The 575,467-nt window shown below is 44.9% G+C and overlaps 19 protein-coding genes across 30 annotated transcripts; 11 read left to right on the forward strand and 8 right to left on the reverse strand.

The window, feature by feature from the left end:
* Positions 1 to 696: 696 nt before the first annotated feature.
* Pafah1b1 (platelet activating factor acetylhydrolase 1b regulatory subunit 1) lies at positions 697 to 48,961 on the forward strand. 3 transcript variants are annotated; one of them, XM_041665834.1, is made up of 11 exons: positions 697 to 1,037; positions 23,366 to 23,582; positions 32,023 to 32,107; positions 32,349 to 32,423; positions 33,357 to 33,563; positions 36,030 to 36,198; positions 38,030 to 38,132; positions 39,079 to 39,307; positions 40,808 to 40,909; positions 43,407 to 43,563; positions 45,222 to 48,961. In XM_041665834.1, exons 2-11 carry the CDS (start codon positions 23,551 to 23,553, stop codon positions 45,293 to 45,295), a joined length of 1,233 nt encoding a protein of 410 aa, XP_041521768.1. In that variant the 5' UTR covers positions 697 to 1,037; positions 23,366 to 23,550; the 3' UTR covers positions 45,296 to 48,961. The 3 variants fall into 3 exon arrangements, with proteins under 3 accessions (XP_041521768.1, XP_041521770.1, XP_041521771.1); XM_041665836.1 differs by lacking the exon at positions 697 to 1,037 and adding an exon at positions 1,694 to 1,834; XM_041665837.1 differs by lacking the exons at positions 697 to 1,037; positions 23,366 to 23,582; positions 32,023 to 32,107 and having other exon boundaries at positions 32,349 to 32,421; positions 33,354 to 33,563.
* A 3,548-nt stretch (positions 48,962 to 52,509) lies between these two features.
* On the reverse strand, positions 52,510 to 75,333 carry Cluh (clustered mitochondria homolog). 4 transcript variants are annotated; one of them, XM_041664288.1, is made up of 26 exons: positions 75,044 to 75,333; positions 67,841 to 68,043; positions 66,961 to 67,132; positions 64,604 to 64,747; positions 64,315 to 64,439; positions 64,083 to 64,237; positions 63,856 to 63,981; positions 63,439 to 63,586; positions 63,169 to 63,261; positions 61,604 to 62,298; positions 59,555 to 59,775; positions 59,308 to 59,412; positions 59,039 to 59,139; positions 58,295 to 58,447; positions 58,146 to 58,208; positions 57,788 to 58,032; positions 57,460 to 57,544; positions 57,159 to 57,312; positions 56,941 to 57,080; positions 56,188 to 56,268; positions 55,984 to 56,109; positions 55,756 to 55,877; positions 55,442 to 55,535; positions 55,223 to 55,357; positions 55,066 to 55,139; positions 52,510 to 53,918 (listed from the first exon to the last, which is right to left on the reverse strand). In XM_041664288.1, exons 1-26 carry the CDS (start codon positions 75,141 to 75,143, stop codon positions 53,747 to 53,749), a joined length of 4,032 nt encoding a protein of 1,343 aa, XP_041520222.1. In that variant the 5' UTR covers positions 75,144 to 75,333; the 3' UTR covers positions 52,510 to 53,746. The 4 variants fall into 4 exon arrangements, with proteins under 4 accessions (XP_041520222.1, XP_041520223.1, XP_041520224.1 ...); XM_041664289.1 differs by having other exon boundaries at positions 59,308 to 59,409; positions 75,044 to 75,332; XM_041664290.1 differs by lacking the exon at positions 75,044 to 75,333 and adding an exon at positions 70,837 to 71,184.
* A 9,690-nt stretch (positions 75,334 to 85,023) lies between these two features.
* Ccdc92b (coiled-coil domain containing 92B) lies at positions 85,024 to 114,691 on the reverse strand. Its single transcript, XM_041665708.1, has 5 exons — positions 114,546 to 114,691; positions 114,145 to 114,387; positions 96,155 to 96,307; positions 91,452 to 91,499; positions 85,024 to 88,471 (listed from the first exon to the last, which is right to left on the reverse strand). Exons 3-5 carry the CDS (start codon positions 96,282 to 96,284, stop codon positions 87,858 to 87,860), a joined length of 792 nt encoding a protein of 263 aa, XP_041521642.1. The 5' UTR covers positions 96,285 to 96,307; positions 114,145 to 114,387; positions 114,546 to 114,691; the 3' UTR covers positions 85,024 to 87,857.
* Positions 114,692 to 122,714: 8,023 nt separating this feature from the next.
* On the forward strand, positions 122,715 to 350,538 carry Rap1gap2 (RAP1 GTPase activating protein 2). 7 transcript variants are annotated; one of them, XM_041665619.1, is made up of 26 exons: positions 122,715 to 122,798; positions 135,257 to 135,373; positions 169,028 to 169,063; positions 250,978 to 251,062; positions 292,242 to 292,277; positions 295,820 to 295,864; positions 296,718 to 296,750; positions 297,100 to 297,312; positions 298,448 to 298,551; positions 308,052 to 308,130; positions 308,861 to 308,914; positions 311,516 to 311,599; positions 318,029 to 318,129; positions 319,799 to 319,928; positions 321,827 to 321,982; positions 327,392 to 327,463; positions 327,924 to 328,010; positions 329,478 to 329,612; positions 337,168 to 337,305; positions 338,789 to 338,907; positions 341,189 to 341,302; positions 341,515 to 341,632; positions 341,927 to 342,053; positions 345,095 to 345,171; positions 345,563 to 345,601; positions 346,387 to 350,538. In XM_041665619.1, exons 1-25 carry the CDS (start codon positions 122,749 to 122,751, stop codon positions 345,569 to 345,571), a joined length of 2,319 nt encoding a protein of 772 aa, XP_041521553.1. In that variant the 5' UTR covers positions 122,715 to 122,748; the 3' UTR covers positions 345,572 to 345,601; positions 346,387 to 350,538. The 7 variants fall into 7 exon arrangements, with proteins under 7 accessions (XP_041521553.1, XP_041521555.1, XP_041521556.1 ...); XM_041665621.1 differs by lacking the exons at positions 122,715 to 122,798; positions 135,257 to 135,373 and adding an exon at positions 144,861 to 145,080; XM_041665622.1 differs by lacking the exons at positions 122,715 to 122,798; positions 135,257 to 135,373 and adding an exon at positions 144,861 to 145,075.
* Positions 350,539 to 376,834: 26,296 nt separating this feature from the next.
* LOC121457178 (olfactory receptor 1D2-like) lies at positions 376,835 to 377,773 on the reverse strand. Its single transcript, XM_041665924.1, has one exon. The coding sequence runs from the start codon at positions 377,771 to 377,773 to the stop codon at positions 376,835 to 376,837; it is 939 nt and encodes a 312-aa protein (XP_041521858.1).
* A 13,962-nt stretch (positions 377,774 to 391,735) lies between these two features.
* On the forward strand, positions 391,736 to 392,842 carry LOC121457005 (olfactory receptor 3A1-like). The gene has a single exon (XM_041665615.1). The coding sequence runs from the start codon at positions 391,736 to 391,738 to the stop codon at positions 392,681 to 392,683; it is 948 nt and encodes a 315-aa protein (XP_041521549.1). The 3' UTR covers positions 392,684 to 392,842.
* Positions 392,843 to 402,355: 9,513 nt separating this feature from the next.
* On the forward strand, positions 402,356 to 403,303 carry LOC121457049 (olfactory receptor 3A1). The gene has a single exon (XM_041665686.1). It carries the CDS (start codon positions 402,356 to 402,358, stop codon positions 403,301 to 403,303), a length of 948 nt encoding a protein of 315 aa, XP_041521620.1.
* Positions 403,304 to 412,301: 8,998 nt separating this feature from the next.
* Positions 412,302 to 413,255, reverse strand: LOC121456883 (olfactory receptor 1P1-like). Its single transcript, XM_041665401.1, has one exon. The coding sequence runs from the start codon at positions 413,253 to 413,255 to the stop codon at positions 412,302 to 412,304; it is 954 nt and encodes a 317-aa protein (XP_041521335.1).
* A 17,174-nt stretch (positions 413,256 to 430,429) lies between these two features.
* On the forward strand, positions 430,430 to 431,368 carry LOC121457176 (olfactory receptor 1A1-like). Its single transcript, XM_041665922.1, has one exon. The coding sequence runs from the start codon at positions 430,430 to 430,432 to the stop codon at positions 431,366 to 431,368; it is 939 nt and encodes a 312-aa protein (XP_041521856.1).
* Positions 431,369 to 437,350: 5,982 nt separating this feature from the next.
* On the reverse strand, positions 437,351 to 438,289 carry LOC121457112 (olfactory receptor 1A1). Its single transcript, XM_041665785.1, has one exon. It carries the CDS (start codon positions 438,287 to 438,289, stop codon positions 437,351 to 437,353), a length of 939 nt encoding a protein of 312 aa, XP_041521719.1.
* A 19,933-nt stretch (positions 438,290 to 458,222) lies between these two features.
* On the forward strand, positions 458,223 to 459,173 carry LOC121456895 (olfactory receptor 1P1-like). The gene has a single exon (XM_041665420.1). It carries the CDS (start codon positions 458,229 to 458,231, stop codon positions 459,171 to 459,173), a length of 945 nt encoding a protein of 314 aa, XP_041521354.1. The 5' UTR covers positions 458,223 to 458,228.
* Positions 459,174 to 465,067: 5,894 nt separating this feature from the next.
* On the forward strand, positions 465,068 to 466,012 carry LOC121457084 (olfactory receptor 1P1-like). The gene has a single exon (XM_041665741.1). The coding sequence runs from the start codon at positions 465,068 to 465,070 to the stop codon at positions 466,010 to 466,012; it is 945 nt and encodes a 314-aa protein (XP_041521675.1).
* A 6,011-nt stretch (positions 466,013 to 472,023) lies between these two features.
* Positions 472,024 to 472,968, forward strand: LOC121456989 (olfactory receptor 1P1-like). The gene has a single exon (XM_041665593.1). It carries the CDS (start codon positions 472,024 to 472,026, stop codon positions 472,966 to 472,968), a length of 945 nt encoding a protein of 314 aa, XP_041521527.1.
* A 15,566-nt stretch (positions 472,969 to 488,534) lies between these two features.
* LOC121457104 (olfactory receptor 3A1-like) lies at positions 488,535 to 489,482 on the reverse strand. The gene has a single exon (XM_041665778.1). It carries the CDS (start codon positions 489,480 to 489,482, stop codon positions 488,535 to 488,537), a length of 948 nt encoding a protein of 315 aa, XP_041521712.1.
* Positions 489,483 to 500,471: 10,989 nt separating this feature from the next.
* LOC121457091 (olfactory receptor 1D2) lies at positions 500,472 to 501,410 on the forward strand. Its single transcript, XM_041665760.1, has one exon. It carries the CDS (start codon positions 500,472 to 500,474, stop codon positions 501,408 to 501,410), a length of 939 nt encoding a protein of 312 aa, XP_041521694.1.
* A 12,504-nt stretch (positions 501,411 to 513,914) lies between these two features.
* Positions 513,915 to 514,850, forward strand: LOC121457024 (putative olfactory receptor 3A4). The gene has a single exon (XM_041665649.1). It carries the CDS (start codon positions 513,915 to 513,917, stop codon positions 514,848 to 514,850), a length of 936 nt encoding a protein of 311 aa, XP_041521583.1.
* A 28,482-nt stretch (positions 514,851 to 543,332) lies between these two features.
* Positions 543,333 to 544,277, forward strand: LOC121456198 (olfactory receptor 1L4-like). Its single transcript, XM_041664081.1, has one exon. It carries the CDS (start codon positions 543,333 to 543,335, stop codon positions 544,275 to 544,277), a length of 945 nt encoding a protein of 314 aa, XP_041520015.1.
* Positions 544,278 to 549,080: 4,803 nt separating this feature from the next.
* LOC121456332 (olfactory receptor 1E5-like) lies at positions 549,081 to 550,031 on the reverse strand. Its single transcript, XM_041664418.1, has one exon. It carries the CDS (start codon positions 550,029 to 550,031, stop codon positions 549,081 to 549,083), a length of 951 nt encoding a protein of 316 aa, XP_041520352.1.
* Positions 550,032 to 559,572: 9,541 nt separating this feature from the next.
* On the reverse strand, positions 559,573 to 560,508 carry LOC121456398 (olfactory receptor 1468-like). The gene has a single exon (XM_041664497.1). It carries the CDS (start codon positions 560,506 to 560,508, stop codon positions 559,573 to 559,575), a length of 936 nt encoding a protein of 311 aa, XP_041520431.1.
* Between the last annotated feature and the right edge of the window lie 14,959 nt (positions 560,509 to 575,467).

Genomic DNA, 575,467 nt, shown 5'->3' on the forward strand with positions numbered 1-575,467 from the left:
GTTATCAATATTTCAATTCATAATTTAATAAAACACAGACATGCCTTGTAGGGATAAGGTTCCAGGTCTTTCTGTGGACGTCAGTTTCCAGAATCTCTGATGTGTTCATATGACTAAGGAAAAGAACAGCTGAATCACATCTACGGGCGATTCCTTCAAAAAAAAAAAAATCTGTAACAGAAAAGAAGACAAGACAGTACATCTGTCTTTTAACCTCAATAGCTCTTCGTCCCAAGTCCACCAACCTACTCCCGTCCTTTCTGGGGGAATGGGGAATAATCCAACAGAGTCTATATGCAGAAAGGGAGCAGCCTGGCTTCGCACGCGTCAGCAAGGGCCGAGATGCTTGTGCACCAGGGACCCGCGGAACGCCAGAACAGAGCGGTGAGGGCCGAAGCAGAGCCAGAGTTCATGACGGGCCCCAACAGTCAGACAAGAGTCTAGGGCAAAAGAGGCTCTTCCCAAGGGTACAGCGGGCAGACGCGCGAGAAAACCCGCGCCCAAGGCGCACCTCGGCCTCCGGCCCGGGTACCAGCGACCAGCCCACCCTGCGGAAGGGAGCGCGGCCCAGGCTCGGCCCAGCCCGCGCATGCGCCCCAAGCACCTCCGCGCCCCTCCCTCTTCCTGGCGGGTCTGGGGCGGCGGCAGCGCGGTGACGTCAGGGCGTTGGGGCAGCTCCTGTGACAGACGGAGCTGGAGCGGCGGGGCGGCGGCGGAGTCCGGCGGCCGAGATAGCGAGCGAGGGAGCGAAAGAGCAGCGACCCGAGGGTCCAGGGAGCGAGGAGGAGCCGGAGAGGAGTGCTCGGGCGCGAGCGAGAAGACGCGCGAGCGCCGGGCTAGGGCTCGAGCCCCGGAACGGCTGAGGAGCCCGCCCGCGGCCCTCCCCTCCCCCTCCCCGGGACCGGGCCCAGCGCGCCATCCTCCCCCTCCCTCCCTCCCTCCCTCCTTCCTCCCTTCCCTCTCCCTCCCCCTCCCCCGCCGGTGGATGGGAGTGAAGGACGGAAGAGGCCCTGCGGAGGCGGCGGTGCAGCGCTCCGGTAAGGCGGCGACGCTCTGCGCCCTCCCCTCTGTCTCCTCCACCGCGCTCGGGCGGCTGCGGGCCGGGCCGGCGGCCTGACGATGTGGCTGCGCCGGTCCCCTCCCTCCCATTCTCCCCTCCCCCTGCCGCCGCTGCCTCCTCCTTCTTCTTCTCCTCTCCTCGCTCTCAAAATGGCGGCCGCGACGGCCGTTGAGTGAGAGGCACCGAGGAGGGGGGCCTGGCCGCGGAGGGCGCTGCCCTGGCTCTGGTCCTCGGGCCCGGGCTGCGGGCTACCCGGGCCGCCGCGGCTTCACCCGAGACCTCTCGGGCTGCATCGCCCTCCTGCCGCCGTGACTTAGCAAGAAAAGTATTCTTGGGTGGGAAGGGCGTGGGGAGCAGGTCGCTCTCTGATCTTGGGGAAAGGGCCCAGCCCTCCCGGGCCGCGGAAGCGAGCCCCGCAGTCCCCACCCCTCCCCCGTCTGGCGGCTCGCCGTCGGGGCTCCGGTAACCACTTCCAGGCGTCCGGTTCCCCACCTGTCCTTAGCTTGGGGGTCGACCTAAGGAGGATGGCCCGCCTAGCCCCTGGGCCCCCCGGTGCAGTGGTGGTTCAGCCTCTACACTCAGTAAAGATCTGCAGCCTTCACCCTCCAAATCGAGCAGGATTTTCCTTTTTGCCACTGGCTTCTTGCACGGGAGTTGCCTTTTGAGGTTGCTAACACTGAGCAGCTCCGAGGCCTTCTGCCATTCCCTTCATCCCGTGTCTCCACTCCATTAGGAAACGCTGTGATTATTTATTTACCCTCTCTAGCCTCTCAGGTGAGAAAATGTTTCTTGAGATGGTGGGCTTCTTTTTACTCCCTCCACAAACAGCGAGGAGGAGAGATATTCACTGCCTTGAGATGAGAGAAAGCAAGGTGCCTGGCTTTATTTGTTATTCTGCCTTTTCTTTCTTTCTTTTTTTTTCCCAGTGACTTAGCAAGAAACTCCTTGGGAGGAGGGCAGGAAATTTTCCGTTGAGGTTGGATTTGAATCTAATTCCTATCAGTCTTTCGGTTAAGAAATTGGGCTTGAAGAAGACTACCGAATTTGTGGTCTCATTCTCAATGGCCGATGTCATGCCAAGGGTCCTCCCATCCCCCTTTCCTTAAGAAGCAGTTGGGAGAAAATAAAGATACTACTGTTTTTTCCGACCTTTAGTTTTAAGCACACACTCCTTAAGATTCACAACCTTTAAAAGAGACAAAACAGCAGAAAGGTCATTTTAGCAATTCTCTTTTATTGGGAAGGTGGGTTGTTTTGTGTGAATTTCTTTTCTGGGGATGGGATCGTGGAGAGACCTTGTTTGGGCCTTCTTACCAGGTAATATTGTCTTCCCACTTCGTTTTTTCATGGCACTGTTTTCTTAGTACCCCCCTCTGCCCCCCCCCAATAGAGCTTGATTGCTGCAGGATTCAATCCCTTTAATCAAGAATATTTTTAGTTGGATACAGCAGTAATAATATGTTGAATATACATTAAAAGCTTTAACTTTAAAAATTGGTTTGGTTTTAAGGTTCTAACTAGCTTTATTTCTAATGGATATCTTTCCAGAAATAGTTTTCTGCAAAATAATTGGCAGTTACAAATTGCGGTCTTATTAAAACATAATATGTATTTAGGGTAATTTATTTTTTCATAGTCTATTTAAAAGATCATTGTTTGGTTTCAGAGGGAAGAATTCCCTACAATAAATTTTAAAGCTGGTATATATAATTTTAAAAGTCAGAGAAGGGAACCAGCTTTTCACAGAATATTCCTTCCTATGTTGGTTTTGATGGAGCACACCCTGTTTTGATACATCCTCTCACCTCTTTAAAAATGGGTTAATATTTGTGGATGCTGTGAACAGCCATTGAGCCAGGAGGACTGGGTGGAGTAAGGGAGCGACAGCAGAAGCTGTGAAATGCTTGCTTGCCCTTTCATCGTATTTTCTTCATCCTTATGATTTGTAAGGTTATTTGATACTCATTGTAGCTATAACAAAGACATTTCTCTGTTGTAGATCTTAAAAAAACTCAGGTTTTTTGACCTTTTTTTCCCCCCCAAAAAGGTCATTGAATAATTGGAATAAAAGCAGCATCCCTGCTCTAAAACAAGTACTTATTGTGTGTGTGTATAAAAAACATCTACATACATGTCCTGGTTAATGTTTTTAATTTTTCTAACCAAATGAGTGTTAAATTAACTAATGCCTAGACTGTTTGGCAATAAAAGAATGGTATACTGCAAAAAAAATCTAGTTAAGAATACTTGTTTTAGTTTTTTTAATTTCTTAATAAGCATCAAAGATGAGAAAATAATTGTTGTTTTGTATCAAGAGCTCTTTATATAGATCTTTCTCTTGTGTTGCCTCTTGCATAGGACTTTATGTGATAAAAGAGCATAGCTCACTTGAGTGTCTTGTGTTTAAATTTGACAAATATAATTTTGATGAACCTTATGTTTGTAACTTTGGATATATTTTTACAATTTTGTTATTTTTAGTTAAAAAGTAGAAAGGCTATTATTGCAGTGGATGAGTTCATGGGATGTTTCACTAGATTGTGTCTGACATATCCCTAGCCCCACTATTTCCAGTTAATGGTGAATCCACACCCAACTCCTGCCCAGGAGCTTACAGATAATTTGTTGGAAGAGTACAATGTATGTATGCTTATGTTTCTGGTATGTGTCAGAATGTTGCTTAGTTTGAAGAAATGAGTTTTAAAAATTAATCACAATCCTATACTTAAAAATCTTAAATGAAGTTGGGATGAATTTCTTTTTCTTTCATTCATTCATTCATTCATTCATTCGTATTTGTGTGCACCAACTTACTGGGATCACGTCTTTTCTACCACTGTGTAGGTCCTGTGGATGGAATGCAAGTTAGATTAGGTGGCAAACATCTTTATCCACTGAGTCATCTCATTGTCTTTTAAGATGGGGTCTTGTCAAAGTCGAGGCCCAGGCAGGCCTTGAATTTGCTGTGAAGCTAGTCCTGTCCTTGAATTCTCATATAGTTATCTTCCACCTCTGCCAATGGTAGGGTTACAGAACACTGTTTATGTAGCCTTAACTGGCTTAATACTCTGTCCCTGTTTATCCTTATTGGTCTTCTAACTGCGTCTTTCTGCCTTAGAAGCATTCTGGATGCTGTAAAGCAGGTGTATGTGTCACCATACTGTTTTTAGTAGCATTTGGTTGTTTTTGTTTTGTTTTGTTTTTGGTTTTTCTAGATAGGTTTCTCTATAGCCTTGAATCCTGTCCTGGAACTCGCTGTAGACCAGGCTGGCCTCAAACTCACCCTGCTTCTGCCTCCCAAGTGCTGGGATTAAAGGTGTGTGCCACTACTGCCTGGTTTTAGTATCTATTTTTAAGTTCTTTTATATATAACTTTCTGGATAAAATATCTCTAGCATGAAAAGGATTTGTTTCTGGTAATAGAAAGTCAGTATCTCATAATTATTGGTTTTCTAGTTCAGAACATCCTTGTATTTAGGAAAAGGAAAGTAGCCAGGCAGTGGAGGCCTGCACCTTTAATTCCAGCACTTGGGAGGCAGAGGCAGGGTGATCTGTAGGAGTTCGAGGCCAGCCTAGATTATAAAGCAAGTTCCAGTACAGCAGAGCTACACAGAGAAACCCTCTTTCAGAAAACCAGGGGGGAAAAAGAAGGAAAGGAAAGTAGGGTTGGTGAGTTGGTTTATGGTTTATCACTTGCTGCTAAAGCTTGACAGTATGAACATGGTAGACAGAACCCAGTATCCACATGGTAGACAGAACCATCTCCCACAATTTCTCCTCTGATTGGTGCATGTACATAGTAAAAAAGGAAAATAAATGTTGTTGTCTTGGATTATATACAAAACTATCTGAGTATCTAGGTGTTGATGTTTGTAAATAACTTTATGCCTGTATTTTAAGTTTCTAGGAGAAAAGAGACCTTTCTGTTTACATCTGGTTCATATTGTCCACAATTATTATCTGAGTGAGCTATAGATATTGTAGACCATGTCATTATTAAGGTAGAACTTTTTTCAGATTTTTTTATTTTTGGTTATGTGTGTGTAGGTAGTTGTATGTGCAAGTGAGTACAAGTGCTTGAGATTTTGAATCCCCTGAAGCTGGGGTTTAAGGTGGTTTTGATCTGTCCATGGGTGCTGGGACTACTTAAACTCTGGTCCTCTGTGAGAGTAGTAAGTACTCCGAACCACTGATCAATCTCTCCAGCCTGTGTGTGTGTTTACATTTTTTATATTTTGTGTGAGTTGTCTGTGGAGGTCTGAAAAGAGCTTTCAGGAGTTGGTTCTCTCCTTCCACTGTGAGTCCCAAAGATCCAAACTCAGGTTGACAGGCTTGGTGGCAAGCACCTTCACCTTCTGAGCCATATTGCCAGTCCCTTGTGATAGAGCTACCTTTGGTCAAGGCCAGCCTGGTCTTTATAATGACTGTTAGGCCAGTCAGGGATACATAGTTAGACCTCCTGCCTCAACCCCCCTCCCCCAAAAGAACAAAAAACAAAGAAATAAAAACAGGCCCAAAGCAAAATATTATACAAAGTGAAAATTCAATTCTAAAATTGTGTTACAGCCACCCCTGCTTTTTTTTTTTTTCCTTAAGAAATTGAGGTTAGCTGGCTTCAAATGAAGCTGGTTGTATGGCTATATCTGTTTTGTGGTCCTAAAATGTGACTGGGGGTAGGGGTGTGGGGATTGGAACTCAGTCAAGGCTTTCCTATTGGATTTTCTCCACCACTAAGCTACTCCTGAAAAGAATTTTTACTTGCTTCTGACAGAAGTCTGTTCCTGGCATTTGGGAAGCAGAAGCAGGTAGATCTCTGAGTTTGAGGCTAGCCTGGTTTACAACGTGAGTTTCAGGACAGTCAGGGCTATTACACAACACAGAGAAACCTTGTCTCAAAAAATAAGCAAAAAATAATAATAAAATTAAATTAAAACATAAATGAAGTTTCTGTCATGAAAATATTTTATGACCGGTAACCTTTTTTTTGTTTGTTTTGGTTTTTCGAGACAGGTTTTTCTCTGTAGCTTTGGAGCCTGTCCTGGAGCTCTTGTAGATCAGGCTGGCCTTCAACTCACAGTGATCCGCCTGTCTCTGCCTACCTAGTGCTGGGATTAAATGTACCTAGCCACATTACCTGTTTTTATATATTTTGGAAAGAAAGAATCATTTTGAAGTAGAAATTCTTTGCCACTGTTTGTATTGTGCAATACACCCATAACTTTTTTACTTGAAAAGTTTCTCTGTTTAAAATAAAACTAAAGATTTTTTTTCCAATGAGAAACTGAAGAGAAAAGCAAATTTGCTTACATTCGGAAAATGCTTAGCTGTAGAATGATGAGTCCTAGGTGTTAAAAGCCGTTTTTGGAAATGTATCTTTCTTTTCTTTGTTTGGAGGTGGGATCTCCAAAAGCCCAGGCCTTGAACTCAAAATAACTGAGCCTGGCCTTTAACTTATCATCTTGTAACCTCTCAAGAGAAATGGGTATTTCTTGAAGAAAGATGCTATATCATAAAGTCTTTTTGGATTTTTCTAACAGTATTACTGGTTTGGTATGACAGTTGGCATAGTCATTTTTCTGTTGTTTTGTTTTTTGAGACAGGGTTTCTCTGTGTAGCTTTGGAGCCTGTCATGGAACTCACTCTGTAGACCAGGCTGGCCTCAAATTCACAGAGATCTTCCTGTCCTTGCTGGAATTAAAGCCACTGCCTGGCTGCATAGTCAATTAAATAGAACTGTAGTTAACTTTTATTAATTTTCGTCATTGGCACAGGAGTTACAAATTTTAGTTGATGTTTGTGCTTTATGGCTCAGTCACCATACTACTTACTATTTTGGTTGCTTTTTTTTTTCCTTAAAAATTGATGGCTTTTGGTTAAAGCAGGATTAATTTGTCAAGGATCTTCTAAATAGTCTCTCAACTATTCTCATTTAGCTGTGTCATACGTTTGTCTAGTTTGTCACTATTGAATTTGGTGCCTGTTTCAACTTATTTTCTCATCTCTTTTGGGTACCTGGGTATTTTCATGTATGAGAGAACTAAAATTTCGTGAGTTTTTTTTCTCCTGAAGTCACTTAGGCGGTGCTAGCTTACATGGTCAAATATTTCCTTTTCATAGTGATTGACTTCTTTTCAAAAAATTTATAAAATAATTTGATTTTTGAATGTTTATACCATGAAGCAAAAATATTAAGGGCGCATAATCAAACATACACAGCAGATGTCACCCATTTAAGAGGTGAACATTTTTACATTCTGAAATTCTCATGAACTCGTTTTAAAAATTACATTCATTTAGTTGTGGGTGTGGAAGCACATTCCACATTATGAGTTAGAAATCAGAGGACAACTTTTGCTATTTGGGTCCCAAAGGTTAAATTCGGGCCTCCAAACTTACCAGTAAGCAGCTTTATATCCTGAGCCATCCCCTCAGAATCAGAGTCAGTCAGTCAGTCTGTCTGTCTGTTTGTCTGTCTGTCTGTCTCTGTCTCTCTCTCTCTCTCTCTCTCTCTCTCATTTAAATACAGTCACGTTTTAGGGATATAATTTGAAGATTTCTCATTTTGACTTGTATTGAGCAAGTGCAGCCTAATGTTTTGCCTCTTTACTTATATTTAAAATAAACCTTGAGGGACTGGAGAGATGGTTCAGTGGTTAAGAAGAGCACTAGCTGCTCTTCCAGGGGTCCAGGATTCAACTCCCAGCACCCACATGGCAGCGCACAACTGTCTGTGTCTCCATTTCCAGAGGATCTGACACCTTCACACAGACATACATACAAACAAAACACCAATAAACTAAGTAATTTTTGAAAAGAAAAAAAAGCGTTAAAGAAAACAAAGTTCGGGCTGGAGAGATGGCTCAGCGGTTAAGAGCATTGCCTGCTCTTCCAAAGGTCCTGAGTTCAATTCCCAGCAACTACATGGTGGCTCACAACCATCTGTAATGAGGCCTGCAGGAAGAATACTGTATACATAATAAACAAATAAGTAAATATTTTAAAAAAAAAAAACAAAGTTCTAGAGACTGGGAAGTCAAGAAGTATTAAGGTGTCAGGGTTGGTGAGAGAACTCTTTACACTTTTGTTTTGCAAAGGCAGCATATAATGAGGTAGATCTAGTGCGTAAACTTGGGTCTCTCTTTTCTTTAACCCATCCCCAACCTTTTTATCTTAATTTTGAAAATGGTAACTGTAGCATTTATTACCTATATTGTTTAATTTGGTATTTGTTAATTTTGTTCCTGCTTTGGATATTTTGCATGCATTAGGCTTGCAATGCCTAATGCTTTAAAAATATTATTTTAGCGAGGTGGTGTTTGCATGTGCCTTAAATTCAGCACTGGGGAGGCAGAGGCAGGCGGATCTCATTTGAGTTAAGAGGCCAGCTTGGTTTACAGAGCAAATTCTAGAATAGCCAGGGCTACCCAGAGAAACTCTAAACCAAAACAGAACAAAAACCCAGGGCTTTATGGAGTCTCTGAGGATATGCTTTTATCATTGAGCTGCACTCCCCAGGCCAAATAATTTTGACTTCTGAAAACATTATAAAAAGTTTTATGTTTGAAGCCAACAAACTGGCTCAATTATTAAAAACACTGTGAAAGCCTGATAACCTGAGTTGGATCCCCAGAACCCACATGCGAGGATAGAATTATTCCACATAGTCCTTTTCTGACCTTTGCCACTGCACCAAGGTATATGGGCCCATGTGCATACATCATTCTTGCAGGCAGGCACACAATAATAAAAAATGTTTTATGATTTGTACATTGTGGATAGTTGAAATTTATGACAGAGATGGCTATGGCTTTTTTGTTTTGTTTCGATTCGATGCTGGATATTGAATCTGGAGCCTTAGGCATAGCATGCTAGGCAAAGTGTTTTATTACTGAGCAGTATCTCTAGCCTAGTTTTTTTTTTTTTTTAATTCTCTTTATTTTTTGGAAGAAAAGCCTTACTATATGTTCCTAGCTGGTCTTGAACTCATCAAGAGTGGCCTGCCTCAGTCTCATAGTGCTAGAATTAAAGATGTGTGTCACCATGCCTGAGCCTGATAATGTTTTCTATACATAAGGTCAATGTTTCTCAGCCCGGCTCTTTTTCTCTTCTCTTCTCTTCTGTTTTTTTTTTTTTTTTGTTTTTTGTTTTGTTTTGTTTTTAGGATATAGGGATTTTTTTTGTTTTGTTTTGTTTTTAGGATATAGGGACTCAATGTGTAGTTCTGGCTGGCCCGGAACTCACTATGTAGGAAGCAATGGGCCTTGAATTCAAAGATATTGCCTTTGCCTTCCAAGTGCTGGTACTCAAGGTGCATGCTACCATGTCTGGTCCACATCCATCATGCATACACACAAAATAAACAAAAAGCAAGTAAGTAGGTAAATAAATGCAAAAAGGGGGCTGGGGATATGTGCAGCTCATCATTGGCTCACTTGCCTAACATGTGTAAGTTCCTAGGTTCAAATCCCCTAATAACAGTCTCATTTTTACCCTCTGCTTTTTGAGATAGGGTCTCTGTAAGAAGGAGTGTTTCTAATTGCTGAACCATCCTCTCCAGCCCAAGATTTTTTTTAAATAAGAGAATTACATTACTATACAGTTTAACCATACACAATCATCAATATAATTCTTTTTTTTTCAATTTCTCTCATTTATTTATTACGTATACAGTGTTTTGACTGCATGTGTACCTGCAGGCCAGAAGCGGGCGCCAGATCTCATTGTACATGGTTGTGAGCCACCATGTGGTTGCTGGGAATTGAACTCAGGGCCTCTGGAAGATCAGCTAGTGCTCTTAACCTCTGAGCCATCTTTCTAGTCCCACTAATATAATTACTATAGGCTTGTTTCCTTTTTTTTTAAATATCCAGATCTTGCTGTTTTATTGTGGGCAGGTATTAAGGCAGGTTTTCACTAGATATCTCTGCTTGGCCTGGAGCTCAGGGAGATCAATCTTGTAATGTGGTCTAGTCTTAGCCTGCAACTCCTGCACTAAAGCTAGAATTAAAGTATATACCATTATAGATGGCCCCAAATAAGATTTAGTACTTCAGTTTTTTAAAAAAAGTATTTTGATTAATTAGAACCTGAACATTTGTTTTTATACCATATGTGTGTAGGAGCCCTCAGAAGTCAAAAGAGGTAGACTTCCTTAGAACTGGAGTTACAGGTAATTGTGAATTACCATGTGAGCACCGGGGCCCAGTCTGGGGTCCTGTTCAAGAGTAACAAGTTGTTTTGATTTGGAGTCCTATACTGGAACTCTTGTACTTCAAGGTGGCCTTGAACTCACAGAGATTCTCTTGTCTCTGCCTTCCAAATGCTGGAATCAGACAGTGTAGTCACAATACTCCGCCCTTCTAGATTCTTCCTCCACCATCTCTCCCAACCCAAGGGTTTAGTTTCTTTTTGTAGCTTTGGCATTCTTTAGATTCTTAATAAATGATTAAATAGGAAATTTAGTGTTTACATATGTTTGGTTTTTTTTTTTTTTGAATTTTTCGAGACAGGGTTTCTCTGTGGTTTTGGAGCCTGTCCTGGAACTAGCTCTGTAGACCAGGTTGGTCTCGAACTCACAGAGATCTGCCTGCCTCTGCCTCCTGAGTGCTGGGATTAAAGGGGTGCGCCACCACCGCCCAGCTACATAATGTTTTTATATCTGCGTCTTGTTAGAAACTTTGTGTATGATATGTTTGTTAGGCTAATTGCAGCACCCCTTGGATTATATTTGAAAGATGAATTTTTGAGATTCTCCTTTCATTTTGAAATGTCTCTTTAAGAAATAGCAATTGGGCTGGGTGGTGGTGGTGCACGCCTTTAATTCCAGTACTTGGGAGGCAGAGGCAGGCGATCTCTGTGAGTTTGAGTAAAAGAGTACAAACACCACCATGAGGTCTGGAAGTAACAAGAATATACATCAGCTTCCTAAGGCTAAACTACAGGAGACGTGGCTGGCAAAAATAAAAAGGATAGGGCTTGAGAGAGGATAATAGTGGAGTGTGGAAATGACAATGACATACACTTAAATGAAATCATCAAATATATTTTCTTAAAAGGTAGAAAGCTGGGCAGTGGTGGCACACACCTTTAATCCCAGTGCTCAGGAGGCAGAGGCAGGTGGATTTCTGGAAGTTTGATGCCAGCCTGGTCTACAGAGCGAGTTCCAAGACAACCACAGCTAAACAAAGAGGCCCTGTCTCAAAAACAAAACAACAAATAAAAAAGGAAGAAAGCAATTGAGGAAGATACATCAGCCTCTGGCCTACATGTTCACACATGCATTAGCACCAATTTTTGCACACTAAAACTTGTACACAAACACACAGGATCATAAAAAGAAAAATGACTTTTCAAAAAGTAAAGAATACCTTTTAATACTAAACTAACATCTATTCAGCACCAAATTTTGCCATGAAGACTTTTTACATTCCCATATCCATAGCTAATGAAAGACAATAAAAAGTAGAGCTTGGGCCGAGTGGTGATGGATCCCAGCACTTGGGAGGTAGAGGCAGGAGGATCTCTGTGAGTTTGAGGCCAGCCTGGTCTATAAGAGCTAGTTCCAGGTAGGCTCCTAAGTTACAGAGAAACTCTGTCTCAAAAAACCAGTAAACAAGCATATAAGGTAGAGCTTGGTGTGGTGGTACACCTCTGTAATCCCAGCACTTGGGAGTCAGAGGCAGGCAGATGTTTCAAGACTAGCATGAGTTACATAGTAAATTCCAGAATTTCCAGGACTATGTTGAGACCCTGTCTTTAAAAACAAAAAGGGGTGGGGGGGATAAGTTTAGCAAAAAGGTGACTTGAGAACAGGTTATGATGTTACAACATATTCCCAGCCCTCAGTGAAGGTGGATTTGAGTTTGAATCTAATTTTTCAGGCCTGTCCTGCCTTAAGAAAATAAAATTAATTAATTAAAAAAAAAAAAGGCTGGGGGGCTGGAGAGATGGCTCAGCGGTTAAGAGCATTGCCTGCTCTTCCAAAGGTCCTGAGTTCAATTCCCAGCAACCACATGGTGGCTCACAACCATCTGTAATGGGGTCTGGTGCCCTCTTCTGGCCTTCAGGCACACACACAGAAAGAATATTGCATACATGATAAATAAATAAATATTAAAAAAAAAAGGCTGGAGAGATACTTGTTAGGATCACTGGCTATTTATCCAGAGGACCAGCAACCCACTACTTCTTAAACTCCAGTTCCAGAAATCCAACATCCTCTCTTGGCCCCCTCTAGTACCAGGCACAAACATGATACACAGATAAAAATGCAAGCAAAACATTCACATACCCAAAATAAAATTTTAAAAGAAAATGAAAATTGGATGCTGTTTAGGAAAATTTAGCAGATTTACCATCTTATACAATTCCTCTTATTCTGTATATTGTTTCTCAATTCCACTTCCTCACTCAAGCTACAGACTATCTGTATTTTTTCTCTTCTGAACTAAGATTTGCAATTCTACTTCCTGATCCTTTCTCCAGTCAACAGTCTTCATTGTCACTATTTCAAGCAGTAATTCTTTCCTGAAAAAATGTGACCTCCACACTGCAATCAATCATCTTTGTTGCCACCCATATAAACTGTAATACTCAGCTAATCAGAATGCTAACCGTTGCTTGAACTTGTTTAATGACTTCCAGTTTGCCTACTAGCTATACAGAACATTTAAGTTATATCAATTTGGCTTGTGTAATTTTCCAGCCTATCCACAATCTCCTCTCCCAAACTTTACCAGCATACATTACATGTAAGGAGTTTACTATATGTTGCTGTTCCACTATCTAATGATCTTATCCAGTGTCTGCTCTAAGCTCCAATTGCTTATTCTTTCGTTGCTGTTGTTTTGTTTGTTTTTTCGAGACAGGGTTTTTCTGTATAGCTTTGTCTGTCCTGGAACTAGGCTGGCCTCAAACTCAAGAGATCCTCCTGTTTCTGCTTTCTGAGTCCTGGGATTAAAGGCATGGACCACTACCGCCAGCTTCAATTACTTATTCTTCTACCCCTACCTCCACCTCCATGACAGTTTCTCTGTGTAACAAACAGCCCTAGTGGTCCTGGAACTAGCTTTTACTTCTTCGGAACTTTTTTGTTTGTTTGTTTTTCAAAACTGAATTTCTAAAGTTTCTCTTTAGCTTTGGAGCCTGTCCTAGAACTCACTCTGTAGATCAGGCTGTCCTCGATCTCACAGAGATCGCCTGCCTCTGCCTCTTGAATGCTGCTGGGACTAAAGGCATGCACTACTACCTCCTGGCCCTCAGAATCATTTAAGCCTGAATAGCAGATTGTCCTTTTCCAGGCAGCCTTTCCAATGTTATCTGAAAGAAACTTTTTCTTTGAATTCATGATGCCTTTTTTTTAAAATAGCTTGTATAAAATGTTTCACCTCATGTATCAGATGAGTCAGTGCATTTAAATAGCCCCGGGATGACACCTAGCACATAGTAAGTACTTAGTAACTATTCATTGTTATTAGAGTAGCAATAACTAAAACATTTTTAAATTAAGTGAAGAATAATTTACCTGTTTTTTTCTACTATCTTGTGATGTTCAAACTGATTTTTTTTCTCTGTGCTTGGACAGTCTCTTGTGTTGCTTTTGCAGGTAAAAATGAAATTCCTGTCATTGCCCCACTTTACTCTTTCTAAGCCATATGAGGGAAATCCGGGGTTAGATCCCCTGTATGTAATTCTTTTCATTAAACCTTGTCGTGAGTGTTCAAGTCATTTGGGTCATACTAACTTTAAAGAGATGAGCAAAATAGCCATTAGGAAGTTTGATAATTTACTCAGGCTCAGTTTATGAATGACCAAGATGATTTATTTTGCTTCCAGTGGTGAGAAATTAGGGACTCACATGAGGCACATATTCTACCACTGAGCTTTTGGCCCCCAAATGATATTTAAACCATGACTGCTTGACTCCAAAATTCTATGCAGCAAGATATCAGAACTGGTCAGAAATGGTGGTGCCTTCTGGGCAGTGGTGGCACCCTGTCTTGAAACACCCCCCCCCCCCTCGTAGGACTAACTCAGTCTGACTCTAACAGGACCTATGCACAGCCAAAAATATTCTTCAAATTTTTACTGCTTTGGAATGCAATTAATAATAATAATATTATTATTATTATTATTGAGGTAGGGTGTCTACATAGCCCTGGCTGTCCTGGAATTCATTATGCAGACCAGTAGACCAGGCTGGCATCTAATTTAGAGATCTGCCTGCCTCTGCCTTCTGAGTGCCGGGGTTAAAAGTGTGTGCTACCTCACCCAACTAAGTTTTATGTTTTTAAATTGTGTGTTTGAATTTGTACATATGAATGCAGTTGCCACAGAAGCCAATCCTCTGGAGCTGAAGACAGTTGTCTGTGAGCCACAATGTGCAAATGTGCATGTTAGGAGCCAGTTTTGGGTCTCTGCAGCATCTCTATAGCACCATTTTGTTTTTTATTATATGTTAAATAATAAAAAGTACTTACAGTAATATAACAAAATGCTTTACTCTCGAAGCTTTAAAAAAATAACTGTGGGGTGGGGAAGCATGCCTTTGTTCCAGCACTCGTGAGGTGGAGGCAGGTGGATCCCTTTGAGTTCAGGGACAATTAGGCTGTTACACAGAGAAATCCTGTCTCAGAATGAATGGATGGATGGATGGATGGATGGAAAGAAAAAAAGAAAAGAAATGGTATTGAGGTTACGGTTTATATCCCTTTTGTGCCTTTTGTGCATGCCATGTTTCTTTCCAGGGTTATTCCTCTCACTTGTATATATTCCTTTTTTGTTTGTTTGAGACAGAATCTCACTATGTAGACCAGGCTGGCCTCTGCCTCCTGAGTGCTAGGATTAAAGACATGTGCTACCCCACCTGGCTGTATATGCCTTTAGAAAACAAAAACAAAACAGAGTGTGTGCATTCGTGCATTTGGAGTTGTTTCTTCCTTCCGCCCTGTGGGTCTTGGAATTAGAGCTCAGATTGTCAAGATTGGTGATGAGTGCCTTTTACCTGCTTGCTGAGCCATCTCACTGACTCTGTTTTTTTTTTTTTTTTTTTTTTTTTCTTCGAGACAGGGTTTCTCTGTGGTTTTTTTGGGGCCTGTCCTGGAACTAGCTCTTGTAGACCAGGCTGGTCTCGAACTCACAGAGATCCGCCTGCCTCTGCCTCCCGAGTGCTGGGATTAAAGGCGTGCGCCACCACCGCCCGGCCTGACTCTGTTTTTATACATGTATACATGTCCCTATCAATAAACAATGTGAGTGATACTGCGTAGATTTTTAGGCTTTCTGTGAATCTTGTACCATATATTTTCCAACTTAGTATTTTCATCTAGTAAAGTGTTTTCTAGGTAGATTTCAGAAATAAGACTTAAACTGTTTCTAACATGCACTATTAGAGTACTGCTGTGAATATGTATAAAATATTTGCAGATGAGATAGTTTGTTTAGCATGCAGTTCATCTTAAATTAATTAGTAATTTTTTTCTTAACAATTTCCATGATTTGTATTTAATAAAGAATAACATTTTGGGCATCAATTTTAGATCACATATTCCTGAACTCCCTCCACCCCCTACCCCATTTTCTTGACCATAGAAACAACCTGAGTTTATCCAGTTACTTAACCAACCAGAGGTTGCATTCTGGTTACTTTCAGGTCAGAGTAAGTTTGTAAATATGTCTCTCTTGGCCTTGTATAGCTAAGCAATATTTAAACTATATTTAAAATTACATACTTTGCATTATCTTTTTTCAGATCATCATGGAAAATTAGACAAAGCTTCAGCAACTTTACATTTTTACCATATAAGCAAAGCTGGGCTTAGAGGTGCATGCCTTTAATCTCAGGCTAAGAAAGGATAGGATATCTAGGTTCAGGGCCTACACAATAAGACTGTTTCAATAATAATAATAAAATGAAGGAAAGTTTACAACTTTTCATTTTACCACTTGTATTATCTATAAACAATAATTTGTGATTCATAACTTTTTTTGTCCAGATAATTTAGGACCACCCTACAATGTGGTTGAATTAGATTAAAAAGACACAGAACTGTTTGTAAATCATGGAGTTCTGTGCAAATGCCAGGTATTTATTGTTCTAAACATTCAGGTTCTAGAAAGGTGTTCTGCTTTTGTTAATAGTTTTTGGAGGCGGGTTTTTTTTTTTTTTGTCTTTTTTCTTTTTGTTTTTTTTTTTTTTAATGTAGCCTTTGCTGTCCTGAAACTAGCTCTATAGACCAGGCTGGCCTCAAACTCAAGAGATTCAACTGCCTCTGCCTCCCAAGTGCTGTGATCAAAGGTGTGTGCCACCACTGTCCAGTCTGGCCTGGAATTTGATGCTAGCTAGAGGCTGTCCTCGAACTTGCAGAGTGCAGAGGTCCACTTACTTCTGCCTCCCTAGTGCTGAGATTGATTAAATATGTGTGCCATCCTGCTAATGCAGAGCATATGCTTCCAGAGTATTCAGTATAGTTATTAGCAGAGAGACTCAGAAAAACTGTATACTGCTGAAAAGAGATTGCTTTGACAGAATTATCTCAGCCTCCGAGTGCTGAGGATTGTAGGTATGCTCTGGTGTTACGGGTTTTACTAATGCCCTTATCAAATACTGTTTTGCCTTTTCCCAAAGCATGATTCACCTTTATTTAGAAGTAAATTTTGTTTTCTTTACGAGAACTACATGTTTTTATTTTGTCACTGTTAGCCTCTGGAATTTAGAGTACAGATCACTCAGCTTTTTGTAGCTGTTTGCGGTCTTTAGCCATTCTAGTAATACAGTATTCCCTAACTACTCAAAAATTTGGACTTGAATATTTTTTCATGTTATTTTTTCTTTTCCAAAACCTGCTTGAAAGAATTGTCAACCAGTTCTATCTTCTTTTAAAATCTTTTAGTTTATAATGCTGCTTGGTCATTTAGAACAGTTCTGATCGTGTTTTTATTCCCTCCTTCCCATTCCTACCCTCCCAGCTTTTAACTGGATTTGTCTTCCTTTAGTTGATTGCATCTTATTAATCTTCATTACAGTATAGAGTCTAGCAAGATAGGTAATGAATAAATACGTTTAGCTTACACCTTCACTTATTTTGTTTCTTAAGGGCAGAGAGTGTCCTTAACATTATTACCTAGTTCTTTTTTTTTATTTTTTATTCTTTTTATGCATGTGTATGTGTGCATACATACCATATAGCTCATGTATGTTGGTCAGAGAACAATTTTCAGGAGTTGGTTTTCCTCTTCCACTTTGTGGGATGCATGGAGTACAGATCATTAGGCTTGATGGTAAGCACCTTACTTGAAAGCCATCTTGCCAGCCTGATTTCTAAGTTGTTTGTACAAGTGGAGACAAACATTAGTTTAGGGGGTAATAAATTAGAAACCAGTTGAGGAACTTTGCTTTTATAAAAATTGCTGAGGAGTTGCCCTTTAATAGAAATGGGATCTGCAAATAGTGAACTGTTAGGGGAAAAAAGGCCATCTTCCTCTAAGTGCACTTTGGCTATGAGACTCAAATCATTCCCATTGCTTCCGTCCTAGTCCAAGGCCTGTCATCACTGACTTCCAGACCCTTTTCTTGCTTTAATATGGTTTATTATTTCCTAAACAGTCATCATGATGCATCAGTTTGAAAACATTCTTCTCTAGCTAGAGAACTGCACTGATTTATGTGTATATGTGTTTGTGTAAATGTATGCCAGTTGTGTGCCGGTGCTCATCTGTGGAGGGCAAAAGAGGCCTTCAGATTTCCTGAGCTAGAATCACAGGCATGAGTGATGGGAACCAAGCTGGAATCCCCTGAAAGAACAAGATGAATTCTTATTTTTTTAAATATTTTTATTTATTATGTATACAATATTCTGTCTGTGTGTATGCCTGCAGGCCAGATGAGGGCACCAGACCTCATTACAGATGTTTGTGAGCCACCATGTGGTTGCTGGGAATTGAACTCAAGACCTTTGGACGAGCAGGCAATGCTCTTAACCTCTGAGCCATCTCTCCAACCCCTTCCGTGAATGGCTTTTCCATCCATTCATTCATTTGTTATTTTTCAAAACAAGGTTTCTCTGAGTAGCCCTGGAACTTGATCTGTAGACGAGGCTGACCTGAAAGAGATCCACCTGCTTCTGCCTCCGGAATGCTAGGATTAAAGGTGTTCCCTACCACTGCTTGGCACATGAATGTTTTATTAAATATTACTAAAGTTTTTTTCTCTTCTGCTTTTTCTCCCTCCCTCCCTCCCTCCCTCCCTCCCTCCTTCCCTCCTCCTCTCTCTCTTTATTTTGGTTTTTCGAGACAGGGTTTCTCTGTAGTTTTTTTTTTTTTTTTTTTTGGTTTTTCAAGACAGGGTTTGTCTGTGGTTTTGGAGCCTGTCCTGGAACTAGCTCTTGTAGACCAGGCTGGTCTCGAACTCACAGAGATCCGCCTGCCTCTGCCTCCTGAGTGCTGGAATTAAAGGTGTGTGCCACCACCGCCCGGCCTCTCTGTAGTTTTGGAGCTTGCCCTGGAACTAGCTCTTATAGACCAGTCTGGCCTCGAATTCACAGAGATCTGCCTGCCTCTGCCTCCTGAGTGCTGGGATTAAAGACGTGTGCCACCACAGCCCAGCTCTCTTCTATTTTAAAGCAGAGGATTTTGTTAGTTTTGACTTTTTTTTTTTGAGACAGGGTTTCTCTGTTAAGCTTTGGAGCCTGAACTGGAACCCACTCTGTAGACCAGGCTGTCCTCAAACTCACAGAGATCCGCCTGCTTTGCTCACGAGTGCTGGGATTAAAGGTGTGTGCCACCACTACCCTGCTGACTTTTTTTTTTTTTTTTTTTTGGCAAGGTTTCATATATCCCAGGCTGGCCTCAATTTTTTTTTTTTTAATGAATAGTGATTTGATTTTGCGGGGAAGGTGTTTTCAAGATAGGGTTTCTCTGTGTAACAGCCAGACTGTCCTGGAACTAGCTCTTGTAGACTAGGCTGGCTTCAAACTCACAGAGATCATATGCCTCTGCCTCCCGAGTGCTGCGAGTAAAGGTGTGCGCTCCACCGCCCGTCTATGAATAGTGATTTAATATCACTGCTGTGTGTGACTAAGATGAGAACTTATACTTTTTGTTTTCCTCCCAAGACAGGGATTTTTCTCTCTGTAGTCCTGACTTTGTGTAGCCAGCCCTCTCTTTGTAGACCAGACTGGTCCTGAAGTCACAGAGATCTACCTTCTTGCCTCTTGAGTGCTGGGATTAAAGGTGTGCCTTACCAACCTAGGCTGATCCTTACGTTTTTAAAATATTAAATAATTGAAAGCTTTTAATAAATTGTCAGCATTTTAACTTAGAAGCCCACAATTCTCTGATGCCTGCTCTTAACAAGCAATAACAAAGATAGCTTAGGTTGGTGCAATGCTAGATAAAAATTACCAAATAATAATAGGCTTAAGGCATCACTCATTAAAAAGTATATTCTTTCAGCAGGCTTGACAATTTCTTTTTAATCTCTCTCTTTCTCTCTCTGTATGTGTGTGTGTGTGTTTGTTTTAGCTCAAGTGTAGGTCAGAGGACAGTCTTGAAGGCCAATCTTTATCATGTGGGTCCGAAGGATTGAACCTAGACTGTCAGGTTTGGAGGCAAGCATTCCCACTCAGCAAACAATTTCATTGGCTCCCTTGTTTCTGAATTATTTGTTTGGTTTTGTTGAGACTGAGTCTTCTCTATGTAGCCCACCTGTCCTGGAAAACTCTGTAGACAAGGCCACAAACTCAGAGATCTGCCTACTTTTACCTGCTAGGATTAAAGGCACATACCACCATATCTGACTGGTTAGGGTTATTACATGCCTTCTTTCCTGATATGTTCTTGAGCCCTATTTTCCTAATACTGTTTGGTAAATTTTACCTGATTTGTAGCATATTGAAAAATGAAGTGGGCATGATGGCTCAAGTCTTTAGTTCCACTATATTTGGAAGGCTGAGGGGTAGGCAGATCTTTTGTGAGTTTGAGGCCAGCTTAATCTACAATGAGTTTCAGGACAGTCAGAACTACTTAGTTTGAGGGGAGTGGGGTTAGGAGGGGAAAAAGAGAAAAAGAAAATCTGTTTTGGTTAAATGTTTATTTAAAAATATTTTTTAAAATAATTCATTTACTTTTTTATGTGCGCTAGTTAGTGTTTTGCCCACATGTATGTCTGTGTATAAGGGTATTGGATCCCCTGGAGCTGGAGTTACATAGACAGTTGTGAGCTTCCATGTGGGTTCTGGAAATTGAAACTGGGTCCTCTGGAAGAACAGCCAGTGTTCTTAACATTTAAGCCATCTCTCTAGCCTCGGTTTTTAAACTTTTTATGTGAAGATCACAAAGCCATTTCTGAATTGTACCTTGTTTTATATTCAAACCTTTGTTAGGTCCATTTTAGAACAGAAATCTATAATTTATATCTAAATATGTTCTTCAGATTTTTTTGGTATTTTCTTGTTTGGAAAAGGGGACTCATGTATCTTAGATAGGCCTTGAACTTAACTGTTAGGTACATACAGATGACCTTAATGTCCTCTTCTACCCATCTAATGTTGGAATTACAGGTTTGTACCACTTTATGCCATGTTGGGATAGAACTTTCCTGGGGTTTCATGCCTTCAGGAAAGCACTCTACCAACTGTACTACATCTGTCCCAAGTCTGTGTGAAGGTAATTGGAATATACCCATACATGTATTGGTAGTAAATTGTAATGTGTTCTTTGTTTTGGAGTTATATTCTAAAGCTTGATCATTTGTAAGGTAAAGTATTTTTTATTGCACCCAAATCTCATTCCCTTTCTTTCCTTTCCCTCTACACTTCCTGATATATTTATTAGAACTTAATGTGTGGGTAAGAACTTAATATGTGTGTTTGCGCGCACTAAGTAAGTCATCTGTCACTGAGCTACATCCCCAGCCCCAACTTCTACTTTCTAAAGACTTTATATGGGAAATATATGACTATAAACAAAACTAAGAGAATAATGTAATGAATTTTGTAATTGAGCTGTCTGATCAGTATTCAGATTTCTCCAAGTGTTTCCTCATATCTTTATAGTTTCTTTGGGTCTAGATCTAAACATGGTTCATAAATTAAAGCCAGCGAATGTCACTTACTTGGTTTCTTTGTTTTTTTCAAGACAGAATTTCTCTGTAACAGTCCTGGCTATCCTGAAACTAGCTTTGTAGATCAGGCTGGCCTTGAACTCAACAGAGATAGTCCTGTATCTGCCTCCCAACTGCTGGGATTAAAGGTGTGCTCTAACATGGCCCAGTTAATTTAATTTATATTTGAGATGGCTTTGAATGTATAGTTGAGCCAGGATTTGACTTGAGCTCGTGGTAATATTTTTTGTCTTAACTGCATGAATCCTGTTGGATTCACCATCCACAGGTTCCTTTTCTGTCTCTTTTCTTTCATTGTCTAAGGCTTTTCACATCTTAGATTTTGCTGCTTTTGTTCTTATGTGTCCTCTGCCCTCATCTTACTGCAAATTGATAATTGGAATCAGAGGCTTAATCAGATTGATTATTGCAATATTCTTTCACTTACACTAATATAAAACACTTACATAGGTATAATTGTACATCCTGTCTTTTTTTTAAATCAGCATTTAAATATCTGATCTGGCAGAGAAAACAAATGCTTATATTTATCTGTAAAAGTTTTGTTTTATGGTATCATCTCTACTCCATCTCTTTGCCCATTTAAACATTGTTTTCTAGCCAGGCATGGTAATTCATTCTTGTAATCCAGTACCTGGTAGACAGAGGTAGGAGGAGTCCCTTGAATTCCAGGCTAGCCTGGGCAGTAACATAATACCTACTGTTTCAAAAAAAAAAAATAATTGATATCGTTTCTGGTATGTTTCTCATCAAGGTTATTAATGAACTGCATTCTGAATGCACAGTTTATCCTTTCATATTTGATAACTTTGGGTGCTATAAATTACCTCTCCTCAAAAGTACTTCTTTGATTTCTGTGATATACCTTTACTGACTTAATTGCTTTTTCTCAGCCTTAGTTGCAGTCAATCTGCCTTCCACAAAACCCCATACACTCGATACTCACTTATATACTCAGTCAGTTAAATAGATGCACTCTGTACTCACAATTGTCTCATATACAGACACTCCATTCTTATTGTCACCCAACCTACACATGCTATACTTACCCTCTTCTTTCCCCTTCTGGCTATTGAATCCGTAACCTTGTGCAAGCTAGGTTTAACTCCAGATCTAATCTTATTTTTTAATTAAATTGATTGATTGAGGACTTATGCATACTCAGATTTGGAGATAAGAAAACTTGCAGAGGGCTGGAGAGATGGCTCAGCAGTTAAGAGCGCTACCTGTTCTCCCAAAGGTCCTGAGTTCAATTCCCAACAACCATATGGTGGCTCACAACCATCTATAATGAGATCTGGTGCCCTCTTCTGGCCTGCAGACATATGTGCAGGCAAAACACTATACATAATAAATAAATTAATCTTTTTTTTAAAAGAAAACTTGCAGAAATTGATTCTCTCCACCTAGTGGCTCCCAGGGGTTTAGGTTGTTAGGCATGCCAGCAAAGTAACCACTGAGCTGTTTATCTCATTGTTGTATATTTTGTTTAGGCCCATTCACTGTTCTGTAATTTTTTTGAAAAACATATCTGTGTTTCCTCTTGACCCTAGGCTGTAAAGACCTGAGCTGGTTTTACGCTCCATCCTCTGTATGAGGATTGCTGAGTTTGAGGCCAATCAGGGCTACATGGTGAATTCCTGACTTGTAAAATAATAGTAATAATAATAATAGTAATAATTTACTTTTAAGCAGAGTTGGAGTTTTCTAGAGTAGTTATATATTAATGATTGAAGTTAAATAGGTAAATATGTTAAACTCGAAAACAATGCTGTGTTGCTGGTATGGTGGTGCATGTCACAAAGCTAGCACTAGAAACTGAAACAGGATGATTACAAAAAGTCTTAGCCAATAAGGGCTACTTAATTAGACCCTATCTCAAAATTGGCAACAAAGGTACAATTTTACATCATTTTAGCTGGGTTTGGGGGTACATACCTGGATCAGAAATTATAACACACTTGTAGAGTCAAAAGGATGCCTGCCTGGTCTACATCATAGTTTATTGTTGTTTAAGATAGGAATTTATTTTTGCATTGACTGATTTTTTTTCTTCTTTAAACTATAGGTTGACTATCATCTAACATGCATATTAATATAATTATATGATGTTCTATAATAATTTAGAAATAATACAAATTTTAAATGAGGGAAATAATTTTATTTTTTCCTTTTTCTCTTTTTAGGTGGAATGAACGTTACTTGTTGACTATTTCCTGGTTGCTGATTCGATTCACTTGATAAAGAATCATTTTCCTCTCTGTGGCTGCCACTTAGTGGCGTATTTAATTGAAATCCAGGGATCACAAAACTTTCGATTTTTCTGGAGGGACATACCACTATATCAAATAAGTTTGATATTGCAGCCAAAATGGTGCTGTCCCAGAGACAACGAGATGAACTGTAAGTTTTTCAGTTTTCTGCTCTTTAGAAACCTCTTAGAAGCCGGGCGGTGGTGGCGCACACCTTTAATCCCAGCACTTGGGAGGCAGAGGCAGGCAGATCTCTGTGAGTTCGAGACCAGCCTGGTCTACAAGAGCTAGTTCCAGGACAGGCTCCAAAGCCACAGAGAAACCCTGTCTCGAAAAACCAAAAAAAAAAAAGAAACCTCTTAAAAGAATAAACTATCATGATTAATGGTACATGGTGTAGAGGTAAGGTCATCCTCTGCTCCTTTGGAATTCAGGGCCAGCCTTGGGCTAGCTGACACCTTGTCACAAAGGGGAGGGATGGAGGAAAGGAGACAGGGTTGGAAAGAAAATATTAAAATGTAGTCTTGGAGTCTTAAGTGTCTTTACCAATGTGTGCTATATTAGTGTTGATAGTTTGTCTTGGCTTCAAAATTGGACCTTCTCATAGCATGGAATTAATTCTTTGTCATGTTTGAGTTTAAAGCAAGATGAATATTAGTTGGTAAGTTTCATTTTTTTTTTTTTTTAAAGTATCGTAGACATACTCAATAGGAAAATAGTGCTACTGCAGGTAGATCTTATAATTCACAAAAAAAAAGGTTGGGGACTGAAGAGGTGGCTCAGTGGTTAAAAGCACTGGCTGTTTTTTTTTTTTTTTTTAAAGATTTATTTATATACTATGTATACAGTGTTCTGTCTGCATGTATGCCTGCGGGCCAGAAGAGGGCACCAGATCTCATCACAGATGGTTGTGGGCCACCATGTGGTTGCTGAGAATAGAACTCAGGACCTCTGGAAGAGCAGTCAGTGCTCTTAAACCTCTGAGCCATCTCTCCAGCCCCAGCACTGTCTGTAACTCCAACTTCAGGGGATCTGAAACTTTCACCCAGACATACCTTTAGGCAAAACACCAGTGCACATAAAGTAAGACTAAGTCATTAAAAGAAGTTAATTATGCCAGGCATGTTGGTGTAGGTCTGTAATCCAGTATCTAAGAGGCAGAGACATGTGGGTCTTTGAATTTGAGACCTAACATGGTCTACAGAGTGAGTTCCAGGGCAGCCAGTACTACACAGTGAGACAGTCTTAAAAAACAAAAGAAAATTTATTAGTTTCTCTCACTGAATGACCTTGCTGATTTGACAAGACTGGCTGGCTGGAATCCCCAGCACTGGGCTTATAAACAGGTCCCACCAAATCCGGCTCTTTAAGTGTAGGGGATCTGAACTCAGGTCCTCATAGTTGAATGGCAAACAATTTACCTACTGAGATATCTCCCTAGCTTCGCTAATTTTTGTTTTACCTAGGATTCATGTTATAGAAATGAACTCCAAGTTATTGTTCATTGTCTCGTGGTTAATTTAGTATTTAATTTTATGAGGTATCTACTGCATTTAAGCAGATGCATTAATGAGGGCATAAAATTCCATATTTTGTGATAATCTACAGCATTTCAATTTTTGTAGTTGAATACCAAGGAGATATTTAGTTTTGTGTTCTAGATTTATTTTAGGATTCCTATGACTTTTTTTGTTTTTTTTCTGAGAGGGAGGCTGATACTGTAGCTTACTCTGGCTTGGGACTTTCTGGGTTGAACCAGGCTGGCCTCAAAGGTACTATGATCCTCTTGCTGTAACCTCCTGAGAGCTGAGTTTATAGTCATGGTACTGTGCCCTGACTTCTTTGGATTTTTAGAATCTTTTCTTTGGAAGACTTAATTTCCAGTGCATGAACAAAAATAACACTTCTCTTTTTTCCTTTTTAAATTTATTTATTTATTTCAAGGTAGGGTTTCTCTTTGTAACAGCTCTAGCTGTCTTGGAATTCACTCTGTATACCAGGCTGGCCTGAGACCTATAGAGATTTGACTGCCTATGCCTCCTGAGTGTTAGAATTAAAGGGTGCACCACCACCATGTGTCCCCTTGCCTCTTCTTGATAAGCTCTTGATTATTGGAAGAGGGAGTATCATTTTCTTCAATGATAGAGCCACTGGGAGATTGTAGGCAGACTTTTCTTTCCCACCCTCCAGTTCCCAAATAACTGACACAGAGACTTAATATTAATTGTAAATTCTTGGTTGATAGCTCAGACTTCTTACTAACTAACTCTTACGTTTTAAATTAACCCATTTTTTTTAAGGATTCATTATGTATGCAATGTTCTGCCTGTATGTGTCCCTGCAGGCCAGAAGTTGGCACCAGATTTTATTACAGGTGGTTGTGAGCCACCATGTGGTTGCTGGGAATTGAACTCAGGACCTCTGGAAGAATGATCAGTGCTTTTAACCACTGAGCCATCTCTCCAACCCCCTTAACCCATATTTCTTATCTACCCTCTGCTATGTGGCTGGACCGAGTTTCTTTTAACACAGCATGTTTCTTTTGCATCTGCTTGTGACTCCTGAGACTGCCCTTCTTCCCAGCATTTTCTCTGCCCTGAAAATCCTGCATTGTTCTTGGCCAATCAGCTTTTCGTTAACAGTGAGAACACATCTTCACAGTGTACAGAAGGATTATTCCACAGCATATCTCCCTTTTTTCTCTAAATAAAAAAGGAAGCTTTAACTTTAACATAGTAAGTTTATATACAACAAAAATATCTAGTCCATTTGTATTTGGTAAATTTAGAGAAAATATTCTATTATTTATCTAATCATTGTGAGTTCAAAAGTTTTATACCTAATTAAGTTTTATCATAGCTAAGGAAAACTTTAATTGTTCAGTCTTTAACACTCCCTTGAAGACAGGGGGAACTGACTGCCTGGACAGTCACTCAAAGTTCCTGTAATGTTGGGGCATCCAACTTTGGCTTGCAGACCTAGTATATCTGACAGACATTTCTGAAAAGCAAGGAATTTTGAAGGACTGTCCTACCTTGGGTTGGCAAAGTTTGGCAGATGCCTTTTTTACATCCTGTTAGTCCAGTTTGGACAGTACACTGTCAGCAATTGAGGCAAGGGCAGTTTCTTTGCCGAGATTACTAACTTTTGCCATAAATAAAGCAAGCTCTGTACAGAGGTTCTTTAATGCCCATCATCTTCTTTTGAAATACATTATGGGTGGTGTCAGGAGCAGATATATCTTACTGTTATTGAAAAGCTTTAGGTTATTAAACATATTAAATGCCATATTCTGTTTGTCATTGAAGTGTTCGAAGACTGTCTACCTGTCTATATCTGTTTAACCTTGACAACATACCTAATGTTCCTATAAATTTGACTAACTACTAGCTACTAACTGTTTTGCTTTTGTTTGGATTTTTTGTTCTTGTTTTTGTTTTTTTTGAGACAGGGTTTCTCTGTAGCTTTGGAGCCTATCCTGGAACTAGCTATTGTATGTCTTCAGGCATGCTTGGCCACTCCCAACTTTTTACATCCTTGCTGAACTCAGGTCCTTATACTTGCGTTATAAGCACTTTACCAATCCTCCAGCCTCTTTGTTTTTTGGGGTTGTTTGTTTGTTTAAGGTAGTTCAGAAACATTCTTGTATCCACTTCCAGGCGGCTTGGAACTTGAAAGCCTCTTTCTTGCCTCACCCTCCTAAGCACTGAGATTTATGGATGTGTGCCTCCTTTAAGTGATAGGGGTTGAACCCAGAGCGTTTGTGCATATTAAACACATATTCTACCACCGATCTATATTCCCTTATGTTCTAACATTTTCATTATTTGTATGATTGTTTTGAGGACAGTTTTAAATATTAGTGATTATAGGTAATTCCTGTCTTCAATGGCTGTTTTTAGTACTAGATTTTTCTGAAACTAGTAAACAAAAACCACTTTACTGAAAGTTCTGATTGTGTCAAACATACTGATTTTTATGATTTAAATTTAAACCTTTGTTTTGTTGGAGTAGAGTCTCTTGGGAGGCCAGGTTCCTATAACTCAAAAGAGTGCTGGGATCATACTAAAGTCATACCAGGTTTTAGTAATTGTTGATAAAAGAATTAAGTAACTATATATTAGTTAACTTGTTGCTGTGACAAAATTCCTGTTAAAAACAGTATAAGGAAGGATTTAACTCACAATCTGAGGCATAATGCATCTGGGAAGGTGGGATAGTGAGTAGTCACATTGTATCTGCAGCCACAGAGCAGAGAGGTGCGAATGGCAGCTGCTGCTTAGTCAAAGACACTAGCACATGAGGTGTGGCCACCTACATTTATAGTAGTTCTTTGCTGTTTGTTTAAACCTTTCCAAAAACAAAAATACACCCAAAAGGTGTGCTTCTGTGGTGATTCTAAATTCTTTTCAGTTGATGGTGAAAATTGACCATCATATTAGGTGATGATAATTGAGATATAAGAATGGATCATGTTTTTTGATTGACTATTTAAAAGAATTTCAAGATGACATATACTTAGTGAATGTTACTGCAGTTAGGAGGTGGAAGCTGGATTCAGTGTCAGAATCTTTAAAGTCCCTGATATAGGCAGAAGTTTCTGTCTCTCCCACCAGTTCCCAAATAGCTGATACATGCTTAATATTATAAATGCTTGGCCAATAGCTGAGGCTTATTACTAACTAGCTCTTACGACTTAAATTAACCCATTTCTATTAATATATGTATTGCCACATGGCTTATGGCTTTACTTGACTCCAGCATGTGTTGCTCTCTCTGTTTCCTGGTGACTCCTCTGGTTCTGTCCTTCTTCATCCCAGCATCCTTAGTTTGGTTGTCTCACCTATACTTCCTGCCTAACTACTGTTGGGGTCCAGTGCTAGCCCGGACCATAAATTATTTCTCTCTGGACCATACCCCAACGTAAACTATCTTTCTCTGGACCGGCATGGACGCGCGGGAATAAAGACACAACTCACATGGCTTTATCGGGAGGGTGATTCTCCATGGTCCCTCATGATATCCTGAGTTCACATGCTGAACAATTCCTCTTGCTTTATTCTTCAAAAAGCCTTATATATCAAAACATAAACTGAGGGGTAAATACATTAGCATTCTGTCTCTTAGGTAACCAGGTGAATGGCTTTTAGTCACGTCCACATCTACCTATCTGCTCTCTATGCTAGCTAGCATGAAGGCTTGAATCGGCATCTCTATCAGGTATCCTCCAAATTACAAAAAAAAAGGAGCAAAACATCTTGACCTTTTGTTAGGTTAGCGACAGCCTGTCTGGAAAGTTACTTGACTGCTCCGGATACTAGCCATGGCCCAAGAACTTGGCTGTCACACCATGTAGAAATATGGGCCTACAAACTACGAGGCAATAAGCTTTTTATTAGACCAATCACAGTGACATATTCACATAGTGGAAAGGAATATTGCACTGCTCCCAGGTCTCTGGTAAATGTAACTGTTTGTTCCATAGTGAAAGTGAAGGTTCATTTGCCCTTCATAGTAACCTCTCTGTGACTTGTATTCACCTTAACATTCAATAGTAGTTGAATTATGAACTGCTTTTTTGAATTAAATATTGTATGACATGAAGGAATGACCTTATAACCCTTTTATCATAATTCTTAGGGCCTATTACGTTGGACTAGAATATAATAAACAGGCCAGAAACTTGTCACACCTGTGCTTCCCCTTCTCTAAGACTCAGCGGAAAGCTGTAACATATTTAAGAAAATATTTAATTAGAGTGATGGCTCAGTGACTCAGTGCCAGTTGCACCACAGTGTTGACAGTTCAGATCCCCCTGAACTGATAGAGAATCAACTCCCAAAAGTTCTTTTGATTTTCACCCACCTGATCTGACCCCCACCATGTCCTCACCCCACATAGACAGATGATAGTAAAAAATAAAATGAAATAAGTTTTTTCATCTTCTCTGTTAATACATGTATGGAAATTGTCTTTGAGTCAAATAGTTCAGTCTCAGCATAATAACCCTAGCTCTTGTTGAGACAGTATCATGTTTTGGGCTACACTAAGCTTCATAGTGAGATCCTACTTCAAAGGAAAAAAAAACTACCAGCTTATTTCATTGATTGCATTTTAATTTGTCTTCATGTTGTCTCTCAAGGTTATGGAATTTCATCAAGTGGTTCCAGGTCAGCTAGGACAATGTGGTTTAACCTTGTCTTAAAAAAAAAAAAAAGAGGCATAGGTTTTAGGTAGATTATCTCTAGAAGAACATATAAAATACAGCAGTGGTTGCCTGTGATGAAATATTGGAGGTCAATGGCAGATATGAATCTCTTGGGGAGGGCTGGGGATATAGTGTGCGTGAATCCTTGGATTTGATTTCCAGTGCCTTGAATTTGGCCAGGTGACCGAGTCAAAAATTCAGGGTCGTCCCACTTAGGTAGTTCCTGGCCAGCCTGGTATACACAAAACCCAGTTTTTTGTTTGTTTGTTTTTGATTTTTTTTTGGTTGGTTTTTTTGTTTTGTTTTTTAAAAGATTTATTTATTATGTATAGTGTTTTGTCTGCTTGTATGCCTGCAGGCCAGAAGAGGGTACCAGATCTTATTAGAGATGGTTGTGAGGCATCATGTGGTTGCTGGGAATTTGAACTCAGGACTTCTGGAAAGAGCAGGCAGTGTTCTTCTTAACCGCTGAGCCATCTCTCCAGCCCCCACAAAACCCTGTTTTATAAAAATAGGGAGGCCCAGGCATAGTTGCACAAGTCTTTAATTCAGCCCGCAGAGACAGGCATACATACCTCTGTAAATTCAAGCCAAGACAAAGACCCATTTTCTTTTTTGGTTTTTTGAGACAGGGTTTCTCTGTGTAGCTTTGGTGCCTGTCCTGGAACTAGCTCTTGTAGACAAGTCTGGCCTTGAACTCACAGAGATCTGCTTGCCTCTCCTTCCTGAGTGCACCATCACCACCTGGCTTTAAGACCCAATTTCAAAAGAAAAGAATACATAAAATGGGGTACAAGATGTAATGATACTATTACTATATGTGTATATTTAATTTTTGCTTAAGCCCATGGTAGTGACTTGGGAAGGGGGGTACTTTTGTAGACCAGGCTGACTTCAGACTCACAGAGATCTACCTGCTTCTGCCTCCTGAGTGCTGGGATTAAAGGCTTGCACCACCCAGCTGGTATTAACTTTTTAATTATATGTGTTAGTTTAAAGTCTTAAAGAAGAATTCTAAATTAACCTTTTCTCTGATTTTTGTAACTAAAGGCTCAGAATAATTGAGAAATGCTGAAGTAGGAGAGCAGGGATGCTTGCCTATATTCTGTCAGGACAGAATGAAAGAGAAGCATAAAAAGACATCATTTTAAGCCATTTCAGCTTTTCTGCCTTTGAATTATAATTCTATATTAGTCTCACTCTAAGACAGTAGACTGTAGCTTGTGAAGTTTTAGTCCATTGCAATGGTTTAGAATTATTTCTAATACTACAACACTTTCGGGGGGGTGGTGTTGTGCCTGAGATGTATGTTTATAATGTATGCATGAGTGTCTACTGGAAACAGAAAGACTTTGCATGTCCTCCTCTTACTCTGTTTGTTTGAACAGCAAGGTCTTGTTCTGAACCTGGAGCTGTAATACTTTGGTTAGTTAGGAAGCCAGCAAGCCCTAGAGAGCCTCCTGCCTCCACCCACCTTAGTGCTAGGTCCATAGACTTGCCCAGAACATTCAGTCTCATACATGAGTTCTGGGGACATAAACTACAATCTCATGCTTGCACAGTAAAGCACTTGTAACCACTGAGCCATCTCTCCATATCCTTAACTATACTTTTATCAAAACATTCTAAACCAGGCATGGTGGCACATGCCTTTAATTCTAGTACTTGATAGGCAGAGACAAGTGTATCTCTGAGTATGAGGACAGCCTGGTCTACAAAGCAAGGTCAGGATAGCCAGAGATACACAGAGAAACTGAGTTCTAATCTCCAGTGCTTGAGCTTTGTATATCAAATATTAGGAGAAGGTGAATGTGAACAGTAGCAAAACTGAGGGTTACTTTTGCCAACTGATAGCTAGGTATAGAAATATATCTTTAGCTGTGGAATGTCCACAATTTATAAGCTAAGCAGTAAGTTAGAAACTTATTAAATGTCAAGGTCTGGGAATGTAGCTCAGAGGTACTTACCTGGTATGCACAGTGTCCTGAGTTCAGTCCCTAGCATCTGGGGGGTGGGGGGGCAAAAACAGAAATGTCCAAAAATAATACAGATTAATTGTGACCGTGGCTAATGATTCAGAACCTTTGGAGATGATCCATTTTCCCCCCAGAAAGATGTGTATAATTTAGAAGGAAGTATTATTTTTAATGAGCCAGGTGGTCGTGGCACAAGCCTTTAATCCCAGCACTTGAGAGAGGCAGAGGCAGGTGGATCTTTGTGAGTTTGAGGCTGGCCTGGTCTACATAATGAAGACAGCCAAGGCTATCAGGGAAACCCTGTCTCAAGAAACAAACAACAATAAAACCCCCAAGATTTTATAAGTGTATTTCCTCAAATAGAAGCGAAGTGTTTTTAGGACTCATTTGAATTTATTTTCTTTCAGAAATCGAGCTATAGCAGATTATCTTCGTTCAAATGGCTATGAAGAGGCATATTCTGTTTTTAAAAAGGAAGCTGAATTAGATATGGTATGCTTGACCTTTTGAACAGTCTTCTAATTATTCATAGTATAGTTAATGGGTGTGTTTTACTTAAGTTTGCAGTAGTTAGGTCAATTCAGCTATTCAACTCTTGCCACTTTTTTCTTAAGATCTACTTAGCATTGAACTTAATTTTCTTACTTTTTTGTATGATAAGATATTTAATGTTTAGACTTAGCTGTCATGGTTAAGCCATTTGTTTTTTTAAAGATCTTGTTTTTTCTCCTAGAATGAAGAATTAGATAAAAAGTATGCTGGTCTTTTGGAAAAGAAATGGACATCTGTTATTAGATTACAAAAAAAGGTAACTACATCTTCTTTAGTTGTTGTGGTCAGTGTGCTGTTACAGATTTTCTGAAAACATTACCATGAATTATTAATCTTTTGATACTCATATCTGAGTATCATACATTCCCTTTGCTTCGTGAAAACTTTCGTTTTAAGGTCATACAGCCTATAGTAATGCTGTTGGTTGAATCCGCATTGTCCTGACTGAGAAATTGAATGAGAAATCATTTGTGCCCTGGAAAAAGAGTACTAAATGTGGTCATGTGGTCTCACATGTACCATTTTTACCTGTTTTGTTTTGTTTTGTTGCCTGAAAGATAAGTAACATACTATTCCATTTCTAAAATATATATTCTTCACATTAAAAGTTAGACTAATACAAGCCCAGCTATATTAAAGTCATTGACAAGTTATCAGTGCCTGGTTCAGTAAATGTTAGCTTTTGTTGTGAGTATTACTATCTTTTTTTAAAAAATATTTATTTATTATGTATGCAATATTCTGTGTGTATGCCTGCAGGCCAGAAGAGGGCACCAGACCCCATTACAGATCATTGTGAGCCACCATGTGGTTGCTGGGAATTGAACTCAGGACCTTATGAATAGCAGGCAATGCTCTTAACCTCTGAGCCATCTCTTCAGCCCCCGAGTATTACTATCTTTAAACATAAATAATAAACTGGTATAGGGGAAAAAACACTAAAAATGATAGGTGTAAAGGGAGCAAGGCAAATACGTTGATCTACTCTGTTAATAAATATAAATAAAAACTGTCTTTGAATGAAATAGTTCAGGCTGGGCATAGTAACCCCAGCGCTTAGGAGCTGAGAAAGGAAAATTATAAGTTCTGGGTTACCTTAAGCTTCCTAGTGAGAAACTACCTAAAAGCAAATAAAACTCAAATATGTTATAGATTGCATCTTTATTTAACTTCATGTTCCCTCACCAAGGTTATGGAATTAGAATCAAAACTAAATGAAGCAAAAGAAGAATTTACGTCGGGTGGTCCTCTTGGTCAGAAACGAGACCCAAAAGAATGGATTCCCCGTCCACCCGAGAAATATGCGTTGAGTGGTCATAGGAGTCCAGTCACTCGAGTTATTTTCCATCCTGTGTTCAGTGTTATGGTCTCTGCTTCAGAAGATGCTACAATTAAGGCAAGTTCTTTTTGTTTGTTCCTTTATGGGTTTTTGTTTTGTTTTGAGAAACAGTTTTGGCTATCACACTGGCCTTGAACTCACAGATAGCCTCCAGCCTCTTGGTCGCAGCCTTGGGTCACCACACCCAGGTAAGGGAAATTCTGTGGGTTTCTGTTTATTTTTGTTTTTTGAGACAGGATTTCTCTGTGTTGTTTTGGTGCCTGTCTTGGAACTAGCTCTTACCAACCAGGCTGGCCTTGAACTCACAGAGGTCTACTGGTCTCTGCCTCCCAATGCCGGGATTAAAGGCAAGCCTTTTCTTAAAGGCCGACTTGAGGTAAATTAGGTGAAAGAAATGCTTTCAGGAACTCACCAAGGCCAGCTGGACTGGGTCTGAAAAAGCATGGGATAAAACCGGACTCACTGAACACAGCAGACAATGAGGACTGCTGAGAAGTCAAGAACAATGGCACTGGGTTTTTATCCTACTGCATGTACTGGCTTTGTGGGAGCCTAGGCTGTTTGGATGTTCACCTTACTAGACCTGGAAGGAGGTGGGAGGTCCTTGGACTCCCCACAGGGTAGGGAACCCGGTCTGCTCTGCAGGCTGATGAGAGAGGGGGAGTTGATTGGGGGAGGGGGAGGGATATGGGAGGCGGTGGCAGGGAAGAGACAGAAATCATAAATAAATAAACAAACAAAAAAGAAAAGAAAAAATAGATTTCACACAGGGAGCTCTCACTTTATCTCTGTGGTACTGGGGAAATGACTCAGTGGTTAAAAGCACTGCCTGCTCTTCCAGAGGTCCTGAGTTCAATTCCCAGCAACCACATGATGGCTCACAACCATCTGTAATGAGATTTGTTGTCTTCTGGACTGTAGGCATACATGGATACAGAATATTGTGTACATAGTAGAGAAATAAATCTTCAAAAAAAGAAACAGATGTGATAATAAAATCACTAAGTCCTCCTTTTATTTGCTTTTCATAAGTTTTATTACCTGGGGTAACTACAGTCTAAAATATCAGTATAGTAGGATATTTTGTGAGAGAGAGCACATTTACATATTACACTGTATTATTATGATTATTTTTCAACTGGTTATTGATATTAAAATGTTACTTAAAGGATTAAAGGCAGTGGTGGTGCATGCCTTTAATCCCAGCACTTGGGAGGCAGAGGCAGGTGGATCTCAGTTAGTTTGATGCCAGCCTGATCTACAGGAGTTCCAGGACAGGCTCCAAAGCTACACAGAGAAACCCTGTCTCGAAAAACAAACCAAAAAAAAAAAGCAAAACAAAAACTTTGTAATATAAATTCATAAATACATCTGTATAGTAAAAATACATAGTGTGTGTGTGTATATATATATATATATATATATATATATATATATATATATTGATGCTACCTGTTGTTTTTAGGTTCACCTGTAGTCTTCGAAATGTGTCACTCATGAATAAGGGGAGACTGCTGTAATAGTCATAGTCTCTGTGCTTTAAAAAAGCAAAGTCAGAAAGAAAAACCACATCATTGGTAGTAGTTTTTTTTTTTTTTTTGAATATTTATATTTATAGCAAGTTTTAGGATTGACTCCAAAGCTACTGAGAAACCCTGTCTGGAAGAACCAAAAGAAAAGAAAAAAATGAGTTCCAGAACAGCCAGGACTTAAAAAACAGACAGATTTTTTAAAAAAAATCTTTAAAATTTAAAAACTGAATCTGGCCGGTGGTAGTGCACACACCTTTAATTCCAGTTCTTGGGAGGCAGAGGTGAGTGGAAATTTGTGAGTTTGAGGCCAGCCTGGTTTACAGGGCTACACAGAAAAACTCTATTGAAAAACAAAACAAAATTGATTTCAATCAAACTACAATTTGACCACCAGAACAAAGATTTAGTATGTTATTGAGTGATACCTCTTTGTAATATTGATTCTTGGTAACTCAATTTCTGTTTTAGAAAAAAAAAATGTCCTCTCAGAATGAGACTTTTCCACATGAAATGTTTTTGTTAATCATTAACATTTGATTGAGCAGTAGTTTGTGTAGTTTATAAATTTTTCCTTAGTTCCTTAAATATCTACATTCTACTGCTCTAGTTGAATTGAGAACTTAAATCAGTTCACTGTTCTACGTACAAATGCCTATCATTGTCCCAACACATCTTTCCTGTAATTGAATTCCCTTACTTATTTCTACTGCTTACTCTCAGACTAGTGTGCTTTGACTCTCTGTACCTTCTCATTAGCATAATTAGGTGGTGGATTCCTAGCATATGTGACACTGAAGGTCTACTTGGATAATTGGCGCTCAATTTCTCTATTGAGAAAGACCAGTTTGTACTTGAAGATTTGATATTTCCAACAGATTATTATTTGTTATTTGTTAATTAGCCAGTAAGGTGCCAGACTAAGCTGCTGGGTGTAAATATAAAATGAGGACGTGATGGGTTGGTGTTGACCATTTTTCTCTTCACTTGACAGGTGTGGGACTATGAGACTGGAGATTTTGAACGAACTCTCAAGGGGCACACAGACTCTGTACAGGACATTTCCTTTGACCACAGTGGCAAGCTTCTGGCTTCCTGTTCTGCAGACATGACAATTAAACTATGGGATTTTCAGGGCTTTGAATGCATTAAAACCATGCATGGTAAGGAGTAGAGGACGGTGCTTTAATTTTTGGCAGGGCACTTGAAAAAAGAAATAATTTGCTACGTGTGTATAGGTACCCTGCACTTAACTCCTAGTTGTTTGCGCTGATGGGCAAGTTTAATGAATAAACTTTGATAATAGAGATTTTCTTTTTAGGAGGGTTTAAGTTTTATGTGAAATTCTAATTTGTATTTATAAGTATATTTGGATAAAAACTACAAGTCAGATTAGTCCAACAGAAAAGGACAGTTAGGACAGTTAATTTACTGAGGTTGTTGGTTCTTTTGTTTTTTGAGAGAACAGCCAATTTGGAAGCTGGAAGCCAAAACTGTGGTACCTTTAAGTGTTCATACATTATTTCATCTCAAAATATCTATGTCATAGAATAATAAAGATGAAGTGAGTCATACTTAAATTGTCTGAATATATAGGAGATACTAACCTTTATCATTTTGGAGTTTTAGGGACAGAGTCTCACATTGTAGCCTTGGCTGGCCTGAACTCAGATATCTGTCTGTATCTACCTACCTCAAGTACTGGCTCTGTGTTATACTCCCCACCCCCAGGCAGGGTTTCTCTGTGTAACCCAGGCTATTCCAGGCTGCCTTGAATTCAGAGATCTACCTGCGTCTGCCTCCCTTGTCCTGGGATTAAAGACGCCTGCCTTGACTCTGTTTTCTTTAAAGAACATGGTTGTTTAGATATATGTAAGAACATATTATTAGTGACTTAAGAACAAGCCAGGTGTATTGGTGCCTATACATAGTTCCAGTAGACCGGAGGTCAAGGTGGGAGGACCACTAGCTTCAGGCTGGCCTTCATTACAAAACCCCAACTGAGCTGCACGGTACACTAGTCTCAAGAAAGCCAAACAAAAGAAAAAGATAAGCTGGTGTTACTTAGTACACAGGCTTATTACATGGAGTGTATGATTGAAGTTTGTGGTTTTTTTTCACTCAGTTAAATGTATTTCATAAATTCTACTGAAGGAGCCTTGGCAGATTCTTTTGTAAATACGTTATCTAAAATTTTGTAAGTTGGCAGTATCTTACTGCTATCAAAAGAGTTTGCTTGCAGAAAGCCCTTAGTTTGATCCTGATTGCTAGTAAAACTGTATAATTTCATTACTCAAGAAGTAGAACCAGAAGGATCAAAAGTTCAAGGTTTTCTTGGCTACATAGCAAATTTGAGGTCAACATGGCATACATGAGATCCTGTTTCTAAAAAAAGAGTTTTGCTAGGCATGGTGGCACCTTTGATCCCAGATTTAAAGACTGAGGAGAATTGGGCTGAATTAAAGAAAAGAAAAAAACAGGAAAGTTTCTTGAAAAATATATGCCTTGAGCTTTTTCCAGAAAGTGTAACTAATTTGGAATGTGAACAGTGTTTTATGAACTATTTCCCCTATTGAACATCAGTGTCAAATAAAGATAAATTTCTTTCTTTTTCTTTTTTTAAAGATTTATTTATTTATTGTGTATACAGTGTTCTATCTATCTGTATGCTTGCAGGCCAGAAGAGGGCACCAGATCTCATTACAGGTGGCTGTGAGCCACCATGTGGTTGCTGGGAATTGAACTCAGGACCTCTGAAAGAGCAGTCAGTGCTCTTAACCTCTGAGCCATCTCTCCAGCCCCCTAAAGATAAATTTCAACCACTATTTAAATAGAAGGCCAAATCTTGCTTTTCCTATTCTCTTTTTTTCCCCTTATAATCCTGTCTAATTTACATAAAGCTCAGTGTAAAAGTGCTTTCTGTAGTTTTTTTAAAATGACTTAGTAAAATCCCATGGTTAACTGTTAAATATTTTGCTGTATTATGTGTTTTAGGCCATGACCACAATGTCTCTTCAGTAGCCATCATGCCTAATGGAGATCATATAGTGTCTGCCTCAAGGGATAAAAGTATAAAAATGTGGGAAGTGCAAACTGGGTAAGTAGATTTAGTTGGAAAGCACTAGCCAAAAAGATTCTAAAAATAAAACAGAATTATTTTGAAAGTGCTTAGTAATTTCATCTTTACCCAGGAATGATCACTGTGGCATACATATATAGTTGAGGGTTGGAAATGTAGCATAGTTGTAGAGCACTTGCTTAACATGCACAAGGCCCTAGCTTTCATCCCCAGCACCAAATTAACAATTTATTCAGACTTATACATCTGCATCTCAAAAAATAACTTCCTGTCTACAAGAAACACGTGTGCACTATAAAAATGATTCTTCTTCTTTTTTTTAAAATATTTTATTTATTTATTATGTATACAATATTCTGTCTGTCTGTATGCCTGCAGGCCAGAAGAGGGCACCAGACCTCTTTACCGATGGTTGTGAGCCACCATGTGGTTGCTGGGAATTGAACTCAGGACCTTTGGAAGAGCAGGCAATGCTCTTAACCACTGAGCCATCTCTCCAGCCCCTGTAAAAATGATTCTTAACAGCCAGTCTATGAAGTGTCAGTTTCCTATTTTTTTCGTTTTTTGGTTGTTTTGTTTTTAATGTTTTTTTTTTCCAAAGTGATCTCTGGGTCTAAATTAGAATTTAAATAAGATTTATGCTGATATACCTTTGTATATATCTTAGACTTGAAGTTTTTAGTTTTGAAAATTTTTGTTCCTTCTATATTGTTTACCTAAATTCTGTATTTTGTCAATTTGTGGTATTTCATGTCAGCCTATTTTAGCTAGTGTTTGTTGTTTGACTTCTGGCTGGTGCCCATTATTTATTAACCAATATTTTACATTTATTTTGTTGACAAGCTATAATTTCTCTATCTAATGCTATTTTCTTTATCCTGGTTTGTAACTAATTTTGTATCACTTCTGAAAAGTTTCCTAATTACTATTTATTCACAATGTATATTATTACTTACATTAATAGCTACTGTGTGAAGACATTTACAGGACACAGAGAATGGGTACGTATGGTGCGGCCAAATCAAGATGGCACTCTGATAGCCAGCTGTTCCAATGACCAGACTGTGCGTGTATGGGTTGTAGCAACAAAGGAATGCAAGGCAGAGCTCCGAGAACATGAACATGTGGTAGAATGCATTTCCTGGGCTCCAGAAAGTTCATATTCTTCCATCTCTGAAGCAACAGGATCTGAGGTACTGTCTGATTTACATGTCTTTGTATGATTTTCTTACTGTGCCATAAGACAGAGCCTTAGGTAACTTCTGATTCTCAGTCTGAGATTTGTTAATGTGCCTAAGACTGTAGCCTAGAATTCTGAATTTTGAGTATTTGCTCTTTCCAGTTGTCTTTATATATATATATATTTTTTTCCCCCTCCCAGTCTATATTTTTAAAGCAGTTATTATTGAGCCAGCAAGTTTGCTCAGTAGGTAAAGGCGCTGGCCACCAAGCTTGGTGACCTGAGTTTTATCCCTGGAACTCACATTGTAGGAGGTGATTCCCTCAAGTTGTCCTCTGACCTCTACCTGCATGCCATGGCATGAATTGTGTATATACACAAATAGACATAAAAATCTCACCATTGATTTAATTATAGACATTGGAGATCATCTACTAAAGATTGATTATTTAAAGCCAGTTATGGTGGCCCTATAACCTCAGCAGTTTGGGCCAAAGGCAAAGATCCTGTCACAAAAACAGAACAAAGGAAAAAAGAAATATACACTCACAGACCCAGAAAAAAAAATGGGAGAAAAATTGAAAAGCAACCAAACATAAACTATATATTTTTTTGTTTGTTTTTCAAGACGGGGTTTCTCTGTGTAACTGTCCTGGAACAAGCTAAGCAGACCCTAGGATGGCCTTGAACTCACTTGTATCTGCCTGCCTCTGCCTTCTGAGTACTGGGATTAAAGGCGTGTGCCATCAGCCTGTGTCTTAATAAAGCTGTCCTAAATGATTTGCAGGGGGGTGGGGTTTCTCTGTGTAGCTTTGGAGCCTGTCCTGGAACTAGCTCTGTAGACAGACCAGGCTGACCTCGAACTCACAGAGATCTGCCTGCTTCTGCCTCCCAAGTGCTGGGATTAAAGGCATGCCTCACCACCGCCCGCTGAATTTTTTTTTTTTTTTCCCAGGCAGGGTTTTACTATTTAGTCTTGGCTATCCTAGAACTCACTTTGTAGGCCAGACTGGCCTTGGATTCACAAACATTTGAGTATTGGGATCAAGGGGATGCACCACCACATCTGGCTCTAAATTAACTTTCTATTTGTAATTTCTTCATTTGGACAATTACAAATTCTAAATAAAATTCTTTATACTGCCCTCTGGTGGATACATGCAATATATAATAAATTTGATGTTAACTATCTGTGTGTCTGTGTGTGTGTGTGTGTCTGATTAAAAATCCTTTTTGAGCATAGACTTGATACCAAGCCTGAAACTTAGGGCCTTCTTCATGCTAGGTGAGTACTCTGTCACTTAGCTAAATATACCTAATCATGATTGCAGAAGTCATAAACAGTACATTTAATCATGGTTAGTTTTTCTTTGTAGGCTAGGTGTAGTGTCAGAACAGTTGTGTATTTAAATAGATGCAAACAGCCTTTATGTAATATTTGGAATAAATATAATAGAAGTTGTTCAAGTCCTTATTGTTTGCATGGGAAAAATAATTTTTATATTTTCTGTAGACTAAAAAAAGTGGCAAGCCTGGACCCTTCTTGCTATCTGGTTCCAGAGACAAAACTATTAAGATGTGGGACGTCAGTACTGGCATGTGCCTTATGACTCTTGTAAGTTTGCATAATCTTAATACTTCTTTGACATCTTCATTGTGCTGCTTTTAACTTTGTGGATTAGATACTCTGTGCTTTCCTACAAAATCTCCATTCTGGGACTTTAACTCCTGTATAGATTTATAAACCTCCTTAAAGTTTTGTAATTGTACTGGTAGAGTGATGTTCTACAAGATGCAGTATTAAATAAATCTATGAAACCAGTCAGTACTGGAAGGGGGAGGGTCTTAGCACACTATAATATCTACTCTGTAGGAGAAAGATGTTCTTACAGACTTGTTTACTTTTTCAAGATATTTGCATCTTTACTCCATTTGTTCTAATTCTTTAGTTGTCATTTCTTTGTTGACATTTGTTAATTGGTTTATTTTCCTGGTGTGAAATTAATCTAACTTAATGAGTTAAAGGTACTCAAATCATTGTAACAACATTGGAGATTCCGTATATGAAGGGGTAGGTATTGGACATTCTGGTTTGGCTAAGGAACTCCAAGTGGAACTGTGGATATTGCTAACCTAGTAGCAAATCTTATAATATATAATTCATAGTTCTAGAAAGTATTAACCAGCCGGGCGATGGTGGCGCACGCCTTTAATTCCAGCACTCGAAAGGCAGAGGCAGGCTGATCTCTGTGAGTTCGAGACCAGCCTGGTCTACAGAGCTAGTTCCAGGGCAGGCTCCAAAGCTACAGAGAAACCTTGTCTCAAAAAACAAAAAAAGAAAGAAAGAAAGAAAGAAAGAAAGAAAGAAAGAAAAAGTATTAACCAGGGGCCTGGAGAGATGGATCCAGAGGTTAAGAGCACTGACTGTTCTTCCAGAGGTCCTGAGTTCAATTCCCAGCAACCACATGGTGGTTCACAACCATCTGTAATGTGATCTGGTGCCCTCTTCTTGCCTGCAGGCATACATGGAGCCCAAATGTTGTATACATAATAAACAAACCTTAAAAAAAAAAGTACTAACCAGATCTTTCTGTAGAATATGACTGACACACATAATATAAAGAATTAAAGAATTGATGAGAAGGAAAGATGGGAAAGGAGCAGGGCAGGACCAACCAAAGCTAAGTAAGTATAAATACTGGAAAAGGAAATCTACTAATACAAGCAAATGGTGACCACCTTTGAACCCAGCACTTTGAGGCAGAAAGATCTCTAAGTTTGAGGCCAGCTTGGTTTATAGATTGAGTTCCAGAACAACTAGGGTTACATAGAGAAACCCTGTCTTGAAAGACAAAGATAAAAGAAATTTACAGCACTCAAGAGGCAGAGGCAAGAGATCTCTGTAAATTTGAGGTGAGCCTGTTCTATGTAGAATTGCAGTTTACCTGGGGCTACGACATAGTCCAGACCCATCTCAAAAAAAAGTAACTGTATTATGTTCTAGGTTCATTTGTACCATGTTAGAAAATTGATCTAGTCAGTGGGATTAAAGTGTTGGGATTAGCATGTGCCAGTTCCTGAATAGGCTAAAAACATTGGAACCTCCTGAAGCAGGAGTTATACCCAATTGTGAGCTGCCTGTCATAGGTGTTGTGAACCAAACTCCGGTCCTCTAAAAGTAGCAGCGCATGTGTTTAGTCATCTCTTCAGCTCCTCTACATGCTCTTTTTTGGGGGGGGGGGGTGCTGGGGGGGATTCAAGACAGAACTTACCTCTCTGCCTCCGAGTGCAGGGTTAAAGAAAGATGTGAGCCACCACTGCCTGACTTCTTGACATGTTCTTAATTGTTCAGTTATCTCTTTGGCTCCTCAGTTTTTAATTAATTAATTATGTTTGTTGTGTGATGTTTTACTTTTTTTGGCCTTTTGGGGTCTACCATCCAGCTCCCAAATAAACACACACAGAAGCTTATTCTTAGTTATGAATGCCTGGCTTATTCTTAGTTATGAATGTTTCTATCCAGCTTTTCTTATGTTATCCTAACTACCTCTGGACTTTTATCTTTTTCTGTTTCTGTATACCTTCTTTCTCTGTGGCTTGCTGCGTAGCTGGGTGGTTGGCCCCTGATGTACTCCTCATTCTCCTTCTATTTATACTCTCTACCTGCTAGCCCTGCCTGTCCTTGATCCTGCCTCACTATTGGCCATTCATCTCTTTATTAGCACCATCAGGTGTTTTAGACAGGCACAGTAACACAGCTTCACAGTTAACCAAATGCAGTGTAAACAAGTCACACACCTAAAAATATTATTCCTAACATATTTTAGTTTATCGAAAATAGAATCTAGGTTTTGTTTTTCGAGACAGGGTTTCTCTATGTAACAGTTCTGGCTATCCTGGAATTCACTTTGTAGACCAGTCTGACCTCATACTTGATAGTGTCTAGTTTTAATCTTAGCATTGGGGAGGCAGAGACAGGCAGCTCTCTGAGTCCAGTATAGCCAGGGCTACACATAGAAACCCTATCTCAAAAAACCCCAAAAAATAAAAAAAATTAAAAGTATTATGTCCCAAATGATACTTAAATAAGTCAAATACCTTTTGTCTTTAAGGTGGGTCATGATAATTGGGTACGTGGAGTTCTGTTCCATTCTGGGGGGAAGTTTATTTTGAGTTGTGCTGATGACAAGACTCTCCGTGTATGGGATTACAAGAACAAGCGATGCATGAAGACCCTCAATGCGCATGAACACTTTGTTACCTCCTTGGGTATGTACACATTTTGAGGTTTCTGAGCATTTGAATTTTGGAGTGACAGATGTAAGTTTATATAACCTTGTGAACTTTTCCAGGTAAGGAATGATCAAGTTCTTCGAGGGTAAAATAGAAAGGGAATATTTTAACCTTGTGGGTCCCAACCAGTGGCTTTAACGTTTCCTTTCTAGAATTAAGCTTATAGTAAAAGTATTGTTTTCTCTGTTGTACATTGGTTTTAGAAACTAGACTTGTGAAAATGGTATTTGGTGATCATATTCTTGATTGGTAACTTTTTATTTCCTATTAGTTTGTGAATTCATCAGAAGAAGTGCTGTGGATGTTACTCAGTGGTATAACACTTAGCATATCTTGACTGAGACACTATTTCAGTCACCAGTACTGCAGAAGAAGAAGAGCAAAAGAAAACTTTTGGTGGGGGGGGGGGATTTTCGAGACAGGGTTTCTTGGTAGCTTTTGGTTTCTGTCCTGGAACTAGCTCTTCTAGACCAGGCTAGCCTCGAACTCACAGAGATCCGCCTGCCTCTGCCTCCTGAGTGCTGGGATTAAAGGCATGTGCCACCACCGCCTGACCAAAAGAAATCTTAATAGTAACCTGGGGTACATAGCAAGACCCTGTTTCAAGAAAAAACAAATAGGACTGGCAAGATAGAGATAGGTAGATCAGGTAGAGAAGCTTTGGGGCAGGCACAAAAACCTGTTTGATCCCCATATCCCAGACAATGACAGGATAGAACTGAGAATTGTCCTCTGACCTCTGTACTTGAGCCTACACACACACACACACTGAATAAATACTTAAAATTAGGCATTGTGACACATGTGGGCAGCAGAGATAGGATGATCATGTTCCAAATAGGGATATATGGCAAGACCCTGTTTTTGAAGAAAAAAAAACCTATAGGACTTTCCTGTGACGAGTAAATACCGTCATGTACTAGAAACCTAGGGAATTGCATATAAGTGTCATGTCCTTGGTATCATTTGGAATTCATGAGAATGAATTCATTATGTTATAGTATACTAGAGTATGATGGACCTTATGGTGACCACAATAAGGCCCTTGGTAAATTAGGTAGGAGAATCAGTTGTTAACATAAAGCATTAGTACTAAGCCTGGAGCATAGTATTCAGTAAGTGGGTATGCTAAGTGTGTCCCTGTTCATATTTCTAAGCACCATTTGAGGTGGTACTTGTGATACTGAGTTGAGTTTCAACTCTTCTGGGTTGGTTTTTTTGTTTGTTTGTTTTTTAGAATATTTTTATTTATTATGTATACAGTATTCTATCTGCATGCCAGAAGAGAGAACTATTATTGATGATCGAATTATTGATGGTTTTAACCTACCTTATGGTTGCTGGAAATTGAGCAGCCAGTATTCTTAATCTCTGAGCCACCTCTCCAGCCCCAAGTTTCAACTTTCCTAACCCAACTGATAAGCTCAGTAATTTCTAGGAGTATGGTGTGTGTATAAAGGAAGTCATGTGGAGGCATATGCTCATAGAATTTCAGTGCATGGAAGCTGAACTGGAAGAAATCAAGTTCAAGGCCTGCCTGGGCTATATAAAATACTCTTGTCTCAAAAATGAGCAAAAAAACTCTTATCTGGCTTAGTATGGTTTGAAAGCACGCCTTTTCTTTTCTCTTTCAGATTTCCACAAGACGGCACCCTATGTGGTTACTGGCAGTGTAGATCAAACAGTAAAGGTGTGGGAGTGCCGTTGATTGAGTCTCATTTGGTTCTTCCTCCCTTTTTTTCCTCTGGATGCACTCTGATGATACCATGGTTACCCCATTTGAGCTCTGTTTAAATAAATATTGTCCTTTCATGTAAATTATTCTGGATGTAGATTGAGCTTATTAAATGTTACACACAAAGTATTCATGCATGGTGAATCCAAATTGTATACTGTAAATTACATATGTTGTCTAGAAGTACCATAGGGTTTAAAAACCTGGGCTGGCATTGGTCACACCAGGCCTACAAGGGCAGAAGTTGAATAAATTGAACTAGGGCACTAAACTGAATAGTTGACAGTGTCGTTTTATGTTGGATTATTAATTATTGTTTTTCTTCCTGCTATCTGTTGGTGCCTGACTTGATGGCCTCATTTTGGGAAAAGTTGTGGTTATTAGGGCTTTTTCTGAAATGTGTATCTATGTAACATCACTTAAGTGTGCTTAATAAATCTTTAAGGGTGTTAGATAAATAAGACTACAATTCAGAATCTTTTGCTCCATCTGTGTAATTAATGGGGATTACACATTGAAGTTTTTGTCATGACCCCTTTGCCAAATCAATAGGATATGTTTGTTTTGGCAGCCTATCAAGCAAAGGCTAGTGGTATATTTATGTAAGAAAATGATCGTAACTCTCAAGAAAAATCTCAGCAGCTAATAATAGTGAATCCTTTTTTCATTTGGGTCTTACTGCTTTGTAAACAGGTCAGGAGAACACTGTCCTACTCTAAGCTTCTCTCCACACTAGACATACTTCGAGTTGTATTCTCCATACTGTTGGACTGTATAGTCATGTGACTCCCCAGTAGAATTTGATCTTCCCATTGAGTGTCATGGTAAAGATAAATCACTGTGTTTATGATGTTTTTAGGGATGTGCAATGTGCATTTCAGAATGACAAATGCTGACAAAGTTGCGTGCCCATTTAAAGGAGCAAGAAAAACAGCAGTTTCCAACATGAACCTGAACTGCTTCACTTAAAGTTATATAAAGTGACAGGGTTTAATGAAGCGTGCATAAAAATAAACTGGGTTTTTTCATCTTTGTTTATATGTAAATGTTTAAGTATATGGACCTATCTGTAAGTGGATATGTCTATATATGTATATCACACATACAACCTCCATGTTGTTGGGTCTTGAATTTTTGAAGAAGTGCTAAATCATATGAGTAGAGTAAACCTTGCTGTGGATTACCAACCACAGCCATGCTTTTGATGCTTCTGGCTCTGAGGGGCTTTTCCAAGCTAAAAGAAAGCCACCTCCTTTATTCTCCACTCTAATTCACCGTTTTATACATCCCTGATATGTTGTATATTTTGATCCAAAGTTACTACAGTAGAGTTAAGAGCATTTTGCCCATGACTTTTGGAACACTATTCCATTATCAGTTGTTAATAAAGAATTCCATTGCCTAGTTAACCAACTTTTTCTTCTAAGAAAATCAGTTTCAAAAGTTAACAGAAACAGTGAAATAACAGTGACAGTTTAACAATGATAATTTTTATTCATTTTTGTAATATATGATTTTTTTAAATGTCCCTTTAAGTATTTAAAGGAAATTTGATTCCTGAAAGGACAAAAGATGAGAGTTAATGTACTGTAGATATACGCAGAGGTTAGATCACTAGGAGCAGCTTAATGTCTAGCATGTGTCCTTGTTCATCCACTTGTTTGCTCTTAATACTCCTCAGACATGTCTCTAGAAAGGAAAAGTGTTTTGAGAATTAAATGGCTATTTTTGAGGACAAAAACTCAATCTTGATTCCGCAAACACTGTAGGTTCGTTTTAAGGGCAACATTGCCTCACACCCCTGCTTACATTGAAGTCTTTTTTTCCCTTAGCTGTTCCGACTGGATTTTTCTCCAAAAGCTATGGAAAATATCTTTGTTCTCATTTGCTGCTATTTCTTGTCCTATTTCAAGAATATAAATACATAGAAATGGTGCATCTTAACATTTGTTTGTGTTTAAATGTCTTGTCTTTTAATTCAGTTTTAGCATGTAGCAACATGAATTGTTTAAGGGTAAGCCACAACATCTAGACATCATTTATAGAAACAGTAAAGAATGGTACCAATGTAGCGGAGCAAAGCTGCTGTTCTGGGTTTCTTCCCCTGCAGCGGTGACTCACTGACAAGGGAGGAGGGAGTGCTCTGTAACAAAGCTGTCCTTACTTGGGAGATCACCACAGCCTGCTGCTTAGCTGAGTTATTAGACATCCTCCACTTAAGCAGCAGCGAACAATGAATCTCAGGGATGGTCCACAGCTGGATCCAAACATAAGGAGCCCTGTTTGAGTAATGAAGGGGGTGGGGGGAGGGGGCAACATCCACATCAGGCGTCAGATTTGCAAAGGTTTCTTGCACTGTTGTTTGACACTGCCCTGTTGATGCCCTTACTTTTATGTTACTGTTTTCTCTGCTGTCTACCCCTGTGCCTTGCCTGGGATAAGGACAATGATAAAATTACTGGTTTGGGTTATAAGTAGAGGACTTTATGAATTAGTTAGCGGTTCACTGCTGCTTTGTTACTTTTTCAGTCAGGTTGGCCACTTACTAAGAAACAAAAAGCCGGTAGAATTGTGTCCTAGGATGATTGTTGACTGTGTGTGTAAACAGACATTCCAGTGCCACCTATAGCACAGCGTGCCCAAAAGTCCCAACCGCATGGAGAGTGCAAGCTGCAGAAGTTTGTGTAGACATGGCCTGGAGAATAGTTGCTTTTGACTTGGCATCTTGCACTTTAGGAAACCAAGATCGTCCTGTCTGCATGTGGTGTGACCAATGCTGTGCCTAGAGCATTACCCACAATTGCTAGTGTGAGCAATCCGTCCTGGGTCATGGCGCACTGTAGTCCTTTGGAAGCTTTGACTATAGGCTCACCAAGCCCAGTATCCTGTTTGCCTCTTTCTGTTTCCATGTGAATTTCCAGATAATACCACTCACTAAAAAGCTTATTTTTTTTTAATTTAAAGAAAAACTATTTAAAAATAAGGACATTTTGTTTGTTGGCAGTGGTGGCTTGATAATTCTTAAGCAACTGAAATTGAAATAGAAGGAAAAGGCACTTAAAATGGTTACTCCTGCTGTCCAGCTGTATATAAATAAAGTCAATGTGTTGGTTAATCTAGATGGTGCAAAGAATGTCCTGGTAGACAAGCAACATGGGCAAAATTGGAAGAAAGGTTTTGGGTTTTTCCAGTGGGCTGGGTGGGGTGGGCTGGGGACGCTGGACTCACAAGTCACGACTGGAACTGGCCTTTTTATCCTTCCACTGTATCATGTAAGTAGCTGCTTTCTCGCCTGCCTATCCTTCAGGCTCCCCAAAGCTCACTCTGAAGATGTTAGAAATAAACACAAGCTCTATAAGGTAGAAGTTGATCCTGACACTGACATGAAGGCAAGCGCTGATTTCATATGAACGTTGCGGAGGTGGTAATCGGAGGAAACAGTTCCCCAGATTGTAAGAGTTCACTGAAGATATCGACACAATTTTAAAAATCAGTAAAGGAATGTATATAATATTGCTCTTGTGTTTTACAGTAAGATTTGTTGCTCTCAGACTGTGTAAAACAAAATTTATTCATGTTTTCTGCATATTAAAAATCTTATTGTACCAATTGGTAAACTATTAAATGCCTATAAAACTAGATGTGCTGGGGTTTTTTCAATGGGTATTGGGGATGGGACTGTTGCTTGTGCACAGATCTTAAGATCTTAGGAAGTGAGGCGCTTTTTTTTGGGCACAGAACAAGATATAGTTGGCCATGCTTCGGAGCCTTTGGGAGCTTGGCTAGTACTATTTTGTTGTCTACTGTCTATCTGGAGGAAGCAGCACACAGTAGGGGTCTTGTAGCAATAAGCTTGAACAAAGCTAGGACTGCATTGTGTAGCTAAGCCCCACCCTTCCCTTCTAGCTGCCTGTTCCCTGTTAGACTCAATCCCAGAGTTGAGGTCTCTGCCCATTTTGTTTCTACGTGATCCTTTTATCTAGCATCTCTTTCCTTGGAGTTGTAACTATCCTTAATGTTTTAAGTTTATGAAATTACCAAAATACATCTTCATGCTCATAACTGCTCTAGATGCCCTGACTCTTCCTGATAGTGCATATCCTTGGTTATCTTCAGCCTTTTAAGTACAACAGCACCACCTCCTGTTGGAAAGAGCCTTCCCAGCAAGAGAAGCTGAGCAAGAATGTATTTGCCAGCTTTTCTGCTTGACTGGTAAGAGCCTAACATTGGATTTGACCGCTTTCCTTCTGATTAGAGTTCTAAATTTAATATCATATGCTATTGTGGTGACTTTGAAAGCACACATTGGCCTCTTGCCAATTTTCCCTGCTCTCAAGGCAGGGAAAATAGCTTTGTGTCCACAATGCCACATCCATCCTTCTTGGTTAGTCTGGTGTAAACTGAAATGTGGGGGCATGAATTAACTGCTCACAGCAGTTCTGTTCCTGAGCCAGCGTATCATCCCCAGGGAATTCATTAGACATGCAAATTCTAGCACACACACACCCCCCCCCCGACCTACTGAGAGCCAGTACTGACCAGCCTTTTGAACGTGTCCTCCAGATTAGCCTGAGACTTAAGTATGAAAACAACTTCTGAATCAAAGCTTAGAACAAATGTCTCTCCATCCAGGGTCCCACAGCTAGGTTTTGAGTTCACACACACACACACCCTGCCCAAATTTCCCTGCTCTTGTGCTATGCAGAGATTGTATCAGGATGCCACATCCTAGTTTCTGCCTGTTGTCATTTCTGTGTGGTCACTTAGGCCTCTCAATGAACATTAGCCACAGAATGAAAATAGCTGTTTGAATTTGAGGGGTGGGGGCTGAGATAGGATTTCTTTGTATAGCTTTGTCTGTCTTAGAATTAGCTCTGTAGATCAGGCTGCATTCAGAGATTCACTGGCCTGTCTCGGAACACTGGAATTAAAAGGGACACCACCACCATTAAAAATTTTAATACTTGTCACCCTTAAATTTTTTTTAAGTATTTATTATGTATACAATATTCTGTGTCTATGCCTGCAGGCCAGAAGAGGGCACCAGACCCCATTACAGATGGTTGTGAGCCACCACGTGGTTGCTGGGAATTGAACTCAGGACCTTTGGTAGAGCAGGCAATGCTCTTAACCGCTGAGCCATCTCTCCAGCCCATCACCCTTAAATTTCTACATTAATTTATTTGTGTGCACTTGTACTACAGAATGTGAAGGTCAGATCATTTGGAATGGATTCTTCCACCAAGCTGATTTTTGGCACTTTCTACTGAACCATCTCACTGGCAAGATGATGCCTTTTTATTTTTTATTTATTTTTTCGAGACATAAAGGCAGGGTCTATGTAAGCCTGAAACTCAAGGCATCCACCTCTACTTTTTGTGCTGGGACTAAGCATGCACCACCACACCTGGCTGCTTTAACTTTTTGAGAAGATAGGAGGTAGTTTTGAAATGGTCTTTGCCTACCTCTGGCTATCTTGGAATTCCAGTGATAGCTCTGCCTCAACATGCACCACCACAACCCCAGCTTCATGATGGTGTCAGTGGAGTACTTCACTCCACTGTTTTGAGGTAGATCCAGGTGCAGAGCTGCTCTGGCTCACTTTAAAATACTTTATTCTCGCTGGTAGTGGTGGCTCACACCTTTAATCCTAGTACTCGGGAGGCAGAGGCAGGCAGACCTCGGTGAGTTGGAGGCCAGCCTGGTTGGTCTACAAGAGCCAGTGCCAGGACAGGCTCCCAAACTACAGAGAAACCCTCTCTTCAAAATCAAAGTTTATTCTCAGCTATAGGACACACAGGAATTCCTGAGGTTATCTTGGAGGCTTCAACAATAGCTCCTTATTACTTGAGTTGTCAAAAGATCTTACTGGCCAGTGAAATGGCTAAGCAGGTTAAAGTGCTTGCTGTCCAAGCCTGACCTGAATTCTGTCCCAAGTCATCCTCTGAGTTCACATATGCATTGTCTGTACTCAAATTATCTACACATAATTTAAGATTTTATTTTTTTCGAGACAGGATTTCTCTGTGTGACAGTCCTGGAACTAGCTCTTGTAGACCACGCTGGCCTTGAACTCACAGATCTACTTATCTCTGCCAAGTGCTGGGAATGATGCCATGCACTGCTACCGCCTGGCCTTTTTTTTTTTTTTTTTTTTTTTTTTTAAAGCCAGGAAGTGATGGAGCAACTTTAATTCCAGACCCGTCAGGAGGCAAAGACAGGCCAGACTCTACATAGAGTGTGTTCCAGGACACAGAGAAACTGTCTCAGAAAAAAACAAAAATCTCTGATCAATCCCTCCCTCCTCCCAATACTTTACAAAAAGTGCTTAACACTAATATGCTTGAGGGAACAACCAAGAAAAATGGGCCTCCATGGTTGACTAGTATGAACTCCTCTACAGCAGTCTCAACTTTGTGTGATGTTCCTTTCCAGAAGTGATGTGCCCAATGTGTTCAGAACAAAGGGAACTAGGCACTTGGGAGGTAAAGGTAAAGATCGCAAGGGTCATACTCAGCTTTAAAGTGATTTCAAGGCCAGCCTGAGCTGTAAAAGACCTGTCTCAAGTGATCAAATACAACCATTATAAAAGGCACTAGGGAACATGCACACTAGACTCATATGACCACATCATTAGTGGGTACTTACGGATGTTACTTAGTATGGAGATCAGGGACATCTTTCTGACTGGCTTAAGAAAGAAGGACCACAAATTAAGACTGAGATTTTTCAGAAAGTCTAAGAGATCAAAGACATCAAAATTAGACTCAAGGATTTTGTAATTTCTGATCATCATTAAGCAGGAAAATGTTCAAGCCATTGTGTCCTCAGGTCTGTCTAGTTGGCCACCTCTTCCCTCTACTTCACTGGCTTTAATTGCAAAAGCAGCACTCCTGTTCTCCAAACACTGAGTGTTGCTCAGTCTACTGGCTGCAAGGGAAAGGAATGAGGCACAATTAGATGTCCAGAGGACCACCAAGTCCTAGGAACCCAAAGCCTGTACCAATACATCTCCTTTTTTCTTGTGTAGGGACCAGCTGAATTGGAGTACCACTTTCCACTCAGTGACTTGATAAACATAACCTTGAATTTGACCCAATATATACATAATTATCTCAATAGCATTTCTGACAGCCTCACTGAGACATAGGAGCCTGGCTCACAGAGCACACAGGGTGAGCCTGGGGCAGCCGGTTTCAAAAACTCACTTTATTCCAATGTGAAATGAAGACGTGATGGTTTAAAAACAAGAAAAGGATCTTGATAGCTGTGGGATGCCTTGCTGGCTCATGCCCATTCCCTTTTAAACAAGGTCCCTGGACAGATACTATCCATCAGCAGCTCCAGCAAAACCCGAAGCAGGGGCTCTGCCTAGAACAGCTCCCTCAGGCTCAAAGGGTGGTCATCTCCTTCAGGGACAGCAGACAAATGGAAGCAACACAGGCGAACAGGGAGAGAGCAGCCAGGTAGGAGGAGCCTCGTCACCCCTGAGCCTTTGTAGAAGTGCTTATATGGCAAAGACCAAGTAAGGAGCCTGGCTCCACAAAGGGGACAATCACTCCTGTGCATGTCACTTTCCCTGGGATCCATAATTCAGCTCTGGCCCCTTACCCAACTACCCTCCACTGTGCGTTAGGCAGCTCAGGTTAAAATGGGGAGAAAGATACATTCACACTATTGGCCCCCAAGGTTATGCCCACCTGGGGTACAGGGAGCAGGGAGGCAAGTCAAAGCCTGTGGCAATGCCTCCTCCTGCTTGGCCAAGGCCAGGCACATGGAAGTGTGGGGGTCTACCACTTCAGGCCCCTTCCCCTCACCCTGAGGCTACAGGTAGGCCAGGCCCAATCACAGTAAAGCCACTGCAGGTCTTACCTTGCACCCTACTAGGGATCTGGCTCCCTGTTCCCAGGACACAGGAAAGCCCCCATCTTTTTTGGCTTAAACCTGGACTTTTTGAAGCCAGGCTGGGCCCAGGGGTGGTGGCAACAAAAGCAGCAGCCATAATGTCAAACATACAAATGACCTGAGAAATTGCATCTGCACGTCATCCACTCAGAACCGACTGGGCTATGTACATCAGGAAGGCCGGAGCAAGACATCCACAGGCATGAACACACACACACACCCCTGCTTGAGGGCAGGAGGCTGGGGGGCACTTGCCCCCATGCTGGAGCTGATGCCTACACACTCATTCTCGTGTCTTCAATCAGGTCTCTGCATCGAATATTCACTGAACCAGTGCAAAACATCTTTTAGGAGCAGGTAGGCCAGGCCAGGGCCCCAGGCAGATACTGGGGGTGGGGTAGGGGTAAAAAGTGGAGGACTAGCTTCCGCTCCTAATTTGCAGGGCATGCTCCCTGCTCCTGGAATCTGTCTGAATCACTGGGAAATAGGGCTGCTGATTGTCCGTGTTTCTCTCCTTTTTTATCCCTGTAAGCTCAAAGAAGGATCCTCCTTGGCAGTCTGAGGGGAGACCATGTCCTCCAGGGTTCTCACTGGCTCAGGATCAGTGGCCACAGTATCCCTGTTTCTGCTGGCCTCTTGGAGCTGGTGCCGCCGTGCTACCTCTGCCTTCAGGTTTTCCAAGTCTTTTTGGCTGAGTATTAGGAGGCAAAGGTAGAGTTAGAGTAGCCTGGGCCCTCTGCCACCCTGCAGCTTCCACCAGTGACACTTGGGACTTTATTGAGCTCTTTGCTTCAGCTAGTGGGGGAGATATGTGTGGATGTCCCTCCCAGAGGTGGAGTGCTCTCTGTTCTTTACAAAGCATCTGGTAAGGGTGTGACATCCCTACCCATAAGTTCACTCTGCCCTTAACGTCTGGCTTCTACAGCAGATCACATGCAGAAAACAGCCAGGGTGCTCCTATTGTTGGCTATCCCACCAACTTCATCTCCCACAGCCAGGAGCGAGGGACTCTCAAAGCAGTTTTCAAGAGCCTCAGGGAGTCTTCAAAAGACTAGCTGACAGGGCACGGCCCTTCACTGAAAAAGCAGGTGGCTAGTAGTCTAGCTACCCTTTATGTACTAGAGGTGAAAGATCACCAAGATAATGGAAAAGAAAGTGCCAGGTACAGTGACAGCCTGGGATCTCTCAGTACTTGGGAAACAGCAACAGGTCATTCTCGGCTACATAGCAAGTTTGAGGTAAACCTGGGCTACCTAAAACCCAGTCTAAAACAACACAAAACAAATTTGAGCACGATATGTTAAAAACTAAAACCCAGGTAGCAGTACACAATTCAACTATGACCCTAACATTTGAAGATTGTGTGTGTGCCTGAGGCCAGCTCACTCTAATACTAGCACTTAGAAGCAGGGGGCGGGGGGGGGGGGGGGGGCAGGGGGAGACTGTCACAGTATGAGGTTGGCTTGGGCAACATAGTCTGGGCTAGCACTAAAGACTAGCCTAAGCTAGCCTTCTCACAACAGGAAAATAAAACAAAATCGAATGCTACAGCTATGTATTTCCTGGATTACAAAGTGTCTGGGAGGAATCACAAAAACTGCTGATCATACATGTGCTTTTAAAGTCTGAGCTTAATGTAATTTAAACAGAACCCAAGCCAGGCAATGGTGGAGCACGCCTTTAATCCCAGCTCTCAGGAGACAGAGGCAATTCAAAGCCAGCCTGGTCTAGAAAGCGAGTTCCAAAACAGCCAGGGCTACCCAGAGAAACCCTGTCTTGGGAGGGGAGGGGGGTACCTAAGGCTGATTGCAGATGGTCGGGAATGGTGAGGAGCTCACCTGAGAGGAATGAAGAGAATGCCGTTGATGACATTGAGCTGCTCCAGGACACTGGCCATGCTGGGAGCTATGAACTGAGGGTGACAGGGAAGGCAGGTTAGAGCATCATGGTAGGAGGCCAGGGAACTGGACCCACCCACTCAGGCCAGGTCCATACCTTGAGGGGTGGGATATTAGCACTGGAGCCATTGCGGTAGATCTCGTTCATGGTGCGTTGCAAGGCTACAGCCTGTTGGGTCAGGCACTTGAGGTACTCAGAGCTCTCCCTGGTCTTCTCGTGGTCCTCACCTAGCTACAGAGGAAGAGGGCCAAAGCAAAGGGGGATCAGGACTGCACAGTCACAGGTGCAACCTTAACAGCCCCTGCTGAAGCCCACCTGCGTCTTGTAGATGGTATAACCTTCCTTCTCATGCTGGAGGGCTGACCGGAACTCAGCTTTGCTCTCATAGACCCGGGCAACAAGGTGGTGGCTGAAAGGAGCAGAATATATGGGGCAAAGGAGGGACAAGAAGTGGAGACCCCCTGGGGACTAGATCCCCCTGCTGGAGCTCCAGAGGAACCACTCAAGGTCAGGGCACGGGGCATAGGTAGAGAGCTTCGGAGAACCTTTCTCAAAGGCAGAAGAAATAGCTAGGTCCCTTCCCCATGCCACCAAGAGTTTGCTGCGGGTCTCAGCTAGCACTGCCTCACCTGAGAGCCACCTTAAGGGCCTTGGGCCCATGGTACTTGGTAGTGACAGCCAGTGCATTCTCTAGGAAGCGCAGGGATAGGTCATACTCCATTACACCATGCAGCACTAGCCCAATGTTGTTCTGGGGGATAAGGAAGGAGCCGAGTCAGTCCCCCCACCACCCCTGAATAAAGTCTAGTGTCCACCTATGGACACCTGTTCACTCAATTCCCCTCTCCAACACTCACGTCCAACAACGCCATCTCGGGGTGGTCCTCCCCGAACACAAGCAGCATGAGGTAGCGGGCCCGGTACAGAAGGCTTAGGGCTGTGGACAGCTGGCTGCTGGCAAAGCAGTACAGGGCCAGGTGCATCTGTGGGTGGGGCCATGGGTTAGCGTGGCCCCAGGCACTCCCACACAAACACACACCAATCCCAAGGTGGCTACTCACGTATTCCTGGATGGTGTTGGGGTGCTCAATGCCCATCACCCGCTCACTCATCAGCACTGCCTTCTGTTGGTTGCTGAGTGCCTGAAGAGAGGACATCAATCTCAGGTGCGCACTGCCCCATACAGCACTGTCTACCCTACAGCATGTACACAGGTGGCAGGAGGTCCACCCCGCTGCTCTGACTATGGAGATCTTCAAAGCCTTGCACCATTTCAAATTTATTTTTCTGTGTCTTCTTCCCTAACAAAATCTATGCAAATACAAACAGACACAAACTGCACTGAAATACATTAACTTCTGAATTTCTTAGGACAGCCTTTGATTGAAAGGAGGCCTAGTGACCCCCAAAACAGGCTCTCAAAGCCTAGGGGCCAACGAAACAGCTGGAATACAACCACAGAACATTGAAGAAAACAAAAGAAATGATCTATTGCTCTTCTCACGGTCACTCAAAGGCCGGGTACTGTGCCACAGCTCTTACTCACAAGCTCTCGGGATCTACCCTTGTCATTGTCCCCGAGTGGCCTGAGCCATGTCTACCTTAGCAGAGGCAACTACTCATTGCCAAGACAATGAGTATAGGGTGAACTGACTCACAGAACAAGAACTTTGGGGCTCCGTAGATGCCACTTACTCCCTACCTGAAAGCCCAAGAAAGAGCATTCTCCTCTCCCTGTGATGATGGAGGCCCTAGGCCGTTCATGGAGCCCCCAACCAATACTATGTCAGTCAAGAGATGCCCAGCTTACACACCTCAGCATAGTCACCCATGATGTAGTGGAGGCGGGCCAGGAGACGCAAGCAGGCGCAGATCTCCACATGCATGGCTCCATACACGTTATTGAACAGGTTCAGGGCCTCGTTGATGAGCTCACAGCCTTCCTTCAGGAAGCCTATGAGGCAGCCCAGGTGGCAAGGTCAGGGCTGGGCAAGAGACACTCCCATTTCCCCCAGCCCACAGTGCCACGCACCCTGCTGTACTTTGGCCTGCCCACTCTGGAAGAAGTGGAAGGCATCTGAGGCTTTGGGGTTGACATGCTTGACCACAGGAAAGATGTTGAGGACATCTTCCTCTGTGAAGGCAGGCTTGTGGCGGCTGTCAAAGCTGTACTCCTTCAGCAGAATCTGGGGAAAGGACCCAACACCCAAAGCCTCAGCCTTGGACACAGAAAGATAGCACCTCCCGGTCTACCAGCACGTGTCCAGAGACTACTATCCCAAGAAAGCTCCCTTCCCCGTGCCCGGTGGCCCAGGCTGAAAATGAGGGCCCACCTGAATCCCGGTTTTCAGTGAGATCTCTCGCAGCAGCGTTATCTTCTGCAGTCCATAGGTCTCCACAGCCTGGTCCACAGAATCACTGGGGGTAGGAGCGGGGGCTGAGCAGCCCTGCACCCACCTTCTCTGTACAGCCGCTGAACCACAGAACCCCTAAGCTCTGCTCTCCACTGCTCAGCACTAACCCTCACAGCCCTGCTTCCCCATGCTGGTGCCAACTATGCCTGTTCACCTGCTGTCCTCACTCTACAGGCCCTAGATGCTGCCTGAATCCCAACCCCCAATCCCCTATGCCTGTGGTAACCCTTGTCCCCTGCGCCCGCACCACTCAAGGGTGAAGTCAAAGTAGTTCTTGGCTTCCTGGCAGATGTTCTTCCAGAGCTCTTGGGGGGTCATCACAGCCCAGGCAGTGTTGTCTGCAGCTCCTGGAGGCCGGTTTTTTCTCTTCTTGTTCCTTTTCTTGGAGAGCAGCTCATCAGCAGGGAGGTGGGCCACGGGGTTGGGGTAGGAGCTCAGGAAACAGTTCAGGAAGTGGCTGATGGCAGCTGAAAGGCCTGAGAGCTCCACTCCCTAAGCCAAGTTTTGACTAAAGTCAGGATGGCCCTAAGCCCTGACCCAGGGCTCTTCTCTAGGCCCCATGCCACCCAGGGAGGTCCCACCAACTTGGGGAAGAGTGGCAGCACCTGTAGATATGTCTTGAAGATATGCTTGGCAGAGCGTGTGATGAGTTCTCCAATACCGATTTTCTGAGGGGGTCAAAGAAGGAATTCTTGGGCGGGTTCCAGGCCTCCAGATGCATCAATAACCACCTCCCAGTCTAAGGCCCACTCACATAAATGTGGTCCAGCTGGTCACGGGCTGGGCTCCGCAGCACCAGGTCCAGCACCTTGCCCAGGTAGCGCATGTTGATGCCACGCTGGCGCATCACCTCAGCCAGTGTGGCCCCGTCCATGGGCAATACAGCATGCTCTGTGCAATCTTTTACCTGTGGAGCTGCATAAGGTCAAGACCAGCCCCAACCTTCTGCCCCTCCCAATCTGGGCTTTCCCTATTACCCTCAAGGAAGGAAGAACTAAGCCCTGGCTTCCATGCAGGAAGAAAAAAGGAGACAAAGTGTGAAAAGGGTATAGGAACCTGTCCCTGCCTTCGACAAGAGCAAAGGGAACAGAAATAGGAAGCAGCCTAGTCCTTAAGGGCCCACAGGTGGCACAGGGACATCTAGTTATGTGGGGGAGGAGCCACAGCTTTACTCCGGTTATCCTGAGAGGCTTACACTATGAGACAAGAAAGTGAACCTGTCATTCAGGGGCCTAGACAGAAGAAAGCTAGTGGGACCAATTGGACAGGAAATCCTAGGCCTCTGGTATCTGAGGCTCCGAAGACCAGAATCCCAGCATCAGCAGGACAGAGCCTATGGTCAATTGCTCCTGTGACTTCTTGGGCCCTGCCCTGCCAGCCCAGGAAGGGCTAAAGCAAAAGTTGTGTGAAGGTTCTGTGTGGTAGAGACCAAGGAGCATGAGGCACCAAGGTCTCAACAGCCCTTCTGGCAGTCCCCATCCTCCAACCCATCCCTCACCAAACCAGGGATCTGGCAGGAGAGCAAGAAGGCAGCTGCATCTTTCAATAGCTGCTTCTGGTCCCGAACTTCATCCTGGCAGGACTCAGGAAAGCGAACCCCTAGGGAGGGAGAACAGGAAGGTCAAGTAGGTAAACACCAGGACCAAGACAGAAGCCACCTGGAGGCAGCTTTCTGCTGCTGAGGCCCCACGCCTTCCCCATGATGTTCTGCCCTTGCCTACAGGGTTCATTCACTGTTACTCCCCACACACATACACAAACACTTGCCTGGGGAGAAGATGTCAGGGTTGAAGCGAATGTCGAAGGCTGTGCTGCTGATGGAGCCAACAGCTTTGCAGGCATTGCGGATCACCTCTCGGCTTCGGGGGTCTACTGTGGAGATGTGTGAGGACAGGAGGTAGAGCTGTGCTACCACGAGTCTCCTGTCCCACAGTCCTCTCAGAGATCAGGAGCCACCCGTGGCTAAGCTGCAAGGACCAGCTTGGGCTGTCCCAAACAAGGATAGCAACCTCACCTGTGCCGTCAGAGGCGATAGTCTCTGCCAGCTCTTTCACCTTGGCGAGGCCACTCACACTGCTGCCCTCCTCCTCGCTTCCTGCCTCAGGTCCTATCGAGTCTTCAGACTCAGCCTCTGCTGAGGGAGGACCACCATTCTCCAGGGAGGTGGAGGACTCAACCTTGCTGGCCTTCTGCTGCATCAACTGTAAGGCAGCCAGCTTCATGAAGAGAAGGTACCTAGAGAAAAGCAGAGCAGACACGATGAAGCAGGGAGCTGTATAGACAGTTCAGCAGTTAAGAGCAGTTGTTGCTCTTACAGAGGACCCAGGTTCAATTCCCAGTACTGACATGTTGGCTCACAACCATCCGTAACTCCAGTTCCAGAGAATCCAATGCCCTCGTGACCACTCTTGTGACCTCTACAGGAAATAGGCACACATGTGGTACACATACATACATGTAGGCAAAACATTCATACATACTACTATAGCAAATAACTCTACAATTTAAAAAAAGGCAGGCCCAGGCTCCAGACCTTTGGGGGCAAGAAAATGTTGGCACTAAGAACCCTGTAAGCAGTGTGCACGTGAGTACGTGCATGCCTACGCCAGGGTAGCAACCCTGCCAGACTGCTGGCAGGTTAGAGCAGAACCAAAATATGATGAGCATCTGTAAGTCAGCACCAGGGAGGCTAAGCCAGGACTGTGAGTTCCAGGCCAGCTTCTGCTACACAGCAAGACCCTGCCTCAAACAAACAAAGCCCTCAAACTCTCCTCAGTGAGGATAGCTGGGGCATATGGAAGAGGGGAAAGGCTCCAGAACAGGCTCACAAGAATGAGCGCACGGGAATGCCAGTGACACCTGGAAAGAGCTCATCGTGGTGCTGACAGCAGACGGTGCGTTCACTGCCAGCTGCACCAACACCACTTCTAAGCTCCACTTCCCAGCCCTGCACCTGAGATTCTCCCTCTGAGTCCCTTTTTGTTTTGTTTTATTTTTAAATATTTATTTTATTTATTATGTATACAATGTTCTGTCTGTGTGTATGTCTGCAGGCCAGAAGAGGGCACCAGACCTCATTCCAGATGGTTGTGAGCCACCATGTGGTTGCTGGGAATTGAACTCAGGACCTTTGGAAGAGCAGGCAATGCTCTTAACCACTGAGCCATCTCTCCAGCCCCCGAAAACCTGTCTTAAAAAGCAAAATAAGGGCTGGAGAGATGGCTCAGTGGTTAAGAGCATTGCCTGCTCTTCCAAAGGTCCTGAGTTCAATTCCCAGCAACCACATGGTGGCTCACAACCAACTGTAATGAGGTCTGGTGCCCTCTTCTGGCCTGTAGGCATATACAGACACAATATTGTATACATAATAAATAAATAAAGACAGGGTTTCTCTGTTTAACAATCCTGGCACTTGCTTTGTAGGCCAGGTTGGCTTCGAAGTCAGAGATCTGCCTGCCTCTGCCTCCAAAGTGCTGGGGAGTTAAAGGGATGCACCAACAAACCTAGCTTTGTGTTCGTCTTTATATGGGTGTTCATATGTGTACATGAAAGCCATAGGAGGACATCGGGTCCTGCCGTATTACTCTCCTCCCTATTCCGTTGAGACAAGACAGGACCTCTCAATGAACTTGTACTTACCTAGCTGACAATCTCCTGTAACTATCCTGTGTGCACCCTCTCTCCACAGTGCTAGGGTTTCAAACACGTGTTACCATACAACCTTGTATATTGATGGTTTGGGGGGATTTGAATGTAGGTCCCCACGTTTGCACAGCAAGCACCCACTGAGCATCTTCCCAGCCCTGCACTGGCATTTAAAACTCCAGATTTTTGAATGTTCCTTAAGAGTCCAGGACCACTTTGCTGACCACTTTAGCCACTTGCTAGTTTCCAACTGGCCCTGCATTTCTGCAGCTGAAGATCCGAGGCAGGCAAAGGCTGGGGTGTATAACCCAGTTCTAGGGAGCAGACCAGAGTCTCTCTCTTCCTCAGAACAGCCCACGAGCCTAGCTGTGCCAGTCACGCTGCCAGTGGAACCCAGGGTGGTGCAGCCACTTCTCACCTGTGCTCCACAAAGGCATCCACCAGCTCCTGGCGCAGACAGCACAGCTTGTGTCTATGGGCTCGGGGGAAGCCAGCACGAGTGCACTCCTCAGGCAGCTCCTCACCAGGCACAGGAAGGAAGTTAAGGTCCGGTGGGAAAGTCCGCAGCAGGTCAAGGATGTAGTGGCGCCCATCATTGCCAATGATGCCCTTACACTCCACTGAAGAGCAGAGCTCCACCTCCTCATCTCGGTCGTTAAGCACTCGGTGACGCAGAATCTTGAGGGGCCTGCTGGTGCGCTCCAGCAGCTCCAGATAGCGTGGATGTGACACCACTGTTTTGCCAAAGTCAATGGAGCCATAGATGACACTCTGCTCCTGGTCCCTCTCCAGGATGCCAGGGATGATGGACTGAGCTGTGACACGGTAGCCCCGGTAATCTACTACCACTGTACCCAGCGTGTACAGCCCCTCCACATCCACAGCATTATAAGTACGCACACCATTCAGGTCATTGGTGGGAGCTACATAGGCTGCCACATCCCCACCAAAGTCTTTGTAGTGGTCCCGGACATCAAAGCCCAGGCTAAAGAAGATGTTGTTCCAGATGAACATCTGCATCTTGGTCTCCTCGCTGGGGTTGATGGCCATCACATTACCATCAATAACTGCCATAGCACCCCTTGTGGCTGCTGCCGTGAAATCGCTGTGTACCTGTGGAGGCCAAGGTTGGGAAGGTGAGACAGACCCCAGGTACAAGAACACTAAGGTACATCCTATCTTGGCCCAGGTTACCTGGATGGTGAAGGCAGCCAGGCTCTGGGAGTCAAGGCACCCTAGCCTCAGTTTCTTCATATTTAGAAAAGGGCAACAGTATCATTTCTTAAAACCCTTTTGAAGCCGGGTGATGGTGGCGCACGCCTTTAATCCCAGCACTCGGGAGGCAGAGGCAGGCGGATCTCTGGGAGTTCGAGGCCAGCCTGGTCTAGAAGAGCTAGTTCCAAGACAGGAACCAAAAAGCTATGGAGAAACCCTGTCTTGAAAATTTAAAAAAAACAAAAAACCCTTTTGAAACCTCAACACTTCTACTGGAAAAACACAATTCAGGAACAACAGTGAGTACACAGGTACGGCCAGTGAGATGGCTCAGCAGGGAACAGTGCCTACCGCCAATCTGACTACCATTTCAATCCCTGGACCTGCAGTGGAAGGAGAGAACTGACTTCACACTTACATACACACACACCCTCCTACTAATAAAAATTCTAAGTGTTATACTAATGTGTTGCTGCCCACAGAAGGGCCCCAGCAGTACAGCGTGTGGTTCAATGAAAGCACCATGTTTCAGGGACGGACATGAAGATAGCTGGAACTTACCATACCCAAGGAAAGATAAGTCCTTCCCTTTCTATGGTCCCAAGAGTCTCAATGAAGCCAGAGAAAAGATCTGAGGAAGTCTCCTGAGGCTGAGACACCCTACAATGTTGCCAACAAAGCTGGGCCAGCCCAGCTTCCAGTTTCCCTTTACCTACAAGCCCAGGTAGTCTGGTGGCTGCGTTTCAATCAAAGGGGAAATGCAGTCACCTTGAATATGGCTCTTTCTCGAAGCAGCCGCTCAGGCAGGTTCTTGCGGGGCAGCTCCCTTGTTGTCTGCAACTCTTCATTCCAGTCCCGGGTCTGTGGAGGGGCCAGGGAGGCAGATGCAGGCTCAGTATGTGTCTTGCTTGATCTGACTATCCCCTTCTTCCACCTCCCAGCAGACAGGCCCACAGAGATTGGAGGGAGCCTCCTGGAGGTGCACAGAAGGAGCCTGGCACCAGGAGGGCTGGCTGGGAGGGCGGGGCCGGGTAGCACCTGTCCAGGAATGTGCTCCTCGTAGCCCAGCCTCGAGGTATAGGCGTCCTCAGCACGCACACAGTCCATGGCATGCTCCGCCTGGGGAGCTGTCCAGCTGTATACCTGGAACGGAGTGGCAATCCTCTCGAACGGGTGGCGTTGGACCCTGCAGAAGTGGGGGAATGGGGGAATGGAGTATTCCTCCAAGCTTAGTGCCCAGTTGTGAGCTCCTCTTCTCTGAGGCCCCCGCTGTTCTGGCATTTCTTGCCCAGAAATGCCACCCTGAAGTCAGATGCAAATGGGCACCTCTCCCAGAGCTGCTGCCCCCGTAAAGCAGGGCCTCTTGGGCACTGGGGTTCTGTCAGGCAGGAGTGTTAGTGTATGTCCAGCCTGTGCCTAAAGGCAGGGCAGGGCGTGGTGGTACACAGGTGCTACCTTTTCTTCTGCAGCACAGCAAAGTTCTTTTTAAAGGTTGGGCTGATCTGGTTGAGCAGTTCTACTAGGGAATGGCTGAGGAAGCGGGGGCTGGCAGGCTTGGGGTTGAAGTGGTAGGCTGTGGACCTGCAAGGAAAAGGGTCACTGAGCAGTTACCCCAAGTATTTGTCCTTAAACCCAGAATAGGGGGACATGCCATGGCACATGGGGGATCAGCAGACACTTACTGATTCAGGTAGAAGCCCCTTGTGGATGCAGTGATACTGACTTGCCGGTCCTCAGCAGTAATCACAAACAGGTACATGAGGTCCCCATGCATCTTGCGGTTCCCAGGAGGTGGGTTCCAGCCGCTCATGGTGAGCACTTTCAGACACTGCAGGGGCTATAGAAATGACCACGCATGAGGAGACAAGTTTCGGGATCCGCCAGAGTCTTCCTTCCTTCATGTTTCTGTCTTACCTTCCAGTCACGGTTCTGGGGCTGCAGGGGACACAGTGGCCGCTCCCGGCTCCCTGGCAGGATATACTCAGGCGGTGTGCAGTCAATGGGGTCCATCTCCAGGCCCTTCTTCCGCTTCCCACTGTCTGAGGGACCCAAGGTTGGTGGTTAGCCAAGAATTAACTATTTCTGTGACTCAGTGTGGCCCTGGCTCACTTTGACTCCCTGCGCCTTTTCCCAAACTCCCATGTAGAGATGACTTGCAGACCTTTGTCCCTCTGTTCAAGTCCTAGTCCCAATTTCCCCGCACCTCCTAAGTCACCATCAGTGAAGACACTCAGAAAGGACAAGGAGTTGCAGTCAACTCCATTGAAGGCATCAGATGGGTCCAAGCTCTTGAGGAGATCTCGAACATGGCGCACGTGGATGCGCGCCTCACGAACGGTGTAGGGCTCTGCCAGAACAAAGAGGCAGGGCATTACCAGAGCTCTCCCAGAACTGCCCGCCTTGCAAAGAGGATGTACGCAGAGTACCATCGTCGCAAGGGGAGAGAAAGAGGTGGTTGGTTGAAATTCTGAGACAAGGTCTCTCTATATATAGTTTATGCTATCCCGCAGCTATGTAACCCAGACTACCCTTGAACTCAGTGCTAATGCTGCCTCAGCCTCCCAAGTACTGAGATCACAGGCAGAAAGTCACCATGCCCAGCTTTCTTTTCTTACTGTGCCAGAGTGGAATTAAGAATAGTCTAGCTCAATCTGTAGCCCTGGGGTAGCTTAAAATTTGTTTTTGCAAGATGGGGGCAGAGTGACACAGCTTAAGACAGAGCCTCACATAGCTCTGGCTAGCCTAGACCTAACAAGTGATACTCGTCCGTCTCTAAGTGCCAGTATCAGACAAAGACTACCAGGCCTGCTCAAGTTGGGTTTTTTGTTTTTCAAAAGATGTGTTTTTAGAGCCAGACGGTGGTGGCACACGCCTTTAATCCTAGCACTCAAGAGTCAGAGACAGGAGGATCTTTATGAGTTTGAGACCAGCCTGGTCTACAGAGGGAGTTCCAGAACAGTCAGAACTGTCACACCAAGAAACCCTACCTTGAAAAACCAGAAAGAAAGAAAGAAAGAAAGAAAGAAAGAAAGAAAGAAAGAAAGAAAGAAAGGGAGGGAGGGAGGGAGGGAGGGGAGGGGGGAAGGGGAGGGGAGGGGAGGGGAGGGGAAGGAAGGGGAGGGGAGGGGAAGGAAGGAAGGAAGGAAGGAGTATTTTGATTCAAGTGTAGTTGCATATGTATCATGTGTTACTATGCCACATGTGTGGGAGTGCCTGTGGCGGCCAGAAGAGGGCATCGAAACCCCTAGAACTAGATGTAAGTGCTGAGAACTAAACCCAGGTCTTCTGGAAGAACAGGAACAATACTGAACCATACTTAACTGCTGAAACATACCCTCCAGCCATGAATTTTTAATTAGGCTCCCCATTTTTTAATTTTATTGTCAGATAGCTATGGTGGCACCTAACTATATTTCCAACCATTGTGTGGGCAGGAGGATCAGGAGTTCAGCTATATATCAGGCTGAAAGCCAGACTGGGCTACACGACCCTGTCTGTCTCTCTCTCTCTCTCTCTCACACACACACACACACACACAAATCCCAAAATTCCGCTAATGAACACATAAGCTGAGTTTCTGGTTTCCAAACACACATGCATCTGACTGTTAGCAGGATCCTTGCTTGCAAAAAATAACCTACCACCTACCTCTTGAAGTCCACACAGGCCCTGGAGAATCCATTAGAGCTTTTTGTTCAGATACCTCCAGTCCTGTGGAACTGTTGAACCTCCATAGCCCAAGACCCCCAGAGTCAATACTGCCCTATAGTGTGTGTTTTGTGACATTGTAATGGGTTTTCTGCAAGGACAAAAAGGGTCCTATGATCAAGTGCAGTCAGCTGAGGTATAGTCTTTCCTAACATTATTTACTTATTTATTTTCCCTTTTGGTTTTTTGAGACAGGGTCTTGTTCTGTAGCCCATGTGCACTTCCAGTTCACAGCAATCCTCCTGCTTCAGCTGCCCAAGTCCTGGGATTAAGGCATGAGCACTGAGCCCTGCTTTCCACATCTGCTCTTCATAAGCTAGCAGTCCTGGGGATTCCCTGAGCTGCTACAGGAATTATTTTTTATTCTACAACCAAACCAGCCTCACCACACCAAAGCAAGGAAGAGGCTGACTCCTGAGAGCTAGAAAATCTCAGCTTCAGGAGGCAGAGGCAGATATCTGTGAGTTCAAGGCCATTCTGGTCTACTCAGGGGAGTTCCAGGACAGCCAAAGCAACCAGAGAGAGACCTCACCTCAAAACAAAAACAAACAAAACAAAGAAGAGATATGATGAAACTCTGTAGGTCCCTAAAGAGGCAACACTCATCTTTTCACAATCTGATAAGCTCATTTCAATCCTAGGACTGGCTGGATTTTTAAAAATGGAGACTCTTGGTCTTAAACTGTCCACCAGGCAGTAGTAGAAAAGAAGGGGTGACATCTGAGCAGCACACTTAGATGCCAGTCCCACCTCCATGTGCTCAAATGGAGCACAGAGACAGAGACACAGGTTAGGCTATCTGGCCTAAAGCTGGGCCCTCCTCTGACAGCTACCAGCTTAATCTTGACCAACCTTCCACAACTCGGAGCACTGAGCCCTCCTGCAGCCCCTCCACACTGCGCAGCTCTGAGAAGTGGTCCAGCATGTTGCCATCCAGGTGTAGTGAGAAGCAGGTACGATGACAAGTGTCCTCACGGTCCATGAGCACCTGGTGGATCTCCTGCACCATCTCCTGGGGGGACACCTGCCAAAGAGAAGGCCACTCTGGTACTGTATGGCAGGGTGCATAAGCATCCCTCCTTGCTACGAGGCCAAAGTACCTCGGACTCTAGAATATATACCCCAAATACCCACTTTAACTTCTGGGGTTTTAAATTTTGAATTCTAGCCGGGCGGTGGTGGCGCACGCCTTTAATCCCAGCACTTGGGAGGCAGAGGCAGGCGGATCTTTGTGAGTTCGAGACCAGCCTGGTCTACAAGAGCTAGTTCCAGGACAGGCTCCAAAACCACAGAGAAATCCTGTCTTGAAAAACCAAAAAAATAAATAAATAAATAAATTTTGAATTCTAAGCCCTATCCAAGAACACCATGTTCATCTGCATCTGTGTTTGTATACATGCTTATACACATATGATCTTACTAGACAGAACTTGGCCCCAGTGTCCCTAAACTACTTATAGATACCAAGAGCAATCTCTTAACTGGAGAACAGAAAAACAGGGGAAGCAACACTAAGGCAAATGGCTCTGGCCTTGCCAGTTGGGGCTGGTGGTTGCCTTCTAGCAATGAACCTAGCCTCAACTATTGCGCTAGCCCAGACCCCGGGCAAAAGCCAGGACCAGCTTCCTGACCATAGGCCCAACACATGCAAAGACAAGGCTTTGCTTTCGGACATGCTCCTCTCCAGCAGCATACTAGAACTTGGTCCCCAGCATATCTTCCACCATCTTACCTGCAAGGAAAAGGGCTCGATGCCAGGGGCCAGGATCTTCACAGAAAAGCCTGTGTCCTGAATGACAATGACTTCCTGTCCAGTGGTCTCATCTCCAGGCTCACCTTCATCCATCCCATTTTCCCTGGGTGACTCAGCTGTCCCTTCTTCCTTCTTCAAGGTCTCTGAGCAGTCACCATTCAACAGCATAACTGAGGGGGGCTCTGAGGAAGGTGAAGCCGAGTTAGATGGGCCTACCTGGGCAGGTGGGGCTTTCTGCCTCACACACCCAGTTGCGTGTGCATCCCCATAGACCTACTAGAAACCCCCACTGGATACGTGCAGATACCACCATCTGCTTTACACATTCTGTGCCCTCCTTTTCCATCCACTGTTCCTCAGTCCCACCACTCAGGATTCCTCTCCAGGGCCACAATGCCACACATTACCCTCCTCTTGCAGTAAGGCCACTACTCCTCTATCTAAGGAAACACCCTTATCTTCCTCCTCCAACTCCATTCTCTCTAGCCATCCTGAGCTATGGGTTGTCTTCAGCCCCTCCTAACCTCATTTCTCATACTGATTCAAATACTCTCCATCTGTAAGCTCACATGGCTAGTCTATAGTATCTCAACAGAGACAACTGCCATCGACATGTGACCTTCCCTTAGATGCCACCAAAGGATCATTTTGTTAGAATGAAATTCAGTCCGTTTCCCCACTACCTAATCACCTACCCTAAACCTACAACCAACCCCTAGGTATTGACTCTGCGTCATGGCCTTGGTAGTTTTCCAACATCAATCAAGAGTACAGTTTGGAACCCTGATAAACCACTGATGACTTAAGTATGAGCCAGTCTAGCTGGGCGGTGGTGGCGCACGCCTTTAATCCCAGCACTCGCGAGGCAGAGGCAGGCAGATCTCTGTGAGTTCGAGACCAGCCTGGTCTACAAGAGCTAGTTCCAGGACAGGCTCTAAAACCACAGAGAAACCCTGTCTCGAAAAACCAAAAAAAAAAAAAAAGTATGAACCAGTCTAAGACAGCTGCCTAAAACTAAATTCAGCTCTGCCAGCTCCCTTCCCTCTCACCTCTGCACTGTTCTCCACACACACAAACACACATACCACCCAATCATAACTGTTGAGCTACTCTGAAGCTTCTGCGCGATCATTCTAGCACTCGTGACTGGTTCACTGATCCTTTTTTTTTTTTTTTTTGTGGGGTTTTTCAAGACAGGGTTTCTCTGTAGTTTTGGAGCCTCTCCGGGAACTCATTCCATAGACCAGGCTGGCCTCACACTTAGAGATCTGCCTGCCTCTGCCTCTTAAGTGTTGGGATTCTTTAATTCCACCGTCAGGCTCTAAAAACGTATCTTTAAAAAAAACAGTCAGAGTTCTTAACCACTGAGCCATCTCTCCAGTCCCTTCCAACTCATTCTTATGTCCCGGGTGAATAAACTCTCTTCCCCAGAACCTGCCCAAATGACCCTAACTGGTAGAAGCAGCAGCCCCAAGGCTGCTAGAATACATGCAATGCCTTCAGGAGTAGCCATTTATGTTACACTGTGGATAGCTGTTCACACCAGCAGCCCTCTGTTCCACCTTCTGTCTTACCCTGGCTCAATGAAAAGATATCAAATTAATTAGTGCTAGCCTACATTAGAGCACACTACTTGTGAATAGCACCCAACTTAACATGCTGTGGGGAGAAGCAAATGACAAAATGTCTCATTCTTCCCCACCAGGCACTAAGTAAAACAAAGGCCTCTCCACCCTTAGAAAGCCAACGACCTCCTCAGAAATCCTCCAGATAAACATAGGCCTGCCTGGATGTCTACTTGGCAAACAGAGACCTTGGTCCCAATACTGGTCTGTCACAGAGTGGCCCCCTTGGCTTGCAGCTCTGAGCAGGACTGTTCCAGACAGAACAGCTATGCTCTAGATGTCAGCACAGCCCATTCAGACCCCAGGAATGGCAACAGGGTACATGATCCCAAAGCTGTACAGTATCTGTCTATAAATCAAGGGCCTCGGGGGCTGGAGAGATGGCTCAGTGGTTAAGAGCACTGCCTGCTCTTCCAAAGGTCATGAGTTCAATTCCCGGCAACCACATGGTGGCTCACAACCATCTGTAACGAGGTCTGCTGTACTCTTCTGGTCTGCAAACACACACAGATTGAATATTGTATACATAATAAATAAATTTAAAAAAAAATCAAGGGCCTCAAGGAGGAAGGCAGACTCAAAACAGAGAGGCACACCAGAGGCCATGGAGAGAAGTCTCACCCCTTTCCTTTACCTTCAGGATTTTGGATACAGTACCTACTTCTTTAACCAAAACAGGGTGAATGAAACCTAGAAAGTTTTAAAGTGAACCCGAGGTTTCACGCTGGGTCTCCAATAATGCTGTCAGTACCACAACAAAGCACCTCCAACACAGGGCTGCCATCTGAGAACCAAAGGATACACAGAATGGCTCTTTCAGTGGTCCAGCAACCCCTGGCAGGGAGGCTTCAGCCCTTAGAAATGAATAACCCACCCAAAGTGGCTCTAAGGACAGAGCAGACAAGGATAGGACAGTGGTGGCTAGGTTGCTAAGACCAACAAGGAGGGGTGTGGATAGGAGAAGCCTCTCCTTGCTGGGTCCCTGTAGATGCCCTTCCAGGTTGGCAATCCCCTAGAATGGAGACAGAAGCTGCAAAGGCCCTCACTCAATAGAGACCCAGATTTTAGCTCTGAAGATACACAAGTAGGCAGTTAGGCCTGGACCTCAACAGACAACCTGTGCTCCTCCAATTGTTTGGAATGGAGAGGACAAGAGAAGACGGCAGAAAAGGTAAGGTGACCCCAGCCCTATTTCCTAAGCCAGGGAGAGTCAGATTTAAGAGAATGCACCCCAGGACAGCTAGTCTTGGCCCTCTTCTTTCCTCCAAGGGGGCCTGAAGTCCTCTCCACCACAGGACTAATGCCAAGTGATCTCTCTGGTCATTAGGTTCACAAAGTCCCACAGCCCACCTGGTACAGTCAGCAGCTGCGTTCTTCTTGGCTCTGTAGTCTCAGGACTCCCATGGCAGCAAGGTAGCCAGCTACCCTGACCAGGCCCAGGCCTGGGGCTGACTCTGTCCCCTGTTACAGCCTCTGCTTCTACCCTTGTGGTGATGCAGCTGGTCGGCTCAGGGCTGGAGCTCCAACTGGCTTCAGGTTTCAGTGGGGCCAGGCCTGCTGGGGCAGCCCCAGGAAGGGCACATTCCCTGGGCCTCTCATTCTGCTCAAGGTCGGCCAGAAGGACGGCTGTGGGCCAGGAGGCCCCAGAGGCTCCAGGACCCTGAGAAGAACTGCTCTCAGCATTCAGGCCCACCTCTCTGCACACCTCAGAAAAGGGATTATTGCCAGTGAAGCCATTAGGAGAGCAAAGGAACCCGGCATTTGGGATACCTGGGCCCCTTAGGATAGAAGGCGTAGAGGACTGGCTGGCAGAAGCAGGGCTCAGCAAGGGGGTCCTCTCCTCAGCTCCACCCACAGTGGTAGTGGGCAGAACCGCTTCAGCCAGCTGCTGACAACAGCTGGCACAAATCCGGGCCCAGGCCATGAGATAGCCAGCCACCCCTTGTCCACCAGCTGCCGACACAGCACACCCTGCCTTCTTTCTCCTAGGTCAAGGGACTGGCTGAGGCTTCTGGCTCCTGCTGCCCCCTGCAGGTGACCTGGCAGCTGGCCCCTTCCTGAGAGTCACTGATTCTAGTGAAAGGGGGATGGGCCCTCAATCTCCCAGAGGACAACTGCACCCATGCCTCAGGACTCCACGCTGCACCAAGAAGCTGGCAGACTACCTCTTCCCTTCCCAGCAGTCTGTGCGCTGCCAGGAGAAAACCAAATGTCTCCCCCAGGGAAAACAGAGCTGCCAGCAGGAGGCTGAAGGCCATTGCACTGTGCAGAAGCAGCATGCCCAGCCTCGCCAGGGAGCCTTCACAGGGCCTCTGACTTGTTGCCAGGGCCCAGTTAGAACTGCTCTGGCATCCATACTAACCAGAATGGGCGTGGGAAGGGCAGTTAGGCTCCCACAGCAGGTCCCTACAATCCCTGGAATGGCTAAGCAAACCTTTGGCTTCTCTTTAACCCTAGCAGGTTCTAAGCCTCACACTATGACCTGGGGCAAGAGGGCTAGGTCCACTCCATTACTTCTAACCCCTCCGCAAACACATCCTAACCCTGGGAGGGGAACAGGCAGACTGGTAATGATGTCAAAAGATGTTAAGAGTGTCACCATTCTAGTTCCCACTGGGGCCAGTGTTCCCTCCAGGCCCTCTCCCCAAAAGTATGTTCAGATCACCATTCCAACTCACTCAAGGAAACTGAAGCGCCACAAGACTAATAAGTGAGCTGTCCAAGGTCACAGAAGCAAAAGGCAACGCAGCTAAGTCTAGGAAAAGGTAGGTGTGTCAGAAGCACAAACCCAGGTCTCTGGGCACCACTTTTAGAGTACAATCTATTATCATGCTCCCCAAGGGATCAGGCTGAAGCAGTGCCTTGCTCCTGGAAGCTGTCGTAAAATGGCCCCAGGTATCTACTCCCAGGGGCACCTCTGAGGACCTAGGATTCTGGGAAAGTAAAAAAAGGCAGTCCTCTGCAGAATGGGATCAGCGGCCAGAAGGGCACTTAGCACACATGCTAACTTATTCCAGACGGACAGATCAGGATGGCAAGAGTGTGTGCCCTCCCTGGGCCTGAAGTACAAAGACCCCACTGGCCAGAGATGGTCACAGACAGGACTTAAAAAGAATCTTAGCAAGCAGCCTGTGTGTACCTCCCCAGTCTAACAGAGTCTGCAGAGACCATGCCAGGGCCAGGCCACACCCTAGCTAAGGAATCAGCAGGTGAGGCTAGAGCAGGAAGTAGAACCCCAAAAGATACATCATCCCATTCTAGGGACCCAGGCCTTTAAGACAAGAGGATAGAGGCAGAAGGCCCTGTTTGCCTCCTTCCTGTTTCCCCAGACCTTCAAGTTCAAGTGTGGTTCACTGTTTTCCCAGACACCACCCAAAAGAAGCCCTTTAAGATCCTGCTGGAGGGCCAGGCAGTGGTGTTGCACATCTTTAATACCAGCACTTGAGAAGCAGAGACAGGCGGATCTCTGTGAGTTTGAGGCCAGCCTGGTCTACAGAGCAAGTTCCAGGACAGGTTACAAAGCTACAGAGAAAACCTGTCTCAAAAAACCAAACAAACAAACAAAAAAAATCCTTCTGGAGAGCTTATAACCCCTTAGTTCTCCCCTAGTCTGCCATTCCCCTTCAGTTTCCACGCCCAATACAGGGAGCCCTCCCCTGTGCAGAACGAACTTGACACACCACTATGAACTTGAAAAACCTGCCTGTTCTCTTAACCCCTAAAAGCTACTTTATTCCTAAGAAGGTAACTGACCCTTGCCTGTCTTGCTTGATCCCCTCCTCAAAGATACTGGAGAGCTTCCAGAAATAGGGGCTGAGGATCGAAGCCTGCAGTCTGATACCCACATAAAAGTCTGACCAGGGGAGCACAACGGGAGGGAGCTCTATTAATGTTCCTTCCCTTTGAACAGATCCAAGATGGCGTAAAGTGTGTCTCAGCCATCTAAACCAGCTTTTCTGGGGACACAGAAGCCAAGAACCTACACACTAGGAAGCCCTGTACCCCAAGCTGAAGAGCTATGACCTGACCCCAATCCATCTCCCCTCATCCTGAGTACATTAACTAAGAAAGGAACTTCATTATGGGTACTAAAAATCCTCCACCACTCCAGTTCCTAAGTTCCCTGAATCACACACATGATAAACCAGCACGCCTGTCTCAGTTCCCTCTAGGTCAGACTGGGGTAGGTTTGGCCTGCTGGTCATAAACTGGAAATCCAAATGCTCCCTCGACAATGAAATCACTATGACCTTGGCCAAGCTGCTTCATTCATATCTCTTCAGATCTCTTTGATGGTGGGGAAACCAGCCAGCCCTGACCTCCTCCTGTCCAGCTTGCCCATGGATTCAGAACCACATCAGTTGGTATGCTGATATTTTCAGCATTTCTTGTTCTGCCCAAGCCCTGGCCTTGTCTAGGCAAGGTAAACCCACTGTGATGGGAAAGAGTTTAGCAAGTGTTAGACCCATCCTTACTCCCAAGTCAGCCCTCGTCTGCTCACTGAAGCCAGGAACAATGAGGATGATGAGCTGAGACAGGATCCCATGGTGGAGAGCTGTGGAGAAGAGAGAAAGTGGGTCCGCACTCCCACTGACAATCCTGGTTGGAAAGGACCAGTCTGGCCATGAGAAGACGTGAGGAGGCCTAGGAAGGGGCTTCCAGCTTCAAAACTGGGGTCTGAGACTGCGTGAAAATAACAGAAAGGACGCAGGCAAAGTGCAAGAGAAGTCAGCCCCACCCCTGCACAAGCCTCGGCCACTCCCAAAGCCAGTACCAACACAGCCCCCACGGGGGAGAGCTGGGAACTCCACTCCACACTAATGACCTTTGCCTTAAAAAACAGCAGCTCTGGTCTGACCCACTTTTCGCAATAAGGCAGGTTAATGATCAAGTTCAGGCACAAACACCTCCCCTGCCAAAGAGCTACGCTTTGCCCCCACACACAGGTAGGCCCCCAGTACCCATATCAAGTGGCGGCCAATAACTGAAAGAATGGAGCCATAGCCGGACGACCTGAGAGTAAGCCCTTGTCTGTAAGAGTGTACAAAAGACACCCCCACAAAACACATAAACCCCAACTTGCGCTCTTCCCACAGACCCAAGTTTGGGCAGCTCCAAACTGAACCTCACTCATTGGGCTGCAGCTCTGTCGCACAGGAACGTCTAGGACAAGAAGGACCAGAAAGAGACTGGGCCGCAAGTGTCAGCGTCCCCAGGCCCAAGGGCTCCCCAAGTAGGGGCGCGGAGGGGGGTGGGGCCGCCGATTCCAATCCGCCTGCGGCGGCGGCGCACCCTGAAACCAAACCGCGTGTGCGCGCACGTGCCCCCACGATCTTGCGCTCGTGTGTCTGCCGTGACTGCCCTTCCACGGACCCCACGTGCAAAGTCCGGGCCGTAGCAGGGGGTGCCAGTGAAGGTGACCTTCAGCGCGGGGGCGGCCCAGTGCACCGCCCACACAGACGCGGAGGGGAGGCAGCTGTCCACGCCGAGTCCCGAGCCCTTCGGCCCGACTCGGCCGGGGCCCCAGCCCAGCTGCCCCTGGCCCCGGCCCACTCACCGGCCGCGCTCGGTCGCCCCTTGCCGCCTGCCTGCGAGCCGTGCTCCCGGGCGCTGTCGGCCGGGGCGGCCGCCGGCAACTCGTCCGTCTTGATGACCATGGCGGGAGCGGGCGTCCGGCTCGCCTGTCTGCGCCGCACTCCGCGCCACTAACCCAAGTGCCCTGCGCGCCGCGGCCGCTGCGGGAAGGACGGAGTCACCGGCCCACGTGGTGCGCGCTGTAGCCTTTGACCCCACCGCCGCTCCCCTGCCCCGCCCTCGCGCCCGGCCGGCCCACGGCGGCCGACGAGGGACAAAACACGTGGCGCTCCGATGTTAGTCCACCGACGCAGCGACTTTTCCAAGGCCTTAAAGGCAACGAGTCCGGGCCCAAAGGAGAGAGGCCTCGGCCCCCTGGTGAGGCGGGGCTTCCGGGTGCCGTCTCCTTGGTTCGCCGCCTGCTGGGCGGGCGTCGTGACCTTGGGTGGAGACTCGCCCACGACAGCCTTCACTCACTGTTCCCCCTCCCCCAAGGACCCGCTGTTTCCTCTTGCGAGTCTGCCAAAAGTCCGCGCTGCGTGTGTCAGCTTTGTTATCGCGCCCTCCTCACCTAATAGGCTCTTTCCTACTGAAGGGAAGGAACGAGAGTGTTTGAATTATTCAGGAAGATATACAGGGTGATCACCAGCGGCAGAGTGAGGGTTGCAAATGAGCATAAGTGTCAGGAACAGACAATCAAAAGTTGTACTGACCACCACGGACTCATTCCCTATCCGTATAACACACACACACACACACACACACACACACAGAATGTAAATGGTTTCTCACTTCCAGCTTCCCCCTCCACCCGACCCCCAACGCACAGTAGATGGGCTATCACTTCCAGGCCAATATCTTGGTTTACAGTGAAGGACGCTGAAGGCCAAGGTCACAAAAGAGAACAACTTTAGGCCGGGATCAATCTAAATCTACAGATCCGTCTTTACTATAGTTCCGAATTTTCTGTCCGATTGTTTGGGTGGGAAATAAGAAGTGAGGTCAGAGTCGCTGAAGGGGTGCCTTGTGTGTACCTGGCTGAGGACTGAATTCAGGACCTCTAGCATCGTGAGGGTGTCTCTGCCACTGAGAGACACCCCTAGTCCCAGAGGTGAAACTTGAGCCAGGTCTTGCCACACAGTTAAAGTTGTCCAGGCAGAGAGGGAGGTGGGGTAAACCTTGCATGCACAGGTGATGAAAGGCTTTTTGTGAAGCGCTTAGGCACAGTCTTTACACTTGCTAGGATCTAATAGAACCTGGGAATCTGAAATGAGAAGGGTCTACATACACCCTTGTATAAACTGCAAAGGAAAGTAGATTTAGGGATCCAATGTGATGGCACAGGCTGTAATCCTACCTCTTGATCTGTTGAGGCAGGAGGATCCAGAGTTTGAGACCATCTTGGGCTACATAGTAACACACTGTCAAAATAAGTCGGAAGTCCACTTTGCTCTAGAGTGCAGGTGCTGAAAACCGGTAGCCAGGTCAGGAAGGACAGCTCCAATCAAGAGGAAGAGAGGAGGGAAATGTCAGATGTAAGTGCCTGCCGGAAAGCTCCTTTTGGCTGTTATGTGAGGGCAAAGGGGAGTTAAACAGGAGTAGGAAGAAGTGATTTCAGGCTGTTGCACAAGAAAGTTGGAAAAGCGAGCAAGGCGGTATTGCTAACATGCACACAGAAGGCAGGCAGGGAACCAGGCATAGCAGCTCACCTCTATAATCCCAGCACCCAGAAAGCAATGAGAGAAGTATAAAAAGTTTGAGTTTAGCCTACGCGACATTAAGACCCTGTCTCAAGAAAACATACAAGCATGCAAAAACAAAAGAAAGCCAAGCAAGAGCAAGGTTGTATATAAACGTGGCACACTAAATTGGACTGGAAGTCAGTCCCTAGGAACCTTTACCTGTCTCTTTTGGTGAACTTGAATAAATCATTTCATTCTTATTCTACTGGATCTCAGGTGTTCTGCTGTGTGTTTGTGTGCTCTTTTTCAAGTGGAGATCAGGCGTCTGCCTCGTTTCTCCAACTTAGCTTTTTAAAAAACTTCTATTACATTTTTATTTAGTATGTGTGGCCCTCACCTACCTTATTTTTTAGAGATATGGTCTCTCTTACTGAGCTTGGAGCTCAGCAGTTGGCTAAACTAGTCAGCTGGCTAACAAGTCCTGGGGATTCTCCAGTTTCTTTCTCCCCAGTGCTGGCATTCTAGGGGATCACCCCCTCTGCTGCTTTTTACTTTACTGACTGAGCCACCTCCCTGCCCTGTTTCTTTTTATTTTAAAGTTTTATTTTTATTTTTAATTATATATGTATGTATATATGCCCTGTATGTATGTGTATGTGTGTGTGTGTGTTTCCTCATGCTCATGGAGGTACATGAGAGGATTGGGTCTCCTGAAGCTGGAGTTACAGTTGGTTATGAGCCACACAGAGAGGTTATGGTCCTCTGAAAGAGCAGCAAGCACTCCACAGCAAACCATCTTTTTAGCTTATTCCCTAGTCCAGTCTTTTATTTGTTTGTTTTTCTAGGGTTGTGGGTCAAAATAGGACTTATGCATTCTAGGTAAACACCCTACCTCTGAGTTACACTCCCAACCCAAAGGTGCTTTTTTTTTTTTTATCAGATAAAAACACCCATCTGGGCTGGAGAGATGGCTCAGAGGTTAAGAGCAGTGTCTGATCTTCCAAAGGTCCTGAGTTCAATTCCCAGCAACCACATGGTGGCTCACAACCATCTATAATGAGATCTGGTGCCCTCTTCTGGCATACAAGCTACATGGAAGGAATGTTATATACATAATAAATAAATAAATCTTTTTTTTTTAAAGATTTATTTATTAAGCCCGGTGATGGTGGCGCACACCTTTAATCCCAGCACTCGGGAGGCAGAGGCAGGTGGATCTCTGTGAGTTCGAGACCTGCCTGGTCTACAGAGCTAGTTCCAGGACAGGCTCCAAAGCCACAGAGAAACCCTGTCTCTAAAAACAAAAAACAAAAACAAAAACAAAAACAAAAGATTTATTTATTATGTATACAACTCTCTGCCTCCACACGCCAGAGGAGGGCACCAGATCTCCTTACAGATGGTTTGGAGCCACCATGTAGTTGCTGGGAATTGAACTCTGGACCTCTGGAAGAGCAGACAGTGCCCTTAACCACTGAGCCATCTCTCCAGCCCCCATAAATAAATCTTTTTTTTTTTTTTTGGTTTTTCGAGACAGGGTTTCTCTGTGGTTTTGGAGCCTGTCCTGGAACTAGCTCTTGTAGACCAGGCTGGTCTCGAACTCACAGAGATCCGCCTGCCTCTGCCTCCCGAGTGCTGGGATTAATGGCGTGCGCCACCACCGCCCAGCATAAATAAATCTTTTAAAAAAATAAAAATAAATAAAAACACCCATCTATCTGACCTTATCTAACTGTTGGGAAACTGACACTGATTGGTTATCAATCAACACACTTTTTTTAAAGGTTTACTTATTTAATGTGCACTGGTATTTTATCTATATATACTCTGTGTGAGGGCTTCAGCTCTCCTGGAACTGAAACTACAGACAGTTTTGAGCTGCCATGTGGGTGCTGGGGAATTGAACCCCAAAGAGCAGCCAGTGCTCTTAACCCCTGAGCCATCTCTCCAGCCCCCATCAACACACTTTGAAAAGTGCATAATACTAATACTGGGGGCTGGACTGGGAGCTGCAGAGATGGCTCAGGGGTTAAGAGCAGGTTGCTCTTCCAGAGGTCCCAGGTTCAATTCCCAGCACACACATGGCAGCTCACAACTGTCCATAACTCCTGTTTCAGGGGATCAGACATGTTCACACAGACATACATGCAGGCAAAATACCAGTGTACAAAAAATACAAATAAGTGAAATTTTAAAAATCTAAAAAAAAAGTACTAACATTCATGATTTACTCATTCTTCCAAACACAGACTGCAAGAGTTTAGGAATGCAAATTGTTGACCCAGAAAGCTCCAAACAATGTCATGTGCAATGCTGCAGAAAGTGCCTCTGGGAGGAGGTTCTTCTTTGTGTTGTTTGAGAAGAGGTCTTATTCTGTAGCTTAGGCTGGCTTGGAATTCACTGCATAACCAAAGTTGACCTTAAATTTGCAGCAAACCTCCTGCAGCCTTCAGAGTGCTAGAATTACCAAGAATGCACCCCCACACTTGGCTTTACTTAGAAATTTAAATAGATAATACATCCACATAGTTCAAACTACAAAAAGTAAAAAGAACAAGAGAACTAGGGATGCGGCTCAGCTGGTGAGTGCTTGCCTAGCACACATCAACCCCTGGCTTCTGTGCTGAGCACCGAAGAAGAGTTAGCACAGTAGTACAAGCCTGTAATCCCAGCACTCATATTTGGGAGGCAGAGCCAGGAGGGTCAGAAATTCAGCTACATAGTGAGTTAGGGATCAGCTGGGGCTTCAAGAAACCTTGCCTCAAAAGAAAAAAAAAGCAGCACACACAAGTCAGGCATGGGGGGTGAACACCTGAAATCCCAGAAATCTTAGCAAGAGGCAAGAGGGAATACATGTATGTTGTATGTATGAACGCATATATACATATGCAAAGAATCAAGGAAAAAATATGATCTTGTTGGCATCCATCCAAACAGCCCAAGTTACTAATTTTTTATGCCTTTCTAGAGATATAGCATAGAAAGTGTATATATACAATGTATATATATTTTTTTCTTGTTTTCCTATAGTCTATTCCCTTTTTTAATTTTAAGGGTTTTTTTTTAGTTTTATTACTCATTTACTTATTTATTTTATGTGTGTGGGTGTTTTGTGTAGGCTGGACTTATAGATGGTTGTAAACCATCATATGGGTACTGGGACAAGACACACAGTCCTCTGCAAGGCAGCTAATGCAGTTAGACACCACGGCACACACCTTTGCTCCCATGAGACAGAATCGGGTGGATCTCTGAGAGTTCCAGGCCAGCCAAGGCTACATACTGTGACCCTGTCTCAAAACAAAAGCAGCCAGTATTCTGCTGCTGAGCAATCTCTGCTGCACCTCAGCATTCCTAATTAGATGAACCTAAAGCCCTCAAATTGTTACATTTATTTATTCATCGTTGGGGGGGGGCACTAGTGGATGTCAGAGAACAAATTGTGGGAGTGTATTCTCTCTTTCTACTACATGGATCTGGGGGATCAAACTCAGGGCATCAGGCTTGGTGGCAAACACTTTACCCACTGAGCCAGTTTACCAGCCGCACCCTGATTTTTTTTCTTTCTAGCAACATTCTGAAGATTGCTCCATATCAGTATGCAAAGAGATTTCTTGATCTACTTTATGCTGAGTAATAGCCCAATGTGTAGTTTTACCATAATCCTTTTTTTTTAATATTTATTTATTTATTTATTTATTATGTATACAATATTCTTTCAGCGTGTATGCCTGAAGGCCAGAAGAGGGCACCAGACCTCATTACAGATGGTTGTGAGCCACCATGGTTGCTGGGAATTGAACTCAGGACCTTTGGAAGAGCAGGCAATGCTCTTAACCGCTGAGCCATCTCTCCAGCCCCCTTACCATAATCCTTTAACTAACCTCAGATGAGCAGTTGGCTTATCCTAGGACGTTGAAGAACTACACCCCCCCCCATACAACTGTGGATAGAAGCACACGTTCATAACATCAAGAGTCACATCTCACTATATAGACAGTTTGAGGCCAGCCCGAACTTTACGAGACCCTGTCTCAAACTAATAACAATAAGAGTAATAACTTTGCCACCAAAGGCATAAACTGAAACTGGCTTGGCCAGAGTGGCATGTCTAATTGTCTAATTCTTGAGTGAGGAAAACAGGTTTTTCTTAACCATTTTTTTTTTTTTGATTTTCGAGACAGGATTTCTCCGTAGCTTTTGGTTCCTGTCCTGGAACTAGCTCTTCTAGACCAGGCTGGCCTCGAACTCACAGAGATCCGCCTGCCTCTGCCTCCCCAGTGCTGGGATTAAAGGCGTGAGCCACCACCGCCTGGCTTTTCTTAACCATTTTTTAAAATTTATTTATTTTATGCATATTTTACCTGCATGTATGTATTGTCGTTGTACCAGCACATGCAGGAGCCAGAGTAGGTCAGAATTGCTATCTGACCCCCTGAAACTGAAGTTACAGATGGTTGTGAGCCACCTTGTTAATGCTGGGAATCAAACCTGGGTCCCCTGCAAAAGCAACAAAAGATCTTGAGCTGTCTCTCCACTCTCAAACCAGAAGATTTCTGCTCTTGGAGACAGGATCTTGTGGTAGCCTCTGGGTGTCCCCAGTATACTCCCTGAGTTTGATGCAAATTAGGTGCTTAACATATGTGCTGGCCAAGTAGATGATCCAGGTATAGGGGGTGCTGAACAGTCCTTTTGAGGGCTCCACAAGACTCAGAGGGGGAAACTTTGCTGTTCTCTCAGAGTGCCACCTTTGATCTCTGCCACTGTTTATAATACCTGGCCTTCCTTACAGATATTTCCTCTGTGTACTGAGCGTTGTTGACCTTTGTCCAGAGCTTCTGATCATTTTCATAATGATGATTGAGGCCCACCAGCCTGAGCCCACACAGGCTGCCAACAGAAAGACTCTTCTTACCCCAAGTGTCCAGGTGTGGACATACCTTCAGATCCCAGCACTTGGGAAGTAGAGGCAAGAGGGTCAGGAGTTCAGGATCTACCTTGGATACATAGTAAATTCAAAGCCAGCTTTGACCCCTTGAGACCCTGGCTCAGAGAAGGAGGAGGAGAAGCCCTCTGCCTAACCTTCTCCTGGCTAGTGTCTTGGGCCTACTGGTCAGCAGCCTGCGATCCACCTCTTGTCTTTGGTGGCTCCCTTCCCCTGTTCCTCTCAATCACAATGCACAACTCCTTCTTTGGGTTGTCTTAGGGATGCCTGGCTCCTCAGTTTCCCTGTCTTTGGGGCCCCATGTGAACATGCTGTAGAAATTCAGAGGGAGGTCTATTGAAGATAAAGCCTGACCCCCATAATTAGTCTTTTCAAAGCCTCCCGCCTTCCTAAGTATTGCTAAGATGGATACACCTACTCAGCTGCTCCTGCCCACATCTCCCCTTCTATCCCAGTGGCATTCCCCGGGTGGCTGGAGTGGTGAGATTGGACCCCAAAGTCCCTGGCTGCAGAATGAGCCTCTTAACTTCTGGGTCTGAACTTTGGGATCAAAAAGATGAGGAGCTGCCAGAAAAGAAGCAGCAGGTAGAAGCCCTAAGCCTCAGTTTCCCTACCTGCAAAACGAGAGGGTTACATTTTATTTGATGATATCTGAAGTTATCCGATGCTGACTTTTCACATCTCCACCTCAAACTGTGGCTCTGAACAGGGCATGACCAAGTAGCCCCCAGCACCTGGCGGCGGCAGATGTCAACCCCAAAACCTCCTCTCCCCTTCCTTTCCCTTTTTCATCTTTTTTGTTCAACTCTAGACCCAAGAGTCTTGTGTAGATGTTTATCCAGGGTTGAGCCTTCTCTTCCTTCCAAGAGATGGGGCACCAGGAACAAACAGAGGCCTGGTCTATATGTTCTGAACATGCTGCAGATGCTTTTCCTGGGCCATCCCAGTCCTAGAGGCTGATGCAGAGAACTGAGCTCAAAAGAACAAGGAGAAGCTGAGTGTGATGGCGTCCACCCCTTTGTCCCCGGTGGTCAGGAGACTGAAGTGGGCGAATCACCAGAGCCTAAGAGTTTGGAAGCAGCCCAGGCAGCCTTTTAATTCCCAAATCCAGTTCCAGGGGATTCAGGACCCTCTTCTGACCTCTGTGGGCACCAGGCATGCAGGTGTTGCACATATGTACATACAGACAAAACACTCATATTTGAAAAATAATTAAAACTCAAAAACCCAATTAACTAATTAAAGCACCTGGGTAGTGGTGGTGCACATTTATAATCCCAGCATTTGTGAAGCAGAGGCAGAGGATTTGAGAGTTCCAGGCAGAGTTCCAGGAGAGCTTGGGCTTCACCATGAGACCCAGATTCAAGACAAAAACAAAACAAAGCAAAACAAACAAACCCGACACCAAATAAATACTAATTAAAAATTAATAGTAATAAATTTGTTAAGTTAAAATGGTGTGGTACCATAGTTCAATAGTAGAGAACCTATGCCAGTTCCTAGACTCAATTCCGAATACCACAAAAGATAAAGAAGCCGGGCATTGGTGATGCACACCTTTATTTCCAGCACTTGAGCGGCAGAGACAGACAGATCCTGTTTGAGGCCTGTCTGGTTTACAAAGTAAGTTCCAGGACAACCAGGACTGTTTTTTGTTTTTTTTTTGTTTTTTTTTTTTTTTTTTTTGGTTTTTCGAGACAGGGTTTCTCTGTGGTTTTGGAGCCTGTCCTGGAACTAGCTCTTGTAGACCAGGCTGGTCTCGAACTCACAGAGATCCGCCTGCCTCTGCCTCCCGAGTGCTGGGATTAAAGGCGTACCAGGACTGTTTTTACAGAGAAAGTCTGTCTCAGAAAAAAAAAAAAAAGAAAGAAAGAGAGAGAGAGAGAGAGAGAGGGAGAAAGAGAGAGGAGGAGGGGGAAAACCCACAAATCAACAAATCAATCTTGTTGATTTAAAAGCAAAGTGAGCTGGGTGTGGTGGCCACACCTTTAATCCCAGCACTGGGGACTGGCAGATCTTGGTAAATTCAAGGCCAGTCTGGTCTACTTAGTGAGTTCCAGGGTTCGTAATGAGATCTTGTCTCAAAAAAGGTAAATGTGGTTAATCCCAGCAGTCCAGGCAGAGGCAGGGGGTTCCAGACCAGCCGGAACTACATAGTGAGATTCTGTTTTATAACAAGGAAAAAGCAAATGTGGACAGGGAGGGGACTTACCATATAGATTTTATAGATCACTTCATTATCAGGTTTCTCTTCATTCCACCTTTTTAAAAAAATATTATTTTATCATGTGTGTGTATGCTGTGTTTTTGCAGAGGCCAGAAAAAGGTGTCAGATCCCCAGGACCTAGTGTGTAGCAGAGGGGTGTCAAACTCACTTTGTAGTAGAAGATGAGCTTGAACTTGTTACCATCTTAGTGCCTCCTGGGTACTAAGACTACAGGCATGGACCACCTTTCCCAGCTTACACAGTGCTTCGGCTCCAACTCCAGGCTTTGTGTATGCTAGGCAAGCAATGTACAGGCTGAGCCATATCCCGAACCATTTCCTCATTTGTCTGGACACCTTTCCCCTTGTGGTGGCAAATGACCCGCCATGCCTCCAAGTTCACAGATTACCATAGCTGCCCAGGAGTTTGTCCTTGTCAACAGTACTACATGCTTCCCTGCTGCAGCCTTAGTACCTAAGACGGAATGTTGAATGTATGTTCAACAAGTCTAGTTGACTAATTGGCTTTGGAGTGACTCCTGGGCCCATCTTCAACCCAGTGAATATGACTCACCTTACTTGGGCCACATGATGGGATCAGCGGCCCCTCCCCCCAAGATGGGCTGGAGTGGCTTCAGTTATCAGGAGGGGAGGGTTGTATGTAGAAACAATGCTCAGGATGCAGAGCTTGTTCTACTGTTCACAACACAGAGGTACAGTGAAAGCATGGTACCAGATATGCTGAACTCTTGAAGCCATGGTCATAGGATGACTCCCATTAGTAGAGGATGAGGATGGGCTTGTCTCTAGGACTCTGGGCTTCTTGCACTTCTATCAGATGGAGGACAGCATGGGTGGCCAAACAGATCAAAACCTTGGAATTCTTTCTAGACCAGAACAGGGAACAATTCTAGGCATGAGATCCTTCCAACCTGTTCCTCTCTAGGACTGGCAGACCTTAGCAAGGGGCCAGGTCACCTCAGCAAGCCCTGAAGAGCGTATTTGTGTGTGTGTGGCAGCTGGTTCACTTTACTCACTGATTTCTAAGCTACTCTTTCCCTCACAACTGGAACTCCCCATTCTACATTTGCTGGAACAGAGGTGGGTAAGCAACAGAACTTTCAGCAATGTTTTCCAAACATTTTATTAAGAATAAGGCATATGATAGTCACCCCTAAAGCACAGGGCTCTATTTCTGTAGGTGAGTGAATACACTCTGAAAAGCATTGGATTAAAAAGCGCAGCCAACAGAGAATTTGGAGCAGGATCCGTCTGCCCTGCATGTCTCCCATCAAGGCTGGCACATCACTGTGAAAGGATGCTTAGGAGACCCTTGGCCCCCTAAGTGAGAAGATGGTCCATACCATCTTTCCATCCACATCCAGAAAACTCTATCCTGCTGCTTGTAGAGGGATGAGCATCCCATTTTGGCCCAGAACTAGTCCCCCAAAGAACAGGTTGCCCTGGCAAGGACCCAGGGACAAGGGGTACAGAGCCTTGTACTGCATTGCTCACTCATTCCCGGATGGCGTCTTGAGCGTAGGACTCCAGCATAGTTCTTCCTTCTGGGTCTGTTTATACTTACGTTGTGCAGGAGCCCTCTTCCCTATGAGTGTCTGCATGAACCATCTCGGTCTCCCATTGTGGATATGTACAGCAAACAAATGAAACGGGTCATTCCTGGTATTTTCCCTTGACCAGGTAGATTGCTATGGCCAAGTCCAGGAAGGGAATGGGTGCAAGTTAAGGGCAAAGCCTGTCCCAAACTGGGAAGGCAGAGGGTGCCCTTGCCTGTAGATCACTGAAGGGGCCTTTCATCATTTCCAGAAGAGGGAGGGCTAAGGATATCCGGTAAACACTGGAATCGCGCATCTGCCTAGGCCTCCATCTCACACCCTCACTGCAGGAAGAGTTGCATTACTTCCTTCCCCCACCCCAAGACCTCAAATGGGAGTCAGATTTTTCATCTGGGAAATCTTCAAGCACCTGGCTTTTGGAAGAGGAACAGGATTTGGAAGGTGTTGGCAGGGTCACTTGAGGAAAGACAGGCAGGAAACTGTTGGATCCCTGGGGACAGGGTGTGATGGAGCCAATTGAATATCCTGGGTGCCCAGAAGGGAAAGCGAAGAGGGCTATTGCTATAGTTTAAAGGGGAGCTAATCGGGGTGCTATGGCTTTTAGTGGATGGGTGGATGGATGGACAAGAAAGGGATCTCTCTAGAAAAATCAATAAAGTCACACTGTTCACCCCAAAAGTATGGTCGTAGGAAATGTAGGTCTGTGTAGGCCCCTCCCACTGTCCTTTGGACACCTCCAAGGGAGCATTGTGAGAACCTCATACAGGCAGGTTCCAAGTGGGGAGGGTGGCAGGATAGGGCAGTGAGTCACACAAAATTGAAAGGATTAACAAGTGGTACAGGTACAGGTATTGCCACTGGAGTGAAGGGTAGCGGTCAGGACCTAGTGGGAACTCCAGGATTCTACTTCTGTGATCCAGCTCCCAGGAGCTAGACAGCTCAGTCTTCGTTATCACTCAGTGGCCTCAGCTGTCTTTCAAGGAAGGGAGAGCTGGGAGGGGTCTGTGTACAGAATCAGGTTGGAATGTGCTCACTGCCTTCTGCTTCCTGTAAAATTCCTGCTTCCTCTTCAAGAAGAGGGCATAAGCCAAGAGTTCATTTTCTTCTTGGTGGCCATCACTAGTTTGTCAACTACAGAGACTGACTCTGCTCACCTTAAGACCTTGGGTGACACATACAATGTGGTGCCTTAGCCAGGGCCAGGACATGCTAGGGCCCAGTGACTGAGTGGGAGAGGCATCCTTGCTCAGCAGCCCCAGGGAAGACCTCACAGGCACTTAGGACTCAATGCAGGTCAGACAAGAGTGGTGGAGTGGGGGCTCTGGTACAGAGCCTATGGTGAGCTGGATTGAAGCTTCCTCCTGCCTTTGGTAGTGATGGGAACTGGGAAGAAGGGGAAGGTGCCAGCATTCTGGTCTCCTTGCAACTCCCCACTAAGAGGGAGAGCACAGGACCACCCCACCTTTTCAGGGGTGGGCACCGCCGAGGACTAGCCAGTCTCCACTTTCCTCCCCAGCAAAATCAAATTTATATGGATAGCTGCCACTTCCAAGAAGCCAGGCCCTTCTTCCTGTTTCTGGATGCAGCCAGGTGCTTGGGAAAACGGACAAGATTATAGGATTAGCACCTATAACAGGACTGGGAAATCTCTGAGGGGGCCTCAGGAACAGAAGGGCAAAAGACCCTCTGCCTTCACCAAAGTTTGAGCCCCAGCTTGTTATCTCCTGCCCCCCTGCATGGCAGACCTGGGAAGAACCATTCAGTTCCTCTTCCACGACCCGCTTCAAGGGTTTATGCTTACTGTTTTCTGGAAGTCAACTGCCACCAGGAACCCCGCAGCTCTGAGAGGACGTGACTTCTAAAATAGATCCTAAAGTGTTCCGTGCTCACCTTCAAGGACTTATCAGTGGGGTGGGGTGGGGAGTAGCTACTTCCGAGTACACGAGCTAGCTCCTAAACTTGCCTCTCCCGAGCAAAAGGCTGGGCAGGGCTGGGGGTGAAAAAGCAGGAAAGGGGAGCTTGCAGGCCTAGCGGTGCCAAGTGCCACCGTGTTCCTTCCTGTAGGCACAGACTTCTCCCGCCCTGCAAGGGATTGTCAATTTTCCAGGGACCGACAAGACCCCGCCCCTCCCCCTCCCAGGGCCTGGGTGGGACCCAGATTAGGGTTAATACCACCAATCCGCCACAAAAAAAGGTGCGATCCTTTGGCGCTCCCTCTACAAAGGAGCTCCCTCTCCGGAGGGGGCAGCTCATCTCGGGGAAACACACAAGCGGGGGGCAGCTCTAGTGGGTGGCGGAGCTGGGGCGGTTCTGCCGGTTTGACTCCGCCCCATCCCTGATCCCGCCCAGCCGGGCCTGCTCTGGCAGTCGCCACTGCGCGCCCAGCGCCTACTCAGGATCCCCTAGGGCGCTGGGCGTGGCATCTGGGCTCTCAACGGGCCCCCGGTGCGGGCCGCCTTGGTTCGGGGACTCCCGGTGTGACACGGGGTGCGGGGCGTCTTGGTCCCGCAGCTCCTGGCGTGGGAGAGGGCGCGGGCCGCGGGGGCTGGGTCGTGGCGGCCTCCGCGGGTATAGAAAGAGAGCGGGGTCCGGCATGGGATCGGTGTCGTCCCAGGTCGCCCAGTCCCGGCCCGGCCCCTTGGCGGCCGCCTCGGGAGGGCGGCGGGCCCGTTGTGCGCGTCGGCGGGGCCGGGTTTCGGCGGCAGCGGCGCCGGGGCGCGGGGCCTGCAGTCTCTGGCGCGCGGCGTGCAGCTGGCAGGAGAGGTAGGCGGCCGCTTCGGTGTGCTTCTGCAGCTCGGTGCCCAGCACGGTGGCGCGGTGGCTGCGGCGCCGCAGCTCCTCCAGAAAGCGGCGCTCCTCCGAGCGCAGGCTGCAGCGCAGCGCAGACACCAGCGCCTCCCGCTGCGCCACCTCCCGCCGCAGCTCGGCGTTGGCCGCAGCTCGCGCCTCCAGCTGTGACTCTAGCGCGCGGCACTTGTTCTCCAGCTCCCGGGACGCCTCTTCTGTAGAGGAGGGACAATAAGGGGAAGGGGGCGATGATGCCCCCCGAGGGAGTGAAACGTAATTTAGAGGGCTCAGCGCGCCCCTCCCCCCTCCGCTCTTCCGCCTCAAACTTCAGCCACAGGGACTTTAGCCCTGACCTACCCTCCGCGTCAAATTCTTCGGCTTAAGCGCAAAACCCTGATTGTTCATTTGTAAGCAATCGTTAATTTGTAAGCAATCTGTTGGGCTTTGAGTCTCCGCGCCCTGTGCTCTCAAGAAGCAGGCAGCGCAGTATAGTGAATAACCACAAACGTCAGGTTACCAGTGTGACATGTGTCACAAAGACAAATTCTAATTAGAATAATTAGAATCCTCTTATTCTAAGGGGGATGTGATGCCATCAGGGAAGGAGAGGCTTGAGAGCTAGGGTGAACAGCTCCTCCCCGCAAAGAAGGGTACTCCTGGAGGGGACCCAGCTTGGGTGTGCAAAAGCCCTGTGACAGGAAGACATGTTAAGAGCTGGGGCTGAGAAGTACAGGAGGTGGTGGTGGGTGTCCTTTTCTTTACCGAACACATATCCTATTTTGTGAGTTCTTTTTGCTGACTGGTCTAGTTTTTGCCATTGCCTTCACCAAAGGAGTTAGCCATAGACACACATCAGAACAATGCAAAGAGTTTTAACTCAAGCTGTTTCCCAGGCCCTATCAAAGACTGTTTAACTTGGAACCCCTGGAATTGGCCCTAGAAATGACACCTCTGAAATCTCCCCAGGTGATCATACAGAGTCAGGGCTGAGGGCCCCTCTTCTTGGACCTTACTAACCATCTACGCCTGGGACTTGGCACACAGAGGCAAAAGGGGATATGTTCCCATTTATTTATTTATGCATTTATTTATTTGAGACAGGCTTTCTCCGTAGCTTTTTTGTTTGTTTGTTTTTTGAGACAGGGTTTCTCCGTAGCTTTGGAGCCTATCCTGGAACTTGCTCTGTAGACCGGGCTGGCCTCGAACTCACAGAGTTCTGCCTCCTGGGTTCTGGGATTAAAAGCGTGCCCCACCACCGCCCAGCAGGGATATGTTCCTTACAGCTCAGTGGCTTGAGCTCCGATGACCCCAAAAGCCCCCCCCCCTTTTTAAAAAATATTTATTTATTATGTATACAATATTCTGTCTGCATGTATGCTTGCTGGCCAGAAGAGGGCACCAGACCTTATTACAGATGGTTGTGAGCCACTATCTGGTTGCTGGGAATTGAACTCAAGATCTTTGGAAGAGCAGGCAATGCTCTTAACCGCTGAGTCATCTCTCCAGCCCCCAAAAGCCCTTTCAATGGAAAGTTAGTAGTGGTTATAGAACTCCTTGTCTAATATCAGGGACGAGTAAGTGTCCCGTCTCTCCAAGCACAGAGGCACCAAGAAGTGTCCATGATTGCCAAAGGAAGATGTGGACAATCAGCTCAAGTCTAAGTCCCCGTGTGTCCTAGCTGATCTTCAGCTGCATGCAGCGATCTACAGGACTTTAATGGTTTAGCTTAAAAGTTTCCAGCCTTCTTTGCTCTCGTGAGTTTTTGATGTGTAAGAACTGTGACACACCAGTACGGCCGGGAGCCAACTTTCTCCTTTCCTTTCTTCATCCCCACTCCCGCCCCAACAATGGTCTCATGGTGTAGCACTGGCTGGCCTGTGCCACCATGTCCAGGTTTCTCTGCGTAGCCCTAACTGTCCTGGGACTCACTTTGTAGGCCAGGCTGGCCTTGAACTCACAGAGATCCGCCTGCCTCTGCCTCCTGAGTGCTGGGACTAAAGGCATGCGCCACCACCGCCTGGCCCTATTCTCAGTTCTTTATTTATTATGTATACAGTATTCTGTATTGTGTGTATGCCAGCAGGCTAGAAGAAGGCACCAGACCTTATTACAGATGAGCTACCATGTGGTTGCTGGGAATTGAACTCAGGACCTTTGGAAGAGCAGGCAATGCTCTTAACCGCTGAGCCATCTCTCCTGCCTCCTTTTCTCAGTTCTTAAGAATTCTTTGGGCACTGGTTTAGTGGTTCATGGTTGTAATATCAGCACTTGGGAGGTTAAGACTGGAGGATGGCCACAAACTTGAGGCTAACCTGGTCTACATAGTGAGTTCTAAGTCATTTGGGACTACAGAATGAGGCAGTATTCCAACACAAAACAGTCTCCATGGCACCGCTGTGTACTCTAGACTGGCCTTGGGTCTGAAATCCCATGGTGAAGAAACCTGCTGAAGACTGAGACACCCTGCCTCTCCAGTGGTACCACCAGAATCCCCTGGACCTGCCAGACACAGGGGGGTAACTGGACCAGCTGGCCCCAGGCCACCCAGCTGCTTCATCTTTCCTTGTTTGGGGACAGACTCTCTTACGCAGCCCCAAAAGTATTGAAACTTGTTATGTAGACCAGGCTAGCCTAGAAATTACAGATCTATCTGCCTGCCTCTGCTTCCCAAGTGCTGGGATTAAAGATGTGTGCCACAATGCTCTGCCCAAATGAGGCTTTAAAAAAAACAAACTTTAATTTTGGATTTTTATGGTGGCATTCATTCCATGTGTGTGTACATGTGTTTGTGTGTGTATATACCACTGTTGCGGAGGGCAGAGGTCTGTTGGGCATCTTCCTTTTTTGCTCTTGAAGGTAGAGGCAGAGGTTGAGGAGTTCAAGGCCAACCTCGATTACATAGAGAATTAGAGGCCAGCTACGTGAGGACTTAATCTCAAAAAATCAAAATCTGGTCCAGCAAGATGGCTCAGCAGGTAAAGGTGCTTGCTGTCAAACCTGATGACCTGAGTTTGATTCCTGGAACCCACACGGTAGAAGTAGAGAACTGACTGACTCCCCCAAAGTTTTCAGACTTCCACATGTGTGTGTCCCATTCCCATAATATATAAAACATTTAAAAGACAATTGGTGAAACTCAATCTTCCGGGCTTCATGCACCTCCCTCCCAGCAGAGCTCAGAGCTATTTCTCTTACCTTGCTGGTGAGACTGGACTTCTCGGATCTCCAGGTCATGGGTCAGTTCTGGGGAAGAGAGAATAGAGGGGTTTGTGTGTGCACAGTAGGTGTGTGTGTCAGGAAGTCACAACTGAGTTAGTGGAAGGGCAGACCCGCAGACACAATCTCTACTCCCGCTACAGCTGCTTCGCATCCCAGCAAAGGCAAGAGTCATGTTGAAGGCAGACAGCCTGGGCCCGGGGATTCCAAGCCCAGAGATCTTTCTAGCAAAAGCTTTGTGCCTAGGCTTGGGTACAGAGACTACCTTTGTGGGCAGAAGAGCCTGGCTTGTTTAGGGGATAAGGGGGTGTTTGCCTTTTCCTAAGGGGTGATATGGTTGTGGAGGACTCTTGTGACCTATGCAAGCTTAGTTGCTTGATGAATGCTGCAGTGCCCAGAGATACTTGAGGAGCAGCGGAAATGGACAGAAGCTATTTGCTAAGCTGAACACATGTGACACTAATTTCATAGCCAGTATTGTACCTGTATTACTGCCGGGAGATCCCGACTGTTTCCTAAACACCATGTGACCACTATGCAAGAAGGGCTTAAGGAGGACAGCGCCACCTAGTGGTGGAAGATGTACCAGGTATTGGTTTGGTGTTGGAAGGGGAGGGACTTCCAAGCTAGCGAATGCAACCACCAAGGTCACTGGCATAGGACAAAGTTCTTCCGGGTGCTGGTGGCCCAGCTATCTCCATACCTCTGCTTATTTTTCTTCAACTCAATTTTGGTGCTCCCAATGCCCCCTCCATCTCTCAGGGCATCTGTTATTTCAGCCCCACCTCCTGTCCCCTATCTCCTAGAGTTCGGACCAGGCAGGAGTGTACAACTCAATGACACAGAAAATGCTTAGCACTCCTGGTTCTGGGTGCTAATTCTCACAGCACTGGAGGCAGTGTGCTGGGCTGGGCAAAGGACAGAAGGAAGCCGGGAGCACCTGCATATACCTTCAGGGATGAAGTGTAGAGTCCAAAGAAAGGAAGTGGCACCTCTCTGGGACGGCTGCCCATCATCTCCCAGACAGGCAGGCCTGTGGCCTTAGTCTGCTCCCCTGGGACCAGGGGCTTTGCTAGAAGTACCCTCTCTGGGGAAATCACTTGTTGCTGGGACACGGAAAGCTCTGGGTACCTTAGCTATGACCGGAGCCTGAACCTCTTCCCTGGAGGCCTCTGAGGCCTCCATCCCTAGAACTCTTTGGAACCAACTCCTCCCTTCCTCCAAGGTCTATGAAATGGCCTAAGGGACCTTGGCTCTGCCACTAACTTCTCAACGGCTGACTTCTTTCAACCATTAACCACAGGACTGAGATATGAGGAGACAGAATCCCAGCTGGGCTCCACACCCCCATCTTCCTCTTTGTATGTGTATGTGTGTTTTAGATAGGATCTCACTATGTATTCCTGGCTGTTCTGGAACTTGCTCTGTAGACCAGTCTGGCCCTGAACTCACAGAGATCCCTCTGCCTTCTATGTTCTAAAGTTAAAAGTGTGTGCCACTATGCCAGGCTTCCTTCATCTTTCTCGACCCATCTTCTGATGAGAATCCTTGCAGGTTATATAAACATTATATGAAATCAGCACATAGTAGGGTCCTGGACCAGTAAGGATACTTCTCTGAACCTTAGTTTTCTCATTTGGAAAATGGGCACAAAACAGCACCTCTCTTACAAGGGTCTGGTGCCAGGATGCAATGGAAAAAAACAGAGGATTTAGCTTAGGGCTAGGTCAGCACTTAAGGCTCAGGGGCGCTTCTCATTAGCCAGGCTATCCCATCAGCCCAGAATTTACTTCTACTTCTAAGACCCATGTTCTCCATTTTCATCTGGCTTTCCAGGCAGCCTGCCCTCGAATCCCCTTCAGGCTCCTCCCTCTTTTTCTCTGTTTTCTCTGCACTTCCCACTGGAAGGAGGTCTGAACTGGTCATTTCAGTCCCCAGAGTGGCGGTTCCAGACAAGACCAGAGTTATTTTTATCTCCTTAGTCAATAACCAGGAGGCTCCAAGCCCAGGCTCACCTGAGAGCCAGAGAGGGCTAGAGGGCCCTCGAATCCTGCCCATCATGTTGTCATGGGAACTATCCTGTGTCCAGAATGGAAAGACCCAGGTCTTCAGAATTAGGGAAAAACAAGAAGAAATGAGAGGATCTGCGGTAAGATTTTTGAGTCTCCTGTTTTCCTCTGATACTGTCCTTGTGATAAAAAAAAAAAGTAGCCTCCGGGGGCCATCCAGTCACTGGGGAGATAGATGGCCAGGAGCCTAGCTTGGAATGGAGCAAATGGATCTATGTCTAGACTGCTCACGTTCTGTTAACACGGAGAGCTGAGCGGTTCACTCAAGCCTCCTAGCTTTGGGCAAACAGAGAGGTAGAGAATGTTCAGAAAACCGCACAGCTGCTGGTTTTAATTCTGGCTGTAACACTAGCATATGTTGTATGACTTTCTCTCTCTGGATCTTGGTTTATCGCTTTCACAGTAAAGAAATTGGAGCCTGGTGATGGTGCACGCTTTTAATCCCAACATTAGGGAGACAGAAGCACGTGGATTTCTGTGAGTTTGAGGTCAGCCTGGTCTACATATTGAGTTCCAAGACAGCCAGGGCTACACAGTAAGGAGGAGGAGGAGGAAATACATAAATAGATTAGCAGGAAATTGGGTTCTCCCAACTGACACATCCCTCGAGCACAACAGCCTGCATTGGAGCTAAGTGTGGTGGCTTATATTTATAATCCCAGCACTTTTGGGGCAGAAAGATTAGAAGTTCAAGACCATCCTAGGCTACTTAAGGAGTTCAAGGCCAGCCTGGGCTATGAGACTTTGTATCAACAAACACACATCAAGCCTACATTTGGAGATACGTGAGCACTTGGGTCACAGTCCTGTCTCTGAATGGCCTGGGCACTTGAGGCTGTAGACCCAAGCACAGAAGCCAGCTCTGACATTTCCATCCACTCTTTTCCTTCCTCTTCTCTGCTCGCGAATGTGATCAACTGATGGGGGAGTGTCATATCAATCTGTTGATTTCATTGGTTAAGCAATAAAGAAACTGCTTGGCCCTCATAGGTTAAAACATAGGTGGGAGGAGTAAACAGAACAGAATGCTGGGAGAAAGAAGCTGAGTGAGGGAGTCGCCATGATTCTCCCACTCCAGGCAGACACAGGTTAAGATCATTCCTGGTAAGCCAGTTCTTGGGCTACATAGATTATTAGAAATGGGCTAGTCCAGGTATGAGAGTTAGCCGAGAAAAGGCTAGATGTAATGGGCCAAGCGGTGTTTAAAAGAATACAGTTTCCGTGTAATTATTTCGGGGCATAAGCTAAGCTAGCCATGTGGGTGGTCGGGTGCCGGGACGCAGCCCAGCTGCTCCTACTACAACAATCAACTGTCAGGCCCTTTTCCTTCCAGCCGTTTCCCACTAGCTCTTTGCCTCTCCCAGAGCCTCCCATCAGCATCACCACACATATCTAGCCTCTCTCGGCCACAGTTCACCGTCTCTGCTGTGAGACCAGAAGTGCTGAAGGAGAAGCATCCAGCTGCTCCAAACCGTTCACTGGTTCTTTTTTTTTTTTTTTTTTTTTTTTTTTTCCGTTCACTGGTTCTTGTTCTCTACTGCCCAAGGGGACAAGACAAATTCGCAGCTCTCCCTGCATTTGTCAGGGTCTCCAGGATCTGCCTCCAGCTGGATTTCTTGGTTTCTTTCTTTCTTTCTTTCCTTCCTTCCTTCTTTCTTTCTTTCTCTTTCTTCTTCTTCTTGCTTCTCAGTTTCTCCTTCCTTCCTTCCTTCCTTCCTTCCCTCTCCCCCTCCCCTTCCCTCCCATCTTTTTCTGTTTTCTTTTTGAAACAGGGTTTCTCTGTGTAGCTCACTGCCCTGGAACTCACTCTGTAGACCAGGCTGATCTTGAACTCAGAGATCCAACTGCCTCTGCCTCCCAACCAGAGTCTGGCTTCTTATGGTCTCTTCTAAGCACAGTTTTATCCGACTTCCTGGCCTTTGCCATGCTGGCCCATTTACCTGAATGGTTTTTTCACTTCCTTCCCATCACCTGCTGGTATGTCTGCATTGCAAACAACTATCCGGGGAGATGGTATGCTCCCTCTTAGGATGGAGGTGCTTACCCTTCACCATCTTGCTCAGACGGACTGTCATCCTGAACTCTTCTTGGCCCTACTTCCCAATGTGTGTTTATTTTCACGTGTGTGATGCTGGGTATAGAACTCAGGGCCTTGTGCACATGGTGGGTAAGTACCCCAACGCTGAGCCACACTCCAAGCCTTCTGCTCTGTCTCTCCAGTCTGAGACAGTCAGTTTCCTACCTGAGCTCCTGAAGGATGACAGGAATCCCCTGGAACTGGTTCCTGGATGCCTGACCCACTACCTCAGCAGGGTCCTCAGCCTTAAAATGTTTAGGTGTGGGGAAGTGAGGAAAGGGTCTCATGTAGCCCAGGCTGGCCTAGAACTTACTAAACATCTGAGTCCTAACTTTACTTTCCCCATTCCACAATACAGTCATGTCACCTCCGGCTCATCTCTAGAACCCGCTCCACTCAAGTCATCCAGAAAGAGGCAGGACAGAACGTATTAGGCTCATAGGAACTCAAGGAGGGGCCTCCCACCAGAGAAACCGACGATGGTGACAGTGACCCCCCTCCTCACTCCAGCCCCCTGGGGTAAGTGCTAGCCTCACCTGAGCAGCGCTTTTGCAGCCTCAGGATCTCCAGGTGCAGGTCTCGAAGCAGGGCCATCTGCTCCTTTTTCAGGAAGCTGATGTGGCGTTGCACGCTCTGGATCTGATGCTCCAGGGACACGGTATCCATGGCAGCCCAGGCCTGGGCCTCACCTGGATGAAAGGCAAGATAAAACCATGTCTTCAGAGGCCATTTGCCTGCCCCACCTTCAGGTTCTGTCCTTCACGCTAGGTCCTCTTGACTCCAGGGAGAAGATTCCCACTCCAGCTTCCTCTACTAGCTTTCTTGAACACTGAGTGAGAATGTCCTCAGAGAGGTTGCTCTTCCCATTCAACAGGCTAAGAAGCAGAGCCCAGGGATGCCCTGGCTTCGTTTTCCTGCCTTTTCTCCTTCTCAGACAGGCAAATAAGTTGAGAAGTTGGCTAAGACAGGAAGATAACTTTGGGTCTAGCCTTCACTAATGTCTCACATGTGGCCACCTCTCTCTGAGGTCTTAGCTTTCCATAGGTCAATAAGGAATCTGACAGCTATGCTCAGAGCAGCATTATGACTAATAGCCAGAACCTGCAAACAACCTAGATGCCCCTCAACTGAAGAATTGATGGAGAAAATGTGGTACATTTACACAATGGAGTATTACTCAGCTATAAAAAACAATGACATCATGAAATTTGCAGGCAAATGGATGGAACTAGAAAATAATCATCCTGAGTGAGGTAACCCAGACCCAGAAAGTCAAACATGGTGTGTACTCACTCATAAGTGGATATCACTTTATGTAACATAAAGGAAAACCAGGCTACAATCCATAGCCCCAGAGAGGTTAGGTAACAAGGAGCGCCCAAGAGAGACACATGGATTTCCCTTGGAAGGGGAAATAAGAGATCTCCTGGGTGGACTGGGGATGGGTGGGCATGGGAAATTAAGGGAGTGGATTGGGCAGGTTGAGGGAAGGATGGGGGGGCGGTATTGAAAGAGACGTCTTGATAGAGGGAGCCATTTCAGGGTTAGGAAGAAACCTGGTGCCAGGGAAACTCCCAGAAATCTGCAAGAATGACCCCACCCAAGACTCCTAGCAATAGTGGAGAGGGGCCCTGAGCTGGCCATTTCCTGTAATCAGATTGGTGACTACCCTAACTGTCATCAGGGAGCCTTCGTCCAGCAACTGATGGAAACAAAGGAAGAGAGCCACAGCTAAGCACTGGACTGAGCTCCAGGAATCCTGTTGAAGAGAGGAAAGATTGTGTGGGAGCCAGAGGGGTTAAGGTCACCACAAGGGAACCCACAGAAACAACCTGGGGTCATAGCAGCTCACAGATTCTGGACCAACAGTCAGGGAGCCTGCATGGGACCAACCTAGGCCCTCTACCTATGTGTGGCAGCTGTGTAGCATGGTCTATTTGTGGAACTCCTAGCAGTGGGATCAGGACCTGTCCCTGAAGCTTGAGCTCAACTTTGGGAATCTATTCCCCACATTGGTTTGCCTCACCCAGCTGCAATACAAAAGGAGGAGCTTAGTCCTACCTCAACCTGATATGCCATGCTTTGTGGACACCCATGGGAGGCTTGCCCATTCCTGAACAGAAACAGAGGAGGAGTGGATGTGGGGGCAGTGGGGAGGTGGGGGTAGGGAGGGAACAGGAGGAGAGGATGGAGGGGAAACTGGTTGGGATGTAAAATAAATGAATTTAATTAATAAAAAGGTGATAAACCCTGAAATCTGGTCCAATTATGACTCCCACTTGTACCTCAGCCCTAGAGCTTCTTTGAATCACCGAGGAAAGAGAGTCCTGAGAGGTAGCACAGGCTAGCCTCGAACTCTCCACATTCCCATCTCTGACTTTGGAGCGCTTCAGTTACAGGTGTGTGTGGTTGTGCCTGGCTCACAGGAGGAAGGGAGAGCTGAAGAGCTGCTTACTAACGTGTCTCTCTGGGCTGAAAACAGGAGGCAGAGTCACTCTGTATAGATGAATGGGAGCTAAGATCAGAAGACCCACACTGTGGATCCCATGGTGACAGAGAAGCACGCACCTGAATCCTACTCATGATGGCCAGATTCCTGGAAAAGCCAAAGTGGACGCAAGCGCTCTGGGGTCCAGGACCTAGAACCCATGTCTTCTCTGCCAGCCACTCCCTAAGCTACTTAATTATTTTGGGTAATAGAGCTTACATTATGCTGCCCAGGCTAGCTGTGAACTCTTACGCCCAATGGTCCTCCTGCCTTCTGAGTAGCTGAGATTACAGGCATGGGGCATTATATTGACCCTCCCCCAAAGTTTTGCTTAGAAAATGCCCAGGTTACCAACACTGGAAGAAGTAAGACCAGGGCACCAGCATCCCTGAACTACTTTAGCGTAACTGCGACACCTGCTAGCCAGCATTGTCATTACACCTTAAACTCTCAGTAGCCACTTAAACCAGCCAACCAAACACTCGCTTCATCTGATGGTCAATCAACATTATTACACCTACAGCAATTTTCTGAGAATTTCAACATACATAAGTTATCTGATAATTTTTTTTTGCAATTTGTAAACCATTCATAAGGTAATAGTAGATAATATCACCATCCAGGAATTTAAAAACCTTTTCACCTCTACTCTAGAGGGAATGCTAGAAGAGGAATATGATCTACCTGGGGTATACACATTCTTAGCCATTGCTGCTATTGGTTTGATACTTCATATTATATCTTTAAAGAAATGGTTTGATAACAGAGTCAAGAATGAGAAACTTTTAGAAATGATACAGACTTTACAGATTAGTAATGAGAAGTTGGCTGAAAAGATTCATACCATTGAAATCGATAACCATAATTTGACGGGCAAAATTCACTCCATGTCAGTGGGTTATGAAATCTTACAGAGGGTACTGAGCAGTTATCTGAAAGGATTCATACTGTGGCAATTGACAATCAAAATCTGATAAAAAGTTATGGCAAGCCAGCAGACAGAACATCCCTCCTGGAAGACAATCTGTAGGCCATCCAAACAATCTCTAAGGATGAGAATATGTCATTAATGGAAAAACTTAAAGACTTGGAATCATATGTACATGATGAAAACCACAGATTAATTGATTTGAGGAAATCATTAGAAATACAGGTCAAGAAATTCAGACTCTACAAAAGACAGTGATACACAGATTTGAAAGCACTGAAGAACTTGTCAGAACTGATAAACACAGAGATGAGGTACAATCAAAAGACAATAGCAAAGACTTAACATCACCAGTACCTCTCAGAGTCAGAGATGACTTACCAAGAGTTTTAGATACTTATTCTGTTACTAGTTCTGAAAAGCCAGCAAATAGTAAATATCAAATAGGATATACAGAATGGGCACCTATATGTATGAAGATCTAAAAGATATTAAGGAAGCAGTTGTTTCTTATGGCATGCATTCACCTTTTGTGAAGCAAATGTTTAAAAAACTGTGGTCAGTTTGTAATAGAATTAACTCTAACAACTGGATAGATTTGGTTAAGGGTGCTTAATTGCCTGGTCCACAATTACAATGGAGTACCTGGTTCAGAAAAGAGGATAAGATTATTGAAAAATGGAGTAAAGCTAGAGGTAGGGAAATCTCCCTAGATTAAATTCTTAGAGAAGGAGAATAGGCTACTATAGAAAGGCAAGCTGTAGGAGATGACCACACCCTAGATTTATGCCACACAGAAACTTTGAATGCTTGGGACAGAATTAGAGAAGTAGGAAAGAAAATTGAGTCATTTACTAAAGTTATACAGGGCCCAAAGGAAGTCTTTGCAGGTTTCTTACAAAGATTGACTTCAGCAGTAAAAAGAATGATACCAAATTCAGAAGCTAAACAAATAATAATCGAATCCCTGGCTTTTGAAAGTGTCAATTCTCTATGTGAAAGGGTAATTAGTCTGTCAAAGGCAAGGTCAGCACCTATGGAGGACTGGATTTGAGACACAACTAATATTGAGTCTCATGAGCATGATGATGCCTGGATAGGAGAGGTGATCCAGAGATCTGAGGAATAATGGAAATGAAAAATGTTATAATGTGGAAAACAAGGTCACCTTAAAAGGGATTATAGACAGGGCATTCCTAGAAACAATGTTTTTTTCTAAGAATAATCCATCCAGAATGCTACTCCCTTCAGAATTATGTGGATGGTGTGGCAAAGGCAGGCATTGGACTAATGAATGTAGGTCAATGAGAAATATTCTGGTAATCCTTTGCTGTTGGGAAACTCCATGAGGGGCCTCTCATAGGCCCCTATGCCAAATTTGGTTCAGTCATTTCCTGCCATCATAGAGGAAACTCTTTCCCAGAGCAATTAAAGAACCTAATGCCTATTGTAGAAGAGAGAACAAAAAATTCTGAAGAAACCATAAAGTGAGTATTTTGGTAAACTTTCTTTCTTTCTTTCTTTTTTTTTTTTTTTTGGTTTTTCGAGACAGGGTTTCTCTGTGGTTTTGGAACCTGTCCTGGAACTAGCTCCAGTAGACCAGGCTGGTCTCGAACTCACAGAGATCCACCTGCCACTGCCTCCCGAGTGCTGGGATTAAAGGCATGTGCCACCACCGCCCGGCAGCTGCTGATATTTCAAAGGCACCAACAGCCCAACCTTTAAAATGGTTGACAGATGCAGGGTGGTGGTGGCGCATGCCTTTAATCCCAGCACTCGGGAGGCAGAGGCAGGCGGATCTCTTTGAGTTTGAGGCCAGCCTGGTCTACAAGAGCTAGTTCTAGGACAGGCTCCAAAGCTACAGAGAAACCCTGTCTTGAAAAAACAAACAAACAAACAAACAAACAAAAACCCCAACAACAACAACAAAAAATGGCTGACAGATAAACCTATATGGGTTAAGCAATGACCTTTAACAAAAGAGAAACTTCAGACTTTAGAACAGCTGATACAGGAGCAACAAGATGCTCAACATATTGAAGAGTCAACCTGCCCTTGGTAATCTTCTGTATTTGACTTCACAGTGCCTACTTATAATAATCCTCAGCCTGCTAAAAGATATCAATGGAAGGTTCTCCCATAGTGAATGTTAAATAGCCCCACTCTGTGCCAATATTTTGTAAGTCAGTCATTGGAAATGATACGTGAGCAATTTCCTTAATCTATAGTTTACCATTACAGGATGACATTTTGCTATCTGATTCAAATGTACATACTTTAGAAAAATGTTTGAAGAAGAAAAATTTGCCTTGTTGGGGATTACAAACTGCACCTGAAAAAATACAAAGAGGAGATTCTATTAATTATTTAGGCTATAAAATAGGTTTCCAAAAAATTAGACCTCAAAGGTTGCAAATTAGGAGAGATCGGTTTCAGGCTCTTAATGACTTCCAAAGATTGCTAGGAGACATTTCCCATCTCTGGCACACTATTGGGATAGGTCCTGATGACCTGATTAATTTAAACAAAACTTTAGGTGGTGACAAGGACTTAAATAGTCCCAGGGAATTATTTTCTGGAGATGAGAAAAAAAAACTTTGAAGAGAAATTGCAGAAGGATCATATGGATCCAAATTTTAACTGCATTAGAGTCATATTACCCTCCAAACAATTCCCTACAAGAATTTTAATGCAGAGGAAAGACATTATCTTAGAATGGATTTTTTTAGCCAAATAAACTGAATAAAAAATTAAAAACTTACATGGAAAAGGTCTCTAAGTTAATTCTAAAAGGAAAACTGAGATTTTGTGAATTATCAGAAATAGACCCAGCAGAAATTATAGTACCTTTTTGTTGTTGTTGTTGTTGTTTTGTTTGAGACAGGTTTCCTCTGTATAACAGTCCTAGCTGTCCTGGAACTAACTCTTGTAGATCAGGCTGGTTTCCAACTCAACAGAGATCCACCTGCCTCTGCCTCCCAAGTGCTGGGATAAAAGACGTGCACCACCACCGCCCAGCTCAGCATAGCACCATTTAATAATGATGAAATTGACAAATTATGGGAAGAAAGTGAACCCTGGGAAAAAGCTTGTAGTAATTTTTTTGGGAGAGATTAACAACAACTATCCCCAAATCCAGATGATTTTACTTTTAAAGACAACTAATTGGACTGTTCCTTGCATTGTACTGGACATACCACTAACTGGTGACCCTACATTCTATACTGATGCAAATACATCTCGAAAGGCAGAAATTTTAAGTAAAGTGGAACAAGCCCTTATGGTTCTGTCCAGAAGTCAGAATTACATGCTATTCTCATGATACTAAGGGTTTTTTTTTTTGTTTTGTTTTGTTTTTCAAGACAGAGTTTCTCTGTAACTTTGGAGTCTGTCCTGAACTAACTCTTGTAGACCAGGTTGGCCTCGAACTCACAGAGATCCGCCAGCCTCTGCCTCCCGAGTGCTGGAATTAAAGGCATGTGCCACCACTGCCTGGCTGATACTAACGGATTTTAAAGAACCTCTCAAAATAGTTACTGATTCGTGATATGCGGAGTTGTTTTGCATACTGAAACCAGATGATACAGAATTGACTTGATTACTTATTCAGGTACAATATACAATCAGGAATAGACATCATCCCATATACACAACACATGTCTGATTCCAAATGGGCTTGCTAGGTCCTCTAGCACAAGATAATGCTATTGATTTGAAAAGTGCTGAAGGCCTCAGAATTTTATAAAAAACATCATGTCAATAGCAAAGGTTTCAAAAAGGATCTTTCCATCACATGGCAACAAGCCAAGGAAATGATAAGCTTTCCTACTTGAATTATAAGATTCCTACTTGTTCTTTATACAACCAAACACCATGACCTGCAGGAAGTAACCCAAAGGGTACTCAAAGGAATGAAATCTGGCAGACAGATATGTTCCATTTTGTAGAATTTGGAAAATTAAAATATGCATACCACACCATTGATACTTATTTAGGTTTTCAATGGAGAACTGCTTTGCATTCAGAAAAGGCTGATTCAGTAATTACACATTTACTAGAAGTTATGGCCATCATGGGTCTACCTGCACAAAATAAAAGCAGACAATGCTCCAGCATGTGTCTCTAAGAAAATGAAACAGTTTTTTGCCTATTATAAGTATATTACAGGTACACCACACAATCCTCCAGGTCAGGCAGTTATAAGATCAAATTGAACTATAAAGGATATATGTTATATAAACAGAAAAGTATGATAAATACTTCCAGAAAATGATTGCATAATGCTTTATTAACTTTGAATTTTCTTAATGCTAATGAGAAAAGAAAAACAGCTGCAGAGAAACATTAGACAACAGAAAAAACTTCTGAATTAAATCAGCTGGTGTACTTCAAGGATGTGTTGACCTCACAACAGAAACCAGGAGATGAGCTATGTTGGGGAAGGGGTTTTGTTTCTGTTTCCACAGGAGAAGAAAAGCTACAGATACCATCAAAATTAATCAAGATTCTGTTTGAAAAGGAGAAACCTCTTGATATAGAGAAATGACAGCTCATTCATAGAGGTGACAATCATACAAGTTGTAAAGAATCCTCACAAGGGTTGGGACAAGGTTCTGTTCTCGTCTTTGCAGGAAAATAGAAAACACTTGTCTTCGAGAAGTCAAGAGACCTTGGACATTTAGACACCTAAAGAAGAAAAGATAGCTATCCAGAAAGACTCATCAAGCAAAGAAAAATCTTTGCAGGGTAAATTCTCACTACCTAAACATATATATCTTCTTACTTCTCAATATGATGGTAGTTATGACTCACTTAAAAATCAAAGCTGGCTTGGGAGTTGGACTGTGCCTCTCTCCTCTAAATGCAAGCATATTGTTAAAAGAAAAACTTGAAGTTTCTATCTCATATCTGCCACCTGGTGTGTGACAGAAAGAAAATAAAAATCTAGGGATTAAGGTTATCAAAACTCTGCTTTCAAAAATTCTCCCCATATCTATTTTTGTCTTTAGGGTACCTTTCTTTGAATATGTCTATAGAAATTCAAACCTTCTGTTTTTCTTTTTTTTCGAGACAGGGTTACTCTGTGGTTTTGGAGCCTGTCCTGAAACTAGCTCTTGTAGACCAGGCTGGTCTCGAGCTCACAGAGATCCGCCTGCCTCTGCTTCCCAAGTGCTGGGATTAAAGGCGTGCGCCACCACCACCAAGTTTAAACTTTCTGTTTTGATATGAATAATTTTTAAGTTTTCTACAGTGAACAATAAATTTTCCTACAGTAATCTCTGAAGTCTCCAGGAAGAAGATGGGCCCCACAACAATTCCACCAGGTTCACAGGATGCCATTCAGCTGATTGCAAAGAAGCGGATCGGCTTTGGACTACAAACTGCTCAGAACAATTTCGAGGTGGCTAGCTGATCAGCCAAACAGACCAGGCAATGTTGGCACACACCTTTAATCCCAGGAGCCACACTAGTTTGCCACAGGCACTGGGCAGCAGTGGTGCATACCTTTTTAATTCCAGCACTAGAGAGGAATAAAAAATGGGAGGAGATAGGCTTCAGTCTCAGTCTCATTCTGAGGATTCCTGGAGGCGGGATCATCATTTTTGGACTTAGGTAGAGATAAGAGCCAGTGGCTGCTTTGTTTTTCTGGTCTTCAGGTTGAACCCCTATATCTGCCTCTGGGTTTTTATTAATTGTGCTACAGCCTGTTCTACAGAGCGAGTTCCATGACAGCCTCCAAAAGTTACACAGAGAAATCCTGTCTTGAAAGAAAAAAAAGAAAGAAAGGACTGGAAAGATGGCTCAGGGTTAAAAGCACTGGTTGCTATTCCAGGGCAGCTGGAGTTGGTTCCCATCACCCATGAGGTAGCTCACAACCGTTTGTAACTCCAGTCTCAGGGGATCTGATGCCCTCCTCTGGCTTCCAAGAGTACACAGTCATACAAGCATGCAAAACACTCATTCATATAAAAAAATTTTTTTTGAGACAAGATTTCTCTGTGTAACAGTCCTGGCTGTCCTAGAACTCACAAAGATCTGCCTCCCTCTGCCTTCCAAGTGTTGGGATTAAAGGCGTGTTCTACTACCACCCAGCTCCATAAAATAATTTTTTTTTTCAGTAGAGCCGGATGGGTTGCGGTACACACCTTTAATGTCAGTACTTGGGAATCAGAGAAAGTAAATTTCTGTGAGTTCGAGGTCATCCTGGTCTTCAAAGTGAGTTCCAAGAAAATCAGAGCTGTTGTTACACAGAGAAACTCTGTCTTGGAAACAAAACAAAACCCAACCAACCAACCAAACCAAAAAGATAAAAGATAAGTACACCTTTAAGTTTAAGTTTAAGATGAAGTTCTATGAGTTCAAGGTCAGCCTGGTCTACAGGGTGAGTTCCAGGAGAGCTGCAAAGTTTTTCTTTTTCTATTCTGTTCATTTCCCTGTGAATAGGCTAAGTCTTACCTTGGTTTACCATCCATCCACCCATCCATCCATCCATCCATCCATCCATCCACTCATGTCTATTGCTGAAGCACAGGACACAGCGATAAATGTAATAAAGTCCTTGCAATCATGAAGAAGAGAATCAACCAACTGGACAAACAAGTGAGATTGAGCGTGTTACTACAATCTGTGTAAAGAATGCTGGGATCCAGGCGCTGGGATTGGCCCTGGCCCTGCACACGCTCGGCAGACACTCTATCACAGAGCTGCAGCTCTAGCCCACAAGACCTTATTTACACTCGGGACCAAAGAAAGTTTATTTAGGTAATTTTTAGGCTGAGTTTTTGTGACAGGCAAGATCCTACATGCCCCCAAGTTTCCCAGCCTCTTTGTGTTACACGTTATCTTGTATTATCCTGGCCATCCTCTTGAGTGGGGCGGGACTATGCAGGTGATGGAGTTTTACTCATTGATTAACTTATAAAGGTGAGGGGTGCCAGGTGGCACTTACCTGTGGTCCCAGTGACTGGGGTGACTGAAGTAGATCACATGAGTCTGAATTCTAGGTGAGCCTGGACACAGAGGAAGAGCCCATCTCACAAACAGAGAAGCAGAGAGGGAAACGTGTAGGAAAATGTGGCTAACAGGGAAATAAATATGATCAAAGTTCACCATATGCAAGGAAAAAGATGTAATGAATTCACCATTTTGTATAATTAATATGTGCCTAAAGATGGAGGAGAAACCTCAACAGGACAAAACAACAAAAAATAAGATAAAAAGGTTTGCAGATGTGATTACAGTTCCCATTCAACTGGCTCTGAATATATTAAAATTATGAATATGAATAGGACTGACCTATTAGATGAGCTGTTCAAATGAACTCAGAATGGAAAACCCGGTTAAAGCCCACCAGACTCTTGGTAATTAAACACGAGTCAATAATGTTATTTATTCTTTAAAAAAATAATTTTTTGTATTCATTCATTTTGTGTGTTCATGCATATGCACATGCCACGGTATATGAGTGACAGTCGGGACAGCTGTGGGAGTTGGTTCTCCCCTACCTCTGGGTTCTGGGATGAAAATCATGCTGGCCACAAGTTATGCTTGGCCACAAATACCCTGGCCTATTGAGTCATCTTGCCAGTCTAACCTCCTTCATTTCTTTGAATTAATTTATGAGGATTATCGTTATTATTGCTTTTTGAGGGTCTTGCTATGTATCCCTGACAGGACTGGAGCTCTATGTAGCTCTGACTGGCCACAAACTCATGACAACCCTCCTGTCTCAGCTTCCTGAGTGATGGGATTACAGGAGTGAGGTCCCATACCCTGACATAAAGATATATATTTTTTAGCAGTGCTGGAACACAAAATCTAGGTGTCACGCATGCTGGGCAAGTACTCTACCAACTAGGCGACATCCTCAGGCCCTATGACTTACAGTGTATGTCTGTGTGTTCATGTGTGCATTCGTGTACAGGTACATGCGTGCATCTGCTCACATGTGTTTGAGGGCCAAAGATCAACCTCTGGAATTGTTCCTTAGGCAACCTACACTTTTTTGAAGACCGGGTTTCTCAGTAGCCTGGGGCTCACTGATTGGGTGAGGCTGTCTGAGCCCCAGGGACCTGTGCATCTACATTCCAGCACCGGGATTACATGTATGCGCTGGACACACTGGCTCTAGAGATTTGACTCAGGTCCTCAGGCTGAGCTATTTCCTCAGCTCTGAAATGAAGATGTTCAAAAAATAATTAATTAGTCGGGCATGGTAACACAGGCCCAGCATTTGGGAGGCAGAGGCAGGCAGATCTCTGAGTTCAAGGTTAACCTGGTCTACAGAGTAAGTTTCAGGACAGTTAGGGCTACACAGAGAAACTCTATCTCAAAAAAATAACAACAAAACAAATTAATTCATTTATTTTTTGCTTCTTTTTTTTTTTTTTGAGACAGGGTCTCTCTGTGTAACAGCTCTGGCTGTCCTGCAACTTGCTTCATAGACTGTAAACAGAGACTCAGGCAGATCTCTGAGTTTGAGGCCAGCCTAGTCTTCACAGCGAGCTCCAGGATAGGCTCCAAAGATACACAGAGAAAACCTGTCTTAGAAAAAAGTTAAGTTTTTTTTCTTAGAATTTCATACATGAGTACTGTATTTACAGTATTCCCACCTCCCACTACAAACAAAAATACACTTAGTGAGACCATTAGGGTTGCTCTTTTTAAAAAAATAATTTATTTATTTTTACTTTATGTGCATTAGTGTTTTGCCTGCATGTGTGTCTGAGTGAAAGTATCAGATCTTGGAGTTACAGACAGCTATGAGGTGACATGTAGGTACTGGGTCTTCAACTGTGGTCCTCTGGAAGAACAGTCAGTGCTCTTAACCACTGAGCCATCTCTCCAGACCCAGTGTTGCTCTTATGTATTTAGGACTGATCACTTGGGATTGGATAACTTATCCGGGGCTCATCACTAGAGAAGATCTTGGCAGCCATTGATTGTCTGCAACTCTTCGTCTAGGGGTAGGTTCTTGATTTAAAAAAAAAAATCACTCTGGCCGAGAGTGGTAGCATGTGCCTATAATCACTGCATTTAGGAGTATGAAGTAGGAGCATCTCCAGATGACTGGCAGCCTGGACTAAACAGCACAACTATCCCAAATCCATCACTTGGCATTATCTCCCCAGTCCAAATCACCAGCTTCCCTCTGGGGCCGCTGCGGTGCTCTAAGACCTGGCTTCTGGCTTCTGCCCTGTCTCATTATTTTTCACCTAGGAGCCAACCCCCCTTTAGCAAATATAAGTCTGTCATATCTCCCTATCCTTACCTCAGAACTCTCCAGTGCTTGCCATTACACACCAACCCCAAATTCTTTCTTTTTAAAAAAGATTTATTTTTACTTATGTGTATATGCATGTGTCTCTGTGCATGTGTGTGTGCAGATGCCTGTGGAGTCCAGAAGAGGTTGTTGGATGCCCTGCAGCCAGAGTTATAGGTGGTTGTGAACTCAGATATGGGTACTGGGAACTAAACGTGGTATACGCTTTTAACGGCTGAGCCATCTCTCTGGCATCCTTGTTTTGTTTTTTTTCTAAGACAGGACTTCTCTGTGTAACTCTGGTTGTCCTGGAAATCGAACTGTAGACCAGGTTGGCCTCGAACTCAGAGATCTGCCTGCCTCTGGAGTGCTGGGATTAAAGGTGTGTGCTACCACCACCCAGATATGTTTTTAAAATTGCATTAGTTTATTTATCATACACGCCACATCATGCATGTGGAGGTCAGAGGACAACTTGCAGGAGGCTGATCCTGTCCTTCCACCATGAGGGTCCCAGGGATTGATCTCAGGTTCTCAGTGCCTGCACTTGCCGAGCCCTCTCCCTGGCCTGTTCTCCTTTTCTTGTTTTTTGAGCCAGGGTCTTGCTTTGTAGCCCAGGACAGCCTCAAATTTGTGATCCTTCTGTTTCTACCCATGCAGTGCTGGGATTATAGGTGTGCACCACCACACTGGGCAAAACCCCAGGTCCTAGCCAAACACTGCACGACCTGTCTCTGGTTTTCTTTGCTCTCATCTCCTGTGCTCCCACTGTGGCCTCTTTGCTGCTCTAAGCATGCTAGTGCCTGGGGTTGTATGTGTGAACTGTCTGTTCTGCCACTGGTAACTTTTACCAGACTCCTCAAGGCCCATCCCTCCCTTGAATCATCCGTTCAATGCTGCTTCCTTGGGGCCTTTCCATGATCGCCCCAAATAAAAAGACTTTAGCCAGTCACTCTTTGCTCCCTTCCTCTGCACTGTTCTTTCATGGACTTCCTGGCCCATGGGTGTACCGAGCATTTGTTTACTGTCTGTTTCCCTTGCCAGATTGTTAGCAACAGAAGAGCAAGGACTCCTTTTGTTTTCCTCCAGTTCCCCAGTGCCTAGCACAGTCTGCAGCAAATAAAGAGTCCCTCGGTAAATATCTGCAGAACGCACAAGTGAGTGGATCTGGGGGAGTGCGGAGTCTGATGGAAGGGTGGATCTGCTAAGTCAAGACAGACACGATTAGGTCTGACATCCCAGGGGTCCTCACAGAAGGAATAGCTGTCAGATGCACTACCTAACACTCTGGGGCCTAATGCAGGGGAACCAGATGAGTTGTAGGCCTGTGAAACTGGATGCACGGGGAGGAAGGGCCTTGTGTGGACCCCAAGGAGCGCCCAAGCACACACGTGTCGGTACCATTCTGGGCCTCACACACTACTCTACTGTGGAACATCTGAGGCCCCAGGTGTGTTTCTCGAGTTCTCACATCTGTGTGGGTGCTGTGTGCATATCTGAAGGATGAAGGCGTGTGGGCCTACCCTAGGAGGAAGAGAGAGATGTCTGTTCCCACTCCCTGCCATACAAAGGACTGTGAAGGGTGAAAGTCCTTCCCACACAGCCCCGGAGCCTGGACGCTGGCCACAGGAGAAATGGAGCCAACCAGCGGTTTCTGTTCTTTCCCGGATGGGCTCAACCGTTCGCTTCCAGCTAGGCAGGCTGCTCTTTCTTCTTAGGGCAGAAATTTGGGTCACAAATGCTTTTTGGCAAGTTTTCATTCTTAGACATTACTGTGCCGGATTGTTTGGGGAGGGGAGGAGGGGAAGTGGGACAGGGGAGCTAGGAGCAGCCAGAACTCTGTGTCGCTGAGGAATCACACGCACATCAGAAGGGCTGAGGCAGGCAAATGGCAGGTTGTCATGACACACATGCAGTCCTAGAACCACTGGGCACCAGAAGCTGCGTCCTAGATGCAGGCAACAGCAGCTGAAGGGCTGATGCTGCCAGCCCTGCCTTCTTGCCTGCAGAGTCTCACATCTGCCTCTGCCTGGATTCTGCGCCTCTACACTTGGTATTTCTAGTTCTTTCCCATGTTAATTTTGTATCTTGATGGGAAAAAAAGTTCATTAACAACAAATCACCAAGGGGCTGGAGAGATGGCTCAGTGGGCAAAGGGGTTTATGACTTAGGTTTGATGAAATGAGCACAAGACCTGGGGTCAGCATAGCAGGATGAGAGAATTCACTCCCACAAGTTGTTCACTGATGTCCACAAGCATGTCATCGCACGCACACACATGTACCCTGCGGACAAATTAAGTAAAGCAAAAACATAGTTTTTAAAAAAATCACCCAAGGGCTGGAGAGATGGCTCAGTGGTTAAGAGCATTGCCTGCTCTTCCAAAGGTCCTGAGTTCAATTCCCAGCAACCACATGGTGGCTCATAACCATCTGTAATAACGTCTGGTGTCCTCTTCTGGCCTGTAGGCATACACAGACAGAATATTGTATACATAAAAAATAAATATATAAAAAAAGAAAGAGTTCATTTAAAAAAAAAATCACCCAAGCAGGGCAGTGGTGGTTTAGGCCTTTAATCCCAGCACTTGAGAGGCAGAGGCAAGCGGATCTCTGTGAGTTCAAGGCCAGCCTGGTCTACAGAGTGAGTTTCAGGACAGGCTCCAAAGCTACACAGAGAAACCCTGTCTCAAGAAACAAACAAACAAACACAATCACCCAGAACTAAAAAAGGACCTGTGGCACGAGGTTCAATCCCAAACACTGCTGACACACGTCTCCTGGGTCTGAAAGGTACAAATCTCTCTCTTTTGAAAAGGCTGGTAGAAAAGGCCTCAGATTCTCACAGCCTCAACCATCAGCCAAGCAGCTGGCACAGGAATTTTCTGTCCTGACACAATTCTGACTTTAGATTTTTGTTTTAAATTTTATTTATTTACTTGTGCATGTGGCAAGCTCACGCGTGTGGAGAGCTGAGGAACACGCGAGGGAGTCACTTCATGCAGTCTGCTGTGTGAATCCCAGGAGTGGAGCTCAGGACATAGGGCCCTCATCTGCTCAGCCATCTTCCTGTCCCTACCACTTCTGTCCCTGAGGCCTGGCCTCCTGACCCTGGTGAGTAACTTAGTCCCTGCTGGTCTCCACTTCCCGTCCCATCTGCCCATGACTGACACAGGCATAGGGAACAGTACTCGCTTCTCCTCAGTTCTTAACAGTTATTTGGGTTGAGCGTATCCTAGGAAGCACAGAATCATGGTACTCTGAACCCGAGACATCTCAGCCAATGGCTTCCACGTTTTGCTCTACAGAACTCTAGAATGCAGCATGGGGGGATGTGCAGATACCAGAGGGTAGGGCTGGTGGCTTTGCTCTTGTTTGATTTCTTTTCTTGAGACAGCATCTTTCTGTGTAGACCAGGCTGGCCCCCAACTCACAGAGATCCACTTGTCTCTGCCTCCCAAGTACTGACATTAAAAGCATGTATGTGCCACCACACCTAGTGGGTTGGTAGTTTTGTTTTTAATAAAATTTTATTGAGAAAAAACATGTTATTGTCCACATGTGCACCCATGTCTGGTGTGTATATGTGTAGGCACAGGGGCCCTGATGCCACGGTGAATATGTAGAGGTCAAAGAACAACTTTTGGGGGTTGCTCTCTCCTTCCATTTTGGGATCTGGAACTAAACTGAGACAGTTATCTGAGTTTATATGCTGAGCCATTTCTCTAGAGCCCTTTACTGGCCTTTTTTAGGGTAAACTTTTGCACAAGGAAAGGTGTCTGCTAACCAAAAGTTTGAAACTGGGGCTGGAGAGATGGTTCAGAGGTTAAGAGCACTGGCTGCTTTTCCAGAGGTCCTGAATTCAATTCCCAGCAACCACATGGTGGCTCACAACCATCTGTAATGAAATCTAGTTCCCTCTTCTGGCCTGCAGTGCAGGTGTACATGCAGGCAAAACACTGTGTACATAATAAATAAAATTTTAAAAATGTTTGAAATATTTTTATTAATAACTTTACTTTTACTATTATTGCTGTTGTTAAGATGTTCTCACTCTGTAGTCCAGGATGGACTGGCACACACTATGTAGCCCAAGCTGCCCTCCAACTGATGGCAATTTTCCTGCCTCAGCATCCTTAATGCTGGGATTGCAGGCATATGCCACCATACTCGGGTGAATTCGCAACTTTCCTAAGGTGTTTAAATTTCTCCTGTCCCCCACCTTTCAACATGCTCTATGTTCCCCAGTTCTTTTCTTCCCCACCCTTCCTTCAGGCCAGACTAGCAGCTTGGAGCCTCCTGTTTGGATCACATGGAATTTTCAGTGTGCCCTGCTTCGTGTCTTGACTGATTGTCTTGTCCCAGTTTCAATTTTGTTCTTAGCGCTTCTTTTCTCTTTGGGGCTGCAAACATCTGCGGGGTCAACAGATAACTCTGTACCACTCTTAATGTTCTTTAAGAATGCATGGCTCCTTATTTCTAGGGGAAGGCTAAGCTTTATTTTGTCGTTGTTCGGATAGCTGAAGCAGAAATATGAGCTGGGAGAGGTGGAGTAATGAATGAGTAAATAAATGAACCCATATGTTTATGCTCTTTATTTTTCTTAGTCATTATTCCTCTTCGCCCTCTGACTCAGAGGCCCAGGGCAAGAGGAAGGCAGACCCCTGACGGCACAGGCAACGACACTACCTTACAAGTCTCAGCACTGTTGCCAACATTTCACACATTAACTTATCTTAAGCCTACACTCGCGGTCCTATTCGTGCACCCACTCCAGAGATGAAGAAACTGGACTTCAGAGAGGTGAAGCTCTTTGTCTGACATAACAGCTGTAGTGTGTAGGCGCTCACTCTGGAACATAGAGCCTCTCACAAGGCAACCACACTTTACATCTGCAGGCTAAGCTCCTTCACTTGGATATTTCCTCTTACTCTCCAGATAAACTCTCCCTGTAACCATGACCATCCCCTTGCTTTCTACACTCCACCCAGTTTCTGTCTCCCGAAATCTGATCTCTCCTTGTGTTCTGTAGTCTTCTTCCCGGCTGTTTGGGCTCTGGGAATCCCTTGTAAGAAAGCAACCACACAGCCAGTTGTAGAGCAGAGAGAATGAATTGAGTCTTACTGGGAATCACCAGGGCAAGTAAGTACACGTATTAAAAAATAATTACTCTGCCACCCCCACTAAGTCCTTGGCTCTCCTGAGGACGAGTCTGGAGCCAAGATTTGGCCTTTGACAAATGTCTGGGACTCTGTCTGCAAGGTGGAGGCTGGTGGTGGAGCCACATTCTCCAGGGACCTGTGATACTCCTCACTCCAGAGTCCCTCCTCCCAAACACCCCTCAACTCTGCCCCCCCCCCCTCGTTCCACTTAAGTGCCCACAACCCCAACCTCAGCATTGCTGAGGATTCAGGTACGTGGGAGTGGGGTGCCCGGGAAAAAAACTGGACCCCGACCTTTACTTGATGTTCTGCAGTTTGTGCCTCGAATGAATTTGACTCCCAGAGTCGGCTGGGGCGCGCGGGTGGGGGGTGAGGGGTATGCATACCACGGAGCATAGGGAAGAGAGGGACCAGCCAGGACACGAAGACAGGTACAACGGCACGAGTGGTGGGAGGTGGTAAGTGGTGGTGCGGACTACTTTGGACTCCCCGCCAGCGCCGGAAAGGGCCCAGGTCTAGCGGCGGAGGACAACTTCTGCCAGCAGCCCGCGTCCTGCCCGCTCCCGCGCGCTGCGGTGCCCGGCCCCGCGCAGCCCTCCCGGTCGAACCTGTGCTCTGGCGCTCCCTTCATCACCCCGGTCACCCGGCCAGCGCCCACCCTCGACGACCACCGCCCGGCCTCCTCACCTGCGGACCCGAGGGAGCCGGCGGGCCGGGCCCGGGCCTCGCTGGGTCTCGGGAAGAGCTCTTCCCCCGCGCTAGCTGCGCTCAGGGATCTGCAGCGCGCGGCCAGGTTGCGGCGCCATCAGCTGCTGCGAGGCTGTCGGGCGCGGGGCCGGGGCTCCGGGGGGCTCCGGGCGTAGAGGCGGGGGGCCCTGGGCAGGCTCCGGGCGTAAACACCCAGCAACGTGACCGGAACTGGCGAAGGAGCTGGAGGGGGCGGGGGGCGGGAGAGATAAGGGGGAAGGGAGGGACCTGGGGCGCGCGGGGAGGGGCCGTGGGCGGGGCGGGGGAGGGGAGGCTGGCGGCTGGGGCGGGGGAGGGGGAGCCCCGGGACTACAGGAGCCCCGGGAGCGCGGCCTCCGTACCCTGCGGGCAGCCGAATCCTCAGAACTGGCCCTGGCTGTGAGCTGAGAAGGGAACTGGGGTACCGCAGGCGACTAGGCGAGCGGGGACGCGGCGACCGATCAGCACCGCGGACAGCGCCCATGCCCGCAGGCCGGGATCCGCTCCGCCCCTCTAGGAGGGGCAGCGCCCTCAGCCTCCTAGGAAGGGGGATACCCGGGAGCTGCTGGTGAGAGAATCTGGAAATATGCTCCTGGTATAGGCGGCAGCAAGGCTGAGCTAGACCTCTCACTAGTTCTGTGACCTTGAGTGAGTCATCTCACCTCGTAGATGATACCTAGAACCAACAGAAGATCCTTTATAAACACTAAAGTCCCTTAAATGTGTCAGGAGCTGGTGTTCAGCCGCTGTTTTGCTGTGAATAGGTTCGCCTTATAGTTCTGGCTACATCAGCATCTTTCTCTTTCCCAGGCCGATGGTGGTGTATAGAGTGCACCTTTGGATTGTCTCGAGAATTAAATGGGTTAATACCTGTATAGGGGTGAGAGCTTTTTAGACACCTGTACGCATGATGGTTGATGGCAAGGGATCTGATGCTCTCAGTAAGTGGCAGGTGGCTCCAAGCTCCCAATGGCAACTCATTTCCATCCCTACCTTGTCACGTTGAAGGTGGTGGTTTCAGGGACTCAGACCAAAAGACTGGTTTGGATTTCCACACTCCTTTGCAAGCCAAATATTTGTTTTCCTTTTGAGTCAAATTTTCAGAAGACCCCCCCCTCTTTTTGACGAAGTCTCAGTATGTAGCTCTAGTTGGGTTGGAACTCTCTTGCTTAGTAGACCAGGTTGGCCTTGAACTCACAGAGATCCTCCTGCACCCACTTCCTGAATATAAAGGTGTGCATCACCATGCCCAGATTTCTTCCCCTGTCTTCTTCCTTTTCCTTCTTCTTCCTCTTCCTCTTCTTTCTTTTCTTTCCTTCCTTCCCTCCCTCCTTCCCTTCCTTCCTTCCTTCCTCCCTCCCTCCTTTCTCCTGCTCCTCCTCCCCCTTCTCCTTTTGTTTTTTTGTTTTTCAAGACAGGATTTCTCTGTGCAAACTTGGCCGTTCTGGAACTCACTCTGTAGACCAGGCAGGCCTTGAACTCAGAGATCCACCTGCCTCTACCTTCTGAGAATTGGTGTTAAAGGCGTGCGCCACCCCTGCCAGGCTTCTTATTGTCTTTACAGGATAGCATTACTGAACTGTGAGGGTCTCCTGCAGGGATATGAGTTCTGATAAACCACTTAATGCCCTGGGTTGTATGAGGTGTCAGAATGACTAACAATGTTTTCTGTCTCCAAAAGACATGGTGTGAAAGAGTCTGAAACCCTAATGCTAGCTCTGCTACCTGCTAGCTTAATAATTCCAGAAATTTCTAGAAAACTTCAGGCCTCTCTGATCTCCTCCTTCTCCTCTTCCTTTCACTTCTTTTCTTCTTTTTTATTTTGTCTTTGAGATAGGGTCTGACCCAGAAGTTCAAACTGATCCTGAACTTGTGGTAATTGTGCCTCAGCTCTGGACTGCTGGAATTACAGGCACGAGCCACCATACACTCCTGAACTGTACTTCTCCAATAATTTTGGAAAAACAACATCTATCAACAAGAGCCTTATAAAAGTATCTTGAGGGATGGCTGGAGAGATGGCTCAGTGGTTAGGAGCATTGGCTGCTCTTCCAGAGGACCCTGGTTTGATTCCTAGCACTCACCTGGCAGTTTATGATGATCTATAACTCCAATCCCAGGGGATCTGATGCCTTCCTCTGGCCTCCCCTGGCACTAGGCATGCACATGGTGCATAGACACACCTGTAGGAAAACATTCATATGATTATATATATACTGGTTTTTCAAGACAGGGCTTCTCTGTAGCTTTGGGACTTATTCTGGAACTCACTCTGTAGACCAGGCTGGCCTCGAACTCACAGAGATCTGCCTTTCTCTGCTTCTCGAGTGCTGGGATTAAAGATGTCCACTACCACTGCCTGGCTAAAAATAAAAATTTAAGGTGATGGAGAAATGGCTCAATGGTTAAGAGCACTGGCTGAGCCGGGCGGTGGTGGCGCACGCCTTTAATCCCAGCACTCGGGAGGCAGAGGCAGGTGGATCTCTGTGAGTTCCAGGCCAGCCTGGTCTACAAGAGCTAGTTCCAGGACAGGAACCAAAAGCTACGGAGAAACCCTGTCTCGAAAAATCAAAAAAAAAAAAAAATAAGAGCACTGGCTGATCTTCCAGGGGACCCAGGTTCAGTTCCTGTTACCTATATGGGCAGCTCATAACCACCTGTAACTTCTGGATATCATGGGAACCAGGTGTGTAAGTGACACACACATTTCAGCGAAACACCCATACACATAAAATGAAATAAACAGAAACTTAAAAATGTTATGAGGTTCAAATTAAATGTGTGTGCATGTGTGTGTGTATGTGTGTGTGTGTAGTACAGGTGAATAGGATTGCTATGACCAATTCCCAGATGTTCTTCTCCTTCTCCTGGATAAAAATGTGTCCTGGGACTCTGGCTTTTCCGCAGCTAAAGTAAACAGCTATAGAAACCCATCTGATATTGATCCTATTCCATGGAGGACGCAATTTTGGGACAAGAAGTGCGGCTTACATCCTCCTGCACCCAATCAAGCTCCCTGCTGGATATGAAGTCCTCTACAGCTGCTCTCTGGAAATTGCCATACATTTGCCTGCAAAATATTTATATGAAAAGTCATAAATAATGTGTAAAAGCACCCAATGAGCAATGCCTCAAAGGAACTGAAAGCGGAGCAGGAAGCCACTGTGGAAGAGCTAGGGCCTGGGCTCTAGGGCTGGGTTTCTCAAAGCCATTTCCTGGAGCAGCTGTAGAGACCATCGGTTGTTACACACAGTAGTGTGAGCAGACCCATGTGCACAGTGATGTACCTAAGGCTGGAGGAGCCCTGGAAACATTCTGAAAGGGGACACTGAGATGGCAATAATAGTAACAATAAACTTTATGGAGCACTTTATGCATGCCACAGATTTTTGTTAAATACTGTTTAATTTTTCCCCTATTTTTGAAGTTAAGTAAGGTAAAAGAAACACAAAAGTATATATCTCACCTTAGAGCAGCCATTATGTTTAGCGAGGCCCTATCTACACAATCTCATCTTAACTTCCGAGGACTCCTGCCGCAAAGGCAATTCCCATTTGCAGGTCGAGAAAGGGAGTCTGAAGGAAGATTACACATAACAACGCAGCTGGGAAGCAGCATGACCAGGATCACAGCCCTCGTCCACCTAGTGTCATGGAAAGTGAGCTTGCAACCACCTCATTATCAGGGCTCCCTGACAGATGGACCCAGCTGTGATGGAAAACACCCTTAGCCGGAATGGTCAAGGTGTGCGAGGACTTGGATGCATCCCAGCTCTAACTTTCCTGACTCTGATCAGTCTTGATAATAGGAGATGATAGTTGTGGCAGTGAAGACGACGATGTTTGCCAGATCACAGTTGAGCCTCAGACTTCTCCCTTCTGCTTCAAGCCTGTCCACATTCTCCTCCATTCAGAGCAGAGCGGCCAGGAGTTCGCACCTCACCTTTTCCCCTTTTCATACTGGTATGCCATTTTACTTTGTTTTTATTCAGTGCCCCTCCCCCCTAGAACTCTTGATTGATAGGTATCCCTTAAAGAATCCTATGGGATCTGGCTGCTTGTGCCTGAAATCTCTCAATTTTAGGTCAGTTTTCTTGAACCCAGGTCCTCTGGAAGAGCACTCAGTGCTGTTAACCGCTGGAGAGATGTGTCCATCCCAGAATGTTTTCTTTTCTTCTTCTTCTTTTTTTTTTTTAAGATTTTATTTATTTATGATGTATACAACATTCTGCCTCCATGTATGCCTGCAGGCCAGAAGAGGGCACCAGATCTCATTACAGATGTTTGTGAGCCACCAAGTGGTTGCTGGGAATTGAACTCAGGTCCGCTGGAAGAACAGTCAATGCTCTTAACCACTGAGCCATCTCTCCAGCCCCAGAATGTTTTCTTTAATTTCTTCTCCACCTTGTATTTTTTAGAGACTTATTTATTTTTATTTATGTATTTTATGTATATGAGTGCTCTACCTGCTTGCACAGCTGCAGGCCAGAAGAGGGCATCAGATCTCATTATAGATGGTTGTGAGCCACCAAGTGGTTGCTGGGAATTGAACTCAATACCTCTTGAAGGGCAAACAGTTTTGTTTTTTAAAGGCAGGGTTTCTCTGTGTAGCCCTGGCTGAAACACAGTCTGTAGACCAGGCTGGCCTCAAACTCACAGAGATCCACCTGCCTCTGCCTGGCGAGTGCTGGGATTAGAGGTGTGTGCAGCCAATATTCTTAACCTCTGAACCATCTCTCCAGGCCTCCACTTTGTATTTTGAGACAAGATCTTCTTATTGAGCCTAGAGCTCATTTTTTTTCTCTGGGATTAACTGGCTGGCCACTGAGCCTCCGGGATCTGTCCCTGCTTTGCAGCAGCGGGGTTACAGACACATACACCACACTAGGTTTTACAGGGGAGACGGGAATTTAACCTTAGGCTTTCATGCTTGGGCAGCAAACATTTGACCCACAGAACCATCTTTCCCAACCCTCATTGCTGGAGACCTGCTTCAGTCCACGCCACCTGATTTTGTTTTTAATCTTTAGCAAAGAATATAGAGTCTGTAATCTCTCGATCCAGGTAATGCATATGATTATATCCATGTTGCAATAGTTGTGTTGTGTGCAAGCTTCCGTGTGTGCATACATTATGTGGAGCCAAGTGGAGGAAGCTGGGCGTTCTGTTCTACCATTGTCTGCCTCATTCTCTAGAGGTAAGGCACTCACTGAATCTGCAGTTGAGTTGAAAGCCGCTAAGTCCCAGTGGCCTTCCCCCTGCAGTCCCATTGCCATCCCAACCATGCCCACTTTGTAAGTGGGTTCTGAAGATTTGATTCAGGTCCCCATACTCCCAGGCCCTAATTTTTTTTTTTTTGAGACAGGGTTTCTCTGTGTAACCCTGGTTATCCTAGAATTCACGCTGGAGACAGACTGGCCTCAGACTCAGGTATCTACATGCCTTTGCCTCTAGAGACAAGGATTAAAGGCATCTGCCAACATCGCCTAATTAAAAACAAACAGGTCCTAATTACAAAAACAAAACAAAACAAAAAAGCAGAAAAACTCATAAAAGTAGGACGTGCTTTCCAGGTGCTGGTGGAGGCCTTTAATCCCAGCAGTTCGGAGGCAGAGGAAGGCAGATCTCCGAGTTTGAGGACAGCCTGACCTACAGAGTAAGCTCCAGGACAGTTAGGGCTATACAGAGAAAACCTGCCTTAAAAAACAAAACCAAAAAAAAAAAAATGCTCATATCTCATATTTAAAAACTAATAATCCCCTCTTCCTCCATCTTTAATTTCACTTCCCAAAGTTTTTCTAGTCATTTTTCCCACCTCTTTTCTCTCTGAGACAGGGTAGAGTTTCTCACATCCCAGGCTGGCCTTGAACTCACAGAGATCCACCTGCCTCTGCCCCCTGAGTGCTGGGATTAAGGGCTTGTGCCACTACCACCTGGCTAAGGGTTGGGTTTCTCACATCCCAGGCTGGCCTCCAACTCACTATGCAGCTGAGGATACCCTTGAATTTCTGACTCCCCTGCCCCCACTTCCCAGTGCTAGGATTACGTGCTTGAGCCACCGTACCTCCTTTTATACTGCACTGGAGAATGAAGCCAGTGATGTTAGGCAAGAACTGTACCAAACTGAGTTATACCCCTACCCCTTTTGTTTGATGTAGGGCCTGTCACTGTAGTCAAGGCTAACCTGGACTAATAGGTCCAAATAGCCCAGGCTGGCCCCAAACTCAAGGCTGAGTATGCTGAGATTACAGGGCTACCACATCCACACTCAACACATATGCAGTCACGAGTCTGCCCTGGAGGTGATTTTAGATCTTCTGTTTGGTTTCCGTGGTTGGTATGTTAATTTCATGGAATAAGATTGAAGAAATGTTGCTTAGAAGGAATGATCAAGCCATGCTAGACACTCTAACTCCAAAGCCTTGTATTTCTCTTTCCTTCTCTCTCTTGTTCCTTGTTCGCTTACATGTGGGTGAGTGAATCTTCCTGTCTTCATGCCACTGCTTAGCTGAGATGCTGTGGAAAGCCTGGGTGGGGATCTTTAGGATTTATGGAATCTTAGTATTAAAACAAAACAAAACAAACAAAAAACAAAAAGCTTTTTTTTTTTTTTTTTTTTTTTGGCTTTTTCGAGACAGGGTTTCTCTGTGGCTTTGGAGCCTGTCCTGGCACTAGCTCTGTAGACCAGGCTGGTCTCAAACTCACAGAGATCCGCCTGCCTCTGCCTCCCGAGTGCTGGGATTAAAGGCGTGCGCCACCATCGCCCGGCTTAACAAAAAGCTTTTACTATATCATCCAGGCTGGCTTTGAACTTCTGGACTTAAGCTAATCTTCTGCTTTAGTTGTCTGAGTACTCAGAATTGCAGGCCCATGCCATCAAGTCAACTTTTGTAACTTTGTTTTGTATTGAATAGTGGAGATGGCATGTATAGACAGAATGGCAAAGGTCTGTAGCAGGTCGGTTCCTGGAAATTTTCGTGTGTGAAACAGGGTCTCACTATGTAGACCAGGCTGGCCTTGAACTCACAATGATTCTCTTGTCTCTGTTTCCTGAGTGTTAAAATTAAAAGGCATGAGCCACCATCATGCCCAGCTTTCCCTTCTCTTCGTCCCTTCCTCCCTCCTTTTTGCTTCTCTCTCTCTCTCTCTCTCTCTCTCTCTCTCTCTCTCTCATCTGTATCCCAGGCTTGCTTCAACTGAGACCTTGCTGTGTAGGTAAGGATGACCTTGGATTTCTGAGCCTCCTGCCTCTGCCTCGTGGGTGCTGGGATGATAGGTGGGCACCACCTCTGGAGAGCTGACTTTGCATGTACCGGGCAAACACTGCTGAGCTCCTCTAAGCCTCCATAGCGCTCCTGCACATAGACCTGCGGTTTCATAAGGAAGGCCAGCTCCAGGCTCTCACAAGGGAGCCAAACTCCTTACTTCAGTCTGCCCGGCTTCTCTCCTGTAAAGCAGAAAGGTTTTCCAGTGTGATGGTTGGTGCCTTCTTGCAGTCCCAGCACTTGGATGTTGAGATAGGAGAATTGCCAAGAGTTTGAAGCCAGCCTGGACTATATAACAAGATAATATTTTAGTAAAACAAAAAGAGGAAAACCCAAATTTGAATTGTCCTAATGGGAGGACTCCCTGAATGTGCAGTCTCATAAGCTTTTCCTCCTCCTCTTTTTTCTCCTCCTCTTTGATGGGGAGGGTGTTTTCCTTCCTTCCTTTCTTGACAGGTTTTTTGTTTATCAAGTTGGCTTTTTTCTGGCTTTGTAGGTGAGGATGACCTTGAACTTCTGACCTTTCTGCCTCTATCCCCTGAGCCCTAGAATTACAGGATACCCCCATGCCTGACTTTACAGACATTTCAGAGTTCCGTTTCACCAGGTTGCCTCAAGCCTCCGATCCAGTCAGCCAGGCTAGTCTCTGCCTTTCTACAGCAAAGACAGAATCTGGTGTGGATGGGAGGTTGGTTGCTCCGGTGGGGCTGGGCCTAGGGTGGGCAAGTGTCTAGGCTGATGCCATGGTACTGTTTTAACTACTGCCGTATTATAATAATTTAATCTTTTTCAGGGCACATCTGTTTTTTTTTTATTTTTTTATTTATTTATTTTGTTTTGTTTTGTTTTGTTTTTTTCTTCTAAAGCTGAGGACCGAACCCAGGGCGCTCTACCACTGAGCTAAATCCCCAACCCATCCGTTTTTATTTTAGGCTTTTAAGAGAGTTTAATTTTTTATGCTTTATGTTTATGGTAAGTAGAGCAAACTGTTTAAGGGGACAAAGCACAGCGGGATTAAAGATCTCTGAGAACCTGACTTCTGGCTCGGTGCTCCAAAGAAACCCAGATATTCAGTATGGTGAGGCCATGGGTCGAAAAAAGGTGAAGGAGACTGGGCGGTCCGGAGCGCTGCTGCAGAGAAGTGCGGTGACCCCGCCGGTGCGCGGAGGGTGGGGCGCACCGCCTGCTGGAGGGTAAGCGCCTCCGGGTCCCGTGCCGTCTCCGCGGCCGCCAGCGCGCTGGGCACTGGCCCTGATGCAGTTGGAGCCGCCTCCGCGGCGCAGGGAGCTGCGGGACAAGGCATGGCGGGCCGCAGGGCGCCGGGGGAGAAGCGCTGGCAGTTGGTGCGCTGGTGAGTGGGCAGCGGCAGCCACCCGGCTTCGCGAGGGCCGGGAGCGGGGGTGCCAGCCCAAAGTTTCTTCCCGAGCGGAGAGACACAGGATTGGGTTAACATAGGTGCCGGGCTGCCAGATCAAAGCCCCCGCGTAGCATCATCCTATCTACTCTCCAGAGAACAGCCCGGGGACCGATGTCTTCCGGCATCACAGTGTCTGGATGCTTAGAGATGACAGCAGGGACCTGGCCCAGGCTTTCAGGGTCTTAGAGTGCAGGTCTGCCTCCTCAACCCGCTGTGGCCGCAGGGAGAATTCTAGATCTTCAGGAAAGCCAAGCCCTGCCGGTGTCAGGTGCTTTGGAAGGGTAGCAGGCACACCGGTGGAATTTCCTCGTCCTTCACCTCACCTTAGTTTCCTAGCCGTGGGGATACTTGCCTACCTCCAACCCTGCTCCCCTAAGTAGAGTCTAGAACCTGAGTCCCAAGAGGGCACCAGCCACTGCCCCACCCTTCTATTCAAAGAGATGCCTCACTGGACCGGGACTCAGTGAAGTAGGCCTGGAAGATTTGGGAGAGGGAGGGGGATTCATGAGTAGATTGGGCATTTACCCCTTACCTCATCGTCAGTCGGGTGTCAGGTTACCAGACTGCAAGCTGGGAGGGTTTTCTAAGGTGCTGCAGCCCAGTTACGGGAGGGGAGCCTCCCGGTGGCCCTGGGAACCATGTTCTCTGTACCCTCAAGTCTGAATGGCTCAGGGCTGCCAAGGCCTCTACTTGGTGGGACTGGTTTTGATTAAGTATTGATATCCACCAACGAGAGAGCAACACCTAGAGCAAGTCCCACGGCTCTGAAGTAATCAGAACTCAGGCATTGCATTGGCACAGTTATTCACAGTAACTAGTACTCAGAAGACAGTAGCACACCCGTTTTACAGATGAGAAAAGTCAGGCAGGGAAAATGATTAGTTAAGTCTACACAGCAAATGGGTTGAAGTGAGGATTCGAATGTGGTGCTTGCTCGAATGTTTTCTCGTTTTGGTCTAGTTTTTGGACTGTCTCAGCACCTCAGTCTGGCCAGGCATTCAAGTTCACACTGTCAAGAGAAGGACCTAGAAGACTCAAAAGAGTCTGTAACTCCAGCTCCAGGGATCTGACTGCCTCCTCTGACCTCCTTGAGTATCTGCATACACACACACACACACACACACACACACACACACACACACACAGAGAGAGAGAGAGAGAGAGAGAGAGAGAGAGAGAGAGAACATAAGACACATGGTAAACAGTATGTTTGAGGTTGCTACTGACATAGAGTTCTGTTTTGTAATACATGTTTAAAATTATTATTATTACATTTATTTATTTATTTATTTTGTGTGTGTGTGAGCATGTGCATAGTATGGAGATCAGAGGATGACTTTCAGTAATCAGTTCTCTTTATCATGTAGGTCTTAGTGATTGAACTGAGCTCTTCAGGCTTGAGGGCAAGTGTCTTTTATCTGCTAAGCCATCTCACCTGCCCAAATTTGTTAATGGTATTATTATTATTATTATTTGGTTTTTCGAGACAAGGTTTCTCTGTAGTTTTGGAGCCTGTCCTGGAACTAGCTCTTGTAGACCAGGCTGGTCTTGAACTCACAGAGATCCACCTGCTTCTGCCTCTCGAGTGCTGGGATTAAAGGCTTACACCACCACTGTCTGGTCTTATTAGTTTTGAGATAGGGTTTCTTCATATAGCTCTGGGAGTCCTGGAATTTGCTCTGTAGACCAGGTTGGCCTTGAACTACAGAGATCTTCCTGCCAACATTATTGTTATTATCATCCCTTTTTTGTTTGTTTAGTGTGTGTGTGTGTGTATGTGTGTGTGTGTGCAAGCACACACACACATTTGAGAGTGACTGCAAGGACAGCCTTGGATGTTGTTTCTCAGGTACTGCACATCTTTTTAAAATTATTTATTTGTTTTTATTTTGTGTATGAGTGTCTTGCCTGCATGTATGTCTGTGTACCATGTGCATACCTGATGCCCACAGAGACTAGAAGAGGGTGTTGGATCCCCTGGAACGGAGTCACAGACAGTTGTGAGGAACCATGTAGATACTGGGAATTGAACCCTGCTCTTTTGGAAGAGCAACCAGCGCTCTTAACCACTGTACAATTTCTCCAGCCCCTTACCTGGCTTTTTGAAACAGGGAAGCTTACTGAGTAAGCTAAACTGGCAAACCAGCAAAGCTTAGGGATCCCTCTGTCTCCACCTCCCCAGAACTGGGATTACAAACACTCTTGGCTTTTTTTCCCCCTGATTTTTTAAGACAGGGTTTCTCTGTAGCTTTGGAGTCTCTCCTGGAACTAGCTCTTGTAGCCCAGGCTGGACTCGAACTCACAGAGATTGCTTGCCTCTGCCTCCGGCATGCTTGGATTAAAGGCGTGCGCCACCATTGCCCGGCCATTGTTGGCTTTTTAATGTAGGTTCTGGGGATCAAAGTGAGGTTTGGCAAGCCCTGAGTCAACTTCCCGGCTGAAGACGGGGTCTGTTGAAGCCCAGGCTGGCCTATGACTCACTAGGCAGCTGAGGCTGTTCTTGAACTCCTCATTCTCTTGACTCTTCTTGTCTAGGCTTTTCTTGAACCCCTAGGGCTCAAAAGATCCTTCTGCTTCAGGCTCCTCCTTAGCTGAGACTACAGGTGAGTACTGCTATGCTTTGCTTTCTTTTCTCTTTGTTGGTATACTTTGCAACATAAAGAACTCTCTCTCTCTCTCTCTCTCTCTCTCTCTCTCTCTCTCTCACACACACACACACACACACATACATACACACACACCCCAACATTGTCTTCTTCCATTTATTTTTTGACAACATCACTCATAAAAACTGGAACTCACCTATTGGCTAGACTGGGTATTCAGCAAATTCCAGCGATCCTCTTGTTTCTGCCTCCCCAGCTCAACTTTTTACATAGGTGCTGAGGATCCAAACTCAGATCCTCACATTAGTGTAAGCATTTTACCATCTTAACCAATCTCCCCAGCCACAAAGTCTTTTTTTTTTTTTTAATTTTTCGAGACAGGGTTTCTCCGTAGCTTTTGGTTCCTGTCCTGAAACTAGCTCTTGTAGACCAGGCTGGCCTTGAACTCACAGAGATCCGCCTGCCTCTGCCTCCGGAGTGCTGGGATTAAAGGCGTATGCCACCACTGCCCTGCTCAAAGTCTTTAATGTATGATGATACCCAAGTTATTAATTTTCTTCAGCTTTTAATGTCATTAATAAGAAAACACCATAAAGGTATATATTTCTTATTTGTGATTTTTTTTTAAAGACAGGGTTTTTCTGTATAGCCTTGGCTGTCCTGGAACTCACTGTGTAGACCAGGTTGGCCTTGAGCTCATAGAGATGCACCTGCCTCTGCCACCTAAGTGCTGGGATTAAAGACATGCACCACCGCCTGTGTGTTTTGTTTTGAGATGGTCTCACTATGTAACCCAAGCTGTCCTGCAACTCCCTGCGTAGACCAGGCTGGCCTTGACTTGAATTCAGAGAGATCCACCTGTCTCTACCTCCAGAATGCTGGGATTAAAGGGATTAGCCATCATGGCTTTTTTGAGACAAGTTCCTTAAGTTTTTTTATGTGTATGAATGTTTTGCGCATATATATGTGTGTGTGTGTATATATATACACACACACACATATATACGCATATATATGTGTGTGTGTGTATATATATACACACACACACATATATATTTCACCATGTTTGTGCCTAGTCAGAAGTGGAGTCAAATGTCCTGGAACCAGAGATACAGAAGATTGTCAGTCACTATACGGGTACTGGGAATCAAATCTGGGCTCTGCAACAACAAGTTCTCTAAACCGCGGAGCCATCTCTCTGTCCCAGAGACATAGCTTCTTGAATTTTTTCCTGCCTCTATCTCCTCCCCTCTTCTGAGATTATAGGTACATGCTACCATGTTTGGCATGAAGCCTTGGTCATGTTTTCTTCTTAAGGGTTTTATAGTACTAGCTCTTACATTTAAGACTTTGGTCTTTTTCAATTAAAATTAGTTTGTGTATGATATATGAGGTGTCTAACTTCATCTTTTGTATGTGGGTATCCAGAATATGATGTATAAGTACGTACACACACCTGTATCTTGCATCAAAAACCATTTGGTCTGGTATAGTTTAATGTGTTTAATCCCAGCACTTGGGATGTAGAGGCAGGCAGAGCTCCATGAGTTTGAGGCCTGCCTGGTCTACAGAGCTATCTGGGGCTACATAGTGAGATCCTGTCTAAAACAAATAAACAAGTAAACCTCAAAGCCGTCTAGAAGGATGGTATTTTTCAAGCAGGGACGTGGTGGAAGGAGAAGTTAGCAGGCTGGAAAGTACAGGATGCATCTGGACAACATTGTTGCCGGGATTAGCTACAGGATTAGATTTATGAAGAAGGAGAGAGTAGAGCTGGGTTTGAGAGAGAGGAGCCAGGTGGCAGCAGGGCTTGAATGCCCAGCTAGAATTTCTATTTAATTTGAACAATGGGAGCCTGTACTGGCTACTTTCGTGTGTCAGCTTGACACAAGCTAGAGTCAGAGAAGGAGCCTTTGAAGAAACATCTCCATGAGATCCAGCTGTAAGGCATTTTCTCAATTAGTGATCAGTAGGGTAGGGCCCAGTCCATAGTGGGTGGTGCTATTTCTGGGCTGGTGGTCCTGGGTCCTATAAGAAAGCAGGCTGAGCAAGCCAAGAGAAGCAAGCCAGTAAGCAGCTCCCCTCCATGACCTTTGCATCAACTCTTGCCTCCAGGACCCTGCCCTATTTGAGTTCCTGTCCTGATTTCTTCAGTGATTAACAGTGATGTGGAAATGTAAGCCAAACAAATCCGTTTCTCCCTAACTTGCTTTTTGGTCTTGCTGTTTGGTTGCAGCAATGGAAATCCTGAGACAGAGTCATTGAAGGTTCCTGAGCATTGGGTTTTTGTGTATACTGCTGGGGATGGCACATGCACACAGAAGACAAGAATGTTCTGTAGAGCCCTCAGCAATGTGGCTGTTGGTGACAAGGAACTTCTAACTTTCAGTAGCAACTCTGCTACTTAGCAGTGTTGACCTTAAGGACAGTGCTCACAAGGCAGTCAGAGGATAGCCTCCAGGAGTCAGACCTCACATCCCGCTTGTGGGCGCAGGGTCTCTCTTGTTTCTGTTGCTGCATTGTACTGAGTTAGTTCTCCAGGCTAGCTAGCCCATGAGCTTCTCTGATTGTCTTGTTCTTGCCTTCCTTGTGACCATAGGAGTACTAGATTTTTATGTGGGTCCCAGTGATTGAACTCTGGTTGTTGGGCGAGGCTACAGCATTTGCCTGCTGACCCATCTCCCAGAACCAAGTGATAATTGCCTCATTTCCAAGTGAAAACAAAACCCTGAACCCAAAATGGCCGAGACAAAACAACTAGCCAACCAAAACTCAGACCAAAAATATTTCAGTTCATTTTCCTGAGCTGCCCCGGGAGTGACTGCCTTCCAGACTTCATCTCCTGGCACCGCCTCCTGGCTCCTTAGAGGAGCTTCTAGGAGATCATGATGCATGCTGTTCGGCCTTTGTAAGGTGCAGCTCACACTGCTGGAATCCCCTCTCTCTGCTGCTTTTTTTGGATGTTTCTTTGCTGTGTCTTTCATGGCAGTTGGGAACTGGGTTCTGGAAAGAGTGAGTGTTACCCTGGGAGTCACAGTCCTGACTGTCGCAAGGATTCTGTGGTCTGGACCCAGTTACTTCCTACATGGGGAAGTCTCTGTTCCATAGCTGTTTTATGGGGGTATGATGTCTTCCTGACCTCTTCTAGGGCTCACCTGCATGCCCATCCAAATGTCACTGGCTGTACCAGTTGTTCAGACTTCTGTAATGAAACACCATAGGCTGGAAGTTCATGCACAAGAACCAAGTATTTCTCACGGTCCTGGAGACTGAGATGTCCAAGATCCAGCTGATTCAGTACCTGGTGAAGGTACAGTTTCTGATAGATGGAGCCCCCTTACTGTGTCTTCTTGTGCTAATGGGGGCTAGGTAGCCCTCCAGGGTCTCCTTCAGAAGACCCCTAACTCCATTGATGAGGGCTCAGCCCTCTGGACTGACTACTTCTCGCAGTGTTCTACCTCCTGACACCAAGTCCCTGAGGTTAGGATTCAACAGGAATTCAGGGACCACAGCAGTTTGAATGTCCAGACCACAGCACAGCAGCCGGTCTCAGCCTCTGTTCTTCCAGGGATCAAGACACCAGTCCTTGCAGAAGGCTTTTTAATTGATTAATTATTTCAATTCAATTTAATGAATTTTGTGGGAAGGAGGCATGTGTGCCATTCGGTGGGAGTCTCTTCTGTCTTTTTACCACGTAAAAATGATCCTGCGTCATCAGGTTTGGCAGCCAAGTGTCTTTACTCATGAACCCCTTTTCCTGGACCATTATTTAAGTTTTTTTTTTAAACTTGTTTATTTCTTATTTATACATGTATGTATCTTAGTGTGTATGTGCCCACAGAGGCAGAATAAGATGCTAGGTTACTAGAACTGGAGTTATAGGTGGCTGTGAGCCATCTGATGTGGGTGCTGGGACCTGACCTAGGGATCTCTACATAAGCAATAAGCACTCTTAACTGTGATAAGCCTTTCTCCAGCACCCCATGGCTCAAGTTTTAATGACTGACAGTGGATTAAAAAGTTAGCCATTAGACTAGGAATATAGCGCTGTTGTAGAGTGCCTACTTTGTACAAAGTCTGATTTCAATTCCTAGTGTCTCTCTCTTTCACAGACACATCAACCTCTGGGCAGTAGCTAATTTCCTTGCAAAAACCATTTAGTGGGATTTCAGATGCACAGCAGGGTGGCCAGGAAGATATTTGCGGATGGTTGCTTCATGTTTTCTTACGTTCTGTGAGATCCAGTTTGGCAAACTCATTTCTTAAGTTAGTAAATTGAATTCATTAATGAAGACCATTTGTGGCAGAGCATTCCCAAGCAGTGATGCCGGCTACCTTTGCTACCGTGATTTTTATGGCAGGCAGGGTGACTTGAATAGCAAAGGCTGTGGGGTGGGGGTTGCAGGATCCCAAGGCTGGATCACACTCACTCCAGGATGCTCCAGTGGAAAGACACATTGTAACTAACTCACCCATGGGTGGGCTGAACAGCACCGTGCTGTGAGCCAGGTTAGGTCACACGTCCAGGAATCTTAGTCGTGACTTAGACTCTGGCAGGGAGACTGGGAGCAGATTCAGAGGCAGTGTGGTCGCGGGGAAACATGTTCAGTGAGGAGTACTCCCAGCTGAAGAGAGGCAGGGTGTACTTGAGAAGGACAAAGGAATCAGGGACACGGGCTCCATGTGTATGAGTGTATCATACAGCAACGGGAAAGGCTGGAACAGAAGCAGGAGGGGCTGGGGTGGAGGATCAGGCCTGTGGCCCCAGCACTTTTAAGGAAGAGGCCAGAGAATAAAAAACTCAATGCCTGCCTGGGTCACATAGTCATTCGGAGGTCAGCCTGGGTAATAGGAGGCTCTGTCTTGAAAAACTAAAGCAAAGCTGGGTGGTGGTGGTGCATGCCTTTAATCCCAGCCCTTGGAGTCAGAGGCTGGAGAAATTCTGTGAGTTCAAGGCCAACCTGGCCCACAGAACTCATTCTCAGACAGTAAAGGCTACACAAAGAAACCCTCCCTGTCTTGGAAAACAAACAAAAATCTAAAACAAACCATAGCAAACACTCACCTCCAACACACCCCACAACCTTGGAAGCAGACGTGATTATTGCACTCATCTTATACGTGAAAAATCTGGAGCTCACAAGGGAAGTTCTTCACTCACGAATGCTGGAACTCAGCTTGAGGTCCCTCAAGGCTGCTTTGCTGATCATCTGGACGGCAGCCCCTTCCAGCCATGTGTTTAGAGGATGGGTGCAAGGAAGGGGAAGTGATGTGTGAGGAGAGGAGTGGAGTGAGGATGCCTGCTGAGTGCTCCCACTCAGCCTGGGGCCTCTATATGTCCCTTGGGATCGAGGGTGTCCTGATATGTGGCCTGGAAGCTGGGGAGTGATCTATGCCTGTGCTGGTCCCACACCCTCGTCTATAAAATGCAGTTGTTAGGCCAAATGGAGGCCTCCTGGGCTGTTTCTGGTCCTTAAACACTTAGGACGTGACAGCATGATCAGAAGGAGTCTTATATTAAAAATAGATTACTTTTTGAAAATACAATAAATATAATATTATCACATGGGTCACACTCCAATGGCATCAAAGTCTTCATAGTGCTCCTCACACAGGACTCTTACACAATGCTCCTCATACAATGCTCTCTCATACCCTAGTCTCCATGTAGTGCTCCCCAAATAGTCCTCCCTATATAGTGCTTCCCATATAGTGCTTCCCATACAGTGCTCCCATACAGCCATTCTGTTCTCATTGTTCGTTTATAATGTTTAGTATGATTGGTTTCCCCATGGACGTGACAGACCCATGTCTGGGTCAATCTGAGGAATCTAAGGATGGCGGAAGGCAGGAAAATGGTGTCAGAATAGGATGGGTAAATCAGTGTGGCCTTCCTGGAGGAGGCAGCATTTTAGGTAAGGTTAGTAGAAGGGGAATCATCTTGGGGCAGGAGGAAGTTCACAGTAAAGTTCAAGCCCCTAGCAGGAGTCATGAATTTCCTTCTCAAAGCTATTCTCATCTGGAGTGAGTGGTACCATCGCCAGCTTCCTGCATAAACCAGCCCATCTTGTCCATGAGTCCCACCCATGCCCACTCCAGCAACAGGCCCTGCCATCCTACCTCTTTAGCTCAAGGGCAAGTCCTCCATCTCCAGTACTGTCTTATCCAAGACACACCCCTAGCTCTCTTCAAGAGTGTCTAACCTGGGTGGCTGCATCCCCACCCAGCAGCTAGGATCACCTTCCTGAGAGCCCATTGGGTGATATAAAGGGCCAGGCCAGGGCCAGCAGCTCTAGTTTGTAAGAACACAGGAACAATGGCGGTCCTTTGCTCCTAGTACCCCTGTCTCCTTTCAGAGCCTCGAAGACACCTCATTCTGTCTTCTAGATTTGTCTGAGGAGATGCCTCTGTTGGAGTTCTAGCACCACCGTTCTTCACTCTTAGCAAGTCCTTGCCATGGACTGGGTGTCTGTGTCCCTCAGACTCATAGGTTAGAATCCCAACTGCCCAGTGTGATGGTAATGGCAGGTGAATGAGGCCTGTGGAAAGGGATTAAGGTAGAACTCTTATGAATGGGATTTGGGTCCTATAAGAGGAGAAAAGAGCTGGGGTTGTGGCTCATAGGTAGAGTGCTTGGTTAGCATGAATGAAACCTGGGTTCGATCCCTAACACCTCATAAAACCAGCTGTAGTGGCACACACCTGTAATTCTAGTACTTGGGAAGTGGAGGCAGGAGATCAGAAATTTAAGGTCTTTCTTGAATACTTAAGGAGTTTGAGGCCAGCCTGGGATAAATGAGACCCTGTCCTCCCCCCACTGTCAGAGACAGGTTTCTCTATGTAGCCCTAGCTGTCATAGAACTCTGTAGACCAGGCTAGCATTGAACTCAGAGATCCACCTGTCTCTGCCTTCTGAGAGCTGAGATTAAAGGTCTCGTTTAAAAAATTGTGTGTGTGTGTGTGTGTGTGTGTGTGTATGTAGCACACAAACTCATGTGTTACGGCACACACGTTGTAGATCCAAGGACAACCCTGTGGAGCTGTTCCTCTTTTTCTGACTTTACATAGGTTCCAGGGATTGAACTCAAGTCTCTGGGTTTGTGCAGTAAGCTCCTTTGTCTGGTGGGCCATCTTGGTGGCCTGGGACCCTGTTTTAGAAAGAGTAGCATTGGGGATGAGGCTTTCTCCTGACTTGTGATGGCACGATGGGAAAGTGACCATCTGACAACCAGAAAGAGGCCTCACCAGACACAGTGTCGTGATCTTACACTGTGAGAAGTCACTGCACATCATGGAGGCTCTTGTGTCCACAGTCTTGTTACAGCACCCTGAGCCGAATAAGGCAGTCCTCCTTAAATCTTGGAGCCCCCAAGATGTCCCCTAGAAAATTTCTTCCCTCAGCAGATGGCCTGCATAGCATTTTGCCAAGTTGTAGGCACAAACACACACACACACACACACACACACACACACACACACACACACACACACACGATAGGTAGAAACTCTCTCTTATGAGAAATTACACTGATATTCAGTCACTTTTCCATGCCCTCACTCACCCTATTCCACACCCATCCCAGCAAATAACTGTTTTTTGTTTCGTTTTGCTTTGTTTTTCGAGACAGGGTTTCTCTGTGTAACAATCCTGGCTGTCCTGGAACTTGCTTTGTAGACCAGGCTGGCCTCGAACTCACAGAGATCCATCTGCCTCTGCCTCTCAAGTGCTGGGATTAAAGGCGTGCCTGGCAGAAATAACTTTTACTGCATCTTGTGTCTTCAGAGTTTGTATATTTAAAGTAACATTTCTCTTTTAACTTCAATTACGCACACTGCTCTGCACATGACTGTCCCCCCCTCAAGTAATGAGTGTTGGAGATGGCACAATAGCATACATGAACACATTGGAAGTTCCTTTTATAACTTGCTGCATGTGTTGTTACTCTACAGACACACCATAATTTACTTAGCTAGTCCCTACTGGCAGGAGGTGGGCAGGATTCAGCCCTCAGTCTTTTGCTGCTCTTAAATTTTTTTCTTATTTATTTTCTTGTTTGTTTGTTGTGTGTATTTTGCCTGCAAGTGTGTTTGTGTATTGTGTGCATGTAGTGCTTGCAGAGGCCAGAAGAGGCCGTCTTATCTTTTGTGACTGCAGTTACGGATTGCTCTTAGCTGCTGTATGGGTGATGGGAATGCAATAGCAAAAGGTGCTCTTAACTACTGAGCCGTCTCTCCAGCGCCAGTCTTTTGTTATATTAACATCCCACAACTATCCTGGTCTGCGTTTATCTGTAGATGAGGTCTCCGGAGGAGCATCACTGAGTTAACGGGAATGAATGTAGAATTAATGCAGGTGACTGGTGACAACTGATCTCTTATAGCAATATAGGAGAATGCTATCATAATGATTGACTGATCATTTGCTTTATTATTATTATTATTATTTGCCTTTTTGAGACAAGATCACTCTATATATAGCCTTGGCTGACCTGGAACTCAATGTGTAGATGGGATTGACCTTGAATTCATGGTGATCCTCCTGCCTCTGCCTCCTAAATGCTGGGATTACAGGTGTGCAGTACTACGCTTGGATCATGAATACTCTCTCTCACAGGACTGAAAACCCTGGGAGGGTAAGAAACTATGCTTGCTTTTCCATCCTCTAAAATGGTGGTTCTCAACCCCGCGGGTCGCCACCCCTCTGGGAGGGGTTGTTGAATGCCCCATTCACGGATCACTCAAGACCACTGGAAAACACAGACATTTACATTGTGACTCATAACAGCCACAAAATTACAATTACAAAGTAGCAATGAATGTAATTTTACGGTTGTAGGTCAGCCCAACACGAGAAAAAACAGGAGAAACCACTAAAGGGTAGCAGCCTTAGGGAGGTTGAGAACCTTTGCTGGAAAGCGTTCAGCACATGCTGAATTAATGAATGCATGCATTCCACAAGGACAGGTTGGCCAGAGTGGAAGGACTGCCTGCCCTTTGTGTTCACCCTGCCCAGCCCAGCTTCTCCAATCCTTCCAGGCACCAGTTGGGAGTACTGTGAGGGTGCAGGGGATCTGAGTCTGACACCAAATCCTGAGTCACACTCCAGGCAGTCCTTCTGATGTGAGAGCAAAAGGGCCAGCATTAGCCTGGGGAGGTGGCTCAGTGGGTAAGGTGCTTGCTGCACAAGTACCCGAGTTCGGATCCCCAGCGCATCTTTAACCCCAGAGCTGGAGGGTGTGGAAACAGGTGGATCCCTAGGAGGAGTGGTGGTGGTGGTGGGGCTCTCTTTGGCCAGCCAGTCTAGACAATCAGTAGGCTCCAGGCTCATTAAGAGATCCTGCTTCAAAAAATAACACGGAGAATGATAGATGATGTTTAACACTGGTGAATTCATACACATGCACAGTGCATGTGCTCAGACACACACATGCATGCACGCACTCATGCACGTACACACAAACACCCATTGTCTTAGCCCTGTTGGGATTACAGGATAGACCTTTATCTGATGCTTGGTATCTCCTTACATAGTCCAAGTGACAGGGAACTCATCACTTCCAAGTGACTCTTCTCCATTCCGAGCAGCCCAACTTGTAGAAAGGTTTTCTATTAATTGATCAGAGACTTGCTCCTCATAGCTGCGTTCCTCACCACAGCCATTTTAGTGTGACCTGTGGAGATGGGGCTTTTCTGGCGGATGAGCAGGAGAACGTGGGTGTAGGTGTCACTCGTCTGAAGGGGCAAGCGCTGCAGAGCCTCTTCCTAACTCACCTGTCCTCTCCACAGGTATGTGCAGGAAGGGCGGTTCCGAATAGAAGAGAGAACGCTGACGGCTTTCCAGTGGCTCTACAGCCCCCAGCAGCACAGAATCCTCAGCCGAGCTGACCTCGCGTCTCCTTCCAGGTATAGGGAACTTCTGTCTGTTGCTTCTTCCCTCCCCGCCCCCTCACTTGTTTTCTGAGACAGGGGCTCACTGTGTAGTCCTGGCTGGCCTGAAACCTGCTAGTTTAAGATGGCCTTGAACTCACAGGGATCTTCTTGCCTCTGTCTCCCGAGTGGATTAAAGGCGTGCACCATTCCACCAGCCCTCCTCTCCTTCTTTATCTGGGTCCAGGTTTCCTGCCTCTACAGCTGGCCCATCCTGGTTTATAAATCCACAGTGGGAAATTGGGACTTCCATGATGATGGGGACTCCTGGGGTCCTGGGAGGAGTTCATCAGTTGTAGTGATGTGCAGAGTGGGTGGGATGAACTCACTGCTCCTGCTTTCTCCTCTGTAAAATGGGTCTGCATATAGTTTCCCTCCCTGCAGGACATCATGGGTCTTGAGAATGTGATGTCTGAGGAGATTTCTCAGGCTTGCAGAGGAGTTGATTCTTTAAAAGAGAGGGTGGGGTTGGCAGGATGACTCAGTGGGTAAAGGCACTTGTCATACAAGGCTGATGACCTTTGATCTTTGAACTCCTGGGTGGGAGGAGCTAATTGACTCCTTCGGGTTGTCCTGTGATCTCCACATGCACATGCCTGCATACATCTACAGCTCAGAGAGACCGTCTCAAAATAAAAAGTAAAGGGCTGGAGAGATAACTCAGCGGTTCAGAGTGAGTACTATTCTTCCAGAGGACCGAATGTGGTTCCTAGCTCCCACACTGGTGTCTCACACTGCCTGTAACTCCAGCTTCAGAAGGGTGCGATGCCTCTAATCTCAGGTACACACACACACACACACACACACACACACACACATACACACACACTCACAAATTCAAATCAGCTCTTATCCTGAAATCCAAGGGCATGATTGTGATTGTTTACAAAGAAAGAGTCTGGTGGGCTGCCCCAAGCACTCCTTCTGATGAGCTGTGGTCATGAAGGACAGACTGGTTTAGTTTCAGGCCATCTGCAAAGCCCTCCTGCATGCCAACTGCCATCTGACATAGAGTGGCTTATTTTCTTTCCTTCCGAGCTCTCACCCATGTGTGACGAGTCTTATCGGTCTGTTTGTCTTTGTCTTCATCCCCTACTGCACTGTAAAGTCTCTGGGTTGGAGGGCAGGGACTTTTCCACCTCCTCATCCTCCTCTGTATCCTGGTGCTATGGGTGGTCCAAGGCAAGAGCGCATTCAATAGCCAGTGAGCATCACACGTGAACGTAATATATTGGCTCTGAGCTCACTGGGAAGCTGGCAGGAGGCTAACGTTGAGACTAAGAAGGGATCTCCAAACTGTTAAGTGGGGAGCTGAAAGGTGGGATTCCTGCCAGGTGTTCTGAGGCGAATGGAACGGCTCTGCACTCTGAACCAGAGAAAAGGATGTACTTCAGGGTCACAGGAACAAGACAGGCTCCCTGGAGGAGGAAGACAACCATATGACAGGAAAGAACACTTTGAAATAACTTGAGGCTTCACCCTCGGACAGACTACAGCTTGGAGGACTTGTAGAGGAGTCTTCTATAGTTCAGCAGCCACAATTATTTCTGTGATAGAATATTATTTATTATTATTATCTTATTATTATTTTCTTTGAGACAGGATCTCATGCAGCCCAGGCTGGCCTCAAATTCAATACATAGCTGACAGTTGCCTTGGATCTCTAGCCCTCCTGTCTCTGCTGTCCCCGGGCTCAGATTACCGTGGAACTTAATGAATACTTGTACTCAGAAGATTCCCAGTTCATGTGGCGCTAGGGATCCTACCAGGGTCTTGCACATGCCTGGCTAATACTCTGCCAGCTGAACTACATCTCCAGCTCTTTTCTTTTCTTTTTTTGGGGGGTGGCATGGTGCTTTCGAGACGGGGTTTCTCTGTGTAAAAGTCCAGACTATCTTTGGACTCACTTTGTAGACCAGGCTGGCCTGGAACTCACAGACATCACCTGCCTCTGTCTCCCCGAGTGCTGGGATTAAAGACGTATGCCACCACCACCTGGCAGTTATTTCCTTTAGTTTTGAGACAGGATCTCATTTTGCAGCCTAGACCTAGGCCAGCCTAGGACTCCCAATCCTCCTGCCTCAGCCTCCCAAGAACAGGCAATACAGGTATGTACCACCACACTCAGATACTTTTGTTTATTATCCTGATACTTATTATGTCTGTCATTTAAATGCTCCATGGGAATGAATTGAGTGTGCAGAGCAGTGTGATGATCTGGGTACTTCTGCCTTCACTGTTGGGGGAGCTGAGACCTTGTGGTCCGTCACAGCTACGAGAGAGGTGGGGCTAGTGACCTCTGTGCTCACGGACTCTCTTGAGCAAGTCACACACCCGAAGGCTGGGGGCAGGGAGGGTGATTTCTGTCTCCACAAAGAGGGAAAATGGTGCCACCCAGAAACCTCACATCAACTGGCTGAACATCAGTCCTGATTCAAGTTTCAGAGTCTGTTATTAAAGAGATTGGTTTGGGGAAACTTAGGGAAGAACTGAGTGATTATCATTATTGAATGAATTCCCCGAGAGCCCACCCTGCCAGGGAAAGATTGTTTATCTGATTAGTTTTCTAGACTAGAAATTGCATCGGGGGTGGTGAAGTGTGGGACAGAGGATTGTGCGTTTCTGCAGAAAGTCGTCTCATTTCCCATAAGAGCCGTGCAGGTGACACAGAGGAACGTGGGCAGGGGGACTGCAGCTAAGGAGGCTGATGAGTGGGCTGCTGTTGCTGGAGCTCTGCTTAGCATGTTCATGGATGCCTCTGGGACAGGTGTGAATTGCATGTTGATGACATGCTGACAGCTGGAACCTAGGCATCATCTCAGTCATGATGGTACCCAAGATGTCCTGGATGCTGGACTGTAGGTCCAAACCAACGCAGTGAGCCCCTCTTCTCTGAAGTTTAACTTTTTATAGTTTTAGTTACCCCTCTGAAGTAGTGAATGGGAAGTTCCAGAAACAAACCTTCATAAGGTTAAGACATGTGTTGTTCTGAGAACCCTGTTCTGAATAGTTAATGGAATCTTGTTCCTTGTTGGTTTGTTCCACCTGGGGTATGGATCATCACTCTGTCTAGTGTACCCACCCTATATCCGCTTCCTACCTGTTGGTCACTTAGCAGCCGCCTTGGCTGTCAGACCCATGACCCTGGAATCTCAGTGCTAGTGTTCAGCTAATTCTTCTTTTACTTAATGGCTCCTAAAGAGCCAGACTAGTGATGCTGATGATTGTAATGCATCAAAGAGTTGTAAAATGCCTTATTTATGGAAAAAAGATGGAAGTTCTCAACTTTATATTGGTTTACACGTACAGGTACAACTTACAACGGGGCTGTTTCTAGCAGACTCACTAAATTGAACATATTAAATGTGTTTGGTACACCTGACCTACTGAACATTGTAGCTTAGCCTGTTTTTACAATAAACTGTTGATTATGTCCCATGATTATTGAATCCAACATTTCCAAGGCTGGCAACACTGTAGGATGTAAAATCAGCTGTTTACCCTTGTGAAGTGTGGCTGAAAGCCTTAGTTCATGGCTGCTGTCCAGGAGCCCAGGAGTGTATGGATGACAGGTCTCCAGCCACGAAAAAAACCAACAGTCTTTCCCACAGCCCTAAAGTCAACAACCTGTAATTGGAACCACTGTAAGTCTGGGAGATCGGTTATTATTAGTATTTGGTTTTTTTAATATTTTTATGGTTTATTTAACTTTATTTTATGTGCATTGGTGTGAAGTGTCAGATCCCCTGGAACTGATCTTCAGACAGTTGTGAGCTGCCATGTGGGTGCTGGGAATTGAACCCGGGTCCTCTGGAAGAGCAGTCTGTGCTCTTAACCACTGAGCCATCTCTCCAGCCCCTAGTATTTGTTTATTTTTTTTATTTTTTTTTTAAATTTTTTAATTTATTTATTTATTAAAGATTTCTGTCTCTTCCCCGCCACCGCCTCCCATTTCCCTCCCCCTCCCCCAATTAAGTCCACCCCCCCCTCAGCCCGAAAAGCAATCAGGGTTCCCTGCCCTGTGGGAAGTCCAAGGAACCCCCACCTCCATCCAGGTCTAGTAAATTGAGCATCCAAACTGCCTAGGCTCCCACAAAGCCAGTGCGTGCAGTAGGATCAGAAACCCATTGCCATTGTTCTTGAGTTCTCAGTAGTTCTCATTGTCTGCTATGTTCAGAGAGTCCGGTTTTATCCCAGGCTTTTCCAGACCCAGGCCAGCTGGTCTTGGTGAGTTCCCAGTAGAACATCCCCATTGTCTCAGTGTGTGGGTGCACCCCTCGCGGTCCTGAGTTCCTTGCTCATGCTCTGTCTCCTTCTGCTCCTGATTTGGACCTTGAGATTTCAGTCCTGTGCTCCAATGTGAGTCTCTGTCTCTGTCTCCTTTCATCGCCTGATGAAGGTTAATATTCAGGAGGATGCCTATATGTTTTTCTTTGAGTTCTCCTTATTTAGCTTCTCTAGGATCACTAATTATAGGCTCAATGTCCTTGGTTTATGGCTAGAAACCAAATATGAGTGAGTACATCCCATGTTCCTCTTTTTGGGTCTGGCTTACCTCACTCAGGATAGTGTTTTCTATTTCCATCCATTTGTATGCAAAATTCAAGAAGTCCTTGTTTCTTACTGCTGAGTAGTACTCTAATATGTATATATTCCATACTTTCTTCATCCATTCTTCCATTGAAGGGCATCTAGGTTGTTTCCAGGTTCTGGCTATCACAAACAATGCTGCTATGAACATTGTAGAGCATATACTTTTGTTGTATGATAAGGCCTCTCTTGGGTATATTCCCAAGAGTGGTATTGCTGGATCCAGGGGTAAGTTGACCCCGAATTTCCTGAGAAACCGCCATACTGCTTTCCAAAGTGGTTGCACAAGTTTGCATTCCCACCAGCAATGGATGAGTGTACCCCTTTCTCCACAACCTCTCCAACAAAGGCTATCATTGGTGTTTTTTATTTTAGCCATTCTGACAGGTGTAAGATGGTATCTTAAAGTTGTCTTGATTTGCATTTCCCTGATCGCTAAGGAAGTTGAGCATGACCTTAAGTGTCTTTTGGCCATTTGAAGTTCTTCTGTTGAGAATTCTCTGTTCAGCTCAATGCCCCATTTTATAATTGGGTTGGTTAGCCTTTTACGGTCTAGTTTCTTGAGATCTTTATATATTTTGGAGATCAGACCTTTGTCAGTTGCGGGGTTGGTGAAGATCTTCTCCCAGTTAGTGGGTTGTCTTTGTGTCTTAGCGACAGTGTCCTTTGCTTTACAGAAGCTTCTCAGTCTCAGGAGGTCCCATATATTCAATGAGGTCCTTAATGTCTGTGCTGCTGGGGTTATACGTAAGAAGTGGTCTCCTGTGCCCATGTGTTGTAGAGTACTTCCCACTTTCTCTTCTATCAGGTTCAGTGTGTTCGGACTGATATTGAGGTCTTTAATCCATTTGGACTTGAGTTTTGTGCATGGTGATAGATATGGATCTATTTTCATTCTTCTACAGGTTGACATCCAGTTGTGCCAGCACAATTTGTTGAAGATGCTCTCTTTTTTCCATTGTATACTTTTAGCTCCTTTATCGAAGATCAGGTGTTCATAGGTTTGTGGGTTAATGTCTTCTATTCGATTCCATTGGTCGACTTCTCTGTTTTTATGCCAATACCAAGCTGTTTTCAATACTGTAGCTCTGTAATAGAGTTTGAAGTCAGGGATGGTAATGCCTCCAGACACTCCTTTGTTGTATAAGATTGTTTTGGCTATCCTGGGTTTTTTTGTTTTTCCATATAAAGTTGATTATTGTCTTCTCCAGATCTGTGAAGAATTTTGATGGGAGCTTGATGGGGATTGCATTGAATCTATAGATTGCTTTTGGTAGAATTGCCATTTTTACTATGTTGATCCTCCCAATCCAGGAGCAAGGAAGATCTTTCCATTTTCTCGTGTTCTCTTCAATTTCTTTCTTCAAAGACTTAAAGTTCTTGTCAAATAGATCTTTCACATCCTTGGTCAGAGTTACTCCAAGATATTTTATGCTATTTGTGGCTATCGTGAAAGGTGATGTTTCTCTAATTTCCCTCTCTGTTTCCTTATCCTTAGTGTATAGGGAGGCCACTGATTTTTTGGAGTTGATCTTGTATCCTAAAGGTGTTTATCAGCTGTAGGAGTTCTTTGGTAGAGTTTTTGGGGTCGCTTATGTATACTATCATATCATCTGCAAATAACGAGAGCTTAACTTCTTCTTTTCCGATACGAATCCCCTTGATCCCTTTATGTTGTCTTATTGCTATTGCTAGAACTTCAAGCACTATATTGAAGAGGTATGGAGAGAGTGGACATCCTTGTCGTGTTCCTGATTTTAGTGGGATGGCTTTGAGTTTTTCTCCATTTAATTTAATGTTAGCTGACGGCTTGCTGTAAATAGCTTTTATTATATTTAGGTATGACCCTTGTATCCCTAATTTCTCCAAGACTTTTATCATAAAGGGGTGTTGAATTTTGTCAAATGCTTTTTCAGCATCTAATGAAATGATCATATGATTTTTTTCTTTCAGTTGATTTATATGCTGGATTACATTGATAGATTTGCGTATGTTGAACCAGCCTTGCATCTCTGGGATGAAGCCTACTTGATCATAATGGATAATTTTTCTAATGTGTTCTTGGATTCGGTTTGCCAGTATTTTATTGAGAATTTTTGCATCGATATTCATGAGTGAGATAGGCCTGTAATTTTCTTTCTTGGTTCGGTCTTTGTGTGGTTTTGGTATCAGGGTAACTGTAGCTTCATAAAAGGAATTTGGCAATGACTCTTCTGTTTCTATATTGTGAAAGTATTTGTTTATTTTTATTTTGTGTGTACCATGTACTTGCATATATGTGCACCATGCATTCACTCAGTGCCAGTGGAGGCCGGAAGAGGGCTTTAGATCCCCTGGAAATGGAGTTACAGACAACAGTGAACCCACACAGGTGCTGGGAACCAAACCTAGGTCCTCCGCAAAAGCAACCAGTGCTTTAAGCTGGTGAATTCCACTCCCCTTTTCCCTCTTTATTCAAGGCTGGGTGTCTCTAGGTAGTCTTGGCTGGCCTGGAATTCATTATGTAGATCAGGTTCTTCCTCTCAGACTCAAAGTTTACATTACATTGAGTGCTGGGATTAAAGACTTTCAAGATCTCTCTCTCTCTCTCTTAAGATTTATTTATTTATTATGTATAGTGTTCTGCCTGCATGTATTCCTGCAGGCCAGAAAAGGACACTGAATCTCATTTACTGATGGTTGTGAACCACCATGTGGTTGCTGGGGACTGAACTCAGGTCCTCTGGAAGAGCAGTCAGTGCTCTTAACCACTGAGCCATCTCTCCAGCTCCCAAGATATCTTTATTGGAAAAAGCACAGTACACGTAGAGTTCAGGGCTGTATTTGGTTTCAGGCTTCACTGGGGCTGAGGGCTTGGGACGTTCTTAGGGCATCAGGGGTCTGACAGAGGATTGGATGGTAGAGAAAGGGTAAAATCGAAGCTTTTGTCTTCACCTAGGCAGACTGAGTGGCTTCTGCTTCAGACACTGACCAAAGTGAGCTCTCAAGTTTTTTTTTCTTTCTTTTTTTTTTTTTTTTTTTTTGGTTTTTCGAGACAGGGTTTCTCTGTGGTTTTGGAGCCTGTCCTGGAACTAGCTCTGTAGACCAGGCTGGTCTCGAACTCACAGAGATCCGCCTGCCTCTGCCTCCCGAGTGCTGGGATTAAAGGCGTGCGCCACCACCGCCCGGCTCTTAAAGAAAAAAGAAATTCCCCCTGCCCCAGATAGGGTTTCTTTGCGTAGCCGTAGCTGTCCTGGAACTTGCTCTGTAGTCCAGGTTAGGCTGTCCTCAAACCCAGAGATCCACCTGCCTCTGCTTCTCAAGTGCTGGGATTAAAGGCATATGCCACCACTGCCCAGCTTAATTTTATTATTATTTAGAATTACATTTATGTGTTCTCTCTCTCTCTCTCTCTCTCTCTCTCTCTCTCTCTCTCTTTCTCTCATGCCATGCCATGCATGTGAAGGTCAGGGGACAATTTTCAGTACAGATTCTTTCCTTACACCATGTGTGCCCTGACTATCAGTCAAACTCTGGTGAGGGTTGGTGCTGCTACTAAACCATTTTTGCTGTCTAACACTGGAATCAGGGTTGTAGTGCTCAGGGCAGGATCTAAAGTGTGGAAAGTGTCCTTTGCTCTAAGGCTGTCTGTCGATCCCACTGGCAGGGACATCTCCTTTCCTCTGCTGGATCCCATGCCAGGGCCTGTTCTCCAATGCCGAGCCATTTCAGGACCCAGACTGCGACCAGTCCATTCCTGCCTTCCTCTTTCCCTTCCACCTATGACCGTTATGATTATGCCCTTGGTCAGGTCCTGGAGTTAGAGAGGCCCAGGTAAGGGTCCTGCCTGCATGGGACACACACTCCAGTGTGAGAGGCCAACCATCAGCACGCAAACATGGAAATGAGAGTTTGTCAAACCGATCAGATTGCTAAGAAGTCTAAAATAGGGAATGGAAATGATGAGTGACCTGTGTGGGGATGTGGAAAGAGGTGGGACGCTGTCTTGGACTGCACAAAGGGACAACCATATGGAGAAGGTGCCGCTGAGGGCGTTGGGGGCGGGGTGGTGGTGGTAGGGCTAGGGACACACGGAAACAGCGAGTGCGAGGTATGTTCTAGAAACAGAACATTGTGGCCAGAACAGAATGAGCTGTGACCGATGGATAGGAGTGAGGAAGATTTCTGTGCAAATAAAGGGCGTTTTAGGGCTTAAGCTGCCTGAGTGCTGCCTCTGGGGAATGAGCTTCCCATTAGTGGATGTGTGGTAGAGGCTGCTTGCTGTGGGGTTACAGAGAAAGCCTGGAACATCGTTCCCTCAACGCCTTCAAGTTTAGGAGCATTTTTGGTTTGTTGGAAGACGGGATGGTGTCAGCAGAGTGAACCAAAGCTGTAGGTTACCAGGTCCCAGACAGGGGCCAGCTTCGGGATTTTCGGCAGTCCTCGAGGGTCCCCTGCTTCCAAGTTCCAGTAGCACTCTTTTTCGGAGAGCCTTTTCAGGTCTTTCCGCGTCTAGGTCTCCCAGTGTTGCGCATTCGGGCTGTCCTGCAGGAACCTTTCGGGCAGGTGGGGTTTCTCCCTTTTTCTGTCCCCCGGGTCCCCAGGGCCTGCTCCACCCCATGCCTTTGTTCAGGAGGAGCTTCCTGGGGCAGTCCCCCGGCGGGCGGGACGCGAACATCCCCCTGGGCTCTCGACACTCAGGACCCGCCGTACCCTAACCCTGGTGCCTTTGACGGCCCGCCTCCCTCCCGGTTTCACGCAGCTGCGCGGTGGGCGCCGCCGGGGACCCAGATCCGAGGGGCGGGAGCGCGGGCTCTAGCGGGCACGGGCAGCGGCTGCGTACGCGCGCTCTGGAAGCGGAGGCGCGCCCGCCAGGTGTGAGAGCGGCTGCGGGAGGGCGGCGGAGTACAGCTTTGTGCCCGCCCGGTGTGCGCGTGTGCGCGCAGTGGTGACGGTGCACGCGACTGGGCGGGCTTGGAGGGAACCCTGCGCCGAGGAGGAGGGGGCTCGGTCCGGATGGAGAGCAGTGGACGCTGCGCCGGCCAGCGCGCGCGTTGGGTGAGCAGGCAGAGGACTGACTGTTGACATTCTGTCCACGTCAGGAGTGTGGTAAGGTCAGTGGCTCGGGGCTGGCTTGTAATGTAATTCCACAGCCGGCGTACATCTGGACGATAGTCCTGGGTGTGACTGAGCGTGGAACTGGAGTGGATGCTGTGAGAGTGGATGCGTGTGTTGGCAAAACACGGATGGCTCCGGTGAGCTCCGTGCGCCTATCGCACCGAGCAGTTGGGCTCACTGGATTCTGTTTGGGAGGTAGGGTGACGGTTCTTAGAAATCTAGGTGTGCGGGTGCGGCACTGCACTCACACCGCTAAGAGGGGCGTGTGTGTGTGTGTGTGTGTGTGTGTGTGTGTGTGTGTGTGTGAGAGAGAGAGAGAGAGAGAGAGAGAGAGAGAGAGAGAGAGATTGGTCAGCACCCTGTTGGAGTCTGTTGAGAGACGACTGACCGAGATGGAGGTCAGACGTGGGTGTTTACAGGTGGCAGTAGCAGGAAAGAAGCGAGGAACCCCAAGAGGACCCTGAAGCTAGGCTGCTGGTTGGGTGTTGAAGGGACTTGTTGTTGTCACTGGCAAGGGCAGAAGCCCCAGACTGTCTGTTCTCAAGCCAGCTTGTGCTTGTTCCAGGGAGAGGAGGTAGGATTGGAATTGCTGGTCCAGAGACTTTTATGAACCTGTGGGTAAATGCCAGCCTGCAGCCTGATGTTCATTTCTAGAGGCCTTGGGTAGGTGTGGCAGTGCCAACCATCCGTGGGGGTCCTGTTTACAGGACAGAAATTCTGTAGATTGCACTTTGGTTTTGCCCACACTTGTTATGTCTGGACTTGGAAGCTGGTAAGGGACACCCTTCTTTCCTCTATAGCTGTCTTTCACCCTTACCAAATCTGAAGGGCATTTACATGCTGTTGGGGTTTGGCTTTGAATTCAGGGAGCAGTTTCTGTTAAACAGGCCCCCATCAGGGTCGCCTCTAAAGGGATTACTAGAATAGTCCTGGGCTGGTATTGGGGCATGCCTTTTGACTCTAGGGCTGTCCTTTGAGCCCTGTCTCAGTTTCCCTTGGAGAAGAAGGCTCTCCTCCCCTCTGTTCCTCCTGCTGTGGGCGAGGAATAAACAAAAAGCTCTCACAGCTGCCTGGAGGCTGGGAGTGACTCAGGGCCTGTGAGGTCTGGGGCAGTGATTTCCCTTAGGACTTGGGCAGGACTTGGGAGAGGCTGTGACATCACCTCGAAGCAAGGGCTCTAGGTTGCCCAGTTCTAGGAGTGGATGTCTGTTGGATGTGTCTGCTCAGGTTTCTGGAAGCTACTTCAGGTCCTCCCTCACTAGATGTTGAGGAGTTGGGGAAGGTTGGGGCCTGGGATGGGATGGCAGGTTGAAGCCAAGACCCATTGTGGTTGCTGTTTTTTGGGTAGGGGCAGATGTTACCCTTGGGAAGGGCCAGGGCACAACTACGAGACACTATGTCAGCTCAGGATGTCCTAGTTCAACAGGACATGGTCTCTGTGACCTCCTGTGAGGGTCACCTCCATAGCCTTCCACTCTTTCCCACGATCCCCTTTGAGATGTGGTGGCTTATGCCTGTAATCCCAGCCCTCAGAAGGCTGAGACAGGGGCATTGCCATGAGTTCCAAGCAAGCTTGGGCTACAAAGTGAGACCCTATCTCAGAAGCCACAAACCAAAACTCAATATCAAACCCAAAATTCTCCAAAGCAGGCAACAAACAAGCAAAGAAGTCTGATCAAGCGTGGCTGAGTTGCAGAGGTTCAGAATGATTGGAAACTTTAAAGGAAAAGGGGCCTGGAAGGGTGGTAATGGCCACAGGCTTAACTACTCTCTTTGGTGACATTGTTGGGGACAATTGCTTGACACTGAGACCTGGGTGTGAATTGCTGTTCCATCTCCCACGCTAGGAGACAGGCTTACCCCCAGTGGTCTACTTGAGTGACTTCAGCCCAATAGGAAGGGGGTCTGCAGAAGAGAAAGGGGAGTAATGCAGAGAGGCCTTTCTGACCATCTGCTACTTCTCTCCCCCGGGTCTCCCGAGGAGCCTGAGGGCTGTATTTCAGCACTGCTCTGTTGGGGAGAGAAGCCATTTGCAGTTCCCCTTCCCCCAAGGGTGGCTCCAGGGCCATTAACTCCCTTATGCTTCCAGATGACACACAAGTGAAGTCAAGTGGCTTTCTGTGGGGACCCACAGCCCTTCTGCAGAGAGAGCTTGGGCATCGCTCAGCTCTGATTTGTGGTGCTTCTGATCTGGGGCAGGGGCGTGACTGGTCACTATGGAGGTGGCTGGAGAAGGAGGTGGGGTAATCTCGTTTTTTTCTAAAGCCTCAATTTCCTTATCTAGGGATTTTGTTTTGTTTTGTTTTTTGTTTTTCAAGACAGGGCTTCTCTGTGTAACAGTCCTGGACTCACTGTGTAGATCAGGCAAGCTTTCCGAGTACTGGGATTAAAGACACGTGCCACTAGTGAGATTATAGATGAACACCACTGTGCTTGACTTTGCTGAAATTGAAAAAAATTTTTTTGAGGCACTCTCATGTAAGCCAGTTTGGCCTTGGAGTCTCCTAACCCTTCTAGTGTACCCCCACCCCCAATGCTGGGATTACAGGCACGCACCATGCTCTCCGGCTCTTGATTGGATTCTGGGGTATTTGGCTAAGGGCACTACTGGTGGAAAAGTTTTGAGCAGTTGGGAAGGCAGCAGGGCCTGGTGGTGTAGATTCTCACTCCCTCCTGTGGAGGTGGAGACTGCATAGACAACCCCAAGACACTTCCTGGTTATAGAATCTGAGGCTCAAGGGTCAAACTTCTGTGCTGGTTGATGCCTCTAGAGCTGTGGCCCAGTTCCCCAGGCCTGGATAGATCTGGTTCACAGCCTGAGAACTGGAGCCAAAGATACCCAGGAGGGTGCAGGCACCCCAAAGTGGGCAGGGGAGGATGGGAGAACAGCAGCTTGGAAGCAGGTGCCTGAAGGAGGAGTGAGGGGAGGGGGGATGCTGGCGTTTGGAGCTGGCAGATGGTCGTGGGCACTGGTCTGGGCTGTAGTCAGGAAAGGACAGGGCAGGGGGTAGGGAACGCCAGAGAAACTGAAGAGCAAGATAGAAGACACAGCAGACTGGCAGGAGGGAGCCAAAATTCTGGGGGACAAGGCTGGGAGTGAGTTGGTACCTGGTACCTGAAGTTAGAGGTGTCTGGGACATAGCACAGGCTGAACCCTGAGGGAGAGAGATGATGGTGGTAGTGGAGGGAAGAAGTGGGCGAAGGTTTCTTGGGGAGTCCTAGAGCTTGAGCCAAGCAGGCTTCACATGCCAGGGTCTGACCCCCTCCAGCCTCCTCTCTTTCTTTCCCCAGGCACTTGCTGCTCCTTTTGGGCTATCACGCCCTCTCTGACAGGGGGGTGCCATCTGCAAACACTTAGGTCCTGTCATGATCCGTTAAAGAAGTTGTGGCTATGCCTTAGCCAGGGCCTGTTGCCATGGTACCAGGTGGTCCTCGTTGCCCTACCCTCTCCCATCTCCAAGCAACGTGGCACTCCCTTCAGGAGAGGTCATGCTGTAGGGAGGTATCCAGCTGCCTCCTTCTCATGCACAGACAGCTCAGGCTGGCATTACAAAGGTCACTGCCTCCATCTCTCTGTCTACAGGCAAGGTCACACCCCACAGAAGCTGGGAAGGTTCAGCAGTCATTTAGCAACAAGTCAGACCTCGACAATTGAGGGTGGCCTTTGTTCTAATAAGTTTAGTTAAAAAGCTGTAATGCCACCATATCCATCTACTCCTCACCTTCTCGGTGCTTTGATCTCTCGCCAGTGGGAAGTTCTGTTTCATGCCTGCTCTTACCTGTCGTTTTGTCCTTTGTATGTATGTTTAATATAACTCCTTTAGACACCCAGATGTGCGTAAGGGTTTTCCTGCCCATCTGCTCATGTTGCAAAGCTTCGAAGGCGTGTGGAATACCAAAGCCAGCCTATGACAGAGACTGAGCTGACAACCCTGGTTTTGCCCAGGCTCTGGTTCTAGATTTGTACCTTTCTCCTGTGACCAGGTCACTTCTCCTCCTGTCTCTGATTTAGATACAGGATAGCCTCCTTCCTGGCTTATGCAGGGCTGGCTGAAATCTACCAGGTCTGGATCAGCAGATGGCATCAGGCATGGGGAGCCTGCAGGACCAGGGTCAGTGGCTGGAAGCGAACCAGAGTCAGGAGAGAGTGGCAGGCAGACAGGAGGACTGAGTGTGTGTGTGTGTGTGTGTGTGTGTGTGTGTACACGCTTGTGCTGGGTGCCATTGTGTGCCCTGGAGGTCTTGCTGTTGGATCATTGCGTAGCCATCTCTGTAACTCCTGGTATGTCTCTGTAAGCACTGTGCTTGTTTTGGGTCCCCTTTGTTTGGCTATAGGCACCAGCAGCGTTCTGGGTGCTCTCCAGGGTCCTGGAGAGTGTGATGGCAGGTGATACATTACCCTAACAGGGTTTCTGCCCTTCCAGAAGCTCTGAAAGCTTCTCCCCTGCACTCTCACCAGGCTTTCTTACCTTGCCTCCCCAGCCCCCTGCCTTGATGGTGTCCACTACCATTAGTGTGGCACCTGGAGAGAGATGAGAGTCCAGCCTCCAGCTCCACCTCCTGAGTTCTGTAGGGGTTGAGGGTGGGGGTGCATGTTGGACATACACATTGGTTGAGGGATGACCCAGAATGGCTGTAGGGGTAGATGGAAGGGCCTGTGTCAGCTTCCTTTGGGGCGGCATGTATTCCTCTTTCCTCTGCTCTACTTCTTGCTCTCTGTGCTGCAGGAGGCAGACTCTCTGACCCCTGTGTGCACTCTTCCGCATTAGTTTTTGTTAGTATAGTTTTGACAGGAACCAAAGTGGTCTCTCAGGCCATAGACTCCCCCCTACTGGTGTCTTGGTCTCCGCAGAATTCAAACTGTGGTTATTGGTATTTATATAGCTCTTCCTGTGCCAGGCTCCAGGCCATATGCTCCACATGTTAACGTGTTTATTCCCAGGAACAACCCTTACCTGTGGGGACGACAGTCCTAAGAAGCAGCATCTCATTGCTGTTCCCCAGGATCACAGCTAGGAAGTGATGGAGCCGGAACCGAAGCCTGGGTTTGTTCTTGACAATGCTTGCTATCCCTTTTGCTCTTTGTGTCTGTCTCATCCTTACCATCTCCCCTCCAGAGAGGCCACCCGGGGTTACCCCACTGAAACAGGCCTCCCTGGCCATGTAGTTTCCTTTGAATAACACCGATCTACTCTCCATACCTGCCTGCTCCCTTCCCATCGCTAGCTAGCATGTCAGTCTACTCACCCAAACCTCAGAACTAGCAGAGAACACAGAACATGGCAGGGACTGGAAAATAAACAAACCAGATCCAAACCGAACAAACCAACAACAAACCCTAGAAACATTTGATGGATGAGGGGCTAATGACTGAAGTGACGTCTGCTTCTGACCTCTGACCTCTATCTCTAGCCCCTTCCTCTGCATTGCCTCTTAGATAGCAGGGCCTGCTGCAGAAAGAGCTCTAGAGCCAGCCTGCTCAGTTCAAATTCAGGCTCTGCTGCTCCTCTAGTGATACAACACAGCATATTAAGCCACCAGAAGTGTATAGCTTACAACAATGCTGACATTTATTTTGCCTATGAATCTGCAATTTGGACAGGGCTCATCGGGGAACGCTCATATCTTTGCTATCTAGTGTCATCTGGGTGATTTAAGGCTTAGAGGTGAATTACCTGCTGGCTCCATTGCTTATGTCTGGCACTTGCTGCTGGATGTTGGCTTGGTGTCGCACATGGCTCCTCTCCTATGGCTATTTATGCCCTCTCCTGTGCACTGGTGTATGTGTCTGCACAGCATAGTGGCTGGGCGAAGGGGCAAGCATCCCAAGGAAACCCAAAGAAGCTATCTCACTTTTCTTATCCAACCTCGGAAGTGATACAGCATGATTTCTGAGACACAGAGTCGCACATTCTGCCATAATACTTGACCTTGAGGACGTGACTTAGTCTCTCTGTGCATTCCTGTCAGTCCTAGAGCTCTCTCTGTAGATCAGGCTGTCCTTGACCTCAGAGGCCCATCTGCCTCTGCCTCCCAAGTTCTGGGATTAAAGGCATGCGCCACCACTGCCCAGCCTGTGTAGAGCCTTCCTAAAGGTGGGACTTGTAGTGGGAAGAGGAGAAACTTGAATGGAAAAGGCATTTTTTCTTTTTCTTTTTTTTTGTGTGTGTGCACATGCATGTTCATGTGTGTACAGGGCACAGGGCATGCGAGTGTACATGCAGGTATACACACATGTGTGGAGAGCAGTCGTCAACCATACCTCGTGCTTTGTTCCTTGAGTATCATCCACCTTAAGTTTTCCTTGAGACAGGGTCTGAACTCATCAAGTAGGCTAGACTGGCTTGTGTGATCCCCAGGGATCTGCCTCTACCTCCTCAGCCCCGAGATTATAAACACACACCACCATGCCTGTGTTTTTGTCCTGGGGATTGAACTCAGATTCTCATGCTTTCAGGGACAGCATCTTACCTCCTGAGCTTTCTCTCCAGCCCTTCTCCTCTTCTGTCCTCTTTTTTTCCTCCTCTCCTCCTTGTTCTTTTTTTCCCCTTCTTCCTCCCCATCCTCTACCCTTTCTCTCTTTTTTCTCTCCTCCCCGTTTCCTCCTCCCCTTCCTCCTTTTCTTCTTTGGGACAAGGTCTTGTGTAAGCCTGAGTGTCAGGATTACAGGCACTTGCTACTACACGAAGTCTTTGTGGTTCTGGGATATGAACCTGACCTTTGTGTGTGCTAGGCAAGGACTCTACAAACTGAAAAGGCTTTTTATTTCCTGTCTCAGTTTGTTTTTTCATCCCAGTGAGCCTTGTTTCCTTCTATGTGTTGCTGATGGTGACCCCATGAAGGTGGAGCTCTAGATGTACTCTGGGCTGGGTCTGGGTTGAGTCCCAGACAGCACCTTCGTCTTTATGCAAGGAAATCAATCACATGAATGAATCATGAATGTGTTGATTTTGAGGTGCAGTTCTCACCCCATCTTAGTGTCTGGAGAAGTTCTCTGCCTCTTCTCCTTCTAGCCACCTGCCTTAACTGGAGTTCATGTTCAACTGCCAGGAAACGGGTCCTTGTGCCTACACAGGGTTTGGTTGCTTTGTGTAGCCTTGGCTGTCTGGAACTTGCTCTGTAGACTATCCGGCCTCAGACCCACAGAAATCCACCTTCCTCTGCCTCCTGAGTGCTGGGATTGGAGGTGTGTGACACCACCAGTCCAGCTGGGGAGATTCTTGAAATTTGCTTAAGTCCAGCCTGTTGGCATTTCATATTCAACACTACCCTCATTAATGTAAGAGCCTTGTATGTGAGAATAGCAAAGGGGTTTAAAGATAAGACTCTGGTTCAGACTCTGACACTGGTGCCCAGCAGCCCTGTGACCATGGGCTTATTGTCTTAACTTTGAGGATCCTGTTCATTATCAGGAAAGTGAGTGCAGCTGTGATAATGATTAAATGGGAAAGAGCAATTTTGGCTTCCCTGGCTTACAGGAATCTCCCAAGACATGATTTACATCGGCAGATGTGGTGGCACACACCTGTGACTCCACCGCTCGGGAGACTGAGGCAGGAGGATCTCAAGGGTGGGCCAGCCTGGGCTACATGATGGCACTCTGTCTGAAACAGGAAAAAAGCTGGGCCTGGTTAGCTATTTGGTGGGGCCGAGAATTGCAGAATCACTACCAGACAGGGCAACTTAGCAAGAAGCTGTCTTAAAAGAAAATGTTAAGAAAGGAAGGAAGAAGGAAAGAAGGAAAGAAAGAAGTGGATTTATTCTTGTTCTTTATGGCTGACCAGACCTGGGCTGGGGGAGTTGAAATGTTTTCTCCACAGCTCCAGTTAGTGTTGGGACATGGGCCGGGACCACTTGTTCTCACACCTGGTGGCGTTGCTTTTGCTTTGCAACACTGAGGATTCTCTCCATCCTGCCCCCACCCCCATCCTCTTTCCAGAGGCAATATGGCCCTGTCTCAGAAAATGAAATGAAACTTTCTGGGCTCTCCTTGCACTACCAAAAATTGTACGTAGAGGGTGCAAGTCCATACCTTCTGGCTCATCATGGTGAGCAGTGTACCCAGATGCTGTGCTGTGTGGAAGAGGTTTGGGGTCTCTCATCTGGCTCCAATGAGCAGGTGGAGGGCAGCGACAGAGAGATGTGATCTTCTTTAGTGAGAAGCCCCTTCAGGGCAGGCCCTAGTGTCCAAGGTTACTGATAGCCAACAGGGCCATCATCGATAATGGGAATGTCCTAGTGTATGTCACCCCAGAGTGTCTTACTGGATCAGAGTCTTCAGTGGATGATTCTTTGAGCCCCCTCCTGAATGGTGGATCAGAATGCCTTCTCTTTTTTGAAACATCGTGTTGCTGTATAGTCTAGCTTTGTCTGAAACCTACTATGTACTCCAAGCTGGCCTTAAACTCACAGTCCTCCTGCCTCAGCTTCTGTCTGGAGTAGCTGGTTTCATGGGCATGTGTCCCCATGCCTGGAAATGGGAAAGAATTTAAGCATTCACATTAGCTGACGAGTCTGCAGGCCTGTGGCAGGCATGGCCTTGAAGGCTTAGTGTGGCGCATCTCATTTTGATCCCCAATATTCCTATAAAGAAGGTACTATTATCGCCACTTTGTAGATGGAGTGTCTGAGCTGCAAACCTGTTAATGGCCGGATAAGGACCTTGCCTAAGGTCACATGACTGACAAGCCACAGGGCTGGGGTTTGAACCCAGGGCCCTCACATCTCATTCATCAGCACACTTAGTACGTTTGACACAAGCATATTCTCTGTCATTGAATGACAACTTCATCCTTTCAATACATCCAAAACCCCATTTCATAACAACGGTTTTGTCTCCTCAGGTTTCCTTTATATTAAATAGTGCTTACTATTTTTTTCTAATTATAAAAGTAAGGCCTCCTAGTGTAAGGAAGCTCAGGGTGTATAGAGTGTGTGTGTCACACCTCTGGAGCTGCAAAGATATCCCAACTTATCAGGAAGCCAGGCTATACTTACAGCCGCAATAGGACAGCTCTGGAGGGGTAGAGCCGCACAATAGGATAGCTCAGCTCTCAAGGGAAAGGTGTCCTGACTTTTTGGGGAGCCAGGCTACCCAAAGCTGGGGTGCAGTGGGGGATGGTCTCCTCACACTATATAGGGATCCTGCTCTTCTCCTGGAGAGCTGCGACAGCTGAGCTCTGCTCTGTTTCCCTAAGGGAATGTCCTAGCAGAGCTATCAGGTTCTTCTTCTCTGGTCCAAGATGTTACTTCTTTTTTTTAATATTGTTTTTATTGAGCTATACATTTTTCACTCCCCTCCCTTCCCTCTCCCCTTCTACCCTCTCCTGTGACCCCCACATTCCCAATTTACTCAGGAGATCTTGTCATTTTCTCCTTCCTATGTAGATCCATGTATATCTCTCTTAAGGTCCTCTTTGTTGTCTAGGCTCTCTGGGGTTGTGGACCGTAGGCTGGTTTTTCTTTGCTTTATGTCTAAAAGCCACTATGAGCGAGTACATGTTAGGTTTGTCTTTCTGGGTCTGGGCTCCCTCACTGAAAGGATGTTACTGCTTCCACTAGCACTCTGCTAAAGGGGAAGCCCCAGCAGGAATGTAGCAATTTCCTCTGGCAGAAGATCATCACCCAAGACTCTTTTGAGAAAGAGATTTGTTTGGGAAGGAGGAGTCTAGGAGAGTGGTTGCCTCTGCCAGGTTGGTAAAAAGGCAGTCTCCAACTGAACAGGCAGAGTTTATATAGGACTTCTTGGGGCAGAGTTTTCCCAGGGAAAAGAGGGATTGGTTAGTTTTCCCTGCTCAGGGATTGGTTAGTTTAGTTGGTCAGGGGCAGAGATGGTTCTGATTTCAGGGCCAAACTGTGTTTTTTTCACTGGTCCTTTTTTGCCTTTTGACTTTAATCTTTGGGCCAGGGCATATTTCTTTCACCAGCTCTGATTTTAGGGACAATGGGTATTTCTTTAGCACTTATTTTGGAGTCAGGGCATGTTTCTTTGATTCTGGGTTCAGGGCTAACGGTGTTTCTTTCCCTGATTCAGGTCTCAGTTCCAGGGTGTGTTTCTTTCACTGACTCTGAGTTCAGAGTCAGGGTGCTCAGGGATTGGTTGGTTTCCTGCTCAGGGACTGGTTGGTTTTCCTGCTTCAGTTGGCTCTTTTACCTTACACAGGGGGCAGAGGGAGGAAGAACTCTTGCCCAGCTATCCTCCCTCCAAACCCTCTGACCCCAAGAGTATGATTGGATTGTGCTCACTTTATTTCACAGTAAGACTGACCTAGACTTTGCCCATCGTTGTGAGTGCAGTATCCTGGTGGTTTTTTATGTTGGCTGGCCTGCCCCTTGGTGCCAGGAGCTGCTGTGTTCTTTACCTTCCCCTACCAGGCTGGACACTTCCATTGTTTCCAGTGTGTCATGGGCATGACTGTTACGTGGTGGAGACCTGGAAAGGATAACTGGGCATTCAGCTCTGAGCATGCTTCCTTGGGAGGGAGCGGAATAGGAAATGAAACTCCTAGGTCAAAGGGCATGCATACTTTGAAAAAAACCTTTCTGTTGAAGTATAATATACTTCATAGCAGTGTACACAGTTTAAGTCCACACATTGATGAATTCCCACCAACTCAATATACCCTTATAAAGTCAACATCCAGATCCTAAACCAGGCCATGACTGGTGTTTTAGGAGGTCCAGTGGCATGTATTTTCTTTCCCTTCCCTTCCTTTCCCCTCCCTTCCCTTCCCTTCCTTTCTCTTCCTTCCCCCCATCTTTCTCTGAGACAAATTCTTATGATGATGCTCTGGCTGGCCTGGAACTCACTATGTATACCACACTGGCTTTGAACACACAGGGATCCTCTTTCTCAGCCTCTGAGTGTTGGGATTAAAGACATGTTACATGATAGAGATCTGAAAAAGTAACACCCAATAACTTGAGATTTCAGTATGTTGCCCAGGTTGGTCCTTGAAGTTCTGAGTTCAAGCAATCCTCCTGCCTCATCCTCTCTAGCAGCTGGCATAGTAGGTCTTCACCACCACATGTACATTTTCTGAAGGATTTTTATTCATCATGTCAAATTCTTTTTAGAAAAACTTATGTTCTGGGTTCCTTTATATTTTATTATCTAGGAAGATCAGAGTGAATGGCAGAACCATCTGGAATCAGACATGAGAGACCCTGGTCCTCCCTTCTCTTTGTGAAGACAGACTCCCCCTTGGGGAGGGGTAGACAGAGCACCAGGGTCAATGGTCAGTTTTAACTCTGAACCTTGAGTTCAAGAAGGTTTGAAAGAAAAAATCAGCAGCCCTTCTTTACACAGATGATAAATGGGCTGAGAAAAAAAAATCAGAGAAACATCATCCTTCACAATAGCCATAAAATTAATAGCCATAAAAAAATAGCCATAAAAAAGTACCATAAAATATCTCAGAGTAACTCTAACCAAACAAGTGAAAGACCTGTATGACAAGAACTTTAAATTTTTGAAGAAAGAACTTGAAGAAGACACTAGAAAATGGAAAGATCTCCCATGCTCTTAGGTAGATAGAATTAGCATAGTAAAAATGGCAATCTTACCAAAAGCAATCTACAGATTCATTGCAATGCCCATCAAAACCCCAGCAAAATTCTCCACAGACCTCAAAAGAACAATACTCAACTTTATATGAAAAAAATAAAAAACCCAGGATAGGCAAAACAACCCTGTACAATAAGGGAGCTTCTGGAGGCATCACAATCCCTGACTTCAAAGTCTACTACAGAGCTACAGTGCTGAAAACAGCCTGGTATTGGCATAAAAACAGCCAGGAGGACCAATGGAACCAAATCAAAGACCCAAATATTAATTCACACACCTATGAACACCTGATTTTTGACAAAGAAGCAAAAAATATAAAATGAAAAAAAGAAAATATATTCAGCAAATGGTTCTGGCATAACTGAATATCAACATATAGGAGAATTAAAATAGATCCGTATCTATCTCCATGCACAAAACTCAAGTCCAAATGAATCGAAGATCTCAACATAAAGCCAACCACACTGAACCTCATAGAAGAGAAAGTGGGAAGTACACTTGAACACATTGGAACAGGAGACCACTTTGTAAATATAACCCCAGTAGCAATTTTGCATATTTATTTAAACTAAGTGGGATTCTATTATACCGAGATGTTTTTTCAAACTTTATTTGCTTAGTTGTCCCCCCTCCCCCAGACAGGATTTCTCTATGTAACAGTCCTGGCTGTCCTGGAACTCACTTTGTAGGCCAGGCTGGCATCAAACTCAGAGATCTACCTGCCTCTGCCTCTAGAGTGCTGGGATTAAAGGCGTGCGCCACCACTGTCCAGCTACTTAGTTATTTTGTGACAGGGTCTCAAATAGCCCAGGCTGGTCCCAATCTCACTAAATAGTTGAGATGTCCGTGAAGGTCTGATTCCACTGCCTTTTCCTCCTAAGTGCTGGGATTATAGGTGTGCACTTTATCTTACTTTATTATTGCTTTGAGACAGGGTCTCACTCTATTGTTTGGTTGGCCTTGTAAACACAGCTATCCTTCTGTCTTAGCCTTCCAAGTGATGACATTACAGGCCTAGCTTTACAGTCTCACCATACAGCTCAGGCTATGATCCTACTGCTTCTGATTTATACAACTAGATGCCAGGGCCTGGTACACGCTGTGAAAATGCTCCGTTGACAAACTACGTCCCCTGCTTCTAAAGTGATGACTTTGTTTGTTTCAAAAGCTATTATTAACTGGTTGGTAAAAGTGTTGCCTTATTGTTATTGTTTTAAAATGTCTGTGATAGAATCTGTAACTTCTCTAGCAACAGGCCTGCACTATGGCAACTCTCTTGGCAGACCAGATGGGGGGCGGGGAATTGTGTAATCGAAGTATGTATGAATCTCGCTCTTGGAGCCCAGTTTTCACAAGTGGCCTCTTGCACCAACATCTTGCTTTTCTGAACTTGTGCAATGGGACATTTGGCTCTAGCACTGAGAGACGCATGCAGGGAAGCGACTTGTATTCCCCTAGAGAGCCACGTCTTTCTCTGCCTTTGTCCTTGTCCTTATCTGGTCTGGGAGGGGAGTTGAGGGCAGTTTGTAGACCAAAGCCCCAGAAGAGTAGATAACTGATAACTCGCTTAAAGTTGAAGAGGGAGATGTGAACTGAGCTGCCCGGCTTAGCTTGCTGTCATCTCATGATGTCTGGGTGGGGGCAGATCTGGGCTGGTCCATTCAGTGCTACTTCTCTCTGGGCGTCTGTTTCCTGAACTCTCTGTGATTGCCCATCTCTGTGCCCTGGCAAGGAGCTTGTCTCATTGTTCAGTCCCCACTGGCATCTACGAGGTCTGAGCTGCCCAAGCAGAGGAGACTACATTGCTCTTTCTATCTGGGGTCACAGAGGAGGGGCTACTGCTGACAGGTAGCTCTAGTCCCAGCCAGCTCTCCAGTTTCATCTACCCAAATGTCTATGGGATGGGTGAGTTAGAAGGAACCCTCTCCCAAAGCTGGGTTCTTGTCCCCTAGTACGGTCCTTCAGAAATACCCACAGGCTCTACCAGGGAAGCTGAACCTTGTGACCTGTGACCCAAAGTAGGTTCGTGTGTGTGTGTGTGTGTGTGTGTGTGTGTGTGTAGGAGCAGGCCAGGGAAGAATGGGCTGGTGCTAGGAGGGTTTTGTATTTGCTTTTTCCCATATCATTCTGATCCATCATGAGCCATGCATTGCTTTCAAGGCCGTAGTCTTCCATTCTGTACAACGCATGCTGCATAAATTTTGTATTCCAGTCTCTTTCTCACTGGCCGGTATTTGACTGAACCAAGTTAGGTGGTTAGGTCAGTGCTGGCTTGTAGTGATCTCCTAGAAATGGGTGCTATCCCTGTTCTGGTTCTGGCTCATTTTTTACTTTATCGAGTCATCGGAGGTGTGGGAGGGTGCTGGGCTGTGGTGGGTGGGTGGGTGGGGGTAGAGGAGCTGGGCAGGCTCACATAGTGTTTCCCTTTTCGCTTGGCTCACAATCCTTCCCAGAGATCTGGGTGGCCTTCTGCCCACCCCACAGAAGAGGAACCAAGAGGGCAGAGTAAGTGGGGGCAGGAAGCGGAAAGGGACTGGGGACAGGGGTGGAGTCTTGATAGGTGGTAATTATAATGGTTCCTATGGGAGGACAGGACCCTGTGCCACTCATTTCCATTCATTCATAACATGGTAAGGTTGGCAACATCCTTCCTGTACGACAGAGAAGATAGCTGAGACCAGAGAGATTAAATCAGTTAAGTGAGGTCACCCATCCTCAGAGCTTGGGAGCCTGAGGACTGAGCAGGGGCCAGTGCAAATGGCTCTGGAATGGCTCCTACCCACCTCCAGGACTCAGGTACTGAAATGAGAAGTCACACAGGCACTTCCCTCTGTCTGCCTGGGCTCTTACCCTGGGGCTGAAGGGACTCTGGGTTCCTCTGGCCTCTCCAATTCCCCTGGATCCAGATGTCCTTAAGGAATCCAGGATGCTCCATGTCCCCTCGCTACCAATGCTCCAGGCTGCTGTTGCTTCTTGGAGGATGTCTGAGTCCTATCAGTGCTCTTTGTGACTGCTAGGAGTCAGAAACTCAGGAGACAGCCATTAGCCTAGCCTGAAGCCTGAAACCCACCCTGTTGCTGCGTGGATACTCTGCAGCTATTTGGGCCTGGGCCCGTGTGCTTCTTGGCTCTGGAACACTTAGTATAGGAGGCATCAGACCTTCACGTCTCCGTGGACCAGGAGGCCTAGTAGAACATCTGTCAATTGTGCCTTCCCCAGCAGAGGTGTGATGGGCAGTGCTCACACATGGTCTGTGTGGGTGGTGGGGTGTGTCCAGGTCTGGTGCAACTGCAGCACCACCTCTTTCTTTGATGCATACACGAAAGCATGCTAATGTGTGCTCCTGGGACAACCTCACTCTCGGCTCTTGCTGACTGATGAAACGCGAGACGTTTGAAGGAGGCATTCTGCTCTTAATGGACTCATGTGATACCCACCCTAGCCTTCCCTGGAAACTGTGTGGCTCACCCTGGAGCTTTTGTACCCAGTGAGGTTGCTTGGTGAACTGAAGGAAGTCTCAGACTTGTCTATGGAAGTAGGCAGAGTGGTAGATGGGCTGTTTGTTGTCTTGTTTATCAAGCTTTTCTTGGGACTTTCCCAGTGGTGATACAGGGGAAGAAAGAGGAGAGAAGAAAGATCCGGTTTATGCTGGGCCATTGGCTTCTGACACAGCTCGACAGGAGCTCAGATGATGCTCTAAAACTTGATGCCTGGGCTGAGGAGATGGCTTTCAAGCATGAGGACCCGAGTTTGGTCTCTAGCACAGGCAATGTGCACTTTTAAAAAAGCCAGGCGTGATGATGTGCAATTGCAATCCCAGCGCTATGGAGACAGAGACAGAGCATACTTGGGGCTCTCTGACCAGCAAGCTTAACATAATTGGTGAGCTCCAGGCCAATGAGAGACCCTCTTTCTTTTTTTTTAACTTTTTTTTTTTATTGAGAAAAGAAAAAAAAAAAAACAAATTTCCTCCTCCTCCCAGCCTCCCATTTCCTTCCCCCTCCTCCCACCCTTCTCCCCCTCCCCCCACTCCTCTCCCCTCCCTCTCCAGCCCAAAGAGCAGTCAGATTTCCCTGCCCTGTGGTAAGTCCTAGGTCCTCCCCCCTCCGTGCATTTCTAGGAAGGTGAACATCCAAACTGGCTAGGCTCCCACAAAGCCAGCACATTACGTAGGTTCAAAACCCCGTGCCATTGTCCTTGGGTTCTCATCAGCCCTCATTGTTCGCCATGCTCAGAGAGTCCAGTTTTATCCCATGCTTTTTCCGTCACAGTTCAGCTGGCCTTGGTGAGCTCCCAATAGATCAGCTCCACTGTCTCAGTGGGTGGGTGCTCCCCTCGTGGTCCCGACTTCTTTGCTCATGTTCTCCCTCCTTCTGCTCCTCATCGGGACCTTGGGAGCTCAGTCCAGTGCTCCAGTGTGGGGAGAGACCCTCTTTCAAAGGAGATGGACGACAGCATTCCTGAGAATATCTAAGACCACCCTCGGGCTTCCACATGCTCATGTGTGCATGTGCAATCCATTCACTGTGTGCTTACATGTGCACACACGTGTGTGCACGCACACACACACACTGAGGAATGAGAAAAAAAAAACAATCTCTCTCTGTCCATTTTCTCTCCATCTTTTTGCTGGTTGACTTCCTATACTCTTTATGGTCCCAGCCTTCTGTCCTGTGGTTTAGGACATGGTGCAGACAGTTGAAGGCATCTGTGGATTGGGTCTTAGGGTCTGCTTAGGTCTTCTGAACCTGTTCCTTGTGCCAGTAGAGTAGATGCTGGACTGTCCAGGCTCAGACAGGAATCGCCCCTGACCATGATGCTAATTGAGTGCACATATATTTTCTCTAAGGGAGGTTAAAGGGAAACAGGGCAGGTGGAGCGTTCAGGGTGTCTCTGGGATCTATTGGGAATCTCCTGGGCATGGGGTGGATGCAGGAGCAGCTCGCTGGAGTGAGCATCCTGTAGGAAGCTGTAAGTTCAGCGAGGTCCTAACTAACCTAGGCAGAGTCTTCCTTTTTGGGGTACAAGTGAGCATGAGGTCCAGCCGGAACCAAGGACATCTAGGTTTCTGCTGGGAGCCATAGTGATCTTTGGAGAGGCTGTCAACTCTGCCTGTAGCACTCTGGACAAGGGGATAGAGGTCACTGGAGGCAGCTAGAGAAGCTTTGTGCCCTTCTTCCTTGTTTGTCCCTCAGGGCCACACAACCTGTTGTCTCTATGATCTGTGTCTGTTATCAGAGACGATCGCTGTGTCGGCACTGGTGCGTGTGATTGCGAGGATATCCTGTACTTCCTGCTGGAAAGATGAACTTGCTTGCACATAGGGCTGTCCTCCTCCCATCCCTGCCTACAGGAATCAGGGAAGTGCTCCCAGTTTGATCTAGACCCTCAAATGGGCCCAAGAAGTGCAGTTCAGAGTCCATACGTATGTATGTATGGTGTGTGTATGTATGTGTATACGTGTGATGACATAGTCCAGGCACATGAGCATTCTGAGTGTATGGATGTGTATGTTCATGTGTGCTCATGAACACCTGTCTGCATTCATGCATGTTCATATGTCCAGATGGGCATCTAGAGGTAAATAAAAGGTGTTCACTTTTCTATGTAAAAGTCTGTGTTAATTTTTGTTCACAGTGCACACGTGAGTGTGCAAAACATATGTCTAATGATTTGTATGTGGGCCTATTCATGCCTGAGTAGACATGTGTACTTGTATGTGCCCATATGTGTGGATGTATACTTATGTCCTGTGTGTACTGATACGTGCAGTTATCTAGGTGTGGTGGTTTTTTTGACTGTGTGCTGAGCATTGAGGAGCAGCAAGTTCTCTGTCTCAGGCATCTTAAAGTTGGAAAGGGTTCTAGTTTTTTTGTGGCTTCTCTCCCAGGCAAGGCTATGGGAATCCTTGGTCCTCTTTTGGTTTCCAGGAAGCTGCTGTGTGGGGCCAGCTGCCACAGGGGGCTGTGGTGCAATCTGCTGGCTGAGCCCCTTCCGGAGCTGTGGGTTCCTCTGGGTGTGGGGAAGCTGCCCTTTGTGACCTCCCTGCCTACTGTGGTGCCTCCTGGAGTGCAGGACACACCTCTAGGCCCTGCAGCCTCAGCCACCGGAAGCTCTACTTGGGGGACAGGCGAGGAGGGAGGTGCCCTGCCTGGCGCCCCACCCTACACTGTGGCTGCCACCCTGCCGCTTCTCAGCCTTTTTTCTAACAACCCCGGGGGACTTCTCTGGGACCCGGGGCCACACTGCTGCGACCATGATTCGCAGGAAGCGCAGCGTCTCCTTTGGGGGCTTTGGATGGTGGGTGACGGAAGGGGCCACGACTGAGATGAGAGTGGACTTAGAGAATGGGTCTTGTTGGGTGACTGGGCTGCGGGGTTCAGCTTTTGTCTGAGACCTGGGTCTGTGGGGAGCACTTTCAGTTGCCAGGTAGACATGGAGGATCCTGAGGGGCCGTTGGAGGCCCAGATCTGCCTGGTTGTGAGAAGCAAGGTCTGCAAGAGATCCAGAAGGTCAGGGTGGCTGCCTCTGTGGGCGTGAGTGTGAGACCGCAGTGGAACGTGTGTGTGTGTGTTCTAGTGTGCGCTCCTGTATGTTCATGCATATCTGTGGGTATTCGTGTGTATGCGCGTGCATGTGTGACGTGACTGTAATCTATGGGTGTGCGGTGTGTGCCTGGCTGGACAGATGTGCCTTTGAGTGTGACCACGTGTGTTTTTTACTGGTTCAGAGCAAGCACCTACCTTGCTTCTCTGGTGTTCTGTATCCATGTGTGCCTCTCTGTTCTGTTGTGACTCTATGGCAGGAGACCCCTGGGCTGCCACCTCTCTAGGGGTGAGTCGTGAGGGGAGGGACAGACCCGTCTTCAACTTTGCCATTCTCTCTGACCCACCTTGGCTCCATTCACCCCCGCATCCAGCCTTTCGCTTATCCTCTGAGCTGCTTTTTGACACTAAGCTTCTGGCTGTCTCCCCAGAGGCTGAAAGCAGGGCCTGAAGTCAAAGACTTGTCTCACCTCACTAGCTGCATGCTGCTCAACCGGCAGGGCAGCCTAGTGGTTTTCCTTGTCAGTTTCTGTTCAGCTGCTGGGCCCAGGGGATTGTGGCCCTGAGGGAGGGAGGATGTCTGGGGCCTTGGCTGGAATGACAGCTGGCACTGGGAGTGGTAGAGGCAGGATGGTTGGGGGGACACAGCAGGGGTGCGAGGAGAGGGGCTTTTTCTTTTCTCACTTCCCTTTTTGAGAGCACTTGGCCATCCATTCTCTCTCAGGATTCTGGGCACTCTGTGTTTGGCAGACGCTACAGTGAAGGGTGGCAGTGTGGTACCTGCCCATAGGCCATGCCCAGCGCTGGGGGAAGGACTGATGGTGGATCTAGGTCTGATTCACACAGTCTGCTTCCCGCTTTGGGAGGGATGTGTGAAGTTGGTCTGGGATCCCTGCAGCCCGGGGCTTAGGTGGGATCTCGATCTCCCAGACGCACCTGTGAAGTAGGGCACACGCACACTCAGAGGGCTTGCCAGCAGAAAGCTCGTTTTGCAAGGCTTCGTTATTAGAGTGTGTGTATGTGTGTACGCACCTGCGTGTGCTTATGTGCGCAGGTACATGTTTATGAGTGAACATATATATGTAGAGATTTAAAGACACTTTCAGGTGCCATTCCTTAAGCATCGTTCACCATTCATGTATTAATTTGTTTGTCTATTCAGTTTTAAAATTCCCGGTCTACGAGTCCTCCCCTAGAAGCATGCACCATCACCACAGAACCTCTGTTAGCCATTGCCCACTCTTCTGCTCCCTTCTGTGCCAGCACCAGTGCTGGTCCCGCAGTCTCTCTGATCTTCTTCATCCTGCTTCCACACTGCCATCCCCATTTTCCTGAGCTCCTCTCCTCCACAGGGAGGCTGTGTCTTGCAAGTCTGTGTCTGGGCTCACTTTCTTTAATCCAAGGAATCACGAATCCTGAGAAGCCAGTTGTCTCACCACCACCCGAGTGGGTTCTGAACCAAATACAAAGAAGACATCTGGTGCCGACTTGTACGTTTTGGCTAGCTTCCCCCGGATTTCTGACTTAAGTACTTTTCCCTTCCTAGGGTGAAGTAGATAGTGGGTCACGAGCTTTCTGGTCTGGGGTAGGTACTTTGTCATTCTTGGTGCTGGTGAGCTTCAAGCAGCTAAGCAGGAGAAGAGCCCACTCATTTGTCTGTTTTTGAGACAGGGTCTTCTCTGGTAAGGTATTAGCCTAGGCTGGCTGGCCTAAGAGCCCTGGAGCTTCTCCCTCTGCAGCCCTGTGCACACTACCCTTGGCTTTAAAGAAATGTGCCTTCTGGAGCTTTATTTTTTATTTTAAGATTTATTTACTTTTATGTGTATGGGTGTTTTGCCTGCATGTATATCTGCTTGAGGATGCCAGATCCCCTGAAGCTGGAGTTATAGATAGCTGTGAGCTACCATGTGGGTGCTGGGAATTGAACCTGGGTCCTTTGGAAGAGCAGTCAGTGCTCTTAATTGCTGAGCCTTCTCTCCTGCCCCCTGGGGCTTTAATTAAGGTCTTGAGCTCACAAAGCAGGCACTTCATTGACTGAATTCTCTTCACAGCCCTTAGTGTTTTTATTTATTTTTTTGTCCAGCCCCAACAAGCAGGTCTGTGGTACAGAGCCTCCAAGAAAACCTGACTGGTGGTTAAACCTGGTCAGGTGAGGCAGAGGACACAGTGTGTCAAGGAAAGCCATGGAGAGAGTGACCTAGTACGTCCTAGGGACTCTATGTGCTTTACAATGTCCCCTAAACTGGGTTCCAGGATGACAAACCATTCTCTATCTTCCTCACCATGGGAGTAAAGACCCTGGCACATCAAACATGCCCCACATATGCTGGTGGGATAACCGGGGTCTTTCTGATACAATGATGGGTTGAGACCCATTGAGTCTGTAGGGATGTCATAGGGTTAGGAAAGACTGGGGGCACAGCTGTCAGCTAGGAGGGGATGCACAGATGGCTGGGGTACAGAACCTGGAGCCCAGGTCCTCCCAGACAGTGAAGATGATCTCAGATGGAGTTTCAAAAGCTCCACTGTTGTCAGGGTAGAGAGACAGTGGCATCGAGGCAGGCATGGTGAAGTGAGTGGGATGCTTCCAGGGAGAGAGGAGCTGGGGACTTGGTTTCCCGAAAGGGACAGCTCCAGCCCCACAACCCTACCCAAACCACAAGCTCGCAGGGTCTCACTCCAGCATGGGAACCCCGGTGGGCAGGCTGCTTGGTGGGAGAGATGTGGGCTCAGGGACCAGGAAGGTCTGCTGTGGTGAGGGATCCTGTCTGAGCAGGCAGAAATTGGGAGGGCACACATGAGGGCAGGATTTAGAGTGGCTTCCACCTCAGCGACTGGGGATCTCTGAGAGCTTGCGCCTTCCCTGGGCCTCTCTGGGTCTCACTTTCCTCGTGTGTCAATGGGGACCTCATGCCGTAGCACAGGACTGGTAGAAGAATTAAGAGAGTTCTTGAGAAGGTGTAGAACATGTGGGCTTTTGGTCATGGGTTACCAGGGTAGCCCTGGCTATGAGCATTGACAGCAGAATGAGCCATTCTGATTACTGGATAGGTATGGGTTCACTGGGAGGGGCGGAGGGTCTGTCTTCAGGGTAGAAACCTAAGGAAAGGGCCTGGATAAGGCCTGAGGGAGAGGCTGAGAGACACGGGCCACACACCCTGGGTGCAGCTGGCTCTGCTGGTAGGGACTGAGATGAGGGGTGCTGGAAGAGGAGCAGAGAGATGGAATCCTGTTCTTTATTGGGGGGCTCCAACGCAGCTCAGAGCTTAATGCCAGTCAGGGATGTCTGGGCAGCTGTGCCCTTGCCTTGTGGGCCCCTCTCCTTTCTGCCCTCTTTTCCCTAAGGGTTTGCCTATGGGAAGGAGTTGAGCTTGCCAACGGGGGCCTGAGTGAACTTTCAGGGTGCCAAGCACCTTAGAGGTGGTGATGAGTTTCATGCCACTGATGACAATAACACCGATGGTGGTGGAGACACTGATAGTGATGGCGATACCCAGGGAACGATGGTAGTGACAGTGATGCTTAGGTGACATTGGTAGTGATGACTGTGTCGTTGAAGGCGATGGTGGCTTCTGAGGTGACACAGATGAAGACTGGTCATGATGGCGACATGGGGGGTGATGATGGTATACTTAGTGGGAGTGGTGGCATTGGTTGTGATGGGGGCGCAGGTGTTGATGAATTGGTAGTGATGGTGGTGGCATTGGTTGTGATGGGGGCGCAGGTGTTGATGAATTGGTAGTGATGGTGGTGGCATTGGTTGTGATGGGGGCGCAGGTGTTGATGAATTGGTAGTGATGGTGGTGGCATTGGTTGTGATGGGGGCGCAGGTGTTGATGAATTGGTAGTGATGGTGGTGGCATTGGTTGTGATGGGGGCGCAGGTGTTGATGAATTGGTAGTGATGGTGGTGGCATTGGTTGTGATGGGGGCGCAGGTGTTGATGAATTGGTAGTGATGGTGGTGGCATTGGTTGTGATGGGGGCGCAGGTGTTGATGAATTGGTAGTGATGGTGGTGGCATTGGTTGTGATGGGGGCGCAGGTGTTGATGAATTGGTAGTGATGGTGGTGGCATTGGTTGTGATGGGGGTGCGGGTGTTGATGAATTGGTAGTGATGGTGGTGGCATTGGTTGTGATGGGGATGCAGGTGTTGATGACATTGGTAGTGATGGCGGTGGCACAGGTGTGATATGAAGTGGGTGATGATGGCACTGTCAGGTTGTAGTTCCTCTTGCTATGATGGTTTAGAGGCTGATGCCTGTTAGTGATGGTGGTAACAATGACTGTGAAAGTGGCACAGGTGATGATGACTCTTAGTGACGGTGGCAGCAATAGTCACAATGGTGACACGGGTGAAATGACCTCTAACCAATAAAAGACAGGAAGAACCTTGCCCACTGCTTCTCTGGTGGGCAAAGGAACCTCCTTTTCCAGCCATAAGGGCTGGCATATGTGGGGTAAAAATAGAACCTCACACATGGCCTCCGTTGCCAGAGAAGGTGGTGCAGGCAGGGGTGGGGAGCGCTGCTGTGTGCAGCAAATGTGCTCTTCCCTGCTCCCAGTTTGAGCCAACCTGCAGCTCTCCTTGGAATCTGCTGTTGGCTTCTGTCCCAGGGGTGGGACCTCTGATGGAAGAGCATCTCGCGGAGCAGGAGAGTTCCTGTGGCTGAGGTGCTTTTTCTCCTGTGTCATCTACACAGAACGTCGAGGGCTCTAGATCAGCGTTTCTCAGCCTGTGGGTTGCAGCCCCTTTGGCAAGCCTCTACCTCCAAAAATATTTACATTACAATTCATGACAGTAGCAAAATTATAGTTATGAAGTATCAACAAAAATAATTTTATAGTTGGGGGTCAGCACAGCATAAGGAACCATATTCAAGGGTTGCAGCATTAGGAAGGTTGAGAACCACTGCTCTAGAGCCAGACCCGGCCAGAGCGCTCACCCCATGAAGCCGAGTTTCAATCTCTAAAATCCCGAGAGTCCTAGTACCTTTCTGTTTCAGTTTCATTTCTGCTGCAGTGACAGAAACCTTACCAAAGCGACTTTAGGGGAGAAAGATAACTGAGAGAAGTCAAGGTAGGAACTTGAAGACAGGCCTGCTTGTTATTGCATGCAGCATCACCTCTGAGCAAGGAGCTCATCTCACAGTCAAAGAAGCATAGCAGGAGCCATGGAGGATGCTTCTGTCTGTCTGTCTGTCTGGCTGGCTTAGGCATACATACATAGACACACACACACGTAGAAAGTTGTTTTGATTATTTTTTGTTTTATTATTTTTAATTACATGTATGTGTCTGTGTGGGGGTATATGCATACGAATGCAGGTGCCCTCAGAGGCTAGGCATGTTCGACGTTCCTGGAGCTGGAGGTCGGGGTGGTTGTGATCCCCCCTAATATACAGGTGCTGGGAATTGAACTTGGGTCCTCTGTAAGAACAATACATGTGTTTAACTGCTGAGCCAGCTTTCCAGTTCTCAACTAACTTTCTTGTACAGTTCAGGACTATGTACCTAGAGAATGGTGCTGCCCACAGTGGGCTCGGGCCTCCTACATCAATTGCCGTTATGACAATCTCCCACAGATACGCTCGCAGGCCGCTCTGATCTAGGTGTTTCCTTTTTCTAGACAGTTTTCAGTTGCGTCAGGTTGACAGAAGCCGCCCAGGGGGAAGCTTCTCATGGGGGTATGTGTGGCTCAACCCTTATGGAACTCCGATTTCCTTTCTTGAACTGGAGGAAAGATTGCCTTGTGGCAGCTTTCCTCATAGGGCAGATGCAGAAGGGAGCCTGCGTTTCCACACTGACTCAAGTTTTTGCTTTTCTCTTGGCAGGATTGACAAGACCATGCTGGCAGGTCTGAAGGTCAAGTGAGTAGCTTTCCAATTTTTTCTTTTTGTTTGTTTGTGTATTTTTTGTTTTTCGAGACAGGGTTTCTCTGTAGCTTTGAAGCCTGTCCTAGAACTGGCTCTGTAGGCCTGGCTGGCCTCAGACTCAGAGATCTGCCTGCTTCTGCTTCCGAGGTGCTGGGATTAAAGGCGTGTGTCACCACTGTCTTGCCCCTTTCCAGTTCTTTAGGGGTCAGAGATGGCTGGTGTCCCTGTTCTGAAGTAATGGGCCCCTGAGCCCTGGGACCTGATGTGTCCATATTGTGTGTGACAGGCAGATGCTATGTATTGTCAGATTCCAGGCCAGGCTGAAGGGGCTTCTGTACTGGAGGAGGCTGGGTGGGCGTCTTGAGCCCTGGATATCCAGAGAAAGGCAGAGGCCAGAGGCGTGAGTAACAGCGACAGGAGCAAGCATGGTAGGAATGCATTAGTGGGGATGACTTTCGGGCTGAACACTTATTGAAAGAAAGATGTATTTTCTAATATTTAAATTTTTATGTGAAGTCTCAATTTAAAGAGAGCATCTTTCTAACATTTTCTATCTATTTGTAAACATTGTCCTAGGACATCTTTCTTAAATTATTACTGTTTCATTCTGTGTGTATGGATGCTTTGCCTGCAAGCTTGTCTGTGCATCATGGGTGTGCCTGTTGCCTGCAGAGGCATAGGATTCCCAGACATTGGAGTTGCAGGCAGTTGTGAGCCATCTGTGGGTGCTAGGAATCAAACCCTGGTCCTCTGGAAGAACAACAAGTGTTCTAAACCACTGAGCCATCTCTCTAGCCCCTAGAACCTCTCTTAAAACACTATCAGTCTGTGTGTGGGATCAGCTGGCCATTGTGTCATCTGTTACTGACCGGTCACACTGCTGAGCCCAGCCTGGAGGCTCTCGGAGGCTTCCACACCACAAGTCTTAGGCCTGGGAACTGTAGGCTTAGGCCTGACATATGGTTGCTGGTCTCTGTAGGAAGGGTGAACAGAGGCCCCTTTGTCTTGAAACTGTTGTCTTCCCTTCCCTCACCACCTTCATTCTGTTCCCCTTTCTGTTCTGTAAACTATTTGGTCATTATCATTATGCCTTCTCTCGAGAGACTTACCCAACTTTAAGAACCTTCCATGTACATGCCTCTCTTGGGCCTGTTCCAACTGAATGAATTGAAAAGATAGAAAATTCTAGAAGGAACAAAAGCATTGATAACTACTGAAGATGTTTTTCTGCTGCATGTGAATTAGTTTGTACATGAAAATTTGTACAAGGGTTCAGTGGGCATGCACAAAGCCCTGGGTTCACTTAGCAGAACACAGACAGACAGACACACACACACACACACACACGCACAAACACACACACATAGACAAACACACAAGGCACACATAGACACACACACAAGCACACACAGGCACACATAGACAGACAGACACACACAGAAACAGACAAACACACGCACATACATTCTTTAACAAGTGGCTTCTCTGGTTGTCTCTGCTCCAAATCAGCTAAAGTGAGTCGTCTGGTTGCCAGTGTTGGCTTTTCTGGGTATAGGTGCCAGGATCAAAACAGTCAGACTTGAGGATTGGCATGTGAGGGGATAAGAATAGAAGGCCTTCCTTCCACTCAGTTGTAAGATGAGGGCTTGGGGAGGAGGGGATGGTGAGCAGGACTTGGAAAGACATTTTAGTCTTTCCACAGAGTTGAGGCCAGAAATGCCCACGGAGCACCCTTGGCTTCCAAAGCTGCTCTCAAGCTGGGGAAGGATGATTGGGCCACTGTCCAGTGTGGTGTGTACATCAGCACAGCCCACTTTAGGGCAGGCTGTCTAGGCAGTACACCGAACTCTTCAGTTTCATTTCCTTTTGCTTTGTTTTATTTTGTTTGTGCTAGGACTTGAACCCAGGAGTTTGTGCAGGCTAGGCAAGTGCTCTCCCACTGAGCTCTATCCCGCCATTTTTAAAATTTATTTTGTGCATGGGGTGGGGCACATGCCACGGTGCTTGTGTGATGGTCAGAGGACAGCTTGCTGTACTCAGTTCTCTCACTGTGTGGGTTCCAGGGATCAAACTCGGGTCATCAGGCTTGGCGGCAAGTGCCTTTACCCATGAGCCATCTTGACGGCCCTGGTTTTACTTTTAAAAATACTCTGTGTGTGTGTGTGTGTGTGTACACATGTGCAGAGTACAGAAGAAGGCATAGGATCCCCTGGTACTGGAGTTACAAGTGGTTGTGAGCTGTCCATTGTGGGTGTTGGGAATTGATCCCAGGTCCTCTAGAAGTGCTCTTGTCCATTGTGACATCTCTCCAGTCTTGTTCTTTTTACTTTTTAAAATGCAGCACAGTGTTTCATTAAGTTGCCCAGATTGGTCTTGTATTGCGTTAACTTTTTCTGGAGTGTTGTGAACGAGAGGTCTGTTCACTCCAGGTAGGGCGCCAATGACAGACCAAAGAAAAGACTTCATGCAAGTGTAGCTTGGTGAACTAATGAATTGAGTTGGGGTGACTCACAGGAGCTTGGCTGAGGGGCTGCCTGCAAGAGTGTGGACAACTTACTGGTCACTATGCCACCTAAGAAAGGCCCTTTCTCCTTAACAACTGTTAGCTGCTTGTTTTTCCTTTGGGGGAAAGGCTTGTAAGAGCCTCACGTACCAGTAAATCCTTCCTTGCCTCCTGTATCCTCTCTCCTTTAGAAGGGAGTACTTTTTAGCCTAGTCTTGTGTCTCACGTGGATAATCGGAGAGGCTATGATAGCAATGGCCATGTTATGCCGGGAGGACGGAGAGAACAACACCTTGAGTCTGTAATCCTGCTCAGTCTCTCCAGCAGCCAGGATTACAGGCTTGTATATACTTTAAGCTTTTGGCAACACGTCTGGCCTTTCCAGAGCTTCCCAGGGGTGTATCTGCATATTGAATGGGGTATGAGGTGTTAGACAGGGTTGCTGAGGGACATGGGGGTAGAAAAGTGTTTTTTTGGGGGGGGGGTTGCTTTAAGCCATCTAGGGCAGCTACAGCAGTGGTTTATAGAGGCCCTGTTTGTTTTAAGCAGAATATTTATAACCTGTAAAGGAGGGGGTGTATAGAGTGGTGTGAAAGCTGGGGGGATGGGGCAGTGCTGAGAGTTGGCTCCAGTAGGGTCTATGAATATGTGAGGGACAGAGTGCGGGCGTGGGGGACATGGCATTGAGATGGTGGTGTCCTGCAAGGTGGAGGACTGAATTTCTGACTCCAGGAAACAAACTTTCCACTGACTGTGTGGCACAGGCCTGTAATTCCACCACTCAGGAGGGAGAAACTGGAAGAACTGGAGTTGACCAGGAAGTTCCTGCGTTCAAGGTCATCACTGGCTATTGCCTGGGATACATGAGACCCTGCCTCAAAAAAGAAAAAGAACAACAGAACAAAAACGTTGGTGTGTAGTCTGGTTAGGCTAAAGATGGGAAATGATCCCACCCAGTATGTTTTAAGGAACCCAAGAGAAGCTCAGGATGGTTTGAACCAGATGCTGGAGGTCCGTGAAAGTTCAAGTAGAATCTTGAAAGAGAGGAACGAAGTTGAGGCTAGAGGGATGGCTCAACAGTTAAGAGCACCAACTGTTCTTCCAGAGGACCTGGAAGAACAGCCACATAGCAGCCACAACTGTCTGTAACTTCTTTTCCAGGGATCTGACCCCCTCACACAGACGTACATGCGGGTAAAACACCAATGTACATAAAATACAAATAAATAGATTTATGTAAATAAATAGATTGTACTTTCTGTAACCAGATGTTTACTTCCTGCCCCACTCACCTGTTCCCAAATACCCAGCTGCTGCTTCCCAAATTACCACACAGAGGCCTGTATTACTTATAGCTCAGGCTTTTTACTAGCAAATTCTTACACTTTAATTAACCCATAATTCTTATCTATGTTTAGCCGCATAGCTAGTACATTTTCTTAGTACAGAATTCTCATTTTGCTTCTCTGCATTTGCTGGCAACTCTTTGACTCCGCCCCACCTCTTCCCAGAATTCTCCTAGCTTTGTCACCCCACCTATATATCCTGCCTGGCTACTGACCAATTAACATGTTATTAGACCAGCTTGAGTGACAAATCTTTTCAGTGTACAGGAGGATTATCCCACAGTAATTTCCCACATTCAGATTTACCATAAAGCTATTGGTGACATGGAATTGACATAAATCTAGTACTATAGATCAATAGGATAAAATTCAGAGTTCAGAAATAAACCATTACAGGTGATTTAAAAAAAAAACTGCAAGACAATTTTACGGAAAATTAAAAAAATTTATTTTACTTTATTTTTATTTATTTATTTTTTGAGACCAGGTTTCTCTGTGTAGTTCTGGCTGTCCTGGAACTTGCTCTGTAGACCAGGCTGACCTGGAACTCAGAGATTTGCCTGCCTCTGTCTTGCAAGTGCTGGAATTAAAGGCGTGTACCACTATGGCCTGGGAGTTTGTTTTATTTTATATGCAGTGCTTTGCCTGCATATGTTTATGTGTAATATGCATATGCTTGGTTCTTGCAGAGACCAGAAAAAGGCACTGGATTTCCCAGAACTGGAGTTACAGATAGTTGTAAGCCACCATGTGGGAGCTGGGAACTGAAGCTGGGTCCTCTGCAAGAACAACAGTGCTCTTAACCACAAAGCCACTTTTTCAGCCCCTAATAATGAAAAATTTAAAAAGGAAATTACAATGAGATATTATTGCATGCTCCCTGCAATGGCAATTATCTTTGCCATTATCATTGATTATAATAATGATTGGAACATTCATGGCAGACATATAAAATAGAACAGCTGCTTTGGGAAACAGTCTAACAGTTCCTCAGGAGGTGAAGGCATAGCGTCCTGTCCAGCAATCAGTACTCTCAGACTCACATTGAAGGACAATGAAAACATGGCTGTGTAAAACCCTGCACACTAATGTTCTTTTTTTCTCTTTTTTTTATGGATTTTTATTGAGCTCTACATTTTTCTCTGCTCCCCTCCCTGCCTCTCCTCTCCCCCCTTCAACCCTCCCCCAAAGTCCCCATGCTCCCAATTTACTCAGGAGATCTTGTCTTTTTCTACTTCCCATGTAGGTTAGATCTATGTAAGTCTCTCTTAGTGTCCCCATTATTGTCTAGGTTCTCTGGGATTGTGGTTTGTAGGCTGGCTTTCTTTGCTTTATGTTTGAAAACAACCTATGAGTGAGTACATGTGATAATTGTCTTTCTGTGTCTGGGTTACCTCACTCAAAATAATGTTTTCTAGCTCCATCCATTTTCCTGCAAAATTCAAGATGTCGTTGTTTTTTTCGGCTGTGTAGTACTCCATTCATTGTGTAAATGTACCACATTTTCCTTATCCATTCTTTGGTAGAGGGGCATTTAGGTTGTTTCCAGGTTCTGGCTATGACAAGCAATGCTGCTATGAACATAGTTGAGCACGTGTCCTTGTGGCATGATTGAGCATCCTTTGGATATATGCCCCAAAGTGGTATTACTGGGTCTTGAGGAAGGTTTGTTTCCTAATTTTCTGAGAAATTGCCACACTGACATCCAAAGGGGTTGTACCAGCTTGCATTCCCACTAGCAATGCAGAAGTGTTCCCTTTTCCCCACAACCTCTCTAGCATAAGTTGTCATCAGTGTTTTTGATCTTGGCCATATTTACAGGTGTAAGCTCAGAGTTGTTTTGATTTGCATTTCTCTGATGACTAAGGATGTTGAACATTTCCTTAAATGTCTTTCTGCCATTTTAGATTCCTCTGTTGAGAGTTCTCTGTTTAGGTCTGTACTCCATTTTTTTTATTGGATTATGTGTTCTTTTGATGACAAATTTCTTGAGTTTTTTTGTATATTTTGGAGATCAGACCTCTGTCTGATGTGGGGTTAGTGAAGATCTTTTCCCATTCTGTAGGCTGCTGTTTAGTCTTGTTGACCATGTCCTTTGCTTTACAGAAGCTTTTCAGTTTCAGGAGGTCCCATTTATTAATTGTTTCTCTCAGTGTCTGTGCTGCTGGGGTTCTATTTAGGAAGTGGTATCCTGTGCCAGTGTGTTCAAGTATACTTCCCACTTTCTCTTCTATAAGGTTCAGTGTGGCTGGCTTTATGTTGAGGTCTTTGATCCATTTGGTCTTGAGTTTTCACACTAATGTTCTTGGCAGCATTGATAATGATAACTCCAAGTGTAAAACACCCAAATGTCTCCCAGCAGGTGATTAGGCAAAAGGTGGTATATCTATAAATGGAATATTATGGAATAAGAGCAAGTTACATAAAAGGAGTCAGACCCTGAAAACCACCTCTTACACCCTTCTACTTACATGATATGTCTTGAACAGGCAAGCCCCTAGAAACTGATTTAGTTAATGGTTTCTGAGGACTTGGGGATCTGCTGGGAGAGGAGTGAAATTTGAAAGATAATAGGCTTCTGGACTGTGAATGGATAGTATGATGATGGTAGTGGTGGCGGTGACACAGTTTGTGACTGTCCTGAGAAACATTGATTTGCCTCAATAAAGCTAACTTTTGTTTTCGTTTTGAGACAGGGTCTCATGCAGTTCAGTCTGACCTCAAGCTCCCTTCGTAGTCAGAACGGACCTTGAACCCCTGATCCTCTTGCCTTTACCTCCCATGTTCTGGGATTATAGGCCTTTGCTACATGCTCCGCTTTATCAATAATGCATCTTCAAAAGAGAATCTAATTAGCCCAGCCCTTGTCAGTGTATGGCCAAGGTCCAAACAGTTTGGATGAGAGATGGCTACTTCTCTAGGTGTGCGCTAGTTTGTTCTTAGAGAAGAAAGGCAAGAAGACACCATAAGAGGTCACATCTAGTTCCTATTTGCCTTGGGACTAAACTCATCTGGTCTTATCGTTCTTTTCTTATAGTTGGCAACATAGGTCCTATTGGACTGAAGATGTGCTTTAGACTGTGGTTCTGCTGACTGGCTGGTCAGTTGAGCAGCCCAATTCACACTGCAGGGGTTCCTCCAGGGTCTAAGACTTTCTGCTTCTGTCTCTGCTATTGAAGCATCTTTCCTCCTGCAGTCAGTTCTCTGGCAGGCAGCAGGCACTCCTGGCCTGTGGCCTGTGGTCTTGATTTCCTCTGCTCATTCCCCAGGGACCTGGTGTCATTGACACAAGGATGGTCCTGGAGGTGTCCCTGAGGCTTGTAATTCTGTCCCATCAGCACTGAACACTGAGATTTTATCACCTGCTGTCCAGAGGCTCTGCAGCCACCATGTGGAGAAGGGACCATTGCTTTTGGCATTTGAGAGACAGGAAGATAGACACATGGAGAGCTTGTGAATCTTGTTCAAGGTCATCAGAAAGGCATGAAGGTAGAGTTTGAATCCAGGTTTGTGTTTTGTTCCATGAGAGCAGAGTTGAGTGTTCTTAACCCCTATCTTCTGATCAGAGGTCTACCTCACAACACTGACCTCCCAGTGACCACCTCTCTGCTGGATGCCCAGACTGGGAGGGGGCTATGATGCCTGCATGAGGAGGGCCCCCAGAGGCAAGGACTTAACCATAGTTGGAGATGCAAGGAACATGGGGCCACACAGGAACACAGAGATGGGTTGGTAGCAATACCATGCAGGAGAAACAGGCTTGAATTGTGTGTTGGCAGGCCCAGGTTCTAAACCCAGGCTAACAAATGGGCAAGTTACTATCTTGTCTAGGTATGTAAAATGGGAGAGCTGGATCAGAGAATGGCCTGCTCCTCTCTACCTGAACATTCTAATCCTTTCTAGCGTTAACATACTAGCCTTATTCTTGTCTTATGCCCTTTCTTTTTTGTCAGTGCTGGGGATCAAACCCAGGACCTTGTATATGCAGAACAAGTTATCAACCACTAAGCCACATTCCAGTCTTGGCTTATGTCTTCTTGTGTTTTTTGGAGGGAGTGAGGGGACCAAAATGATGGTAGATGCTTCCCTCTGAGCAAGTAAATATGCTTGTTTTAAAGGCTGTACCTTTCATGTCTGGATCCCCAAGACTGGACATTGGGCAGGCACAAAACGAGGTTCTTAGAATAGGTTCAGTGAATGATGAAATTGTGGATCATATGCTTACACAAGGAAATAGGATCCAAGATGGAAATAAAAGACAAAGGCAGGTGGAGGGATCCTGGTGGAGGGGCAGAGGCAGGTGGAGGGATGCAGGTGGGAGGGTAGGCAGAGACAGGTGGAGGGATGCAGGTAGAGGGGAGGCAGAGGCAGGTGGAGGGGAAGTAGATGCAGGTGAAGGGATGCAGGTCGGAGGGTAGGCAGAGACAGGTGAAGGGATGCATGTGAAGGGGAAGCAGAAGCAGGTGGAGGGATGCAGGTGGGAGGGTAGGCAGAGACAGGTGGAGGGATGCAGGTGGGAGGGGAGGCAGAGACAGGAGGAGGGATGCAGGTTGGAGGGGAGGCAGAGGCAGGTGGAGGGATGCAGGTGGAGGAGGAGACAGAAGTAGGAGGATGGATACAGGTAAGGTGGTTAGCATGTAGGAGTCCCCCATCTTTGGCCTGCCCTGGGAGCTGGCTTAGGACAGTCAGCCCAGTCTCCCCAGAGAAAGTCCCAAGAAGGGGCCCCTCAATCCTGTGTGTGTGTCTATCTGTCTGATGCATGGCTTGAGTCACCTGAGATGACTGTTGTGCCTAGGGACAGTCACAGGGAGCAAATGCACATGAGCATGGCTCAGGGAAGATCATCTCCCCTGCTGGGAAATGTCATGCCCAAGTGCCCAAATCTGAGTCTCTTACCTGGTAGGATAAAGAGCCTGACTGGGGGCTGGAGAGATGGCCCGACAGCTAGTGGCATAGGCTGTTCTTTCACGAGACCCTAATTTAGTTCCCAGCCCCCACAGGTGACTCACGGTCATCCTAACTGCAGTTCCAGAGCATCCAATGCTCTCTTGGCCTCCTCAAGTCCCAGACACACAGAATGTACATATACACATGAAGGCAACACATATTTTTACATAGAATAAAGATAAATTAATCTTTAAAAAAAGAGAGCCCACCTGTATAATTGATGGTCCATTCTTGGCCTTTAGAAGCGACATCTCTGACTGGCAGAGATCACTGAGGGGGCCAAGTGCAAATTTATCCTTGGATTTCTTCCTCAAGGGAGAGAAGGAGAGGCCTGTCTTGGGTTGAGTGTGCTGTGCCTTGGCCATAGGCAGCCATTGCTATTCTGAGTTGATGATTTAAGCAGCTAAGGGTTCAATCAGAAACAAGGTGGTCACACAAGTGGGAACAGCCATGTGTCAATACAGCTTCACCTGGCCACCAGGACCCCTGAGAGCAGCCACTATAGACACTGTGTAGGACAGGGCACACCACCTCTAGGAAGTGCCATGTCTTGCTTTGTCACAGCCCCTCACCAGCCCCCCTACCCCCCGCTTTTCTTTGGAGACAGAGTCTCACCATGTAGCCCTCTATGGATCAGACTGGCTTGAGATCACAGATCTGCCTGTCTCTGCCTCCTGAGTGCTGGGATTAAAGATGTGTACCATTGTACTCAGCTTTTTTTTTTTTCTCCCACAAAGTCTTCCTCTGCCAGGCTACAAGAGCAATGTACAATTTAGGTGATTATCTCTGCAGACATCTGCTTTCTTGGTGCCAGCCAGTCATGATCTCATCAGAGGGAAGAGCTAGTGGAGTCAGGGCTCAATTGTCTGGGTACCAGTGTGTATTTCAGCCTTCCCAGAGATCCCATTTCTTTGTAGTCGACAGCTGATGCCTACTTAATAGCTCTCTTCATTGTTCAAGGGCCATGATGAGCAGTTCATAAATGAGCTTTATTTATTGTGGATCGCAAGAGTCTTTAGGTCAAAACAAAGATGATCTAGAACTTTCTACAGTCGACTCTTACTAGCTCCAGTCCTACACACCTAGAACATCTGCTGAGCTTTTTGGACTTGTTGTCAGAGACATGGGGAGCGCGATGCTTTGTGGGGAGAAGATTGAATCAGTTCAACCAACGTCTATTGGGCACCTACATGCCAAATCCACTGCCACACTAGGGATGGTGAGAGGACGGGAACAGGGATGGGAACGCAGTCTGCTCTTGGTAGCTTTCAGCCCCACAGGGAAGGTGCACACAGTTGCCATGGGATGTAGCAAGGGTTGCCACTTGCCTTCCGCTTCTGGAGACCTGTGGCTAGCCTAGGGTGTCTCTAAGGGTGTGTGAGGTCAGTGGTCCAGCGGGGGGAAGAGTGGCTTGGTGCTGCATCACTGTGTCGTGAAGGCACCAAGGTGTGAGCGGCCTGGGTGGGAGGACTGGGAGCTGATGTTCTTGCCAGACAGGAGACAGGCCCGAAGGGACGGGTTGGGCTGCCTGTAGGAGTGCGGCTGGGCTGTGGGAGGGCTGGGCAGAAGGAGAGGGGTTTCAGAAGGTGTGAGAGTGGCTAGGTTCAGATACTTCATGGGCCACAGGCCAAGTGGGGTGGTAGGACTAGAGAGCGTGAGCGCTGGGTGGATGTGGGCTCTCTTTGTGGAGATGGGGAACTCAGGAATTGGCTCAGTTTCAGGGAGGCAATAGGGCTGTGACTGTAAAACCTCTTCTCTTTCTACTCTTTATCCTGTGTTGTTTGGGATCCTGGGACTTATATGTGCCAGCTAGTAGGAGGGAATAGAGAAGCAGAGTGTGGAGGGCTGGGGAGCTGGTGTGTCAGCGAGGCAAAGGGCGGTGCCCTCTTTCTGTCCCTAGGCACAATGGGGTTATCTTTGCTCTGCCCCGCAACCTAGCTCAGCTCTTGGTGTACCTTCAGTGGGTGAGCTCCAGGTGAGCTCCTTGTGCCTGGAAGCTGGTGTCCTGAGCTTGCAGTGAACCATAGGGGAGCGTGTCTGTTTCTATGCCCAGTGTCAGATCCTGGGATGCTGATTTCTTCAGAATGAGCCCAAGCCTGGATAATGCTGGTGTGTGTGTGTGTGTGTGTGTGTGTGTGTGTGTGTATGTTTGTTTACCCATGTGAGTGGACACAAGCTTAGAGGGCCTATGTGGGTGCCTGTGTGGTGCCTTTTTTGGCTTTAGCGAGTTCCTATGGTAACCATGAACATGTCTGTTTTGGGATCTGAGTCTGGGGCGGTGTGAGTGGCTACCAGGAGAAGCAAGGCAGGCGGGTGCTTAGTTAGTGTTTGGGCTGCATCCTGACTTCATTGCCAGGCACTGGGGATGTACCTGGAGGTTCCATCTGCTAGGTGGCAAGTTGTGCAAACTCCAGGGACCTGTGCACTTTAGTCTCATCCTGACCAGTTCCCATCAATGCCCAGGAAGCTCTGGTGAGTCCATGTCCTGATGTGTGGGCTTTTGGGTTTGACCAGGGTGGGTGCGTCTCATAAGGTTCTGGGGACCGGAGCTCTGAGGTAGGTGTGGGACGGCAAAGAAAGGCTCACCTTATCCTTGGATCCCGTGAGGGCGCTTTGGCGTAGCTAGTGGAGCCATGGAGCGGAATGGGCATAGCTAACTGTGTTAGTGAGGGAGGTGGGATGCCTGTGGCCTGCAGTCTGGGCTTGACTCTTCCTGTGCCCTCCTTTACCCTGCTTACTCCTGGAGGCCTTGTGCTATGCTGCTTGGAGTTCTTGACAGGTCTCCCAGGCCCTCAGCTCTGCCAGGCCTGATGGGAAGAGCAGGAAGGAGGTGGTGGACATTTGTGGTTTGTCTGGACTATCTGGGCCTCCCTGGGAGGCCAACTCCACAGTATCATTCCCGGAGTCCTGGGAAGAGAAGGAAGCCATGAGGAGAGACCCTGAATCTGCAGGGTCCTGGAGACTGAGGGCTTGGAGCAAACAAGACAGACCAGCCACGAATTCGCCCTGTCTCTGAAGCTTGTCCTTTTGCTTAAGCTTGGTTGTCTCCAATGTCGAGGAGCTCACTAACTTTCACGGGTGCCTTGTTTATTGGAATATAGTTCTGCTTGCTCACTGCTGTTCATCATTTTCATTTTGAATCTCTGAAACTGCTATTGCATAACCCAGTCATATCCCTCCTCCTCCTCAACAAAGCTAATCCCCTGTTGTTCTTCTGGGGGCTTCCCAGTGCTTGGAAGTCTCCCCTTGTGCTTAATTCTTACCCTCTCCTGGCTGAGCATCCTGGAACCTTCACTGCACAGGGTTTCTCAGGGCCTGGCCTGGGTTTTGTTTGTTTGTTTGAAGTTTTTCTTCCTTCCTTCCTTTCTTCCTTCCTTTCGTTTTTTTGAGACAGGGTTTCTCTGCGTGGCTTTGGAGCCTGTCTCGTAACTAGCTCTGTAGATCAGGCTGGTCTCCAACTCACAGAGATCCGCCTGCATCTGCCTCCCATGTGCTGGGATTAATGACATGCACCACCACCGCCCGGCTTTGTTTGAAGTTTTCTAGATGGCCTGCATGAGCCTCCACAGATATGAGGCAGGAGCTTACTAAGTTGCCAAGGCTGGCCTTGAACTTGCGATCCCTTTGCCTCTGGAGAGGATGAGGTTACAGGCCTTGCTCACCTTACTGTTACAGGAGCTGCTTAAAAGCCTCTTTGGAAATCTGGAGTTTGGGCAGTCTTGACAACTAACATAAGAGCTAAGAAAGCAGCTGGACAGGGCTGGGGTTGCCTGTGGGTGACCTTGGCCTTGATGTGCTGTTCCCTACTCCCTTCTCTCGCGTCTCTGTGGCTGTCCTCAGGTCCCCTTTGCCCTTCACAGCTCTTGCCCCCTTACTGGCTGCCTCATCATTTCCGGCTCTGTTCCCAGACTGGCTCCCTCCCAATTAACCTTTTCTCTCTTTCATATCTAATGCTTCCTCTCTCTCTGGGCTGAGAAACCTCTGACTCATGTAGGGCTGGTCCTCCTGCCTCCTAGTTCAGGCCCATTATCTCTTGCCCAGACAGTGATGGAAGTTCGGAGTTAATCCCCTGTGTCTGCCAGTGTGACTAAGTTTTCATCTCACTCTGACTGTCCTGCTCTGGGGAGTCAGACGCAAATATGCGTGCAGACTGTGTTAGTGCTGACCCCACATGGGCTTGTCCCCAGGAGCTGTTGTGGGTTGGCCCCCATCTCTGATGGTGGGGCTGGTAGGCATGCCTGTGTGGGGTTTGCGGGAACTTCTCTTATTGGAATGCTCACCAACCGTCTTAGGTCCACAACCAATAGTAAGACCCTTGCTTTCTTTTCACAAGGCTGTGGTCTCTAGATGTCTGTGCATCTCGTTACTGTAAAGAATTCTGAGCACCAGCCGGATATGGTGATACAAGCCTGTAATCCCAGCACTCAGAGGCTGAAGCTGGAGGATCTCAAGTTTAAGGCTAGCCTGGGTTATGAAGCAAGGCCCATTCTCTGACAGGTGGGGGTGGGGACACGTGACAGGGGGCGGGATGGATAGCAAAACATTAACAATACAATCAATGTCAGTGAAATCAGAGGACCCAGGAAGAACTTGGCCCCTGCACCTTTTCAGGACTCTTGAGTGACTTCTGTGGCAGTGAAGTTTGAGAACCGCCGTCTCCAGGAAAAGACAAGATGGTGGCCAGGGGATCCGGTGGGGCTAGAGATTCCTGTGGACTCCAGTAGGCCTGTCACTCTAGTCCGGGGCTTGACTTTACGTTGGTCTGGGGGGTCTGTCCTGGCCTGTGTAGGATGTCTGTCCAGGAGAATCTCTGACATCTACCCACCTACTGCCAATAACCCACTCCCAGCTGTGACAATGAAAACTCCCTCCAGATTTTACTGAACTTTTGAGGCCAGGGCATGGCCACCCATAAGCTTCTCAAATGTGTGCAGAAGAGGAGGTACCAACCAGTGGGTTGCTTTGTGGCCATCGGAGATAGTCAGTCTCTGTTTCAATTCTGTCTCTACCTGCTGGATAACTTGAGGCAAGTTAGTTATCTTACGTCTGCTTTTATTTTCTTGTAAATATGCCTCTACCCTTTCTTTCCTGGATTAGCTGAGACTCCACTCCTAGGGCACCCAGTGCTCCCTTCCTCGGCATCCTGGAGTCGGGAGGATCTCTCTGGCCAGGGAGCAGTGAGTGCCGCCTCTGCTGTGGCTGATACAGCTTCTGCCTGTGTCCTTCTCTTATCCCTTGAGGTCAGAGCCAGTAGCTCTCTGTAGTGCTCCTAGCCCTGGCCAGGTGGTGTTCCCTCCCTGACTCCAGCTGATGTGTGGATAGACAGGCTACCACTGTGTGAGCCTCCGCCCCACGCCCAGCTCATTCTGAGAGGGTGGAGGGGGCGGAAATCCGTGCCTGGCAGGCCACAAAGCCACATAACTGACTTGTGGGGCCCTGCCCCGGGGAGGAGTGTGCTGACAGCAGCTGACTTGGCCTGGGTGCATGGCTGCTTTTAGATGCCTGTTATAGACAGGCGCTTGGGCTGCCGGTGGTCATTCGCAAGCCCGTTTCTGGGTTTAGGAACAAGATTCAGGAGAGACAGCCCCATTCCTATGCTGCCATGACCAGAGTAGGTTGAATCAGGGGCTTCTTTCTCTGGTGGCAGGGCAGACCGGTCCAGGGGATGGGTTAAAATGCAGGTTCCTGGGTGCCACCTGGGAGATTCTGCCTTATCACCCTTGGGTGGGGTTCAGAAAGCCTTAGTGTTTGTTACCACGGTCGGACAGGAGGTGCAGGCGGCCCACAGGGCTGTTGCCCTTGGGGCTGGAGAGATGGCTCAGTGGTTAAGAGCACTTGATGCTCTTGCAAAGGACCTGGGTTCAATTCTCAGCGCCCACATGGCAGCTCACTCTTATCTGTGACTCCAGTTTCAGGGGATTTGGTGCCCTTTTCTGGCATCTGTGGGCTCCATGTATGTATGTGATACACAGACATACACATACATACATGCAGGGAAACACTGATACACATAAAATAAAAATAAACAAATCGAATTGTTTTTGTCATTTTGTTTTTTCAAGACAGGGTTTCTCTGTGTGACAGTTCTGGCTGTCGTGGAATTTGCTCTGTAGACCAAGCTGGCCTCAAACTCAGAGATTCTGCCTGCCTTTGCCCCCCAAATTCTGGGATTAAAGGGTAGAGTTTAGCTAAAATAAACCAATCTTTTTTTTACAAAACTAAAGGCTGTTCCCACAATGCAGATTCAGTGGTAAGGCTCACATGCTCTGGGTGTACTTAGGTAAACCACACAACTTTCCTGTGTCCCAGTTTCTTTACCGAGGGATATTAATAGTGCCGCACATTGGTGCCGTTGGGAGGTTTAAGTGAGATAGCTCAGCGGAAGTGTGGAACATGGTGTTGAGTACACAGTGCTCAACAAACGCCACCTGTCATAGTGTTACTGGTGGCATACAAGAGTCTTGGGCTATGTGATCACATATGTAACCACATGACGTAGCCACAGGCCTGTAAACATCCCGGGGGTACCCACAAGGGCAAGCTGGAATGATATGCACATCTACTCAAGCCTGCCTGCTGAGGACAGAGGTGCACACATTAGTGACCCAGCGGCTAGACAGACAGAGGGCGCTGGGAGAGATGTGTGCACACAAAGCCCTGAGGATTGGGGCCTTTCTATTACTCACATGCTGGTATCATTCCCAGAGTTAGCAGCACCTGGGCTGAGCTCTAGGAGCCCAAGGTGCCCTTGTTTCCATAGCAACCACTGTGCAGCGCAAACAGGAGAAGGAGGGAAGAGATGGGAAAGCCTGAGCCAGCTTCCAGGGCCTCCCTGCCTGCTGAGCTTGCTTCCTTCTCTCCTTTAAACTCAGGTCATTCCTGCCCCCGTATCCCCACCCCTTAGATAATTGTATGCCAGACCTCTGGACACTTGAGACCCAGAACTGATCATTGCTAACAGTTTTGTTTTGATGTGGCTCTGGAAATCAAACTTGGCCTCATGCATGCTAGGCAAATGCTCTAACATGGAGATACACGCTCAGCTGACAGCTAATATTTTATCTAATTTTCATCAACCCTTTTATTTTAACAAAATACATATTATAGAAGAGTTTCCTCCCCTCCCTCCCTCCCTCCCTTCCTCTCTCCCTTTCTCCCTCCTTTTCTTCCTTTTGACAGAATGTCACCTAGCCCAGCCTGGCCTCAAAAGTACTATGTAGCCAAGAAAGACCTTAATCTTCTAATCCCCCCCCCCCCCCCCGTCTCTACCTCCTGCATGCTGTATTACAGGTTTCTGCCACTATGCACAGTTTATCAGAGCAGGCGTTCATTCTAGGAAGGCAGTGTGTCGATGAGCTACACCTCTCGCTCAAAGGAATACCTCTTTAGCCAGCTTTAAGTGCTGCCGTGCATCACTGGCCAGGCCGTCACCCCAGACTACGCCATCACCTCTGGAACAGCTATGCAGTAATCCTTCATTCCCTAGCATTCCCTGATGGCTGCCAGTCCTCCGCCTGCCACTATGAGTTTCATACAAGTAAAACCATGTGATATTTTCACTTTCCAGTATGGATCATTTCACTTCATATAGAGTCTTCAAGATTCATCCATGTTGCAGAACATGCCAGAATTTATTTTGTGTGTGTTTGTGTGGTATAGATGTACGTGTTCCTGTGTGTATGGAGGCCTGAGGTCAATGTTTAGTGTCTGTCTCAATTGCTCTCCACCCAACGACTCCTCATCTTGTTTTTTTTCCTTTGCCTCCCCTCCTATACTTTTTTTTAAGACAGTCTTTCATTGAACTGCTAGATTGGCAGTCAGTGAACCCCAGGGGCCCTCCGTCCATTCCTCCTCAGTACTGGGATTACATGTGTGCACTCCAGTGCCTGCTTTTTTTCTTTCTTTTTTTGTTTTATATCGGGGCTGGGGATTGAACTCAAGTCCTCATCCTTGTTTGGCAACCACTTTACAGACTGGGCCATCTCTCCAGCTCCACACAATTATCTAGGAGTAGTCTGTGGTTTTGTGCCTGTAGCTGACCTTGCTGTGTTCTTGGGTTTCATATCCACAGATTCGACAAACCTTGGATTGAAAATACACATATTTTTGGACAGAGTCTCACCATGTAGCCCTGGATGATCTGGAACTCACTATGTAGGCAAGACTGGCCTTGCATTAATAGAGATCCACCTGCTTCTGTCTCCTGAGTGCTGGGATTAAAGACATGCACCATCACGCCAAGCGATACATATATCTCTATCCACACTTGTCCTGCACAGGTGCAGGCCCCTCTGCTTGGTATTATTCCCTGGAAACACAGCATAACATTTATTTGTACAGCACTGCAGTGTGTCAGGGGCCATAAGTAATCCAGAGAAGACAGGCTTTGTACAGGAGGATGTGTGTGGGGTCTATGTGCGTACTAGCCCATTTTGTATAAGAAACTTCAGCAACCTGGATCTCGGTATCTGTGGGAGTGGATCCTGCCCTTTGAGGACAACTGTACTAAAATTCACACATGTGCCGGGTTTAGTGATGCACACCTTTAATCCCAGCACTCCGGAGGCAGAGACAGGTGGATCTCTGTGAGTTTGAGGCCAGCCTGGTCTACTAGCGAGTTCCAGGATAGTCACTGATACATAACAGAGAGATCCTCTCTCAAAACAAAAAAACAAAACAAAACAAAAAAAACCCTCAGACATGTACATTGTTTTGAATTTTTGACATGATGCCATGCCTGTCCTGCTATCTGGGTTCAGAGTTAGACCCTGCCTCTTATCATCCCTAAGCCCTTGGACAGGTTATTTAATTATTCTGTGCCTCAGTTTCCTCACTTGGAAAGCACAAAGCCTATTGGAAGTGTTATTTTGGGTATGAAGTAAGTTTGTACGTATCCACGCTTAGAATAGAGCAGAGACATAGCAAACATCAAATGTGTACGTGTGTGTGTGGTTGCTGCTATTATAGTCCTGAGCGTGTGCCTCCCTCAGGGCTTCTGGGATCTCTCGGAACTCCTTGTAGTTTTCTTCTCCCTCTTCCTCCTTCTTATAGGTTTTCTCAGTATAGCCCTGGCTGTCCTGGAACTCACTCTGTAGACTAGGTTAGTGGTGTGGTCCTTCTGTCTATGTGTTGCTTTTATTGGTTAATGAATAAATCTGCCTCAGCCAGTGGTTTAGCAGAATAGAGGTAGGTGGGAAAACTAAACTGAATGCTGGGAGGAAGAAGGTGGAGTCAGGGAGGCTAGCCTTAAACTCACAGAGACCCACCTCTCTGAGCGCTGGTATTAAAGGCTTGTGCCACCACCACATGGCTAGAGTCTTCTTTAAATTTCCAGTTAGTGCCTGTTTGTACATTTTGTGTGCTCACTGTCGTATCCTGCATGGCTGATCGCTTGGTTCTTTTCATGTTTTGATACCTCAAACTTTGCTACAGTAGCTCTCTCCAGCTGACCTTCTGTGTGGTCTCCATGGCAGGGACCAGAAGTGAAACCACGGGTCTGCAAGTCTGTGTGGTATTGCCAGGGATCCCCGAGAGGGGTTTTAACCACCCACATTCCCTCTACTGCCCATGTCCTCACAGTTGTGGGAGCTCCAATCTGATTGGCAAGAACACATTTTACTTACTTATTCCACAGCCCAGCCGCTAATTCCACAGCCCATCAGACCACAACATCTGCCTCCTCCGAGTCCTCTGTAGGCCTGGGCATGTTCTTGTATTCTCTCTCTCTTACTTAAAAGCTGGATCACAAGTCTTTTCTCATACTGGTACAGCCCTCCCCCCCATTTTTAAAAATAACATTTTCCTGATTATAAAAATAGTATATGTTCACTGTAGGAGATTTAAAAAATATGTAAAAATGTTGAAATGAAAAAAAATAAAAATAACCCATAACCCACCACTCGAAATATCATTATTCTTTTTCCTTATGGTGCTGGGGATCAAATCCAGGGGTCAAGTCTGCAAAGCCACTGATGAACCACTGGGCTATGCCCCCCTCCACGCATTACTGTTTTGATATTTCCTAATAGTCTTATGTTTTTAGGCTTTTAAAAAATATTATGTAATGTCATTTCAACATTAAGTAATCTTTTAAAAAGCGATTTAGGGCTGGAGAAATAGTTCAGTTAACAGAGTGCTTGCCTAGCATGCGTGAAGGTCTAGATTTGATCCTTAGCACCACATAAAACCAGGGGAATTCAGAAGGTAGGCGTACGAAGACCAGAGATTCAAGGACATCCTCTGCTACACAGTAGATTTGAGGCCAACCTGGGCTACATGAGATTTGGGTCTTTTTTTTTTTTCTTTTTGTTTTTTCAAGGCAAAGTGTCTCTGTGTTGCCTTGACTATCCTGGAACTTACTCTGTAGACCAGTCTGGCCTGGGACTCACAGAGATCCACCTGCCTCTGCCTCCTGGGCACTGGGATTAAGGTTGTGTGCCACCACAACCTGGTGGAGACTTGGTCTTAAAACCAAAGTAAAACACAAACAAAACGAAACCCAAAATCAGACAATGCACAAGTCCACGATGATTTAAAATACTGCTTACCCTGTGATCATGGGGTCCCATAATTAATTTAGCCATTGCTTTATTTTTAGATTTTAATGTTTCAAATTTTGATTATAACAATTATGTGTAGATTTTGAATTTATTTTTTTTGTAATGTGTTTTTGACTATTTCCTATGGCCAGTTACTAGTGAGGGTAAATATTCTTATTCCTTCCTTCCCTCCCTCCCTCTCTTTCTTTCTTTTGAAACAGTGTTTGAATACTTGCCTTGAATATGCAAGGCCCTAGTCCCACAACAAACAAGCAAACAAACAGATGCACCTTGCTTCCTGGAAGAGGGTGCCCAGGGGCGGACCCACTTAGACACACAAACCCTTCAGAACACCTCCACCAGCACAGACAGCTCTGTTGGACAACACTGGCTGAGACTGAAGGCCAGCCTCCCAGGTCAGCGGACTTTGTATCCAGTCTGACCTGTCCCCTCCTGGCTCCTCCAAGGGCCGGTATCTGAGCTGTACAAATCCAGTGCCACTAGGTGGCGCCAAGGAGGCAGGCCCAAACGGGGCGCTCTCACAGAGCCCCCCGGGGCCTGGGACAGGCTCAGATATCTGTCACCTTAGGAGGGTCCCAATCTTTGACCAGCATACAACTTTAGTGTGACATGTCAGAGTCCTGGCATATCCTGAATACACACGCTTGGATATACATTCAGACCTGACCACGGAAGGTCACATATGCAAAAACACTCCTAATGCCACCTCCCAGTACAACTTGGACAAAACCAGCTGTGACTTCTCAGTCAGGCCGTTTCTTCCTTCTGTCCCCACTAATCCTACGTTGTGGCTTCTCTCATTCTTCCCGTTTTTTCTCTCCCCCCCTTCCATATTATTTAAATTTTGAGACAGTGCTTCACTTTGAAGCTTAGGCTGGCCTTAAACTTGTGGTGACCCCTCTCTCCCAGGTCTTGAGTACTGGTGCGGTATCACACCCAACTATGAGGCATATTTTTTCTCTTTATTTCTTTTTTCTTTTCTTTCTTTCTTTCTTTTTTTTTTTTTTGATTCTAGAAATTGAACCCAGCACCTCCCACACGCTAGGCAAGCGTCTGACCACTGAGCTTCATCTCCAGTTCCCCTCACCTAAAATGGAAGAAGCCACATCTCTGGGAGAATGAACTTGCCCTGGTCTCATGACTGCCCCAAGCTGGAGCTGGGGTTCCGTGGGTTTTCTGCCTCTGTATTCTGTTACCGACCCCCCCCTTTGCTTGGAAGGCCCGTGTGGTCGCTCTTGGATACACTGTTGTGGGAAGGACAGACTTGAACTGCGCATATGCAGGCGTGCATACCAAGGCTGCTGGTCCTAGGAGACTGGATGCAGACGCTGGATGAGGGACACGTGGGAAATGGACTGAAATAAAGCGATGGTTGCAGCTTGCATGGGATGTGAAAAATCTCCAGGTCATGTGTATAGTGCCATATATGGGAGCAGTTATCCTGGGTCCAGAACATTTGAGTGTTCTGAGGACAGAAGGCAGGGTGGTGTACCTGGTTCATGTACCTGGCCTCTGACCCTTGGTTGGAGCCCAGAGTTCCAAGAGTTCCTAAGGGACACACCCCCACTTGCCCTTGGGACCCCACTAATTTCCAGTCTAGAGAGTAGGAGGGTTGTGTCCACAGAGGGTGTGTCCTGTGTCATCTGTGGATGTAGGGCTAACTCACTGGAAGGGACAGCATCCGCCCGGCCGTGCCAAAGAAGCCTCAAGGCTTTACTCTCATGGTGGGAACTCAGGAATTTGTTAGAATTCTAATCCACTTGAAAACCATCTTGCTGGACTGGAGAGACAGTTTAGCAGTTTAGAGTAAGAGCTGCTCTCCTAGAGGACCTGGGTTCAGTTCCCAGCACCCTCCTTAGGTATCTCACAACCATCTAGAACTCCGGCTCCAGGGGCTCAACACCCTCTTCTGGACTCCTTAGGGACCAGGCATGTGCTACGTGATGATCAAACACTCATATGCTTTGAAAAATATCTCTCTCTCTCTCTCTCTCTCTCTCTCTCTCTCTCTCTCTCTCTGTGTGTGTGTGTGTGTGTGTGTGTGAGAGAGAGAGAGAGAGAGAGAGAGAGAGAGAGAGAGGAACCGGTCTTTGTCTTTTTCTTGGTTATTCTCTATCTGTTCTCAGTCCCCATGAGTGTTGAGTATGCATCACCATCTGCAGGAAAGGGTCCTGGGGATACAGATGGTGTGGGCTTTAGCCCTCAGGAACCTGGGCCTGCACACCCTTCTCTGTGTTCCTGGCGCAGGATGTGCAGCTCACACAAACCCAGTCTAAGTGGAAGGAGATGGCAGCGGCCATACTTCTGAGTGGCCGCGTGATTAGTGAGGCAGCTGGAGAGGGCAGAGACAACCTTGCTCAAGATAACCTTGAGCAAACAGAACGGAGACACAGTGAAAATGAAGAGGAAATAGCACACCAGTCAGCAGCAAGGAGGAAGATAACCCTGGGGAAGTGGGCTGAGGCACTGATGGTTCTGAAGGAAACACCCAGAATCTTCCAGGGGTGTCTCTGTCTACTGTCTAGTTCCTTTTAAAACTTACCACACCACCTTCCCTTCCAAACCCAGGCTTCTGAGCTGGACACATGCCTACGAGCCTAGTACCCAGGAGACTGGGCAGGAGGGTTGCCATAAATCTAAGGCCAGCCTGGGCTGCCATGAGTTTAAGGCCAGCCTGGGCTACAGTATGAGTAGTAGGCCAGCTAGGGCTACATAATAAGACCCCGACTCAAAAAAAGATCAGAAAGAGAAAAAGAAAAGAGGCAAGCAATATTCTTGTTAGCTTACAGCCTGCCTCCCCATGCTGCTCTCTAAGTAGACCTGTATTCTCCTGAAAACCAACCAAACAAAACAAAAACCTTAGGCTTGTCAGTAGCATCTCTTCCACGGGTCCTGGCTGGATCATTTTCTGCTCAAGGTTTCGGGAGGAGGAAGGGAGCGGAAAAAACTTGGCTGTGTTATCTGGGTCAGAGTTGGAGCTGAGAAAGCCAGCACACCAGGGTTCTGTGTCTGTGACGGAGCTGTCAAAATCAAGGTCAGAGACGAGGAATGTGGGCTGCCCATTATCTCATGAATATTCATTGGGCGCCTACTTTAAGCGGGCCCAGCTTTAGGAGCTGGGATTCCTTTGTTGAATCCTGGCTCTGTTACTCATAGCTGAGGTCACCTGGGGGTAGAGCCCTGACCTCTCCACCCTGAAGGCGAAGAAGTCTTTGTCTCGCAGGGCTGTTTAGGGTGAAGTGAGATAACCCACACAAGGTGCTACAAAGGCCCTTTGCTGAGGACCAGCCCTAATACAGGAGATAAACACAGTCAGAGGCAAACAGTCTGGTCTCAGTCACATCAAAGCATGAAGGATACAGGAGAAGTGGGAACTTCCTCCTGGAGAGACAGCATGGGGCAGCCCAAAGGGAATCCTCTGGGAGTTTGAAACTGAGAGAACATCCAGGACAGGGGTCAGGTAGTGTGAGAAGCTGTTTCCAAGGCAGCATGTGGAAGGGTATCTGCAAGACTATTCAAGGGAGTCTGGATGTGGTGCTGAGGAGGTGATAGGCACCCTGGAGGGGTGAATGGGCAGCCTCCGGTTTCCCTGGTAATTGGCACAGTAGCTTTGAGCACTCTGGGGATGGATTAGGGAGGGAAAGGCACCCTGGCTGTGTCGCTGAGGAGGGTGGGGCCGAACCTTACGATGACCTGGGCTAGAGGCAACACTAGTGCTCTGTAAAGGGGGAGTTGTCTGAGGGGTCCCCCTAGAGTGTGGAAGGAGCATTGTGGGAACTGGGGGATTTGCAAAGCAGGTTTGCTGTGTGTGTGTGGAGGCAAGCCAGCGTGCACGGGAATACAACACCCTTGACATAGAAGGTGATGGGTGTGAGAGCTGCAGTTCATCCCCGCGGCGTCTGAAGTTGGCTCCCTGAGCTCAGGACGGCTCCGCAGGATGAATGCTACGTCTTACACCCAGCAACACTTGGTGGTCCGAGTTTATTGAGCATAGTTTCCCAAACAGACAAATCACACTCTGACAGGCTTTGTGGTATTTTCTAGTGGTGAGAGACAGAGCCCATGTGGTTCCAGATGATGCCCAGTGGGAAGGAAACAGCAGTGGCTTTGTGAGGATAGGGGCAGGGGCTTCTAATTTATTTATTTGTTTGTGTGTGTGTGTGTGTGTGTGTGTGTGCGTGCACGTGCATGCTTGTGTGTGTGTGTGTGTGTGTGTGTGTGTGTGTGTGTGTATAGGCAGGGCCTCATGTTGCCTTGCCAAATCTCAGGCTTGCTATGTATTCAAGGATGATCTTGAACTCCTATTCTCCTTCCAAATGCTGGGGTTATGAGTGCATGTCGCCATGGCAGCCCTGGGGTTAAGTTAGAGGAGTGGTCAGCAACAACCTCTTCACAGAAGTGATATTTGAGAGGTTGAGACTCAAAGGACAGTGCGTGAGAATATCTGCGGGGAAGGGGCCTCCCAGGCCCTGGGAACCCCGGCTACAAAGGCCTGGGCATGGGAACAAGGTGAGGTAGAAGACCACTCTGGTGGTGGTGGTCAGGCTGGACAGTTCCCCTTCCTGCCAGAAGGTGGCAGCTTTGTCCTAGGACTGCCTGCTCACTCGGTGGCCAGCAGGGGATGTCTAGAACTAGTCAGATTTGTGACCAGGGACCTGAGCTGTCTGTCATATTACTCGTCTTTGAGAAGTGATCAGTATGAGTGTTCTGGCTATGGCAGATGAGCTTGTTTGCAATACTCCTTGCAACCCCAGTATCTGTCTTTGCTTCTCTGCTTCTTCACCCTGCTCCCCACCCTCTCTCTGCTCTCTCTCCATTGCTCCTGGTGCAGCTGGCTTCCATCTCAAAGATAATTACTTGCTTTCCCGTGCCGCTCAGATGACGGGGACTGTTCTCACCCCAGTGCCTGGTCCTCCCCCCCAGTGCGTGGTCCTCCCCCCAGTGCCTGGTCCTCCTCCCAGTGGCTTCAGTTCCCTGTGAAAGCCTCAGGCTGACTGGAGCTATGGCCCCTCCCCATCTGAGAACACCCACTTCCCTTCCTCCCGCTGCCACACACAGCTCTCCCCCTGCACTCCAGCAAGTTCTTGTCTTTGACTGGGGCGGCCAGAGCTGGTGCTGGAAGGGGAGACCCGCACAGCAAGCAGGCACATGGGTACTAACGTGAGGGGCCATTTCTGTCCACAGAGATAAAGGTTCTCTGTCCTATGCTCTTTGATTTTTTTCTCTCTTTCTTTGGGAACACTGAACCCAGGACCTCACCCATGCTAAGTGCATGCTCTATCACCCATGAACTTCCAGTGGAGACTAAACTGGCGAGATCCTGCTGCCAGCCAGGCTGCAGGCTGAGGAGGCCTGGGCTTTGGTCTGTGAATTGCACTATGGTGGTTAAAGAGGCTAATTTACTGTGGTTTGGTTAAGACCAGTGGACTAGTGGCATGTGGCCTGGGATTCTCATTTTACAGTGCTGGGCAACGGCAGCCAGCCACAGTCCCATGACCTGAAGGATTGACCCTGGGCATTTATAATGTTTGCTGAGCAGGGTTAGGCAGGCTCACAGCAGTTCAGCCTTCACAGTGTTGGCTGGGCTGTAATCCCATCCTCAGCTGAGAAGCCTCTGCATTTTATTTTATTGTGATAAGAACACTTAACAGGAGGTTCACCCTCTTCATGATATCCAAGTACACTCACTACCTATTATTCTTGATTATGAGTTTCTTTTCTTTAGTGTGTGAGAGGGGTATGGGTTTATGTGTGTGTGTGTGCGTGCACGCACACAAGTGTGTGTTAGGTGGAGGCCAGAGGTCAACCTTGGATGTTGATACTGAAGAGCTGTCTATCTCAACTTTAAAAAAAAGATTTACTTTTGAATTTTATGTGTGTTTTGCCTGCATGTATGCCTGTGCACCACATTCATGCAGTGCCTGTATAGGCCAGAAGAGGGCATCAGATCCCCTGGAACTGGAGTTACAGACTGCTTGGGAGCATGTGTTGCTGGGAGCCAAACCTGGGAATTCAGCAGCCAGTGCTCTTAACAGCTGGGAGTCCCACCTTGAGTTTTTCCTTTTTTGTTTTTTCGAGTCAGGGTTTCTCTGTGTAGTCATGGCTGTCCTGGAACTCACTCTGTAGACCATGCTGGCTTCTAACTCACCTGCCTCTGCCTCCTGAATGCTGGGATTAAAAGCACACACCACCACACCGGGCCCCACCTTGATGTTTTTAAAGACAGGGCCTTTCATTGGAACCTGGAACTTGCCGGTTATGCTAGGTGGCTAGCTTGCGAGCTCTTGGGATTCACCTGTTTCTGCCTCTCCCTTCTGGATTCCTAATGTGCACCACTGCGTCCGACTTTCTGTGTGGGTGCTGGGGATTGAACTCAGGTCCTAGTGTAAATTAATTTGTTATTATTAGTGTGTATGTGTGCATGCAAGTGTGCTGTATGTGAGCACATTCAGGCATGCTCACCTGTGCTGGGGTGTTTGGGAGTCTGTCATTGGTCTTCTTTGTTGAGACAGGGTCTGTCGTTGGTCTTCTTTGTTGAGACAGGGTCTGTCGTTGGTCTTCTTTGCTGAGATAGGGTCTGTCCTTGGTCGTGTTTGTTGAGACAGAGTCTCTCATTGGCCTGGAGCTTGCTGATCAAGCTACACTGGTTGGTCAGAGACCTCCCAGGATCTGCCTGTCCCCAACCCCCAGTGCTGGGTTTTCAGAACAAGTTGCTGTGCCTGGTTTTCATGCAAGCACCTTGTGCACCAAGCCATCTCCCCAGTCGACATACAAACCAGCCGGCACATGGCCTTCGCTCTGAACTGAACTGGAACTCGGAGTGCTGTGCACCCTTCCTCATGGATAGTGGCTGGAAACCCTGCAGGTCGGTGGGTTTCACCTGGGCGTCACTCACCCTGTTCATCTGAATGATGGCAGCTTGCCCCACCTTGTCTGGTCCTGAGATCAGGCTTGACTGTATGTGAGGGACTGGTGGGGAGCAGCCTCACACAGCCTGTCTCCAACCATGGTAAATGAACTGACCCTCTAACATTGAGCATTTTGGCCACTTTGTGTTTCTCACCCCCAGAAACACCCCTGCAATAGCCATTGCGGGGCTTTTGACATGAACTTATTTCCACAAGGACATGTGCCGGGTGTGAAAGAACTGGCCTAAAGAATTTGGATTTATGTCTTTAAGATTACTGCTAAATATACCCACAATGCCATTGAGAACACGGTCATCATGCTGACTGGGCTGTTTATTTATTTATAACTTACTTTGAACAGTGGGATGTATTTATATGGTTCAAACCCAAAGTGATATAAAGATAGATGTGGTGGGAGGCCTCACTTTAGTCTGGTCAGCCCGCCTCTCCCTTCTTAAGCTCATTTATGAGGCCGTCCCCAGCACATAGTGGTATGGAATATGAATATACATTCTTCTTAGCTCCTTTTCCTACATACAATGAAGTGGTTACACACAGTACAGTTTTACATCTTGGTCAGGAGGGTGGCTTGAGGATTTTCTCACATCAGTTCACTCACAGTTGCATTTGCCCCTCCCCCACACCCAGTTGCCCCTCCCCCACACCCCCAGCTAGCTTTTGAGACCGCCGTGTAGTATTTCCCTTTTAAGTGAATTTACTTTTAGAGGCTGATTATTTCTTGCATTGCTGGGGTTTGAACTCGGGGTCTCATGCATGCTAAGTAAGTGCCTTACCATGGAGTCATCCCTCCCCCGAGACTTGAGAATGCTTTTAAGAAATTCAACTTGACATTATGGAAGTTGTAGAAAAATGTGTCCGTGTAGGCAGTCATGCAAGATGCAAACGGTGCTACGTCAGATATGGCCTCGCAGGCAGGAAAAGCGAGACAAAGAAGTGGTCTTTGGGAGCTGAGGATGGCTTGAAGCCATGAGCTCAGATGAGAATGTGCAGCCTATCTAGATCCTCCCCCAAAACCCCTCCGTTTCCCTAAAGAAGAATCAAGACTCTAGAAGCAAGGTGTCCTATGGCCTTCATGGCCAGGTGTGTCATCCCTTCCCCAGAGGAGTCACTGGTCTGTATTTGTTGTATATTTACCCGGTTGTCTTTGAACTCTTGGAGTTTCTCCTGGTTGTGGTTGTCCAGATGTGCACAGTCTTTTGGAAGTCAGGTGAACTCCGGCTTCTGAAATGCTTACACCCCCATGGGGGTCTTTACAGCTGTCTCGGTAGATGAATCTCACAGCATCCACGGAGTTCCCGAGAGGTAGCTGGAGAGCCAGTTGTGGGGGCAATGCATGGACTCCCTGGCCTAGTTCAGAGGGGTTATAACGCCCTGTTCAGGGCCTAGTTTAGAGGGGCTAGCCTGAGGGGTTATAACACCCTGTTCAGGGTCTCGTTCAGAGGGGCTAGCTAAAGGGGTTAGCCCTGTTCAGGGCCTCCTTCAGAGGGGCTAGCTGGAGGGGTTAGCCCTGTTCAGGGCCTAGTTCAGAGGGGCTAGGCCTCTGGCTAGCCCTAGCTTTGCATCCTGTCATAGTCCTAAATACCCACGTCCGTCTCAAGGGCCCTCTTGAAAGCCACAGCTTGAAGCCTAAGTATATTCCCTTTGCGGACGGAAGCCAGTTGACCAGTTATCACTAGGTTGGTCCAGGGGTGTCGCCTGTCTATCTCCAAACCCAGGGTCAAGTTCCAATAACTGGATCCATAACAGGCCTAGAATAAAAGGGGGTAACGTTGGGCTCAGTTTTTGTCTTTGCGCCTTAAGGGACAGCTCTGGGCCAGAGTGGTGCTGCCCCCTCCTGTCCCAGTGTTCTCTGCATACCTATCTGCTAGGCTGTAGACCTCACGCCTGCTCCTGTGTGCATGCCTGATCCTTTGCAGGAACATTCATGCATGTGAAGATTTAAGGGTAAGTACAAACAAGGAAAATGCACTTTATTTTATGTTTTGGTTTTATAAGACAAGGTATTGCCGTGTAGCACAGTCTGACCTGGAACACACGATCCTGCTGCCTCAGCCTCCTGAGTGCTGAAGTTATAGGTATAAACTTTTTTGCTAGATTAAAATGTTATGTGCATGTGTGTTTTTTTCATGTGTGTGTTTTTGTGTGTATGCAGGTACCATGTGTGTATGCACGTGGAGGCCAGAGGGTGCCCTCTTCAACAGGTCTCTCTTCTCCTTCTCCTCCTCCTCCTCCTTCTTCTTCTCCCTCTTTTTGAGTCATGTTTTCTCTACATAGCCCTGGCTGTCGTAGAACTAGCTATGTAGACCAGACTGGGTGTGAACTCAGAGGCCTCTGGAGTACTGAGATTAAAGGCCTGAGCCACCATACCTGGCTTCCATCTTATTTTTTGAAACAGGGTCTCTCACTGAATCTGGAATTTGTGCCTTTGGCTAGACTTTCTGGTAGCAAGCTTCAAACTAGTTCCAGTCATTTCTGCCTCCCCCACATGGGGATTACATGCTGCATGCCCAGCGTGGGCTCCAAATTCAGGCTCTTGGCTAGGTGTGTTGGTGTACAGCATTAATCCCAGCACTTGGGAAGCAGAGGCAGGAGAATCTCTAAATTCAAGGCCAGCCTGGTCTACATAAAGAATTCCAGGCAAGCCAGAGCTATGTGGTGAGACCTTGTGTCAAAACCAAAAATAAACCAACAAAACCACCCAACCAAGCAAAAAACATAAAAACCAAACAAAAGCAGACCCTCAAGCTTGTACAGCAAGTACTTTATTGCAACTGGGCCATCTCCCGATCCCGATTTTTTTTTTTTAAGACAGAGTTTCTATGTGTAGCTCCAGCTATTCTGGAACTCACTCTATAGAACAGCCTGACCTTGAACTCACAGAGCTCCGCCTGCCTCTGCCCCTGATGACTGGGGCTTGTTTGTGTTTGGGGGCAGATTTTGCTGCACAGCCCAGGCCCACCTTGAACTCAGATCCTCCAGCTTTAGCCTTCTCAGTGCTAGGATTCCAGGTGTGCACCACTAAGGCCACCTGAGATCCTACTGTTGTTTATTCGTGGAGACAGAGTAGTGCCCTTGCTGCCTTCCCTCAGGTTGGCCTGAGAATGCTCTGTGTTCTGTCTCTGGCTTTTGGCTTGTGGGTGCTTTGGTGCATCTGCCTGTGCTTGGGGTTGGGGAAGCTGTTCTGGGGCCCTTCCTGGGCATATTTATCCAGGGTCCCCTTGGGGACATGCTCACCTCACTGAGCAAGGGTATGGTCTTCCCCACATATTTTGTTCTCTGATGTGCTGCCCCTTGGGCAGAGGCCCGGCAAACCTAACTCACATTGGCTTAGGGAAAACATTCCAAAGGAAAACGACATTCAAGACAATGCTCTACCCTTGAAACAGATAAGTGGAAGAGATCCAGCTCCAGGAATGATTTGAACCAGTTTGGGGCCATAAAATCATCAGCATGCCCCCCTCCCCATTTATTTGAGCAATGGTCTCATGTATCCCAGGCTGACCTCAGACTTAATATGCAGCTAATGATAACCTGGAACTTTTGATCCTCCTGCCTCTACCTCTTTAGTGCTGGCATTACAGTTGTGAGCTCCCATACCTAGTATGTGAGATGTTTGGGATCAAAGCCAGGGCTTCAAGCATGCTTGATGTCCTGCCCAGGAGAATGACCTTGTTGGTTTTAGTTTGCTCAGCTGTAGGTGAGGGTGCCTACAAGGTGATTCTCCTGCTTCAGAATAGGGAGAACCTGCTCTTGGGGCTGCACTAGGTCAGTTGGGTTGGAGACCTGTGCTGGCCTGAGGACCCCAGAGGGTGTGTCCGTGATCTCTACATGACTGACTGGGAGGGGCAGCACACTGTCCGGCAGGAACCGTCTGAGCCCTTTATCTGTTTTCTGAGCTCTGGATGAGAGAGAGAAAAGGGAGCCAGCTGAGCGGAGGCAACCACGAGCAAATCGGAGAGGTGACAGCAGGGTGAGGCACTGTCTGACGCCGAGGGCCAGGAAGATATTTATTCCAATATGACCTTGCGGAAGCAGGGCCCACCTCTCTTCAACACCTTCCCAAATAACACTGGCAAACTTCCCTCCTCCTCCTCCTTTTTTTTAAAAAATATTTATTTATTTATTATGTATACAATATTCTGTCTGTGTGTATGCCTGCTGGCCAGAAGAGGGCACCAGACCCCGTTATAGATGGTTGTGAGCCACCATGTGGTTGCTGGGAATTGAACTCAGGACCTTTGGTAGAGCAGGCAATGCTCTTAACCACTGAGCCATTTCTCCAGCCCCTCCTCCTTCCTTTTTGATCTAGTTTTTACAATTAAATTTTGAGACAGGTTCTCAATAAATTGCCCAAGTTGGTCTTGAACTCACTTTGTAGCCCAAACAGGTTTTGAATTTATGATCCCACTGCCTCAGCCTTGTGAATGTCTGGGGTCTTGGCCTGTGCCATAAAACCTGTCTTAATCTCCTTCTAGCTCCTCCCAGGTTCATGTGTGATCATACGTGCATGAACATGAATGTACGGAGGCCAGAGGTATCTTTCTTTCTCAAGCACTGTCCGTCTATTGTCTTTAATTTTAGAGAGGCTCTCACTATGTAGCTCTGGCTGGCCCGGGCTTGCTCTGGAGACCAGACTGGCTTTGAAATCACAGGCTTGCTTCTGCACCACCATGTCCTACGATATTTCTGAGACAAGGATCTCACTGGGATCTGAAGATTGCTGGTTAGATTAAGCTGTCTGACAAGCTAGTTATAGGGATTTTGTCTCTGCCTCCCCAGCACTGGACTTCCATGTGCTCACCACCCTGTAGTTGCTGGGGATCAAACTTGGGGCCTTATGCTGTGGCTTGCATGTTGCACACTTTACTGACTGAGTCATATCTCTGGTTCCTTTATCTCTCTTTCCAATAGAGAGCTGTCTGAGACACAGGCGGGCCTTGGGCCATGCTGTTTAGTTAGTCAGAATATAATAATATGGTTTAATTTTCATTATAGTTGCTATTTTAGTGCACTTAATTTTTTCTGTAAATCTTAAACCCAGAAGATTGACACAACCACAGGGACCAGTGTGATGACTTCCTGGGGCCCCAGCTGTCTCCTCTCCTGTCTCCATGTTTTGATCACACAGCATGTGGACAGCTTCTAGAACAGGGTGTGGAGGTGGATCAGTGTTCTGCGCAGCAGCCTCTTAGGTCTGTATTAGTCCCCCCCCCCCCCCCCCCCCGTGTATGTGTGATGCCTGGAGAGATGGCTCAATGGTTTCGAACTCTTGTTGCTCTTGCAGAAGACCCAGGCTTGGTTCCCATCCTTTACTTGGTGGCTCACAGTCTTCTATAACTCTGGTTCCCGGAGGAACTGAAGCCCTCTTTTGACTTCTGCAAGACACCGGGCATGCGCGCACGCGCGTGCGCGCACACACACACACACACACACACACACACACATATACACACATATACAGGCAGGTAATATACATACATAAAGGCAAAATACTCATACACATACAAAAAAATCTTAAAAAAAAAAAAAGCAAACTGGTGAGAAAAGAGTTCATTACATTTCAAGTCCGTCATGTCTGGAAACCGGAACAGGAGCTCCAGGCAGGAACTGAAGTAGAGCTATGGAGGGTGCTGCCGACTTTCTTGCTCCACACAGTTTGCTCAGCCTGCTTTCTTTTTTTTTTTTTTTTTTTGGTTTTTCGAGACAGGGTTTCTCTGTGGTTTTGGAGCCTGTCCTGGAACTAGCTCTTGTAGACCAGGCTGGTCTCGAACTCACAGAGATCCGCCTGCCTCTGCCTCTTCTACAAGCCAGGACCACTGCCTGGCGGTGACAGCAGCCACAGTGGGCTGAACCCTCCCACATCACCATTAATCCAGAAAATGCCCCACAGGCTTGCCTACAGGCCAGTCTGACAGAGACATTTTCTCAGTTGAGGTTCCCTCTTTCCAGGTGACTGTAGTTTGTGTCAAGTTGACACACAAACCACACACACACGCATGCACACACACACACACACACACACACACACACACACACACACACACGCTAACCAAGATCCAAGCTTTCATTTCCCTATAGTGGAAGGTCGGGAAGTCAGTGAATGTGTGGGGCCCTCCCACATGTGTTACCGGGTTTACCCCACAACCCTGAGTTATACATCAGGGACTTCTCATTTCTTCTGCTGAGGGGAAGAGACCCATGTAGACCAGCTGGTTAGCACCTGCTTGCCAAAGGGGCAGGGATTTGGTCTGCTATTTGTGACTGTGAAACAAATTAGTCCAGATTCCCCTCCCCCCTCCCCCTCCACATTTCCCTCTTTCCTCTAGTGTTGGGGATAGAACTCAGGGCTGCCAGCTTTTTTTTTTTTTTTTGGTTTTTCGAGACAGGGTTTCTCTGTAGCTTTGGTTCCTGTCCTGGAACTAGCTCTTGTAGACCAGGCTGGCCTCGAACTCCCAGAGATCCGCCTGCCTCTGCCTCCCTAGTGCTGGGATTAAAGGCATGCGCCACCACCGCCCGGTGACAAACACTCTTAACACTGAGACATATACTTAACTTTTTATTTTGCCAAAAAAATATTTTTAAAATAAGGTTCTACTCTGTAGCGTCCAGAGAAAATATGCTATTTCTGAGCTAGCATCGTGGCTTGCACAAGAAATCTCAACACTTTGGGAAAACAGGAGCAAGAAGAGCCCATATTCCAGGCCAGTTAGGGCTGCATAGCAAAACCCTGTCTCAAAAAAAAAAAAAGCACGAAATGGAGTGGTGGTAGGTGCCTGTGACCCCAGCTCTTTGGAACGTGGAAGTAGGAGGATGGGAGTTCAAGGCTAGATTCAGCTACATACTGAGTTGAGGCCAGCCTGGGCTGTGTGAAACCCTCTCTCAAAAAAATGAGAAAGGAAGCAAAAACAAAGAGACAACCTCCTGCCCCAAAACACCCCCCCCCCCCCCCCCCCCCCCGCCCAGCCCTCCGGCACTCAACTGGCTGGATGTTTCCTCTGCTCCACCTCTGGTGCTGGTTGGCTGTACCCTTCCACTGCGTGTCCTGCTTTGGGTATTCTGTGTGAAGCTCAGGCTGTTTCAGGTCCTGATTCTTTATGAAAAGCAAAGGTTTTGCTTCCTCAGCATTGAGGAACTCCATTCTCATAACACATGTGGGGTCACATGAAGGTTGCTGCTGGCCTTGGCTGGGCACCATCTTTAGAATCTTCCGCTGACAAGATGTAGGATGGATAGTGTGCACAGAATTTGGTCACCAGCCCAGCTCCCCTCAACCTTGAAACAGATTTAATGTGTTCAAAAGGATATTTCAGCAAACTTGGGACCTTTTATTACTTTTGTGACCTGACTCATCCTTTGTGACCCCATGTGATTGGACAGAAATTGTTTTGTTGCTTGTTTATTTGGGACACGGTCTCACTATGTAGACCAGGCTGGTCTTGAACTCACAAAGATCTGTTGGCCTCCGCTTTCTAAGTGCTGGCTAGTGCTTATATACCTGGCTCTGGAGGAAAGATTTAAATGTCCTTCCTGCCTCTCTCTGTCTCTGTCTCTCTGTAGGGCTTCTACCAAGCAAATGGGCAACAGGCATATTAGGAAGCAGAACTTAGCAAGTCTTACTGAGGACTAAGCATTGTGGTAGGTCACACAAGCAGTAAGAGACACAAAAAGGGACAAAATGACCCATGCAGAACTCAGCAGAGCGATGGGGGACAGCAACTGGCAGCTTGTGTATGTGTATGGCAGGCACAGTGATCTTGCTGGGCAGATAAGGTAACAGACGCCTGTAGTCTCCGCCAGGTGTCGGGACCTCCCACCCCTTTTCTTTTTGCATGGGAAGACCCCCCAAGCAGAAAGGGGTGTCAGAAAGAAAGTCTCTGCCTGTATCTCTCAGCAGAGGTTTGATGTTTTCCCAAAGACATCCTTGAAATAGCACCCCCGCCCCCGCATCTGTTTGTGGAGATATTTTGCTTTTTTTGTGTAGCCTTTGAACCCGTTTGGTGATAGTGAGTGTGGGATGGGTGGTACAGAGAATGGATGGAAGCAAAAACTGTGTGCGCGTGTGCATGCACACACGCACACACACCTGAGCTCAAAGTCAAAGGACAGCAACCAGCAAGTGCAGATTCCAAGAGTTCTTTGCAGCGTGGGGAGGGGCAGTGAAGAAAGAACTAAAACCAGTTTACCCCTATGCTAACAAAGAGAGATCTTTGGTTACAGCAGGAACGATGCAGGTTAGACAGCTGGAGGGACATTGGAAGACCTGGGAAAGTGAGTTTGGAGGAAAATTACTCATGGCAGAGGCGCAGCTGCTTGGAGTGGGGTCTCCATTCAGCGAGAGTGGACAAAGCTCTGGGAGGCTGTGTCAGCACCAAAGACGAGCTTCATGTTTGTCCTTTAGGCTGAGAGGACTTAATGTCAGGGTGCGAAGGATCTATCAACACATCAGTGAGTTTGAGTCCGGAGTCTTTGGAGGAGGAAGCTTGTGATTTAGCAGAAGGGCTTTGATCCCACCCATGAATAGGGGACAACTTCCTCCTGGAAAGGAGTATCCAGTCCTGAGTTTCTTAGGGACCATTTGGAGAAGGAGAGTAGTTCAGACCACTGGGAAACAAGCTAGAATCTACCAGGGACTGGGTGGATGTAGTACCAGCCTGCAGATTTGCTGGCTGACCTGTGTCTGATGTGAGGTTTTTTTTTTTTTTTTTTTCTATACAGGGTTTCTCTGTGTAACAGCCCTCCTGGCACTCACTATGTAGACCAGGTTGGCCTCAAACTCAGAGATCCTCTGCCTCCTGAGTGCTGGGGTTAAAGGTGTGCACCCCCCCATTATTTTTAAAGGTCTGTCTGTCTGTCTGTCTGTCTATCTATCTATCTATTTTTTGAGGTTTATTTATTTTTGTTTTATGTGAATGTCTTGTCTGCACCATGTACATGCATTACCCTTAGAGACCAGAAGAGGGAGTCAGATCCCTCAACTGGAGTTACAGATAGTTGTGCTACCATGTGGATGTTAAGACCTGAACTCAGGCCTGCTGAAAGAGAAGCCATTTCTCCAGCCCCCCTTCCCCTCCCCCCACTTCTTTAAAGACAGGTAGCTGGCCTAGTCTGGTGTCAAGTCACTCACAAATTCAGTCATACTGTTATTTAATTGAAAGAAAAAAAAACCCAGCATGTTCCTGTGTGTGAGAGAGCGAACATGCAATGTAAATGCAGGTAGAAGCCAGAGGTCAGTGTCTGCTGTCTTCTTCAATTACTTTCTAAACTGTCTTTTGAAACAGGGTCTCTCAAGAGACTCGGAACTCACTGACTGAGCTAGGCTTCCAGCCGGTGAGCTTCTGGGTCGCCTGCCTCTGTTCCTTGAGTTCGGGCTCACACTGCTGTATCCTGCTATATGGGTGCTGGTGATCCGAATTCAGGACCTCATTCTTTTGTGCAGGCACTTGACTCACCGATGCACTTCCTCCCCATCGTTCTGGCCTTTTTTTCCCCATGTATCCCGGGATCTATGCTGCACCTATGCTTGCTGTGATTCACTTCCACTCCGTTTGAAGTAACACTTATGCTCACTAACATGAGCAAATTGCAATTCTTTGTTTTGGTCAAACTGCCGCTTTGTCCTCTCCTGATACAGAATAGTTTGGTCTGAAACCACAACCAATCAAAGTACGGTGTGATGGAGTCCAGTCTCAGGGGCTACATCATAACACAGCTCCAGCACCTCAGGCTCAGAGTGCAGGGCTTGAGGAGATTGCAACAGTCAGAGGAGCAGGGAGTTTTCATCTTCCAGAAAACTCAGAAGCCACACCCGTCAAGTCTCCCCAGCATGGCTGCCTGAAGAGGACTTGAACAAAGATGATGTCAGTAAGCATGCTGACAGGGAAAGGGGCATGTTCACAGGCCTCAGCCTCACACAAAGAGCTACAGGTAACCAAGGAATCCTGAGGGCTAGAGAAATAGCACAACTATTGTTTGTCTAAAACCTAATGGTCAGCCCTGACAATGTACAAACATAAGTAACACGAACTGAGCAGGTTGTATTTATACATTTAGACACATACATACACACACACACAAACACACACGCACACACACCCCAGTAACAATTAAAGTAAAAGAAGCTGTGTATCTGGAAGAGAACAAAAGGAGGGTGGTGCATGGGAGGATTTGGAGAAAGGAAAAGGAGGGGAGAAATGAAGAAATTATATTAAAATCTCAAAAAGTTATTATAAAACAACTGCAATCCTCAAACAAGAAAATCTAATAACAACAGCCAGTCAACAACCACAAACACCTTCCACAGGCAGAGGTGGTCACTGTTCTAACATTATTTTGCACTTTAGATTGTTTTAAAATTTCTTATAAATGGAATTTTATAAATGGAGTGTGTGTGTCTTTGTACCTAGCATGATGGTTTTGAAACCATGTAATTACACCTTTTGGGGTTTTGCTCCTTTGTGTTGCTGAGTGACATTTTATTGGGAGGATCGAAGTTTGTTGACTGACACATTTGCCATTTCCATATTTGACTATATGGAATACAATTTGCTTTATATATTTTTCTTTCTTTTTTGGAGGGAAGAGTTTTTGTTTTTCTGTTTTTTGTTTTTGACTGCTTTTTTTTTTTTGAGACAGGGTTTTCTCTATATAATAGCTCTGGCTCTCCTGGAACTAGCTCTGTAGGCCAGGCTGGCCTCAAACTTACAGAGATCCTCCCGCCTCTGCCTCCCGAGTGCTGGGATTAAAGGCATGCGCCACCACCGCTGGACTGCTTGATACATTTTCACGCAGTCTTTATGAAACCCATCCAGTGGTCATAGAATCCTTGCCGTGGACTTAGGATGACAGTGTCGCAATCTTCATTTATGGGGTGGAAGAGTCACAGTGATTCTCGTTCAGATGGGTCGTGTGTGGGGTCTGTTGATTCTCATGCTGAAGTGTCTTCATATCAAAGTTCTTTGGGGCCACTAAGTGCAGGCACAAATGGTCACTCACCTCGATGGCTCCCAGCCCGCAACTGCACTTACTTTGCTAGAGCAGCTGATATTGATAAGGACAATTTCGCGTCACCATAAAAAGGTTACATGCCTTTGAAAAGGACAGTACAACAAGACATTTAAAAGAAATGTCCAGCCAAGGTCGTTACAGTAATAGCAAGCAAACAAACAAACACAAGGTCACATAAGTATAATTCCTCATCTCCCAGACAGTGGCTGGGCGTGTGGAGTAGTATATAAATAATACATGTCTTAGAATCCGCTCTGTTCTTTCTGGAGCCAGGCAGAGAAGGTTTTTGGAGAGTCTGCTGGTTCTTGCTTCGAAGGGTGTTGTTGCTAAGCAATGTTACTAATATTATGGAGAGACAGCCTCCCAGAGACTTGCCACTCAGCCCTGGAGACTTGTCTGGTTGCAAGTGACTTAGCAGGTAGCAGCAGCTGAGAGTTTTGTGAGCAGCAAGATGGGGGCCTGGGGACCCTGGAAAGAAGGGTAGTGCTGTAGGCCACGTCATCACACAAGCTCCTGGTTTTCTGGAATGATCTCTGGAGAGTCTCTATGCTAAAAGGCACTGCCTCATGTTCATCAGAAACTGGGTTCCCCAAAGAAACTCGTTCAGAGGCCGGGTGATGGTGCATGCTTTTAATCCCAGCACTTGGGAGGCAGAGGCAGGCGAATCTCTGTGAGTTTGAGGCCAGCCTGGTCTACAGAGAGAGTTCCAGGACAGCCAGGCTACACAGAGAAACCCTGTCATGAAAAAAGAGAACAACAACAAAAAGAATCTCATTCAAATGTTTCCAGTTGGGGAAAAAAATCAGTCATGCAGCTTAGCAAAAACCCCAAAATCCGCAGAGGAGGGAGGGAGAGAGGGAGAGCGTATGAATTGGAAATATCTTCAGACATTCAAGCGGTATTTTAAGCATTCTTGTCTTCCTTCTAAACACTCTTTCGCTAACTCCCCAAATAGATTAACTGAAAAGTTCTGATTGAAATCACACCTTGAGTGCTTTCCCTAGATTCTGGGCACATAAGGGATGTGGAGGGCTGAGTGCCCAGCTGGAATGGGATCTGTGGGTTTCCTCTGTGTGGTTTCCTTCCCTTGGAGTTCAGAAATACCACAAGCTCTCCTAGACTCGGTTCCAAAATCTGCGCCGGCTTGGGGCGGGACCTCCGCTTGTTGGGATGGTTTGCCCACTGGATGGCTGCTTCAGGACTGTGCGACTCGGGGAGCCTGAGCCTGGGCAGCGGTTCCTAAGGCTTGATTGGATTCTGGCCGGTGGATGGCTTGCTTCCTGTAGCTGTCACTCTGGGTATGGGCCCTTTTAGGGGCCGCTTGCCAGCTCTGGGAGGAGCCGTTAGCTGCCGAGAGGAGAGTTGGTGTGTTGGCAAAGACTCTTCCTCTCTCTCATTTCAAAATGGAAACTGCTCTCCCACCTCGAATGACCTTCTCAGTCTTTCCCTCTTCCCACCCTCCGTCTGCCTTCCTGTCTCCCTCTCGTGCTTTCTTTTCCTCCTCTGATAGTGTAGCCAACCGCGCTGCCGTCCAGGAGGGGGCGCTAGTGTACCTGCTAAGAAGGAAGTCAGCCCTGTTTATAGTGCACAGGTGTGAGGTCCCGGTCAAAGTGCGAGGTGCCAGAGGGAGGCCTAGGAGTGATTTCTCACATGTCCCCCGAGTAGAAGAGTGTGTTGTTGCTGTCCTATGCTGTCTGACGTATTTTTTTTTTAAAACTGTTGCTTTTCCTTTAAGGTTGGGTGATGCAGAGAATAGCTGGAGACTATTCCAGCAGAAAGGGAGGGGTATGGTATCTAGAGACATCTGGCCCTACCCTGGATCCAAAAGCTCCTGGTGCTTCAGGGCAGTGACAGCTCAAGGTGGGAGGGAGTGTCTTTCTGAGACCAGGGGTGCTCATTGCACCCTGGCTTTCACGGGCTTCCGCAGTCGGTTTCCAGCCACAGGAACCCTTTTCTTCAGGACTAGGCATGCGTGTCTGTGTGTCTGAACTCGCTGGCCCTTTGAGCGGCAGCGCAGCTGTCTGTCTTCCGTTCATGATTAACTTGCTTGCTGCACTTCCCCTCCCAGGCCCCACAAGCCTTTGGGTTTTCCCTGCACTGAGGCAGAGACCCAGGCTGCCAGCTGCCTGGCACTTTGTTTTTGAGAACTGTGGGCTCTAGGGATGGTGAGTGAGAATGCTACTGGGGGGTAAGCATGGGATGGGTGGGGCCCCGAAAGAGACCCCTCCTGTGACCACGTCTATCTTCAGTGTCTTCATTCCCTCTGGCCTAAACATGAGCAGTTTTCTTGGTCTACCCCAAAATGACCCGAGAACACCTTCAGTCACTAATGTGAAAAATGTCCCCCTTTCGCTTAGCTTTGGAGCCTGTCCTGGAACTAGCTCCGTAGACCAGGCTGGCCTCGAACTCACAGAGATCCGCCTGCCTCTGCCTCCGGAGTGCTGGGATTAAAGGTGTGCACCACCACCACCTGGCTTCACTTCTCTTTCAAACTCTGATTTCTTCAAGGACCTCATCGTTGGTTTGGTGCAAATGTCTGACTGACTCCTCACACTTACCTGTTTTTCTGAACGTGCACGATCAGTATGGAGGTCAAATCGAATAAGTCCGTTTGTTTTTCTTATCATATTTATAGCAATGTTTTAGCATCAGTAAAGAAGCAACTTGATGTGATGGAAACACATGTATAAGTAAATAATTGTGAAGGTGACACAAGAATGGCCGGGTCTTGGGCTCGCTGTCTGGGCCACACTGTCTGGGCTTGTCGGAAGGATGTGGTGGCTCTTTGCAGTTAGCAATGACCTGTTTGGATAACAATGGCCCAAAGGTCATCTTCCTTTTCTGTCGCCCACCCATCTCTTGCATGGAGCTGGATTCATCTTGCTTACTAGATGCCGATGGTGCAGCAGACCCAGGAGAGATGGACACGCGGTCCCTGGCATTGCTTTCCTCGCCTTTTTGTGTTTCCTGGGTCTGTTACATGGGTCTGTTGGGCTGTGGGTGATGAAGCAGGCATTTATGGAGGAATCCTATTGCTGACAGGCATGGTGACAGGGTGGAAACAGGGCTCCACCGTTCATGGGAAGCATCAGTTCAGTGCTCCAGTGATCAGGGGCTAAAAGTTGCTGGTGTTTTGAAGACATTTTTTTTTTTCCCAATCGGGACTTTGAAGGAGATGAGAAGACCTCAAATCCCCAAAAAGGAATGAAAAATAAAACCTACTTGAAGAGAGATTTTGCACCTTTGTCTCATGCCTTTGTACCTGCTGTGCACTTGACCTGAACTAACTCCCAGGCAGTGGGGGATGGGTGGGAACGGCTTCTACTGCTCACCAGCACCAGATGGACGTTCTAGTGAGATTATGCTTTTCTCTGTGCATGGATAAAACATACCCTACGCTGGGCCGCCCTCCCTGCCACGTCCTGAAGCTGCCTGTCAACTAACCTGGAGGTCTAAATGATCGCAGGGGATCCAGAGGCCCTGAACCCTGTCTGTGCTGGGGCTATTTCTGTTTCCCCATTTGAGAACACTCACTCTTTCCTTCCCCCAGGCAGATGCTAAAGTCACCCCCAGTGAAATCCTTGCAGCTGCCTAGATCTACCCCATGGGTGGGGCCTGGGGGGTCACTCCAGTCCGGTTATTAATAGACGTCCGTGACTGTGTCTCTGATCCCCCACCATTCAGGAGGGCCCAAGGCCATTGCTAATGGATGCTTCATAAATAGACCAGGTGCATTTTGGAGCCACCTTGGGGCTCCTTCTCTCTGCCCCAGCTCTAGTACTAAGTGGAGAGTGGAGAGTCCAGACAAAGCCCGGGGCCCTGGAGTTCATTTGCAGCCCCCCTCTGTTCTCAGATACAGTCCTCTTCCCTGTCTGTATTTTCTGTTTGCTCAAACACCAGACTGTGTAAAAATCAAGGGAAATTGCTAAGGGACCTCTTGGCCCCAACAGGGCTGTTTCCAAAGATGGGCTAATTGGCTTGTTTTAATTCCCTTCACCGACCCCCACCCCAATGCCCCATTCCATTTCCCCAAGGAGTCAAGGCAGTTAGTTATGCTTCAAGGGCTAAGGGGCGGGTGGTGGGGAGGGCTGGGAGGCCCCCCCGCAGCAAATGGAAGTAATCAAGGAGGGGGATTCTTGAGTGAAGCTCATTGCTGTTAGGGCTCAGGCCACCGCCCCTTCCTTAACTAGGAGCTGCGACGTTTTGCGATCAAGTCAGGATGGAGCTTTCTCACAGTGTACTGGAGATCTGAGGGTCGGACGAGGTGGGTGCGGGCGCAGGACTTGAGGCTCGCCGACTAACCTAAAAGGAGGCAAGCCCGGGTGAAGTTGATCACCAACCCTATGTTGTTAAATTCGGAGGCCGGTCCTACCAGCATCGCTCACAGCCATCCTTTCGCGGACTCGGAGTGGTGCTACGGGAGGTAGCGTCTTTCCTGATCGCTCTCCTCAAACTCCTCCCTCCCCATTCTTGACTGGTCTCGGGAGTATCCCAGTGACTATCCAGAGTGGGACCCTGGGGCTGGGGGCCCAGGCGGTGGCAGTACGCAAAGGCGGTTTATCTGGGACAGTGACGGGGTGGTGGCGGACGCGCAGTTTTTTCTCCGTGTGTTTTTTTTCTCCCCTGTTATAAAGCCAGTGACAGCATTGGAGAAGTATCCTGAAGCGCCGGCCTGAGAGTGCGTCAGCCAGGGGAGGGAGCCTGAGGTGGCTGGCGGAGCTCGGGAGACAATTACCGGGACCCAAACACTGGGCACGGGGACCAGTGCTCTCAGGGCAGTGTGCGAACTGCGAATTCGGGCGTCGAGCCCCGCAGCTCCCGGCACTATCGAGTCGCCGTGATCCGATTCCCTGCTCTCCTTTTGGACGTGTCGCCTGCGCTCCCCGGGGTCCGGTTCCCTGCTCTCCAGAGTCCCGCCGCCTGAGTTCCCTAGGGTTGCTTCGCGAGGGTTGGGTCTCCTGTTTTACCGTCTCTGGCTTCTGGGGAGTCAGCAGCCCCGGCGCGGGAGGCGGAGCCGGGGCGGGGCCGGGGCGGGCGGTGCGTCGGAGCGGGAGCCCCGGAGCCGCTGGCCAACCGCGCCCGGAGCCTCAGAAATGCCCGCGCTGGGGGAGCGGACACCGGCCGCCCCGCGGGCCCTAGGGAGACGCTGAAGGTCGTCGGGAAGTGAGCGCCCAGTCACCTGACCCTCGGGCGCACCTAGGTGGGGCGGGGCCCATGCGAGGCGAGCGGCAAAGGCCGGGGCGCGGACAGCGCGGAGCGCGCGGAGCCGGGGCGGCGGCGGGGACGCGCGGCGGGCGAGGGCGCGGCCGGGCACCGCCAGCGGCCTCGCCATGTCCCAGCCGGCCGGGAGGATGCATTGCCGAAAGGCGGGGATCCGAGCCGCCGTGGTGCTCATCGGACTCCTGCACAAATCTCGAAAGCAGAATAAAGAGAAAAGGTAAAGCTAGCATCATCCTGCTCCCCTGTCCTCTGCGCTTGCGATGAATTCCAGTTTTCTTTCGGGTAGACTTTTCTTTTTGACTCCTTTTGGATGAGAAGAAAAAGGCTGGCTGGCTCAGACGGGACGCTAGCGGAGTCAGAGGGCTCCTAGACCTTGGCTTTGCAGATCGAGGTACCCATCCCAAAGCCTGCAGTGGGGAGAGTGTAGAGCTACTGGCTCAGCCCAAGCTTCTCTGCAACTTGGCTGAACCCTCAGCTGCCTGCCTGGCTCCGCGTGTTCTGCGCTTGGGTGCCAGCAAGGACCAAGTTTGGAGGTGGCTCAGCCCCTGCTTACCCACCGTGTCTGTTTTTGGGTATTCCCTTCTTTGACTCTTTCTTGTCACTCCTCGCTCTTCTGTTTGCTCCCGGGCGTTGAAGATTGTTTTCTCAAGCTATTTCAGGGACACCCAGACATCTGTGTTGGGGAGGGGGGAACGTGTGGAGCTGTTGTGTGTGTGTGTGTGTGTGTGTGTGTGTAGAAGAGTCTCCAGCCTCCAGATGCAGACTTGACACCACTAAACTCCAGAGACCTGCTCTTGTAGGTTATTGCTATAATCTAACTTTTATGCTAGGGTTCTAGCAACCTAGGATACTGGAACCTACTGCCTGACTTCCAGGGTTCCTGCTTGAGGAGTTTTGGGGTGGGTAGTGCCGCACCTCCTCATACACCCCCACGGGTATTATCGTCACAGACACATAGGTGGTGACTGACTGTCTCTGGGGTGTTGAGCAGCAAAGAGGAGGGCTTTAAGAATATGGTCTAGGTCGTGTCTGGTTCTTCTTGTTCCCATTTCTCCAAAATGTGGATTAATGAGATGTTTCCCACAGCATAGGATGAGATGCCAGGGAAATGATTAAGGTGGTTGAGTATGAAGTAACATTGAGTCATTTGCTAAGAAAGTTCTTCCCAGTTCCCTACCAGTCCACATGGTTCCTTCAAAGGGAAAGCTTCAGCATGGTGGTAGTCTGGCCTCAAGATTATTTCCCCCCTTGTTGTTGGTTTTCTTGAGACAGGATTTCCCTGTGTAGCCTTGGATGTCCTGGAACTCACTCTGTGGATCAGGCTGGCCTTGACTTCACAGAGCTCCATCTTTCTCTGCCTCCTGATGTGCCACCACCAACCCACTGGCCCCTTGCTTACGTTCCCTTTGTAATCCATGAGAGTGCTCTGGTTCAGGCTCTTGAAGTGGGAGAGAGGGTCTGCCTAGAGGGGAGATCATTTTGTTTTCAGGAGTCCCTTCTAGTTCCCATTAGTGGAACTTATATATTTCCATTTGTCACAATAACATAAGGCATCACTTAACTGTAGGCAATCCTGAGGATGTATTTGTTCAGTTGAAGCAGTTGTAATAAAAATATGTGTCAAGGCAAGGCTGGAGAGCTGACTCAGTGGTTAAAAGTATCTCCTGCTCTTCCAGAGAACCCTAGTTCAGTTGCTAGCACCCATGTGTGAGGAGGGAGAGGTGTGGAGGGTGTCTCACAGCTGCCTGTAAGCCTAGCTCCAGTGGCTCTGAAGCCTCTTTCTGGCCTCCCAGGGTGCCTTCACTCACTTGTGCAACCCTCCAGCATAGACACCTACATAAAAATAAAACAGAATCTTAAAAAAATAAGTGATACCGAATACGGCAAGTGAACTCTGGGTGTCTGATGTTGAGAACACAGGTGTTCAGTAGAAAGGCTGCCGGGAGACCCAGGAACCCAGTGCTCTGGGTCTGGAACCTTTTAGCTTTTAGACCTTGATTTCTTTCCGTTTCCCACCTAATCTGTAGAAGAGACATGAATGAGCCATAACCTCCTGGCACTAGAAGGATGGATGGATGGCTGGTCTCAGGTTCTGCTTTGGGGAAAGAAAAAGAAAATGTGCTCCATAGAAAGGCAGGTTTAGCTGGGCTTGGCAGACAATGCCTAGGATACCACCTTGGAGGCTGAGGCTGGAGGATCACAAGTTCAAGGCCAACCTGAGCTTCAGCGTGAATTCAGGACCAGGATGGACTGGGAATATGACCCAGTTAGTGGTCAAGCACTTTCCTAGCATGAGGGTCCATCCCAAGTACCAGGATGGGAGGGAAGGCAGTACCTGACCAAAGACGGACCATGTGATGAGCCTTGTCTCACCTATTGGCTATGAGGTGACGATACAGATTTCAGACCTTGTGCTTCACATTCTGCCTGCACACAGAGGGCTTGCTTAGGCTCAAGTGCTGTACTATGGGTGGGGATGTAGCTAAAAAGGTTATGTCTTCACCCACAGTATGGATGAAGGGGATGTGGTTTGAATGGCTCCCATCTCTCACAGGCCCTGTGCCCTTGCCGACTAAGGAAAGATGTCTCGTGGTTACAACCCTACCAGTAGTGGTCAAGGCTCACTGTGCACAGGCAAAGGAGGCAGAGAGATGGACATGGGTTGGGGGTACCCCATGAGGTAGCAGACAGGGCCCAGGGAGAGGTCTGCTGGGTTCAGGATGCCTGATGATGATCTGCCCTTTGTGGATGCTCTTGTCTGCCAGCCATGTAGACAGTAGTTGTCCCCGCCCATCCTAGGCTTCATCTGATGCTTCTGTTGCTATAGCCTGATGCCTTTGGCCCTGCGCTTACCCTCCTCAGAGAGAGGATCAGTTTAATCTTGGTGTAAAGCAGCTTTTGTGTCTTCTCTTGCTTTATTCTGGAGTTTCTGTATCTTTAAGTGTCTGGAATCTGTGGCGCACACTATTGACCCCGGCTCTGCGGGTGCCCGCTGGCCACAGGGAACCTGGGGGCAGGTGGCAGCTGCTAGCTCTTGCTAAGCCTTCCCTAAACTCCGTGCTGGGTGTTAAATTTGCGGAGTTCTTCCTTCCATCCCTTCTCATCATGGGTTCAGCTCAGACTCAGGCCCCTCCCCATCCTTCCAGAGGCTCGATCCATCCATCGATCTTCCCAGCACCTCTAATTGACAGGCATATGCAGAGAACACTCTGGGCTCTTTGCCTTCGGGGCTGAAATGGTGATGTGTGACTGGCAGGGATGCTCTAGTGGTCCTTATCATCCTCTTTCTATGCTGCTTGAAAATATAACACACAAAGGGGCTGATTGCTGTGCCTGGTAAGATGGCCTTGAGGCCGGTGTCCCAAAGGCAAGGGACCAGGTGCTTCCCAGGGTCTCTTGGTAGGCCCTAAAGAGTTGTGCTCACAGTTCCAGTCCCAACTTACCCATTTTAGAAATGAGCATGGGGTTTTTCAGTCTTAAAGAACTATTATAGTAATTTATTGTGTGTGTATGTATGTGTGCGTGCCCTGGAGTATGTATAGAATTCAGAGGTCAGTCCTCTCCTTCTACCTTGTGGGTCTTGTGGCTGGAATGCAGGTCATTAGTCTTGGTGGCCTCTGAACTGTCTCACCAGCCCAGTTTCTCAGTCTTAGCAGATCTCTTCCAGAGTTTGGAACAGACTGGAGGTTCTGTCCCCTTTTGACTACCTGCAAGTTTCTGTCATAGGGAGTCTTTCCAAATCAGTACTGTGCTTGAATCTGACCTCTTCTCTGATACTGTAGCTTGAAATCCCAGCATAAGGAGTTCCTTTAACATGGGTTCATCGAGAAGAGCTTGGTAGATGAGGCAAGGCCCAGAGTATTTCTCCATAGCATTAGGTGAGGGTGGTGGGAAGCTGGGCCTTGTCACACAGGCCTGTAATTCCAGCTGCTCAGGAAGTTGAGGCAGAAGAATCAAATGTTCAAAACCTGCCTGGGCTACAGGAGTTCAAGACCAGCCTGGACAATTTAGTGAGACCCTGTCTCAAAGCCAAGTAAGAAGGGGACAGAGGATGCAGCTCAGTGGTAGGACACTTGCTCAGCATGTGTGCCGGCGTGTGGGGGACTAGGTTCAGCCCCCAATATTATGAAAAAAGTCGGTGGTGGGGAAGATGTAGTTTTGGGGGGACAGCGACACGTTGGTAGGAAGGAAGATGTATTAGCTAATGGCAGTTGTTCATAATTCAGATGTAGTGAAGTTGGTGTGGCCTCGGGTGTGACATTCTGAACTAGAAGGTAGTTAGCAGTAAATGAAACAAACAAACAAACAAAACAACAAACAGAGGGAGTTATTTTGGGAACATTCCCATCCTGGAGATCCCAAGGAGGAAAACATGGCTTCTCTTGTCATTTAGCAAATGCTTGCTGGCAGGCAGTGGTGTGGGGCAGAGAATCTTCTGAGGGTGATTTCTCTTTGTGGGGTGCAACTTACAGGGGCATTTCTGTATGGGTTGTTAGAAAAAGCCTGCTTTTCCTTAGTTTTTAATTAAAAAAATAACATAAAATCTTTTGGGCTTGTTAAAGTACCACGCCTATGACCTTGTGTGTGCTAGGCAAATGCTCTTATCACTGAATCACATTGCAGCCTTGAGGTCTTTCAGGAGTTCACAAAGGTAGAGAGAAGTGTATGGTGTTTTAGCCAGTTCTATGGTCATCAACCGATGGCCAGTCTTGGTTCATTCATTAGCCACCCCGCTTCCTCACAAAGATTATGTTTGAGCAAATCCAAGATGTTAGATCACTTCCTTCTTCCATTTGCATTTTTTGAGACGGGTTTCAGTTTGTGCTTTAAAGATAAGTATCCTTAAAAAGTTATCAAACCTTTCCAAAGTCAGCAGTAAGCTCTTTATAAAAGATTTATTTTTATTTATATGTATGCGTGCATGCCTCTGTGTGGTCTGTGCACATATGTGCAATTACCCATGGAGGCAAGAAGAGGGCTTCAGCTCCCTGGAGCTATAGTGGTGAGCAGCCTGCTGTGGTGAGGCTGGGACCTGAATCCACAGCCTCTGCTGGAGCAGGAGTACTCTGAATCACCAAGCCATCGTTTCAGCTCCACAGTAATTCTGTAATCTATCTAGTCATTATTCCAATTTCCCCAATTGTCATAAAAGGGTTTCTGAGTCAATATTCAGGCAATCAAGTGTGATGGGTGTACTTCTCAATCTGTACAATTTCCTCTTCCAATTATTTCTCTTTTCATTACAGCTTGTTTATTGAAGAAATGAGCCCCCTCTGCCTCCTTTGTCTTTTTTTCTTATGCTAAGCAAGTGCTCTACCATGGAACCATACCTTAGCTTGTGAAGTTTCCCATAGTCAGGCCTCTGTGGTCAGAGACTCCTGGTGTTGTTTCCCAAGCTCTTCCATCTGCCATGTCACCTGTAAGTTATCATGTAGATCTAGACTAAAGGCTCTGTCAGGGGTGAGTTTGGCTCCTTTGTTTACTGCCATGATTGCATGATATACTGCTGAAGGTATTTGGTGTCTGTTTTGGTGAGCTAGCAGCCATGATTGCTTTGTTCCTGGACTTTGCACTTGCTGTCCAGGAGGAGACTTGATTTGGAGACAGCCTTGTGAGCTAGCTGGCTGATACAAAGTCTGAGCCTGTGCGGTGTCCAGGAGCCCAGGCCTGTCGGTTCTGGAGTTCCAGAGCTGGAAGGGGTACAGGATAGGAACACATCTACTTCCCAGCGATGTCCTGGGAGATAGCTGGGCCCTCTGTTTCTGATGGGACAGTCTCTTGCTTCTTCACATCTGATGTTTGGATGCTACCTGCTTGGTTGGCTGTCCTTGCTTTAAAAAACAAAGATCTCAGCTGATCTGTGGAGGCACACACCTTTAATCCTGCACTCGGGAGGCAGAGGTGGGCGGATCTCTGTGAGTTGGGGCCAGCCTGGTCTACAAGAGCTAGTTCCAGGACAGGCTCCAAAGCTACAGAGAAACTTGGTCTCAGAAAAACAAACAAACAAACAAACAAACCAAACCAAACCAAACCAAACAAAAAACCAAATATTTCCTTTTAACCAGTGTCCAGTGATTAATCTCTCTGAGCATTTGAGAGTCAAACCCTTGGAGTTTAATGGACAGAATCTAAGGCATAAATGAATTGATTTGATTTCTCTTGAACTACTGTTTGTTTTTGAGATAGAGTTGCACTCTGTAGCCCAGGGTCATCTGAACTCTCAATCCTCCTGCCTTAGGCTTTTGAGTATTGGGTTTTGGGTATGCACCACCTCTATAGGCTCGGGATATTAGTTTACTGCTCTATTTGGTGTTCTTGCTTTTAGCTCTTATCTGGGAGTTTGAAAGAGTCACATAAAATCAAGCCTTTTACCCATAGAGAAAGGCTCTGCTTTTTCTCTGGTTCTTCATTCGGTCTCAGAGGAAAGCCAACAATGGTCTTACCTCCTCCTGCCTCCTACCATGCTCCTTGATCCACTTTCTGCTGCTGAGTCCTCCCTTCTGTCCCTGGAACTTGTCAGTATGTTCTTGCCCCAGGCCCCTTGCACCTGCTGTTTGTGACTTAATTGGCTGTTGCTTCCTTCCCTGGACTCTTAACCCCTGCCCCACCCCCTCCAAAGCTCCCGAGGCCAGGCAGTCTAAGCCACTCACTTCAGTTGCCCTTGCTTTCCTGTGATTGTTTCATTGTGCTTATGTGAGCTGACACCCAGTTTATGCAATAACTATGATATCTACTGCTCTCTCCAGGCTGGGAATGGAGACCATTGGCCTCACTTGTGACTCTGCTGAATCTCCATTGCCCAGAGTAGGAGGTGTGCGGTGGGATACTTCTTGAATGGGTAGAGTGAGGCTTGAGAGGCTGTGGCTTCCCCAAGTAAAACGTGCTTTGTTGCCCGTGTCCCCAACTGCCCATCAATGTTGCATTGCTTCTCTGAGGCAGGTTTCAAGGTGTTCTTTTCTCATTTCAGGTCATTCTGTGTGAATTCAGGGAGAAAGGCAAAGGATGGGTCACTCTTGCCCATCTTCTCATCATTCCTTCGACCACTTCCCTGCCCGTGCATGATACTGAGACCCATGGGCACGAAGAGATGGGCTCAGCCCCAACTGTCCCTAGGCTAGGCAGGGCGCCAGGGCTGTCCTGGGCCCTGGATTCCTAGATCTCTTCTCCTGGAGCTGCTGCCTGAGAGGCAAAAGCAGACTCCCTTCATTATGGCAGAGGGGCCGGTGGGCGTCTGAATTAGTGAACAATTGCCATTTGCTAATACATCTTTCTCTCTAAATACAGTTTTATGTCTCTGGAGTCCGCATGGAGCACAGATGGCTGCCTACCATGGTGTTGCCAAATAGAGGGCTTGCCAGGCCTGCCTGGTTCAACCAACGAGAATCCCTTCTGTGCACACGAGAACTGCCCAAGGGCCCAGGAAGGTTCTAAGTCATTTTAAGTCGAGGCCTCCATCCGTCCACAACCCCACCCCCTACCAACCAAGGTTCTTGCCCGCCCAAGCCATAAAAAGCAACTGAGGTAGGCAAGATGTTTTCAGGTGGACAAGTGCTATTTATTTTAATAGCTATTTTGAAAAATGAATTCTGGCAAGCTACGCTGGCTTCCCATGCATGGCAGTTACATAACATTTTAAAAAAGCAAATTTAAGTCAAAAATTGCAAGTCAATTTAAAGAAAATTGTTAGAGAAGTCATTGTCAGGTGGTACTAGGATTTGGGGAAAATCGGGAAGGGGATGTGAAAGTGTCTGAGATTTGGGGACAATTTCTTACAGACTAACTGAGCTACAAAACACCAGTGTCCCATGACTGTGGAGGCCAGCATGGGGCATGTAACGAACCAATGTATCGTTCTTTTATTATTTATTTTCCCATGTATCTTGTGTGTGTGTGTGTGTGTGTGTGTGTGCTCTTGCACATGCTGGGATGTGCATGTGGAGGTCAGAGGTCAGCTCTGTGGACGCTGGTTCTCTCCTTCCATTGTGTAGCTTCTGAGCGAGTGTACAAGGTAGGTCAGTACACGCAGTGGCACACTCCTTGACCTGATAAACTTTGACTTGAGTAGACACCACCCAGATCAAAAGTACAGATTTTTTTTTTTAAACCTCATCTGTCTCAGTGGCTTAGGCTTGCTAGGAACTTGCTGTCCAGCCCCAGGCTAGCCTGAAGTCATGGTTCTTCAGCCCTGTCCCTCCATTAACTGGACTTACACTTTTGTGCCGCTGTGCTCAGCCCAACATTGGGGTTTGTGAGTGGGAGCCCTGGGTCTTCTCTCTGGAGGACAGTGTTAGAGAACCCAGCCTGATTTCTGGGGCTGAGTGAACTTGCTTTGACCTTCTCTTCTCCAGACATACTCAGTGAGAACCTGGAGCCAGTGCCGTGATTATTCACTGCCCTTGGAGCAAGGGTGCCTTGAAAAATTGTCACTTGCTTTTAAGCTTATCGGCCGTGAACACACTCTTTCATGAAGGCTGGTGCTTCAGCCAAGTCCTGCCTGGAGCCCTCCAGGATCTGGGGACGTCTCTGGAGACACACTGGCCCCATGTATGCCCCGAGATAGCTGGCCCAGCCAAGCCTTGGAGTTAGCCTGCTTCCTCTGTAGGAAGAAGGGTCAGGCCTTTTGGCGAGAGTCACCCTTCCCTTGTCTCTCTCTCTGCCCTTGCCTTGTTCTGTTTCTTTACTGTAAAGATTGTTACTATCCATACCGAATGCTGTAAGGTAGACTGAGGATGTGATGATGGGTCCTGGGTCACAGGTGAGTACTCTTGGTAGCAAAGCAGTTTCGACAGCTCCGTGAGGTCATTCTTCTTATCCCCGTCCATCAACAGATTTGAGTCACAGGGTATAGTTGGAGTGACAGTAGGGGTCCCCTGTGTTTCACTGTGACGGCGGTGCCATCCCTGCCACCTAGGAGCTTGCACCTGAGGTGGAAATCAGAAAGTTGCTCCTGCAGAGTCCCCTGCCGCACACACTGTGGTGGCTGCTGTGGATATAGGGAGGATGGTATAGAATCGAAGTCCTGCACTGCCATCCTCTAGAGCCCGTGTCGAGTTCATTTGTCTTGTAGACCAGGCTGGACTCGAACTCACAGAGATCCACCTGCCTCTGCTTCCTGAGTGCTGGGATTAAAGGAGTGTGCCATCACTGCTCGGCTTTCTGGTGTTGTTTTTTTTTTTTAGATTTATTTATTTTTATTTTATGTGTATGAGTGTTTTGCCTGCATGTATGCCATGGACATGATGCCTGGTGCCCATAGAGGTTAGAAGAGGGCATTGGATTCCCCAGAGTTGGGGTTACAGACAATTGTTAGCAGCCATGTGGGTGCTGGAAATCTGTATCCATTGCAAAATAAATGCAATGCAGATATCAAAGAATATTTACCACTTTAATGATAAACTTACAGAACCAAAGTTCCAGCGTAGTACAGGAGGTAGGGCGGGGAAAAAAAGGGCCGAGCCGCTGAGCCGCGCACCCATTTATCGGTAGGCATATGCCCGAGGCAAACCCCGCCCCCTAAAGGGGCTGTCTTAACCCTACAGAAATCAAACTCAGGTCTTCTAGAAGAGCTGCCTATGCTCTTAATTACTGAGCGTTCTCCCTCCCCCCCCCTCCCTCCCTCCCTCCCTCCCTCCCTCCCTTCTTTCTTTCTTTCTTGAGACAAGTTTTCACTGTGTAGCTCTGGCTGACCTGGAACCAGGTAGACCGGGCAGGCCTTGAAGTCACAGAAATTTTCCTGTCTTTATTTTTTCCTCTTTTAAGTTTTTATTTTAAGATCGTAGATTTCATATTATAACTGTTATATCAGCCTTCCCTGGAGAAACCAGTAGCTCTGGCAGTGTTGCTGGGGCCTTCCCTAAGACGCTGGCCACCTGTTCACTGACCCTCTCCACGTGTCCACAGCTGTGCACAGTGCTATCTGTCTCAGCAATGACACACAGGACGTGGCATGTGCGAGGCATGAGGCCTAGGGTGGAGCTGACAGGGTAACCCTTTAAGCCTGAGGGTTACACCCCAGCTTTGCGTGTCCCTTGGCTCTGTTGGCTTGGGATAGGCGCATTGTGATTAGACCAAGGAAACTTATAGCCGAGCTGTAGGAGCTGGGTTGCTGGATGGGGTTGCCCTTGGGTTTCCTCTTCCCTCACCCCAGGAATGACCCTCACAGAAAGTGACAGAAATTGTGGCAGACTGAATACATTGTATTACGTAAGCTTAAGGAACTATAGAGGGGGTGGGGGTTTGGAGCCTGGATGGAGCCCCACTCTGGGCGTGCACTAGTCCGGGATACAGATGGAGTCAACTCTGGCCCTGCACTGGGATGGTGCCTGGACCTAACTCAGTTTTGTTCCCTGTATGTCAATGATTTTTATCATGTCTGTTCTTTGTAGTGTTTCCTGTCACCCAGCTTGTGTAGCAGCACTGGGACAGTCTGAGGCCCAGTTCTGTTTCCTTTTGCCTCCTGTTCAGTGTGTGGTGGCCCTGGTTGAAGTACTTAGCTTGCTGCACTTGCTTTTCAGTGCCCAGGAAGGGTATTGTAGGGCAGGGGACCAGGCTCATGACAAAACTACAAACATCAAACCCATGGGACCTGAGCATATTACACACATGCACACACATCACACAGACACACACATGTAGAAGGAAGGGACAGAACAGATGTCTAGAGCAGCAGGACTTCTGAAGGATGGGTCTAAGCCGAGGGGTGAGGGAGCATCAAGTTGGAAAGGGTGTGTTATGTTAGACCTCGGAAATGCTAACGGACATCCTGGCTGCCATGCAGCTGTCCTCACTAATTAGACAGGAATTGCAGGGCTGGCTGAAACCACAGTTACCCACATGTTCTGTATTTTAATAGGACATATATTTTAATAAGATATTTAACCCAAGATGCAAAGGCAGAAACTGCAAATCAAGAGGTAACTGAAACAGGCTGTCTGGAAAGAGGACCTGCAGGTGTTCCGGGAAAGGCTTTTGACTGACAGCTGAGAAGGTCTCCCAAGGACGTGGCCACGTGGAGACTGGACACAGGCTGTGGGGCAAGCGATGGGAACAGAGGCAGCTGGGTCCACATGGCCCGTCCCCTGTACGGTACCTCACTTCTGGAAAGTGCCTCTAGCCCTCATTGTGTCGCAGGCTGTTTCCTCTCTTAAATACAAATGCAACTTGCAGCCCTTCATGGAAGTGGGGTGTGTTCTAAATACCCCAACTCTGTGTTCTTCCTTTTTGGTGTCTGTGGAATGCAGGTGTGTGCTAGGTACCACGTGACAGGGCTCAGGGGGACAAGACCACCCTCCTGACCCAAGAAGGAGAGACCTGGGATGCGAGGGGGAACCTAGGGCAAAGAAGTGTGGGATCTGAGGGGTATTTGGGAGGTCAGAAGTCAGGGGGAGCCCTCCCCCCGAGAAAGACATCATGCAGTTGTTGGCATTGGAGGTGGCCCATGAGGAGTGGACAGGATTTCCAGGAGGTGGGAAAGGGTGCAGGATGTTCCTAACCTAGAGAGCGCCAGCAAGGGGATGGAGGTGGATAGGGCACAGGGCGCACCTAACCTAGAGAGCACCAGCAAGGGGATGGAGGTGGGAAGGGCGCAGGATGCACCGCAGAGCCTGGGTTGACTGTAGTGTGGATTTCACCTGGGGAGTAGTGGAAATGAGGTTGTCAGGGTGGCCTGAGGGCACGCCGCTGGTGTGTAGCTGGTGTTGAATGTCAGGGAAAGAAGGCCAGGTTAGGCAGTGAAAGGCTTGCCGGCTTCGCCTCCTCTGGCTCACAGAGTAGCATCCCAGAGCAGGGTCAGGCAGTGTGGCTCCTGAAGCTATTCTGTGCTGCTTGTCTCCTAGCAGTTCAGTTAAGCAGAGCACAGACAGTCTGTGCCCTTGAGGGGCGGCAGGGGTTCAACCCAAACAACTTTATGCTGATTGGTTTTTATTTGGACTTTTGGAACAAGGTCCCACTCTACAGCTTAGGCTGGCCTCATACTTGTGGCAGTCCTCCTGCTTTAGACTCCCTATTGCTGGGATTATGGGTATGAGCCACCATACCCAATTCTGATTGGTAGTTTATCTGAATTAATCAGCAGGCTCGGGGTTGGAGAGATGACTCAGTGCTTAAGAGTACTTGCTACTCTTGTGGCGTGGAGTACCTGGGTTTGGTTTCCAAAACCCACATGGCAATCATGGCAATTCCAGGGGATCCAACACCTCTTCAGGTCTCCTTGGGCACCTACATAAATACATGTAGGCAAAGCTCTCATATACATTAGAAAAATCCATGTATGGTAGTGTTGATTCCAGCAGTTGGGAGGAAGAGACAGGAGGATCCCTCTAACTTCGAGACCAGCCTAGTCTACATAGTGAGTTTCAGGACAGCCAGGGTCACATAGAGAGACCATGTCCTTAAAAAAAGCAAAACAAGGGGCTGGAGAGATGGCTCGGTGGTTAAGAGCATTGCCTGCTCTTCCAAAGGTCCTGAGTTCAATTCCCAGCAACCACATGGTGGCTCACAACCATCTGTAATGAGGTCTGGTGCCCTCTTCTGGCCTGCAGACATACATATAGACAGAATATTGTATACATAATAAATAAATATTTTTAAAAAAGCAAAACAAAAAATAAAATCTAAAAAAAAGGTATCTGGGTGATGATGGCACACACCTGTAATCCCAGCACTTGGGAGGCAAAGGCAGAGGCAGGTGGATCTCTGTGAGTTTGAGGACAGCTTGGTTTACAAAGCAAGTTCCAGGACAGCCAGAGCTATTACACAGAGAAACCCTGCCAAAAAAAAAAAAAAAAAGGAGAGAGAGAGAGAGAGAAAAGAAACAAAGAAAACCCCAACAAGAACAAGCAAACATCCCCTCCCAAAGTAACTATCTTTTGGTTTTAGGTTCTAATTAATGTAAAGAGAAGCGCCTTTAATCCCAGCACTCGGGAGGCAGAGGTAGGCAGATCTCTGTGAGTTCGAGACCAGCCTGGTCTACAAGAGCTAGTTCCAGGACAGGCTCCAAAACCACAAAGAAACCCTGTCTCGAAAAACCAAAAAAAAAAAGAGTCTTGGTGTTGTGGTCCCCCTGCCCTGACCCTGGCTTAACTGGCAAGCTAAAGGGGATGGGGGTTCAGGCATGGCAGGATCCAGACTCAAATTCGGTTTTTGGGTTTGGTTTTTCCCTAGGCTATACTTCCTGGGTTGGCTTTGTTGCAGGCTGGAGATTTATAGTTTGTATTTATATAGAAAGAGCAGCCCGTTTTCCAGCATCAGTGGATGTCCCAGGGACAGTTCAGATGGGGCTTAGTGGGGCACATCCCTACCCTTGATCTTTGACTAGACTAATAGAATACCCCTGGCTCCAGGAGTCAGGGTTTTGTTTTTGTGACTGGTCCTGGTTCTGGGAGGGGAGCTGCTTGGCTGAGAACAAAGGAAGGACAGCCTGAAGAAGTTGGTGTGCCGTTGGCAGTGGGCAGGTAGGAACCCCACAGTGGCTCTGTCTCCTGGTCAGTTGGGCAAACCCCCACAATGGCTCTGTCTCCAGCCAGGTGGGTGAACCCCACAATGGTTCTGTCTCCTGGCCAGGTGGGCAAACCCCCACAATGGCTCTGTCTCCTGGCCAGGTGGGGCTAGCTGGTCTTAATCTTGATTTGGCCTTGCGTGTCTGGCTGGGAGCTCAACTGCGGGTCTCTGCCTGATGTAGGGCATGATGGCTGTGCTGGGCGAGGCTTCTTTCCCTGATAGGCACAGCAGCTTGGGGTCCCTAGTCTTCTGCGGTAAGCGCTTCTGAACTTCTTTTCTTGAGCCTGTCCTGAACACAGAGGTGTCAGACATGTGACTGTCTTGCACCCTGGCTGAGGGAACAGGTGAGCCCTGCACTGGACCCTCAGCTCCAGGACTGGGCAGTGCTTCTCATCCTCTTTTGCTAATGCATCATGGGAACCAGAGTGGGCTTTTGATCCCAGGGCCCTGGCTGAGAATGGAGCTGTCTCTGTGTGATCCACTCCCCTGTTTGAGGACCAGGCCCAGAAGCAGTTTCAGAGTTTGAGAGGTAGAGACCCTTGGATAACAAAAACACAAAACTGCATTAGGATAGAGTGGCAGCCTGAAGCCTCATGGAAACTTAGGAAGGCCAGATACAAATGCAGAATGTCTACAGCATTCAGTCGGTGGCCCTAGTTTTCCTTGCTGGGAGATGGAGAGAGGACTATTGGATACTTTCTACTTCTTTTTGAGTGGGATTACTGCTGCAAACAAAACTTTTATTCAGCTAGTCTACTCTGAGGATGTAAAGAATTGAAAGCAGGGGCTCATTAGAACAGGCTGGCATGGAAGCAACACCAGTGTCCCCTAGCAATGGACGGATGAGCAGTATGTGGTAGATCCATACAGTGGAATACTATTCAGCTATAAACGGAATGGAATTGTCTTGCAGCATGGAGGAAATCAGGACATTATGGTAAATGAAAGGAGCCAAACACAGAGAGACAGGTCCCTGTGGTTCTGTTTTTGCCTTACTTTGTTCTGCTTGCTGTAACAAGCTATTAGAAACTTGATGTTTAAGCCACAGACATTTATGTCTTACCACCTAGGGGCTGAGAATGGAATAGTCAAGGCCCTGCCAGTTGTGGTACCTGGTGAAGGCTGCTTCTTGCCCCAAGGTGCCTCTGCCTCCTCCTCCTTTTCATAAAACATTCTATGCGTATGAGTGTTTTGCCTGCTTCTGTGTCTGCACCGCATACATGCCTAGTGCTCATAGAAGCCAGAAGAGGGTGTCAGATTCCCTGGAACTGGAGTCACAGATGCTCCGAGCCACCATGTGTGTGCTGGCGTCAAATCCAGACCCTTTGTAAGATTAGGCAGTGCTGCTAACCAGCTAACCACTGAGCCATCTCTCCTGTCCTGATGGCCATCTTTTTTTACTATGTCCTCATAGAGGAAGATACAGGGAGATTCTGTGGGAATAGACCCCACTCATGACAGTTCTGCCCTAGCAACCCACTGAGACCATCGCTTTGTCGGGGAAGTAGGAACTTATATGAATTTGGGGGTACATAGCTCTTTAGTCTCCAGCATACTCATGCTTGGACTACGCAAACTCAGAGCCAGGAGGTAGGATATAGATGATCAGGGCCTAGTGTGGGACACATTATTGGTTAGTGGATATAGAGTTTCTAGTAGGGGCTATGGAAAGTTCTAGAAATGGATAGCAGCAATGGTTTCATCACAGTGTAATTTCATACTTTAAAGTATTTGAAATAGTGAAAACAAAGATTCTCAAACAGACGCCATTCAGAACCTAGATGTGAGAAGCAAATGAGAGGGTCTCTGTTTCTAGTTGAGATGGGTGTCCTTAGCCTGGCCTCTAAGAACTGAGGTGTGTTTGGAGCCCCTGCGCCTTGAGGACCCCAAGGAAGCCACAGTCTTCTCGAATGCTCCATCTAGTGAAGTTAAAGCTCCCTAACGGCCCCGTCTTACATCCTCTTTATGGTAAGGTGAGCCTCGTCCAGGGAGAAGTCCAGGAAGCCTTGGGCCATTTTGTGTGAGCCACATTTTCATCCGGGCATTGCCTGCTGCGGCAGCTCATGGACTGTGTGGGACTCTACTGTCTCCAGAGGCTCGCCATGGCTGAGAGGGGTGTGGAGGGCAGAGTCTGGGCCACCTGAGTGAAGGTTTGGGTTTGGTGACAGAGGAGTGTCTCCTGTGACCTACTGGCTCACCCTGTGTTGGGCAGCACAAGTGCTGATGGGATGAGCAGCCTGCAGTGTGGGTTTCGGTGCCGACTTGACCACTGCAAGGCTCAGAGCCTTTCTCTAAGTTCATTCAGGGCTGCTTCCTGCCAGCCTGAGGCTGGCATTATTAGCTCTTAATTGTAATGTATTTTAAAATCCATGTTGCTTGCAGATAGGTTAGAAAACATGTAACTCATGCAGAGACTCAGCGGCGACCACTGTTCATCAATATTATGTTTTTTTTTCCTGCTTGTCCTCCCAGCCTCTGGCCACATCTGCATCTTTACCCATTTCTCCAATTATAACCAAATTGGGATTTCCCTTCCTATGCAGTGCACTAATCAGGCCTCTCGAGAGCCAGAAAGCCTCATTAGCCAAACAGAGCAGGTTGTTGGCAGGCACTCCCATGTGTTGAAGGACTCGGCTTCAGGCACAGCTGGCTCCAGGGCCATCTGCATCCGTCCCTCTCTGTCTTTTGACTTGGTGTCTGTCTGTGGATTGGTTTTATCCTCCTGGGTCATCTGTTCCTGTGATACTGGACCTGCAGTTGTAGTTCACCATGGGCAAAACATTTTGGCTTCTTGACCTCTAGAGAGGAATGAAAGCTACTTTTCAACTGCTCCAGCTAGGCAAATTCTAAAGAGGAAGTCGTGATTGGACAGCTTGGGGATCTGAGTTCAATTCTCAGAATTGGCATAAAAAAACCAGACATGGTGGTACATGCTGGTCATCTCAGCGCTGGGAGCAGAGACAGGGGTTTATTGGCCAGACAGTCTAGCCTAATTGACGGGCTGCAGCCCCTTGAGATACCCTGTCGCAAAGGGCAGCTCCTGAGGATGCTAGCTGAGGTTGTCCTCTGACCTCTACATGCATGCGAATTGCAAACATATGCGCGCGCTCACACAACACGCACACCGGAAGGTGAAAACATGTGTATGCCCTTTGACACAGTGAACCGCCTTGAGAGTGTCTCAGAACGTGGGGTGGCATACTCGCTCATCGCCTGGGGTTGTCTGGGTATTATTTGAGGTACTAGAATACTGGAAACAGCTGATGCCTGTCTGGAGGGAACTGATCACACTGGTTATTTCACATGCCCGCCACAGACGACTCCTGCACTTGAAGAATGCAGAAGCGGTTTGGACTGTGACCAAATGGTTCCCAAAAAACTTTACCCAATGAAAGCGGGGTGCAGAACAGGATGTAGCAGATGCATGCTTTTCTGTGGAAATAGAGTGGGGGGAGATAAACAAGACTTTGTGTTTGTGATGACTGGTACAGGTAGGAGCCCTCTGCATCCTCAGGGTCTGACCTCATGGCGTCTACCAAACTTGATGGGAACTATTCGAAAAGAAATTGTTCTTGTATTGAATAGTCACAGACCGCTTTTCTTTTCACCTTTCTCTAAACGACACAGTGTGACACTGTTTTCATAGCACTGCCGTTTGGCCATCAAGAGTCATTAAGAGACGGTTTAGAGTTTGGGGAAGAATCATGTAGGTTTCACAGAAGGAAGTGTTGGTTGGGGTGATTTTGGGGAAACCCAAAATTCCCTCCAGAATCACCCCCCCACAGCCACAGAAGGGTTACTCTCTGTAGTATTTGCATAAAGAAACTTCAAATGGATGTGTAAAAATCATTTCAGGGGACAACAGGAACTGGATAGATTGGAACAAAGATAAGGCAAAGTAGGGGCTTGGCGAGATGGTTCAGTGACTCGCGCCTTCCAGAGGGCCTGGGTTTGATTCCCAGCGCCCACATGGTGGCTCACAACTGCCTCTGATTCCAGTTCCAGCACCCTCTTTGGGCTTTTATGGGTATTAGGCATTCATGTGGTACACAGACATATATACATGTAAAATAGTAATAAAAAAGATATGACAGTGGGTTTTCTAAAATTTTTGGATTTTGAACGACATATCAGCTTCCTCTCAGGATGGTGGGTAGGCAGTTCTGGAATTAGACGTTAGTGATGCCTGGCTGTGCAGTATCATGATCAATTAAAAAAGATATGCTCATTTAACATTTAAGAATTTATTTTTACTTTTGAGAGTATAATTACATAATTTCTCTCTTCCTTTTCCTCCCTCTACCTTCCCATATACCCCTCCCTGCTGTCTTTCAAATTCATGGCCTCATTTTTCATTAATTGTTATTACATGAGTATGTGAATATGTATAGACATATAACCCTAAATATAACCTGACCAGCCTATGTAATATTACTTATGTGTATATGTTTTCAAGGCTGAGCTGCTGGCGTTAGACAACCAGTCGGTGTGCTCTTTCTTGGGGAAGGCTTGGTCCCACTCTCAGTGTTCCGTACTTGCCTGTAGTTCTTTGTCCAGGGTTGAGGCCTTGTGAGCTGTTCCCCTTCCATGTCAGCCTGTCTGTCCTTCCATGTCAGCCTGTCTGTCCTTCCAGGTTAGCCTGTCTGTCCTTCCATGTCAGCCTGTCTGTCCTTCCATGTCAGCCTGTCTGTCCTTCCAGGTTAGTCTGTCTGTCCTTCCAGGTCAGCCTGTCTGTCCTTCCATGTCAGCCTGTCCGTCTTTCCATGTCAGCCTGTCTGTCCTTCCATGTCAGCCTGTCTGTCCTTCCAGGTTAGCCTGTCGTCTGTCCTTCCATGTTAGTCTGTCTGTCCTTCCATGTCAGCCTGTCTGTTCAGGTCCCCTTTAGGCAGTCATGTTGATGAGACTTGATGGTTGTAGCTTCTGAGTTTCCTAGGAGATAAAATCTCGCCGTAAACCCCCTATTTGTTACTCTGCCTTTTACAATCTTTCCAGGCTCTTTTCGTCAGTGTTCCCTGAGCCTTAGGTGTGGGAGTTTTATAAATGTATCCGTTGGGACTGGGCCACAGCATTCTTTTTATTTGTTTGTATTTTGGGACAGGGTTTCCAAATCCCAGTCCTGGTTGGCCTGGAACTCACTCTGTAGACCAGGCTGGCCTTGAACTCAGAGATCCTCCTGCTTCTGCCTCCCAAGTGCTGGGATTAGAGGCATGCGCCACCACCGCCTGCCTGCCAGAGCATTCTTTATGGCACTGAGTATATTTTAAAATGGCCGAGATGGGTTCTGCTATGACTATCTTATATTTATTTTTATTACACGTGTGTGTGTGTGTGTGTGTGTGTGTGTGTGTGTGTGTGTACACACAAGGTTATAAAGCCATCCCTGCTGACCAGGCACAGCCAATCGTATACTACTCTGGCTCACTCCTTCCCTTCCCTGCCTTCTGCAATGCACCTGGTTTGGCCTGGTCTCCAAGTCCTTATAGTGAAGGCTTCTGCTGCGCCCTGGTCCTCCTTGATTTGATACTGAAAGCTAGTGTATGATGAGGACCCAGAGGGAATGAGACAGACTGCCCCATGCCTGGTACTCATGGTTTAACCCAGAAGACAGGCACTTAACTGGTCATTACAAGGGCTGGGGGTGGGGACAGCAGCAGAAGAGAGCACCTGGGCCTAGAATAGACACCCCTGTTTGACATCTCGAGGAAGGGCCATTGCACCAGAGATCCAGAGGTGAACAGGACATAGGTAGACAAGATCTGGAGAATGGTGGCTCTGGGAAAGAGAGAAGCATGGGCTGCCGACTGATGTGTCAGTGCGAATGGCCAGCTGGAGAAATCGGTGGTCATTCAGCCTAGGTGAGGAGAGCAGGCAGAAGGTGTGTGGGGGAGGGGTGTTGGAGTGAAGCAGGATGGGGCATTGAGCGGGTCAGGGTTAAGTTTAACTCTAAGAATGGAGGGAGCCATTGGCAGGAGAAAACCAATCGACCTCATTTTTACTTTTGTCCCTTTGATCTTTTGAGATAGGGTTTTGCTAAGGAGCTTAGGTTAGCCTTGAATTCAACATGTGACCCAGGTAGGCCTTGAACTCCAAACCCTCCTCCCTCAGCTTCTCGAGTGCTGAGATGCCAGGCAAGCATTCACTCTCTATCCTGGTAGAGTTAATGCCACATACAGTGTGCCATTTTAAATGTCTGTTGATAAACCTTACTGTGGCATTGTTTGTTCTAGAATCCAGATGCTTTAAACTATCTCCTCCATCCTCCAGAGCTCATCATCCAAACAACAATTCTCCTCCTACCAGGCACTCCCCATCCTCCCTCCTGCCCCTGGCAGTACCTCTCTGCTTCCTGACTCAATGCCTTGCCTGGTCTGGGCATCTCATAGTAAATGCAGTCATATGATTTGTGGTCTTGTGTGGTCGGCTTCTTTCACTTAGCATAACATTTTTGCGGTTCACCATGCCATGGCCTATAATGCTGCTATCTGTCCTGTTAAAGCTGGATAATATCCCGTTGTGTGTCTATACCGCATTTTGTTTATTCACCTACCCATGCGCACACCTTTGGGTTGTTTCCACATTTTACCACTGTTTATAGTGTTGCTATGAGCGTTCATGTGCACATTTTTTTGTTTGAACACCTGTTTTCAATTCTTTTGGCATGGAGCTGCTGGGTCACATGGTAACTCTGTGTTTAACTTTGGAGGAGCTGGCAAACTGGTTTCCAAAGAGGATGTACCATTTCATATTCTTTCAGCCTTGTGTGCGCTCCTGTGTATCCACTCGTCCTTGCCAACACTTGTTATTTTCTGTTTGCATTTTTTTTTTTTTGTTTTACGTTGTGGCCATCCTATAGGCTTTTCCTTTAGGGAAGATCACTGTGTCTTTCCTTCCTGGAGAATGGATTGGGTTGGGGCCCACGGGATGGAGATAGTTAGGATGTGACTCCTGTTGCCTGGGTGACAGATGATGACGTGACAGAGGTAATAGGTAGAGAAATGGGAGCAGTCTAGGGGGTGGTGAGGCCCAAGTGCCATCAAAGGCTCAAGCATGGCCTCTTTATGTCGTGTCCCCAGGGGGTCATCCAGTGCTGGAACATGGTGGGTGCTTTATTCCGTGGAACAAGTGCTAGATGTGGACGTTGATGCTCTTTGTGCCTAGACTGTGGGCACCTCCCACACTTTTCAATGGTGCCCTTGGTCTTGGAGAGGAGGACCAAGGAGAGAGGTCTTCGGTGGGAGACTGCAGGGTGACCTTGGGGCTGGATATTCAAAAGATATAAGGACTACCCTTTCTTTTTTTATAAGGAAAAGTAAAAAAAAATATTATTTGAAAAGATGTTTTGTCTGTGTGCATGTCCGTGTACCATGTGTGTGTGCCTGGTGCCTGAGGAGGCCAGATGAGGATGTTGGATTCCTGGGACTGTAGTTACAGATGGTTGTGAGCTGCCATGTCATTGATGGGAATGGAACTCAGGTCTTCTGGAAGAGCAACCAGTGCTCTTAACCACTGAACCATCTCTCCAGCCCATTATTCTTCTTCCTCTTTTTATAGGTGTGAACCGGGCTCTTGTGTGTGTTAGGAAGATGCCCTGCCACTGTCTAACCTCCTTTCTGTCCTCATTTCCATGTCCCTCAAGTCCTGAAGGGACATGTGAGCAGGGCCAGGGACTGGAGACAGGGCCTCTTGGGTGGTCCGATGACCTTAGGGGCATCTTCCTGGATCGTCCGTCTTTTCCTCCTCTTTTCACCACGCCCACAATTCTCTCCTTTCAGTCCTCTGTTCGCATTTTCTGCTTCTTCTCTCGCCTGTGTTTGTAAATCTCCAAGACAAACACATTTTTATGAATCTTATTTGTCTCTCCTATCTGTAGCTCAGAGCAAGATAAAGATGTTTGCTTCAGTGCTAGATTTAGAGCTTTGGGTAGTAGTCGGCCCTGTTCCTGCTGTCTGCAGGTAACGTGGCATACACTCCAGGAGGCTACATGTGGCTGGGGTCCTTGCCACCCTGGTCTCTGCTTCTGGTAGGTGGTGATAGCCATTTACACTTGCTCCTTGATCACCGTCTGGACCAGAGAGAGACCCAGGAAGAGCACAAGAGGTTGGAGACTTCAGCCAGCCTCTGGGACACAGAAAGAACTGGAAAGGATGTTGTGGGTCACCCCTTGGCCTTGGTGGACAGTGGGATCCTGTCAGATGCAGCCTCTGCTCAATTCCTCTCCCCCGGGAGAAGAGGTGAGACCTTTGCTGGGCCAATCAATCAGGAATTGATTTGTCAACAGTGTTGAGGTGTGTGTGTGTCTGTAGGTCTGAGGAACATGGGATGCCATTCCTGGAAGCTTCTAGTGTGAAGTGCAAATAAGAACTGCTTCTTTTTGGCCACGAGTGGGCAGAGGGCACTAATTATAATGTAGTGTAAGTGTGCACTAATGGTACTGAGTGTAGTGTATGTAAGTGTGCACTAGGACCCTGAGTGTAGTGTGTGTACGTGTGTACTAGGACCCTGAGTGTAGAGTGTGTAACTGTGCACTAGGACCCTGAGTGTAGTGTGTGTACGTGTGCACTAGGACCCTGAGTGTAGTGTGTGTACGTGTGCACTAGGACACTGAGTGTAGTGTGTGTACGTGTGCACTAGGACCCTGAGTGTAGTGTGTGTACGTGTGCACTAGGACCCTGAGTGTAGAGTGTGTAACTGCGCACTAGGACCCTGAGTGTAGAGTGTGTAACTGTGCACTAGGACCCTGAGTGTAGTGTGTGTACGTGTGCACTAGGACCCTGAGTGTAGTGTGTGTACGTGTGCACTAGGACACTGAATATAATGTCTTGCCGTGGGCTGGGAGAACAGGGAGAGGGGCAGAGAGAACACAGAGCTCAGGGTTGCATGCTGCGTCGTCCTTTTGTCCATTCCATCCTTTCTTCCTTCAGCTCCTTCCTTCCATCCAGCATATGCAGGTGGTTCAGGCCAAGCCTTCTAGTTAGAGTTCTGGATTTAAGGTGCAGTTCCTCCACTGACTAGGTGCACTCCTTTATCTAGCATTCAGCCTCTGCTGTGCCTAGGTCAGCTCCTCCCTAGATGAGAGGAAACTTAATGCTTCATTCTGATCAGCCTCCCAGAGCTGTTTGGCAGAGGAGATGACCATAGTAAACATAAACACAGTCACTGCAAATTGTTATGGCTTCAACCCTCCATATTCACAGGGACCGCATTCCCAAATTCACTCAACCATAGGTTCAAAGATTCAAAGTATTTGAAAACACACACACACACACACACACACACGCACACACACGCAATGAACGCATGCACGCACATAATCACAGACTTACTGAGTATGTGCAGAATTTTTTCCCATGTTCTTAAACAAAATAACAACTCCATACTTTGCCTTTGTTTAGCATTATAGGTAGAAATGCCTTTTTTTTTTTTTTTGGTTTTTCGAGACAGGGTTTCTCTGTGGCTTTGGAGCCTGTCCTGGAACTAGCTCTTGCAGACCAGGCTGGTCTCAAACTCACAGAGATCCGCCTGCCTCTGCCTCCCAAGTGCTGGGATTAAAGGCATGCGCCACCACCGCCCGGTAGAAATGTCTTAAAGTGGACGGGAGGGGTCTGGAGAGATGGCTCAGGGCACTCATTTGACAGATCATAACTCTAACACTAATTTCAGGGGATCTGATGCCCTCTTCTGCCATCCACACATATCAGGCATATATGTGGTTCTTAAACACGCAGGGAAAATACCCATACACATAAAATAGTAAAAATTTTAAAAATTGATGACAGGATGTACCTGAGTTACATGAAAATGAGCAAGAAGGTTTTTTTTTTTTTTTTTTTTTTTTTTTTTTTTTTTTTTTGAGGGTTTGTAGTGTAGGAATGAACCTTGGAAGCCACAAGAAGTTGTTGAGGCAGTCCCTGCTATGTAAATAAACCCAATTCTGGAAGGCTCTGCCCAGAAGGCTTCTTCATGCCTTCCCCTGGGGCACTCATTCTGGAGCTCTTCTTTCCACAAAGAGTCTCCAGATGTTCCAAGGAGCCAGGTGATTTGTGGGTGCATGCCAGAGGCCAGCAGAGCTGAGGCCATGTGCCCCTCTGGATCCTGAAACTGTGACCAGCTCCTCTAGCGGGAAGAGGCTCTGTGACCCCCTCCTGTGCCTGCACTGAGTTCCTTGCTTAGGGGATAAAGTTATGCCTGTTTGCTTAGATAACTTTTTGGCTTGCCTAGAAGTGGTCTCTTCCTGTCATCATTTGGTCTTACAAACTGGGGCACAGAGTGGATCTGAGAGGGGGAGACAGGCCCTGGGCAGGGATCCTTCATTTTCACTGGCTGCTGCTGCCTGCGGAGGCTGCTTTCAGTGCCCCTGGGGGAGAACCCTGCCTCTAGGGCAGACCCTTCAGCCTTATTGACATTGATGTATCATCTTGTCACTTAAGTGACCAGGGCAGCTAGAAATGATTCAGCAGGAAGGCCCCATGTGGCAGTCTTTTCTCAGCCCTGATTCCCTACGGCAGGTGCTAGAGCTGCTCTCTGGGGCCTGACACTGTCCTTTGACGTGTCACTCCAGAAAAACAGAAAGCAGATGTGGCAGGGCCCCTACCCCCACTTGGGCCACTTTCTTAGATGCCCCTTGATTCTCTGAAAAGAATTTTCTCTTATGAGTATTTATTTATGTTTACAACAGAGTGTGAAGGTAGATGGGGGTTGGCAAGATGGTTTAGCAGGTAAAGATGGCTGCTACCAAACCTGAGGACCTGTGTCTGTGTTCAGGGACCCACATGATGAGTTGGAAGAACTGACTCTCGTAAGGTGTCCTTTCGCTCCTGTGTGCACCATGGCACATGTATGCCTCCTCTGCAATAAATAAATGAAAAGAAAATTAAAAGAAAATGTAAAGATCAGAGAAATAGGATGATAGCCACCAGGGTCTTACCCTGTGAGGCAAATAATGCCCTACTTCAGTGTTTTCAATCTTCCTAACCTTTAAATACAGTTCCTCATGTTGTGGTGACTCTCAGCCATAAAATTATTTTTGTTGCTACTTCATAACTATTAATTTTGGTACCATTATGAATTGTAATGTAAATATATGAAATATGACCCTGGGTTGTTTGACTCCATGTTGAGAACCATTTTTCTACTACAAGCTACATTCTCTGCCCTTGTGATTTTGAGACAAGTCTCACTATGAAGCTCAGTCTGGTCTCAAACTCACAATCTTCCAGATGTTGGCTCTTAGCTGAAGTGCAGGAGTTATAAAATGACTTGATAGGCGTTTAACAGATGAAAAAGTACCATTCGTAGGCTGTTGAGTTGGCTCAGCTGTTAAGAGCACTTGTTGCTCTTGTAGAGGACCCAGGTTTCATTTCCAGCACCCACTGGCAGCTCACCACTATCTGTATCTTCAACTTTTGTAGGCACCAGGCACCCACCTAGTGCTCACACATCGCTGCAGGCAAGACACTCATGAACATAATAATAAAGCAATTAAAAAATATTCTCTTAAAACAAGATGTTGGACATGGTAGTGCATGTCTCTTTAATTTATCCCAGCTTACTGGAGGCCAAGGCAGATAGATCTCTGTGTGTTCCAGGCCAGCTTAGTCTGTATTTATAGTAAGACTCTGTCTTGAAAAAAAGGAATTAAAAAAAGAAAGATTAAGAAGGCGATTCTCACCCCAGGTGCTTTGGACATCAGGTGTGTCTAGGAAGGTGTCCCCAAGGCGTTGAGCTACCCTTTCCCAACAGAGGGGTTAATGAATGACCCCAGAGCTCCAGCAGACCAGGGTAGAGGGGAGTCCACCAAAACCCATCTTCTACTGCCCTTTCAAGTCCCAGATCAGTTAGGCTCTGCGAGCTTTGGTTTCTTCTGTAAAATGGGAGACTCATTTTCTGTCTGTGCCATAGACTGTTTGAAAAGATCAAATGAACTAGTATACTCAAAGCATTTAACACAGTGGCAGGTAAATGCTAGTTGATGGGGATTAGGGAAGGTACTCTTATTATCTCTGCAGTTAGCTATGGAGAGGAGGAAGCTAAGGAGGGATGTGAGGTTAATAGCAGTCCACATTGCCAGGGAAGGGGGTGAACTCTGCTTCATACTGTTGAGCCTGGCTGAGGTAGTGGTGGCGGGCAGACCATTTACAGAGGAGGCTAGATTCAACTTAGTTCCCTAGCTGTCAGCTCTGGGAACTTGTTTACTCATTCCCAGTTCATTCAGTACCAGACATCATGCTGGGGACAGACAGTGGGTGGGATCCCCATGGCGGACCAGCTGAAGGGCAGGGACCTCTGGTGTGGCTTTTTGCTTGTCATCCTGAGTCTTGCTTATGCAGTGGTGGTCTCATCTGCCAAACCCTTTCCTTAGCCCTCTAGCCACGGAGTATGGCAAGATCTTCCAGCAAGGCCTGTGAGCTTTCATTGTTCTTCCCTAAAAAGGAGAGGGCAGCTGGAAGAGGCAGAGCTTTGCTGTCCCTGGTTTGACTGGTAGGTGGTGGCTCTGAGTGTGTTATTATGCTGAGGTGACCGTCCTGGTCACTATGGGTTGAGTTTTCAGTGCTTGGTTGCCTGGCTGTAGGTGGAGCCCCTCGCCCTTGACGTTTATCTTCCAGTATTGTACCAGGGTCACAAGCAAAGAAAGGCAGATGTGAGCATGGGCCTCGTGCTCTGGTGTCCGTCCCTCTAATCACTTGTCAATTGACTAGACCTGCCATGCTCACCATGACATGCTGAGCCATCACCATGTGACTGTTTCTGGTTCAGCCAGGGGTGGAAACCCCTAATCTAATGTCACTTGTTCAGAAGAGTTAAGATTTGGGAAATGGTTTTAGAGTGGAGTGAAGGGATGGCGTGGCCGAGACAGAGACTTCTCAACATCCATTGTACCCTCCCAGTACACCAGTCTTTTGTCTATGCATGCCATCCAATAGTCTGTGTTTACTTATTATGGCAGTGTAAATATGGTTAACAAGCCATGGTACAAACTACAATTAAATTTCCTTTTGTGGGTAACTTTTGATTTTTCCTAGAATTAAGGATTAATTCATGTTTCCAGGTCTCCAAAGTAACAAGGTTTTCCATGTGTCTTCCTGTATTTATTTTATTATTATGATTTATTCTATTATAACAGTTTTTTCCCCTTAAAAGCTTGAACCTATTTATTTTATTCTATGTATTTTTTTCCTAGCAAGGGACCTTATTTCTAGAACCTTCTGTCCTTTTTGAATGGTTGCTTTTTAATGATAGCCTCCCAAGAAGGGACATAAGAAGTTTTGGGAGCTATTGTTCCAAAATAGACATCTTAGAATATCATTATTCTACTCCCATAGTTGGTTGATAGTTAGCCAGTTAAATTTTATATAAAATAGAAAATTTTATATCCAAATAATTTCAAAAAGTTTGATATCCTTACATTCTAGAGTTGACATTGCAAAGTTTGATGACATATGTTTATATTCTTCTGCGTAGATATTTATTCCCTGGAGTCACTGAATTTTTTTATCCATGTGTCCCGAGTCTTTGGGTAGATCTTGTGTCATTCATTGCCCTGGGCACTTGGACCAAGAGGCTCAGGACCCATTGGGAAACGTTCTTGCTTTGTTTCTCTGATAATTTTATCCTGTTATGGTAGAATAATCATTTTGCCGTGCTCATATCCTGTGGATTAGAGATTTGGCTAGGGCACATTGAAGATGCATGCTGGTGCCAGTCTCTACTTTCTTTGCTTTTTTCATTTTTTCTTTTTTGTTTTTTTGAGACAGCATTTCTCTGTGGAGCCCTGGCCATCTTAGAACTCACTCTGTAGACTAGGTTGACCTCAAACTCAGAGACCTGCCTGCCTCTGCCTCCCAAGTGCTGGGATTCAAGGCATGCACCACCACCGCCCAACTGCCAGACTCTTTTCACTGTATCTGGGACCTCATCTTTCTGGCTCAGGTATTGGAGGTGGCTGGGACACTCCACTGAGGACATATGTTAGAGGCTTTGACTCTGGCTCAGTTCCCAGGTTCTCATCCTCTTGGCATCTGCTGAGCCCGAAATGACCAAGATAGTTTCTTCTTGTGCTAGGGACTAGGGTGTTTGGAACATCTGGGAACTGGCCGTGAGTCTCTCTCCATACGATATGTCTGTGTGGAGTGACACAGCAGAGAAGTCTCACCGGTCAGCCCTCATGGGCTGCCTTGCTTTTCCTAGAGTAAATGTTCCTAGAGATCAAGGTGGAAGCTTCGAGAATTCTCGTGACTCAGCCATGGAAGTTAAGTAATGGTATTTCAGTTTTTCTGTCTTGGCCAGAATTGAATAACTAGGACAATTTAAACAAAGGGCATCCAAGGGCATCATTACCAAGGGACATGCCTCACCAGGAGATCAACTCGGGCCTTTTAAAAATTTTTTATTACCTCTGTCTCTGGAACTCATTAGTCAAATATTAGGTCCTCTGGTATTTTCATTTTCCCTCCCTTATTCCCCCCCCCCCCTGCATGTGCTAGGGCTAGGGAAATGCTCTACTACACACTACAACCTCAGGTACCCCAATTTTTTATTAATTCCTAAGACCCCTTTTCTTGTACCCTGACCATTCTATTTTTATTCCATGTGTCACGGTTACAAAATCTTGTCTCACCTCTCTGAGGCTATTAATTCCTGGTAGTTTTTGAAGGTCCCCTGCTTCCTCCCATTGCTTGTTTTCTTAGGGTTCCTCTTGTTTATTTTGACACCGTGTTAGAGATTTGCTCAGGTCATCCTTGGCTTTCTCTCTGTGTCCCAGAGTGAGATACTAGGAAGCGAAGCTTAGTAGGGGAAGTTGGCTTGCTGCGTCTGGGCTTCATGCAATGTGATGGGGTGATAGCGGTTGTTAGCAGGCTGACCTAGCCCTTAAAGGAACCCAGATGCTACCTTTTCTTAATGATATTTCACTTTCCCATGGTGGGAGAGATTGGGGAACCAATCAGGCTAGTGGGGAAGTGACTGGGGGTGGGGCTCCAAAGACTTAGCCTTTCTTGTATCTCTCAGTCTCTCTCCCCCTCAATTTTTGGTTCTACATCTCAGGTACAGGGCCTGAGACCTTCCTGGGTTCCTCTGGGGTGAAGCATGCTCTTTTCAGTTGCATCTTTCTTAATGACACGGGTAGCCCCCATCTTGCATTCATTGGCCGTCTGCTGAGCGCCCTCTCTTTCATAGGCCGGGCTTCCTCGTCCATTACATTTGTTTTAGCAATTCAGGCCTTCTCACTGATGTTTTCCGGGGGTTTGGAAGAAGTGAGATAAATGCGTGTGGTCAGTCTGACATGTCCATCACAGAAGTCTGAGCTGAAGCTATCTCTGCTTCTACTTCCTAACGGAAGTGAGGGAACATACTTATCACTATTTACAAACGATATTTCATTATGATAAATGTCATACACTCAAACTGCATGAATCATAAAGCGAACACTCACACCCTTGCCATCCAGGTTAAGAAGTGCTCGTCAGCTAGGGAAAATGCTGATATCCTGCGCCCTTGTGACTTTGTGCGTTTATGTTTGAGTCTGAGGCTGTCTGTGACCTTGTGAGCTGGCTGCCTTTGCTTGGACCATGACGTCGTTCTCAGCTGAGGCCAGGTAGTGGCAAACAGAGGCGCGGACCACGTGAGGGAAGCTGCTCCGTTGGCAGTTTGCAAATGGTGTGGCGAGGGCTGCAGGGCACAGGTGCAGCTGGGTAGGGATGTCTTAAGTGCTGGGCAAATGGAGCTCTGGTCTAGCAGGTGACTTGCCTGCTGTGCCCTCCTTGGTACTTGGCCTCCTCACCTGTTCCCTTTGCTTTTATAGCCCCACCAGCCCTCCTGGGGCCTCCTCTCCTCTTGTGGTCCCCTCCTCTACCTCTGTGCTTCTGGAATCTGCTTCAGGTTAGGCTCCAGTGCTTTCCTCGTCCCACTGTGCCTGAAGCAATTGCCTTATCATCTGCCTTTTGCAAACTCACTTCTTTCTTGTTCGCGCATCATAGTCAAAGCAGTCATCATGCATATTTCTGAAGACGGGATCTTTTGCTGTGTAACCATCGCCTCCTCTCCCTTCAGCTTCCAGACCCTCTTAGCTTTGCCCTTTAACGTCTTAGGAATCAGATGCTTGCGTTCCCTTGGCCATGAGCAGTCTGCTCCTCCCATTTCCTTCCTCTCTCTGCCTCCAGCCTACTCCTCTGCTGCCCTGAAACTCACTTCTTGGAGACAGGCAGAACACCCAGACCCTGTTTTGGAGACCAGCCAGGTAGAGTTAAGATTGCTTAGTGCCCATGCTCACCTACTCTGCTGTCTTTAGACGCCCTTCCCTGCTCTTGTCACATTCTTCAAAGTTTTCCTTTAACTGGCTCTGTTTCGCTTTAATGGACTCGCTCTTGAAGGCAACTTTGAGCCATTACCATAAAAGGACAATCATCATGGTCTGCTCTGAATAGGTTCCTGTAAAAGCCGGAGTGTTGCAATGCAGACTGTCCCACACCATCTCAGCAGCCAGCAGAGTTGCATGCACCCCATGCAGGGAAGCAGGGCGACATGGAGGTCCCCCTTTTGCTCGTGGTCAGGGTCATGGACTCTGGAGCCAGACAACCCTAGTTCAAGGCTTGCTCTGCTACTTTCCAGTAACATGACCATGGGCAAGTTGCTTAACATATCTGAGCCTCAGTTTCCCCATCAGCACAATGGAACCAATAATACTTCGGCCAAAGGATGTTGGTGAGTAGTTAATGAGAAGTCCTTGTGGATTGCTGGTGTCAGCCTTTGGAGGATAGCTGTCTGTCTTCCTCTCTTTTACCTTAGCTTATCTCTCAAGTAGGCTCCATGTTCCCTGGACCTCACAGTACTTTGTTATGTTTCCTCTATGTGGGTGTAGAGTGCCACTAGAATGGTTTGTGCTTTTTGTTTCTGCCTGGATCTTCTTGGATGCTTGGAAATAATCCAGACATCCCGACTCTGCAGAGTCAGCCTGCCTTGATTGCTAAAACTCAAGCTTAGAGGGCAGGAGAGGGCACACACTGGTGCCCCCGCCCCCCCCCCAACTCCTGCTGTGGCAGGCAGGCCAGGCTGAGATGCGTTCCTCGTGGTGAAGGGAAAGAACAGTGGAACCAATGTCAGAGAACTGGGGTGCAAAGCCCACCTCTCTCATTTCCGTGCTGTGACTTGAGGCTCTCACTGGACCCCGGGAGCTCCTGCCTGCTCATGTGTGAGCTATAGTGCTTTAGCCAGCCCTAAAAGTTGCTTGCTCAGCAAAGGCTCACCTTCTCAGGATGGCTTGCCTGTGTGGGTACCCCACAGGCGGTGATTGGCTGCTCACAGCTGGCTCTCCGTGGCTCATTGGTCCTGTGGTGTCTTGTGCCTTCTGACTGCTCTTTCTCTTACCCTTGTCCCTGTTTAGGGCTTCAAGGTTCTTTAGGGAAGGGCAGGGCCGTCTGTAATCAACACATCCAAAGAGATGCTACAGCCATTTCTCTAACCTTGAGCAGGCTTCCCCAGGTTCCTAGATGCAGGCGTTTCTTGCTACTTGAGTGTGGTTTGTAGTAGGGTCTATGCCTGGCATACCTAACTATCTCCTGTGCAACCCTGGGCATTCCCCCCCCGCCCAGCCCGAGCCTCTGTTGTTTGTCCACACCTTATGGGAACCTGAGGACTCCATTAGCCCCTTCTTTTCTCCCTTTACATAGGGCACTGCTAGTTAGCAGGTGTGTTGTAAATGTCTGTCAATAAATGTGGAGAGCTTCCTGATATATTTTCTGGGGTTGTGGCTGCTCATTTCTGGCATGTTCAGCTTATGCTGACTTCTCTTAGAAGAAGAGTAAGGAGGCATCTCTGTTATTCTCTAACTATATAATTAAGCTATCAGACGACATCTCCCCAGTTTCTCCCATGTGCTGCATCCTTGAACCATGGGATTGAACTGGGCTGGGGTGGGTTGCCATTAGGGAGAGATTCAGGTCACCAAAGGTCCAGCGTTGTGCTATGGATCTCTGGATGACCTTAGACTATATGTGAGGATGAGATGGAGCACCCGGGTCAACATCTCTGCTGTTCTGTGCTGTAGGGTTCATCAAGGGACTTCTTTCACTGTACCCTCTCATTCCGGATCTTGTGCCACTGCCTTCTCTGCACTGTCAGTTCTTCAGGGTCCTGCCCTTCTTGGACATTCACCCCAGCATAGCCAGGTGGATCCAAATGCCCCTTGTGCACACTTATGGTATCTGTGGCCCTTTCTCTGTCTTCTCCAGGCTAGGACTGGGGCTCTCACACTCAGCCCCCTAGTCTCAGGAATGCCCACATCCAAGTTACTGAGATTTTATATCTGTTCCTGCCTTGGTCCACCTCTGTGCTCTGACTGGCTTCCTGCTCCTTCTCCAGCAGACTTACTTCTGCCAGTTGGAACAACAGCGATCATCTAATGTGTTTCTGTTGTGTACACCCAGATACTGTTCTGAGGACTTTCCAAGCCTTTTTCAGAACGTCAGGGTAGGGAGACTAGCACCATTTCTGATGAGGAAGCTGACAGGCAGAGAGGGGAAATAAACTGACCACGTAGCTAGTCAGGGCTGATGCTGGGCGTCAAGTTAAGGCCTGTCAGAAACTCACACTAGTGCTCTTGAACTGCTTGCCTCCCTCCCTCAGGGCTGGAGTCTGGCTTTCTAACCTATAAAGTTAGCATGAACTTTAGAAGAGTTTGCTTCCCACCCATAATGACATCGCAGCATCCCCGGGTGCTGGAATGAGGACCGTGTGAGCATGCTGCTGAGTCCTGGGTGGCCCGGCAGGTAAGAGCTGCTGTTGCTGTTTCTTCTTCTTCTTCTTCTTCTTTAAATTACTGAGCAATATGGGTAGGATTAAAGGCGTGGCTTTGCCAGCTAGATCCAGTCCATTCCTTAGCTTTCCAGCCTCATGGCTGATATACAGGCTGTAGCCATGTTTACTGCAACAACTGCATGGCATTTCAAGGTCCCTGCCAGCAAGTGAGCTACAACAGACAACACTCAAGTCCTCTCTCGGTAGCCGGCCCTCCTGCCTCAAACAGTCAGAGTTTGCCCTGGCAGGATGGCCCAGAAAGCCAGCATTTTTAAACGGCGCAGCTTTTTTCCTGCTACGGCTGAAAACCGAAAAGCATGCTTTCAGCTTTTCGTCAACACCCTTTAAGTATTTCGTGGCAGGACCTCTTAATGAGCTGCAGGCTTTGCAGCTAAAGCTGAGTCAGGAAGCCTCTCTTAGATGAGGTGCTTGCTTGCCTCTGGCAAGCAGAGCAGACCCTAGGACACAGCGAGTCTAGTTGCCATCAAACAAATCGTAGCACTTTACTCCATTTATGCTCTATTCAAAAGCTCTGTCTCCCGCAGGAGCCAGACAGAGATCGCAATGGCGGCACAGCCCCAGGAAGTCGCGCTTTAAAATGACACAGCGTTTTTTTTTTTCTGCTACTGTTGCCAAATCAGGAAATCTCTCTACAGCACGCCACCAACAAACAGCAAAAATCTGTGTTAAACTCTCGCTCCCTTATTTTTAAGCCTTCTCAGGTTTTTTAAGTGGGTTTAGTTGTCCACACGTCTGGGCGCCAACTGTAGTAATAAGGGTGGCAGGGTTGCGTTCTCAGCACCCCCGGCCGCCTGCCCAGCTAGCTTATGCCCAAAATAATTACACAGACACTGTATTCTTTTAATTACTGCTTGGCCCATTCTCTTCTACGCTAATTCTCACATATTAATTTAGCCCATTTCTAATCATCTCTGTGTAGCACCCCAAGGTGCGCTTACCAGGGAGATTCTAGCCTATGTCCATCCTGGGTCGGAGCTTCATGCTGGGAGCAGGGCATGGCGTCTCTGCTGAGGCGTCTGCTCCAGAGAGCAGAGCTGTGGAGTCTCTGAGCTCACTTCCTCTTCCTCCCAGCATTTTGTTCTGTTTACTCCTCCCACCTATCCTCTAACCAATAAAATGGGCCAGGGCAGTGCCTTTATTAGCCAATGACCTTCCTCCATCATTCTTCTTCTTCTTCTTCTTCTTCTTCTTCTTCTTCTTCTTCTTCTTCTTCTCCTTCTCCTTCTCCTTCTCCTTCTCCTCCTCCTCCTCCTCCTCCTCCTCCTCCTCCTCCTTCTTCCTCCTCCTCCTGCTCCTCCTCCTCCTCTTCCTCCTCTTCTTTTTGAGAGAGTGTTTCTCTGTGTAGCCCTGACTGTCCTGAAACTTGACCAGTCTGGCCTAAACTCAGAGATCTGCCCGCCTCTGCCTCTCGAGTGATGGGGTTAAAGTCATGTACCACCATGTCTGACTTCTGGCAGACTTCTTGAGCATGAACTCTCAGCCTCCACTGCCTGGTCCCTGTGGTCTGTGCTCTGGCCAGCCTGTCCTGTGACCACATGACTCTCTGCTCCCATGAAGTCTAGTCCTGTAGATGGAACAGGAGTCCAGAGTCAGCGCACCCATTCTGTCTGCTCTGCAGAAGAGAGAGCAAAGACGCCAAGAGGCGGAAGGTACCGTTCACCAGGACCAGAGCTCAGCCTGACTTCCCAGCCACCTCTCCCTCCTCTGTGTCTCAGGATAAATTCTCTTGGAGCATTTGATTTTGCTCAGGTTTTTAGCCCATGGTTTCTGATTTAGTTGGCTCTGTAGGGTGGGACATGTGAAAGTTAGAACTCTAACTTTTCTCCTAACGCATGACTGAGCTGCTGGTGCTTAAGAACGCTGGCTGTGGGGCAGAACAGGGCCTTCAACAGGTGACAGTAGCAAGGAAGCCCCACTCAGCGCTGTGTGTGGTCACCATGGTCACCACCTTTGCCGCAAAGCAAGGACCCACTCATCACTTGGGGCCTAGTAGACTCAAGGACAGCTGGAGAAGAAATTCAGCGGCAGAACCTCCAGCCCCCTTCTGCTTGTTCATTTTTCTAAAATTGAGATATAATTCATAGGCCACGAAATTCATCCTTTGAAAGTATGTGGTGTTCTCTGGGTCTCCCTACACTCACAGGGCTGTGCAGTCACTATGGCAGTCGAGTTGTAGAGCATTTTAACCACTCATGAGCTGCCTTCCCTTTGCCCACCTCCTTCAACATCTTGGCAACTGCTAATCTGCATTCTGGCTTCGAATGTGCCAGTTCTGGACCTCTCATGGAAAGGGAGTTATCTAGAGCAAGGGTTTGCAACCTTCCTAATGCTGCAACCCTTTAATACATACAGTTCCTCATGTTGTGCTCACCCCCAAGCATAAAATTGTTTTTATTGCTACTTCATAACTGTAGCTTTGCTACTGTTATAAATCATAGTGTAAATATATGTTTTTTTTTTCGTTTTTTCGAGATAGGGTTTCTCTGTAGCTTTGGTGCCTGTCCCAGAACTAGCTCTTGTAGACCAGGCTGGCCTCGAACTCCCAGAGATCCACCTGCCTCTGCCTCCCGAGTGCTGGGATTAAAGGCGTGCGCCACCACCGCTCGGCTATATGTATTTTCTGATGTTCAGTTCGACCCTAACGGGGTCACAACCCATAGGTTGTGCTATTTGTGTCCCTATTTGACTGGCTGTTTTCACTTACCATTGTGCTTTCAGAGTTCGTCCGTACCATAGTGTGTATCTGTGTGCCATTGCTGTTCATGGTGAAGCAATATCCCATTTTAAGACGGCGTGCATCTGGCCCATCACTCACTAGCTGGGACATTTGGGTCATTTCTCCCTTTTCCTCCCATGTCTCACGTTTTACATCCCTTTTTGTTTCCTTCTCTCGAGAAGCTAGTCAAAGCATTCAGCTGTCTGTATTCCTCTAGTTTGGCTGATGTGGAAAGCAAGTGTAAGTGCCTGAGGGGTGGCTGGGGAGCTGGGGAGCTGGGGAGCTGGGGAGCTGGGGAGCTGGGGAGCTGGGGTGCTGGGAGACGAAGGTTTGCGAGAACTCTGCCGTGGGTGGGGGAGGCCTTGCACCTGCCCCAGGGCCATCTGTTGCTAGGTGGGTATTTTCTTGCTGTTGATTATTAACCAGTGGGTGGTTATGATCCTGGGAGCAGATCTCCAGGGGCAAGGACTGTTGCTTTATTTGGGGTGATAGAAATGTTTTTTAAGACGTTTACACAGCCTGGATCCTTGCTTCTCTTTCTCCACTTGGAGGCTAGCTCACCATTTGGTTTTGTTTATGGATTGATACCTTAGTTTTTTTTTATTAAGTGCGCCCCAGTGCACATACCTCTGTGTGTGCGTGTGCACTGGTGTGCCCATATGCCACAGTGTGCAGGTGGAAGCCAGAGGACCTCCTGTGGGAGTCAGTTCTTTCTTTCTACCATGTGGGGCTTGGAGACTGAACTCAGGCTTTTGTGGCTTTGCCCATTGAGCCATTATGCTGGTCCCACATCACCATTTTATGAATCATATTGTCACTACCCTAGACTAAATTTGTACAGAACTTCATATTTTTATTCCACAGCATTGCTTTTACTTCCTCAGAACAGTGCCACTCCTGTGTTTGCAGTTGAAGGCACCAAGGCAGAGAGGTGAGGTCATGTGACAGAGTAGCAGGAAGAACCGAACTTGAACCCAGGAATCCCTTGATTCTGGCTGTAGGACACTGCATAGCGGTGTGCAAAAGGCCAAGTGTTGTTGCAAAAGGCCCAGGCCTTTTGAGGGTAGAGACATGAATCCTGGATGCTGAGCTGCCGACATAGGGACCTCCCAAGGGCTCTGCCCAGCTTTGCTGCTCTTCTCTGCTTAGACTGCATTTTGTTAAAGCCAGGTGGGGCCTCTCCTGGCTGCCCTGCACCCTCCCCTCTGCCCTGAGATCTCCTAGGCTTCTAGGAGTCAGTCTCAGAGTCGAGAACGATAGCCCATTTGGCTCTGCGGCAGCAGATATGCTTAGTGGGCAGCGCCTCCAGAACCCCCGTGACCTGCGCGTTTAGTGCCTGCATGCCTCTGTGTTTCAGCCGAGAGTAGGCTCTTCCTCCTCCTCTCTGCCTTCTCTCCATCCTTCTCCCCCCCTCTCCTCTCCACTGCCTGTCCCTGTCACCAGCACCTTCCCTTATGTGTTTCCTGGGTACATACTGGGCCATATGTCCTTACAGCCTATGTTTGTGTTTGGGTCAGTGGGAGGGACAGTTTTCAATCTCAGAGTCAGACACTGTGGATCACAAGAGTCTTGTTGCTTCTGCTAATGATTTACCTTTTGCTCTTAACCAGTGAGAGTGGTCAAGGTTATCCCTGGATAGAATCACATCAGTTTCACCTACTCCTGTGTGATGTGTTTGCAGAGCGAGAGAGAAAGAGCAGGAACCGCGCTGCGTGTGTGGCTCTCACCTTATCTTATCTTTGTGCCAGCTGGTGCCTAGGTCTGGCCTGCGGGTGACAATAGCTCACATGGAAATGTCATTGTCATGAGGGCTCGGGCAGGGCAAGGTCGGACTCAGCTGATCAGATTAGGGGGTGGGGTTGTGGTAGAAGCTGGGGTTTCACCTTCTTCATTCTGGTCTTTCAGTCACAAGGACAAGGATAGAGGTGAGAACTTGTCCCGTGTTATTACTTTCCCAGGGCTGTTGTGGCCAAGTGCTAGAATTGGCTAGAGGCAGCAGACATTCCTTTTCTCAGCTCTGGAAGTTGGGACAAGATGTCAGTAGAAACGCTTGATGACCGTGGGGAAGAGTCCTCCCTGTCCCTTCTAGTTCCTGGCAGCTGGTGCAATCCTCTGCATTCCTCCACCTGCAGGCACGTCACTCTACTGTCTAAGTCCATCATGCCATGATGGTGACATGGTGACATGGGTCTCTTCTTACATGGGCACTGGGCATAATAAAGGCCCATCTCATGGCTTCATCTTTTTTATTTTTTTAAAGATTTATTTATTTATTATGTATGCTTGCATGCCAGAAGAGGGCACCAGATCTCATTATAGATGGCTGTGAGCCACCACGTGGTTGCTGGGAATTGAACTCAGGACCTGTGGAAGAGCAGTCAGTGCTCTTGACCTCTGAGCCATCTCTCCAGCCCCTCAAGACTTCATCTTGACTCGATTACATCTGCAGAGACTCTTTCAGAGGTGCTGCAGATTGAATGTCAATATACCATTTCTTGAGGGGACACAGTTTAACTGACAATAGACATTCAGCTCTTAAATTGGAGGAAGGGAAGGAGTCAAGAGTGTGCCAAGAGGGATGGTAAGTGTGCCTCTGTTATAGGTGCACTTGAAGTCGTCTTCCTACCAAGGCCTGGCTGGAAGTTGAGCCCAGAGCAGCCTGTGTTCTCTCATGGAGGATTTGCCTCTTCTCCATTACCTACCAGCCTCCCAACTCCCAAGGGAGTTGCCGTAATCTCTGCCTGGGATACCTGAGTATGGTATTTCCCACCCTTGATCAACCTTCCCTTTTCCCCTTTCTGGCTCCCAAGGGACAGGCCCATTAAGAGAAGAAGTGACAGCTTGAACGAGGGATGAGTGGCAGAGGGCAGAGGCCGTGCTGGGCCAGCTTCATCAGGAGGCAGGTGAGGGCAGCAGAGCTGCCACGGCTGAGTCGATACATGGGAAGTGAGGCTGGTGACTTGTGTTGAGAGGCAGACAAAGCTCCTGCGTTTGTTTGCGTGCGCGTGCGCACACACACACACACGCACACACACAAACACACACACGCACATTGCTGAATCTTGTCCTTTCTGGTTCTTGGGCCAATAACAGTCTGGACCAGGAGGGAGGAGACCTCTCCCACCAAGGTGCCCGAAGAAGTAAGGACGCAGGCAGATGGAGGAGAGAAAGGGAGCTGGCCAGGGTTGAGGTTAGTCGATCATGTGGATCTAGAGCCAAGCCAGATGTTCACCGTCTCCCTGTCTGGCCGCTTAGAGGACAGAGCGGGTGGCTGCCTACAAGCAAAGCAAGGGGCTCTGTGGTAGACAGTACGGTGCTGTCCCTAGCTAGGTTTCTCAAGGGCTCCAGGGCAGGGATTTCTCTCCAGAAAGTTGGGGAGTATGGCTCTAGGGAATATGGGTTTCCTTCAAGGAGCAGCCTGGCTCGGGGCTGTCACTACTACTGGCAGGACATGATCTGGGAAGAGGTACAGAGTGTTCTCTCCAATGGGGAATAGAGGGTCTTGGTCCTTTAACACAGACATGACTGCCTGTTGGGTGCTTCATGGTGTAGCCTCTGTGAGTCAGTTAGGGTCTTTGTAGGCTCTCAGGGTTGTTGTCTTGCCTTTCCATTCTTCCCCTCTAGGGCACATGGGAGTCCATGGCCCATTAGGGAAATCCCTCATCTCTGCCCAGATGGCCCTGTTGCATAATTCGCTCGGGAGGTTTCTCCCAACCTAAGCAGTCTGCCTGGTGATGGGACAACAAACAAGCTCTCTCTGGTCACCAGCAAGGGCCAGATGGGAAGTGGGGAGTGTGTGAGAGCAGCGTTTCCATGGTGACTCAACTCTGTTTAGCTGCCTCAAACCTGGTTCTATCCCATATGGACTGAAATAAGTTTTACCTGCAGCTTCTATAGTAGGCAACCTTGTCCTCGCAAGGGTTGGGTCTGTGGCCAGGATGTGTGTGTGTGTGGGTGTGCAGGCATTTTTTGGGGTGTGTGTGTGCATGTCCAAATGGACAGACGCCCATGTGAAAATGAATTCTACATGATGACCCCTCTCCCCGTCTCTCTCATCCCCTAGTCCTGTGTCTTTTAAAACTGGTGGTTCTGAGACTTTGGGTCCATCAGAACCATGTGAGAAGCTAGGTAAAGCAGATTCTTGGGGTCCATCCTTGGAGCTTCTGGCATGCCCCTGAGGACTTACATGTCCTGGTGGACTAGGCCTGCCCTTGCCGCAGCACTGCTTTCGTTGTTAGTACTTCCCAGGGAAGAAATGCAGTCAGCTTTAGTTTTCTGCATCATCCTCCATGTCTTCAGGCTCAGCCGCTCTTAGATCACAGAGGGAAGGTTCAAGACAGCCTTCGCTCACAGCTTCTGTGTCCTTTGGTCTCTTTGCAGGAAGCAGGAGCTGGCCAACAGCTCGGATGTGACCCTCCCAGATCGGCCACTGTCCCCTCCTCTCACTGCACCCCCAACCATGAAGGTAAGAGGCTCAAAGTCAGGAAGCGGGAGGGAGAGGATGCCTGGGAACATGGTGTGGCCTTGCTGTTGTTTTAGCGTCATGTCCGCCTGCTTCGGTTCCAGTGAGGGCCATGGAGTGTCCCGTGCTTCAGGAGACAGTCTTGTTACGTTGGGTGGAGTGGAAGGAAGGTGTGACTGGTGTGGAGTGTGTGTCAAGGTGCAGTGAAGAAGCAGACCCAGTCTGCAGCGGGGTTGCCAGGATGCTGGGATTGGTGAGAATCGTGGGGAATGGTGGGATTGGGAACAAGGAAACCACATTGGAGGAAAAAGAGGGGCAGAATGCAACTAGGTATTAAAGGGGCTGCCATCCAAGACAGGCGGGACCTGCCTTTGGTAGGCCCCTCTAAGATGGCTTTGTTGCCCTAGTCTCTGTGGGAAGGTTGTCTGTTGCTTTAGTCTCTATGGACGACTTGTGCTGAGGCTTCAGTTGGAAGCCTCTTTTGGAGAGAACCCCATCTTTGGTCCCAAGCCTAGGACCTCCCCTTCCCAGAAAGGGGACTTTATCCCCCTTCCACACCCTTCTGCTTTTCGTGTCCACCTCCAACTACCATGGGATGACCACCCTAGGCTGAACTTCAAGGAAGACTGTTGGCTCATCTGCACCCCACCCCCAACTTGCAGCTTCACATTTTGTGGGGTAAAGACTAGATGTGAGGACATTTCCTGCCTCCTGCGTCATCTGAAGGCCTTCGAGGCCTGCTGGTATGCTGGTCCCTGACGCTCTGCTCTGAGATGCCAAGATCCCAAGAAGTGGCATCTCTTCCTCGCTGCTTTGTGTGGCTCCCCTCTTCCCTGACACCCCAAAGGCAGCAGATAAACTGCACCCCATGGCATATGTCTACCCCATGCTGAGCAGCATGGTGTTTGTGAGACTATTGACAGTGGTAGCACAGCCCTGGTTGGGCCCAGCGTTGAGAGGTGGGTGGGATGTGGGAGGGACAGGGTACAGGATGGATGGTACAACTCTTTTCTTGGTGGGAATACCTGGGTATCCAAAGCCAGGCCACCTTTGCCAGCCTAGTCTGGGATAGTATGTGACCCAGCTGCTGGGGTGGTTTGCTGGCAGAGTAACACCGAGGACCATGTGGTCGGTCTGAGTTCCAGCCCTTCAGTCTGCAGAGCTGGTCGTGGGAAGATCGTCTCTGCTCATGGCGAGCAAGTGTTTATAGGGAGAATGAGGAGGCCTAGGAGGAGTCAGAGAGTTCTCTTGGCAGACTCTGCTTGCATGACTGTTTAATTCATTCAACACCCGGTGTTTATTGGAGCATTGCGTTAGTCATGACTCTTGGTTGTGAGAGAAGCACTATTCACTTCAGCCTAGGAACTTTCCCAGGCATGGCCTCCTCTGGGGGAGCTGCCCCTCTCGCTCTCTTCTGCGATGTTTCGTTCTTTGGTAAGCTTTGCTTCAGTGACGGTGGGACGGTGGCAGCAGCTCCTATGGACTAAGTAGCTCTCATGGAAAAAGAATAGCTTTTTGCTAGAAGTTCTGACGGACACCCAGGGAGGAAGCTCACTGGCTAGAGAAATGGAATGCTGTGATTGGACAGGCTTGAACCTCGTGACCTACACCAGGGAGACTGAGAGAAGGAAAACTGAAGCACCGCTCCAGAGGGGAAATGGACACAGAGTAGACAGGACCGTAGCAGAGACTGCTGAGACCACAGGCCCCGAGCCGGGTGGGTCTGCAGTGACCCAGGGATGAATAAAATATTGTGGTCTCTTTTTTCTTGGAGTTCATGGTCCACCCAGGGAGCCAGAAGTTGAAAAGGGAAAGGCAAGAGTGAGGGATGGACAGTTAGGGTAAGTGAATGTCCTCAGGGGAAGCCCCATATCCCTCAGAGAGGACAGAGGGCAGGACTTGAGGAGGTCTTGGAGAGGGGCAGGTGGGCTTCTTTAAGGAAATGCTGTTTCAGATCAGACAGGCTCTGAGAGTTGAGGAGGCTCTACACTAAGGTAGAGTCAGAGCGGCATTCAGGACCCTTGCTATGCAGAGTGAGGTGAAAGGACCAGCTATACTTGCAGTGTTGGAGCACCTCTCAGGAATTCCGTCGCAGGCCCAGCTTCCGATTGCCAAATGGCACCTGCATCTCACCACCCAGAGCAGCTCAGCGATCCCAGGAATGAGGTGGAAGGAGAGAGAGGAACTGGAAAAGACTAGAAGCACTGGAGCATCCTGAGTTAGCGACCTGAAGGCAGACTATAGGTCAAGCAGAAGTTTTGCTAAAGGTTTTAGATTTTTTTCCTAATTAAGGCCTTGGAGAGGTGCTGTTTTATTTTGTTTTGTTTTAGACAAGGTCTTACTGTGTAACTCTGACTGTTGATCCTTCTGGCTTTGGCCTCCTAATGCAGAGATCATAGATGTCCACTGCCCCTGACTGTGATGGGCCTGCAAGCATTTATTCCGACTGCTGCGAGGACTGGAACAGAGTGTGAACGAGCAGATCTACTGGAGGTCACTGCTGGAGGACAGGGGAAGAGGGTGGGATTTTTGTGCAGGGCACCAGCAGGGTTATTTGGAAATAGAGATCAGAGTTCTCAGGCGGTAGGATGACGAGACAAGGAGACAAGGTGATTCGAAGAGAGGAGGCAAGAATGGGCCTGAGGTCTGGAGCAATGGAACTTGGTGCAAGCGTTTTTCTGAGGTGGGATAACTCAGCAGAAAGAAGGGTCAGGTTGATCATGCAGTGTTCACAGGCCTGAGGCAGCCGTCTAAGAGGGTATGGAGTGGGAAGAGGAGATGTTCTCGGGATGGTGTGGGGGAAGAAGCTGCACATGGACACAGAGGAAAGAGCATTTCACCGTGAGGGATGGACAGCCGAGCCAGCTGCTGGGGTGAGGCCAAGTGTGATGTGGATGGCACAGAGGAACACTGTGCAGAATGGCCTGGTGTTTGCTGGGATATGACTAAGGCCCTTCCTGGAGAGGTGGGGTGACAGCAGATGGCAGTGCTGAGGAGTGAGTGGAGATGCTGAGCGTCAGAGAGTGTCAACAGTCCCGTGAGACACGGTGACTCTAGTGTGTGGACCTGTGGGAAGGGGAGGAGGACCAAACGGTAGAAAGAGACCGTAGAAAGAGACCGAGTGGGAGAGAAGGGAGCTGAGGAGGGAGAGGGGGAGGGGGAGGGAGAGAGAGGGAGGGAGATGGGGAGGGAGAGGGGGAGGGGGAGGGAGAGAGGAAAGGGGGAGGGAGAGGGGGAGGGGAGGGAGAAAGAGAGAGGGAGGGAGGGAGAAGAGGGAGAGAGCACTTTGACTATGGGGTTTTTTGGGGTTGTCAGGGAGGGAGCCTCAGGCAGGCCCGGAGCAGACCCTCAAGCATCCTCGGTGAACTCTAAGGCTCACAGAAGTCATCCCCTGCTTTAGACAGCATCTTTTGAAAAACTCAGGATTCAGCTCAGGAATTTCCCAGTCTGTGACTTTGTGTCCAGACTCCAAAGGCAGGGTCAGCTAGGAAATAAGGGAGCTGGGCTTGCCTTAAAGATTCTGGGTGGGGATCTTGTATGTAGCTGGGGCTGGAGCCTGTTGTATCTGGTCTCTGTGTCTGTCATGCTATTCTGTGGCTATGGTTTGACTCTCTGGCTAGGAAATGTCCCCATTGTATGAAGCTAACTGCTTTCCAGGGATTTAAAGCCACAGTGCTCACAGCACACTGATTGGTTCATCGCAGATGGAGAGTCCCAAGGCAGCACTCACCCATCAGTGCTGCTGCTCTTTGCTGATCCGTTCATCCTGCCTGGCACTGAGCTCCTGGAGGGACCCTTTATTGGTCTTTGGGGCCCTTGACCCCCGGCCTAGGGTGGCTGAGTTGTCGTGAAGCCATCAAGTTGAAGGTGTGTGCTCTGGGCCTTTGTCTGAATCTTTAACTTTTATTTATTTATTTATTTGCAAATGTGCATAGGTATTTTACCCTCATGTAGATCTGTGAGCATTGTGTATGCAGTGCCTGTGGCGGGCAGAAGAGGGTGTCTGACCCCTTGGAAATGAGGTTACAGATGGTTGTGACTTGCCATGTGGGTGTAGGGAATTGAACCCAGGTCCTTTGGAAGAGCAGTCTTAACCACTGAACCATTTCTCGAGTCTCTGTCTTATAGCTAGGAGGTCTTTTCATTCTTCCCTGTTTTTGTTTCTGTTTCCAGGGCGGCATCAAACAATCACATTTTTATTTTGCTCTTTTTGTTCTTTGGAAATTACACACACACACACACACACGCACACGCACACGCGCACACACATACACGCACACGCGCACACACACACGCACACACACATACTATATTTGATTATGCACACTCCCCATTATCTTTTCTTACTCTCACCCTTGCATGTCCATTGAGCCTTTGTTCTTTACAGAAAGCCCGTTCTTACTTTCATGTTATTTGCTTGTTTGTTTGAGACAGGGTTTCTCTGTATCTTTGGCGCCTGTCCTGGAACTCACTCTGTAGGCCAGGCTGGCCATGAACTTACAGAAATCTGCCTGCCTCGGCCTCCCAAGTGCTGGAATTAAAGGCGTGTGCCACCACCACCCGGCTCCTGTTATTTTTTGAGACAATATCTCTCACTGGCTAAGAGCTTGCTAAGTAAGCCAAGTTGGCCGGCCATCGGACCCCAGGATATTTTATCTATCCAGTAGCCCACTAGCTTGTTTCTGCCTCTGTAGAGCTAAGGTTAAAAGTACCTACTGCCACACTTGGCTTTGTTTATTTATTTAGGTTCTCTCTCTCTCTCTCTCTCTCTCTCTCTCTCTCTCTCTCTCTGTGTGTGTTTGTACACATGTGCCACATCTCAAGTATGGGGGTCAGAGAACAGCTAGTACAGGTCGTCTCTCATTCCACCATATAGATCCCAGAGTTCAGGTCATCAGATTTGGCAGCATCTTTTGCTTTACTTGCTGAGCCATATCTGTTGGCCCCACACCTGGCTTTTTTTTAAAAAGGGTTCTGGGGATTGAACTCAAGTCCTGATGCTTACATGGCAAGTACTTTATTGAGTGAACCATCTCCCTAGTCCCTTGAATATGTTTTCTGCCACCCAAGCAAGAGAAGGGCTCACCTGGTTCCCTTGGTAGCATGACTCAGGTGCAGAATACTCGTTTGGTTGATTGGCTTGGGTCAGGGATTGATGATCCATTTCCTTTTTGGATAGGTGGAGTCTCAGACTGGTCCTCCTCTCTCTCCGTGTAGCTTGTTTTCCTAGGGAATTTCCTACCCCCCAGTATGAAGCTGAGAAAAAGCTGAGCAGATGGGCTGAAACAGGAGCCCAATACCCAGCCAGAGCCCAAGCTGAGAATGGGCAGTGTAGGCTAGGAGTGGGACTGGGGACTGGCTGCCTGAGTATGCAGTAGATTGCGGCCAGAGCTTTATTCTTCATGAATTTTCTTTTCACATCCGAAAGGACCAGTAGGCATTTAGCAGACACCACGGTATGCCTGGCTTTCTATGGGTCCCCCTGGGACCACACAGAAGCATTGGTCCTTGACCCTCAAAGAGCCCCTACAGGGGACCTTAACTTAGCAGAAGAAGCCATATGGCTTAGCATGTGAGAAGCCCACAGATTAAAAGTAGCTTCTCGATGGGGAAGAGAGGAAGAGCTGGAGATGAAGGAGATGAAGGCCCTGGGAGACAAGGTTGAGCGGCCCCTTGGGACTGTAGACCAGATCTTGCTGCACTGAGGAGGGGAAGGAATTAGGGCTGACCCTCAGGTTTGTTTTCTTTCTTTCTTTCTTTCTTTCTTTCTTATTTATTTATTATGTATACAATATTCTGTCTGTGTGTATGACTGCAGGCCAGAAGAGGGCACCAGACCTCATTACAGATGGTTATGAGCCACCATATGGTTGCTGGGAATTGAACTCAGGACCTTTGGAAGAGTAGGCAATGCTCTTAACCTCTGAGCCATCTCTCCAGCCCCCCTCAGGTTTTCTTGAAGAATGTCCTAGGCATTGGGAATGCCCTAGAAGCATCTCCTAGACATTGATTTCTCCAGGGCTTGAGCAGACTGTGACCTGAATTGGCAAGGTTGTTCTTGAAGTCCCAAATAGGCTGTTCAGCTGGCCTGGGACCCCTGTTTAGCTTCTCAGGTTCTCCTCATGCAAGTCTGAGGCATTCCAGGCAGATGTTCTCCTTTGGAGAATAAGGTGGTGGAGGCTGGGGGCTCCCCTGAGAGAGGTGCCAACCAGTCTGCTCCTATGTTGCTACTTCAGGTCTTTGCCCCCAGAGCCACTCATCCCTCCTCCCACTCTCCCTCAGCGGTAGGTGAGGCAGCTGTACAACCTTTGTATGTGTGAAGGAAGTGGACATCAGAGGACATTCTTGGCATCCCTTTGGGCTAAGGCTCCAGCTCACCTTTCTTCTGAGCTCACTACTCTCTCCCTCCTTGACTTGTCACACTGACCCATGGCCAGTCTATCTCTCAACTTTGTCCTGGTGCCAGCCACTAGCCCAGTATTACTTATTATTATTATGATGATGATGATGTAATACTCTGTCATATGAAAACACAATTGGTTTACTTGTGTTCCAGTTGAGGAGCAGCTGCTTGTTTTTGCTTTGGCCTATACTAAAAGTCAAAAACTCTGACTGCTGTAGTATAATTTTGTTTGAACTTGTGTGTCTTCTTTTCTCTTGGATTATCAAGAAATAGAATCATTGCATTAAAGAGTAGGTGAACTTTTTATTGTTTATCTTTAATACCTGAGTCTCGTTATGTAGGCTAGTCTGGCCTTAGACTTACAACAGTCTGCCTCCCTTAGTCTCCTGTGTGCTGAGATTACAGGCATGAGCTACCATGCCTGGCCTGAGTCTTTATCTTTATTTTATTACTATTATTTCTTTCTTGTGGTATTTGTGCATGCTTGTTAAGTGTTCTACCTCTGAGCTACATCCCCCCCGAATCCTCAGTGTCTTACAAAACTGACAGACTGTCAGTGGTCGCATCATTGTACATGCCACCAGCAGTGCCATTGGATCCTGGATGCTCTGTGTTTCTGCCAGTATTGACCACTGTCAATCTTCAGTGTTTTAGCCTCCTCAGTGGGTGTGTATTAGCAGCTCACTATGGTTTAATTTGTATTTTTCTAATGGCTGATGATGCTGAGCCCAATGGAGATCTATGTTGACTTACTTTGTGTGTAGCTTGATGTTAGGGCTCAATTAAGTTATCCGCACACAGGCATCCCAGTGTTCCAACATCACCTGTCGAGAAGACCATCACCTTCTTTCCCCTGTTTAATTGCTTGGTTGTCTTAGTAAAATCCCTGCTGGCCATAGATGTGTACGTGTGTACTGTGTAGCATCTCTGCCAGCCTTGGCATTCCTCTCATGACTCACCTTCTTCCCTGTGTATATTTCAGTCATTGATCCTGCTGATGACTCACCTTCTTCCCTGTGTAAGGATCAGTCATTGATCATGCTGATTGTGGTGCCCTTTCCTGAGCGCTTCCACGTGACGTCACAATCCTGTCCAACCAAGCTCAGTAGAAAGCCCCCATAGTCATTTGGAGCTGTCATTTGAGAGGGGTCACTTTAGGCACCTGTCTGACGTAGTCTTGAGAGGTTGTGCTGTTTGTTGAAGGTCCTTAAGCTGCTCAGTAGCAAGCCTGTGGTGTACCCGAGAGCCTGTGTCCTAACCACTACCACACACTACCACTCTTAGGGAGTCTTCTGAGCAAGCTCATAGACTCCCTGACTCCGTCTCTTTCCCTTCATCATGGGGACCACAGACACCCGCAGGAACAGTGGCTGTGTTTTGGCAGCTCATTGAGTAGCAGTGATGCAATCCATGACACAGCAGGTGCTGTCATGGTGGTGATTGATGACAATGACAACTCGTGTGATGTTCTTATCCCTGAGAAACAGGTCATCACTGAGTCTCTTTACGGAACCCAGAGCCACTGGCTTGTGGAAGCTTTGCCCATTCCCATTATCTTTGAACCTGTGTCCTTTCCACAGATGGCTCTAACCCTTTTTTAGAAGTCTCTAATGGAGACTGTTTTAGAGTTTCTATAGCTGTGATAACACCATGACCGAAAGCAACTTGGGGAGGAAAGGATTTCCTTCAGCTTACAGATCCACATCACAGTCGGGGCAGAAACTGAAATGGAACAGGAACCTGGGGGCAGGAGCTCATGCACAAGCCACGGAGGATGCTACTTACCAGCTTGTTCTCATGACTTGCTTTCTTATAGGACCTAGGACCACCAGCCCAGAGGTGGCACCACCCACAATGGGCTGGGCCCTTTCACATCAGTTATCAACAAGCAATCTGGTGGGGGCATGTTCTCAATAGAGGTTCTCTTTAAGAATGACCGCAGAATCAAACTGATATAAAAACCAGCCAGTACAGAGACTGTGTTACAGGCCTTGGCCAAGGTCTCCAGGCCTCCAGTGCCCTCTCTGAGTGCGTGGGTTGGTCAGGACAGCAGCCTCCCTGAATTGTCTCTCTGGGGATCTCTTTCTTCTCTCTTTTGATTCCATAGCCCAGCCTTTCTACACGTTCACCCTGGTTCCATGATCCCCCACTGGTGTGGATGCCAATCCAATCCCTGTGACCTGGTCCCTAAAGGGCTTCCTCAAAGTAATCATACCTATAAAGTGGTAAACTTCACAGTTTCTGGAGTCTGTCTGCCCAAGACGAAGGGGCTTCTTATCTGCGTGAGTTTTCTGAGCCTTACCGCCCTCATTTGTGGAGTAGGGACAGCAAGAGTTCCCACATGGTGGATGCCTGGAGCTTGTCATTGGTTGAAATTCTGTGCACTTATCATTCAGAACACATATGTGTAGCTTGTGGTGCTTCAAAGTCATTATTGTTCCTGCAAAAAAATTCTTTCTGAATGGTGACACTTTACTTCTAAGATAGCAGTGCTTTGGGCTCCGGCTAGGGATAGAGTTGAGTTTAGGGTTAGGGTTAGGGCTAGGGCTAGGGTTAGGTTTAGGATTATCAGTTTGATTAGGGCTGGGGTTAGGAAAGGATGCACACCTCATTTCTTCTGTTGCTACCATGTTTCTTCTGAGGACTTCCAGTCCTCTGTCTTTCCACACATCCACAGCAGAGGGTCCTGATATTGTGGGCGTCCTGTCTCAGACATGAATTCCTACCTGTTAGGTGCAAATATCCATGGGATGCTTGGAAGAGGATAAAAGTAGAAACCAGCTCAGCCTACTGGCAGGCCTGGAAGAGTGATATTCAGGAAGCTTCTGACTGGACTCTTGAATTCTCAGGAAGGCTGATCTGACTTTAACAGAAGTTATAGTCCAGGTGGTTCCTATGGACCCAGGAAGGACCTTCAAGGTCATCCTCCTCACAAAGGCTTCTGGAATAGGACTATGCAGGACTTGGATTGTCCAGGACTGTGGGAAGTTCTGAGGTTGGCCTTGGAACATGCTTTCTGATCGGTTGGTGCCCACTGAGAGCTCCCCTCCCCCCTAGTTCCCTTTCCTGCAGCTGATGTTGAAATGAGCCTGCATTTCTGGGCTAATGCTGATGTTGTGAGGGAATGTTGGAAGGCTGATGGTAGGGCATTAAGGCTCTGGGAGGCTGTGTGGGGTGCAGCCTGGGTTGTAGAACTCTGCCCGAGCTATCTGTTTTCTGGGCATTGGGTGCCTGGAGGAGGTGGGTCAAGGCTCAGTTACTGGTCCGCCTTACTCTCACACTCAGAACTCGATGGAACGCTTGACTCCTGGGCTCTGCCTCCTACTTATGCCAAATGCATGTGAAGGTCTGGCCACTCATTCTGCCCCAGAACTTAGCAGATGGTTCTCTGACCAGTAGCTAGTGCTTGGCCTCGTATAGAGTCTTGTTCCTGAACCTGGACTTTGTGTGTGTGTGTGTGTGTGTGTGTTGTTCATGTCATGGTGTGTTTGTCGGGATTGGAGAACAACCTTTGGGAGTCGCTTTGCTCCCATCATCATATGAGCCCCAGGAATGAAAATTCCGGTTGCCAGGCTTAAGTAGCAAGCACCTTTATTCTGAGTCATCTCATTTCCCCTTGATCCCAGAGTTTAATAACTAATGTGCCACTCTGTGCAGATCTACAGTGTTCTGAGAACCTCAGCTCTCACACAGGCCCTTTGGGTCACTGTGAGGCATAAGGAGGACATGGACAGGCAAGGGCTTTGTAATGGTCTGGACAGCATACAGGCAGTATATTTCAGTGTCCGTAGAGACCAGCCGTTGTTGTCATGGTCAGTGACTCAAACATCTGTAGGGTGACTTTCACGACAAACCCATGTTTCTCTTTTAATGGCCGTACATGCTGCCCTGAGACCACGTGGCAGCAGGTGCTACCATACTCTGTCCCAAGCCTACTCCTTCCCTTTGCACAAGTGTTACTGCCAGCTCCTCAAGTCTAGTATCTGGGGCTTGAGAACCAGTGGGTGGTGACGTCTTTTCTTCTTGAAGCGTTGCCACTGGTGCAGTTCCGAGCACCAATAGCTAGATCCCACGTGTCTCCTTCCTGTTGTCTCCCACCACCCTGGCCCTGACCTCCTGCAGGCTCTCTGCTCCCGGCTGAGTGTGGAGATGGAGTTTTGGGTGCTGGGGTGTCTGTTTGTTTCTAGAGCCTCTAACAATTACCGCAAACTTGGTGGGTGGCTTAAAATAACAGCAGCATATTCTCCCATGGCTCTTGAGGCCAGAAGTCTGAAATCAGGGTGTCAGCAGAGCTTTGCTCCCACCAAAGTCTGGGGGAGAAACCTTGCTTGTTCTACTGGCTTGTGGTAGCTCTGGCGTTACTGTTTGCCTCCCTCTTCCTCCATGGTCCTGTGGCATCTTGTCTCCCTGGTGTCTCTACTTGGTGTGTCTGGACATTTGTCATCTGATTTAAACCTCTCTGGGTAGGTAATTCGGGAAGGTGATTGCATCTTGAGAGCTGTTTCAGTCCCATTGTGCTTCTTTTGTCTTAGACCGTGTGGTTTATAAACATTAGAATTTGTTTCTCGCTGTGCTGGAGGACGGGAAATCCAAACTCAAGGTGCTAGTGGGCTTGGTGTCTGGTGAAGGCTTGCTTTCTGCTTCCACGATGTCACCTTGTTTTTGTCCTCACATGTGTGTCTTTAGTGTGTGACTGTATTTGTCTGCATAGTTCCCTCCAGCCCTTTTATAAGACACTGATTCCGTTTGTTCCACTTGTGTAGCTGGAGACCAGATGTGACTTGTATTTATTTGCTTACAAAGGAGCAAGCAGAATGTGGCAGGTTTGGGAGGACCTGGCCCTACAGCTCGCATGGTCAGGGATGAGGCTGTCTGCTCTTACTGGCTGCTATAGAACCCAGAATGCAGGGAGCCATAGGATATGCTCAACAAATACTCACCTATAAATGGTGGATGAAGTCTTTTGATTGATCCATATTAGAATGTGGTTATACACAAAAGACCCAGTATTATTTATTTATTTATTTATTTATTTTTTGAGACAGGGTTTCTCTGTGGCTTTGGAGCCTGTCCTGGAACTAGCTCTGTAGACCAGGCTGGTCTCGAACTCACAAAGATCCGCCTGCCTCTGCCTCCCGAGTGCTGGGATTAAAGGCGTGCGCCACCATCGCCCGGCCCCCAGTATTCTTCAAGAGAATTTCCATAAAGACTTGTCTCTTTTGCAAGTAAACGGCAAAAACAAAACTCAGCTTCGTTTGGCCACTTTTCACGAATATATGCTTATTGAGAAACATTTAAGCAATGCTAAAGTACAAAGAGGTATGTTGTTAAGATATTAATAATGCCTTAATGATCCTGCTATCCAGAAATATCCAGTATTAGCACTTGCTAAGCATCCAGATAGCTTGGCATAGCACACACAGATAGAGCCATGCATAAATGAGATCACCCTGTTTATGCTCCTTTGTAATAAAAAGAGTCCAATTAGATTTTCCTTGCATTTATCCAATGAGGCAAAAACCCAAATGACTCAGAAGGAATTGCTAGAACGTAGAGAGAGATCTCTCTAATAGAGATAGTATTTTTCATGAGTTCTCTAAAGATTTCGAGAAAGATCATGATAAAAGCGAACCAAGCCAGGCACGATGGTGGACACCTGCCATCCCAGATCTTGGGAGGTAGAGGCATGAAGATCTGCTTTCCAGATTATCCTTGGCCATATAGTGAGTTTGAGGCCAGCCTGGGCTACAGTGCCTGTGACTCAAAACCAAAAAGCCAGCAAGGAACCAAACTTTTCAGTATACAAACGATTAATAAGCAATGAACTATAATACCCCTCTGCATTGCGGCTGGCTTCCTGTTTTGGAATGTGAGCATCAGGTGGTTTTGGAGGGAAAATAGTGCTGCCTGTGAACCTGGCCCCCTGGAGAGTGTTCTCTTTTTGAGGGGAGCGGCTGTGGGTAGTGGGTTTGTCTCTGCAGCAGTGTGGAGGAAGCCTTCCAGAGCCAGAAACTCCATTATGCATGGCAACCATACTTGAGCCTATCTCAAGAGTGAATTGGGTTTGTGAGGGAATGGCTCTGGGCTGAGCTGATTTGATTTAGCAATGGGGCCGAGAAGTTTCTGAAATGTCAGATGTTAATATGATGACTGTCTGGCTCTACATGGGAAGCCAGAAGTAGGGGGTGGATGGCTGGGTGTCGTCTCTGTTGTAGAGGAGGGATGTGCGAGAGAGGAAATGGGAAGGGAAAGGAGAAGAAGCAAGGTAGAGGAGGGAAGGAAAGTGGAAGGAGAGAGGCTGGTGGCAGTGGATCAAGAGGAAGGGGAGAGGAGAGAGGTGAGGAGAATCTGGCCTGCAGCATCAAGGAGCATGAGCTACAGAACCAAACTGGATTTGTCCTCTGACAGGGTTTGGCAGCATGATGGTAACTTTCAGTTCTGGTCAGAGGGATGCACCCTCCAGTCCTTCGCAGCATGACTTGCTGTGTTTCTGGAGCCCTTTCTTCCCAGGCACTGGCCCTGGTGATGGCCTCCAAAAGAGACTAGAATTGATCTTACCTTGGAGATGACCCAGAGGATCAGGGTGAGAATCAGCTCAGAGCACTCAAGGTCTTGTGTCCTGTAGATGTCCAGATGGAGCTTGGGAGTGTCCTTTGTCTTCTTGCATGGTCAACAGACCTGAGCTATGGGGGGACAGGAAACAGCAGTTGGGGTGGATTTGGGGAGTGCCTCAGGCTTGGTGACTCCTGATAGAACTTGGAAGAGGTGATGTGTAGGATCTGAGGGTTTAACAGACACAGAAGGGAAAAGCCTCAGAGATGGCCCTTTGAAATCAGCATGAGATAGATCTCATGGCCTTGATGGTCCAGTGCTGGTGTTGAGGTAAGAGGGGCCTGCATGAGCTAAAAAACTTAGGAGGTCCCTAGACAGTGATCCCCCTCATTTTGCAGAAGGAGATTGATTCAAGGCTACCTGGGGGATTTTCAGGCTAACTGAGCTTCAAAGCCCCTCGAACATCAGTTTAGTGAAGCCGAAAATGGGTCAGGAGCCCCCATCTGTTTTTAGAACCCAGAAGGTCTGGAAGTGCTTGGAGAGGGTTAGGGACATGTCACGGGGAGCCCAGAGGCACTGGAGGTTAGTGATGGTGTTAAGGGTGGGGACCAGGCAGCCAGGCTTCTGTGAAGTAGTTCAGATGTTTAAACATTCTTATTAGTGTATTCATTTTATTTATGTGTGTGCATGTACACTTATGTGCATGCCTGTGAATGCACACATGGCACCGTGTGCATGAGGAGGTCAGAGGACAACTTTCAGGATTCAATTTTCTCCTTCTAACATGTGGGTCCCAGGGAGCAAACTCAAGTTGTCAGGCTTTGTAAGAGGCTTGAGACTGTCTAATGTAGCCTGGTGTATTAGTCAGGGTTCTCTAGTGGAAAAGAACGGACAGAATGGATCAATCTACCCACCTTCCTATGTATGTATCCATCACGTATGTATGTATGTATGTATGTATGTATGTATCTAGGTGATTTATTAAAATGGTTTACAGGCTCTGGTCCAACTAGTCCATCAAGGGCTGTCTACCAATTGAAGGTCCAAGAATTCAGTAGTTGTTTAGTTCACAAGGCTGAATGGCTCAGCGGGTCTTCAGTATATGCCAGAATCCTGAAGAAATACACTCTAATGCCAGTGAGGGTGAGAAGAAGCAGGCAAAGAGAGCAAGCTTCCTTCTTCCATGTCCATTATATAGGCTGCCAGCAGAAGGTGTGGTCCAGATTAAAACGGGAGCTTCCCACCTCAGAAGATCTGAATTAAAAGTGGGTCTTCCTCCTTTGAATGATTTAATCAAGGGAAAAAAACATGTGTACCCAGCAGCTTGGATCTTAATTCCAGATGCAGTCGCGTTGACACTAAAATTAGCCATCACACCCAGATTGGCCATAAGTTTGCTATATAATTGAGGATGACCTTGAACTCCTGATTTTTATTTTTCTCGCATCTGAGTGTTGTGGTTACAGGTGTGTGCCACCATGTTTGGTCTGGCGTTTCGGTTTTGAGGAGAGGTGAATGGTTACCAGAGACATTTCCAGAATGTCTCAGCTCCTCCTCCACAGAGGCGGACTGATCGTGAGCCTGCCAGATCTCTATCAGTTTCTTATGGCTTCTATAACAAGTGGCCACAGACATGGGGTCTGAAGACTGCACAGATTCATCACCTCCTGTTTCTGAAATGCATCTCCGTGGGCACCAGAGGTTGCGTTTTCTCCGATGGTAGCCCCTGTGGTTCTGGGAGAACCTATTTTCTAGCCGTGTGACCTTGGCATCTGGTCCCACACCTTAGTCTTCAAAGCCAGTGACTCTAGACCAGTTCCTTTCCAGGCTGCCACCCTGCTGGTTTCCTCTGCCCATGATGATGTTGGGCCCACCTGGGTCATCTTGATTCTTGCCCCATATCAGGGTCAGCCACAGGCAGCCTTGATTCTATCGGTAACTGCAACATTCATGGCTGGGTAGGGTTATACGCCTACAGTTCTGGGGATCAGGATGAGGGCATCTCTTTGGGGGCACATGTGCCATCCTTATGGGGACCCGGCCTTTTCCAGGCCTTCCTTGTAAGACAGGGATTCACACCAGCTTAGTGTCCCAAAGATTCTGTGACCTGTGTGTGACTGAGGCTCCTCTATCCAGGGTTCACTGTTTCGTGAACCTGTAACTGGTGAGATCTCACAGGCCTTACCCTGATCATACAGCCTTGAGGTTGGAGGGCTGTTCCATGCATTTTTGTACTGAGAAAAGAAAGCCACATAATATACCTGTTGTCAGTTTAGAGTTGAGATATGACCTTTATTTAAAAATAATTTTTGAAGATTTATTTTAATTTGTATATGTGAGTGTTTGCCTGCACACATGCCCACGTACCAGGTGCTTTCTTGGAGCCTGAAGAAGTCAGAAGAGGGCATTGGCTGGATCCCCTGGAACCTGAGTTCTAGATGGTCATGAACCACTGTGTGGGTGCTGGGAATTGAACCCAAGTCCTCAGAAAAGCAGCAAGTGTTCCTAACCACTGAGCTATTTTTCAGTTTCATGACTGTGCAGGTCCCAAGGGGGGGGGGAGAGAGAGAGAGAGAGAGAGAGAGAGAGAGAGAGAGAGAGAGAGATTTAATGAGAATGTTTTATTTACTCAGCTCTAACAGGCTTGTCCAGTTTTTTTTTATTTGTTTAGATATTTTTTTGAGACAGGCTTTTACTATGTAGCCCTGGACAGCCTGGAAATCACTATGTAGACCAGGCTGGCCTTGAACTTATAGATCTGTCTGCTGCTGTCTACCTAGTGCTAGGATTAAAGGCATTCACTACTATGAATGTTTTTTTGAGACAGTCTCATGTAGTCTAGCCTGGCCTCCAGCTTGTCTCCCAAGTGCTAGGACTGCAGACAGGCACCACCATACCCGGTTTTTGGTGGTGCTGGAGATCCTGGGTGTTAAACCTAGGGCTTGAGGCATGCTAGCCAAGCATTCACCAAGTGGAGCTGTATCCCTGTTTTGGAGGTCGGCCTGAACTTTATTTATTGCCCAAGCTGGCCTGGAACTCAAGGCCCTCCTGCGTGCTGTGATTGGCATACACCATGATGCCTAGCCTTTGTCTGACCTTTTCTTGAAAGTGTCATCGCTTGCATTGTCTTCCTCCTCTGGTCTAGCCGGGCTTTTTCTTGCTGCAGGTTCAGCCTGCTGTCTCTCATTTTGCGAATCTGCTCATAGGTAGATAATGACACCTAATCCCCATAATCTGCTTCCGCCTTGTTCTAATCACAGTACAGTTTTGCCCCCAAGACCCCTGTCATCTCATTGTTAGTGGAGTGGGCATCTGTGATGGTGAGCATGTGGGCCTGGGGTCACTGGACTGAGGGTGGGCAGAGAGGGAGGCAATTCATTGTGCTTAGATAACCCCAGGTGACCCGCCTGGTATGGAAACTCCCCCTCCTGGTCCCCCAGGTCAGATAGCGTTGCCTGGCTACGGGAGGCTCCAGCAGGGAGAGAGAATAGGCACACATGTTTAAAATTCAATATTGTGGCCTGGCAAACACTCCAGCAGGGCCTTCCAGCCCACCGATAATCTCTAATTCTCCCCTCTCCTTGCGGGTGGGGCTATGTACTGAGACCCAGATGGTTTCTTCTGGGAATTGGCCGTCAGCTGTTGTGAGGGACAGGGTTGGGGGTGGGGTGGGCTCGACTCACGAGGACTGTCACCCTGATGCCTCTCAACAGATTCCTGAGAGGCCTGGGCTGGCTGGTGCAGACCTGTCCTTGAGGGGGTGTCTCTGAGGCACCCCAGCCAGGGCAATGAGTGAGGAAGGAAACCCAGCAAGGCCACGTCCTGTTGTCGTTGGTGTCTGTTGAGAGGAAAGGCTACTTTTCAGAGAAGAGCCCTTTCCTAGGTCACACAGAGGCTGTCCACCACTGTTCCAGTGGGACCTCCTGTAAAAGGAGACTCCTCAATAAGCTGCTGGAATCTTAGAGTTTGAAGGTGGATTCCAGGTGTGATGTGACTGCCTCTCCTGCAGCCTCATTTCTCCCTGAGGTGGTTTAAGGGATCCACAAAGTGGGGGTCCTGACAGAGGATCGAGGGAGTGAGCAGATCCATTCCATCTGTGTGGTGGTTAGTTCGGGCATCCCAAGCAGTGCTTACTCTGCTGGCTCCTTCCTGAGAGGAAGGGATCATGTGACTCCAGCGCTGGGGGGTCAAGAGCAAGTCTGATGATTTTTTTTCTTACTTGTATGAGTTTTATGCATGTCTCCCATCCTCTCCCCACCCCATGGCCCTTCGCCAGGCACAGCTATGATGCTGCCTCCCCAGGCCACCTTTCCGTGCGCTCTTCTTCTGGGGCTTCTGCACCTCACACGGCAGGGTGTTATAGGAGGAGCCCTGCATTCACTTTACAATGCTTGTTGAACGTTCTTCATGGGTGAGTTCTACTGAGGGCCTGGGGACATATACACAGCAGGAAAGAGCAGATATAGTTCCTGTTCTCATGTGCCTGCCTTCTGGACAGAGAGACCCTGAACAGAAACCTGACACCTGACTGCAGCTTCTAATGGGAGCTCCAAGGACGAGATGCGCATTGTATTTCGGTGTTATGACTTCAAGGGTTGTGATGAGATACTGTGACCAAAAGCAACCTGGGGAGGAAAGGGCTTATTTCATCTCATACTTCAGGTAATGGGCTATCACTGAAGGAAGTCAGGGCAGGAACTCACAGAGGGCAGAAACTTGGAGGCAGGAACTGAGGCTATGGAGGGGAGCTGTTTATTGGCCCGCTTCCTATGGCTTGCTCAGCCTGCTTTCTTATAGCACCCAGGCCACCGGCCCAAGGGCAACACCGCTCAGTGAATTGGGCCTATCACATCAGTCATCAATTCAATCAAGGAAATGCATTATAGGCTTGCCCAAGGCCTGTTCTGGTGTGTGTGTGTGTGTGTGTGTGTGTGTGTGTGTGTGTGTATGCGTGCGGCATTGTCTCAACTGAGGTTCCCTCTTTGAAAAGGACTCTAGGTTTGTGTCAAGTTGACAAAAATCCAACCATAAGAAGTAGGAAAGAAAAATGTCTTTCCATAGGTTTGGGAAGAGCCTACAGGGAGGTGGCAGGTGACAAGAAAGGGCTTTGTGAAGAGCAGAAAGAGACTCTGGAGTCTGGACTCTGGGATATAACTAATGAAGAAGTACATGGGCAGATAAGAGCCTGCATCCAGGGAAAAGAAGGAACTCCGTGTGGCTGTAGGGGCATGAGTGAGGGAGGATGTTGGAGGCGGAACACATCTGCATGTAGGCCCTGGGAGTGGGTTCGGATTTTTAAATATTATGTTTTAGTTGTGGTGTGTGTGTGTGTGTGTGTGTGTGTGTGTATGTGTGTTTGTGTGTGTGTGTGGTGTGGTTAGGGCCCAGCTTTGGGGAACTGGTTCTCTTTTTCCATCACGTGGGGTCTAGGGATGGAACTTAGGTGGTCAGGCTTTGTCACAGGAGTCCTTACCTGCCGGCTCAGGGGTTTGATTTTAATCATCAGAGAGATGTGATTTACATATGGCAGCCGTGTAGGGAACGGATTATTGATCAGCAGACATTGGAGGAGGGGCTTAGTGAGAGAAGCTGTCGCTGGAATCGAGGGCCTTGGGCCCGAGCAGTCAGTGGAGGTGACAAGAATGAGTGGAAGGTGGTTGTGTTAAAGAGGACAATGGAGGGCTGGAGAAATGGCTCAGTGGTTAAGAGCATTGGCTGCTCTTCCGAAGGTCCTGAGTTCAATTCCCAGCAACCACATGGTGGCTCACAACCATCTGTAATGAGATCTGGCGCCCTCTTCATGCAGGCAGAATGTTGTATACATAATAAATAAATAAAATCTTTAAAAAAAAAAAAGAGGACAATGGAGTGGGCTGGTGGGCTGGGGGCAGGTGAGGGAGAGGAAGGAAGCTAAATGGATTGGCCAAAGAAGACAGGAAGAGTCTGTCACGTAAGGTGTGGGGTGTGTGAAATTCCGCAGGGAAGGCGGCCAGGCCTGAGACTACCCATTCCAGAAGGAGGAGTGTCTCCCAAGTGCTAAGGGCCTTCCCACCCAGGGGATCTGTTGTCTAGGGGTGGCTGACCCATGCTGCCTACCAGCTCCAGGAGGTGGCGCTCTGTAGATTCCGCCTTGTGCCTGCTAAGCTCATCTGTATCCCTTCCTGCCGCTACCACAGGCCTGGGAGAACAAGTCATGGTGTTCATGTTCCTGGTGGCCCTTTCAGATTAGTTACTCACAGGGTACCACTTGTCAAAGGACCCCTTGATTTAGTGAAAATGGCCCAGGATAGTGATATATACCTGTAATCCATGCACTTGGGAGACTGAGTCAGAAGGATTGGAAGTTCAAGGCCGGCCTGGGCTCCAGAGTGAGACTGTTTAAAAACCAAAACCAAAAGAGCAAACAAAAACAATTATTGGAGTTAGGTCTATGCCTTGGCCCAGGGGACCTGCTCCTTAGGGAGCTGAAAGGACCTGGAAGCCTGCCTAGGATTGTGCAAAGCCAGAACTCTTAGATGTTTGTTGGGTGCTGGGCAATCCTCTGTCTGGCCTGGCCCACTGAGTGGCTGGGAGGTAATCTGAAACTCCTCTGACCCCTGGCTGTGGACTGCTTCTCCCCGGGGCTCCCCGGACCCTCCCCACCCTCGTGGCCAGCACTGTCAATGACACATTGTAGCCTGTGACTGGGGGAGGTTGTGAGCTCACCAACAATGCACTGTGTCAGTGCCCACCTCCAGACTCACTACTCAGGAGTGTCTGCAGTTTTTAGACTATACCTGAGGCCAGGCTAAAGCAGCTTCCTCAGTCAGGGCAAGTGTGAGCCCCACTGTCTTTGCTTTGCTGGTTGGTATGCCGTTTCAATCTTGCCCTGCTTTTAGCTTTGAGTCCCAGGTCAACACGGTGGCTTGAGCCCCTGGGGACCAAGTTCCTCACCACTTTGGATACACGCCCTGGATATGCCCATCACTTTGGCTAGCAAGGCATTGGGCAAAAGGATAAGGGACTCTCCTGATGCTCCTTCACTCTGAGCCCCTCTTCTGTCACCTGTGATCCTGAGCCCAGGTCAACTGGGGAGACACATCGGATCCAACGGCACACGATAATCGTTTACAGCTAGCAGACATGTGCAGCTGGTGCCTTCTTCCTCGTCTTTGGGGCTCATAAAGCTCACAGGGACTGGGCGTGTGTTTGTGACGAGTGAGTGTTTATTTTGTGTGTGTGTGGTGGGGATGGACTTGAATGCAAATGTTTTGGGTAGCACTCTGTTACGCCACCCCAGTGTTTGGGGGTGCCTGGGGGTGGATATTATGGGACTCTGCACTCTGAATGTATTTGCAACCCAAGCAGGACATCTGAGCCGGGGATAGGCAGCCCACTATTCCTCCCGTAAACCTAGTTAGGGTCTTCATTTGCCCCTGTGCTCCGTTCATCCCAGCTGGCAAAGCAGGGCAGGCAGTCGTGTTCTTTGACATATGGCTTATGGAGGGGAGAGCCGTCTAGCGCTGAAGCCTCCATGCTCCGTACATGTATAATTAGGTTGCTGGAGCTCGGGGACTGAAGTGCCTATTTAGGTAATCATTAACTACAAGATGGGGAAAGAAAGGAACATGGAATTTGCAGATATTCTCCCTTCCCGCAGGTTAACCTGAAGGGGCGCTCCCAGCTGAAGGCAAGGCTGCAGCCCCCAGGCTTCCTCCCCCATGGCTGTCTGGGGAGGGAAGGTTAGGGGATCTCTTAAAAGTGGCCAGGCCTGATGGGCATGACTCAGATGACATCTCCTGGGTGTATCAGAAGACTCACGTGTCTCCCCACCCCATTTCTCATGAGATTTTTCCCCCCAGTCTCTCTCTTAGGTTTAAACCAGTGGTTGTCATGCTTCCCAATGCTGGGACCCTTTAATACAGTTCCTCATGTTGTGGTGACCCTTAAACATAAAACCATTTCATTGCCACTTCATTCGTGTAATTTGCTACTATTAGGAATCGTAATGTAAATATCTGATATGCAGGGTATCTGATATGTGACCCCCAAAGGGTCACATGACGCATAGGCTGAAAACCATTGCCTAACCAAGCTAAACCAAGTGGTACCAAAAGCAGTTGACTTAGTGTTTAGCCCAGCACATTTGATGCGCACCTACTGTGTGCTTGGTGAGAGACAAGCTGCAGTAAAGTCTCAGAAGAAGGTGTTCAGAGGAAGAGCCCAGACTACTGCAATTCTGCAGTAACTGCTCTTTAGCCTGTGCTCCCCACTGACTGACAGTGCTGGCCTGGGTAGGTGGGTGGGTGCCTCGCTCTTTGCCTTGAAGCAGAGGCTGGGCAACTGCAGGTCTCCAAGGCAGGCTGGCACTGGGCCAATGAGTACTGGCTTGCTGCTAGAAACAGTGCCCCTAATGATTGCCCAGGGGACAACAGAAGCCTCCTCTGTAGGAGAATGGGAACCGAGGCGCAGAGAGGGCAAACACCAGGGAGAGTGGGTGTAGTCTGGGAACTCAGTTGCAAACATTTGAATAGCATGGGCTTGGATTCTTTTGACTTGGTCATCTGTAAGCAGCCCTGGTAGTGAGTTGGGTGGTGGGTTAGATGGCTCTGCATGTTGGGGACCAGTGTGCTGAGCTGGGGTTCACAGACATGTTACTGGCAGGACTCAGAAACCCTCCCTGGGGCGGGGTAGCCAAGTTCATAATTCCCCAGGGAGACCCTTTCTTCAGGGGTAGGGAGATGGAAGGTTACTCAGGCAGGGATAGCTAGATAGTGAGAGGGATGCAGAAGACATGGGCCAGCCACAGGCGCCACATCTGGCCGTGAGTTCTGTCTGGGTGACCATACCCAGGTGTCTTCACCTCATTTCTTTCTGTGCACAACTCCAGGCTAGTACTGGAGAGGAGGAAGCCGGTGTAGATGGGAATGGTTAGCATCTATGGCCCTAAACTTGCCTGAAAAGGGGGAGGGGATAGTTTGCAGACAGAAAGTCTTTTGGTGACTGATTCCTAGTCCAGAGTCCCAAGTGTCACATGCAGCAAGTGCCAGCAAACAAGTGAGAAGGGGACAGGGACAGCAAAGGGATGGGGGAAGGAAGTGTAGTGATATGCAGGGGATTGTGGAGCCAGGTCTGTCACGTGACTGGACTCCCCACCAGGCTGGCCAGGCGGCAGCCCAGGCCACATATGTCTACCAGGGCCAAGGAGGCTTTCCTGGAGGCCAGAGGCTCCACCCTTTCAGCCTTGGGGTCTGTTTTTTCTCTCCTTTCTTCCAGCAGGAAGCCTCATGTGAGCCTGTAGCCTGTATGAGGTCAAAGCTGCACCTGTCCCTCTTTGCCTCCCTGTCTGCTGAACCCACAAGTCCCCGACACAGTCCAGGAAGGTTTGTCTCCAGTGACCCGAAGGAATTTCCACAGCTGTTTTTCCAGTCTCCCCTCACCCCTCTCCCTTGATAAGGTTGTTGAAGCCGAGTCCCACATTGTGGGGAAAACTGGAAATTTCAGGCCACACACCGGGTCAAGACCAAGAACTTTGCCAGAGGACGTCATGGCCAGGGGCCTCTCCACAGTGCCAATGCCTGCACCTCAGCCAGCACTGGGTGGCTTGGCAGCTCGAGCCCAGCTGCATCCAGCTCGAGCCCAGCTGCATCCTGGAAAGTGGAGCCGTTGCGTCAAGGCAGCCTTGTTCTTACTGCACCCTTTGAAGGCCTGTGGCCTCTGGGACAGCCACTGATGGAGTCTGTGGAAGTGCTTCTTTTTGAGATTTATTTTTCTGGTGTTTGATTACATTATGTGTGTGTCTCTGTGTGGGTATGTGCAGATGAATGCGGGTGCCCGGGGAGTCCAGAGGCATCAGATTCCCCAGGAGCTGGAGTTCAAGGTAGTTGTGAGCTGCAACACGTGGGTGCCGGGAACTGAACTCTGGTCCTCTTCTGAGAACTAAATAGTGTGTTCTTAGCCATTGAGCCATCTATCCAGCTCCTGTGATAGGTGTGTGTGTCTCTGTGTGTGTGTGTGTGTGTGTGTGTGTTTAATACTATAGCAAAATTTCTGAGACCACACAGCTTTATAAAGAAAAGAGGTTGATTTTGGCTCATGATCCTGGCTGGGGCTTCAAAGTGGAGGGCTGGTATCTGGTGATGGTGTTGATGGCAGGGAGCGCATGCATCTCTCTGCTGGACCCCCTTTTTACAGAGCTATCAGTATTGAATAATGGGGCTCCACCCTGATGGTCTCATCCCATCCTGATCAGTTTCCAGACCCTTGACTTCATTAATTTAATCAATGACTTCATCGATTAAATGTCTGCCTTTCAGGGCTGCACAGTGGGGCTCAGCTTTCTACACCCAGACCTGGGTCACACACTCATCCACATTCTCACCAACTGTGCCCCATCCATCTTCATTTTTATCCTGTTGGTGCTGTGCTTCATAGTTTGCAAGCCACTTTCCTAAACTCTTCTCATTCTCACAGCTGCTCTGCAAGAGAACCGTTATTTTCCCATTTTACAGATGGGAAAAATTGAGGCCTGGAGAAGTAAATGAATAATTTCCTTTAGCCAGCTGGTATGGGCACAAGCCTGATTTCAAGCTCTGTATGTTTTTTCTCCAATTCCAGGGAAAAAAATCACCGTGTACAAGTACTCACTGAGCCTCTGCTGCCGGAGGCATCGCTTCAGACACACACTTTCCCTTTGATTTAAGGACTCCGAAATCAGGGACATCACAAGAGCAATAGTATTGCAGGGTCTGCAGTTACCAGTGTTTCTGGTCTATTAGCGGTGCACACAATAATGTGGCATCTTTCGATGGGCACTGCTGTAGATGTGAGGAAGTCTGTTGTGTGTAGACACAGCTTCTGCCCACCAGGCTTTTCCAGTTGGGAGGAATGATCAGACCTAGTTATTAACTGTATTTGGATACCGACATAAACTAAGTCAAGTGCTGTGGGGACTTAGGTTGTGAGCTTCCCAGTGGCTTGAGGGGCTGTGGGTGCAGCCCAGGGATAAAGTGTGTGCTTAGCATGTGCGAGACTTGGATTCCATCATTAGCACCAGAGAGAGGGAGAGGGAAAAGGAGAGGGGGGAAGGGAGGGAGACAAAGAGAGACAGACAGACAGACTTTCAGGAGGTCAAGTGGGATTTGACCCAAGCCACATTAGTGCGCTGATGTAAAACTTGAACCCTGGTCGTGAAAGGTGGTCATGGTTTGCAGTGCTGACTATTTATCAAGTTATTCACCTCCCAGTCTTAGTTTCTTCACCTGTAGAGTGGGCAGGACCAGCATGCCCGTGGCCCTGGCGGTGCTGAGACTTAGGTAGGTGGACATGTGTGAAGTGTTTAGTCGGGGCCTGGCACACGTAGTGAGAACATAGTTAATGTCAGCACCCCTCCCCAGAATAAATTCCATAAGTCAACGGTGTTTAGCCATGGCTTCTGTGTGTGGTAAGCATGTCTGCGCTTGCCATCTCAGTTCCTCCTGGAGGACACCCAGGGTGTGGGGTAGGATCATTATTCAATTTTTTAAGCCAAGAAAATGAGACTGGAAGTCACAGGACTGGCTGATAGCTGACTGTGGCTTGGATGCTAGTCTCTCTGACTGTCAGCGGGTCTTTTCCCTGGACCGCAGCTGCTAGGGAAGAATTGAGGCCAGAAAGGAAGTCTGACTGATTGGGGGCCTCAGATCACCCAGGGTGTTTTTATCAGATCATTACCATGCCGTGTCCTGAGCGACAGGGCTTCTGGTTTGGACGAAAGTGGGCGTAGGTGGGCAATGGGGTTTTGGCTCAGAGATGAGAGTCTCATTAAAACAAGGAGAAATTTGCATGGGTATCACTCTCTGCACCCTCCTCGTCTGTGGACAGGGGCTTATTTTGCATCACAAGAATGGATGTTTGTCTCTCTGGACTCTGGCCTTTGTTGTTCTTCTGTTTGGAAGTCCTGAGGCTCCTGGGCCCTGGAACAGCTTCAGAGTGTGGCCACAGGGCTGCCTCTGCTCGTGACACCGCTGGGGCTGAAGGCCTCCCTGGCGAGCTAAGAGAGTCCTTCCTGACCTCAGAGTTAAACACAAGTGCTTTCAGTGTCTCTTCTACCTTCGCCTTTCCTTCCTTGCCATCCTCCCCACCTCACCCCCCTCTTTCGCTTAGAACACTCACCTGGCTCTGCTTCTAGCAGGCTGTGTGACCTTCAACAGGCCACACAACCTCTCTGAGCTTTAGTTGCGCTTTTCCTCAACTGGATCGTGATTGGGAAGGGGTGAAGTGGGTGAGTAGGAAGAGAGGGTCTAAGGATGGTCTTCCTGAGGTCCCCGTCCTTAGCAGGGCTTGGCCCAGAGATCAGTAAGTTAGGCCCCTCTGTCCTGCCCTCCACTTCCTGTTGATGCATTCTTTTACTGCACAAGGAGTTTGGACCCTAAGCCTAGGGTAGCAGAGGCATCCTGTCGGGTGTGTCGTGCTAGCCAGAGCCTACTATGTCCTGGGACTGCAGGAATGGCATGGTGGTGTGTGTGTGTGGGGGGCTCTACAGAATGAGTCATGGGGCCCAAACATAAATAGGGAGAGGCCAGAAGCAGGCACGGAAGGAGCCTGGGTTGGTTTGAGTACACAGGAGTACCACACCGAGTCCTTGGGCTCAGCAGGGGCACAGAAGCCCATGAGCATCACCTTATGGCTTCTCTAACACTGTCGGTTACGTCAGCGTTTCAAGATTTGGAACGGATATTGCCAGCCTTCTCCAGAGCTCTGGTTCCCTCTCCCATATGGCTTCTGCAAGTGAGGTGGCCCAGGCCCCAAGTAGCCCTCTGCCCCTCTCTTTCCCACCCATTCTGACCTCCAGTGTTTAACCTCAGAGACGGACCTGCACCTTTCGGAGCCATGCCTTCTCCCAGCACCTGAGGACATCTTCCGGCCTTTCTCTCTCCCATAGGGTACTCTCGGGGTTCCTTGAGCAGATACAGGTCAGGCTGGCATGGAGAGAGGAAGTAGCGGCCAGGGGGGCAGGATTGGAGAGGCAGAGACAAGGACAGCCTTCTGGGTGGGCTGCTTCTCATGTGTGTTGAGAACTGGAGTTTGTAGAGCTTGGGGGCAGGATGGCTGATGACCACGCAGGCATCTATGAAGGGTTCTTCATTATGAAGGGTTCTTCACGCTTTGCCCTGCTGGGGATTTAGTACTGACACTGTGCAAACTGGCTGTATTTCTCTGTTTTATAGATCTGGAAACTGAGATCCCAAGGCTGAATGATTAGCCTCACAATTCACTAGCAGGAGAAACATGTCTGTCACACACTAAAGCCACGGCTGTCCCAGGTGCACTGCAACCTTCTTTTGTGAGCTTGAATAGTTCATGCCTTAACTTCTAGGCAGGGCACACTGCTTTCCTCTCAGAGCTGACCCTTGCGAGGGTGCTGGATAGGTGTGGAGTCTGACATGCTTATGCTGTGAAAGAGACCCCAAGATCCAGGGTCTGATCCCCTCCCCCGCTTTGCTTCTCCCTGCTCAGAACTCGGACACCACAGGCTCTGAGCTTTAAATGTGGTGCGAATCTCATCAGGCCTTTTGCTGCGTTTATTATAAAATTTTCTTTGGGGAAGGAGTTGCGGGATGAAGCAACTGCTGTCTGTTTTAAAAGAGCATTAAGAATTATTTTTTTAAAAAAAGACCCCAGAATAATACACCTAACATTAGAGAGGAACCCAGGCTGTTCCTGGTGGGAAATTGCTCTCCAGGCCTCTGCACCCCTTCCCACGAATCCCCCACCTCCAGACAACTGCTGACTGTTTTAGCTGTGTCTCTTTGAGCATGGGTGTTTTAGACTCTGCGGTCTGCAGGGATTGTTGAGACCTGCTGTTGTTTACTTTGTTTTTGTTTTCCTTGCACTTAGGGCTTCTTAGCTCACAGGTGGGGACATCGAGGGGCCTGTCTCGCGTCTTACAATGCCCAATAACACTAGTCTTCAGTGCCGGTGAGGCCACTGGCATCCCTTGCTCTGGTCCCTTCTCAAGGCAGGAGTGGAAGGGGAGCCCGCTTCTCACCCTTAGCTTTCCTGGGTACAGGTAGGCTCCTCTCATAAGCCTCTGGTGTGGCACTGCCTGGGAGGGACGCCTTGTCCTATGACATACATGCGTGTAGTGACTCTGCCAAACAGAGAAGCAGTCCTGGCAGCGGAAGGGTCAAAGGTCATTGCTAGTCAATGTGGACTAACAGCTCTGGGCGGGCGGACACCCAAATCCTGCAGTTCCTTGTTTGATCTTAAGGAAGTTGTCCAACGTCAGCAGCTACCGCCACCTTGGTGGCAGCAACAGCTTCGGCAGTGCTTCTAAAGCAGAAGGGCCCCTACTGCCTCCCAGAGCCAGGCACAGAGAAAATGATGGAATTCTTAAAGACCTTTGTGGTGAGTGTTGGCGACTGTGAAGGGTTCCTTTCCAGACCCTGCTGCTGGAGGGGCTGTGGGTAGAACCAGCTAGAACCCCACTTGGCAGGGAGCCCTGAGAGGGTGTTTGCCTACCACAGGCAGAGAGGCCTTCTGTCACTCAGGGGAAGGAGGGGCAGAAGCCAGTGACAGATTTATTTTTTGAGTGTGTGTGTGTGTGTGTGTATGTATGTGCGTGCATGCGTGTGCTTGTGTTGGGGGAAGGGGTTTGGGAGGATAGGTGACAGAGTCAGGGACCAGACCTTTCCTGCCTAGCCTGGATCTGAGGTGGGATCCTGGCCTGGGACCAGACAGATCTCTCCAATGTGCTTCTCTGAGAAGGCTTCTTGGCTCTGTGCCAGGGTTCCCAAGGCCCACCTGCTCACCACAGGCCGTACTGCAGGTTGGCGCTTCTAGCATATAAGCGAAAGGCGCTCTGCTCAATTTCTGCTTAGCCTAAAGCTCTCAGAGTGTGGTTGGGGTGGGGCTTGCAGTGGAGGCTGAGGGAACCATGTCCTGTGCTGCTCTGGAGGACTTGGGTGACCTGGCCAGGATTGCTAGGTTCCTCATGCACACACCTGCTGGCTAGAGTCTAACTTGCCTTCTTCCGCTCCTTGGCTGCGTCGTCTCTTGTCTTCAGGGAGCTGAGGGTGACAGTTTAGGATCAGTATGGGGAACGCTGGCGTATATTTGGAAATGTAGTTCCCCAATCTCATACTATAAGATGGGGGTCCTGGGATCGACGGCCACGTCATCAAACAAATGGCTTGACTTCTCTGGACTGCGCAGGGACAGGTGTGGTAGTTTGAGGGTTTGAAGCTGGAAACCGATGACAGATGGCTGCTGTGTGGGGAATTGGGAGAAAAGAGTGTCAGGGAGGCCTGGGGTCTGGTGAGGAAGCCCATGAATGGCCGTGGGGATGACAAAATGACCTAGGCAGGGGAAGGAGATGTCATCAGATCTGTATGTCCACTGGCTGTGGATTTGCAGGAGGATCAGAGTGGTGGTGGGGAGATGGGGAACGAGCAAATGTGGGGATGGAGGGTCACCCTTAGAAAACCCTTTGTTAGCCAGTGTTGGGTCGTACATACCTTTAATCCTAGCACTCGGGAGGCAGAGGCAAGCAGATCTCTGTTAGCTCTAGGCTAGCCTGGTCTACAAAGTGAGTTCCAGGACAGCCAGGACTGTTACACAGAGAAACCCTGTCTTGAAAGACCAACAAAACAAACAACAAAACAAAACATGAAACCTTTGTCTTCTATTCATTGTGGTGGAGAGACTGGTGGATGAAGGTTTTCGAAGGGAAGATTTAATGAGATTTCCATTCTGGCCTTGTGAAGTTTGCGATGCCAGCATGTGGATGAGATGCCGACTTGGCAAATCAAGGTGCATCTTGTCTTGGTCCTGCTTCTGCCTTGTTTCAACGTCCTCACTTTTGGAAAGTTGCTTGACTACTCAACGTCTCCAATGTCTCCGGCTCTGTAGCAGCCCCTCCCCCACCACTCCTGATGATTGTGAGCAAGAGGAGTTGGGTGGTATTTGAAAGTACATGATCAGCACCAGAGCTAGCATGTCTCAGGACCCCTAAGAGAAGACACCCTGAGATTCTTTATATCATCTAAGTGTCCGAATCGGGAATATTCAGTGGCTCCCTTATGTCCAGAACGGAGTATGATACTATGTCTTGTAGGCTGATTTGGCTTCTAAATTTAGTTTGTTACACCCATGCAGAGATGTTTTTTAAACACTTAGTTGATTAATAATGAGTTGATTACCAATGTCTAAAGATTGAGAAAGCTTACATAAAAATTTGGATTTCTGTCTAATCTTGAGAACTCTAGCTACACTGAGCTTGCATTTCCACTTGGCAGCTTCCCTAGAGATAAGTAGTGGCTCTCTCTTTTGATACTTTAATGTGGGCTTACTCCTCCATCCCATTTAAAAAAAGTCGAGGTGAGATTTATATAACACGATATTAATCATTTTAAAGTAAACAATTTGTTGGCGTTTCACAAGGTCACAATATGGTCAAACTACCTCCTCTGTCTAGTTCTGAAATATTTAATTTTCACCATCCTCAAATAAACACCCCTCAATAGTTACTCCCCACCTGCTCCCCTCTCCACCCCCAGCCCCTGGCAACTAGCCATCTATTTGCTTTCTAGCTATTTTGTAGGAATGAAGTAATCATGTTTCTGTATAGCAAAAGAAACAACAGAGGGAAAAGGCACACTGTAGAGTGAGGAAAATATTTGCAAACTACATAAAGGATAGGAGGCTATGGGGGCGGGAGAGATGGCTGACTGGTTGGAAGGAGTGATTACTGTTTTTGCAGAGGATCAGAGTTTGATTCCCAGCGCCCACATCAGGCAGCTCACAGCCACCTGTAACTCCAGTTCCAGGGGATCTGATGCCCTCTTCTGGCCTCTGTATTTATCCACACTCATGTGACATATACTCACCCTTAAGTATGCACACGCGTGCGTGCTCGCGCGTGCACATACACACACGCATGCATGCACACATGCATACAAATAAAAAAAGTAGTAGGTTAATTTATATGCTTGAGAATAGGCTAAAGATTTTAAAAGTCATTTCTCCAAGGAAGACATGCAAAGGGCCTACAAGCATGTGAAAGGTATTCAATACCATTAACTGTCAGAGAAACACAGACTGACTCAGAGTGAGATAGTACCTCCCACTCCATAGGAGAGCTAGAACTAAAAAATTCCCAAAGATAATAAGTATTGGTGAGACTGTGGGCAAGTGTGGACTCCTGTACGACTCCTGGTGGGAATGTGAAATGGAGCAGCTGCTGTGGAAAGCAATATAGAGGTCACTCAAGAAGCTTAAACAGCACAGAAATCAGGGCTGGGGAGATAGACATTTCGTTATTGAACAAGCCTGAGGCCCTGAGTTTGATCCCCAGGTCCTATGTTAAAAGAATGTGTTGGCTATTTTGGATTCCTTAAATTTCCATATCAAATTTGGGGTTATCTTTTTTAACTTTTACCGTGGCCAGAATTATTCTAGGAACTGTGTTAAATATGCTTTATTTGGTATTAACTGTCTATCTGAAGTTGACTCCTTATTGTTTGGTATTAACTGTCTGAGGTTGGCTCCTTATTGTTTGGTATTATCTGTCTGGAGTTGGCTCCTTATTGATGTGACAGAAGCAGCTTAAGGGCAGAATGGTTCGTCTTATCTCATTGTCTCAGAGGTATTCAAGTTCATTGTGGCAAGGTAGGCAAGAACCTGTGACAGATGGCTTCTCAGAAAGTCACTAGACCAGGAAACAGAAAAAACAGGCTGGAACTAGAAGCAGGTGTAACCTTCAAAGACTGCCCCTTATGGCTTCTGCTAGCCAGGCCCCAATCTCTTAAAGGACCCACAGTCTTCAAAATAGCCATACATCTGGGAAACAGGTGCTTAAAACATGAACCAATAGGAGACATTCCAGATTCAATAGTATAGATTGTCCTAGGGTTTCCATTGCTATGACGAGACACCATGACCATGGCAACTCTTATAAAGGAAAATGTTTAGCTGAGGTGGCAGCTTATAGTTTCAGAGGTTTAGTTCATATCATCATGGCGGGGAACATGGTAGCTGGCAGTATGGCAGGGTGCAGGCAGACATCATGCTGGAGAATTCTACATCTTGATCCAAAGGCAATAGGAAGTGAACTGAGACACTGGGCTGTGGCTTGAGCATATATGAGACCTCAAAGCCCACCTCCACAGTGACACACTTCCTCCAACAAGGCCACACCCACTCCAACAAAACCACAGCTTCTAATAGTGCCACTCCCCTTGGGAGCTATTTTCTTTCAGACTACCACACATATTAAAATTATCAAGGCTTGCTGTCCGTGAACATGGCATAACATTCCATTAATTTAGTGTCTTCAGTTTCTTCCGGCAATCTTTTATAATTTACAGTTTCAAGTCTTTTGCTTAAATTTGTTCCTAGGTGTATTGTTCTTTTTTTATGTGGCTGTGCTTGGAATGGTTTTCCTTTTCACTTTGTTCATTCTTAGCGTAGAGAAACACCACCAATTTTTTTACCCTGAAATTTTGCTGGCTTCATTTATTAGTTCCAGAGCACCCCCCCCCCTTTTTTCTTTTCTCCTTATTTTGCTTGCCTGGATAGGATTGTGCCATAGGAAATTAGTTTCATTTCTTTCTTCAACCTTCAGCATTCTGAACAGGGTGGTGGCAGCAGGTGTCTTATTCCTCATATCAGTGAGAAGGCTTTCACACTTACCATCAAGTGTGCTCACGGCTCTTGGTTTGTAAAGTGTGCTCACGGCTCTTTGTCACATTGAAGAAATCCTCCTTCATTCTTGGTTTTCTGAGGGCACTCATGTGGAGGCTGTAGGACAATCTCAGCTCTCCTCCGGTCACAGTCCACCTTGTTTTTGAGACAACATCTCTCATTGGTCTGGAACTTAGAGTAGTCTAAACTTGCTGGCCAGTGCACCCCAAAGAGCTGCCTGTCTCTGTCTCCCTGGCAGTGGGTTTACATGTCTGGCATAATTTACATGAGTTTTAGGGGATCACCCTGAGATCCATGTGCTTAAAGTCCTAGCGCTGTCTACACGGGCATGGGTGTGGGGCCATCCACCTGACACAGGCAACCTACCCACATCCACACCTCTGAAGAAAAGTATCCCCTTTTCCCCCCGCAGCCATCAGTTGCCAATAACTTTTTTGGTGCAGGTACAACCTCCTGCACCTCTCTCCCATCTATACTGTAATGTTGGTTGGCTTGGTCTTGTTCAAGTCTTGTGCAGGTAACCGTAGTGACTTGAGTTCATGTTATAGCCAGAGGCCATGTTTCTCAGCCCTCCTCTCCCGTCTTCCAGCTGTTACATTCTTTCCACTCCTTCTTCTTCAGTGTTCTCTGAGCCTGGGGGAGGGGTGGACATCACTGTCCCATTTAGAGCTGAACACTATCAGTTTATTCTCAGCGCTCTGAACCATTCTGAGTCTCCAATGCTTGCTGCAAAAAGAAGTTTCTTTGACCAAGGTTGAGAACAATGTGAATAAACAAATATTAAACATTTAGAGGCAATTTGATGATAGGTCTATTTGGCAAAATCAAAGTAGCTATGGCCTCCTCAGACCTGGGCATTTGATTAAGTACCAGGTATGGATCTCCTTCTGTGGAACAGGCCTCAAATCCAAGCTGAAAGGTGTTGGGTACCCCTCTAACAGCCACCATTGACATCACCAGGCACACCTTGCAGGTCAGGTCAGTATTGTCATGTGCAGGGTCCACCTCGGGTAAGTCCACTGATGACCCCCAACTCCAGGGAGCTGCATAACCCCTTCCAGCACTATGAAAGCTACCCAGCAAGGAGGTGGCTGCCCAGATCAGTGTTCCAGCCTGATTTCTCTGTGTCACAAGGAGAGTGTGCTGTGTCTTCAGCAGAGGATCTTACTGTCTGACTACGGTGGCCGGTCAAGAATAATGACAGTCACCTGTGCTATTTTGGGAAGGCTGGGCCTCTGTGTGGTTCACATCTTTAAAGCATTTTGTCAAGTACTTCTGCACTAACGGAAACAATTATTTTTTCCTCTTCTATTAATGTCATATGCTACATGAATTTTCGTACGTAGAACCAAGTTCGCACTTCTGGAATGAAACCAACATGGTATATAATGAATATGCTGTTGGATTTTGCTTCTATGTCCCTTCTGGTTATTGGTCTGTGACTTCCCTTTGTCTGCAGGGAGGAACCATGCCAATGTAGGGCTTCCCTGGGCTGAGGGAGGCTGGCAGGTGGGAAGGGCACAAAGGGGTAAAATGGTCTGCCTCGATCGTCTTCTGCAGTTAGACCCACAGGCTCTGCAGCCACAGATTTAACTCATCATGGATCAAGAATGTCCAAATAAAAGCTTCCGTCTGGCTGGATCTGGTAGTGTATGCCTGTAATCCCAGCTGAACAGGAGACATGGGCAGGAGGATTACAAAGCCAAGCTATAGAATGCGTTCAAGGCTAACTTGGGCAACTGAATAACGAGACTCTGTCTCAAAATAAAACCTATTAAAAACTTGGGATAGGTAGTAGAGAGCTTGCTTGGCATGTGCAAGACTGTAGGTTCACACACACACACACACACACACACACACACACACTGCAAGAGCATGTGTTTATATTGATCTCATAATATGTCCCTTCCCATTTACATAACATTTAAATTGCATTAGATATTATGAAAAATGCAGAGCGGATTTAAAGTACATGGGAGGACATGCACAGATTGTATGTAAATGCTATGGCATTTCATATAAAGGCCTTGAACACCCATGGATTTTGGTATCTGTAGAGGGAACAACTGTCTCATACAAATGCCATCTTCCATCCATCATTTCCTCTTATTCACTCCCTGGGCAGCCCAGCCAGGAACTGGCAAGAGAGAGCTCAGGCATGATTTCTTGAGATTTCCTAAATCCAAATGGCTCCCTGTAGTTCCTGTCCATGCTTGCTCCTGCTCTCTCCACCCTCCTCCAGCATTACCTCCCCCAAGGACTCTCTTTGCCCTCCAGAGGGGAGACCAGACTGTTTCTATATTGGGAGGTGAAGAGGACAGAGATTGAACGGGATGGAACCCTGGGGCCCAGCCTGTGACTTCCCTGGCTGGGCTGGTTGTCTGATTATTTCATGGCCTAGTTGAGTGGCTGCGAAAGCAGAACCCAGGGGGAAAGGCTGGTCACTGCTTTGATTTGGGTGGCAACAGTTGTTGCTAATAATAAAATAGACAGCTGAGCTGACTCTGCTATTGGATGACATTCCTCAGTGAAATCCAGGGGGCTGCTTTCCGGGTGGAAGGAGGTCCCCTTCTTAAGTATGCCCCAGCCAGGTCTTCCTTCTATCTTACAGGATATATAGGAAAATACTAGGCAGTCTGTGAGCATTTATGGGGTTGCATGCCCTTGAGTGGGTAGAATATTCTCAGATAGATGAGGGTGGGTCCAAATGGCTGCCTTGCAGTTCCAGGCTGGCCTGAGTCACCTTGCTTCTGGGTGGAAAGGGAGACCTGCTCCTTGCCAACGGTGGAATCGTCCCATTGGAAAGCTCAGCGAGTCACTGAGAAGTTGGGCCAGTACCATGCAGGCCAGCTTGCATTGGCTGGTTTCTACTCCTCAGCATTGTCCACGAAGGAATCTTCCACCTGGTGTGTTACTCACAGCCGAGGGTGAATCACGGCTCTTCTTAGCTTCCATGCCAGCCCTAGGGCCATGGGGCACTTGTCTGCAACAGTCATCCAGAAATACCATCTGTGGGGAGACTACCGGAGTCATGAAATGCAAAGTATATCCCAGAGCTGCTAGAATGTCTCTCCGCAGGGGAAAGTGTGTTCCACCAGCTTCCTGATACTCCTGCCTCTAACCGCTGTCTGCTGGGCATGTGCTGGGGAACAGGTCCTGGCTGGGTGCTAAGACCCTAGGAGGCCAAGGATTATTTGGTTCAGTTTTCAGTGGAGGAAATCGAGAGAGTAACATACAGCATTATCACACAGCTGGGTAGCAGCAGCGTGGATGTTTCCCAGATTTGGGCTCTGCTGCCTCCTCTCTTTCTGCTGTAACGAACCCTCTGGCTTGCAGAAGGAGCCCTAGTCCTGGTGTTCGGAGTCTCTCAGGTCTAGGTCCCAGCTGCCCCTTCCATTCGACGTTAAAGATGTTTGATCCAGAGGCCTCAGTCCATCATCCTCTGCTCATCAAATGCTTGTATTTCTTTCCTTTCCCGCCCTGGCCACATAGTTCCTGGTGCCTGAGCCCTGTGCGCTCTGCATTCCTCTCTGTCAGCCTTTTCTCTTTAACTTGTAAGGTCAGCCTGGATCCTGGGTTTTGCTGGAGCCTTTCCTGATGTGTTGATTTTAAGTTATATTCACACACACTGTATGTGTGTTTGTGTGTGTAGGCTAGAGTTCTCCATCAGGTGTATCTTCTTCAGTTGCTTCTCTACCTTAGTTTTATTTATTTTTTTGAGACACAGTCTCTCCAGGTGGCTAGCTAGCTATCCAGCATGCCTCTGGGATACACGTCTCTCTCCCCAGTGCTGGGATTATAGGCACATTGCCGCAGCACCTCACTTTTTACACGAATGCTTGGGATTTGAATTCAGATCCACATTATTGATTGAGCCACCTTCCCTGGACTACATCCATATATTCTTTTGCAGTGCTCTATTCAAGAGGTAGAACCCAATCCCCTGTCCATCAAGTGTGTGCCGGATTTCCTATTCATTGCTTCCGATAATAGGACAATGTGGGGTGGTGGTTGTATGATTTCAGACTGAGTGGTGTGGGGTGACACAGCTGCTTCTGTGTGTCTCCTCTCCTGTGTCACTCGTTCTGGGAGAACATAGCCATCACATGCTGAGGACACTCAAGCAGCTCGTGGAGAGGCCCCTGTGATGAAGTATGCCCTTCTATTGATGTTCATGGGTGTGTACCAGCTCCAGTGAGGCCACCGAGCAATTATATTCTCACCACAGGCCGTGTTGACTCCTGAACGCTACATAAATGGTTTGGGAGCACCAAGTTCTGGAGTCATTTGTTACACAGCGAGGGAGAAGTGCACTTGTTGTCTCAGTAAGGGCTTCATGCCTCCTCTGAACAATATGGACTGGTCATCTGCGACATAACCCTGCATAGCTATGTCTCAGAGTGAAGACCAGGTTCCTAGGAATCTGGATCCTGCCTGGTATTTCCAGCATCTTGCCCATGTCTTGAAGGTGTTTCATCAGTTGGGGTTCAGTAATCCTTAGAAGAGAACTGTGGAAGAGGTTTTTGATGACCAGCTGGATAAGCAGGGGTGAGCTGGGTTGAGGGGTGACTCAGAGAAGCATCTAAGTCAATGATATACAGAGCTAAGTGTGTAGTTGAGGGTAGGTTGGCTTGAATCCAGGGCTTTCTCTAATCTCCAAACACTGTGTGACTTGTGTCTCTGGAACTCCTTGTTAGGAAGCCGGGGGGTGGACCTGAAGCTGTTTTGGGGGGAAGCAAAAAGAAAAAAAGCCTTCCAGAGCATCCACATATATGTCAGATATGTGTTAAAACCTAGATTACATGTAAAAAGCAATTTATAAAAATGCTGAAGAGCAAAACACCGAAGATCTCATCTGGGCCTGTGTCTCCCAAGACCCTTCTCGATGGATGCTCATCCTCAGGCTTGTCCGTCCATGCAGACACGGGTTTATGTTTAACTGAAAGGGAGGGACTGCCTTCCTTTCTCTTTTCCAGTGTGCTACCCCCACCTAGCAGTGCACTGTGAATATGTGTGGACAGAATTCTCAAAGATTTCTCTTGTGGGACCTTTTCTTTTTTGAGATAGGTCTCCTGTATCCTAGGCTGGCCTTGCACTCATTGTGAGGATGACATTGAACTCTTGGTCCTCCTACCTCCCCTTCCTAAGCGCTCATCCTTGCCCACCCTTGTGGACTGTGGCTCTATGGGCATGCTCTTTCCATCATTAGCTCCTCCCTCCTCTGGCCACTCCCACCCTTTCCTTTTTCTTTTTTCTTTCTTTTTAAACCCGTAAGCACCCCTTGGTGCCTGTCGTTCTGCGGTTGCTCATATATATCTTCTTAGGATCACTTAGAACAGCTTTATTGGGCCCAAAACTATGTGAACATTTTTGAGAGTTTGGATACTGAGCACAAAATTGTCCTCTAGAAAGATCACCCCAGCTACATAAGCCCCTACGGATCCTGTGTCCAGCACCTCATATCCTCACCAACGCTGGCCAACATGACAGATGAACAATGTTGTCTTATTATCCACCATGCCTGTTCCTCTAGTGAGTAGGAAGCTGGGCACCCGTCCCGCTGCTCTGTGGCCAGTTTCTGTTTCTCCTTTAGTGGATGCTTCAGGTCCTCTGTGATCTTTCTGATTTTCTCGCAGAAATTGTTTGTGTGAGTGATGCGGCTCTGCCGCGTGAAGCAGCCCCATTGGCCTTCTCAACATGGCCCCATCCGCCCTTCTCAACATGGCCCCATCCGTCCTTCTCAACATGGCCCCATCCGCCCTTCTCGACATGGCCCCATCCGCCCTTCTTGACATGGCTGCTTTTTGATAGTTTGAGGTCGCTTGTTTTCTATGCATCTGTATAGGTTCTTTTGTTTTCTTTAAATATAAAAGTGAGATCATCTTCAATGAGGTGTCCTGACGTGCTTTCCTCCACAACTTAATGAATCTGGAATAATGTTTCACACAAACAGTGTGAACTGTCTCTTTCTTTTTGAATCACTGTGTAGGGTTTAAAAATATCTCTCTTGAGATAATTCGTATGCCACAATCTCGCCCATTTAAGGTGTACAACTTAATGTTTTTGGTACATCCAAAACATTGTGCAGCCCTTGCCACAGTGAGCGATCGAAGGTTTTGGTCATTCTCAGAGACACACAGTCTTTTGCTTGTCGCCCCCTAGTCTTCCGGCCCTTCCTCCTTCAGCAGCTACTAATCTGCTTTCTGTCCGCACAGGCACTCGTATTAGGGACACTAAACTCATAGACTGGGTCTTTTACTATGTAGCTTTTCGTGTTTGTCTTTTTGCATTTACCTATAATCCTTCAAGACTCATCTATATGAGATCACAAATCAATACTTCTGTCCCTTTTATGACTGAATACTATCCCACTGTATCGCTATGTCACGTTTTGCTTACCTATTCTCCAGGTGAACATTTGGAACTTTTAACCTTTTGGGAAGTGTAAAAAATGCTGCTGTGAACACTGTCTACAAGTACTTAAATCCCCGTTTTCAGTTCTTTTGGTTATACACACTGGAATAGAATTTCCGGGTCAGATGGCATCTCTATGTTTAATTTTTATTATTGAAAATAGATATTTTCATATAATAACTTTTCTTTCTTGCTGCAGGTTTTTTTTTTTTTTACTGTATAGTCCTTGCTGGCATGGGACTTGCCATGTAGACCCCACTGGCCTTTCATTCACAGAGATCCTCCTGCCTTTGCCTCCTGAGCATTGGAATTAAAGGTGTGTGCCACCTTGCTTGGCTCCATGTTTAATTTTTTTGAGGGATTATAAGTTATTTTCCACAGTGTGTGTGTGTGTGTGTGTGTGTGTATGCCATTTTTCACCCTACAAGCAAAACATGGGACCCCAATGTCATCGTGTTTGTATTTACCCTTCTGTCTTTCTTTATTAATAATTATTATAATTGAAATTTAAAATTAATAATAATAATTAATTCTTGTCAGGAAGTGATGGTGCAGAGATTTAGTCCTAGCACTCAGGAAGCAGAGGCAGGAGAATCTCTGAGTTGGAGTTAGCCTGGTCTACAGAATGAATTTCAGGACACCCAGGGTTACACAGAGAAACAGTCTTGAAAAACCACACAAAAAGGTATTTAATTCTTTGAGAATTTCATACAATGTATTTTGATCATATTTGCCCCTGATCCTCCCCCTCAGTCCTGCCAGATTTTTCATCCCCCATCTTTTAATTGTGGCCACTTGAGCAATGTGGAGTCTGATTGTGGTTTTACTGTTATCTGACAGTTGATGATGTGGAGCTTCATCTCCCGTGCTTACTGTCCATCTGTGTCTCTTCTAGGGTAGGGGTATGTCTGTATAGACATTTGCTTTTTTGCATGTATGTATGTGGTGTATATTTGTATGTTTTTTGGATATGTGTATGTGGTGTAGAACTGTGTTCACATATGTGTACACCTGCCTGTGGAGGCCCAAGGCTGATGTCTGGTGTCTCCTTGATTGCTCTTCACTTTATATATAGAGGAAGGGTCTCTCATTGGAGGGTCAGAGCTTACGAGTCAACTAGTCTAGCTGGCTTCAAGGATTCCCTGTCTCTGCCTCCTGTGTCCCACAGTTACTGTAGGTCTCCACTGCCACTGGGTTTTAGGTGGGATCTGGGGATCCAAAGTCTGCACACTGCGCTTGCACACTGGCCCTTAACCTGCGGAGCCCTCTCCACACTCGCTCTTTCTAAATGGAGTTATTTTATTATTATGATTGCGTTGTTTGTGTTCTTCTCATATTCCATGTACAATCCCTTATCAGACACATGGCTAGCAAGTCCCTAGTCTGGGGCTGTATTTTCACAGAGATCATGAGAACTGACATTCATTCTTATTTAAATATTTGGTGGAATGTACAGTTGGAAGCCATCTGTCCTAGGGCCATTCTTTGAGGGTAATTTTTAAATCACTATTTGTTATATATTTTTTTAGACTTTCTGTTTCTTTCTGAGTCAGTTTTTGTACTTTGCGGTTTCATGTGAATCTGTCCATATCATGTAAGTTATTTAATTTTATTAGCATACAGTTGTATACAGTATTTGCACTTTAGTCTATGGATGTAGCTTAGTCTAACCATATTTTATAGGTTAGCATTGAGGTTGTTTTTGTTTTTTACTGTTATAATCAATGCGGTGATGAACATTTTTATGGGTGTTTGGCATAGTGTACATGTGTTAGGATATAGATTTTTTTAATTGGGTGTAGCTGCCGGGTCAGGAGTCTATTTAAACAAACACTGGCTCTTTCTGTCCTCTTGTCCCCTATCTTTATTGATTTGTGTAAGCTCTATGGCAGTCCCAGTGTCCTGGAGACTGGATCTAAAAGAATACTATGCAGCTTATACTTAGAGTGAGTAGGAAGGCCAGACTTGGAGTCTGGATGTTTGGTGCCTACTCTGGTCATGGGCGTTGGGTGTGGGTGCCCCAGGCCTACTCCTGTACGCTGATAATCAGGTTCCAGACTGTACATCCTGGATGACTGTAGGCTGCAGGCTTTCTGCCTCCTTAGGAGCCCTGCTTTCGTCTGACAGATGACTGGCATTGGAAGCAGGAATGAGTCTCTCCAGGTGACTCTCCAGAAGTCTTTCCCATTGGTGATTCCCTTCTCAAGGATTCTAAGGGCAGTGGGACCACAGGCTAGCTAGTTCACTGATACCTGCAGAGCCTGGAGAGTGTTGGGTACCTCTGCCTGTGCATGAAGAACTGATGAAGACGTGTGTGTTCTCCTCCATCACTGTTAGCTTTTCTATTTCACCTGGGGACTGTCTGCTCTGGATACTTATGGTCTTACAGGTGCCAGGGTTCCGATGCGGGCAGTGGTGTTGGCTTCGTGAGTGGAGGGCTTCTAGGGACCCCCGTGTTCCTTTAGCAGTTTCCTCAGCTTCCTTGTTCCTTTTTCCCCCCCTGGAGTTTACACAGGTGATTCCAAACTAGGCTAAATGTCTGGAAAGGTGTTGTTGGAGCAGTTAAAAATAATTCCTCCTCGGACCTGGAGGCTCAGTCAAGGAAGTCTTGAGCTATGCTTCATCAACTCACTCTAGGTCTCAAAGCCATGCCTCAGAGACTGGGGCCACAGGGCCACATCAAGGTCAAACTGGAGCAGCTGTGCATTTACTGGCTCTCTGTCAGGTCCTGAATGAGATTTTATGGGAGACAGAAAATGCCATGGTGTCACAAATAGCAGAAAGCTATGGCTGTTGGCCATGTTGGCCCTGCTGCTGGCTGGAAACATCCCAACCACCTATCTTGCCGTCTTCCCAGGCATTTTGGGGGCCTTGGGTTTTCTCTAGGGAACCGCATGACCTCCTTCCGCGAGGGCCTGCACTCTCTAGGACTGATCATCAGTCGGGGCCTGTTTTATTTCTTCTTTGATTGCCTGGAGTGTTCTGGCCCTGCAGGCCTGCAAAGGCAAAAATCACATTAGCTTCTCTCTTGACCCAAATGAGTCTGTCCCTGGGGAAGGAAGGCTGGGGCTCAGTTTCCAGAGGGTTGATGAGCGATAGGCATTCTCAGCAACCCTTCTTACTGACCCTTCCCCTCCTTATGTCTTTTAGTCCGCTGAGTTTTTCGAGATGCTGGAGAAAATGCAGGTGAGTACCCCAAAATGGGTCAGCAGCCCATCCTCAGGTGTGGATGCTGCGGTGCTGTGGGCCTCGGTACCAGGAGGTATTGGAGGGAGGAGGACCCTCAGGCCCAACAACTTAGGCCACTATGCTATTGAGTGGTACTGAAATTTTGGGTACACTCCTGCCTTGGGACATGGAGGGCCAGCCCAGTATACCGTTAACCCTTGGGATGTGGGGAAGGCTCAGAAGAGATGTCGACTCTGGAGTGAGTTGAAAAGGAATCCTTGAAAAGCAAGCCCCATCTAGAGGAGAGATATGTGGCGTTGGGGAGGCAGATCCATAAGCGAGATGCAGATCTGAGTTCAAACCCTACATCTGCCAGGTACTGCACAACCGGCTTGCCATTTCCAAGTCACCAGAGACAAATAAGAGTAAAAATACCCACTGACAAGTGTTGGAGATGGAATGAGATCCTCTATGTAAAAGCCTGGAGGGCACCACATGAAGGTCAATGTTTGAAGAGCATTTGAGGGCCCTTGGTAATCATGGTCCATAGCTTCAGATCCCTCTCTGTGGATTAAAGCAACTGTGGATACAAGCACTGGGGGTTCCAGTTGAACTGAACATGTACAGATGTTATCTTTGCCATTTCCCCTGGCAGAGCAGCAACACTGTTAGCTCAATGTCACGCTAGGGATTGCACATCACCTAGAGATGGCTTGAAGGACACAGCAGGATGTGTGCAGGTTCTGTGCAGACGCTGTGCCATTGAATATAGGGCACTGAGTAGCCAGGGTGTTCGTATCCATGTGTCCCAGATTAGGGCTCCTCACAGGAAGAGCTGTTCTGTTGTCCACACTGGCATCAGCTGAGTTCTGGGCTCAGTTGCCAGGATTGTGATGCAGTGGTTGACCATGGTATACATATGTCAAGTGCTTCTCTGGGATCGTAGATCGAAGAGGCTATTTTCTTCTCATGAGGTTTTCAGAACTGTGTATTTCACTGCTCTCCTGCCTCCATGTCACAGGGAAGAGCTGAAATAAAATGATGCTCGTTTCTACTCTAGAGGAGGACGATCTGCTTTATATTCTTCTTTTTAAAATATTTTTATCTCAGGAGGAAGGTTTGAAATAAGGGATTGGAAGCCCTGGGAGGAGGGGCAGAGAAACGGTCCAGCATGGTCCTGTGGTTCAGAACAGAGGGCGCGGAAGGGAAGGATGTGTTAAGGGAGAGTAATTGTTAGTAGTTGTGCCATTACCGTGGGATGAATTCTCCTCTGCACCCAGTAGTTTGTGGACTGCAAACTCATTTTCTCCTCATTTAGGGGAACTCATAATCTAGATGCGGAAAAGCTATGCCCTGCCGGGTAGCAGGAGACAGGGTATCATTAAGTGTTCAGCAGCAAAGCAAAGCTGGGGAATCTCCCTGCTAGCCAGTGAGATCTCCGATCACTGGGAGGGGCCGGTGGCTCACTTGCCTTCTCTGTGGTTACTCTCTCAGCCCACCCACCTCACCTGCAGCTGAAGTCCCTGCCTCCTCCCACAGAACCCAGCCCTGGGGACTCTTGAATTGCTCTGTTTAGAGAGGCTGCTGGGTTGGGCTTCCCAGCTATACTGGGAGCCTCTCTAGGGCAGGGGGGCTGAGATAACTTGGTTATCTCAGAGACAGTGATGCCCAGCATGGCTTGCCAGCTGCACCTCAGTAGAGACGGTGGGAAGCAGAGTTGCGATGTGTAAGACTTACCCATGGTGCACTGGACACTGGTCCTAGTGGACTCAGTTTCCAGCAACTGGGAGCGGCGGAGAGGGAGTGCGGCAGTGTGGCTGGAGTCCACGTCAGGCATGGGCCTCGTCTCTTTTCATCTTACCGTTGTGTAAACTGAGTCTTGGAAACCACATATGTGATTGGGCCACTTTGGTAGTTCTGAAACACTGAAACTAGGATCCAAGACCCCCCAATTCCAACCCAAGCCTAGGCATTTGAAGGAGGGTTTGGGGCACATGCTTTGGAGTCTCCCAGCCCAGATTCAGGTCTGAACCTGATATCCTCTAGCTGAGTGCCCCTGACCAAGTTATTGCCCTCTCTGAACTTCCATTTCTTCTTGGGGGCAGGGAGAAGGGAGCATAAGGATAATAGCCACTGGAGAGGGTAATGCTTGGGGAGGAAGGGCCCAGCTGTGGATGGGGCTTCCTGGTAGGGGAGGAAGTGGAGTGGCAGCGGGGCAGGGAGAGGTTTGCACTCCTGCCCTGGGGACTGTTCCCAGACAGGGATGACTAACACAGGACAAACAAAACAGACTCCTGGCATAACTTCCCCACCCACCCAGTGTGCCATCCTGGACAGGGTCTGTGGGGCCACCCAGGAAGTTTTCTGTGGGTGTGTGAGAAGCACCTGTCAGTGGGAGGGGCCTTCCCACACCCTCCTGAACAATGCTGGGGCATGACTCAGGCCAGCAGTCCAGAGAAACAGCATTAATGTCCACCTAGGGAGGAGGAGACCTGCTGTCCAGGGAGCCTGGCGTGTGATTGTATACCCAACTTCAGACACAGTTCCTAGCACTCACTGACTTAGCACCCTTTAGCACACAGCCACCCCTCAGTTTCCTCACTGAGGAAAAGGTGTTTGCCTTCGAAAGAAGCCACAGTGGTGCTCCCTTGGAGGGTCAGGGCCTTGCTAAGGTGGTGACTAGGCAGCTACTTCTGACTCCTTAGGGGGACTGCATCTCCCAGATGCCCTCTGGCTCATCCTCTCTGCTGCTGCACTCCGCCTTGGGAAAGCCTTCCCTCTTGCACAGTCCAGCTAAGTCAGAACCCAACTAAGGCCGCTGGACAAAGGGCTGCTCCTGGAAGTGACTTTCCAGCAACTGCAGGCAAAGCCCTTTAATCCAACCTCGGTCCTTGGATCTGGAAGACGTAGATGGGGGCTCGAGATCTAATCCTCATTCCACAAATGTAGTTAGGAAGACTCCCTGGGTTGCAGATAGAAAGCGCCTGGTAGAATGAAGACCCGAAGGACCATACGTCCTGCCTGTTGTCCAAACACCCTTCCTCCAGGAAAAAGGTGGAGCTAGAAGGCAGGAGGACCAATGCGCTGGCTCCGACACCTGCAGATGTGGGTGCTCACCATTCCCACCCACAGCCCTACGGCCTTCAGGAAGGTATTTGAGCACAGAGATGTTCATACTACCCCACCTACACTAATTCTACCCACACGCTTTACTGTACACCGTCAGTGTTTGAAATCCATAACCCATTATCCCCTTTAACCTGCACCGCGGAATGGAAGGCACTGCCTTCGTTCCCACTTTATCGGTGAGAGCAGGAGTCACACAGAGGGAATCTGTGACTTGTTCCAGGTCACCAGGCAAGGAAGTGTCTGTGTTGGGATTTGAACGCAGGTGATCTGGCTCAGGTCTTAATTGGCCAGTCCACAACCTCATCTGGGGTTGGTGTTGGGACTGACAACTGCCAAGTGTAGGAGGTGAGAGGCTCCAGTGCCTACCAGAGGCTCCTAACCATGCACAATGACCTCTGCTTATGCGGATCCTCTCTTCCTTGTTTCCACAGGGGATCAAGCTTGAAGAGCAGAGGCCAGGACCCCAGAAGAACAAGGTGGGATAGGCAGTTGAGGCCGAGTGGCCAGGTGGAGCCAGGGAGGGGCCGGTGTGGGAAGAGGGCAGGCTGACCAGAGAGCATGTTGAGCTCACTTGGTGTGCCCATCAGCTTTTCATCACGAGCCTGTTAAGAACTGCACCTCATTAGACTCATGGCTGGTGGGTGGTAGAGGGACCCTGGCTCAGTGTCTTAAGGCTGCTTCCAAGTAGCCTAGGTAGAGACTCTCAAATGATACCCAAGGATTGGAGGCCTAGATTGACCCCCTTCTCGTTCTCTCTGTGCACCTACACAGTGCTGAGGGTTGTTGTACTCTGGACTCTGATGGGCCATCATATATGAGCTTCAGGTTCTGTTTCTAAGGCTCAGTCACTTGAAGGAGATGGGGGAGGAACAGGGAGGGAGTAGGATTCTTTTTTTTCCATTTTTAATCCTAGTTGGCCAAGAATGAACAATCTCTTGATACTCCTGCCTCTACTTCCAGAGGGCTGGGATTGTAGGTGTGTGCCAACTTAACCAGCTACCCAGCTCTCTTTCTGTCTCAGGGCCCTAGGATGACAAGTTAGTGGCACTGGGGGTGATCAGGGCATCCCTTTTGTGTGCTATGTCTTTGGTTCACTGGGTTTGCATTCAGGTCTATTGATCTGGAGGTGAGTTCAATCGCATGGGATGCCGAGTCCTTGGGGTTGCCTCTAGAAGGCTGACTTTGCTTCCTTGAAGCCCTGGAACATCCTACTAGCCACCCCCCCAACACATCTCTTCTCTAGACCTGGGTGAGGAACATGGAAACAGTAGTTAGAGTGTTATGACCGCTTGTGGAACTAATGTCAGTGTCCTGTGCTTTGTCTTGCAGGATGACTATATCCCGTACCCCAGCATTGAAGAGGTAGGAGGCCCAGACTGCACTACAACCTACTCTGGATTTCTTCTTGAGGAGATCACGACCCTTCCCAGCCCCACATGGGAGAGAATCTTGAGCCTAAGACTTTAGGGCCCAACACCCCTTCTTATCTGCATCTGTGACCAAAGCTTTTCTGAGGTTTAACTTGGGAGTTCTAGTATAGTCCTTGTAAAACCCAGGGTCCCAGTGAATCTAGAGATGCCATGGGACATTATATGACTGCTCTTGGCTTCAGATACAAGGCCTTCCTCTTTGGAACAGTTCAGAGGTGGTGGGGTTCCTCTCCACTACAGTCCAGAGAAGGTTTCAGGGCAAGAACTTCCTTTGTCCCCAGGTTGTGGAGAAGGGCGGCCCATATCCTCTGATCATCCTGCCCCAGTTTGGAGGCTACTGGATTGAGGACCCAGAGAATGTGGGTACTCCAACGTCACTGGGCAGCAGTGTTTATGAGGAGGAGGAAGAGGATAGCCTGAGCCCCAACACGTTCGGCTACAAGCTTGAGTGCAGGGGTGAAGCCAGGGCCTACCGCAGGCACTTCCTGGGCAAGGTGAGTCCAGGGACACCCCCCCCCCCCAGAGTGGACCTTGCCCTGGGGAGGGTGGCATGGATCTGTTCCAGGGATCCTCTGTCTTCTCCTCTTGTCTTTCTCTGCTCTGAACTACTCGCTGCCCACCTCTGTCTTACCGAGAGTCTTAGGAGTGATGTAGAGGCCCTATGAAGGGTCCTTTTGGGGACCACCCCAGCAAGTGTTTTGTGAGGTGATGAAATGAGTAGTGTTGGGGGTGCAGGAGGTTGGGATAGAGTTTTAACTGCTTGAGTTATACTGTTCAAGTTTAAGTGCTCAAAAATTTGCCCTCCCTGCTTGGATGGCTCTGTTTACATTTGCACAGTACCTGTCTCTTAGGCTCTCTCAGGATGGTCCTCTGAGAGCTGAGATTGGATGTTGTCCCCTGAGAATGATTCTTTAACAATGGCAAAGTTACATTTCCTCAAATGCATTCTTGTCTTGATATGTTCCCCAAAGTCCCAAGGGAAGCCCTGGAAGTCCCTAGCCTACGATGGCTTTGTAGTCTCACCCAAAAGAAACTGTCCAAGCCTCACTAAATCTCAGGGGGCATTGTTTAAGTGCAACTTCCGTAGGCTCATTGTTACCTGGGTGGGCCCGGGAGGTGGCCTCCCGGAAGCCAGGGAGAGCCCCACCTTGTGAAGAGAGACTGGCATTCTGCGTGGGCTCCTCCTAGCCTTCCTTCATGGTTTGGATTGATTAGGCCTGCCTTCTGAGTGAGAAAGGGAACTTAGCATCAGGTGGTGAAGGACCTGAACGTGGAGTCCAGTCAGTTGTGGAGTTGAGCCTGGCTCTGTCAGGCGCTGGTTGAGTGATTGGAATGGGGAGGGTGACATCATCTCCTACACAGAGCTGTGGTCAGGATTAGAGAGGATAATGGGTACTAAGGCTGTGGGATGGTGCTTGGCATATCCTGAGGATGTGGTGGCTGACACCTATTGGTATCATCCTTGTCATCACCATCACTATCATTATTGTCATCATCATCTTGTCACCATCACCGATGCTAGAGCAGTAGCATCCTTCTTTTCCTTCTTCTTGTGGGGCTTCTCCCGCCTGGTGAAGGAGATGATATAGGGGTCATGCCTGGAGGCTCACACCTGATTTCTGTTTCTAGGATCATCTGAACTTTTACTGTACTGGCAGCAGTCTGGGGAACTTGATCCTGTCCATCAAATGCGAGGAAGCTGAGGGCATTGAGTACCTTCGGATCATCCTCAGGTGGGGCTGCTACACTGGCAGAGACCATGCCTCTCCCAGGCAGAGCTGGCATTAAGGAAAATGGGGGGAGGGCAGAAATACCAGACTGACCAGTCTGGTCTGGTTGTACAGGAGGGGCAGAGCTGCTAGAATCCTGGGGTTGTATATGATGTTGCCAAGCAATGTGACCATGTGTTCCTGCCAGCTGTCTGAGCCTCAAGGTCACCTAGGCCAAAACTTCTGGAACTTTCCTGTCTTTCTTAGGAGGGACAGTGACTCTGAGGAGATGGAGGATGAAGTAGGAATGGCTCAGTGTGGCTCATCATGGTGGGACATAGCCCCATGTTCCTGGGAGAGAGCTGGCCAGATTGCTACCCCTGATAGCCACCTAGTCAGGAAAGGTTGTGTCTGCTGGGGTCCTTGAGTTGGAGTGATGTCCCCAGCAGGAACACTGACATCAGATCCTTCTCTCTGAATCGTGATCCCCTCAAGCAGGGAAACTAGAACAGGTTTCTGTTTGGTTCAACCAACATGGTTTGCTAAGTATCCTTGAACCAGAAACTCTGATGGGTGCTGGGGACAATCGTGACTGAGACTTGGTCCGTGTTTCCCAAAGACTTACCGTCTTACAAGAAAGAAACAGAATTTTAATAAATGCCACGGATGTTGTTCTAGTCATTTGCATAGGATGCTACAGGAACCCGAATGTTTATCTCTGTACCTGGTGGGAGTCAGATGTGGCGAAGTCAGGGAGAACTATGCTGAGTGTAATTAGACACACTTGAAGGTATTTGGAGATAGGAATAATGACTTAATTTTCTGTGTGCGTGTTGTGTATGGTTTGCACGTATGTGTGCATATCTGTACATGGAGCCAGTTGGATATCTTCCTGTATTTCTTGACCGCCTAGTTTTGGAGACAGGGTTTCACTGAATCTGGAACTCGCCAGTTCATCACAAGTCATAGGGATCCTCCTGCCTCTGCCTCCTCAGCACCAGGGTTACAGGCACACGCCATCATGCTTGCCTTTGTATGTGGTCGCCGGGAATCGAAGTCAAGTCTATAGTGCTTGAGTGGCAAATACTTTAAAGACTGAGCCATCTCCCCGGCCCCAGGAGTAACATTTTTTTTTATCTGCCCTAATTTAAGCTTTCAGTATGGGAGCACAGAATGGCATATATAATCGTGCTTTGGGAGCAGGTGTTTGAGGAAGGTGCCAGCACGTGCCCAGATTTGGTTTGCATCTAGGTGATACTGGGGAACAAGCTGCAGTAGCTGTACGTGTGGGGCCTGAGCTTTGCCAGCTGAGTAGGACTCAGTTTACTTCTTGTTTGGAAGGGAAGCCATTGATTGTCCTTGCAAGTGTTTTTCTGGGTTGACGTTGTATTTGCGAGGCACGGCAGAATCAGTTGAACAGTACAGTCTCCCGAGTGGTTGGTTCCTGGGTCCCTGTCTCTAAGTAGCATCTTCACTTTGATGAGCCTCTGCTGGAAACAAATCTTTCTGTCTTAATAAAATCCAGACCAAGATTACATTCGGTGTCTGTGAGCTGACGGCTGATCATAAGGTCCTTTCAATTTTTCTTTCTTTGCTGACATTTTTGGAAGCAGGGACTGTAGCCCAGGCTGGCCTGGAGCTCACTGTGTAGTCAATATTAGCTTCCAACTCATGATCTCCCTGCCTCAACCTCCTGAGTGTTGAGATTTAAGGTGCATGCCACCCTGCCTGGCTCTCCAAAGCTCTGTTTTCTCGTATTATGTCTCTTATATCTCAGCTGAAATGTTTACCACGGGCAAAAGCTAGGGATAGATGGCAGGAACACAGCACATGCATTGACACACACACACGCACAAACTTATATGATAAACACATACATGTATACACACATATATGTATATATACATACACATATGTATGTATACACACAAATGTAATTTTTAAAGAAGTTGTAACCTATTGGACAGTTAGGACCAAAATGTAGGTGACATTGAGTTGAAACTTGATTCTCTTTCTTTAGAAAGCAATGGAGTGGAATACATGTAATTGGAGATGCAGAGTTAGTTAGGCCTGGTGACTCATGACTATAATTGAAACACTTCATATACCAAGAGTTTGAGGCTAGTCTGGGTTACATAGTGAGCCCCGATAGAAGATTCTGGAAGAATCTGGTGCTCTTTAGGGATGAATAGCCGGATATCTTTCTCCATAAAATTATTAAATTATTAAAAGCCTACAGCATTTGAAACCAGTTCCCCCAGGAACCGAGAAAACACAAACGTGGCTCTCCCACAGAAAGCCAGTGGGTAGGTCAGCAATGAGAAGCTGTACACCAGCCAGGAAACTGGACAGTCACAGCGTGGACCTGGACTAATTGCCAGAGCAGTTGGAAAGTAGGCAGGAAAAATTGGCTCCGTGGCTTAGCAGCTTCACTGGACACAAAGAAGGACTTAAGCAGGGATGAAATTCTCTTGTTGGCAGCGACTGCCATCCCAGTGTTAGACCTCTGGGTTATTTGATTTGGTGCCCCAAATTTGTAGTAACCAGCTCTCTAGCTTAAAACACGAGATGAGCTTGCCAACATTCTTGGTGTGTCGTGGGAATGTCCCCCGGTTGCAGGCATCGCTTCTTGTGTTTAAGGACCACCATATGTATTTGCTGTGAACTCTGTTCACAAGGCTTGTTTATCTTTATATCAGATTGTAGCTTGACATTTCTATTTTAAAAGTCTTATAAAAGGTTCTGACAGCAGGTATATTGAACAACTTCTGAACCAGGAATTAAGTCTAAATGGGTTTCAAAACACAAGCACTCTGCTGGATACATCCACTTAAAATTTGACAATAAAACTAGAAATTCATAACAAAGTAATGTTTTTGATAATTCACTTAACCATTTAGAAACAACCACAATAATTTTCTAAGTAATTTTTATGCCAGAGAGGAAGTCAAAGCCACGAAGTCATGAGATATCTATAAATAATGACATTTAGGGGCTGAGCTAGCTTGGTGCTCGAGAACACCGGCTGTTTTTCCAGGGGACTCAGGTTCAGTTCTCAGCATCCACATGGTGGCTTAAAATTGTTTGTAACTCCAGTTGCAGGGCTCCCCAAATCCCCTTCTGGCCTCTGTGGACACCAGGCATGCTCATGGTACATAGACAGATATACATGCAAGCAAAACACCCAAACACGTTTTAAAAAGTAATGCCATTTGTAATAGTGTGGTGTAAGTTGTAGTTAACGCCCCCATTAGAAGGAAATCCATTGCTTTACTCAGCCGATTGCTGAATAAAAATGTTTGCAAGTTGCTATTGCTATTAGTGACCTCTCAGTGTTTCCACTCCCTCATGCATGAGGAAATTATGAAATAATTGAGTACTTATGTATCCTAGGGAGTCAAACCGAATCTTCTACCAGGGAAAACAAAAGAATATAGTTGGCTGTCTAGTCAAATAGAGAGACGAAGAGCCAGGCATGGTAGTGCTTACTTGTTATCCCAACATTTGGGAGGCAGAGTCAGGAAAACCTGGAGTTCAAGGTTATTCTTATCTATAGAGTGAATGGGAGACCAGCCTGGGTTACATGAGACTGTATCTCACTCCCCATATAGAGAAAATACACAATGTAGAGATAAAAATATTCACAATATTTCAATGTAGATAATGTGTGAAAAATATATAGGCTGATACAAGGAAACAAAATAGGCATAAAAGATACTTTGGGGGCTGGAGAGATGGCTCAGAGGTTAAGAGCATTGCCTGCTCTTCCAAAGGTCCTGAGTTCAATTCCCAGCAACCACATGGTGGCTCACAACCATCTGTAATGGGGTCTGGTGCCCTCTTCTGGCCTGCAGGCATATGCACAGACAGAATATTGTATACATAATAAATAAATAAATAAATATTTAAAAAAAAGATACTTTGGGCTAGAGAAATGGCTCTGTGGTTAAGAGCACTGGCTGCTCTTCCAGAAGATTTGGGCTTTTTAGCACCCATGTGGCAGCTTGCAAGTAGCTGTTACTCCAGCCTCATGGGATCCAGTGCCCTCTTCTGGCTCCTTAGGCACTGCACACACATAGTGCACATACATACATGCAGGCAAATCCCAGACATATACAATAAAAATAAAACTTAAAAATGGCGCATTGTTACAGATACGGAGATTAAATAGTAAGGGGTGTTGTATATAACATAAACCATTCAACTGAAGATGCCCTTAGAAAAGATGCCCTTCCAGGGAAGAGTGCGTTATCAAGTTTAACTCGAGATGGGGGTTAAAACCCAAATGCAGTAACAACTGTGGGATAAATTAGAAAAGTTCTCCAAGAACTCTCTCTCCAAATGTTTCTGGCACTAGAAGATCTTACAGGTAGATATTTTAAACTCTAAGGGAACAGATTTATGTTACTTAAACTGTTCAAGAAAGTAGAAAAATATGGAAGCCTTCTCAGTTAACTTGTTAATGCTTGGAAGGTCTTTAATAAAAAAACAGGCAAATGAAATGCCAATTCATAAAAAAGAAAATGAAAACAATAGCGTCCAATATTTACAGATACAGAAGAATGCTTTAAGCAAGGAATCAGCCGGAGAAACACAGATCCACATAGAACATGAAGCATACTTATGATAGTAAAGAAGGAATTATTTAGCAATGTAAAGAATAGTTATTGTGAGAAAGGCATTACTCATCAGTGTTTGTTTAATTGGCACCCCATATGTGCCGGAGTGCTGGGATTAGCCCCATGGCCTGCACGCTAGGCAAGTACTCTACCATTGAACTTCACCTTCAGCGCCTGCTCTCAATACTCCTGTCCCTCTCTGCCCTACTTATCTCCTTCCTATGGGCATGGATCCTTACAGACTGTTCAGGGTGCTGCAAAGCTAGCTACTGATACTGGACGGGTGTATGATCAAAAGATTGTTCTAGAGAAGTAGTTTTTGAAGTTTGGATTATTTTTCAAATCTCCAGAGTAATGGGGGGGGGTACAGAAGGGAGTATGTCATGATCAGGTGTGTAGAATGAATTGCCTGGACAGAATGAAGAACATAGTTTGGAGCGAAGGCAAAGCCACAGCAGGAAGTGGGTCAGGAGGCTGCTGAGCCGAGCCAGGGCAGCACAGGTGATGATCCAGGCCAACCGACTGTATAAAGTGAATGACTCCCCCAAGCTGTACGGACCGGCAGCCATGATGGAAGCTAAACCAACGTGGCTTGTACTGAGAATAGAGAAAAGTGGGTGGAAAGTTCCAAACACATGGGAAAAAGTGACATTAAGAGACAGCCAAAATGTCAACAAATGGGAGAGGGGGTCGCTGCTGATGAAATGCGAATAATGGCTTGCTTTAGAATGACTTAAACACGGTCATTAAAAGCTTAAAGAAAGATGAAGAATAAAGAGCAACTCTCAAGGGTCAGATATTGCTGTTCAGAGAATCGAATCAGGAGCAGGTGGGGATATAAAGAGAGCAATTAGAATTATCAGAATGAAAAATAGTTGATGACGTAAACTTAACACATGGGATACAATCTAGACTTTTCAGAGAGCGATCTGGGAGATGGTCCCAAGGAATCCATCCAGAACACAGTGCAGATAAAAGATTAAGTGTAAGAAGAAGAAGATAAGGTGTGTGGACAGCAGCCTGGGAGGCCTCTGAGCAGCAAAGAGGCTCACTAGTGAACAGTTCCCTGGGAGTAAGAGCTGGGAGCCGGTGAGAGTTGGAGAAAGCTCGCAAACATACTGTGGCTTCTGATTTCAGAGCCAAAACACTGGTAGACATGTTTAAACGAAGGAGCAGAAATCGAAGCTTAAATTAAGGTAATGCTAGTTGAGGTTAAGGACAGTCTTTGAGGTGGTGACAGCTTGACGGGGAGCAGATTTCCCTCCGGTCACAATAGTTGTTGGACACTGGGATGCTCTCTTTAAAGTGCTGTCAGAGCGAACAAGAAGAACTACTTTAACCTACAGTTCTGTACTCAGAGAAGCTGTCACTAAAGATAAAATTAAACTGGTTCCAGAATGTTAGAAACAGAGAGAGTGGCGTGCCTCTCAGAGTATCCCTGGAAGACTTACTGGAGGATACACTGTAGCCAGAAGAGAATCACAAAAGGGTCTCCACTAAAAATGTAACAAGAAATAGGTAAATAGTCTTGACAAGTTTAAATGCTAATGGGTATTATTCTTGGCACGTTTCAAAGGAAGGTTGCAGTTATATTTATTTTTAACAAAAATAGCATGGCTCACAGAAGGGCAGAAGTCAGTGGGTAAAGCATGTAACAGAGTTCCAGAGGTTTCTAGGAAAATTGTAAACATGTGTACCGCGAGATGCAGGATATGGAGGGATAAACAGAATAAAGAATTATGAACAAATTAAACAAACAAAAACTCAAACACCCAGGACTTCATTCAGTGGAATGCTGGAGAGGAGGGAAAGAAAATAACCCACAAAAAATAGAAATTGACAGGCTCGGAGTGATTCCAAACACAGTGGTTGCAATAAATATAATAGACTAAGCTAGCTGTTAAAATATTAGGAAACCAGATTTGATTAAAATGCAACTTCAATTTGTTATAGGAGACATTATTAAGAAAACAAAAACACAGGGCCCAGTGGTGGTGGTGCACGCCTTTAATCCCAGCACTCGGGAGGCAGAGGAAGGTGGAGCTCTGTGAGTTTAAAGTCAGCTTGGTCTATAGAGCGAGTTCCAGGACAGGCTCCAAAGCTACACAGAGAAACCCTGTCTCGAAGAACAAAAAACAAAACAAAAACAAAAAAGAAAGAAATAAAAAAGAAAATAACACGGCATGGAAAGGTTTAGAACGAGGGAAGGGATAAAGACGCAGGAGGGATATAACGACTAAGAAAGCCAGCATAGCAGTGTGCAAACAAGACCATGTAGAAGCTCACTGGAAAAGCATAGGCATAAAGGAACACGCCATTGTCTCCCGGGAGTGTTTCTTCCCAGTGTTTTCCACTGTGTGGATGGAACACTGCTCTACAGTGCCCCGGTTCTCGTCCCTGTTTCTTGTATCTGTGTTCTGGAGCAACTTATGTTTAGCTATGTCCCTTCTCCCCTTTCCTCTTGGAGTATTCCGTGGGGCGGTCCCCACAGGAGGGTTCTTGCCGGTGCCTCACAGTCCCTGAGCTGTAGGTAGTTTCTGAAGTTTGTCTAGATTTGTTTCATGGTCACACGGAAATGTGTGTTCTTACCTGGTCTTTGTCAGTAACAAAGGAATGATTTCAGCTCTTCGCTGACTTACTCTTCTTTGTTGCTTTGTTTTAAATTTCTTCAAGATAGAGTAGCCTACTTCGTAGTGAAGAGAACTGGAGGCTGGAGAGATGGCTTAGCACTTAAGAGGACCCAGGTTTGATTTCCAGCACCCACATGGCAGCTCATAACCATCTGTTACTTGAGTTTAAGGGGTTCTGACACCCTCTTCTGGACTCTGTGGGCACCATGCATGCATGTGGTACACAGACATACAGACAGAACAAATATCCACACATACAAAAATAAATATTAGAAAAAAAGGTAAAGAGGACAGACCACTGAGAACCAACAGTCATGGATGAGTACTGGTAAGGTGGTCTTGGGTTTAGGAAGCGTGAACTGGCACTGTGAATGCAGCTTTATGAGCTTTGCCTTTGCCTAGCATGTGTAAAACCATGGGCTCTGTCTCCTGCAGGGAAACAAAACAGCAACAAAAAAACTCAAAGCAAGAACTGACAAAGTTTTAGGGAGGAGTAGACAAAACCTTCAGTTTAGTGGGAGAGTCTCAGAAAACAATGCTATAATAGAAGATAATTGTGAGGCCTATAAAGTATTTGAACAGTACAGTAAACAGATCCAACTTTGTATCTTTTCTCTCAACAAAAGAAAAAGAAATATATCCTGGATTGCGAAAAAGAGAAGAGAAAGGTCTGTGTATTATTAGGAAATTTAAAATAATGCCATATAGATTATGCTCCCTGAATATGACAATTAATTTATCAACCAACAATAAATTACTTGAGAGGAAAATAATCTTGTATTTGGAAAGCGTTTTTCCCAAGGCCCCTTTAAATAACCCGTGGGCAGAAAAGGAAACCACAAAAGAGCTGACAAAATATTTAGAACAAGATGTCAATAAAAACACTACCTATCGAAGTGTGTGGGATGCGGTTAAAGTGGCGCTCACACACAGATGCAGAGCTGCAGATGTGTCTGTGAAAGAGAAGACAGGCCAAACGAGTAAACGTGCAGATTGATAAGCCAGGAAAAGAGAAGGATGAGGACAGGCATGCGACGTGGGAGTTACGTGGACAAGGTGAAAAGCCTATGGCAGGGAAGCCTCAGCTAGGAACAGAATGTGGGAAGGATGCAGGTGGGTGATGGAGTGAACGTGGCTGAGTCGGGAGAGCCTGGGTCTAGCCTCAGCACTGCTGGATGAAGCAGAAAACTAGCCTATGAACCGGCCACGGTTACTGCTATGCTGGAGGACGCAGCTGCTAATAATGGAGCCCGAGATCATAAAAACAACATAATAGCAATGCATGCCATGGGTGCTTGGGTAGAAAAACTTAAATTATGGAAAATGACTCATAGAAAACTTACATGTTTACCATTAAAGAACGGTAAGGGGGCCTCTTATAAAGGATAGCGGGGCCAGAGATGTCATACAGCAAACCTTTAGTGAACCAAAAAAGGGGAAAAAAAATCCATGTATCACACACATCATCTCAGAAGATAGGAAATAGGCTGTGATTTTGCTTGGTTGGAATAATACCTTGTTATGGAAACTTGGCAAGGGAGGTGCATGAAGGAAAAAAGAGGCCAGCGTTGTTTTGGAGCATAGAAGTGATGATCTAAATAAACAACAGCCAATTAAACTCAGCAGAATATTAAAAAATCATATATCACAAACACTCAGCGTTTCACCCGTGGAATGAAACAACCCACGAGGTCAACGGATTAAAAATCCTATGATGATCTAAGCAGACGCGGAAAGTGTTCCGTGAAATTCAGCGCTTTGATAATGTGCTAAATGAATCAGGGAACAGGCTAAATTTAGAGTCTTATGTTGACTCCCTTTCCCAAGCAGATTCCATCCCACTTATATTTTGAGTAAATCCAGATTTTCAAATATTAGATTATCTTTCATAAAGGTTCATTTGCATATCAAAATGTAAATATATCCAGAAGCTGGGCCCAGTTATCTGGGAGAATAAAAACCAAACAAAAAAAAAAAAAACAAAAACAAAAAACAAACAGAATCTACAAACCAAAAAATAATTGTGACCTTGAAAGATGCAACTTAATTGCATTCAGGTGTGATCCCTAGGTATCTACCACCCCTGGGGAACACAGGAAGGAGCCCGTTTTCTCACCTTTAGTGTGGTGTCCCTATCCCTAAGGCTGGCTGGGAAGGCAGATCTGTTTCCAGGGAGATGGAAGTGAACCGAGGACCTTGCCTGGTGTGACCGCAGCCACTTTATCCCCTGACTGTCTTTCATGGCTGCCTTCATCGTGCCCTTATCTGTGCCCAGGTCCAAACTGAAGACAGTGCACGAGCGGATCCCCTTGGCTGGACTGAGCAAGTTGCCCAGCGTCCCGCAGATTGCCAAGGTAAAACATGAACATAAAGGGAAGGTGGCTTTTTCTGTCCGCCCAGGGCTGGTTCTGGGGTGGGTTTGCAGGCTCTGCTCTTTGCCTCGATGGAGGGAGGTGGCTTAGCAGCTGCCTCTGTCTTCCTCCCTCCCTCCAGCTCGTCCTTGCATCTCAAGCTGCTCCACTCAGGAGACAGGAGAAGTTGGAAGGCAGGCTTGACCATGGCTAGTGCGTCAGAGGAGGACGGTGGTGGCCATCGGTGCTTTCACTGAGGGGTTGGGGCTGGGCTGAGGGTGATCCAGATCCAGTCCTGACCTGAGGAAGGGGCAGTCGGGGCAGTTGAGGCTCATGTCACTCACTGTATGAGTGATGGGGGTACTTGGGAATGGAATCAGCACGGTGGAGTCACTGGGCTGAGTGGGACCCTCACTCCGAATACATAGAATGTGTTCACTCTGAATACAGGAATGCCAGAAGAATTGTGCCTTTTGTTGGAGTTGGGGAGGGATGGCTTCTTGGTATTGTCTTCTAGTCAGAATGGAAATGTTTCTTAGACTTTATTTTTTTTTTTGCTTCCCTTTCATTTATTACAAAACCCTAGGACCCCAGAGTGTCCTGGGGCCACATTAGTGAACAGCAGAATTTGACCCGCTGTGCCTGGTCCTCCCATGATGCTTTCTGTCTGTGGGCAGAGGAACCTGTTTGTACGTTATAGACATAGTTTTTGACCCGTGTGTTTCTTTCACAGGCTTTCTGTGATGATGCAGTGGGGCTGAAATTCAATCCTGTCCTGTATCCCAAGGTGAGGACCCTGTGTCCCTGTGGACTAGTTGTTGTCCATGGCTCTGCAGCTTGGCTTGGATCTGTACATGTGGGGCTCCATGGGGGAGCTCCTTGCATCATGGAGAGGCCATGTGGGGTCGCTATGTGATCTTCTATGTCTTCCTCTTTTCTCACTTAGCCCTCCACAAACTGGTACCCTGGGAACCATCCTCAGTCATACCTGGGCTTCCAACCCACTGAGTAGGTCCCAGGCCTGCTGTGAAGGTTGATGGGGAAGTGTTTCTGCCTCTCCCCAGCTGTACTTCTCTGAGACCAGGGTTGGGGTTGGGCAGATTCTCTTTTCACCAGGCAGTCAGATCCACCCCGACATCATGGAGGTATGGGGTGCAGAACTCGGAAATGCACTAGGAAATAAGAGGCCACACCTTGGCTCCCCGTTGCCCATGTTACTGCAGCTCTGAGGTCCTCTAAGCCTTGCTGGCCTTAGTTAATAAACTGGCAGTTCTCTGATATTGGCTCTCTTACGACCGGCCTGATCTTGACCCCAGTTCTAGTACAGGGATGTGCACGGGGAAAAGCAATAATAACAAAACAAACCAACAAATGCAGTCAACAGCAATTACAGCATGGCAGTGCTTAAATCACCCACAGTGGAGAATTGCTTGAAATTGCCCATAGGAAAAGACCCCGTGTACGGAGTGCTGCTTCATAAGCCAGCAGAGGCTCGGGGAGGAAATGGAAGCAGAGATGCGCTTCCTCTATGGCTTCTGCTGTGGCCAATCCCGCTGCAGCTGAAGCTTGCGGGGTGAGTTCTGTCCATCCCCCAAGTCTCAGCTCTAATGACCAGGAATCAGGAGACGAGGTTTCTGGCAGGGAAGCAAGACCTTCACCCTGCTTCGACATTCGGAACACCCTCGAATGTCCTAGATGGCTACCACTGGGCACAGCGGTAGAAGCATATGTGTGTCTGTGGGGGTGAGCTGGTGGCGCAGTCCTCAGCTGCATAGGCCCCTCCTCTCAGATGCCTCTTTGGAGTTGTTTTATTGTCTGTAGTCACCAGCAATATGCTGCACTCCAGAGAACATTTTGCATCATTCAGACTGACCTACCTTTGTAATCAAAGCTGAATTAGTGAGGTTTAATAACCAGTAAAATCCCATCAAAAAGGCCTAGCTGAACTCGGGTTTGGCAGTTCTTGCCACAGCCGTATCCATCAAGAGGTTGCAGGGTGCTCATTCACAGGTTTGCCTTGGGAAGCCCGAAGGGCCTGGTGGGAATGGAAGAACAGCTCTACTTCATGCTGTCTGTCTGAGGCCCACTGAGGTCCGGCTGAGATGTGGATCTGGATGAGAAGTGTGTGTTTCCACATGCGTAGAGTTACATGTTCTGTGGAAGGTCTCTGTGACCAGCCTTTCCCCTGCAGGGTACCTGTTCTTCCCTTTAACTCACCGAGGCAGCCATGGAGGGCAACTTATAGGGTGGCCAGCAGAACTCTCACTGGGAGAGCTAGGGAGCGCCCCTTTCCTCAGACAGCCGAGGCCTTCACAGAGGTAAAGTGCAATGGCAGCCTGTTATTGGCCACGTATCTCAGCCCAGCCAAGCTGGGTTCTTCCTCTAGCACAGCACATGGCCAGTCCCTCCTTTGTGTCGTAGAGGTTTCCCAGAAGCCCTCAGGTAATCTTCTCTTTCTCATAAGCTAGTTCAGTTCTGATGTTTCCGGAGGGTTCCATAGGTGATGATGGCAGCAGCAGCTGCTCTGTGCTCACCACTGTATTGCCTTGTCTTGTTGAGTCTGTGAAATTCCACATCTGCCTTTGATCGAGCTGACGCATAGTGAGGCTGACTGGTCACTAAGAACTACATGGTACAAAGCACTGATTCAGAATCAGACTTAAGTATTTCTTAATTAAGTAATTCACATCCCAATTTTGTGAGGCAAAACGGAAGCGTAACTAGAGCCTATGGCCAGGCTTTTTTTTTTTTTTTCCACCTTTGCGCATCTTCCTCGAGTGCATCCATCTTATGGGTTGACATCTGAGCAGGAGCAATGACTCAAACTTACATTTCTGAAAAGAATCTGAATTCGAGCACAGCCTTCCTTGCTGACCATTTGTCTGGGGAAAGGGTTGACTTTATTATTTTATTTTATTTTATTTTTTTTGATTTTCGAGACAGGGTTTCTCTGTAGCTTTTGGTTCCTGTCCTGGAACTAGCTCTTGTAGACCAGGCTGGCCTCGAACTCACAGAGATCTGCTTGCCTCTGCCCCCCGAGTGCTGGGATTAAAGGCGTGTGCCACCACCACCCAGCGACTTTATTATTTTTTTATATATATATACAAATAAAACCGTGGGGCAAAGTGAATTCCTTATGTCCCAGCTGTGGCTGGTACATCTGGATGGATCAGAATGGGAGGTTTGGCTACCGCTGGGGAAGCTCAGGTGCTGGGAGCCAGTGTGGGCCTTAGAGCAGCTTCCTGGCACGGGCCAGTTCTTTGCTTCTCCTCCTCTGCGTGAGTAGCTGTCTCCTGTCTGGGCCCACTCTCCGACAAAGTGGACTTATCTTTCCCTTGCCTCCTGTTGATGTCAGTCTTGATTTTTTTTCCCTTTCCACATTTTTTAGGCCTCTCAGATGATTGTGTCCTATGATGAACACGATGTCAACAACACTTTCAAATTTGGGGTCATTTATCAAAAAGCCAGGCAGGTAAGCACCATAGTTCATGTTGGTCACTGTAGTTTTTTGTTTATGGTAAGCACCATGGTTCACATTGGTCACCATCGTCTCTAGTTCATGGTAAGCACAAGCATTCACGTTGGTCACCGTACCCTCTTGTTTATGATAAGCACATGGTTCACGTTGGTTGGTCACTGTAACCTATTGTTTATGGTAAACACCATGGTTTACGTTGGTCACCATAGCCTCTTGTTTATAACTTTTTATTGTTTCTTCACCCCAAGAGCAGGGGTCCTGAGTTAGGCTCTTTTTGTCTTTTTAAAGATCTGCTTTATTTTTTAATTATGTGTATATGTGTGTGTGTTGTGTGTGGGTATGTACACACGTGTGTATAGGAGCCCATGGGGTCCAGAAGAGGGGGTTGGATTCCCAGGAACTGGAATCAGATGTGAACCATCGATGCGGCTGTGAGGAACTAAATCCAGGTCCTCTGCAAGAACAGCAAGTGCTCTTAATCACGGAGTCATCTCTCCAGCCCCTTCTCTCTCTTTTCAATTAGAACATTTAATGTATTTTTTATTTTAGCCTAGCATACGAAGCTAATCTGGGCATCTTCATCTCTGTGTCATTATACCTTGTTCTCCTTTGTTTCTGTCCCCTACTGTTTTCCTCCTGGAATTCAGCAGGTTCCCTTTCACCTTCCAGTCAGCTTTTTTGTTACACATTCTCCACTACCCACTCTGTTTCCTGTCTCCATTGGAATCTCTTCATCTTTCATGATCACAAACACACACACACACACCATGCACACATGTGAGTACACACATACACATAAATTTTTTGTTTGATTTGTTTTTCCTTTGAGTTTTGAGACATGGTTTTACTAGGCAGCCTTGGCTGGCCTGGAATTTACTACATAGACCATACTGGCCTTGAATTCAGAGATCTGCTTGACTCTCCTTCCTTGGTGCTGGGATTAATAAGGGTGTGCACCACCATGCCTGGCAGATACACATAAGTTTTTAAGTTCAGGGGCCACATACGCGACATTTGTTTTTCTGAGTCTGGCTTATTTTACTTAACACAATTATTTTCAGTTGTATCCATTTTCCTGAAAATGTCAAAATTTCAGTTTTCTTCATGGTTGCATAAAATCCCATTGTGTGGTATTTGCCTGTTCATCTTTTGATAGACAACTATGCTGGTTTCATTTCCTGGCTGTTGTAAATACTGTGTTCATAGCTATGGATATGTAAATATCTCTGTGGCTATTAAATGCTCTGAATACAGTTGTCACATTCAAAACATAAATTGGATTGGAGGTAGGTGAATGTTCAAGGAAGACAACTTTGCAATAAGGTCTGCAAGTCTTATAGAGAATGGTTTAGTTCTCACACAGTAAAGTCTAAATTCTTCCTTGCTCCTTCAGCTTCTGTTTATCTGAGGGCTATGAACCAGAGAAAAACACAAACAACAGAGAGGGAATGGGTTAGCCTAGGCTATTCTTCTCCCACCTTTTTCTAGTGAGAAATTAGCCTTTTCTCCTCATTCATTGGGGTGTAGGAGCCCAGTGATGTCATGTTGGTAGGTTGAAATCAGCCTTGTTGGAAATATTTACACCATGGAAATTAGAGCAAAACTTGTGTTCCCTTGCTGGGAAAGCAGGTTGTTAAACCTGTTTTCTACAATGAACATTGCTAATGTCCTGAGCAAGATGGTCAGCCAAAGGCACTGGTGTCTCCTCATCCAGGTTCTGTGAGGAGATTCCAAGCTCATTTCTCCTTTGTATCTAGTACCCAGCATGGGGACACACACAGGCACACACACCACACACACACACACACCACACACACATGCATACAAACACACTTTATGAATTTATATGTGTGTAAGAGTCTATTGGTATGTGATTAATGAGTGAATACGAAATTTGGCTTTGCTAATTGCAGGTCATTGATGTTCTGTGTTTTTTTTTTTTTTCATGGCCATCTCTTTCTTGGTTAGTTGATTTCCTTGTTGGTTAGATGGTTTCTTTTTCTGAAGATATTAGACCACAAAAGGCACAGGTCTGCTTCAAAGCACTAATTGGGTGAAGAGTTACAAAGTCCGCATGGATGCATCTCATAATTCAAGGGAGAGGATTCAGGTTGCCACTGTAATGACTTTCACATATTAACGCCTTTATTTCATATATCTTGGCTACTATCACCCCTGTAATTAAAGCTCTTTGCTTGTGAAATTTACCAAAACATACTTTACAAGGTGATTATAATTCAATGTTCCAGCAAAGTTGTAATTATTGAATATTAACTATCCACCTCTGAGAAGGAAGGAGCCGTGTTTTATTTATGTACCCAGTGCTGCTGCTGCAGGGGAGAAGCTAGGAAAATTAAAAAAAAAAAAAAAAAAAAGGCAGGCAGATTGTTGCTTTGCAAACCTACAGCTGGGGGACATTTAATACGAACATTTGTTGCATAAATGCTCTAAACTGGTCTTTGGATAAAAATAAGCCTCACCTAACTGTCCTGTTTGTCATGTTCTGTGCTGAGCACTGTGGGTGATAGTGATGACTAAGGCCTCCTCCCTGAGCGTATGGTCAAGCTCAAGGGCTGTACAAAAACAAAGACAATGATGATAGCCATGCTGACTGTGAATCCCGGGAGAGCAGTGCCAGCCCCAGAAGGCACACTAGGTTGTTTCCTATTGGAGATGTAGCTTTCCTGGAAGCAGCTACCTTCCCACACAGTTTGTAGTAACAAGGTCTTCTTGGCTTGCTGAGGATCAGGGTTAGTACACTCTGTAAACTGGAGGGTAGTAGACTGTTTAGACTTCGGAGCCCTGGGGACCACCACATCCACTCTACTCTGCATGTAGAAGCAGCCTCAGACACATAAGTAAATGAGTTGCGCTGGCAGTGTTCCAATAAAACTTTATTTATGAAAACAGGAAGTGGGCCAGTCTTGACCACCTGGACAAGCATTAGCTGCCTCCTGTTGAACAGCAGTGTTCACCTGCTGGTGGGTCTCCCTCAGGGTCTGCATCACAGTGTTTGACGCTATTAACTACTATTTCTCTAAAAATGTTTTAAAACTTAAGTGTATCTATTATTTATTTCTTTATTTTTGTGGTGCTGGGGATCAAGTCCAGGGCCTTACACATGCTAAGCAAGTGTTTTACCATGCCCCCAGACCCTTGGGGCTTTTATTTTGAGAGGAAATTATACAACGCTACTCTAACTGGAAAGCCATTCTCACTGTCTCTTGCTATGAAGTGAAAGCAGTTTTGTGTGTGTCTGTATGTGTGTGTGTGTGTTCATGCGTGCCCGAGAGTGCATGAGTATGTGTGCAAATGTGTATTTGATTTATTTTGTTTTGCTTTTGAGACTGTAGTTCAGGCTGATATTGAACTTGCTATGTAGCCCATTCGGGCTTGGAACTCATTTTTCTTCTGTCACAACCTTCTGCTTGCTGAGATTACCGAGAAATGCTATTAAAAAGCAAAATGAAGTTGTTGAGATGAGTTAGATTATGTCGCCTTGTGAAAGCGTAGAACCTGAGGTCTGATCTTATTTATTGTAAAACAGGCTGGGAGTGTCAAGCCCAGTAGTAGAGCGTTAGTGGGGTGTGAGGAAAGCCCCGAGTTCTACCCTTAGCCGGCATGGGGGGCCTAGGGAGCTGTCTGGTGGAGACTTTGGCCTTGAATAGACTGGCGAATTGGAATGTCTTTTGTGTAGCTGCAGGTGTTTGTGGATCCTGCCTCCGTGGGCAGAGCACATGGATTAGGTAGGACTTGTCAGTGATTTAAGTCTGAGAGAGCTTATTCTTACTTTCAGTTTTGCTTTCTTTAGTAGTTATTAATCTTCTTAGTTTTGCATAGGAGGAAATAGCAGAGAAAGGTCTGATGCTTTTACCCAGTTTCCCTAGAGGTCAGGTCTCAAACTACAGTGCTGTGTCACAACCAGGATTGCTGACATAATGGACATATTACTCCAGTTTCCCCAGTTCTCATGGACTTAAAAACACCTATCTGTCTGTCTGTCTGTCCACATGCATTCAGAGGTCAGAGGAAAGCTTTCAGGGGTCAGTTCTTTACACTGTGTGGATCCAGGAATTGAACTCAGGTCGTCAGGGATGACAGCAAGTACCCCTACCTGCTGAGCCTTCTAGGTCCCTCACATGGATTTATTTGTATTTGGTGTGTGTGTGTGTGTGTGTGTGTGTGTGTGTGTGTGTGTGAGAGAGAGAGAGAGAGAGAGAGAGAGAGAGAGAGAGAGAGTTGTTCTGTGTTGTTTAATCCATAGTCAAGAAGCAGATTCTCACCGTTCGGTTCCCTACATTTTCATTTTATAGCCCCGCCTCTCTCCCCCTGCCTCTGCCCTTCCTTCTAGTTCCAAACATTGGCAACTGTTTATCTGCTTTCCCATCTTTGTTTCACACTGTGATAGCACCACCCTGATACGGCATCATATCTTTATGAGTTATTAATATTTTAGTAAAACCTTCAGGGTTGCTCTCTGCTCAGCAGATTGTCCAACGTCTCAAGTGTGCCGCTGGTTTGTTTCGTTTCTTCTTGTTTCCCCCTCTCTCCCTCTATTCCTTCCTTCTCCCCCTTTTTCTGTTTCCCTCTTTCCTTTCATTATTTTGAGAGAGATTCTCACTGTGTAGCCCAGGCTGGTCTTGAACTTGGTACCTCCCTGAGTGCTGGGATTACAGGTGTGTGTCCCCATGGCTTGTGTCATCATGTCACCTGGCTTAGGCTGAGTAGTATTCCATGGTCTGGCTGCCCGTGCTTAGCCATTCACACTCTCAGGCATCAGGGTCGTGTCCAGCTTTGGAGACTCATGAGCGGAACTACTGTGCACACTTTTGTGTAGGATTTGGGGTTAAGAACCTGTGTTTTCATTTCTCTGGATACCTGCCTAGCAGAGTAATTGCCGCTCGTATGGCGAATTGCATGTGCCAGACCATTTTCTGAAGCGATTGTTTCCCCTTCAGTGTGAGTGATCCAGCTTTTCTGCGTCTGAGCCGGATTCGGTGCTGCTGACTTTTAATTTAGCCCTTCTGACACATGCGTGGTGCACCTCATTGTGGTCTAGTTTGCATTTCCCTGTCGGCTAATGAAGCTGAACCTCATTTTTTAAAACATCATTTTTTTTCATGTGCTTACTCGCTATCTGTGTGTCCACTTAGGTGAAATGTCCATGACCGTTTTCTAATTTTTCTTACTGTTAAGTTTTTATTACAGCTTTACTAATCTATAATTCTCACACCATGCACTTCACAATAGTAAGAATTACAGCTCCACGGGTGGCTTGAGGTGTGATCACAGTGGCACAACAATGATGATCTTGTTCCAAAATATGCTCATCACTCTCCAAATAAAACCTGCATCCATGGAAGTCACTCCTCTGTCCCTTTAGCTCCTGGAGGATATCCAGTTCAAGACCAGCCTTGGCTACATCATGAGACTCTGTCTCAAAGTAGTCTGCCTTCATTTCTGTGAGTTGGTCTGTTCTGGACCTTTGAGAAATGGAGAAATATTTGTGACATTTTTGATTGGTTTCTTTCACTTAGCTAAATGTTTTCAGGGTTCATCTATGTTGTAACATGGTCTATCTGTTCCTTATTTAGGTCAAGTAATGTTCCACTGAATGTCTATACCAGATAAAAACAATCTATTGGTTGCTTGACAGATAATCTGGGTGTTCCCACTTGTGGGTTATGCACAGTACTGCTGTTAACATTCATGTACAAGTTTTTTTGTATGTGTGTGTGCGTGTGTGTGCGTGTGTGTGCGTGTGTTCATGCATTTTGTTGTCTCTTAGGTGTATACCTAGGGGTGGAATTGCTCGGTAGTTAGCCGTCTGAGGCTGGCAGGCTGTTGCCAGAGTCTCTGCCCTGTTCACATTCCTGTCAACAGTGAGCAAGTGTTCCGAGGTCTCCGTAACCTCCCCCACACTTGTTCTTGTCACTCATCAGCAGACCCATCCTAGTGATTATGAAGTAGGGTCGTTTTTTTTTATTATTATTACTGTAGAGTTTTTGTTATGAGACAGGTTCTCACTGTGTAGCCCAGCTAGCCTAGAATTTGCTCTGTAGACACACCCTGGCCTCGAATTCACAGACTTTTGTCTGCCTCTGCCTTCTGAGTGCAAGGATTAAAGGAGTGAGCCACCATGCCGAACCCTTCTTTAGAGGTCTTTCACTTTGAAACCAGTCCTGTACTTTGAGTCATGGTTTTGGTGTTAAGTCTGAAAGCTCTTTGCTCTGAGCTCTTGGATTCCAAGACCTCCTTCCCCAGGGCCAGCACCCAGCTCTTCAGTGTTCCTCCGTTAACCTGTCTTTGAGGGCCAGTGGACAACAGGGAAGAGGAGAAAGGAACCCTGGGTTTGGACAGCCCTTTCTCTTCACACTCAGTGCCTTCTTCCCATTCCTTCCCCGGCCCCCGTGTTTTTTCTAGACCCTGGAGGAAGAGCTGTTTGGGAACAACGAGGAGAGCCCAGCTTTCAAGGAGTTTTTGAATCTCCTAGGGGACACCATCACATTGCAGGACTTCAAAGGGTGAGTTTTGTCAGAGGCTGACTTCATTCATGGGTGGGGCCCGTGGTGAGGGCCAGGGCAGACAGTTCTGTCCTGAGGGAGCATGGGGCTTTTCCAGCTTTGATCCTTTGCTCACGTGCCTGCATTCCTGAAGATTCAGTGGTCCCAGGGATAATCTAGAGTGACAGGTTGGCTGAGAGGCAGTGGCCTGGGCAGCATGATGAGGTGGCGCCTGCTGAGGTCTGCCTTCCTAATTACATTTGGCTCACACTGACGGTGAAAGAAATCCACCTTCCCTACCACTTACCTGGCAGGAGAAAGAGAACCCTGTGCTGTTTCTAAGGAAGTGACCCAGTTTGGACAGCATGCGAAGAACAGATAATTAAGACTTCACGCGAACGTAATAACCCTGTTGGCAGAAATCCATGCAGCAGTGTCGAGTCCCTTCAACGGACAGAAAGCTAGATTATTGGGACTGTTGTTTGGAAAACCCTGGCCCTTGATTTTCCTCAGAAAAGGTGACATTTGGGAACATTTCAGACCTGTCCAACTGAGTGACTGGCATATGGCTGAGAGTCCTCACATTTAGTCCAGGGGCCAAAGCAAGCACCTGACATCCGGTGAAAAGCATTGGTCCAGTTGTCCTAGGCGGCTGATAATTGCTTTCTTCCTCTGCTTCCTTCTCCCCCCTGCACCCCTCGCTCCATCTTCTCCTCACTTTGCAGTCACTACTATTGCCTGGAGTCTGGAGTCAGTCACCCCAGAGTTAGACTCCTGCCTCCCATGCTCACAAGCCCTAAGAGGTTGGACCAGTGACTTTACCAGGAGATCAGTCCAGTTCCTTATCTGTAAAAAGGGAGATAAACGTGAACTTAGTAACAACCCACAAGGTCACAGGGGATTAAAACACATAATGCAGACAAAGCAGGTTTGGAACCTGAAAGGGCCTGAGGTGTATCTGTTTTTTGTTTTTTCCTTCTGGTTGCTGAAGACTGTGGTCCCAGGCTGGCAGCCATATTTCTGTGAAGGGAGAAGAGCTGGCTCCTAGAAGGTCATCAGTCCTTTCCCACTGTCTCCTTCCTGGGATGTTACAGATGTGCAGGGAGCATCATGTGTTTGTCTCTACAGAAGCTGACTGTTCAAAGCTCATCAGCTGTCCTTCGTCAGGCCCCAAGTCTCGCATGAATTCACCCACATCCAGTAGAGAGACTGACTGTCCTGGCTCCTGACCAGGGGCCTTGGGGAGCTAGGTCAGGCATCTGTGTGGGGTTATGAATGGCTGGTGGCCTTCTCACTTGAACAGCCATGTGGAGGGTACATAACCAAGGCTTGAGGTAGAGGCTTTGCTTAAATTAGTTAATTTGATTCTGTTGTAAGTCAAAATCTCACTCTATAGTCCAGGCTGGCCTCAAACTCCTGCTTTGACCTTTAACGTGCTAGGGTTGCTAACATGTAGCCACCAGGTCCCAGCCACCAGGTCCGCCTCTGTCTCTCAGATAGGTGGTTGATTGTAGGACACTTGGCTAGGCTGCGCAGAAGAACCAATCTGCACACCTTCCTACCTTATACCCTCATTGGCCCTCAGCACTTCCATGTCTTCTCACCTGCTTGTTTGCTACCTGTCCTTAGTGGCACCATGACACAGCTCCATCTCACTCCTCATTCTGCTCCTGCCTTTTTTTAATGCCAGTTTCCGAGGCGGCCTGGATGTGACCCACGGACAGACAGGGGTGGAATCGGTATACACCACTTTTCGGGACCGAGAGATCATGTTCCATGTCTCTACCAAGCTGCCCTTCACGGATGGTGATACTCAGCAGGTAACCAGGACAGAAGACAGGGCCAAGCTGCAGGTCGCTTCCACTTGACAGATGGGACACTGCAGCGTGGGGTGGCCTGTTAAAACACTTCCTTGAGACTCCGTGTAGCTCCTAGCATGCAGGAGGCCCTGAACTCTGTCTCTAGCACCGAAAGTAGAAGTTAGCACCAGGAAGTCAATGAAGGGTTGAGCTAGGAGCAAAGCAAACAGTGCTGGCTGGCAAAGGCCGCCCGGCCGCTCTGCCGATGGGAGTCGGAAGCGGGGAGAGCAAGCCGAAAGCGCGTGACTCTCAGCCCGTCGGTGGCCTCGCGGCTTCAGAACATGTGTAGTGGTGTCTGTGTTAGAGGGTTCTGTGGGTTGCCGAACAGCTGGCTCCTGTGAGCCACAGCTGGTGTGTGCCTGCTTCTTGGGGAACTTCTGTCCTGGCCACTCAGCCTTTCTGCTCTTTGCTGCCCTGTGAGTGTGAGGTTTGTAGGAGAATCCTCATAGCCTCCTTGCCTGTCCCTAGCCTGGGGACTCTGTGAGACCTGTGACCCCAGCATTTGTCAGCTCGCTCCAGAGCAGCTGCTTTGAGCTGCACATCTTTCTGGAGGGTTTGGCTCTTGCAGCTGATTCTGGCTGTTGTGACATTGATCACCTTATCCCACTTCTTTCCTCCTTCCTATTTCAGAGAACACAGAAGGGTGTCCCCCAAGCTCTGACCTGTTTGTTTCTGCCTAGGGCACTGGGAAGGGAGTGGGGATGCAAAGTCATAAACACTGTGCATGGTTTCTTGGGAATAAAAGAAATTGGCAAGCAAATTATGATTTGGCTCCCAAATAATAACTGAATGTTCTAGAAACAAGTGGGTGTGTGATTCCTTGTGTAGCCAAAGTGGGTTTTCCCTGGGAGCCTCACCTTTGGTCCCTGTTTTCTTACAGCCTCCCTCACCTACTGCCCTAGTCTGAGGCTCATTACCTCAGCGTCATTTCAGCCTGGGTGTGCTGCAGAGCTTGGCTCTTGGCAGGAACCAAATCAAAGACAGTTCTTTCCTCTTAAGAAATGGGCGCTAGCGGTGTGTGTGTGTGTGTGTGTGTAATAAGCGAGACAGTTTGCATAAAGACACCCAGTACAATGTTCGGAGCAGACACTCTGTGAATGAGAAACCCTATTTGAAAGAACTGAGCACAAGTTCCACTTTGAGTGTGCATTTAGTAAAGGACCACAGACATTGATTGGCAGGGCCTATGTAAAGGAAAACCTTAATATTTGTAATCATTCATGTGAACAGCATTCGCAGTCCCAGGCACATAGTAGGGGCTTGTAACCCAGATCACATGGCAGAGTGCTTGACACTGTTGGGTTCTGTCCTCTCGTCCTCCCCTAGTCAATTGACCTGCATTTCTTGGAGTGTCCTCACCTCTGGTGGAGTGCTCTGTCCCCTGCCTCTCCTGTCTGCATTTCCTCGCCAATCTTGCCCGTGTTTTTCAGGATGCCCTCTGCTGCCACCTGCTCTCTGCTCCTAAAGCTGCCAGGTACTTTCTGCCAGAGAGCAGCTGATTTACCCTTGGCTGGCAGCTTGGTTAGTGGGTTCAGGTGGCTTCTCCTATGTTTGTGTTTCTTCTAGATAAATTATGAGTGGCCTGACATTCTTACATTCTCTCCATGGTCCTCGGTCCAGGCTCTGTATGCTGTTGAGTTTAGTTACACTCAGGCAGGCCAGCTGTTACCTAACAACATGGCCATCTTCCTCCCTTTCCCTCTTGGTCATACCCACAGATTGGGAGAAACAGCTTCCCAAAGAGCTGGACCTCAGAGCTCAGGGTTTGTGAAAGGCGGAAGAAGAGGAATTTGCTGCTAAACTCTTCTGTTTAGGGAGGTTCCTAACTCTCTTGTAACAACGAAGTGCTTTCTGTTTAGTTGCAGAGAAAGAGGCACATTGGGAATGACATTGTGGCCATCATCTTCCAAGAAGAAAACACACCGTTTGTCCCAGATATGATTGCTTCAAACTTCTTACATGCCTACATTGTTGTTCAGGCTGAGAGCCCAGGCACAGAGACACCATCCTACAAGGTAAGGAAAAAGCCTCATGGGGGGGTGGGGGGGGTGGAGATATCAGTCATGAGCCCAGGTACATCCCTAGGCATGGTGGGCTCAGTGACAGCAAAAGACACTAGGTCTTAACTGGGCATGCTTTAATCCCAGCACTTAGGAGGCAGATGCAGGTGGACCTTTGAGTTTTAGGCCAGCCTAAGCTACAGAGCAAGTTTCAGGAAAGACACCAGGTCTTAAAAGTATTGCACTCCCCATGGTTGGTCCGGCTTCTGAGATTGGAGCCTGGCCCTTGGTGGAAAGCATCTTCCACGATCATCTCCTGCATCCTTCCTCTAGCTCTTCAGCTTCTCACTCAGTGGTCCAGAAGCCCCGAGTGCTGAGCTTTGGATATGGTGATAGCATTTGCTAGAGGAAGTCTGAGGAAGAGGAGAGGATAGCCAGGAAAGGGGAGAGAAAGAGGGACAATGGGAAGACAAAGGCTAGAGGGGACTCACAGACCCTGGCCCCTGCGTCTGGATAACATGAGCAAATGAATGGTTTTAACTGGAAGATTTCTATGAGAATGCAAGACCTTGGTGATGCTCCTGACTGGGGGACTTTCAGTTTTTCTTTCTAAGATCCATGAACGCTAGAAATGTCACGCTAGTCACTGGTGATGATACATGCCTATAATCCCCAGATCCCAGCAGATGTGGGGGCAGGGTCCTGGGGCATGAGAGTTCCAAGCTAGCCTGGTCAACAAAGACCCTGTAAAAAATAAAAAGAGGATGAGGAGGGTGTGGGAAGCAAGGTGGATTAAAGAAAGTTGGATTTAGTCAGTGCATATTGTATGCATGTGAGGAAATAATACACTAAACTCCATTAATAAATATAATCAATACATGTTAATTAAAGAAAAGAGAGAAGGAAGGGCCACTTGCTGTAATGGGAGGCGTTGAGTGGAAAGCATTAGACTGTTCTGGCTCCCAGCCCTCAGCATCGGAGAGACAGGACACACCGGAGAGAAAGTTCCCTTGCTCCTCACTGGCCGCTTCTTCACCTTCCTTCTTTTTCTTAACCTCCAGGGCATCACGTCTCTGTGTTCCATTGGTTTGAGGGGTCTGGGATCCATGGGAGATAGGCTGAGTCAGAAACTTTAGGGTCAGGGCTAGGTGGTCACCAAGTGGCGAGTTTCTGCTTTTCTTTGTTTCCTGGGAAGAGAGACCAGAGCTCAGATTCCCAGAGTGTTTCCTACATCACAGAATGCTGGGTATCAGCATCTTAAGCAGAAGGAGAAATGCACATGCCATTGCAAATGGGAGAATTGAGGCTGGGAATGTGTACTAGATACTAACCCAGGCCCTTGCGGCTTTCCGAGGCGTGCTGTGGCTTAGCCATCTTCAATGCCTTCACAATGGTGATTCCTCTGCTTTGTCAATTTAGAACCACATGTAGTAAGTGCAAAAGGCTTGTCAACTTTTAAAACCAAGTATGAGATGTATAAAAAGTAAAAGGAAAGAAAGAAAGAGAGAGAGAGAGAGAGAGAGAGAGAGAGAAAGAAAGAAAGAGCTCTCGGGCTGTCAGTAAAGTGCTTGCTGTCCAAGCACAAGGACCTGAGTTCAGATCCTGAACACCCACATAGGAAGCTGGTTGCATTTGTAATTCTAGCACTGGAGTGGCAGACATAGGAAGATCTCTCAGGTCAGCCAGTTCAGCCAAATAAAGTTTCAGTGAGAGACCCTGTCTTAAAAGATACGGTAGGACCAGTCACACGCCTTTAATTCCCGTTCTTGGGAGGCAGAGGCAGGTGGATCACTGAGAGTTTGAGTCCAGCATGAATTCCAGGACATCCAGGGCTCCAGAGAACCCGTTGCTAAACAAAGACCAAACAACAACAATAACAACAAAATAAGAGTAATAATAAGCACGTGTAGATGGCTCAGTGGGTAAAGGTGCTTACTACACAAGTCTGGTGACCCAGGTTTGATCACTGGGACCCACTCACTACCTGTGAGGAGTACCTCCTCCCCAAATGTCCTTTGACCTCCACGCACACCCTACCCCCATATGCACATACACGTACATGCTCCCTCTGCAGAAACACATCCCCCTCCTCTAACAAGTTTATGACAAGCACACCTCTCCTGTTGAGGTCCATGAGCTTTTTGTATGTGCGTGGCTGTGTGTGCCCCTCTGACACAGAACAATCTAGCCTGCTTTGACTGAAATGGGCATTCAGTTTACAGTCACTGCTAGACACAGGGTTTCTTCTTCTGTGCCTTCTGTGTGCTGGCAACACTGGGAAACAAGGAAGAACTGGCTTTGCTGACCCCAGGCAAGGGACAGAGGAGCCAGTGAGTGCAGTTCAGTCAGGGCAGCATCATAGCCATCCTGCTCCTACCGAGGAAGGCTTGGATTCGCCACCCATGCCCGCGTCTTCCATGGTGCTCTCCAGAGTGCTGCTCACCCAGTTCTCCCCTCCCCGCAGAAGCACCATGGGTGACTCAAACGGTGAGGAGGACTGGGTGACACTGGGCTTTAGCTGAACCCTACAGGAGGAAGACAAGAAACAAGGAAGAAGAGTAAAGGAGGGTGGGACCCCAGACAGAGTGGCACAGCAGCCTGGGATCTCTGCCTCTGCTCTGTCTCTTTGTGCCTGTGTGATTGTCATCTTTGGGCCTCTATTTCTATCATTGCAAAACCGGGAAGTTGGATTATATAACTTCAGGGAGTCTTCTAGCCCCAGCCACTTATGGAAGCAGAGATGGAGGCAGGGTGGGATGTGGTCTGCCAGGTGCATTGGGGAGCTCTGTATTTAAGGTGCCCTTTTGTACATGTCGTCCGGTTGGATAAGTAAAGACAAAAAACCTGAGTAATGGTGGTTCCCACTCTGCCAGGCTCTGCATTACGGCAGTCTATTTCTACATTCATTTGTGTGTGAGTGTGCATGCGTGTGTGAGTGTGCATGTGTGTGTGTATGTGTGTGTGTATGTGTGTGCATGTGCGTGTGTGTGTATGTGTGTGTGTGTGTGTGTGTGTATGCATATGGAAATCAGAGGCCGACTTACAGGAATCGGTTCTCTCCATCCACAATGTGGCTCCTGGGGCTTGAACCCAGGTTCTTGGGTCTAGCAGCAAGTGCCTTTACCCGCAGAACCATCTCACTAGCCCTGGAATAGTCTTGAAGCCTAACAAGTCCCACTAGCCTGCTCATAGGGACGAGAATGAGACTGATTGCTGCTGAGGACACTTAAAGCTGAAGCCACTGAGTCAGGGAGCCTGGAATTGGAAATCTTCCCAGGAGCCTTTGGGGCAGGTGAGAAGCTGGCTCCATGAGTGTGCATGATGTGACTGAATTACTTTCCAGGTAGGAGTTTAGTTCCCATCACTCTAGATTGGAAAGGGATTCCAGCTTGGCAATCAATGGGATCCCCCATCCTACCCCAGGGGCCACTCCACCCCACTCCAGAAGTTCTGCCGAGGTTCCAAGACTCTTCTGTGAAGCAGGCAGCTGCTTCCCTGACCATCATGGCTTCTCTGAACAACCCTGCCAGTCTTCTGGTGGCAGGCCATACCTGGACACTGTTGGGTCTCCAGGCCTTATGCTCTCAGTTCCCATAGGCATCTGGTTGTCCCCATACTGAGCTCCTTCTAGCTTTAAAGATGCTTCCCCCAGTGACCTGCCCCTGCTTTCTCCCAGCCCATGCCTGCTTTAGATACAGGAAGGTAAATTCAGTGCTTCTGCTTTCTGAAGCGAGCTGAGAGGAGGGGGTGACAAAGGCCTAGCTGCCTGGTAAGACTGAGGTCAGAGGGGGAGCTGGGATGAGGATGGGCGATGGATGGACATGACCAGAAAGGACTTGGATCCTGCCCCTCCTGACCTGTGGACTTAAGGGCACATCTGAGCCACTTACTCTGTCAGCACAGACTACTTTAATGCAGGCCCGAGGGGGAGGGGCCCAGGGAAACAGCTGGGCCAGCGTCTGTGCTTTGTCCCAAGTGTCCCCGATACCCACGGTAGGCAGCCAAATTCTTGCTCCAAGATGGAATTCTAGACTTGGGTCACCGGTGCATGGTAGGTGGATGGAGCGGGGGGCTATGCCTGGCACCTGGGGCTCAGCCAAAATCTTGTCAGTGAACACAAACCATTTCTTGACTCTGAGTACCTCAGTTTGGGCCATGCCGACAGCCTTGAGCTTGTAGGAAGAATGCCCCATTGACCGAGGCTCTGCTCCACCACCCCCCCCGCCCCAGACCTGGCAGGGCCTTATTTTGGCTGGGCCCCAGACTGCCTGCTCACCCAGTCTGGCAGACTATTGCATCTGCCCTACTTCACAGGCCAGAGTGGTTGGCAGCATGCCAGGGCCTTCACGTCAGCCACTGCTAGGGAAGGGATAGGGCAGCCTCCCCAGAGCCCTGTAGCCGTAGGGGCCTACAGCAGGTAAGACCAAGATAGTTGCATGCAGAGAGGAGGTGAGTGGAAGCTGCCTGCTTCCAGGACCACCCTTATGCAAAGTCCCCGGATGTTCTTACAGTCTGGTCTCACAGCGTGTGGCTGGAGCCTGGCTGCCCACATCCTCATTCCCAGTCAATGCCTTTGGTATCTGTGCTCAAGCTTCAGCCAGACTGACTGACTCTGTAGAGCTAGGCTCCAGACCTGGGTCCCCTGCCTGTGTCAAAGCTCCCAAGAGCCCCAAGCTCTTGTCCTTGCAACCAGTATTTGCATTTTCCCCAAAACTGAATTATTTATTGTTGTTACAGTAATAGTTGTTGCTGGTGTGTGTGTGTGTGTATGTGTGTGTGTGTGTGTGTGTGTGTGTGTGTGTGTGTGTGTGTGATGTGTTGGGAGAACCACAGATACAACTTTTGGGAGTCAATTCTCTTCTGGAGACCTTAAGGCTTGTGTGGCAGGTTTTTTTTTTTTTTAAACCTGTGGCACCATCTCCCTGGCCCAGTATTTACTTTTTAAATACCCAAAGTGAGTTTGATATATGAACAGGTTTGAGGGTCACTATAGTGGGGGCAAACCTCAGCTATGTTTGTGTGGTCTAGATTCTCTGTACACCTTTCTCTGGCTTTGGGTTGTTGGTTCCATCTCTTTTCTCATCAACAAAATGGGCAGTAATTCTCAGTTGCCTTCTCCGGGACGAACACTTACAATGGGGTAATGAAATAAACCTTCTGGCCACCTGTACTGACTTGTGATCAGGGTCCCAGCCATTCCACAGCCCAAGGCATCACCCTGCTAAACTTGCTTTTGGCCCCTAGCAAGGCAGAGGGAAGGATGCAGGCTCCCATCCCATCCAGCCCATTATAGGAGCATCATTTGGGGCTTGCGGGTGATGCTCGCGCAGACATTCTGTGTCCTGGGAAGGGGGAGGCGTGAGTTGGTCTGTAAGAAGTGCGATTTCTCTTCTGTCTCAGCTCATGCCAGACCTTTCTGTGCAGGTATCAGTCACTGCAAGGGAAGACGTGCCTGCCTTTGGCCCCCCTCTGCCAAGCCCACCTGTTTTCCAAAAGGTAAAAATGTCTTCTACTATTCTTGTCATACTCGGGATCCCAGGTCTGCCCACCTGAGCATCAGTGGTTGGAAGAGTACTTCCAAATGTGAGCCTTGCCAGGGAGGTCCTGGCTGTAGGGTTCTCTCCTTCCTGGATATCTCCCTGCCTTACCCTTTGGGGCCAGTCTAGCCCTTGTTGGGACATTGATGATGGGACTGCTTTCCTATGAGGAGCAGGACTTCCATACTGTGCTCCAGGCCAGGTGCCATGTGGAGGGTGGGTTTCCCAGTACTGGGGCAGCTGGCTTCCATGACGGTATATTAGCAGGTGGGACTGGCCTTGGCTGGATATGACCAGATGTGAGAAGGGCTCTTGCAGGGGCTGTCCCCATCCTCCCCTGTTCTTTCTGTTACAGTGGTTGGAAGCATTTTGTCTACAGCCGAGGCTGGGAGAATTCTGAGCCCTCTTATCTGTTTCAGGGTGCAGAGTTCCGGGAGTTTCTGCTCACCAAGCTTACAAACGCAGAGAATGCTTGCTGCAAGTCGGACAAGTTCGCCAAGCTGGAGGTTAGAGCGCTGGACTGAATGTCTCCTCTGGACTTGCTCTAGCGTCTTTCAGGCTTCTCACCATGGTGCTCGTTCAATAGGGGAGCTTTTGCTCCCTCCAAAGCTCTCAGCTCTGTGTTGCTTTGGGAACTCTTTCTTTTTTTCTTCTTGGGAACTCACATAGACTCTAGATCTCACCAGCCAATCCCTGGTTCTTTACCGAACATGTATTATGCCCAGGTCTTGTTCTGTTATCAGAGATAAGTGACACATTCCTTCTGCTGCTACGAGTGCACAGACCTTTACTGAAGAGAAATTGTGGTTTATAATTCCGTGTGCTGTGTTATACTCTGGGCTGTGATAGAGCCAGTGGGTAGTGATTGCTTCTGCTAGGGAAGACAGAGGGTGTATTCAGGGAGGGTTTCTTGGAGGAGGTTGCCTTTGAGCTGCAAGAGAGTCTGGAAAATCATTCCAGACACAGGGAATAGTCAAGGGCCAGATAGAATCTGATGCTTTGGGGTGGGAGATGTGACGGCAGCTCATGTGGCTGGAAGGTGGGGCTCAGCTGTAGACGGCGGTTGCATTAGATGGAGAGAGACTGGGGCTTCCAGGTGATGGATGCTATGAAGTGTTTAAGCAGTGTTGGATTCACACGTTAGAAGCACCATTAGCCAGTGGGTGTTAGAGGAGGAGAAGGGGTTGAAAGGGAGCTAGGACAGGAAACTGGCCAATTGAAAATGATTAAAGAGTCTAAGAGACCCAACAGAGGTGAACATTTCACAGGAGGTACTGGTTTAAACTGTGGGTAGGTGTGTCCAGCCAGAGGCCGGCAAGCCACATGTGCCCCAGGATAACCATGAATGTGTTCCAAGATAAAATCATAGACGAGTAAGTATAAAACATTATGAATTGTCCCCCCGGTGACCTGACTGTTCTTATAGATGACAACATTGTGCCATAATGTCAAAACGTTGGATGTTCCTCTAAAGTCAGGGTTGGGAAGACACTCCTAGAAGTAAGGGTGGGAAAAGTGGGATTATAGGGTGACTCAGGCTTTGAGCTTAGGCTCTGTGGTGACATGGAGACTATTAGGAGAGGAACTTCCTTGGGACTGTGGCCTGCTGAAAGTGCTTGTCCAGTCTGTGTAAATGGAGCCCTCTGGAGGCTGCATGCATGTCTATGGCTGATCCCTGACTGTTCAAGAGCCATGGGCCAAGGGCTGTGGATATAGATCTTGGTCTGAGATCTGGCCTGGGCATCCCTAGGGCAAGCCTTGGAAGAGGTGGTATGGCCATGGAGAGAGAGCAGGGGTTGACCTGGAAAATTTGTGCTAACTCTGGCATTAGTGAGCATGAAATTTAGTCTCCTCTAAGACCGCACTATGGTCAGGAGCTGGTGACAGAACGACAACCCTCAGACCAGGCATCTGGAGCACAGAGGGAAGTGCATAGCTGGTGTCTGCACACTGCATATACCCTTCCTTTCTAGGACCGGACCCGGGCTGCTCTCCTGGACAACCTTCACGATGAACTTCACACACACACACAGGTCATGCTAGGCTTGGGCCCTGAGGAGGACAAATTTGAGAATGGAGGCCATGGAGGATTCTTGGAGTCTTTTAAGGTATGACTTGGGGTTGCTGTGGCAGAGGGCAAAGAAAGCAAGCAGCTAAGTTACTGGGAATATGGCCTCAGAGCCCAAGGGCCAGTTAGAGGTGACAGGCTAGGGTGGTCTTTGCAAAGGGCTGGGGCATTGTGTATGAGGTTGGAGCAACCGATGAGGACTACAGTGACCTCCATGCTCTTTCTTGGCCTGGACCATCGTCAGCCCAGGAATCCCCTGGGCAGGTAGGCGAGTGAGCGGAGGAGAGGAGGCCACATGAACTAGGAATCTCGCTGTTTCTACCTGCTCCCTCTGTGGTCCGGGAGCCCAGGGAAGAACGGTGGGAGTGAGGCCACAAGCTCTAGGGGTCTTCAGCAGCTGGGTGGGATGCTGCATAATTCTTCCTTGCTGGCCAAGCCCTGGGACCTGGCTGGGGAGGGTGGGTGGAGCTGCAGCCAAGTCTCTCTAGCATTGAAAAGGGAAAAATTTTATCCAGAAGGAGCTTCCTGTCCCCTGTCCCCTGTCCTCAGGCGGAGCCTGGGTGGCCACAGAACCAGTGAGGAGCAGAGACGGTTTCATTGCCACGTCCTGGCTGAGTGCTTGTTGGTCCACATAGCATTTACATTGGCATCTGATTTAAACCTGACTGTAATGGTTTGCATTTGGCTACATAGTATTTCTCAGTATTTCCTTTAACATGGGGTGGGTGGTAGGGCTGGAGGACAAGGTACAAGAGGCCATAGGGTCTCAGCCATACCTCAGACGTGGGACTTTGTTCTCACCTGGACTTTCTCCAGGTTCTGCCAGGTCTGTCGTCCATCAGAGAGATGTATAAACATGACGTTTTGAGAGGCTGGTATTCGTATTGGGGTTACAGGTATTTTAAAACCCCAGCTATAGGGTACTAGGGAAGTTCTTTAAAGTCCCTAAGCTCCAGTTTTCTTGTTAAGGACCCAGAGATAATAAACTGGACCTTTGCCACTGTGTCATGAGAGTTCATTGGAATAATGCCCAGAAATTGCAGATTGCGCGTGACACAGTAAATACCCTTAGCTGTTGTAACAGGGCACACATAAACTGTGTTGTACAGGTTGCCTATAATCTTAAACCTCCCAGCTGTCATTAGTGCTCTGTGGGGAAGGCTGGTTTTATGGATGTAATAATTTTGGCATAATAATTTACATTCAATTTTAGTGATTGTGAATATTGTTTTACATGCAAGGAAACAAAGACACAGAGACGAAATAATCTGTCGCAGGTCACCCTGGAGACAGAGTTGAATTCAGGTCTCCCAAATTCTTACCAGCTATGTGATACTCCCTCCCAGTTTCTGACCATGAAGATTCCACCCATGCCAGCCAGGCTTGGGCAGGTCTGGGTCAGCTGTGCACTGCCCAGCTGGACAGTGAGAGCAGGGCATTGCCCTGCTGGCCTTAGCTAGAGCCAGCTGCTGAGATTCCTCCTGGGGGTGGGAGAAGCCAAGCTGCTTGTCCAAGCTGGTAGGAGATTCCTGGGGCTTCTGGTTTAGTCTTGATATCCAGGGAAGAGGAGAAATCGGGGGAATCTAGATGCAAAAGGAGCTGGGTGTTGGAGGTGGATGCCCGTATTGCCAGCATTTGGGAAGCAGTAGCATGCTGTGTTTAAGGATGGGTTGGGCTACATAGTGAGACTCTGTTTGCCTTTGGGTAGAGGAGAAAAGGAACAAAGAAAGATGAGGGCGTCATGGTGGATAGAGAGCCTCGCCAAGAGGAGGGTGAATGTGAGGCTAGGTCCTGGGGAACAGGCTTAGGCCTGGGGACACAGAGGAGCAGCCACTTAGAGGACTTCTGAGGCTCTGGGGGCTCTGTCCCGCCTCATATCACACCTATCAAAGTGTTCCACCTCCCACACTACATTAATTTATATGGAACAATTGGAGTTGAGCTACACTTGACGAGCTAGCACCATGCCGTGTTTTGCAGACATTTTATGAAGCATTGTCGCTTTGAGCTTTACAGGTTCCCTTTATACTTTAGAGCAGTGTTGGTTTTTTTTCAGGTTTCAAATATTTATGTAACACTGTATGTATGCTGTGGACATTCTGCCCATGGGGTTCAATGGATGAGGTGGCCTAGCAGCTAAATGCAGGTGACAGATCTAAAGGACAGTGGCCCAAGGCCATTTCGCCCAGTCTTTTGCATCTGTTAGGAGTAGTAGCAGCGTCACCACAGGGTGTCTGAGGTTTTCCTAGAGAGGCTTTCAAGAGGGAGCATGCTGCAAGACTCTATTATGACTGTCCAGCGAGCCAGTATTCTTTTTAATTCTGTGGTTGAGAACGGACCTGCTTTTTTCCATTCAGAGTTCACACCTGCCTTTGAGGCAGAAGTAAAAGGGGCCATCAGGGTCAGGCACACAGAGGGATCCTTCCGGCCTTGTGTAATAAAGGAGCTGTGTCTCACTCCCTCTTGGAAGGTACTTATCCCTAGCCTGTGGGTCTGTAACGAAGTCAAAAGAGTAAGTGACAATTGTTTCGTCTATGTGATAAGCATGCAGCACATACGGACCATGATTTGAGAAACCTTGACTGGCTCAACCCTCCACTGACCTCATAATGCCAGAGACAGGAGTAGAAGACAATGGGACAGAGTAAGGACAGCCGGGAACAGGGAGGAAGCAGGCTAATTTCTCTTAGCATTTGAGGAACTGGGAACCGGTATAGGCGGTGCTTTGGTCTCACCTGATCCTTGGTGGTAGGAGTGGTCACAGGCATCTCTGGCAAAGTCTTGGGGAGTCCTGTAGCCACAGACAGGGGCAGCCCAAGTCATATCACTGGTTGTGGAGGGAGGACTGTGGGACAGACACAGGCCCCAACCTTTGACACCTCTGTCACCCCTTTTTCTCCTGGGAGGGGAAGTTGTGGTACCAGAATGGTTGTATGCCTTTGGTGGTACAGTGAGATGCACTGATGCATGCACGCACACACACACATGCACGCATGCATGCACAGGGGAGGGTGGCCGGTGGAGGTGGGGGAAATGTTCAGGCCTTGGGCGTGGCTCTGCCCAGCTCATGGTTTGGAGCCATAGACTGTAAGTTGCCATCCTTTTCCTGCTAGAGGAACAGAGGACCCTGACTAAAGCCTTCTCAGCAGGCAGGAGATGAGTGGCTTTGTCTCAGAGGCCCCTGCCTGGGTTCCTTCCTGGGGTTCGGATGGGCACGCCCCACTTGGTGGGGCTCATCTCCTTGACTTTTGTCCTGGTGTCGACGTTGTTAAATTGGAACATCTCATAAAACTTTTTGTAAGGAGGCGATGGTGCTGGTGGCTGCAAGTCAAAGCGACTTGTTCTGAGATGCCAGCTGGGGCAGAGATGAGGTGACACACGTGGGCAGTCAGAAAGCAGTGCATTTATCCGTCCTCACGCCTCACGGGAGAGCTCCGTGGAAGGCAGCAGTGCGGTGTTCTGAGAGGCTGGGGGGCCACGGGGCTGAGGGAGATTGGTAGAGTCAGAGTGGTTGGCCAGGAGGACATGATAGAAAAGGCCAGTTCAAGGCTTCGAGGTTTAGAAATTTAGGTGAGATACAGTTCTGTATACACGAGAACTTTCCATGGGTCAGGCTACCCACTACTAGAATGAGCAGACAGTCCCTGGGGTCGGGTGAGCTTTGCCAGATAGAGGTGAGCCAGGTGCAAGCCAGTCTAGCTAGTCCCCTCTGCCCCTTTCTGTCTCCCCCATTTGTCCCCCCTCCATATTCTGACTCTGTTGCCCAGGTTGAGTGGGCCAGCTCTTCCATTCAGTTGCTCATTGTGCTGTGATGTGAAATTCTTTAGATGTCACTGGACAGTTTCATTCAAAGCAAGCCTTGTTTGGGATCTTAGTGATGATGTCACTTGTCTTTCACGCTAGGATCGGGGCAGGAGAGCTAGCCTGAGTGGGCAGGTGTCATCCCAGGTGTTGGGTATATACTGTCTCATTTCATCCTTGTGACAGCTCCTCCTGGCAGGCACCATGGGCGGACCAGGACTCCACCCTTCCTGCTGCAAGAGCAGGAGAGCAGGTGACTGACAACCTGTCCAGCCCTGGAATTCTGGAATTCTGTCAGTGATTGGCTCCTCAGGTTCTCTTTGTTGACTCAGACAGTTGCACATGGGCATCTGAAGCCACCTTCCTCCCTCACATCAGCCTTTGGCTTTTTTTTTTTTTTTTTGGAGAGTAGGATTCCCAACCTCCTGCTTCCTAGTCATCTTTAGTTAATCAGTGAGTCGCTCCATCTTGACCTTTGACTCCATCCCCATCTCCTCACTCTCTCCTTCTCTCATCTCTCTCCCTCTTCCCATCTTTTCCAATCCCTCCTCTTCTCCTTTCCTTTCCCCTGATTCTTTTGGGGATAGGGTCTTACTATGTAGCCTAGGCTGGCCTTAACCTCTTAAGTCTCCCAAGTTGCATGAATTACAGGCATGCACTACCATTTCCAGCTTTGAATTTTCAATCCTAGGACCTGGGATACTAGATTTGGATCCCAGCTCTATCTCTTATTAGTGCATGACAGTTATTTATTACTTGGGAGATTTTCTATTCTTCCTATACCTCAGCCTTTTAAAGATTCAATAAGATTGTGTATAAAGGTTCCTTAGACCAGATGCATGGCACAGGGCTTTTATTTTATTTTATTTTATTTATTTTTTGGTTTTTCGAGACAGGGTTTCTCTGTAGCTTTGGTTCCTGTCCTGGAACTAACTCTTGTAGACCAGGCTGGCCTCGAACTCACAGAGATCCGCCTGCCTCTGCCTCCCAAGTGCTGGGATTAAAGGCGTGCGCCACCACCACCCGGTGGCACAGGGCTTATTATTCACACTTAGATCCCTTCTGAGAGAGAGACAGTGAGGACTAGATCAGAACACAAGTGAAGAGTGTGAAATGTTGGTGACACTGGTAGTGGCAATAAAGGGAACAAGCATATAAAGATGCTGGCATTTATGAAACACTAATGTCACCTAAGGACCCTTTTTCTCTGACCCAAGACATGTCAGATATCCTCAGATTCCAAAGAGTACATGATTGTATGACGCTGGAGTGATAGAATGAATCAAACATGCTGGCTCTTGCAACCATGTCCCAGAAACACTGTTGCTAGGCAACTCTTTTGTGGTCCAGAGGGGAGAGGTGACATCCCTCATGGGGACATCTTTGATTCAGACAATAGAGGCTAAACGATGTCAATTTGAGGCGGTATCTCACACCTCCTTGTTGGAGCAGCAGCCTCTCTGAGTCTCTGTCCCTTGTCAGGAGGGAATGGCATGTAGAATGAGGCCCGTTACCAGTCCCAGGTCTCAAAGGTGTCCCCAGGGTCCTGAAGAGCAGTATTTGTGCCGACTTGGAGCTCTTCCTGGATGTCCCGCTGGAAGAAGTGGGCTTTGCTCTTCCTCTGGAGATATCTGATATTGGGCTCATGAGGTGAGCGCATGCCTGAATTCAAAAAGGCAGGAGTGGGTTGTAACTCTGGCCATATCTGCTTCCTGACGTTAGGGTGACAGGCTCACGCCATGGTGAAGAAAATCCACTAATTACTGTAGTGAGAAGTCCAGGTGATTCCAACTGGCTTAGTGAGGCAAAGCTCACACTCTTTCCCTGCTTCCCCTGTGCAGTCCTGGGCTCTTCAGCCTTGTCATCAGGTTTGAATTCCCAAATGGCTCCTGTGCTTTCAGCTGCTTTTCCCCCAAATCCACCAGCAGACATTCTTCCTGTTAATCTAGCAAGGGATGAGTTAAATGAGTGCTTTAGACTGAGCCTGGGTACTTTGCATCCCGAGAAGGAGGAGGAGGAGGAGGAGGAGGAGGAGGAGGAGGAGGAGGAGGAGGAGGAGATGGCGGCATTGGACTGGATCTTGGTTCGCCAACTGGAGTTTGGTACCTGTACTTGAGGCACTAATAGTGCAGATGTCCAGGAGCCTTTGCTCTTTGGGCCTAGAGCAACTGATTGACACATAGAGACCATCATCACAGGCACTGGATCTTGCATTATAGCCTACTCTCAGGTGTGTTCTTGGGCGCTCTTTGGACACAGTGCCCCTTTGGCCTCAACCCTGCAGTTCTAGCACTTGACATGGTGCTGAGCACATAGGAAACACATTGTGCTTAATATTAACAACGTGAGAAACTGCATTTGTGATGCACTGCGCTCTCTCTTAAGAGATTTGTATGTTTTTGTTGCTACTCCTTTTTAGACACATCCTATCCCATTCTACACAAGTCTCAGAGAAGCTAAGCAACTTGCAGGGTCCCCAGCTAGTAGACAGTGCAGCAGAGAGCCCAGCCAGGAATTACTCCTGGCAGCGCCAGCTAAGGCTTTTGTGCTTTTGACCAGCAAGTTGTGTTGTCTGACTATCTTGTTAAGAAACTAGAGAGATGATCAGAAGACAGTGATGGAGTGTTGGGGTCACTGGAGGAAACCTCTTCAATATACCTCTGCTTTAAACACCTCTGTAGCAAAAGAAAGTGTTATCCTTAGGGGAGCCAGGATCCTGTAGTACTTCTGTCGCCTGGAAATCCTCCCTTAGATGGAGCTGAGTTCCAGCATCATAAACACCCCTCTTTGGTCATGTGCAGAACAGCATTGCCCTCCAGAGAACTCTGGGGAGAGATTGCCACCCAGGTCCAGCTCTTCCAGGGTCCCAGTTAGTGTTCTTAGAGCTTAGTTATTCTCATTTTCTCATGCGCCATGACCCACCTGACTGTCCTGCTTGTTGTCGGCCGGATACTTGACAGCTTGCCAATACCCAGCCCACCCCATCTCTTCCCACCCTTTGCTGGCCACAAGTGAATGCAGGGTTCCACAACCCCAGCAGCCCCTGCCTGTGCCCAGTCTGAGCCCATGTCTCTTTGAACAGCCTTGCAGGCTTGTAGTGTTGATCAGGAAAGTGTGTCTTCAGCTTCTGCAAGCCCAAGTGAGGGCAAGCTGCAGCTCCAATGCATAGATGCTCAGGGACTTGTGCCAGGGTTCTACAACAGGGGCGATTGTAGCTACACAAGGCACACCTGTGGTGACAGTGGGGACGGGCAAGTCCAGTACACACTTAAGAGGGGAAGCTTAGCTTTGTGAACACAGAACTGCTGTGCGGTTGATGATGTAGCTCGGTGGTGGAGCTCTTGCCCGGCATGAGGGAGATCCTACATCTATTCCTCAATGCCACACCAAAGCATAAAAGTCAAAATAAAAAGGATCAGTGCTCAGTCTGGCACTGGAGTTCAGTCCCCAGCCTGTGTGGAACATGTGACAGTCATTTTACAGGCAAGAAAACCCTAAGAGATGTTGAGTTGCTAGCTAGACAGTATCTCTGAGGTTTGATGAACTCCAGGCCATGCTTCTGCTTCCCATGAACGGAGGATACTAGGTTGGCCCACCTTGTACCACTGACCCTGCCTGGGTAGAATTTAGAGAAATCTGCAAACACCCAGTACTGAGGAGTGGGTTTGTGACTATTTGCGTGTTCATGCTAGTATATACATACATGTGTACATGTGAGGCCAGGACAGATTAGTCCCGAGGGATCAGGTACTGACCAGGTCTCTCAGACCTTTGTCACTTCCCACCCCTTGCAGAGAGCCATCCGTGTGCGTAGCCATTCCATGGAGACCATGGTGGGCAGCCAGAGGAAGCTGCATGGTGGGAACATTCCTGGCAGCCTCAGTGGGGGTATTGTCCACAATAGCATGGAGGTCACCAAGACCACTTTCTCGGTGAGTACTTTGGATCCTGGGCTAGCATGTGCGGGGAGAGGATTAGGGAGGAAGGGTTTGTCCTACCCAAGGTTTGGGCTGGGCAACGCAAGCTAGACGATGGGCTGGGGGCACTGAAACTGCTAGGAGCTGTAGGTCACCTACCCAGCCTCTGCTAGATGACAGTGGTCCTGTGGCATTTCCATGCCAGGTTGCCCCTGGGGTTGGTTTGTACTATGAATTGTCTTCTGAGTTTGTTTAAGAACTGAGCTTGGGTCCTCATGAGGGAGACCCTGTTAATGACAACAGTGGCCTCCCAGCTTACTCTGCACCAGGTACTGAGCTGGTGATTGATATACGAGACCCTATCTGACCCCAGTCACGGTTGTATGAATAGACACAGGGACACGCTCCCTTCCACACTTTAGGGAAAGGAGGCTCAGCGAAGCTAGCTAACTTACCAAAAGTCACCCAGCCAAGATGAAGGTCTGGGGTTTGAATGCAGGACTTCTTGATACAAAGTTTATCTCTTCATACTGTGTGTTCAGTTCTCAGGGAGAGATAGCCCCATGGGTGTGTGAGCTTAGGACTCTTGACTCACACCAAGGGCCCGTGAGGGAACCACATAACCAGCTATTAATAAGGCAAGTGGCTTTTGACCTGGATGAACTGGAATTTTCTTTGGAAAAAATTCTAAGCAGCAGAATAGACTCACCAAGATGCTGAATTTTATTATAAATGGTCTGGAACAATGGCTTAATTTACCTAATATTTTCCACATCTACTGTCTTGTTTCTCTCAGAAGGTTATGATAACCGCAGAACAGGGTGATTTTTTTTGTGGATGGGGAAACTGAGGCCCTAAGAGTTTGACCATTCTCCCAAAGTGACACAGTACGAGTGGCATTGGGGCCGGAGTTAGAAACCTAGCAGGCTCTAGGCTTTTATGCCTTCTTGCTCAAACTTTTACCTTTGTGTCCCCTTCCCCTTCCCATCATGAGTCTGGGAATCATCAAGCAGAGTCCTTGACCAGCTTCCCACTGCCATCAGTGCTTGTGAACTCGGCTCAGTGCTTTTATTTGGTTTGTTATTGCAACTCCTGCCTGGGTCCATTTATTCACAAGCAGTGGTGGGGAGTCAGGAGTCCTGGGTCCTTACTGATAGCTGACCTTGACACATCCCTCTGTTTTCTTCTGGTTCTTGACTTTCTCAATAGCAAGATGAAAGGTCGCAGCTGACCACTCCAAGGACTCTCTAGATTTTTTAGTCTGTGATTCCCTAAATCGCCCCAGCCAGCTCAGCATCTGGCCCTACCATGGTGACTCTGTGGTCCTTCAAAAGCTCTTGGCCATGTTGGGTCATTACCTGCCGCCACAGACTTGGCTGTGAGTGGCTCAGGTGTTGGGGTCTCAGCTCCTAGGTGTTTTCTGGGGTCTCAGCAGATCAGAGAAGGGGTGGGAAGGAAGGGTGGGCACGCACACTCACTGTGGCAGTTTTATTGGCAGCCTCCGGTGGCCGCAGCAACCGTGAAGAACCAGTCACGCAGCCCCATCAAGCGGCGGTCGGGACTCTTCCCCCGCCTGCACTCGGGCTCTGAAGGCCAGGGGGACAGCCGGACACGATGGTAATTGTCAGGGCCTGGACTCCATCCAGATATGGGGCCTGTCAGTTCTCTCCTCCTTGTAGCTGTCAGGTGACCAAGCATGGGGACAGGTTTTCCCAGTGTCAGGCTTCCCCTGAACCCTGGCCTCACTACCTGTGCATCCTGTCACTTGTGCTTAGAAGAGAGTCCCTGGTTGGGAGAGCTGGACAGTGATGGGGAGAGCTGCTGATGCAAAGAAAGTGAATGGATCTGTCTGACTGCTCAGAGAGGGTGTGTAGAGCCCCAGTGTCCACAGACAAGTGGAAGAGCAAGAGCTGGCAAAGACAGCTGGGAAGGAAGAGAGAGTACAGACGCACAGGGTATGTGTGTGTGTGTGTGTCTCCAAAGATAGGAGGGGAGAGATTCCTGTTGTGTCTGTCATGGAGGGAAGTGCATTGTAGGGACCCAGCCCTGTGGTTTGATAGGAGGTCACCAAAAGTGCATGGGGGGATGGGAAAATGGCTCAGTGTGTAGTGTTGCTGGGCAAGCATGGGGACTTGGGTTTGAATCTCCAGCATCTGTATAAAAAGCTGGGTGTGGTGACACCCCTGGGCTCTCAGGTCAGGTGGTGAGCTTCAGGTTCAGCTCAGAAAATGAGGTAGGAACTGTGGAGGAACACACCCATGTTGACTTCTTACCTCTGTAAGGCACAGGCAGTGGAAAGCACCTGCACGTACGCGAGCGCGTGCACACACACACACACACACACACACACACAGACACACACACAGTCTATATGGGACGTTAACCCCTGTAGGGCATCTGTGATCTTAAAGGTAAAGAACAAGTGCTAGCAAGGATGCGGGGATAGCGGCACATTTGCACATTGCTGGTGGGGACGTGAGATAGTGCATCCGCTTAGGAAGACAGACTGGCAGCCCCCAACGGGCTAAGCATAGAGTTACCATAGGATCCAGCAACCCCACCCTTAGGTGTATGTATAGAGAGAGACCATGAGAATTGACAGCAGTCGTCCATAACAACACCAGCATCACCTTTAATAGGTTGCTATTATTCATGGTACCTCAAAGCGGAGCAACTGAAGGGCCTGCCATCTGATGGCTAGATAAGTAAAACGAAACCAGTGCAATCACAAGACGTAGTATTATATTGTAATAAACAGCAAGTGCTGAGATACTGATGCAAGCCACAATGTGGACAAACTTTGAAAATGCTAAGCTAGTAGAATCCAGATGTGAAGACCATGTATGTTGTCAAGTCCCGTTTCTATGGAATGTCCAGATTAGGCAAAGCCCATAGAGACAGAGAGAAATAGGCTAAGAGTAGGGGTGGGCAGTGATTGCAGATGAGCCCCGGTTTCTTTTAAGAGGCTTAAAATGTCCTAAAATTAGATAGTGGCGATGGCTGCATAATTCAATGAACATATTAAAAATTGTTCCATTGTCCACTTTAAAAAGATGAATTGTATGGCATGTGTAATAGGCCTCATTATTTCTGCTGCTATAAAAAGTGCGCTGAAGGTTACAGGAACTGGCTGCTCTCGCCTAAGACCCAGGTTTTGTTCCCAGCATCCACACGGAGGCTCACAACCATTCCTAACTTCAGTCACAGGGGATCCAGTGATCTCTACAGACCCATGACTACACCAGGCGTGCATGTGGTGCATATACATACATGCAGGCAAACACACATTAATAAACAATAATAAATAAATAACTCTTAAAAACAAAGTAAACAGAAGCCAGTGGTCATGGGACTCAGAAATATTAATGAAAAACAAGTGAATTGAGGACCGAGCCGACCTGATCCCAGTATTTGCTATTGGGTAAATTGTGGTCTTTGTTGAGCTCTTGGACCCTTGGATGTAGAATATCCCTTCACTCCTCACCATCCCGGGCTGCCTTGTCACATGTAGGATGTCTTCAAGAGTCATTACAACAGGTACCTCCCACCCGGCATCTCTCAGGAATCCATGGGTATTGGGTTGGCTCCCAAATGGGTCCCACTCAGTTCCCTGTGTGACCTTCTCTTTATCTGTAGCTCTGCCAGGTGGGATGGGCATGGGAGAGGGGTAGACTTCGACTGGAGGCCATCAAGTCAGGGCCCCTGTTTGGTGGCCTTGGCCTTAACCATGATTTCAGATTGACCTTTATTGTAGGGAGCAGAGGCTCAGGTGGAGAGGGAAGAGGTGGCCGCACTCTGTGTATTGGCTCCCACAGCCGAACTCTGTCTAGGGTCAGGAGTGGGAAAGGGCAGGGGCCTGGCTCCTAGGCCTCACTTCTCTTCATTCTCTTCCCCCTAGTGACAGTGCCTCCAGCACTCCCAAAACCCCAGATGGTGGACACTCTTCTCAGGAGATAAAGTCCGAGACCTCGTCAAATCCCAGCTCTCCAGAAATCTGTCCCAACAAAGAAAAGTAAGAGACTTGGGGTTTGGGAAATGCTGGATGTTACCACTGGGCGTCCTGGCTTACGTGCCCTGCCTCAAGGCAAGCTGAGAGGGACAGCTTTGGAAGTCTCTGAAACACAAAGACCACCAGGCAGAGGCTGGGGGAGCTGCTGTAGGCAAGCTCGGTCCTCTGGCGGATTTGCCTCACTGCCCACTGGTGTTGCTTCCCGTTCCCCATAGGCCTTTCATAAAGTTGAAGGAGAATGGCCGCGCCAACATCTCCCGTTCCTCCTCCAGCACCAGCAGCTTCAGCAGCACCGCAGGGGAGGGTGAGGCCATGGAGGAGTGTGACAGTGGGGTAAGTATGCTCATTCAACCAAGGAGCCACATTCTGGGCCCAGCTGTGCTCTAAGATACATGGAGAAGGTGTGGCCAAGGCAGCTGTTACTCCAAATGAGAGCAGTGCATGAGGTGACTCTGTCTCAGCACAACGCTTAAGGGCAGGAGTGGAGGTTGTCTGTGCCGAGGGTGCCGACTGGTCAGGGAAAGGCTGCTATCATGGCTGAGGCAGAAGTGCCAATGTGGGGTCTCAGGACAGCTGTGGGACTCCTTGGGGGTACACTGGCCTTGCTCACCCAGTTTCTCTCCCCAGAGTAGCCAGCCATCCACAACCTCACCCTTCAAGCAGGAGGTGTTTGTCTACAGCCCGTCCCCGAGCAGCGAGAACCCCAGTCTGGGGGCTGCTGCCACCCCCATCATCATGAGCCGGAGTCCCACAGGTCAGTGGCATGAGAAGATGTGTATGACGGAGTTGGAAGGCAGAACTGTGCCCTGACTGCTATTTAAAGGGCATGCGCCCCAGGCGTGCCGAACTGGCCAACTTCTCCTTTTCCTAGACCTTAGGGCCTGCCTTCACCTCTACTAGCTTACTCTGTCCACCGTAAAAAGCTCATATTCTTATCTTCTTATAGATGGGGAAACTGAGGCTTAGAGAACTGAATGATTTCATGACGATTCCATGGTGGAGGAGTTAGGATTGAGTGGTTAGAAAGCTGAACATAATCGGCTCACCTCTGGCCCTACCCTGTCACCACCCAGGGCCAGTGCCACAGCAGCGATGCTGCGCACCTGGCAGTAAGAGGAAGCAGTGGAGGAGGCTGGAGGAAGGCAAGACTGTGTCCAGGAGTGTGTGAGGTTCAGTGCAGTGCGGGGTCATAGGGACGTGAGAGAGAGAGGACAGGCACTATGGGGACCATGAGTGGGCTGCCAGGAGGCCTGGTGAAGATTTAGGTGTTGTTGGTAAAAGCCACTGAAGGTTCTGGAAGTGCCACCTGGCATTGAGAAAGACCATTGGCAGCTGCATGCTGAGTATAGCCAGGACTGGTGGGGACTGGGGAAGAGGCACCAGCAGAGGCACAGTGGGCACCTAGGGGAGTCAGGGTCATGGCAGAGCATGTTGGGATGTAGAATTTAGTTGTTGGTAGTGAGGACTTAGAGAGAGTGGTGGCCTGTGTCTTTCCGGTTTCTAAGACCCCTACAGTTGAGCAGAGTAGGAAGAACCAGGTTGGAGGAAAAGGAAAGGAGTCATCCCTCAGGGTTCACCAAGTACCGAGTGTGAGAGATGATTTTTTACCCAGGTGGGCACTGTGGGGAGGGGCTAGCAAGTCTCAGGAGAAGGTATTTGTAGGCAAGCAGTGTCAGGCTGTGAACATCCAGGAAGAGGAAGGGCAGTGAGTAGGTTTTGCACACACTGGCCAATCATTTGTAAACGCTCCTACTTGCACACACTGTCAACATCCACACTCTGGTGGGCTTTACCATCTCTTGAGCCTCACCATGGTAGGAGGGGAATCTTTGGCATTGCCATGGGCCCCAAGGCTGTGTCTGCGTCAACAACAGATATTCACTCAGGGCTTCATCTGTGGTTTATACATTCACTCAGGACTTCTCAGCCCCCTGCAAAGATTTGATGAGCATATTTCGTAAAAAATCACACAGCTATTAACCTAACCTTTTGTTGTGGGACTGCAATAAAGCGGTGTGACCAGCCAGGTCTCAGCTAGGGGTAATCTTACTCCCCTGGGGCTTTGGCAGTATCTACAGTTACTTTTGGTTTTCACAGTAGCTGGGTAGGGGTGGTATTCTCCTGTATCACTGGGTAGAGAGCAAACAATGTCAAAAACAGTGAGAGGGGACACCTGGGTGAAAGCAAAGGGCCCTTTGTGGCAGGCTTCCCAGTTAACGGAGTCCGCAGCTTCTTTTCATTCAGCTCTGTGGTCATGCAGATCTCAGGAGGGATCCTAACCCCAGCTTTAGCACTGGCAACTGGCAAGCTTACCTCCTGACCCTCAGTTTACCCATTTGTAAAATGGAGCAGTCAGACACATTTCCTGATGTTTTTAAAACTTAGTTAAAAATTAATGGAGTGAACAAGACAATCTATCACCAAACCGTGTCCCCTTTGGCACCAAATAAATACCAAAAGGAATGAATGCCAGCCTGCTCTCCCAGACAGGGTTTGAGCGGAGGGAGGCTTTGGGAATGTCTGTAACTGGGTTAAGGTCACTCAGGGCAGGAAGAAATGTGGAACAGGTGTGGAATCTTCCCCAATGCCGACCTCACCCCAGGAGGTGCACCCCAGGCTGTATTATTCTGATAATCTGCTTTTGACCCCTAACTCCAGCACTGGGTGGGCTTGGAAGTCTGGAAACCTGTTTCTGGAGGCTCCAGTAAGTGTGGGGGAAAGACTGAGAGGAAGATGGCCTGAGAGTCTTCTGGAATCGCAGATGCTGTCATCGGCCATTCATACTCGGGCTTCCGGGAACAAAAAGGGAATCATGAGGATCACTCAGGGAGGGTCTTATAGCGTGCATCTGTACATGTATGTGCATGTACTTGTGTGTGTATACATGTGTGTGTATGTGCGTGCACACACACATTATACATGGATGCAGTAAACTTTACCAATATGATGGATCTGAAACACAGTTTGCAAATAATGGCAAAATATACCACATGCTTTATTAAGGGTCTGATGCTCTATAAGATTCTAACAGGACAGTTTCACTGGTACTTACCTAACTCTGGTACCCGTAAGCCAGTTTAAGGCAGCAGATGACAGTCAAATCTGGTTCCCATGTGGGCGTTGATGGATATTATTGCCTATGTTGACATTTTACATTAGGAAGACCGCATTCATTTCGTCAGTGGTACAGATAGCCTTTCTCTTGAACTTGGTAGTTCTTCTCAGACACTGGGGGTGTGGTGACTCCTTTGTTGTTCTTCACAATGTAGTGGCTGCAGGCACCACCCTTTCCAGCCTTAGTTCATATATCATTATTTTCCACTGGCTTCTTACATCTAGACAGAAAAACTGTAAGCCAAGCCCCAGTTTGTCATTGCCAACTTCAGTAGTCTTCATACTCTCATAAGATTGCTCTCAGGCTCCCACCGAGACGTCCCTTGGGGTCGAGGAGAGATGCATAGCCTACCACCTCAGTGAATTTCCGCATAAGGGCACAGTGGCTGTGAGGGACAGATTACAGCAAAGCATGGCAATCTAATGAGGAAATGGCAAAATTTGAGTATCCGTCATCTTCCGCGAATATGGCCTGCTTACTTAGAAACTTCCATGGTTTAATTTTGAAGATATTTAAAGTGACCTGTGTTTGGTAACTAGGGCACACTGTTTCTCCGAGTCTGAGTGCTATGGTGAGGGGTACCTGTGAGTGAGCAGGTCCACTTTCCCCAGCCTCCCTACTCACTATTCTGATTTTGCTAGAATAATTCCTTAAGCTCCTATCCTTTCTCTTTTTCTCAGATGCCAAAACCAGAAACTCCCCGAGGTCAAACCTGAAATTCCGCTTTGATAAACTCAGCCATGCTAGCTCCAGTGCGGTAAGGATGGGGCGGCAGCCAGGGAAGGGCCGGTGAGCCCCACACCCCACGTTCCAGGACCCCCATAGCCAGTCATTGTAGCAGCGGTCTGGAGAGAGCATCTCAGAGAGTGTTCATTGGGCTCCCTGAGGCAGGTGGGGAAGGAGGCTCCGCCAGACCTGGGGGTGATGGTTTCTCTTCTTACCTGGTGCAGACACCAGGCTGGGGGCTCACCAGCCGCCCACCTTTGTCACTCCTCCTGTAATAGGGCCACGTCCTTGCACACAGCCGCGCCCAGGTGTGAGGTGGGTTCTGCTGGCCCTGGGAGCCCAAGTCCCTTCCAGAGCTCAGATGGTTGAGTGCTCAGAAGCTGCAGGTAGGGGTGATTGATTCTTGTGTGTTTCTTAAACAGGGTCACTAAGGGGAGAGCAGAGTCCTTCCCCTGTCCAAGGTGAGTGTCTCACAGTGGCCCTGAGAGGGACTATCCCCTTAAGGACATGGCATCTGTGACTTTATGGCCCCAGAATGGCCAGAGAGACTGTCAGCAGAAGGTTACTGAGAACTGCTGTTGATGGACATCTCCAGGCCTTCTAGGGAGGACAGAGAACAGGGCCTGGGAAGGCTTGTGCAGTGGCATTGGGACAGATTCCCACGCTGGATAGTAGTAGCTAGAAGGGGAAGTAGCCGAAAGGTCACTTCCTCCCCTGGAGTGAGGAATTCCTCAGTTTACCCTTTGCTTTCCTGTTTGCAGGCAATCTGTCTCTCTTTGTATTTTTGGCCAAGGTTCCAGGCTGGTATATATCTTCCCCATATGGCATGAGATGCCCCTACCCAACCATTGCTGTGAGGGATACCCTTAGGGTGGTCTCTGCTCCTGGACTCCTGAATAGTGAAGTCACCTGAGACCCATTGTAATCCCCACCATTATGGATCTCAGGAGTATGAGTGAATTGGAACCAAAGGGGGGGGGGCACAATGGAGCCCACTTTGTGTTAAGCCTGTTCGTGAGAAAATAGAAGAGAAAATGGGAGTGTGGTGTCGGCCTCCACCATCTGTGATGTTCGGATGTTTCTGTAGCACAAAGATTACGCATGGCCCCTGGGGCTAAACCCCCTTTATATTGGCATCCTCCTTGTATAGCCATGGGCAAGCAGGCTCCCCATTCTGACTCCAGCCTCTTGTCTCCCCTCTTTTACCCAGAGCTTGTTCTGCATCTCCCCTTCCTTATCTCCGCAGGGAAGTCTTGATTCTGGCCTGCAGAAGGCTCCTATTCCAGCCGTTTGGGGGTGCCGTCCACTACTCTGACCGTTCAGGCCTGCTGTCTCACTGGCCTCATGCCCAGCAGACCAGCTGTCTGTTCCATGTCCTGACCTGGCCATGATCTTGCTGGCTCCTCCAACAGACCTGAAAGCCCCAACCTCGACTCCTGACCTCCTGATGTGACCGGTTATCTGAGTCAACTGTCAACTTGTTTTACCTGCTGGAAAAGAGTTGGACATAGGGGATTCTGGGTCCCAGGGGGCTCAGCAAGAGGCTGGGGAGCTCGTCTCCTAGAGACAGAGGGAGTTGGGTGGTGGGGAGCAGAAGTGGCTGCAGAGTGGTTTGTGGGTGCTGTCTGTCTTGGGTACAGTGCCTTCCTGGACATGGTGGAAGGGCTGCTTTTCCAGGAATTTCCCAGCGTCCTCCGGGTTGTATCTCACGGCTCCTGTGATAGGCATGTCTGACACATCTGCTGGCCCAGGCCTCGGGACCTCTGTTCCTGCTGCTAGGCTGCCCTTAGAGAGGGCTCAGGCTGGTGGAAGCTCAGAGTCAGAGCTGGGTGTGTGCGGGTCCTGGCTGCATGCTTCCCTGACCATAGTTGCAAGGGGTTTTTCCTTTCTAATTTTACACAAGCGCTGCTGACCATCCTGTGGGGAGAGAAGCCCCAGCAGCTTTTTCTCCTTGGAGCAGATAGTTTTCCTCCGAAGAAGCGGGTAGCCAGGAGTGTGAGGAAGCCTAGAGATCACATGGCCAGCTCAGGGAGGTGAGGAAAGCTTCTGGATGGTCAGGCTCACCTGGGGTCCAGCTCTTCACTTTTGTGAGACCCCAGAAAAGACATAGTTCAAGCCATCTCTTAGGTGAGAGAGATGGGAGAGATGCAGTTGGGGGCGGGGTGACTTGACAAGTTTTAGTCAGGCTGGTGTGTGGCAGTTGAACTTAGTTTTGGAAGTAGTATGGTGTCCCTCTACCTCTGCTCCCGGCATCTGTGAGGGACCCAGTCCTACTTAGGGGCTGCTTCTTGGCTCAGTTCCCAGTCCTGTTCTTCCCATCTCCAATTGCAGGGTTCCAGCCAGTTGTCCCCTTGGCAGGGCTCCTGGAAGCCAGACCCCGTGAGCCCGCGCTTTTTACACCACAGACCGTCTGCACTCCTTGCTGTGGCCACCTTCTCTGGGTGAGCCCGCTCATCCAGACGAGCTCCCCTTGGCTCCCCAGCCTTCCAGGTTTGCATGGCGGTTCAGCTGCTGGGTGGAGCACCTGCCAGTTTAAACACTGGGTCCAAACAACAGGCACTTGAAGATCCTGCCCCATTAAGTACACACAGGTCTCTGGCACAGGACTCCTGCTTCAGTGAGCAGATGACTAGATTTCTCACCAAGGGCTTTGTCTGCCTAGGCTTCTATTCCCAAGCCAAAGTACGGAAGGGTGACCCAGCCTTTGGGGCTGGTATTGTAACTATGTCCCCACGACTTTTGTCACCCGAGCACAATTTTCATCCTTCATCCCTAACACACTTACTGCAGCCAGGGAGGGGTACTTCCTCTCCCTACTTCCACTTGGGAAACTTGCTTACGTGAAATACTAGTCTGGTAAGATCTGCTCTAGTTAGAAGGTCAACAGACTATCTCTTCAGCTTTTATAAAAGCCAGCACAGTGGCATCCACTGCAGGGAAGAGGCGGGTGGATTCTGGCAGTGTTCTGCTGGCAGGTTTCTGCTTGAACTTGAAAGGTCAAACTGTGTTTTCTTTGAAACTATTGCAGGACTCTGGCGCCCTCCTCTAGGTAGGACAGGTCTACCTTTGCTCGGTGGTTGTGCTATGTTGCATTTGGGTCTGGGTCCTCAGGATCTTCCAGGATGTCCCACGGTCATAGCTGGGAACCTGCTAAGTCTTGTCTGCACTGTTTTGGCTATTTCTCTGCAGGTATTACCTCTAGGCCAGGTGTTGCCTCTGGGCCAGTGGACAGGATGGATGACTGTGTGCAGAGGAGCTGGGAGGCCCTGGGCTGTGGTCTTCACCCTTGGCTTGCTGATAGGTACTCTGGGCAGGACCTGATATGCCCCTGCCCTCTGGCCAGGCCTCTCTCTATCTAGCAGATCCATCCTGTGGCTTCCCGCGTGTGTATCACCAGCCCAAACGGAGATTTTTGCCGAGCAGGAGAGTAATGGCAGGGCCCAGCCTTCTCTAAGCTCTCTCTGGATTGGAGGCTGCTATTCCTGCACTCTGATCCAATTTTCCCTTTGGGGCTGTTCCCAGTCTTAGGGCTTAGAGTTTTGCTGAAGCTCCTTCATGTAACTGGGCTTGATGCTTCTGTTTGTATTTGGAGACATTTCCACAGTTACCCCCACAAGGGGTTCTCCTGGCCACAACTCTAGCTCCGGGGACTGCCTGAGTCACTGAAGGAACTATATCTTGCAGGTGTTAATAGGCACCCAGATGCCTGGAGCTCTGTTGATACATCAAAACAGATGTGGGAAGACTCCATAGAGAATGCCTTTGACAGAGTTTCTGTCTGGGATTATGCATGTCAAATGGCGCTTCTTGGAAAATAACCCGCGGTTCAGTTTTGTGGGCACCGTCTGGTACTCAGGCCTTCTGAACTGCTTGCACCTCAACCAACCATGTCATCCTCATGAGCAGAAAGAACTTGCCTGGGGCCACACTGCCACCTAGTGGGCAAAGCTGTCACTATACCCACAGCCCTGGGCCCTTTCCTGTTGCACCAACTGTATTTACTGGTGAGGTGGAGTAAAGGGTTGCATTTCCTGTACTTGGGTTTGGGGAAAGCCTGTTAGCCGGGGTTTCTGCACTGGCAGGGAGATGCCGGGGTTGGAGGATGCTGATAGGGCTTCAGCGTGGTTGGTTGTCATCATGAGAAATCTTGGTCAGGGAGGAGCTTGAGTGAAGGAAACCAAGGGGAGGAACCCAGCAAAGTGCTGCTTGGATCTTGAGTGACAGGGACAAAGTGACCCGGAGAAAGAGGCATCAGCCACCATTGGCTTCCTTGTTCTAGATCAGAACAGAAAGTGGTAAGAAGAACTAATTCTCCCATCTCTCTTCTCTTCTTCCCTCTCTCTATTTCTCCCTTCCTCTCTCTGGTGGTGCTGGGAACCCAAGGCCTTGCTCACACTGAGTGAGTACCCTGCCCCTGAGCTATGCCCCAGGTCTCTCCAGTTCTGAAGCCGGAGATGGGTAATAAAATCCCAGATCAGGTGACTAGGCAGGACACAGGCAGTTTAATTTTCTTTCCTTTGACCCTTTAAGGTGCCAACTCAAACATTACCTTTTGTCCATTGTTCTTAGTCTGCAAAGACAGCTGTGTTGTAGGGGAGTGTCTGGGGTTCAGGTGGAGCTTTTGACTTCTGGGCCAGCAGGGACCAGGTTAGTCAGCCATGCTCTGGGCCCCCACGCTCCTTCTCTAGCTTCTAGTTACTCCTCAATCAAAGGCAAGGGCAAGTAGGTACAGTAAACAAGGCCATTCCTACCACTTGGTAGAAGGCCTTGGAGGCAGCCTGCCAAGCAAGCTCTGCTGTCTGTTTCACCTCTAGCCCCTTGCCCACACCAACCTCACTTCTCTTCAGCTGGGCTGTGTGCTCCCTTAGGAGAAAGACAACTCCCCCCAGAGCCAAGGGCAGTCTGCCTGGAGAGCAGCAGCTGGGGAGGCGGCTTTGGCCTGGGCCTTGCCATCCCTGGGGAGGCTGTGCCTGGCTGGAAGCCTGGAGTTAGTCGCCATTGTCTTTGGTTTTGTGACATTTCCTCTCAGAAGGCTGAAACTCCCCTTCTTGCTCCTTAGCGTGTTTGCCAACTCTTTCTCCTCGTGATGTTACCTTGACCTCCAGCTCCCAGGGTGCCAGCGTCTCCATGTGAGGAGATGCCTGTGTGGTAGAACCCATGAGGTGTAGTCTGGAAGTGAACCCCGTGACGATGATTTTCCTCTGCCTCCTCTCAGTGAGGAGGTGATTTGTAGATCCCGACTGCCTCTGTAATGTAAATAGTGTACATTTAATTTATTGCTATGGTAGCACATTGTATTTGTTAATGTATAAAACAAATTCTAAAAGGTTGACAAATGTATATTTTGTTGCTTAAATGTGTCTTTGCAGAAATTGACAATAAATAATAACATATTTTGTGTCCATCAGAGTTCATGTTTCTTCAAGTGGGGCACCAGACTTCAGCAGGGCCTCCCGTTGGAGGTTGGGCATTAGCTGGCTTGAGCCTGCTTCAGGATTTTTAAACATGCCATCATGTGATGAACAAGCAAATCGGTGAACCTGGTGCTGGGAAATTGACTGCACATGCCTGTGGCCCTGCATGGGGGAGGGGGCAGAAACAGGCAGACTTGGAGACCTTGTTTGTTAGTCAAAGGAAAATGACAAGCTTCCTGCTCGGTGAGAGACCCTGTCTCGGGGGTGGTGAGGCCAAGAGTGAGGGGGAGGATAGATCATGTCCTGCTCCGGATTTTGAATGTACAGGAGTACAAGCCTGCATACTCACATGTGTGTACCACACGCACGTGCAACACATATGCACGCACACATGTGTATACACACACACACACACACTTTGTTTCTCATTTTGAAAAATATCAGACTGGATCTGCTCGGCATGGACTGGCGAGAGCCAGCTGGAACTCCTTTTGGTGGGCCCTGAGTCTCCCATCGCCCCCCTCTTCTTATTGTTCACCCCCGTCAGTCTTGATATTTGTTTAGTCTCTGTCGCCTCGAGATGAGACCCCTGTTACCTAATGACTCGTCTCTTTCCTGCAATTTTCCTCTTCCTCCTAGTTCCTCTTCAGCATCTCGGTTCCTGGATTCTCCTGTGACTAGATGTCTTTCTTCTTACTTTCCCCTGACTCGCAAATGGCCGCACTCACCTATGTGCTTTGATTTACAGCTTGGGCATGGATTTGAAGGCAAGAGGCAGGGTTTAATCCCTGTCAGGGGCTTGCTTTGTGATCCTGGGCTAGTCATTCAGTATCCTGGGGCCTGAATTTTCTTTTGTGTGTTATCATAAATATAACCCCTGTGGAAAGCATGAGGATAAAAATGAACTTATTGAGGAAAAGCTTTGAAAAGTTTTGTTTAGTCTCAGAGCTTCAATAAGAACGATAATCCTAATAGCAGCAACTGACGTTTACCTAGGTAGCGAGTTTGCTATTATGACTTTCTGGTCCCTAAAAATACACCATGGGAAACCATGCAACCATGGGGCTGATGGGGAAGACGGGCTAGGTGCATGACACTCAAATACACTATTTGTGACAAGAATGAAGACATATAAGCTTAATAAAACTGGTAACAATTTATGCATGCCAATGCTTAAATGCACACTACATGACTAACATATATCAGCCTCAAACAGGGCTGAAGTTTGCTTGTGGAGGCAAGCATTGGAAGGTTTGCCACTCACGAACTGTGAGATGGTAGGGGAACCATAGTCTGAATCTAGATGAACGGATGGGGTCCAGAGCACACGGGCTGCACAGAGGCAGCTGACAGATGTTTGGGTATGTCGTGCGTTTTATATGTGTGTCCCATGCATCCTGACTTAGCTGGGTGCAGTTGCCTGTATGCCTCTCATATTTCTCATGGACAAAAATGCAAAAGCAGAGGTCCAAGCTGTCTTAGACTAATGTTATCCCCCATCATATCAACTGCATAGGACCAAATTTACATTTTAAAGACAAGTCTTAGGGCAGAATTGATTCTAATCTCAATAGCTCCCTTAAATAGACATTGAGACTGGTGTTGTTTCCTATTCCACGTAAGGGGTCAGAATCACATCTCATTATAGGACCCCAAGTCTGAAAGGCTGACGACGACAACACGAAGGTGAGTTCTAGATGACTGGGGGTACCGGATGCACCGGGGGACAGCCAGTATTCTGTATGTCACTGTAACTGGCTTCCATGTCCCATGTGGAGCCCCATCCCTGCAGTCTCCTGGACTGGGGGCTGCAGACCATGCTAGGCAGTGCCTCCTCTCCCATAGTCGTTGCAGGCTTCCTCTTCTTTCACACAGCATCTGATACCTCTCTGCACCTCATGGTTCGGGTACTTCTTGGGCTCAACTCCTCTCCCTGGAAACAGGATAGGGAGGTCACTTCAGATGGAGTCTGGCGGGAGCTGAGTTATCTCCTGTGTAGAAAGTGCGTACAAGGCGTGGATGTCATAAACCTGCACCAATTACTGTCCCTTCGGATTTCTGGGCCCTGCCGGCACTCTGGTGTCCAGCTGTTACTCTAAATGCCTGCTCCTTTTCATTCTCTTTCAGCAGGTGGGCACACCTAAGAGCACAGAGGATTCTTGAAACCTGTCCCCCCCACCCACCAGGTCCGATAGCTTGGAGCATTCTTGGACATCTTGGGGTCCATTATTTTGCCTGGACACTGATACTCTTATTGGACCCCACTATGCAGCAGGTGGAGGAGGGCTTAGTGGGGTCCAATAATAGTATCAGTGTCCAGTTATATGACGCCATAGTAACAAATTAAAACAACCCCATTCCAGTTTAGATTCAAAGCTTGTTTAAAAACTAACATTCAGTTCAAAGTTCATCTCGCCAACCCTTTGGTGGAGGCTGGCATCATGGGACAGTTGTCTTGCCTCGGGTTGTGTGGTCTCTGATAACCAAACGTTTTCCCTGCTCCTCTGAGCCCACTTTCTGACTAGGCCTCATCCAAATCAAAACTAAATCTAAACCAGTTAAGGATTCCCGCCCTCAGCATCCATTAAGGACACGTTCAGTCTCGACACCTAGTCAGTTCCTCTTGGTAATTTTCCACCTGAGAAAATTACCCACCTTAAAACTTGGCTACAAATTCCCACTGGTCTCTGTCCTGTTTGCTGTTGGGTTCAACTTCATTTCCTTATTGCAACGGTTTTGAATAAAGTCTCCTTTGTTTGATGGGTGCAATTTTTCTTTGCTTAGGGGCTGGTCTGCCCTCCCACTAATGCCCTTCTCTAGATAGCAAGACAGGAATGCTGCGTTTATTAGGGAAGAGGCCCATGAGGCAGGTTGGGGCGGGAGCTGGTGAAGGTTGGACAGGTGTTGTGTGACGCGTAAAGGAGAGAGGGAGGGGGTTGAGGGTGGGACAGAAGTGGCCAGGACAGCCGCCATTGGACAGTGAGCTTCTACAAGGCCATCTTCAAGGCCATCTGGGGAGTCACCAGTCAAGTTGTCCGCATTGAAGAATGAGCCTGTAATTACCACCTGACTTGAAAACAGACCCTGGGTGGGAACAGCTGTGGGAAGGCAGGCTACAGTGCCACACAAATCCAAGACTCAAGGTCTATTGGGCTGATGCCATAGGTCTAGTCCTGATCTGAAGACCCGAGAACCAGGAGAGCTGATGTTCAAGGACAGGCAAAGACTGATATTGGCCAGCTGGAGCAGAGAACATTGGCCTTCCTCTACCTTGGTTTTTCCAGGCCCTCCCTGGATTGTAAGATTCCCATTTCCATGCTGAGCGTGCTGGTTATTCAGTCTACAGTTTCCAATCAATGGATTCTGTATGCCCTTCATAGATACATCCAAAATGAGGGTTTTATATGATTTCTGGGTGTTCCTCAGCCCAGTCATGTTGACCTGTTCCTAAGTCACAAGTCTTCATTAAGCCTTTCTTCTTGTGTTGCCGTGCGTGTGTGTGTGTGTGTGTGTGTGTGTGTGTGTTTATGGGAGGTGGGTTGCTGCTTTTATTGCTCGTCCGGATGACTCATTTCTGCACAGTTTTTGAGGCTCTGCCTGTATCCAGTGAGTCCAGGGATCCTCAGGATTTTAAGTGTGGGATTGGTGAGCCATTACCATCGTCCATTCCAGAATCTTCTCCTGGTCATCTAAGGGTGCATGTTTGCTCCCATGACAGAGGCTCCTTATGGAAGCCGGAGGAAGGTTCCTGAGAGGAAATCTGAGACCCATCAGTCACCTCAGGGCAGTGATCTAAGAGGCAGAACTTTCTGTCCACTTTCCTTAGGTGCAAATGACACCCAAAGCTTCAGGCTGTGCAGACACCTTATAGAAGACGCTTTTCAACTTTAGGCTACCCTCTTCCCCTCAGAACAGAGGCTGTGCCAGGCATAACACCTCACAGGGAAACATTCTCCGGCCACTCAGCCTTGGGCTGCATAAAAATTAACCAAAAAAAGTTTTAAAAATATTGATTTCAGGTATTGTTTGAGATATTTCAACTCAGTTGCTCTGGGGGTAAGGCTCAGGAATCCTCACTTTTTGAAGGGGGGAGGCTGGGACAAGGTCTCACTATGCAGCAACGGAGGACTTGGAACTTGCTATGTAGATAAGGTTAGCCTTGAAGTTTGGAGATTCACTTGTGTCTGCCTCCCGAGGGCTGGGGTTAAAGGTATACACCACGATTCTCTTTAAGATGTGCATTTTTAGATGAGCACATGCAGAATTCGGATGTAGTCCGATGTTTTGGGAACCATGGGTTCAGCTGACAGTCTCTGTTTGAAATCTCTTTCCGGTGGTGCAGTCTCAGGCTCAGACGTCTGTCCCCCACCTACATGGAAGAGAGAATTCTGTCCCCCAACTTACAAGGGGAAGAAGAAACCTGTCTCCCACTTAGGGGGATTTTTTTTACAATTGATTATTGCGCAGGTGGAAAAAAATACATATCTTATAAAACAGAATTTGTAGGAAAATTAAAGGGAATTACCAGAGAGAATGGAATAGAACGAGTCATAAAACAGGAAGCTCGAGAGAAGCAATTTACTATGAAGATGAATGGCAGCTGCAGGAAAGACAAAGACACCCTGGAACGGGAGATGCTCTCAGGAAAGAGCGGCACCATCAGGAACTAGATGGACAAGAACTCGGTGAGGCAGAAAACCCGAGGTTGAAAGGATGGGAAGTTCTATAAATGAAAAGCAGCTGCGCTTCCTCCTGCTCCAAATCAAAACATCAGAGGAGAGGCAGATGCGAGGTCCCAGGAACGGAACAAACAGCTGCTGGGGAGAGCGGATGCTAACACCCACGGGTCAAGTGTTCCCTCGTGCTCGTGGTATTAGAGGCGGGATAAGGAAAAGAGGGAGGCAGACTCAAGAACAGAGCTGGTGAATTGGCCCCATTAAGTGGGACGAGAACACAAAACAGCCCGTTCAAGAGAAGCCATCAACGCAAGCTGCCCTGAATCAGCGTCACGTGAGAACAATGAAGCAGATGCTGGCGAGCCTGCCTTGGGACTGGCACGGGCACACATGAGAAGACGGCAGAAAGTTTGTGCCGGGTATCAGATGGATTTTAACGATCTTGTAAGACACTGAATACACACACACACACACACACACACACACACACACACACACACACACACGCGAGCGCACGTGTGTGTGTATATAGCCAACAAGGGATTCTTGCAGCCAGGCAAGGGCAAGATTGTTTAGAGAGGAATGGTGCTTGCCTTCGCTCCTGATAAAACTGAGTCTGGTCTTTGGGTCCCCCACCTGGTGGAAGGGGAGAACTGACTTCTGCAAGTTGTCTCCCGACTGCCGCGCATGTGCCAAGGCATACATGCTTGAGTGCATGGTTGTGCATTGCGTACGCTAAATTAAAACATGTAAAAGATATTGGAATACCAGTTTTTTAGGTTTTATAAGAAATTATTACTAATAAGCAATGTGAAGAAAATTCCAGAAAAGTGGACTGTGGAGTAGAGGTGAAATTTAGCTGCATACCTCAAACACAATAATGAATACATACAGTGGGAGAGAGAGAGAGAGAGAGAGAGAGACAGAGAGAGAGAGAGAGAGAGAGAGAGAGAGAGAGAGAGAGAATATTGTTACTTAAAACTTCAATTTGAGGACTTCATTATCAACAGCTGGTATTTAGTAGGATGGTTTTGTGACAGGTACCAAAACTAGCTTGAACTAGTTTAAGTCCTTACCATTTGCTAACAAGATAGAGTGTCTCTCTGCATTAAGAGGACAGAAGTGACCTCTCACTTGCTCATCCCTTATTTCTGCTTTTGATTTTTCTCTGTTCTTTTGTTTTGTTTGAATTGAGTTGTTGGCTCTTCCTTTACAGATCTTTGACAGCTACAAAGTGTTGTTAGATATGGTATGTATGCAGTTGTATATTAGCTTTATCCTAGCCCCAAGTCCAGCTCTGCTAGACTTGGTGTTAAATTCTCTCTTCACTGTCTAAACGGTGAAAACATGCCTAGGTCCATTAGCTAGCTCCATGTTCTAAGCTGGGGTGCACATGAGGCCCTGCAGAAGGGGAGGGGTCTTTTCTTATCTGCGTGTGCTACTTAGAGAGCTTTAGGCTTCTGTGACAAGGTCTTGCAGCTACTACCATGTGGGCACCTTCTTCAGGTCTGGTTCTGGCCATGGATGCAGCCTCTCCAGTGCTCAGTGCCCACAGTACACTGTTGTAAGGAGGGCGTTTGTTGGTTCCAGGCTGCTCAGCCCCGAAATAATCACATAGAAACTATATTATTCAAGTCGCTGCTTGGCCCATTAGCTCTAGATTCTTATTGGCTAACTCTTACATCCTAATTTAACCCATTTCTATTAATTTATATATTGCCATGTGGCTGTGGTTTACCAGCTAAAGTTCCGTCTGGCTCCTGTGTGGCTGCATGGTTTCTTTCTACTCTGCCCTTCTTTCTCCCAGCATTCAGTTCCGTCTTCCCCACCTACCTCTGCTCCACCCTGCCATAGGCTCAAGCCAGCTTTCTTTATTAACCAATCATATTCACAGCATACAGAGGAGAATTCCACATCAGTACACAGTGGCCAGCAGCCCTCTCTGACCCTCTGACCCTGTAAAACCCTCTCCTTGTCTTTACATCCTCAGTGGCTAGGCATTCTGGTAGTGAGACACCTCCCTGGGAACAGAGGAGATTTCCAATACCTCCCACCCCCCTGTGATGTGGGAGAGTCTACACCCCTGGTGTAGAACCACAGAGATTTAGCCATCCAGGAGCAAAGCCAGGCAGAGCTGGTCCTTAGTCCTTGAGTGGGACAGTTCTTCTGGGGGCATCCTCTCTCACACTAGGGTTAGTGGCTCTATATTCATTTCTGACCATACTTCAAGTTTATAGTTAATAATTCTTTATATAGCCGGGCGGTGGTGGCGCACACCTTTAATCCCAGCAGTTGGGAGGCAGAGGCAGGCAGATCTCTGTGAGTTTGAGGCCAGCCTGGTCTACAAGAGTTAGTTCCAGGACAGGCTCCAATGCTATAGAGAAATCCTGTCTCGACAAACAAACAACAACAACAACAAAAATTCTTTATATGAAACCTTCCCTCCTTAGGCTACTATGAGGGTTTTCTCTTGTGATAGGACCTAGGCTGGTAGACCAGCTTTCTTAGCATCTCTCTGAAGAAGCTTTTGGCCAGGGGAACTGGCTCAGTGGGTAAAATAATTGCCGTTCAAGTATGACGACCTGAGTTACGATCCCCAGCACCATCATAAATAGCCAAGGGTAACCCTGTAAGACTGTAACAGCAGCACTGGGGGAGGGGGAGGGCTAAGGGCTGGATCCAGCTGAGCTAAAGTACCATATCCAGGTTTAGCGGGAGACCCTGTCTCAAAAAAGTGGAAGACCAATAGAGAAAGATGCCCAACATTGACTTCCGGCTTTTATATAGACAGACACCGGTGAAAGTGCATCTGTGTACTTGCACGTGTGTGTGCTTGCACCCATGTGTGTGCATGAACGAGTCACACACATGCCCCTGGGATCAAGCATACGTGTGCTCAGACATGCTAGGCAAGTGTCTTAGTTAGGGTTTCTATTGTTGTGATGAGACACCATGACCAAAAAGCAAGTTGGGAGGAAAGGGTTTATTCAGTTTACACTTCCATATTGCTGTTCACCACTAACAGAAGTCAGGACAGAACTCAATCAGAGCAGGAATCTGGAGGCAGAGGCCATGGAGGGGAGCTGCTTACTCGCTTGTTCCTCATGGCTTGCCCAGTCTGCTGTGTTTTTAAAAATTTAATCTTTATTCATACATTACATCTTGACCACAGTTTCCCCTCCCTCCTCTCCTCCAAGATCCCCCTTTCCTCTCTCCTAGAGATCCATTTCTCTTTCATTTTCCTTCAGAAAAGGGCTGGCTTCCCAAGGATATAAACCAAACATGGCATATCATATTGCAAAAAGACTAGGCAAATCCCCTCATATTAAGGCTGCATGATGCAACTCCACAGGAGGGAAGGGGTCCCAAGAGGAGGTGAAAGAACCAGGGACACCTCACAATTCACTGTTAGGAGTCCCAAAAGAACACCAAGCTACACAACCATAACATATATGCAGAGGACCTAGGTCAATCCCATGCAGGCTCTCTACCTGTGAGTCCCTGTGAACCCTGGTTAGTTGATTCTGTGGGCCACTTTCTTATGATGTCCTTGACCCCTCTGGTTCCTACAAGTCTCTTTCCTCCTCTTCTGCAGGATTCCTTAAGATCTGCCTAATGATTGACTGAGGGTCTCTGCATCTTCTCCCATCAGTTGCGGGGTGAAGCCTCTCTGATAATGGTTATGCCAGGGTTCGGTCTATAAGTTAGCAGAGTATCATTGGGAATCATTTTATTGACAATGTTTTTTTTTCTGAGTGTGTTTGGCTCTCTCCTAGGTCTCTGGGCTACCCAGACTCTGGTTCCTGGGTTTCTAGACAGTGTCATGGTGAGCCTCCTCTAGTGGCACGGGTCTCAAGTTGGACCAGTCATTGGTTGGCCACTCCCACAAGTTCCTTTACCCCAGCACATATTACAGGCAGGAAACATTGTAGGTCAAAGGTTTTGTGGTTGGGTTGGTGTCCTAATCCCTCCACTGGAAGGCTTTCCTGGTTACAGAAGATGGCCTGCTCAGGCTCCATATCCCCCATTACTAGGAATTTTCACTAGGGTCACCCTCACAGATCCCTGGGAGCTTCCGTTGCACTAGGTGTTTACTTGGCATCTGATATGCTTCTCAATTCTTCCAGTACTCTCTCCTCCACACCCCACCAGTCCCCTCTGTTCCTATCCGGCTTCCTTCCATGATGGGCTATGATGTGGAAGTGTAAGGCAAACAAGGCGTTTCCTCCCCAACTTGCTTTTGGTCATGGTATTTCATAATAGCAATAGTAACCCTAAGACAGGTATTAAGGATTTTACTTAATGAATTCACCAAGATGTTATAATCTAAACAATAGCCACATTTACTATTAGAAACATTGGAATGAACATGTAAACTTTCGTTGGGAGACTGTGGCAAGGGGAGAAAGGTGTCCCTTCACTGGACATAATTCATTTGGATGTCTGTGGACTATAATTATTGGCTATGGTTTATCGGAAACTTGCAGAATTGTAAAATGACTCCAACAGGAGGTTTAATAGTAAGGGAGAAGAAACATACATATTAGGTAGACAACAGTGCCTGCCAAATTAGTTTCTTTGTAATTTAAAGTCTAATTTATCCTTGATCTAAGATTGGCTTTTATGGTTTGTTTATTTACTTGTTAGTTTAGGCAGGATCAGATGTTGTTCACAACGGTCTAGGAACCTATGTAGCTGAGGCTGGCTGCAAATCCTGATATCCTCCTGACTCCACCTTCAGAGTTCTGGGATTACAAGCATGTACCAGTGTGCTCAGCTCCAGAGTTCTGGGATTATAAGCATGGACCAGTGTGCTCAGCTCCAGAGTGCCGGGATTACAGGCATGGGTCACCGTATTCAGCTGCAGAGTGCTGGGATTACAGGCATGGGCCACCTTGATCAGCTGCAGAGTGCCAGGATTACAGGTATGTTCCAGTGTGCTCAGCTCCAGAGTGCCGGGATTACAGGCATGGGCCACCATGCTCAGCTGGCAACTCCTGGTTTCATTTTTTTAAATTAAATATTCATTTTATTTGGAATTTGGTGATATAGGACTAGAGAAATAGAGAATCATGTAGTTTTGGATGTGTAGCCAGTTTTCCAAACACGATTGACTGCCCTAATATTTCCTGCATTCATTGGTCTTGTTCTGTATTAGCAACGATTCTTTTATTGACTCTCATTTGTCTCCGATGCACACAGGCAACCCTTTCTTTGACCTTCCTTTTTTATTCAACACATCCCACATACAAACTTATCTTCCTTCTGAATAATGTACTTAATTCTCTAGTTTTTGACGTTTCTTAATTTTCAAGTGCCCGAGACAATGCTGTTTTGTTTTCCCCATCCCGTCCCCCAGATTAAATGATCCACCCCTTTAGGCTCCCACAGCTTGCTCAGACTCTGCAAAAAAATAAAACTATCTAGAGACAGAGAATTTGAATAGGAGTGTGCTGTGTTTCAAAGTGTGTGATCTGCGATTTCTTTTTTGAATTTTTACTGTTTTAATTTCCCATTTACAGAGGTTTTGTTTTTGTTCTTTTAATCAGTAATCAGTGATGTTTTATCAAATGATTTTGGTCGTCTAGGGACTGATAGGCCATCGTGGTTGTATATTATTCTTTCAACGTCATTCTAGAATTAATCTAGGATTTCATTTTATATCCTTGGATCAAATGTTTTTGCAAATGGGAATGCAGGAAGCTGGGAGCCGGCACTAGCTTGCCATCGTGGGGAAGAATGACTTAATTTAGGGAAGGTAGGAGACCCGGGGCTATTTGTCTTCTCCTTGAACAGAGATGACCTTCTGGAACTGAGGAAAACCACAAAATTTCCAGCCGCGGATTTTGTCTAAAGCGCACGCAATTCCGAATGTCGACGCTGGATGGCGCGCGCAGACTGTAGAACGAGAGGACGATCGCCAGAAGGGTGGTGGCGGTGGTGGTGTTGGGGGGCGGGGGAGGGAGAGAGAGAGAATCAGAGGGCTCCCGTCTTTTCATTGGCTGCTTTTGGCTAGGCTGTCGGTCAGGAAGGCCCTGCCTCTTTGGACAGTTCCTCGGGGAGCTAGTGCTGAGGTCCTCGGCTCTCTGAAACTGACTTCATTATTATTTTGACTATACAAGTTTATGTGGTATCGTGCGATAATGATGCAGCGGGCATAGCTTACTGTGGATTCTCTCACTTGCTGTAGTGAAGCTCCATCCTGAGGTCAGCATGGTGCTGCTGGCTGGGCTCCATTTTCCAGCTGGACCACTTGTGGGGTCTACAATAAGGCAAAGCTTCCTGGGTCGTTCTTTCTTCGGGGTGGGGTTTGAGACTGGGCGTAAAGCTGATAAGCTAGGTATGTAAGACACATTGAACTTTGCACAAAGTTTCTGGGAGCCACATGTTTGGCTGTGTAGGTGGGTTATGCCCCTAGCACTATGTAAGACCAAAAGTCAACCTGTAAGCCCCACCTGTCAAAGGACCCAGTAACTTCCTGGAATGCTGGGAGTTGTAGTTCTTGGAAAACAACAATGCCACATTGGAAAATAAGATGCCTAATGGTTTTGTCCTTAAAAAGTCCCTACAACACGTGTCTCATAGCTACTTGCTGGGAATTCCAGAGATTGGTCCTAACCAAAGTCTATCCCTATCGGTATTTAATTAAAGCTTGCTTCAACTGGATAAAAATTGTGGAGCTGGGTTTTTTCTTGTGAATCTCAGAATTATCATTTGCAGTCCCCAGCAAGATAAAAAAAGACCCTCCCAACCCAAATTCTGGAGCTAGGCTCTTCATTGGCTCCATTCTCAAAAAAGAAGATATATAGTAAGAGTGTTTTTTTTTTTTTTTATTTCTCTCTCTCTCTCTTTTTAATGGAGGTCTCTTTTTTGGTAAGTCATAGAAACTTTTTTTTTTTTTTAATAGCTGTGACATTTTCCTGCCTGGTTTCTGGATTTTGGTTAGGGGTACTCTATCTGGAAGGAGGGAGGATCTGATCTGATGAGGTCTATGCATCCCCATTCAGGTCAAAGGGAGACAACTCACGACCCCCTGGTTAATTCTGGTTAATTGTTTTTTTTTTTTTTTTTTTTTTTTTTTTTTTTTTTTTTTACCTTGTCTCTAGTTTTTTCTTTCTTTTGATCTTCCTTGGGAGCACTCTAGTGACACTGGGGGCCAGTATGCTCAAGCATTTCAGAGAGCCCTGGAACATGGGTGTTTGTCAGCAGGGTTTCAACACCCAGGCTACACAACAGAACTGAGGAACCATAGGGCATTTCACAACATTGGTGGCCAACCTGAGAATTTGGACAGGCCCAGCAAGGATTTGGGAGCTGAGGAAACTCAGAGAGGCCCATCCAGAGAGGTGGGATTATAAGGGAACTATTTAAAAAAGTGATCTCCTATTTTGTTAAGAGAGTTTCTCTTGGCCACACTGGTGGATCTCTGAAGCAGAGGACTCCAAGGGTTAAACACTATCCTGCGTTTCCAGTTGTTATTTGGTTCTGTGTTTTCTGTGGTGGCTTTGATTCTGTGTCTTGTCTTGTGGGGTGTACCTGTTGTTAGGCATTCTGACGTGGCGTGACTGGATAGATGAATGACAGGACCGATTTGCTCTTTTGGAGATGTCTCTCTGGAAACAGTGGAGCTTTTGAAGAACAGGGTTCAACAGTAGGATGTGTCGGGGGCAGAATGCAATACTTGGGGCCCGGGTGCAGCTCTGAAGAAAAACCCAGGGCCTCATTCAGAAGCCAGCAGGAGCCCCCGACTTTGGCTGAGCCCCCCTGAAGCTCCCCCGCACAGCTGGAGATCCAATTCCAGTGCCATGGTCTGTAGCTGCTGTCTGTGAGGCTCAGGAAATTGCCCAGCTGCTACTTTCACAAGCTGCGGCCGTATCAGAAGGTTCCATTACCCTCTCTCCTTTGGAACTGGGGGAGGTATGGAAAGTTTTGTCTGCTTGAATGTATGAATGTGACCACTGTATGTTTGTTTCTGACTGGTCTCCCTTGAATGTGTGAGCTTACTGTGTTCTGTGTTTCTTTGTTACAGCTCAGTTGTTACTGTTGCAGCCAGTGATGGCCTAGGAACTCAGACTTTATCTCTGGGCTCTCTGGCATTGGAGCTGATATAATAGGGATTCGAATATCAGTTGGGTATCAAGAATATTAATGTTGTTTTATGCTGTTCTACTTTATTAAGAGACTGGCTCTGGAATTGAGTTACGGCTTGCCATTTTTTTTTTTCATATATAGGCATTCTTTTAAAGTCTCTGTGCCCAGGGAGAAAAAGTGTGACAGGGAGAAAAGAAAAAGCAGAACAGCTAAAGTGATTATTGGTCTCATTTAAATTGCCAAAACCTATTATGAACTTTCTGTATCATGGGATTTGCAAATTTATTGGCTATTGGTTAAAAATCTGTAATATTTGTAACAAAACATTAACTTAAAACTCATAACATGGGGTTGATAGTTGAAAGTCTGTGCAAAGGTAATCTTAAAGGAACCACGTCCATGATTCTGTTTGGGGATATAAGCAACACGTGCGTGGCCTGCTGCCTTAGGCAATCATGTGGCTGGCAGTCATCTTTGTGAGGGTTGCAAAAGAAAGATGTCCTATGGCGTCACCACCATCTTGATTAAGGGCAGCTGTGTGGTACGGGACCAAGGTGACAACAGATCTCCAAAGATGCTTTTGAATTGGGATGCCTTTCTGTTCCTGCCCTGTCTTGAAAACAAGGCTATTGAAAGATAGGACCTAAAAACAATGCCTTTAAATGAGGTATTCAATATGCACCTCCACGCATACATAGACAAGAATGTACCATGCTGGCAGACAGACTTTATAGTAAAAGTCACTCACGCGGTGTTGGTTTTAGAGACCTTGTATCGTTGGGGATCAACTTTCTCTTCTGCAAATTATGTATTTTATTTTGAGAGATTTTTAGCTTCTTCTTCTTCTACTTTTTTTTTTTTTCGAGACAGGGTTTCTCTGCAGCTTTTGGTTCCTGTCCTGGAACTAGCTCTTGTAGACCAGGCTGGCCTCGAACTCCCAGAGATCCCCCTGCCTCTGCCTCCCGAGTGCTGGGATTAAAGGCGTGCGCCACCACTGCCTGGCTTTTAGCTTCTTTAAAATAAAAATTTTGGAGTCTTACAGAAAATTTAAATAAAAATAACTAAATAATTTTAGGAACAGCTTTTAAAAATATTTTAAATTTATAAGGCTATGGTGCATTCTATAGTTATAAAATATTTTATTATAATGTCTATTAATATGTAATCTTGATAAATAGATTGAAAGACTAAACATTAGGGCCACAGCTATGAGCACCAAGCACTAGAGGCTGAGGTATTCTTACTTACGATGCAGTAAGACAGGGCCCTAAGCAGTCTGGCAAAGGGACTTCTTACCTAAGTTCTGTGCAGGCTAACAGAGCCTTATTTATGAATGTATGTCTAACCTCCTTGTTTGTACTGAAATCATTAAGCTGTAGCTATTTTGGTAGACTTAGTCGTACAAGAAACTATTTTATTCTATAATGGTACACTATGTAAGGACCAAGAAAATAAACTTGTCAATCTCTCTATGGACTGAATTCGTGAAAAGAGCTTCAATTAAAAATTTGTATTTTTTTTATTATAAACTGCTGAAGATGATTAAGCTTTAATTTATTATGTTCAGAACTATACTTGTAGTCATGCTAAGTAATAATGCAATTAATTACAGGAAAAAGCTTTATTCTCCAAGCAAGGACTTTTTTTTTATTGAGAAAAAAAATTTCTGCCTCCTCCCAGCCTCCCACTCCTCCCCTCTCCCCCCCCACTCCTCTCCCTGTCCCCCCACTCCACTCTCCCTCTCCCCCTCCCTCTCAAGTCTGAAGAGCAGTCAGGGTTCCCTGCCCTGTGGAAAGTCCAAAGTCCTCCCCCCTCCATCCTGGTCTAGGAAGGTGAACATCCAAACTGGCTAGGCTCCCACAAAGCCAGAACATGAAGTAGGATCAAAACCCAGTGCCATTGTCCTTGGCTTCTCAGCAGCCCTCATTGTCCGCCATATTCAGAGAGTCCGGTTTTATCCCCTGCTTTTTCAGTCACAGTCCAGCTGGCCTTGGTGAGCTCCCAATAGATCAGCCCCACTGTCTCCGTGGGTGGGTGTACCCCTCTTGGTCCTGACTTCTGTTCCTCATTGGGACTTTGGGAGTTCAGTCCAGTGCTCCAGTGTGGGTCTCTGTCTCTATCTCCATCAATCGCCAGATGAAGGTTCTATGGTGATATGCAAAATATTCATCAGTATAGCTATAGGATAGGATCATTTCAGGTTCCCTATCTTCAGCTGTCCCAGGAACTAACTGGGGATTTCGTCTTGGGCACCTGGAAGCCCCTCTAGGTCCAAGTCTCTTCCCAACCCTAAGATGGCTCCCTTAATTAAGATATGTGCTTCCCTGCTTCCCTATCCAACCTTCCTTTATCCCAATCATCCCGTTGCCCCAAGTTCTCCCCATCCTACCCTTCTCACTTTTCTCTCCCCATCTCCCCTTACCCTCCTCCCACCCAACCCTTAAGATCCCATTTTTTTTTGCCTGGCAATCTTGTCTACTTCCGCTACCCAGGAGGATAGCTATATGTTTTTCTTTGGGTTCACCTTCTTATTTAGCTTCTTTAGGATATCAAATTATCGACTCACTGACCTTAATTTATGGCTAGAACCCAATTATGAGTGAGTACATCCCATGTTCATCTTTTTGGGTCTGGGTTACCTCACTCAGGATAGTATTTTCTGTTTCCATCCATTTGCATGCAAAATTTGAGAAGTCATTGTTTTTTACCAGTGAGTAGTACTCTAATGTGTATATATTCCACACTTTCTTCATCCATTCTTCCATTGAAGGACATCTAGGTTGTTTCCAGGTTCTGGCTATTACAAATAATGCTGCTATGAACATAGTTGAACAAATGCCCTTGTCATATGATCGGGCATCTCTTGGGTATATTCCCAAGAGTCGTATTGCTGGGTCCAGGGGTAGGTTGATCCCGAATTTCCTGAGAAACCGAAACACTGCTTTCCAAAGTGGTTGCACAAGTTTGCATTCCCACTAGCAATGGATGAGTGTACCCCTTCCTCCACAACCTCTCCAGCAGAGGCCATCATTGGTGTTTTTGATTTTAGCCAATCTGACAGGTGTAAGATGTTATCTCAAAGTTGTTTTGATTTGCATTTCCCTGATCACTAAGGAGGTTGAGCATGACCTTAAGTGTCTTTTGGCCATTTGAACTTCTTCTGTTGAGAATTCTCTGTTCAGATCAGTGCCCCATTTTTTAATTGGGTTAATTAGCATTTTAAAGTCTAGTTTCTTGAGTTCTTTATATATTTTGGAGATCAGACCTTTGTCTGTTGCGGGGTTGGTGAAGATCTTCTCCCAGTCAGTGGGTTGCCTTTTTGTCTTAGTGACAGTGTCCTTTGCTTTACAGAAGCTTCTCAGTTTTAGTAGGTCCCATTTATTCAATGTTGCCCTTAATGTCTGTGCTGCTGGGGTTACACATAGGAAGCGATCGCCTGTGCCCATCTGTTGTAGGGTACCTCCCAATTTCTCTTCTATCAGGTTCAGTGTGCTCGGACTGATATTGAGGTCTTTGATCCATTTGGACTTGAGTTTTGTGCATGGTGATAGTTATGGGTCAATTTTCATTCTTCTACAGGTTGACATCCAGTTGTGCCAGCACCATTTGTTGAAGATGCTTTCTTTCTTCCATTGTATACTTTTAGCTCCTTTATCGAAAATGAGGTGTTCATAGGTTTGTGGGTTAAAATCTGGGTCTTCTATTCGATTCCATTGGTCGGCTTCTCTGTTTTTATACCAATACCAAGCTGTTTTCAATACTGTAGCTCTGTAGTAGAGTTTGAAGTCAGGGATGGTAATGCCTCCAGAAGTTCCTTTATTATATAAGACTGTTTTGGCTATCCTGGGTTTTTTGTTTTTCCATATAAAGTTGATTATTGTCCTCTCCAGATCTGTGAAGAATTTTGATGGGAGTTTGATGGGGATTGCATTGAACCTATAAATTGCCTTTGGTAGAATTGCCATTTTTAGTATGTTGATCCTCCCAATCCAAGAGCAAGGGAGATCTTTCCACTTTCTGGTATCCTCTTCAATTTCTTTCTTCAATTCCTTAAAGTTCTTGTCACTTAAAGATCTTTCACTTCCTTGGTTAGAGTTACCCCAAGATATTTTATGCTATTTGTGGCTATCGTGAAAGGTGAAGCTTCTCTGATTTCCCTCTCTGCTTCCATATCCTTTGTGTATAGGAGGGCGACTGATTTTTTGGAGTTGATCTTGTATCCTGCCACATTACTAAAGGTGTTTATCAGCTTTAGGAGTTCTTTGGTGGAGTTTTTGGGGTCGCTTATGTACACTATCATATCATCTGCAAATAATGAAAGTTTAACCTCTTCCTTCCCAATTCGAATCCCCTTGATCCCCTTATGTTGTCTTATTGCTATTGCTAAAACTTCAAGCACTATATTGAAGAGGTATGGAGAGAGTGGACAGCCTTGCTGTGTTCCTGATTTTAGTGGGATGGCTTTGAGTTTCTCTCCGTTTAGTTTGATGTTAGCTGTCGGCTTGCTGTAAATAGCTTTTATTATATTTAGGTATGACCCTTGTATCCCTAATTTCTCCAATACTTTTATCATAAAGGGATGTTGAATTTTGTCAAAAGCTTTTTCAGCATCTAATGAAATGATCATATGATTTTTTTCTTTCAGTTTATTTATATGATGGATTATATTGATAGATTTTCGTATGTTGAACCAGCCCTGCATCTCTGGGATGAAGCCTACTTAATCATAATGGATAATTTTTCTAATGTGTTCTTGCATACGGTTTGCCAGTATTTTGTTGAGTATTTTTGCGTCGATGTTTATGAGTGAGATTGGCCTGTAATTCTCTTTCTTGGTTGAGTCTTTGTGTTGTTTTGGTATCAGAGTGACTGTAGCTTCATAAAAGGAATTTGGCAATGCATCTTCTGTTTCTATATTGTGAAATACATTAAGGAGTATAGGTATAAGCTCTTCTTGGAAGTTCTGGTAGAATTCCGCATTGAAACCATCTGGTCCTGGGCTTTTTTTGGTAGGGAGGTTTTTGATGACAGCTTCTAATTCTTCGCGACTAACAGGTCTATTTAGATTGTTCACCTGGTCCTGGTTTAACTTTGGTATATGGTATTTATCTAAAAACGTGTCCATTTCTTTTACATTTTCCAGTTTTGTGGCATACAGGCTTTTGTAGTAAGATCTAATGATTCTTTGAATTTCCTCTGTGTCTGTGGTTATGTCCCCCTTTTCATTTCTGATCTTATTAATTTGCATATTCTCTCTCTGCCGTTTGATTAGTTTGGATAGGGGTTTATCAATTTTGTTGATTTTCTCTAGGAACAAGCTTTTTGTTTCATTGATTCTTTGGATTGTTTTCTGTGTTTCTATTTTGTTGATTTCAGCCCTCAGTTTGATTATTTCCAGTCTTCTACTCCTCCTAGGTGAGTCTGCTTCTTTTTTTTCTAGAGCTTTCAGGTGGGCTGTTAAGTCTCCAATGTGTGCTTTCTCTGTTTTCTTTAAGTGGGCAATTAGTGCTATGAACTTTCCTCTCAGGACTGCTTTCATAATGTCCCATAAGTTTGAATAGGTTGTTTCTTTATTTTCATTGAATTCAAGGAAGACTTTGATTTCTTTCTTTATTTCTTCCTTGATCCAGGTGTGGTTCAGAAGTTGACTGTTCAGTTTCCATGAGTTTGTAGGCTTTCTGGGGGTATCATTGTTGTTGAATTCTAACTTTAATCCATGGTGGTCTGATAAGATGCAGGAGGTTACGAATATTTTTTTGTAACTGTGGAAGTTTTCTTTGTTACTGAGTATGTGGTCAATTTTTGAGAAGGTTCCATTAGCTGCAGAGAAGAAGGTATATTCTTTCCTATTTGGGTGGAATGTTCTATAGATGTCTGTTAAGTCCATTTGCTTCATTACCTCCATTAATTCTCTTATTTCTCTGTTAGGTTTCTGTCTGATTGACCTGTCCATTGGTGAGAGAGGAGTGTTGAAGTCTCCTACTATTAGTGTGTGCCGTTTGATGGCAGCCTTGAGTTATAGTAATGTTTCTTTTACGTACGTGGGTGCTTTTATATTAGGGGCATAGATATTCAGGATTGAGACTTCATCCTGATGAATTGTTCCTGTTATGAGTATAAAATGTCCCTCTCTATCTTTTCTGATTGATTTAAGTTTGAAGTCAACTTTGTTAGAAATTAGTATGGCCACACCTGCTTGTTTCTTGGGTCCATTTGCTTGATAAGCCTTTTCCCAGCCCTTTACTCTGAGTAGGTGCCTGTCTTTGTGGTTGAGGTGTGTTTCTTGTAAACAGCAGAATGTTGGATCCTGTTTTCGTATCCAATCTTTTAGCCTGTGCCTTTTTATAGGTGAGTTGAGTCCATTGACATTAAGTGATATTAATGACCAGTGGTTGTTAACTCCCGTCACGTTTTTAGTAGTAGAGTTTGTGTGTTTCCCTTCTTTGAGTTGTGCTGGTGAAGGGTCTCTAGATGTTTGAGTTATTGTGGTCATTGTTGGACTCCTTGGTTTGTGATTTTCCTTCTATTACTTTCTGTAAGGCTGGATTTGTGTCTACGTATTGTTTAAATTTGTTTTTATCCTGGAAGATTTTGTTTTCTCCATTTATAGTGAACGAAAGCTTGGCTGGGTATAGTAGTCTGGGCTTGCATCCATGGTCTCTTAGTTTCTGAAGTACATCTATCCAGGACCTTCTGGCTTTCATGGTTTCCATAGAGAAGTCAGGTGTAAGTCTGATAGGTTTACCCTTATAAGTAACTTGACCCTTTTCCTTTGCAGCTCTTAATATTCTTTCTTTATTCTGTATGTTTTGTGTTTTGATTATTATATGGCGAGGAGATGTTTTTTTTTTGGTCCAGTCTATTCGGTGTTCTGTATGCTTCTTGAACCTTCAAAGGAATATCTTTCTTTAGGCTGGAAAAGTTATCTTCTATAATTTTATTAAATATATTTTCTGGACCGTTGAGCTGTACTTCTTCTCCTTCTTCTATCCCAATTATTCTTAGGTTTGGTCTTTTTATTGTGTCCCAGATTTCCTGAATGTTTTGTGATGAGAATTTGTTGGTTTTGCTTTTTTCTTTGATCAGTGTGTTTATTTTCTCTATGGTATCTTCAGTGTCTGACATTCTTTCTTCTCTCTCTTGTAATCTGTTGTTAGTACTTGTCTCTGTAGTTCCTGTTTGTTTACCCAGATTTTCCATCTCCATCCTTCCCTCGGTTTGTGTTTTCCTCATTGCTTCCATTTCATTCTTCAAGTCTTGAACCGCTTCCCTAACCTGTTTGATTGCTTTCTCTTGTTTCTCTTGGTTTTCTTGTGTGTCTTTGAGCGATTTATTCATTTCCTCTACCTTTTTGTTTGTAATCTCTAATTGTTTATGGCAGTTTTTCACCTCCTGTTTAAGGTCCTCTATTATTTTCATATAGTTCACTTTTGAGTCGATTTCTTCTAATTCTTCTGGAGTAGGGTGTACAATTCTTCTTATTTCGGGATCCCTGGGTTCTGGTGGTGTCATGTTGCCTTTCAGGTTGTTGGAGGAATTCTTGCATTGGTGCCTTCCCATCTCTTCCTTCAAATGGAGCCAGGAGAGGCCTGGTGTCTTGGTCCAGTCTTTGCTGTGATTGACTCTCTGGGTGTATCTCTTCAGTGTAGAAGCAGGTTCCCATCCAGATGAACTCCTCAGCACCAAAACATGGACGCCTGGTAGTCCAATGACCCGAGGACAAAAGGGGGAACTTGGGGGGCAGGGTGGGGACGAGTAGAACACAGGACACCCTGCCGCACAGGCTGAAGGTGCATGTCCTCCCTTACCGGGGGTCCTTGAGGCCTGCTCCTTAGGTAGGCTCTCACCGCTCTGGGTGGGTAGCTTTAGTGTAGGAGCAGAAAACTGTTCCTGAGCAAAGGACCTTTCAGAAAACGAAGACTTGGGGGGGGGGGGGTCGTGTGTAAGAAAGACAGCCCTGCAGAAGGAGCTGGGGGAGGGGGGTTTGTGCTCTCTTCCGGGACAATCCACCCCTGGATAGCACACACTCACCCGTCCAGATGGGATTCCTCAGCAACTAAACAGGGCCGCCCGGTAGCCCAATGATCCGGGGACAAAAGGATGAACGGAGCAAGGGGGGGGGGCGGTATCCAGAAGAGCACAGGAGAGCCTGGCGCATGCACGAGCTGAAGGTGCCCGGGCTCCCTTACAGGGGACCCTGAGGCCTGCCCGGTAGGCAGGCACTCACTGCTCTGGGTGGGTAGCCTTAGTGTAGGAGCTTAAAACTGTTCTTGAGCACTGGTCCTAGCATACAGCAGGGCAGGGTTGGGGAGGGGTGCTGGGGGCCTGGGTTGTGTGAAAGAAAGACAGCCCTGCAGAAGGAGCTGGGGGAGAGGGGTTTGTGCTCTCTTCCGGGACAATCCACCCCTGGATAGCACACACTCACCCGTCCAGATGGAATTCCTCGGCAACTTTTTTTTTTTTTTTTTTTTTTTTTTTGAGACAGGGTTTCTCTGTAGCTTTGGAGCCTGTTCTGGAACTAGCTCTTGTAGACCAGGCTGCGAGTACTGGGCTTAAAGACGTGTGCCACCACTGCCCGGCCAAGCAATGATTCTTTAGGTAATATATAATTAACAGCTAATGGTTTTCAAATTCATTAGAGTCTGCTGAACATGGCATTTAAGATGTTTAAACTTACTATGACATAGACTCCCAGATCCTAGCAGTGACCTCTAAGGTTTCCAAGAAGATAATAGGACACGACAATGACTCCACCTGGATTGTGGTAATGATGACCACTGGACAAGCCTGCCCCAATGCCTCATCTGCCACCAGGACCAAACTCTGAAAAACCAGGACACTGGAGAGTTGATTGCTCCACTTCACCTGACAAAGCGATGTTAGTCCCCCCATATTCCTCCTCCACAGGGAAGCCTCTCATCTTCTGGGCCTAGAAGCCAAAGACTGATGCTGTCCTGGTATCTCTGCTCTCCAGCACCCTGGAGAACTCAGGAGTCTGGGATGTCTGTCTAGGTAATGGACTAGTCTCTGCCATTTTAATTGATACATAAGCCATTTGGATTATACCCCCTGCTGTAATTTATCCTTCTGAGATCTCTGATGCCTTTGATGGCTAGACTAACTGTGGCTTTGTTAGTTTGGTAGCACCAGGCCACCAGCTTCTTCTGCCAAAGCCACCTTCTTCTTCTGTAGCCACCTTGTAAGTTCATCTAGAGCTACAAGGTCTCTTGTTAAGAAAAAGCAGACAGGGTTGCCTTGCTAACAGGCTTCGTATTAAAGGACAAACAGGTTTCAGCTGTAGCTTTTCACTAAAGGAACGTGCCTTGCAATGACTGGTCTCAATGCAACGACTGGTCTCACTAATAACTACTCATATCTCTGGTAAATGATTTGATTCAAGAAAAGGTTTATTAAAGCCCATGCAAGTTTCCAGGGTCTAAAAATGTTCTAAAGTATATAAAGGCCTGAGGATATGGAAACTTGAATAAGTTCTGAGTGTCTCAAAAATGATTTAAGATGTATAAGTGAAGCTGTAAAGGTATAAGAAAGCCATTTAAAGTATATGAAAATGGGAAATGTTTCAAATTCCTTTCCCCTTCTATGCTATTGTTACACTAAGATTTCAAAGACACAGAGTTTTAACATTGATCGGTGGAGTTCTGATAGGCTGGTAGAGCAGAGATGTGTTCTAGAGATAGGCTATCTGTACTAGTTTAAGGGCCTAAAGGGTCTGTCTGGTTTTATCTTAGTCATACAGGTAGCAGAGAAGTCATTTGGGTTGCTATCCAGCTCTGGTCCTGGTCGTAGAAGCTTGAGAGAGGCTCAGGTCATTTAGATTATTAGCCATGCCCAGTCTTGGTTGTAAGAGTCTGATATGGCCTGGCCCAAGAGATAAAGCAGTCACCAGGCTGTTAATAACTCCCAACTCTCAGCTTTTTGGCTAAAAGAACAGATTTGTCATCTGTTCTTGGAAAGACAATTCTATATGCTTGACATTCCTGATTTATTTGGAGAACTGTGAGTTCAAAGACCTTTGTGCTATGCTCCCAACATTCTCTGTTCCTTCTCTTCTTATAGAAAGTCCTTAATATTAGTATTGGCTCCTTGAATGATGCCCGAAGTCCCATAGGTATTCTTCACGCCCTTTCATTCTTTTGCATTTGCTCCTCTAACAGGGTAATTCTAAATGACCCGCTTTCACACAGTCCATTCTTCCTTGGGCCTGATCAGGTCTGCTCTTGAAGCTCTTTATTGGTTTATTTCATTTCAGTTTTTGTGTAACTCAACTACAACATTACTGCTCTTTTTTGTAGCTTCTGTTGGGTGAACTTCACATTTTATTTCTGTATCTGCTTCTTGGTTTTGCTGAGTTGTTTATCTGTGCCCTTGTGTAGGTCACGGAACCTCTCGAAGATGACTGTTCTCCCACCTCCCCAGGGGTAGGACGTTAGTCAGCTTTGTGCCACTGTGGCAGAATATCTGAAATAGAAACTTACAGGAAAAACATATTTATATTGGCTCATGGTTTCAGAGGGTTGTTACCCGAAGTTGTGGTCTGGGTCAGGTGTTTCAGGTTCCTGGCTCCTTATTCAAAGAGCTCACACATACTGGCTTATTCAAAACAAAGTGATAGAACAGGATAGACAGCAGGGCACCCGAGTGAGGGTATCAAGGGTCTCACGTTATTGCTTCGGATTTCTTTTTATAGAGTTTAAGAGAGGAAGAATTTGGTTGCTAAGAGACAGGCTGTTTTAAAAATTCATTTCTTTTATTTTTTTGAGATAATTACATAATCACACCACTTCTTCCTCTCTTTCCTTCTTCCAAATGCTCCCAATTACCCTTCCTTGCTCTTGTGATTGTCATACTTAGATTATATCAGTCTTGGCCCATTGTGCATGTTCCTTCCTGTAACACATCTGATGTAACACATCTTAATCTGTCATGCATGGTCATAAGATGGGAAATAGAGGATTCTCCTTAGAAGTTCCCTTTGAGGACACACTTTGCCTTATTGTTCATGCACCCAAAACCAGCTTAGGCCTCTTGGTTCTTGGATGGTGTTCTAGGAAGCATTTGAATGACCATTGTCAGGGGGCTGTAAGGAGAGTGACTTGTTCCATCCTTTACAGCAGGTGCAGGTGCAGGTTAAAGCAGGTGGGCTCCTCTGCACTGCTAACAGGTTGTGTGGTGCTCAGAGAGATATGTGTGTAATAGCCCAAGCTAAATGGCATATGGATTTCTAAGCAATGTTGCTGCTTGCCTGTAACAGTTTCAGCCCTGGTCACTTGGCCGAGCTGCTTAGGTAGAAGAGAAGGAGGGAGAAAACTGCTCAGTTCAGAGTGGTTTCAAAGCAGGGGAGCCTGATTTTTGCAACAGGGTCTTTCCTAACTATTCATCAATGATGCATCCATGAATGGGTGAATCTGTTCATGAGGGCGGAGACCCAGCTGCCTCCCTGAGGTTGAACACTGATGATGCAAGTCTTTGATGTGATCTTCGGGGGGGACATTTAATGGCTAAACAAGCATAAAGATGGTTGCTGGAATGTCATTTCATTCTGTCTGTTGCCACGTGTCCTTGGTTCCTCAAGATCTCCATCGCTTCGCATTGGTGAGTGCAATATAAAAGAAGGAGTCATTTGTCTCTGTCTTTACAGACTGACCACTGGGGGTGTGCCCGGTGATTGACAGAGGAGGCAAGGGATAGGCGAAGGAAAAAGTGAGCTAGGTCACGGTGGTGGCAACAATAATACAGTCTGACTTTTTTATTTATACAGAATTAAGTAATCTGGGATAGATTCATGTTGTTCCAAACCACAGATCATATCATTTTTGTTTTCAGACATATTTTTTCTTGCATATCTGGGGTCATAAGTTTAGTCATCATTGATAAACCATGACAGAACAGTTATCTTTTACAATCATTTTCCCCTGTTTAGTCATCATTGCTAAACAGAGTTATCCTTTATAATCATTTTTACTCATCAATCCCATCACCCAAATTTTAAGAATCTAGAGTCGCATGACAGTTTGTTTTCAGTTAGCATGTGCTAACTTTTCTCTTACCACCCTCCCACTCCATTCTTCGTCCATCAGCATACGTCCCTGTGTAGGGCAGAGGTAACTTCAGCTGATCTGACTCTGCTGCTGTGCATGCCGCATGATCGCCTGAGTGTACAGTGGAAGAGGTTGTGATCTGACCTGCAGCCAACTCCTCTAGCCCAGCAAATCTAAGTTCACGTTGCTTTGATCATCTTCTTCCTGAGTGAGTACAGGGCATGTGCTTTAAGAATATCTCAGAGCCTCATAAAGAGACTTCTGGTTCTTTATGTATCACAACCTCCAAGGTGTAAGGACTATCTTCAAGTAGATAAGGATAGCTCCCTGACAGTGGGAGGAGTATTATGCTGGGGAAACTTAGGAGCAGTACTCCTGGGAGAAGGCACGAATGATTCATAAAAAATTTAATCAAATCCAATATTTCTAAATTGTACAAATATTAAAAGCCCCTAAGCATGCAACATGCGGGGATCAAAACTGAAAGAGGCACGGTGTCCATCATGTGGCTCAGCTTTGCTGGATCTTTGCCAAGCAGCTGTGCTGGCTTTACAACTTTTGTTGTTCCCATCAGATGTGGCTGTAACAACATACACGACGGGAAAATGCCTTCATCATCCAGCCCAGTGAGAGATTCTGAGTGTATATCTGTGCCTAGTTCCCACAAAGATCAGAAGGGACTGTTGGATTTCCTGGAACCGGGGTCGTGAGTGGCCATGTGGGAATCTAACCTGCTCCTCTGTAAGAGCAGCAGGTGCTCTTAACTGCTGAGTCATTTCTCCAGTCCTAGAATTTTTATTTTAAACAGCCAGAGATACTCACCTTTAAATCAACATGGCAAACGTTGCATTTCAACGGATGAGTTAGATTCATTTATGTGCAGTGTTACCCATTGATCACAATTGGCTATAAACTCCACATTCATGCTTGCTTCCCAGTTTGAAGGTATTAAGAGACACTCAGCCAGTCCCAGTAAAATGTGTTGGTGAATAGCAGAGTAACTACATCAACTGAACCTTGCTTTCTTCAGTCTTAAACCCTGCTGGCTCTGTTCACTCATCTCTAAAGGACTTCTTCCAAATCACCATAACCCAGCGTCCAGCCTTCTAATCAGTCACTAATTGCTACTTGTGCATTTGATGTATTTGAGACATGAGAGATGTCTCTATGTCATAACTGGGCATATCTGGATAAGGCTGAGAATGTGCTCCTATGGTCAGGCACATTGTAAAATTCAACCCTGCGATATTCTAGTATTGGCATTAGCGAGATATTATGTATTACCAAAGCTGGTGAGATGCAAGGTGAGGTACTTACATGTCTTTCCATCACCACATAGGTTTATTCAGAGCCAGAGATGTGTCCAAACACCTCTGCATAACCCATAGGATGATGCTTTGAACATGTTGAAGGATATACATAGTCCATTTCATTCCCCTTTTCCAAAACAACCCTCATGTTAACCTCTGAATCGGCTTCCTTAGAAGTCTTCCCAGAGCCCCATGCATATCCTTGTTCCTCAGGCTGTAGATGAAAGGGTTCATCATGGGGGTCACCACTGCATACATCACTGTGGCTACTGAGTCTTTCATGGAGTAGGTGTGTAGGGGTTGCAGATAAACCATACCAAGTGTCCCGTAGAAGAGGGCCACCACAGCCAGATGGGATGAACAGGTGGAAAAGGCTTTGTACTTGCTAGAGGCTGAGGGAATTCTGAGGATAGCTCTGACAATCCAGATATAGGATATGATTATGAATCCTAAAGGAGCAAGGAAGATGAAGCAGCCTGTAATGACCAGCACCATGTGATTGATGCGGGTGTCAGAGCATGCAAGCCTGAGCAGGACGTACATTTCACAGAAGATGTAGTGGATTTTCCGAGACCCACAGAAGGTTACCTTGGTCATGAGGATGGTGTGGATGAGGCCATAGAGGATAGATAGGGCCCAGCACAGGATGAGGAGCAAGATACAGAGCTTAGGGCTCATGGCAGTTGTATAATGGAGGGGACGGCAGATGGCCACATACCGATCATAAGCCATTACAGCGAGGATGAGGTTATCCAAGGCTACCACAGACACCAGGAAGTAGAGCTGAGTCAGGCATCCTGTGTAGGAGATGGCTTTGTTCTGGGACTGAAGGTTCACCAGCGTCTTGGGGATTGTGTTGGTGACAAAGAAGAGGTCAGTGAAGGAGAGGTTGGCCAGGAAGAAATACATGGGAGTGTGCAGGTGTGAGTCAGAGCCAATGGCCAGGATGATGAGCACATTCCCCACCACTGTGACCAGGTACATGGACAGGAAAGTCCCAAACAGGATGCGCTGATGCTCGGGAACCTCTGAGAGTCCCAGCAATAGAAACTCAGAGTCTCTGCTCTGGTTGCTTCTATCCATTTCCCAAATTTCTGCAATGTGAGCACCAAGAAATACTTAATTAGATGGAGAATGAACATAAACAAAAATAACTGCTTTCTTAGTATTAAAAGTATCTTGGGCTGGAGAGATGGCTCAGAGGTCAAGAGTGTTGACTCTTCTTCCAGAGGCGCTGAGTTCCATTCCCAGCAACCATCTAGAGTGAGATCATATGCCCTCTTCTGGGGCAGGCAAGCATACAGACAGAATACTGTATACCTAATAAATAAATAAGTATTTAAAAAAAGGATCTTAGAGCTAGGTGTGATGGCACTTGCCCATAGTCTTGGCTACTCAAGAGGCGGAGGATCATAACTTGAGCCTAGGAGGTTAAAGGCAGCTTTAACAACATAACAAGACTTTGTTTCCCCCATTCCTAAAAATAATCTCAGACCTAGATTGAATCCAGTGTCTGTGTGTGCTAGGTTGGAGCTTTAGTTATGAGCTCCAGGTCCAACTGTATAATGATCCTCACCCCCACAGTGCCTCAAAGTGATGGAAAATCATACCATAATTTCCCCCAAGCAAATATAACCTCCTTGGAACGTTTTGTGTTCCTATTTTCATTTTTATCCAATTATCCTTATCCACTTAATGTGATGGGGAAAATTCCTTAAGTTAATATTATAATTTATTGCCATTTAAAAAATATCGAGTAACTTAGTAACTTAATATTTATACCTCCTTAAGTATTTTTTCCTTCCTTTCTTCTTCTTCTTCTTCTTCTTCTTCTTCTTCTTCTTCTTCTTCTTCTTCTTCTTCTTTTTGAGGCAGGTTCTCACTTTACAATTTTAGCTGTCCTGAACTTCATTCTACAGACCAAGCTGGGAGAAAAGAAGCAGGCAAGGGGCTGGAGATGCGAATCCCTGGTAGAAGGAACACTTGCCCAGTATGTGGGACGCTCTGGGTCTGATTTCCAGCCTGCCAGTATAAAGCAGTATGCTGCAGCCTGGGCACTGACAAGGCAAGAGGCGCTATGATCCTTGCTGTTTGAGGCCTGTTGGTTGACATAACAAGTTCTAAGCCAACCTATGATCTATGTAAAAAGATCATTTCTCAAAAACCAAACAAACCAAACCAAAACACCTCTTTCCTGAAACAAAACTCAAAGACCAGCAACAGAGACAGTCAACAAAACAAAATTAACAAAACAAAACACTGAGCCAAGACACCTGGCTTGGTTCTTTTGGCTCTTAATCTCAGCACTCAGGAGACAGAGAGTGTGTTTAGTCCAGCCTATTCTACACGGCAGTTGTAGACCAGCCAGAATTACACAGTGCACCCCGTTTCAAACAACAAACTAACAAACAAGAAAGCAGACAAAAATGAAAGCCAAGAATAAACAAAAGCCAAAAGTGTAAGATGTAAAGAGAAAAAAAATCTAACATCAGAAATAGCCCGTGAGAACAGATTTTACTGAAAAACAAAAACAAAAGCCAACAAGCAACAACAACAACAACAACAACAACAACAACAAAACCAGAAATAGATGGAGAGGAGAGAAAGGGTTAAACACACCAAAGGGGAAGCTTCCAAAAGTAACAGAAAAGCACTGGTGAAAAAAACACAAAAACACACATTTGCTGTTAAAGTTCCTAGTTTGCTAAAACACAAATTGCCACTTTCTATTTGGCTAGATGATGCTAAGTCCCTTAGTTTACAACAGGCATTTTTTTCTGTCTCTCAGATGAGGTGACAGAACTGTTTAGAAGGTCAATACGTTTACCTCACCTAGAGTTCTGGACAAAGAGCTGAAACGCCAAACGTGGGCACATCTCTTCCAAGCTAATGCCATTATGAATTGAAGAGGTCTTTACGGAAAGGTCTAAGGGCTACCTGTTTTTAACCAGTACAACTCTCTGATATTTTTCACCCAATTTTAGTAGGAAACTCTGCTTCTGGGTGGGAGAAAGGTGAAGCAACAGGGTTTGCAGGCCCTCCCTGTCTGAGGGCAGGCTCTGCTCTCTCCTAAGACAAGAGCAGCCTCCTCTCATCCTGTGTTTGCAGAGAAACACCTGGGATGCTGAGGCGGCAGCTAGCCTATTACAGACCCTGAGTTGCAGCTGCACAGGAGAGAGGAGTATGGGAGAGAACTGTTTTGGACTTTCCACACAAGGGAGGAGATGTCCAGGCCAGGAGACAAGGGGTCAGAAGGAGGTAGGTACCCCAACAAGTGCTGTGCCAGCAGAGACCTGGGGAGTGAGGAGATTCCTCATCCTGGAAGGCACCCAGAGAAACCTCAGAAACCCATAGGATGTTTAAAGTGGAGTAGTGATGTTCAAGACCGTTTACAGGAGAGGTATCTAACTGTGGAGGGGGAAGCATGGTCTTTTGGATCTGCTCAGACACTGCCACAGCTTTCTGCAGCCCATATGGATGCTCAGGTAGGTCTCACAGGGCCTGACAGTGCCTGACAGTGTCTGAGCTGTGACTGCCTAAGGTCACTTGGTGATTGGATGGCAGACATGAGCCAGAGAGAGGTTGGGGTGTTGGCATTCTGTGTTGCGTATTTGTTTTGGCTGAGACTACCAGCAGGGAGAAGGAGAGAATTTTGAAACTGGCCAGTGAAAGGAGCCCCTTCCCTTGCAGCAGTGTTTCTGTACTGAGAACCAAGTCCCTTTAAGCAAGCACTGGGCACTTCTGACCCCTGTACTTTGCGAAACACCAATCTGAATCTATAAAAGTTTTAGACCCTGCTGTGGGTGTGTTTAGATGGCCTTGGAGATTTAAGCCCTCTATTCTGTGCTTGGCTGTGTTTGGAAAGAATGTAGGGTGAGCTAAACAAGAACTCTAGGCTTGCAGAAAAAAAAAAAAAACCAGGCTTTGGCACATCCTCTGTTCTCCCTAGCAGTGTGATGGTGAGTGGGGAGCCCACGGTTCTGAGCTTCCTTCTCTCACCTGTGCAGCCCTCCTTGTGGATGGAGAACAGCAGGCAGGGCAGGTGATAGCACTTTGGAGTAAGATCCTATGAGTGAGAAGATGGTGGGGGAGAGAGAGAGAGAGAGAGAGAGAGAGAGAGAAAGAGAGAGAAAGAGAGAGAGAGAGAGGCAGGCTATGGCTATTTAGATCTTACCCACTGCTCTGTGTGGTGGCTCTGGTCTGCTGCCTTCACTTTTCTCATAGGATAAAAATTCAGCCCATTTTTTTTTAAAAATAGGATTTTGTGATTTGTCCTATTTGCTATAACTGGGGAGTAGGGGCTTGTTCCTTGTGTCTTCAGTCCTACAAATCAGGAGACAGAATTTAAGACTCCTTGTGTTGAGGTTGCTCCAGGGATCTGAGAATTGATGCTTGAACCTCAGACTCATGAAGAATGGGGCTGAAAAGGGTTATTTATTAGTTTTGAAGAGGCCTTGGGGAGAAATCCCAAGATAGTTACTTGAGATGAACATGGATAATTAATTGCATTAACGTTAATATCTGGCAGCAAAGGAATTGGGAAATGAATCTTGTTTACAGGAAGTAAAACAAATCATCATTACACAGAAACCTTCAAGTTTCCCTAGGAGTAAAGCTAAGTCAGAAATAAACGACTCACAAGTTCTGAAATTGGCTTGAGCCGTTAGAGGTTTGGAAAGTCTCAAAACACTAGAGTCTTCAAGTACTAAGTTAAGGTAGTTTTTAAAAAATCAAGGGCATGACTGTAGCTCAGTGGTAGAATGCTCACTTGGCATGCATGGAGCCCTCAGTTTGATTCCAAACACTTTGAAAAAATTGTTTAGTCTTTGCTAGATATGGCGGTGCATGCTTGCAAGGTCAACACTGATGATGCTGAAGCAGGAGTACATACAAGGCCTGTCAAGTCACGTAGAGATATCTCATAAGCAATATCAGTGGCAAACTATTATGCACAGAGGAGATAAAATCACCTGGATCTCTGATTATTTCTCTTAAGCATAGTATCTAGAGGGCATTAAAAGAGAAACAAACAGAAAGTAAGGTCGCAAAAGCATGAACTAGCGCTGGAAGGCATATAGGGAATCAAGAAGATGTAACTACCAGACACAGACTGAGAAGCAATGATGTTTATGAAATACAATGAACCTGAAAAATCAGTGAGGAAGTTTTATAAAGCAAACAGTCACGAACACATAGAAAAATAAAACCACAGCATTAGTATCCTAGTCCTTCCTGGTCACTTTCTTATTTGCTGAAGAACGTATCACAGCAGCCAAGAATTGAAAATTCTCTGAGAGTTCATCAGTTGATAAGTCAATAAAGAAGATGTGGTCCATATTCATTGTTGGATACTGTTAGGCTAAAGAAAACGAAAATCTATCCCCTTGCAGCAATGTGGATGGAACCGGAGTTACATTAAATGAAACAAACAAGGCATGGCCAGACAAGTACTGAGTGACCTCATGTGTGGAATATAAGCAATCAGGACTTTGTCTTGGCTGTTTTCCTGTCTCAAATCTCTTCCCTAAACTCTTAATCGTTGGTTCTTCCTTAATGTTAACTGAGACTCAGCTCGACTGTACTCGGCTTCAAACACTATGGACAGATTTTGGCAATACTTGTTGTGGTGGTTTGAAGGAAATATTTTTCATAGTCTTGAGCATTTGAATACTTGATCCCCAATTGATGGTGCTATTTGGGTGGTTTGGGAGGTGTTGCCTTGTTGGAGGTAATATGTATTGGAAGCAGGCTTTGAGAATTTAAAGACGTGTGCCATTTCGAGTTCAGTACTCTGTGGTTGTGGTTGAAGAGTGAGCCCTTAGCTTCCTGCTCTGTTGCCATGGCTACAGCTTGGTGCACTGCCATCAAAGGCCCTTATCCTTTTGTAACTGTAAATCCAATTAAATTATTCTTCCATATATTGTCATGTCATAGAAGCAGAGTGGTTCCTGGATATAGAGAAAGTAGGTATTGAGGAGTGAATGCTCTCAGAAGATGAAATAAGAAGGGTGTGGGCTCTGCACTACAGTTGGGGTAGGGGAATGAGGGGGGAGCAGGAGGAGGGGAAGGAGTGGGAACTGGGATAGGTGGGTAAAATGAGAAAAGGTAGTTTAAAAAACAAATTTAATAATAAAAAATAAAAGCAATCTTTGCTAAAAAAGTTAATTCTGTATCATCTGGTATAAACTCAGTGGTTTTAATATACACAAGTCTTTCTGCACATTGCAAATCAGTAACTATGTTAAGAGGTTCTTTAAAATACCTCAGTACCATGAGGATAGCATATAATTCTGACTTTTTGACAGAATCATAAGTGTGTTGATTCACTTTACTTAAATTTTCTGATTTGTAACCTGTCTCTCCTGATTTGTTTGCATCAGTATAGAATATAGATGCTCCAGTTATTGGGTTGTCCCATACAATGCGAGGAAGGATCCACTTTGTTCTCATTATAGTTGAATTCTCCTGCTTTGGGATAGTTGTTGTTAATCTCCCAAAAAATTACTACAAGCTCTTTGCCAGGGTTCACTTTCTTCCCATAATTTGTCAATGTCATCATTATTAAAAAGTACTATAATTTTTTCTGGGTCTATTCCTGCTAATTGACAAAGTCTCAATTTTCATTTTAGAATTAACTCAGAGACTTTTTCCATGTAAACTTTTAATTTTTTTACTCAGTTTATGTGGTAAAAATATCTATTCCAAGATATATCTTCCCTCTACATTAAAATTCCTGTAGGGGAATGTTTGGAGGGTAATATGACCAGAATGCAGTTAAGATTCAGATCCAAATGATCCACATGTGCCTTCTATAATTTCTCTTCAATCAAAGCCAATTCTCTCCCAGCTTCTGCTGATAATTCCCTGGACTACTGAAGTCCTTATCACCATCTATGGTTTTGTTTAAATTAATCAGGTCATCAGGACCTATCCCAATAGTGTGCCTAAAATGGAAAATGGCTCCTAGCATTCTTTGGAAGTCATTAAGAGTCTGTAATAGGTCTCTACTAATTTGCACCTTTCAGGGTCTAATTTTCTTTTTTTTTTCTGAAGAACATTTTTCTTTTATTGAAAATAGATTTTTCTTTTTCCTCTTCCCCTATTCATGAAGAATCTTTACTTCTAGCCTTCTCTCTTACTTGGTCATTGTTTTCTGCTCAGCTAGCTCTCTTATCCAGCCCAGACCAACTTTCTTAGGAATACTGCACCCTCAGTGGAAGGACTTTCACACATCAATTGTCAATCAACAAACTCATTCAAAGAAATAGCAACCAGCCATTCTGAAGGCAGGGTCTAATTTTCTGTAAACCTATTTTATAACCTAGGTAATTGGTAGAATCTCCTCTTTGTATTTTTTTTTCAGGAGCAATTTGTAATCCCCAACAAGCAAAATTTTCTTTACTTCTTCAAACAGTTTACAATTGTATGGCTGGGGCAGACTGAGGGATCACTGGCAGTGGTATGCATCCAAATAGACTAGGATCCCAAAAAACCAGTAACGCAGTAGAGACAAATCCCAGTGCCATTATCATTGGCTTTTCAGTCTGCCCCAATTGTCAGCCCCATTCAGAGGGTCCAGTTTGATCCCATGCTTGTTTAGTCCCAGCCCAGCTGGATTTGGTGAGCTCCTATTAGATCAGGTACATTGTCTCAGTGGGTGGACCAACCCCTTGTGGTCCTGACTTCCTTGCTCATCTTCTCCTTCCTTCTGCTCTTCAACTGGACCTTGGGAGCTCATTCTAGTGCTCTGATGTGGGTCTCTATCTCCATCTGTTGCTGGACGAAGGTTCTATGGTGATATTCAAGATAGTCATCAGTCTGACTATAGGACAAGGCCAGTTCAGACACCCTCTCCTCCACTGCCCAGGGTCCTAGCTGGGGACATCCCCGTGGACACCTGGTAACTCCTCTAGAACCAAACCTCTTGACAACCCCAAAATGGCTCCCTTAATTAAGATATTGTCTTCCCTGCTCCTATATCCGTCCTTCCTCCATCTCAACCATCCCATTTCCCCAAGCTCTCCCAACCCTCCCCTTCTCCTTTCTCTCTCCCCCTCTCCTCTTCCTCCCACTCTACCCCTACCCCCATGCTCCCAACTTTTGCCTGGCGATTTTGTCTGCTTCTAATTTCCAGGAGGATCTATATATGTTTTTCTTTGGGTTCACCTTCTTATTTAGCTTCTCTAGGATCACAAAATATAGGCTCAACCTCCTTTGTTTATGGCTAGAATCCACTTATGAGTGAGTACATACCATATTCATATTTTTGGGTCTGAGTTATCTCATTCAGGATAGTGTTTTCCATTTCCATCCATTTGCATGCAAAATTCAAGATGTCATTGTTTTTTTTTTATCGCTGTGTAGATGTGCCACACTTTCTTTATCCATCCTTCCACTGAGGGGCATCTAGGTTGTCTCCAGTTCTGGCTATTATAAATAATGCTGTTATGAACATCATTGAACAAATGCTTTTGTAGTATGATTGGGCATCTCTTGGTTATATTCCCAAGAGTGGTATTGCTGGATCCTGAGATAGGTTGACTCCCAATTTTCTGAGTTTTCTGACTAGCAATGGATGAGTGTTCTTCTTACTCCAGTCCTCTCCAGCATAAGTTATCATTGGTGTTTTTTATTTTAGCCATTCTGATAGGTGTAAGATGGTATCTCAAAGTTGTTTTGATTTGCGTTTCCCTGATAGCTAAGGAAGTTGAAGGTCTACAATGATATTTTTTAGGATAGTAACACAAGTTATGATAGAAAGTGTTTTAGGTATAAAACTTTAGACTAAAAAAGAAAACATCTTCAACAAATGGTACTGGAAAAACTAGATGTCAATATGTAGAAGAATTAAAATAGATCCATAGCTATCCTCATGCACAAAACTCAAGTTCAAATGAATTAAAGACTTCAATATAAATCCAACCACACTGAACCTGACAGAAGAGAAAGTGGAAAGTAGCCTTCAATGCATGGGCACAGTAGACCACTTCCTAAACATAACCCCAGTAGCACAGACACTAAGAGCAACAATAAATTAATGGGACCTCCTGAAACTGAGACGCTTCTATAAAGGAAAGAACACAGTCAATAAGACAAAAAGGCAGCCTACTGACTGGGAAAAGATTTTCACCATCCCACATCAGACAAAGGACAGATCTCCAGAATATATAAAGAACTCAAGAAATTAGACATCAAAATTCCAAATAATCCAATTAAAAACGGGGTACAGAACTAAACAGAGAATTCTCAGCAGAAGAATCTCAAATGGCAGAAAGACACTTAAAGAAATGTTCAACATCCTTAGTCATTAGGGAAATGCAAATCAAAACAACTCTGAGATATGATTTTACACCACTCAGAAGGGCTATGATGATATTATATTATGATGTTATGCTGGAGACAATGTGGAGTAAGGGAAACACTCATCCATTGTTGGTGGGAATGCAAACTTGTACAATCACTTTGGAAATCAGTATGGCAGTTTCTCAGAAAGTTGGGAATCAACCTGCCTCAGGATCCAACAATACCACTCTTGGGCATATACCCAAAAGATGCTCAATCATACTGATGGGAAAACTCTGTCAACCAATCACATCTAGTTAAGGTGTGGCTACCTGGAGCCCAGGAAGAAAAACTGGGAGGACCCAGGTGTGTGCTCTCTATGCATGCTTCTGCCGGACAGATAGGAAGTCAGACCTCCCACTCTTGTAGCATGAGTTTCCCCTTATAACCATTAAAAAATGTTTGAAAATTTGAGTGCCAGCTCCACCACATCAACTTTGGCAAAATACTAAAGCACTGCTGAGCCTGTTTTATTCCCTGTAGTTGGGAAAATATTGAAGCTATATTAGGTAGTTTTCAGGAAGATTAAGTAATATACAACAACAACATAACTATCATTTTTTATTTTATCAGTCATAGTATTTGCTGATATCTTAATAGGTACTTTATGTATGACTAATTTAAGTTTCAGACCAACTCTTGGTGGATGAAAATATTGCTGTATTTTCATTGAGAAGATGAGCAGGTCTGTTTGCTACGTCACTGCTTTCATCTTACACCAGGCTGCACTAGAAAGTCATAAAAAGGGAATGAGGCACCAGTAGCCAAGGAAAGGCACGGTCTCCATCATGGCTGGAAATTCCTGTTAACTGAGATTGGAGCACGGAGGGAGGGCTTGCCAAGGCCCATGCCATCTGCTATTAATCTCATCATTAGGACCTTCAGCTTCCAAGGCCCTGGAGAATCATAGTGTGTGGTGGCATCTCTAGCTTTGGTTCCTCTAACTCAGGACTTGTACTGTCATGCCATTATAAAATCCCTCCACGCCCCTCAGGATCCTCTATTAACAGAGCCTTGAGGGCAAAGGCGTTGCACTCATGAGGACTCAATAGGCATCTGCATTTCAAAGAAGCCCCTTTTTCTTGTGCCCCTTTCTCATCTCCAGGTCAAATAAAAGACTGAGACTTGGTTTCTCTCTGCTCAGAGTACACACTGGGGTCAGAGTCAGAATAAAAGCACAGTGGGCACCACCATAAGTCCCACACTGAAGGGAAAATGATAAATAAACGAGACTTCATTATTCTCGTGTAAAAAATGGGATTGGAAACTTCTTTGTTATGATCCTGGAACTAATATGAGGGTAGACTAGAGAACTGAGTGTGAGACCTTTTCAAAAAAGTTAAAAACCACAAAACATCATTATTTGGCTCATTAAAGACCTGGTTTACTTTTTGGATTGCAGTTCCCCAAACTCCTTCCTGGGTGGCTAATTTCTGAGGTCCCTGGAGAGTGACTCCTCAGTGGATGGGGCCCCATGGCAGGATGATCTCATCCCCTTTTGACTCCTTTTCTTATATATGACCCTGCCTTGATCTCTGGGACTAGGGCCTGCACAGTGCCTCCCCCTCTCCTTTCTTTTCCAGAGAAGCCTTGCTCACCTCAGCACATCCAGCAGGTGAGTAAATTCTCCTGGGAGCTCCCTTCTGCTTCTTGAGGAAGACCTCTTATTTCAGAGGATTCAGTAGGGAAAGTCTTGTTCATATGAAAGAAAGAGCTAGGGTGACCTTGGCCAGGGCCCTTCTGCCATCTGGGCGAATTCCCTGGGTGAAACCTGCTAATGGTTGCTAATGGCAGATAAGCACATTCAGAGAATCCAGCCTTTCTGCCTGAACCAGTATCTCAAGGAGCCATCTTGATTCATCTGAGGGCCTGAGACTTTATTATCAGACCCATAGGGTTTGGCTAGAACATCAGAAATATGTTAAGGCTCAATTAAGAAAGTCTGTGTCTCAGACTGGATGCATGAGAATACACAGCTTCTGGCTCATCCAACAGTCTTTCCAAGCCCCTACAGTCCAGTTCAATGCCCCCTTGCTGAAATCATGTTGGTCTTGTGGCTTTAGTTCCTAAGTTCATTCTGCATTTGTTTTGGAAATATGGAAAGCCCAGTGTATATAAACTATGATGTCAGGCATTGGAAATGTGAAGCTAAACCAGATGGAGCTCTTCCCACAAGCCACAGTGGAGTGCAGCTGTGCCCTGCGGAGCAGCGGCGTAGAAGTGGATAGCAGAGACTCGGGAAGGGCACAGGTAGAGTCGGGAGGTAGGATTGAACTAGGTTGAGCAGATAGAGCTGGGGGAACCAGGAAGACCCCCATTAGGCAAGTGTATTTTCATTCAGACAAAGAAGTTTAGAGCTTGGAATAAGAAATCATTCTAGGCAAAACAGTTAGAGAAGGCTGTGGAGAAAGGAGATTGAAGAGCACAACACCTTTTCAGCTTGAGTTAACTTGTATTGGAGAGAGCAAGCCAGAGGACTTTATTCTTTGGTTATTTGACATGCCTTGTGGATGTCTTTTTCCAATGAATCTGTTGATTCTTATGACACTGAATTAGTTCTAGGTCTATGCGTAGGACCTACAGGATGACACAATGAATGTGACCATTGACTAAGGGGGTTACCAAATTGAATGTCCCCCACCTAACTCACACACAGAGCAGCTAGTCACTATATTGTGGGCATTTGAGATTTTGATTGATACTCTGCCAACTATCCCTGAGTGCCTGTATTTGCTGCTGCTCTGCCTAAGTTGCATACAGAAAATTAACTGTGGAGACAGGGGATGTCTTCAGTATTTAGAGGACCAACTGTTGACTGGGAGAGAAGAGGTGGTCAGTGGGGTAGAATCGGACCTGCCCCAGAGAGAACTGAAAAGGAAGTGGGATGTCAGCAAGGAAAACCTCTACTTAGAGATAGCACTAAAGCATGTATAAACAGACATCTTACCAACAGCTATCATTTGTCTTCACAAAAGAAACGGGGCATGTTTAGCTATATGCCATTAAGATTGCTCTCTGTGGGACAGCAAGATGGCTCAGCACACAAAGGCACTTGCTACCATGCTCAATGACCTGAGTTCAATTCCCAGGACTAACATGGTTGAATAAGAGAACTGACTCCCCTGACCTATGTACATAACACAAAAACACACGAGCCATGGCACACATGTATGTCCACATGAATGTTCATCATTACAAATAACTAAATATTTTTTCAAAATTTAAGCATTTTAGTTTTTTTTTGTTTTTGTTTTTTTTTGTTTTTTTTAAAAAACCATTGCCAAAGTCATTTGTATTGAGATGAGCATGCAATTATGCACCAGGAAAGCCCTTGCATCATGGTTCACCAGCTTTAGCAACATTGGAACAGCTTTGCTGGGGTAGGACATGGGGACCAGAACTCAGGGAGTTTCACCTGTTGCTGGTGTCTCTCCTGAACGTACGAGGCAACTCACATTTTATCACCTTCCATCCCCAACAAGCTCAGAAGAAAATTCCCAAAGTGCCAAGTTAGCTTTCTAACAGTGAGTCTCTGTTCCTGTTGCATGAGCAGCGGGACATTTCATGCTTTCTGGAGCTTTGTAGTCATGGTATGACCGACATGGGCCGCTGAGAAGGGAGTCTGTCTCACAACCTTGTTGGCCGTGTGTCTTCTTTTAAGAATTGCCTATTCAGACTGTTTCCAGGTTTGGTTTTATTTGGTATAGTCTTTATTTAGATCCACCTTTGCTAGTTCTTAGCTACACTTTTAATTGGCCTATGTTTATGAATCAGCTGATAGTTCTTAACCTAAAATCTGTACTTCGAGGCATAACTCCTAAGAGAAATAAAGCAAAAAACTAGATGACTTGCGTGCTTGCTATTGAGTTGTTGACTTTCTTGTATGTTCCGTTTCTTTTGCTATGTTGAAGTTTCTGATTTTAATATCCCACTTGTCTATTTTACTTTTGATGAACGTGATTAAGGGACCTTACATAAAACCACCTTGCCAATATTGCTGTCTTGAAGTGTTTCCCTTATTGTTTTATAGCAATTCCCTATATTTTCTTTGGGTCTTTTAGTACGTTTTAAAAAGATCATTTACATATATGGTGAGGAAAAGGGATTCAGTTTCATTATTCTGCATGTATGTAATGCCTGGATTTAAGATGTTCCTCTTGGGCACCTGGCTAGAAGGACCTCTCTTTAGCGGCCGGACCAGCAGGCATATTGCTGGATTCCTTGTATAAATCTTTCCTCTGACAGCCTCATAGCAATCACACAAAAGCACACCTAGAAAGAATAAGTTTTCCAGTTAGAAAACCAGGCATTTTATAAATATGGGGTTTGGCACATGGCTCAGTCAGTCTAGGGCTTGCTAAATACACATGGGGGCCTGAGGTTGATTCCCAGCATCCAAGTAAAAACTGCCATGTGTGGTGCCAAGAACCTGTCAAAGAACACACAACAACAACAGCACCAATAATAAGACAGAAATTTAAGTGAGTGTATCAAAGCTAATTTTAATGAAGACATAGATGATTAAAAATTAAATTTTCATGGGTATGGCTCCCGGTAGGCAGACCACCCCCCAGCGGAGGCCACACATCCAGGAGTATATGGGTGGCACAAACTGTACTAGATAGCTTAAAAAAAAGCAGAGGACATGAAACTGGGTAGGGAAGGGGCACAGATCTGGGAGGAGTGGAAGTAGGGGTGAATATAATCAAAACACATTATATGACATCTTCAAAGAGTTATAAAGGTGAGAAAACAAATACATTTGCAATTGAAAAAACAAAAAATTCACAAAAAGTAAAGTCAAAGAAAGGCATTTGCTTGTTAAATAGAAGGTAAATGTTCTGAAAATACTTATCTAAAAATTCTTGATTTATGGGTAGCTCCTCTCCCTGCCTCTCCTCCCATTGTCTCTCCTCTCACTGTGTTGCCTGGTTGGCCTTCAACTTGAATCAACCTCCTTCATGTATCATGACTGACTTTAATTACCTTTCCTACTTTACTAATTTTCTCATAATTCTGAGTTTCCCATGTTTTTGTCTCCCTCTTGAGTTTTACTTAGACAGCTTCACAGTAGGCATTTTTGGCTTTGTTTTATTTTATATCTCACATCTTCTCTATCCATTAACTACTTCTCATGGTGCGTGGAGAAATGTCTGAAGTAATGGTACCATCAGGCAATGAAAAAGTTAGGTTTTGAGGTAAAAGTCAAGAACTGGAGATAATAAGTAAGGTTTGGTCAGAGGAGAGAAAACAGCTGTTTTAGTTAGGGTTTTTATTTCTGTGAAGAGACATCATGACCATGACAACTCTTATAAAAGAAAACAATTAATTGAGGCGACACCATGCAGCTTTAGAGGCTTAGTGCATTAACATATGGTGGAGAGCATGGTGCTGGCTACATAGTGATCGGAAGACAATGACAACGGGAAGTAGCTGTGGCACCAAGCAAAGCTCAAGCAAAAGAGACCTCCAAGCCCACCCCCACAGTTACACACTTCCTCCCTGACAAAGTCACACCTCCCAATAGTGCCACTCCCTATGAGCTTATGGGGGCCAATTACATTCAAGCTACCACACTACAGCTGGGACACACATAAGCTTACCTTCAGGCATAGCGTATGAAAATGTACCTGTGCATTCTTATTAACTAATTATAGTAAAGATGGATCGTTTCTACTCTGAAGTGTCTTATCACAGGAATTCATGGAGTCCAAATCTGAGAGCAATGGAACAGCAGTTACTGAGTTCATTCTTCTGGGCTTGGTAGAGTCAACAGGGCTGCAGCCAGCCATCTTTGTGATCTTCTTCTTTGCCTACCTGCTCACAGTTGGGGGCAATCTAAGCATCCTGGCAGCTGTCTTGGTGGAACCCAAACTTCACACTCCCATGTATTTCTTCCTGGGGAATCTGTCCATGCTGGATGTGGGGTGTATCAGTGTCACCGTTCCCTCAATGTTGGGTCGTCTCTTGACCCACAAGCGTTCAATTCCTTATGGAGCCTGCCTCACACAGCTCTTCTTCTTCCATCTGCTGGCTGGTGTTGACTGCTTCCTGTTGACAGCCATGGCTTATGACCGGTTCCTGGCCATCTGCCGGCCCCTCACCTACAGCACCCGCATGAACCACACAGTCCAGAGGATCTTGGTGGCCACATCCTGGGCTTGTGCCTTCAGCAATGCACTAACACACACTGTGGCCATATCCACACTCAACTTCTGTGGCCCCAATGTGATCAATCACTTCTACTGTGACCTGCCCCAGCTCTTCCAGCTCTCCTGCTCCAGCACCCAGCTCAATGAGCTGCTGCTCTTTGGTCTGGGGGTCCTCATGGCTGGTGCACCTGTGATTCTCATCGTCACCTCCTACATCCATGTGGCAGCTGCAGTTTTGAGAATCCGATCTTCTGAGGGCAGGAAGAAAGCCTTCTCCACGTGTGGCTCCCACCTCACTGTGGTGGGCATCTTCTATGGGACAGGTGTCTTCAGCTACATGAGGCTGGGGTCAGTGGAGGCTTCAGACAAGGACAAGGGCATTGGCATCCTCAACACTGTCGTCAGTCCCATGCTGAACCCACTCATCTACAGCCTCAGGAACCCTGATGTGCAGGGTGCCCTGAGAAGGGTCCTGACAGGAAAGCGAGACGTGGCATGAGGCTGATTAGGAGGGAAGAAAACACAGTATAAACTGGGCATGGTTGTGCACGCTTGTAATCCTGCCACATGAGGATGAAGGCAGTGGGATGCGAAATTCAGACAGCAACTCTGAGGGCAGCCTATGCTGCACGATGACCTGTTTCAAGGGGAAGTAAAAAAAAAAAATACATTGATACAAGATTTTTTCCTTAGAGATTTGTTTTATTTTCCCAAAAGTATTTATTTAAGTTGTGATAAATACAAATTTGGAGCTGAATGAAATAAAAGTTGCGATTTAGATGTATATTTTCTCACATTCTACATAAAATTTACACTATTTTATTATTACAATGGTAAATGGAACTATTCTTTCCAAATATTTGGTAGCAGTTATAAATAAAGTCTTCTAATGTTTAACTGTAAATAATTAAAAATCATTATTATATTAAAAATTGCTGTCTTGAGATACAGTTTTTGGAGGTTCACTTAAGTTTGATTATATTCAAGTAAGTATTTTTCATGATATGACTCAAATAGCGATTCCTTCCCAATTCATCTGTAGAATCCCTGACGCCTCCATCCACGATGTGACTTATTTGGAGATGCGGTGATTAGAAAGTAAATGTGCTCCCACGGGTGTGGGTGACCCCACCTCAGGCACTTTGATTAGACACAGTGGGATATTTCTCTAAAAGGAAAAGAAGACAAGTAACTGGGAAGCAGATGTGCTGGGGCAGGACTCCAGGGGGAATCCCACAGGGGTGATGGAAGTAGACATGATTGAAATAATTGTGGATACACATGAAACTCTCAACAGTTTAAAAAATATCTTTTCTTTCTTTCTTTCTTTCTTTCTTTCTTTCTTCCATTAAAAAATTTACACTTCCTCGCCTCCTCCCATTCCCCTCCCGCTCCCCCACTCACCTTCCTCCCTCCCCTTCCCTCCTTAAGAGAGGGCCAGAAACCCTGCCCTGTGCGAAGTCCAAGGCCCTCCCCCCTACAAGCAGGCCTAGGAAGCTTTGCATCTAAATAGACTAGGGTCCCAAAAAGTCAGTACATGCAGTAGAAACAAGTCCCAGTGCCTTTATCAATGGCTTCTCAGTCAGCCCCCATTGTCAGTCACATTCAGAGAGTCCGGTTTGATCGCATGCTCATTCAGTCCGGTCCAGCTGGATTTGGTGAGCTCCCAGTAGAACAGGCACACTGTCTCAGTGGGTGGACCAACCCCTCGAGGTCCAGACTTCCTTGCTCATCTTCTCCCTTCTTCTGCTCTTCAACTGGACCTTGGGAGCTCAGTCCATTGCTCTGATGAGGGTCTTTGTCTCTATCTCCATCTGTAGCCGGATGAAGATTCTATGGTGACATTCGAGATAAACATCGGTGTGATAGTAGGTCAAGGCCAGTTCAGGCACCCTCTGCTCTGCTGCCCAAGGACCTAGCTGGGGACATCCCCGTGGACTAGCTGGGATCCCCTCAAGAGCCAAGTTCTTGCCAACCCTAAAATGGCTCCCTTAATGTAGATACCTTCTTCCCTGCTCCTATATTTGCCCTTCCTCCATCTCCACCCTCCCACTCCCCCAAGCTCTCTCCAGTCTTTCCTTTCTCCCTTCTCTCTCCCCCTCCCTTCCCCCAGCCCCACCTCCACCCCTACCCCCACCCCCATGCTACCAACTTTTGCCTGGCAATCTTGTTTGCTTCCAATTTCTAGGAGGATCTATATATGTTTTTCTTTGAGTTCACCTTGTTATTTGGCTTCTCTAGGCTTGCGAACTATAGGCTTAATGTCCTTTGTTTATGGCTAGAGTCCACTAACGAGTGAGTACATATTCATATTCATCTTTTTGTGTCTAGGTTATCTCACTCAGGATAGTACAGCTGTCAGAATGACTAAAATCAAAAACACCAAATGATAGCCTTTGCTGGAGAGGATGTGGAGTAACGGGAACACTCATCCATTGCTGGTGGGAATGCAAACTTGTGCAACCACTTTGGAAATCAGTGTGGTGGTTTCTCAGGAAATTGGGAATCAACCTACCTCAGGATCCAGCAATACCATTCTTGGGAATATACCCAAGAGATGCTCTATCATACTACAAAAGCATTTGTTTAACTATGTTCATAGCAACATTATTTATAAAGCCAGAACCTGGAAAAATATTTATTTTCAAGCAAAAAAAAAGGTGTCAGTGATGACGGTGAAATGAGGTTGTGGTGGGGTTGTAATCCAATGAGGGGGTCTCATGAGACTCAGGACCCTCAACTGTCCATGCTCCCTGACATGTGAAGATGCAGTAGGAAGGTCTGACTCCAAGAGAAGAAACTTCATCAGAACCCAGCCATGGCAGCAACTGGATCTTGAACATTAAAAAAAAAATAGTTAAAATGTAACTACATCATTTCAACTCTTCCCTTCCCTCCATCCAACACCTTCCATGCCTCCTCCCTCTCCATTTCATGATTTCTTATTGGTATTGTTACAGATACATAAATGTATAAATAAATGAATACACTTGCTGTGTCCATTAAGTTCTGCTTGTATGTACATGATTGCAGGGCTGACCACTTGGTACTGAATGACCAGTTAGAGGACTCATTCTTGGGAAAGACTTATTCTCCCTCTGTCAGCAACCTTTACTTTCTTGAAGTTCTTTGTCTAGGCTGCGGGATTCTGTGAGGTTTCTCCTTTTCATGATAACATGTCAATGGGTATTATTATTGTTCACATCATGCTTAGGCAGCCCATTTGTTGAGATACCAAGGATGTAGCTTCCCTGTAATTTCTAGGAGACAAAAATCGATGGTAGACTTCTCAGTTCTCTGGCTTGTACAATATTTCCAGTACCTCTTCTGTGATGGCCCCTGAGGTGCATGCACTGTGTTGTAGATGTATCCATCAGGCCTGGGCATTCCAAGGTTAGTCGTTTCTGCATCTTGACTAGTTGTAGTTTTTGTAATGGTCTCAGTCTGCTGTACAGAGAAGCTTCTATAACGAGAGGTGGGAGCGACACTTACTGGTATAAGGATATATATTTAAAATGAAGTTGGAAATTATGGTGGCTTAGTATTGTAGCAGTAATAGCTTTTCCTCAAAGATCTATGATGTCACTAGCTCCAGGTAGTTAAGTAGGTTCCTAGTACTAGGCATGACTTCCCCCTGTCGAACTGACCTGAATTGATTAGCAAGAGGTCCCCAGCCAGACCTTCTGCTCCATACAAACAATTCTGATGCTCAGTTACTCACCCTAGCCAAGCACGCTAGGTGTTCTGGGACCGACACTCACACAATTTCTACCTCGCGCACACCCTAGATTGTGAAGTTGGGAATGCATGACCACCTGTGATACCTTGTTTCCAGTATACATCCCAGTGCACACTCCCCAAGTAGGAAAGCAGGAAATTCTATGAGCCACTCACACTGGTGCACATCCACAATGCTGCACACACCCACACACATTCCAGTTCATGCAATTAACACTCATATAAATTCCTAAGCATTTACAAACTCCAGTTCTCGAGCCTGGAGGATGCATAAAGCCCTTGTCCCTGGAACAACCTTCACCAAACAGCATGGAATCTGGTTTATGAGGTCAGAAACCATGGCCCCTGAGATCCAGATGAGATCACCTTTGACTATTCTATAGGTGAATCAATACCAAGTCTCTCCATGACTGAATTTTTAACAATAATGAGCTTAGCAAAAGTCCACAAAGCAGGTACACTATCAAGTAATGGGGGAAAAATCCTACACAGGTTTTGCAGAAAGTAAAAATCAATAAATACTCCAGATGGATAGATTTCAATATAGAAACACTAGTGTCGGGAACACTCATGATAAAATGTCCCCTCCAAAAGCTACTAGTTCCATAGCAATGGCTACCATGACAATGACTTAGAAGATTCTGAGCAGATAATTGAAAAAAATGATATAATTATATCCAAGAGCTCAAAAAAGACACACACACGTGAAAGAATTTTAAGAGGAAACCCCCCAACATACACAAGAAAAATCCTGAATAAATTTCATAATAATACAAATAGTTAGATGAAATAAGGAAGTCGATCCAAGATAAAAATAGTATTCAACAAGGATAGAAATACTGATGAAAAAGCAATGATTCTCCAAAAGAAAAATTCAATAAACCAAATGATACAAAAGTCAGTGGAAAGCATCACCAATAGAATGGATCACATGGAGGATGAAATACTAGGGTTTGAAGATGAAGGAGAAGAATTAGACCATTTGGTTAAAGTCAGTGACAAAAATGTGACTGGCAGGAACAAAGGAGATCTGTAAGACACAGTAAAACACTCAGTTTATATAGTATATGCATAAAGAAGGAGACTTAGGTACCAAAGACACAGAAAATATTTCCAATAAAAGAGAAAGATTTCAAATCTGGGGCAAGAGATGCCATCTAGGTACAAGAGACACAAATAATGCCAAACAGGGCCAGAGGAGAAACTCCCCACATCATATTACAGTCAAACACTAAGTATTTAGAAGGAAGACAATGGAGTGACAAACAGATGGGCGAAGTCATATGCAAAGTTGGCCTATTAGAATAGTAAACCAGTTTTCAGTGGAGACTTTAGAGCCCAGAATGGGCAGAAGGTTGTATTTTTGGTTCTGAAAGAGTAAAACTGCTAGATTAGGGTACTACATCCAGCACTATCTGTCATTGTGGGGGATGAGGCTGTCAAGTGACCTTCATGGCTATTAGAGTAACAATCTGTGGGAGGCAAGAAGACGTCTCAATTCAGCATGACTTATTAGCTGGTGTGTGTTGATTCAAACTTCAGAAATCTGACCCCAAGTAGTTTATTTTAGGCATATTTCATCACAGCACAATTTGGCAAAAACTTTTCTCGTGGTAATTAATTCATTCCTGTGTGCTCAAAAAGCAAACATAAATCTCCTTGGAACACAGATTGCTATTACAAGGATTAGGATGTCTTGAGATCATCTCCTGTTTATCCTACATAGGCATCAATAATCATCACAAAAATCAGAACTACCAATAGTATTCAAAGGTGCTATGCAAGCTGCCAATGGAGAAAGGCAATTAAAAGTCCTACCCAGCTGCCAAGCTTATGAACCCCAACAATGGGCAGAATGGCAAGATATACCCAAGAGTACAATAGTGGCACTTACATCTTGGAGGTAACCAACAACTGTATAATTGTATTTAAGATCCACTTCGTAGGAAGGAATTTGTGCCTCGTACTATGACCTAGTCAACTACTAATGCCTGGTGAGGTCATAGACTCTAAAGGAGAGTCTCCTACTGCCTGATTCCTAAACCAGTGGGACTACCAGCTGTATTCGACATTCTTATCCTTATATATACAAGTGCCTTTAGTTTTCAAGCCTCACCAAAGTAGCTTCTCTTTGCAGCAGACAGAGACCATCACAGAAATCCACAGATGGTCACATGCAGAGAACAAATGACCGTAGGGTGCCAATCTCCAACTGATACAACTAGAATCCAACTCCTACATCTAAGGTTCAGGGAACATCAAGGAAGAGGGTTAGAAAGACTGTGAAAGCTCAGCCATTGCTATGAGGTGACACCCCAAAATGACGGAGAGAAATCTCACAAGGCCCTAAACCTAGACAAAGAGCTACAGGCAATTAATGGCTGCTAAGAGAGGGAGAAAATCAGTCTTCCACAGGGATGAGTCCCTAACTGATTGTCCAATCCCAAGTGGTCAGCCCCATACACATATACAAGCAACACTAAATGGGATCAATAGGTTACACACACACACACACACACACACACACACACACACATATTTAAAAAGAAGTAATGAATCTGAGAAGGAATGGAAGGGCATAAGGGGAGTTTAAGGAGGGGAAGTTGCAGTGGGAATGATGTAAACATAATACTCATGTATGAAATTCTAAAAAAAGTGTTAAATAAGATAAACAAAAAGGTTAATGCTACACACAAAAATAGATCTAAAAATAATACACTGTGTGGCCAATGGGTCTTTTAGAAGGAGATAGAGAGGGTGCCCCATAGCATATCTGTTGAGACTATGTTCCTTAGAATGGTACAAATGCATATTGAACCGCTTAGTCATCAGATTCCTTTGTGGCTATAAGAAAATGACTGACTCACTTTGAAATTCAACTTATAATTCTGTAAATGTGAAGGAGGGATACAGGTACATGACAAAATCATTGGAAAGATGACTGAAACTCAATCAACCCCATGTAAAGATCTTGGTATACTAATATAGCAAGTATGTCATGAATGATACCCATTGTTCTTAAGTTAATGAACGTATTGGCCATCCTCTAGGAGGAACTCTGCATAGATTGTTGGATTTTATTCTCACAGAAAACGTAAGAAAGAAAATCATGTGCATTTCACATATAAGAAAGTTGAGGCCCAAGGGGGATAAACAGTTGCTAAGAAATGGAGTACAAGTCTCTCCATCCCACAGAGTGTGCACTACCTCTGGGGTTTGGGCAGCCCAGTTGTTGAGCGGGCTAAAGAGTTTGAATGTCACTTTGCACAGCTGCTCCAATTCCCTCTTCCATCATCTGTATCACTAAGGCTCCCAGAATGAAGGGCCTGGCCTGAAAACCACACTAGGGAACAACTTTGGCTCCCCCATCCCCACACTTCCTGTTTTCCCCAGCGCAGCATTTCCAAGGCCTCTCCCAGGATCGTTACAGGAATCCCAAGACACAGTCCCTCTGGCCCTCACTAACAAGATTCTAGGTGGGAACACATTTTATCCTTGAGGATTTGGTTCGGTTGCCACGGGCGTCTTCTGATTCGCCTCCCTTCTTAGCTTTCCCCTTCATCCCCAGACCCAAAGAACTTTCTCTCCTTGTCCACAAGATAGAAGTCATTCCTGCTCAGTCCTCAAATCCTGTTTGTAGCAGGCATGTAAAGCAGCTGTTTTCTTAGCCTAAAGACCCCATTGAGTCCTAGCTCCACCTCTAATTCCCCAAGAGACTTTGGGACAGCAGACAGCTCTTTATGCCCGCCTGCTATATCTCCTCTGTGTGCTGCAGACAAAGTGAAGGTGAGAACAAAGACAGGAAAAATTCTGGGTCCCCAGTGTGATGTGATGCTCCATTGCCTCACCACGGTGATATTTCCTTGACCTGGCCTTGCCTGTATGCACACCTTTCTCCCATTTCTTGGGACTAATTTTGAGGTCCCAAGGGGCTGACACTATGATGGAAAATCCCCAGGACAGAGATGCCTCAGCCTCTCTTTGTCTTGTTTCTCTCTCTCTCTCTCTCTCTCTCTCTCTCTCTCTCTATATATATATATATATATATATATCTCCTTATTTCTTTCACTGAAGCTGAGTGAGTTTGTGTGTTTCACATCCTTTCCCACAGAACCACATTGGTTTTTGCACCATCAACAGGTGAGTTTTCGTGGCCCTTTCGTCACCTGAAGGGAACTTCAGCTGTTTCTCAGCAAGTTGATCTTCCTGGCTTTACAGATCAGTCTCTCAAAATCAGAAAGGAGACTTGCTCCAGATGACAAGTCTTCCGCAAATGAGTGTAAGAGCTGGTTCAGTGTCGGCGATGGTCCTCACCAGTGATGGTCCTCTCAAGATCCTACCTACCACAGACATCTGGATGGTAGTGTTGTGTGACTGCAAGCATGCTTGGTCTCTTCTTGGCTGAGGTCAAGGCAGCAGCTAGTGTTCTGTGCCATGGGATGACTGGGTTTTCTTTTTTACGGAATAACTGTTCTGACTATGAAAATGATTTCTAAAGTTTATATTAAAAGATATTTCTGATAATTGTCCTACCTGCAGGAAAACATGTGCTTCTCACTCAACTCTGTCCATCCTCCTTTCAAAATTTCTCAAAGTCTAGCTTGTCCACATTCACATTTGTGATAATTCTTAAAAATATCTTTTGATAATTCTTGCTAGCCACTGATGCTCCCTTTTTTTTTGTCAACAGTGCAGCCATCCACTTATTTGTGAAGTGGTGCATAGATATAGTGGATCTATGCATTATAGAGAGAAATAAGATATAGATTCTACCCTTGAGTTAAACTGGGCTGATTAGGTAAATAGTTAAATGATTTCTATATGGTAAGCAACATATAGAACATAATCGCAGCGAATTAGGAATTTGAAGACACAAATGCCACTTTGTAGTCAGGAAATAGCATCATTTTCACGAAGTCATGGAGATGTGGCCATAGGGCACTTCAAGGGCATTCTATGCACAGAAACTGTCAGAAGCAATGATGATAATGCAGGAAATGAAGACGAAAGATTGCTGTGGCTATGACTCACTAAGGCGTTCACTTGAACTTTAATTACTTGTCTCTAAGGCAAGATCTCGGAGTGCAGGAGTCCAGCCACAGGGATTATGAGTGGAATTTTGAATCACAAGGGTGGTACAGAGAGCTTCAGGAAGAATCTAAGACAGGCAAGACCTTGAGCCCTTGAGATCCTGGGATTAACGGGAGTGTCAGAGGTTAAGAGCAGGGGCTGTGGTGGGTTAAACCTGCCCTGCCTGTGTCTCTTGCTTTATACATGCTCATGGTTTTTCTTGATGTAAAGCAAGGAATAAAATAGTACTCATTCTACAGTGATGCTGAAAGAATTAATAAAGTGCTGCATGTAAAGTCCTTAGAATAGAATCTAGCCTAGAGCAAGCTTCCCAGTACCTCATTTGGGAGTGCTATCAGAGAATGCCCCAAGAAAACTGTCCACAGCAAAGGCATTGGTTGCTGCAGAAAAAGAGAGCTCTGTTTATCGTTTGTTCCCTTAGGTCATTGTGATGGGGTGTTTAGTAGGTTCACATCACCAGGTGTGGCATTAAATAGCATTTAAAACTGTCAATTGTAGACAATGGGGAAAGCTGAAAAAAGCAAGGGAATAAATGCCACCTTAGCTAAAGTCACTGGTAGGTTGAAATTTCCTTTAGTCTCTCTCTCTCTCTCACTACACACACAGACACACACAGACACACACAGACACACACACACACACACACACATTCTGCTATACTCTCATAACATTATACCATGAGAATTTTGCTTCTTAAGGAAAACACAGTAGTGAACGTAGTTTCCTGTCTGCATACACTGGTATCATAAAAGTAAATAGGGATTTCTAAAATTTTAACTCCTGTTGTCTTGACAGCTCTTTTATTTTTGCTGTTAGAGCTTCTTTCCAGCATACAAAGTTTGTTTGTTTTTTTTTTGTTGCTTGTTTCTCAGGATTAGTGTTGCGAATGCTACAAGTATTGTAAAATTAAATATAACGGTGCCATCTTTCTCTGCCCTCATTCTCCCAGAAAAATCAGATGCTGTCCTCTAGCAAAGCTCACTCTTCTACAGGACCAAAACTGGGCTGTTTTCTCTTTAGAATGAAGTGTAGATTTGGCCTGCGATTTGTGTGTGCACTAGGCAATGGTCTGATACATGTTACAAACACGTTGACACACATGTTCCTTTAAGGGTTATACCTCAAAAACAACAGGTTACATTTTTAAAATGATTTCTTATATTTTTTTGAGATTATTATATAATTACATCATTTGGAGGGAGGAATGGGAAGGGAGGGAATGATGTAAGCTCCTCTTTTAAGCTTCTAATTGGTGAGCTTTCCAGCAGCTGTGATTTACATTTCCTCAATTCATTAAGAGATCTGATTGCTTTCCTACTTGGTTGTTTCTTTAGAGGAACTCATGCAGCCAGAGCCTAGAGCCAATGGAACAACGGTTACTGAATTCATCCTGCTGGGTTTGGTGGAGACACCAGAGCTGTGGCCACTTGTCTTCATACTCTTCCTCTTGGCTTACATGACCACAGTTGGGGGCAACCTTAGCATTCTGGCAGCTGTCTTGGTGGAACCCAAGCTCCACACTCCCATGTATTTCTTCCTGGGAAATCTGTCAGTGATGGATGTGGGGTGCATCAGCGTCACCATTCCCTGCATGTTGTTTCGGCTCTTGGCCCACAAGCGTACAATTCCATACAGGGACTGCCTCACACAGCTCTTCTTCTTTCATCTTCTGGTTGGCGTTGACTGCTTCCTGTTGACAGCCATGGCTTATGACCGGTTCCTGGCCATCTGCCGGCCCCTCACCTACAGCACCCGCATGAACCACACAGTCCAGAGGATCTTGGTGGCCACATCCTGGGCTTGTGCCTTCAGCAATGCACTGACACACACTGTGGCCATATCCACACTCAACTTCTGTGGCCCCAACGTGATCAATCACTTCTACTGTGACCTGCCCCAGCTCTTCCAGCTCTCCTGCTCCAGCACCCAGCTCAATGAGCTGCTGCTCTTTGCAGTGGGTTTCATAATGGCAGGAACCCCCATGGCACTCATTTTCACGTCCTACATCCACGTGGCAGCTTCAGTTCTGCGAATCCGCTCTGCTGAAGGCCGGAAGAAAGCCTTCTCCACATGCAGCTCTCACCTTACTGTGGTTGCCATATTCTATGGCACAGGCATCTTTAACTACATGAGACTTGGGTCCATCAAACTTTCAGATAAGGATAAAGCTATTGGGATTTTCAACACGGTCATCAACCCCATGGTAAATCCACTCATCTACAGCCTCAGGAACCCTGATGTGCAGGCTGCACTCTGGAGGGTATTCACAGGGAGGAGGACAGCAGCTTAAGGAGGTCTTAAGGCTCCTTTCATCTATTACTTTTAAAAGTAAATCTGGGGATAGGGGGTGTTCTGTAGTGTCAAAAACTTCAACAAATTTTTCAGAACTCTTTCCATCTCACAGCTTAAGTTGAGGGATAATAGTTATTGTCCCCCAAAGAAGTTGTACCAAGGTAGACTATGGTGTGTACATGGTTCTCCCCTGTCTGTCCTTTGATGATTTCTACATTTAGTCACTGTATCTTCCTTTTAGCTGGAGTTCCCAAAGTGTCTCAGAAAGCATCCTTCTGAGGAGTATTATTTATTCCTCAAGTTCTAGACTAGGTGGTCTGTCTATGCCACCTAACCAAGGAGGGAAAAAGCTCCTTCCTCTTATAAAACTCTTATAAGGTTCAGAGGAAATGGCAAGGCAGCTTTCTCTGTAGTTTCACATACCCTAGTCATTCTAGAGAACTTAGTACCTGGGTGCAGCTCATAGACCTGAGTGTAAATATTAAAACTCCACTTACATGTAAGAAAAGTTATGGTGCAAAATGAGCTTCCCTCAATTACCATGCTTGTATTTTCTAAACCTCTAAAAGATAAGAATTCCTAATCTAAACATTTAAACATTTCAACCCCCTATTACTCAATGTTAAACTCCTCTCTAAATTTTCACTCTTTGCCATAAACCTCCAAACCATAAATCTATGTATGAATGTAGACTGCGTTGTGATGCTTCACCCCGTCAGTGAGAGAGGGTTCTAACCTAGAGTGTTCTCTCATCCTGTTTTCTGTTTACCAGTCATCAATCTAGTCATTGCTTAGTGAATCTTCCTCCTATGTGTTTTTTAGATTAATTACTTATTTCTGACAGTGTTACTGTCTAGTTGATACTTCTCTAATTCATTTCTCCAATATTCACTTTTGACCTGAATCTATGGCTTCACTACTCCATGATATTTGATGTGGGTAGACAGATTGGGGGATGGCTAAGATAGAGATGGAAAGGAAGGGTGTGGAAGGGGGACATAAAACAAGATTGGAGGTAGAGCTTTTGTGGGAAAATATAATTAAATGATGAGGAAATAAGGAGAAACAGGATAGAAGCTCAAGTAAAGGGCTTGAGAAGAAACAACAGAAGCATTAGAGAGAGTGGCATGGGCTCCAGGGAGAGAATAGGAGATGGGAAAGAACTCAAAGGATGATAAGATAGAAAGGAGCTATTAAAAGATTTGAGAGGGATAACATTTGTATACCAGAGATAGATGATTTGGACTTCCCATTCTGTGTGGTCCAGCAGCAACCAGTTCCTTACAGCCCTGAAGCTGTTATTGTTGTCTAGTCCCTGTCCTAAGAAAACAATATCTCAAGTTTTGATGAATGTGCTAGATGTCCGGGGACTCAGCTGTCATTCCTCTAGGCAGAGAGGCTCCTATAAAGTCAGGAAGAATGTCTGCCAGAGGAGGAAATACAGCAGGGATGAGGCAATGTTGGTCATGAATCCAACAGATCGTGACTAACACCTGGTCCACATTCCTGCCTTTTGATTCATCTCTGCTAAGGCTGTCAAAAGACAGATGGAAAGATGCGTCTTTCTTGATCTATTTTGAGTTATCAGACAAACTTCAGGATACAAACAGTGAGCTTCCTCCAGGGGTCTGGGAAAACATGGAGAGTTCTCAGCTCATATCCTCTGCTGTCCATGATGTCGTTGACCTCGAGAAAACTCCTTAACATCTCTTGACTTGCATTTGGCAGGAGGGACAAAGCAATCTTCATGGCTCTCTCACTGCTAATATTGTCTGGTTCTGTTAGTCTAAGTGGCTAGAAAGATTCTCATTCTATTAGTGCAGGGAGTGGTCACTTCTTCCACCATTGCTTCTCACCATCAACATTTAAGACCGCATTGAAACAGCTTGTTTGCCTTCAAGTCCCTGGAGTCTCAGGTCTTCCCAGTATATAGCTATTCACTCCAAGCTTCAAGGGTGACTTGCCTAGTGACTTGATATGGCTCTGTCACTGGGTGAAGCGGAACAACTGACACCAGTAACACAAAGAAACACTTTAGGCAGTAATCCCACTTCTCTGTTTACCCAGAGACATCACAGGGTCTCTTGAATTAATTTGGAAGCTTTTTTTTCCTTTGAAAGTAATGTCCTGCTTATTTTTGTTCCAAACTAGAAATCTCTTTACAATTTAAATTTGCCATGAGACATGAAGTACATCGTGTTGTAAAAGCTCAAACGGTGCAGGATGTCACCATTGCCATTCTACACCAGGACCACAACAACGCTCCACACATCCACTCACACACATTCAAAACAACACATTGCTTTACAACTAAATTTCATCTTTTACATTATATAATTATAGAAATCAATATACAAGCATATCTTATCCATTTTAATAGCTATAAAATATTCTACTTTATATATTAACAATGATCTACTTCACCAACTCGTTTATACTTTTTGCTTTTCTAAGTGTTAATAATTCTGAGATTAATATTTATCTGTGTTTCCATGCATATGCAATGACCTCTATTGGTTAAATTTCTACAAGTAATATATAAGTGTGTGTGTGCTAAAGGAAATACAAAGACAAATTTGAATTTTGGTAAGTATTCTGTCTTTCTTTTGCCAAAATATGTGCAGCATTTTACGTATTGATTGGCAATGTGTGAAAATGCCTGTTACTGCGCATCTTTGAGGTCACTGGGTATTATAAATATATCTTTTGTCTTCAACAATTAAATACAACATTGCAGTGTTCTTTAATTTGAATTCCTTTATAAATGTCGTTAGTTATCTATAAATGGTTGGATTGATGGAAGGATAGATAGATATTGATATATTTGTTATTTGCATATTCTGTTCTATCAGCAAATTGTTCTGGTGTAGGTGAGCACACAGTAAAGAAACAATCAACTGATCTCTCTAACTTAGCAGGAGGGTTTTATTGTAGGTTTGAGAGAGAACAGCCAGAGGCATCTAGAGGAGTCCAGAGCAGAGAGAAAAGAAGCAGACTGAACATGGACAGGTCTGGAGTAGAGCGACATGGCAAAACCAGGTGGGTTATAATTAGGACAAATAGCCAAGGGAAGGGAAGCTGTGGACTGGAGCAGCCTGGGAGTTTGTGGTGGAGGAGGAGTTGCAAAGAGCCAGGATGCTACTAGTGTGGACTTAATGCATGACAGGTACATGTGAATAGGAACCAAAGGTGTCTGGAGACTTGCATGGGCTTTGATATGTAAGAGAAAAGGCCTTGTCTGGCAAGCGGATACCCATTTCACAGGCTCTTGAAGAATATTGTTCTTTGTATAGTACAACTTAAGATGAACCATGACTGTCATTTTGGAGTTATCTACTGACTTTTAGGTAATTGGGATTCCCTTTGGACTTGACATCAAATTTTTGGGGAGCAGGGTGGTTGCCCCTTTGGTTAGTTTGTATATATTTTTAAAATTTACTTTCTTCATTATTAGTTAAATAAAACTTATCTGGTAAGTGAAAATTGTACATATTCATGGGTTAACATTCTTTAATACCCATATACATTGTATAACCTTTGTATTAATTGGAAGACACTGTTCATGTTCCAAGATGGCACCTTTGCCGTGTACCCCCCACACATAATCCCCCAGTCCTCACCTGCCTTTATTTTTTAGAGCCTCATCTGACCAAATTGAGTTTTATATTTTCATTAAATGAATTATCTTTGTTTGTGTGAAGCCCATAATAAAAGGACTTTCCATTAAACATTGTATCAATGTTGTATCTCTCTGTGACATCTTTTAGGCCTTCCTGGTTTTTCTTCAAGCCAAGTATTTGATATATTTAGTGCTTACTTTTGTGTACACTCTAACTTTTATCTCAATTTGTTACAAGTGTTCCATCATAATTAAATATAAGCTTGGTAACCTATAAAACATGTGTGATAAACAGCAAAGGAAAAAAATGCTGTAGAAGATCAGAGCTGTGGACAAAGACTTTTGTCAGATATGTTTGCCTGATAATCAACATGTACTAGGAAATCAAACAAATTCTTTAGGAATTCCAAAACTCAGTGATGTCAGAGGGAAACTTTGTATCTCTTACAGTTCTAACAGAAGTCCTAAGATGGGGTTCAGATAGACAAAAGGGCCAACAGGTACTTTACAAAGGAAGATGTAAAAATACAGGATATATATACAACACCATTGGTCTTCAGAGAAAAGCAAATTACAGCCACAAGGCTACCGATGCTGAGCTTCTGGAAGATTCTGTTTCCATTAGCCTTCAGCCTATTTCCTCACTCCAGGAATGTCCTCTGGAGACTACCAGGAAACTTAAGTAATGATTCCTCTGGTCCCATGTAAGGTCTCTGCTCCCAGGGTCTTCTGGCCCCTTCCTGAGTGTTCTCTAATGTGTTTGCCATTGTTCTGGCTGAGCTTCCACGCACATCTCAGTGGTTCAGTTGGACCAACTCCAAGCATCTTTGTAAGGACATTCAGTTCTGTAGTGGGCAAAGTTTCCCCATATCAGATAAATCTCTCTGTACCATCACATCTAGCCCCACTCCTTGGTCATAACTGTGCTCACATTTTGTCCAGGAACTGGAGGAATTCTCAAGTTCGGACAAGATGCCTAGACATTGAGTCAACTCCTTAGTGCTACTGAAATACATTTCTATAAACCAAATGCCTTAAAACCACAGAAATCTATTATTTCATCACTCTGGAGGCCAAAAGTCTGAAACAAGTCCAATAAACTAATGTAAAGGCCTTACAGGGATGGTTCTTCCTTGAGGCCCCTAGAGGAGAAATTATTCCATGTCTCCAGGTGTACTGGCTCCTGGCATTCCTTGACTAGCTGGCACATCCCCAACCCTCATTTCCAACAACTTCTATCAGCCTGTTGCCTTTTTTCTACACTAATGACTTCGGAGCTGTTAGAACTGGTTATTGCTGGACCATACAGAATGAGAAACCCAAATCTTCTGTCTCTGATATATCAACATTATACCTTCCTTTCGATCCACACCACCACTTCCAGGACAACCCACCACTTCCAGAATCGTGTTTAGATCCCGAACCCTCTTCCCAGTGGCCTTCTCTAATGAGCTCCCCGGAGAAAGACCTACATTCTTGTGGACTCATTAGGGAGCTGAGACTGAAGGGACTTTCCCTCTACAACTGCCTCCCTCCCGGGACATCTTGCTTCCAGGTTCAAGTTCAGTCTTAAAATGGACTCCTCTCTGCTCAAAGGCCCTGGGTTGATATCTGAGAAAGGAGACATCTTGGGAAGGCCTCTTCTAGTTCCCAACTGTGTATCTCTTGCTTCCAGGAAGACCAAGAAAGACATAGTCACATTATCTACCCCTCAGTGGCCCTATCGTTCAGTGGGACTGACATCATCCGGCTTCACTCCAACTGCGTAAGAAAACTTAAATGTCAGAAAGTATGAGACACTGTGGCTGTGTTAAGGGCTGAGATGTTTCCTTTTACATATTTTCCCTAATCCTCCTACTTTTTATAGAAGGGCCAACTTCTGACTTCCCAGAGCATGACACCACCTCAGCACAGGAGATATCAGCTTGCTTTTTCTTCACTTATATACCCCAGTCAAGAAGACACCCCCTCCCCCATTGGATAGTAGAGCGTGTGCAGCTCCTCAACCTCTTTCATTAAACCTCCATGGTTTGATGTGCAGCCTAGATGAGTATGGTTACAGGTTCATCCTCAATTCTTACAAAAAAGACAAGGGATGTCTGTTATCACCTCAAACTTGGTGTCATACAGGGTTTATCAATGTTACTGGAAGGGAGAATCCACTTAAGGGAAGAACCAGGACAGTGATTCAGAGAACCTGGCTCCTTTTCTGGTCCCCTTTCCCCTGACCTCTTCATTCTTAAGAAGCATATTCTCTCTGTGTTTAAGAGAATGCAGGGGTTAGTTCACTGCCCACTCCTACTTCCTCTGCATCAGATATCCTGCAAAATTTCTGTGTTGAATTCTTCACCACTGAGAGTAAGGAGGGATTTTCATCACAGGGAGTTCCAAGGGGGAACTGTCACTGCTCAGAGGAGATTCACGAGAGGGCTCCTAGTGGGCTCAGGTGACTCTGGGATACGCTGTAGGCAGCTCAGATGAATCCCAGTGGCATTATGTAAGTTGCATGTTCATCAGTGTGGCAGGAGTCATCTTGTTGCTTTTCTAGACATATCTGTAAGGTGGGTTCTTCCCAATATAGACTTCGTCTGGAGGCTGTCTGTAGAGTTCGTTTGCATGTAGACTGCAGACCAAATGGTCTCACAAACATTAATGAGTCCCTGCAACCCTGTCCCTGGAACTCATCCTCTACCTCCCTTAAATCATGGAATCTACAGGAGTCTAGCCCAAGTTTCAGTGTGTTCAGAAAGTCTTCCAGGACTTGCGTAGATCATGCTGGTGCTTTCTCTTTCTTTTTTTTTTTTTCCTATTTTCAAGTTGATTTTATTGAGCTATACATTTTCTCTGCACCCCTCCCTTCTTCTCCCCTCCCCTTCAACCCTCCCCAAGGTCCCCATGCTCCCAGTTTACTCAGGAGATCTTGTCTTTTTCTACTTTCCATGTAGATTAGATTCATGTATGTCTCTCTTAGGGTCCTCATTGTTGTCTAAGTTCTCTGGGATTATGATTTGTAGGCTGGTTTTCTTTGCTTTATGTCTAAAAGCTACTTATGAGTGAGTACATATAATATTTGTCCTCATGGGTCTGGGTTACCTCACTCAATATGATGTTTTCTAGAGCCATCCATTTGCTGTAAATTTCAAGATGTCATTATTATTATTATTATTATTTTTTTTTTTGGTGTGTAGTACTGCAACAACCCTGTCCCTGGAACTCATTGTGTAAATGTACCACATTTTCCTTATCCATTTTTTAGTTGAGGGACATTTAGGTTGTTTCCAGGTTCTGGCTATGACAAACAATGCTGCTATGAACATAGCTGAGCACATGCTCTTGTGGTATGATTGAGCATCCTTTGGGTACATACCCAAAGTGGTATTGCTGAGTCTTGAGGAAGTTGTTTCCTAATTTTCTGATAAATCACCATACTGATATCCAAAGGGTCTGTACCAGCTTGCACTCCCACCAGCAATGCAGGGATGGTCCCTTTACCCCACAACCTCTCCAGCATAAATTTTCATCAGTGTTTTTGATCTTGGTGATTCTTACAGGTGTAAGATGGAATCTCAGAGTTGTTTTGATTTGCATTTCTCTTATGACTAAGGATGTTGAGCATTTCCTTAAGTGTCTTTCAGCCATTTTAGATCCCTCTGTTGAGAGTTCTCTGTTTAGTTCTGTACTCCATTTTTTATTGGATTTCTTCTTCTTTTGTTAACCATTTTCTTGAGTTCTTTGTATATTTTGGACATCAATCCTCTCTCTGACATGGGGATGGTGAGGATCTTTTCCCATTCTGTAGGCTGCTGTTTTGTCTTGTTGACTGTATCCTTTGCTTTACAGAAGCTTTCCAGTTTCAGGAGGTTCCATTTATTAATTATTTTTCTCAGTGTCTGTGCTACTGGGGTTATATTTAGGAAGTAGTCTCCTGTGCCAGTGTGTTCAAGTGTACTTTCCACTTTCTCTTCTATGAAGTTCAGTATGGCTAGTTTATGTTGAGGTCTTTGATCCATGAGGACTTGAGTTTTGTGCAAGGTGATAGATATGGGTCTATCATTCTTCTACATGATGATATCCAGTTAACCATTTGCTAAATATGCTTTCTTTTTACCATTTTATTTTTTGATTCTTTGTCAAAAATCAAGTGTTTGTAGGTGTGTGGATTAATATCTAGGTCTTTGATTTGGTTCCATTGGTCCTCCTGTCTGTTTTTATGCCAATACCAGGCTGTTTTTAGTATTGCAGCTCTATAGTAGAGTTTGAAGACAGGAATTGTGATGCCCTCATAAGTAAAGGACTGTCTTGGCTATCCTGGGTTTTTTGCTTTTCCATATGAAGTTGAGTATTGTTCTTTTGAGTTCTGTGAAGAATTTTGCTAGGATTTTGATGGGCATTGCATTGAATCTATAATTTGGTAAGATTGCCATTTTTACTATGTTAATTCTACCTACCCAAGAGCATGGGATATCTTTCCACTTTCTGGTGTCTTCTCCAATTTCTTTTTTCAAGGATTGAAAGTTCTTGTCATACAGGTCTTCTACTTGTTTGGTTAGAGTTACTCTGAGATATTTTATGCTATTTGTGGCTACTGTGAAGGATGATGTTACTCTGATTTCTTTCTCAGCCCATTAATCATCTGTGTAAAGGAGGGCTACCGGTTCTTTCGTGTTAATCTTGTATCCTGCTACATTACTGAAAACGTTTATGAGTTGTAGGAGTTCATCTGGTGCCCCATGTTGGGTGCTATTCTGTTGTCTGTGGTTTTTGTCCTGCCCAGATCCTGCTGTCAGTAAGTCTCAAATAAATTATACAGAGGTCTACATTAATTATAAAACTTATTGGCCCATTAGCTCAGGCTTCTTAATTAACTCTTATAACTTAAATTAGCCCATTATTTTTGTCTGTTAACCACGTGGCTTGGTACCTTTTTCAGTGAAGCAATCACATCTTGCTTGCTCTGTGGCTGGGTCACAACTGAGGAAATGAGCTTTCCTCTTCCCAGAATTCTCCTGTTTTCATTGCCCCACCTCTACTTCCTACCTGGTTGTCCCGCCTATACTTCCTGCCTGGCTACTCGCCAATCAACATTTTATTAAACTAATGAGTGACAAATCTTACGGTGTACAAGAGCATTATCCCACAGCAATTGTTATTCTAGTGAAAGCAATTATTAAATAAATGAAGAAATAAAAAATTCATAATAGGCCAAAGCATAATGAAATCCTTTATTTTCTTCAAATCTAAGAAATTTGAGGTGAGGGGTGAGTGAGCAGGGCTGTGATAGAACATATGTAGGATTTAGAAGGAGACACTTGAGGCAGAAATTACTGGAAGATCTCAGCAGAGTGAATTGAGGACACTTTCAGCTTCTCTGTAAAAGTCACTGGTCCCAGGAGAAGGAGACTTTGCCCCTGACAATTCTGACAAGTGCCCCCTTCATGTCCTTGTTCCGCAGGCTGTAAATGAAGGGATTCAGCAGTGGAGTCACCACTGTGTACATGACAGCAGCTGCTGTGTCCTCTACCACAGAGTTGGAGGATGAGGATGAGGGGCACAGATAAGCCCTTATCACTGTTCCAAAGAACAGGGCCACCACAGCAAGGTGGGACCCACAGGTAGAAAAGGCCTTGCGCCTCCCCTGGGCAGAAGGGACTCTGAGTATAGCTGACACAATGCGGATATAAGACAAAAGGATGAGCAAAAAGGGGATTAATATGACAGCACCCCCCAAGAAGAGAAGCACAAGCTCATTAATTCTGGTGTCAGAGCAAGAAATCTTCATCAGGGGTCCCAGGTCACAGAAGAAGTCTGGAATGACCTTCTTGGAGCAGAAGGAGAGATGGAACATGAGGAAGGTGTGTGTCATGGCAACAAGATTGGTAAGGGTCCAACAGGCTGTCACCAAGAGTGAGCAACGCCTGAAGCTCATGATCATCGTGTAGTGGAGAGGGTGACAAATGGCCACAAATCGGTCATAGGCCATTGTGGCCAGGAGGAAGATGTCCATGTCTCCAAAAGTTAAGAAGAAGTAGAGCTGGACCAGGCATCCTGCATAGGAGATGGTCCTGCTCTGGGAGTGGATGTTCACCAGGGCCTTGGGTACCGTGGTGGAGGTGAAAAGGATGTCAGCACAGGACAGGCTGGCGAGGAAGAAGTACATGGGGGTGTGGAGTCGAACATCATTAACAATGGCCAGGACAATGAGCAGATTGCCAGCCACGGTCACCAGGTACATCCACAGGAAGAGCAGGAAGAGGATGCGCTGTTGCTCTGGCTGCTCTGAGAGTCCCCAGAGGAGGAACTCAAAGGTGCTGGTCTGGTTCCCTCTTGCCATGAGCACAGAGGTCAATGTGGGAAGTCCTGAGCTTGCTTTCTGAGATGGTTTCACTCTAGAAGATTGCTGCACACACCCTTCTCTGAGCTCTAGAGAAGAATCACAGAGTTTGCATAGTAACCATCTGGTTTATTCATAGGACACTTAATACAGCCTGCCCAAGATGCTCTTCCAGAAAGTTCTTCAAGATGCAAATGATGACCATTGAAACAATCTTCTTGGCTGCTTTTCTACATTTCATCTGGCTACCATATCTTTGATTGTATTATAATTTTATTTAGCAATGTTATAAGGTTCTAAGAAGATTTGCTCACCCACCCTTATGTGTTCTATAGGCACTGAAGGTCAATTCTGCATTCTGGCTCAGTGCCAGAAAACTAACAGTAATAAAATTTAACCTCAGACATAATTATCTACACTGAAATCTTAGGCCCTTTGGATTCAGCCTGCCAAACCCACTCAAACCATTCTTTGATCTGTTGGCAGCTGTTCTGATCCAACAGTGTCACAAACTTAATATTCTGAAGACAACAGCTCATGCTTCCCATTCTTCTAGAAATCATGTTTCTCCAGTAAGACATATACTTAATAAAGACCTGTGATATCTAGATATTCTCAGAGATTCAGTGGGTACTACCTCCCCAAATCCATCCCAGGACTCTTCCTTCTTCTAATGGTCACTGTTCTACATGTGTTGGATTATCATAGACTACCCATAAATGTGTGAAATTATGTGTCAGTTACAAAATAAAGTAATTTTAATTATGTAAATTACTGACTGCCTAAAAAATTCATAATAATATTCACACATCAGTGCTTATGGAATATTATTAGCATAGCAAAGGAGAATACACTGCCTCAAACACCTTCACAAGATTCAATAAACCATACAATACACAGGGACAAGAGCAAAGTGGAGGAAAGCAGGAAGAAGGAAAACATTTAAAGTCAAAATGAAGCTCAACATCAGAAAAGTAACAAAATAATTTTTAGTTATATCCAACAGTTTGTCTACACACAAAGGAATGAATTAGAACCCCTACCTCAGAGCATATACACCCCTAATTCAGAATGGACAAAGGCCTACACGTAAGAACTAAAACTGTGAAAGTTTTTGAATAAAATACAAGTCACCATTTTCAAGTAAATGAATGGTTTCTTAGAAATGACACCAAAGTACACGTCACATGATAACACGACACTAAAGAAAACACCATCAAATTGCGTTTAATTTTAATTAAATTAAAAATGAATTTGAATTAAGCTTTAATCTAACTAATTAAAACATTTGTACTTTGAAGGATATTCCCAAAAATTTAGAAAGTGTGAGGGCTTTTATTCTTTGAGACAGGTTCTGTCCTTAAATTCTCTACATAGCTAAGGATAACCTAGAATTACTGATCCTTCTGCCTCCATCTCCTGAGTTTTAGATATTGGGCATGTACCAATGTGCTCCATTTGGGGAGTAGGGATTAAAATTTTATCTAGGATATATAAGCAACAGTTACAACTTGATCAGGAGACAATAGCTAACAGTGATATATTTTAAGCATTTTCCAGTGAACACTTTCCCAAGCGAGTTTACTGAAACCATATGGTCAGATGTACTCTTCTTCCAATCTATGTAGCTGTCCCCTAGAAGGCATAGCTGTCTGCACTAATGTTTTCATATAGAAAATATTTTTTGTCAACAACCTAGAAACAAAATTGTTTCAAAGGAGAGTGAGAGACACACACACAATGAGATGCCACTTCCCACCTTCTCTAGGTCATCAGGCCAGTAAGTCCAGGTAACATGAACTGTATCAAGGATGAGAAAACGCTGAGGCCCTAGGACCCTGCTGGTGGAATGTGAAACAGTGTGACCAATAAGGAAAACAATGTGACATTTCTCAAAAGGCTCATCATAGCGTTATATGGCCTCGTTACACCCAGGAAAAGCAAAAACGTGTACATAAACTTCTGAGCATTATTCATTATAGACAAAAGCTGAAAACAACCCAAATGCCTACCAGTTGGTGAAGGGATCCATGGTGAGACAGCAGTGCCCCTGGACTCTAGAGTGCAGATGTCAACATGTGCCTGGAAGTTGATCTGTTCTGCATTAGAACTGGGGCTGCAGCCTAGGGACTCATACTTCCAACAAGCTCCAGGTGATGCTGATGCTAGGCAGGGAGGGCATGGTACCCTCCTCAGTCAGTCCTTGCTGTACAAAATGAGTTGCTAATGACTGAAGTCTGCATTGGGAATCCTAGCAACCACGTGCAATGCAAGGTCCTGGACAAGCCTCATTTAAACACTTCTATCAAAAGGAAAAGTTTGTAGAATATTTAGAGTAATCTGAATATGGGCCAGTGAAAGAACAGAATTAAATTGGTGTTATAAATGCTTTTTAGGGGATATGTAAGAGGCTTCTTCTTAAGATATAGACTGAATTTTTGGGGGTGTAATACCACAGTAGCTATAATTTGTTTTGACATATGTCGACATAAAAATGTGAGTTATTACAACCTACATGGATACAGGCAATATTAAATGGGTGTTCTAGAAATAAGAACCTATTTTGTGCAATTAAACCTTAAGACATGCTTTCCAAATTCAGATGCCAAAGTCAAAGAGAATAAAATAATGGAAAAAGGAGCTACAGTAATAAAAAATAAAATCCGAAGATCCATTTCAAGAATCTGTAAAGCCCATGGGAAGAAACGAAGTAAAGTGCTGGAAGCTGAAGCAACTTCTACTAAGATGGAATGACCCTGCTTTTATAGATACAACCGGTGTCCTAGATTCTGCATGTAGGTTTAAAGATTAAGAATAACCATATATCCTAAAAGTTTTTAGTGTCAAAGATTCATTCACTGAACTCTATTAACACTAGCAAGCATCTTTTGAGAATATTCTGAGATATTGTTCACAGTTGTTCACCTAGTTTGCTTTGTTTGACCATTTATCTCCATTTGCTTGTGAGGTAGATCTTTTCTAACACACTGTGAAACTTTCCCCAAACTCCAAAATTTGGACCTTTTTTGGACCATATCAGTTTGACTCTTCTCTCTTGTTTTTGGGTGAACTCAAATCAAAATGTGATTATAATACAATTGCAATTAAATCACTAGTGGAAGTTCTTAAGTCTAACTTCAAATAATAAACAACGATCCAACTATATACCCTGGTTCCTCTCCATTATACCATTCACCTGATGGTATGATGGGTTCACATGACACTCTATATAGGCTAATGTTGTTTTGTTTCCTTCTTTTGATGCCTTTAAAAATGTATTATTTCTATCATCTTTTGAGATTATATGATTGCATCATCTTCCCCTTCCCTTCAAAACCTCCCATACATCTCAGCTTGTTCTCAACAAATTCATGGATTCTTTTTTACTAATTGTTGTTATATTAATATATATGTATACACACATTTATGCATATATACTATGATACACACACACACACACAGCCTGCTCAGTATAATGTGCTTTGTAATCATGTTTTCAGGGCTGACCATTTGGTATTCATTACCAACTGGTGTGCTCTTCCCTGGAGAGGACTATTTCTCCTGATCTCAGCATTCCTTAGTTCCCTGTCTTAGATCTTTTTGTGTGTTCATCCAGACTGAAAACACAATACATACTTGTAACATGCTGTGGTTGAGAGACATACAGCACGCCCCTGGAGCATATGATGCTAATGCAGCCAGAACATTACAGCTCATCTGTGTCCAAGGGAATGTGCACTCACTGCCACCAGTACCAGACCAGGGTGGAGATGGAAAGGACAAGTGAGATTCTGAACTGCTAGGGAGAGACTTCAGGGTGTCTGGGATCTGAGAGGACAGCTCCTCCCCTGGACTAGGACAAAACACTGAAGCCTGGCTGTGCCAGACCTGAGAGCTCAAGAGCAAAGAAAGATCACCCAAACTTGAGGAAGGGGACACTTTCTGGAAAACTGAGCAGCGTGTTCCTGCCAGAGCCTCAGTTGAGACTTGAGTAGAATAGGAAAACAAAACCAAACCAAACCAAAAAGCAAAACACAAGGCAGCAGACCTGAATGCAATGGGTTCTTTATGGACCCTTAAATCTTAAATCCTCTCAGAGGGACTAGCAAACCTTACTGCAATCCTGTACTGAGCAAGGAAGGTAAGGGTCATGAGTTGCCTGAAGGTTACACATGAGAAAACAACAAAACCTGGGCGTGATCTCTACTCTTTTTGATTCTAAACGGCCTGCTGTGGTGTGGTGTGCTTCAGACAGAACGATAGCCTTTCAGAAACCATGCTTGAACCAAAATCAGGTGTTGTCCAGTGACAGGAGCTTTCTTCCACAGTGGTCTAACAGACCCTGCTTTTTGGCTCCTTAACTGTCGTTCTGGGCTCGCTCGGTACAGGTGGTCTCCTAGGTACCCAACCCTTATCTTTTCCACAAACAGCCCCACCATTGTTATATGTGTACTGTTAGTTTAATGAGATAATTTTCAATTCCTTAGCCAGGAAGATTTTCTGTCAACCCATACCTGGACTTCAGGTCTGGAAACTGCTCTTCACATTCCTTGGAAATAGGAGCTCCTTCAGCAACCTCTATCCTGTGCCTTCATTAAATTCACACCAGTTCCCAAAGACCGTAAAGCCTTTCTGGAACTGGTTAGTCAGAAATTAAATTTCACTGCCTCCACTTTAACACAATAATTAGTCACTATAATTGCTAACTCCACCTTCGCCACCACATGAAAGGCCAGCTCCTCCCTTTCATTTTCACTGCGATTCTGCAGTGCCTGAGCTCATGTCAGGAACAAAGAGATGATCAAAATGGAGCCAGGAAGGCATGAACATTGGGCACACATAGCTCTGCTGCTCCATTCTGCCCTCATAAACTGGGACAGAAGACAATAAAACAAACAAAAATCCAGTCATCCTGATTTCACGAGGAAGAACCAGAAGGGACTGTCCAATGGTCAGAGAGCTCAAGAAATTTCAGCCTCTTTTCTGTCTGCAGTTGTGGTCAATGGGTCATGTAGAGGCTTGCCTTGATGCAGATTCTAGCATAAAGGATCCACCCACAGAAAGCAAATTCCCAGGCAAAGCAGAGACCCACTTTCCCCCTAGAATAGTTTCCATTCTGAATGTACGCTCTAGGATAAAGAGCATGAGACTTATGGCCAGGAAGAAAGATGCATTCAGGGTTTCCCCGATGTGAAGGGGAAGATTTCTTTTACCTGCTTCTCCTCCTGCCCACAGGAACGGCTTACCTCACTCCATGTTCCTTGTTCTCAAACCCTTTACTGGCTACACCAGCCTTAGTGCTCCTCCTTCATCTGCCCGCCCTGCAGCCTGTTTCCTGAACCTGTCCCCTAAAGTGTTTATTCACCGCACTGACTTCCATGGGAATCCCCTTTTGGTTGGAAAGACGTGAAATGTACACCATCATTCCTCCCAAGCACTGCCGTTGCCAAGACTACGTTTGGCTTTCACTGTCCAGTGATTAAAATCGTCCCCCTCTACTTGCTCTTCAGAGAAGGGAAGCAAACCTTATTTACGTTTTCTCCCAGGTCCTGACATTCTGCTTCTCTGGTGGTGAACAGGGGTCCTTTAAGGTGCCCTACCCCAGTTGTGAGCTCACCATACTGCCCGTGCGTCCCTGTCACCATCACTATGGCCTTGTGGCCTCTTCTTCAGTTCTCCGTGTTGATCCATGTAACATGGAAAGTTCCCTGAGACTCAGTGGCTGTTTCTCTTCCAAGTGGAGTCTAGTAAGATCACATCCTGAAGCCTCCTTTGGTGCTCAGGGGAGCCCTACACGCCTCATGCAACAGGACTGCAGATTGAGCTCTGTTCCTCAACATCAGGACCCCAATACCACATGAAGAGTTCCAGCCCTGGGCTGTTAGAGGACTTACCCATGTATTTATTTCCCAGAAGAACCAGTATGAGACTCCATCTCTTGTGGGAAGCTGGAGCTTAGCAATTGCCTCAGGACGCATACATTCCCTCAGGAGCAAGTTCTTGAAAAGGAGATAGATGTGGTCCAGTAGCTTTGGACATCTTCCAAGAAAACCCATTAACTCTCTGTTCCCTAGACTGAACTAGAGAATGCTACCTCATCTAACTAAATAAAATCTCTTTTGGCCCATGACTTTTTACACGCCCTCCTTAAAGTAAATCACAAGCTTCTGTTGAAATTGTTTTATTGTGTGAGTTTTTTAAACAGTAAACATATAATATATAATTTATGTATACATACATATAACACACACATATGAAATAATTGTCATTGTCCCTTCAGTGTGTATTTTTCCTCAGTCTTTGTAAGGTCACTCCAGTAATTGCTTGGTTCTGTAAGGAGTTCAAAGAGTAAGACCCCAAGATTGGTCTTAAAGGCGCTAATTTGAAGGATTCTTATAGCCTACATATTGGATCATAGGACAACAAAATAATTATACTAATGCATCATAACTAAGTGCATAAAGGAAGGTGAGGATATCCCACTAGTACATGTTGGTTACTGAAGAGAGGGGAGGTAAGAGGAGAAAATAAAGGCAAAGAGAGAAAGAATGTTCATCTTTAGGAAAGAGTACAACTAATACATTTTAAATTTGAAAAAGCAATAATAGTGTAATATCATAGTAATAGTCTTTTGCAAGTTGCCTATTAATGATAGCAGAAAAGTAGCATCATTCTATACACATGTCTGTACATGTCACCCTTTCCAAATGATCAGAATAACATGCCTACATTTGGACAAATTATGTCTTCCTATATGATGTACTTCAAAGGCAAAAGAAGAGGCTTTGTGTATTCCTGGCCGAATGTGTGTGTGTGTGTGTGTGTGTGTAAACCTGTACAAGATGTGATCTATGAGGTTTCCAGCTTTGCTCCCCCAAAACAATAGTGATCTAACAACTCACGGAAGAAATCACTCATACACATGTTCCTGCTGATGTCCATTATTGAAGATACCCCAGGCTCTTTTGGTGTGTGCAGTATGGAATCTCCTCCCAAAGCAGCCTTATCTCTCCATCTCAATGGACCAGGGGCATGAAGAGTTGAGGATGGTGATGGTGTCCAGGTGAATCATCACAGCTGTGAGCACTGACTGAAGGCTTTTCTTCAAAGCAGAATGATTCTCTTCCACGGTGAGCACGAGGCCCAAGATAACAAAGAAGTTGCAGAACAACCTAGGCAACTCAAAGACTAGAGACTTCCCAGTGCCGTGCCCCAGTGCCGAGGGACCCCATTCCTTATCACAGAGTCCCATGGCCTCCCCAGTTCCCTTCTCTAGCATGACATAGGCATGACTGAGCACTGAAATGAGCTGCAAATTTAGGGCCTCACAATCAGATCCTAGTTTGGTTTTCAGCCCACTTGTCTCTACAGAGGAATGAATGACCCTCCATGTGCCCTGGGGGGATTCCTGGGTTTCCCTGTGTGCTCCTAGATTGTGACTTCAATATTGCCAGTTATCAGTGTGCAAGTTCCCTTCATTAATTGCCAGGACATCAAAAAGAACCCACTGATACTAACCTTAAAATCATTGTTTTCATGACGAGTAAATGCCAACAGCCACCAGATACCTCTGCACGGTGTCTCCTCCTGCACTTTACCACGAGGGACCTACAATGATCTTTAGAATGGTCTGTCACTGTTTTGGTGTAACTCTTGATCCAGTCTTCCAAGGAGAAGCTTAACCCTGTCATACACAAATTTCTAAACACTCTGATCCCATAATTCAATTTTAAAAGTTTCATTTCTGCCTGTGTAAGTGGAGTTTAAGGATGGAAGCTCAATCTACAGCAGTCCCAATATGCCAGGCTCAGTCACCCAGACCCATACTAAAGATATAATTAATGTACCGAGTGAGGCAGCACACACCTTTAATCCCAGCACTTGGGAGTCAGAGGCAGGCAGATCTCTGTGAGTCTACATAAGTGTTCCAGGATGGCCATGCTGACATAAAAGGACCCTGTCTCAGAACAAATAAACATAATTATTAGGAAAAATAGAAGAACACATGGTAAATTTTTCACAGATTAATATATAAATAACCAAATAATAAGTCAGTTGGCATTTTGATTCAGTGTTACAGCACTTCAATGGCCAGTGCAAGGCCTCAGGTTTAGTCCTCATTTCTCAATAAATAAAAATGGTAAAATAAATTAATACATTCTAAGTGTGAACTATGTACTGTGTGATATTTTAAGAATGCATATAATTAAAAAATATATACTATTTAAAGAATTACACACCTAGCTTCTCTGGTACTGAGGATTATAGCTTGGCTATCCTTTGCTTACATACTGTGTTTGTCTTTTTGTGTGTGGATTACCTCACTCAGGATAATTTTTTTCTAGTTCCATTTATTTGCCTACAAATTTCATGATGTCATAGTTTTTTTCCCCACTGAGTAATACTCGTTGTGTAGATATACCACATTTTTTAAAAAATACATTCTTTGGTTGAGGGGCATCTAGATTGTTTCCAGGTTCTGGCTATTATGAATAATGCTGCTATGAATATTGTTGAGCAAATGTCCTTGTGATATGGTTGAGCATCCTTTGGGTATATGCCCAAGAGTTGTATTGCTAGGTCTTGAGGTAGATTAATTTTCAGTTTTCTGAGAAACTGTCATACTGATTTCCAAAGAGGTTGTACAAATTTGCATTTCCACCAGCAGTGGAGGAGTGTTCCCCTTACTCCACATCCTCTTCAACATAAGCTGTCTTTAGCATTTTTGGTCCTAGTCATTCTGACAGGTGTAAGATGGAATCTCATTGCTTTGCACTTGCCTTTCCCTGATAGCAAGGCGTTGAATGCTTTAAGTGTATCTCAGTCATTTGAGATTCTTCTATTGAGAATTCTATTTAAGTTTGTACCTCATTTTTAATTGGATTATTCTGTATTTTGACGTCTAGTTTCTTGAATTCTTTATGTATTTTGAATATGAGTCCCCTGTCAAATATGGTGTTGGTGAAAATCTTTTTCCATTCTGTATGGTGCTGTTTTGTCTTATTGACAGTGTTCTTTGCCTTACAGAAGATTTTTGGTTTCAGAAGGACCCAAGAAGGATGCATGGATCTCCATGGGAAGAGGAAATATATGAGATGTCATGGGTAAACTGGGATGAGGGAGTAAAAGGGAGGGGAAGAGGGCATGAGAAAGTGAGGAATCAGGATGGTTAAGTTAGGGGCAGGATGGAGGAGGAGAATAATGAACGAGATATCTTGATAGAGGAGATCATTATGAGGTTAGGAAAAAGCCTGATTTCAGGGAAACACCCAGGAATCTACAAGGATGACCCCTAACAATAGTGGAGAGGGGGCCTAAACTGGCCTTGCCCTGTAATCATATTAGTGACTACACTAATTGTCATCATGCAGTCTTCATTGAGTACCTTATGGAAGAAGATGCAGAGATCCACAGATAAGCACTGGGCCTAGCTCTGGGAGGCCATTTGAAGACAGGGTAGAAGGATTATATGAGTAAGGTGAGAGGTCAAGATCATGATGGGGAAACCCACAGAGACAGCTGACCTGAGCTTGTGGGATCTCACAGACTCTGGGTGGACAGGTAGGGAACTGGCATGGGACCAACCAAGACCCCCAGCATCTGGGTGGCAGTTGTGTAACTTGGTCTTTTCTGGAGCCCTTAGAAGTGGGACCAGGACCTCTCCATGATGCATGAGCTGGTTCTTTGAAACCTATTCCCTATGGTGGGATGCCTTCTTCAGTCTTGTTTCAGGGGGAAGGAGCTTGATTCTTCCCCAACTTGATATGACATGCTTTGTTGATTCCTATTGGAGCCCTTACCCCACCTAAATAGAGAAGAATGAGGGATGGATGGGGTGGGTAAAAGGGAATTGGGTAGAGGGAATAGGAGAAGCAGAGGGAGGGGAAACTGTGGCTGGTATATGAAATAAATAAAAATTATGAATAAAAACAAAATGAAGTAAAATACCAGGACCAAAAGTTAAAAAAAGATTACGTACAATTTATTCAATTGTTTTAACTTCATGAGGATGCATTTATTATTATTACTGTTTCCATTTCAGTTAGGAAATGTTGGCCAAAGGCAGCTATAATCAATATATGTCAAAGCCAGCAACTGGTGAGCCAGTCTGGGCTTACAGTATTCACCACCACTTTCTGTAGAAGGCAGTGACTTCTCTGTCACAGGAGCTACTAGATCACAGGGAAACCACTATCATTAGGGCTACTATGAAGGTGACATATATTAGATGGTCTAGATTCTGTTGACTCTTTTCATCTCTCAGAATCTGGAAAATCTGGAAACCTGCCATCAGCATGCTACATTACAGAAAGAATGGCTGTACTCTAATGCTTCTCTGGTCAAATCCTAGTGAGAAGATGAACTGTGATTCTCCTTCTTTGAGACACTAGACAGCAGATAGACCTATGTATAGGCTTGCAGAAATACCAGATCTCAATTATACTAGGGTCCTTGCAACTCCCAAGCCGTAATTTCTAATAGAGTCTGAACAACAGAGGCAGAGAAATCCCAACAGTGAGGATGGAATAGGTCAGCCCAGAGCTTGAACCTTGGAGACATTCTCTTCAATAGTCTCCAAATCACTCTTGAGATCCACATATCCCCTAAGGGCACAAGCAGATGAGTTTTCATGAGTCTCAACAATTACTGTGACTTGAATCTCAATGAGAGAGTGATATAAAGGAGACTTTATAACCTACTGGCAGGTTCCCAATCTTATTGCTAAGACCCATTTGGCTGCTGTTTGGAAGGTACCTCCTCCTCAGGCTCCATCCAGGACAGCACTTTTTGCTCCTTCTGCTCATGGATCAGAAACTGTGAGCTTATACGTTTCAACCATCCCATTCCTATCTTCTCCATCTAAGCAGAACACAAGGATGCTGTTCCAAGAATACCTGGACCCAGGTGCTAGTGTAGCTGCTTGTAAAAAGCTACTTGTGGAACAGGGGTGAAGGTTACAGGTCCAGGATGTCTTATTTCAATATCTGTTGACTTCAGGTAGGTCTGAGGACATTGAAGACAGAGTACTTATAATGGCTTTATCTAGCCACATAGCAGCACCAGCTGTACAATGACCATGCTCTTCCTGGACCCTCATAAAGTCCCCACAACTTACATAGAATTGTCATAACTCTTTATCATATCATATACTAGGTGAAACGAGCCACCAAATATTATACAGAGAGTTTAGAGGGACACAAATCTCTAAAACCTAAGTCCTGAAGATGTAATATATAAAAGACAGACCGAGAGAATTCCTGCTCTGACCACTCGATTCCTGGGGCTTTGTCCATGAACACAGGGCTGGAAAGAGGCAGTTGTAATTTGGCTACCCCAGTCTAAGAAATTTCTATCTCCTGAATTGTGTTGCATGTGTGTTGTGTGTTATGGACATGTGCAGTCCAGCCATGCAAATGCAGGATCTTAAGAGAGAAATTACAAAGATGTGTCTGCTCCCACTATTTGCGACTTGGCAGTGGTCTCTTTGCAGAGTCACAGTCACAAGGAGTGGGACTACTGCAGAAATCTAAAAACATGCGAGGCATATTTCTTTGGCCTAGTCTCTTGTACCCAGATGAGAAGGGTAAGCAATTGGGCTCACCTGCCCTTGAAAAATTGTCCTCAGTACCACAGCTCATGTCAAAGCCTGAACACTCTCCAGGGGTGTAGATTTGAGTGGTGGGCTGTGGGTGAGACTAATGCCTTCCAGGAAACCCAGGCCTGTTCTTGATGTATATCCCTCTCTTCTTTTCAACAGTACAAAGTTATTTTTGCTTCTTGTCCGGCTTTCCACAGAAATCATCTCTCCCCCATGACAGAACTCTAACATCTGACACCATGGACCTCCATGCTTAGCCCCTATGCTCACAAACCACTCTCCTTTTACTTTATATATTTTTGTTTATCTGTTTATTATACCAAAACTTTTGTGTTGCAACTTTTCCTTATATTCTTGAACTGTATTTTTATAATCAAACATTTTTTTTGCAATAGACCATTCATCAAAATGTTGCTGCATTCAGTAGTCACTTAGCATATATACTCAAATACTTATATTTATATCAAATAAAGTGTTGAATATCTCTTTTCAGAAAGGGTTAGTGGGAACTGCATCCAGTGTGCTAATACTTATAAATAGCAAGTTACTGAATAAAGCCCTTTTACTGACCTGACTCAAAACCCTCTACAAGACAAACACACAGACTTTTTTTCTATGTGACTTCCTTCTTAGTCCACAATATCACTGTACTCTTGCTTTGATTGGCTAATGTTACCATCTACAGTCTGAATTTCTGTCCTAAAGGATTTTTCCAAAATTATAAACTTGGACTTCATCTATGAATTAATGGTTAGAGTGAGTTAGTTGGAAAAACAACTCTTCCATGTATGCAATCACACTTGCATGTTATGAACATATTTTTAGTTCTATAAAAAGCCACCTCTGCAAATGAGCCTGGTCAAGAAAAGGAGAACACAAGGAATAAAAAATAATGTTTGCTGGAAACGGTTATCAGACCAAGGAAGGTTCACTAAAAGGTCTGTAGAGGCTACATTGTGCGTGTTAGTCAGTAGGCAGTACATACAGCTATAATCCTACGGAACAGGCAAAGCAGTAGATGGAGTGAAATAGCTGAGAAAACAGAAAGAATATAAGAATGAGATTGGGTTTGATACATGGATACTTTTTCCCCTTAGGAGCAAAGAGACAAGATAGAAGTAGAGATGTGGGAATGACATGCATAAAAAAACATATTAAGAAATTGTTTTTTTTAATGGGATAAGATAATCAATGATGAGTCTAGTATTTGGGTATCATGCTAGGCTGTGGGAGTGACAGAGGTGTGGATGGACTTCCATAGGTGATAGCTACGCTTGATGAAGAGTTGACAGGTCTGCTTGGGATCTGGCCTCAAGAGTTCTAATCCCAAGCCTTTGTGATTTCCCCACCACCCTTTGGCAGTGCTGGGGGAAGAGAGTGGAAAAATAGAATGCTGTCTGAGGGTGGTATATTTGGGGAAGAGGACATAATCAACTCAGTGTCTTGGAAGGTAGATGTAAAAATGGCAAAACTGAATTATATAAACTGAGATTCCACAAAGCTATAAATCAGCATGACCATAAATAACCTAGTCATAATTATCATGAAGTATGACTTGAAGATGAAGTTTACAGGAAATTATTAACCTGGGTGATGAACATTTGAGAATTAAATGACATTAGCTAAAGATCATCCAAGCTATTCTTACTCCTTTCACCTGAGTCTTTCTCACATTGATCCTGTCTTACTTGACAGGATTCAGGACCCTGGACCCCTATCCAACTATGAATACAAATGATTCACTTTCTACTTCTCAGCAAAGAATTCTCTCTGTTTCCTAGCTTTCATGAAATATCATCTTGAACCACTAGCTCCATGGTGGCTCTGAACTAAATCATCACCTGCAGGTACTATCTTTACTTGAAATCCAATTTGTTATTACCAATCTGGTGTTAAAATGCCAGAGTGTCTAGAGAGTACCATGGCAAAGACCCTAGACTATTGTTTCGTATTTGTTCCAGTTTTTCTGTTTGATTTGCTTTTCAGACAAGGTATATGTGTAGCCCAGATTGGCCTCGAACTCTTAATCCTCCTGTCTCAGAATTTTGAGTTCTGGGGTTATAGAAGTGCTGCCACAATATAAAGTCTTTTCTAATCTTTTAAAGTAGGTACTATAGATACACTTGGAATTCTCTTTGTTCCCATCCCAAATTTTATTTTCCTGCCTCCCGCTCCTACTCCCCCTCTCATTGGAAGTACCTTCCACCCAGGCCTTATACTTTGCTGCACACCAATATATTACCTTATGTTAAAATTTATTAAAGAGAAAGCACACTTTCCTTATTCATTCTCCATGGGCAGGCGATTTCTAAGTTTCTCATGTGGCTGTCTCATCCTACAACTGACCACATGCCAAGGCTTTCTAGGAGCTACTGGAAGTGTTATTGTTGACTGAAGGTATATACACTCCAGAGTGAGAGAGCAGGATCTGGTTTGATTCTTTACACATGGAGATGCAGTGTTTCCTAGCACTGTTTGTTGGAAAGGCTCTTCTCTCCAGTGTGTATATTTGGTTTCTTTGCAAAAAGTCAAGTGGCTGTAGTTGAGTGAGTTTCTGTCTGGGTGCCCAATTCTACTCCATTCATTTATGTGTCTGATTTTGTGGTGGTATTGCATTGTTTTTATTTCTATGATTCTGTGGTATAACTTGAAATTAGATAGGGCGAAACCTTCAGCAAAATACTTATTACTCAGGATTTCTTGATAATGAGATTCTTTTGTGTTTTCATATGAATTTCTGTATTATTACTTTTCTTTCTGTGAAGAATGGAGTTGCATGTTTAATTGTGAGACTAATGAATCTTCAGACTGCTTTTAGGCATGATTATTATTTTCACAATATCACATTTTCTGATCCATGATATGGGGAGGTCTTTTGATCTTTTAGTGCCATCTTGATTTATTTCTTTTGTGTTTTGCATAATAGTTGTCTTTCTTTTCTTCAGCTAGATTTATTCCAAGGTATTCTATTTTGCTTGAATTTGTTGTGATGGTTTTACACACTGATATCTTTCTCAGAATTTGTCACTGGTATACAGGAAGGATACTGATTTTATAAAGTTAATTTTGTGTTCTGCTATAATTTGCTGAAAGTGTGTCAGCTATGGGACTTTTCTAGTAAAATCTTTAGAGTCACTTATGCATAGAGTCATATAATCTACCATCTATAGAGAAGGATACTTTGATTTCACCCTTTCATATTTGTATATCTTTGATCTTGTTCTATTGCTCTAGCGAATATTACAGTACTGTGTTAAGAAGGGTGAAAGAAGGTCCGGTTTCATCCCATGCTTATTCAGTCCCAGTCCCGCTGGCCTTGGTGAGCTCCCAATAGATCAGTTCCACTGTCACAGTGGGAGGGTGCACCCCTTGTGGTCCTGACTTCCTTGCTCATGTTCTCCCTCCTTCTGCTCCTCATTTGGATCTTAAGAGCTCAGTCCAGTGCTCCAATTTGGTCTCTGTCCCTGTCTTGCTCCATCACCAGATGAAGGTTCTAAGGTGATATGCAAGATATTCATCAGTATGGCTATAGGATAGGGTCATTTCAGGTTCCCTATCCTCAGTTGCTCAAGGTACTAGCTGGGGACATCTCCCTGGACACCTGCAAGCCCCTGTAGAGTCAAGTCTCTTGCCAACCCTAAGATGGCTCCCTTAATTAGGATATATATTTCTCTGCTCCCATGTCCACCCTTCCTTTATCCTAACCATCCCATTCCCCCAAACTCCCCCCATTCTCCCCTCCTCATGTTTCTCACCCCATTTCCCCTTAGCCCCATGCCACCTCACCCCCAAGTTCCCAGGTTTTCCCCTGCAATCTTGTCTACTTCCCATATCCAGGCGGATGACTATATGTTTTCTTTGGGTTCACCTTCTTATTTAGCTTCTCTAGGATCACAAATTATATGCTCAATGTCCTTTATTTATGGCTAGAAACCAATTATGAGTGAGTACTTCCCATGTTCATCTTTTTGGGTCTGGGATACCTCACTCAGAATAGTGTTTTTTATTTCCATCCATTTGCATGCAAAATTCACAAAGTCATTGTTTTTTACCGCTGAGTAGTACTCTAATATGTATATATTCCACACTTTCTTCATCCATTCTTCCATTGAAGGGCATCTAGGTTGTTTCCAGGTTCTGGCTATTACAAATAATGCTGCTATGAACATAGTTGAACAAATGCTTTTGTCATATGATAGGGCATCTTTTCTGAACGTGGCAGACAATGAAGGCTGATGAGAAGCCAAGGACAATGGCACTAGGTTTTGATCCTAATACATGACCTGGCTTTGTGGGAGCCTAGCCTGTTTGGATGCTCACCTTCCTGGTCCTGGATAGAAGTGGGAGGACCTTGGACTTCCCGCAGGGCAGGGAATCTGGACTGCTCTTCAGTCTTGAGAGGGAGGGGGAATGGAGGGGGGAGGGGGAGAGGGGTAGGGGAGTAGGGGGAGGAGGTGATGTGTGCGAAGAGGGGGAGGGAAATGGGAAACAGGGAGGAGGTGGAAATTTCTTTTAAATAAACAAAAAAGGGGTGAAAGAATAACCATTGCTTAGCTTTTGAATTAAAATAACTTTAGAAAAATTTGTGAACTACAAACTATACAGAAGATAACCTTAGCAAACTGATCACAAATGGTTAAATGGCTTTTAAAAAATGAGAAACTATTTTTTCCCATGTAAGAGCACAAGTGTGTGTGTGTGTGTGTGTGTGTGTGTGTGTGTGATTAGGTGACTGTTCCATCCCATTCAGCTTCTTCAACATTTCTAAACTGGAGTGCAGGGAGTTTGTGAGGCACTGGTGGTAGCAGAATAAATAACTAAGAATAGGGACAGAAGACTGGAAAGAAGCATGAAGTTATGTGTAAACAAGAAGCCACCAAAGGAAAACATATGAAGGACACAGTCTACCTTGTGAATGGGACATCTGGGAGGAACATTCACAGGGTTTTTGTTGGTAGGACTTGAATTTAGAGATCCTTAAGACTTAGAGTTTTCCTATCCCATTGTATTTACTCTAAGCACCGGAGTGTGAGATCACTGTGTTTGGTCAAAGGAACAGTGACATATTCTAGGCTAGTTTTTCCAAGAGAGCATTTGAATATGAGTATATGATTGAGTATCCTAATGATGGTTAGTGAGATGGGTGTGATTCTGGATTTTCCTGAAACCGTGAGGCTCTAGGAACAAAGGCTATGTTCTATATGTTGAACAAAAAGAAATAATTCATATTTGTCCCATGTTTGTGATTTTTCTCTGAGACCAAACTATGACTCTAGATCATGCAATATGAACTTTAAGTATGAAATAATCAAACTTAGATGGGGCTGTGGTGATGCTGTTCGGGAAAATGAACACTTCTGATTACACAGTCCTTATTTCTTAGACAGATTAGTCTTTATAGACAAATGATGATCTGTACCATTGATTGATGGGGATTTCCCCAAGTTCTGTGGCTCTGAATTTCATGGACTCGGGTACATATAGAGAAAACTGTTGGCTATGGGGAGTGGTAACATATAGATAATAACTGTAATAATGGTTCTGAGTTTGTGTCTGATTTCACCTTGAAGGAGCCATGAGAGAAGAAAACGAGTCTTTTACCACAGAATTCACTCTCCTGGGAGTTACCAGGCAGCGGGAGCAGGAATATTTCTTTTTCATCCTCTTCCTGTTCATTTACCCCATCACAGTGATTGGAAACATGCTCATCATCCTAGCCATTCACTCTGACAGTCGCCTTCACAACCCCATGTATTTCTTCCTTGCCAACCTCTCCCTTGTTGACATCTTCTTCTCCTCTGTAACGATCCCCAAGATGTTGGCCAACCATATGCTGGGCAGCAAAGCCATCTCCTTTGGAGGATGCCTGGCACAGATGTATTTCATGATAGCTTTGGCAAACACAGACAGCTATATACTAGCTGCGATGGCATATGACCGAGCTGTGGCCATCAGCCGCCCACTTCATTATGCAACAATCATGAGTCCACGGCCTTGTATCCTGCTGGTTGCTGGGTCCTGGGTGATTGGAAATGCCAATGCACTGGTCCACACCATACTCACAGCTAGCTTGTCCTTCTGTGGCAACAAGGATGTAGCCAACTTCTACTGTGACATTACTCCTTTGCTCCAGCTGTCCTGTTCTGACATCCGTTTCAATGTGAAGATGATGTACCTCGGGGTGGGGGTTTTCTCTGTACCACTGCTGTGCATTGTCATCTCCTATGTCCGGGTCTTTTCTACAGTTTTACGGGCTCCATCCACCAAGGGATTCCTCAAGGCCTTGTCTACTTGTGGCTCTCACCTGACAGTGGTGTCTTTGTATTACGGAACAGTCATGGGCATGTATTTCCGTCCCCTGAACAGTTACAGTCTGAAGCATGCATTGATAACTGTAATGTACACGACAGTGACCCCAATGCTGAACCCTTTCATATACAGCCTGCGGAACCGGGACATGAAGGCTGCTCTGAGGAGACTCTTCCACCGCAGCTCCTTCTCATCCTCCATGTGAGACCACACACTGTAGACACTATGGCCCCCCATCAGAAGCACTAATAAATTTAGCTCCAATATCACCCTGTCATCTTTACAGCTTGAAATTCCTTTTCTCAGGAGCCTTCTGATGGTCTGAGAATGCGACTCAGGGAATACACTAATTTCAATATATTTCTGCTCCCCTGGGCAGAGTGTAGCACTGGGTACAGTTGTCACCAACCTACTTTACCAGAAGAGTGGAGTTGGGGGTATAAGTATAGACTTTAACATGGACAAAATTGGGCTGATACTCTGTGTTCTACATGTGTCATGGGATGAGCTCACAGTAGCTCATGCTTTAAAGACTAGAGATCATTGTTTGCATGCACATTTATCTATTATGCTTGCTCACTGCTTGGCTTATAAGCATGTGTGAACATTGCCTGTGACAACGTATGGCAATTTCTTCACAGTCTTGGAATTCCAAGTGCATCAATAGCTCTTAATACATATGATATAAATGGATGAAAGTACTAGTTTGTGATTATGATTAGAGATAACTAGACCTGGCATTATTTATCTGTCCCAATAAATCTCTAAAGAACCAAGTCTGGGAGATTACTTTTGTGTTTCCTTTACATTCAATATACTTCTAAGGCTCACCAGACTCCATAAAATCTTACTAAAATTATAGCAATCATATTTATTATATTTACAAATAATTATTATGTGTTTTAATTACTTTAATGGAACTTTTGGTTAATTATAATGTGAAAGAAAGGTAGAAGACTAAAGACTTGGGTGTCTGGTAAGAAGTGAGAAAGTTTGAAGTGGTGGCACACACATTTGTTCCCAGCACTTGTAACGCTAGACAAGACGACCTTGAGTTTAAGGCCACTGTAGGATAAATTGAGAATTTGAGGCTATCCTAAGATACTTAGTAAGATTATAATATCATTTATAAATACTTTTAGTTTTAGCCTCTGATCATTTATAGCAACTTGAAAAAATACTTGTTTTTTTTGGTCTCTCCTGATCTTTTTCTATCTACTGTAGCTGCTTTGATTTTGGTATTTGGGTTATTAATGACTATCTCTAGAACAGTGCTGTTTAATTCTCTGTGGATGAGATTCTTCAGTGCTGATCTGAAATGACTGACTTGAATTTGATATTGGGGCTTGTGAGAGGTACCCTAAGATTTGCTGACAAGGGGTTATCTTGTTTTCCATTACTGATCTGCACTTATCAGTCCAGTGCCAGCCTTTGCCATATCCTCTGTGTTCTCCAGAAGGCTGGTGCTTCTGTTTGGACAATCTCTAGAAAAAACAGTGTTTATAGGAATCATTTGCCTTCAATCCCCCTTTGAATAACTTCACTTTCAAAATTAAAACATCTGACTTATTGATTTTTCTTAAAACTTAGAAGTTACTTCTTCTATCAGAGTAATATTATAGGCATGATGTCCAATATCAGTCATTTTTCTAACCCATTTATCTATGGGTACACTGGTCTTGCCTTTAGAGATTATTATTTTTTCATTCAGATTCAGCATTTTTGAAAAACAAAGAATTTATTAATTCTTGCCTAGCTTCTGAATTTGATACTCTTCTATTTACAGCTAAAGTCAATCTTTAAAGTCAATCAGTGAATGCTTTCTTTGGATCTTGTATAATTTCAGTAAATGGTTTAGATCTTTCTCCTATCTACCTTATCCCAAACACTTAAAGATGCTATGTGACCCAACATCAAGGTGGTATCATCATGGTCAACTTGTGTTTGTATCTCAACATATTGACCTTCACCTAGAAACTAATCTTGGGAAATAACGATACCTGTAGCCCCATTTCTCTATTCGATATCTTCCTTCCTTCAACCATGATCCCTGGCTGCAGTAGGGTCATAGAAGAGTTTTGGTGAGGATCCAGTGACAACGGTGTGCCAGAAACTAGAAGCCTTGAACCAGACCCATTGGTCTGGTCATTACTCATCGTAATAACATTTGCTATGTTCCCACTGCCATGAGGTGCTGGACAGGTGGGAAAGATAGAAAAGTGACGAGGTTTTGTTTTGTTTTATTCTTGTGTGTGTTGGTTTGTTTTAGTTTGATTTTTAAAAATTTTCTTCTGGAGGGGGCTCTGCAGAGGTGAGAGGAGAATATGGAGGGACTAGGAGATGAGCAGAACTGGGGTACATGCTGTGAAATTCCCAAAGACTCAATAAAGAAATTCTGTTTTTAAAAAAGAGAAAGGAATGAGCACCTGCTGAACATAGGCTTTTTTTTTTTAAGTTATTAAATGTGTGTAAGTGTTTGCCTACATATACGGGTGTACACCACACAAGTACCAGGTGCCCACAGAGGCCAGAAGAAAGTGTTAAATCCATTAGAACTGGAGTGCAGATGTTTGTGAGCCACAGTATGGGTACTGGGAACTGAACATTGGTTCTTTGTAAGAGCAGCCAGTGTCCCTAACCACTGAGTCATCTTGCAACCCTTAAAATTCACATTTTTGTACTTACCAGTTTGTTGCTAATGTTTAACAAAACTGTATTGTGTGGGAGCCATTCAGGAAAAACAAGAGATTCCTCTTTTGCCTGTTGTACCACCAATGGTACTATGATGTGTCTACATGAAGGGACCAAGAAGACATCCAGATCTATGTGTGGTCTCTTCATAGTATGCCTCTGCTTCGTAAATAAAAACAGCACAGTGTTGCTCAAATAACCTACCACTGAGAATTCACACCTCTGAAAGTGACAGTTTGGGTCATTTCTCCAAATGTGGAATGGGATGCAGCTGCTCACAACTCCCTGCAGAGAAGGGTCAGATGTGTGCCATCCCTCCTCCAAGCCCTTTGTCCTCCCTGCCCAGGGGACATGACTTCCTTTTACTAGGAATAATCCCTGGGTGACTCAACATACATTCTTTTCCTGTTTACCCTTTCTCCAAATATGACTTTGTATCAAATTCTTTATATTAAAGATTTCTGGCTTAAGTTTACCATGTGTGATTTTTTTTCTTCCCTGGTTGAATACTAAGTAATACTCCTTGGCACATGTAATTGTGATATAATTGTGACAGCTAATATTGCTTGCTAATTTACAAGATCTAGAGTTACCTGACATAAAGCTTTGACCACGCCTTTGAGGTAGTCTGTAGATTGGGTTTGTTGAGAGGTGAATATCATCCCTAACTGTGAGCAGCACTATTTCATGGACTTGGGCTGTGGATTGAAAGAAAAAGGAGAAAGCAAGCTCTTTCTGTTTCCAAACTGTGAATGAAAGGTGACCTCACACCTTTCTGATGCCATCTTCCTTGCCGTGATGGATTTTGCCTTTGAATTGTGGGTCCAAATCACCTCTTCTTTCTACTGCTTTTGCCAGATACTTTGTTAGAGCAAAAGGGAAGTAAACAATGCCGTAGTCTTTTCTGAACTTAGCCCTCAGTCAGTGGTCCTGTTAATATCACTCCAGGTTAGCCCATGGACAGTGGAACAGTGGTTCTGTTAATGTCACTCTAGGACAGCATGAATTACAGCATTGGGGGGATGACTGAGATAGTGACTTCAGAGATAACTTCAACAGTTTGTGTTTGCTCTTATACCTATAAACATCCCTACAGATTCTTAAAGGAAATGAGGGAAGGTCTAGCTCTGTGTTAGGAATTGTGTCAATGTGAGTTTAGCAGTCAGGGGGATTGGAGCTGTCCCGAGACTCCAGAAATTCTCAAATGTCCTTTGTGGTTTTCTCTTTGGCACTTACTATTTTTCTACAGGAAATATATCTAGTTCTATTTGATCTTGTTAGATTGACCCATAAAAACAGAATTCACCTTGTATTCATTCTGGGATTCAGCTTGTTAGAATTTTGCTAAGGAGTTCCTATGTATTATGTTGTTTTGTAGAAATTTGAAGACAGTTAATAATTTGTTTTGGGGTGTTTATGTGTGTATGTGCACACTTGTGAATAGGTGCACATTCAATCATGTGCTAGTGTACATGGAGGAATGGGGTTAAAGTTTAATGTTTTCCTCTGTCACTCTCCACCTTATTTTCTTTTTAAAGTGTCTGTTCACCTTTTAAAAAATATTAATTTATCCATTTTATGTGTCAGTGTTCTATCTGCATGTATGCTTACATGCCAACAGAGGGCATCAGACCCCATTATAGTTGGTTGTAAACTGCCATGTGGTTGCTGGGAATTGAACTCAGGACCTCCGGAAGAAGCCTGTGTTCTTAACCATGGAGCTATCTCTCCAGCCCTCATGTTATTTTCTAAGAAAAGCTTTTCCTTTGAACACAGAGCTCACTGATTTGCCATCCATTCCCAGGGATCCTTTCAATCACACCTCGGTTCTGGGATTACAGATCATGCAGCTATACCCAGCTTTTTTACATGAGTTTTGGGGATCCAAATGCAGACCCTCCTGCATGTGAAGTACTTTAATCACCCTGTCCTGGAAATTCCCTAAATAAAATACCTTTTCTTTCTTTATTTTTTTCTTTTCTTTTTGGTTTTTTGAGACAGGGTTTCTCTGTAGCTTTGGAGCCTGTCCTGGAACTCACTTTTGTAGACCAGGTTGTCCTCAAACTCACAGAGATCTGCCTTAAATGTGTGTGCTACCACCACATGGCTTAATAAAGTATCTTTTCTTTTCCATCAGTTGGTCAATCACTCATATTTGTATTCATTCATAGCCAGATCCTTAGATCACTCCCAGTTTGGTGCATTAGAGTCCTGCAAACATGAGAAACATCATCTCAGTCATCCAAAGATAAGGTTTTGAAGTGTGACTCACCTATAGAAGATGATAATTTTATATTTTCTGCATAATTAGCAAGGCAGCTTGTGCAGTGTTAGATGGGAAAACTTTTTTAAAATATCAATAACTATCTTATCAATGGGAGAATCTACTGATGGTATATTGGAGTTCCACCATAGTTCTCTAGTGACCTCTGAATTAACTTCCCTCTTCTGGGAATATCAGCCATGTGATTAGGACAGGTAGCTGACTTTCACCTTTTCTGGGCCACATTGGAGGAAGGTGGCCACATTATTTTCTATACTGTTCTTTCCCTTTGATTTATATGAAGGCCAAGTATTTGATCACTACATTTCAGGTTCTACTGAATTAAACTTGCAGTTTGTTATCTTAATCATATAAGAACTTTTGTGACTTAAATGATAACAATCCTGCTAGTTACTGTCATCTGAATAAGACTTTGGTAAGAGTATCCTTAGGAACAGTCTGCTTTAATTAAATATGAATGTAGAATAGAAATCCATTCCCAGTACAGTTTTTTTTTTTTAAATTAAGGATGGAGTACTGGGCAAGATGGAAAATTTCTGCAGTCTCATTACTTAGAAAATGGGGGAGGAAGATGGAGAGTTCAAAGCCAGCCTGGCTACTTATGAGACCATGTCTCAAGAAACAAAACAAAACAAAAAAGACATAAGGGTAAGTAAATTGTGTGCAGTATGGTAACCTCTGTTCATGATTAGATTAAACTTCAGAAACTAATATTTATATCACCCATACTGATATTATATACTCATATCCCCATTCATATTTATGTGATGTGAGTTACATGACTGAGACTGTGAAGATACAGTCATATGTTAGGACAGATCTTATGCTCACAGGCTTGCAAGGCTAGTAGATAGAAAAAATTATCATGCAGTGATCTACAGTCTTTGAAGCATGAGCTACTGTGACTACAGCCTGTGGCATAGGCAGGACATATAGCATTAGTCTGATTTTGTCGTGTTAAAGTCAATGCTTAGACTTCCCCAGGGACTCTGCTGGTCAGTAGACTGTGAGACCTGAACCCAGAGTCTTGTGCTGCACGCTAGTCACGGGAGCAGAAATGTAAAGAAATCAGTTGCCCCCTCAGGCTATCAGATGGCTCTTGGAAAAGAATTTCAAGCTTGAAAGATGACAGGCAGCTCCTGCAGGGGTGATATTGGAGCTGGATTTTCTAGTGCTTCTGACTGGGGACCACAGTGTCTGCGGTGGGAGGTCTTACATGGGGGATGAGGAGGCACTGTGACAGAAGAGTCTCCTCAGAGCAGCCTTCATGTCCCGGTTCCGCAGGCTGTATATGAAAGGGTTCAGCATTGGGGTCACTGCTGTATACATTACAGTTATTAATGCATGCTTCAGATTGTAACTGTTCAGGGGACGGAAATACATGCCCATGACTGTCCCGTAATACAAAGACACCACTGTCAGGTGAGAGCCACAGGTAGACAAGGCCTTGAGGAATCCCTTGGTGGATGGAACACTTAAAACTGTAGAAAAGACCCGGACATAGGAGATGACAATGCACAGCAGTGGTACAGAGAAAACCCCCACCCCGAGGTACATCATCTTCACATTGAAACGGATGTCAGAACAGGACAGCTGGAGCAAAGGAGTAATGTCACAGTAGAAGTTGGCCACATCCTTGTTGCCACAGAAGGACAAGCTAGCTGTGAGTATGGTATGGGGCAGTGCATTGGCATTTCCAATCACCCAGGACCCAGCAACCAGCAGGATACAAGGCCGTGGACTCATGATTGTTGCATAATGAAGTGGGTGGCTGATGGCCACAGCTCGGTCATATGCCATTGCAGCTAGTATATAGCTGTCTGTGTTTCCCAATGCTATCATGAAATACATCTGTGCCAGGCATCCTCCAAAGGAGATGGCTTTGCTGCCCAGCATATGGTTGGCCAACATCTTGGGGATCGTTACAGAGGAGAAGAAGATGTCAACAAGGGAGAGGTTGGCAAGGAAGAAATACATGGGGTTGTGAAGGCGACTGTCAGAGTGAATGGCTAGGATGATGAGTATGTTTCCAATCACTGTGATGGGGTAAATGAACAGGAAGAGGATGAAAAAGAAATCTTCATGCTCTTGTTGCCTGGTAACTCCCAGAAGGTTGAAATCTGTGGTAAAAGACTCGTTTTCTTCTCTCATGGCTCCTTCAACATGAAATTGGACAGGAACCCAGAATCATTAGCACAATTATTATCTATATATTACCACTTTCTGTATCCAATGGCTCTCTTTCTATATATACCTTTGTCCTTGAAATTCAGAACCACGAAGATTGGGGAAATCCTTGTTGGTCCATGACAAATGTGGTCATTTACTCTTGAACACTCTCATCTAAGTAGTGAGTGAGCAACTCTGAGTTGCATTTTCTCCATCAACATCTTTACACACCCATCTAAGATTTGATCACTTCATAATTAAAACATGTCTTCTATTGTCTAGTGCACAACTTGGGGAAAATAAACATTAATTGCTCATTTAGCATGTAAAACAGTTTTTCTTTTTGTCAAGAGTTTAGAATTAGAAATTTATTATACATATAAAGACAGACAGCCGTTTGGGGCTGTTAGCAATGTCCTTCAATGCAAGCAGCCCATCAGTATAAGTGCTAAACTTGAAATGTGTAGTTGCACCGACCAAGTACTCAACCACCCTACCATCCAGAAGCTAACAGTGTCTATAGTGGCACTTCAGGACTTTAACCATGACAGTCACTGAAATTAGCCCAGTGAGTGTTCTCAGAAACCTCATGGACAACGTGGATTTCATAGGCTTTATCTGGGTGACAAATCCTCAAGTATGCACCGCCACGCCTCTCCACAGTCTTCTTTCCTGCTCTATATAAATATGCCCAATCACAGTTACACCTGCTGCTTACTAAACTCTTCTATCTGTTTACAGAGGTTTCAAGTTGTTTTTTTTTTTTTTTTGCCACATTTTCATGCTCAGGCATCTTGCCCACATGACTGGCTAAACTTCATTTACTATATATCCAGCCTAAGAAGAAATAGTCTTAATTTTGGGAGAAGCAAGACATATGAATTTATTCAGTGTGTAAAGGTTTCGTGTGTGAGCTCTTTCATTGGATCTGAAGCTTGTTGACTGGGCTAGGATGGTGGCCAGTGAACTGACGTAACTGCTTGTCTGTTTGCACAAATACTGGAGTTACAGGTATGCACAGTCACACCCAGCTTTCTGTGTGGGTGCTAGAGATCTAAAATCAGTCCTCATGCTTTCATTGTTCATAGGGTACAACAATCAGTTCCCAATCCATGTTTCTTTAGCTGCATAGTGTTTTATTCCTTGCAAGTGTCTAGTTTATTTTCTCTTGAATGTATATTTGTTATTGTTGATTGTTTATATAAAACAGTTACAGCACAACTCAGCCTTTATAATTTCTCTCTCAGTGCCTTAGTAGATTAGACAGTCGTGATTTTCTACCTGAAATGCTACACTATTTCCCTACTGCTTAACTAGCCTCTTCCTTTCTCCCTTATCTTGCAGTCTTAGCCATACCAATTATTACTAGACTACTAACTGCTCAGCCAAATTTGTGCTAGTCTGGTCTTTTTGCCCAACAAATTTAACTGTATTTCTCAGTCTCCCTTGCAGGGAGGTGCAGCTATGTAACTGAGGTCTAGTCACCCAATTTTGTGTTAAAGTTGTGGGCTTCCTTCACACGCTATTCTGACTGGAAATGCTGAAGAAATTAAATGGAATGATGGGGTCCAATTATGGTATGAACCTGTGTCAATAGCGTCTGTCATACAGTAGAGATACACCAAACAAAAATATTCACTTGTACTTTTATCTCATGGAAAATAGTCTCTTATTCTTGTTAGTCATTGACAGTTTATGGTCAGTTTGCTTCAGTAGTTGAGACATATGTAGTTCACTAATTTTTATAAAGTGACTTCTATTAACATTAATCGAATATGTGACTAATTCAATCACTAAATCTCAGTATTTCTTACACGAATTATGTAGTAGATACAGAGATGTCTTATTATTCTTTTCATAGCTAATGACTATATTGCTTCTCTTCGCTACACTGAAAGTGGTTTCTCTTGGTCTCCTAAGGTACCCTCCTTCAGCTGGGCAGTGGTGGCACATGCCTTTAATCACAGTACTCAAGAGGCAGAGGTAGGTGAATCTCCATGAGTTTGAGCTAGCCTAGTCTATAAGAGCTAGTTTCAGGACAGCTAGGGCTGATACACAGAGAAACTCTGTCTTGAAAAACCAAAAAAAAAAAAAAAAGATACCCTCCCTCTTCTTCATACAAATTCATGATATCTTGTGTTTCAAACAGTTTAGTAAACCCAGAGGGTCGAGACTGTGGGTAGTTCCTGTAGTAGGGGGAGGGAGTAAGACTTCAGAAGTGAGGCTTGAGGACAATATAACAAACTGAGGTGATGTTGGCCTGTCTTATTTCCATGAAAATACACAGAAGTTTTATGATTATAGAAACAAAAAGTGCTTTAAAATGTATGGCATAATTTGAAAAAATCACAGGGGAATACCTTAATGTCAGAATCCGAAGCGTGATCAGAACAAAACCTTAAGTTGTTTTCTGTGCAGCATTAGCCCCTCAGGATGCCAACCAGGGGTATGGTTGGATGACAGCCGGGATGTGGTCTTTATGGCTGTAGGTTTAAAAGGCATGTCCAGAGATTCAATGAAGCACAGGAATTCATCGTGTTTGCACTAAATAGTTGAAGTAATTCCCTAAGAATGTAAAGAGAACAGAAAGAATTTTTCCATGTAGGCATGAGTTTGGGAAAAAAAGACCAAAGGATAGAATTCCCAGAAAACAGTGATTGTTTCCCAAGAGAAACCAAGGGAAACTCTTGGACTGTAAGAGATTTCAGTCATATTTTTTTTTGTTTGTTGGTTTGCTCTAAACTAATTAAAAATCTTGTTCTTATACTTCTATGAAAGTATGTTAGAAAATACAGTTTCAAGAAAGATTCCTCAATCAAAGTAGTCATGGAGAGCATTTAGGAATTTAGAAGTTATCTCAACAAAAAGACATTTAAAACTAGTTGAAGAATTAATACATTTAATTCAGGTTTAAAAGGAAAATGGAGAGATCGAGAGAGTGAATGCAGAGCCCCAGTATGAACATATTTGCTCTCTCTAGTCAGTCATTGAATTCAGTGCAATTACAATGTAAACAGACATAGAAGGGCGTTCTGAAAGTATGGAATTAGAAAACTGATACAGAACTTAGTTAGGACAATAGAAAGCAAAGAAAAAAAATCAGAACATATATCTGTATAATGGATTTTTTATCAAATTATTTTCTGATTGTTCTATATGATGGCTTTTTATCAAGTTATTCTCTGGTTGTTCTGATATTTTAAGCACCATTTTTTAAAAAAATTGTTTTTACTGAGCTATATATTTTTTTCCACTCCCCTCCCTCCCTCTACCTTTCCTTTCTACCTTCTCCCATGGTCCCCATGCTCCCAATTTACTCAGGAGATCTTGTCTTTTTCTACTTTCCATGTAGATTAGATCCATGTATGTCTCTCTTAGAGTCTTCTTTGTTGTCTAGGTTCTCTGGGATTGTGAATTTTAGGCTGCTTTTTCTTTGCTTTATATCTAAAAGCCACTTATAAATGAGTGCATATGATTTTTGCCTTTCTGGGACTGGACTGGGTTACCTCAATATGATGTTTTATAGATCCACCCATTTTTAAACACCTTTTCTCTTTCTTTCTTCTTTCTTTCTTTCTTTCTTTCTTTCTTTCTTTCTTTCTTTCTTCAGGGTTTCTTTGTAGCTTTGGAGTCTGTTCTGGAACTAGCTCTTGTTGACCAGGCTGGTTTTGAACTCATAGAGATCTGCCTGCCTCTGCCTCCCAAGTGCTGGAATTAAAGGCATGCACAACCACCCAGCATAACCATTCTTATAACAAAGATTGTATTTGAAATAAAGTCCCTGCAGATTTAGGAATGGTTAAGTTCAGAGCCTGACCATGAAGCTAGTGCCTCATGATAATATTTTGCAGCAGTAAGAGACAAAGGAAGTATTCATTGTAGAGAGGTGAAGGGTGAAATGAGGGGTTTATTCACAATTGGAGAATGGTCCTGTGTGGAGATACAGAACTGGCTTAGAGCGCAGGCTCCTCCTGGGACAGATGAGAAGACGTTGGGAAACGACTGCTTGGCAAACCAAGCATAGATGAAAACATACTTTCTCTGCTCATTTCTCAACATTCGGTCAGAATCTGTACCCTTGGTAAGAAAGTGGCCTTTGAGCTCAATTCTTCATACTCTACCAGATATAGATTAAGGAGTGCTTTGCTTTTGTATACTTTTTGCTTTGTTTCTATGTACTTCTTTTTATTTTTATTACTGTTATTTATTGAGACATTGTTTCATGCAGGGTTAGGTAAGAGTTTCTCATGATCATGTACGTGGGTAAAGGGGGGTTTGAGAGTTGAGGTAATGCTTTTTAGTCTGTATAAAAAGCCATGAAAAATAAAGCTTGTTATGCAGTTGTTCATACTCTGCATCTCCTATGTCCTGATTTGCATGGGACCCTTACCTAGGGATCCCAACACACTAGACATTGACAATCCTGAACCAAGTGAGACAGGGCCAATGGGAGAAAGATAGGGCAAAAAGAGGAAAAATAGCTTGGTTGATCTTTTGTAACATTATTTAATTGCTCAGAGTTCCCCCCCCCCCAGGTTATTACTTTCCTGTAAATCTAGACTTCGACTCACAATTCACGCTGATCTCCAGTTTATCTCCACTTTGCTGCATTTCAGAAATAGTCCAGTTACATCTTCACACTTCCTTCCAAACAATGGGATAAGTGCCCTGTTCCCCAGACAACATCCCTTTCCTCCCTCCCACCTTCCACCTGGAGAAACCACATGAACTTAGGACTAGTCCTCTTGATACCTGATTCCATTTGGGCCATACACACTCTTCCGCAGAAGTCCCATTGTCAATGGAAGTCCACCCAAAACTGTGTCACCCTCCTCTTGACTCACCATGACACCCATCTGAGCACTGTCCCAGACGCTTGGATGTTACTTCCCTCTTCATTGATAATCCCAAATTTATAAAAAGAGCATTTCTCAACACTCTCTGGTCCATATCATGTCCATGTGTCTACATCTGTCTTATTTCTCACAACAGTGAGAACATCTTCATGTCAGGTCATCCTTTGTCTGTTCTTGTACATTTTCTCAGATACTCTTCTCCATCCCCAATCCTCAATCCCCCATCCATGCCCAGTCCTCTCTCATCTCTGCAGCTCAACAACAGTTCTTTCCTGCAGACTGGCAAGCGCACTGCCGTCCTTCCAACCACTTAGATTTCTGATCTACTCTAGCAGCACTCTTTTTCTCGTGTCTATTCTTCCTTTCTGAACCAACCTATTTCACAGAGAGATCTATTCACAGGACTGAAGAAATATGTCTGTAATGCACAGATGAGATGCTTTACTCCCAAACCGTTGGCTCATTCAACACAAAAATTAATAGCTTCTTTACTGTGGATTGATCTTCAACAATAAAATGTTTGAGCCCTAGGTTATAGTGACAAAATGTGCTATGCATCTTCATCTGGGGAAGAGGATATAGCACAGGTCAGGGGAAAGGAATACAGCAGCCTAGACTCTACAGTAGGTTTGGTAGTGTGTGTGTGTGACTTTGGCCCCATGAAAGGGCAGCTTCTCATTAGATACTGAAATTGTGGATGTGGATTCTACTCCCATTTCTGGAGACAAAAGTATCCAGTCCTTTTTTAAAAAAAAACAGACATTGATCTTTTTGTGAAGTGATTATGGAAGTGGCAACATGCGATTGGTATCAGTTACAAAGATATAAAAAGTAAAGCTTAAGAATATAAGGAAAATTGGCATCATAGGGGAGGCTGTTATAATCAATGGGGAAAGTAGTGAGACAAGAAGACAGGATTTCTTGCGTGGGAACTTCAGAGTGGAGATGGGCGGGGCAGGGAAGTAGTCTGCTTTCTACAGGGAGGCGTTGTTTTCATCGGGAAAGAGGAACAGCCTTCTAGCTCAAGGAAAAGAAATCTGGATACCCACAGGGCAAAGCTCCAGGCTAGTCAGAGTTCTAAGCTTGCCTGAAGGACATCAGAGTCCTGTATATTGCTGACTGCTACATACCCCTTCCCTAGAAAGTGTGTTCTGAGATCGCAGCATCACCCAAATCCAAGGGCTTCACTGAAGGCTCACAGACAAGGTCCAAGATGAGCCACTCAGATTTCCCTAGTAGTCAGCCTCTAAGTATTTGACAATGCAATGTCAGAACTCTGTGAAGGCCCCCTGCGAGGCCTCTGTTCTGATGTGACGGAGTAGAAGGTGTCTTTGCAGCTTTTCCCTGAAAACCATGGGCTTGTGTGAGTGCCTATGCTCATGACATACAACACAGACAACATTGCTTCCAGGGACAGATAGCGCGCAGGACTATGGGAAACAAACTGCCAATTCTGCTGCTTCTTAGTCCCATGAGTGTGGATAAAGGCCAGGAAAAGTGTCGTCAGACGGCACTCTCTCATGCTGCCTTTGGCCCATCAGATCCTGAGAATGCAGATTCTAGGGCGAGGCTGACATTTGTGTGCCAGTTTTGCTACTGCCACTCAGTGCCTCTGGCACTTCATTTCACCTGATGAAGGACCTCTGATTAGAAAGTCATAATTCCACTTACCTTGGGGGAGCTTTGTGAGGGTAAAAGAGAGGATGATGGTGATGCAGTCATTGGTGCTCTGTTGCTTTAAGCCGCAGTAACAGACATGCTTTTCAGAGTCCCCTGCCCTACTGGATCAGATGTTTTAAAGGGTCCTGGCAGTTGACCTAGCACCTGCTAGCATTTCTTTAGAGGGACAGGCATGCTGTAGAGAAGCATATTAGTGCTGTGTTTGAGATGGGCTCCAGTGTCTGGTCCATGAGTAGAAGGAACACAAAATGCTGTCCTGAATGGAGCCGGAGGAAGGGGGATCTTTCAAATGGCAGCTGCATATCTTAGCGGAGAGAGATTGGAACTCACCAAAAGGCTATAAAGTCTTTTGAAACATCACTCTCCCAGGTCTTCATTCAAGTCTTAGTAATTGTTGAGACTCATGTAAACGCTGCCTGTGCCCTTAGGGGACACAGTGCCTCTCAAGAGTGATTTGGAATTTCCTAGAGGGAGCATCTCCAAGGTTTAAACTCTGGGCTGACCTATTCCATCCTCTCTGTTGGGATTTCTCTACCTCTGCTGTTCAGACTCTATTAGGAACAACACTTGGGAGCTGCAAGGCCCCTGGTATAACTGAGATCTGGTATTTCTGCAAGCCTATACATAGGTCTACCTGCTGTTTGGTGTCTCAAAGAAAGAGAATCACAGCTCATCTTCTCACTAGGATTGACCAGAGAAGCATCAGAGTGCAGTCTTGCTTTCTTTGATGTAGCATGCTGATGGCAGGTCTCCAGATTTTCCAGATTCTGGGAGATGGGAGGAGTCTACAGAATCTAGACTATTATATACATATGTCACCCCTTTAGTAACCCTAATAATGACTGTTGCCCTGTGATTCAGTACCTCCTGTATCATAAAGTGTGGTCAGTGCTGGCTCATCAGCTGGTGACTTTGATGCATATTTTTTGATAGCTGCCTTGGGTCAACGTTTGCTTATGGAAACAGTAATAAGAATAATAACATCCTAATGAAGTTGAAATAATGAATGAATTGTTTGTAATACTTAAAATAGTATGTATTTTAAATTATATGAATTCTTAAAATAGTTCATGGTATTTAGTTCACACTTAGAATGTATTAGCTTATTTTACTACTTTATGTTTTTTAGAGATGAGGACTGCACCCAAGGTGAGGTCGTACACTTGCTGTATGTAGAAGGGCTCTAACATTGAGCCAAATTCTCAACTCCCTAATTATTACATTATTACTACATAAATCTGTATATAATATACTAAGAATTCACCTACTATTTTACTAATGGTTATGTGACTGTTCTCTAAATACTATATCAAACTGTATATATAATCAATATTGAAACACTTTGAATGGTATTCTCCTATAGATATATACCTATAGATAAATAAGAGATCACACCATGCTGGTGGCTCTGCTGTTGTCTGTTTAATATCTAGACTGTGTTCCCATGTCTGGTGCATGGACAGTCACAGATACTGTGGTATCCAATGACAAGTGTTTCTTTCTTGGCAAACACATTTAGGGGTGTTGGCATCCTTCTCAGAGTCTCCTATGCATATTATCGCTGAAATACTCACGGAAGGGAAGAAAATATCTAGTGTCAAGGAGGAAAATGATGTTTTAATCTTCTAATAATTACCAGCGTTTTCTGTGGGCACTGAACATGGGTTTTACTGGCTTATGTACAGAATCTTGGCCATCTTTTCTTCCCAAAATAGAAAAATAAATCTTGGGAGCTTTCCTTCAGGTCAAGGAGACTAAATGTAATTGTCTCTAGGAAAATCCAACTTGGCTATTTTCTTTGTCATTGAATGCTTTTTAAAAAGAGGAATGGTTTATGGAACATTTTGACAGAAACAGAGTTGCAATAGTATGTTAAGTACCTAGAAGCAAAGCAGAAATGCAATTGAAGAGAGGTAAAAGTAGTTTGCATTTATTGTTCCACTGGTGTGAAGGCGTTAGAATGACAATGTGACTGTCAGGATGAAGCTGAATATCTCCTTCCTAGCCACCAACTGCCAGAAACTCATTGAAGTGGAGGATGAAGGAAGTTTTGTCTATCCTATGAGTAGCACACGGCTACAGAGGTAGCTGCCGCTGATGTGGGGTGAAGAGTGAAGGGTATGTGGTCTGAGTCAATGGTGAGAATGGTAAACAAGGTTCTTCCATTTCTACATCTGAGTCCAGTCAAAACTATCTAACAATAGCAAATAAATGATCAGATTTTGAGAAAAATGAAATCAATCTGAAACAGCAGATAGAATTTAATAAGAAGCATAGAAACAGCTTTCAACAGAAATTTAGTCAGAAGTTACACTACACAATACAGATGAACAGACAAGACAGAATTCAAAAGTGTTTCTGAAAAAAATACTAACAGACACTCATGCCAGCAATCAGTGTTCTGGGCCATGACAGCCTATCTCTTGCAATCTGTTCCTGATTCTTTTCTGAATTGAGATAGACTGTTGGATTAAATCTACTATCCAACGTCTCTCTATAACTGTTGTTGCTTTCTCGTTAGCAATAAAAATGAAAAGTTAGGGCCAGGTGGTGGTGGCAAATGCCTTTAATCCCAGCGCTTGGGAGGCAGAGGCAGGTGAATTCCTGTGAGTTCGAGGCCAGCCTGGTCTACAAGAGCTAGTTTCCAGGACAGCTAGGAAGGTTACACAGGGAAACCCTGTCTCAAAAAACCAAAATAAATAAATAAATAAAAACAAAAATTAAAAATTTAAAAGTTAGTACAGCACTGTGTAGTCTGTCTCTGAGGTCTTTACTGCCCCTTTCTGTTCGTTAAATATGTCTTTTAAAGTCTGATTAGATCTTTCTATAATTTCTTGTTTCAATTTCTCTTTCAGGGTCATTTCAGAAACCTTTTCTACATAGATCTACATATCCACTCTAAGAAATTATCTTCTTTCTGTGTAAAAATTCTTGTAGGAGAATGGGTAGAAGTTAGTTTGACTAGGACACAATCAAACTCTGGATCAAAATGATTCACATGTGCATCTTATAATTTCTGTTCTACCAGAGCCAATTCTCAGTCTCAGCAGACAAATTTCTGGGACTATTTAAGTCCTTATAACCTTGTAAAGTTTAAAATAATTGCTTAGCTCTTGAGTAGCTAATCCAATTGTGGACCTCAGTGACTTAATATCTCCCAGAAATTTTTGAAAATCATTAAGAGTTTGTAATCGAACTTTCCTGATTTGTATTTTCTGTGGTTGAATTTTCTGTAAACCTATATTATATCCTAGGTAATTAATAGAATATCATCCTTTTTTTTTTTCACAAGCAGTTTGTAATCCCCAACAAGGCAAAGTTCTCTTTACTTTATCATGAAAGACCCCCCGTCCAGCTTGCTAAGCAGCTTAGCACCAGATGAAAGACCCCCCGCCCAGCTTGTTAAATGACTTAGCACCGGTAACGCCATTTTACAAGGCTTGTACTGAATATTCAGGGTTTGAACAAAGGGCAGTTTAGAAGCTGCCAAAACGAGATAGAGACACCTGTGGCTGGGCCGGGGGAGGAACGAGGAATACCGAGAATGTGGCTGGGCTTCGTCTGTCCCAGGCGGGGAGGACACCCTGCCTGCCCTAGATAAGAGCCAAGGCAGCCCATATCTAAATTCTCGGAAACTAGGGACCTTGTCCCGACCTGAACTCGGCCACATTCAAACTAACCAATAAAAACCCTGTAACTACACTTCTCGCTTCTGTACCGCGCTTTTTGCTCCCCAAAACATATATAAACCCATTACCCCGACCTGGAGGCGCACAAAGTCCTCCGAGAGACTTTGTCGCCCCAGGTACCTGTGTATCTGAATAAACCTCTTGCTGTTTGCATCCGTACAAGTGGTCTCGCTGTTCCTTGGGAGGGGTCTCCCCAGAGGAAAGACACTCTTTCAATCAGACATTTTTTTCTAAGGTATTTCCATCTGAATCAGTAAGTAAGATATTTATATAATGGCAAATTATAGATCGAGGAACTTGTTTATGAATTATTTCTCATGGTTATTATGTAAAATATTAACACAAGGAGGGGATATTTAACTTTCCTTGTGGAAGAATTTTCCAATGGTACCTTTTAACAATTAAGAATTATTATAAGTGGCCATTGATTGGTTGGATCACTTTGTTAATAGCTCCCAGATCTGTTACCTTTCTCTTTTTTCCCAAAATTTCTTTTTAATGACAAATATAGGAGAATTCCAAGGACTGGTTGATTCTTCAATATATTGAGCATTTAATCACTCATGTTTCAGCTGTTCCAATGCCTATAAATTTTCTGATGTCAAGGCCATTGTTCCACCCACACAGGTTTGTCAGTTAGCAATTTTAAAGGTAGGGCTGTTGGTACCTTTGAAAGACAAATGTCTCTTGTGCCCTGCTTACATACAACCTCAACCATCTGTGACTATTCTTGATAATACCTTTTACTATCTCTCAGAAGCATTCTTTATTTTATGGTTTGTTTCTTAGATTAGAGAAATGTTAATCTGTTTTCCATTGCTGTAACAAATCATTTCTCCATAAATTTATTGCTACATTAGCCACATATGGATTTAATTTTTCTATCTGTCCTTATGGCCCTGTACAGTTGACCCACCTTGTATTTTGTTTTACCTGAGATAAAATTCCAGTGTGTAAAAGCAATATATTTGCCTCCTGAAGAGGCCAATCTGGATGCCATGATTATGGTTACATCTATACCTGTGTCCAGTAACCCTTCAATTACAATACCATTTCTTTGTATTTTTGTTTTGGTCCTTGATAGATTATAGACGTTTGCCAACATACTTGTTTTATGGCCTTCTGAAGTTTTTGTTTCATCTATTGAAGCTATTCTGTCATTGATCACCTTTGGGGCAAAATGGATTTTAACAATAGGAATTAATTCTTTTAGTTACTCTGTGGATGAATTTCTCTAATGATGACAGGAAATGATTGAACCAAATTGAACTTAAATTGGTATTTAAGTCTGACCCCTAAGGCATTTCCTGATGGCAAGGGATGCAAGCCCCTTCTTGATGTGCATTCGTTAGTCCAATTCTGGCATTTGCCACATGTTCTGTATGGTCCAGAAGGCTAGGGGCTTCTATTTGGATTATCTGTAGAAAAAAATAAACATTGTTTCTAGGATCGCCTTGCCTATAATCCATTTTCAGATGACCTTGCTTACCACAATTAAAAATCTGACATTTTAAATTTTTAAAAAAGTTTTAAAAATCTCTTCTTCTATCAAAGTAGTATAATAAGTATGAGATTCAGATCAGCTGTATTTCTATTCCATTTATCTATTGTTGCTGATCTGATCTTGCCATTAAAGACCTAATTACCCCATTTGGATTCTGAATTTGCATTTTCAAAAGCCAAAGATTCAATTAATACTTGTCTGTCTTTTGGATCTGATACTATTCTATTTAGAGTTGAAGTTAATTTTTGCAAAAATATTAGTGAAGGCTTCTTTTGGGTCTTGTATCATTTTAGTAAATGACCTAGACTTCTTCCCTGATTCTTCAGACTTTTCTCAAGCATTCAAAGCTGCTAAACAAGATAGAGCCAAGGTGTGATCATCAAATTCAAATTGTCCTTGCACATCAGGATATGTCTTTCACCTGGAAATTGGTCTTGGAAAATATCAGTATCTCTAGCCCTATTTTGTTGTTTTATGGCCCCCAACTTCCTCTTTCCATCACATTCTCCATTGTATCTGAGGACCAGCTTCCAATATTGCTGTAGTTAAATCTTTCAAGTCTTAGGGATAATTCTGATATGAGTTGCCCATGCATTTAACATCTGTTTTACATAGGGTGAATGCATATCATATGAAATGACTGATTCCTTAAATCCCCTCAAATCTAATATTTCTATAGGATTCCATTAAACTTCTTCATAATGTTGGGTGTCCCTATCATCTAACAGTCATTATTATATAGTAATTGGATGAGTTTGGTTCTCTAATAACCTGGGGCTGCCCCTTTTCAGTTTCATCATGCAGTGATGCAGTCAGTTCTTGTCTAAATTCCTTTCCTTTTTTTCTGAGTATTTTTCTAATTTTAATTAGTAGATCTTCCTAAAGCTTGTATCTTATCATAGTTAGTCTTTCTCAGGCTTGCATCTTATCAGTTGAATTTTTATATTTTACACAGTTATCAAACAACCTTTAAGGATAAAATATAAATTACCAAACTGATAGTAATTATAATCAGTATTAGGTCAGTCCCAGCTAATCAGTTATTCCTTCTTTTATTTATTTTTTCATTTTCAAGCCATCCATTGTGGCACTATACAGAGTCTTCACTTCCTGCACTGTGATGTTTCTCATTCTTAACACGGGAAAGATTTTTTCTTTGAACTTCCCAGTTGTCTTACCAAATCTGGTGTGATGCGTGTGGTGGCAGGGCTGTGAGGCCCTCGCCATCAGGTACTGTAGTGCTAGCAGGTATGGTGGTGGGGTTATGAGGCACTGGGCTCCAGGGCGCATATACAGGGGGGTCATAGTGGAAGGAACTGCTTGAGGAGAGTCTGCATCAACGGGGAGACGTGGCGATTTCAGAAGCTGCCTTGCGATCTCTTGCCACGCGTTCGATGCCGAATGTTGCTTTTATCTAAGTTGTTCTACTTACCATTAAAGACTTGGGAGTCATATATTGGGATGAAAACCTACTAGTTCAGAGAAGCTGAGAGCAACCAGCTTACCTTCATTTTTGCCTAAAAACCCAGCAAGAGAACATCTCTCCACACCATCCCAAACCAAAAAGGTCCACAAGTCTCTAATTCTCTCCCTACTCCTTCCTGTACATCAGTCTTCACTGGTCCTCCACACTCTCTATGGCTAATTCTTGTCAACTAGTGGCTGGCTCTGCCCTGGTCTAAGGTTAATATTATTAGGGCAGTCTCAGAGTTTCACAGTGTGATCAAATATCCTGCAACAGGAATGGGCCTCATGTCCAGTCAGAAAGATGTCGGCTACCCTCGCAACAGACCTGCCGCCATTGCACCAGGGGTTGCGTCTTGCCTCGCTAGTTATTAATGTCACATGTAGGTCCCACAGTTGAATGAGACCATTGATGACAATTCCCTCACAAGAAGTAGGTTCTGTTCCATAGGAGGGTTAGCAGAAAAAAAAAGTTTCCACTTACCTGCATCTTGACTTTTCTGCTTTTTGTGACCAGAGGTATCCATATTATCTTTTGAAACAAGATTGCTTACTGGCCTGTAACTTTTCAAGTAGGCTTAACTGGCCAAAAATCTCCAGCATGTGTGACTGCACTTGGCTTTTTTTTTTTAATGTACGTTTTGGGGGATGAACTCAGCAGGTCTTTCTGTTTGCTTGGCCAGCACTTTATTGACTGAACAATCTCCCTACCCAGGAAAAACACATCCTATTTCTCATGTTACATAAAGAAGATTTAAGTTATTGCTTTGTTCTTGGTTAAAGAAAATGCTAGAGGAACCAAAACTGGTCTTTCTGGGCAATGACAACAGTTAACAGATGAATCATTTATTGCATTACCATGCAGAACCAGAGCTGAACAAGTGATGGATAGGACCATATCTTGACTAGGGTTGCTAAAATGCATAAACTCTTGTTTCTTCACCCCAGTTCTTCCTCTTTTTAAACTTAAAGCTCATATCAGTACCTCTGGGCTCGGGAGTCACTGAGTCACCTCATTTGTCCTTTGTCCTATACACTGATAAGTTTTTCCATAGTTCATATTTTTCTTGTTTGACTGTTTTGAGATTGGGTCTCTTTATGCCAGCCTATCTGTCCTGGAACTCCATATGCAGATGAGGCTGTCTTTGAACTCATTGAGATCTGCCTACCTTGGCCTCTCAAGTACTGGGATTAAAGGTGTATGCTACCTTGCCCAGCCCACTGGTCATGTCTTTAATTGGGATCTGGGTGACTGGGCCTGGCTTGTTAGGGCTGCTATAGACTGAGCTTCTGCCCTTAAGCTCCATTTACACAGTCAGAAATGAGACTTTAAAATGGGATGATGGTATCAGGGTGTTTGGAATTTGTGTATGACACGGTTAAGCTCCTTCTTGGAGGACTGGTTCAAGAGTAACACCAGGGCCTGGCAGTGGTGGTGCACATTATTAAGTCCAGCACTTAGGAAGGAGAGGCAGGTCAGCCTGGTCTGCAGAGTGAGTTTCAGGACAAGCTCCAAAGCTACACAGAGAAACCCTATCTTGAAACCGCCCCTCCCCCCAAAAAAGAATAACACAAAATACAGTGACAAGATTATTCTAAAGATCATCAGAGGTACCTCATGATAAAATGCAGTAAGAGGCACAGTGCTGGGGTATCTGGTAGCTATGGCATTTATTAGCCATGAAGACAACAACAATATGAAGGTTTAGTGAAGATAAATATGAAGAATATCAGCGGATTCTTATTGATGTCCTGAGAATTAATGTAGGGAAATGATACACTGATAGCTATGAATGTTAAAGTCATAATCTATGACAGGATAAAAAACCAGTAATCCCCCAAGGCACATGGAGGGTCATTCATTTCTCTGTAGAGACAAATGGGCTGACAGTCTGGGCTGGATCTGATTGTGAGGCCCTAAATTTGCAACACATTTCAGTGCTCAGTCATTCCAATGTCACGATTAGAGACTGGAACTGGAGAGGACATGGGACTCTGTGATAAGGAATGGGATCCCTCGGCCCTGGAGTGCAGCACTGGTAAATTTCTAGTCTTTAAGTTACCTTGGTAGCTATGCAACTTCTTTGCTGTCTTGGGGCTCATGCTCACTGTGGGAGAGAATCATTGTGCTTTGAAGAAAAGCCTTTAGTCAATGCTCACAGTTGTGGTGATTCAATGGATACCCTCCCAACCCCTTCATGCCTCTGGTCCATTGAGATGGAGCGATGAGGCTTCTTTGGAAGGAAATACCATGCTGTACACACCAAAAGATCCTGGGGTGTATTTACTGGACATCAGCAGGAACATGTTATGAGTGATTTCTTCCGTGGGTTGTTGGATCATTATTGTTGTTGGGGAAAAAAGCCAGAAATCCTAGATTAGCATCTTGCATAGGTTTACATATACATCTGTCCAGGAATACACAAAAGCCACTTTTTATCCTTTGTAGTACATCATATTTGAAGACACATGATTTGTCCAAATGAAGGCATGCCATTTTGATCATTTGTAAAGTGTGACTTACACAGAAATATGTATGGTATTTTTCTATCATTGTTAATAAGTAGCTTGCAAAAACTGCTGTCACATTTCACCAGTATTGCTTTTTCAAATCTAAAATTTATTAGTTTAATTCTATCCTAAGGATGAACATTCTTTCTTGGTTTGCCATTCCTTTTCTTTCCTCCCCTCGCCCTCCCCTCATTCATCAACATGTACCAGTGAGATATGCTTATCTTAAACTTTTTACTTAGTTATGATGCATTAGTATCATTACTCTGTTGTTCTATTATCCAAGACATAACCAATAAAAACTGTTCAAAATGACGTCTTTGTCTCTTGGTATGTTTCCACCAATTTCGGGGTCTTACTCTCTGACATGTTTAAAAAAGAAGCTTATGATTTACTTTAAGGAGGGCATGTAAAAAGTCATGGGCCAAAGGAGATTTTATTTAGTTAGATGAGGTAGCATTCTCTAGTTCAGTCTAGGGAACAGAGAGTTAATGAGTTTTCTTGGAAGATGTCCAATACTACTGGACCATATCTATCTCCTTTTCAAGAACTTGCTCCTGAGGGAATGTGTGCATCCTGAGGCAATTGCTAAGCTTCAGATTCCCACAAGAGATGGAGTCTCACACTGGTTGTTTAGGGAAAATAAATACATGGGTAAGTCTTCTGACAGCCTGAGGCTGGAACACTTCATGCGATATTATTGGGATTCCAATGTTAAGGTACAGAACTCAGTCTACAGTCTTGCTGCATGGGGGTGTGGAGGGCTCCCCTGAGCACCAAAGGAGACTTCAGGATGTGATCTTATTAGACTCCATTTGAAAGAGAAATAGCCTCAGAGTCTCAGGGAACTTTTCATGTTACCTTGATCAACATAGAGAACTGAAGAAGAGGGCACAGGTCATTGTAACGATGACTGGAACACACCCAGACACTATGGTAAGCTCACAATTGGGGTGGAACGCCATCCTTAAAGGACACTTGTTTATCATTGGAAGAAAATATAAGATTTGCTTCCAAAAGAGCAAATAGAAGAGGAAATAAATGTATGATCACCAGACAGTGAAAGTCTTGACAACTGCAGTGCTTGGGAGGAAAGATGAGATACACTTCAAATCTTTCCAAAATACAGGATTCCCATGGAAGTTGGTGCACTCGACAAACACTTCAGTGGAAGGGTCCAGGAAACGGGCCGCAGGGAGAGCAGATGAAGGAGGAGCCCTAAGACTGGTAGGCCAGTGAAGGGTCGGTGAGCAAGGATCATGAAGTGAGATAGAGCCATCTTTGCCGGCAGGAGGGCAGGCAGGTGAAATAAACCTTCTTCACGTAGAGGAAATTCTGGGTGCATCTCTCAGCCTGGAAGTAAGTCTCATACTCTCACCCTAGAGCATACATTCAGGACGGAGAATATTCTAGGGGGAATGGAGTACATGCTTTGCCTGAGAAGTTTCTTCTTGGGAGTGGATCCTATATGCTAGGATCTTCACCAGCGCAAACTTGAACTTGGCCCATTAAACACAACTGCAGATATGCAGATAGAATAGAGTTTGAAATTTCTTGTTTCTCTGGCCAGTAGAAAGTCCCTCCTTGAACTCTTTCTCATGAAATCAGGATGACTAGTTTCTGTTTCATGTGCCCTACTTTCTGAGGACAGAAAGGAGCAGCAGAGCTCTGTGTGCCCAATGTTCATGTACATACCGAGCATCTCTTTGTTCCTGACATTAGCTCAGGCACTGCAGTATCGCAGTGGAAATGAAAGGGAGGGGCTGGCCTTTCATGTGGTGGTGAAGGTGGAGTTAGTAAATATAGCGACCAATTATTCTGTTTAAACAGTGGCAGTGAAATTTAATTTCTGTCTAGCCAGTTAGGTGCAGAAAGGCTTTAAGGTCTTTGGGAACTGGTATAAGTTTAATGAAGTGATGGGATAGAGGTTGCTGAAGGATCATCCCATTCCCAAAGAATGTGAGTGGAAAATCCACACCTGAAGTCCAGGTATGGGTTGACAGAAAATCCTCCTGGCTAAGGAATTGAAAACTTTCTCATTTGACTAAGTGCACACACAACAAGGGTGGGACTGTTTGTGAAAAAGATTAGGGTTGGGTCCCTAGGAGACCACCTGGACAGAGCTAGCCCAAAAAGACAACTGGGGAGCCACAGAGCAATCTGTTAGACCATCATGGTAGAAAGTCCCTGTCACTGAACAACAGCTTCCAAGAGCAACTGACTGATTTTGGTTTAAGCATGGGCTATGAAAGACTATTGTTCTGTCTAAAGCACACCACACCACGGTAGGCCATTTGGAATCAAAAAGAGTAGAGATCACACCCAGGTTCTGCTGTTTTCTCATGTGTGACCTTCAGGCAACTCCTGACCTTGCTCAGCACAGGATTTCAGTGAGGTCTTCTAGTCCCTCTGAGCAGATTTAAAATTTAGAAGTTTGGGCATCAGGGACCTGCTGGATTTGGGTTTGTATTTTCTTTCAAGACTTTTATAGTTTTAGCTCTTATGTGTTAGACCTTTGTCCATTCTGAATTAGTGTTGCATATGATCTGAGGTAGAGTTCTAATTCATTCCTTTGCATTTAGACAAACTGCCTGTTGGATATAAATAAGAAATGCTTTTGTTATTTTTCTGATGTTGAGCTTCATTTCCACTTTAAATGTTTTTTTTTCTCCCTGCTTTTCTTTACTTTGCTCTTGTCCTTGTGTATTATATTCTTTATTGTATCTTGCAAAGGTGTTTGAGGCAGTGTATTCTCCTTTGCTGTGCTAATAGTATTCCATAGACTCTGATGTGTGACATTATTACGATTATTATCTAGGTAGTCAGTAATTTAGAGGGTTGAAATTATTTAACTTTATAACTGGCACATAATTGCACACATTTATGGGTAGCTTATGATAATTCAATGCTCGTAGAATAGTGGGAGGAAGTCCTGGGAGAGATCTTGGGGGAGGGAGTGATCAATGCGTAGTTAATAAGGAGGAAATGATGGTGTTCTACAACACAGTCAGTGGTCCTGCTTGGCAATAACCTATTATATGTTTTATAGAGTTCAAAATTTTAAAATGCCTTTTTGGTTGTTAATAATTATCCACTGAAGACATTTAGTTTTTTTCCAAATTGATGAGGCATGTTTACTTTCTAATTTTGCTACTGTCTTCTTTAAGTCCTGTAAATTAATTTTAATTGAATTTTTATGAGAGGTCATAAAATTGATTCATTATCAGTTTCTTGAGATTGGGTTTAGTTCTATCATCTTATGCAGTATATATTTGGTAATTTAAGTAGAAAATTGGAAGTAAAATATTTTCATGGGCATAACTGGAAATAGAGTGATAATGTACATATTCACATATATGTTTTACTGTTTTGTTTAGCATTTTACATTTTTCCATTTCTTTAAATGGCCTCTCATGTAGCCCAGGCTGGACTCAAGTTTACTACATAGAGAAGGCTAGCCATTAACTGTTGATCTTTCTAACTCCATATCCCATGAGCTAGAATCACAAGTGCCTCCCAGTTTTGCAATTCTAGACAACAGTGGTTTTGATCTTTTCTTCCTGTTTCACTGAATCTCTGAGAATAGTCTAGATATCACAAGTCTTTATTAAGTAGTTTTCTTACTGGAGAAACATGATTTCTAGAAGAATGGGAAGGATGAGCTGTTGTCTTCAGAATATTAAGTTTGTGACACTGTTGGATCAGAACAGTTGCACATAGATTGAAGAGTGGTTTGAATGGGTTTGGCAGGCTGAATCCAAATAGTCTAAAATTTCAGTATAGATAATTGTGCCCATATCTTGAGATTGAAGACTGTCTGGGGTTATGGATTATTACTGTGTTAGTAATCTGTCACTGAACCAGGTGCAGGGTTGGTATTCAGTACCTATAGAACATATAAAGTGGATGACAAATCTTGAATACTTAGAGCTTTGCTAAGTAAAACTATATATAGTTCAAGCAAAGTTACCTTGTTCAGATGATATGTAGAAAAACACCCAAGAACTATTTTAATGGTTATCATTTGCATCTTGCAGAACTTTCTGGAAGAGCATCTCAAACAGGCTGCATTAAGTGGTCTATGAATATACCAGATGGTTACTATGCAAACTCTGTGATTCTTCTCTAGAGCTCAGAGAAGGGTGTGTGCAGCAATCTTCTAGAGTGAAACATCTCAGGAAGCAAGCTCAGGACTTCCCACATTGACCTCTGTGCTCATGGCAAGAGGGAACCAGACCAGCACCTTTGAGTTCCTCCTCTGGGGACTCTCAGAGCAGCCAGAGCAACAGCGCATCCTCTTCCTGCTCTTCCTGTGGATGTACCTGGTCACTGTGGCTGGCAATCTGCTCATTGTCCTGGCCATTGTTACTGATGTTCGACTCCACACCCCCATGTACTTCTTCCTCGCCAGCCTGTCCTGTGCTGACATCCTTTTCACCTCCACCACGGTACCCAAGGCCCTGGTGAACATCCACTCCCAGAGCAGGACCATCTCCTATGCAGGATGCCTGGTCCAGCTCTACTTCTTCTTAACTTTTGGAGACATGGACAGCTTCCTCCTGGCCACAATGGCCTATGACCGATTTGTAGCCATTTGTCACCCTCTCCACTACACGATGATCATGAGCTTCAGGCGTTGCTCACTCTTGGTGACAGCCTGCTGGACCCTTACCAATCTTGTTGCCATGACACACACTTTCCTCATATTGCGGCTCTCCTTCTGCTCCAAGAAGGTCATTCCAGATTTCTACTGTGACCTGGGACCCCTGATGAAGATTTCTTGCTCTGATACCAGAATTAATGAGCTTGTGGTTCTTTTCTTGGGGGGTACAGCCATATTAGTCCCCCTTTTACTCATCATTGTATCTTATATCCGCATTATGCTAGCTGTTCTCAGGGTCCCGTCTGCTCAAGGGAGGCGCAAGGCCTTTTCTACCTGTGGGTCCCACCTTGCTGTGGTGGCCCTGTTCTTTGGAACAGTGATAAGGGCTTATCTGTGCCCCTCATCCTCATCCTCCAACTCAGTGGTAGAGGACACAGCAGCTACTGTCATGTACACAGTGGTGACTCCACTGCTGAATCCCTTCATTTACAGCCTGCGGAACAAGGACATGAAGGGGGCACTTGTCAGAATTGTCAGGGGCAAAGTCTCCTTCTCCTGAAGCCAGTGACTTCTGCAGAGAAACTGAAGGTGTTCTCAATTCCCTCTGCTGAGGACCTTCCAGAATTTTCTACCTCAAGTGTCTCCTTCTGAATCCTAAAGATACTCTATCATGGCCTCGCTCACTCATTCCTCATGTTAAGTTTCTTAGATTTGATCAAAACTTGATAATTTTAGAGTTGGAGTGTTGAATATCCATAGTCAAATTATCTTTACTATACCTAGGTCTCTTAATAGCCATCCATTGTTTATTTCTGTATCTGACCTAACATTTTTTGACAAATACATAGTCCTTAAATATGTTCCAAAGAGCCTCACTTCCATGAGTTCAAAAGCTAAAAGCATCATGTGAAACTTATAGCAGTTTTCTCTGTTTTGATACAACCTACTTACTTTCTGTCCTCACTAATGCACTTGGTAACTTCATTAACTTGTGAGATTTTGTTCTATAATTAATAAGGGTTCATGTTGCTGTTTCTATGTTATTTGAGAGAAGCGGAATCAATGTTTCCTGATCATGATCTCCTGTTTGGCTCATAGAGAAACTAACTTGGGGACTGAAGAGATAGCTCAGCTTTTAAGATAATACTGACAGAGCGATGACAAACTAATCAACCTAAGAGACTGAAGGAGCCTGAGAAAGATCAAGAGTTTTTGAACATATGACTTATATAGAATCACATGAAAATTGATTACTTAGACATTAAAAGTAAACCATAAAAATAATTCCTAAAGGATTTTGAAAGGCAAAAATGTAAAAATCAAATAGAGAAAATATCTGTATTAAATTAAGGTAGGAACTACCAACTTCACCTAGGTCAGATTGCACACACACACACACACACACACACACACACACACAAACATATTTATACATAATATATTTACTGTCTCAAAATCTCCATAATATGAAACAATTTAAACAAAAGCTTTTGATTTATTTTAAGGGGGTTGTGTAAAAAGTCATACACCAAAGGAGTTTTATTTAGTTGTATGGGGTATCATTCTCTGGTTCAGTCTAGGAAACAGTTAATGAATTTTTTTGAAAGACGTCCAGTGCTACTGGACCACATCTTTCTTCTTTTCAAGAACTTGCTCCTGAGGGAATGTGTGAGTCCTGAGTTAATTCCCAAGCTCCAGCTTCCCACAAGAGATGGAGTCTCACACTGGTTCTTCTGGGAAATAAATACATGGGTAAGTCCTCTGACAGCCCAGGGCTGGAACTCTTCATGTGATATTATTGGGGTCCTGATGTTGAGGAGCAGAGCTCAACCTGCAGCCCTGCTGTATGGGGTGTGGAGGGCTCCGCTGAGCACCAAAGGAGGCTTCAGGATGTGATCTTATTAGACTCCACCTGAGGCTGAAATAGCCTCAGAGTCTCAGGGAACTTTCCATGTTATGTCAATCATCACAGAGGACTGAAGAAGAGGCACCAGTCATTGTGATGGTGACAAGGACACACATATGCAGTATGGTGAGCTCCCAAGTGGGGTGAAACACAACCCTAAAGGACCCCTGCTCACCACCAGAGAAGGAGAATGTCAGAACTTGGGAGAAAACGTAAATAAGGTTTGCTTCCCTTCTCTGAAGAGCAAGTAGAGGGGGACGATTTTAATCACTGGACAGTGAAAGCCAAACGTAGTCTTGGCAACGGCAGTGCTTGGGAGCAACGATGGTGTACATTCCACATCTTTCCAACCAAAAGGGGATTCCCATGGAAGTCAGTGCGGTCAATAAACACTTTAGGGGACAGGTTCAGGAAACAGCCCGAAAGGGGAGCAAATGAAGGATGCGTCTTGAACAGCTTTGAAGGCTGGTGTGGCCTCTAAAGGCTTTGAGAACAAGGAGCATGCGGTGAGGTAGAGCCGTCCCCCAGGGATGGACAAGCAGGTAAAGAAACCTTTTGCTTTGCTAGAGGAAACCCTGGGTGCATCTCCCAGAGTTGCCGAGAGTGTTGTACTCTCATCCTAGATGTACCTTCAGCTAGGAGAGTATTCTAGGAGGGAAGTGGGTATGCTCTTTGCCTGAGAAGTTCCTTCCTGTAGAGTAGATTCTCTATCCTAGAATCTGCATCAAGGCAAGCCTGTACTTGGTCAATTGCACACAACTGCAGATCGAAAAGAGGCTGATATTTTTTGGACTCTATGGTTAGTGGACAATCCCTTCTGGAACTCGTTCTTGTGTGACTGGCTTTTTTTTTGTTACTTTTACTGCTGTGTGCTTCGGTTTCTGAGGGTAGAATGGAGGAGCAGAGCTGTGAAGGACCAATGCGCATGCCCTCCCAGCTCCAAACTAATATGCTTGCTGAACGTCTCTGTGTTTCTGACGTTAGCTCAGGCACAGCAGAATCACAGTGGTAAAGAAAGGGGAGGGACTGGCTTTTCTTGTGGTGGTAAAGTTGGAGTTAGCATATCATTGTTTGAAAATAGTAGCAGTGAAATTGAATTTCCAACTAGCCAGTTCATTCCAGAAAGGCTTTAGGGTCTTTTGGAACTGATACTAATTTAGTGACAGAATGTAACAGAGTTACTGAAAGAGCTTCCCGTATACAATGAAGGTGGGTGGTAACTCCAGACATCAAGTCCAGGTATGAGTTGGCATGAAATCTTCCTGGCTGAGGAATTGAAAACTGTCTCATTTCACTAACAGACCAGATACAGCATGAGTGGGACTGTTTGTGAAAACCGTAAGAGGTAGATCCCTAGGAGACCACCTGGACAGAGCTAGCCCAGAAAGACTAACCACTAAAGTCTGCAATGGGAATTCTGCAATGGGGAGCCACAGAGCAGAGTCTGTTAGACCACCATGGTAGAAAGTCCCTGTCACTGAACAACAGCTGCCAAGAGCAACTGACTGATTTTGGTTTAAGCATGGGCTCTGAAAGGCTATTGTTCTGTCTAAAGCACAGCACACCATGGTAGGCCATTTGGAATAAAAAAGAGTAGAGATCACACCCAGGTTCTGCTGTTTTCTCATGTGTCACCTTCAGGCAACTCCTGACCCTTATCTTCCTTGCTCAGCACAGGATTGCAGTGAGGTCTTCTAGTCCCTCTGAGCAGATTTAAGATTTAGAAGTTTGGGCATCAAGGACCTGCTGGATTTGGGTTTGCTGCTCCTCTTTCCCTATTCTATCCAAGCCTTAACTGGAGGCACTGGCAGGAACACGCTGCTCAGTTTTCCAGTAAGTGTCCCCTTCCTCAAGTTTGGGTGATCTTTCTTTGCTCTTGAGCTCTCAGGTCTGGCACAGCCAGGCTTCAGTGTAATATATTCTGTCCTAGTCCAGGGAAAGAGCTGTCCTTTCAGATCCCAGACACCTATAAAACAACCTATAGTTACTACATTATTACACCTATAAAATTTAGTCTGTATCTTAAAAAGAACCCTTTTACATATTGCCTCAAAAGCATTTTTAATGCCTATTTAACTAGCAATTTTTATTCTATTCTACCAATGTTCAATTTCTCTAGATATCCTGCAAACTCCCCCTGTTTTTCAAGACAGGGTTTCACTGTAGCTTTGTAGCTTGTCCTGGAAACTAGTTCCTGTAGACCAGGCAGGCCTTGAACTCACAGAGGTCCGCCTGCCTCTGCCTTCTGAGTGCTGGGATTAAAGGCGTGTGCCACCACTGCTTGCAAACTTTCCCTGTAGATCTGTTTGTTCAAGTGGAACCTAGTCCAGGATATTGCATTGCACATGGTTGCTAGAATTCCCATTGCAGACTTTAGTGTTTAGCAGCTCATTTTGTACAGCAAGGACTGACTGATGAGGGTACCATGCCCTCCCTGCCCAGCATCAGCAACACCTGGAGCTTGTTGGAAGTATGAGTTCCCAGGATGCAGCCCCAGCTCTGATGCAGAACAGACCGAATTGGTGACATCTGAGCTCTAGAGTCAGGGGCACTGCTGTCTCACTATGGATTCGTTCACCAATTGGTAGGCACTTGAGTTGTTTCTGGCTTTTGTCTATAATGAATAATGTTAAGAAGTGTACGTACATGTTTTTGCTTTCCTGGGTGTAATGAGGCTATACAACCCTATGACGAGCCTTTTAAGAAAGGTCAGATTGTTTTCTATATTGCTCACACTGTTACACATTCCACCAACAGATCCTTGGCTATCAGGGTTTTCTCATCCTGGATGCAGTTCATGTTTCCTGACTTACTGGCTTGATGACCTAGAAGGTGGAAAGTGGCTTCTCATTGTGTGCTTGTGTTTCTCACTCTCCTTTTTGTTTGTTCTTTGAAACAATTTTGTTGGTTGTCCACAGAAAATATCTTCTGCATGAAAACATTAGTGCAGACAGCTATGCCTTCTAGGAAACAATTCCTTAGACTCAAAGAAAAATACATCTCATCATATGGGTTCCGTAAAGTTGCTTGGGAAAGTGTGTGCTGGACAATGCTTAAAATATATCACTGTTAGCTAACCTGTGCCTTATATATTCTAGAGAAAAATTTTAAACATTACTTTCCAAATGGAGCACACTGGCACATATCTATAGTCTCAGAACGTGGGAGGTTGAGGCAGAAGGGTCAGTAGTTCTAGGTCATCATTTGCTATGTAGAGAATTTGAGGACAGATTTGCTACATGTGATCCTGTTTCAAAAACAAATAACCTCCCACATTCTGAATTTTTGAGATTATACTTTGAAGCACAAATGTTTCAATTATTTGGATTAAAGTTCAATTTAAATTAAGTTTTAATTTAATTAAAATTAAATGTAATTTGATGGTGTTTTCTTTACTGTCATGTTATTGTGCAACATGGATTTTGGTGTCATAGCTAAGAAACCATTGATTTACTTGAAAATTTAGGCTTGCATTTTCTTCAAACATTTTTACAGCTTTAGCTCTTACATGTTAGGCCTTTGTCCATTTTGAATTAGTATTGTATATGCTCTGAGGTAGGGTTTTAATTCATTCCTTTGCATGTAGACAAACTACCTGATGGATATAATAAGAAATGCTTATGTTGATTTTCTGATGTTGAGCTTCAACTAGACCCAAACTGTTTTTCCATTCATTGCTTTCCTCCATTTTGTTCTTGTCCTTGAGTATTGTATGGGTTATCGTATTTTGCAAAGGTGTTGTGCCAGTGTATTCTTCTTTGCTGTGCTGCTAATATTCCACAGACTCTGATGTGTGACCTAGGCATTCTGTAATTTTGTTAGTTAACAGTATTTTATTTTGTAACTGACACATAATTTCACATATTTATGGGTAGTCTATGATAATTCAACCCATGTAGAACAGTGACCTTTAGAGGGAGGAAGAGTCCTGGGGTGGATTTGGGAGGTAGTGCCCAATGCATAGTTATTAAGGAGGAAGTGACAGTGTTCTACAACACACTCAGTAATCCTGCTTGGCAACGACCTATTGCATATTTTATAGAATGCAGATTGTAAAATATGTTTTTGTTATTAGTAATTCTCTACTAAAGACATTTAACCCCTTTCCAGGTTTCTGAGGCATTTTTATTTTCTAACATTGTTACGGTCTTCTTTAAGATTTGTAAATAATTTTAATTGATTTTTTGTTTTAATTTGAAAATTTCATACTATGTATTAAAAGCAAATACAACAAGTTATGGAATGATTCCACCATATCATCCATATTCATCATTTTTAAAATTGTTTTTATTGAGCTATATATTTTTCTCTACTCCCCTCTTTTCCTCTCCCTTCCCTTTTATCTTCTTATCATTTGCATCTTGCAGAACTTTCTGGAAGAGCATCTTGGACAGGCTGCATTAAGTGGCCTATGAATATACCAGATGGTTACTATGCAAACTCTGTGATTCTTCTCTAGAGCTCAGAGAAGGGTGTGTGCAGCAATCTTCTAGAGTGAAACATCTCAGGAAGCAAGCTCAGGACTTCCCACATTGACCTCTGTGCTCATGGCAAGAGGGAACCAGACCGGCACCTTTGAGTTCCTCCTCTGGGGACTCTCAGAGCAGCCAGAGCAACAGCACATCCTCTTCCTGCTCTTCCTGTGGATGTACCTGGTCATTGTGGCTGGCAATCTGCTCATTGTCCTGGCCATTGTTACTGATGTTCGACTCCACACCCCCATGTACTTCTTCCTCGCCAGCCTGTCTTGTGATGACATCCTTTTCACCTCCACCACGGTACCCAAGGCCCTGGTGAACATCCACTCCCAGAGCAGGACCATCTCCTATGCAGGATGCCTGGTCCAGCTCTACTTCTTCTTAACTTTTGGAGACATGGACATTTTCCTCCTGGCCACAATGGCCTATGACCGATTTGTGGCCATTTGTCACCCTCTCCACTACACGATGATCATGAGTTTGAGGCGTTGCTCACTCTTGGTGACAGCCTGCTGGACCCTTACCAATCTTGTTGCCATGACACACACCTTCCTCATGTTCCGTCTCTCCTTCTGCTTCAAGAAAGTCATCCAAGATTTCTACTGTGACCTGGGACCCCTGATGAAGATTTCGTGCTCTGACACCAGAATTAATGAGCTTGTGCTTCTATTCTTGGGGGGTGCTGTCATATTAATCCCCTTGTTGCTCATCCTTTTGTCTTATATCCGCATTGTGTCAGCTATACTCAGAGTCCCTTCTGCCCAGGGGAGGCGCAAGGCCTTTTCTACCTGTGGGTCCCACCTTGCTGTGGTGGCCCTGTGCTTTGTAACAGTGATAAAGGCTTATCTGTGCCCCTCATCCTCATCCTCCAACTCAGTGGTAGAGGACACAGCAGCTACTGTCATGTACACAGTGGTGACTCCACTGCTGAATCCCTTCATTTACAGCCTGCGGAACAAGGACATGAAGGGGGCACTTGTCAGAATTCTCAGGGGCAAAGTCTCCTTCTCCTGAAGCCAGTGACTTCTGCAGAGAAACTGAAGGTGTTCTCAATTCCCTCTGCTGAGGACCTTCCAGAATTTTCTACCTCAAGTGTCTCCTTCTGAATCCTAAAGATGCTCTATCATGGCCTCGCTCACTCATTCCTCATGTTAAGTTTCTTAGATTTGATCAAAACTTGATAATTTTAGAGTTGGAGTGTTGAATATCCATAGTCAAATTATCTTTACTATACCTAGGTCTCTTAATAGCCATCCATTGTTTATTTCTGTATCTGACCTAATATTTTTTGACAAATACATAGTCCTTAAATATGTTCCTAAGAGCCTCACTTCCATGAGTTCAAAAGCTAAAAGCGTCATGTGAAACTTATAGCAGTTTTCTCTGTTTTGATACAACCTACTTACTTTCTGTCCTCACTAATGCACTTGGTAACTTCATTAACTTGTGAGATTTTGTTCTATAATTAATAAGGGTTCATGTTGCTGCTTCTATGTTATTTGAGAGAACCGGAATCAATGTTTCCTGATCATGATCTCCTGTTTGGCTCATAGAGAAACTAACTTGGGGACTGAAGAGATAGCGCAGCTTTTAAGATAATACTGACAGAGCGATGACAAACTAATCAACCTAAGAGACTGAAGGAGCCTGAGAATGATCAAGAGTTTTTGAACATATGACTTATATAGAATCACATGAAAATTGATTACTTAGACATTAAAAGTAAACCATAAAAATAATTCCTAAAGGATTTTGAAAGGCAAAAATGTAAAAATCAAATAGAGAAAATATCTGTATTAAATTAAGGTAGGAACTACCAACTTCACCTAGGTCAGATTGCACACACACACACACACACACACACACAAACATATTTATACATAATATATTTACTGTCTCAAAATCTCCAAAATATGAAACAATTTAAACAAAAGCTTTTGATTTATTTTAAGGGGGTTGTGTAAAAAGTCATACACCAAAGGAGTTTTATTTAGTTGTATGTGGTATCATTCTCTGGTTCAGTCTAGGAAAAGTTAATGAATTTTTTTGAAAGAAGTCCAGTGCTACTGGACCACATCTTTCTTCTTTTCAAGAACTTGCTCCTGAGGGAATGTGTGAGTCCTGAGTTAATTTCCAAGCTCCAGCTTCCCACAAGAGATGGAGTCTCACACTGGTTCTTCTGGGAAATAAATACATGGGTAAGTCCTCTGACAGCCCAAGGCTGGAACTCTTCATGTGATATTATTGGGGTCCTGATGTTGAGGAGCAGAGCTCAACCTGCAGCCCTGCTGTATGGGGTGTGGAGGGCTCCGCTGAGCACCAAAGGAGGCTTCAGGATGTGATCTTATTAGACTCCACCTGAGGCTGAAATAGCCTCAGAGTCTCAGGGAACTTTCCATGTTATGTCAATCATCACAGAGGACTGAAGAAGAGGCACCAGTCATTGTGATGGTGACAGGGACACACATATGCAGTATGGTGAGCTCACAACTGGGGTGAAACACAACCCTAAAGGACGCCTGCTCACCACCAGAGAAGCAGAATGTCAGGACCTGGGAGAAAAAGTAAATAAGGTTTGCTTCCCTTCTCTGAAGAGCAAGTAGAGGGGGACGATTTTAATCACTGCACAGTGAAAGCGAAACGTAGTCTTGGCAACGGCAGTGCTTGGGAGCAACGATGGTGTACATTCCACATCTTTCCAACCAAAAGGGGATTCCCATGGAAGTCAGTGCGGTCAATAAACACTTTAGGGGACAGGTTCAGGAAACAGCCCGAAAGGGGAGCAAATGAAGGATGCGCCTTGAACAGCTTTGAAGGCTGGTGTGGCCTCTAAAGGCTTTGAGAACAAGGAGCATGCGGTGAGGTAGAGCCGTCCCCCAGGGATGGACAAGCAGGTAAAGAAACCTTTTGCTTTGCTAGAGGAAACCCTGGGTGCATCTCCCAGAGTTGCCGAGAGTGTTGTACTCTCATCCTAGATGTACCTTCAGCTAGGAGAGTATTCTAGGAGGGAAGTGGGTATGCTCTTTGCCTGAGAAGTTCCTTCCTGTAGAGTAGATTCTATATCCTAGAATCTGCATCAAGGCAAGCCTGTACTTGGTCAATTGCACACAACTGCAGATCGAAAAGAGGCTGATATTTTTTGGACTCTATGGTTAGTGGACAATCCCTTCTGGAACTCGTTCTTGTGTGACTGGCTTTTTTTTGTTACTTTTACTGCTGTGTGCTTCGGTTTCTGAGGGTAGAATGGAGGAGCAGAGCTGTGAAGGACCAATGCGCATGCCCTCCCAGCTCCAAACTAATATGCTTGCTGAACGTCTCTGTGTTTCTGACGTTAGCTCAGGCACAGCAGAATCACAGTGGTAAAGAAAGGGGAGGGACTGGCTTTTCTTGTGGTGGTAAAGTTGGAGTTAGCATATCATTGTTTGAAAATAGTAGCAGTGAAATTGAATTTCCAACTAGCCAGTTCATTCCAGAAAGGCTTTAGGGTCTTTTGGAACTGATACTAATTTAGTGACAGAATGTAACAGAGGTTACTGAAAGAGCTTCCCGTATACAATGAAGGTGGGTGGTAACTCCAGACATCAAGTCCAGGTATGAGTTGGCATGAAATCTTCCTGGCTGAGGAATTGAAAACTGTCTCATTTCACTAACAGACCAGATACAGCATGAGTGGGACTGTTTGTGAAAACCGTAAGAGGTAGATCCCTAGGAGACCACCTGGACAGAGCTAGCCCAGAAAGACTAACCACTAAAGTCTGCAATGGGAATTCTGCAATGGGGAGCCACAGAGCAGAGTCTGTTAGACCACCATGGTAGAAAGTCCCTGTCACTGAACAACAGCTGCCAAGAGCAACTGACTGATTTTGGTTTAAGCATGGGCTCTGAAAGGCTATTGTTCTGTCTAAAGCACAGCACACCATGGTAGGCCATTTGGAATCAAAAAGAGTAGAGATCACACCCAGGTTCTGCTGTTTTCTCATGTGTCACCTTCAGGCAACTCCTGACCTTTATCTTCCTTGCTCAGCACAGGATTTCAGTGAGGTCTTCTAGTCCCTCTGAGCAGATTTAAGATTTAGAAGTTTGGGCATCAAGGACCTGCTGGATTCGGGTTTGCTGCTCCTCTTTCCCTATTCTATCCAAGCCTCAACTGGAGGCACTGGCAGGAACACGCTGCTCATTTTTCCAGTAAGTGTCCCCTTCCTCAAGTTTGGGTGATCTTTCTTTGCTCTTGAGCTCTCAGGTCTGGCACAGCCAGGCTTCAGTGTAATATATTCTGTCCTAGTCCAGGGAAAGAGCTGTCCTTTCAGATCCCAGACACCTATAAAACAACCTATAGTTACTACATTATTATACCTATAAAAATTAGTCTGTATCTTTTTTTTTTTTTTTTTTTTTGGTTTTTCGAGACAGGGTTTCTCTGTGGTTTTGGAGCCTGTCCTGGATTTAGCTCTTGTAGACCAGGCTGGTCTCGAACTCACAGAGATCCGCCTTAGTCTGTATCTTAAAAAGAATCCTTTTACATATTGCCTCAAAAGCATTTTAATGCCTGTTTAACTAACAATTTTTATTCTAATCTACCAATGTTCAATTTCTCTAGATATCCTGCAAACTCCCCCTGTTTTTCAAGACAGGGTTTCACTGTAGCTTTGAAGCTTGTTCTGGAAACTAGTTCCCATAGACCAGGCTGGCCTTGAACTCACAGAGATCCGCCTGCCTCTGCCTTCTGAGTGCTGGGATTAAAGGCGTGTGCCACCACTGCTTGCAAACTTTCCCTGTAGATCTGTTTGTTCAAGTGGAACCTAGTCCAGGATATTGCATTGCACATGGTTGCTAGAATTCCCATTGTAGACTTTAGTGTTTAGCAGCTCATTTTGTACAGCAAAGACTGACTGATGAGGGTACCATGCCCTCCCTGCCCAGCATCAGCAACACCTGGAGCTTGTTGGAAGTATGAGTTCCCAGGATGCAGCCCCAGCTCTCATGCAGAACAGACTGAATTGGTGACATCTGAGCTCTAGAGTCAGGGGCACTGCTGTCTCACTATGGATTCGTTCACCAATTGGTAGGCCCTTGAGTTGTTTCCGGCTTTTGTCTATAATGAATAATGTTAAGAAGTGTACGTACATGTTTTTGCTTTCCTGGGTGTAATGAGGCTATACAACCCTATGACGAGCCTTTTAAGTAACGTCAGATTGTTTTCCATATTGGTCGCACTGTTACACATTCCACCAACAGGTCCTTGGCTATCAGGTTTTTCTCATCCTGGATACAGTTCATGTTTCCTGACTTACTGGCTTGATGACCTAGAAGGTGGAAAGTGGCTTCTCATTGTGTGCTTGTGTTTCTCACTCTCCTTTTTGTTTGTTCTTTGAAACAATTTTGTTGGTTGTCCACAGAAAATATCTTCTGCATGAAAACATTAGTGCAGACAGCTATGCCTTCTAGGAAACAATTCCTTAGACTCAAAGAAAAATACATCTCATCATATGTGTTCCGTAAAGTTGCTTGGGAAAGTGTGTGCTGGACAATGCTTAAAATATATCACTGTTAGTTAACCTGTGCCTTATATATTCTAGAGAAAAATTTTAAACATTACTTTCCAAATGGAGCACACTGGCACATATCTATAGTCTCAGAACGTGGGAGGTTGAGGCAGAAGGGTCAGTAGTTCTAGGTCATCATTTGCTATGTAGAGAATTTGAGGACAGATTTGCTACATGTGATCCTGTTTCAAAAACAAATAACCTCCCACATTCTGAATTTTTGAGATTATACTTTGAGGCACAAATGTTTCAATTATTTGGATTAAAGTTCAATTTAAATTAAGTTTTAATTTAATTAAAATTAAATGTAATTTGATGGTGTTTTCTTTACTGTCATGTTATTGTGCAACATGGATTTTGGTGTCATAGCTAAGAAACCATTGATTTACTTGAAAATTTAGGCTTGCATTTTCTTCAAACATTTTTACAGCTTTAGCTCTTACATGTTAGGCCTTTGTCCATTTTGAATTAGTATTGTATATGCTCTGAGGTAGGGTTTTAATTCATTCCTTTGCATGTAGACAAACTACCTGATGGATATAATAAGAAATGCTTATGTTGATTTTCTGATGTTGAGCTTCAACTAGACCCAAACTGTTTTTCCATTCATTGCTTTCCTCCATTTTGTTCTTGTCCTTGAGTATTGTATGGGTTATCATATTTTGCAAAGGTGTTGTGCCAGTGTATTCTTCTTTGCTGTGCTGCTAATATTCCACAGACTCTGATGTGTGACCTAGGCATTCTGTAATTTTGTTAGTTAACAGTATTTTATTTTGTAACTGACACATAATTTCACATATTTATGGGTAGTCTATGATAATTCAACCCATGTAGAACAGTGACCTTTAGAGGGAGGAAGAGTCCTGGGGTGGATTTGGGAGGTAGTGCCCAATGCATAGTTATTAAGGAGGAAGTGACAGTGTTCTACAACACACTCAGTAATCCTGCTTGGCAACGACCTATTGCATATTTTATAGAATGCAGATTGTAAAATATGTTTTTGTTATTAGTAATTCTCTACTAAAGACATTTAACCCCTTTCCAGGTTTCTGAGGCATTTTTATTTTCTAACATTGTTACGGTCTTCTTTAAGTTTTGTAAATAATTTTAATTGATTTTTTGTTTTAATTTGAAAATTTCATACTATGTATTAAAAGCAAATACAACAAGTTATGGAATGATTCCACCATATCATCCATATTCATCATTTTTAAAATTGTTTTTATTGAGCTATATATTTTTCTCTACTCCCCTCTTTTCCTCTCCCTTCCCTTTTATCTTCTTATCATTTGCATCTTGCAGAACTTTCTGGAAGAGCATCTTGGACAGGCTGCATTAAGTGGCCTATGAATATACCAGATGGTTACTATGCAAACTTTGTGATTCTTCTCTAGAGCTCAGAGAAGGGTGTGTGCAGCAATCTTCTAGGGTAAAACATCTCAGGAAGCAAGCTCAGGACTTCCCACATTGACCTCTGTGCTCATGGCAAGAGGGAACCAGACCGGCACCTTTGAGTTCCTCCTCTGGGGACTCTCAGAGCAGCCAGAGCAACAGCGCATCCTCTTCCTGCTCTTCCTGTGGATGTACCTGGTCACTGTGGCTGGCAATCTGCTCATTGTCCTGGCCATTGTTACTGATGTTCGACTCCACACCCCCATGTACTTCTTCCTCGCCAGCCTGTCCTGTGATGACATCCTTTTAACCTCCACCTTGGTACCCAAGGCCCTGGTGAACATCCACTCCCAGAGCAGGACCATCTCCTATGCAGGATGCCTGGTCCAGCTCTACTTCTTCTTAACTTTTGGAGACATGGACATTTTCCTCCTGGCCACAATGGCCTATGACCGATTTGTGGCCATTTGTCACCCTCTCCACTACACGATGATCATGAGTTTGAGGCGTTGCTCACTCTTGGTGACAGCCTGCTGGACCCTTACCAATCTTGTTGCCATGACACACACCTTCCTCATGTTCCGTCTCTCCTTCTGCTTCAAGAAAGTCATCCAAGATTTCTACTGTGACCTGGGACCCCTGATGAAGATTTCTTGCTCTGATACCAGAATTAATGAGCTTGTGCTTCTATTCTTGGGGGGTGCTGTCATATTAATCCCCTTTTTGCTCATCCTTTTGTCTTATATCCGCATTGTGTCTGCTATACTCAGAGTCCCTTCTGCCCAGGGGAGGCGCAAGGCCTTTTCTACCTGTGGGTCCCACCTTGCTGTGGTGGCCCTGTTCTTTGGAACAGTGATAAAGGCTTATCTGTGCCCCTCATCCTCATCCTCCAACTCAGTGGTAGAGGACACAGCAGCTACTGTCATGTACACAGTGGTGACTCCACTGCTGAATCCCTTCATTTACAGCCTGCGGAACAAGGACATGAAGGGGGCACTTGTCAGAATTCTCAGGAGCAAAGTCTACTTCTCTTGAGGCCAGTGACTTTTGCAAAGGAATAAAATGTGTCCTCTATTCCCTCTGCTGAGGATCTTCCAGAATTTTCTACCTCAAGTGTCTCCTTCTGAATCCTACATAAGCTCTATCATAGCCCTGCTCACTTACTCCTCACTCAAGTTTCTTAGATTTGAGGAAATGAAAGATTCTCTTTAGGTGTGGATTTGTTATGAAATGTTTCTTTGTTCATTTATTTTGTGATCTCATTCTCAGAAGGATGATTTATTCAATAAAAGACAGCATAATAGACAATTGTTTCTGCGTGCACAATTATTCTGGAGCTGAAAATTCATTTTTTTTTGCCCAAAAGAAAATGCACTTTTTGGAGAATATCAACCATGAGTACTGTGTATTTTTATAATCCACACCCTCCCTGTCAATATCAGATTGTTCCCTCCTCCAGCTTCTCCTATGGTCTGTCACATTTCACTATCAAATTCATTTCCTCTTCATCTATGGTATGCGCCCCACAATGAACTCACATGTATATATCTCCTTCTGAGTCAAATTTGTGTCGCTACATGCACATGCGTGTAAGGTTGAATACCGGGACATGAGAAACCTATCACAGAGTTTGTGCATGAGGAAACTGCTCTCCCTCCTCACGCAGCAGCTGGCTGCCTCAGCTGGGAGTGGGCTTGTATGGCCGTGTGCTGGCAACTATAACTGCTGAAGGTTAATGAACATAACAACCCTGTCTCATGCAGAAGACATTATTTTGCTGTAGTTCTCTAGGATCTCTGGCACTTATACCTTTTCTGTTCTCTCTTTCACCACGATTGTTACCTTCTCGTGACCTTGTTTTTCTTTGCCATTACAAACACGTTGCCCTCCTGCTTGTGGTGACACTGGTGTGAACAAACCCACTGCAGAGCTGGAGTGTGACAGTCAAGCTCCTGAGGTAATAAACAACGCAGCACTGGTAGCGGGGATTGTTTCTTTTTTTTTATTTTGTAATTTATTTATTTATTAAAGATTTCTGCCTCCTCCCTGTCACTGCCTCCCATTTCCCTCCCCCTCCCCCCATCAAGTTCCCCTCCCTGATCAGCTCGAAGAGCAATCAGGGTTCCCTGACCTGTGGGAAGTCCAAGGACCACCCACCTCCATCCAGGTCTAGTAAGATGAGCATCCAAACTGCCTAGGCTTGTTTCAAACCATGTTCTTTGTTCTGTTATCAGTAGACTCATATCTTGTGTCTATGAAGTCTCTGACCTAATCAAGAGGATATTGAGTGGTTGATCTGCCCATTGCTGTTTATGTCAGTACACTCTATGAAGTTCATGCAATGAAATAATGAAAGGTTGAAAAAAGGGAACAGAAATTACAAAGACTAGCTGAAGAACAGACCCTGGGAAAACACTGGTAAAGGCCACTCTTTGTTCTTGGGAAGTTTTCCTGACTTTTTTGGGGAGGGGTCTTAGCTTTCTTTTAGCTCCAGAAACATACCCCACCCACAGCTTGAAATTTCCCATGATCTCTCATTGTAATTGGAACAAAAACCATGCTCAAAATCCTTTATAAAAATGGTAAATGAGCTCAGTGGTTGATACATGGGTGTCTCTGGTCTTAGCTGTGACCTGAAATGTAGAGGAGATAGGGATGAATGAGGAGTCCCTGATGTGGAATTCCCTTCTATATGCTATGAATATGTTTTATTTACCATTGGTTAATAAAGAAGCTGCTTTTGGCCTATGGCAGGGTGGAATAGAGCAAGGCAGGAATTCCAAACCGAGACTGAGGAGAAAGTAGGGGGAGTCAAGGAGATACCATGTAGCCATCAAAGGAGACAGATGCACCAGAACTTTACCCGGTAAGCCATAGCCACATCACAATACACATATTAATAGAAATGGGTTAATTCAAGATGTAAGAGCTATCTAAGAATACGCTAGAGTCATTGGCCAAGCAGTGTTGCAATTAATATAGTTTCTGTGTGATTATTTCAGGTCTGGGAAGCTAGGAACAAAAGAGCAGTCTCCATCTACAAGTCCCCACAGACAGGCTGAGTATGCAGTCTTTAGCAAACCAGAAAGCCACCCATTAGCATGGACTGTAGAGCAGACAAAAAGCATTTAGTAACAGGCACGGCAATGCAGCAAGCCTCTAGCTTGGTTCCACATTAAAATTATATAGGAGCTGCAAGAGAGGCTCGATGTTCAAACTTTCCCAGGAGTCAAAGGAGGTGACAGCCAGGCTTTAGTGCTTTTCAGAGGTCCCCATCACTGTTGTCTTAGGATTTCTCTGAATGATTCTTTCAGCCATGAGTTCTTTCTTGCCATCTCCTTAATTTTTAAGGCATATGTAGCTCTGCCTCATGTTACTTTAACTGATAGTCTTGAACTGGGAAGAGAAAAATAGTTTAAAAGAAGATGCAAAGGAAACAGTTGGTATCTTAGAAAGCTGTAGTGGTCTGTACTTGCAGCTTCAATTCTGACTGTTCCATTGGGCTAGAGTTCCATTCCCTATGGGATGCTTTAAGAAGAAAACACAAATGCTCAGGGCTTTCACCAAAAAGTCTGACTGAATTGGTGATGCCCAGAAAGGGTGCTTTTGAGGTGTTCAAATGTCCAGGCAGGATTTAGGCTTTCTGGTATATTTGTAAACTGGAAGATGAACAGGCTAATGGAAGTCACTGGAAATGAGTGTTGAAGGGATGTGGCAGTAAGTCAAGGAATTCCAGGAGCCAATAGAATTGGAGTTGTGACTTAACTTTTTCCAGGGGCATCCAGGATGAACTGTATCCACTAATACCTTTACACTAGCGTTACCAGATTATTTCAGACGTTTGATGCCTAGAAAGATGAAATAATAGATCCCTGTGCTTTTAAGGCATTCAGTTTACAGAAATGTGTTTCAGTAACAATAGGGTTTTGATTCACTGTCTAGGCATCTTGTGCAGACTTGAGAAGTCCTCTGGTTTCTGGAGAAAGTGGGAGCACAATTATGACCAAGGAGTGGGGCTAGACAAGATGACATAGAGAGATTTGCTTGTTATGGAAGAATTTTCCCCACTGCAGAACTGGATGTTCTTGCAAAGATGCTTGAAGTTCGTCCAAATGAACCCCTGAGATGTGTGTGGAAGCTCAGGCAGGATGATGGAAGACACATTAGAGGAGCACTCAGGACGAGGGTAGAAGACTCTGGGAGCAGAGACCTTACAAGGGACCAGAGGAGTCATTGCTTAAGTTCTCTGGTACGCTTCAGAGGACATTCCTGTAGTGAGGAAATAAGCTAAAGGCTGTAGGGAACAGAATCTTCTAGAAGTTCAACATCAGTGGCCGTATAGCTTTAATCTGCTTTTCTTTGATGGAAAATGGTGTTGCATATCGATCCTGTATTTTTATACCTTCATTTGTATAGTGTCTGCAGGCCTCTTTTGTCTATCTGAACCCCAGCTTTTGGACTCTTGCTAGAATTGTAAGAGGTACAAAGTTTCCCTCTGGGGTCACTGAGTTGTAAAATTCCTAAAGGTTCTCCCCCTCCCCCCCAGTACGAGTTTGTTATCAGGAGAATCTGACAAAATTCTCCCTGGGATGACAGCTCTGATCTTATGCTGTGCTTTGTCTTTTGCTGTTTATCACACACATTTTACAGGTGACTAAGATTACCTTTAATTGTGATGGGACACTTGTAATCAATTGAGAAAAAAGTTAGCGTGAACACAAAAATAAGCACTAAATGCATCAAATCATTGGCTTGAAGGGAAACCAGGAAGTCCTAAAAGATGACACAGAGAGGTACTACATTGATACAACATTTAATGGAAATTCCTTTAATTATGTGCTTGTCACAAACAAAATGATAAATTTCATAAAAATGCGAAACTCAATTTGGGCAGTGGAGGCTCTGAAAGGTACAGATGGATAGGGACTGGGCGGTTATGTGTGCGGGATACATGGCAAAAGTGCCATCTTGGAACATGAACAGTGTCTTCCAATCACAGCATAGGTTATACAATATTCATTCATGCTATCCCATGAATATGTACAATTTTCACTTAACAGGTAAGTTTTACTTAATAATGAAGGAAGTAAAATTTAAAATGGCAAGCAAACTAACCAAAGGGAGAACCACCTTATTCCCCAGAAACATGAGGTCAAGTCCAAAGGGAACCCCAATTCCCCAAAGACAGTGAATAACCCCCAAATGAGAGTTTTAGTTCAGCTTGAGTAGTGCTGTACAAGAAACAGCATTTCTCAACAGCCTGTGGAACTTGCCAGACAGGACATTTTCCCAAAAGGTCAAAGTCCATGCTAGTCTCCAGACACCTTTGGTCCCTATTCATGTGCAGCTATAATGCATTTCAAAGTCCACACTAGCATCCTGGCTCTTCTCACCGTCTCTTCTACCATTAACTTCTGGGCTGCTCCAGTTCATAGTCTTCCCTTCCCTCAGCTACTTGTCCTCCTTATAACTCACCTGGTTTTTCCATGCCCCACTTCTCCAGACCTGTCCATGTCCAGTCTGCTTTTTTATCTTTCTGCTCCGGATTCTTCCAGATGCCTCTGGCTGTTCTCTTTCTCTTTAACCTTTAATAAAATCCTCTCTATAACCATGGAATGGTCAGTTTGGTTGTTTCTTTACTGAGTCCTCATTTAGACCAGAATAGACAACTTACTGAAAGGAAATGAAAATAAATAATAAATCAACATCTGTCTGTCTGTCTGTCTGTCTAGCAATAACTAACCACATTTGTAGAGGAATTAAAATTAAAGAACAATACAATGTTGTATCTACCTGTTTAAGATAAAAAATACATTTAAAATACTGCACACAGGTGTGCAGTAATAAACATTTCTCACACAGTGCCAATCGAGACTTAAAATACTGCACACAGGTGTGCAGTAATAAGCATTTCTCACACAGTGCCAATTGAGATTCAAAATGCTGCATTTTTTTTCTGGTAAAAGAAAGAAGAATACTTCCAAAATTTAAATTTCTGTTTCCTTTAGTGCACAAACACCTAGACTTAAATATCACTTGTAGGAATATAACCAGTGTAGGTAATTGCATATATATGGGAGCAGAGATAAATAGCAATCTAAGAATTATTAACAATTAAAAATATAAATGAGTTGGCAAAGCATATCATTGTTAATAAATAAAGTGCAACATTTTATAGCTTTAAAAATGAATAAGATGGCTTCTTTGGTGGCATAGCGCCTCCCTACTCAGCCTGCTCGGGCACTGGGACCGAACCCGAACCTGGAGGGCAAAGGGGTGGGGGTAGCTCCTTTGTCCCCATAGCCTGCCTGCAGCAAGCAGGGTGGGCCCTTTGTTCTCGAGCTAACCAAGCAGCAAGGAGATCCCCTCTGGACACCAGGAGAAACATCACTGGGGAGTGACAACACTGGGAAGGTACAACAGTGGGCAAGAAGACCTGATCCTGTAAAAGAAGATCCATAGGGGAGTATTGGGAGGAAGAGATGGGCAGACACCAATGCAAGAATTCACCCAACAATCTGAAAAACAACACGAAACCACCAGAAGCCAGCGATTTCACAACAGGAGGACATGAACACCTTAATCAAGAAGAAGTAGAAAAAATTGACTTCATGAAAGTGATTGACACCCTTAAACAGCATATAAAAAACGCCCTTACAGAAATGGATGAGAAGTATAACAGAAAGTTCGAGGAATTGAGTAAATCAGTGAATGATACCCTAGGAAACCAAGGAAAAACAATCAAGCAGATAATGGAAACAGTTCATGACTTGAAAACTGAAATGGAGGTAAAGAAGAAAACACAAAGACAGAGGGCCGGCTGGACATGGAAAATCTAGGTAAACGAATAGAGACTACAGAAACAAGCATAACCAGCAGAATACAAGAGATAGAAGAAAGAATCTCAGATTCTGAGGATAACATAGAGAAAATAAACACTCTGATCAAAGAAAACAGCAAGTCCAACAAACTCTCATCACAAAACATTCAGGAAATATGGGACACAATAAAAAGACCAAACCTAAGAATAATTGGAGTAGAAGAAGGAGAAGAAGTGCAGCTCAACGGTACAGAAAATATACTTAATAAAATTATAGAAGAAAACTTTCCCAACCTGAAGAAAGATGTACCTATGAAGGTTCAAGAAGCACACAGAACACCAAATAGGCTGGATCAAAAAAAAAATCCCCTCGCCATATAATAATCAAAACACAAAATATTCAGAATAAAGAAAGAATATTAAGAGCTGCAAAGGAAAAAGGCCAAGTTACTTACAAAGGTAAACCTATCAGATTTACACCTGACTTCTCTATGGAAACCATGAAAGCCAGAAGGTCCTGGATAGATGTACTCCAAAAACTAAGAGACCATGGATGCAAGCCCAGACTACTATATCCAGCCAAGCTTTCGTTCACTGTAAATGGAGAAAACAAAATTTTCCAGGATAAAAACAAATTTAAACAATACGTAGCCACAAATCCAGCCTTACAGAAAATAATAGAAGGAAAATCACTAACCAAGGAGTCCAACAATGACCACAATAACTCAGACATCTAGAGACCCTTCACCAACACAAATCAAAGAAGGAAAACACACAAACCCTACTACTAAAAAAGTGACCGGAGTTAACAACCACTGGTCATTAATATCACTTAATATCAATGGGCTCAACTCACCTATAAAAAGGCACAGGCTAAGAGATTGGATAAGAAAACAGGATCCACTGCTAGGGCGCTGGGACCGAATCTGAACCGGGAAGACAAAGGGGTAGCCGGTAGCTCCTTTGTTCCCATAGCCTGCCCGCAGCGAGCGGGGTGGGCCCTTTGTTCGCAAGCTAACCAAGCAGCGCAGAGTTTCGATCTGGGCACCGAGTGAAACATCATTGTGGTGAGTGAGTGCTGCGGCAGCTGGGATCATACCTCAGCCCGCCCACACTTCCTGGCCATCCTACAGGGGCTATACTGCCCAAACCCCCTCTCTCTTCCTATCCTACTCAGCTTACATCCAGATCCCCACACCCCCTGTCTCCCTCCCTCCTTTGGAGCATAGCGCCTCCCTGCCCAGCCTGCTAGGGCGCTGGGACCGAATCTGAACCGGGAGGACATAGGGGTGGCCGGTAGCTCCTTTGTTCCCATAGCCTGCCCCCAGCGAGCAGGGTGGGCCCTTTGTTCGCGAGCTAACCAAGCAGCGTGGAGTTTCGTTCTGGGCACCGAGTGAAACATCATTGTGGAGAAACATCTCTGGGGAGTGACATCACTGGGAAGGTACATCAGTGGGCAAGAAGACCTGATCCTATAAAAGAAGATCCAAAGGGGAGTATTGGGAGGAAGAGATGGGCAGACGCCAATGCAGGAATTCTCCCAACAATCTGAAAAACAACACGAAACCACCAGAAGCCAGTGACCCCACAACAGGAGGACATGAACACCTTAATCAAGAAGAAGTAGAAAAAACTGACTTCATGAAAGTGATTGACACCCTTAAGCAGCATATAAAAAACGCCCTTATAGAAATGGATGAGAAGTATAATAGAAAGTTCGAGGAATTGAGTAAATCAGTGAATGATACCCTAGGAAACCAAGGAAAAACAATCAAGCAGATAAAGGAAACAGTTCATGACTTGAAAACTGAAATGGAGGCAAAGAAGAAAACACAAACAGAGGGCCGACTGGACATGGAAAATCTAGGTAAACGAATAGAGACTACAGAATCAAGTATAACCAGCAGAATACAAGAGATAGAAGAAAGAATCTCAGATTCTGAGGATAACATAGAGAAAATAAACACTCTGATCAAAGAAAACAGCAAGTCCAACAAACTCTCATCACAAAACATTCAGGAAATATGGGACACAATAAAAAGACCAAACCTAAGAATAATTGGAGTAGAAGAAGGAGAAGAAGTGCAGCTCAACGGTACAGAAAATATACTTAATAAAATTATAGAAGAAAACTTTCCCAACCTGAAGACAGATGTACCTATGAAGGTTCAAGAAGCATACAGAACACCAAATAGGCTGGATCAAAAGAAAACATCCCCTCGCCATATAATAATCAAAACACAAAATATACAGAATAAAGAAAGAATATTAAGAGCCGCAAAGGAAAAAGGCCAAGTTACTTATAAAGGTAAACCTATCAGACTTACACCTGACTTCTCTATGGAAACCATGAAAGCCAGAAGGTCCTGGATAGATGTTCTCCAAAAACTAAGAGACCACGGATGCAAGCCCAGACTACTATATCCAGCCAAACTTTCATTCACTATAAATGGAGAAAACAAAATTTTCCAGGATAAAAACAAATTTAAACAATACGTAGCCAAAATTCCAGCCTTACAGAAAATAATAGAAGGAAAATCACTAACCAAGGAGTCCAACAATGACCACAATAACTCAGACATCTAGAGACTCTACACCAGCGCAAATCAAAGAAGGAAAACACACAAACCCTACTACTTAAAAAGTGACCGGAGTTAACAACCACTGGTCATTAATATCACTTAATATCAATGGGCTCAACTCACCTATAAAAAGGCACAGGCTAAGAGATTGGATAAGAAAACAGGATCCAACATTCTGCTGTCTACAAGAAACACACCTCAACCAGAAAGACAGGCACCTACTCAGAGTAAAGGGCTGGGAAAAGGCTTATCAAGCAAATGGACCTAAGAAACAAGCAGGTGTGGCCATACTAATTTCTAACAAAGTTGACTTCAAACTTAAATCAATCAGAAGAGATGGAGAGGGACATTTTATACTCATAACAGGAACAATTCATCAGGAAGAAGTCTCAATCCTGAATATCTATGCCCCAATATAAAGGCACCCACGTACGTAAAAGAAACATTACTAAAACTCAAGGCAGCCATCAAACCGCACACACTAATAGTAGGAGACTTCAACACTCCTCTCTCACCAATGGACAGGTCAATCAGACAGAAACCTAACAGAGAAATTAGAGAATTAATGGTGGTAATGAAGCAAATGGACTTAACAGACATCTATAGATTATTCCACCCAAATAGGAAAGAATATATCTTCTTCTCTGCAGCTCATGGAACCTTCTCAAAAATCGACCACATAGTCGGTAACAAAGCAAACATCCACAGTTACAAAAAAATATTAGTAACCACCTGTGTCTTATCAGATCACCATGGATTAAAGTTAGAATTCAACAACAATGCTACCCCCAGAAAGCCTACAAACTCATGGAAACTGAACAGTCAACTACTGAACCATACCTGGATTAAGGAAGAAATAAAGAAAGAAATTAAATCTTCCTTGAATTCAATGAAAATAAAGAAACAACATACTCGAACTTATGGGACACTATGAAAGCAGTCCTGAGAGGAAAGTTCATAGCACTAAGTGCCCACCTAAAGAAATCAGAGAAAGCACATATTGGAGACTTAACAGCCCACCTGAAACCTCTAGAAAAAAAAGAAGCAGACTCACCTAGGAGGAGTAGAAGACTGGAAATAATCAAACTGAGGGCTGAAATCAACAAAATAGAAACACAGAAAACAATCCAAAGAATCAATGAAACAAAAAGCTGGTTCCTGGAGAAAATCAACAAGATTGATGAACCCCTATCCAAACTAATCAAACGGCAGAGAGAGAACACGCAAATTAATAAGATCAGAAATGAAAAGGGGGACATAACCACAGACACAGAGGAAATTCAGAGAGTCATTAGATCTTACTACAAAAGCCTGTATTGCCACAAAACTGGAAGATGTAAAGGAAATGGACACGTTTTTAGATAAATACCATTTACCAAAATTAAACCAGGACCAGGTGAACAATCTAAACAGACCTGTTGGTCGCGAAGAATTAGAAGCTGTTATCAAAAACCTCCCTACCAAAAAAAAGCCCAGGACCAGATGGTTTCAATGAGGAATTCTACCAGAACTTCCAAGAAGACCTAATACCTATACTCCTTAATGTATTCCACAATATAGAAACAGAAGGGTCATTACCAAATTCCTTTTATGAAGCTACAGTTACTCTGATACCAAAACCACACAAAGACTCAACCAGGAAAGAGAATTACAGGCCAATCTCACTCATGAATATCGACGCAAAAATCCTCAACAAAATACTGGCAAACCGAATCCAAGAACACATTAGGAAAATTATCCATTATGATCAAGTAGGCTTCATTCCTGAGATGCAGGGCTGGTTCAACATACGAAAATCTATCAATGTAATCCAGCATATAAATAAACTGAAAGAAAAAAACCATATGATCATTTCATTAGATGCTGAAAAAGCATTTGACATAATTCAACATCCATTTATGTTAAAAGTCTTGGAGAGATTAGGGATACAATGGTCATACCTAAATATAATAAAAGCTATATACAGCAAGCCGACAGCTAATATCAAATTAAATGGAGAAAAACTCAAAGCCATCCCACTTAACTCAGGAACACGACAAGGCTGTCCACTCTCGCCATACCTCTTCAATATAGTGCTTGAAGTTCTAGCAATAGCAATAAGACAACATAATGGGATCAAGGGGATTCGAATTGGAAAGGAAGAAGTTAAACTTTCGTTATTCGCAGATGATATGATAGTGTACATAAGCGAACCCCAAAACTCCACCAAAGAACTTTGACAGCTGATAAACAGCTTTAGTAATGTGGCAGGATACAAGATCAACTCCAAAAAATCAGTCGCCCTCTTATGCACAAAGGATATGGAAGCAGAGAGGGAAATCAGAGAAGCTTCACCATTCACGATAGCCACAAACAGCATAAAATATCTTGGGGTAAATCTAACCAAGGAAGTGAAAGATCTATTTGACAAGAACTTTAAGGCATTGAAGAAAGAAATTGAAGAGGATACCAAAAAATGGATGGACCTCCCTTGCTCTTGGACAGGGAGGATCAACATAGTAAAAATGGCAATTCTACCAAAGGCAGTTTATAGATTCAATGCAATCCCCATCAAGATCCCATCAAAATTCTTCACAGATCTGGAGAGGACAATAATCAACTTTATATGGAAAAACAAAAAACCCAGGATAGCCAAAACAATCCTATACAATAAAGGATCTTCTGGAGGCATTACCATCCCTGACTTCAAACTCTATTACAGAGCTACAGTAATGAAAACAGTGTGGTACTGGCATAAAAACAGAGAAGTCAACCAATGGAATCATATAGGAGACCCGGATTTTATTCCACAAACCTATGAACACCTCATTTTCGATAAAGGAGCTGAAAGTATACAATGGAAGAAAGAAAGCATCTTCAACAAATGGTGCTGGCACACCTGGATGTCAACCTGTAGAAGAATGAAAATAGACCCATATCTCTCACCGTGCACAAAACTCAAGTCCAAATGGATTAAAGACCTCAATATCAGCCCGAACACACTGAACCTGATAGAAGAGAAAGTGGGAAATACCCTACAACAGATGGGCACAGGAGATCGCTTCCTAGGTATAACCCCAGAAGCACAGACATTAAGGGCAACATTGAATAAATGGGACCTACTTAAACTGAGAAGCTTCTGTAAAGCAAAGGACACTGTCACTAAGACACAAAGGCAACCTACTGACTGGGAGAAGATCTTCACCAACCCCGCAACAGACAAAGGTCTGATCTCCAAAATATATAGAGAACTCAAGAAACTAGACTTTAAAATACTAATTAACCCAATTAAAAAATGGGGCACTGAACTGAACAGAGAATTCTCAACAGAAGAAGTTCAAATGGCCAAAAGACACTTAAGGTCATGCTCAACTTCCTTAGCAATCAGGGAAATGCAAATCAAAACAACTTTGAGATATCATCTTACACCTGTCAGAATGGCTAAAGTCAAAAACACCAAGGATAGCCTTTGCTGGAGAGGCTGTGGAAGAACGGGTACCCTCATCCATTGCTGGTGGGAATGCAATCTTGTGCAACCACTGTGGAAGTCAGTGTTTCGGTTTCTCAGGAAATTCGGGATCAACCTACCCCTGGACCCAGCAATACCACTCCTGGGAATATACCCAAGAGATGCTCTACCATATGACAAGAGCATTTGTTCAACTATGTTCATAGCAGTATTATTTGTAATAGCCAGAACCTGGAAACAACCTAGATGCCCTTCAATGGAAGAATGGATGAAGAAAGTATGGAATATATACACACTAGAGTATTACGCTGCCGTAAAAAACAATGACTTCTCGAATTTTGCATGCAAATGGATGGAAATAGAAAACACTATCCTGAGTGAGGTGTCCCAGACCCAAAAAGTTGAACATGGGATGTACTCGCTCATAATTGGTTTCTAGCCATAAATAAGGGTCACGGAGTCTACAATAGGTGAACCTAAAGAAGCTAAGTAAGAAGGTGAACCCAAGGAAAAACATATAGTTATCCTCTTGGCTAAGGGAAGTAGACAAAATTGCTGGGGAGAAAATTGGGATCTTGGGGGTGGGGTGGGTTGGGGGTAAGGGGAGATGGGGAGAGAAAAGGTAGAAGGGAAGGAGGGGGGGACTTGGGGAAAAAAGGAGGATTGGGATAAAGGAAGGGTGGATAGGGGAGCACAGAACCACAATTCCTAGTTAAGGGAGCCACTTTAGGGTGGGCAAGAGACTTGACCCTAGAGGGGCTCCCAGGTGCCCAAGATGAGGTTCCCAGTTAGTTCCTTGGGCAGCTGAGGATAGGGAACCTGAAATGACCCTATCCTAGAGCAATACTGACGAATATCTTGCATATCATCATAGAACCTTCATCTGGTGATGGATGGAGATAGAGATAGAGACCCACACTGGAGCACTGGTCTGAGCTCCCAAGGTCCCAATGAGGAGCAGAAGGAGGGAGAACATGAGCAAAGAAGTCGGGGCCCCGAGGGGTGCACCCACCCACAGAGACAGTGGACCTGATCTACTGGGAGCTCACCAAGGCCAGCTGGACTGTGACCGAAAAAGCATGGAATAAAACTGGACTCTCTGAACATGGTGAACAATGAGGGCTGATGAGACGCCAAGGACAATGGCAAGGGGTTTTGATCCTACTTAATGTGCTGGCTTTGTGGGGGCCTAGCCAATTTGGATGTTCACCTTCCTAGATATGGACGGAGGGGGGAGGACTTAGGACTTACCACAGGGCAGGGAACCCGGACTGCTCTTTGGACTGGAGAGGGAGGGGGAGAGGAGTGAGAGAAGGGGGGAAGGATGGGAGGAGGGGGAGAAGGGTGGGAGGAGGGGGAGGGAAATGGGAGGCTGGGAGGAGGTGGAAACTTGTTTTTTGTTTTTGTTTTTGTTCTTTTTTCTCCTTTTCTCAATAAAAAAATGAATAAGATGGGTTTTTAGGTTGATTTCAGTAATTATATAATGTAAATGAGGAAAGTTAGTTAGTTACAAAGCGATGTGATGTTTTGATGTGTGTGTGTGCGGGTGTGTGGGGCGCTGTTGTATTGCTGGTGTAGAAAGGCAGTGGTAACATTTTGCACCATTTGACCATTTCAGACATGATGTATTTCAGGGCTAATGACAAATTTAAATTGTGATGCCATTTCTAGTTTGGAAGAAAAATAACAAGAGAGATTTAAGAGGAGAAGGAGGCTTTGAAAACTTTTAAGAAACTGTGTGACTTTTTTGGGCAGTCATCGCCTGAAGTGCTTCTTGTGATAATGGTGTTAGTTGCTCTGTTTCTTTTAGTGACAGTGCCATGGCAAGTCAGTAGGAAACTCACCCTTGAAGCATGTCATGAATGGCCAGATGCTCTGGAGACAAACAAACCTTGTTTCGTTGTGGTGTTAATTGTTGACGGAGAGAAGCTATGGTGGAAGAAGTGACCACTCCCTGCACTATTAGGATGAGAATCTTTCTAGATACTTAGACTAACAGAACCAGACAACATTAGTGGTGAGGGAGCCTCGATGATTGCTTTGTCCCTCCTGCCAAGTACATCAAGAGATGTTAAGGAGTTTGCTCGAGGCCAAGGCCATCACGGACAGCAGAGGATATGAGCTGAGAACTCTTGACGTTTTCCTAGACCCTTGTAAAAAGCTCATTGTTTGTGTCCTAGTTTGTCTTATGAGTTAAAAAGGATCAAGAAAGATCCATCTTTCTATCTGTCTTTTGACAACATTAGTAGAAACGAATCAAAAGGCAGGAATCTAAACCAGGTGTTACTTACAATCTTTGTTGGGTTCATACCCAACAACATCTCCTCATCCCTGCTGTATTTCCTCATCTGGCAGACATTCTTCTTGACTTTATAGGAGCCTCTCTGGGTAGAGAGATGCAGTGGAGACCCTAGGCACTCTAGCACATTCATCAAAACTTGATGAAAACTTAAGATAGATGATGGACTATAGCAATGGATTCAGGGCAGTAAGGAACTGGTTATGGCTGGACCACACAGAATGCAAAGTCCAAACCATCTATCTCTGACATATAAATGTTATCCCTCTCAACTCTTTTAATAGCCTCTTGTTATCTTATCATTTTTGAGTTCTTTTCCTTCTTGTATTCCCTGTAGTCCATGTCACCTCTCTAATGCTTCCATTATTTCTTCTCAAGCCCTTTACTTGATCTTTTATCCTGATTTCTCCTTATTTCCTCATCAATTACTTGAATTTTCTCACAAATGCTGTACCTCCAATGTTGCTGTATGTCCCTTTTCCACACACGTTCTTTCCATCTCTATCTTAGCCATCCCTCCCATCTGCCTACCCACATCAAATATCATGGAGAATTAAGCCATAGCTTTAGGTCAGAAAAGAGTGTTAGAAAAAACACTCTTTTTAGGAGAAACATCAACTAGATAGTAACACAATGAAGAAGAAGTGATTAGTCTAAAAATCATGTGAGAAGGAAGGTGTACCTAAGTGATGACTAGATTGATGGCTGGTAAACAGAAAACAGGATGAAAGAACACTTTAGGTTAGAATCACTTTCCCTGACAGGGTGAGGCATCACAGTGCGGTGTGCATTCACATGTGGATTTACAGCTTTTAGAAGTTTAGTGGTGAAAAGTGAGAATTTAGAGAGGATTTTAATATTGAGTTATAGGAGGTTGAAATGTTTAGAATAGAAATTTTTATCTTTTAAATGTTAGAAACATACAAGAATGGTAATTGAGGGAAGCTCATTTTGCATCATAAATTTTCTTACGTGTGCATAGAGTTTTAATATTCACAATCAGGTCTGCGAGCTGTACCCAGATACCAAATTCTCTAGAATATAAGGAATATGAAAGCAAAGAGCAAAGTTCCTCCTTATTTCCTCTGAATCTTATAAACATTTTATAAGAGGAATAAACTTTTCCACATCTAGGTCTAGGTTGCATAGACAGACCAACTATACTTGAAGAAAACATAAGACTCCTCAGGAAGATGCTTTCTGAGACATGTTGGGAACTCGAGTGATTAAAGGTAGAACTCATCAAAGGGCAGATCAGAGAGGATTTGTGTACACACCACAGTCTACCTGGGTACAACTTCTTTGGGGAACAATAATTGTTATCCCTTAAAATAAGTTATGATTTAACATAGACAAAGTTATGAACAATTTGTTGTAGAGCTTGACAATACAGGACATCCCTAGCTCCACTTAGCTTTGAAAATAATAGATGGAAGGAGCCTTGAGACCATCCTAAGCTGCTGCCCTCCTCCCTGTGAATACCCTCCAGAAGGCAGCCTGCACATCAGGGTTCCTGAGGCTGTAGATGAGTGGGTTTACCATGGGGTTGATGACCGTGTTGAAAATCCCAATAGCTTTATCCTTATCTGAAAGTTTGATGGTCCCAAGTCTCATGTAGGTGAAGATGCCTGTGCCATAGAATATGGCAACTACAGTAAGGTGAGAGCTGCATGTGGAGAAGGCTTTCTTCCGGCCTTCAGCAGAGCGGATACGCAGAACTGCGGCTGCCACGTGGATGTAGGACGTGAAAATGAGTGCCATGGGGGTTCCTGCCATTATGAAACCCACTGCAAAGAGCAGCAGCTCATTGAGCTGGGTGCTGGAGCAGGAGAGCTGGAAGAGCTGGGGCAGGTCACAGTAGAAGTGATTGATCACGTTGGGGCCACAGAAGTTGAGTGTGGATATGGCCACAGTGTGTGTCAGTGCATTGCTGAAGGCACAAGCCCAGGATGTGGCCACCAAGATCCTCTGGACTGTGTGGTTCATGCGGGTGCTGTAGGTGAGGGGCCGGCAGATGGCCAGGAACCGGTCATAAGCCATGGCTGTCAACAGGAAGCAGTCAACCCCACCCAGCAGATGGAAGAAGAAGAGCTGTGTGAGGCAGTTCCCGTATAGAATTGTACGTTTGTGGGCCAAGAGCCGAAACAACATGCAGGGAATGGTGACGCTGATGCACCCCACATCCATCACTGACAGATTCCCCAGGAAGAAATACATGGGAGTGTGGAGCTTGGGTTCCACTAAGACAGCTGCCAGGATGCTAAGGTTGCCCCCAACTGTGGTCATGTAAGCCAAGAGGAAGAGTATGAAGACAAGTGGCCACAGCTCTGGTGTCTCCACCAAACCCAGCAGGATGAATTCAGTAACCGTTGTTCCATTGGCTCTAGGCTTTGGCTGCATGAGTTCCTCTAAAGAAACAACCAAGTAGGAAGGCAATCAGATCTCTTAATGAATTGAGGGAATGTAAATCACAGCTGCTGGAAAGCTCACCAATTAGAAGCTTAAAAGAGGAGCTTATATCATTCCCTCCCTTCCCATTCCTCCCTCCAAATGATGTAATTATATAATAATCTGAAAAAAATATAAGAAATAATTTTAAAAATGTAACCTGTTGTTGAGGAATTGGGATTGACTATGTGTCAGTGTGTTTATAACATGTATCAGAACAATGCACTTACAAATCACAGGTCAAATTCACTGTTCATTCTAACGAAAAAATATCCCCATTTTTGCTATTGTGGAATAGTAAGATTTACTAGAGGGCAGCATCTGATTTTCCTGGGAGAAGGGGCTCAAAGAAGGCTGGCACTCTTGTTGGAGCCTACATGCATGTGTCCATTGTATCTGTGCACCAGGTAACAAACTAATGAATTGCTACTCTTATTGACAGATACAGTTTTCTTTTAAAGAGCATTGGTGGCTAGTGAGAATTATGAGAAGATTTTCTTTAGGGGGCCAGTATGAATTTGGATAAATTAGACTTTGAAGGACATTGAAAGGAGGATGGTTAGAAATGAGTGAGAAGCATGGGTTTTCCTGTGGTTGGCATGATTTTAGATGGAACATGCAGCTCTACTAACCCACAGTCTCACGGATACCTTGTAATATAAACTTTACAAATTATTTTTACAGTAAAAATAGTCATTCCTTAAAAAAGAAAACCTACTGAGGCATGTCCTCAGCTTCCACAGTTTTTAATTTCTAAAAGTTGGCAGGTAGAGCACTCAAGTCTTCTGTCCTACCAAGTTGAGATTGGTCACTTTCCCTGTGGGTGGTCAACTTTATGTAGAAAGAACTTGTGAACATACTAAAAAGTTTTTTTGCTAATAAAAAAAGAAGAAAACCTGGTCATACCATGGCACAGAATTGTAGCTGCTGCCTCATTTTCAACCAAGAAGATAATAAGCAAGATTTAAATTTCCTAACACTACCATCCAGGTGTCTGTTCTTGATGGGATTCTTCAGAGGGACCATTCCTGTTGAGGATATTCCCTGGGGAGGACCATCACTGGTGATGACCATTGCTGACACTGAACCAGCTCTCACACTCATTTGGGGAAGACTTGTCATCTGGTGCAAGTCTCCTTTTTGCTTTTGAGACACTGATCAACTTATCTATAAAGCCAGGAAAGTCAACTTGCTGAGAAACAGCTGAAGTCCCCCTTCAGGTGACTTAAGGACAGAGAAAGAACAATGAAAACTCACCTGGTGATTGCAGGGAACCAGTGTAGTGGAAGGGTATATGGGGACAAGAAACACAAACTCATTCACCTTCAGTAATTCAGTGAAGGCAACGAGGATATATATTTCTATCCTGGGAATTTTCCATCATTGTGTCAGCCTCTTGGGACCTCAAAATTAGTCACAAGAAATGAGAGGAGGGTATGCACACAGGCAAGGCCAGGTCAAAGATACAAGCCCTAATAAATGTCACTGTGGTGAGGCAATAGAGCGTCACATCACACTGGGGACCTAGAATGTTTCCTGTCTTTGTTCTCACCTCATATTGTCTGCAGCACACAGAAGAGTTAGGACAAAAGCTCAGTTTAGCAGATGGACATAAGAGCTATCTGCTGTCCCAAAGTCACTCATGGAATTGGAGGAGGAACTAGGACTCAATGGGGGTCTTATAGGCTAAGAAAACAGCTCACTTCATACTTGCCACAAACAGGATTTGAGAACTGAGCAGGGCTATCTTCAATCTTGTGATTGAGGAGAGAATCTTCTTTGGGTCTGCAGGTGAAGGCAAAACCCAAGAAAGGAGGCGAATCAGAAGACACTCGTGGCAACCAAACCAAATCCTCAAGGATAAAATGTGTTCCCACCTAGAACCTTGTTAGTGAGGGCCTGAGGGACTGTGTTTTGGGATTCCTGTAATGATCCTGGGAGAGGCCTTTGAAGCACTATACTGGGAAAAACAGGAAGTAGGGGGAGGCAAAGTTGTTCCCTAGTGTAGGTTTCAGGCCAGGCCCTTTGGGGCTGGGAGCCTTAGTGATACAGATGATGGAAGAGGGAATTACAGCAGCTGTGCAAAACAACCTTCAAACTCTTTAACCCTCTCAACTGATAAGCTGCTGAAACCCCAGAGGTAGTGCACTCATAGCTGGTGATGTTATGAACTCTAGAGGAGACTCTCCTACTGATCAGTTCCTAAATCAATAGAATTCCCAACTGCATTCTAAATTCGTATTCTTATATCCACAAATACCTTTAGCTTTTACTCCTCCCCCATCAGAGAAGCAAACAGAAATCATCACAAAAACCCACAGCTGATTGAAATTCAGAGAACAAGTAAATTTAGGGTGCGAATCTCCAAGGGTGTTGCATCTACAATGCAACTCCTATATCTGAGGCTCAGAGAAGAGGATCAGAAAGAGCTACAGGACCAGGATGTCTGCTGTGAGGAAGTGTCCTCTTTAGATGACAGGGAGTTACACCAAATCTTAACAATATGGCTACCTAAACAAGACTTACATGATCACAATACCAGCAGTTGACATCCTAACATGGCTGAGGGAAATCTCACAAAGGCCTAAATCTTGACAAAGATCTGCAGGCTAAGAGAGGGAGAAAATTAGTCTCCCACAGTGATGATCCCCTAATTGATTATCCAGTACCAGTGATCAGCCCTAAAATACACACTTATACAAGCAACACTAAATGGGATCAGTAGGTTGTATTTATATATATACAGATAATAATAATAATAGTTTAAAAAGAGGTCGTGAATTTGAGATGGAATGGGAGGCCCCAAGGGGAGTTTAAGGATGGGGAAATTGTAGTGGGAGTGATATTAATGTTAGATTCTTGGCCCCCTGTCTTAGTTGCTTTTCTAGTACCATGACAAAACACCTTGGCCAAGGCAACTTGTACATAAAAAAGCATTTAATTAGGATCTTACAACTACTGACGGTTAGGGTCCATGACCATCAGGGCAAGGAGCATAACAGCAGGCAGGCAAGCATGGTATTGGAGTAGTAGCTGAGAACTTACATCTGATCCACAAGAACGGAGCAGGGAAAGACAGAGATAACTGGACATGGTGTGTACTTTTGAAACCTCAAAGCCTGCCCTACTGACATACCTCCTCTAGCAAGGTTTCACCTCCTAATCCTTCCCAAGAAGTTTCACCAACTAGGAACTAAATATTTAAACACATGAATCTATAGGGGCCATTTTTATTCAAACCACGATAGTCCCCAAATCTCCAGCTTAAGCATGTTGTATATGAATGCAGATGTTTTTCATTGTTCAGCAACAATTTTTTTTCCAAATATAAAGCCAAAAATACTATACTGGAAATTTTCAATGGCAGCAGAGCAGGTTTCAGGGTCAAGGTTGGTTTTTTGTTTTTTGGCTGGCTCTGATTTTAGGGCCAGGGCGGGTTTCTTTGACTAACCCTTTTACCCACAGATCTAACTAGAGACATGATGTCAATGAGGAACAGGCGGATATGAGGAGTCTTCACAACCACCTGGGGTTATGGTTATGCTCAGGTCTGCTGCCACTGAGGGCTATATCTGTGTCTTTGGACCTACTGCAGCTAGGGTCTGGGTTGATGTCCATGACCCATGTTGTCACCAAAAGCCATACAGATTGATCCATATGGTTTTTGTCTGTAAGAAACAGAGTTCACTGTCAGAGATAGGTACAACCTTAAGGTAAATTGTGGGGGAATATGTCGCAAGCAAATGGAACCAAAACCAAGTATTATCATGATTCATGATTCTAATATCTGAAAAAAAATCAAACCAAAAGTAACAGAAGGGATAAAGAATGTCACTTCCAATAGAGAAAGTACTCAAAAAAATTTTAATTAGAGATGATAGTAGAGCACAGGCATGTGGAAGAAGAATGGGGAATCCTGGGAGTCAAAGGATGAAGAGTGGAGAAGACGAAGGAGTAAGAGATTGTATTCATACACCCAAAACATAGCATGCGTGAAAATCCCTTATTGAAACCCACTAGTTTGAAAGTTAGTTATAAAGCATAATTTCTTTTAAAAAACTGAATGTGAACAGAGATACTCTGTGTAGGCAGGCATTGCTTCCAGAACACAGGGGTTCTCAAACCAAAATCTCAATACCAGGCATAGGGCATTTCTCTCCAAGTACTTGGTCAGGGAAACCTCAGGAATAACTGAAATAACACAAGATATTAACATTGTTCTTGATTGCCTGCCATAACTAGATGGCAAGACTCCTGAAGGTACCACACACTTTGCTTGCAGTACAGAGAGGACTCAATCTCAAAACAACTGAGAAATTTCCTCTCTGATAACCAGATTTTGTGATGCTAGAAAGAGCTATTAAAGCTGCTAGAAGAAAGAAATTTAATGATTCTTACCCTGTTCTAGCCCCTGCATACTACAATACCACCCTGCAAGGCAAGATATTTTCAGTTGTTTAATAGTGGCATAGCTGTTACAGGGGAATCAATCTCTTTCTGATTGGACTTTGGGCCTTCTCCATATAATGAAATTTTATTCCTGGCATTATAAACCTGATCAAAAGTCCATGTATTGGGATGTCAAAGATCTAAGGTAGGAATCTACTATTATTATTTTGCAAAATAAGTGTGTTGTTGAATAATCTCCTAAAATGTGTTTATATCTATAGCTTAGATATTTTTTTTCAGTCCTGGTAGAAAGGCTTTCTTTTGCAGTGATTAGTGATCCATGGAGAGATACAGAACTGATCAAAATGCTATGAACAAGTAATTATGGGTGCTTACCCCTAAATAGGAAATCAGTATCAACAGCCCTTCACAACTCTCAAGAAATATCATGAAAGAGTGTGCAAAAGTATAAAGAAAGAGGGGTGTATAGTACTGTGAAATGCTATCTTCTGGTCATGACATGGATGTTTCACTAAAACTTACGATAGTTGTTGTTACCTGCACAGGATCTATGAGAGATCAAGCCAGTCAATTACAGCATGGATGAGGAGAGGTTCAGAAGACTAAACTTGACTGAAGCTCTATTGGTTGACAGTGGCTGGGAGATGGAGAGTCACTTTTCTGTGGGAATTTAACCACTGGTAGATAGACCATGATCCAGAGGATAGCCTATGAACTTACAATGGTTGAATGATGAATGGGATCACAAATAAAAACAAGAAAGGAATCAAACTTTCTAAAATAGAACAACATCAAAACCTATATGACACAATGAAGGGAGTTCTAAGAGGAAAGATTATACACATGGGTCTGAATCCATCCATATATTCACTAGGAAAAAGTCTTAATCAGTACTTTCTAGTTTCTATCATCTTATACAATACTTAAATGGCTTTTCTTGTATATTTCTCTTTGGAGACATGAGTAAGGGTGCTTCAGAACACATAGCTGAGAATGGATTGTTGGAAAGAAGGCTATATACATTTCAGATCTTACTAGTGGATGCTGTGGGTACCTTTCTCTGTCTGTTTCACCTACCTCCACCCTCACATTCTCTGAGTGTTGACTGAGAATAGCTTATGATTTTCATTTTTCTGGCCAGAGAAGCTGAACAACTCTTCCTGTACCCACTTCTCCAAAAGGCAGTTGAGAAATCCATAGCCAAGAACCAACATTGAGTTCAAAGAATGGCTTCTTGCCTCTAGGTGGGTCTGACTCTATACATGTGATCTTTACCTGACCGCTACTCTCAAAACCAGGTGTGTTGAGCCCACATACTTCTTATTCTGTCTTCTGAGAGCATCCATTCTTCAATACCTAGTTTCTCCTTCACTCCCAGGAAACACTATGCTTAAATAACCATGATAATTCATGGAAACAGAATTCAACTGAGTTTACAGTTCCAAAGGGACAAAAGCGTATGATGGAAGAACAGTAAGCAGTAGCCATGACACCAGGAGCAGGAAGCTAAGGGCTCACTCTTGAACCACAACCATGAAGCAGAAAGACTGAACTTGAAATGGCACAAATCTTTAAACTCTCAGGTCTGGCTTCAGTAGCATTCTACCATCAACAAAGCAACAACCCCTAAGCCCCCCAAACAGCACCATCAAATGGGGATCAAGTGTTCAAATGTCCAAGACTATGAGGAACATCTCCTTCAAACCACCACAAGTAAGTAGTGTTGCCAAAATCTGTCCATAATGTTTGAAACTGAGTAGTTGAGCTGAGTCTTAGTTAAGACTAAGGAAGAACCAACCATTCAAAAAGTTTGAATTTAGAGATTTAGGGTAGGAAAAAAGCCAAGACAAAGTCCTGATTGTTTATATTCCACACATGAGGTCACTCAGTACTTGTCTGGCCATGCCTTGTTTGTTTCGTTTAATGTAACTCCGGTTCCATCCACATTGCTGCAAGGGGTTGGATTTTAGTTTTCTTTACAGTCTAATATATCTGACAGTGAATATGGGCTACATCTTCTTTATTGACTCATCAGCTGACAAAATCTTAGACTATTTTCAATTCTTGGCTGGTGTGTTTGGTGCTTCAGCGAGTAAGGAAGTGACCAGGAAGGGCTAGAATGCTTTCATGACTGTTTGCTTTACAAAACTTCACTGATTTTTCAGATTCATTGTATTTCATAAATATTGCTTTCCAGCCTGTGTCTCACAGTTACATCTTCTTGATTCCCTATTTGCCTTCCAGCGCTGGTTCATGCTTTTGCGATCTTACTTTCTTATCTGTTTACTTCTCTTTTAATGTACTCTGGATACTGTGTTTAAGAGAAATAATCAGAGATATAGGTGGTTTTATCTCTCTGTATATAATATTTTGCCCCTGATATTGTTTATGAAGTCTCATTATGTGACGTTCACAAGCCTTGTACATGATCCTCCTGCTTCAGCATCATCAGAGCTGAGATAGGAAGCATGCACCATCATATCTAGTGAAGACTCAACAAGTTTTTCAAATTGTTTAGGATAAACTGAGGGATCCGTGCATGCTAGGTGAACATTCTACCACTGAGCTACAGTCATGCCCTTGATTTTTCAAAACTGCCTTAACTTAGTACTCGAAGTCACTAATGTTTGAGATTTTCTAAACCTCTAAGGGCTCAAGAAATTTCAGAACTTGTGAGACATTTATTTCTGACTTAGCTTTACTCCTAAGAAAACTTGAAGGTTTCCGTGTAATAATAATTTGTTTCACTTCCTGTAAACAAGATTCATTTCCCAATTCCTTTGCTGTCAGATATTAACATTGGAGCAATTAATTATCCATGTTTATCTCAAGTAGTTATCTTGAGCCTGTCTCCCCAAGGCCTCTCCAAAACTAATAAATAACCCTTTTCAGCCCCTTCATGAATCTGAGATTCAAGCATCAATTCTTGGATTCCCTGGAGCAACCACAGCACAAAGAGCCTTAAATTCTGCCTCCTGATTTGTAGAACTGAAGACCCAAGGAACAAGCCCCTACTCCCTAGTTATAGCCAATACGACAAATCACAAAGTCCTGTTTTTTTTCTTTTTCTTTTTTTAAATGGGCTGAATCATCCTATATATGAGAAAAGTGAAGGCAGCAGACCAGAGCCACATAGAGCAGTGGGTAAGATCTAAATAGCCTCTCTCTCTCTCTCTCTCTCTCTCTCTCTCTCTCTCTCTCTCTCTCTCTTCTCTCTCTCATATCACCATCTTCTCCCTTATAAATCCCTCGCTTCAAAGTGCTATCACCTGCCCTGCCTGCTGTTCTCCATCCACAAGGAGGGCTGCACAGGTGAGAGAAGGAAGCTCAGAACCGTGGGCTCCCCACTCACCATCACACTGCTAGGGAGAACAGAGGATGTGCCAAAGTCGGTTTCCTTCTGCATGCCTAGACTTCTTGTTTAGCTCACCCTACATTCTTTCCATATACAGCCAAGCACAGAATAGAGGGGCTTAAATCTCTGAGCCCATCTAACCACACCCACACCAGAGTCTAAAACTCTTGTAGACTCTGAGTAATGTTTCTCAAAGTACAGTGGTCAACAAAACAAAATTAACAAAACAAAACACAGAACCAGTACTTCTAGACTTTGTTTGATCTTGGCTTTCATTTTTGTCTGCTTTCTCGTTTGTTAGTTTGTTGTTTGAAATAGGGTCCCACTGTGTAATTCTGTCTACAACTTGGCATGTAGAACTGACTGGACTCAAACACTCTCTCTGTCTCCTGTGTGCTGGGATTAAAAACCAAAAGAACAAATTCATTTGGATTTTTTGTGTTTTGTTTTATTAATTTTGTCTTGTTGACTGTTTCTCTTTCTGATTTTTGGGTTTTGTTTAGGAGGGAGATGTTTCAGTTTTGTTGGTTTGGTTTTTGAGAAATGATCTTTCTGTGTAGCCCTGGTTGGTCTAAAACTTGCTATGTCAACCAGACAGGCCTCAAATAGCAAAGATCCTACTGTGTCTGCCTCCTCAGTGCCAAGGCTGCAGCATACCTGTTCTGGCAGGCTGGAGATCAGACCCAGAGCATCCGTCCCACATACTAGGCAAGTGTTCCTTCCACTAGGGATTCACATCCCCAGCCCCTTGCCTGCTTCTTTTCCCACCTCATAATTTCTGTTAGAATATTGACATTATAGGTAACTTATTGTAGAAATTTAAGGTTCCAGTCTCCTCTCTGGGATAGTTATTGTTATTTACTTATTTGTTTAACATCCAAAGTTATATGAACTGCCACTAGTGACACCAGAAGGGCTTTGTTCTTCTTCTCTGACCACACATGTAACCAATTTCCACTCATTGCAACTGACAATTGTTTTAAGAACCCTCTGAGATGCTGAAAAACAAACCAATCCAATCTGAATCTTTGAAAGGATGTTTGCTGCCATAGATGGTCCTGTCCTGACTGTGGTAGAGTTCTGTGGTCTTTCTGCACTCTAGATTCCTGCCGTCTAGATTGCATCATCCCAATTCCATGAACCTCCCTGCACCTGCCTTTCACCACAACCTCCACTGTTCTTAATAGCACAGGGCTTCAAGGTCACCATGCTCTATTGCATGTGAAGCCAGTTCCTTTGGGAAAGAATTAACAACTGCCTGTTTTTGGCAAAAAAATCTCCTATGTAAAATGCTAGAACTGGCTGTGAAAGAAGCAGTCTGTCTTCTCTCTTATAGACCCTCCTCCCAGGACAGAGCATTTAGAGTATGGAGACAACAATCTTGGGCTCTGTAGTTTATCTTCCTTCTGCAATACCAGAGGCTCAAGCCTAATTAAAGAGGAACAGACCCCTCAATCCTCAGCACTCCACACTGAGGCAGAGCCTCTATTCCACAGGGAACAGAACAGAAGGCAGCTGCTTCTCTTCTACTGCCAAAGACTGAGGCTTAACTCCAGTAGGAGGTAACTGAACGGGAGGAAAGACACACACACACACACACACACACACACACACTAGCCATGGAAGAGGGAACAGTGAGTCCCAGGCTGCTGTATCTCCAGTGGACTGTCTTCCAAGGCTAGGGTGGTAGAGGGGAAGTCCTGTTCTTAACATCCACCCTCATCTTCTTCCTTATTCCCCATCTGTCTACTGAAGTAGCTGCTTAGGATCATTCCCAGGTCTTTCCATTCTTCATTTACACTTCTCACCAGTCTCCCTGAAGAGTGTTCATGGACTCTCCACATCACCATGTCAGAAGTCAACTGCACACACCCATCTATTTCCAACTTTAATGGTCCTATGTTCACGCAGAGGCTAGATTCCTTGACAGTGGAGCTGCCCTTTGGCAGATACACCACATCCCTGCCACGGCTCTCATTCATTTGTAGTTCAACTTTTCTTTTTTATACAAAGAAAGACTTTTGCATTAAAGGAACATTAAGCTGATTACTTAGAATATTTTTATTTTAAACTGTTGAGTCTGTTCCTGTGAGTAGTTTAATCTTTTTATTCCAAGGAAAGGTCAATATTTGCTGTGAATTCTGTACAGTAGGGAGATTAGACTCACCAAAATTATATGCTAATTATAAGGTATTAGAATTACAGGATGAATTATACACAACAAAGGAAAGAGGCTTGGGTTACATCTCAGCATAGAGCATTTTCCTAGCATACATGAAGGAGGAGCTAAGCTCAAACCCCAACGCCACAAAGTAAATAAATACAGAAAGAATGAAATAAATTTGTTCTAAAATGAGAGAAGACATGATTTTTAGATGAAAAAACATTGGATATCAGCAAAATCAATAAAGGAAAAGTATTGCCTGATGGAAATAATTTTTAAGAATAAAGAGGCAGGCGTGGTGGTCCACACCTTCAACCCCAGCACTTAAGAGGCAGAGGCAGGCATATCTCTGAGTTCAAGACCAGCCCTGTATGTAGAATGAGTTTCAGGCCAGTCAGAGTTATAAACTGAGATCCTGCTTCCAAAAAATTAAATAAATAAAAATAAAGAAAGGAAGGAAAGAAAGAAGGAAGAAAGGCTTGAGGTATAAAAATTAAGTCACTTGCTATTTAAAAAATACAATAAGTTGTAATAGTAACTTAAGGAATGTTTCTCCATCATATTAACTGAATAAAAATAACTGGATACAAAATGAACAGCAAATGTCCCAGGAGGTTGTATTTGCTTGGGGAAATTTTGGTATGATTTTCTCTTTCAATACACTTTTCTGCATTGTGTGTGTGTGTAGGGGGTCATTATACAATTGGGGATGGAACTCATGAGTGAAGCTCTACCCAAGCACACACAAAGCACTGAATTCAACCTGGGTCTGAGATTATTTTTAGGGATGGGGTTGACAAGGCCTTGTTATGTTGTTAAAAGGGCCTTTAGCCTTTTAGGCTCAAGTAATTATCCTCTGAGTAGCTGAGATTCTGGGCAAGTGCCATCACACCTAGCTCTAAGACACCTGTAATACTAAGAAAGCAGTTGGTATTTATTTATGCTCATTCTCCATCTACTAAAGAGTGCTTGGTAAATCTTTCTTGGTGCTCACATTGCAGAAAATTGGAAAATGGATGGAAGCAACCAGAGTGGAGACTCTGAGTTCCTACTCCTGGGACTCTCAGAGGTTCCCGAGCATCAGCGCATCCTGTTTGGGACTTTCCTGTCCATGTACCTGGTCACAGTGGTGGGGAATGTGCTCATCATCCTGGCCATTGGCTCTGACTCACACCTGCACACTCCCATGTATTTCTTCCTGGCCAACCTCTCCTTCACTGACCTCTTCTTTGTCACCAACACAATCCCCAAGACGCTGGTGAACCTTCAGTCCCATAACAAAGCCATCTCCTACACAGGATGCCTGACTCAGCTCTACTTCCTGGTGTCTCTGGTAGCCTTGGACAATCTCATCCTTGCTGTAATGGCTTATGATCGGTATGTGGCCATCTGCCGTCCCCTCCATTATACAACTGCCATGAGCCCTAAGCTCTGTATCTTGCTCCTCATCCTGTGCTGGGCCCTATCTATCCTCTATGGCCTCATCCACACCATCCTCATGACCAAGGTAACCTTCTGTGGGTCTCGGAAAATCCACTACATCTTCTGTGAAATGTACGTCCTGCTCAGGCTTGCATGCTCTGACACCCGCATCAATCACATGGTGCTGATTGTCACAGGCTGCTTCGTCTTCCTTGCTCCTTTTGGATTCATGATGCTATCTTATATCTGGATTGTTAGAGCTATCCTCAGAATTCCCTCAGCCTCTAGCAAGTACAAAGCCTTTTCCACCTGTTCATCCCATCTGGCTGTGGTGGCCCTCTTCTATGGGACACTTTGTATGGTTTATCTGCAGCCCCTACACACCTACTCCATGAAAGACTCGGTAGCCACAGTGATGTATGCAGTGGTGACCCCCATGATGAACCCTTTCATCTACAGCCTGAGGAACAAGGATATGCATGGGGCTCTGGGAAGACTGCTAAGGAAGCCTATTCAGAGGTTAACATGAGGGTTGTTTTGTAAAAGGGGAATGAAATGGACTATGTATATCCTTCAACATGTTCAAAGCATCATCCTATGGGTTATGCAGGGGTGTTTGGACACATCTCTGGCTCTGAATGAACCTATGTGGTGATGGAAAGACATGTAAGTACCTCACTGCATCCCTTGCATCTCATCAGCTTTGGTAATAAATAAGGTCACACTAATACCAATACTAGAACATTATAGGCTTGATTTTAAAATGTGCCTGACCATAGGAGCACATATTCAGCCTTATCCAGATATACCCAGTTATGACATAGAGACATCTTTTATGTCTCAAATACATCAAATGTACAAATAGTAATTATTGACTTGTTAGAAAGTTGGATGTTGGGCTATGGTGATTTAGAAAAATATTCATTAGAAATGAATCCACATATCCAGCAGGGCTTAAGACTGTAGAAAGCAATGTTCAATTGACGTGGTAGTTACTTTGTTATTCAACAATACATTCTATTGTGACTGGCTGAGTGTCTCTTAATACCTTCAAACTAGGTTGTAAGCATGAATGTGGAGTTCACAGTCAACTGTAATCAATGCATGTAAATGAATCTAATTCATCAGTTTAAATGCGATGTTTACCATGCTGGTTTAAAGATGGTATGTAAAATAAGATTGTTTTTTAAAAAGATGTGTATCTGTCTATTAAAAAAATTCTAGGTCTGAAGAGGTGACAGTAGTTAAGAGCACTTGCTCTTCTTTCAGAGAAACCAGGTTCGGTTCCTGTATGATAACTCACAACTATCTGTAGCTCCAGTTTCACGGAATCCAACACCCCCTTCTGGCCTTTGTGGGAACCAGGCACAGATATACATTCAGGCAAGACATTCAAACACATACTATTAAAATAAATCTATCTTTTAAAAATAAAATAAAGAAATGAAAGGAAGAAAGGTGTTATAGCTCACTCTGAAGCTCAAGTTAGAATGTACTACCCCTCCTGCTTTTAGGGAGATATTCTTATCAACCTGAAGATCTTCCCTATGCCTTGGAGATTGTGACACACAAAAAGAAGCCAGAGGCCTCTTTATGATGCTATGAGATAATCTTAAAATGTCTGCCCCTGTACTTTCTCAGGAAGAAGGCAAACAAGTCAACTTAAAATGGTCAACAAGGTTCGGTGGGCTAGAAGAGTTGGCCTCAGGTAAGATTACAAGCCTCTTCCTACTATATACTCAGGCAATTATGTAGCATGTACAGCAACAAAATTAGCTTAGCTGAAGCTACCTCTGCTTTACACAGGGATTTACGTTGGTGGAAAAAGTTGGTGTGCAAAGATGACGAAAGAATCAAGGTCAGACCCCCCCGCCCTTTGTTAGAAAAGTTTGCACATGCAGAGGTTCTGTGGTGATATATGACCAAGGAGAAAAAAATGCCAGGATTAGAATATAAACAAATTCTATAAATATATAACATATGAACATTGTATTATGCCAGAAATTGAGTAATATAACTGAAGCAGCCTTGGTCTGAGGATTCTTCTTGGGTACCCTGACCATTAAGAATTAATAATACACTGCTCAGGGCATGGCATTCTGCCTGAGCTGGCTTAAAAGGTTTTTTTCTGTCTGGCATTTTTGAAGCTGCAAAAGCTGGCAGCCTGGCTGTCATATGCCTCTAGATTCTTAAAAATTCAGCAATGGGGTTAATGAGAAAAAATGATTATAAAAGACCACTCTGTTAATCAATGATGACTAAAATTGAGGGGAAATGATTGTAAAAGATAGCTCTGTTTTGACATGGTCTATCAGTGATGACTAAACTTACTACCCCAGATATACAAGAGAAAAAGTTAAACATATGTCTGAAAACAAAAATGATATGATCAATGATTTGTGTTGGCGGAGAGCCTCTTGTTCTTCCCGGCCACTGTCTATGTCTGGTGGCTCCATGGCATCTCTCTGACTCTGCCTACTTTCTCCCAGCATTCAGCCTAGCTTTACCTGCTATAGTTCCAAAGCAGTTTCTTTATTCATTAATGGTAATCACAGCACATAGAGGGGACTCCCACATCAAATCTGGAACATCATGATTCTATTCCAGATTACTAGGTTCTGTATAAATAAAACAACACTCTAGCTGCTACTCATTCAGGCTACAAGATAGTGGTCTCCACCATGGTGTGGCTTGCTTCTTCCTTCTACTCCTTGCCTCCTCTTTTGAACCTGTCAACTACCAGACACACTCCCTGCAGTCAGTCTATAAAGACAGGGAAAATTGACTCCTCCTTTATATTGCCTTCACCAATGTGAGGCCATGGAGATCTCAAAGAACCAAGGAAACATGGTAACAGACAAATGAAATAAGGTTTCATGAACCATCTTTATGCTTGTTTAGCCCTTAAATGTCCCTCAAGAAGATCACTTTAAACACTTGGCCCCCAATTCAGCAGTGTTCAGCGTCAGGGAGCTAGCTGGGTCATGAGGACGCAGCCCTCATGAAGAGATTCGCCCATTCGTAGATGTGTCATTGCCGGATAATGAGGAAAGACCCTGTTACAAAATCAGGCTCCCCTGCTTTGAAGTCACTCTGAACTGAGAAGTTTTCTCCCTCCTCCTCTTCTACCTAAGAAGCTCAGCCAAGTGACCAGGGCTGAAACTGGGGCAGGTAAGCACCAACATTGCTTAGTAACCTGGGCTGCCACTTAGCATGTGCTATGCACATACATCTCGCTGAGCACCCTGCAATCCTTAGCAGTGTAGGAGCCCACCTGCTTTGACCTGCACCTGAATCTTCTGCAGGATGGGAACATGTTACTTTCCTTAACAGTCCCCTGACAATGGGCATTCAAACTCTTTCTAGAACACCGTCCAAGAACCAAGAGCCATGGGATGATCTGACCTAAGCTGGTTTTGGGTGCATGCACAATAGGGCAAAGTGTGTCCTCAAAGGGAACTTTTAAGGAGAACCCTCTATTTCCCATCTTGTGACCATACATTATACATTAAGATCAGATATGTCACAGGAAGGAACATGCACAATGGGCCAAGGCTGGCATAGTTGAAGTATGGCAATCACAAGAGCAAGGAAGGGTATTTGGGAGGATTTGGAGGAAGGAAAGGGAGGGAGAAGTGATGTGATTATATAGTTAACTCAACGACTAAAGAAATGAATTTTTGAAACCCTCTTTATCTCAATAACCAAATTCTTCCTTCTCTTAAACTCTATAAAAGGAAATCCCAAACAATAACTTGAAGCACTTGATACTAACACACAGGTGCCTACTGACACCTCAAGGGTGTGTCTGGCCTGTTCTATCATTTTGCTTTGAATAACCTTTCTGCTTCTGCCAGTATGTGTAAGCTCTTTAAATAAGGAGCCAGGAACCTGAAACACTTGGCCTAGACCACAACTTCGGGTAACAACCCTCTGAAACCATGAGCCAATATAAATATGTTCTTCCTGTAAGTTTCTATCTCAGATATTCTGCCACAGTGGCACAAAGCTGACTAACGTCCTACCCCTGGGGAGGTGGGAGAACAGTCATCTTCGAGAGGTTCCGTGACCTACACAAGGGCACAGATAACTCAGCAAAACCAAGAAGCAGATACAGAAATAAAATGCGAAGTTCACCCAACAGAAGCTATGAAAAAGAACAATAATTTTGAAGTTGAGTCACAGAAAAACTGAAATGAAACAAACCAATAAAGAGCTTCAAGAGCAGACCTGACCAGGCACAGGGTGGGTGTGTGAAAGTGGGTCATTTAGAATTACCCTGTTAGAGGAGCAAATGTAAAAGAATGAAAGGGTGTGAATATCTATGGGACTTTGGGGCATCATTCAAGGAGCCAATACTTACTTATATTATGGACTTTCTATAAGAAGAGAAGGAACAGAGGATATTGGGAGCATAGCACAAAGGTCCTTGTGTCCACAAGTCTCCATAGAAGCTAGGACTGTAGAGTGAGCTTGGATATTTATTTATTTAATTTAATTTAATTTAATTTTTTTCTGAGTACAAGAAAGGGTTATTTATTTCATTTTTTAAAAAATTTCCACCTCCTCCTATTTCCCTTCTCCTCCCCTTCTCCCTCTCCCTCTCCAGTCCTAAGAGCAGTCAAGCCTCCCTGCCCTCTGGGAAGTCCAAGGTCCTCCCCCCTCCATCCAGGTCTAGGAAGGTGAGCATCCAAACAGACTAGGCTCCCACAAAATCCGTCCATGCAGTAGAATCAAAACCCAGTGCTATTGTCCTTGGCTTCTCAGTCAGCTCTCATTGTCAGCCACATTCAGAGAGTTCGGTTTGATCACATGCTCCATCAGTCCCAGTCCAGCTGGCTTTGGTGAGCTCCCATTAGATCAGTCACACCATCTCAGTGGATGGACGCACCCCTCGTGGTCCTGACTTCCTTGCTCATGTTCTCCCTCCTTCTGCTCCTCATATGGACCTTGGGAGCTCAGTCCAGTGCCCCATTGTGGTTCTCTGTCTCTATCTCTATCCATTGCCAGATGAAGGTTCTATGGTGATATGCAAGATATTTATCAGTGTGGCTATAGGAAAAGGCCAGTTCAGGCACCCTCTTGGATATTTATTTAGTGGGTTATGGAGGGGGAAGGGAGAAGGGGAGAAGAGCAGAGAGGCAGAGAGAGAGAGAGAGAGAGAGAGAGAGAGAGAGAGAGGAGAGACAGAAGCTGCCTCTTCGAGTGGGAGACAGAAAAGGAAGGGACTCAGGCTGCAAGCAGGAAGGAAGACCTGCTAGCCTCAGTGTAGGGGTAGTGGGTGTGGCTTGTTGTAGTAATAAGAAGCAGCGGGGTTGCGTTCCCAGCACCCCAGCCGCCTGGCTAGCTTATGCCCCGAAATAATTACACGGACACTGTATTCTTTTTTTTTTTCTCTGCAGCTCATGGAATCTTCTCGAAAATTGACCACATACTTGGTAGCAAAGCTAACTTACACAGTCACAAAAAAAATATTAGTAACCACTTGTGTCTTATCAGATCACCATGGATTAAAGTTAGAATTCAACAACAATGCTACCCCCAGAAAGCCTACAAACTCATGGAAACTGAACAGTCAACTACTGAACCATACCTGGATTAAGGAAGAAATAAAGAAAGAAATTAAAGTCTTCCTTGAATTCAATGAAAATAAAGAAACAACATACTCGAACTTATGGGACACTATAAAAGCAGTGCTAAGAGGAAAGTTCATCACACTAAGTGCCCACTTAAAGAAAACAGAGAAAGCACATATTGGAGACTTAACAGCCCACTTGAAAGCTCTAGAAAAAAAAGAAGCAGACTCACTTAGGAGGAGTAGAAGACTGGAAATAATCAAACTGAGGGCTGAAATCAACAAAATAGAAACACAGAAAACAATCCAAAGAATCAGTGAAACAAAAAGCTGGTTCCTGGAGAAAATCAACAAGATTGATAAACCCCTATCCAAACTAATCAAACGGCAGAGAGAGAACACGCAGATTAATAAGATCAGAAATGAAAAGGGGGACATAACCACAGACACAGAGGAAATTCAGAGAATCATTAGATCTTATTACAAAAGCCTGTATAATACAAAACTGGAAAATGTAAAAGAAATGGACACTTTTTTAGATAAATACCATATACCAAAGTTACACCAGGACCAGGTGAACAATCTAAACAGACCTGTTGGTCGCGAAGAATTAGAAGCTGTTATCAAAAACCTCCCTACCAAAAAAAGCCCAGGACCAGATGGTTTCAATGCAGAATTCTACCAGAACTTCCAAGAAGAGCTAATACTTATACTCCTTAATATATTCCACAATATAGAAACAGAAGGGTCATTACCAAATTCCTTTTATGAAGCTACAGTTACTCTGATACCAAAACCACACAAAGACTCAACCAGGAAAGAGAATTACAGGCCAATCTCACTCATGAACATCGACGCAAAAATCCTCAACAAAATACTGGCAAACCCAATCCAAGAACACATCCAAAAATTTATCCATTATGATCAAGTAGGCTTCATTCCTGAGATGCAGGGCTGGTTCAACATATGAAAATCTATCAATGTAATCCAGCATATAAATAAACTGAAAGAAAAAAACCATATGATCATTTCATTAGATGCTGAAAAAGCATTTGACAAAATTCAACATCCATTTATGTTCAAAGTCTTGGAGAGATTAGGGATACAAGGGTCATACCTAAATATAATAAAAGCTATATACAGCAAGCCGACAGCTAACATCAAATTAAATGGAGAGAAACTCAAAGCCATCCCGCTTAACTCAGGAACACGACAAGGCTGTCCACTCTCGCCATACCTCTTCAATATAGTGCTTGAAGTTCTAGCAATAGCAATAAGACAACATAATGGGATCAAGGGGATTCGAATTGGAAAGGAAGAAGTTAGACACTGTATTCTTTTAATCACTGCTTAGCCCATTTCTATCTAGCCTCTTCTAGGCTAACTCTCGTACCTGGACTAGCCCATTTCTAATATTCTATGTAGCACAGCTAGTTGCGCTTACCAGGAAGATTCTATCCTATGTCCATCCTGGGTTGGAGCTTCATTGCGTGTGTCTGCCCAGGAGCCGGGAGCATGGCGTCTCTGCTCCAGAGAGCAGAGCTGTCCGTTTGAGCTCACTTCCTCTTCCTCCCAACATTCTGTTCTGTTTACTCCTCCCACCTATGTTTTAACCTATGAGGGCCAGCCAAGCAGTTTCTTTATTATAATTAACCAATGACCTTCCTCCATCAGCTTGTCTCTTAAATAGACAGAACAGATCATTACATTCCCACCTCTTTTTTTATAATAAAAAGGCAGGAGGTTAGACACCACAGGTTAAGGGAATTGGGGTGGTGGTTTCTCAAGACTTCTTCCTGCATATTTATGGGTGTCGTCTTTGGTGGGGGGAACCTGAGAAAGCTGAATGCTGGTCACATCCTGGCATAGTGGTCTGTTACTTTACATTTGCTTATTTCTGACTCAGTAATTACTTAATGATTTATGCACAAGTGCTTAAGCAAGACCAGGAAGATCATCTGGACAGGGGGTTGAGGAGTTCACTGCCTCTTCCATCTTAATAGTTTATAAGCCATGGTTCAGCAGTTCAGTGGAAGAACAGTGAGACAGTGGCTAAGCTCTAATGGAGGTTCTTTGTTTTGATGGGTATTTTCTCATCAAGGAATATGCATTGATTCCACACTCCTATCCCACCTCCCTTCCTGTTGTAATAAATAGTTGTGCCTGAATATGTCAGGGGAAGGGGCAGAACCCTGTCTTCTGATTCAGATTCCACTGTATGTTCCATTCAGTGACGCTCTATATAGGATAGATAGGCAACATGCAGGGAATCATTGGATACAGCTACCTTTTTATTTTTATTTTTTAGGCAATCAGAATTTTATAGGTCTTGTAGGCCTAACCACATCTTATTTTTCATTTTAATGTTTTGATAGGGAAACAGGACTCTAGTAAGAGTAAAAGTAGTATTTTTATATAAAATAAAATATATTGTTTAATTAATAGTACTATAAGATACCATACATACTTTTATGATCAAGATTTATCAACTCTTAAAATATGAAATATCATGAGTATTGACATTATTAGAGATTGATGTATTTTGTATTATTTTGAAAATAAGAGTTTACCAAACAAAATCATTTGGCATCTCTTATCATTATAAATAGAATTAAATTTACTTTGAGTTGTTAAGTATTTGAGTATGTTATAGGGCATTTTAGAGCATTTAATATGTTGTCTCTTAACATTTTTAATTGAAAATAGATTCTTTCCTCATGTAATATTTCCTGATTATAGTTTCCTTTCCCTCTATTCCTCCTATTTTCTCCCCACCTCAATATCCCTATAGTTCCACTCCCTTTCTGCCTTTCATTAGAAAAGTACAGGGTTCTAGGAGATAACAAACAAACATGACAAAATAAAATATAATAGGATGAAGCAAAACTTTTATATTAAAGTTGGACATGGCAATCAAACAGGAGGAAATTAGTGCCAAGACCAGGCAATTGAGTCAGAGACCCACTTATGTAGGACCTAGCCTTGGCAAGCCCAATAGAGGCCTGAGTAGTTTATCCTGAGGCAATACCTGGTTCTGTAAAGATCACAAACTGAGACTACCCAGGTACCACCCAGGAACAGACCATCCAAAGGAAATTCCTAGCGTTCTAACTGTTGTAAATTAGATAGGATCACCTGCCAGAATGCACCCATTGCTTTTCACCAGGACACCCCTAGACAAATGTCAGCCAATCAGGAGTCATAAACCCTAGAAATCTGTAACCCCTCATCCTGCTAATGTAACTTTTTTGGTTTTTGCCTTTAAATAACACCCTCTAGAAGGGCGGTGTAATATTCTGTCCCTTTAAGAGACAAGGTACACCCACTCTCTCCCGGACACCTGCTGAAGCAAGCTGATCTTCAGCTACCAGCTTGAGTTCCCTCTCTTTTTGTCTCTCTCCTGAAGAGAGAGCTTTTGCCTAGCTCCATTCTCCCCACTTCTCCCCCTCTTCCCCCTCTCTCTGTCTCTGTTTTTCTCTGCTCTTCCTCTTCCTCTCCTTTGCCCCACTTCCCTTCCCTTCATTAACCCACTAAATAAATATCCAACCTCACTCTGCATGGCATGCCTATACATGCCTCTGTCTCTTGCCCGTAGCGTGGCTCCTTGCCTGGGACCAGCCATCTTCTGGACCTGCAGTGTGGTCTTGTGGCGTGCCCATCAGTCTGTCTCTCCTCGTGGGACTCACTGCCCTTTGTGGCCCACTGCAGCCACTTGGGAACTGTGCTGTCCCTACCTGGGACTGGCTGTTCTTGGGACCTGCTGCCCACTGCTGCTGCTTGGGAACCTGCAGTGTTTCTGCTGCTGCAGCCACTCGGGTATCTGAAGCATTTTACTTAATCCATTACAGGCAGGGTACCTCCTCTTGCCACTGCTGCACCAGTTGCTTTGATGAGGTCCCTGCCAGCTTATATTGTGCACACATAAACCTTGCTTTTGCATTTCTGTGATTTGGTCTCCCTGGTGTCTTTTGGGGTCCCCACAGACTGGGCACAACACTTTTTCCTATAGTCAAGGGTCCTATAGAAATACTAAGCTACTGGTGGTGGCACAGGTCTCTAATCTTACTTAGTACCCAAGAGGCAGGGACCAACAGATCTCTGAGTTCAAGGCCAGCCTGGTCTACAGTGTGAGTTCCAGGACAGTCAAGGCTACACAGAGAAACCCTGTCTGGAATTAATAACTATAATATTTATGAAGAGGACCTGGTGTAAACCCATGTAGGTGCTGCACTTGCTGCTTCAGTCTCTGTGAATTTATATGTTCCTTGCTTAGTTGATTTACAAGGTCACATTCTCTTGGTTCCCCCATCCCTATTGACTTTTAAATCTTTTTGTCTTCTCTTTCACATGGTTCTCTGAGCTCTGAGGAGAAGGATTTGAAGGTGACATCCATTTTAGATTCTTTCTCTGTATAATGTCTGGTTGTGGGTCTCTGCATCTGTTTCCATCTGGGGCAGAGGAAGCCTCTCTGATGATGATTGGATAAAGTGCTGATTGTATTATTCTTTCTGGGTCTCTAATCATTGTAGATATAATTTAAGTTACTTTGAGCTGTGAAGTATTTGAGTATGTTATAGTGTAGTAGGAGCTGTGGACTGGGTTCCTGCTGTCCGGCTCCCGTCTGCCTGGTTAGCTTATGCCCTGAAATAACAACACGGAAACTGTATTCTTTAAAACACTGCCTGGCCCATTATATCTAGCCTCTTTTTGGTTAACTCTCACATCTTGATTAACCCTTTCTATTAATGTGTGTAGCACCACCAGTTGGTGATTTACCAGGAAGATTCTAGCCTACGTCCATCTTGGGTCAGAGTTTCATCATGTCTGCCCTGGAGAGGAGCGGCATGGCATCTGCCTCACTTCCTCTTCCTCCCAGCATTCTGTTCTGTTTACTCCACCCACCTATGTTCTAACCTATCAGGCCAACCAGTTTCTTTATTAATTAACCAATGAAAGCAACAGATTGATATGACACTCCCACATCATTATAGGGCATTTTAGAGCCTTTAATTTGCTGTATCTGAACATTTTCAATATAAATGGAAACAGTCATCCAATTGATCGAACTAAGTTAGTGTGTTTTAGTAAGAAAAAATGTTTATTGACAGGCAACATCTGCACCGATTGGAGGAAGAGATATGCATCCTATTTCTAGTGTTAAGAAACCATCAGAAATAAGTATGAGATTCAAAAACCCCACCAAGAATTTTGCAGAACCCTGACATCCACCAGCAAGTGGTGTTGGTGAGGTGAGGATCACAACAACAAGGAGGGATAATATGTTTCTGTTCGTAGTTACTCTGAAAGTTTGTTGCTGAGAAGTTTTGTAAATTGATCAAGTCCTCAGCCCTTCACATTGTGGTAGAAAATCTGTAAATGGTAAAACATGTGGCACAGGTGCACAGTGGATTGGGGAGTTGTGAAGAAGGAAATTCTGTCATTTGTAGAAACATGAATGAAACAGGAGACGTGAGATAAGCACACTCTCTCTTATAGATAAGTTACAAAATCTTCCTAAGGTTGAATAGTGATTGGGAAGAGTGCCTGTGGATACTTGAGTACATGCATGCTTGCATGCTTGTATGTATGCATGTAGTAAGGGAGAATTTGATCAGTGCATGCTGGGGAATATTGCACCAAGCCCCATTAATATGTTCAATTAATGCATGCTGTGGAGATTTTTGGAGAGTCATCTTAACTGTAACAAAAGTGAGTTTGCAGACACATTTGTTCAATAAATGTGGGAAATTTGGTCACATCCATGAAGGTCATATTTGAAACATGGAGAAAGTTTAAGTCATTTCCAAAGCACTGGGGATTCTTGTGTCTTGGGAAGGTAGGTGTTCATGGTGCCCTGGCAGCCCCTGGAATGTTCTAATTTCAGAAGCCTCCACAGGGAGAATGTGAAAAAGAGGAAGCCCATTGGGAAGATGATGTCAGCCAAGTTGTTTGTCTCTTTGTTTCTCTGTCTTTGATAAACTTCCAGGTGTGGAGACTATTTGGCATCTTCTCTGCCCAAGAAGTGTCTGCCCCCTTCCCTGGGTGAGTGTCATTCCAAGAGCCCTCACTCCTTGCTCTCAACTATACTTTCATACAAGTTATTTCATTCTTGGCCTTTGGAATGGCACCTCTCGCCACCTTGGAGGCTCTGGTATTTGGCTGAGAGGAGATAAAGGATGCAGGAGATACTAGCTGCCAGGATAACCAGATTCTTCTCAAAAGTGTTTGTTCTGTAGTTGATGGAGAGGAATGATAGGCATCTGAGTTTTAGAGATACTGACTTGGAGGTATTGGTCTGATCAAGCTCACATAGAAAAGCTCAGCACCTCTGATAGCATTTGACCTACTGGGACCTGCGGATCTTGTTTATCAGGAGGCATCTTCCTCCGATCATGCCAATTGCCTTTGAGGATCTCCCACTCTAACCATTTTCTATGTGAATCTGGATGCACCCAAGTGATGATTATCTTCTCTTCATTGAGGCAAATCACTGTGTGAGGCAAGATCTTGTGAGGCTCAGGGGACGCCATGTAAGTGACTGTATGTATTGGAACCATCTATGTCTCTAGGGCTCTATAGCAGGATGTGGCCTTGTGATGGCAAGCAGGCTAGATGGTGTGAAATTGAATTCAGGAGACAGAAGACAAACAGCTTTCTTTTGGTAGTAAAATAGGAGGGTCTGGGTATCTTGTTATTACAAATATCCCTTACAACTGGTCATCTGCCTGTAAGTTCCACATCTGTGAATTCAGCTATGTATCAAGAATAAGTGGAAAAATTATGTCTATTCTGATAAGCACAGGAGTAATCCCTCCCCCATGTTAGTATCTTAAACAATATAAAATAACAAAAACTTAGGTGGCATGGACACAGGGTAAGATATTGTATGTCGTCTAGAAATGCCTTATAGTATATGGGAGGATGTGCATAGGCTATATGCAAACATTCTTTCATCTTCTACAAGAGACATGAGCACCCTCAGATCTTGGTATCTCCCTAAGATATTGGGGGCCACTGTAGATGACACGTGCAGTTTAGAGTTTGGGGAAGAGGACCATGTCGCCTCTCCTCTGGAAGCTTCCCTTTTATGCTACAAGATCTTGTGTAGTCAAACTGTTCAGGCTACCATCTGAAGAGAGTGGTTTCCTTTATAGAATTGTGGCCTCAGGGAAACAGTCTTTCCCTCTAACTTCTAAATATCACATTCCTTCCCCTTGTTATTTCAGTGTGTGTGCGTCTCTGAGTCTGCCAGATGCCATTGCTTTTTATCAGTAAGTGCTAGATGTATCATATCTTTTTATTAAGCATTTGTCTTTGACTTTCTTTCCCTTGTGTATGCTATGGCCTCGCATCCTGGCTGCTCCTGGACATCACAATGCTTGATGCTGATTACCAAGATGCCACCATCCTTTTATCACCTTTGAACTTCATTCAGCTGATAACTGGAGGAAGAGAGCCATGGATCCGGGAGCCTCGGCAAATGATTCCTGTGTGACCACATTTGTCCTGCTGGGGCTCACAGAGACTCCAGCTCTGCGGCCTATCCTTTTTGTCATCTTCCTTCTTGCTTATGTAGTTACTATCGGTGGCAATTTCAGCATCCTGGCTGCTATCCTTATTGAACCCAAACTCCACACCCCCATGTACTTCTTTTTGGGGAACTTATCTATGTTAGATGTTGGATGCATCAGTGTCACTGTTCCTGCCATGTTGAAGCATTTCCTCTCCAATGACAGACATATCCCCTATGGTGCCTGCCTTTCACAGCTCTTCTTCTTCCACCTCCTGGCTGGGGCAGACTGCTTCCTGTTGACTGTCATGGCCTATGATCGCTATCTGGCCATCTGTCACCCCCTCACCTACAACACACACATGAGCTGGAGGATTCAGAAGGCTTCAGTGTGCTTGTCATGTGTATTTTCCTTTAGCAATGCATTGACCCAAACTGTTGCCTTATCTACTCTTAAATTCTGTGGCCCCAACACAATCAATCACTTCTACTGTGACCTCCCTCAGCTCTTCCAGCTCTCGTGTTCCAGCATCCAACTCAACGAGCAGCTGCTCTTTGTAGCAGCAGCCTTCATGGGTGTGGTCCCCTTGGTCCTCATCACAGTGTCATATGGCCACGTGGCAGCTGCAGTTCTTCGTATCCGGTCTGCTGAGGGCAGGAAGAAAGCCTTCTCCACATGCAGTTCCCATCTCACTGTGGTGGGCATCTTCTATGGGACAGGTGTCTTCAGCTACATGAGGCTGGGGTCGGTGGAGTCCTCTGATAAGGATAAGGGTATTGGCATCCTCAACACTGTCATCAGTCCCATGCTGAACCCACTTATTTACAGCCTTCGTAACCCCGATGTGCAGGGTGCACTACGAAAGCTGCTCACAGGGAGGTAGCCCCCAATGAATACTACTTTCTTCTGGCTTTAACCAATGACACAGCTCCACTCACTGCTTCTAAGTGATGCTGACTAATGTAAGTGGAGTGGGGGTATGATAAAATGGGGTGTGTTCTTGCTTAGGAAGGGAAGTTCCCTAAAATAGTAATAGCTCTCTATCATTTATGTGATCACTGCCAAGAACAAGGTACTGAGTGACTAGTGCCAGGACGAAGTTAATTCTTCTAATCATGTAAGGTGCGTGGAGTTTGCAAATTGTAAGAAACTTAACTTCAGAGATAGTGAGTAACTTCCTCAAAGCCGCAGAGCTACGGAATGCCAGAGCAAGGCTTTGCTCCTCGAGCAAAGCTGTATAAGTAATTATTTCAAGGAGGAGGGGTACCCTAAGGTGAGGCGGTGGAGTGAGCAATAAAGAGTAAGAAAAGAAATGTCAGTGTGATTGAAAAGAAATTATCCCAACAATTAAAACTATGAATTAAGAAATTTTTATTTCTTAACCAAATTTGATTTGGTCCAAAGAAATTGGTTCAGACTGAGGAAATTTCAAGATACTTATTTATGAAACAAACAAATAAAAAGAAAACAGATTTTAAAACATAATTAACAGGGAATGTCATCATTTGGAAAAGCCATAGAGATAAGGCACAATGTTTCCCATTGGACTACCTACAGCAAAGAAGAAATGATTGTAGAAGGATGCTCATTGAAGCATCTTGAAAAGCAGGTTGTTTGAGTTGATATAGATGCATTAATAGGCCTTTAATTATAAAAAAGGTTTGCAACATCTGGGAAAACCTCCCGGATTGAATATAATTTTTTTTTGTACCTCCAACTTGAACATGAAAGCAACTGTTCCCTCCATGTCATCCTGAGGAAGAAGGTGCTTCACGTCACAGCTTTAGATGGCTGTGTCCACAGTACAATAAAGTGCACACCTACTAAAACGTTAGAGAGGTTAGAGAGAAGGCTCAGTCGATAGAGCACTTTCCATACAAACCAGAGGACTGGAGTTCAGACACGCAGCAACCACACAAATGGCAAGCAGATGTGGTGGCCACCTATAATTCAAGCTCTCAGAAGACAGAGACAGGATCCTGATTTAGTGAGGAACCCTACCTCATAAAATGAAGAGTGATTGAAGAAGATGTCCAGTGTCAACTTTGAAACTCCTTATGCATACACGTGTATACCCACACACATGTGAGCATGCACATACAGTCACACAAATATATGAGCAGCACATAAATAAAAAATATCGAAAAAGTAAAATAGAAGTCACCCTTAGATTCACCATTTACAGATAGCCAAATGGACGTTGATATATAATTATTAAAATGCTTTCACGCATGATATATATTTATAAAGATTGGAATTGCTTTATACCTAACACTCCACAATTTCACTAATGCAGGCAAACTTGATAATACAGGTGGTTAAATGTAATCTTTTCCAGTGGCAGCATATTTCTTTCAGTAGATGGCATGAAGTGTTATTTAATCATCTGTCATTAGTGAATCTCCTGGTTCAAATAATCTGGGCTACACGGCATGCTGTTCATCTGTGCACACTCTTCTGATGACTGAAGACAGAAACCCACAATGAGGGTCCTTGGGTCAAATGGTGTGAACTCTAAGAAGACAGAAACCTGTGAGGAGGGGCTCTGAGTCAAAGGACATGAACTCTAGGACACTTAAAAACATTTGGCCAGATTGAGACTCAGAAAAGATTGAAGTAACTGATATTTCTAGTTGATTATTTTTTTTACCTATTTAGATGCTAAATGTTATAACCCATTGCTCCCTTATTTGAAATTAAGCATTAGCAAAATTAAATATGCTGTCTTAAGAATAATATTAGAAAATATTTTTATATGAGAAAATATAAAGATGCTCTTCTTTATTCTTATAAATTTAAAACTGCTTATAACCTTCTTAACGATGAAGATGGCTATTGAGTCACATGTTAAAGACAAGTGGACACCTGCCGTCCTATTAGGAAGGAAGTCATTTTGGGTATCAGGTGATTTTTGAAGCCCTGGTGGAAAGGAGATGGAGACAGAGGGAAGATCCGGGGAATGGAAGTCTGAAAGTGAAGACTGTAGATGAGGTTGGCTTCCCAGAGAAGATGGGAAAAGACCACAGACCGTGCAAGGAGGGGTCCAAAGGAGAAACATATTGTTAAGAAAGACTAAGATTTTTAATAATTTTATTTGAATATAAGAGGAATATGTGTTATGGTGCTGCTGGGCAAACACCGACAATAGAGGACTGTGGCTAATATGCTTAATAATGAAGAGATTCTCCATAGAGTGAGACATAAGACCAAGAAAATTGCAACAGTGATAAGAGAGATGCTTGATTTTCTATATAGTGATATATAGAAAAAGCAGCCCACCGAAGTGTTTCCTGAAGGAATAGGGCTAGTGTAACCTATGAGCATTGACTTCCGTCACTGTTACTATGCCATCATTTTCCTTGTCAACAACCTTGTGGAAAAGCTGATTCACTGCATTGTTTAAAATTTTAATGTACTGTTCCTGCCCTACAGAAACTCATGAAGAAAATTATAATAAAAGAGTTTAATCGCAACAATAGTATTTATAACTTCATTACAAATCGTACAGATTAAACACTTATTGAGTCAAGGATAATTTTAAACACTGAAAGCCAGGGTTACCCAATTGTAAGGTTTAAATCTATCTATCTATCTATCTATCTATCTATCTATCTATCTATCTATCTATCATTTATCTCTATGCATCAATCATACACCTAACCATTTCTGTATCTATCATCTATTTATCTATTCATTTCAGTTATCAGTCACCTAATGCTTACTAGTATCCCAAATGGCAAGGCCTATTCTACGTAGAGTTCCCAATTCACAAACAACACTTTTTATTTTGTATCTTTTTTGGACTTCAAGGCAACACTATCAATCTATGAGGGTAAGGACAATAAGTGTGATTTGTTTTATAGATGAAATACTTGATGACTATTCAAATACCTTTACTTAAAATGCTAATAAATAAAAACAATTGGTTGCCTTAATCAATAATCTATAACTGTTCTAATATATTTCTTAAAAGAATCATGTTAAAAATAGGTTAAGGGTAAAGTCAAATTGGTGTTTGATATCCTATAAGCAGTCAGAACATCCTGCCATTGCAGAATGACATTATTAGAGACTTTCTCTCCTAACCCACACTCACCTCCTAACTCATGAATGAAACCAATAATGAATGAAACCAACATTCTCACAGCCCATCTACTAAAGAGTGACACATTTTCATTTTATGAAAAGCAGCATTAAGAAGTAGTAGCTCTTAAATTAATAACAAAATATATTGACATATAGTGGACTTTCTAATATATCTGTATATATAATTTGTAAATATGGGGTTATTATTAAGGGAAACTCAGAGGAGACATTGATTTCCCTCTATTAGTGGCTAAGCACTAGAATTTGGGACTCTTGTAGCTGGTTGAAACCAAGAAAGGTGCTGTCAGTGAATCTGAACTATAGTGTGTCATCTTTCACACTTATTATGTTAGCCACTTTCTGGCCAAGAAGCCAAGTGTGACTAATCTTACTAGCATGTTTACTGTCTGGAAATCTGAGGATATTTCCCAGTCAAATGGATTTCAATCAAACTGTATCTACTGCTATTCTTAAAAGTCAAATATCTGATGGGTTCTGCTGAGTATTTGGCTGGCTGGACTCCTTTACACTCATACTTAAAATATTTTTAAGTCTTAGAGAATTTCACACGATGTATTTTCATTACATTCACCCCCTCTCCCAACTCCTTCCATGTTCACTCTCTTTCCTCACCTCCCTATCCTCCCAACTTTGAGTTTTCTTTTTTTATTTTCTCCTTATCAAGTCCAGTTTATGTTACTCAATCAGTCTTGGGAGTGACCCTGGAGTGTGGTTGACCTACCAAGGGTCTGGTGACAACAGAAAGCTGACTCTGCCTCTCCCAGCAACTATCAAATGCCAATAGCTCCTCAGCTAGTGGTGAGATTTTGTGTCTGCCCCACCCCACTTCCACATTCAAGTTGGGATTTTGTGTAACTTGAGCTTATGCAAGTCTTATTAATGCTGTCACATAAGGCCTCCTCCTTAAGATGGAACACATTTCTACCATTGTTATTGGGCCATGTACCTGGTTATATAGGTCATAAGCCCTAGGGGAGAACCTAATATTATTATGGTAAACAGACATAGTATTAAGAGCTGGAGAGATGGCTCAGTAATTAAGAGCACTTGATATTCTACATGGTAGCCAACAGCTATTGAGAATTCCAGTTCCAGAGAATCTGAAACCCTCCATGGGCCTTCCCAGTCTGTCTTGAGATGTCTTCTCAGGGCTTTTGCAATAGCTCTTGAACCCTGTGCTCCCCAACCCTGACTCACTGCTGTTGCTCACATAGTAATATATGCCCCATTGTACTTTATCCTCCAAAGCTACCAATTTATTTCTATCATTTAAATTCTAGACTTTTATAAGATGTGCAAGTTCTCCTTCCTTCAATGCTTCTCTACTCAGTCTTTATCTCTCAACCGCAGTCTTCCAGAAGTGACTCTAGTGACCCATTTGCTAGGAGCAGGCTCACACAGTAAGATGGCACGGTAATAATGTCTATATTTATTGTAGCACATGTTTGCTTTCTTCAACCTGATGATATAGCCCTGAAGGTCAGGATCTAAATTTTACCATAATAGTGTGTCTTCCAAACATACAGAAGAATGCTGGTAGATAGTTGAAATTCATGCAGTTTGTAGATGAACTGACAATGGAAAGCACGACTTATGAAAAGAAATTTGCCTTTTACCTATGACTCCAGTGAAACCAAAACCATTTGATGTTTTCAAAGTACCTTACTGGGTCCAATATCAGGAGAAAATGAAGATGCAAAGGAATTAAAATTTATAAATACACTTGTTCATTTATGTGTGTATGCACGTGCCCACATGTGCCATGACTCATGTGTGGGGGCCAAAAGATAACTTGTAAAGTTGGTTCTGTCCTACCATGTGGTTCCCAGGGATTGAATTCAAGTCATTAGGTAGGAGGCAAGTGCTTTTATCTACTGAGCAAGCTTAAAAATGCCTTTAAAATTTCATATATGTGTACTATATCTACATCACTTTCCCCCTTTCCTCCATCCAATCCCTTCTGCATTGCCATTCCTCTCTTAAATTCATGACTTACTTTTCTTTAATTATTATTTTTATACACATTCTTATAAATGAGTAAATACATATATACAACCATCTGAGTTTATTTAGTGCTGACATTTGTTTGTTTTTAGGGCTGACCACTTGGTATTGGATAACCAATTAGGGGCTCATTCATGAGAAAAACTGATTCTCCCTCCCTGAGCAAACATTAATTGCCTGTAGCTCCTCATCTAGGGGTAGGGCCTTGTGAGATTTCCTCCACCTGTGTTGGCATGTTGACTGGTGATATCAGTTTGCAGGTCTTGTTTCGATGACCATATTGTTGTAAGTTCATGGGTACAGCTTCCCCATTATATTTAGAAGACATAATTTCACAGCAGAGATTCTGGTCCAACTAAGTCAACTTGAAGATTCTGAGAGGGACATTTTTAGAAAGAACATTTCTTATGAAGTTGTAAAAGCAACTATTAATTTGATATAATAGGGACAAGATTCTTGACTTTGGCATAAATGGCAATTTTTTAAATAATGTATTTGAATGTATTATTTGAGAATTTTATAGATGTATATGTGTATTTTGATGATATTCACTTACCACTCCTCAACTCCTCCTCTGCCACATTGCACACTGGATGATATTCACTTATCCTTCCAAATTCAGATGTTCTTTCCTTCTACACACACACACACACACACACACACACACACACACACACACACCTGCCTGAGTTAAATTAGTGCCTCCTGTATGCTCATGGGTGTAGGACCATGCCCTGACAGATGGACAATCTACCAGGAGCCACATCCCAGGAGAAACTGACTCTGCCTACCTCAGCTACGGATGGAGCTTCATGAGCTCCTCACCAGTCCATGCTGGAGTTTTGACTCTCTTCTTTTTCTGCAGACCTTGTGTAGGCAGCCACAGCTGTTGTGTGTTCATGAGTGCAATTACCCTGTCATGCCCTGAAGACCTTACTTTTCAGTAGTCTTCCCCAGCCTTAGACTCTTACAATCTTTCTACCTCTTCTTCTGAGAACTGTACTAATGTATGTTATAAAGATTAGGGCTGAGAAGGCAATTTGATACCATGTCTCAAAATAATAGTAGATTTTCCCTCAAGCTGATGACATACCTGACCACGAGTTTAGGCTAGGTTTAAAGTACCAGATATGAGCTCCATTCTATCAAGTAGGCCTTGAATCAATAAGAAAGTGTTTGGTGACGTTTAACAGTAGAGATCACATCTTATTTTACTAATGGGATAGTAATTGCGAATGGTCATAATAGTAGGTGGCATAACAATGATCATATTAGTGAAAGGGGATAATGATGAATGATTATTATAGTAAGGTGTGATAATAATGAATCATTATAATAGGTGTATAGTAATAAGAGAAGATTATAAGGCATAGTGCTATGTTCAGAGAGTGATAGAAATATAACACACAAACAAGTGAAAATTATCCTGGAGGAATGCCTTCCAGTTCATCAAGACTGCCTCCTTCCTTGAATTGAGAAAACCACTGAAGAATTGCAAAAATGTTATACCTTTAAGAGGTACAAGGAGCTTAAGAAATATAAAAGGTAGTAAATAAGAATGAAGAAAGCCATAGCATGACACATGGAGACCTCAATTCTAGTTTAGCCTCTTTAAGCCTTAGTCTCTCCCAAGGATCTTAGGTCTATCTATCTATCTATCTATCTATCTATCTATCTATCTATCTATCTATATTTTTATCCACTGCATGGTAAGTGCTTAGACCCACATAGAGTGCTAAAGGAAGGAAACTGAATACTTAGGAAATGATATTAAGAACAGTGTGTAAACCCAGGAACTGTTCATGCACAGTGGATCTCTGATGGATAGGGGCTGGTTGTGGGAGAATAATCCCCCTGACAGATGCTCTGATTGGAGGTGCTTACAGTGAGCCAGGCAGAGATGTGGAGGCCTGGGAGGCAGCCATAACCATAACAAAGAGGCAAGAGCAGGAAGGGATCAGAATGCTAGTTGAAGGTGCTTAGCTTTGCTTACAGAATTAGGGGAAATAAAGCTTCTGCGATCCTACAGAGTGCAGACCTTTATTTGGTACCTACATATCATCTATTTTAGAATATAAATATTTAGGAAGGGAAGGCTACTGTGAATGTAGCATCTTCCATGTGGCAGGGAGTTAGCTTGAAGACTCTGGTCCCTGATGCTCCTGGGTCCCTCAGCATTGGATGAGGAATTGGGAGAAGTGGGTGCTGGGTGAACACTGCTCCTTACTACTCATCTGACAATACTCACAATTCTCTAGGCTTTAGTTTTCTCAACTATGAAGTAGGATTCATAATGAGTCCTTCAAATGATCATTCATAGGATTCAATGACTTGAGTGGCAGAATTATTGATTTGATGTTTGGAGTAGTGTAGATGTGAAGATTCCATTGGGTTTGAATCGAGAGAGTAACTATTTTTTAGAGTCTGTGATTCTTTCTTTAATGAAGATCAGGGCAGGGACTTACCCATGAAGCATCTGATCAGATACCCACTCCAGCCCTCCAAGATGGTGCTATGGTCTTTGTACCAAACTTAACTTCATTTCTTTGAATAAACTAGTAGAAGGCACAGGTCTGTAGAAACTTGCCAGCCATCGAACATACACATGGGAAGGAGCATTGGCTAATCTCCTGAGTCTCTAACTCTAACATATTGTGATGTGTCAGACAAGAAGAGACTAATTGAAAGGCTTCACTAAATTCTTTAGCTCTGCAGGGACTTGGAAGGCATCCAACTGGCAATGGTTCCCTCAGAGACAGAAAGAGCCAGGACTGGGGACTGAAGTCCTGAAAGTTTACAAGCAGAATCCTTTAATTAGTTCCCTAGTGAGGGTTCAGGATACTACGGCCCAAAGGCTGAGAGAAGAAGACTGGGGAATTGTGATGTCTTTTGTATCTCTGCTAATAAGGCCAGAGGGAAGGGATATCCAGACAAGATTTACTTTCTTTTTGGTCCTTAGGCTGCAGGAAACCAGTTCTTCAGAGACTGGAGAGGCTAATTAGCCCCAGGTGGTTACAGTAGTCGTTAGCAAGTCTCGTTAGTCATGCTCTAGGTGGAAGGGAGGGCTGTCCTATGCATGTGTGAAAATGTAACAACAAAACTTATTTTGTATTAATGTGTTAATCAGACATATTAAAAATAATTTAAGCAATGAAGCTATCTGGGTTTAAGCCAACCAATCCCCTTGCAAACATAAGGCACCATGTTTCTTTCACTTTTGTCTGGTTACTGGCATTGCAGCTTCCTCCTTAATTCACACACACAAATGTTTCTGTTTGCTGTGTCTTCTTGCTATCTTATTTTTTATTTTTCATATGAATGTGTGTATTGTTTCACAGTTTGTACTGGGTACATCGTCTGATAGCTGCATCCTGATTTCCTTACTCAGCCAGACCTCAACCCTAGCTGTGGTTTGACAGGCCTTTGCACAACTCTGATCTACAGGTGAAGAGATCATATGTGGTGTTTCGCTTTCTGAACTCAGATGACCTCACTTAATAGATATATTTCAGTTCATCTATTGCCCTCTGAAAGTATTTCATTTTTGAATTATGACAAGTTTTTAATTGGACAGATTCTGGCACTTGGCTTGTCTGACATTCTGGCGTAAGAAGAGTGCTTTCCTATTACTAGATAACTCTTTGAGATGGTCAGTTGTTGGAATCTTTACAACGGAGTGAAAACCACTTTTCCTACTGCTTTAGTTTATGCTTCTTATGAGTTAAGACTAAGAGATTCTTCTTATATTATCACAAATATCAGCACTACATCTCAGGCACTGAAAACATTTTCCTCTCCTCTCTTTAATGATAACTGTGCTTTAAAAATTATGGTGTGTGTGTGTGTGTGTGTAAGTGAGTGTGTGTGTGTGTGCACGTACATACACATGTGAAGGTCGGGGGCAACATGTGGAGTTCATTCTCTCCTTCCATCTTTACTGTGTTCTTTTTTTTCTCTTTTTTTATTATTTATTTATTTATTTATTTATTTATTTATTTAAGATTTCTGTGTCTTCCCCGCCACCGCCTCCCATTTCCCTCCCCCTCTCCCAATAAAGTCCCCCTCCCTCCTCAGCCCAAAGAGCAATCAGGGTTCCCTGCCCTGTGGGAAGTCCAAGGACCACCCACCTCCATCCAGGTCTAGTAAGGTGAGCATCCAAACTGCCTAGGCTCCCACAAAGCCAGTACGTGCAGTAGGATCAAAAACCCATTGCCATTGTTCTTGAGTTCTCAGTAGTCTTCAATGTCCGTTATGTTCAGCGAGTCCAGTTTTATCCCAGGCTTTTTGAGACCCAGGCCAGCTGGCCTTGGTGAGTTCCCGATAGAACACCCACATTGTCTCAGTGTGTGGGTGCACCCCTCGCGGTCCTGAGTTCCTTGCTCGTGCTCTTTCTCCTTCTGCTCCTGATTTGGACCTTGAGATTTCTGTCCAGTGCTCCAATGTGGGTCTCTGTCTCTGTCTCCTTTCATCGCCTGATGAAGGTTAATATTCAGGAGGATGCCTATATGTTTTTCTTTGGGTTCTCCTTCTTATTTAGCTTCTCTAGGATCACTAATTATAGGCTCAATGTCCTTTATTTATGGCTAGAAACCAAATATGAGTGTTCTTATGGTCAAACTCAGGTCTGTAGTCTCACACAGGAAGCATTTCTATCTTCTGAGCCGTCTCGCCTGCCCAGTGGTGCTGTTTGTGAGGAATTATTTTATGTATCTAATCTTGCAAACATTTATGTTATAACTTCTGCCTTTGCTGGCATACTTGAAATATAATCAACACTTTTCATTCCTTCTTTAATGACTTTTAATGTACTCTGTGGTCTGGGAGCATGCCTGGTGATTTGAAATGGCCTGTCAGGGCTGGAACCTCATCAGGTTTGAACCTATATGGGTTCTATTACATGCTGTCATAGTTTCTGTGAGTTCACATGTATATCATTTCTGTTGTAGCCATCCATCTTCTCTTGCTCTTACAGACTTTTTGCTTCTTCTTTCAATCCCTGAGCCTTGAGGGGAGGGGTTTGATGAAGACATCCATCTTACGGCATTTTAAAAGAGAAATTATTATTCTGCCTAGGCTGGCCTTAAGCTCTCAACCCTCTTACTCCTTCCTACTATGTGGTAGAATTACAGGTATGCCCCCAACCTGGAATTAGAGGTCTCCCTTTTTATATAGGTTCTCATTATGTACCCTCAGTGGCTTGAAACTTGATACATAGATCTGATTGGCCTTAACACAAGGATATCTATTTTTCCCTGTCTCTTGAGTGCTGGGGCTAAAGGCATGCACCACTACAGCAGGCAAGTCTTTACTTTTTAATATACTTTATCAACTTTATACTTTATATTACTTTGCTGTTGTGAAATGAAAATTTTGGAATGAATTATGAGTATTTTAGATTCTTTTGCATATATGTATCTACTTATTTTATTATTTTTTGCATGATTTGTTGTCACCTAACAAACAGTAGAGACCTAAAACACAGAAATATGGGACATATTTTTAAATTAACATAATGGAAACTGAAGAAATATGAAAGCTATCAAGATTAACATAAAAATGAAACAGTAACAATACTTAAATCAAAGTGTGGAAAACAGAACATCAAAACATTTTCAGTAGCATTACCAAGAAGAAGAATAGCTGGAAATAAATTTGAATAGCAAGGTCTAATGAAACATAATTATGAGTTTTTAATTTAAAATTTCTCATACAGTAAAATGCTAGGCCAAGCAATCATGACTTTTTCTGTTAAAAATAAGCTTTCCCATTTCATGAGCCTCTTTTTATTTTACGTTAGCTTCCCTCTCTCACTCCCAGATATTTATCTATCTATAAAGAATCGGAAGTTAGGATTAGCAGGTAGTATAGAACACAGGATGGTTGTCTTTTTGAGTCTTGACTACTTTGCTTAGTATACTATTTTTTAACTTTTATCTATTCCAAAATTTCACTTGTATTTATGGCCAGATCAATAGGTGGAAATAATAATAGATAATAATGAAATCAGGGCAGAAGTTACCTAGATGGGGGGAAAAAGAACAATATGAAGAATCAGTGAAATAAAAAATTAGTTCCTTTGAAAAGACAAATAAGATTGACTAACATTTAGTCAAATTAACTAGAAGAAAGACCAAATTTAATAAAATTAGAGATAAAAGGAAGACATTATAATAGTCATAGAATCCAAAGGATAATTGGGGCATCCTTTAAAAACCTATTTATTCCAGTAGGCTGGGAAATGAATAAATTTCTAGACACATGTTGACCTACAAAAATTAAACAAAAGGGACTCTCAAAAACTTATATAGCTGGAAAAAGCAATGGAATTAAATAAGTAATGTTTCCCAACTTTAAAAAAGCATAGTCTAAAATAGTCACTGTTGACTTCTTCAAGACCTCAAACAAAATAACACTGATGCCCACAGTTATTTCATAAGATAGAAAAGGAAGAAATGAGGCAAATTACATTTTATGAGACTAGTATCACCCTGGTGCAAAAGAGGATAAGGATGCCACTACCACAACAAAACTGTAGTCACATATCTTTGATGAACATAGAAATTCTCAAAATACTTCCAAAATACTTGGAAGCTAAATTCAACAGCTCATCAGAGATGACTAAGTGGGTTTCATTCTAGGGATGGCAGAATGATTCAACATATGCAAATCAGTAAATATAATTCGTCATATTAATAGACTCAAAGGTAGAAATCACATGACTAGGTCATCTCAATAGAGGTAAAAATGCCTTTGAAAAGTCTGACATTCCCATAATTGCTAAAGCATTGAAGAAAACTAAAAGCAGAAGGCAAATAACTTGAAATGATGAAGGCTATATGCATCAGCCTTCTAATAACATTAAACTAAGTGGGGAAAAACTCAAAGCCTTTCCACTAATAGGAATGAGATCAGAGCATCACTTTTCCCGCTCTCATTCAATATAGTCCTTGGGGTCTTAGCTGGAGCAATAAGACAAGAAAAAGAAATGAAAGAGTTAAAAATAGAAAAATAAAAAGAATTGACTCTGTTTTCAGATTGTATAATCCTCTATGCAAGAAACCCTCAAGACTCTATTAGAAAATAATAATAATCAAATAAAAGGAGCTTATAACTTGAGAATGGGAGGCATAGGAGAAGTTGGAGGGATAGTATCTGGGAGGGGCTGGAGGTAGGGAAGGATGGAAAGTGATGAGATTATGTATCTATTAAACTATTTAAAAAATAACGGTCAAATAAAAGATAGCAAACAAAGGTAAGTGTTCTAAGTATATCATGGTAATATGTTAAAAAGCATAAGTAAATACACCAAAGCATTGGAGTTGTATGGCACCACTCACACACAGCTAAGTCTGTATCACTCGTCCTAGTTCCAATTAATTAGAAAAGCTGCAGGTTTCCAGCAGAAAATCTGTCCTAGGAAGGTCAGCAGATACTTTGGAAGTTTCATATGTGTAAAGCAAGGATTGAGCTTCAGTAATCTTGAAATTTAGGAAGTATAAGCTGAGGATCCCCACCATGATGTAAGATAGATGGGTCCTCATGCAGCCTGTGTTCCCTGGCTCTGTGTTTCCTGTTTTATGTCCACAGTGCAGAAGATGCTGAGGCAGTGAAGTTGAAGCAGTTCTATTGTGTATATATTTTGCATGGCCTTTAAGACCAAGGAGTAGTGGCATCCATCAGGCCTTTCATAATGCTTTCTGCCAGTTTTGTAGTAATATGACAAAAACAAATAGGCAAAATTAAAAGACTGTAGTCCAGATCCAGACAGTGTGCCTGCAATGTAAAAGTCTTTTAATCCAATGTTGTTCCGTCTATTGACTTCACATGTTATGCTCAGTGAGAAAACCATGTCTGGCCACAGAATTATATTTTGCTATCAATATTATTCCAGTTTAAAAGAAAAAACCAATATGCTCATTCCCATACTTATACATACCGATTGTCCATTCAAATGCCTGTCACAAATGGCCATAAAAGTTTCTTAAATCTGTTTGAGTACTACGTGTTCTTATTGGAATTCTTGCCTATTCAGATTTTAAACATTGATTCAGGGCATTTGGTCCCAAAAATCTCAGACCACAGAAAGACATTATTAAGAAAGAGAATTTACAGACAAATCTCACTCATGAACATTGATGTAAAAATACTTAATAAAATACTGATAAATTGAATCCAAGGACATATCAGAACCATCATCACCATGATTAAATCGGCTTAATCCCAGAGATACAGGGATGGTTCAACATATGGAAATCTGTCAGCATAATCCACCATATAAACAAACTGAAAAATAAAAACCACATGATCATCTCATTAGATGCCGAACAAGCTTTCTACAAAATACAACATCCCTTCATGATAAAAGTCTTGGAGAGAGCAGAGATACAAGAAACATACCTAAACACAATGAAGGTACTATACAGCAAGTTAACAGCAAACGTCAAACTAAATGGAGAAAAACTCCCAGCAATTGCGCTAAAACCAGGAACAAGACAAGGTTGTCCACTCTCTCCATATCTATTAAATATAGTTCTTGAGGTCCTAGCTAGAGTGATAAGACACCAAAAGGAGATCAAGGGGATACAAATTAGAAAAGAAGAAGTCAAACTCTTATCTTCAAAAATTCAAGAAACCCTAGATGTTTGAATTCTACAGATGGAAGAATAACTATCCAATAAGGATCATCAAGAAAAGCAATTAAGACTCATAAGTACAGGTGGTAAAACATATACATATATGTATATTTATGAATATATAGTGCTGCCTTTGGAGATGGACACTGGCTCTGTCCCTCTCTATATCCAAGCATACTGTTAAAATAAAAATTCAGAGTTTCTATCTCATGTCAGGAGCCATAATATGGGACAGAAAGAAAAAATAATTTAGAAAAAACTTTACTTTTCTTAATATCTATTTTTATCTGTATCATACCTTTCATTGAATATATATGTCTGTATATGTCTAGATAATTAATTTTTAAGTTTTCTACTGAACAATGAATTTTTTTTTTTGCGGTAATCTTTGAAGTTTCCAGGAAGAAGATGGGGCCCCACAACAACAACTCCATCTGGTTTATATGATGTCATGATGCTCATAATGCTACTACAAGACTTGTTTTGGGTACCAGCTGCTCAAGATGGTTTCAACTTCATTAGCTGAAATGGTGTACTTTTTTCCCCAATATTCTGGCCAGAACTGCAAATAGGAAGCTCAGAAAAACCCTACCAAATACTCAGAGACTATTTGCAATTATACCAGTAAGTAATCTTGGAACTAAACCATCATTTTATTTTCACAGGATCCCATAGAAAGAACATTGCCCCCATGACACCTGGGAGTAATTCTAGAAGACAATGTTTCCTCTCCTAACAAAGTTTGTTCTTAGGGTTAGGGACATCATTTAGGGGTTGATTATAATTGGTATAAGGTAGGGTGTTGGGGGGAATTTTATAGGCTCAGGGATCTCTTTGAAAAAAAGGGAAAAATGGATGGGATAATAGATTAGTATGAGCTTACTCACATTAATAGTAATAGTGAGTAATAGAGTGAATGCTTGTGAGATATTATTTATAGGCCATTACATTGGTATAGATTCTTGTATATTGATACAAAGTTAAATTATATTGAATATTGTATGCCATGCATGCTTCTACCTCTGCTTAAAAGATTTTTATATATTGATATATATTTATCATATTGCAATGTACATTTCTATCTCTGATCAAGATACTTATACATTGTTTACATTTTGAAGTCATTGTCCTCATTTGTTGCACAGTTGTTTATTGTATAATATTCTAATATGAAGTCTTAGGCTTTAAATTATATAGGTATTAAGAATTGTAGATCAATAGTCATCTATGTTCATACTTATAGTTAGACTAATCAGGTTCTTTAGATACATCGAGATTATATTCTACATAGATAAGTAATCTTCAACCACTTCAAAGAGCTGTAGAATATGGCATTTAAATAACTTAGGGTTCTGTTGAAGTGAGACACGATTGTTCCTGGCAGCACTGATCTATTCCTGAAAGAATGTTGAACACCAAAGACATTCCACTTGGAGATTGTTTTTCTACGTGGAAAAACTGGCCTTTGGGCAAAGAAATGCCCATGCCTCAACCACTGACAAGGTACATGGTATCCAGAAATGGATAAGCAGGACTGTCAAATCTTGCCAAGACAAGCTAAATCTGTTTTGAAAAATTTTCTGCTTTTGAAAATGGTCTATCAGTTAGTTATTCTAGGCCTTAGCCAAAGTTGGTTGCTTCAATGTTGCAAATGAGACTTTGGGTGATTGCCCAGGTAGCCAATTGTCTCTGTTATTTGTTGCACATTTTGGAAGTTGCTTGATTGCACTTCCTACTTACTCAAGTAATATTATTTTCCTTCTCAGATCTTTGATGGGGTTGAAGACTAGATAGTTCTAGTTACTTTCCTGTCATGACTTGGCCAAGTTATTTATTATACAAGACTTAAACTAGTTAGGATAGGATAATTATTGAATAAATTTGTTCCTATTGTGTTTAATTTTGTATTAGGCTTAGAACTCTCTTATTTAAACAAATGGGGGAGGTGCTGTAGGAAGTCTTATAGCCGGTGGTTACCCACCCACTGGGGTGTGGCCTCTTATACTATATGTGTCGATGAAGAGCATGCATCCAGCCTCTTTTCTAGCTGTAGGATTCTGTTTCTCATCTCTGTTCAAGCAGAGGACTCTGATTTGTGAGTCTACCCCTAAATAAATAACCATCTACTTCTGAATTCTGAGCTAGTGTGGGATTTCTTTTAAGCATCTTTCTTGAGTCCACTCTCTCCATATCTATTCAATAGAGTTCTTGAGGTCCTAGCTAGAGCAATAAGATACCAGACGGAGATCAGGGGGATATAAATCAGAACATAAGAAGTCAAACTCTTACTATTTGCTGATGATATGATAGCTTACATAAGCAACCCCAAAAATTCTATCAAGGAACTTCACAACTCATAAACACTTTTAGTAATATAGCAGGATACAAAATTAGCTCAAAAAAGAATCAGTATCCCTCCTGTACACAGATGATAAATGGGCTGACAAAGAAATCACAGAAACATCACCCTTCGCAATGGCCATATATGGCATAAAATATCTTGGAGTATCTCTAGCCAAACAAGTGGAAGACTTGTATGTCAAGAACTTTAAATCTTTGAAGAAAGGAATTGAAGAAGACACCAGAAAATGGAATGATCTCCCATGCTCTTGGATAGGTAGAACTAACATAGTAAAAATGGCAATCTTACCAAAAGCAATCTACAAATTCAATGCAATGCTCATCAAAATCCCACCAAAATTCTTCACAGACCTCAAAAGTACTGTACTCAACTCCATATGGAAAAGTAAAAAACCAAGAGTATCCACAAGAACTTCTGAAGGCATTACAATTTCTGACTTCAGACTTTACTACAGAGCTGCAATACTGACAACAGACTGGTATCGGCATAAAACAGACAGGAGAACCAATGGAACTGAATCGAAGACCTGGATATTAATCCACACACATTTGAACACCTGATTTTTGACAAAGAAGCAAAAAAAAATCAAATGGAAAAAAGAAAGCATATTTAACAAATGGTGCTAGCATAACTTGATAGGGGAAAAGGTCACAAACATAGGGAAAGAGATGCTCATTAAGGTAAAAGAGACACACAGGACACTAGATAGATAGGACCATAAAATAATACACTTCTGTCATAGTATGTGTATTCACAGAATAAAGAAGAAGTTTGAAAAGTTTTCAGAGAGAAAGCCCTAGTCATGTACAATGACAGTCCCATCAGAACAACAATGGATTTCGCAATGAAAAATTTTAAACCCAAGAACTCAGGCAAGAACTTGCCAGTTAAGACAACTTGACAGGTTAAAATAAGAAAAAAAAAGAGAGTTCTCTCTATTATCTCCACTCTTATTCAATACAGCATTTGAAGTTAGCTAGAGCAACTGTCAAGAGAAGGAAATAAAATGAATAAATATATGAATTGAAGACTTGTTTATGGATGAAATGCTACTTCAAATAAGAGTTCCTATTGATTCCACCAGACCACTCTTAGGTGTTATCAAATGTTCATTAAGTGGAAGGATATAAAGTTAATGTGACATGAAAAGCCTATAGATTTCTATATGCCAATACACTGAAAAAGAAATCTCATTTCTACTCATCTCATTTACAATAGCCAAAAATGAACAGATTCAAGACTGCTGCCTGAGATGATCAAGCCTCACAGGATACTCCAGTCATGACTTAATCATAATTCTAAATTTTCTTTAGGTCCCTATAAGATTATCAGAGCCCCCAACCTGCAGGAAGTAGCCTGGAAAACTTGGGCCACATTCCCAAAAATGGACTATGGATATTTTCCTTTGTTTATAATGCTGGTTACAAGTTGTTATGGATAATGGTCAGAAGAAAAGCTAAACAAAGGATATTGTATTCAGAGTACTTGCTTTTTTTTTTTAAAAAAAGAGGGGGAAGTGCTGTGGGACATTGGTCTGTATACTGCCAATTATATTTTAAATAAATGTTGATTGGCCAGTAGCCAGGCAGGAAGTATAGATGGGACAACCAGATAGAAAGTAGAGGTGGATTAATGAGAACAGGAGAATTCTGGGAAGAAGGAATTTCTATTCTGCAGTTGTGACCCAGCAACCTATAGAATGGGAAAAAAAACTTCACTAACCCCATTTCAGGCAGAGGACAGAGAACTCAATAAACTTGACATCAAAAACGACAAATAATTCAATAAAAAATGAGGTACAGATCTAAAGAGAGAACTCTTAATAGATAAATATCAAATGGCTGAAAGAAACTTAAGAAAATGTTCAATATCTTTAGCCATCAGAGAAATGAAAATCGAAACAACTCTGAGATTTCATCTTACACCTCTAAGAATGGCCAAGGTCAAAAACTCTGATGACAGCTTATGCTGGATAAGAGGATTGGGTAAGTGGAACATTCCTTCATTGCTGGTGGGGGTGCAAACTTGTACAGCCACTTTGGAAATCAATATTTCAAATTTTCAGGAAATTAGGAAACAATCTACCTCAAGACCCAACGATGCCACTTTTGGGTATATACCCAAAGGAAGCTTATTCATACCACAAGGACATAGATTAAATTATGTTCATAGGAGCATTATTTGTAATAGCCATAACCTGTAAACAACTTGGCTGCCCTTCAACTGAAGAAAGGATAAAGAAAATGGGGTACATTTACACAATGAGTATCACTTAATGGTGAAAAATAATGACATCTTGAAATGTACAGGCAAATGGATGGATCTAGAAAAAAATCAACTGAGTGAGGTAACTCAGACCCAGAAAGACAAACATAATATGTACTCACTCATAAGTGGCTTTTTGACATAAAGCAAAGAAAATTCAGCCTACAATTCACAACTCCAGAGAACCTAGACAACAAAGAGGACCCTAAGAGAGACATACTTGGATTTAAATAGGAAGGAGAAAAAGACAAGATCTCCTGAGTAAATTGGGAGCATGGCAGTCACAGGAGAGGGTAGAAATGGACAGGGGAGGAAGGGAGAGGAACAGAGAAAAATGTATAGGGCAATAAAAACAATAAAGAAAAAGGAAAATGGGGAAAAGAAAGAATATGAATGGTTACTACACTTTAAAAGTATTTAACATCATTAGCCACCATAGAAATGCAAACTAAAACTACTTTGAGATTGTACCTCACCCTGCTCAGAATGACCATCAGTAAGAAATTAAATGTTGGAAGGAGGGGCTACTTGTTTGTTTTCAACTGCCCAGCTAGCTTAGACCTGAGGTAACCACACAGAAACTGTTAATTAAATCCTGCTTGGCCCATTAGCTCTAGCTTCTTATTGGCTAGCTCTTACATATTGATTTAACCTATTTCTATTAATCTGTGTATCGCCACATGGCTGTGGCTTACCAGCTAAAGTTGTGACCAGTATCTATCTCTTGTGGCTCCATGGTGTCTCTCTTACTCTGCCCTTCTTTCTCCCAGCATTCATTTCCATCTTCTCCGCCTACCTAAGTTCTGCCCTATCAATAGGCCAAGCAGTTTCTTTATTCATTAACCAACAAAACATTTTAATGTTTACTATACCTAGCATTATGCCTTATGCTGGTATTGTAAATAGTGCAGTGGTAAACATAAATGTACAACTATCTGTATTGTAGAGTATGGAGTTCTCTGGGTATATGCCCAGGAGTGGAATAGGCTGGTCAAATGGTAGTTCTAATTTAGATTTTTGAGAAACAACCAAACTGATTTCTCTAGTGATTATATTTATTTACCTTCTCACCAGCAGTGCATAATACCATAAACGAGTTTCAGAGATCTCAGTATGCATTCCCCACTGTGTAGTCTTGCATGTCTCTTACACAAATTGCATCTCAGGAAACAGATTTACATACTTTAAAATGTTGGTATTAACTCATTTATAATCTGGACTAGAAAATGTGAAGATAACTTCAGAAGAGGGTGTGATTTTCAAATTACAGAGTGTCCAGTGCTTTAAATCACAATGTATCTTTAGTACTTTCTCAAGGCAATTTTATATTTTTCATAACAAGCTTTGTTCTTAATTTAGTAATATAGTACAGTGTAAACACAACACTCGTGCCAGTTTTATTAAAAATTATTCTAGCATAGGAAATTATTCAATACAAGGTCTTGTCCTAACTGCAGGCAATCGTATTCATTACATATATGCAAATTGCTTAGAACATAAAAATTAAAAATTAAATAGTTAAAAATTAGAATAGTTAAAATTCTCAAACAAGTGAATAAGATGAATATCTTGAAGTTCAGACAACCATGACTTAGTTGGCTGTAGCCTCCAGAAGTCAGTTGGTGAAGCCAGCTGAGCATACATACAACCTCACATTCTCTCAAAGAAATTCATTTGATGATCACATGAAATGAAAATACAGTTCTGTTTTCCAAAGTGTAACAAGTCAAGAAAAGAATAATTAGAGCTTTAAGAATACTTTCACAGCAGTGAGGAGGAACATTCAACTATTGCCAGTGGTAATTAGTGAATGTTTGTTTACTGATAGATTTTTTGTCCACATCTGTTGTGACTTGGAGAAGCAGTCACCTATTTTTCCCCTTAGTAAATACTTTTGACTAATATTTTTATATTTATTCTGTATCATTTAACTGTGTATTCAAATTTCTTGACTACATGTGAGAAGTAAAGGAATGCAGGTATTTTCTATAACTTATTTTGGTAGATAATATATTGACTTAAAACTCAGTAACTGTGTTTCAAAATTTCATTTTACTTAGTGTTTTAGAGTTAAATTTTATTTCAGTAAAAACACCACAAGTACTTTGTTTAAGGAATAAAATGCAACAAAGAGTGGCCTCCTGACCCACACTTCTCCAACACCTATGCCCGTCCTTACGTAGCCACTCTTGACTCTTTGAGTTATTCGTTTGCGTGCTCATATCTGTTTCTGAAGGAGTGGGTTTATGCTATTTTTCTTGGCTTTTGAATTGTAAATATTAACGTTTCTTCACTCTATAGACATGAGTTAGTGTTCGTAACATTTTCATCTATATAGTCTCCAAATCACATAGACATCTCCTTCCCTTTCTGTTTTTTTTTTCTTTGTAAAGTTTAAATTAGCACATAAAGTATTGTTTTCTGATGGTATTTTCTTAGATGGTTTTGGTGAAAGCTCCTCTCACTACCCACTCTTCTGCCTTATCTGAAGGTGAGACACTACAGAAAATACAATAGATTCTTCAGGATCTTGCCAAAATTAAGGGAAGAATAATGTCAGACTGTCATAGACTCAAACCTTCTTCCAGATTAGAAGCGTGCACTACAGCTTTCTTCCCTTATAAGGTTTCTATATCTTCTTCACAGACTGAGTCCTTAGATATGTCTCATGTGTTCAAACCTTCCAGTCTTTAAAAAACTGTGTTTGTGAGTGTGTACATGTGTATGCATTCGTGTGTGTGTGTGTGTGTGTGTGTGATATGTATGTGTACAGTGCACACAGAGGCCAGAGGCTTTGAATCCCTTTGGAGCTGAAGTTGTAAGTGGTTGTGAGCCACCCAGCATGGGTGCTGGGAACTGAACCCAGATCCTCTGCAAGAGCTGCAGATGCTCTTAACCACTAACAATCTCTCCATCCCCTCTTTATGATTTTTTAAGATTTATTTTTTGTTAATTTCAAGGTGAGTACTATGTTTTTATTACCCCCTTCCCTTGCTTCTCTGTAACTTCTCCCATCCCCATAACTTTTCTCACATGGCCTCTTATTCTTTCATTATTATTGTTACACACACACACACACACACACACACACACACCATTCTGAGTTCATCTAGTGTTGCTCAGTAGTGGCACTTGTATCCTAAGGTAAACATAGTCATCTAATTGGACTTGAGGTCCACTCAATAGGAAGGAATTCTTGCCTGGGCCCTTTAAGCCTAACCCACTACTCATGGCTGATGAGGTCATGAACCCTAGATGGGAGCTTACTACTGTCATTTCCCTAAGCCTAATTTCTGACTGTATCCCAAATATTTATCCTTGTACTTACAGACAAGTCTAACCCTCACCCCTCATCCAAGAGGCTTCTTTTTGACAGCAGATGCAAATCATTCCAGTCTCCTTTAAAACACAATGATGTATATTTAAAAAGTTTAAATCTTCCAATTATTCTACTTGGTTTAAAGCCTAATTTCTCCCAGAAGCGGTCCCTGAGCACTCAAGACACAAGTGCAGCTTCTGTTCTAAGCCCCCGGGGTGCTTGCTGTCCAGCCTTGTAGCCACTTGTGCCTAAGTCTTCTCTCCTCAAACTGAATGTTCATGTCGGGCACATGATCACAATATCATACCTTCAAACACGAAGGGGTCATCAAACACCATCATTTTCACCCTTCTCTATTTGCCAACAAGGACACTGAGACCCAGAGGGGAAAGGTATTTTTTTTCAAGGTCGAAGGAATTGTGAATTAAAGGCCTCACTTATTCCCATACTTCTGTGGCATCCCTGGGATATCAGTAGAGCAGAACATCTCTCATGGAGACTGGAGATGTCAAGTGAATGAAGGCATGCTGGAGAAGTTTACAGGTGGGATGTGATTATCAGTTCTAGAGATAGCTAGGCAGATAGACAGATAAGGCAGACAATGTCCTCAGGAGGCACTGGGCCACTGGGAAATCAAGTGGCTCTTACAGATCCAGAAGGGCACTTTGGTGAGGCCAGTGAGGAGCTTGAGATACTCAGAAGGCTTTGGAACAAGGAGCAGAGACTATCTTGATCTTGCTCCAGCAGGACAGGGTTGTGATACTGGCATCTCCAGTCTATGGAGTGAGAGGACTACAAAGCTTCACACAGGGTGCAGGGACCCACTGTCCTGATCCAGATCCTGCTGCCAGTAACTCCAACCTCTCCTTCTACACTCCACTTCTAGGTGAGACCCAATCAACACGGTGGAGGGAAGCACCACCATCTGGGGCTTGGGAAGCACTTCCAGTTCTGTACTGAATGACTGGCATCTAGGTGGTCATTCAGGGGCACTTTCCTGATTTCCTCACAGCAGGAACAGGAGAGTCTCCTCACCAGGCAAGGGCATAACAAATTTGCAGATTTAGTTTGGAAAAGTCAGGAAGAGGAGGCCAGTGTCCTTTGTCTGTTGATCTTCTTCTAGCCATCTTTTAGAGAAGGAAGCAGTTAAGAGCACAAGACACTGAACGTGGAGCCAGCATAGCCGCCATCCTGTCACAGGGCATCTATTTCAATTCTGGATTCTCAGACACTTCAATTTCTTTTCCCACTCCATTTCTGAAGTGGTATAAGAGAGGGGACATTAGGCAGACTGAAGTCCAGAGTCCTCATGGGAAAAAAGATTACAGAGGACACAGTGCTCCTATAGTGTTTCCCAGATAATCAGTTGGTGACCCCTTTATCCCTAGCCAGCGTGTCCTTTTACCGTTGGCTGTGGAAACAATCCTGCCTCTCCAGAGCCTATCTCCTGTAACTGCCCTGCTGTAAGCAGAGCAGTCTCAGTCTGTGCTTCGCAGGGCTGAGCCCAGGCACACTCACAGGAGAGAGATGGGGTAGGGAGGAGGACAGGGTAGAAGGATAGAATGGTAATGTGGATAATTCAGTGTTCAGGGGAGAAGGATGCAGATGTACCAGCCAATGAATGGCAGACAGCGTGGGAGTGGGTTGAATGATTGGCAAGGTTCAAAGTCTGTGACCGGAATTTTTTTCTGGTCCCTAGATTGCTGAATGACTTCAGGTGCACTGTTCTCTGGACATTGATCCCCAAGTTTGGAGCATGGTTTTGGGAAAGACACCTAAAACTCATTGCCTTTTTTCCTGATGAAAAAACAGGAAGGTTAGTGCTCTATGTCTTCTTCATCTGGGAATGTCCTCCTTGCCCATGCCCAAGTGTCTGCCTGCCATGGAGTAGATACAATAGTTGAGAATGTTGAACAAATTGTTGAGAAGAAATGAGTGCAGCGTTGACAGGAGAGATATAGTTCTCTTCGGAATAGAAAGAGTTCTTCTTGGGTGAAAAGCTAACTTTTCCATTGAAATGAAAGTCATGTGGACCTGTTGAGAGAAAAATTGGGGCTGTTTGGGAAGAAGCGAGATTCAAGAATATAAACAAAAACACTCAGGCCAAGAGTGCTGGAGGCACCATTTCCCCTGCCCATGCTGTTATGGAAGATAGAACTACAGCCAGAGAGAGCAAGGGCAGAGTTGGCAGGTGGTTGTGTACATCGAATCATGTGTTGGGTCACTCTGTATGTGGAGAGTCCATTGAAATCTTCATTTTTCTGTCATTTGTTCCTGTGTTCAGGTGCATGTGACACACACGACTATGTTTTGTGAAGTGTGTAGACTGTCTCTGTGTGAGTATGTCTCTGGTATGTATGTCTGCATGTCTGCATGTGTCAGGACATACCTGTGTCATTGTGTAGCCAAGCTTATTAAGCTCTGAGTCTTCCTATACCTGAACTGCTGGTGCCTGGTTGACTCTGCTTGAGGTTTAGGGCAGCAGGTGCCTGGGCGACAAGGTTACTGGTTCTACATCTTATGCACCTCTGCTTCATTCTGTTCTCTTAATAAGTCCTTCCCAACCATTTCAAAGCAGTACCTGCATTACCCGGAGCACTGAAGTATGGCTGTATCCTACAACCCAATCCTGTGCCAGGTATTCAGGAGCAGCCAACGTATCTCACATAATCAGAAATAGTTAGAAGCTGGAGGTATAACATTTATTAGGCACCTACTATCTGCTAAATGTTTATGTAGAGGAAGAAATATATATAAATATATATTTGTAGATGAAGTATCTTACTATGTTGTACAGACTTATTTTGAACTCTTGGAGTAAGGTAATGCTCCTAACTCATTATTGGCCACCATTCCCAGCACTTAATTATTCCACTTTAAGAGGAGAGAAAAAAAGCAGCTCAAAGAGATCAAGTAAATTCCTTAAACTTCCCCTTGTAATTTGTAACCTTAAATTTCCCCTTGTAACTCTCCACCTTTGTTTGTTTGGTAAATAGTTTCAAGCTGACCCTGCTCAAATGCCACCTCCCCTGTGGAGCCTTCCCAGATGTCCAAGAGAATTAGGACAAAGCCCTGGAAAGTTCATATGTGAAAAGACAATTTATATTTATGTTTAGAAGGTTTATCACCTAGGGGAAGATAAACAGCACAACAGAAAAAAATCATCAGCAACTGAGGTGTGAGTATAAATAAGAGATAGAAGAGGAGCGAGAGAGGCAGCAGAGGGAGCGGCGGAGTTCCAGAGAGGCTTCTGAAGGGTGGTAGGAGCTAGGTCTGGGTGTTGGAAGAGGGTAGGAATAGTGTTTTAGGTGGGGAAAGAGTATGCTGGGAAGGCTTGTGAGAAGATGTAAGAAGCACTGAAAAGGTCAGTCAGGCTGGCATCTGAGGAAGGAGAAAGTTCTGGGAGCAGTTGGCATCAAGACTGGTTTAGAATTTTGGGAGCCGTGTTGGAAAGCTTTCCTGAGTAAGATAACCCATGCTGTCTTCAGTAGGTGACACAAGAGTTGGTCAGGCAAGAAAGCTGGATGGGAGGAATGCCCAGGGCTCTTACTGCTCCGGTCTCCCTCTCTAGAGCACAGAAAACTCACTGAGGTCACTGGGACTTCGTCTCAGGATGGACGGCAATATGTCTACCCTCAGGACTGAGGAGTTGTGGCCAGGAGGAGGACTGCACTTCAGATGCTTCTAACACTATTGAGATCTGGCATACAGCCTGTAGGTGAGAGAACTCAACAAGTCCCTGATGTTTCTTGCCTTGTGTCCTCCGTACCTCCTACTCTGCCTCATCTCCACCAACTTTGCGTGGCATTGGGGAAAAGGGCATATGTGAGCTTCTGTTCTCCCACAAATCATCTTTCTGTGTCCTTTCAATCTCCTTCCCTTATTGTCAATGTCTTCCCGCTCCTGTGAGTCTTATTTCTAGTGGTCTACTCATGCTTCCAAACTAAGTCCCAATTTCATGTCTCAGTTGAAATTTCCCTTAAATCAGCCAGGGAGAACACACCCCTGCTTAATACACACAGTTAAGGTGGTGTTTACTACATTCTGCCTTGCTTGATGTTAAGGTCACTGACTAGCTCAACTGTAGTGCCTGTGCTCAATCCAGTGCTTGAACTGGATGAAGCACTAAGAAGTAGACAGGAACTATATGGTTGAGCCACTATACTGCCCCAGAAAACTCCCCAACAGGAACTCTGTCTGCTTCTCTTAAGGAAATGCTCAAAGCAAAGAATGATCAGAATGAAAAGGACATGGAAACAGAATGGTTTAAGATTGGATCTCAGGCACTATGGGCATTTGAACTGAAGAAGGATGACTTATCACACATAGAAGAGATTGTTTGAACTGCCAGGTAGAAAGCTGTAGAGAAAACCGGCTTGACACACAACCTCCCCAGAGGCTAAAATTGAATCTATTTGTAGTAGTCACATGAAAGCTAGGTTCATCTCAATTAAAGAAACTCAAGTAAATAAAAAGCTATAGCCCTCCAGTATCAGATTGATCTATCTCTAGAAGCCACCAGGAACCAACCAGAGGACAGGAAGAAGCCATCAGGTACTTGGGAAAGGGAGTTACCACCAATTAGTATCTGCTCCCTGCTTAATCCTCACAGTGCACTGTCTCTTTTAATATTGACATCAAAATCTAAGAGAGAAATCAACATACTCACTTTATAGACCAGAAGAATGGAGACTAAATGAAAGTGGCTCTGTGGTTACACAGCCAATCAGCAGAGACCCAGGCATCTCTGATTTCAAAGCCATGCTTTTCTGCAGCACCATATACACACCTAAGGGAGAGGTTAGGAAGACAGGCCTGGCACTGATGCCAGTGTTGGAGTGGAGGAGTGCCAAGGTGCTGACTTGGTTTTCATGATCCTAGAAAGCAAGTTCCCCAGGATGGTTTATAAGTAACAATAACAGAGGAAAGAAAACGAAAAGTAGGAAACGCCCAAAGCCTGTCCTGCCAGTGGACTGGTCATCATTCCTTCTCCTCCACTGTCTGTTCTCTGTGTTCACTCACTGGTCTGCAGAGAGCTTTATTCAAGATGTTCTTATTGGATAAACTGTGCTCAGATCACTGGACAGGGCAGTGCAATGTTGCTCTTTCCTGACAGTTCCTTGTCCCCTTAACCTCCAGGGTCACACAAAAGCTTGATCTTTCTCTTGGCAGATGGTGTGCAGGTCGGTTCAGTCACAGGACAATTTTAGCATCTTTGGAGCAATGTGAAGAAAGCGTGTTTTAGAGAAGATGTTGAATGGGGACAAGTGAGGGCATTGTTTCTGAGACTACGGAAATGTTAAGTTTTCTGTTCAGTTGATTTTATGAGGCAAGTTCAGAGCAAGGGCAGACTTTGGCCAGTGTCATCTGTGGGTGTTTGACCCTCTTCTTCCTAAACCAATGGCCCACGTGCCCTCTTCCCGCTGTCTAGAATTCTCCTCACAACAGTTCTACTTGATGAGCTCCTGCCCATTCCCAAAGACCCAACTCAGGTAATTTTCCTTTGAACTCTTCCCAGTCTCTCCAGGAAGAATTATATTCGACTCAGTTCACATTATTAGGAAAGTGCTGATCTCTCTGATCCTGGGAAACTGTTGAAGGGCAAGAAGCTAAGGCTCACCCATCTCCCCGTTTTCTATGGCATGCAGCATGGTGTCTGTGTCAGCAAACCACACACCATGGGCCAAATACAGCCTGACTCACTTTTTATACACACAGTTTTGTTAGAACACAGTAATAGGCATCCATTTACACACTGTGGGTGGCTGTTTTACTCCACAGCTGCAGAGATAAGGGGTAGCATGAGGGACTGTACCATTGAGAAGAGGAGAATATCTACCTTCTGATCCTTCATGGGCAGTGCTGGCCAGTTCCTGAGCTAGCACATTTGTAATGAAATGAACAGAAAATGCAGCAAGATGTCTTAGCATGGTGTCCAGATGGTCTGAGTCCTAACTCTGCCTCTGTCTAATTGCTTGATCAAGGATATAAAGATGGTGATGATGATGCTAGACCAAAGTACAAAAGTTGTGAGCATTTATTACCTACTGGGCACCTACTAAGAATTTTGAACTTACCTCTTTATTCTCCCAATCAACCCCAGGATTGGACAATTAAATTTTTCTCATTAAGAAGAAGAGATTGACGCTCAAAGAGGTCACACTGCCTTTGCTGGCACAGGGGGACTCATCCAGGGCTGGTAATCAGGTTTTACTTGCTCCATAGGTTGGGATCCTAATTCTTTCCCCTTGAAAGCACACTTCCAAAACTGAGTTTCCTCATAAAATTAGCATTATTGGATGAGGAATGTGATTTTCAATCCACTTTACCAAGCAGAAACATGTGTAAATATGTAGCATTAAAAATCATCTGGAGATGGTTCAGCAGTTAAGAGCCCTGGCTGCTCTTCCAGAGGACCACGGTTCAGTTTCCAGCACCAATACAGCAGCTTACAATCATCTCTAACTCCAATTCCAGGGGATCAGATACCCTCTTTTGGCTCCTCAGACATGTCCATGGTACACACAAACATGCAGATCAAACAGCAAATAAATTTAAAATATTTTTTAATTTAAAAATTATTTTTTAAGGTCTAGAAAGTCTACTCGGGGTTTCCAGAACTTAAGCTTCCTATCTAATCTCTTCCTTCAGCATTCCCACGGGTACCTGACCTCCATGGCTGTGGCCAACCTCACATATCAACCACAGTTCCAGCTCCTTGGCTTGATGGATGGCACAGATGCCCACCCACTTCTGTTTCTGCTTTTCCTTAGCATCTACCTGCTCAACGCCCTGGGCAACCTGAGCATGGTGGTACTGGTGAGGTCAGACGGGGCTCTGTGCTCCCCCATGTATTACTTCCTGGGTCACCTGAGCCTGGTGGATGTCTGCTTTACCACAGTCACTGTCCCCAGACTGCTGACCACTCTACTCCATCCTGTCCAGGCCGTGTCCTTCCAGGCTTGCTTTGCCCAGATGTACTTCTTTGTAGCGCTAGGCATCACTGAGAGCTACCTGCTGGCAGCCATGTCCTACGACCGTGCAGTGGCTGTGTGCCGACCACTGCACTATGGTGCGGTCATGACACCCTGGCGCTGCCTTGCGCTGGTGGCTGCTTCCTGGGCTGTGGCCCATCTGCATTCGCTGTTGCACACACTGCTCATCTCCGCGCTCTCCTACCCTCGCTCTGCCCCAGTGCGCCACTTTTTTTGTGACATGACAGTGATGTTGAGCTTGGCGACCTCGGACACGTCAGTGGCAGAGACTGCCATTTTCTCAGAGGGCCTGGCAGTGGTGCTGACTCCGCTGCTCCTTGTGTCCCTCTCCTATACCCGCATCCTCCTGGCAGTTCTTGGAGTGAGGACCACAGGAGGTCGGCGCCGTGCCTTCTCTACCTGCGGGGCCCACCTGGTGGTGGTATCACTTTTCTTTGGCTCAGTCCTTTCCGTCTACTTCCGGCCATCTTCTGCCTACTCAGCTCGCTATGACCGCCTGGCCAGTGTGGTCTATGCAGTAGTCACGCCGACCTTGAACCCTTTTATCTACAGTCTTCGTAACAAAGAAGTCAAGGGCGCCCTAAAAAGGGGGTTCAGATGGAGAGCCGCACCTCAAAACAAGTAATGGATGGTCTGGGCTAACTGTCATGTCAAAAATAGTACTACCCCCAAATCAATATAGTCTCCTACCGTCTCTCTCCAAAATCAGTATATTCTCATTCATTTCCCCCTTCCTTCAAGTTCTATTAATTTTGTTCCTACACAGACTTATGCCTAGTAAAATAAAAATTAGATCCCAAGCAAAATATGACCACATGTTTGTATAGCAGAATATAACACAGAGTTAAATGAATGACAGTAAATTGGATGCCTTTGTATGTTGTCTGGGTGCTCAATATAGAGTTTAGTTTCAAATTTGGAAAACTAAGATGAGAACGGAAAGTAAAGATAAGGTCATCGGGTCATACAGCACTGTAAACACAGAGTGCAGGTGACATCAATGGGCAAATGCAGAGGAACTGGGGAAGGTGGGGACGTGGCACTGGGTTTAAGGGGGTCTTGCTGCCTGCACTGCAATGCCAGTCACAGCCATGCAGGCTCTTCTGGGGTACTTCTACATATTTTAAAAGCGATTTTTACTTATTTTTTTTAATTCATAGATGCTCTCTTCTCTGTTTGCATTGTGAGCATTCAAAGAGACAAAATTCTCCTCCACTCACTCAAATAAACCTCGAGTGCCGTCCCAGCTTCTCTGTGCACTAGTCTGCAATTTCCTTTTATTTCTTGAAATGATATATATAGAAGAGCTTGTCGCATTAATCCAAATCACCCCCTAATTCTGTAATGTGAACACCCAGCTACATCTTCCACTGAATATTTAATCAGCCTTGGCAATACTTCCCGCATACAAATATGTCTTCCCACCGTTTCACCATTACTGAGTAGAATGGACATTTAGCAGTGAGTTGCTTGCGGCACATGCTGGCCTAAGTGTACCATGCACGTGACTCTCACTGAGTTCGAGAGTCTGTGAGGAATTCACGCTGTTCAGCACAGGAAACAGACTGAGTGGAAACTAGCGACTGTGCCAAAGTCAGAAGCCTGAGAAATTCACTTTCTCTGTTGAATGTTCTTCTGCCTTTTCTACTTTATTGAACATATAACATTGCTAACATATAAACTTCTTGAACACATTTCTGTCTACATTTGTTTGCTTTAGTTATTATTACTATTTTGTTATTTAGTTATTTTTGTGTAGTGTGCTTCTTCAATGTATGTGTAGCACACACATTGGTGGAGGTCAGCTTCCCTTTGCTTGTCCTGTTCTACTTTTACATTGTCTCTTTTCCTGCTCATCTGACTTCTTTTTTACTTAGATTTCTTTATGCTTTTATTCAGCTTTGTGTTATTTTACTTGACAAAGTTTATCTGCTGTATTAATCATCCCATAGAACGGACATTTAGTTTAACTGGTATCAACTCTATTGTTTCTTGACTTTCAACTCTATCCATGCTCTTCACGCTCACATTTATTAATTTCTACATCTTTTTTCAATAATTTTGTGTTTCTTTTCTAGGTTCCTCCTTAAGGCTTATGTATCATCTTGACTTCCAGAAAGTGTGTCTTATATCATAATAATTGTTGATGGGCCTTGACATCTCATCTGTTAGCATTAACAATCTGTGGTTGTCCTTGGAGAATGGAATTGATGACCCCCTCAGATCTCAGGAGTCCTATAGCTCTACTGCACTGCAGCCATAGATGTTACAACAGGGTCTCTTGGCTTAAAAGCTTCTAGAAATTAAGGCTCTAAACTCCTACTACTGTTTGAGCTCCACCAGTTTGTGTAAGGACCTTTTATATCTTCATGCCTTAGGGTGGTCAAGAACATTCACATTTGTGCGTGGAGTACTTTAAACACTAGTGCCTAACCTTCCATGATGTTACTCTTCTAAAAACCTTCCTATGTCCAGGGTACCACTGAACATATAGAGGGAGCTTGCCATCCCCTTTCAATATCCGAACTTTTTTGGATGTTTTCTTTTTCTTATCCAGAGTATTTTTATTTTTGCCATTTTTCTAATTAAAATATGATTACATCATTTCCTTTCTCCCTCTCTTATTTCAATGCCCCCATATCTCCTATATGCTCTCTCTCAAATTCATGGCATCTTTTAATTTATTACTGTTACATACATATGCACATAAATATATAAATACAACCTTCTGAGTCCATTTAGTGTTGTTGTGTGTATATGATTTGAGGTATGGTTACTTGTTATTGAATGACCAATTAGAAAACATCTCCTTGGGGAAGACTAATGGCTTTCCACACAGGTATTTTACTTATTTTTATTGAAATTATACTTTATACAATGTATTCTGATCATGGTTTCCCTTCTCCAACTTGCCTCAGATCCTCCTTACTCACCCACATCCACACCCTTTCTTCCTCTATCATTAGAAAAACAATAGGCATCTAGAAACAAGGTAGAATGAAATAAAAACTAGAACAGGACAAAACGAATTAAAAAAGCCAAAGAAAGGCACAAAACCACATACAGAGACTCATAGACACACAAATTTGTACACAGAGAAATACCACAAAAAGACAGAAACCATGATATATAGGCAAAAAGTCTGTGAGGTAAAAAACAAAACAAAAAATGAAAAACCTAAAAAAATATCCATTGAGTTTATTTTCTGTTGACCATCTACTGCTGGTTATGAGTCCTGCCCTTAAGCCACACAGCTATTTTAGATGTATATCTATCAAAGCTTACCTTCTGTACTAGGAGAGAAATACAGTGGCATCTGCAAATGATAGACCACAGAAAGAAATTTGAGATGATCACTTAGCACATGCACAGGTAGTTTCCTTAAGTACTTGAAGATAGCGACAGCTGGTTTGCCAGTGATTGGCAGAGGATAATTATTCCTAAGCCGAATTTCAAGTGGACCAGAAATAGAGTTAAAGAAACTAAGACTTCACATAGAGTGTGAAAATGGCACTATACAATATTTTAATAGAAAACTCCTTTTCAAGGACTACTAGAGAAAAGTGTATTGGAAAATGTGAGCAACTTCTTTCTCTACCCCAAATTTAAAATCTTAAGTAAGAGAAAAGTAGACAACTAACCAATGGAGGAAAATACCGTCAACCAGATAAAACGACAACATCCCTAAGAGGAAAAAGGAGGGAAAGCAACTTAAGACAAAGATGTTGCTCAAAGAACACATGAAAGGAAATGTAACTGATAAATATAAAAAAGGGTTTTCTTCACCGAAACAGTAATTCAATTTAAAAACAGTAAAATCTTGTATCTTACCTAGGAGAGCAATAAACATCTGAAAGCAAAATTCCAACATTGGGGATGCTAAAGAAGCAACAATCTTCCCATTTTCTTTGGGGAGATTAGAGTAGAAGAATGTCTCCAGCAATTTGGCAGTTTCCACTCAATTATAAAATGATGATATAATTTGAGCTAATATAGTTATTTCTGAGAATGTATCCATAGGAAAATAGGACAACATTGCAAATTATTTGGATTAAGATGTAAAATTGAGGCAGTATTATTTAAATCAAGAATAAATGTAAAACAATCCAATGTCCATCAAAAGCAAGTTATTGAAATACATTATTCTAAAAGTGTTACAAGTCCTGTCAGGAGGTTGAGGCAGATGAATCACTGCAAATCTAAACCCAGCCTGAGCAACATGGAGAGATCCTGCCTCAAAACAAAATAGAAAATATAAAGGCAATACAAGTCCTTATGTGAAATGTTGAGTCCACAGTACATTTTAAATGAAAACAATTAAACAACTGTTCAGGTCACTTGTTTATTATATCCACTGCTAGGCTGTACAAAGACAATATATAGAATAACAAATTTTAACTGCTTTGATAGAGAAGAGTCCAGAACCACAGGAGATCTTCACATTTGTTAGTTAGATGCCTTCAAGGAGCTGTCTACTAGTTTAGTAGTCAGTGAGTTTTTGAGAATAGTAAATAAAGTCAACATTGGCATTATTGGAAGATTTCTTTCAAAGGTAGTCTTTTAGGCATATTTTAGAAAATATGAAAGATGCATTCAATTCAGGAAATCATCTTGAATAAACACACAAAGCCTTGTTCATTTTAGGAATTAGCAATCACCTATCTTCAGGATGTTTATACCTGGTTTAAAAAAGAGAAATAAAGGGGAGCATCACATTATTTTAACATATAAGGGAGGAAGAACTTACCTTGGGATGAGAAATAGATTCTAGACATATCACTAGTTCCATTTCTTTAGACTATACCCGGGGCCACTCTTTTACTACCTGTAAATTAACCAACATATAATAGGACTGAATAACATCCCAGATTGCGCAACTTTCATTCAAATGAGGAATTAACATACAATTGTAGAGATCATCAATAGAAGTAGCTCATCATTAACTGAGAAATAATTGGTGCTGTGATTTCCAAGCAATGATAATTTTATAATATGACCATGAAATAAGTTCTTAATCAACACAAGGAAGAAGGTATGAAGAAAATTTAAGGAAGAAAAATGACTATACAGAACATATTTTTTAGATCAAGTGCACATTAAGTTGGAAATAGTCCTCATTGAATAGATACTTTTCTCAGAAGCGAAGTACTAAGGTGGCTGAGGAGTTGGAGATGTTTTCGTGAAATTGGAAACTACTGTATATTCTTTGAACACTACACGCCAATGTTAGTGCTTACACAGACTTAAATGGTAATCAAGGAGCACCCTGGGTGTGTCAGGTCTTAGGTTATGCCACACATGAAGTATAGCGGTAAATTCAAGATTCATGATGGATTCTAGCTACTGGAACTTGAGGAAGCCTCTTCACATGTCACTATTTGAAATAAATTGTGCCTACTATTTGAGAACATATTTTTAATCATTAGAGTCATTGTCTCAGAGAAAAGTTAGTCATCTGTTTTGAAAACACCCTTCTTAAAGCCACCTTTATATCCTGATTTCTGAAGCTATATATGAAGGGGTTCAGCACAGGGGTCACCACTGTGTACATCACAGTCATGACAGTCTCCTTCACAGTTGAGTTATCAGTTGAAGGACATAAGTAGAGACCAATGATTGTCCCATAGAAGAGAGACACCATAGAGAGGTGAGAACCACAGGTGGAGAAGGCCTTTCGTATGCTTCTAGAAGAGGGGACTTTGAGGGTGGAGGACACTATTCGTACATAGGATAAAAATATCAATAGGAATGGAAGGATAATGACAAGTCCTCCCATGATAAATATCACCGTTTCATTGACTTGAATATCAGAGCAGGCTAACTTCAGAAGAGCAGACATGTCACAGGAAAAGTGAGGGATCACATGGTCCTCACAGAAAGAAAGCCAAGCCATGAGCAGTGTGTGTGACAAAGAGACGACTGTGGTCAGTAGCCAAGATAGTGCCACCAGGCAGAGACACAACCTGGGGCTCATGATGCTAGCATAGTGCAAGGGAAAGCAGAGGGCCACATAACGGTCATAGCCCATGACCACAAGGAGGAAGCTCTCGAGGCCTGCAAAGAGTAGGAAAAAGTACATTTGTGTCAGGCAGGCAGCATAAGGGATGGATGGGTCCTGGCTCTCCATGTTCTGCAGCAGTTTGGGAATGGTGACAGAGGAAAAACAGAGGTCAGAGAAGGACAAATTACTGAGAAACAAGTACATGGGTATGTGGAGGTGTGAGTCCAGTTGAATAAGGACAATGATGAGGAGGTTCCCCAGGACGGTGGTGAGGTACATGGCCAGGAACAGGGCATAGAACAGGTCTTGCTGGAGGGGTTCGATGGGCAAGCCCAGGAGGAGGAACTCTGAGACAACAGTTTGATTTCTTCTTCCCATGTTGACTTCTTAACCTTTTCAAACTTAAGAATTATTTGAATGAATATACAAACATGTAAACAATGCAGAACTTTTAGGAAGACATTTCAAAAACTAGATCTAACATCTGTGTGTCATACAATATTACTTCATTAGTCATTTCTTTTTATTCCAAGTACCTAATAAATTGTAAATTCAATAATACTGACTTCTATAAGAATGTTCTTCTGAAAGTATATTTGGTATCCCAGCTACCTGGAAAACCAAAGCAGGAGGATCTGAAGTCCAAGGCCTGCTTGAACCACATGATGAGCTTGGGACCAGCCTCACAACTTAATGAAACACATCTCAATCTAAAATTAAAAAGGGCTGGGGCTTACTTAGAATTTCCAGTACTGTGATAAAACACCATGACCAAAAGCAACTCAGGGAGGAAAGGATTTGTTTCATTTACACTTACACATCACAGGTCATCAACAGAGGAAGTTAGAGCAGGAGCTTAAGCAGGGCGGGAACCTGGAGGAAAAACTGATGCAGAAGCCATGGAAGAATGCTGCTTCCTGGATTGTTCCATTGGCTTTCTTAGAGTAGCAAAGACCACCACTCACAGTGAGCTGTGCACGTCTACATCCATCATCAATCAAAAAGAAAAATGCCCACAGGCTTGCCTAGAGGTCAGTCTGGTGGAGACAGTTTCTTAATTGAGGTTCCTTCCTCCCAAATGGCTCGAACCGCTGTTAAGTTGGCATAAACTACCAGCACAGGCTGTGAGTATAGTTCGGCAATAGAACACTTGCTTAGCATGTGCAATGTACTGTTAAATCTTTGGCCCTGGTTTAAAAACAAGTTTTATAATTGTGCCATGAGTGGATTTGGATGAACAAATAGGTACAAATAATACACAAATCAGAAAACATTTTATCATTCTTATTGCTCTGGAGTGATTTCACAGTGATAGTGGTGGTAAAAATGTTGCCCATGGTACTGTTCTTAAGTCTAGAGCAACAACTGTCAAAGCTTGCTGCTTCCCAACGCCAGCATATGCATGTGAAGCACTAGCCCTCTTTACTTTTCACAGCAATCTCATGACATAGATTCTGTTACTCAATATTTTTAAGATAATAAACAGACATTTAAAATCATTTAGCAATTCACCCAAGACCTCATACATATTAAACAACAGTCCTGGGTGTTACGTTCAGATAATCCTACTTCAGTGCCTTGTGTTCAGCTAGGACAATATCTGAGAATGATACACATGGCAGGTTGGTATATGCTATCTGGAGAAAACCTTACAGATGAGAATAAAGAAAAATGAGTTGGGGAAGCATAGGACATGTTCGTTGTTTTCATTCACACATCTGATGGGTAAGGGAAGCTGCATAGGGAATACCCAGCAGCACAGCCAGTTCCGCTTGTTCAGAGAACACAAGGGCAAACAATGAGCCCCTTTGGTAAAAGAGCCCAAAAGAACTAGACACAATGGAGTATACAATACTAATAAGCCAATTTGAGGATCAAGGAATCAAACACAATCCCTGCATTGTCTGCATGTGTGAACATGTAGAGAATAACCATGAGACATTAACACTTTGAGGATGATTCTTTCCTCTCTCTTTTCACCTCCCACTACTGACTGAGGTAGGTAATCATCTCTGTATTCACTGCTTCAGGATACAGACAAGGCTAAAAAACAGAATCTGTAAATTTTCTTAGTTCTGACTTCCCAAACCTCAAAAACCAGAATAAGTGAAAAATTTACTGGTAGATAAAACAAAACAAAAGAACCACAAAAATTTCTGGGCAAAAGTAGAAGATGAAAAGAAGCATCTTTCCAGGAACCAGGAAAGATTCCCTAAAACAAGAGAGCAGAGTGAGGGTGAGTCAATGGTTTGTGCGTGGATCCCCTCATGGGGGAGCTGGCAATATTAATAGAAGACATGAAGATTAAATACAAGCTTATTAAGATGGGGAATAAAACCTTTCAAAACTGCCATATTTAATAAGTCACAAATCTGGCAGATTTGATAAATTGACTTTTGTCAATGGATAAACGTAAGTAACTATTACGTATTAGAGAAGGCAATCAGTGTTGGATGTATGTCCCTCATGTGTCATGTCCCAAGTAGCCAATGGTTGCCACTCACTTTCCTTTCTAATCAATTAGAGCTGGCATGAAATTAATTGAAGGGAATAATTGATATCTAATAAAAGTCCTTAGGTTGCTGGGAGTGGTGGCACATGCCTTTAATCCTACTACTCAGGAGGCAGAGGTAAGTGAATCTTACCTCTGTGAATTCAAGGCTAGGCTGGTGTGTACAAAGTGAGTTTCAAGAGATCAGGGCTGTTACAGAGAGAAATCCAGTCTCAAAACCACAAACAAACAAATAAACAAACCCTAGCAATTCCTAGGTCAACAGTAAGTGTGTGAAAACATCAATATTATTATTCATTGGGGAAATATAAATTGAAATCATTGGAAGATACTACTACATCTCATCAAAAGAGCTAGAAAAAAAGATCAAAAATGGCAAGTGTTAACAAGGATTTAAAACCACACTTTCATACAAACCAGTAAAATTTTATTTATATGGGGCTGGAGAAGTGGTTAAGTGGTTAGAGCACTGACTGCTCTTCTAGAGGACCCCAGTTCAGTTCCCAGCCCCCTTATGGTGACTCACAACCATCTGTAACTCGAGATCTAGGAGACCTAATGTCCTCTTCTGGCTTCAGTGGACACTGTATCCATGTGGTACACAGAATCACATGGAGGTAAAACACCCAATACACATAAAAATTCATTTAAAATTTTAAATATATATTGTATTATAATATATAAATGTACATTCTACTTGTTATCTTATTTATAGTGAGATGTGAAATACTAAAGACACTTTGTTAACTGCATTTCTTGAAACCCAGCATCCAGTCAGCTCTGTTTTTACCTGGTTGTGAACACTAATGTGATAAATTGGCAAGTGAGCACTGTATGTTAAAACAATGGGATTTTGAACAAGGAATTCATAGTCACAAGGTCTCTCCCTCATAAATATAAAAATTATTTCTTAGGGGACGTTCAGAGATAGTGATGCCCTTGGTTAAGTCCGATTGCTGACCAGTTTTGGCTAATTTAACAAGAAACAGCATCCTTATGTTGTATATCTCAGACAACATCCATGGCATTTTATAGGAGTTTTCCAAATACACAATAGAAAAATCTATCCTATCAATAGTCAATAAAATATACATTAGGGAGGTTTTTAAACTGTCAAAATGAGACTGGGTTATAGTTCAATGGTAGAAAACTAGTCTAGGGTGTGTGAGACCTGGATTTGCTCACAATCATCACACATAATACATCTCTGATGGTGTACTTGGATTGGAGAGATGCTGGAAGATTTCATTGAGGAGGAATGAGTCTCTACTACAGAGAACAACCACAGATAGCAATATATTGTATTCTTTAAAACTATTTAAAGTGGGTATTAAAATGTTCTCATTATGAAATGATAACTTTTTTTCTTCTTTTCCGTACTTCCCCCTTCTTGAAGATTCAATTCCCTCATGTTTCCTCTTCCCTCCCTTTTCTCCCTTCCCCTCCCATTCTATGCTCTCTTCTTCTCCCCCCAAAAAACTCCCAATTTTCTCAGGAGATCTTGTTTGTTTCTCTTTCCCAGGGGATCCATGTATGTCTTTCTTAGGGCTCTCCTTGTTACCTATCTTCTCTGGGATCATGGATTATAGGCTGGTTATCCTTTGCTTTATTCTAGTATTCACTTATGAGTGAGTACATATCATGTATGTCTATCTGAGTCTGGGATACCTCACTTGGGGTGTTTTTTTCTAGATCTATCCATTTGCATGTAAATTTCAAGATGTCATTTTTTTTTTACAGCTGTGTAGTATTCCGCTGTGTAAATGTACCACATTTCTTTGTCCATTCTTCAGTTTAGGGGAACCCAGGTCCTTATAGTATGAGTGTGTACCCTGTAGGTATATGCCCAAGAGTGGTATTGCTGGGTTTTGAAGTAGACTAATTCCCTGAGGAACTGCTGTACATTTTTCCAAAGTGGCCATATAAGTTTGCATTCCCACCAGCAATGAAGAGGTATTTCTATTACTCCACATCCTCTCCAGTATAAGCTATCATTGATGTTTTTGATCTTACTCATTCTGTCAGGTGTAAGATAGTATCTCAGAGTAATTCTGATTTGCATTTCCCTGATTGCTAAGGATGTTAAGCAATTTCTTAAGTATTTTTCAGCCGTTTTCAATTCTTTTGTTGAGAATTCTATGTTTAGATCTGTACCCCATTTTTTATTGGATTTTTTGGTAATTTGATGTCTAGTTTCTTGAGTTCTTTGTATATTTTGGAGATCAGTTCTCTGTCAGATGCGAGGTTGGTAAAGATCTTTTCCCATTCTGTAAGCTGCTATTTTGTCATAGTGACTGTCATTTTCCTTACAGAAACTTCTCAGTTTCAGGAGGTTCCATTTATTAATTGTTGATCACAGTGTTTGTGCTACTGGTGTTGTATTTAGGAAGTGGTCTCCTGTGCCCATACATTCAAGGCTACTTCCCACTTTCTCTTCAATGAGGTTCGGTGTAGCTGGATTTATGTTGAGGTCTTGAATCCATTTGGACTTAAGTTTTGTGTATGGGACTAGATATGGACATATTTACATTCTTTTACAAGTTGGCATCCAGTTATGCTAGCACCATTTGTTGAAAATGCTTCCTTTTTTCCATTGTGTAATTTTAGTTTCTTTGTCAAAAATAAGGTAATTCTCTTTCTGAGTTGCATCTTTGTGTGGTTTGGGTACCAGGGTAACTGTCACCGCATAAAGAGAGTTTGACAATGTTCCTTCTGTTTTGAGTGTGTGGAATAATTGTTTTGAATTCTTTTTATAATTATTATTTTATTGATTTTTCCCTTTCTTTTTTTATTTATTAAGGATTTCTGCCTCCTCCCCGCCACCGCCTCCCATTTCCCTCCCCCTCCCCCAATCAAGTCCCCCTCCCTCATCAGCTCGAAGAGCAATCAGGGTTCCCTGACCTGTGGGAAGTCCAAGGACCACCCACCTCCATCCAGGTCTAGTAAGGTGAGCATCCAAACTGCCTAGACTCCCACAAAGCCAATACGTGCGGTAGGATCAAAAACCCATTGCCATTGTTCTTGAGTTCTCAGTAGTCCTCAATGTCCGCTATGTTCAGCAAGTCCGGTTTTATCCCATGCTTTTTCAGACCCAGGCCAGCTGGCCTTGGTGAGTTCCTGATAAAACATCCCCATTGTCTCAGTGTGTGGGTGTACCCCTCGCGGTCCTGAGCTCCTTGCTCGTGCTCCCTCTCCTTCTGCTCCTGATTTGGACCTTGAGATTTCTGTCCGGTGCTCCAATGTGGGTCTCTGTCTCTGTCTCCTTTCATCGCCTGATGAAGGTTAATATTCAGGAGGATGCCTATATGTTTGTCTTTGGATTCACCTTCTTATTTAGCTTCTCTAGGATCGCAAATTATAAGCTCAATGTCCTTTATTTATGGCTAGAAACCAAATATGAGTGAGTACATCTCATGTTCCTCTTTTTGGGTCTGGCTTACCTCACTCAGGATAGTGTTTTCTATTTCCATCCATTTGTATTCAAAATTCAAGAAGTCCTTGTTTTTTATTGCTGAGTAGTACTCTAATATGTATATATTCCATACTTTCTTCATTCTTCCATTGAAGGGCATCTCGGTTGATTCCAGGTTCTGGCTATTACAAACAATGCTGCTATGAACATAGTTGAGCATATACTTTTGTTGTATGATAGGGCCTCTCTTGGGTATATTCCCAAGAGTGGTATTGCTGGATCCAGGGGTAGGTTGATCCCGAATTTCCTGAGAAACCGCCACACTGCTTTCCAGAGTGGTTGCACAAGTTTGCATTCCCACCAGCAATGGATGAGTGTACCCCTTTCTCCACAACCTCTCCAGCAAAGGCTATCACTGGTGTTTTTTATTTTAGCCATTCTGACAGGTGTAAGATGGTATCTTAAAGTTGTCTTGATTTGCATTTCCCTGATCGCTAAGGAAGTTGAGCATGACCTTAAGTGTCTTTTGGCCATTTGAAGTTCTTCTGTTGAGAATTCTCTGTTCAGCTCAGTGCCCCATTTTATAATTGGTTTGATTAGATTTTTAAGGTCTAGTTTCTTGAGTTTTTTATATATTTTGGAGATCAGACCTTTGTCAGTTGTGAGGTTGGTGAAGATCTTCTCCCAGTAAGTGGGTTGCCTTTTTGTCTTAGTGACAGTGTCCTTTGCCTTACAGAAGCTTCTCAGTCTCAGGAGGTCCCATTTATTCAATGAGGCCCTTAATGTCTGTGCTGCTGGGGTTATACGTAGGAAGTGGTCTCCCGTGCCCATGTGTTGTAGAGTACGTCCCACTTTCTCTTTTGTCAGTTCAGTGTGTTTGGACTGATATTGAGGTCTTTAATCCATTTGGACTTGAGTTTTGTGCATGGTGATAGATACGGATTATTTTATTGATTGATTTTTATTGAACTATATATTTTTCTCTGCTCTCCTCCCTTCCTCTCTCCTCCCTTTCAACTTTCTCCCATGATCTCCCAATTTACTGAGGAGATCTTGTCTTTTTCTACTTCCCATGTAGATTAGATCCATGTATGTATCTCTTAGGACCCTCATGGTTGTCTAGGAGTGTGTGGAACAATTTGAGGAGTATTGGTATTAGCTCTTCTTTGAAACTGTGATAGAATTCTGTGCTGAAATCATCTGGCCGTAGGCTTTTTTTTTTTTTTGGTTGGGAAACTTTTGATGATTATTTCTATTTCATTAGGGATTATAGGTCTATTTAAATTATTTATCTGTTCTTTATTTTATTTTGGTTTGTGATACTTATCCAGAAAATTGTTCATTTCTCTTAAATTTTCCAATTTTTTGGAGTACAGGATTTTGATATATGACCTGATGATTATCTGGATTTCCTCTGTGTCTGTTTTGTTTCCCCTTTTTCATTTCTGGTTTTGTTAATTTGCATATTCCCGCTTTGGTTTTTGGTTAGTTTGGATAAGGGTTTGTCTATCTTGTTAATTTTCTCAAAGAACCAATTCTTTGTATTGCTTTCTTTGTGTCTATTTTTATTAATTTCAGCCCTCAATTTGATTATTTCCTGTCATCTACTACTCCTGGGTGAGTTTGCTTCTTTTCGTTCTAGAGCTTTCACATGCTCTGTTAAAGTTGTTTCTGTGAGATTTCTCTAGGTTCTTCATATAGGCACTCAGTGCCATTTTATTGACCTTTACTTAATCACAAAAGTAGGAGAATTCTATGGACTGTTAGATTCTTCTGTATGTCCATTTCCAAGTTGTTCCTGGGCAGCTAGTATCTCTTCTATACAGTAAGTGGCCACTGATCCACCCAGATGGGATCCTTAGAGAACCATGTTACAAGATTGGCATGCTATTTCTCAGCAGTCATTAGAAAAAATACCCCAAATCTCATCTATTATTTTGAAATGGGATTTAAAGGTTCAGTTATTCCATGCAACTCTTCCTAAACCTTTCCCAGGAATCCATTCTTTGAGAGCATCATCTTTTCAGCAGAGGTATTAGGTACAAAGAGATATATGCCTAGGTTTTAAAGGACATCTCTTCCCCACAAATTAACTGCCATCCCTTGCAGCACATAAGGCTAGAAGGAACCTGACTGATCATCTCTTTTCTGAAGGGAAATGGAGGAATGGATCTGGGGGATAAGGAAAGTTGTGGAGGAACTGAGAGGATCAGAGGGAGGGGAAACTGTGGTCTAGATGCATTGCATGAGAAGAAGAACAAAAAAGAAAAAATTTTGTGAACTTTGTTGTGGTCCATAGAAAACTCCCCCTTCATGGAGTATTGGGATCTCTGAGTGCCAGCCTCAGTGTTCCCTTCAGGGCTTAGAAGAAGACTTACAGCAATCACAGGACTTAGGTCTGAGGGTGAAATGAACTCTCTACTATGTACTTTTCTGCATCAGTTTCTTTTTTATTTTCCTGCTGTTCTGTAAATTTTCCATTTTATATAAACATGCAAAACAAAGGTAATCCTCTGAGCTTTGATGCCCCTTTATCTTTGAAGGTCCCAAATGTGATCTATATGAAAGATGCCTTTCCTGACTGCATGTTCTGTCAAATAGTTGCAGGTGATGGCTTCTAATGTATCTCAGGGAACAAAGTGAAGATTAAACTGTAGAAACTGAGGTTATTGAATGTATGCTTGAATTTCTCACTGGAGGTCCCAGAGAGTGTGTGTGTGTGTGAGAGACTCAATATAACAGTACATGGGAAAGAATTGTGCCCAATAATCCACACTGTCCTGAATCTTGCACCAAGGGACAGTACTTATGGCTTAACAAGAGATCTGCTGTAAGAATCAGCCGACATACAAAAGGTGGTAGGCCTAGCACCTTGTGGACTGAGTTTATCTCCATCAGAACACATTCATTCTGGTGGGTCAGCCTTCTTCTCTATCAATTAAAATCTTATTTCATGAATCCTGCAGGCCGGAGCAATGGAGCACTGCTCAGGTGCTTTGAAAAAGCCTGTGGGAGGGCCAAGATTGATACAACAGAACTGAAACATTGGCACCTGTATCTAACAATCCATCAAATTTTTTAGCATCTATACATAGGGGCATAATGGTCTACTCTTCAGTAATTGATACTATCCAGTACACATCTGAGAATTTTTTGTGTCATTATTGGAGAAAAATTTGCATCCCTTAGGTATAAGATAATTCCCAAGAAAATACAGAACACAATGCTGTAGTGATAGTGTTGAAAAAAATCTCAGAAAAGATTACATGCTTATGAAAAAAATTAGGATAGGGAAATACTTAATTACCATAATTGTGTGAAAATTCTCTGTGAGATTATATATTTGGGAAACATTAGAACATATCTGGAGGGTGAAATGCGTGGATGTTCCCAATTATTGAACTCAGATTATAAAGCGTATTTAAAAAATGATTGCATAGAGAAATCAGAGTTCTCAACAAAATGGCAATATCCAGAACACATTTTAATGATGTAAGAAATAGAGATGTCATTTTAAAAAGCTATTGCATAAGAATTCTTTTTATTTATTTATTAATTAAAAATTTCCACCACCTCACATCCTCCCATTTCCCTCTCACTCCCCCCCCCCCACTCCCCTTACCCCTCGCTCTCCAGTCCTAAGAGAAGTCAGGGTGCCTTGCCCTGTGGGAAGTCCAAGCCCCCCCCATCCAGGTCTAGGAAGGTGTGCATCCAAACAGACCAGGCTCCCAAAAAGCCAGTACATTGCATAAGAATTCTTATACAATTTCTTTTTTCTAAATCACAAGGAAACAAAGGCACAGTGTGATCCCTGGTTAAATAGACATTTTAAAATAACTGAATAATAGTATTCACATTCATGAATGTTGAATAATTATGTAGAAAACTGTTAATAAAATAGCTCAAAGTGAGGGAAAAGTCAAGAGATGCTAATATTAATATCATTATATCTACCTGATGTTGCTATGAAAACATTCAAAAGGTGATTATTACAGTCAGAAGAGACTTTTCTTTTGAAACACTCTTTTTAGGGCTCCTTTCATGTCTCTGTTTCTCAGGCTATAGATGAAGGGGTTCAGCATGGGAGTCACCACTGTATACATCATAGACATGACAGTGTCCTTTACAGTAGAGTTATTAGCAGAAGGACATAAGTAGAGACCAATAATTGTCCCAAAGAACAGGGAGACCACAGACAGGTGGGAGCCACAAGTGGAGAAGACCTTGTGGATGCCTCGAGTTGATGGGACCTTGAGGATGGAGGAGACAATTCGTGCATAAGATGTTATGATGAGTAGAAAAGGAAGTACAACAACAAGCCCCCCTATGATCAATACCACCAATTCATTAATGTGAATATCAGAGCAGGCCAGCTTCAGTAGGGCAGATAGATCACAGAAAAAATGGGGAATCACATTGTTATCACAGAAAGACAATCTTGTTAAGAGCAAAGTATGCAACATGGCATGGAATGTGGTCAGCACCCAGGACAGCACCACCAGACTCATACAGAGCTTGGGGCTCATGATGCTGATGTAATGAAGGGGGAAGCAGATGGCCACATAGCGGTCATAGGCCATGGCCACAAGGAGGAAACTTTCAAGGTCTCCAAAAAACAAAAAGAAGTACATTTGTGCCAGACAGCCTACATAGGAGATGAGTGGGACTTGTCTCTGCATGTTCAGCAGCAACTTGGGCATTGTGACTGAGGAAAAGCAGAGGTCAGAGAAGGACAAATTACTGAGAAAGAAGTACATGGGTGTGTGCAGATGGGAGTCCAGTAGAATGAGGATGATGATGATGAGGTTCCCCAGGACAGTGATGAGGTACATGGCCAGGAACAAGACATAGAATAGATGTTGGTGCTCTGGCAGGATGGGAAGGCCCAGCAGGAGGAACTGGGAGATGCCTGTTCGGTTGTTTTCAGGCATGATCTTTCTATAATATCTGTAAGGAAAATGGTAGGATCCGTCAAAATTTCAAATAAAATGAACATACCTCTAAGACATGTCATTTAGAATAATTAATCTCACAGTCAACAAAATATTATTACTACAGATAAGTTGCAAAAAATTTATATAACCATAAATGTCTTAATTGTTTTGTAAATTTTGCATGTTTCAGTATTACATCCTTTAAATGCTACTCTTTTGTTCATTTATTCATTGATTTGATTTACAACCTCACCTCAGTTTTCTCTTCCTCTTCTCCCCAAAGTCCCTCCCTGCTCTTTCTTCTTTCCTCCATCCATTCCTCATCTGTTTCTAATCAGAAAAATGCAGGCTTCCCATGGATATTGATAAAACATGGCAAAACAAGTTGTAGGAAGACTAAGTGCTAAGTTCTACTTTTATATGAGATACAAAATCCATTAGCTTTCCTCTTAATTGCCAATTGGTTATGTGTCCTCAGCGATTATGATTTGCTTCAGCTCCTCAGTTTCTTGCATTTGCAATATTTCCCAGGTCTTTGGGTGAACAGTCTTAATTTATGATTCTACACTTATCCCAAAGAAATTGTCATACATTTGAATGGTTTAAATTACCATATAGGACTCAGATTGTATTTCTATTTTATCCTACAGATCTCTAATTTCTAAGGATAAATGATTTTTCCCCAGAGTGTGTCACAAGCATTGAACACACAGCAGATTCCAAATAAAACTTCCACATTCACCCTATTCCTTTGTTTACCCATCCTCCTTCAGCCTCTCATACCAGTACAAGGAATCATGATCAAAGTAGAAATCAGAAATTTATTTCATTCATTCTTTTCTTTCACTATCTATATCCCATCAAGTAAAACTTATAATTCCTAAACTTTATTTTCGTTTCAATCACCTTTGTCCTAAATATTGCTACCCCAGAAAAGGGCATAATCTCACTTGGACTATTGGAACCAACTCTCATTTTGCCTCCCTCATTTGAAGCCTCAGTACTCTTTTCAAATGGCTTTCTTTTTCTCTTCACATGGAAAGTGGAAATCCAATTATCCTTCCTTGCTGAATGAATTGTTGGTGGATTCCACTGCACTTAAGATTAAAGCTGAATTTCTTTCAGGGGCACACTTGTCATTATGGTGCCCAATCTTCCCTACACCCACAGTCGCATTTGTTCACACAGTGACTGTTGCACTCCATCTCCAGTAATGCAGGGTTTGAGGGTAAAGTTCCCAGTCCTCTGCTTTTCTAAGCTGGTGTTCTTTCTGTGTAGCAGTTCCTTCCTGCCGCTCCCACTCACCTGGATTACCATTTATCCTTCAGGTATAGGAGGTGTGGATTTCTAAGATAAATCTCCCAAGTCTGTCTAGGGTAAGTAAGACCTATTACCATTTTTCCATGGTACTCATCCGACAACACTAGGTGCCTTGGTCAGTTGTTTATCACTGATTCCCCCTAGGCTGTAAATCCATTAAAGAAAGTCATGTCTGCCTTCATACTGCAGCAGGAACCTCTTGCATGCTGACTATATTTAGCCAATATGCCTTTAATATTGCTTTAATATTTAGCCAATATGCCTTTGATATTGCTTTTTGCACTGGAAATGCACTCATGCACTTTTAAAGACCCAATTTTTTTTTTATCAAACTAGAGTAACTACCGCTGTTAGTTTTTCTTTGTCAAAGTTATGAACCTTAACTCTTACCTATAATTTTGACTTCTTGTCAAATGTTCAAGAAGAACATGTTTATGAAAGTATAAAAAACTTACAGAATACCAAATAGATTGGACAAAAATCAAAAGTCCCCTGCCACATAATAATCAAAACACTAAACATAAAAAATAAAGAAAGGATAATATTCTGTGAAGGACAAAGGCCATGTGACATATAAAGGCAGATATATAGAATAACAATCAACTTCTCAATGGAAACTTCGAAGGCCAGAAGGTCCTGGTTTCTTAGTGCTCTGAAGACACTAAGAGACCACAGTTGCCAGCCCAGACTATAATACTTAGCAAAGCTTTCAATTACCACAGACAGAAAAAACAAGATATTCCATGACAAAACCAGATTTAAACAATACTTACTCACAAATCCAGCCTACAGAAAGTACTAGAAGGAAAACTCCAACCTAAGGAAGTTAGTTATCTGCTGCTGTTAAGGGAGGGAAAATACTCTTTACTTACAGAGTTAGAAGTTTGCCTCTCTTGTACCTGAGAAGATCCCATCTCTGGTGTCTAGAGTGAATTACAGATGAGGTAGTTCATATGTAGATGCTGTGTGCAAGAGACAACAGCTTCATGTCTTCTGACCCATGAAACTATGAGTTCCCTGTCTACAATTAATCTAAGATGGTGCTTCTAAAATTTATAGTAAGTGAAAGACACCAGGATATCTTTTTTCCAACATCGCTTGTTTTCCTTCAGTTCGGACTTTTATTTTTAACTAGCAGACATAGAAATTCAGTTGCTGTTGTAAATGGACAAAGCTACTTTTAAATTTTCCCATCATTGGATTCTTCAGAAAATTTCAAGTACCATTCCTGAGAGATGATCTATTCAAAAATTTTGAAATCACTCCAATTGTTCTTACAATAAAACAAAGTTTCAGAATTACTGCATCAAACCTGTATGGATTACCGAACTGGTGTTCCACTGATGTGATAGAGTCTAATAAGATTATAGTGTTCATGGGTATTAATGAATATTATTACTAACAAATATATCTGGAAAATATTAGTGAAATGCTTAGGAAGATGTGAAAGACAGAAAGGTAAAGAGTAGAGAAGTTGTCACATAACTCAACCCTGCAGAATATCATATAACCTTGGAAACTAGACTTTTGGATTAGAAGGACATTAAAAGTCTCTTAGTCACCACCCTTCCCAGCTCACCTAGGATGTCTTCAAGTGGCTCTATGACCCAGTCCTGAGCCTATTCCCTTTATATGCAGGCTAGGAAGTAATGCCTCTGTGTTCATGATCTGTGTACCATCCCTGTTCTTATCTCCCATTCTACTCGTTCCTGGGCCTAAGGGAACCCACTCCCAGAGGAGTCCAGATCCTTAAAAAACTCAAATAAATAAAAATTAATTAATCAGGACCTTTCTAGAACCAATTAAGAGTCCTGTAATAGGGACTGATACAGACAGCCCTGATTACATCTGGTTATTTTAGGGGGAGGGTGGAATTGGCATGAAACTCACAAATGGACATGTAGTCATTGATACCATTGGGGACTGGCAGCCTAGAACCTGCCTTATGGAGGGTTAAAAGGTACAGTCAGGAGACTTCTAAAGTACTTAAGCACCATAATATGAATGATTTAAAATATTATAATAATTCACACTGGAATCCATCAAATTTTATGACAACATACTACAACAAGAATAGTCCCACGTGAGCCACTCTCAATTCAGCCCAACTTGCTGTACACAGGCTCTAGGGAGAGATACACATACTACTAACAAAGATTAGGTGTATACCGGCTAATTTTATATCTATGTCAATAAATAATAAAAAATAACTCCCTCAAATCATGTTCAATTATTTGTCAGGTCAATAACTTTTAAAATACCTCTCTAAGTGAAACTTAATATCTTATCCTACTATCATAGTCCTATCATTGAACCCTATCATGTTGGCCCTCTCATTTGATTGAAAGGACTTTGTTCTTCTGGTATCCTCTATCTCCTCTGGCTCTTACATTCTTTCTGCTTCCTCATCTGTGAATTCCCTGACCTCTGAGGGGAGGTATTTCGTAAGGACATCCCATTTATAGCTGTGTGTTCCAAGGAGTCTCCCTCCGAATAAAGTCTGGCTATGGGTCTCATCATAGGTTCCTAAATGTTGCAGGAGGAAGCTTCTCTGATGATGACTGAATAAGAAACTGATCTATGAGTAGAGATGAATATCATTAGGAGTCATTTTATTGCTATTTTTTTCTTTTTAGACCAACAATATTTTGTTTTACCCTAGGGTCTCTGGGTTATCTTGTCTCTGGTTCTTGGTTACCCAAGCAGTGTCAGATATGGGTTTCTTCTCATGGAGTAAATCTTAAGTCAAATCAGACATTGGTTGGCTTTTCTCACAAGTTCTGTGCCACCATTATCCTAATATAATTGCAGGCAGTTAGATTATAGGTCAAAGGTTTTGTGGCTCAGTTGGTGTTTATTTTTTTCTTTTGGTAGCTTGCAGTTTCTGAACCAAGGACACCAAAACATAGGAGTAAATGCTCTATGTAGGCACCAATTTGACTTCCCAATTTTCAGTGAGTTATTTGAATGATATCCTGAGTAATGGGTCTCTGCTTTCAGTTTAATGAGCACCACCCACTGCATTTGCAACAGCCTTGGTTGTTTGGGGATTTCCATGGGAACTTCTTGACCGATAATTCATTAGTTTTAAAGTCCATTCTATGAGTGGAACCTGGGATTAGACAGGCCATGGAAATAGGGGAAAATCAAATCTATTGCTCTGCTAGATAAAAATCGCTAGCTATCTAATGAGTCTTAACAACATTCTGCTATATCTGTAGATCAGTTTCTTCTCAAATTGTGAGACTTTGCAGCACCCTGTACTAAATGGATATTTCCATCAAATTCCTTTCTTCAGGTCTCAGAGAACTTTGTAGAAGAGAAGGAGAAAAGACTGCAAGAGTCAGTGGAGATGAAAGACTCTTAGGAAACAAGGCCTTCCAGACATAGCAGGACTGATGTACATATAAACTCCCAAAGATTGTAACAGTTTGCCTAGGGCTTCACAAATTTAAGTCAAAAAGGATCTAAGCACTGAGAAGGAGCAGTGGGCATGATCCCCTGACCCTAACCTGAAGTTATCTCTAATTGACAACTACTCAAAAAGGAAAAATTCATTTCCTCCAATGGAGCCTCTGTGGGTATCCAAACCACACTAAAGGCAGTCCTCAAGCCCAGTAGAAGGCAAGCAACTCAAAACAAAATGAATAGTATCTTTTGGAAACATTTTTTTTTGCCTTATAATGCTTTGTCTAGGCATATTAAACACTTGGTCATCTGTAAAACTACTATGTTTTCCTTTTTTTTTGTTTCCAATTTATGGGTTTTATGTTGCAGTAGTTTCTGTCCCACCCAGTCCTGCAGTCATTCTGTCCCAAAGAAAGACACAGTATTAGCTCAAGCTTCTTAGTAACTAATTCTTACATCTAAAATTAGCCCATTATTCTTGTCTATGTTAACCATGAGGCTTGGTACCTTTTATCAATGAGGCATTCTCATCTTGCTTTCTGTGTCTGGCTTCCTCTGTGTCAACTGCAGACTACATCTTTTCTCTTCCCAGAATTCTCCTCTTCTCGTTGCCCTGCCTATACTTCCTGCCTGGTCATTCCTCCTATACTTCCTGCCTGGCTACTGGCCAATCAGCATTTTATTAAAACATTACAATTTAAGTGACAGGGTACAAGACCATTGTCCCACAGTAGGTTTTATGCATGTGTGTGAGTGCACGTGTCTTTACATGTTGGGTGAGGTTTTTATACTTTTTATTTGGGTTTCATTATTTTACTTTTAAATTTGCCTGTTTGGTTTTTAAGGGACAAGAGGGAGAGTGTTAAATTGAATGGATGGGGAGGATCTAGGAGGAATTGAAGGGTAAATTGTAATCAAAATATATTATAGGAGAAATTATTTTCAATACAAAAGGATAAAAACACAAAGGTCTAAAAACATGCAAAGTTTGTTTTGATCTTTAATCATCTTTATATATAAAAGCACACAATCAATTTGTACACAATAATTCTTGTTGAAATTGTAATTATAATTTGGTTGAGTATTGAAATCAGTGTTTGAAGAGATGACATCTTGGTAAAATTTAATCTTACAGTCTAGGAAAATAGTATATCAAAATATTTATTAAGCCTTTTTTGTCTTTAATATAATAAAAGTTCACACAGAGCTCTGCAGCTGGTCTGATTTCTGAATGTTAACACCTGGCTTTGATCTGCCTTTTGACACTACTACCTTTTGTGTTCATTACCTTCTGTTTGAAGCATGTAAATATATTTATTTATTTATTCATTTAAAAAGAAAAAAAACTATCTTCTCATTATAATATCAATCCAATTTCCCATTTCCTCCTCTCCTCCCATTCCCTCCACATATCCTCACACCCCACCCCCACTAATCCTCAGAAGGGGTAAGGCACATTGTTTTGGGGGAGGTCCAAGGCCCTCCCTACTATATCTAGGCTGAGCAATTATCATCCAAAGAGAATAGGTTCCCAAAAAGCCAGTACATGCAGTAGGGATAAATCCTGATGCCACTGCCAGTGGCCCCTAAGTCTGCCCTAGCCATGCAACTGTCAGCCACATTCAGAGGGACGAGTTTGGTCCTATGCTGGTTCCTTCCCAGTCTGGCTGGAGTTAGTGAGCTCCCATTAGCTCAGGTAAACTGTTTAAGTGGATGAGCCCATCATGGTCTTGACATCTTTGCTCATATTCTCATTCCTCTCACTCTTCAACTGGACTTTGGGAGCTCAGTCCAGTGCTCCAATGCAGGTCTCTGCCTCTGTTTCCATCAGTTGCTGGGTGAAGATTCTATGGTGATATTTAAGATATTCATCAGCCTTACTACAGGGCAAATCAATCTCCTCTATTGGTTAGGGACTTAGCTGGAGTCATCCTTGTGGATTCCTGGGAATTTCCCTAGAGCCACATTTCTTGCTAACCCTTTAATGGCTCCCTCAATCAAGATATCACTTTCCTTACTCTCATCTCTGTCCTGCCTCCTCGACTATCCCACTCCCTCAAGTTCTTCTGGAAGTATGTAAATCTTATCTGAGAGTTTCCTAAAAGTTCAACTCTCAGATATGCAAAACTTGGCTGTGGGAGGACTCAGAAAAAAGAGTGACTGGGAATTGCTTTGGTCTTTGTCTCTTTGGGGAGCTTCAGATAAGAGGTTTTGGTATGGGGAAATTGACTTGCTAAAGGTGTAAATTGTGTAACAATAAAAACATCTTTTGCAAAGGTACAGCCAGTCAGTTCACCAGAGAATGACTCCCCTGTTGTAGTGATGAGGTGAGCAGGCCTGCTTTTTGTCCCACCCGGCTGCAGTACGGCTAGCTTTATACCCAAAACAACAACACACAAATTGTATTCTTTTAAACACTACCTGGCCAATTAGTTCTATCCTCTTACCGGCTAATTCTCACATCTTGATTAACCCATGTCTGTGAAGCTAAACACAGAGTATCAAGTTTTCATGGTAAAAAGTCAAGTTTAAGGACTTTATATTCTTGTAAGACTGAAGAGGAATAATTATTTGGATTTAATGTGCATTTCTGTCTTAAATTTGAAAGAGTCTTGTCTCAGTCTACAGCACAGCTAGGAAATCTTAATGAACACTGGGTCTGTCACATGCAGGCAGGGCTGGCCTTGTTTCAGGATGAGGGCAGGCATGGCTTTCCTTGCACAAAGCTTACACTCTGGCAGCAATAGTTGGGAACTAATGATGAGGGTCATTGGTAGCTGTGAGATGACTCCAGGTGCTGTGGACCTATGGTAGCAGGCCTTACTGTGTGTAGGGACACAAGAAAGGTTTAATCCAGCATAAATCATGTCATATTCTGAAAATATAATGTGGACACAGAGGAGAGGATGTGTTAGACAAGGAGAATATCAAATCAGAAACTATGGAGACACAAACTTCAATTTGAAGTACAGCATTGATGAAGAGAAGAATACAGGCACCAGGTGAGGTCATATTGAACTGCAGAGGTTTGTACAAGTCAGGTAATTAAGTATTGACTGAATACATAATATTTTGGAGATTATTTTTTGTCTCCCACTGCTTTGGCTGGGCCTTTTTTTTAAGCCTTATTTGTATTTTGTTTTATATGTTATGGTTTCTGATTGGGTGTTATGTATGTTTTCTGGGATTTTTAAAAAAAAATTTATTTGTCTTTTGAAGCATGATTAATAAAAACTCAGAGACAGATATTGGAGTTCAACCTGAAGGTCAGAAAATCAAAACAGCCAGCCACTGGCTCTTCCTTTGACCTCAGTCGGAAATGGCGATCCTGCCTCCAGGAGTCTCAGAATGAGACTGAGACTAAGAGCCATCTCTTCCCCATTTTACAGTCCTTTCTAGTTCTGGGATTAAGGGCATGCACCACTACTGCCTGGTTTTTCTTTCTTAAATTTATTTATTTATTATGTATACAATGTTCTGCCTGTTTATATGCCTGAAGGCCAGAAGAGGGCACCAGATCTTATTACAGATGGTTGTGAGCCACTATGTGGTTTTTGGGAATTGAACTCAGGGCCTCTGGAAGAGAAGTCAGTGCTCATAATTTCTGAGCCATCTCTGCAGCCCACTGCCTGGTTTCTAAGGCAAGCTAGTGTGGCTACTGGGATTAAAGGTGTGTGTCATTTTGCCTACTGGTATTAAAAGTGTGTGTCATTGCTGCCTGGTCTGTAAGGTTGGTCAGTGTAGCTGTTTTACTTTTCTGATTTTCAGGCAAGCTTTATTTATTAAAAATACAAATGAGATGCCACTACATTTCCCCTTTTTGACTAAAATTAAAAGGCTATAACTATTATAAGAATAACTATATACAATACACGAAGATAATAAATACATAAAAAATATCCAGTCCATTTAACAAATTCAGAGAAAATACTCCATATCTATACTATCTTGGTAAGTCCAAAGTCTTGTACATAATTTTCTTTCTATGATATCTTGCTTTCTGCATCACATAAACTTTATATCTATATATATATCTATATATATATCTATATATATCTATATCTATATCTATATCTATATCTATATCTATATCTATATATATATATCTTGTCTTCAACTCCCTCAGACTCCTAAGAAGAAAATAGCATTAACTGAGTAAACAGGAAGTGCAAGTAAGTGACTTCCAAAAAAAAATGTGAGTAATGCCAGAAACAACTGACTGCCTGGATAGTCACCCAAAGTTCTTCTGCATTGTTGGGGCATTTGTCTTTGGTCTATGGCATAGCAAACCCAACAGACTTTTCTGTAAACAGAATATTCTGAAGGGCTATCCCTTCTTGTCTTGACAAAGTTCGTCAGTCACTTTATTTTATTTCCTGCTTGTCTAATTAGAACACACTGTCAGCAGTCGAGGCAAGGGCATTTTCTTGCCCAGTGGCTTACTTTTGCCACATAGAAAGTAAATTCCATGTAGAGTTTTGGTGTAGGAGGTCCTTCTGTCTATGTGTTGCTTTTTATTGGTAAATGAATAAAGAACTGCTTTGAGCCTATGGTGGGGAAGAACAGAACTAGGCAGGAAAAGCTAGGCTGTATGTTGGGAGAAAGCAGGACAGAGTCAGAAGAGAAGCCATGGAGACAGACACTGGGAACTTTACCCAGTAAGCCACAGCAATGTGGTGATACACAGATGAACAGAAATGAGTTAAATTAATATGTAAGTGTTAGCCAATAATAAGTTAGAGCTAATGGGCCAAACAGTTATTTAAATAATATAGTTTTTTTTCTATGTCATTATTTTGGGTCTGAGCTGCTGAGCAGCCAGGAACCAACAAGCATCCATCTTGCTGCAGAGTTTCTTCAATGTCCATTATCTTCTATGAAGTAGATTAGTAGTACCAGAAGCAGACATGTCTCATTGTCATAAAAAGAGTCTATGCTATTAAAGCATCTTAAATGCCATATTCTGTATATCTCTGAAGTGTTTGAAGATGACCTGTCTATCTAAAATAAATCTTTTTGACCTTGAAAACATACCTAATGTGACTCCAAGTTCAATTATAGTAGGTGACTAATTACTAACCTGCATTTTCTTTTTATTCTAAACAGTTGGTAATAATAATTTTCAAGGATGAAAAATCTGTATTAAATTGTTAAATGAGCAGTATAGGTACAATACCTTGAACAAGATTAGAAATTTTTTAACAAAATTAATCCCAAATTTGTATCAATATACAAAATTTGGATACAATATACAAAAATCCAATCCAATGTAAAACATTTAAAACTAGTAGTTACTTTTTAAAAGTAGATCCAATAAACTACCTTTTTATTTTATCATATTTATATTTTCCCTTTATGTTTTCAGAGTAGATTCAATAATTCAACCATTTATCCTATTATATCTATATCTCCCCTTTATAAAAGTAAGATTATATCTATATTATCCCTTTTTGTCCAGAGTAGATTTAATAATCTACCCTTTTATCCTATTCTACCTAAATCCTCCATACAGCATTCTATGAGGCTGGATCAACTCAGTCAGCAGTCTTAAGGCTATTCTGGGTATAGAACTCAGAGGAAACTGTAATGAAGGTGGTCTAAAACATTGGATCATCTGGGTCATCTTCTCCTAATAGAGATTTTTCAGGGGGTCTTCATTGATCAAATTTTATTTTACTTATCTCCAAATGAATTGAAATCAAAAGCAGGACCTTTTGTGCAAAGTAACATATCTTTTGACTTAAATTTTGAAGTCAATGTATTTTTAAAATATATAGGTTGGGTGCTCCCCTCGCGGTCCTGAGTTCCTTGCTCGTGCTCCCTCTCCTTCTGCTCCTGATTTGGACCTTGAGATTTCAGTCCGGTGCTCCAATGTGGGTCTCTGTCTTTGTTCTCCTTTCATCGCCTGATGAAGGTTAATATTCAGGAGGATGCCTATGTGTTTGTCTTTGGATTCACCTTCTTATTTAGCTTCTCTAGGAACATGAATTATAAGCTCAATGTCCTTTATTTATGGCTAGAAACCAAATATGAGTGAGTATGTTCTATCAGGAACTCACCAAGGCCAGCTGGCCTGGGTCTCAAAAAGCCTGGGATAAATCCAGACTAGCTGAACATAGCGGACAATGAGGACTACTGAGAACTCAAGAACAATGGCAGTGGGTTTTTGTTCCTATTGCACGTACTGGCTTTGTGGGAGCCTAGGCAGTTTGGATGCTCACCTTACTAGACCTGGATAGAGGTGGGTGGTCCTTGGGCTTACCACAGGTCAGGGAACCCTGATTGCTCTTCAAGTTGATGAGGGAGGGGGACTTAATTGGGGGAGGGGGAGAGAATTGGGAGGCGGTGGTGGGGAGGAGGCAGAAATCCTTAGTAAATAAATAAATTTAAAAAATATATAGGTTGGATTAATCCAGCAGCATTTATAATCAAATGTCTTTTAGCAGCTGTTGTTCCTTCCTCAGTAGTCAAACAATTCAAAGACAACACAATAACATACAGCAAGGTCCAAATCAGGAGCAGAAGGAGACGGAGCACGAGCAAGGAACTCAGGACCACGAGGGGTGCACCCACACACTAAGACAATGGGGATGTTCTATTGGGATCTCACCAAGGCCAGCTGGCCTAGGTCTGAAAAAGCATGGGATAAATCCGGACTAGCTGAACATAGCGGACAATGAGGAATACTGAGAATTCAAGAACAATTGCAGTGGGTTTTTGATCCTACTGCACGTACTGGCTTTGTGGGAGCCTATGCAGTTTGAATGCTCACCTTACTAGACCTGGATAGAGGTGGGCAGTCCTTGGGCTTCCCACAGGTCAGGGAACCCTGATTGCTCTTCGAGCAGATGAGGGAGGGGGACTTGATCGGGGGAGGGGGAGGGAAATGGGAAGCGGTTGTGGGGACGAGGCAGAAATCCTTAATAAATAAATAAATTTAAAAAATAAAAAAAATGAAAAAAAAATAACATACAGCATTCAGATTTTCTGTGTATTTTCCACCTTTACATAGAAGCTAAGCTGGGCAGATTGGAGTTGAGAGAGCTAGTTTTTCTCCTGAACCCAGATGACTAGATTTGGCTCCAATTCTGACCTGTGCCAGTGGCTAAGAAGCCTCAGGCAACTGTCTTTTTTCATGAATTTCTACTCCAAACATTGGGCACCAAATGAAGCACAATTAATAAAAACTCAGAGACACATATTGGAGTTCAACCTGAAGGTCAGAAAAACAAAGCAGCCAGGCACTGGCTCTTACCTAATCTCAGTCTGAAACTGGTGATCCTGCCTCTAGAAAACCTCAGAATGAGACTCAACTGAGAGGTATCTCCTCCCATTTTATAATCCTCTATGGTTATGGGATTAAGTGCATGCACAGATACCACCTGGTTTCTATGGCAAGCTAATGTGGCTACTGGGATTAAAGGTGTGTGTGTCATTACTGCCTGGTCTGGAAGACTGGCCAGTGTAGCTGTTTTATTTTTCTGATTTTCAGGCAAGCTTTATTTATTAAAATACAAATGAAATGCTACTGCTGCCTTGTGCTTTATATGCTATGGTTTCTGATTTGTGTTATGTAATGTGTTTCTGTATGTGCTTCTTGTAAGTTTTCTTTGGTTTTCTTCTTTAAAGTATCAGGTTTGTTTTTTAAAGATATGGAGAAACCAGCATGGGGTTGAATGGATGAGAACTATGTGGAAGGAGATGGGAAGAAATCATGATAAGAATATATTCTATGAAAGAAATCTATTTTCAATAAAAGAATAACTGCACCATGAAAAGTTAATTTTTAATTGCTCTACATGTGAATTTTAAAGTCACACAATCATTTATATGCAAAATTCAAGAAGTCATTGTTTTTTACTGCTGTGTAGTACTCCAATATGTATATATTCCACACTTTCTGCATCCATTCTTCCATTGAAGGGCATCTAGGTTGTTTCCAGGTTCTGGCTATTACAATGTTGCTATGAACATAGTTGAGCATATACTTTTGTTGTATGATAGGGCATCTCTTGGGTATATTCCCAAGAGTGGTATTGCTGGGTCCAGGGGTAGGTTGATCCCGAATTTCCTGAGAAACCACCACACTGCTTTCCAAAGTGGTTGCACCAGTTTGCATTCCCACCAGCAATGGATGAATGTACCCCTTTCTCCACAACCTCTCCAGCAAAGGCTATCATTGGTGGTGGTTGGTCCTTGGACTTCCCACAGGGCAGGGAATCCTGATTGCTCTTCGGGCTGACAAGGGAGGGGGAGGGAAATAGGAGGTGGTGGCGGGGAGGAGGCAGAAATCTTTAATAAATAAATAAATAAATAAATAATAAAGTCACACAATCAATTTGTACACAATGATTAATTTTGAAATTATGATGGTAATTTAATTTGCTATTGAAATCGGTGTTTGAAGAGATAAACTCTTGCCAAAATTTAACCTTACCACCCAGGAAAATAGTATATCAAAATATATCTTAAGCCTTTTATGTTTAGTAATTTTCAGTTTTGAAAATACAGATTTTACACACACATTACTGTATGATGGAATGCCAGTGTTCACCAATGAGTTTTCTGCCTATGGATGCAATATGATCAGTTACCTGATAGTCCTGCTGTTATGCCTTCCACCAGTGGTAGCCCTGTACTCTCAAATCATGAGCATAAACAAACTGTTTCCTTGACAGCTTCATATATAGTGCAATTTAGAGACTTCCACCTCTGACTCTTCCTTAATAAAGACTTACAGTTTCTGCTCACTCCATTTAGTCTCAGCCTGACTGTATTAAGTGGAAGATGACAGAGATAGCCAGTTCACAGTTTTAAATGATATGCTGCCCCATGTAGTATGATGAAAACTGAATGCTCTCAGCCTCCATCTTGTAAGTGATACAAATAATCACTTCATCTAGCATTTGGGCTAGACAAAGGGGCTCTTCAACCATCTTTAGTACCAATTCAACTCTTGTGCTGTGAAGCCTTATACAGGGAGGCTCATTATCAATCTTCAAATGAGGCTTACATAACAGTCTAAAATTGTATCTCAGTGCCTATGTCATTCACCTTTCTTGCCTAGGTTACATAGGCATTTCAGTAGTTCTCATGATCAAGAGTAGAAAGGTGAATGTAATATGTAATATGGTGAAATATTTTTGAGAGAGAGAGAAATATAGAACCACCGGAAGGCTTTAATTATGGTTAGCTACTGTAACCAAATTGTTATTATTAATTTCTATTAGTCTTTATTGTGCTTAATTTGTAAGTGAAACTTTACCTTTGTCAATCTTTTATGGAAGAAAATGTCACAATATAAAATTTTGGCACTACTGTGGGTTTCAGGAATCCTTTGAGACACTGGAATGTATTCCTCTGTGGGAGGGAGAATATGAAGCATTTTAAATTGTTGGTTACATAATATTTAGTGATTGGGAAATATTTTGACATGCAATTTCAGATTTGTATCCTGTGATGTTCTGAGACTGGTAATTCTAGAACGCATTCTCAGATTCTCTGGAATTTTGCATGAACTACTGTGTTGCCTATGGGTAGCTCAATCACATACTCATCAATATATAAATAGTTTATTTTTTTTCTTGTTTTTCTTTGTTTCACCATGATAAAAGGATTAAGTTTCCAAGACTTAAATATACTTTGAACAATACAAAAGAAAATGCAGCTATCAGAATTATTGGGAAAACAGTAAACATTATTTACAGGGAAATTTATAGAATAGAGCACTAACATTGGAAAAGAAAAAAAGACCTAAAGTTAATTGTGTTAGGAATTCAAGGGAGCGAAGAAGAATTACACACACACACACACACACACACACACACACACACACACACAAACCCAGACAGACAGACAGACAGACAGATAGAATCGATTGAAAACCAAATGTTAAAGAGAACCAATGAAACCAAAAGCTGGCTTTTAATAGAGTCATTAAAAAAGAAGCCATCAGTTAAACTAAAATTGAAGAAAGAGGGCAAAAATCATGAGGATGAGAAATGAGAGAGGAGGCTGCTCTATGTGCCAATAAAATTTAGAGTAAGAAAAGAAACTGTGAACAATTCCATTCCCAACATTGATAACTTAGATCAAAGCACCAATTTTTTTAAACTCAAAGCACTTACAATTACTTCAGTAGTTTTTAAATAGCACACCCTTAGCTGACTTGAAACCTAAGCTGGAGTTACACATAGATCCTGGACATTCCACAAACAGTAGAAGGGTA

The sequence above is a fragment of the Microtus oregoni genome, unplaced genomic scaffold (assembly GCF_018167655.1).
Source record: "Microtus oregoni isolate MIOR12 unplaced genomic scaffold, Mior012 000015F_ref0000493, whole genome shotgun sequence".
Lineage (NCBI taxonomy): Eukaryota > Metazoa > Chordata > Mammalia > Rodentia > Cricetidae > Microtus > Microtus oregoni.

Bases quoted from the DNA above. Each gene is read 5' to 3' on its own strand.
- Pafah1b1 (XM_041665834.1), top strand. From the start codon at position 23,551: ATGGTGCTGTCCCAGAGACAACGAGATGAACT. The intron at 32,424-33,356 runs GTAACTACATCT...TCCCTCACCAAG, and splicing joins TTATTAGATTACAAAAAAAG to GTTATGGAATTAGAATCAAA. The intron at 38,133-39,078 runs GTAAGTAGATTT...TTACATTAATAG, and splicing joins ATGTGGGAAGTGCAAACTGG to CTACTGTGTGAAGACATTTA.
- Cluh (XM_041664288.1), bottom strand. From the start codon at position 75,143: ATGGTCATCAAGACGGACGAGTTGCCGGCGGCCGCCCCGGCCGACAGC. The intron at 57,313-57,459 runs GTGGGCCCTCAT...TCCTTTCCCCAG, and splicing joins CACTGAAAACCGGGATTCAG to ATTCTGCTGAAGGAGTACAG. The intron at 56,110-56,187 runs GTGAGTAGCCAC...CCCCACCCACAG, and splicing joins CCAACACCATCCAGGAATAC to ATGCACCTGGCCCTGTACTG.
- Ccdc92b (XM_041665708.1), bottom strand. From the start codon at position 96,284: ATGGATACCGTGTCCCTGGAGCATCAGATCCAGAGCGTGCAACGCCAC. The intron at 91,500-96,154 runs GTGAGGCTAGCA...TCTCTTCCCCAG, and splicing joins GCTGCAAAAGCGCTGCTCAG to AACTGACCCATGACCTGGAG. The intron at 88,472-91,451 runs GTAAGAGAAATA...CCTCCTCTACAG, and splicing joins AGTCCAGTCTCACCAGCAAG to AAGAGGCGTCCCGGGAGCTG.
- Rap1gap2 (XM_041665619.1), top strand. From the start codon at position 122,749: ATGGCGGGCCGCAGGGCGCCGGGGGAGAAGCGCTGGCAGTTGGTGCGC. The intron at 308,915-311,515 runs GTGAGGACCCTG...CACATTTTTTAG, and splicing joins ATCCTGTCCTGTATCCCAAG to GCCTCTCAGATGATTGTGTC. The intron at 338,908-341,188 runs GTAATTGTCAGG...TCTTCCCCCTAG, and splicing joins GGGGACAGCCGGACACGATG to TGACAGTGCCTCCAGCACTC.
- LOC121457178 (XM_041665924.1), bottom strand. From the start codon at position 377,773: ATGGATAGAAGCAACCAGAGCAGAGACTCTGAGTTTCTATTGCTGGGA.
- LOC121457005 (XM_041665615.1), top strand. From the start codon at position 391,736: ATGGAGTCCAAATCTGAGAGCAATGGAACAGCAGTTACTGAGTTCATT.
- LOC121457049 (XM_041665686.1), top strand. From the start codon at position 402,356: ATGCAGCCAGAGCCTAGAGCCAATGGAACAACGGTTACTGAATTCATC.
- LOC121456883 (XM_041665401.1), bottom strand. From the start codon at position 413,255: ATGGCAAGAGGGAACCAGACCAGCACCTTTGAGTTCCTCCTCTGGGGA.
- LOC121457176 (XM_041665922.1), top strand. From the start codon at position 430,430: ATGAGAGAAGAAAACGAGTCTTTTACCACAGAATTCACTCTCCTGGGA.
- LOC121457112 (XM_041665785.1), bottom strand. From the start codon at position 438,289: ATGAGAGAAGAAAACGAGTCTTTTACCACAGATTTCAACCTTCTGGGA.
- LOC121456895 (XM_041665420.1), top strand. From the start codon at position 458,229: ATGGCAAGAGGGAACCAGACCAGCACCTTTGAGTTCCTCCTCTGGGGA.
- LOC121457084 (XM_041665741.1), top strand. From the start codon at position 465,068: ATGGCAAGAGGGAACCAGACCGGCACCTTTGAGTTCCTCCTCTGGGGA.
- LOC121456989 (XM_041665593.1), top strand. From the start codon at position 472,024: ATGGCAAGAGGGAACCAGACCGGCACCTTTGAGTTCCTCCTCTGGGGA.
- LOC121457104 (XM_041665778.1), bottom strand. From the start codon at position 489,482: ATGCAGCCAAAGCCTAGAGCCAATGGAACAACGGTTACTGAATTCATC.
- LOC121457091 (XM_041665760.1), top strand. From the start codon at position 500,472: ATGGATGGAAGCAACCAGAGTGGAGACTCTGAGTTCCTACTCCTGGGA.
- LOC121457024 (XM_041665649.1), top strand. From the start codon at position 513,915: ATGGATCCGGGAGCCTCGGCAAATGATTCCTGTGTGACCACATTTGTC.
- LOC121456198 (XM_041664081.1), top strand. From the start codon at position 543,333: ATGGCTGTGGCCAACCTCACATATCAACCACAGTTCCAGCTCCTTGGC.
- LOC121456332 (XM_041664418.1), bottom strand. From the start codon at position 550,031: ATGGGAAGAAGAAATCAAACTGTTGTCTCAGAGTTCCTCCTCCTGGGC.
- LOC121456398 (XM_041664497.1), bottom strand. From the start codon at position 560,508: ATGCCTGAAAACAACCGAACAGGCATCTCCCAGTTCCTCCTGCTGGGC.